A 573,234-nucleotide genomic window follows, 5' to 3' on the forward strand; every position below is an offset into this window, starting at 1 on the left:
TGAATTTCAGTTGTGATTAGGGAGGGTCACAGTGCTTTTCAGGTGTACATTATCTGCAGTTGCAGTGGCTTCTGTGCAAGCGGGCTTTATGTCACCTTTTTCAGGGTGGGTACTGTGATGCATTTTCTGTAATTAAAAATTAATAACACCAGCAGAGAGATAATAGACTAGAAAAAAACAACCTGGAATACTCTTTCAAGGCTAGTGGTATTCCTGTAAGATGGTATTTTTTCTTGTGACAAACTGGATGAAATTTGAAAACTGATTCATTTATCTCCCCTTAGGTAAATACACCAGCTGTACAGCACAGTCAAAATTTAGGGTTTAGTACTTAAGATTTTTGATGGTTCACATTTGTTATGTACTGTAAAACACCATTTTGGTGTTTTGAATACATCTGTGTCTAAAGGTTTATCTTAGTGTAAGAAACCACCCTGAAGACATAGAAGAAATATTTATAACAAGGTTTAGAGTGACTACATATCTTCTTTTATTTATTGAATATTAAATATCAGCACTTTGCAGGGTATTTAATTTAAAGCAAAGGGAGAGGGATGAACATGAGAGTAGCAGCTGAGGTTAAAGAACAGAAGTGGTAAGTAGAGGGTAAGGTGAAAAATGGATGTGATGATGTATCAGGTGAAGAATTAGGATAGCTGTAGCAGTAGTCTACTTGTAGCTGTGATTTCCTTTGTATGGAGTCTGGACTGCAAAGCCAAGAGGTGGTATTTCTGTTACTGTTGTTCTGTCCCACTAAGTTGCATCCTCAGTTATTTTTGTCTTGTATGCTTCCTTGTACTCAGTTTTAGTTTTGAAGGTAATATAGCTCAGTAGTGTATTAACAGATCACCACTTTGTTGTTTTTTTTTTTAATATTGTAATGATAATGAAGGCAGGTGGGGGAAAAAATAAGATATTTTTAAATGATGTTTAAGTTTTAGAAAAACGTTACAAACTCCTATAGATGTCCCACTCTGAGAACGTGCAATGAGCTTTGAAGCATAGTCCTCCAGCAGTGCAGGAATGACCAAGTGATTATTAATCCTAGGTGGATGTCTTCATTTTATTTTTGTAAAATAAAGTGCTGTCCTCATAGCCTGTAGGCAATAAAAAGCTCTTAATTGAGCCTTTGTCTCTTGAGGGTCTTAATACCTTTACTGGAGGAGATGATAGAGATGGGCTATAGTGGAGATTGTTGAGGGAGGGATTGTTGGGAGGATGATGAGCGGAAGCAGTGATGAGGAAGATGTCAGTAGAGTTGATTCCTGTGCATTTCATGCTCTGCAGATTGTCTCTAATTGTGTTAGGCCAGGCATGGAGCAGTGTCTTTTGGGAGTCTGGGTTTCTGAGCTGTGTGGAAAAGGCATTTTAGAGGTAAAACTAATTGACTTAGCATATTTTAAGAACAAAATCTGAATTTAAAAGAAAGTGCTCTCTTACTGAAACAGTTCATGTAAGTTCTTTTTTAGACTTCACAATATGCACATTTTTTTGGTCATTAACTGGCTACATATCAGCAGTCTCAGAATACTGTAAATATTTGTGACTTGATTATTTGTAGTATGTAAGAATTTTGTTGTGAACATTTTGATTCCTGTTAAGCAGTGTAAATATGCAGACTCTTTAAATAGTGATTTCAGTAGTGTCTGACCAAAGACAAGTTTACTTTCGCACCAAACAACTATATTGTTAGAATTGTACTTATTTCTTATAATGCAGTTAATGCAATATGCTTACAGTAGTGGAGTTACATTTTTAATCCTAATTTTGTTTTTGTAATTTTGCAAAAGTAGAGCAACTTCAAGTGACTAAGTCTGATAGGTTTTATTCCCTAAACTCACACAGCAACTGAAATAGGCCTAAATACAGTATTTGAAGTATTATCTTTCCTCTATCTCAGCTTTTTGCAGTAGGAATTTTATAATGGCTTTTAAAATTTGATTTCCTGTTCTGTTTCTATGCAGTTTCTTTTCATGTCCTATCCCTGAAATTTGTCTGCAGCCACCAGTTAGCAGAAATCAGGATAACTTTTGTATTATAATTGCTCACTTAAGTGACTGAAGGATTCCATTTGTACTATGCAGAGCTTAATGTAATGACTGCAGCGCTTCCATCTCTGCAGTCCCATGCAAGAAAGCAGCAGGGGAAAGAAATGCAAGAACTGCACTAGTTTCCAGTGTCTGTGCTGTGTTCCAGACTCATAAAATTGGTATTCTAGGTACATTTAAATTTATCATTGTGTGTAGTCTGTGTAATTATAGCAGACTTAATAAAAAACCTGAGCCTTCTTTCTGTGAATGCTACTCCATTACACGAGCCTGACTCACTTTTGTTCAGTGAATGTGCTTTGCAATGGCTTTTAAATACCTGTTCTATTACAACAGAACTGTGGGGGCTTCATTCTTCTAAATCTTGACTGAAGAAACAGTTTTAAGTTTTGAAAGTTACAAACTGACTCATGTCTAGAAGGAATTTTGAAGCTTGTACTTCGTGATGGAAATACTGAAAGAAGTTTGCACACTCTTCTCTAAGGCAAACCCTTTAAATTTCATCTTTCTCTGTATTTTCAGGTAACTGAGCTGAATGAGCCTCTCTCAAACGAGGACAGAAACCTGCTGTCTGTAGCCTACAAGAATGTAGTTGGAGCTAGAAGATCTTCCTGGCGGGTCATCAGCAGCATAGAGCAGAAGACTATGGCAGATGGGAATGAGAAGAAGCTGGAGAAGGTTAAAGCCTATAGGGAGAAGATAGAAAAGGAGCTCGAGACAGTCTGCAATGATGTTTTGGCTCTCCTAGATAAGTACTTGATCAAGAACTGCAATGACTTCCAGTATGAGAGCAAGGTCTTTTATCTGAAAATGAAAGGGGATTACTACCGCTACTTGGCAGAGGTTGCTGCTGGAGAGAAGAAGAACAGTGTTGTGGAAGCCTCAGAAGCTGCCTATAAAGAGGCTTTCGAGATCAGCAAAGAGCACATGCAGCCCACTCACCCCATTAGGCTTGGGCTGGCACTCAATTTCTCAGTGTTCTACTACGAAATCCAGAATGCTCCTGAGCAAGCCTGCCTTTTAGCCAAACAAGCCTTTGATGATGCCATAGCAGAGCTGGACACACTAAATGAGGATTCCTACAAGGACTCCACTCTCATCATGCAGTTACTTCGAGATAACCTCACTCTGTGGACGAGTGACCAGCAAGATGAAGAAGCAGGAGAGGGCAACAATTAAAAAGCTTTCCTCCAGTCCCTCTTTCGTCCACTTCACCATCCCCATCATCACCAATATTTCCTTGCCACAGTCACACTAAATATCTAGTGCTAAGCATATCTGTATTGTACAGCTGTTCAGATCTGCTGTCCACTTTATCAAGAAGCAGTTTCAGATGAGTCTTCATGGGCATTGATGGATTGATTGGTTTATTTGCCCTATTTATCTTAGTTGCACTTGAGCAGTGCAGAAAGATGAGTAGCAAATGAGGCATTATTAGTTTGCCTGTTGATTGGAATATATGGGAAAGGATAAGGGAAAGTAATTGAAGATAATTGGATTCGGGTTAAAATTTTTTCCATTTGAAATGAGCTGACAGTTCTGTTAAGCAGTACATTTTGTGCATGCAAAGTAAATTAGCCACCCCAAATTTTTTTCAATGAAAACAGTTAAGCTGATGTTAAATGGCAGCCCTGTTCATCAGTTTACAATAAACTGTTTAAAATGTGAAGTTTAAGTAGCAATTTATTTTTTTGCCTCTAACTTATGTGCAAAGTTTCTTTTAATGCAGTTCATCTACCTAAGAGTTTTGATACTTGTAAACTTTTGCAGTTGTTTTGAAGAATCATGGATTTATTTTTTGTAAACTCTTTGGCTGTTTAGTTGTCTGTGTATTCTGACAACACTATGTCAATATTAGCCCATGTTAAGATGGATGACTGAGACTTCTAAATTAAATGTTTTGGAATTAAATGAATAAAATAAAATGCTGCTTCGGGGATGTTGTCTCTATGTAAGCTGTCCTGTCTTTTTTTCAGAACAGAGATTGAGTTACCTAACCACATCACTGATGGCTTAAAATATATTTAATCAAAAGTTTAATGAGAAATTGCCTCACATGCTGAAACAAAACAAAAACTAGCAGTATGCTGAAAAAAAGCAAACAAAACCTCACAAAAAAACCACAGCCATCTAGAAGGTGACACCTCTCACCTCTGTGAAAGTGGAGTTTCCAAAGGTAGTATAATCAGTTATTTGCTTGGTAGAGCAGTTGTAATGCAATTTGCTGAGGAGCTAACAAGTTGTAAATAACATTACTTGTTATAGCAATATAGAGACTTTTCTTTGCTTCTCTCCACTTTAACTTCTAAACTTTTTTTCTGAAGTGCTAACCAATAAATTACACATAAAATCCAGTAACTTTATTTCATATTTACCTGCTTTCAGCAGAAGCAGTATTAGTTCTTTAATAATGCCTCTCTGTTTTAGCTAATTTAAGTTTCTGCTGTTTTTCTCTCCCAACAGTTAGTATATATATATTGGTTGGTCCCATACATACTGCTGTAATGGTAATTACAGAATCAGGAAAAGTTAGCTGTTATGTGTCGCTGTATCCAGACTGCTTCTGCCACCTGAGATAGCTCAAAGTTCATGTAAGTTATCATTTATCTAAATATTTTTCTTGATTAGTACAATAAGTACTACTGCTCTGAGTACCCACAACTGCTTGTCATACTTTTAAAAAGCAGTTATTTTAAAATATCTGGAGGATTAGCATTTTTAATGGTAGATTTCACGTATATTTATATATTCTATCATGTTTTAGGTAATTCTAGCTTTATTACATGAGTAAAGTTGGTGACAATTGAAAGACTAATGCAACATCTGAAAAGTACGAAAATACAGGTCCTTGATGTTGTGCTATTGTAGAATCCAGAATCCACTGCTGTCTGCCAGGGCCTATTTTGGAAGTCACTTACTTGCTCCTCTTTCATCAAACAATATAAGTCCCTGTTTTTAAGTTCTCCTTTTTGCAAGTAAACCTTGTGGGAGTCTTGTGGCCAGCAGTATCTGTTTGAGATTTACCCATCTCCTAGGTTCCTATAGCTTCCTTTATTTCCTTCTCCTCAGATGTGGTTACCTGCCCCTGTGGAACCAAGGTAAAACTTAGCAATAAGACTGGCTTTTTGTGTTGAAACTCTGGCTATTTAATACTGTTGGCAATCACTAGGCTTCTTCCTGTTTATAGATTAACCACTATCTTACTGTTAATTCTAGAGATATTTAGGAACAGGTATTTATCTTAGGTGACCTCCATGTCATGTCTTCTGTCAGTCTCTAAAATAAATAAAATCAGGCTACACAATACTGCTTGAAGACACCAGATGTATTCACCAAAAATGCTCACAACAAGTTCACAACATTATTTGAAGCAAGAGTAATTAGAATGGAAAGACTTATTAGCAAGGCATATGAGATATTCTTGAAGTTTTAGCAACCTTTATTGAAACTTAACTTACTGTTAACATTAAAGCATTGTTTTATGTTTTACTATATGAGCCTGAAAGCTAACTGATAGACCTTAATTTAATAGTGTGGTCTTTATAGGGAGAGATAGTATCAGTCTATGTCCTCAATATATCCAATTTTCATATAAATTCTATTAATCTCTAAGAGTATACGCACCCCCTCTTTTGAACCCCACATTAAAACAAAATGTGCAAATTCTGTGGGAAACTAAACTTGGGCTGTGTGTAATAAGGGGCTTGTGCAATATAAGTGATGGGACTGAAGAGCACTGAATTTCAGGCAAGCAGGAACAAGAGGACTGATGAGATGGATGAGATGGAGTCTCCACAGATAGCACACATCAAAGACTCGCAGTCACTCTGGTAAGTAACCTTTTTTTCTAGGGACTACTTTATATAGTAATATATAACTAGTTTTGAAAATATTTTTTTTCATGTTTCCTTTCCTTTGTATATAACCTCTGCTTATCGTTTTCCATCCTTAATACTCATACCTGTGACCTAAATCTCTGAAGTTGGATGGACTGACTTTTAGAGCCAAATATATTTCCAAGGGAGCATGAGGATACTTCCTGACCTATTCCCATGGCTGCTTTCAGCAGCTGCAATAGGCTGCTATGTAGTTATCTAGGAAAAAAAATAATTGTAATACACTTCAGGTTGAGGGAAATGGGAAATCTGAGTGGATTTTAAGACATACCTGAGAATGACTTAAGACTAATAAAGTCAGAAGAGTGAAAACTGATGTCAATATATTTATCGAACATTCTCTGTCAGAATGGGGTCAACCTGCAGTCCTTCAACAAACCAGTTTGAGTTTAAGGACAGAAACTATTTAAATGCTTTGGATTATTTTTTAGTTCTATCTGCACCATATTTTTGAGTTAATTTAATGTGACTACTGGGGAAAAAATCACGAAAACCAGTGCAACAACATGAACAACCATGTTGGATGTGTTTTAGGTTTGCTGAAAGAGCTCATTGAAATCAGTGGCACTTTTTGAAATGTGAAGGTAATTATAAGCTTCATTGAGAGAGGATATTAGGTCTTGTTCTGCACAAACCTCAAGTACTCCGATTTCCACATAGATGCAGATAATTTAGTTTCTCAGTCTTAATGATCTCTGAGATAAATGTATTCCAAACACTGAGGTCAGGCTAGGCAGACTTTTAATTGGATTTTTAATTAGTATCAACAATTGAGTTATCTGTTAGAAATAAAGTAAGCCAGGTTTCTGACTAGATTTACCTGCATACCCCCAAGTGATGTGTTTGTTGTTCCACTCTAGTATAATAAAGGTCATGAATAAGGCAATTTATTAAATATTTGCCCTTTGTAGCTGTTGAATGGGATTGCCAATCATTAGTGTGACAATCGCTGCAGCAGGTTGCTGGGTGCTTGGGCAGAAAGCAGTATACTTCAGCTTTTCTAATACCTGAAGTAAAGTTCTGTTAATCTGCATGTATTTTGTTTAATTAGGTGCTTAAATATTTCTTAGCAATGTCAAAGCTGCATACTGAAATCAGTACAATAAACATACAGCACAGTCATTCTAACACATACTGAGAGTTGGAGGAAACAACCTGGTACCTTGTGTCTTTCTGCCACGATCAAGGCAATCAAGAGAGAGAACATTTCCTATCAGTGCTTTGCTGGGATTAAGGTACAGTTAGGGTGGGCACATTTTTAAACTATAGATATATTCTATAAGGCATTCTGGCCCCAAGAGTTTATAGCCTGGGGAAATGAAGATGGACTGTTTATACTCAAATATATACTTTAGTTGTGTGTTCTGCTTCTTTTCCACAATTAATCCCCACTTTGGTTAGATGCCTTCCGATTTTTATTCTTATATCATAGCTAACTTTGAATGTTGTGAAGAATTTATGGGACAGTAGCTATGTGGATCAGGTGAGAAGAAGAGAGATGTGAAATGAAAGGAACTGAAGATTGTTTGAGCAAAACAGGTTGCATTTTTAGGAAAAAAATACTGATTTTTCACGGTTCTTGTAGAGTTGGGGTTCAAGAGTACGTGAATAATGAAGCAATACCTTCCTCTTTAAAAATTCAGCATGAGTGTAGATAGCAGTGCTTTTTGGCTATTGTTAGCAAGATGCTTTTTTTATCACTAGAATTTGGATTTCCAGTGTTGTAAACTGCAGGCAGTGAAGACTGTACAGCTTTGTGAGTGAGCTGTGCAACTTTCTCTGTGTTGCAGTTACAGGTGGTTTTTCCATTTTTTCATTAGTCATAAGGTTAATTATATCTGTTTTAATTTCTCTGTGCCAATTGTGATCTAATTTGTGATTCTATTATTCTAATAATACATAACTATAAATACATATATATATACTTATTATTTATTATATATTTTAATATATAATTCAAGTAGACATGTTTCTTTTTCTGAATCTTCAGTGTTACATGCTGTCTTATATTTTAGTCTAAATGGTTTTAACTAATTATTACAAATAATTTTTGGTCTGTCCTAACTCCAAACATGACAGCCAGATGAATTATTTTCGTTTGGTTAGGTATTTGTTTTTAGATCCCAGAGGGCATTAGAGCAATATCAGTATTGCAACAGTGAAGGCATTTTTATTAAGGTGATCATTAAGAAATCACTTATGTCCAATTATGTACTTAAATTAGTATGAGCTATATTCACATAATTTGATAATATGATCGATTCCACTTTAGGATTTAATCTGTTAGTAGTTGAACTCTTCCATCTCTGAGGAATTATCTGGTTTCATAGTATGTCTAAGGGAAGACACAGATGAAAACACACTGTCCACATGACTTCCAGTGACATTGTGGTGGAAACCCAGTTATATTTGCAGTAATTATATATGAGGTGTATGGGATTTGGAGAACTGCATCCTTGTTTGAACATGGGAGGAATGACCTTTATTCAGGGTTTTCTCAAGCAGGGGCTACTGACAGGGGATCACAGTAAAGCATTGATTTATTTCCCAAGCACGTAATGCACACATTGCAAGGAAGCAGGAATTGTAGGGGGTTGGCAAGAAAACCATTTTGCTAACAGGCTTTCTGACTGTTTGGGTCCTCAGCCTCACAAAAGAACATGTGACTCTTGCAGAGGGCAAAGACTAGTAGATGTGTGTAGAAGCACTGTAATTGAGTAACTGGTTCCCCTGCTGAGGAAAATGGAGAGTGTTCTCTCTGCAATGAGAATCTTGTGTTGGTCCCCTGTTTACTTTGTTTTAAATCACAGAAATGAAACAAATCCCAAGGTTTTGTTTGTTTGTTTGTTTTTAAATTGAAGTACAATCCTTTTTACTCCAATGACGTACCTGCCCAGGAGAGTCCAAGAGTTAGGCATGGTGAAGCTTTAAAGTTTCACTGAGAAAAATCTGAGTTTCTGGTGGGTGTTGTAGAGGTGTGTGTGCTGTGCCCTGACAATCCTGCACAGCTGGGGAGCATCTGTAACATCTTCCTGACTCCATGGCAGCTGAAGCTGTACTGGAGCCTCCATCTCTGTTCTTTTCTCTCCATCCTAATCCCAGAGCAGGGAGCAGGAGGCCTGAGCCAATCTTTGGCCGGAAACAACATTGCTGTCTCCAAGTGTGTGGAGCAGGGTGTTTCTGTTGAGATTCCAACATGTCCTTAACAGGCAGGAACATCTCTTGTTCACTTGTGCAGCCTCAAGCTTTTTAATGACTGCTATTTGCCTTTTCTGAAACAAGTCCTGTTAAACCTCTCTGAGGTGTGAAATGGTATTGAGGGATTGGGAAGCTGAGACATTTGCTGTCTTCTGTGTCATCAGAGTCCAACTTTGTTATTGGATGAGGATGCTTTGGTGCTATCACTGATTCATTCTGGTTTTCATAGATACCTCCTTGCTTTGACACTGGCCCTGTCCTTCTCTTTTTCTGTGTCAATAGTTCTATTTTTGTACACTACAAAGTATGCAGCATTGCAATGAACATCGTTAATTACAGATGTTGAAAATTGTTTAATAATAAAAATAAATGGTACTCTAACTTTGGAAATACCTCCTGTTGCAAGTTGTTATGAGCCACTGGGATGGAAGGCAATCTAAAAAAGCTCACATCTAAAAGTTCTAGTAATTTATTACAAGGCTGATTTGGATCATGGGGGAAAATGTTTCACTTTATCAACAAATTCTAAGATTTCTCAGTAGAATTTTAATATTGCTACCTGTTACAGAAAAGAAGGGGCAAATTCCATAAATTGCTCATCTAAATTCTTTCCCCCCCTTTTTTTACTTGGCCATTAGACATTATTCTCTATTTCCCCCTTTCTCTCTTTTACATTAACTCTCAGCATTTAATTTTGTTTGACTTAATGTTGGCACGCATCGTTGTTGATTAAAGGGTTTTATTAGATATCAAAGCAAAGGGCATTATCAATTCACTTTGTATTTTGCCACTGTTTTGTAAAAATTAATGCTTTAAACAAAATGAGACTGCTGCCTGGAACATAGCTTCATTAATGCAGGTGTTTCAGTTGCACAGCTCAGCCTGAAAAAGAAAAAACCACAAACCAACACATCACCTATTTCCCCCTTGTTTTCTTCTCTAGCAGTCTTTTCCCTTCATTTTGTGCTGACTGCCAGGATTTGCATCCTTCCCCACTCTCCCTGAATAAATTAATTTTGGTAACTACACGAAGATGTAACTGGTGGATAGGACCTCTTGATGGTGTGAGAATGCCCAGCTTTTTTGTGTGTGTGTGTGAGATGTGCACTGTTATCTGTTCTGTGAGTATCTTTTGAGTTAGGGAGGGAGAGCGAGAACTGAAGAGCAGCTTTGGAGAACTGGTGCTGTCCTTGCTTTATGTCTCTCTCTCCGTTGTTTGTTTTTGTGCTCTTCAACAGCGTGAGATATTTTTTCTCCCTTTCCTCTCCTCCTCCCCTTTTCCTGTTTCTCTCCCTCTGCCACCACATCCTTCCTAGTGTTGCTTATCACAGAGATTTTTCTTCTCTCTCAGTTCTCACTGTGCTACATGTGATTAAGCACCTGGAACGTCTCCAGCCTTATGATTACAGAGTTTTGCAATAAAACTCCTTTGAGATGTACTGCAGAAAGGCTGCCTCCTGAGATGCACTGCTCTGAAGGGGTCAGACTGCATCTACCCTCATGCCTGATTTTGAAAGTGCTTGGCAGATTAAATGCATGGTTGCTATCTGGATAGCAACCTGTGTGAGGTCTCATAGTACAAAAATGTTTCATTGTTACAAACTGTACAAAATCCTTAATCTAGAAAACTACTGCCTGCCTTTCTTGCTTGAATGTACAGCCACCTCAGCTGATGGACACTCTGCTCCCACTGACTTTTGGGATCCTGCTTTTTGTGGATTAGCCTGAAACAGAAGTTGCATCTCTTGCTATGTTCAAATTAGACATGTTTCTAAACTTCATATAATTTGAAATTTGGGTCTGAATAGGTCAACTGAGGTTTATTTTAGCTTCAACTGTAAAAATTAGTCACCTTTTTGGTAGAAGTTGTCACAGCTACAACATTACATTGCTTAATTGCTATGTTACAATCACAGTTGCTACATCTGATGCTACATTAACTTCTTCTGAAATGAACAGTGGAGGGCAATTATTGTGCTAATTGAACTAAATGAAGGTTTTGCTTAAGAGAGAATATGTGATGATGCATTGCTGGTTAGAAGAATACTGTGACAGACAGACTTGGAAGCTTCCTCCAGAGCATTGTCCTAAGCTTTTAGCCTGTGAGCTGTCCTCAAAAGGCTCCACTCTTTGTTACTTTCACACAGGGCTGTGTAGACTGATAAAACATTATGTACCAGTAATGCCAGAGTTCCACTGCCAGCAGGCTTTATCCAAAGAGTTTTATAGCCATTTAACATAGAGCTGGTTGTAGCATTGTCCACTGGCTAAGACTATACAGAATTAAAAGACATTCAAATTCAGAAAGGATATTTATCTTCAGCAAATTAAAACATTTTAAAGAATAATAGGTTTGGAGGAAGATCTATGAAATTAAAAAGGAAGGGATGCTCTTTACTTCCATCTGTGTGAGGGTCTAAAGGATCTTTCAATCAACACATTTTAATTCATGAATTTGCCAGGTTCTTGTTGTCTTGTCTTCAAGTACAAATAACAGAAAGAAGAGGGCAAAGGAATCTTCTGAAGCCCTATACAGGCATGACAGTAACATCTGGTTATTAGTGTTGCTGTGGCAGAGCCCCTGAGGTCAGTCAGAGAATGGAAATATATTAGGAAATGTACCTTGTATTTACAAAAGTACCTGCTATATTCTATATAGCCTGTTTCACTTTGTGCTGGTGTCTCACTGGAGATTTCTGACAGTTTCTTATAGATTGTCAAAAGACCCTGAGTCCTCTTCTGTCCTCCCTGACCTATCTTCTCTCTTAAAATACTTTCTTCCTGGCCTCATGGAGCATCACCATGGTGACCACATGATGTCATTGAACTGGGAACAGTTGCCTGGGAAACTGTATGATGTCATTGCACTGGAGACTGTTGCCATGGTTACTGAGTTGTCTGAAGTAACTTGGAAAAAAAGGCTTGTCATCTGACAGTCCTGTGCCAGGAACTGTTCCCATTAGTGGGAATAGAGAAGAGGCTTTTATTTATATTTTTCTGTTCCAGGGAGGGCTGCGTTTCATTCCAAGACCCGGTTTCTTTTTCTGATACAATGTGCTCCACTTGGGCTGCTTTCCATTGGTCTGTGTGATCTTGCTCACCTGTTTCTGCTGTTAAATGCTATAATGAGCATCAAGCCACAATAAAATGGGGAAAAGCTACATTGTCCTGTGCTCCTGTGGAAGATGGGCTCCCACCTTCTATTACTGTGTGACTTTTCCTGTTTGGTTCCTTTTGTTTCTGTCATGAGAAGCCCAGCCCAGTTATTACCCCAGCAGATGTCAGAGATACACTAATGGTGAATGTCACTAACCTGGATTTGTTTCATCTCTGTGCCAAAGTGACTGTAAAAGCAAATTCTGTTTCACATCTGTAACTAGGTAGGGCTGCAGGAAACAACTGTTGCAAGAGATCAGATGGGAATGAGACAGAACAGCTAGTGGAGGTGGAAAGCAACAGCCAGTCAGTGTTGAGGGCTTTCTGACAGTCAGGTGAGAGACATAATCACTGGCCTGTGTTTCAGACTTTGGTGTAAAGTCTTACATTCTAATGCAATGACTATTTAGTTATTCAGTGTGCAATGGAAATGTGTGCAAATCAGGCTGCTTTGTCCATTTTGAGCCAAGGGATTTGCATCAGTGTGAAATATGTGTCAGTAATCATGCAGCTTTCCTGGTTTCTAATGGACTGGAACAATCTTACAGTTACTAGTATGGGATACTGTTGAATCTGTAATTGAAAGGATTCTTGATCCTGCTGTTGATGACCATTTGTGTTACTTTTCCTGTTAACTGAAAACAGTTAACTTCCAGAAACTTGGTTTGTTTTATTTCAGTGCTATACCTGGCAACCTGAGTTTATTGTATTTAAGTACATTTTAAACATTTACATTTGGGTCACATTTATTGGTAAAACATGAGAAAGAAAGCAAGAAGCTGGACTGTGTTTGTTTAGCTGTCAGGGAGATGTGGGAAAGGGTTGGTAGAGCTTTTTTATTATTATTTTTATATTTTTTTATTTAAATTTTACCTGGAATCCACTGTCAGATATAGAGTCATACAATAGTTAGGGTTGGAAGGGACCTTAAAGATCACCAGGTTCCAACCTCTGCTATGAGCAGAGACACCTCACACTAGACCAGGCTGCACAAAGCTTCATCCAACCTGTCCTTGAACACCTTTGGGTAGGGGGCATCAGCAGCCTTCCTGGGCAACCTATTCCAGTGCCTTACTGCCCTCATGGGAAAGAATTTCTTCCTCATGTCTAACCTAAATCTCCCCTCTTTCAGTTTAAAACCATTATCCCTCATCCTAACACTGCCCTCTCTGGGGAAGAGCCCCTCCCTGGCTTTCCTGTACCTTCAGGTACTGGAAGGCCACTATAAGGTCTCCCCAGAGCCTTCTCTTCTCCAGGCTGAATAGCCCCAGCTCCCTCAGCCTGTCTGCATAGCAGAGGTGCTCCAGCCCTTTGATCATCTTTGTGGCCCTTCTCTGGACCCTCTCCGACAGCTCCATATCTTTCTTGTGCTGAGGGCCCCAGAACTGTACGGAGTATTACAGCTGGGGTCTCACCAGAGCAGAGTAGAGGGGCAGAATCCCCTCCCTGGCCGTGCTGGTCACACTTCTTTTGATTTGTATTTCAGCTGCTTGCCTCTGATCTTGCATCAACATCCAGTTTTTGTAATTATTTCAATAATAACTGTATGCTACAATATAGCAATACTGCAGATCTCATACTGATAAAGAATTATTTATTTGTTTTCCACCAGCGTCAACGACCTGGGGTATCTACATGGTACAATCCTGTGTGTAGTTGGGAAGGCAGCATGCAGTGCTGCAGGATAGACAATCCTTTGAGCTATGTGAGCTCAGCTTCTGCTGACTAATGCTTCCATCTGCTGGAGGACTTTGTTCTCGCAGTATTCACTCTGTACTGTGCTCTGAGATCCAAAGTCTTGTATTTAAAACCCCAAAGACTTATTAATTATGAATTATTTTCATATAAATACTCTGTGATAATAAGTAGCTAACACGTGCTCTATAGGTTTACGTTTGCAAGATGTGTCATTGTCTGCCTATCTTGACTCAATACCTTATGTTTTACTCTAAAATATATTATCTGAGAGAGCTGTGGTATAAATTCAAGTACAGAATCTGCAGACATCTTCCTAGTGGGCGATTTTGTGACTTGTGCCACAAAGTAGTGTTTCCAGTGAGAGGAATCAGAGACGGTAGGACCGCCCCTTTACACTCATGGCCGAACGGGACGGGGGCAGATCCGCACTGAGACACTCCGTGTGTTGGCCCCGGGGCTGGGAGCGTTCCCCCGGTGTTGCCCCACTGCGGCGGTGCAGCAGGGACTGCCCGTGCTCCCGCAGCCTCGCTGGCGGGGGCGCTGAGCGCTTCTCTCATCAGCGCTGGTGTACCTTGTTGTGGAGTGAAAGGCTCTTCTACTAAGGGCTGAGAATCATGAAGATTGAAAAAGACCTCTAAGATCATCAAGTCCAACCATCAACCCAATGCTGAACAAGAAGTTATTTCTCTTTTTCTTTTTACCATCACTCTGAGCACTTTGAAGTGTCTGATTAGGGGATTTTGGAATGAACTTGTTTATAGAGCTATGTACCTGTATTCCAGCTAATGGTACTTTCCAGTCTGCCCTTTTCTCTTTAATGAGTGATTCTTGCCTGCAGATCCATTGATTTGTTGAAAGGACATCACAAAATGGTTGCTCTATCCTTTTGTTACTTCTTATTCTTGTTAGGGTTCGTAGGAGAAGTGTACAAATAAAAAAAACCACACAGCAAAAAACAACAACCCACCCCAAAGCATAAAATTTGCAGAGTAAATAGGTTTTGTTCTGTGTTAGTGTTATTTATGACAGTGTTGTTAAAAGTAATACTATCAGAACACCTTTGGGCTTGATACAGTCCCAATACAAATAAATATAATATGCTTATATATAAATAGTAAGTTTATATATGTGAATTATAAAGTATGAAATCTATCAACATATACAAAGGACTCTGTGTACTAGCTCAAGGAATTGTAGGGGAATTTATACAAACTACATAAATGTTTGTGTACAGTATGATCCTATATGAAGATAATACACTTAGCTCTATTTAAAAATAAATGTATTTATTACATATATTTATCTATATTTGCATAAAAAGACAATACTTAGCATAGTGCTGTTGTAAAAAGGACATGTCAGAGCACCTTGCCCCTGCCTACCTGCAATCTATGCAATTCTGTGCCCTTTGGGATCATGATTACACTGAGATAAGTATCTGCAGCTGTTCACGTGGAAGCTTGACAAGCTCCCCGTGTCAGCCTTCAATAACTGATTCTGTAGAATCCATCAGCTTTTGAATTTTATGTTACTGTTAAGCTGCTTGAAATACCCATGCTGTTGTTTGGGTGCTTAACTTAATTATACAGTAACCACTCTAAGTGCTCTTTGGCTTAAGGCAGGGAGTTGGGAGGATATTAAAAAACCAAAGCACAGGAATGGGTTTTAAGGGGTTAGCATTTTTTAAATTATGAGAATGACAGGAAGCATAGACTTTAGATTTGCATTGGTTGTTCTTTTACTGCTAAGGAAAAATAGTTCAAGATATCTTCCATTGATTATACTATATGTTTTATAGGAAATTGATCCTCTGTGTGGGTGTTTCTATGCTTTTTTTGAAAATAAAGAACTCAATGCTTCTAGGCAGCATGTATTCTGCCCTGAGTGCTGAGAATGTGGGAAAATGAATCTGTGAATGGTAGGAACGCTACAGCCTATTCCAATATTCATAATTTGTGTGGAAAAATAACTACTGTTTGCCTTAGCAGCTGTCAGAAGCTAACTTTGAGTAGGATTAGCTGAGCTGAATGTGCAGTTTAAGAAATTATATGGAGCCAGAGGCAAAATCATAGGCATTTTCATTTTCTCTGCATTGTTACTTCATTTGTAGGAGCAACAATATCCGAAGCTGCTGTTGGTAGGCATTTTGTAGAAAGGATTTTCTTAGAGTTACAAAAAATGAAAAAGCTGTCAGGACATAATACTATATATGTAAATTAGGTGGAAGAAGCACTTTTCTCTGGCCATGCAGGAGCACATTCCACTGCTGGTGTGTGTGTTTTCATCCTAAGTGTTTTGTCTGTCAGTATCTTTAAAGCTTACACACCATCTAGAGCCTGAGCAGACTTAACAGGCAGAAAATGTTTAAGGGTAGTTTTCCCCTAAAAAATAGATTGCTTCCATGTTAATCATGGTATGATGCTCCCTAAATTTGGAGAGAGTATGGGTTATTTTAAAGGAAGAAAAGTGTCTGTGTGTGTACAGGAGGAGGGAAGGGTGGGTATTGATGTGAGCAGTTAAGTCATATGGAAATCAATTTACTTTTCAGTTCCTGGAGAATGAGCTTTGCAGCTGGTTATTCACAGCTGCCTTGTACCTTCTACCTTTGTGTCATTGAACAGACCAGAGAGCAAATCAGTATTTGAGCTGTATAGAAAATGCCTTCCCTATACGTTTGTGGTGCTCTTTTGTACAATGTTGATGTTGGTTTTCAGTATCAGTCTGTTACACCTTGTGAAGTAATAAGCAGAGGCAATTTCCTTGGAACATTCTTCACATTCAGTTATGCTCAGCTCGGTGCAACTGAGGAGTCCTGATTACAGTGATCTAGCTTCACGTGATGTGACTGAACAAAGGAGAGACATGAAACAGGGTTCTCTGTGTACATGAGCTTGCCTGACATAACAGTTTTGCTGTGTTCTCCCCTGTGCCACCTCTGGTAGTTCAGTGCACACTTTATTTATGAACTTCCATTTTGTTCAATATGATTTGAAGAGGTATCTCATACTAATTGTTCTATTGTATATTTTGGGTCTACTTACACCTTCTTATTTCCTTCCTATATACTAGATCTTGTTTCCATGTGTTTAATAGTCCTTTAATTATGTTTCTTAGTTCAGACAGAACAATTGAGAAGTATGTTTGAAATTGTTTCTTTCTGAAGTCTCCAATTCCTTTAGATAAATAACCCAAAGAGATGAACACCAATTGTAACAATGGGAAAAGCTGAGTTTCTCTTTCTGGTGCATAAATAAATCAAAGACCAAGAGGTATGGAGGAGGAAGAAAGGATGTGTGGTGTCCTCTCTGAGGAACATTCCAAGGCTGTCAGTGAGATGTGTTCAGCATCATCCAGAGAACCTCTTTTACTCTCTGCAGTTTTATAGCACCAAAACCAACTTCCAAATCAGGAAAGGAAATTTCTTTTTGTGTTACAGAGTCTCTCCATGTTGTGTGAGTAAATGTCTCTAGAACTTCATCAGTGTTTCCATCCTCTGAGATCCTGAACATTTTATCTGCTTGCTTTCCATAGAAGCTCTGGAGATAACACCTATGGAACAAGCCTTATTCTTATGTCTCCATGCAGCAGATAATCAGCACCCTTCTATCTCTCTCTCCTGTCCCTGACTCACAAGCAGAGTCAAGGTCTGTATAAGCTGACTTAAATCATAGTTAGCTTCACCTTAGTTAATAAGGTCTTGAAGCTGTCAATGAAGATGCAGAATGCAGAAGCTACCTTTGACTGCAGAGCTCTTTTTCCTCTTATTTTTATTGCTGGTGCCAATGGATGTGTGCCTCCTTTAACTTGAGCACTGTGTGGATTACTTGTCCATAAATGTTTTAAGGTGCTTAGGGTTCACATGCTTGTACTCTTTATTAGTTACATCAGATACTAAGTGAATGACAGTCTAAGAGTATAAACAAGTTAATTACCCAGCACTTTGTATTGGAGGTTCAGTGTTCCACCCCCTTTTACCTGTTGCTGTTTTTGTAGTGTTATGAAGACTGGAGTCACCCAAGATTTATACATTGTTAATTACATTATTGTTTCCAGGGACATGGCCAAAAAAAAAAAAAGGTGACCTTTTCAACATGATCTCCTACCTTCAGCCCCAGCTGAAGACCAGTGCTAGCACAAGGTTTGTTCACTGTTCTTTTCTTCATCTTTACAATTACAAGTTTTGTTTTTTGGGGAGATGGATGGTTCTTCTATGCTTCTTTCTTTCTGAGTGTATTCCTGGTCCCACAGTGAGATGTTCATGTATCCTCTTGATAAAAAACAAAACCAAACAAAAGCCACCTTCATTTTATGTGGTGAACAAATAGTGATTATGTGAAAACCAAGATGCTGTGTGAACATCTGCAGGTGGGGTGAGCTGTTTATAGAATTAGGCTTTTCTGGGATGTGTAGAAAATCAGAAGACACTGGATTGTGTGTGATAATAAACTTGAGTTCTTTGCCTTTCACTTTAATTGGATTTAAGATGAAAGTACTCTAAAGATATGAAGTAATTGCTAGATTAGTGAAGTGATTGGTTTATCAGTATTTTGTAAACAATACATGCAGTGAGTGTTTCTAGTCAGTGCCTGCTAAAGAGATAGGCATCCACATCCTTTTGTGACCCTTCATCTCCCATCACGAAAGCTATCCTGGTTCAAGGCTCACTGGGGTTGGACAGTCCTTTAACCGGAGTATTCTGCTTTCTGCCAGGATGGGTATCCTGCAAAGTAGGTTTGAAACTAATAATGTAGTGGAAGGAGAAACCAGTAGGTGCTTTTATATTGGAGTACAGAACTCAGTATCTAAGCTTTTTAGAACTAAGAGGTGACTACCTTTTAGACTATTTAATACACAAGAAGGGCATGGAAAATTTTAGTAGGAAATCTGTAACACATGATTATTTATTTTTATGAAGAGGAAACCTGGAAGTATGTGCAGTTACAGCCTCAAAATAACATGGGATAATTCAAAATTTTACCAATAACTCTGATTTTCTGACAAATCCCTAATTAATTTTTTTCTTATCAGACTTATACATAGAGCTTTTATGTGTATTGTCCAACAGAATGGTGCTAGAGACACTTAAGAATGGCACTTGAATGATCTCTTCTGACTTCAGTCACAGGAGTTGTACCTCTGCATGCTAATCAGAAGTCAATATTTTAATCAGTATGGTTTATGTAGTTTAAAATATGTTTTCTGTGGATGTAGGGTACCCTCTTGTGATCTTTAGATGATTTCACAAAGCATTGAAGTTCTGAAACAGACTGCAGCCTGTTTTCTAAAACAACTATTTCTGTAGAAAAATATGAAGCAAAAGAAGCAGTTTGTCATTTCTCCAAGATTTATTCAGGATAAACAAAAATGCAGCCTTTCTGGCCAAACTTAATTCCTGGAATATAATTCTGAAATTACACTGTTGTGAATTAATGAGGTTAGTCTTTGCTTGAATAAGGACTGTTCTCTGACTTACATGCAGTATGAACCTAAATACTAAAAGTAGGAAATACTAAAACCTAGATACTAAAAGGTGAAAACTGCAGTTTGAGCCATTTTATAAAGACTGGGGAAGGCTCTTGCTTTTCTGCCAGATCTCCAGTGTGGTCCTCACTTTCTGAAAGGGCAGATCCAGTTTTCTGAATTCATAATGTTTTAGAAACCTTATCAGCTGGGATCTCTGGCACGGTCCTGTACACAGCTCATATGCAAACCTTATTAAAAAGGACATGTGTTTGTTGCCAAGGAAGCATAAGCCATTAAGCCCTAGAAACATAATTCATATGAAAAAAATATTAGCTATTAACATCTACATTCTCCATTAGTGCCATGAAAACTGCATGAAATAGCCTTGCAGTCTCCTAGCTAATGGAAATGACATAACTGCAGAATGAAAAGGTGAAACAAGGGATTACAATTCACTGAGCTTTAAGTAGGGCCAGAGTAATGAGAATGCAGAGCTGGGTATGTTTTATTTTCTTGTGTTGATAATCCACAGAGCACCTGTTTATCCTGCTCATGTTACTATATATTATGAATCACTAAAGGCTAGCCTTTGCCAATCAAAGAAAGATCAGGTCTACATTTTCCAAAAGGTGTACTTAGAATATGAAAAACAAAACAAAACAAAACAAAACAGTGGGAAAAGGGAATAATGAAGCATTTTATATTTGCTCTTAAAATCTAGAAGCTGATTTCTTCCTCTTCGTCCTTCTCTTTCTAGTAATTACATTGGTTTAATTACTTTTTTCATGCTAATACTGCAAAGCATTTGGAAACTTCTTGTCAAGGATCCACTGCCACTACACAGGCACTCTGTGCCAGACTTCCACCCTGCTTGTATTCTAGGAAGTATTTCTAGGAAAAAATGAGAAGGGAAGTGAATCTGGCTCAACTTTTGACTGTTCTGAACAGGTGCCACTCCTAAATCCTAGCCAGGGCTACAGACCATCAGGATCCCAGGGCTGCCCTATGTTATTGTTGATACTTTGTAGTCACCCTTGCTCAGCTTTGGGATCAATAAGTCAAAGGGAAGTCAAAAGTCACTACGGTCATTTATTCTCAGCTGTTCCACTGATTTTGAACTATGCTTTCTGTATTTGAGAGGTGAATTAACACTGCTGTCTGGGGAAAAAAAAAAAAAAAAAAAAAAGTTGTAATCTCCCTACTCTGAGGTAAGGATAAGGAAAGACTGGAATATGTAGCCTTGGGCTCCAAGTCATCCACCAACAGTTTAGTGTAATAAATCAGTGGTAAGACAGTTGGTGAAGTCCATTGTCAGCTTTGCTCAAACTTTATTCAGGCACCATACCTGCAGCTCCAGAGAGCTCTATATAAGAACTGAACAAATAGTGATTAGGAGCTTCCAGACTTTGCCCCCACAGGCCTAATGTAGTTTCAGTCAGCTCACGTGCAGTTTCTGTTCAGATAAATCACAATGAAGCAGTAGCACTGAAGTATACCCTGCTTTCTCCAGGGTTTTGTGGAACTTTGCCTAATAGCATCCTCAAGGATTTGGCATTAAGTGAATACTAATAAGTTAGTATATGAGAACATTGACTGTGGTGTAATTGTGAAAATGTGTGCCAAAACTCTAGTTTGTGAGCCTATGCCAGTATACCTGAATGCAGAGGTGAGCTTGCCAAACAGCCCTGTGCAGCATGGTGGCCTTTGAAGAATACGAAATGTGTCAGAGATTTCCAGATAATATAATTTGAATAATTTGAAAGAGTTTAAAATGAACCTCCAGAGACCAAAAAGGGCAAAGTTAGATCATGTTGCTCAGGTCCTTGTCCAAGAGAGTTTTGACATCTCCAAGAACAGATTGCTTAGTCTTTCTGGGCAATCTGTTTCAGGGCTTAACCACTTACACTGGCTTTCACCCTCCCATCATTTCTCCTGCTGCAATCTGTCACCCCTGCTTCTTGTCCTGGCACTGTGTACCTCTGAGAAGAGTGTCTGTCTTCCCTCTAACTGCCCTGTAGATATTTGATGGCAACAGACCCTTTGATGGTCTCCCAAACCTCTTCTTGAGGCTAAACAAAGCCAGGTCCCTCAGCTTCTCCTCAATTGTCATATGGTCCAGGCACTTAACTATTTCAGTGACCCTTCACTGTACTCTCTTCAGTTTATCCGTATCACTTCCATGCTGAAAGGCCTAGAACTGGGTGCAGTGTTTGAGGTGTTGCCTCACTTCCCTCAGCCTGCTGCTAGCTGTGCTCTTGCTAATGCCACCCTGTGCACACTTGGCCCTCACCATTGGAGAGAAGAGCTGTCTCAAGTTGAGTTTGCTTCCTTCAGGTATCCTCTAGCCTGTTTGTTGGATTTACTCTGTCTCAGGTGCAGAACTTGCATTTGTCTGTGTTGCATTTCACAAGGTTTTGTTGGCCTCTTCCTGTAGCTTGTTGAAGTCTCTCTGAATGGCAGCCCTGACCTCCAGCATGTGAATCAGTCTCTTGCATTTGATGTAATCTGTGCACTTGGTGAGGGTACATTTTGTCCTACTGTCAAGGTCCAGGTCATTAATGAAGTTATTAAATGGTATTGAAGCTGATATAACTTGTAACCAGCTTTCAGTTAGACTTTGAACCATTGACCTTTAAGCCTGATGGCTTTTTAGGCTCACTCATCCAGTCCATACCTCACCAGTTTGGCTATAACGATGCTGTGGGAAACCATGCCAAAATCCTGCTACTCCATGCCTGCAGAACCAGTTATTTTTTTGTTGAAGACAGTCAGTTTTATGTGGAAGAGTGTGGTGAAATTTATTCTTTGAGATTAGCTTTTTCAGGTTCTATGTCAGGGAAAACACTGGGCTACTATGAGGACACTTGTGCTTCATGAGTACCTGGATACTGTGCCATTTTTGATCTATCATTCAAACACAATTTGCCAGGCTGTAGCAAAAAGCAGCCTGGAACTGCCTAGCAGCTGCCCTACAAGCTGCTTTCTTCCTTTGAAAGCCAGCAACAGAGCTTCATGCAGGCTCCCTTTGCTGGGAGTGCAAGTTCCTGCTCATCACAGGATACATCCAGTGGAAAAAAAGGCACAAGGAGAGGTGTAACAGATGGAAAAGACAGCACTAATAGAACTTTTAGCAGATGCTGACAAGACATGCAAATCAAGCCTGAAGGGCTTCAATTTGTAAATCTAAACAGTGTCTTGGTCTGATGGGAGCATCCAGACTACAGGATTGTTCTGCAAGTGTACAAAAACTGTCAATGAAAGCAGGACTTTGGAATGGGAGAGACAACATTTATGTTATTGGGTAGGGAGTCCAATAATTATTTGGCAAAGCAGCTACCAACCTGGATCAGGCACTGAGCAGTGAGAAGGCAATCCTTGGAACATGGGACTGCCATTATTCTGTTTTCAGGCAGTTTGGGACTTAAAAATCACAGTTTAAGAGGTGACACCAGCCACATGGAAATTTCTTGGCCCCCTGTTAGGAATGCACAAGTATTATTAGCAGGCTTTCTTTGTGTAGATGTAGGAATTTAGCTTTACTGTTGTCACCTCTGACAATGACAGTTGTTCCCTCCTGTCCCCAAAATGTTCAACAATTATGTCTTGATGGATTTTATTTAACAGCTCATAAGGGTCATCTCCAATCTAACATGGTCTGAGGCACCCTATGCTCACATTCACTGAAGCATCTGATTGTGATGAAAAGAGTCTTATATGATAAAATTAGTTTCCTTTCTATTATAGCCAGTTGTTCTGGACTCTTAAGGAATCATTAACAAGTAGTACAATAATAGCTACCCTTAATCAGTTTGGTGTCCTGTGATAGTACAAGAGCCATTAGTGTTCTCCACCCTTTGTGATCTCTGAGAAGAAAGGTATGTTTTAAGTACTGTTTCAGTCAGGGAAGGTAATTTCTAGTGAATGAACATGTAAAAATAGCTTTTTTTGTGTTTCCTAACTTGGAGACTCAGCTTTCTTACAGAAACTTCTATTACTGATATGCAGGAAATCCCTTAGAATTGTTCTAAGTAGCAATATAGTGTAAAAATGAATGTTTTTTAGATGTGGAAGGAATTCCAACAAGTTACAAACCTACAGTTTTCCTGCAAATGTATATGTTTATTGACACACATACTATTTCTCCTGACAACCAAAGGGCCTAATTTGTATAGGCTTAGAAATAAATAAATAAATAAATATTTAAATAAATGAGGGGTTTGCTTACTCTCTAAAGTATTCAGATCAAATTTTATCTGTGAGCACAATTGGAAGCTCAAACTCAAATTGTCCCTCCGGGCCACACCCAGAGTGTCCTGGAATGTGTATCTCTCATTCTATCAGTGATCTTTGCATGATGTTCCCAAAACACTTATTTTGCATGAGCTTAAAGGAGGATCACCTGCATTTGAGGAGTTAGAAAATATTTTTGCTATTCTGGGACTAATCTCTGAGAGCAGATTGTGAGTTTGTATTCTCCTGCTATGTAGTCCCCCTGGATGTGATCTCTTTGGATGGCAATGGAAGCTGCATTCTTACCTGGGGTGACTTCAATACTCAACCCGATCTACATAAGTAACTCTTACAGTCCTCACCATGGTTTCCAGTAAGCAACATCCTGATTAAATAAAACTTCTTAACTGACACTGAGAAATACATTCCAAATTTTACACACCCTTCTTAAACATAGTGTGCTACACTTTGCAACTGCATCTGCATCACGAAACTTCCACACCTGAAGTATTGTGTAAGTAAATGGTAATTTAAATGGTAATTAAAGCTAATCGCCTTCTATTGCTGTAAACACATATGGAGAACCTGCTAACAATGCTTAGCTTCCTTGCCCAGTGACCACCCAGTTCACGATTACAATTTGTAGTATGTCCTAGGCTATCACAAGCTTTCTTCAATGGTCTTTATTTCTGGTAGAGAACCACATACGGATTTCATACACTGTGTTAGTGTGGCAAGGTTGTGGGGAAAAAGCATAGAAATTATTACTGCAAGTAAAAGTAATTAAGTATAGCTGCTGTGTAAGCTGGATTTAGCTATGACCTGTTCTGTGTATCCATTACAGAACCTGCTGGGCCCTGAGGTTTCTGGCAGTGAAATGAGCTGTCAAAAGCTATCAAATCTGTAGGAGTTTTTTTCTTTTGTAGAATCACAGAATACCAGGTTGGAAGGGACTTCAAGGATCATCTGGTCCAACCTTTCTAGGCACTACTCTAGTTTATATGAGATGGCTCAGGACCCTGTCAAGCTGAGACTTCAAACTGTCCAATGTGGGGGAATCTACCTCTTCCCTTGGGAGACTATTCCAATGTTTGACTGTCCTCATGGTGAAAAAATTACCTTTTGAGTCCAATCGGAATCTCCCCAGGAGCAACTTGTGCCCATCACCCCTTGTCTTTTCCATGTGGCTCCTTGTAAATAGGGAGTCTCCATCTTCTTGGTAGCCCCTCTTTCAGTACTGGAACAAGGTAATAAGGTCTGCCCTGAGCCTTCTTTTCTCCAGGCTGAACAAACCCAGTTTTCTCAGCCTCTCCTCATATGGCAGGTCCTCCAGTCGTCTGATCCTCCTTCTGGCCCTTCTCTGGACCCCCTCCAGCCTGTTCCATCCTAGACAATACTGCAGGTGTTGTCTGACAAGTGCTCAGTAGAGTGGGATGATGATTTCTTGATCTCTGCTGGTGATGCCCTTGTTGATGCAGTGCAACATCCTGTTGGCTTTCTTTGCTGCTGCAGCAAACTGCACTCATGTTGAGCCTGTTATCCACCAATACCCTCCCTAGAGGATCCCAGTCTGAACTGTGCTCCTGGGTTCTTTCAGCAGAATTACTTGAGAAATAGGTGAGGATGATGTATCTTGCTGCTATAAGTCTTCTTTATTAGGCTCTTATTGATTTCTAACTCCTAAATCCTGGTGGTATCCCTCTCTGACTTTAAAGTAGAAAACTGAGGATTTTGGATCCGCCTAGAACCAATGTGACAACTCTTGTGGGGTTTTTTGGGAGGGAAGTGAGGGGAAAGGGAGAATAAATTCCAGAGTTTTGCTCCCCTCCTTACAATATTTGCGTAATTATCCTGTACATGTGTAAGTTAGTGTTTCCATTTAACACTATTGAACTGAATAATTTGTTATATGATACTAAAAGTGTAGATTTCAGCTACAGATTGTGCAGTGGGCTGGATGGATGAATGAATAATATTCCTCTAAAGACTGTTTTTTATAGAATTGTTAATTTTTTATCCAATCTTGGAGCAAGAGCCTGACACCATTGCCAAGAAAGAAGGAAAGATACAATGCTGATTTTTAAAATTACATTATGCTAATCCTGGGATGGCAATTTCAGGAATGCACAGAACAGCTCCCAGAGATTTTCTCAATTAAGAACATTTCTTCTGGTGGGGAACACCCATAACTGAGTATCACTTTCATCCTCTCTATTCTCACATTCTGTAGCTTTGGGGAATACCTGCTCATCCAGTTAGTCAGGCTTTCTGGTGTTTTGAATTGTCAGATAGCAGGGAAGATATGCTTTTGAAGCCAGTGTATTCCTAAATATTTTCCTTCTTTTGTCTGAGTCATTAGTAGGTGGTAATCAGCCTCTGTGTTCCCTTTAACAAAGAAGGCGGCAAGTGTTGATAACATTGGGAATGCCGATGTCTTCTTGACCGTTGCCCCTGCTCTAAGCACTCTTTCAAATTAAAAGTGCTCTCAGGCACTTAAAACTAGAGTTTTAAACGTGATATCTACTGCATCACCAGCCTGTCTACCTGAGGGACTTGGCAGTGTCAAAATCAGGAGAGTTGATTTGTTTTAGCAAGAGCTATAGACATTTTGGAGCGTGTCCTTACTGTAAAGAGACGAGTATGTCTAATTAACAGTTTGTCAGTCTCTCTAGTTCAGCTCCTTACATCAGCATCTGAGGAAACACTTTTCACAGCACCTGTAATCACCAAGTGGGGGTTCTTTTATGTGCTGTGTCACTTGAACACTCATCTAAAAATGTGAGTGACCAGTTTATTGTCTCAGTCAATCCTGGAAATCCACACCCATCAGGATGTCATCTTTTCATCATTTACTGGCATACTGATAAATATGGAAAAATTCTCAAATAAATGCACACATTGCCTGTACTGGTAAACAGGTATACCACAAACTGAAGTAACATAGCTCTAGTGTACAAAACCATTAATCTGTGAAGTCCACCAACTAAAATTCCTTCTGGAAATATTCAGCTTTGTCCAAAATAACAATTAAAATCTATCCAAATACTGCATCGTGCTGAATATGGGGGAAAATTAAATTGTGAATATGTGTTATTAAAATAATTATATAAATCTTCACACCTATTTTGGCACTGCAAATAGAATTACAAAATTTATGTATGTTGATGGTTCAGCTAGTCACAAAGTTTTGCTGTGGGTGACACATTGTACAATATCAGGAGGCTTCATGAAGTATTTTAAACAGAATGTATGTAGCTATTTGAATTTGGTGGTTCACCAGGCTTATAAAACTCATGACCATGAAATGTATCTTTAATCAGATATATACAGCCATTACAATTAGGATTGGAATAAAAAGATTATGCTAGCAAAAACATATACTGTGAAGCAATCATCTACATCAAAGCTTTGAATAGGAATGTGTGATAACTTTGTTATAGCTACAGAGCTATTTAACTTCTCCTGTGCTTAGACATGAGAGTCATTCTGGATTATTGCTTAACATTTTAAGCTCTTATTTTCACAGAACTTAGAAATTGAGGGATAGGTCTTTTAAAAAGAAGGACATGATTCCCTTGAAATTGTTCTGTTGCTTCACTCTAGCTGCTAATGCAATATTTCTTCCATTCATGCTGTCAATGGAGTTCTGTTAGAGGTATAAGAATCCCAAGATCTTATACAGAGTTATGATGATTCCTGTTACAGAGCTTCATGAAGTTTCTAAGTCCTGTCCTATGATTACTAAAGTAAGAAAATAGTAATTAGTTTATATCACATGTTCTTTTAGTTCAAGATACATAGCTCATGACTAGACTACTTCTCGTTTCTGCTAGGAAAATGTATAGACTGTTTTAGCTACCAGGCTAGGCTAGCATTTATCCTGGAAATAAATACAGGCTACTGCCTTAATGTCAAAACTAGTAGTTTTGTGATAAGGTAAATAGTTAGCTTTAAGTTGGTCAAAAAGACAGAAACTATAGAACAAGTATTTTATTGATATTTTTGTTTTCAGATAATATTAGTATATTTTTTACTAACTTAATGTAAATTATTTCAATTTATCTCTTTTTTTTCAAGTGTAATCCTTGTCTGTTCTTTTTTGTTGGTGGTTGGGGTTTTTGTTTGTTAGCTTTTCCTTCCCCCTAGTAGGGAAGTTTTTCCAGGCAATTCTTTTCACTTCTATCCTGACCAGGGATTCCCATGTCTTACTGTTCTATGTGTCTGATAATTTATTGCTCCAGTACCAAAAAACTGCCAAATACAAATACTGTCTCAGCCCAGATTCCTTGAAGAATGTTTCCCTGGGTTCTCTCCAACAATGTTTACTGTTCTTACTGGTTTTCCAGAAGCTTCATATGGTATTTTGTACAGTATTATTCAGATGTTTTCCTCATTTAATTTTCCAAACAAGCACTGTGCTGCAAACAAGAGGCTTAATGAAGAGCCCCTGGGACCCCGTTGAGCAAATTTGACATATATATTAGGCTATTACATTAGTGGATTATGATCTTTTCTCTCCTCCACTTACATTAATCACATTAACCTGTCAAATACAATAAATAATAATAATGATATATTTATTGCTCCTTATTGCTGTAGGGCAATCAAAACATATCCCCAAAGACTGAGGCTATCTTTAGTTCAAGTGTAATTACATTTATTTTGAGCAAAACAGAGTATGAGCAACAAGGGTTCTCTCTAGGTCATCTGAAAAGTGGAGACTTTTTTCAGTGGAAAGGACATCAGCAGCTCATCTCCTGTTCATTTCTCTCCCATATTTTATGCAGCGCAGGCATCATTTTTCCTAAAGCTTCTCTGAAACATGAGTGGCAAAAATATTTGTTTGAGATAATTCCTTCAATTACTTAATTTAAGCTATAGTAGAATTGTAATATTGATCTCAAAAAATATTTTTCTGTAAATACTTGTTTAGGGGAAAGGTAGAAAGCTTCTAAGGAGGATTAGCAAACCATCAAAATGTGATGGATTAGATAATGAGGATAATAAAGATGTTTTATGTTACATAGTCTATGAGGTAATAATCATACTTCTGTTTTAATGAGAATGCTACTCAGTGAAGAAGTTGCTTGTGGAAACAATCTGCCCCACAATCAGGTGGCTAAATCTGGTGACAGTCTGCATTAGTTTGGGGGAGTTTTTTTTCATCTGCTATTAACATTATTAGTCCCAATGGAAATTTCAACTCCATCTCTTGCCATGAATCCTCCCCTAATAATCTCATGTGTTATAAGAATGAATAAAGCATGAATAAAACAAAAATAAATTCAAGTTACCTTATTTGCTGTCTTAGCCTATCTTGTAGGAAGAGTACAGTCCTTGGACTGTTGTTTTTATAACATTAGCAATGCTTAGATACTGCAGGGCTGGGTGTACTTAGTGATCACACAGAGATAATTTTATCAGTTGCTGAAGAACTGGGTATATTTCCCTGCTTCAATTCTATTGGTCTATCTACATATAAACCTGCATATAAACTCCTCTGATAGTTCTCCTCCCTAGAGATACTAATTAGAAAATCAGTTTAGAAAGAGTTCATGTTATTTTGTTATCTTTTTTGTCTGTGGATAAATACATGTTTTTCTTCATGTTTCTTGATCTGATCCCCTAAGTGAATAAGAATAGAGTGACCTTGCTTTCTTTCTGATAACCTTTTAGGCAGGCACCTGCTTTCCTACTGATTTTTTCTCCCATCTACATATCTACTGGAGTCTGGATCTTTTTTCCTTTTAGTAATTCCTTTTCTGTGGATTCCACTTTTCTAGTTTCCAACATTTTTGTCATCCTTCTGTGGATAATTCTTCTTGTTAGACCCCAGTTTTTCTCACTTAAGCAAGATTTCACAAAGAAAGAAAAGACTTGTGGCATCAAACAAAAGGTACTAAATAATCCTCCTGTCTCCAACTCTAACTGCCATCCTCTGTTGTTAGGACCATCTTAGGAAAACTTTGCTGAAAGCCTTTGAATTTATGCTTTGTCCATTTGCAAATATGATCTTTTCTCTTACTAAGTGCATACTGCTTGGCTAGGAAACCAGCAAAGCAGGGCAGAGTACTAATATAGTACATAGCTTTCTGCAAGTAAAATAATTGCTATTTTTTGTCTGGCTTCATCCTTTACTAATTGTTCAAAGGATCCTGTGTATAAATTAGCGTTTCTGAAGAACAACCCCAAAATAAATTTGGAGGAATGTCAGAGAAGAGATTACAGGGAGATACTGTGTGGGAGGTACTTTGCATACTGCATTTTTCTTTTTGTTTGTAGTTTATTTATAATTTATGGCTATTTATCATTTGACATCTTCAGGAGGAAGACACGCGAGTTTTTAAGAGACTAGGTTACATGGCAGCAAGGGCTATAATTCTCAGATTTACTAAGCTACAGCCCCATTTTCTAATGACAACAGAGCAATTGCAGCTTTTATGTAGATCATCATGTACCTGCCCTGTGCTCCATAAGGCAGTGGTGCCTCTGTCAGTCAGTTATGTAATTTGGTATGCAAATCCATGACATCATCCTGTTTGATCTCCATCAGTTGCCCAGTGTGTGATTTTGAACAAGTTACTACACCGTTCATTAGCTGTTTGTGCTCCTCTGTTGCCTGTTTTGTATATTCAGGTATGAACAGACATATTCATGATCAGCTAATTCTATCAGACTTGATCCAGAGGGGAACAATCTCTATAGACATGCATCACAGTCACTATGTTATGCTACTTAAACTAATTGTTTTTCTTACTCCCATTCAAATGTCTCTTACTTCTATGAATTGGCCTAGCTCACAGGAAATAGCAGAGAAATTTCCTTAATATATTGAATTATTTGTTGTTTACTCTGGTATCAAAGCCCTGTTCTTGCTTGAACAGGCACTTCAGGGGGATGAGAGCACCCACTGAAGCATTGGCTGAGTGTGAGAAAAAGAAGCTATCATTGTGCCCTGATGTGAAGTTCGTTCTTCACACGAGGAGGTTTAGTCCTGTTTATCTTCAAGAATTTTACTACAAAGGTAAGTTCAGCCTTTTTCAAATCTGGAAACTTGACTGACCTTCCAGGGACCATTTATGTGCATTCAATTCATTAAGTGATTCATTTAGTACACCAACAATCTGCTAAGTATAATGCTTCTAAGTTTCTCTTTGGACTGCAGATATGGGGATGTGGAGATGAGATATTAAGAGCCTCAACAAAGCTGCCTCCCCTTTTTGAGTCTTGTAGGGAATGTTTGGTTTGGGTTTGTGGTCTTCAGATAGAAAAGAGAATTAAGTTTGTTTCCACTGTGTATAAATATAGGAATTGCATTATTATTTTTAGACACTCTCCCTTGCTATTTCAAACCTTGGGGTCTTGTAGATGTGCCCACTCTAGGAGCTGTGAACAGGAGGCTGTAGTGTTTCTTAAACTCTGAGCACTTTTTTGCAGAGGTCTGGATGAGAGCACAAGACACATTACAGTAGATAAATTTCTGTCAAATGTTTGCTTTGCTTTACTTGTGTCGAGTGTTGCAGGAGTGGAATTCATGAAAACCAACCTTTTGTTAGTTACAAGGACCCATAGGAATCTGTGTCGATCTTTGTAAAGGAAGTGCCATCTACAGCCTATCTTAGGCAAACTGTTTCCTGATAATTAAGGTTAGTAAGTAAGTCTTTTATTTTCCTCTGAAATACACGGCAGAGAAGGTTGCAGCTAATGGGAATTTTGGATGCTCAGCAGCTTCCAGGGTTAATTTTTTCTCTGCAGGATTTAAAGCTAACATTTCACAGTTCTGCAGGACAAACTACAGAATATGTTTTGGTAGAGATGCCCAAACTATCAGAGAGCAGGACTGTTTATAAGGGTATAGATGCTCAGGTAACAGTGAGATTTTTCTTTTATTCTTATTAATAATCACACTACATTGTAGCTTCTTAGACTTTGATGCCTTTTATGGGCCACAATTACTGAAGGGTAGTTTGCTTAAGAAAAAAATTGTTGCCAACAGAGTGCCAGACCTCAATTTCAGCTCCTGAGGAAATAACCACTGCAAGATCGGTGCTTTCTGTGTCCTGTACTGCTTGTTCTGCTCAGTGTAACTTCAGGGTAATATTTTACTCCCAAAAGGCAGCCTAGTTGGCTGTAAAAGAATAATGATTTCCCAGTATCAGGCAGAGAATAAGACTTTCAGATATCCTCAGAGCCCACAAATGTGCCTGGCACCTGTTTCTCTTGTTCTAAACATCCTGGGTTTTTCTGACCTCTTCTGGCTCAGAGGATCACAGGCATCATTTGGGGAAACTTCCTTATGAAGAGCTGTGAAGATCTGTCTGTAATCAGTGTGTGTCACATCTTTGTGACGAGTGATTTTGCTTAGCTTTATTCTGAAGTCAGAGGAACAAATGCAGGGAGAGCAGACCCAAGCTCTGATGAACTTTGAACTTATTTGAATATGAATATGAAGCTGATTAGCTACAATAGAGAGAACCACCGTGGTCTAAACCTTCTGAAATTCAGCACCGTAAGCTCCTGCATTGTCGTGTGGTTCACATGCATCTTTACCTGTGTCCATGTGAGTGATGTCAGCAGCTTCAAATCTCCTTCCCAGAAATATAGGGGTGTTTCTCCATTGGGTAATGCTGCTGAATTGAGAGATGACACAGAGGATGTCCCAGCTCTGGACCCCTGGGTTTTCCCCAGGTGTCAAGTAATTCCTCTTCACCTATTAATTGCTTACCATCATCATCTGAAAGAACTACATCTTCCGTGACTAGATTTACAGGTACAACCACTTAAAAAAAACCAACACAAACGTATTCACACACAGTGAGGTAAATATGCAGGTTTATTGCAGCCAAGCCACTCCTTTCCATGCTCATTCCTTCTCAGACATCTGCTCGTGGACATTAAAACCCTGAGCACCTTTGGCAGAGGGACTGACCTCTGAAATCTGCAGCACCTGTAGCAGAGAAACAATACTTGGGAAGAAATTGTTGTCTGAGGAAAAGCAGCATCTTCAACTTGTGTCCCATGGGAGGCAAGTGAATCTGAAGTTATATATTATATAAGACATAGGGGATGACAGTGGTTTATCATTAACCTGAACTCTGCAAGAAGTATATAAGGAGAGAAAGAAGAAGAAGAAAGCCAGAGAAGCTGCCAGGATGCAATCTGACGTCAGGATCAACAATGCTGCGGACATCTCTGTTATTGTCATCTATTTTTTGGTAGTCCTGGCAGTGGGACTATGGGTAGGTTGGGATTTTATTTATTTTACCTAATGAACAAGTTGTTTATATAGTCTTGGGAGTAAATTAGAATGTATTATTGTATAAAGATTTTGTTGTTTAATTTAGATAGTTAATAAGTGCATGGTGAGGAAAATGTGGATATTTACTGGAGAGGGGCTGGTGATCCAGGGAGGTATCTGTTTAGGTGGATGAATGCAACTAGTAAGGAAGGAGGAGTGATGAGGTCTGTGTGAGAGGTCTGATCAGCAATGGTCAGGGCAATCAGGTCCCTGCTGGAAAGCAGGCTGGAGATGGAGATGGGGTTTAGCACCTTTGTGAGGAGTGGTGTGGTGTGAGGTGATGCCATAGGGAACAGGGAGGAGGGAAGTGCGGGCGATGTGTGGGGATGGTATAACAGAAAAACTGCAGCTTGACTGTGACAGACCAGGGACTGCAGAGCACTCTCAGCAAAGGAGTGAGATGGGGCAACATCGTGACTTTCTTTGCTAGCAGGACCTTGACTTCAGGGTGCAGTGTCACTGAAACTGGGGAAGGAACAGTTCCAGGGGTGGCAAGTGATGGCAATGACTTTCTGTGGGTGATCTAAGCCCAACGGTGCCCCCTGCCCTCACCCTGGCAGTGCTGAGTGTGCTGAGGACTGCAGGGGAGAACTCTGAAGTGTGCCTAATCTGAAAACAAAGTCCAGTGCTTTCACAGCTGATGGAGAAAGGCAGATCCTATCCTTTGGTGTAATGTCCGTGCTGAAGCCTTTGAAGATAATAGGCCAATACTGTCAGCTACAAAGCTGTAAACCGTGGAATGTCACTAAATTTCAGTCTCCTTGGGGCAAGCACTCCTGATCACCTGAACACCTGACCGTTAACAGGTGGAGAGGAGACACTGTCCCTCAGTAATCCTCTGCTTGCCAGGAGCATCCCAGGGGTCCATTTGCCAGCACAGAGAAGTCAGCTGCCAAACAAACCTCCCTTTCTAGCAGCCTGGCAATGTTTTGAAGAGCACAAAAGATTTAGGGTGTACACAGAATGGACACAACCTTTTCTTCTTTGTCATGGTAGCAGATGCCTAAACTGTAGCAAAACATCTTAAGCCCCCAGTGTACCTGAACACCTCACTGCCTTGCAGCAGGGAGCTGGATCTTTGCCACAGAAGTCTGGCTGTTCCTGTAGTTGAACTTTGTATTAAAAATCTGTGACAAAAAAAGGGCTGATCTGTGGCTTGTCAGGCAATTGTTTGCTGATTAATCCTCAGAACAATTTTTTTTTTCTAGCAACAATGTGCTTTTTGTTGGACAAATACTTATTCAGTTGCTGTGTGTAGTTAAATGTAAATCTATTGTATTTATTTCCTTTCTTCTGCATCAGAAGATCTGGCTAATTTTCCTAAGTTCTCTTCTTTATTTCCCTGTTCAAAGTCCATCAGAGGAGACAATGGGAATTCAATATTTGGATCAGTGCCATTAACAAAAATTGGTCTAAGCTTCCCCCTAAAGCCCATCCCTTGACAAATACAAAATGAATGTGTGAGCAGGAAAGATTTGTTGGCTTCCTCTTTTGAGCTTCCAAGAGAAGTGGGTACAATGCCAGTATCAGAACAAGAAAACAGATTTTTGTAAATATCAGCTGGGGCTGGATAGTATTGAGTAAAAAAGCTTCATGCTTTCTGTTAATGAACTTGCAACTTAGTCTTTTTTTGATGCCTGATATCAAAGGCATTGCACCCCTGATGCATGAGCTTTTTGAGTTACCATTTTTCATTAAATTTCATTTTTAAAAATGTTTTGCACTGTAATGAAAAGTGAAGCATTGAAGCTTGAATTGTTAATGTGGACCTGGATAAAAGAATCACTGTTCAGTTGTATTATTTTCTTCATCCTAAGCTTTTTCCTTTTAGCCACTCTGTTTATTTCTTCCACTTTACCCTCCCCATTTACTTTTATCCCTTTGTTCTAGCAGTTTGTTTTTAGTCTGTGTACATCATGTCTATTACACTTAAAATGTGATTCGATCTTTCTTACTTTCTCTTTCTCTTTTTTTCTCCAGGCTATGTACTCAACCAACCGAGGGACAGTAGGTGGATTCTTCCTGGCTGGACGAAGCATGGTCTGGTGGCCGGTGAGTGCCACATCTTGTGTGTGTACATAAAACACATGTATGTGTATGTGCATCCACTTCCATATGACTGTGTCTAGCCCTTAAATATTAAGTAACTCTACAGCACTGTTGAGACTGTGGTGGCTGTGTTGTGTTGATGCAGTCAAACTTTTTCTTTAGCCATGGTGACACAAGGCAAACTGCACAAGAGTCACCTGATGAGTAGGAAAGTGTTGGGGGAATTGTCTGTGTTGAGCTCTGAGCTGTCTTGATTACTTGACTGACTTCTTTTGTCAGTGTAGACAAATTTGGTGCTTTGCCTTTCAGCCTACCTTAAAACTTTTAAATATTTTTAATGTTTTACTTTCACTGCACTCAGAGGAACTGGCTCATTTTGAGGTTATCACAGAAGAATTATTTTACTGAAGATTTTTCTTGTACTGCTCTTTTGTTTCCACTTTTGGCAACAAGTTCTAGTGTGTACAAGGAGAAAATCCTGGAAATATTCTGATAATTTATTGCTAAAATATAGTTTAAATTTATATAAAGTTATCTATGACTTGTATTGTTGTCTGTGGATCTGCTTCCTCTTCCAAGGTGGTGAAAAGGAATCACAGACACAAAACATGTTCATAGCCATCCATCAGGCCTCTCACAAAAATTATATTAGAAAAAATTGTCTACTTCTTCCAGACCACACAGTCTGTTCAGTGTGACTTCTTGGAGAGGCAGAAAACAGGCAAACTTCCATTTTCTGCATTACTTGTGTTGTACATGCTTCTATGTGCTTGAATGGAGATCCTTGACATTCCTGATCTTGCATTCAGTCTCCAAAAATGTCATTGCACTTCATTAAGAGTTTTGATTCAATATTCCACCTGGATTCGGTTACAGGATCAGGACAAGTAAGAGTAAATATTTGTCGTCTAAAAATTTAGTAATTTTCTTAAAGTAGGCTGCAGAAATACCTACACATCTTTCAGTCTCCTTGTGCTTCAAGGAACTGCTCTTTCTGCCTTTAGAAGGGTCTGGGACTGCCTGTTTAATAACAGAGAAATATTAAAGGCCAATGACAGTAAAAAGTGTCCACATTTGGCATAGCAGATATACAAAAATCCAGGTTCCATTGGAAGACTGAGGAAAGAGAGATTCAAAGATATATCCCATTATTCTAGGGGGAGAGAAAAAATGCAATCAGATTTCTTTGCTTAACTGTCACTTTAATCTGTGGGCTGGTTTTAACCTCGTGCAATTCTGTGCCTGTCAAGAGTGAATGTGAATACCCTTTTGTGCAGATGTAAATGAAGGCGGAAGAAGCAAGGCAGGAAAGACTCACGATAAAATCTTGTGTCTTGCTACAGTGGCACTGAGAACTCCTAACGATTCCCCTAAAACCTAGGGGAGATTATCTAACCCTGAGTTCTCTGCCAGCACAAACCCAACAAATTCAGCAAATTCCCTTCCTCCAGTGGGAAGACAAAAAGGATGACCCCACATTGCAGTGGTCGCTGCTAGGATCATCTCTCTCTCCTACCCAAACTCTGAGAGCTCAGCACGGGTGAAGTCAGTGCAGTCTAAGACCACCTCTTCAATCCTTCCCTTTGGAATGCCAACAGAGTTGTTCTGCACCATAAAAATAAACCCTTCTTGCTATTCTTTGTGGTATCACTCAAAATAAACAAACAGCAAGCACTCAAACCACAAACTAAATACCATGTCAGCAGCACCACCTTGGAAAGTTTGCCTTGGATACAAAGAGATTCCAAAACACCTATTCCTGCAGTTTAGCAGGTAGATAGGATGTCCATCACCCAGCATAGTCTGGGCTGGAATGACTAAGAAACCAATGAAAGTATAGAAAGTTCAGCCAAAGATGAGATCTCAGTTCTGCTACAGCTAATGCTCAGTTATGCTGGGCCAAATCTGTCCAGCTTTGGCTCTGGTTGCTGGCTACAGGAGAATCCATGAAGGTTGCTTAGTATTTTGCAGAGCCACGCCCATTGTTAGTCTTTTCTGGCTGTTCTGCTGAGGTAATAGTCACTTCTGTCAGTTCGCTGGAATCACTGCCCTGTTCAGTGGATAAGCCAACTCAGTAGTTAATTAGAGGTCAAGTTATACAATTACATTCTCACTGATTGCCAGAAATTGAAATCCATTGTGAGTTAATCACAATGGTATGAAATGCTGTGCCCTTTCCACAGACTTTTTACAAAAACTGAGAGAAGAATCTTCAAGAAACTGGTTTGGGTCTCTTGGGCTTTGAGGGAAATGTCTTCTGGAAAGACACATATGGCTCTTTTAATACTCATAACCAGCTCTGCTTTTCCTCAAAAGACACAGAGAAGCTCAAGGAAAGTGACAGCTTTGTAACAGTGGGCCTTGCAAACAGAACTTCTTTTTTTAAATGTAGGAATTAGGTTCAGCCAAATGTACTCTACCTTTGCAAGAAATGAAGTAGCTGTTCCTCGAGAACAGTCAGCTTTGGTAGCAGCCACTCTCACAGGATTGACAGGGTTGCATGCACAATTACAAACAAAACCCCAAACCCCAACAACTTGAGTTTTGAAGCTTTACTCTTGAATTTTATTCTTCAGGTTCTGTGGTTTTGCAGACAGAGCTGTCTGCAGAAAATGATGGGTTACCTTCATCCAGTTCCTAAGGCATAAATAGGACAAAGAGTATCTGCTGGGCATCTGAAGTCCAGCTCTGATTAGAAATATGTACTGAATAATAAGTAGGAAGCATGCAGAGTCATGGACATACTACACCTTAAACAGAAATGTCACTCAGCTCGTTTGTTGTCATTTATGTGTTGAACTTTATGATAGAGGTAAGAATTGAGGAGAAAAAATGCAACAGGTTTTTGCTTCAGTTCTCCATGACTTACTTTCATGTCTGTCAGAACTGATTGGTATTTCCTTTTTTTACAGAAAGTGAAATAAGAAATCAACTTATTTTGTCAAGTTCCATTCAAAAAATACTGTGAAATCAATAGTTTTCACAACAAAAAGAATAATAAGATAATTGAAGCAAAACTCTGGTAGAAAAGGAAAAGTCCAGTGAAACAGATTTCTACAAGAACCTGTCAGAATTTTCCAGCCAGCCAGGAGGTGTTGTTCCTATCTCAGAGGGCAAAGGTGGAAAGGTATCAGATCAGCCTGCCTGGACTGTGCCATCAGGCTTGCTGGAGGACAGAGACATGGTATTGATGTGAACTGGATAATCATCTCTCTTGCTTAGTGAGCTGGGAAGTGTATAAATGGGGTTTAATTTGGCAATAATCTAATATATAGCATTTACAGAGTAACTGGGAAAGCAAAATAAAAGCCTACATTTCTGTCTTTGGATCTCAGAGCCTTAAAAGGGTGGCAGTAATGTTTCATTGCAAGCAGTCTACTGATTTTTCCAAGGTGACTAAGGGTGATCCCAAAAAACTCAGGTAGAAAACATGATGTCTTTCCATCAGGGTGAAATCACACGTTGCAGGGAAGAGTTGTGAGTTCAAAAGCATGGAGAGTGACAAGGAGTAGTTCTCAAACAAGGAAATGAGAAATTTGTCCAGGGAAGAGGGGTTTGAGCTTCTGCAGGTGACCCATGGGAGGAGTGATTCCTCAGGGCAGGGATCAGGACCACACACTGATGTGTGGAAGCCTCTACTGTTCTCTTTAAAGGGGCAAGGTGTGCTTGGGATTGGGGAAAAGAGTTTGATACTGAGCTAACACTTTGAAACAGGAAAGTGGACATCGGGGGCATAAGATATATATGAACACATCCTGAGAGGGAGAAAAGACATAAGCTGTGAAGTCTGCGCTGTACTGCTGCAGTGGTCACTGATTTGGAAAGTACATTGTATGTGATTTGGGAACAGCGAGTGCCAGGATGTCAGTGCATCCTCAAGTTAATGAAAAAAGCAAGGTGAAACAGTTAATGAGTAACATGGAAAAAACATAGTGATCATCATCTGTCTGCAGTGTGGTGGTACTTTTCCTGAACAGAGTTAAAACCTGACCTCTTAAAAGATTTTAATAGAGTTAATGTTCCACGTTGGCCTCAGATCAGCTAAGTTTTTTGTCCTCCTTTTCCCTCTTAACAGCTTTTGTTCCTTTCAGGGAGCCTTCTTCTTTTCCTCCTAGGTCTGTTTTTAAAATCAATCCACTAAGTCCACATTCACTGAGAACAGTTTAAACTTCTTTAAAATTATTCCTTTCTGTCACCCCCCAGCTTCAACTCAGTGTTCTTTAGGTCATGCACAGATGTACTGCAGCATCTACCAATGGCAAATCAAGCAATTCCAATAATCAGCCTTTTCAGTACAAAAATACTGCAGCAGTAAGTCCTTCAGCAAGACAGCTTGGGCCCAGAGCCCATCTGCCTTCTTCTCTCACCCTTGAAGTACTGCCATGGCAGATTGGAAATTTCCCTTTCCCCTCTGGCAGCAGCAGCTAACAGGGTGCAGTGTAGCTGGTAAACACTCTTCTTGCTTTAGCCACCCTGCAGTTTGAAGGGTGATGCATTTTCCCAGCTCTGAAGCCATGCTCTCCCCTTCCATGTATACATGACAATAGAAAACATATTTTAAATTGTATCCATTATTAGTATGTGTTGACCTTACAGTTCTGCTGCACTGAGTGTTCCTTAATTTAGAGAAGAAAATTTAGAAAGTGAAGGTGATCTCTGCGTTCACATTGTTTTGTCCTTGTGCTGGCCCTAAACATGTTGATAATTTTGCCTTTTTTTTTTTTTGTTTGGGTTTTTTGTTGTTGTTGTTGGTTTTGTACTTTTCTTACAATACATTTGTACTCTGGTTAAAGTTGGGTACACAGCATTGTCAGTGAAAGTTACAGTATGTCCTGGTGTTTCAGACACGGAGCCAAATCTTACTACAGCTGTCAGTTCTTAAGGTTCTTCATTAGTTGCTTTTGTTACTTGGATCTGCTTGCAGCACATTTTAAGCTTTTGGAACAGGAGAGGGAACACATTAAATAAAATCAGAGATTAATGTGGTTAATCTTTTTTAGTGATTGCATTTCTAGTAATCTAGATTGGAGTTTAATTATTCATCTCCAGGGAAAGCACTGGACAACAGTGCTAATGCCTGGTATAAATGGTATTTTTTTCTTCACAATCATTACTGGGAAAGCACTGTTGCTGTCACAGAGAGGTCAGAAGAAAAAGTTTTCTCTATTACCAGTGATCTCTCTGGCCTGTTTGCTAATACTTGTTGCAACACTTATCATTCCTGTCGAAATATCTGTCATATGACAAACTGGTTACATTTCTGTAAGGCACAACTAACTTCTAGAAATGTGTAAGAAAGAAGAAAAATCCAGAACTGAGTGAACTTAGACATAAATTCCTTGTCACAGCAAAAGGACAGTTTCTCTGCAAAAAGACCAGAAAAATTCAAGAGATCAAACTGAGGAAAGAAGGAAAAAGTAAGGTTGGAAAAGTCAGACTGGAATCCTCTTATGAATTTTATTTGTATGTTGCATATATAAAAAATGGGTGAGGAAAATCTATTGGAATTGGAGATCAGAATTGTGAGATGAAGAGCATGGTTGCTATTCTTGGCTATGGCATAGCTCTACAGAATAAATCTGATCATCAAAGGTGGATTTCTATGATGAAATCCCTTTTTATCCTCCTTATCTCAGGCAATTTGTCCCTGTGCTCTCAGAAAGATTGACTAAATTTTTACTGCTACTCAAAGAACACACTGCAGTGACTGCAGACCTGGAAATTTGTAAGTATTCCCTTTATATACATCCTAGGACCTTAAAAATCTCCCAGTGAGTTGCAGACAAGGAATATTTCTCCCTTTTGTAAGGTGACTCCAAACATGTTCCAACCACCTGTACTTGGGAACTACATAAGGAGAATGTGCTGGATGCAGGGCCTGTGTCATACATCTAAAAAACCATGTTTAAGCACCTTGGGATCCTTCAACATGACAGCATTAGAAGCTGGTCAGCAGAGGTTCTTTTGTCTACTTTCCATGTGCTTCTCTTGCATTTTAAACCCTGTTTCCTTTCCTTGTCTTTGTAGCTTTCAGAGGACATAAAGCAACAATAGAAGTGAATAAAAAAAATGTTCTCTCACCTCCTTTCATCTCGGAACTACTCCAGCTCATGTCTTCTGCCTACAACAGCCAATCTAACCTCTTTTTCATGCTCAACTTCTAACCATGCATCCTTCAAAGTTTGACCCTGTAAATTATCATTAGGCATTTCCGCTGCCTTTCGTGGTTTCAGTTTGTGGATATGAAGCTCATACCTTTTCTTTTTTATTATCTGAGCTATTTGTTGAAGAACTAAATCTTTTGGCACAATCTGTCTATTGTGAATGGGTCCTGCCTCTCTGTAATCCAACATAAACCTTTCATTTTAAAAAATCTTTCCCTGTTCATTAATTCCTATGTTTTCCCCACTGCTCTATTTGTATTATCAGTGCAACATTTTGGGGTCTTAGAGATCCAGTACTTCTTAAATGTGTCTCCTTGATTAGCTATTTTTTGTACCTTCCAGAAGCACTTTCTCAGCACATATTTCTGCCGTGCAGCTTTCAGAATTTAATTAAGTAATTGAATATCTTTTGACTAAAGGTGAACCAAGTACAAAGTCTGTATAACTCTCCTGAATGATACATTTTGTTCCATAGACTGTGGAATATGAAATGGGGAGTGCCAGTGTGACAAGAGGGTATGCACTTCTCATTTCCTCCTTGAGCAAGACCAATTACAGTCTTCTACCCTAATTGGCTGGATATCACCCAAATGTCAGTCAAGTTTTGCAAATATTTAAAACTCAATATTGAGGTAATAAACTGTTTGAGTCAGCTGGAGGAAGATCTTTTATGCAACATCCTCTTCTTTTGCATTGTTGTAGATACTATGCGTGGAATCTCAGGTTTGAGAAGGAGCAATAAAAGGGAGTCGTAAAAGCTGTCAAGGCAGCTGGTTGTCAATCATTCTCATCACCACCATCTGATGATAGACAGGCCTGAGTGCAAAGTGCCAAGTGAACACGGTTTTTTCAAGTTAACATGAACAGTACACAAGAGACAAATATTGTTCTTTCTGTTTACAGATTGGAGCTTCTCTTTTTGCCAGTAACATTGGCAGCGGACATTTTGTGGGGATAGCAGGAACAGCAGCAGCTGCAGGAATTGCCATCGGAGGATATGAATGGAATGTAAGTGGCATGCATTTAAATGAACATATTTGTGACATCAGAATTATCTGCAGAGCTTAATCAAAATAACATTGCTTAGCAATTTAGGACTATCAAACTTTGTGCTTGGCAACACTTGTTCTCTCTACAGACCCGTAAGTGCCAATGTAATCTGCTATTTAGCTTGTCTTCCTTGGTCCTTGTCCAAGCCATTAGGAGAAGATGACCTTTTTCTGTTGAATGAGGCTTTTTAGAGAGTGTTTGAACCAAATAAATTGGTGGAGTCTCTTCTCTATACATATCTTTGAATTACTTTAAAAGTATATATAAAGAACATTTTCAGACTGCAGGATGTTGGGAAGAATGTATCAGTTTTGTAATCCATAGTATTTTTCACAGCATTTTGCTGTGGAGGAATTGTTGAAGGGGCTTTGATTTCTTCACAGGCTAGAATAAATTTTGGACATCCTTCATAATCACCTGCATTCAAAAAATCTTTTCCTCTTAACTTTTTCCTTCCCTGTGTGTGTATTTTGCTTATGGTTGCAGTATAGGGTAGAGAATGTCCAAGCTGACTTTAAATGAACTTCTTGAGGAACCAGTAGAGTTAACTGCAAGTGCATGGAGATTCACAGGAGCAAATTCAGTTCATTTCCTTGTATTCTCAGGCTCTGTCAGTGTGGATAATAATGCCTTTGTTCTGCTTAATTCACCTTCATGGTAGGGATTATACCATGACACAAAAGACTTAATGAATGTACATAGGTCAGTACTTCCCTAGCATTTAGTTCTACACAGTGAAAGAAGGAGGCCACCCCGAGGGGTTTGGCTTTTTTCCTTAGCAAGTAGATCGTTGCTGCAAATAACCAAGTACTTATATGATGTAAATATTTAAAGAGAAGGATAAAGGCTAAAATGAACACTATGAGATGTGCACAGTTAATCTGTCATCTTTCTCTTTTGGGTTACACTAGTCCTGCAACAAACCTGATTCCCCCTTCTCTTTGTACCAAAAGTAGTAAAACCAAAACAGAACAAGCACTGCTTAAAATTTATTGGTATTCAAATCTCTAGGAGCCATATCCTTATTCAAACATACCTACTTCTAACCCTTTATCTCCTGGAACATTCTCTATGGACTGTTATCAATGCACAGGGCACAACAACTGCTGCTTAGGAAGCAGCAATGACGCATGTGTGTATTTGAGCACATGGCACAGGTCAGTACTTCTGACACAGTGAGGCTGATGTACAGGTTAATAGATGTGTATGGTGGAAATATTGCTCTTGACTCTATAATCTGATTCTCCTGTTGAAAGACATACTAAGTTTGTCTCTTATTGTGCTTGTGTATCACTCTTTCACAGAAATTGTTTCTAATGTGTCTCAGTATGACAGCAGAAGCTGACCTAGTATTTCTTGTCCATCTTGTGGTTTTGATCTAAAGGTAGAACTTCAAAGACCCTCGAAGCCCTGTGGACAGAATAAATGTAGAGTTCAGCTTTAAGAGCAGGATTTTGTTCTATATTTGTAGATTTAAACATACACAGCTCTGTATCAGACAGCACTTGCTTGCCATTTAATTCCGAAAACTGTGACAGTGCAACATGGTAACTCCTGTAATTCACAAAATAGACACAGTAACACAAAATATATTATGAAATGATAATGTGGAAATACAAAATATTTTGCAAAATGCAGGTGATACATCCTGTACAGTATGTGGGATTGATGTAAAACATATGCCCATCTCACAGACCCATTGCAGAGGCATTTAATAATCAAAATAATGATCAAAAGAAGTGCTGCTCTCCCCAGGACCTAGATTTGTGGATGTCCCAATATACCATTGCAGCATATCTGGTTGTGAGTGGGAAAGTATCCTGCATTAGTGGCTCTGGGATCAAGATGCTAGCAAATAGGTCTCAGGTAGCAGACTTCACCCTCCTTAATATTTCCCAGAAATAGTAATCTTATGGGCTCATTGCATTTTAAGCATCATTAAACCAACCTCCTTGGGCCTGTTCTGAAGAGGGCTAGGACGGTCTGGTGGTGCTATGATACTAGAGGGCAATTCTGTGAGCAGAAATCAGCTCTTTTTCTAGAAAATGTATTATTAACATGTGTTCTTCTCTGGAACATCTGGCAGGAAATCCAGGCTGCTCAATATCTGACAGATTTTTTGGCTAAGGTTTTATTCCCAAATTTTCAATGGTAAATCAAAGCACAGAGCAGTTCCTCCTCACCCCCACCCCTTCAATTACTGGGTCTGTGTGGTTTCAATGGTCTCTAGCTGCTGCTGGGGCTGACAGGTATATGGTCTTTGGGAGTGCTGTCTAGAGAAGAGCCTAATTCAGTGATCTTGTCTTGGCTGCAGGCTCTGATATTTGTGGTTATTCTAGGATGGCTGTTTGTACCCATCTACATCAAAGCTGGGGTAAGTCAAAGCAACTTGTTACACTTTTCTTTGATGCTCATGTTTGCAGGTTGGGTCTTGAATATTTCAAATCTATTATGAACAGTATGAAATCTGAGCAGGCCAGAACTGCACTATAGAATGTCTGTATGTCTGGGAAGTGATCTGAGACCTGAGCTGAGATGTACCTGGTACTCTCTCCTTGTTCTCCTTTGATTCCTGAAGCTGCTCTTCCCTGCAACTGCATTTGCAGCTCCCCTCCTTTTCCCCTCCACTCTCAGTATCTGAATAGCAAAAAAGCTTCCTCTGATTTGCTTTGTATCTGTTCCCCATTATCTGAAACTTTATCTATCCCCCCTGCAGGTGGTGACAATGCCAGAGTATCTGAGAAAGCGTTTTGGTGGGAAAAGGATTCAGGTCTACCTGTCAGTCCTTTCTCTGATCCTGTATATTTTCACAAAGATCTCAGTAAGTGTAACTTCCACAGCATTTCTTCCATCCTACATTCATCTAAAGAAAAGAAACATCCAGTTACAATATTGCTCACATGACTAGTCTGATTTGCAGCTCTTGGTTGAATTAAGTATGGTAAAAATCTGATTTTGTGTTTTCTTTGTTCTGTTTAGTGAGATTGTCTGTCCAGATCTGCTCTGCAATCTGATTTTTTTTTTCCTTCCTGGCAGTGTCTCTTGATGCTTGTTGTGCTTTCTCTTTCTTTAGTAGGTTTTTAAGGTTTACTTCTACTTATGGTCTCCTCTAGAACATGTTAGGGTGGAGGGAAACTTGTATTAGTCTGTTATCTTAAGGATCTGTGAAACACATGGAGGAAAAGGTCACAGTCTATTAGTTTATACCCTTTTATCTGCTTCAGTTCTCAGAGAAATAACAGCTGCTGCTTGTTTAACCATATAGCTTTAGAAACTTTTTAGTATTGCTCTGGGCACACAACATCCCACTCCAACACCCTGGTTCTTCTGCTGAGGGGAATGAACAGTTAGTTCTTGGTTCCAGAAGAAAAAGTGTGTTCTTGGGTTTTCAGGGAGCAGGAATTTTTGTCTTCAAACTTCATAGTTATCTGTTGTAGCATCCTCTGGTTAACATGCTATCACTAACACAGATGAGGAAAAACAGCAAGAGGGCTATGGAGAAAAAGAAAATAATATGAGTCAGAAAATAAGAGAGTGGGGAAATCCAAAGTAGAGAAATGATAACAGCTGAGGTGAAAGGAAGAGGAGAAATTCTTTTCATGGGCAAGTGGTCGGTATAAAGTTTAAGGTGCTGTGAAGTTAATGTTTATTACTAAGTGGCTGTATTGCTGTGAAGTAGTGAAGGGAGCTGGTATTTTCTGTATATCTTTAAACTACTGAGCCTCTGAAGAAGTCCACAGTTCAGGCATACCTCAATCTGTTGTTTTGCAGAAGTTGCCATGGCAGATTACTCTTTGCCCTCTGAATGGGAGCTGAGTGATAATAGTGCAATTTAAGCTAAAAGATTGGCCTTTTGCTCTCATTCTCACATCTTCACGATAACTGATCCTTAGAAGGGTTATAAATTAAACAGGTTGGTACTGTGGAGCTGGCCTCAGAGCTGGATTTCCATATATTTCAAAAACATCAGTTATTTTGCTGTTGTTGTGCTTAACTACCATAATCACAGAATCCCAGATATGACACAGAGTTCTGGCAGCTCTAGCAGCTGAGAATCTCTTCCAGCCAGATGACTCACAGTCCTATTCTGCAACACATGTTTATAATGAGCCTATCAAGGTGTTACATAGGTGCTGAATTGACTATCTTTTATTTCTAACCTCTATCATACCCAAGGGATCTGGTCATTGGATTTTACCCCTTTTCAGTTGGAGTGTCTTGCTTCCGGGCAAGGCAGGTTCTCCATTTAAGCTTCCAGTATGGCTATGAGGCTGAAGCTCCCACTCCTGCACTTTTGGTCCTGTCCTATTAGGGAGCAAAAAAACAGACAAGAAATCCACCCAGCACCAGATTACCTGGGCCCCACTCTACCAGTGGCACATTCCAGCTTCCTGTCCACCCAATTACCCAGATGTGTGTGGGGAATTGCCATGAAGCTGTGTCTCTGTGCCTTGGAGAGGAAAAATCTGGTGCACAGGCTCCTCCAACCATTCCTCTTGTTCCTCTCATCTACCCAGAACAACTCTGACAGTGTCTGTCCCATGTACAAATGTGGCTCAGATTTCTGTAGCAGGCAAACACATCTTCTGCACTGGTGTCTTATCTGACTGTATTTGGCAGGGCAGGATTTGCTCAGATCTGATTTACTTTCTATATCTTATTCAGATATAGGCAGAACAGTGAAAATCCTTGGAGGTTTCAGGCACTGTTGGAGGATTTCAGAGTAGGTTTTTCTATACCCTACTGTGCAACGCTATGCCCAAATTGTCTCCAGATGAACCAGCTCCAGAAGCAAAAAGGGAAGGGCTATTGCATTCTGGACCAAAGCTTGCTACTTAGTGTTGTATAGAGATACACATGCTATATGAAGCTAGGTCAGGCCCAGGGGTATGGTGTTTATCCAAACATACCCAGGTGCTGACAGTCCATACCAGAGCTAGTCTGTACTTCCTTGACTGCTGCCTTTACAAACACTCACTTGTAATCTTTGGGGTTTATTGAGATTTAATACAGAGGGATGGGTTTCTGCCCTGCCATAAGCAGGCAGACACACCTATCAGTTTGTCTGGCAGTGATACTGCTGCTTATCCTTGTAGAAGAGTGATATCTTGTTATTTAATGTCCTGCTTCCTTGATACGTTAAGATATTATAAAATATTACTAAAATATAATTATTATGGTGCTTTCCAATGAACAATATGAGATATCAGGTTGTGGAAATCCTGGCATGCCCTTTGTGGCACAGTACCCATCAGCATGATGAATAAGTTCCCTTTGCACACCTCTGTACAAGGTCATTACCATTTCTCTATTTTCCTGCACAGTTTTCTCTGTGTTTTTTTATTTCTCACCTTGTTTTTGTGGATAATCAACCACTTGCCAGACAAGGCTGTGCTACAAGGTGTTGATCTTTGGGATCAAGACACATGATCTTTGAGCCCAAAGAATTCCTGTTGCACAGGTGCCTCCCATGTACATGCTTCCTAAGCATGCAGTGCTTGGTCAGTAATGCCCATAGCAGCTTTCAGGGGCTTGCTAGCCACTAGTGTTGCTGATATTGGTCATTGTGCCAAAGAAAATGGCCTAGTAAAAATAATATATTGATGGAGAGTAATTGTGACAAGACAAAAGGGAATTAAGACCTGAATGCTGTTGAAGAAATCAGAAATTGTAAACCAAAATTTCTAAATGCGTGACAGCATTTTCTTTACATTCATTGTGCATTATTTCAGTAGTAAATGTATGTTCCTGTGCGATCTCTGGCTGGCTTTGGAGAGATACCTTGTAATGTTTTGTAATGTAAAGGACAGATTTACTCTATTCAGAGATAAGGATTAAATAGTGTCCATAAAAAAGTATTAATGATGAAACAAGGAAATCTTGGGAGGAAATAATCTAATTGGAAGGGAGGGGCAGAGAAGCTGGAAGATAACTCAGCAATTCAAAGAAGCTGATATATTGCTTAGGATGCTAAATAATTAGCTATATATTTATTTGTGGGGGTCATTGCAGGACAATTAATGTTTAATGCATTGTAGGCTAAAAAGAAAGATCTGAGGCATAAGCTGATCAGTGGTGTGAAAAGACAGGAAAAAATACTCCCACAGAGAGACAGGCCAAAGGATATGATCTAACAGCCATGAGTGTTAAGAGCTGAAAGTCCTGGTTCCCAGTTCAAACTAAAACTGATAAGAAATCAGATAATCTCAAGCTGATCCTGAGGCAGAGTTTAGGGAGTGGAACCTCTGTTGTGATTCATACTCTGCTTCACAGTTGTTTTCTGCAGGTCAGGGCAGTAGGGTTGGAAGACCTCTTGCTGCAGAGGTCCATACCTCTCCTCCGTCTCCAGAGTGAACCAAGGGTGAGCTCATACCCTGCAGTCTCGGTTTCAGTGTCACTGGAATGAAGAGGATTTCTTCATCTGGCACCTCCCAACTAGCCAGGCTGCATAACTGCTTATTAGTGTATCTGCCCTGCCTCATCTCCCTGTGCAGAGTCCTCTTGTAGGTGCTGTGGGGGACAGAAAGTGGGCACGCTGGTGGGATTGGAGTTGAGCCCATGAACTGGATGCTTAGGAGCAAGGGTAGGTACAGATGCAGACCTCCAACAAAAGCATAAATTACAGTAATGCATTACAAGTGCACTGGGGTGGATAAATAACATCAATGAAAATTATGTCTAAATCAGGAACTGATTTAATGTGATTAAAGTCCCAGAGTGTTACTCTGAAACCTGGACAATTCCTTGCTTTTATGCAAGAGTGAAAGGTCTCTTCTGTTAGCCAACTGATTTCTGACAGGAACTTAAAAATAGAAACAATATATGATGTTTGCCTTTAAACACCATTTGTCTGGAACCAGCCAGAATAGCTATACCACATCTATGCAAGCAGTAAAGAAAAAGTAAGAGACTTACAGAATAGGATGAAATTAAGAGAACCATGCTGTGTCTTGGAGCAGTCACAGAGTCCATCCCTGCACATATCATCAGGTACAACCTGAGCTGTAAGTAGTTTGTTATTAAACTATCTCTCAGTAAGCACAGAGTAGTGAGGGGATTGTATCTAGCTAAAATGATCCATTGAAAAAGACCTGGAAATTCTTTGGGAAGTGTTACATCTCATGCACTGAAAGCAGCACAACACTGAGAGGAAACTACTAAAATGGCCTCTGTTTTCTTTGTTTTCTTTCTGATGTTGTTTGTTGTGGTTTTGTGTGTGTGTGCAGTACTGAAAAGGGCAGAATTGTATATTTCAGTACCCTCATCACGAACATATAATATGATATCGTCATGAGTTTAAACATTGCTTAATCTATTATTTTTCCTTTTATAGGCAGACATATTCTCTGGAGCTGTATTTATACAGCTGGCCATAGGGCTGAATCTTTATTTGGCCATAATTATCCTGCTTCTTATTACAGCCCTTTATACCATCACAGGTGAGTTTTCAGAGCAGTCTGATAAATCAAAGATGTTAGGGAAGCCAGAAGAAGAGATGAGGGGAGGGTGATAAGAGGGGAGACACCTGAAAGGGGTGTTATTTACAGTGATCTTTGTTTGAATGAGAGAGGTGATGAGAAAAGTTAAAAAAAAAGGATTTCTGCTGAGGCATTTGCACAGAGGCTAACCTGTTTGTCTTGACTTTTCTTTGCCATTAGGTGGCCTGGCAGCTGTGATTTACACAGACACTTTACAAACATTGATCATGGTAGTGGGGTCCTTTATTCTCATGGGGTTTGGTAAGTAAATCAGGTGAATGAAAATGAAATTTTCAACCATAAATCCCACAGTGGCTATAGAAATGGATCCTGCAATGTGGAACTCTGTTATCTTAACCAGCAGATTTCAGTTCATATACCTACTTATTAGGGAAGAAAATAGGTGTCTTGCCAAGCCCTTTAGTCACAGAGACCACTCCATCTCCAAAGCACAGGTGAATGAGTGAGGTAATACCATCCCATGACAGAACAGGACTTGTGATGGCTAACGAGGTAAAAGCAGAGTTGTTTGCAGGTGATGATACTCTTTAGAATTTCAGAGAATATCTTGTTTTAAGAAGATTATAATTTCATAGATAATCAGATGCTAATGCACAAAAATTTCTGATTCAAAGTGAAGAGCACTTGGTTACATTGCATGTTTTTTCCTTGTTTCTAGCTGCTTGCTTGTGTTAAAACAACCCAAACTTAGTAACATTTTAAGTAAGCCTTGTAGTTGATCTGTGGATGTCATTATTTTGCCAGCTGGATAAAATATATTAACTGAATGTTTATGAAAAGGACAGTGTGGGTGTCCAGAAGACCATATACATTTAAAACCAGAAATGATGTTGTTAAACAGAATTAATAGGAAGAGATCATAAGAAAGAAGTAGCGATAAGATTCTGTGAATTTGCAGTGTCCTTTCCCTATCCTTCTAGTTACTCAGTGCTTGGTTTTCCTCCAGCTAGGTCTTTCACTGAAATGTAATTATTCCACCTTTGTCACAACAGCTGTAGCTTCAGACTGACCTGACCTAGTAAAACCCTGCTTACGTTCTCCCTAGGTTAGCCGTGTGTAGAAATAATGTATCTTCATCCCACTTCTTGGCAAGGCATGTTAGAAATGTTGAGATAGTGGAGCCTAAACCAACATCTGCAAGCTATATAAAATATATATTAAAAAAAGAAAAAGGACACTTTGGTCTTTGTGTGAATACTTACAAAACAGTGTGTAGTGTTTTCTGAAATACTGATGTGTACTGGTTAAGGGCTTTTTACATCCTTTTTAAGGAGGTTTTCCTCCTCACATTCTCTAGCTCTAATAGAGATTTCAATATTAAATACTTCATAGCTACTTTTACTTCCTTTTTTTCAGCATTTTCTGAAGTAGGAGGGTATGATGCTTTCATGCAGAAGTACATGGAAGCAATTCCATCCATTACCTCCTATGGGAATACAACGATCAGTGCGGAATGCTACACCCCCCGGAAGGATTCCTTCCACATCTTCCGAGATGCTGTCACTGGGGACTTGCCCTGGCCAGGCCTCGTCTTTGGTCTGAGCATCCTTGCTTTGTGGTACTGGTGCACTGACCAGGTAATGTGGAAGCCCTGGAAGCCATATGCCTAGGAAAAGCAGAACACAAAGCTCTGCAGTCTGGGCTGATCTAGGGGTACTCTTCCCTCACTGTCATTCGAAGCTGGGTCACAGAGATGGCAGCTGTTTCAAGGCTGGTCAGTGACTTTTCTGTTTCTGGTTCCTAAACCCCTCCCACATGAAGATGGAAAGAGCGTTTAATTCTTCTTATGCACTGTGCCCAGCAGACACTGTGTATAATCCCTTTCTCACTGTGTGTCACCATGTGTAAAGCACAGGGAGGTTGTAACGTGAACATTTGAATTGGGTTTGTGTGACAAGGTTTTGGTAGTGGGGGAGGCTACTTCTGTGAGAAGCTGCTAGAAGCTTCCCCTATGTCAGATTGTGCCAACCAGCTGCTTTGCTGGGCACCTGGACATCTACAACATTCACATAGGAAACCATTTATCAAATGGTCCTTGTTAGACTGAGTCTAGATGCGGTTGCCCATTCAGTAATACCAGTTTGTTTCCCATTTGTGTGGCTTTCATCTTCGCATGCACGGTCTTGGGAGGATGTTCTTTACATGTCAGGTCTTTCAGTCTGGAGACTTTTCCTCAGTCCTCCTTCCTTCTCCCTAAAATCTACCATCCTGAGAGATCACACTGACATGAGTAGAGAAAAATGTATTTCTGCAACTGTGACATGAGAATGTGTCCAGTCTCTAGCAAGTGACCTACCTGCATTCTGATTTGTGAGAAAGATAATCTTCACAATTTATAAACAAAAGAACAAAACCCCAGTGTAGCTGTATCTATTGCTCTGATAAATTTTAATTTTTATTTTATTTTACTTTTTGGCTTTTTAATCTATCTGCTTTTAAGAATATCTTGTAAGAAAGAGTGAGCCTTACCTCTTAAACACACACTGGATAAATTATATTTTTCCTTTACTTATTTCAAATATAACCTTTGATTTTCAGGTAGCTTTTATTTTTCCCAGTGATGGGAATGGTAAATAGGCTCTTTCACTATCACAGAAGTTAAGAAGTACCTTGTATCTGGGACTCAGCATGGTGTGCTCATGGAAATGCTGTTCTTGGTTGTCATGCACATTTACCATGTCTCATTGACAGGTTATTGTCCAAAGATGTCTCTCTGGCAAGAACATGTCCCACGTCAAGGCTGGTTGTATCATGTGTGGATACCTGAAACTCTTGCCCATGTTTATTATAGTGATGCCTGGAATGATCAGCAGAATTTTATACACAGGTATGCATATCTATAGAGAAATGCAAATTTCTTCTTGCTGCCTGTCTTTCACTGCCAATCTCAATTTCCTATTCTCTGTCCCTTCCAAAATACCTGTTAGATTGTCATCTTTTCATCCAAATTGTCCAGGCATATATATGTGCAAAAATAACTACACTGTAAGAAGCTACAGGTCTTCCTCTTTTCCCTGATCCCAGTTTTCTGCTAATTATTGCTGTCTGGTTTAGGGGAGAGAAATTCTACAGTCTCTCTCCCCACTTCTCTGTTTGTTACTGCCCTACTGTGGCTAAATGAGTGACAGTTGCTGTCCAGGACTGATACTGTCCTGGCAATCAGAAGAGGATCATCAGTCACAAATGGCAATATATTGGGCCATGGACAATCTGAGTGCAGCGTGGGGAAATGCCAACCTCCCTTCTCTCTAACCATCATTAACAGGAGACAGAGCAGAGATGTTCAGGTTGGAGGGAGGAGTCTTTTTGTTCCTCTGCTTTTTTCTGCTTTCTCTCCTGTTCAGTCCTGGTCTGACAAATTTATGCTGATTTTTTTGTTTTTGACCTGCAGAACTTTTTTGTAATCTTTTAGAAAAAAAGAAAGGATAGAGGCTTAGAATCACCCTCCTCCCTGCCAGCAGGCCTAGGATGTTATCAAGCCTGTCAGTCCAGAGATAAATCTTAGAAACTCTACTGATTTGGGAACAATCTGTTGTTTATACGGCCCTGTCTAACCCTGTCTTGTTATCCTCTCCCCAGATGTGGTGGCTTGTGTTGTGCCTGACCTCTGTGAGCAGTACTGCGGCACCGCAGTTGGATGTACCAACATTGCTTATCCCAAAATGGTAGTGGAGCTCATGCCAAATGGTAAGACACTATCTGTATATAAGGCTGCCTGCCAGCCTGTAAAACCAGGTGATAGATGGAGCCCAAGTCCTGGATTTAGTTAAAAAATTCTTGCTAGAACTATGTACTATTAATCAAAGGGGTAGCGTGCATTAGTTGTAGCTGCAGGATTGCTGTGTGGTGACAATGTCAGCTCTCAGCTGGCAGATACTGGGTGATGAAAATGTAACTGAGCTCCTGTTCTGTGAAGGTAAAAATGAACCTGCTTTGCTAGTGATTTATAGAATCTCTGCCAGGATTTCTGAGTTGGAGGCATACACCTGCAGTCCTTCTGCTAAACCCACTGAGGTGGAGGAGAAAATTCTATATATACATTGTCCCATAGGACACCTGTTAAATGGGAGAATAAGGCACCACTCTGGAGAGTATTACATATACATAGAAGATTAATTTCTGCAGAAAACCACAGAGCTTGTTCATAAGGCTAGCAAGACAGATTATGATATTATACAGACCATTGTATCTTAAGTAGTTCCCCATCATAATTATGAGTGTTGTACCCATCATTATTCAAATACTACAGTACTTTCTCATACTGTGTTGACTAGAGAATACCATCTGGAAAAGTGGCTTACTCTGATTTTTGAACAGTAAAAGAAACTTTTTTTTTGCCAAACAACTGGTTAACAAATACACTACAAGCAAGGAAGCACTTGCCTGCAAACAAGATAAATTGGTTTTATAACTGGGAGAAGTCTGCTTAGTACTTTTTTATTCCTGTTTCAGCATTTAGTCTGACAGCATTCATGAAAGAAGTACCTATGTTCTAAAGGCTCAGGAGTTATTGCTGTTATTGCTATAAATAGTTTTCCCAAAGCTTAGCAGACATCACTCTGGTTGCACTGCAAGAGGAGGAGGTCAGGCGGGCACCAGCACAGGAATATGCCAGCCACACTCATAGCTGGCTGACTGGAAAGGGGCAGAGAAGCTCTATGGGTGGTGCCACGTACCGAGACTCCTCTGAGAATGCTCATCCCCCTTCCCATCTCTTTGTATTTCAGGTCTGCGGGGTCTGATGTTGTCAGTCATGCTGGCCTCCCTCATGAGTTCCCTGACTTCCATTTTTAACAGTGCTAGTACGTTGTTCACCATGGACATTTACACCAAAATTCGGTCACGACCATCTGAGAAAGAGCTGATGTTCGCCGGCAGGTCAGTGCAGCTGCACAGGCACCGGGAGCAGGAGCTGCCAGGGTGACAACGGCTGTCACTGCCTGCGGGCAGTGCAGCAGTGGCCTCCTGTGGTCAGACGGGCTGTCCCACTAGGCTTCTTCCTTTTGGAACCAAAAAAAAAAGGACTTTGTTTCCAAAGTGATTGACAGTGGTGCATGAAGCAGCCAAACTAAGTCTCAGCACTTCCTACTGCTATTCATCATTTCATACTTGAAAATATCTTCAGAGGCTTTAATGCTGCACCACACTACAGCATCAATGAACTAGTTCTAGTTGATCTCCTATTGATTTGTCTCTTGACATCACAAACAAAGGAAAAAAGTGATTTTCTATGTTTCGATTGCATGATTAGCTGTCTGCTGAGGGATATTTGACAGACACAATATCCAGCTTGGCTTTATTTTGTTTATTCAATGGTAATTGGCCATTATAATTGATTTTGCTGGTTGAACTGCAAAATGGACATTTAAATTATTAATTGTTTTTTTTTTTTTCTTTCTGATAGATGCTTCTAAGCAGTGTCTAATTGAATATCTGGCTATGTTTACAGGGCATTTATGGTACTTTTAATTGGCATCAGCATTGCCTGGGTTCCTGTGTTGCAGTCAGCTCAAAGTGGGCAGCTCTTTGATTATATCCAGTCAGTTAGTAGCTTCTTGGGACCTCCCATTGCTGCTGTCTTCCTGCTTGGTATCTTCTGCAAGCGGGTCAATGAGCAGGTAAGTAGAGATTAGGAAGCAGGTATGCTGCATGCTCCTTTAGGCACTGGGAGCTTTTTGGTTTTGATGTCTTTTATTAGCAGTTCTTTCCTGTCTGTTTTAATCCTACTGCAGCTCAGGGATCCTGTGTTTCCATATCACAGGGCCTGAGGTTTCAGAGATGACTGAAAAAGTTCTTTAATAATCTGCTAGATAAACAGTCATCTAGGAATTCGTAGAGAGCTCTGAAACTTAGGATATCTATCACTTTGCTAAGAAGTGTGTTGAAGGGATCATTTATGGAGACATATTTGAAAGTAATCTTTCAGGATATTGGTCACCAAACTGCTTTACCAAACATATTACCTCTCACCTTCCTCTTGACCACTGTATATTTGCTCAACACTCTTTTAAGCAAAACATGCTGTTGTTTCATGCATTGTTTCCCATTTAGGACCTAGTGTAGGAATCTCTGATTTTGATTTGTAGAGCAGTGAACTGAGAAATATTGTAATTAAGCTTTTGTAAGTAACTCAGAAGGCATGAGTTCTGTCATGTGCTTCGATGGGACCATAAGCCAGTCATGGTAACGGGGGCCTCAGACATTCTGAAAACTCAATACTCAGGAATTCAGTTTCTTTTCTGTAATACTAGGAATAACAATACTTGCGTATTGCTCAGGTTTGCTCCAAGGAGGATGAGTTCAATGAGAAAGACTAGAGAGAGAACTTTTTTGAATATGGCTTGAACTTCTTTTGTCATTACTTTCTCTTGAGACCATTTCAGTGGCCCCTTTGGTTCTATTAATACACTGAGCTGTAAATGTGGTCACTGAAAGTATCTGGGTTAAAACCCATGTGCCAAAGCCAATGTAAGATAACTACCTCCATGTTTCTTCCAGCCTTTTTTCAGGGCTTGTTTCCATGCCTGAAGGTACTGATTTTGATATCTTGTCACTTTGTCTGCAGGGTGCCTTCTGGGGCCTGATATTTGGGCTGCTAGCTGGACTCAGCAGAATGATTGCAGAGTTTGCCTATGGAACTGGCAGCTGTGTGAGCCCTTCCAACTGCCCCTTCATCATCTGTGGGATCCACTACCTTTACTTTGCAATGATTCTTTTTGGTGCTTCCACCATCGTCATCCTGGCAGTCTCCTTTATGACTAAGCCCATTCCTGATGTACATGTGAGTATCACTGCAGTCCTGCTCCTCAAGTCATTAACTAAATGAAACCACTGGTTTTATACACTGGTACTTGGTATATCACCTCCTGACATTTCAGCTGCCCACATCATATGGTCCTTGTAAGAAAGCAAAGGAAATAGTCTTGATTTATCTGTTACAAACCTTCATTGACACCAAATGATCATAGATATTGACTTAACAGACATGCCACGGTCATATGGCTTGTTCATCTGCTGGCCAGGCTGACTTGTCTCTGTGCAGAAAGGCTGTAAATTTCTAAACTCATGTTGTTCCATGGCAGCTTTACCGCTTGTGCTGGTCTCTGCGGAACAGCCAAGAAGAACGTATTGATCTTGACGCAGATGAGGAGAAGGACAAAGCTGATGAAAAAGATGAGGAATCAGGTAACTGATGGATTTCTATAGATTCTGTCAATGTATTTGAGTATCCCTGTTTCATTGCTGAAGAAACATTCATGTGCTCAGTATTCAGAGGTACATTCCCTCCATCCCAACAAGAAAAGCTCAAACCCCACATATTTAAATTGCTGCCTTTGACCAGGCTGTCAGGCTCAGTGTCAAACAGAAGTGGATTTGAAGGGACGAAATCTTGTTCTCTAGGTAGCTAAGTGGCAGCTCTAGGACTAACACAATGGAGGTGCTTTAGGTCAGAGGTGGTGTGCATTGGCAGAACTGTGTGTGACTAGCATTTGGAATGAAACAACAAGAATTCACTTGTGCATAGTGGGTGGTAGCCTGGATTAAAGGAGCAGGGATGTGGCACAAGGCACCAGGAAAGCGAATTGCCAGACATCCATCTGGGAAAACCACCTGCTCTCTTTGCTGGGTTCCTGGTTCTGCTGCCAAGTTCCTTTTCATAAATGTCTTCAAATTCATGTATTTGTCTTTTAATTAAAAGTGTAGAAAGTATTGAAAAAATTGAGCTTAAGCTTTGCAGCATGGTTTGCTTCTGCTATACCAGACCAAATCTCTAGGCTGCAAAAGGCACAAGTGTCTTCTGCAAAAGGCTCTCTAGAAACATGTAGAAATTCACTCTTTTTCCAGATAAGCTGTGAAAAGACAATATTAACTTGATTCTTCTACTGCCTTGTATTAAAATGTTTTCATATAACTATGACCATAAATGGGAACTGCTGTATTAAACATAGGAATGTCCTCAGTCACAGAGAGCTCCTAGTCCATGCAGTGGCCCAACTTACCTCTCATGACCAGTGTGTTATTCCTTCCAGTTAACGAGGAAAGTGGAGAAGAGCCGGGATGCTTTAGGAAAGCCTACAATTGGTTCTGTGGCCTAGATCAACAAAAAGCACCCAAACTGAGCAAGGAGGAGGAGGAAGCACTGAAGAAGGAACTGACTGACACAAGTGAAGTGCCACTGTGGAGAAATGTTGTGAATATCAATGGCATCATCCTCTTGACTGTGGCTGTATTTTGCCATGCCTTCTTTGCATAAACCTCTTATTACAGTTCTGAAATTGTACTGTATTGTCAAGCAAAAATGACGACTTGTGGATTTTCAGAGTTAGATACACTTAGTATTTTCATTGTCTGTGTTTGTAAAAAATCAGGGTAATTTTTTCACTGATTTTGTGATCTTAATTTCAACAATCAGAAGATGAAGGCCACCGGGATTTCAAGAGAGAATTTCTGCTCAGATACTGAATCATTACAGGGCTAAAAGAGGTTCAGAATTGCCATCCAATATTCTATCTACTTGTGATACATTTCATATTTATGTGCAGAACAAGGCTGCATAAGATATATTTCATGTCAGGGTTTGTGAACTACCTTTCAGGGTTGATTTTCAACCCATCTTCTTTTGATCATTCACATTTCTTTTTTCTTTGGGTATGATAATTTGATGCCAACACCTCAGAAAAACTGAGAGCCTTTATTATGCATTCAAATTTAAAATTGTTTCCTCCAAGCACAGGATACCTTAAGTAGAGGATTTATGTATATATTGCTGTATTTGACACTGTATGTAACTTGCCATTATAACTTTTTTCCCCTTTTTCTCACTTTTCACTGTGTTGTGTTTCTCAATAATCAGTGGAACACCAACCATCTGAATTGATCACATTTTGAAATTAGGGAAAATGTGTCTTGCTGAGCTTACTGAGAATTCTTTTTACGATAGGTTCTCTCTTTAAGGTCTTCAAAAGGTCCTCCTCTTTACATTTTAATATGTATCTATACTTGAATGTGAAGGGTTTTTTTATACAAAATAGATATATTCTATATACACATGCAATACATTATATATGCACTATATTTTATATATATTTAAAATATATATGGATGTGTGTGTATATATTTGTTTTTTACCAATCAGTTCCCATCTTGGTATGTCAGTTAATCTCCACCCACAATTATTAGGACGTCTTTATTGTGGGGTTGTTGTTAATGTAGTGCCTCTTTCTATGGACTGTGCTACAAAACAATCCTTGCACAAGATATAAAGTCCAAAGCATCAGAATGCCAAGTTGGCATTTTTCTTTCAAGTACATTTGAGAGCTCTGTGCTGCTTTTCTGCAAAGCTCTAAATCTTTCTTCTGAAGATTTCATTGAGAAATATAATTCATGCTGTCTGACAGTATGAGTTAACAGTTCATGAAGAATAGTCACAGCTGTGGGATATCAGCTAAACCAGTCTGATTGTCTCCACTTGATAAGTTTGATACCAGCTGATGATGCAGGAAAAGATAGAATTAACACTTCAGAGCAAAAAGCAACAGATCTTCTTATCATCTAGTTCAGCTTCTTGGGAATTGAGCGTACAAAGAAGACATCAGTGGCTGTGGTCGACCTGCCCCACGATTCCTGGTTCCTGGTGCACACGTCCGCTGGGACATGGCGTGGATATCAGTGTGGTTCTGCAGCAGGATGTGCCGGACTGGCAGGGAGTGCATCCAGATGGGCCCTGTACGTGCCACCACACTGCTGCTGGGTCCTGCAGCCTTCACCACTTCATAATCTTCTGACTATCTTTTCTTCATTTGGATCTAAACCAAATGTATTCCAGCAAAACTGCTGCTCTTCAGTATCATCCCTGCAGTATACTGAAAGGTTTTCCATAGGCCAGATCAAACAAGTACTATATAAATATCACTGCAAACCTTTTTCTTACAGTTAATACAGTGATAGAGTATTTTAAAGACCATGGAATTAATTATATTTAATGGACTATGAAGACTTGTATGTATTAAAGTATTTGCATATTTTGAAGTATTTGGTGTCCACAAAATGATGGGATTTTTATGTAATATGATGTAACACAGTGGAAACTTTGGTGTCTACATTTTGGATCTGGGTAAGAATAATGGATGACAAACAAAGAAGACTGCAATGGGGATTGCCCAGATCCCTCTTTGTCATGCTTTGTTACAAAAGGAACAATATGGTGAAACACTACAGCCATTTGGATAAAGACAAACACAATTCAGTTCCTGGCAGGCTAAGCAGCCTTTAGATCACCTCCTGGTTCATCAGGCCCCATCACTTCATTTTCCTCCCCAGGAATAAAGAATTTGGAAAAACTCTCAGTTTCCCAGGGATGCTCACTGTCTGTGCTCAGCAACCTGCTTTTGTTCCTGAAAAACTGGATGTTGTAGAGGGCAGAGTTCAAATGTTTACACAAATTTTGGCTGCTGCTTAGACTACTCCTCTAATTTTGTAGAATTTCATAGAAAAATTGCCTGGTACTGTGGACAGCGGATAAAACTTTTTATGTTCAGATTAATAGTTAAATGCCACCTCAGGTTGGTAGCTACTGCATTCAAAGGCAGCTTCATGATTTTAAGGAAGAAAGTGGCTTTTATTCAGTTCTCATGGGAACTCAGTCCATGTTACAGCTGTTGTGCAGACAACACTCAAAAAGTAGCTTACACTGTCCAAGAATTTTCATGCTTTATCATTGGGAACAGTGAGCACATCTTGTTCTCCATGTTTGACTGTAAATTTGAAATACTTCTGGGTAGTGGAGAGACTCCAGATCCACCTCTGGCTAATAGCACTATACACATGCATGGCATGTACAGCATAATACAACTCTACTTCAGGTGATCCTGAGACTTCCCAGCTTACCCTGTCAGGTAAAATAAGAGGACTACAGCTTATTTTAGTGGACTTTAGTTAGATATACATAATTGTTTTAAAGGAACTGCACAAAATAAAATAAAAAATGGACCTAGTAGCACTATAAGCCAATTGCAAAACTGACATATAAGAACACACACTAAACAAACCAGATCTTACATTTGAGAATTACTAAGTAATTTTCAGGCCAAATCCTGAGAAGAGGTAACCACTCTTTTGTGTTTTCCTATTTTTGTATCACTCATAACATGCATCTGAGCATCTCACAATTGTTAATTATTACTGATCATGAGAACACTCTCTTCTTAGAATTTGGTTTTAATTGTATTTTGTTATAGAAAAAGCCCATGCACTGAAATGCCAGCATGGGGGAAGGAAGGTACAGTCTGTGCCTTAATTTGGAATACATCTGCAGTGACCATGGCTTGGTTTTAACAAAAACGTCTGTTCATGATGAATTAGGACACAGCACAAGGCTGAGTTTTCCAAGCACAAGTGACCATCGTGATCAGAGCACCTTCAGCAGCTGCCGTTGCTAATGGGCTCAGCTCCTGGGCCAACTCATTTGCTTGACTGGTAAAACGAGCAGTGTTTACATGAAGTGAAAGCTGACACAAAAACGAGAAGCAAAGAGCAGTGGTAAATAGATGTATCGCCAGCAGCGACTGGTGTTTGGGAGCAAAGCTGTAGAGCCTTGTCTGCGGGCAGTTGAAGTCCTTGAAGCGTTGAGCTGGGACAGAGGGGTCCCTACATGGAGGGGGGCTGCTGACAGCCTGCGGGGTGCCTGTTCTGAGGAGGGCAGCAGGTTTTACAGCAGGTCTGCAGGCCGCGGGGCCCGGGCGGCAGGGGCCGGGGCCGCCGCCGAGGCGGAGGAAAGGGCGGGAAGGCGGCGGCGCGAGCGCAGCCCGCGGCGGCAGAGGCCGAGGCGGCCCTGAGGGAGCGGCGGGACCCCCGGAAAACCGCCCCAGGCGTCGGTCGGCAGCTCATGGCGTTATTTCATGGAGCGCCTGTTGCAGGCCTGTGCTGGAGAGCTTAAAGGATGGAGCGAAACTGCTCTGGCTCCAGCGCCTGCTCGTTGTTCTGAGGAAAGACTATAACCGGCGCCTTTTTGTCCCTCCTGAGAACGCTCCGTCTTGTCATCTACCACGGGAAGCCGTGGAAAAGTATTCCCCGGAGCTCTTGTGCCCTGCCCTGGCAGTGGTGAGGCTGGAGCAGCGGTGCCTGCTCCACCAGCAGCTCCCTGCTCTTCTGAGGGTACCTGGAGGAACCCCAGGCTGAGGTAAGTGTGTCTTGTCCTTACTCTGCGCATCATTTTTTACTTACAGTATTGGAGACTATAACTTTAAAAACTTAGCTTATATGAAAAGTGTCTTAAATTATTACAATGTTTTTCATTAATTCAAATTGCACATTTTTGTCGAGTTAAAAATAGGACCTGGACTTGAATTTTTCATTATCTTAGTTTTGTGTGTAGCCGCAGGAAAGACATTCTGTCCTTCTGGTTTAATGTAGTTAGTCAAATCTGACTTTCCCAGACTCTATTTTGTTCTTAGAAAAATCTCTTGCTTCTATGCATTTCTTATTCGATGTGTATTTCTTTTTTAAAATGGAAAATGTCATGGTGGGAAGCAAAAATCATCTTACTTCGAGTATTCCTGCTTTGGAACATGAAGAGAAAGAATTAAAAGCTGCCATTTTCCAGAGCAGGACAGAATGGTTTCTAACTCCTGGATTTCTGAAAGCAAATGGAGACGGGGAAATGAGTCTGTAGTTGCAAGAACTAAGAGCCGTAAGATTTTTAACCTTCTGAAAACTGTTAGAAAAAAAATAGTACAAACCTTTGTGCATTCAAAAAGAGCTCTGCCTAGTTGGGATACAAGGCATGAAATAGAAGGTCTGGCTTCCCATGAATACAACTGTCCTATATTCTACTGGTATCACTGAGAACTGTTAGGCAGCTGATTTGAAAACTTGGTCTGTGTAGAATGTAATTGAATTAATTCTGCTGTTGACCCAGGACCATATTAATTATATCTGGGCCTTAATAATTGTTGGCTTCAAGCTAAAAAGACAAATAATTTTTCATTGATGTTAAAAATCTGCCTGGGTGCTGATGTCATGGTAGCATAGAGCACTGTGGGTCACAGTGTGCTAAAAGTGAAGACTTGCTGTATAAACAGCATTTCTTTTGAAACAATGAGTTTAATTATAATGTATGAGAGTGCCAGACCCTGGCATGCTAATGTAAGTATTTATAATGTGTATGAAGCAATTCAAAAGGATCTATTTTTTTTGTGACCATGTCTGTGGCAGCTTTATTATGGAGTGCATCTAACTGAAAACAAAGTCAGTTCAAGGGGAAGCATTCATCAGCTGTGTTTCTTTGATCCACCTAGTGCTAATTAATTGCCCAGCCTCACAAATTAGGGACTGTTGTGTCTCCTTCCAAAGCTATAGACAGCCATGGCACTCCCCATACACACTGTATTTCAGTACTTTCCCGGGCCCTTAGCTGCATGTTGAATGAATGTTCAACACCCAGAGAACTGCAAAGCCAGCAGGCATGTCTCTAGGGCTAAATCTCTGACTGGGGTCAGAAAACATGTCCTAATTTCTGAAAGAAAAGCACATAGAAAACTATTGGTACTGCAGGTTGCCTGTTTAACATCGTGTAACAGCTGTGTCATCACCTGGGTGGTGAAGTTAATAGGGAACATGACCCAGACTGTTCCTGCCCTTGGACTTGCTGGGACAGGTGACCTTTTTGTTTTATCAGAATGTCAGTACAAGAATTTTAGGATGCATTTTTCATGTTGTGCACTGTCTTAAGGGCAACACTGTACTCAGCAGTTAAGTAATAACTGACGGAAGTCAAAATACTGCTAGGGCCAAAGGAAAAAGAAAATCCTTAATCATAAGGGTGTGGGGGTACTTTTGTTTGAAAATTCTTTATTATTTGCTATATTGTAGAAATGAAGTTAATTTAACAATGAATAAGAGCACTGAGAATTCCAGACCTGAAAGTCCAGGTGTATGTCTTCTACTCAATTCTTTTTACCCTGTGATTTCTGTTCATGCTGCTGCGTTGTTACTCGTCTTCTCTTCCAAGTATGTTTTGGGTCAGCTTGGATGCTTCCTTTTTTTCCCCATTGGCTTCTTGATTTATGAAAACTTTTTGAAGGACTTATTGTTGATTGCATTGATTTCCCAACTACTATTTCACAGCTGTAAACTCTCACCTCCCATCTTATAGTCACTGCTTCACCAGAGAGATTCAGAAACACACTGTCATATATCCCAGAAATTATTTGACATCTTAGTAACTGTTAACATTGGTGGATGGTCTTGAAATCTACATGCTGGTTTTGTGCCTTGCTTCTAAATATATGGGTGGCCTATAGTATGAGCTCTATAAAATTATATTTCTCCCTTTTTTTGTTGTATCTTCTAGTGAAACAAGGTATGTTATTTCCTGCCAAGTAACATAAAAACGAAGCATGTCTACAAACCACACTGGGACATTAGGAGTTTTACCTGTTTGACTAATTTCAATTAGATTTGAGATCTCTTTATGGAGAATGTGCCAGGACACTTCAGTTGTCAAACAGGTTCAGTACAGTCAGGATTACAAAAGAGATAGGTGGTAACTCTGCTGTATCAGGTGGATCTGTGCATTGTTCCCTGTCTCCCGTGCTGTGATGGGCTTTGCTATGCCTGTGCTGTACACTCTCCTGCACTGGCCTCCTACAGTGTAACCCACTATGAGACACCAAATGCTTGGACACCAAGATAACACAGCTCTAGAAACATCACAGAACAATGTTCTGCAATACATGGGATTATGTCTGCATTAGCTTGTGTTCCCTGCAGCATCCTTTGCTTCACGTGGGCTGTTTAACTCTGCCACCATTGCCACACGTTGTGCTGTGCTCCTGCATATGTTCAGCATCTGCAGTCCCTCCAATAAATTGCAGAAAACTGCACCACACCTCAGTATTTTACTTTAAATTATAATATCTGTAATATCTTTTTTCAGTATATAAAGCTTTATAAGCTAAAAAAAAAAAAAAAAAGTAATCATGGTTGTCCTGTATGTAAACTTTGAAATTTGGTTTTTATATGAGCAGTACATGGCCATTGCAGCCCAATGGAGTTACTGTTGTGATTAAAATACCATAAGTTATGTTGTTAGATGTATCAGTGCTCAGACAAAAACTGACAAGGAAGGAGTACCACTAGCATCCAGATTTCAGAGTTCAGTTAAGCCTTTGTTCCATTTTTTTATTGTGCATGTATATGAGGCAAGAACATTGGTATCATATTTGGAAGCAGTTTATATTGTCTGTAAAGCACTGATCAGGCAGATGCTCAGAATGCAGTACTTAGGTCCAAGTCAGCTAAATTTCCTCTTGTCAGAGCAGTTCAGTCTGGATAGTCTTATTTCTACATCTGAACAAGGTAATTATTTTGCTAACTCTTTGAAGTGTGACCTGAATTATTGGGGAAGGCTGTGACAGAAGTTTGGAGCTGAGCTAAAATGATCATTGTTACTGTACTTTCCTGCAGCAGTTTTGTAAGTGTAGATGAGCCTTTCCATTCTCTCTTGTTGCCTAGTCCTGGACTGAACATTTAGCATGTTATTAAGCTGCCTGGCTCCCTTTTATTGAATGGGATGCACTCTGGCATCAATATGTATTACATATGAGTGCCTTATGTATGCAGAGTGTGTTCAAAAGGCAGAGTTCTGCCAAGATCCTGCCCAGAGGGAATGAATTCAACTGACTCAATACTTTTAAATCACATCTTTAGAGGAGAGGAAATTCACCCTTTGGTTAGGTTATGGAAGAGAAATCTATTAACTTTAATCACTCCTACAGAGTAAGTTTAAGCTTTGTATAAGGGAAATGCAGTTTGCAGTATGACAGTGGGCTTCTGCAATGGAAAAGCAGCCTTGACAAATAATCCCTTTATAGAGATGATGCAGCCTCTTTGTAGCTACAGCTTGGTGACTTCTAGATATAAAAATACCATGTGAGAGTAAAGCCTGAGTGAAAACAAATGAGATCTCTTGTGAAGCTGAGTCACCTGTGCCATGACACCTTTCTTGGTTGCTGAGAAAGGCCAGGATTTGCCATGCCAGCTTGCTTTATTTTTTGTCCAGGCCTTTTGTTGAAACCTCTTAAATTACATACTTGCAACTGCAGACAGAGGAACTGGAAGCATCTCTGTAGTGACCTGTCTTGACTACACCATGGGTAAAATCCTACTGAAACAGCCCAGGGCAGTAGGGTCCATCTCCACTATATTTACTGCTGACAACTCTTGCCAGCAGCTCCATTTTTCAGAACCATGCTGAGAAGTATTTGGTTATATTTTAGGCTGGGAAAGCCCCGTAATTCTCTCTGAGACACCCTTCTGTGCCAATGCCATTGCTTTTTCTGTGATGATGCTCTAAATGGTTCTAGCCCCATGTTCAACAAATGTTTGCAGCAAGACTCATGTGAATTCCTGACATCAGCATAGACAAGACTGCTGGAGAGGTTAATGGTGAACCTTTCTTATATAATTAGTTATTGATTAATGTTTGATAGGCTGAGGTCTCAAAAAAACAACAACAAAAAAAAGAGAGAACATTATCAAGAGAACAAAAAGGATTGTTTTCTTGTATGACAGGAAAATCTCAATAACTCCGGAAATAACTCTTAGTGGAGAACTCTATACTTCCTAAATTTTCTTTTTCTCCATTATTCTGCTTGTGACCTGCAATATAGCTGTGAAAGTGTTTACAAATGACTTTTTCAGGAGGAACTGATCCAGAGTAACCAAGGAAGACAGTTTTGGTTTTGAAGGTCTCATATAATCATGCAACTTACACAGCCTGACAACAGCAGAGGGCAATAGATCTCTATGAAACATCACATCTTCAGAAAGGTTTCCATTTGATGACTCTGATGGCAGTTTCTGCAGCTCTTCTCACTGCCATGCAGGGATCGTTCAGGCACGGCTGAAATATGTCTGTGTGATCCAGGAGTGTCTTGCGGCCCCCCGGTAGCTCAGCCAGCATGGTGAGGGTTTTGATGGCACTCAGACGGGCTTTGCTGGTTTCCTCAGTAACCAGCTTCAGTAGAGGTGGAATGGCTTCAGCATGTAAGGCTGAGAATCTCCCTGGAGAGAAGTAAACTGGCTTTAAAACGTGTTATTGCATCTAGTCAACATGCTTTTGAATTGCTGCTTTCTACTCCCTGCCCAGCTACAGCTCTGCCCACCCCCAGAGGGTGCAGTGCAAAGAGGTAGGACATGCTTTTCTTTTGAAGACCAAGGCTAGCTGCCACCTGTTTATTTTTTAGAAGAAAGATCTTTCTTGTTTCACATTATCTGCCTTGCACATCATTATTTAATTTGCAACAAATTATCTAAGATATATGAGGCACTGAATGATAGGATAAAATGATATTTGTGGGGGTTAGAATCATCCTCCATTCTTTTATTTTTAAAGACACTTCAAGCACTGACATCCACTCCTGTGGTGTCTTTGGAAGCCAGGGGGACTGTTGCAGAAGATGACTGGAACACAACTGCTATTATTAAGAGTCTTTTATGTCTAATTACTCATTCATCACACTGAAAATTTAGCAGTTAATGTTTTCAGTCTCATGTAAGTTACCTGGGAGAACTACAGACCTTATTAATATTCATTCTTCTCCCAGCTGTGAGAAAGAAACTGCCTCTAACCACAAAAAGAGCTTCCAGAAAGTAGTGCTCCTCTGTGGAGGACTGGTGACTCAGAGTAGCTTAAGGTATGTGGATTTTTGTGTGGTCTGGACTTGAACAGAAAATATTCCCTTCTGGAGCAGCGTTTGGGAGGGAAATGACGCAGATGGGGGACAGAAAGAACTTCTTGACCTACTTGAAATGAATAAATGTCCCCCCTAGACACTGTGGGGGACAAACAGCAGTTGCTTGAGACAGATCTGAAGAAGTGTCCTGATCTTGCAGGTTTTTGAAGGAGTTTTAACACTATCCGAAACTGAGGGCCTGGGGGTGGCGGAGCAAAGGTTTTGTTACTAAGTTGCTTTAGAATTGGATTTCCAGCAAGTATCCCAACAGAACTGCCTCTCACCCTGAGGTTTAATAGTAGCAAACATCAGTGCTCCCGTTGCACTAGCTTGGACTTCAGGATCTGTATCTGTCAGCAGGCTCACCAGCACGGGAGTAACTTCTTCACATATGTCGGTTTTTCCGTCCGGGTGAGTGCTGTGCAGAAAAGATGGTTCAGTTGCTTTCCTGACTTGTGTCTGCTGCCTGTGCAGCTGCCCACAGCTCCTCCCCATGCCTGACCCCCACAGCCCTCCTTCATTCTGTGACAACAGAGCTGACACAGCCCTCTTCTCCCTTCTCTTTGGAGTCACAATGTTCTGACTGTTAGACAGATGGCAAGCACCACTATCCAGCCACAAATAAAAGAAAGGGGGTATCTGTTTGTGCCTGGTGTCTATTAAATCTACTTGCTGATACAATACTGATGATATCATGTTAACCTATCTGTGTGGGCTTGGCTATTTTTAGGCTACTTTTAGGTGCTGTTTGGACTTCTTTTTACTTTCTGTGATACACTGGAAATTGATGGGCAGCAGCATGTAACGGGATGTAGGCTTAAGTGTGCTGGTGATCCTAATGGCAATTTAGTTAGAAACCTGGCTGTTGAGCCTTATACAGATTAAAAAACTTGCTAAATAAGGCATCTGCAATTAATTCTTCTCCCAGGTCAGTTTTCTCTCTCTCTTTCCAGCCTTTCTAATGTGGGGAATATTTAACCTGGCCCAGCCACTGCAGGAACCTAGAATGTACCTGCTGTGCACACTCTAGCTGCATTTCTGCTTTTCTTCTGACTCATGTTATCTATACTCTCTGGCTTTGTTGTAGGACATTAGAAGTGTTTTGTGCCAGTTGCTATGTGAACTACATGATCTGCAGACCTTTTTAAACTAGACATCTGTTGAGCAATTTTATTACATTTTGTGATTGCAGGACAAAGGACTTAAGTTGTTCCTTTCATCCAGTGTTTGATACACAAATTTAATATAAAGATTGCTTTGCCTGATCTATCACTGATGTATGTAGCAGCCTGTGTCAGAAAACTATTTCTGTCCTCAATTACTCTGAAAGTTTCCCAGGACCTTTAATTTTTTGAGAGAGGGCAGTTGTCCAAAAAAATAAAGGAGCTTCTCTCTACCTCCATAGTGGTCAGAATCTTGTTTCCACATGATTTCTCAGCCAAGATTTTTTTCTCAGCACTGCTGTATCAGGAAAAAAAATCCTGATTACACTGCCAATATTGAGGACAAATGGAAGGAGGAGGAATGACATTTCCTGACTGGCATCTGCTTTCTCAGGTGATTTATAGCAGCTGTGATTTTAAGAAGTCTTCTACCTATGTGTGCATTCAGGCTGATACAGCTTTGCATGTCAAATGGGACAGCTTCAATGTGAAATGGGACACAACTATAAAGTAATGACATTGATTCTCTCACAAAATTTTCTTGGGCTTAGGTATTATAGACAGATTTCTTTTCCTTTACCCAATTGCTAACAGGACCCAAGCTGCTTTGCTTTTGATGACTGCTGACGGGTGTGTGAGCTTTTCCTTCAGGATAGTAATGGCATCAGCTGCTATAGCTTCAGAAGCATCCACATGTAGACAGTTGGAGAGTGTATCTAGGATGAGCTCCTGGATTCCATCTGGCTCAGTCTTCAATTTGACTACTAGGAAGGGGATCAAACCAGCATGCAGTATGTCAACAGCCCCTACAGGAGGAGACAGAGAAGGAAATGGGTGAGGTGTGAGCTGCATGATTTCTACCTGCACTCTGAACTTCTTAATAGGATAAAAATACATCTGGTAACTCATTTCCTTAGATGTGGGGTTGAGAGATGGAAACGACTACAACAGTGGTCTGTTTGTAAATGCCATCTTAGCATTGCTACCTCAGGAAGCTTCCCCAACAGCCCTATAAACACATCAGCCCAGATAATAACCAAAATGGCAATTGATCTGATGTTCCTGGTTTCCCCCACTATAATATTTCTCCAAAAGTTATTCCTCCTAAGAAAGTATTGGAAATATATGTATATATGTCACCTTATTTCCATCCTTTCTGACTGCTCCCACACGAACAGATGTTAAGAGAGGCTGAGATGTGAGCCTTTGGAAGTAATACTTTGATTTTCCACTATGGTTTCTATGGGGGAAGTCAAGGTTTTGGAGACTGTCAGCTTCCTCATACTTTTCTTTATACTAATTCTGTCATGGGGAAAATTTTTAATTTGGAGCTTTCCAGCAGTCAATGCTCTTGCACTATCTCCTAAAGGAAACAGCATCAAATGTAGAAAGATTGTCATCTGCCCTGCAAGTGATGGCTTTGCTAAGATCAAGTGTCTCATTTGTACCATTTTTTACTCAACACACAGCCAGCAGGGAAGCAGAAATGCCATGGGAAAGAGGAATGCAGAACGTACTGTCCACGAGTAACTATGTGAAAACAAAATTCTCCAGCTGTCTTGTTGCTAAGACTGGTTCTTTGGTTGCTAAGAGAAATGTGGCTTCTTTCAAAATGATTCATGTATGGATAAGGAAGTTTTGTGGCTAAGAGTCATCAAGGTATTTTCAATTGAATCTCCACAGTCAGGGATAAATGGACAAGTGGGAAAGAGATTTTGATGGCCCTTAGTAGTGCAGAGCAGAAATCCCTCAACTTGATAATCAGGTGAAAAACATGATTCCAATCAAGAGGTTACTCTGTATGTATTTCTGAGGTTTTGCTGACATTTAATCACTTCTTATGTTAGTAACTTATTAGGATTCACTTTACTAATGCAAATAAATGCCTAGGGATGGTATGATTATGGCTTTTACTGCCCTGTCAGTTGCTGTGAGAATTCAAATAAATAATAAGGAAGAACAGATTCAGACTAATTACTCTTGAAGGTAACAATGTTTCAAAAACAAGGATTTCTCCCTGTGTCAGAAAGGCAAAGGAGGAAAGGAAAGTGAAAAAAAATTATCTTTGAAGCTCTGGCTCTGTGTACCACTAGATGGAGGGGGGGTGGTGGGTGGTGTGGTATTTGCATAGTAAAAAGCCCTCCAGCCTCCCTCCACAAGGATTAGGGTTGTAGGTTTGAGGTAGGTTAGACAACACCAAGGGTATGGCTGGGAAAGCTTATGGAATCCCAGTAGTAGGGCACTAGCAAACTGCTCCCATGGTAGTAGTTTAAAGCAGTCTCAGATGATCATAAATCATACCTAGAACTGGAGTACTTCATCCTAAAGTAATTTCATTTTTTCTAGATAAGATAACACTGTGTAAATGTAAATAACAGTAGCAAAGAAGTGAACTTTGAAATCCATGCTCCTCTAGAGCATTCAGTCTTCACTTCTTTGTGTGTCTTTCACTTATCTCCTAATGTATTCAACCAATAGATTCAACTGGACAGGAATGTGTGTCTTGGCCCTTCCTGGTAATGTTTATTGACTTTCTTCGACTCTGGACATCCCTCATTTGTTGCATTTGCACTTCATGTTTTCTTTTGGTGCTACTCTTTATAGTTGCACTGCAGCTCCTAAATGCAAAATATACAACACAGCCACTTTGTCTTTCTGTTTCAATAAGCTGGCAAGATAATGTACAGAGTGTTGTCTGAGACAACTTTTATTTTGTGGAGCCATTAAGAGGTATTTATTCTGTGGTCAGAAATCCCCATGTAGATAGTGGGTGCTTATTTTGTATGGGCCGTTTTAATTTTTTGAAATATGTTTTATTTTACCAGGCTGGGCCTGTGTACAAAGAACTTTCTTATCTACCATTTTTGTCAAGCTGTTCTTATCTGAAATACTGTCATGCTACTAAGGGGAACTTCCCAGATACAAACATGGAAACAAAAATGAATTGTTTGATCTTGTCAAAAGTCTCAATGTGGTGAAGAGAGAGAGTGTAGAGGAAGGCCATTAACAACAACAAAAAGAGATTACCTAATATTGAGACTTATATTTCCAGGTGGAAATTTGTCATGGTTTTCCTAAGAGAACCAAAGGGTGAAATATCTAGGGAGGTAAAAGGGAAAAGAGAAGAGCCAAAATCAGTGGACAGTTGTTTGAGAGTTACTTGTAAATTAGAGCAGTCTCATATCCTTGCATCTTACTTTGCAATCAATAGGAGGGGAAGGTAAGCTGGTGTTTCTGGTAGTCTTACTTTGGAAAATGTGGTGGCATCCTTAGGATCTTGACTTTTCATTAAAATACTACCCTATCAAAGGTGATTTATCTATTGCAGAGAGTGTTTAGGTATCCTGGGCATAGTGAATTAGTAGGGGAAAATGTTTTCAAAATGCAAATAGCAGCATTTGCAGCTGCATGGTTAACATTATTATCGATCTATTTTTCTAAGAACTTGTAATCTTCCCTTAGGCTGCTTTTTATCTAAGCACTCATCTATTCTTTCTTATAACCCTCTGGCCATTCTCACCCTCCCTTTCCTGACTCTTTTTAAAACCAGGCCCAAAGAGGAGCTGCCATTTTATTATGTTCTTTTAGTTCTAGCTGCAGGGCATGGGAACAAGTTAAATTTTGTGGAAGACAAAGGAGTCATTTTTAGTACGTAACAATGGTATTTTGTTTTGGTTTTCAATTACATAAATCAATTAAATCACATTACAAATCCTTTTCATTACAAATGTTGGTTTTCAACTCAAAGCCATTTAAATATTTGCTTTAGTATGAAGCATGTGCCTCATGCATGGCCACAAAGTGACATACAGTGTAGTATAGCTCAGTAAAATAACATGTGAACACAGATTGTCTATAATATGAATGTTTTGCTAACACCTCAGATGTCCACAAAAGTATCTGAAATGCTCAGTAACAGCATTTCTGCTTAGGAAGGGGCCCACAAGGAGAAGAGAAGCAGAGCCAGACACACTGGGAAGGAGGAATTCTGCCTGGCACCATGGTGTGCTCTCAACACATCGAGCGCACAGCAGCTGTGGCATCCCAGGATGAGCGGTCAGGAACTGTGAGTTCCAAATGATCCTGAGAACAGTTCTGGTCCTCGCAGCTCTCTTGCCAGCACTGCAATAGTTTAGCACCATTTTAGAGGTAAGAAAGTGTTTACTACACTGGTGAATGCCAGCACATATCATATACATTTAAAAATGCAATGCTTGTGTGAGGTTTCCTTTCCGAGTGACGAGAGAGGACTGCAGCAGGGCCCTCCCCAGCACACCTTCCTTACTAACTCCTTGCTACCACTGTTTAAATTGAAAAAAAGAATGATTCTTTAGACTCCCTGAGAAGATTTCTGAGTCACCAGTCACAAGAGCAAAGTTTGAGAGCCCTGCAGTAGTTAATTTAATGTTAAGATTCAGCATTTTGAGTCAGTGCTCCCAGCGTTCAGGCTGTGTCAGGGAGTAGATTAAATATAATATTACTATAAAACTGGACTTAAATTTCTTTCTGGTAAGTTTGGAGCAGGAGGTAGAGCACGTTAAATGAAACAGAGCCTGCCTATACTGGCCTGTACCCTGTCTGCTTTATGAATTCCTCTAACTGAATAGGAAAATTCTGTTGACATATTTGAAAGTCAGATTATTTTATTCTTCTTTGCAACAATAATCCTCTGTCTTTTGATAATTTAATAGGAATAAACAATAGTGTCCCAAAGGATGGATATCTTTAAAGATAAAGAATATCTCTTATATTAAAGGACTTGGAGGTGAAAAGTCCCTGTTTAAATTACCTGAAGAGCTACTAGTAATTGGTCAACTGAGGAAATCACTGCAGATATTTGTATTGGATTAAAAATATTAAACAATTCCATTCCGAACCCTTTCCAATCTGTGCACTGGATAAATGCATTTATCTTACGACAGCCCTAGGGATTTATCAGGTATAAAATCACAGCCTGAATAGCAGTGTCTGTCAGATCCTCACTAAAAATATAATAGCTGTAAACTTTATAGAAGCATTGTGGGATCTGCTTCTGAAGCCACTGAGAAGTTTTCCAGTATTAAGTATTTCAGGATGTTATCTGAATGAGAGACCTAGGAGAAAATAACATTATAAAAATATTTAAAAGTCAGCAGTAAACTGGAGAAGCATAGGATGTGGCTGCCTCTGGGGATCCTTTTAAAAATCCAAAAGGTTTCAAGCATTAACAAGGGACAGGAAAGACTGGAGTGATAAACAAGAGGTTCTTAATCCTCAGTAAAGAATGAGACTCCTGCATATCTTCTTGTTGTTAGAATCTTTGCTTTGGCATGTATGAAATCATAATAGGAAAACACAGCTGAAGATATTTAACATAGAAACTACAACTAGTGTATCTGCATTAGCTTCTTTATGATCATCTAGAAATCCAAGAAACAGAGTAACTTAGGTAGTAAGTCTGCCTGTGACCTTCTCCTTGAAAGCAATGGACTTAACCATCGAAATACTTTATGCCCTATGGAAAGAGAAGTAATAGCTAAAGAACTGAAAAATTGTGGTCTACAAAATGTCTTTTATCACAGCATCTCTGGAAACTCTGGGGAGGAATTACAGTAGAATTGTGTTTCACAGGGAGGCAGTTTCCAACCTGAAAAATTAATCCTGGATTCTGATTTTGTGAAAGAAATATCTACAGGGTAAGGTGAATAATTGACCAAGACAACTACTCTGCTCCTGACTGATGTCAGTCTCAGATTCTTTAGTGTAAAATCATCAAACCTCTCTGGTGGAGATAATGAAATATGCTCTCTGTTGTAGTAGTGCATAATCCATGAATGCTGGATAACTGGTCATTCATACAGCATCAGAAGGGAGTCTCCAAAAGGAAAGCGAATTCTCCTTCTTTTCATAGAACTGTATTCATACATTATCATACACAAGACAGCAAACAATCAAAATGAAGGTGAAATAGAATAAAGTATTACTGACTTAAAATATTTTTTCTTAGTTTTAATTGTTGATAGTCTTCTTGCACATTGAAGTACAAGCATTGACATTTTTTGCAGTGTTTTTATTTTGCCTTTGAGAACTCTAGCTGCTTGCACCTTCCATAGAATTAATCTTTAAGTTTCCAAAATTTATAACTTACTTAATCTATAGATATACTCATGATCATCCTATATACCAGAGGGTACTAATGCATGTGCATAAGTATAACATGCATTCAACTGATCTTGCATGCATATTGGTCACACAAATGAGGAAATTTCTTGGCTTTTATTTCTCTGAAAAAGTACCTTTCCTTTATTCGGAAAGAGTTTTTAAAAAAAATCATAAAAATTAAATACTGGAAATAACCCAGAAAGTTTTTTGTTTGTGTTGCTCTTTTGGATGAAGAAGGAAATGTCATCCTGAAATGTATTTATTTCCTTCATAGGGAAGGCTTTGCCAAAATGCATGAAAGAAGGAAAGCAAGCTGACACATGTGCTGCTTGTGCCAAAGTCCTCAGATCAATTACTATAGAGAAAATTTAAGCCACACTTGAAGCTACAAGATAAAACCAAAAGGGATGAGGGCAGCCCTTAGCCGTAAGAGACCCTGCTGACATTCTGCTTCCATGAGTACCTGTTGTGAAATACAGCATGCACAGAAAACACTGAGTTTGTTGTATGTAGCACAGGGTATGTTCAGCAGAGAACTCGGACTGGCACATTCACAAACACTAACTTCAATATTGCATTTTATACTTTATACCAAGCATGTACATCAAGAGTGTAGGAAGTGTTAACAAATACTACAGCAAGTTTCAGTTGCAGAGAAATTCATACTGTAAGGTGAACACATTACCAGTTTGACAACTGTTCATATGGTTGTTTCTTTACACTGTAGTAAACTTTAGAGATTCCTATGGAAAAAGAAGGTCTGCTATGTCAGAGGCTTGTTGTAAAGATGCATGAGAGACAGCTCATTTCCTTCACAGATTATTGTCTAGGTGGACAGGGCAAAAGGAGTGGATGGGAAGGAAAGAGGCAAAAAGTTGTTCAAAGCATTCATTTTGTCAGGTTTTTCTTAGGATAAATGTCTAATTTTGATAGCAAAAATATTCTCTAAACTTCTATAGCATAACTGAATCACAGTCAATCAGAAACAGTTATATGAAGAAGGAACTTTTTAAGTAGGTTTGATTATACTACTGTCAAACAATAAATAAAAATGAGAGGCTTAAAGGAACAAAATACCTAGAATTCATTATATGTTAGGTACTGAGGAATTTAATCTTGAAAATTAACATAAACTTGCTTTTGCTATATGAATCATTGCAGAGACTGAAAACTGAACAGACTGAAAGTCTGTAAATAATGGCAGGGGACAAAAGGAGGAGGTTACAGGAAACATTAGTTCATTCTCACTATATAAGCACTCCTCTTTTATATTATTTTCATTGTTAGAAGGGTGGGAGATTTATTTTTTTGCTACTTTAAAGAATGACCTGATAGAAGAAATAGGAGAAACAGTAGTGTTGACAAATCCCCAGCTTATATTTGCTGATCTAGAATGCTGGCAAAGCTGCAGTAAGTCGGGTTTATCCTACAGTTCACATTGATTACACTGGTGCCAGGATGAGCACAGTTGAATGATAAAACCTCTAAGAAAAGAAGAGCACAGGACTGTAAGAGGGTGGGATGCTTTTCTGCTTCAGATGGTCTGGCTTGGCAACTTCACTGGAAATGAGAGTAAAAGAAACACATCTTGATTAGAGCCAGGGGCCCAGATGGCTGCACGACATGAGTGGAGCTGTACGGACAGGCAGGCTCAGATTCCACTTGCCACTCAGACCTGCTGCTGTGCAAATTCCATGTTTTCCATGGGAAGCCATGTCCTTAAGGAAAACTATTTATACTACTCAATGAAAATTGCATTCTGTTCTGAGTGAGGTTCTACAATAGTGCTTTCCAGTACTTTTTAGTCTATATTTTCAGCTGTGAAAGATTCTTAAATCTTAATTGAATACCAGACTGCCAAGGTGTGGGCTGCTTTGAGGGTGCTTTCTTTTCTGAAGTGCCTCACCAGTAAGTGTTGCTCTTGGGTTGAGTGCCTTCTTCCTCCAGTGAGCTGTAAGTCACAGGCTTTGGCTGAGAGGAGTCTATCACAAACAGGCACATGTCTGAACAATACAGTGTTCTCTGGTTAGGGATGCATTCCAATTTGAGGCTAAGTGAAGGAATGAAGGTGTTCTTGCTAAGAGACTTTTCTATCATAACATTCTATCATAAGTTAGTGCACTGGGTCCCAAGCCACGGCAGTGAAATGAAGCTGGACTAAAATATTAGGTCTAACTTCTGTAAACATGCCAGATTAAGCACTTCAACAGTGCTACTAATATGCTTATCTTTAAGAACATTATATAGACCGTATTCAAAACACAGTTAAGCAGAAAACAGTATCATATTTACAACAATTACAGCAGATACCAGAAACTCTTTCATCAGCTGACAGAAATCAGTGCCATTTTAATATGCTTTAAAAATAACATTGTTATAAGGCTGAGAATGACATTAATTGAAAGATTTGATCAAGTGTTTATCAGTTTAGTAAGTTCATTTGTTAGCTGAAGTTAGCATAATGTACTTTGTCCATTTAATTGATTCCATCACTTGGTTAGCAAGAAAGTGATTCAGATGGCTTCATGCAGGTTTCACATGTCATGTTGAAATGTATCTGTATCTCATGTACCTGAGGTATTGCTTGGAAGTGTCAGATATGACTTAAGACCTACAGGACACCTGAACACTTCTAGGCTACAGCTGGAGGCCAGATGGGATACCTTTGAAAGCTGAAAATGGTGCTGAAGACTCATATCTGGAGGCTGAATTGCTTCCTAAGTAATTTGTTATTTGAATCCATCTTGTGCAGGTCATTGACAGAGCAAAGAATTTAATAAAGGGGAGTGGTAAATAACAAAAAACAGCAGTCACATTTATGCAGTTTTCTATTAGTTTATCACTAATGTAGTCATAGACCAGTCTTTTGCACAATTTTCCACTCCTCTGTCTAAAAATGCTTCACAAAAGAAGTAGTGATCAGTTATAACTGGCTAAAGCTGCAACTCTGTATGTCTACTTTGTCCTTCATAAAGGACCACCAGTTGGTAGATCTATGTATGGAATAGCTTTTTTGTTTATGTAGATACAAAATTAGGTCCAGGCCTGATGGCAATGTTGCAGATTTTTAGGGAACTGCTCTGGCATCTACAGTCCCCATAGTAAAGCTACCTGGATGTTCCCAGCTCGTCTTCCATAGCTTCCCAGAATTACCTTTGTTTCCTCACACAAAATTTTTAGTAATTTTTTTTGTACTACCAATTTCTTATTCCTGTTAATCAGACACAAGATAATAAAAGGGACAAATACTACTGCCTGTTGAAATTAGAGCTGTATCTCATGGTTCCTACAGGAAGTACAGTTATCATGTGTGAAGGATACAAAGAAATGTGACATCAAATTATAACATTTTTTTCTTAAGTACCTATTAAAAACAGGTACTTAGAAATTTTGAGGCCCCAATTTGAGATTTCTTCATCTGGCAAGAATGTCAGTGACAAAACCAAAACTATTTGAAATCAATACATTTCTACTTTTGTTTGTTTGTTATTGCAACAATTATACAAACCCTAAATGTCTACCTGTATCCTCCAGTGGGAGAGACTTACTTTCAACTCACTGCTTCAATGAATATTTCATCATTCTTACAAAGTGGAAAACAAAGGAAGTAATCAAATGGGAAGACTGCAGGAGGGAAGAGGGTATCCCAAGAGTAACCAGTAGCCTGTTGCTCACACCAGTTTACTAGGAGATCTGAAGCAGGTACTTTTTGTTTCAAAAGCTTTGCTTTCAAAAAATTCCTGGCCATGCTTAATTGCATCTCCTTGGGTGTAATTTCCAAATAATCTACATATTTTGATCCCAAGTTATTTGGTCAGTTGTTCACACTTCATGGATCTTTTGTTCACACTTTACTAAGTGATCCTCCCTTTCTCTTTGGGATAAAAATTGGGGGGGTGTAGTATTTTCCCTATTCTTTTGCCCTAAATAGTGAAGAATGAGGAAATAAAACCTTAATTCTGTGGGGTTTTTGCAAACATAATCATGCAACCTTGAAGGATGGGTCCTTTACAAAGAACTACATCTTGTGTTAACGGTATCTCTGTAGCTCTGTTCCCATGAAGGCTCTGAAGGAGCTGACGTCCATCACAAAGCCTAGGACAGGCTACATGAAGTTAGCTGCACAGGAAAGCCAGCTTATCTTCCAAGGCTCCAGGCCAGCCTCCAAGCAGCTGTCCACCAGCTGCTGGAGTTAATGCTTGTTTTTCTCAATTTGGCTTCAGTGGTAAATGCTAATTCAGCAGCTGAGCCAATGATTGGGAGTTGCAGATTCAGTAGGTGCATAATAAAACCATAAGGAATGTACGTAAGGTACTTAACATTTTTAGTTTGGTTGTTTGTTTTTTTTCTTTTTAAATTTTTTGTTTGCTGGAAAACTAGAGGAGTATTTATCTTTAGTTCTCAAGTGTCTCCCGTGATTTGACCTCGTAGGAAGAGTAAACAGTTGATACTAAGTGAAACCCTCAGTTACTTGAAGGATGTGAGAAGACAAAAGGCTGAAATCCTGGTAGAAAGTGAATTTTCACGCTAAATGATAAAGCCAAATGAGGTCAGGCTGATCCCACCTGCTGAAAGGTGCATTCATGATTTTTTTTTTTCCCCACCATCTCACAGACACTGGTACAAAGCAACAACATGCCAGATAGCTATAAATATCAGATCCCAGTCATCTGTACTTGATGCTATTTTAAACTCTTCCACGTGAGAAAAATGGTTAAAAATAAAAATACAGCCTTTTTATTCTTCTCTAAATGTTCAGTTCAGTTCTTCATGCTCAAAGAGAATCACAGACCCGTCTATAAATATCTAACCCAGATCTACAATTGCTTGTTAAAAAGAGGGTGTTTGGTAGAAAATTGAATGAAATACAAAATGTCTTTTATTATATTTTTATTACAGACCAGATGCGGCCTCTCAATTTACCCTCTATCATTTGGAGATGTACATTCACCAAGAACATTGCATGTGTGCATATAAATATTTGGATGTTGTCATGGTATAATAAAGGGTAATTGATTAGTAAAATCCCTATGGGAATTTCCACTTAAGAGCACATTTCTGCTTTTAGCACTATTGTCTTCAAGCTAAACATGTATGAATGCAGTTATTTTGATTGATCCCAAACAGAAAGCAACAGTAAACAGGCAAGGATTTGGCTTTTGGTCAATGAATAGCTCTGGCAAGTTGAGTGAAACTTGTGCAGTTGAGGGTTCCAGCCAGCTGTATTTTTCAGATGAGCTGGGTTTTAACTCTGCCATTAATCAACATCAAGCTCCCATACGGTGGTGTTGAAATAATACCACCTGAACTTATTGGAGAAAGCCCTGTTCCATTACTCGTGTACTGTGTGCTCATCATGCCTTCACTGACAAAACCTGCAGGGCCTCCTGCAAAACTGCCAGAAAGCAAGCATTTTGTTGTATCAACTGAAAAATACCTAAAAGTGATGAAATCTGTAGAAAGCATGTGAAGGATGATCTTCCTACACAGGATGATGATAGCTGATGCTGTTATTTCTGCCAAAGTTGGTTAATGTGTGGAAGATGCTTTTTCTCACATATGAAGTACTATGCTGAAGATCCACGTAATGTCACAGTTTCTATAGTAACTACTTGTTCTTTATGGAATATCAGATTAAACCTGTACACCTTGTTATTGTTCTTTTATCCTATTATCTAGACTACTCAGTTACCACAGATACAATTTTTTTGTTCTGTTCCCTTGCCAACATAACTGTATCAGGGATTTATGCAATTGCAAGTAAAGAGTACATTGGAAAAGCCAAACACTATTAGAATTTTAAATGCATGGAAAGACACATGTGCATATACCTTTGAAAGCTAAAATTTCAAAAATAGCTGCAGAGATTATCTTTTTTTATTAAAGCAGGGCAGTTTTATGATTTGAATGTTATCAGTTTTCTGGGAGAACAGTGCAATTTATGTACGTGGCATTTCTTTTTAAATGCTAGGAGTTTACCAGGAAAACTTTGCCAGTCTAGATGTTTCCTTCACATGGTGCATACTGATTCATGGCTCTTATTTCTGCGCAAGAAAAAGAATGTTGCTACATTATGTTTTACATGAAAATATTTTATTATTATAATTCTTGGAGACTACAGCTCTGCTGATAGTATCAGTACTGGAAGGGGGATTATTTACAGGAATCAGCTGCTTTCTGCACTGTATTATGTCAGCCCTTATTGTGGGAAAAAATGCCTGCATTCTGTTTGTGTCTGAAGGTCTCTGTTGCCATCTCCAGCAGAAATGTATCAGGAACAAATTACGTTTATAAAATTAGCAGTGTAGGAGAAATGGTGGCTATTTGATCAGGGCTGCTGATTCGACCATGCAACTAGTATTCTAGTATGGCCAAAATGAAAAAGGCACTAGGGGGGGAAAAAAAAAAAAAAAGTTAAATATAAAAAGGGTAAATCTATTCATGAGATAAAATTATACTCATCGTAACTTAAAAAAAGCTGTACTAAATTACACGTACAGAAATGCAACAGACAGGAAAAAAGGGAAAAGCAGAAGAAAACACATGCGTGGTACTGAGATCGAGTGACTGATGGAAAAGGTGGCTGTGAAGAGTAGATAAATCCCATGTAACTGTATGAACTGTTCTTTCTCCCTTTACCCTCGATTGCGTCATTCTAACATGTATGTGACCAGTTCCCTCTACTTCGCCGGCTCCCTAAAATATGCCTCGCGAAATGAATAATAAAAATCAGGATCCTGGCAGAGCCGCGGCCCCACTGCAGAAAACACGGGCCCGCCACGTCCTCCCGCGCAGCGGAATGGAGGCGGTTGCGCGGGCAGGGCGCAGGGCTGCGCGCCTTATGTAATGCGGGAGCGCAGAGGAGCGGAGCGCGGCGGCGGGAACCGCAACCCCCCCGCCAAGCCCCCCGGAGCCGCCGCTCCCCGCATTCCCCCCGCAACCCCCTCCCCCGCCAGCCCCTGGCCCCGCAGCCCCGAGCGGGAGCGGGCGGGGCTCGGGGGCCGCAGCCCGCCCCCCCCGGCGGAGCCGCCCCGGGGCCGCCCCGCCCGCGGTACCCCCGGTTGGCGTGGAAACGGGCCGGCAGCGGCGGCTCCTCCTCCGGAGCCAGCCCCGGCCGGAGCGCCCTGCACCTCCCTGTCTCCCGCGGGGGGCCGCTGGACAAGTGTTGCCTTGATCGCCTTGAAAAACATCCCGGTTTTTAACTAATGGTGATTCCTAGGGAGAAGATGAGGCAGGGCAGGTTTTTTCTCCTGCTTGAGCTGCGGGGCTAGTGTCTGCAGTCGCGGTGTGTCTACAAATCATTGATGCTGATGTGAGAAAGGGCCAAAGCAGAGAGCAGAAGCGCCAGTGGATAGGAGCGGTTGTACTGATGGATTGAGGAGGAGGCTGCCTGCCTGGTGCTGAAGAGGTGAGTGAAATACCCTGCGTTTCTTTCTCTCTGAAATCTGTTTAGCCACGAATGTTTCCCTCTCTGTGTGTTTCCAAAATAGAAAAGGACTTCTAAAGCAAGAAGAAAAAGATGTCATTTTGAAACAATAAGCTATGCTTTTGCTGGATGAAAGGACAGATGAGTGTCACAATGAGGTAGAAATATTTTGTTGTGTGTAGAGAAAAAATAGTAAGGGGAGGCAGGCTGCAGAGAGTGAAAATGACCTTCTCAGAGGGATACTGGCCTTCTATCAGCTGCTGCTTCAGCTTGATCCCTTTTTCACAAAATTAAGTCATCTCCCTTTCCTCGCTGGGATTGTAACCCATAAATATCCAATACCTGAGCATTACAGAGATCTGTTGCGTTCTCCTAATGATTCAGAATGATAATCTGTTAGATTCTGCCTGTTGGGAGAAGAACCTCCACGCTATGTAGCACGTCCTCCCAGGGAAAGGCAGGCTGGCTAACGTTTCACCAGAAAGGCTCCTAGCTGCCAGATTTTTCTCTTAAATCCTCCTTGTAACAGTCACATCTGCTCACTCTAAGGGTGCGGGGCTCTGCGGAGCTTGGATGCTCTACCTCGTGTGTGCTCATGCATGTGAAGGAACAGGGAGGTTTTGTAAGGTGGGTCTGCACCTGTGGACAGCTCCCATCTGCAGCTGTGAACCACAAGTTTTTTGGTATCTTTGCATTTGCACGTTGAGTGAGTGATTCCCAAAAAAAGCCCCAGCCCTTCAATGTTAGCTGAGAGAGCCACAGACAAATGCACGTCAGTGTAATTTCTGCTCACGTTACCAATCTGGTCTGGTTTTGGTTGTTTCACTGGGGAAGCTGTTTAACGGGTGTTCTTGCGGTATTTCTTTTGTAGGCTACTGACCTATCTTGACAACATTTTCCTGTGCAAAATTTGACAAAAATTCACTAGTTTTCCATTCAGCATTTCTTTATATCCATTTACCGATACTCTTATATGCAGAATCTGGTTTTTATTTTGGCTCCATGTTTCGTGCCATCGTGGGTCACACCCTTCGAGTGGCCGTCAAAATTTTGTCTATAAAGGTTTCAACAGCTGTTCTGGTAGAAAAACACAGCACTGTGAACCTCTACTTGTGGATCATGAAGAAGTAGAAATGAGTGTGTATTTTTTTTACTCCCTTGGGGGAAATTGTTCCTGGCTTTATGGATATAGACATTTGAAGTCTGAGCTGGTGGCTTAGGTACTGTTATAAGCAGCAATAGTGGCTTTTCTTCAACAGGGCATGTACTTGTTGGCTGAAGAGCTACAGCTCTGCAGAGCACAGAGCTTTTTGCCATGAACTTGGCTGTCTCCATCAAACTGGTTGGTTGGAAGCTATCATGCAGAAAGCACAGATCCCTGCCCTTGGGCAGAGGACGTTATTACAGGATAGGCCTATGTATAGAAGAATGAAGTTCTAGTCTTCAAGAAGCCAGTGATGGGTGCAATCAAACCAGAACATCTTAGTTACATGGCATATTTAGGAGAAAATCTCACTATGTATCTTGCCCATTACCAAAGCACTGACTTGCATTTTCATGGAAGAATTCCACTTCTGTGTGTGTATGTGTGCTTATAAGGAAAAAAGAAGCAGATTAATTCTGTGTAAGGCCATGGAGATTTCATTCTGACAATGGACCATAGAGAGTTGAATAAACTCAGTGTCCTACAAAAAGAATACTGCACCTCCAGCTGAGGATTATGTGCTTGTCACTTCATTGACCACTGGTGAAAGAAGCTGAATGACTCTTCTGGAGGTATTACCTGGAATTCAGTAAGCCTTCAGTGCAGCTCAGTAGTTCAGCTACAGGCCTTGGCTTTGAACTGAACTGTGATCATCTCAAATTAACCAGCCAGGCAGTTCTGAAGGAGTGAAATGGAAGTGTTCTGTTGTCTCAGTTCAGATTGATGGGACTGGTATGTCACATTGATGGAATAAGGTATGTTACATTTTAAGAAACCTAGACAGAACCAGAAAACAGAAATTTATCCATTCCTCTTAAGGAATCTACCTGCTAAGCGTTAGGGAAGGGGATAAGTAGAGGGATAAGGATAACAGAAAGTTCAGTAGACAATAAAAGCATAAATCCTTAAATGGTGAAGTCAGCTCTTCCTTTCCAGCTTAAGCAGATAAGGATTGTGACAGCAGAGAGTCTTGGTTGATAAGGCCAGGTTGGACGAGGTTTTGTGCAACCTGGTCTAGTGCTAAGGTTCCCTGCTTGTGGCAGGGGGGCTGGAACTTGATGATCTTTAAGGTCCCTTCCAACCTTCATGATTCTATGATTCTATACACAGTGGTGAGGCAATACACGGGGATGATGTCTTTTTCTCTCTCTCCTCTCATCAAAGAAAAATGCTCTCAATTCCTTGGGATAAATCACCATAATTGTACTTATTTCAGAAGAGATTCTCCAGATTTATATAACTGGAAATGAGAGTTGAATCTGACTGGTTTTGTGTAAAGTTTTGCTCCTGCTTTCACAGGAGTCATTGGAAGTTTTGTCACTGATTTCAGATGGAGAGAGCCCGGGCTCAATACCAGCATGCACAGTTCCACTTATCAGGTTTTCCCATGCCCTCTAGGAACAACAATGTAGAATGGTTTTATAGTTGACTCCAGTGGGGTCACAGACTCAATGACAAATTCAGTAACTCTCTACTTGCATCACAAACTCTAATTTGTAAATGATCAGTGATTTTAATCATACTGGTTTTGCTGGGAAAATGGTGGTGTTATTCCCACACAAGCTGTTAAGGTTGTCATTACCCACCTTCAGCAGTAACAGCTTACTACACAAGCAATTAACTATTTTATTTGATCTAACAGAACTTTTAAACCAAAGCCCTTAAAAATAAAAATATTGTCACAGTTAGTTACAATTGTGATATTTATACATGGTGAGAAAAATTGTCCTATTTAGATTAAAATGAAGGCTAAGTTTTGTTCCTTTTAATTCTCAAAGTATCCAGAATAAATCCACATCCATTGATAGTTACAACAGATTCCCTTCAGTCTACTTGAGAGGAGAATTTGACTTATAGTTTGTATATTATATTCAAAGTTCACGTTTTTATTAAATTTTCCAGAATCCAAGACTGTTGATTAAGGAAGTCCAAATTTCAGCTGCTATATTGAGGAAAGAATAATCACAAAAGGGAAAAACTAGACTGATGCAAACAAAACACATTAATTCTCTTCTTAAAGTCCTCTGGCAATGTAAGGTATGTGGAATACACAACATGATAGAGAAGGGCTACATTCAGCTTTTTATTTATTCTGTTATTAAATTTGGAGGTGATACATGATTCCATGTGGTTATTTATTTATTTCTGTAGCTCAGAGCATCACCTATGGTTCAGCAGAACCTCAGCTCTCCCCAGGATCCCATTTTATTATTCAGTGTTGGATGTCCAATGTGCCATTAGCGAACACAGTTTTACCCAACAAATCCTATTTTCCTCTGCCCTTGTTTTTTCTTTAAGCCCCTTATACCAGAGGGCTGTTTCTCCTTTGGATTGCTAAGTCATCACATCAAAAAGACAAGTGTGGTAACATTTCCAGACAGTTCTGTGTTACAGAAATAGCCCATGAAATTACCACTGATCATGCTGGCCAGTGGAAAAAGGTAAAGAGGCAAATTTGAAAAACTGAATTCAAATTCTAGATATTAATTGTGCCAACATAAGTGATTGATAATGACCAGAAAGTGAATAATAATTTCTTAGGAACCACAGCTTGTTAATTTGGTATTTTTACAGTAGGTTTATGAAATTATAATTCCTTGGAGTTGACAGTTATAAGGAATTACTCTCATCACTTTTAGATACCTATATCATGGACATGTACAAATGGAGTAGCTGCTAAGTCTTCCCTTACAGCTGATGGGGAGAAAAACAGCTTGGTACAGTGCAATTAATCAAACAAGTTTTATATCAACTACTTAGCCTGAGGTGAACTGGCCTCTGGAAACAACTGTTTCTCTCTGTTGACTACAAAGGAAGCACTGAGTGATGAGCTCAGAGCCACCTACATGCATAACCTAAATCTGGACAGATGAATCCCACTCCTATTGTCTATTTTGTAATGTTTAACCAATCTTAACTAGTTAATTATGAAGGTGTTTTCATGGTTCACCATAAATATTTGTAAGTAATAATAAAGTTGCTACTACCTACCTACCAACCCTGTTTTCTTTGACAGTAACTAGGTTAGCAGGCTGGTTTCTTCCTCTAACTGTATCTTAACAATTGTATTGTGGAGGAAAGACTTCACTGAAACAGTACAAGTAATCAAAATATTTTATCCAGTTTTTCCTAGTAGTCCAGGCAGTATTCTAGCATACATTCCCAGCATGTTTCTATGCTTATTTTGTGTCCCTGCTTTCTATATTTTCAAATCTTATTGAGACACTTTAGAATAACTACCTTTATCTTCACAAAAGTCATCAATGCAAATACAATTAGACAGCATATCAAGTGTTGATGCACAAATACTGTTGACACAGCTGTGTCTGGGAAAGAAAAAACACAATTCAACTGAATTGTAATAAATTCCGATGAAATTGTCATGGTATATGAAAAAAAACACAGCTGGATGCTCAGCTCTGGAGGGGCTTGCTGTTTAGATGGAGTATGTTCCTGGTTATTATACTTCTTTCATTGAAAGAGAAACATAGGTATGATTTAAAAGGATACTTATGTATCATCTAAGGGAACATACTTCTGAAAATACTGCAATTTGAGTTATTAGGTTGGTTGTTGTGGGGGTTTTTTTATTATTTTGTTTTGAATAAAAAATATTTACCAGCCCAAGTCATGCAACCCAAATATTTGGTATGTACTAACAAAATATTATGTCAACTGAATATACAATATCCATTTATACCTATATGTGAATTAGACTGTTTTTTTCAGTTTGGATGTTTTATGAGGAAAGTAAGTCCAGGATATTAGCAGTTGACTTTCTCTAGTGTTTATGCTATGGGAGAGGACTCAAACTAATACACATAAATTTTTTTAATGTATAATTTAAAGCACTGAAATGCATCAGTAAATTAATGTGTATAATGCTAACCAAATCCATTCTGAACTAAAATATCCAGAATAAATACTGTTGCACTGGAGCATCCCTCTGTACTGCCACCAAGCTGATAGTGTCTCACAAAATATCTGTGTTGCAACTGGGTCTTGGAAGTAAAATTCCTCTCTCAAGACACCTTTCTGTGCCTGGCCTTTTAAATTTGGCAGAGGCAGGGTGCTATAGCAGAAGCCATTTTGTAACTGGCAGATATTTATATATTCTTACCATTGCTAAGAACCTATTGAGCTTTCATTTTGTAATGCTCAGTAATGGTATAATCTCACCTTCATAACTAATTTCAGAGACATGTTTTTAACCTTTTTTTCAATCCATTTATGTCCACGAGCAGATAAACTTACCTAAATTTGTAATTCAGTGACATTTATGTTGGTATTTAAAATTCTAAGGCTAGCTTGCTTCAAATTTGAACAATTGTTCTATTATCATATTGTTTCTGTTCCCTGACTAGACGTGCATAAGTCTTCTGATTGTTTCCTGCTGCCAATGTTCCCAAAAGCAAACCTGAACTTTGCCTCATGACTGTGACTACACAGGTGTGTCAAGTTTGCTTTTTGCAACAGTGTTCACAAAAAGAAATAGAATTCTGAAAAATTTCTATAATTTTTTTCAGTTATAGGAAAAAATTCTTGGCTACTGATTTCCACAATGTATTAACTCAAGGAATTAGCAGTTGCTGTTTTTAAATGTGGCAAGATTTTAGGCTGATGTGCACATCAGTGCATCTTATGTTAGTACAATATTCTTTGATTTCACAGGTCAAGTAAATATATGGCATTCTAAACAAATGAAAATATCAGGTATCAACACAAGGTAGGAATCTGTGACACTGCAAATCACAATTCTCCATTTTCCTAAAGAGGACTGATAGTACATTGCAGTCCTGAATGCTGCAATTCTATGTAATAGAAAACACTGATAAAGTAATAACCCACCACATAGACAAATAACTGAATTATTTGCTCTGTTTCTGTTCTCTGGCAGTGCAGGTGGGTTATAAACTAAAATGAAATGTTTACAGAGGATGTTACCCTGGTCTGTGGCTATAGAAGCCTCTCTCCTTGTGTTGTTGGCCTGGCAACTCTATCTACCCTTTTCCCTACTTCTGCAGCCAAGGAAACCAAGAACAGCCACTGATGCTGTGGCCTCTTGGGATCATACCTGGAAACTGTTCTAATTCATACTGAGATTTAAGCAGCTCCAAGCTGGCTCTCCAATGAAGACTGGGTCATGAAAATAATTTCTCCCTATTCAGATCTTAAACTTCCGATCTCCTATTCAGATGAAGGAGTGTCTGAGTTTTTCTGTATTTCTGAGTAATTCATGTTGCTTTTTTAGTTGTGTCTTCTGATACAAGAAAGCAGTGAACCTCAAGTAGAAAATACAGCAATATCCTAATTTGGAAATTATTTAGGCATGATTGTTGTGGTAGTTCAGTTCTGTTCGGTAGTTCAGTTTTGGTCCCTGCTCTACAATAAGAATGGGGACGGACTGGAGAGGGTCCACAGAAGGGCCACAAGGAGGATCAGAGGACCGGAGGACCTGTCATATGAGGAGAGGCTGAAAAAACCCAGTTTTCAGAAAAGAAAAGAAGAGAAAAGAAAGGTCAGGGCAGACCTTATTTTATTACCTTGTTCCAGTACTGAAAGGGTGGCTACCAAGAAGATGGAGACTCCCTATTTACAAGGAGCCACATGGAAAAGACAAGGGGTGATGGGCACAAGTTGCTCCTGGAGAGATTCCGATTGGACACAAAAGGTAAATTTTTCACCATGAGGACAGTCAAACTTTGGAATAGTTTCCCAAGGGAAGTTTTAGATTCCCCCATATGGGACAGTTTTAAGTCTCAGCTTGACAGGGTGCTTTGGTTAGTCAAAGCTTATCTATATGATTATAACTTTGGATCGTGGATACTTTATGTTTTCATGATTTATCGGTCAAGAATTTTTCATAGAGCTCATTGAAAGCTGACATAAAGGAATCAATTCAAGAAAAGAATCAAGTGCTTATAAACATTTTTTTTAAAGAGGGCCAGATGGAATGCTCTCGATCTAGGCAACACTTCTTACTCACCTCTGAGATACAATTTGCAAATGGAGTTTTTCTCAGACATGTTATTATCTGCCTTTACCTATGTTATAAAGATTTTATATTTGATGGAGTTACATTAAGAGCATATATCTCATTTTTTACTTGGTGCATGCATCTGTTTGGTCAGAACCATCAATTATAAATTCCATATTTTTAAAGATGCAATTTAAAGTTACATATTTTTTCAGAGTTATCTAGTTATAAAATCCACATGAAATACTCTTTTTCATTACAAATAATGTATCCAACTTGAATTGGATTGGTCAGAGGCAAGAGGAGATCAAGAGAACACAAACAGTAAAAGGTCAAATTTAAAAGAGTTCAGAAAATAATGCAGGTGTGTGAAATTTCTAGGATTTGGCTCTTGCTTTTAACTTTTGTTAAAAAAAAGCCTTTAGAAATTTCACCTTTATGGATGAGCTCCCTCCTGCAACCAACACAAAAGTTAGGAAGGGACAGTTAAAATTAATTTTTTTAAGGGCACTCATCTGCACTACTTAATGGCAGACATAAGATTCCTAAACACAGACTAAAATTGTACCCCATTCTTAAGAACTGGAAAAAAAAAAAGGTTTCAGGAAAGTCAGGGAGACAGTCAGTGTCACTGACAATCTACTGTCTATTTCTGCTATTTCTGTGCCATTCCTGTGTCTCTAACAGAGCAAATCTACTTAGAACTTTTACTGGCTGTTTCCCTAATGCATGGAATTTTCAGTGGGCAAAGACATGAAACAAACTGTTTGTATTATTCCTCCTGAAGTACTTGGTGCAAAAAACCTCAGGGGTCAGTACTGGGACCGGTGTTGTTCAACATCTTCATCAACGACCTGGATGAGGGTATAGAATGTACCCTCAGCAAGTTTGCTGATGACACTAACCTGGGAGGAGTGGCTGACACACCAGAAGGCTGTGCTGCCATTCAGAGAGACTTAGACAGGCTGGAGAGTTGGGCGGGGAGAAACATGATGAAATTCAACAAGGGCAAGTGTAGAGTTTTGCATTTGGGGAAGAACAACACGATGTCCCAGTATAGGTTGGGGGCTGACCTGCTGGAGAGTAGTGTAGGTGAAAGAGACCTGGGGGTCCTGGTAGACAGGAGGATGACCATGAGCCAGCAATGTGCCCTTGTGGCCAAGAAGGCCAATGGCATCCTGGGGTGCATTAGAAAGGGTGTGGTTAGTCGGTCAAGAGAGGTTCTCCTCCCCCTCTATTCTGCATTGGTGAGGCCGCATCTGGAGTATTGTGTCCAGTTCTGGGCCCCTCAGTTCAAGAAGGACAGGCAACTGCTGGAAAGAGTCCAGCGCAGAGCTACTAAGATGATTAAGGGAGTGGAACATCTCCCTTATGAGGAAAGGTTGAGGGAGCTGGGTCTCTTTAGCTTGGAGAAGAGGAGGCTGAGGGGTGACCTCATCTATGTTTACAAATATGTAAGGGGTGAGTGTCAGGGAGATGGAGTTAGGCTCTTCTCAGTGATGACCAGTGATAGGACAAGGGGTAATGGGTGTAAATTGGAGCATAGGAGGTTCAAGGTGAATATCCGAAAAAATTTTTTTACTGTAAGAGTGACAGAGCCCTGGAACAGGCTGCCCAGGGAGGTTGTGGAGTCTCCTTCACTGGAGACATTCAAAACCCACCTGGACGCCTTCCTATGTGATGTACTCTAGGTGACCCTGCTCTGGCAGGGGGGGTTGGACTAGATGATCTTTCGAGGTCCCTTCCAACCCCTAGGATTCTATGATTCTATGATTCTATGATTCTATGATTTTGGGAGAAGACTGCTAGAAGTGATTGCATCATAATGGGATCACTTCCACTGGAATAAAGGGAAACAGAATTCTAATTTCTTCAAGGTGTGCTGGGCTGAAGGCTGTTCAGCTGTGAGCTCTTGAACTATTTTCTTCATTTTGGTAGATGTGGGAAGTCACCTTATCAGGCATTTTCCTAGAGTTAAGAGGTAAGAAATTTCATGTGCCTTGCTTTGTGAAATGTTTGTAGCTATTGGGTTGATTGTAGGTAACGAGTTATTCTCTACTACTAAGATGCATCCTGTGGGGATTTTTTCAGACTTGGAACAAAGATGTAAAAGCTGTTTAAAAGTCACAGATGGGATTAGGAGGCAGCACCCTTGTCATCTTAGTTCCAATACTGACTCCAGTACCTCAATTTAAAAGTCTTGAGGTAGGCTGTAAACGAACCAAAACATAACAAAACTTAGGTTTTTAAGCACAATTATCCTGGAAGGCTTTAGGTAGTTATCAGGCAAGAAATGGTCTGCTGATTTAACCAGTGATACCTGGGAACAGATCACTGAAAATGCAGACCCCCACCTCAACCCTGCTAGCTGAGTAACCTGAGTGATCTCAGAGGTGTCCTTGTATTCTGTTAGTGAAGTTTTCAAGATAAATTATGGTTCTGCTGTGCATTGTGGATGTTGGGCCCCAGTTGGTAAATGTGCTTTGTGAGTTTAGGTTGTTTTGGAAGCTGGAACCCATACAGCTGCAATTGGTTTTGCACTGTTTTGACCTAATATGCCTTGCTGACAAATTCGTGTATGATCTTTCCACTGAGGTATGGATACATTCCAAGTAACCTCCAGCTTATAGCTTGTATTTCTCATTGCAGATCTGTGCTCGTTTCTCAGAATTATTTTTACAGCAGTATCAACGGCAGATTTTTAGTGAGCAAAAAAGAAATAAAATGCTAAGTCATCAGCTTTTTTTCCTGCCTATCTCATGTGTACGAAATGCAGAATGCTAACGAGAATATTTAGGAATCCATGGCTTTTTATCAGTGGTAAAATTCAGCTTTACATGCCTTCTTAATAGTAGGATACTGCGTTACCAAAGTAATTTTTTCTGGTAATACTAAAAATGAGAAATGAATAACTAAGGATCCATTGTTGAATAATGAATAAACTAAAGGCTCGATTAGTGCCTTTCAGCTTTAAGATAATTTTAGTGCCACAGCTATTTGAGTCAAGAAGAGATGTCACTGAGAGTAAAAAAAACAAAAGAGCAACCATTTGAATTGCTGATGTTAAACCTGTACTGTGTGGTTATAGTCATACATTTGTCTGGTTTGTGAAACCCTCAGTTAAGCTACTAGGACAATCTCATGCAGAAAGACCTGCAAAATTTGTTTTTATTACTATTAATAGCAGGAGATCATACATGTCATATCATAAATCAGCCATTGGTTCTCAATACTTGATTCAAGAACCTACTTCAAACAAAATTAATGAAACAATAAGGATCACAAAATGGTAAAGAAGAGGAGACAATTCTAGTTGAGGTGTGGTACAAAAGGGAAACTTTTCTGACCTCAACATAGGAGAACTTGTACAGTAGGAGAGACAGATTATTTACAGAGAAAATTAAAGGTCTAAAGAGCTAGTAAAAATGCAGAACTAGTCACAAGTTTTAGTAAGAATTAGTCACAAGTTTTAGTAAAAATGCAGAAGTTGTGGTTGCATAGCTAGGGGGTCTGCAGGAAATAAAAACATTTGTAATGTGGAAAAATCTGAATATGTCCTTATATACAACACAGACATGAATAGGAGTTGTAATTACCCTCCTCCCCCTCTCTCCACATGCACACATAAACACACAAGTACTAGCAGTGTTACTAGAACACCAAAAGAATAAACAGTATGTTTTAAAAAATTTGGAACTGCAACTGCTAATACTACTAGTAGTAGTTCAGTTACCAGTGCACAGCTGGAAAATAATAAAAGATCAAGAAAATATGTGATTGGATTTTGGTTTATCTCTCATAACAAAAATAAATCCATCTATCATTTTTATGTTTCAGATTTTGGGAAAAAAACTATTTACAAACTTGTTTGAGGCTGAAAAATAACATCTTTGCCCAGCCAAATCTACATCACAGCACTCTTAAATTATTGTATATAGTCAGATTAAAAATCCATGAAAGGTTCCTCAAAAGATGGACTTGCATTTACCAGCTCATTTTGTTAAGTCTGCATTTTTAAAACAATGAGTATTAATGAATATAAAATACCTACTGTTGTTTTTTGTTTTGCTAGAAATAAAAATCTATTATTGGAATGATAACAGCAGCAATCCACCACACTGACAAAATCTGTATAGCCCTGTGAGTAAGTGAAGCCATCCTGACTAGATTTGTCATAGTGTGACTCCAAATCTGTGTGTTCGAATTTGGCTTCAGTTCTTAGAAGGTTGAATAGACCTAGGAACAAACATATATGGTGAATACCAACAGAAGCCAGGCTTGGAACATGTGCATATAGAGAAGAAAATAACCTTAAAATACAATTATATTTATGCATTGGTACCTACTAGAAATGCAGTAATGATGAGATCATACAAAAATGGGGAGCTGAAAGTTAGACTAATCAATTTCATAGCTATTCTTACAGAAGTTTTCAGCTGTAGATACTCATACACAAGGAGAGTTTCAATCATGCACTAAATACTAAGTTTACATCAGTAAAACTGTCTGTGTTGCTGGCAGTTAGTTGTCCTCCTTGTAATGTTTTAAAATACATTATGTTTATTTGCCTCCTGTTCAAAACAGGACACTGGCTCAGTTCAAAACCCACTGAAGCCAAGTGAAAGACTTCCTTAAGTGGATCACAACCATAGCACTTTACAGGATTTGTGTTGTTTTTTTTTTTAATCTTATTTTTCCCTTAAACAATGACAGTGGTATTTATTCTGCTTAAGAAGAGCTATGACTATTCTCACCCCAAAGTGTCACTTAGCACAGCCTGCCATTTCACCACAACTACTTAAGCAGTTCCCCCACCTCATATATCAATTGCATTTAGTGCCAGGTAGAAATATTCTTGATCTCAGTAGAAAAAACAACACTGAGTAACAGGAAAAAAACTAACATTATCTAAGAAACTTAACCTCTCCAGAAGATGAGCAGTGAAAAAGACATTAGTATTGCCAGAGGTGCCTGCGTTGCTGCCGGAACTGTGAGCTCTGGATAAATTAGGCCTTCAGTCTCCTTAGATAATTAAGACTGACCCTTTTCTCACTTCATCTGCAACCAACTTGCTTATTAAAAGACATTTTTAAAGTTTGATGAAAGGAATTTAACCACTTCAGTGCTAGCCAATGAGGGATATGTGTTTAACACCACAAGCTAACAGAGCTTCTCATCAATCCCTAGTTAGGAGCCTGCACCAAGTGACCAGGGTTCCTATGGCTGCTGGTGGTGGGTGGTGTAAGTGCAGGAACTGCAGCTGGGCTGCAAGGAGGGTGTCATCACCACTCCAGAGAGAGGGAATTGAAAAGCAGAGACTGAAGAGAAATCCTAGGAGCTGCCAAACCTTGAAAAGGATGTTGAGTTCTTTATGTTAGTGGCAATTTGTGGTTTGGGGTTTTTTTGTTTTTTTTTTTTTCTTTGTTTAAAGGGGAGATGTTGGTGGAAGAAAAATTGTAGATAAAGAAGTTGATACATTAGGATATCAAGGCCTTTTTGCTTTACTGTGAGTAAAAAACCCCTTACATTATACAGGTCTGTACAGGACTTCAATAGAGAGGTTATTTTTGGTAAAGGTGGTGATTTGTGGCAATAGTCTGTCATTTCCTGTGTGTTGAAGGCTTCTCAAGCATGTAGTGAACATACAGAACTTGGTACATTTTTATCTTTCAAATGACTGAATGACTTTTGAATGTGGTGTGTGCCATGACATGATACAGCAAATAATTACAGATTTAGTGAGAGCAACTGCAAACATTTAGCTTAAGCTGGCTTACTGAAAACATCATAAAGCTATGTAGCACAAGACTGGAATTCTAGAGAATAATTACAGAATGTAATATTAAAGCTTTCTGGCATGTCATGAAAATTGTAGAACTTCTTAAGCTTGTGTTTTGGTTTTTGTTGTTGTTTTTGTTGTTGTTTTTGTTTTAATTTCAATTAGTTATTAAAAATGTTATTTGTTAGACCAATGAACAACTTCTATACTGAGAGCCCATTGAATAAAAATACAGGTGTTAGCAGATCATCAATGTCTCTGATCTTAAGGACAAAACCAAAACCTTGTAAAGTGCAGAAAAGTGATGGGGAATTATTTGTAGATCACTGAGGATGCTCTTACTCTTTGCTTTGTAAAGCCCAAATGATGTGACAAGTTCTTGTTCCAGAGGAAACTCGTGCTTGAAAAAAATATGTGGAGCTCAGCAAGGCGTATGTAATCTGTGCAGTGGAGAAAGGGGATCTTCTGGCAGTTGAAAATTTGGAACTGAATTGAAGGCAGAATAGTGCTCAGGGTCCTTTATCATCTAAGACTAATTTGTAGGACTGCTTCATAAGTAAAATGAGCTAAAGCATGTTTTTCTTATGCCTGCTTGGCTGTTGATTAGTCTGATAAGTTGCTGACTCATGGACTTTCTTAATTCATTTTTCTGGCTGCACACTTCTTTTGTTCCCTATTGTGCTGTGACCAGATGTAGCAGAAAGGATGAAGGATGCTCTTCCCCAGTCTCACCTCACCCCCATGTCCCACCTGACTGGTATGAAACACTGTGCTTTGTGGCAGCACAGTGAATCATGGTGGGGACGAGCACTGGTCCTCTGTGATTGTGGAAAGAGTTTGGCCGCTAGCAGCTTAAACACAGGGGAAAGCAGATCATGGAGCACTCTTTTCTTAAGAATTCTTCAGTATTTTCTAGGTTGGGGAGTTACTGAGTACATAGGGAAAATGAGAAGGTAGAATGGCAGTTCTTCATAAGTGAAGTTTGCTTAAACTCTGTTACAAGTACCAAACAGTGCATCTGCTGTGTGCAATGTGGTGCTGAATGCAGGTATCTTCGTGAGCTGCAACTGGGCTAATATATCTAGATGGCAAAAATGTTATAAAAAAGCATTAGCTTAGATTTTTAAGCTGGGAGCTAATTAGCCATTGTACAATGCTGCACTTAATTACCTCTGGTTGTTGAGTTATGTTTTATGAAGTAGAATTATGTATGTTTTTTGGATTGAGCCCAAAGTAATTTCATATCAAAACCAGATCACGGACAACTTCCTCCATACTCAGCTTTTAAAAAAGATCCTTTGAATTAGACAAAGAGAGTAACTATGACAATGGCTTAGCTGTCTGATGTACCTGCTAAAGCTCTTACATGCAGCAGGACTGTAAGACTGTCAAAGCTTCTGAATTTCCAAAGACAAGTGGAATGAGACTAGGTGTCGGCTGCAGCTGTAATCTGGGCTTGGTAGCATCCAAGTCCCCTCCCATGAGTCACACTGTAGAGAACACTGTGGATTCTGTTCAGCCTCTTGGGATTTGTTGTGTTTTTTTTTTTTCCCTTGGACTGTGGTCTAATACTTCTCCCACTCCTCATCTCATCCCTCTGTGGATCAAATTGTGTTTAATTTCAGTTATTAAGAAGGAACCTGTGGAATACACAATTCAGAGGCAGGTATCTTCTGATGTAGTTCATATGGTTAATTTTATATGTAGGCCAAGGCTGGAAATTGCTCTCTACCCTACTTACCAAGTTCACCCTGCATAATAGCCCTGCCTCTTATGCTGATATTCCCACTCCTTCCTTTATTTCTCTTGTGTTAGGAACAGCATTTTAATCTACATTTATGTCTTGTGATGCTAACAACTTCAGCAGGTTTGTCAGGTTTTCCTAAATTATACCATCATGAGAATTATTGCCTTTATTCTTTCAGCGTCCTGCTTTCCTCTCCTACTCTCTTCCATTTTGACCAGCTCTTTGATGCTTTTCCTGCATCATGTCACTCTTTTATGTTTTCTTTAAGCTGCTCTCTCTGAACAACCTCACACTCTTAACTACTATCTCCTCACACAGATCTTCTGTATTCCTTTTTTGACTTTATCTCATGTTGTTAACTTGCTCATTCAACCTGTATTTGTTTTTCTGTTTTTCCATTCACCAAGATTCTTTTGACTTGTTCTCTGTGAAATATTACTCATTCTCTGTTGCTTAGTTCCCAGCATTAACTATCACATTGCTAGTCCTAGCTCTTGCTCAGCCTTTCTGTGAAGTCAGTGTTCATCACTTCTACTGAAACTGTTTCAGCCCTGAGTCACTCTCAACAATGGCTTTTCTCTAGCAAAACCATTCTGGTGAAAGATGACTTTTCCACCATTTATTCTCTCTTTTTTTTTTTTTCTTCTTGTGTAATTAAATTCCAGTATGTGCAGACCCACCTTTACAACTTCTGAGTTGATCGTTTCCCAGTAGCCTTTTTTCTTCCCTATATAGATTTGTTCTGATTTCCGCCAATGTGATACAGTAAGATGTGCCCACCCGCTTTTTTCAGTTCATCGTTCCTTCCTCTATTGCTATTCCTTCCCACTTCTTTTCTTGGATACAGAAGTTTCTTGGTTCCTGTGGTTATATACCCTTTCAGTTTACACTAGAAATCTTACCTAGCTTCTGTGACTTCACTCTCTCATTCTTTGTCTTAATTTTTGCCTCTCTGGTTCTTTCCCTTGAAACACACAGACCAAACTACGGTGATTTGTTTATAGAGTCTCAAAGATACTTTCTTATCCATCATCACAGATAAAACTCATCTATTGTTTCCATGGTTTCCATTTACTGGAGCATTTTCTCCTTGCCTCTTGTTTGGCCTTGACCTTCAGTCTTTGAATCTTCACTGGCTGATTTTCCCTATTGCATTAAACAAACTTACTGTCTCAGGACACTATTATCTGCACCCAGGCTCTCAGGTTCTACCTGTCACTGGAACAGTCTAAAACAAGAACATTTTTGCTCTCTTATGTGACCTTTTATGCATAGGAAGAGGTATTTCCTTTCACAAGGCTATGTTGTTACCCTGTTTCAAATCCCTCTTTAATTTTCTCTTGCTATTATAATTACCAAAGTTTCCTTATGATTTCTTAAAGTATTGTGTGTAATAAGGTTGAATGAATGGAAGGAAATTTGCCACTATATTCATGACAAGTCCTAATGTTTGCTAGCTTTTTTTAATGTAAAAGTCACCTCCTTAAGTCTGTAAGACCCATGAAACAGCAGTTCTGTGGTATATGAGTGTTAGCTCATATACCCACATAAAATCTATGGTAACACTGATGGGAAAAGCTAAGCAGCAACTCTAATGAAGACATAGCTACCCTGCTGTCATCACCTGAGGTGTTTACAACACACTGAGTGGGTACTGCACTTTGTTTGTTGCTTTCTTACAATTTTTTTAATGAGTCTGATGTTTGTATGTCCCTAAAGCAGATGCTATGTGTGATGTTTCTCCTTGCCCTTGTCTGGCAGCCAGGCTTTTCTGCACACCCACTGCTGGATCCACTGTAACAGTAAACAAACTTGGGTGAAATTATTCCAGCTTTGCATTTATACTACATGCATGTTTGGGACTCTTGCTGGCTACCTTCCTGGACTCAAGAATCTGAACCAGTTTCTCCATTCCTTATTAGCCTGAGTTGCTCTCGGTCTCAAAAAAAAGTGATGCCTGCTTAGTAGAACACTTCTCCAGTAAATTATCTTGGGTATTTCCTGATATATCTTACTCCCTCATGTATTTTTCTCTTTTGTTAATAGTGTAAGAAGTGATTGAAAGTTAAAACCTGCAAAAATAAGTTTTTTTAAAGTACTGGAATCCTCTGTGGATGTGTATAATCATTAGAAACTGATGACATTAGGTTAACTTACACTTTTGAGTCTCAGATGTGCACTGTGCTGCTTCTTCCTGAATTTGCTTGTATTTGCTTACACCTGGATAACTGCTCCAACAGGCAGGTCTGCTACCTCTAAACTTCCAGGTAAGTAAAGAGGAAGAAGTGATCAGAGCCAGTAAGCAGAGAAAGCATAGCTTGGGTAAGGGTTTGTTTACTTCCTCCAGTAGTAGAGGTTCTGTAATACTGAATATAATATCAGTCCTGCATTAATCAGGATTGCTCCAGCTATAACTGAAACTGCTGTGGAAAGTTTGCTGCAACCTTTGAACTTCACTTTACTTCCTCAAACTAGGTACTACTGGGGATACATATATATGTATCATCTGGCTACTAGGATGGAAATACTGTAAAGAGCTGAATACAATGAGGCTCCTAAAGCTCTGTGTGTGTGTGTGTGTGTGGTGAAGCTAAATTTTTAAACTACTGGTACCGTTTGCATTTAAGGAAGAGCATTACTTGTGCCTACAATGCCAGTTAAAACTCCTGCTGCTGGCAGAGTGCTGTATGTACAGCCTCTATACTGACTGTGACAGTAACAGCCATTGTGTCTATTCCCAGCCTAGGAGCCAGCTCCTTTCAATATAATCTTGCGGGGAACATCTTTCAAGGCTTATTCTGTAACTCTGCATTCCATGATGACATGCCAGTAGCTAATTCAACAAGAGGCAATACTCTGATCTTTCTTTCCTTAAGGAAATTTTTACAATTGAATTGTGTTGTTGGACTGTCATTCACACACACACACACACACACCCCCCCACACACACCCCCACCCCCATTCCTTGTGAACATGCTGAGGAAAGGGATAAGTGGTTATGGTTACAAACACAGAGGAAGACAGAAGTGGTGGACAGGGGCAAAGAGCAAGACTAGATAAGAAACCAAGAATAATGACCAGTTTTACTGGCTGTAAAAGTATAGACAGAAGAATGTGCTCATAATAAACAGCCTGCTCAGTGCAGAATGTAACTCAAGTATCCTTCTCACTCCAGACATGAACTTTTTAGCATTATGTCTTTGAGAATGAACATAGATCACTGTTAGCTCAGGATATGGGGCAGGTTAATGTGTTCTTGTGGGAAGAATTTCCCGTATCATCAGATTTAACAAATACCTTTTCTGAACTTTTTGAGCATCTTCAGTTGTTGGGAGAAGGCAGATGTGTGAGTTTAGATGCACATGGGCAGTGTCATATGGTCATTCAAAGAATGAGATTTTTTTAACAAAGTTTAGAGAGAAATGTGCACAGTGAAAGAAAGCAGTAGGCCTTTCCATTATAGCAGCTAGGAAGACTTATCTCATTAGAAATGTACAGCCATGAAACACTTGGGTTTCTTATATGAAATCTGATCCAAAAAACTAGAAAAATTCTAGACTATCTTATTTTCTGAGTGTGTTCCAAAAAAAAAAAAAAAAAGTAAAAGTGGTAAGAGAAGGTTCATCTTCATTTAGCCAGGACAGTGAAATCTAGTAACATAATAGTTTGTAAAGTTGCTTTTTTTTTTCCTGAACTTTAAAAAGTAGCAACTGTGAACATGGAAGATGCTTTTTGGGGTATATAGGAAACTTGTTTAAATAAATCAAACTTTCTTAGTGTAGTGAATTATTTGGAAATAGTGTCTACTACTCTGCTTTACAAAGCAATTAAAAAAATCACCTCATTGTTTTTCTACTTGAAATAGTAATATCCAAGTATTGTTGCAGTGTGTGCAGTAGGAATAACTAGAAGCCAAAAAAAGAAAATTCAATAGTCTAATTTTCCCAGTGTTTATACTCTCCTGGTCTTCCCTACAATAAGGAGAAGCTACTGCATCCTTTTCTGTGTTAAACAGATTAATGAATGGCAAGCAGAATAGCTGATGTGTAAAACACTGAGGGATATGAATGATGCATCTGAATGTGTTGTGGAAATATGTAACAGGAAATAACCTACAGAATATACAAGCTGTCTGAAAAGAGTAGTTTTTTATGAAAGTGTCATTCTACCAAACTGTTTGTCATAAGCTATTTTTAAAGCCAATGACATAAAGTTTAAAAAATAACTGCTTATCTTATATAGGCATAAAATCTCCAGATTTATCTTAAGTACTGATACATTTTGAAAGGAATATGTAGGCTCTTGCTTCTTGTCTCCAGCAAGACTCTCTTTCAGGATGAAACTTGAATGAAAAGAGGAGAGGGAGCTCCATCTGTGCTTCTTGCAGATTTTTTCATCTTTAATCACAGAGATGCATAGAAAATGTCACAAGGAATTTGACCAGTGGTCTTATCAATGACATGAAAATGAAGCCTTCGATGATGAGGACTTAAAGGAAAAGAAGTTTTAAATGTTCTGAACATTTCAGAATAAGTGTGAATAATGGAGCCAACTCTAATTATTATATAATTAAAATAAGAATTTGGCCTGATATCTAATACAGGAATTTAATTCTCTCTGTGGGGTGGAAAGTTACTCATTAAGAAACAGCTTCCTCAACTTGTTTTTTTCATCTTCTGTGACCACTGGAAAAAGCCAGTTATTTGAAGAAAGTGTAACTCCTCATTTTGGAGGGTTTTCCTTTCACATCTTTGATGCATTAGAGTAAGTGAAGTTGTGCTAATTACCATTTTATTAATGTGTATGCTATTATTTTAACTTACTGCTGATGAATCTGTTTTAAATGTGCTAATATCCTTCTGATGTGCAAAGGGAACTAAGATAAATAAAGCTAATATTAAGACTCTTGTAGAATTTTAGACCAGGTAGTAGCAATACACAATGCATTTGGGTCAAAGGATTGAGACATCTTTAAATGTAAGGTGCCCCAAAATGCTTAAATTACAAGCCTGTTCATACAGTGTGGTCCATATGGGTAAAGATGACATATAATCACTTCAAACTGTCATGTAGAGGTGACCTGATGTACAGACTGGATAACTAGTTTAGAACAACTGAGAATAAAACAGTCACGGTTAGTTCTTGGAATTTATTACTTAGAAGTCCTGTTCTAGTTAATTAATTTCAGACGTGTGGATTTGGGATGGATTTACAGGCAGGTATTAGAGCATGGAGATTAGAAGAATGTAGTGAGAAGGCAGGTTTAAATAGGAGCAAGAAGAGGAGGGGAAGCTGAAATACTGTACAGCAGATCTTCAGAACTGAGTACAAGCTTTTGTTCTAAAGATGTGTATGTTATTAGTGTTGTAGGAATCTAAGGAAACACATGAATGAGTGGGATAAGGAAGCACATTTTAAGCAGTACACTTCATATACCCTTTTTTTAAGTATTCACTTTTTTGTGGTTGGAATTCCAGTTGTGGAATTTTGCAGTTGTTGGCAACAATCATCTATTCATCTTGTTCTAACTAAAATAAAATGCTTTTCTCAATACACCAGTATCAATCCTGACCTGTCCTGACTCATCCTGGTAGTAATGAATTGTATCCAGGTCTACATTGGTTCAACTATGTATCTCCCTTAAGTAGTGTTAGAGTTAGGAAGGATTTAAAGATAAATATAGAATCAGTAAAAGTATTTAAGAGTAAGTGATTGTAAGCTCAACTGTCCCAGGCTAGGATCCCAGGAAACTTCAGGAAATAATATGTAAAACTGTCAGCCATTGAATCTGTCCAGTCTCTATACCTTTTTCACTGATTTTAAGGGATTAACAATGATTGCCATAACTGTTTGTCCTTCCACATGTAGACATTTCACATTCCCAGATACCTTCACATTTATATATCAGAAACTGCTGAAAAGGGACCCAGCATACTGCAAGAACAGGCCTAATGTCAAGATGCTGTTACAGAACTTCCAACACAAACTATCCTGATTCTATGCTATGATTCTTGCTGAAATTCCTGGCTGTTAATGACTTTTGGCAAGACAAGATACCGGAGATGAAATTCTCAACAGTAAAACCAGTATCATACAAAACATATAATTAAATGTATATGCATTAATAAATAGACATTACATATTAAAATAGAAGTAATGTAAATATAAGATTATAATTTTCAATCAGAGCAGTGTGGCCAAGCAGGAATCAGACTCACCCCATTCTGCTGTGTTGTCTATGTAAGTGAGTCTTATACTGTGATGTGGGGAAAGGAATATATTAATAAATCCTGAGCTTCATTTGAAATATTTAATTATAGATTACTACTTTGAAGTGCTGAAATATCTTTTGTTCACTAAAATTTCTGCTGTGATGCTTAAGAAGAAAAGAAAGAAAGCAAAGTACCTAAGGTTACAAGTAGTCGTAGTTCAGTTTCTTTTCTGCAAAAGGTAGAGAGGTTCAACATCTGGCTTGGGTCATTCTGTCCCTCTCCTGGTATTGTGCAATTATCCTCTTCAGTATGTATTTTAATGCTTTGTCACATCTACATTGAAATGCTAGTAAGTTCATGCAGGAAAAACTTCCAAAGACTTCTAGGGCAACTTTGAAAATGAAATTTGTCTTTGGCTCTGAAGTTTTTCTTAAGCCTACCCCTGTGGGTATCTGTAGTTTAGTTTGTAACAATGCTCACTGAAGACCCTCTAGACACAAGTAAACAGGCAGCAAGAGGTGCCAGAGTGGGCTGGGGCCAACGTGCCATGAGGAAGCCATAACATCTGTGATCTGCTGCCCACTGTGCTCATAGCTTAGTGGGAGCAGCAAGCCCGTCCTAGAAGAGAGGCAAGCTACCACCAATCAGCTGTTAGTAATGTGTTTTCCCTCTGTGAGAGGTAACTGCTTCCTGCTGTTGCCTTCTGCAGAGTTCCAGCAAGCAGACTTAACCCCTAATCTGGGAAAGAACAATTGCTGTAACAGTCACTGAAAAGCTTTCAGCCCTTGCTTGGGATGGCATTTCCTGTACTTTTTGTACTAAACATTCACCTTGTAGCCACTGTTCACTTCTACTGCACCTCAGGGTTTCCTTTCTTAAAAATGGAAGAGATGATGTTTAATGATATTTAGCTTAGCTCTGGAAAGAAGCTTAGGAAGTTTGTTGTAGTAGTGCATCACTTCATTGGTTAAGCAGGATGCAGGTACTCTGTTTAACAGCGCTGTTCTCCAAGGGGAAAGATCTGTTTCTGTATTCTGCAAAGATCAGTAATTCTCCCTTTAAAAAAAAGCACAAAGCAAAGTTAATTGCCTCCTTTTGCTTCCTAATTTAGTTATTTAAATGTTCAGTGCAAACAGAAAAGATGAAAGAAAACTCAGGAGGACATCTGTCTGAGTACAAGCTACTGTTTTAAACAGACTGGGAAAAGTAGCTGTGAGCCTGTTTCGTTTTTAACTTCAGAAATACCAGCCAGAACAGGACTGTGCAGGAGAAGCACTGCCATAAGCTCTTGCTGAGGGAGAAATTGGGGCACAGCTCAGCACTGTTTGTTTTCATGTAGGTTTAGATAATAAAACACAGAAGGCTGAAAGGGAGGTTTGATTTACTGTTGTTCAGAAATCACATTTTCTTAGGTTTGCAAGCTTCAGCTGTCCCTAGGTTTTTGCTAGGGTTTTAGATTTTTGCTTTTCTTTATATATTTTTCCATCTGTATTTTCTTTTTGGGGTAATAAAAGGTTTAGAGTCTAGAAAAGGAAGATAGAGTGGTTTGCAGCAAGGAAGCAGAGTCTCATTTCATTCATTTCTTTTCTCATTGTTTGGCAGGTGGAAGGCACAGATTTACAGAGCTAAACTGGATCAGCTGAAGAAGTGGGGGAAGAGAAACAAAACAACTACAGCACCACTGAAAAGAGCTTCAGCTTTATCTAGCAGCATCACCACAGCAACCAGAAAACACAATTGAAAGACAAGGGCTAGAGCATAGAAGGTGAAAGTGCAGCTCCTTACCTTTGGACAGAAGGCAGCAAAATAATTATGCAGAACAGAAAAGACTATTTGCTGGATCTATCCAAACTGTGGCAAAGGGAAGTGTCCCTTCATTAACAGGGATGTGCCAATGTTCATGTACTGGAAAGGGGAGTGCCATGAGATCTACTGAAGAGACTATTGCTGTGGTTGCATATCTACACGTGTTTGCACCCGTGCTGGGACTGAATTAGGTGGTACAGGCATCTCGGACCACCAGGGACTGGAGAGTGACTTTTTTTTTTTTTTCCATTGAAGGTGTACCTGGCACGAGAACTGCAAGACACCAGAGATCTTTTTCAGAGTCACAAACAGAGTGCAACAATCTCCAGCCTTTCCCTTCTATAACTGCCTGCTGTACCATGGGATGTCGGCAAAGCTCTGAGGAGAAAGAGGCAGCGCGGCGGTCCCGGAGGATTGACCGCCACCTGCGCTCTGAAAGCCAGCGACAACGAAGAGAGATTAAGCTCCTTCTCCTGGGCACCAGCAATTCTGGGAAGAGTACTATTGTAAAGCAGATGAAAATAATTCATAGTGGTGGCTTTAACTTGGAGGCTTGCAAGGAATACAAACCTCTGATTATCTATAATGCAATTGACTCACTCACACGTATCATTCGGGCTCTAGCCACCCTTAAGATAGAATTCCACAACCCTGACAGAGCGTACGATGCTGTGCAGCTTTTTGCCCTGACAGGCCCAGCTGAGAGCAAAGGTGAGATCACCCCTGAGCTGCTGGGAGTCATGAAGCGGCTCTGGGTAGACCCTGGTGTGCAGGAGTGTTTTTGCCGCTCCAATGAGTACCACCTAGAGGATAATGCTGCGTACTACTTAAATGACCTAGAAAGGATTGCAGCACTGGACTACATCCCTACAGTGGAAGATATTCTGCGTTCTCGGGACATGACCACAGGGATTGTAGAAAATAAGTTCACCTTCAAAGAGCTGACTTTCAAAATGGTGGATGTGGGTGGACAGAGATCTGAACGCAAAAAATGGATCCACTGTTTCGAGGGGGTTACAGCAATAATTTTCTGTGTGGAGCTGAGTGGATATGACTTGAAGCTGTATGAAGATAATCAAACAGTTAAGTGCACTTTCTCCTTACTCTCCTTCCTTCTCTTCCTTTCCCCCACCCCAGTGTTTAGCCTTTTTTTCACCCCCTACCCTCCTAAGGCAGTAATCCCTGAGTCCCTAGTCACAAATGTGATTCTGTTCCCTCACCTACAATCCATAGTAAAGCTATGATTACTTTATTTGAGTGGTTTTCTGCACTGACAGATATATTTATTTAATGATAATTTTGGGCAATAGAGGTGCTCTTCACATGACAGCACATTTTTTGTGCCTTTTTGCTAAATGTTTACCTGTTTAAGTGTTACTCCAAACACCTCTTAAAAAGGTAGACAGTTGTGACATCCTGGTGTACCATGATGGTTAATTTGGACACCATGTTTTTCAAGTCTGGGAAATTTTTAAGCTGAAATAGCAATAACTTAGCAGTTTTCTCCCTATTTTTTCCAGGATTTTCAGTAGGAATTTGGGATGAAATTAATTTAAAATAACAAAAAATCAAGTACGTTTTTAAATTTGTATGGGATTCTTAAAATTTTCTTTGACTGTTTGTGATTACATGGCTGCTTTGTCTTGTCCAAAGAATAACCACTCCTGCTTAATTCCCTTTACTGCTATTAACTTCTGGTTTTCACAGCCTGTGAATACAGTAACTACAGAAAAACAGATGAACACTTGCATGTGTGCAACTATGTGCTTGCTATCACATTTAACTTGCCTGAGTTAACCTTTATGAGGATTAATCTGAACTGTTTTTTTGGACAGCCTTGTAAAACTCTATGCTGAAAAGATGGGACTTTGTGGGTAGGAGCATATAACGATTTTATCATCTGGTGGTTCCTAAACATACTTTATGTCTGAAAACAGCTGCCTTTCAGGAGGAGCTAAAATATAAACTGTAAAATCAGAAAGTTAACCTTAAAGTGCCTCTGCTTCTCTTGCACTCCCTTACACAGCTTCAGTTGTTTTATATTTAAAAAGCTTGTTCCCCAGTATTGGCTCCTGGAGTAATCCAGAACACCATAACCCTTGTTATTTCACAGCAGGTGCAATACATAAGGGTCTGAGGCTATTCTACAAGTATGGAGTTATCTCTGAAATTATTTTTGTAAAGATACAGTATTTTCAATAATCCTTGTTGGCACTGTGTGGGAAACTGTTCTTTTCTTCTTGATTTGGCCCCTTTTTGTTGGTATAGCATCCACTGGACTTCCAGCATCTTCTCTGTACTATGCTACTGATTCACCAGTCACTCTCCTACACTTGGACTTATGTATGCTTCACTATCTGGAGAGTCTTATCTTGGCATCAGTGCAACAGATTCCTATGTCCAAGTTTTGTTTAGTAACCTCTACTTGACATGAGAGAAGTATTGCCCCTAATTATTTCTCTTTGTTTTCAGAGACATTAGGAAAAGGATATTTTATTTCTATCTAGACCCTGACTAGTTTGTTGGCTTCTTGCAATTCTTTAGACTTTTCCTGCCTTGCTCCTCAGATTTAAAACCCAGAAAGAACTAGCCTAAAGGGAAAAAAAAAAAAAATCAATCAATATACTCTGAAAAATCCTTGTGAACATCGATTTTGATTCCTTTATCTAAAATCAGATGAAGTAAACATTTGTCATCTCTCAGCTTCCACCTGCATGCAACCACTGTCATAGTATTTGTCTATCTATAAAATTAAATTCTGCAGATATTTTTATGAACTGTCGAGAAATTAGAATACAGATGAAGATGTGAGACTAGTCTTCCTGACACTCCCACTTACGTGGCAAAAAGGAGAGGGACACTAATAGCATTTCAGGGGGAACCAGACTGCATAATCACAAAGAACAGGTTACCTCTGGTCCATCATTTCCTTGGCTGTCATGCTTTATCCAAACATACATCCATAATTTTACTGTGTAGAACATGGCATGTTCCAGGTGTGCTGAGACCATGACAGAGCTTTAAGCAGCTCTGCTAGCTGAACTGTGAGAAGCACCTACATTGGTAGATCACTTGAACTGCAACTCTAAGACTGCCACTCATTAAAAAAGCCCTATAAATAATAGTGTTGCTGAGTCTAAAATGCTTCCTGTTGTAGTATCTATGGTGAAGAGAACTATTAAATAAAATTAGTCCGCTGCCAAACACAACTTGCTGCTTGACAGAGCATGTAATAATCTGGCTGATTTATAAACTGTGAAAGTTGAGCAAATTATCTATCTGAATATGGTAACTTCTGTGCTTTGTGTTGACAGAAATGGATAACTGCTAGGCATAAGCTTTGTCTTTATTGTAAAGATGTGTTAAAATGATCAACAAAGATAGTAAAAACTGAGGGGAAAATGAGGTAGTTGTGCCTACTTGTAGGTCCTGAATATAGCTAATCTGTGAAGTCTGTTCAGGGAGAGAGTATTGTAGAGACACCAGAGTGCAGAACGGAGAACGAAAATAATGCCCAAACTATCAGTTGCCTGGACAGTATTTCCGTATTTTGTTTCTTAAAATTACATACAAAGTTAAACTTTATACTGCTTTGAAACATGTGAGAGAAGGGGAAGACAGAATTTTTCATGGGCTTTTGTCTTTCTCCTGCTGCTCTTTATTCTGGCTAACATCACTTGCAGAGACAAAATCCACCTGAGTTAAGAGTTTGTAGATCTGGCATAACCAATATTGTGACTTGTCTGCTTACTAAAGAGTCAGACAGTGAAAACTGTAGTTCTCTTTTTTCCTCCACCTTGTGTGTTTTCTTCTCTAACAATACCTTCCCTGCTTCTCTGGGGTTATCTGCAAATAGGATCTGTGTCTGATTTCATTTCCAAAGTGTCTTCCACATTTTTTTTCTGCTTAACATGTAATAAATATAGCTTTATCTTTCCATGCACGTAGTTAGTATGACTCAACTAGGTAACAGCTGCCTCTTCTTTTGAGAGAGTTGCAAAATGGTTTGTACAATACCCTTGGAATGCTATTGATTTATTATAAGATTATTATTCCTGACCAGCACTCTGAAAAGGCTACCTTAGGTTTTTATATCTCTACGTTGATTTCTTCTCTATTATGTCAATTAAATTACTTGTCATAGTTTTCATGGTCCTTAGCAGCTGACTGACCTGTATCATATTTTATTTCATATTTAGATGACATCTCTGGCCTTTGATTATGTTAAATGATCAAGTACTCCTTTTCTTTTTGCCTTCTTACATGTTGCATCATGCACTTAAAAGGAGTTGCCCATTCATATCCAAGTGTCTCATCTTTATTTACATTTCTTCTTAACTTAGTGTGTGGTAGAGAATGTTAGTGATTTCTCTTCTCTCATGTTACTACTCCTGCCTCTCATACCTGCTGTTTCTTTGCAAGTCTCCCCATCTGTCTACCTGTATGCACTCAGTTTTGTGTTTCATACCTACTCTATATACATGGATAGTTTTCAATTTTCTTCCACAGTGTAGGGCTGGAACAGGGTTCTAGACCATGGGAAAGATTCTTCAATAGAACAGTAATAAAATAAATAATGAGTTAAACTTGAATTTATGATTGAGAATTTCTGAGGCCCTTGCAACACAATAGTGCCAACAGATTTATATGGTGCAGGAGAGACCAAGCAAAGGTTGTACACATCTGCTTTTTTCTAAAAATTACATTAGTTAAAAATTTTTATAAATATAAATGTTCAAGTAAAACTATTTGTGGAAAACTTAAGGTTTAGATAATTTTCTTCTTCTTGCAGCCATTGCAAGCAAATGGAAAAATTGTCTTTTAGGCTTTTTTGAGGCTATTCTTGCAGCATAGCATCTTGTTAAAAGGAAGATGCAGAGGAAAAAGACAAAATACTGCAGCAAACAGTTCAGACTGCAGAGAGCCTCATGCAAAACAAATCATTGGGGTCATAATGGAACCTGTCAATTATCTAATAGTAATTTACCTGGAAAGGCCTCTTTCATATCCTAATTATATGAATTTTGAACAGAATTCCTCTTTCTGCCAGGAAATTTTTTATCAACTAAACAAAATCTGAAACTTACTTTTTTGCTTATATAGCATTTTGGGTTAGATGGATCTTAATATTGGATAGATGTGGGGTTTTTTGTTTCTTATGAATAGTAATGGATGAGACAGTTTATGCATGTGCCACGGATCTTTAATAGGTTTGTTTGTTTGTTTGTTTAATTGGATGCTACTAAGACTGAATATTTAAGCCTCTGTCTTAGGACAGATGTTTGAGTAGTAGAATGCACTTTTTTAATCTATTAATAGGCTTAGTCAAATTTTAAACCTGTCAACCAATGACAGTGTCCCTTGATTATACTTCAAAATTAGCAGATGATTAATAACTCCTCTACTCCAATTAATCCAGTACTCTAACTCCTGTCACTTATTTTTTTAGATATTTAATCTTGATACTGCCCTTTCTTTCCATTATTAAAGTGACTGAAACAACTGGCTTTCAAAATACACAGTGCAGTCATTCTCTGTGTACACATTATTTACTGACTGATCATATTTTACTTTACAAATAGGAACCAACCCCCAACCATTTAATGTCGGTATAAATAAATTATTGATAATGGTTTAACATAATTTAGCATAAAATCCATATAACAGAAGTAGCATCTTTAGAAGCAAGAATCCTTCAGTCCTTTAGTTCTAGGGAGAAAGGCAATGACTAAACTAATTTCACAGAAGAAGATGATGGTATGTCATACATATGCTACACTTAGCTCAGGACAACCTGGTCCTGTGCATTTTTTTATTTCTTTTTTTTAGAACCCATCGAGTTTAACAACCTTATGTTCTCTTCTGCTGTTTCCCTGGCAACATGGCACGGTAGAGTGTCATATCAGTTGACAATGAGCTGTGCTTCAGCTGTGTCCTGCCAAAGCCAGCAGTGTTTCTAGCAATTTGAGCCTTCTCACTGTAACTGTGACATAGCAATGAGAGTTTCTTTCCATTAATATTTGCCAAGATCAGTTGGAGTTCCACTGCTGTAAATGTTTATGTGGTAGCACCCTGATAATAGGGATATCACTGGACTTGTCAGAGTAGACTAATTTTTACAATGCCTTTAGTATTAGGTGTAATCCAATAGTATGAATTCTTCTGGCAGGGACACAGAAAGGGATGGTTCCATTAGCAGCTTGCATTGTGCCTTTGCTGTTCTTCATAGATGGAATGAAAGCAGTAATTAGAAACAAACAAAATCCCAACAACCCATACATAAGAAAAGGAAAACAATCAAAATGAATTGGAAATGTGAAAGGTTAATAAAGGAGATTAAAGATATGTTAAAAAAAAATCAAAGCCTGACAAAACTAAAGGCAGTGTGGCTGTGCCTACAATGTCCTGGGGCAGTGTTTTGCAGAGCATCTGGCTGTCATTGCTGTCCAGACATCCAGACTGAGACTTACAGCATTTAAAAAGATTTCAAAAGGTTAATTTATTTTGTTTAGCTAAAAAGATTGCTAAATACCTGCTTAGTATGGAAGTACCTGAGAGAGCAAAAAATGGTCATATTTGAAGAAATACATAATCTAATAGAGAAAGGCAAAATAAGAACAAATGGCTAGAAGCTGGGTCAGATAACTTGAAGTAGCTTCTTGTTTTAAAATTAATTTTTTTTAGGAAGGAGGCTGAACCAGTTGAACCAGCTTTTCTGGAAGATGGAGCTTAACAGCTCAAACAGCTGTTGTCAGCTACAAAAAACTACAAGAAGGGTCAGAACAGGGAAAACCCAAGAGATCGAAATACAATAGTTATGATAAATGTTAGACCAAAAGATCCAATTATAATTGTACTCTGTTTAATACATATTTATACAGAGATGCAATAAAATTATAGCCTTGTTCTTTTATAAATTAAAAACCACACTGCTAAATCCTTCCATTTAAAGACCTCCCATCCTGATAAAGTGATGGTGTGGGGGGTTTTCTCTTTTTTTTTTTTTTTTAATTATTTTCTTTAAAGCAGCCTAGGGTATGGAAAGCAGAATGACATATATTTGGTGAAATGAAGATTGAAAGCATACATTAAATTATATAAACCTGCTGAGATTTTCTATAAACTCATTTTTTAGGAATAAAGGGAGGTCTCATTCTCTCCTCCTGTTCGTTCAACTTTTCCATCAAGTACTGCTACCAGTGCTCTTTGGGCCCTTTGCTGAACAGATGTAACTACAAACCTGTTATAAAATGATCCAGTAATTCAGTGTGCTTGACTCTGCTGCAATCCTGAGTATACAACTCCCAGAGGAGTCCAGTGAATTCCAGATCAGTGTAAAGCAAACAGTAGGGTCCCATGTCCAGAAGCAGAGGAAAATCAAAAGGTAGATAAGTCAGACTTCCCCGTTTTCATGATTAATTGCTAGAGCAGCTGAACTCATCCTGCATAACTAAACCTTACTATTAGATTTGTTATCTGTGTGTTTGGGAAAGAAAAGTAGTGCAGTCACACTATTGTAGTTACAGGAAGACCTCACAAAGCTGTCTATCTGCATATGACTGGATGCCGAGTTTTATGAGCTACTCAAGGCATTGTTACCAGGTGCTAAGTATTCATGTTACCTCCTGCTTTTTATTTTCTTCCATAAAAGTCAGAGCATTGGGGCAATAGGATATCAATAATTTATTCTCTAAATGCAGTAACTTTATATAGTAGAATCATAGGAGTTTTGGGACAGAAATTATGTTCTCAGTCAATTCTTGCTATATTTTTTTAAGGGTGAAATAGATAAGGGATACATGGTAGGATGTGACTAAATTTAATTCTTTCTCCTATTCTTTCTTTCTCCTGCATTTCAGCGTTTATTAGCAGCTACTTTTTGATGCTTTTTTAATGTTATAATGTTTATAACAGTAAATTATTCACTGTTTTAGAAGATGTGAGAAAAACAGTTCAAAGATGGAACGGAAAGCTTGTGCTTTATAGAAATATAAGAGAAATTGTCAGAAATACTGAACTTCATGAACACTGAAAGGAGATGTTAGAACAATCAGATAAAATTTATCTTAGAAACAAATCAGAAAAAGTATTAGCAAAGAATGGTGTAACAAACATGCCTGCATAAGAGGCTATTAGATGATGAAAAGAATTACATTTATATCATTATATATATATGCCTTAATATTTAAATTCTTTGTTTTACTGGGGAATAATAAGTACAGGGAAATTCTGTAGAATTCCAACAGATTGTGTTGTAGATGCTGATTTCATTTTAATAACAGGATTTTACAAATAACAAAGTGAATGAGAATATTACTACCAGATTTTAATATGAGCAAATCCAGGCTCCAGATTTTCATTCTTTGAACCTTGCTTTCCTGATTAATATTTCTGTACTTCTGTGCTTTTTGCATTCATTATTTGCTGTGAGGAAATTACTGATTTTTATTAGTACTAATTTTCCTTATTAATCCTGCACATTTTGAATTGTTTCCTTCCTTGGTAAATAGATCCTGGATCATATCTTGTTGGAGTTTCTGCTTTCTGATTCCTAAAGTTGACTTTGCTATTTTGGAACCACTTTTATGTGCATTTTGTTGTACTGCTGAATGTACAGGTACAGTAACATCAGAGCATGCAGACTTGTAGGTTAAAGCTGAAGCAGAGAGTAAGACAAATTGGAAGAGAAATCAGACTATCACATAATTCCAAAGGAAACACTGGAGCCATCCACTATATTTAAAAAGAAAACAGAAAACCTAAAAGCAAGATTGCTCCACTTTGAAAGTAGAGAAAACTGCTTCACAGAAATGTGAATAGTTTCCTGGTATGCAACAAACTTCTACAACCTGTTTCTGTACAGTCCATCAGGCAAAGCTCACATAAATCTCTTATGTGATATTACACTCTCTGTTACAGAAACCATATCAGATACCACGAATATTTTCTAAACATCATCTTCTAAGAAGGCATGGCTGACATGAACCACTTCATTTTTTATTTAAAGAAACAGGGGGAAGAGAGGGGTTGTGATGGTAGTGGTGATTTCATTGTATGCAAACATAAATATGCAAAAAAAACCCAAACCAAACAACACAAAAGCCTGAAAAAGTTCAGTTTTTACATTTTAAGATTTTGTTTTAAATGTTTAAATCAAACTGGGATTTCTAAATGTATGGCTAATTTCAATTGCTGTTTTTTGGTACTTTTTGCTCTTCTTTTGACAGACACTGTTTCAGAGTAACTGAGCTCCTTTCAAATTATTTATTGCTTTTAAAGTGCACTTAAAAAGCACTAGCCTGTACAGAAATTTAGAACAGGCTTAATATAGTATATCAGCATATCACTGATGCCTTGGCTCACTAGTCTTGGCTCACCAAAATGATTATGTATTGAACTTGTACGTAAATTGCTAATGTTTTTCCACTGTTTATTATTGCCTGGTAGCTGAACTTTTTTGCCCACACATAAAACCTTTAAAGAATCTTGTTTTATTCTTCACTTCTATCTCATTTTAAAAAAGTTATTTATTATCTTAAAATTAGGTCACACAAATAAGTTTTAAATTTTGCACCAAAGGCAGAAAGCTTCCTAGACAGTCTTAAGTTTAACATTCATGCAGTTCTATTTTTGCTGTCCCATGTTTTTGGGTTTTTTTACTGCAAACTGACAGCTTCTAGCTTTACTGGAAGGTGACTGTGTGTGTTAGTCAGAGATTTAGTTGAAAACTATTCTGAATATAGATTTTACAAATTATATCATTTCAGTCTGCTGCAAGTTCATCTATTGTTAAGATTTTACAGAACTTATAATCCTTTCTCCGCTGAGGGCTTTCACAAGATGCCTTTTCAGTTTACCTCACAAAAAAGATTCTAGAGCAGGCTCATTAAGAAAAGATTGGTGATTTTGGAACAGCATGACAAATGCTTTTTTAAATGTTGCTGTTGCCCTGTTACGGAGAGGAGTCTTCTCTGAACAACAGAGAAATGATATGATTATCTAAAAGTGCAAGCTGGGAACTGAAGGGTTTTCCAAGATAAAAAATCCTGGACATAAAATAAAGAGGTAAAGTGGTATCTGTGTCATCTTCCCCACACAGGTATGAGTAGGACATGTGGCATCTCTGGTGACACAGAAGATAAAGTCTGCCTTTGTAAACAGCTGTGTAATATGACTGACACCCACAAATGCTTGTAACTACATGAGTTGTTTTGTGTCCTGCTGTTCTGTCTCTTCATTCCTCAGAGCTACACATATAAACCAAACTTCCTCTAAATCTTTAATGTTCCTATTGATGTGATCCTCTTGATTCAGTGTTGGTATTTATGTCATACATTTCCATTACAGAGCCCACTTCCTACAGCTGAGGCCTGAATGTCAACATTATAATACAGAATTGTATAGGAAAGGACATGTATTATTTTTAAAATTTTAGTTATTAAACTTCACAGAAAGATGCTGTCAAAACAGCTTATCTGTACTGACAGTACAACAACAATTCTTAAACTTCCCTGTATTATAATGTTCCTTCTGTTAGAAAACCCTCGTCTCAGCTGCTCTTTCTTCATCTTGCGTCAATGGCTTAATCTTCTTTGTTCTGTCTTGCTCTTCTCAGTTCCAGATGTGTTTGGCTTGTAAAAAAACCCAAAACTTTTTGAAAGAGAGATTTACTTAAACACTTTTGTATCATAAAAATATCTCGGGGTATTTGTTGCATGCAGAACAGAGAGAATAGGTTTAACAGACTGGTATATTTCCCTTTTTTTTAATGTCCTTTATGATGTGCAAGTTTTTGTGAGAAAAATGTCATGCAGCCAAGTCAATACAACGTTCTTAACTTTGCTAGAAGAGACAGTGCTGTGATTCTATATATACATAGTTTAAAAATATATTTGTTCTTGGAAAATGAAAAACACACAAAGTCTCAACACAGTAAATATTCTAATAGTGAGATTTAAAATGTTACATATATTTACTGTTTGTTTTTAATAGACTTTTAAAAATTGTCTTTATATGACATACTGCACTGCATTCTCCTCAAGTGTCAAAGTACTCTAGTGGAGTGTATGCATGCAATGGTCTTTTAAGGACTGGAGCTTATATTTTTAATTAGAAAAACCAAACTTCTAGAATATAAATGCTTGTTTATACTTTTAGAATAATTCAATAATGCTTAGGATTCAAATCTCTCTAAGGAATAAAAGAAAATAGTTACTCTGAATAAGAGTAATGAACAAAAATATAGATAAGTCAGTATATTTCTTGCTTCCAATTAGATTTTATATGACTAAAAATGTTAAGGTTTTATGGCTATTTTAGAACGTTAAGTGAACTGAGTGTTCAAGTGGTCTTTTTGAAGGGGTGAAATTTTAATTGCATTTTGTATCAGATGCTGCACTTGTAATAAGTGGAAGGAATTGGATGCTTTCTATAGGTGTGACTACAATTTAATTAAATAATTTGGAGTTGTGAAATACTTTTCAAGTTACAAAATATAATTCTATGCATAGTTTTAGGTTTGTATTTTTTATCTTGTCCTAATTTTATTTCTTTTGCCTATGCACTGAGCTAGACAGTTATTCCTTAACCAATAACAGAATTATCAGAAGGAGTGTGGATGCAGGAAGAGGAGACAAAATCAGGCTGATTTTACTAGGACTCATTAGAGAGACTCGAGAGATGTTGGAGAGAGAAGCATGTCCCTGTCACCTAATGTACAACCACTGCCAGCTCATCTCTGGGAATCACCTTTTAGTTTTTAAACTGATACTTTCTATTGGTGCAAGCAAGGGTAGGAATACAGGCTGTTTCTTCCCCAGATATTGTTTTCAGAAGCTTGAAGAAATCCTGCTAGTTGTGCAGGTGGAAGAGAGGAGAGATGAGGCATTATTTTCCTCAGCTCCTTGCTGTGTATGTCATACAGTTGTCACCGTGCTCTACCAACATAGCAGAGACCTGATTTTAATCCTATGCTCATTGTACCGTGGATCGATTTGTTTCATGCATTGCTTTAAAGTAGCTTGATGTTACCATAGGCTTGGAAACCAGTCTAGTTTAGAATTTCAAACCTTCTTTCTTTTTTATTCCAAAATAAGCTTTTTTTTTCCCTCCAAAATGAGCTATTTCTTCGCTGGATCAGTTCTACTGATCGCATTTACAGTGTGACCTCACAAACAGATGTGATGGCTTAAGGGAGGGACATTCCACTGCACTGTAGGAGTAGGTAATTCCTTTTCCAGCTTCTCTGGCAAGGTCAGCTTATCAGGGAGCTATAGCCTAGTACTGTGACATTCTCATTTGTCATTGGTCAACAGCTAGCTTTGGATGAAACATACATCCTCAGAATTTTTCCAGTACTCTTGCAATACAAGATTAATTATTATCATATTAGGAAAACAAGGATACTCAGTCAAAGTGTCCTTGATAGGGAGCAGCACTGACTTGTAGCTAGAAGACAAGTGCATTGAGAAGCTGAATGTCATGGATCTGTATTCCACATGTCATGGTGATAGATTTAATCCCTGAAGATATAAAATTAGGTACATTATCACAGAGTAAAAGTTTAAAAAAATGAGGAAAATGCAGCATATATCTAACAAAATGTAATTAAATAGCAAATTTAAATACTAAATGAGACGTGGAAGTACAGTAGGCATGTTTGTTTCCAGGGATGTTTAGCTGTAGATTGCATTAATATATCTTCATGCATCTTCATCTTCTTCTAAGACAGAAAATGGTGTAGTAAGTTTTAATACTAAAATAAAATGTAGTATACAAAGGAAAATAGCTATTTGGTCATAGTCAAGTTGAAAAATTAAATTTTAAAAACTTATCAGAAGCTTAAATTATATTTTTGCCTTCATCCTGTTATCTTGTTTAAACAGCTCTTGCCATTTTAATCTGCAGTCAAGACCGGAGCTGTTACTACCCTGAGTACAGTGTCCAAACTACCTGGTCACAAAATAAACTGGATACTTCAGCAACTACTATGTACCAGCCCCTCTCCTCAGTATTAATGAAAAAGATAGGGCATCTATTAAAAAATCCCAAACAACAAAAACCCCAAAAAATAAACACCATAACAGTAACAGACTAGAACATGGATGTTCCTATAATTTTGTCTTGGTACTTCTGCTAAACTGGCTAATCCATGGGATTCAGTGTCCAAAGTGAGTCCTTCCCACTCAGACATTAAATTCCACAAAATATCCAGTGATCCAGCCTGAGACAAGATGTAAGCTGCACAGTGATCTGTGATAGCTGTACAGAAGTCCTTAATAAATTCTCATTAAGATGACAGTTAAATAGAAGTTAGATGGAGTTGCCCTAAGTAAAAAGGACTGATGCAGTTTTTCTAAATTTTACACTGCTATTCTGCTCAAGAAGAAATTTAAAACAAAAAGGCCACAGTGAGTCAAAGACATGTCATCTTGTTCTGAGAATACAAAAGCCATTCTGTACTCAAATAATTAGATTTCTTCTTCAAAGCATGAATATTTAAAATATAATAAAAGGAATTTATAAAAATGCTGCTGGGAATAAGTGGAGAGAGCACTCAAGGAAAGAAATATTTTGAGAAGGACCCTTACTTCTCATTTTATAAACCAACCAACCAAAAAATAACATGCTACAGAAATCTCAATCTTCAGAGCCTGGCTAGTGGCACTGGAGTTTAGTTCTGATTAAACAAAGATTGCAAAACTGCTATCCTAAAGTACGTTGCAAGTCTAACTGCAAATTGGTGCTCAGTCTGTGAGGTCCACAGTGCTGGTGAAATGACTGGTCTTCCCTAAGATACAAGATGAAAATTCAGGAGCTTTTTCTTTTTTTTTTTTTTTTTTTTAATGAAACATGCAGGGATGTTCTTGTCCTGCTGCCATCTCTAGAGACAGATTGATGATAAGCTTTCCCGTAACTATTCCTCTGGAATCAAGGATCACAAAGAGTGTCAGTGCTTTTCTAGGAGCTTTTAAAGCTCAGTAGCATAAAATAGACACATATTACAAACCTTTACAGTGGAGTCTATCATGATACCTAGATAAATTGTGGCATGTGCTCAAGGCACTTCCTTTACTTTCTGAACAAGAACAATTTTTATATAACATACGTGGTAAGAGGTAGTGACAGAAATTGTAGTTTCTGAGTATTGCTAGTTTAAACTGGTTGATGCTATAGTATAGATAAAATACTGGTGCACTGTGACCAGGTTTAGGTTTGCAGGAGATATAATCTACAGGAGACTAGATGGGAAGCTAGTACCGTTCACTGTTTCCTCGTGATTAGCAGAAAGTCTAGCATGCAAATTAAAAAATATTTGAAAATAAACCTAGCTCAGAAACAGGACACAAAACTTGGTCATTTGTACACTGGATCAGGTGACTGTCATGTTGATTCCTAATAGCAAATATCTAATAAAGACAGAGTAACCAAGAATGTCTTTGAAAAGACACTTTCAAATATTTTTTTTGGGTGGAAAAAGAGATGTGATCCTTTGTATGCTCTGCCATGTTCTGCTTGCATTATTCTAAAGTGGGCTCATTTTAATAGGTTTATCCCCCCTTTTTTAATCCACATGTATCTGCATAAATTTCAATTTCCATTGATAAATTTCCATTTCAATACATAACAAAAAAAAAGAGAAGTATGCATGTATGTATATCTGTATATGTATGTATGGATATACATCTCTATATATAAACCTACTAGGTATAGAAGCAGTTTGAATTTCAAAATACAGTCCTCAACATTGGGAATTCCGAAGTAGTTGTGCTGACATGATTAACGTTGCATGGATTTAAGTGCTAAACTTTACTGTTAATATTGTATTAATCAAAGATTTGGTGATATAGGTTATTGCACTTGTAAAAAAAATAGTTCTAGTCAGTGCCACAGAGTTATATTTGCAATACCTGCTCATTTCAACAGTTATTTACCCCAAGGCTTAAGGATGAAAATTGTAGTATATTTTCTCCTGCTTCTAAAAGAACAGATAATGTCTTGGAATGTTTCTCAAGATTCCATTAGGTGCTGGAGAGGCAGGACTGCCAAGAAGTAATGACAGTCTACACTCTATTTAAGAGCTCTTGCCAATAAGCATGCTGAAACCTCTAGTCCAGCAGTATGTGCTCAGGCTTCTGCCACAGATCTCCTCTGGCCTTGTGGCAGTGCTGGAAGTGACCCAAGAAAGACTTAAGGCAGAAGTTTCAGGTTACCTGTGTAATGCCACTGCAAGGGCATGTAGGATGAATGGCAGACTCCCAATTGAAGAATGGTGACTGCAGGATTCAGAGATAGCAAAGACATTCTCCTAGCATGGCTCACAATTTACCTTTGGTCCTGATGTGTAAATGTGGGCTTGAGTCTATGATGAGTAGTTAACACATTTAGATTTCAGAGAGGAATCAGTCATATGCAGTATATAGCTCACTGCCCTTCTAGCACATACAGTACAACTAATGGGACAAAGAGATGTATATTTTTTATCTAAGTCTGCTTCTGCCAATTTTTAAATAAATGTAATTAATTTTAATTTTCCATTTTAAATTGGAAAATCAAAAATGCTGTTAATGTGATTTTAATGGGTCTGCTCAAACACCAAGTTTATAACATTATTTCTCTCTGAAGAAGATAGATTTTTACGTTGGGATTAAAGATTTTAATATATTGGCTGTTGACAGCAACCTGAGAATTTCTGTTTCCAGAAACATACCATTTTTTATTAGAGAAGACATTTTGGTTAAAGTATGTGATCATTAGTACAATGTGTGCCTCTGTAGCAAATTTAAATGCTCTTCTGTTCCCCTGAGAAATATTTCGGTTTCTAATGGTAAAATCTTAGCAGCATTTTGTTTTGCATTGTTCTGGGAAGCCTTGCATTCCAGATAGAAGTTCTTGCTTTCTCTGTTGATCAGGTTTATAGTACCTATTCCTGTGAATAATACTTTTTGGGCCTGTTCCCTCTCCAGAATTACATTTGTTTATGCACATGATCACTTACATACAAGAAGCTTAGTTTTTGACTGCCAGCTTAGCAATACAGCATCTGCCATATAAACCATCTCCTTCTCTCTTTTTATGAATATTTTAATGCCAAGAATATAAGCACACTTCTCTGCTATTTCCATGGAAACCTGAAGATGAACTTAAAATGAATGCAGTGGAAAGCACAAGTTGGAGAAGGCATCTTGAGTTCTCACTCTCTGCTTAGGCTAAGTTCAGGACTCACTGGACCAAAATCATTCTGTTGTAATTGGGTATGAAATTAATTACAGTATTTATTATGGTTTCTCTGACCTAATGTATAACCACCTAGTTGAAAATAAAAATATAACCTACTCACTTTTAATGGATTGAATAGAAAACCATTCTATAGTTCTTTAATAAATCAAAGAAAAGGACAAATGATAAGTGCAAAGAAATAAAGTCCCTTCAAGATTGCAAAGTTAGGAACTTCGTTAGTTTTTCCTTTCTTTCCTTGGGTATAGCTCACTCTTAGAAAGCCTTGTTCTTGATTAATTCCAGGATCCATTAAGAGCTAACCAAGCAAACTGCAGTTATTTTACAGATAAAACACTAAAAGTTGTTTTGTTGGAAAAGGCATCAGGCAGGCTGCTAGGACTACTGCATTGTTATTGGCATTAAGTAAGACTTCGAAAGTATTTAAAAATATGTGACTTATAATTCTGTAATAACAGAAAAGATTAGATGCTCAAACAGGTTCCTTTTTTCTCCACTATTCCTCTATTCTGTTTGTTATGCATCCTGTCATTATTCTACCAGCACTTCCTATGATCTGACCATAATTCCTCTTGTGATCCCACAAGTAACAATCCAAGCAACAGGATAATTTTTTAAAAATAAGCTAACAGTACTGCTTGTATTGTCTCCTGAGAGCAGGAGAGACTCATGAGGCACCTCCTTGTGAACAGGCCCTCAATGTGTGTAACTCAATTAGTCTTGGGGCATCTTGATTCAGTTACCAACTTCAGTTGGAATAATTGATGGCAAAGAACAGTAAGTAATGGGTATACTCAGACATCTATGGAATCCCATAGTCTAAGGGGAAAAATATTCAGGCTACATAAAAATTACATATATAACAAATTATATAATTTGGGAATGGATGTACAAAAGGAATAGCCTTATCTTCTAGCACTGCAAATTGTAGGATTAGTATAAAGAACCACAATAAATTTTGTAGGAGAGGAGGAATTTTAGAATAGTACTGTGGGATCAATTTAGAAGTAGCTACAGCCAAGATCCTTTATCAGATGCTGATAAACATACACACACTTACACACACCAAAATGACTAAGGAGTCTTATTGTACCAGTTGAGAGAGGAGAAGAGTGGGTAGAGAAGATACCATTTGCAGAAGGGCAGAGTTAGTATAATGTATGCTGAGGTTTTTTTAAGAAAAGTTATCTATTTGTGAGGGGAAAAATATTTTCACCCATTATTAAAAAGAAAAATATTAATTAAAAAATTTTAACAAGATCTCCTTAATATTTGGCAGGGCCCTTGTCTCGGGTATGTGGTGGGGTTTTTCTCTCATACCTTTGCAAGTTTGAATTAATTTGCTAAGTGCAAATTCCTGTTCTAATATGAATGGCATAGACCATCATTAGGGAGATCTGATCAGCTTCTAATTGTACAAGAATGTACAGATCTGAGGAGGAAACAGAACTGGAAGAGTTTGGTGGTAAGTATACATAGTGAAGCAGTGTGGATGGAGGATAAGTTGGGGTGGGGTTTAAGCAATCTGGTGAAATAAAATAATCAAGAGTTAGTAAATGGGAGAATATTGTTGGTGTAATCTTGGTTTTGCATGTCTTGTTTCTGAGTATTTTGATCCAGGCTTTATGGTGATGATGGTTTTTTCCATGTTTTTTCTGCCTCGTTTAATTAATAGAATGTTTTTCCTATGATTAATGAGGGTTTCTATGATAAATAAGACTGACAACTTATAGGAACACTGCCATCCTCTGTTGCAGAGGGAGGAAAATGTGAAATGGATGGAACATAGCATTATTGGAAAACAGAGAAAGTTCATATGGTTAAAGCAGCTGAATGCTACTCTGAATAACTGTACTAGATCCTGGTATAGGTCCGTGTTCCTTTTTGATTCCAAATCAGTTGTTAAGTGAAAACTTTCATAGGTTATCCCACAGTCTTCCTTACTTTTCTCAAAGGAACCTAATTTGAGATCCTGTGATTTGATTTGTAGTAGGTGTGATTACACAGAGCTACACCAGATAGATAGCAATGACAGCTTGAAAAACCTATTTGTTAAATAAATAAATAAGCTTAAAAAATAGTTTCTAGAAAATTGGTTGGGTGTCTAGAATTACTGGGTTCCTTCTAACTATAGTTTTTCATTGCATACATTGTATTATTGCCTATTTATATTTTGCTTTTAACAGTACCTCTTGATCTGACAACATGCTGTGGAAACAAATGTAGCCAATGAAATATTCAGACACAGTAATTATAAGCTTGAGAAGAAATGGGTAATTCTGCCTTTTGAGCAGCTCATGAATAGTAAGTTTATAGTAAAGCACAAATCTATAATTGAGTTGTGACAATAATGAAAAATATTAAGTAGTGCAGGACATTAACTGTCTTGTAAGATGAATGAGATGGGGTTCAATGAAGAAAACACTGTTCACATGACATGAGATTTAGATGAGTAACACTATATATATAGAGGCAACTATGATTCCAGCATTTGACGTGTGAGCATTTCAGTTTCCAGTTTTGATGTTCTTCCAGTTTAGATCATTTTTGTGCTACACTGCAGAGTAAGTTCCTGTAAATAGCTTCTTACTGAAATTGTAACTATTTTTAGAGATACCTTAGGAAGTATCACTGATACATGCTGCATATTCAGTCTTGATGAACCAAAATAATTTTTACTTCTTTGTCTGCAGCCCAACAGATATAACTTGCATTATAAATATGGGAGAAGCATTTTTCAGAGCACATAACCATGGAAATTATCTCTCGAAACTGATTTGATCTAAATTTCAGTAATGCTGCTTAAACCCAGAAGAATTTACTGAAATTGAAAAAAATATTCTTTTTTTTTCCATGTTCATTTTGCACTCCTCAGTGCTCCTCTCAATTCATGGAAGAGAGGCCAAGATCAGGTCCAGATTTAGACCCACCATTTGATGTTGCTTTGCATTTTTTTTATTTAGCTTTCTTCTCTGTTCCTTGAACACTGACCTGTGTTCCATAGCCTTTATATTTCTTCTAGTTGAGACAACCTCAAGACCAGCATGATGGCAAGAATTATGTTAGAATTATAGGCAAGACTGCTAAAAGATCTGAAATAACCACTTGCTTCTGAAGTATGCTACCTTAATCTTTGCAACAGAGATGGGATAAAAAGGGAAAATAGCCATTGTTCCCACAAGAGCTCTAGCTGCACCAAACTCTGTAAGAGCCCTACCTAAAAGACACAATAAAATGAAAAGCTGATGCTCCTGCAAGAATTTCAGCTACTTAAGCTGTGAGGGCAAAAAGCATCCTTCTCCAGATGTCATGCAATCTGAGAAATAGTTTCTGGTTTTGTGGGTACTCTTCCCACCCACCCCACCCAGTGATTTCTCAGTATAAAGTGGCATTTACCTTTTTATTGTTTAATAGGCTGTTTTTATTTTTCAGATACTAGTGAAGAGTTTTAATAGCTATGGGGCTACTCTAAGGTGCAAAAAAATTTGAAAGAACAGGAAAAAAAAGAAAATGGTTATTCCACAACTCCATTCTTTGGCCATTTCCTTTTCACCCTGCTTCACCAACAGGACAGTGACAGTCTGTAGTGACAGACTCTCCATCAAAAAGGACAGCCCATATGCTTGAATTTGGCCTCTTTGGGATGAAGTTTGAGATCCACTCAGAACAGCATGCATAAAATTGACTTCTCATTTATAGATTCAACTCTAAATACATTTTTACAATTAATGGAATTACAGAAACGTAAGCTGGATGTGAAGGTCACTTATCCTATTGTCCCAGTTGAGGCTGGACTATTGCCAACAGTAAATGAGGCCAGCTATGGCTTTATCTATTTGAGTGAGGAAAACCTCTATGGATGGAGATACTGCAAAATTTCAAGGCAAATTGTTCCAGTGATGTGCTAGTCTTCTAGTGACGTTTTTTCCCCTGGCACCCAATCTGAACCTCCTAAACTGCAGTTAGTGTTCACTGCTGCTTACTCTTTCATCTGATACTGCTGGGAAGAGTTTAGTGTCATCATCTCTGTAATGATGCTTCAAGTAATTGCAGGCTGTTATTAGCTCACCCTGTAGCCTCCTCTTTCCCAGCCCAAACAAGCCCAGTTCTCTCCTTGTAGATCAATGCAGCATTAAGTTACTTATTGCCTAGACACAGAAGGCTAATATTAAACTTAAAGGTTTCAAATGAGGACAGATGAAGTCCTGGACCACTTTATGTGTAAAACTATGCAATATTTCAGCTATGTTGAATATGTACTTGAAATGCTCCTTTTGCCCTTGAGCTAAGCAAGTAATCTAAGGTCTGAAAGAAAACAAAAGCAAAAAAACTTGAAAACAATGAGTAAGCATCTAAGTAAATTGAAATATGCTACCAGGAATAAAAAAGATGGTTTCTATTACCATATATATAACACAATCTAAGGATAATACATCCAGATGTTTACAATTGAAGTGTGGATGCTCATGCTACTTTGGATGTATTTTCAAAAACTGTGAGATTTGAAATGAATATGATTTAACCCAAACCCATTTTATACTAGAATTGCTTGGAATGCAGTGTAGTTATATAAAAAAATCCACTCCCTAAGGCAAGCATAGGTATGATATGCTGCTAATTTGCTTCTTAGAACTAAGTTAAGAACTATCTTAATTTGTAATCAGGAAATTTTAATTTTCTGGCACTGTAAAAAATACCAAAGATTTAGTCCTATATTCCTGTTAGGGCATGTCTGCCCTCTTAAAATTGCAAAATAATTTTTCTCCCCAAAATAATACCCAGAGAAGCACAGTGCAAGCTCTCATAACTCTTATTTCAGGAGGCTTATGCAGCACAAAACCTTGACCTTTGAGGGGGTAAAAGAGCGTTAACCACTGTTTGCTGAGCAACTGAACCATAGCAAGCTTTCCTTTAAGGAGAAAAAACACGCTTTAGTGATTAACTTTGGTGATTAAATGAAGGCCTGTGAAGAGATATATTCCATGATATTCTTTATCTTGTGGACTCTTATGGCAGTGCTGCCATGGCTGGACACTGTGTATGTAACGTGTAAGCTTCAGTATGTTGGTCTGTTGTGATTTTGTTTCTTTTGGCCTGCTTCAGCTGCAGAAGCATCACTATTGCAAATACATCATTATTACTTCTTCCCAGAAATGTTGATTTGAGTTGCTCTTCTGTCAGGCACAGGACCAATACTGACTGCCCTACACTTCCAATCTCCTGAATATACCTTTTCCTAGAACATTCCTCTGGACTTGTAATTCTCTTAAAGGAAATTATAAATACAGCATCTATCACATGCATATTTTTGGACTTCCAAATATTACTCTCCTGGACTTCAGCCTGCTTAGAAGATATGCATAGTTAGTCACAAGCAATAACTCAATCTACATGTATTTCTCCAATTTTATTCTGCCACATACTGTGTTGTGGAACAGCCTTTAATACCTTGGCCAGACATTCTGGAGTAGCCTTTATCTGGATCTTCTAGCATTTCTAGTAAATGATGAAGTGTCCCACTCTTTCTGATCCTTGAACTCAGTAACTTTGTCCTCTGATCTTCTGAGAGTTTTCTCTGTATCCTTTCTTTAGTTTCCTTATAATTTATAAGTCCTACCAGAAGCACCTGTTGTCCAGTTCCTTCACTTGAAAATCCCCTGGCTCAAAATCTAATCCTCCTGTCATGAAAATTAATGAAACTTCTTTCTCAGCTCAGGTACCCTCCTTAGTATAATCATAGCTTGGTGTCAGACTGTGTTTCCTAGGATTAATAAATCTGTATTGTTCCTGATCCAGGAATATAAAACAGTTTTGATACTACTGAAGAGTGGTTTACTGCAGTCTGTCATTGGCACCCAGATGTAACTACTGCATAGCAGTGCTTAACTTACCATGTACTCCTACAGACATGACCTGCTGTTCCAGCGCACACCTAAAAAGTTGCAGAGATCAATTTTCAAAGACAAATGTTCAGGACTCTGTTAAAGTAATACAATTAAATCTGCTTTGTCTAGTCTACTCCATAGTAAGCCTTAGTGACACTACAGTTATTTTCCAGTCACAGAGATCATACGTGATAAAATATTCATAATGTTTTCACTTTCATCCTATACAATAGCCAAGACTAGAGGTCCCCATGTTATTCTCATTCATACTGCCAGATTCAGTTATCTGCAGAACAGACATTACTAACAGTCTGCAGGACATCATCAAGGGAGACAGTATGCTGCAGTACCACTTTGTCAGGTTTATTTTCCCTTTCTTCTCTGAAAAAGAGGTATAAGATATTGACTACTGCCTCCTCTACCTGTTTTATATTTTCACATACAAACTGTAACTATAGACAATTACAGGACATTATCTTTAAAATAACGAGGAATGAATTTGGTAGTTTACAGATCTTGCTTGCTAGTATAATTTTTCCTCCTGAATTGAGGGTGAATCTGTTTAAAAAAAAACACCTGGGCACAAGCTTGTTTCACACAGTACAATTTTTTTGCCCTCTCTATGCACATATCTTCCTATCCAAAATTGCACAAGACTTCTTCAGTACTCCATAACATCCATGTTTCCCCACCTTCTATATGCTCATTTCGTAGTAGAGATTCAAAGTTCTTCTAATATAAAACTTTCTTTTATCATCCCTTTCAATTTTGCTTTATTATGGTGGCACTAAGTATATATACATAACATGCTAGTTAGTTTTCCACCTTTCTGCACTTCACATCCCTCATAGATGCAGGACACTGCAAGGAATTTTGGTAGGAAGAACAGAAATAGGACATGCATGTATATATCCATATGATAGGTGTCATACTGACATAGCTGCTTTGAGTTATCCTGACTGCCTTCCTGTTTTGTCTGCCACGTAACTGGTCAGGAATTCCTGCAGTGGCTTCATGCTGATTATTCCTTTGGTGATGGGACAGTGAAGTTTGTCTGCTTGTAAAATTAGTTAAGCTGCTAAGTGACATTAGAACACTTGTTAATGAATTCACAATGGGACTTACCATTCCATGTCACCATTTCTAATTTTTACATTTTAGAATTCCAAACATTTTTCAGGAAAACTTTGGGATCCTAGGATTGGAAAGAAAGGACTTGGAAAGGCAAAACAATTCTGTCTATTCAACCCTCTACTGGTTACTCTGTCCCTTCTGGAAGATGCCAGAAACGGGTATATACAGGACAATACAGGCAGAATGTTTTATCCCAATTTAGTCTTCAGTGAGGTTCTTAATTTCTTTATTTGAGAGATATATAGAGTGAATAGGATTAACTCTATTTACTTCTCTCAAACAGAGAGTTTCTTCTTTTTTGATTTTTACATGAAAGCAATTATTTTTTGTAACTCATGAAATTATCACCTTCTTTCCCCATTTAAACCCACAGTCACGTGATCCTGTGCATTCCTGTAGTTTTCTTTCCTTGAACAAAAGATGAATCATACAATAGTCTTTTTAAAATAAAAAAATCAAGTCTCTCTCATCCAGCACTCAAACAGGTCTGCCTAACTGCTAGACAGGAAGGATCTTTCAACTTATACTCAATCTAGGGTTTTTTACAAGAAAAAAAGTCTCTCTGTATATTTTTCCAGGCTTTTTGCATAATCTGTATTTTTTTCTGTAAAATTCTTCCACTTTCCTCTTGCCTTTCATGATACATTCATTCAAATACAGTTTGAATCCTGAATTGCTTTGACTATGACTGTCTTGGGCAATAGTATTTCCTTTGATTTATTTTGTAGACTGCCATTATTTCAGAATGGATTAAAATTTTTTTGTACAGTAACCTTAAGGAAAAAACAATGCTTAGATCCAAGAGATTCAATTAATTTTTTACGTCACCACCCTTTCCTCAAATACTTTAGCTTTTCATGCTTTCCTCATAAGGTCTTAAATCATGGATTTCTAAACAACACACTTGAAATGGAAAGAAAAGATTCATGCTATTTTGTGAAACAGCCCATAGCAACCAGCATATGCTCCATGCCAGCCACAATCACAAGGAAAAGCTTCAACAGGAAAATAGCAACAGCTTCCACTGGTTCTTCCAAGATTTACTGACATTTAAAGATTTTCTCACTTTTCTGGAAAGCAAACATTATTATTCCTTCACCAATTCATCATTGTTTATGATTGAAACAAGATGAATATTATTTAGTTTTGTTAGTTTTCACAATCCCACAAATCCCCAGTTTTGAAATAATAGAAAGTAAGATAAATAATTATTATAATGATTTAAAGATAAAGTTCTTAGGTATTTACTACAAATGATAGTTAATTACCTTATTTGTGACAGTTTCTCTTTTAATACTTTTTCATTTTTAAGTTCAAAGCTCTCCCAACTGCTACCAGAAAGTTTTAATGTGAAGTCTGTGAGCAGTTACTACTTTCCAGTTTGGCTCCATTTGCCAAGTGATTTTTCTGATTATTTGCTATCTTGATAACAGTCTTCCCTTTTGAAAACTTTTAGTTGTTCTGGAACTCTTTGCTGCTTAAGCACATCTCTACTGTTCCAGAGAATGACCAGGGATGATTGTATAGTTGTAAATTACTGGAAGAACAGATCAGCCATCTGGTTCCTTAGCATGTTCTTTCCCTTAAGCAACCAATTCCTTGTTCTCATGCTCAGAGAAGAATTTGCAATTAGCCCCCAACAAGGCCATCTGGAGAAGGCAATGGCATTATCTCCCTAATACCCCAGTTTGTGTATAATTATGAAATCACAGCAGCACATTTTTCTAACCACCTGACTAGCTACCCACCTCAGGATTCCTGAACTGGAAAAGACACTGCAGAGTAAAATAATGCCTTTTCTTACCTTTATTTTTCCTCCATATTAACAGAAAATTTTTGTCACTCCTTGAGGAGTTGTAAAATAATTTGTTTTATTCTAAGCCATAACCCTCTCAAGTTCACTTCCTCTGTAGTATGTACAGAAGTTTTACAATATTGAAGACCACCAGAAAGAAGCCTGTTGTGTTAGGAGTATAGTAGGAGTATATGAGCTGGTACATCATGTATCTTTAGGCTCAGTTTCAGTGTCAGTTTTTACGTCTTTCAAATACCCACCAATATTATAATAATTATATTAAATTGAAGACAGAATTTCTTTGGTGTCAGGTACAACAGTTTACTAATTCTTTCTATCATGTAAGAGATCACCAAGTTTACATTAATTTAAAGCTATCAGTCCTCTTGTATGTGTTCATTACATTTCACAATTTATGGAAAGGTTCTTATTTCTCTGATTTTTGCCCTTGGACTACAGCCTCCAGCTGAGGATTTGGTAGTAGAGGGACAGTATTATATTTCACTACAAAATATAGTAATAAAATGCAATATCCTCTTGGCATGAATGTTCTGGGAGTTGGCCAAAAACCTGTATTGGCTCTAAAACACTTTTTTTCCTGACAATTAGTAATAAAAGCATTTCAACTGGGCTAAAAATGTCTTCCATGGTTTTACTGTTGGGTACAAATTCAGGGAAAAAGAGCGTGATTACTTGGAAACAGACCTATGGTGGTTTTAGGGGATTCTCTGTTGTTATATTTAAAAAATACATAAATTCTATATAAGTTGATTAATTATATCTTCTGGAAGCACTGGGAAAACAGGTATCAGTAATCTCTAGGAGTTTTAGCAGACATTTTCAGTAATATTTTTCACTTATTTAAATAAAAAACTATCAAATAAGCTGCTCCTACTTTCAGATGGCAAGGCATGCTACTATATAAAAAAATTACAGTCTGGAAGATGCTCTTCCTCTGATGACTCCTCTGAAGTAATTAAGTTCGTATTATGAAAACATCCAAGATACAATTGTGATGGAAGGTGAGACCAAAGCCAACAGACTGGGGATGATTTGGAACTGAATCCTGATATATCATTAATGTTGCCTATCCTTCAAAATACCCCTCCCTTCCATCATGCCCTATGCTGATAATTAATGCATAATCTTAATTATATTTGCTCTATGGACTAAGATGAAGAATTTACATTAAATTTTACACAATCTCATGATCTGAGAATAATGAAATTAAGAGATACTCTAAACAGAACATGATTTATTTTCTTAATTTAGCAGGACAGTATTGGAAATTCACTTTATCTGAAGGGGAAAAAATAGCTTAAATTTTTTTCGAGTTAGACAAACTTTTTCGAGTCTGACTATATTTAGTCAGATTGTGACAACACTGATGTGCCAATGAAACCTAACAGAAATAAAGATCTAAGTGGTAACGTGCTAGAAACATTGAACTTGGCAAAAATACCTGATTAGGATATTTTCTGTATATACTTTTTACAATACTCGAGTGATATTTATTGTAATAATCTCGAATATTTTCTATTCAAAACATTACATTTGTTTACCCTTGTTTCTAGGTGTAAACCGATCTATAGACTCAGCCGTCCAAGATCTCTGGTACCATGGACAGCTCCGGCTGCCTCAGGACTAAGTGCTGCTCGCTAGAAGCTCAAGGCGGCCCTTGTTCCCTAACGGAACTTTCTGCTTTAGGTTTATGGCAGCATTGGATTGTTGTTTCCAAATATATAACTGGTCATCCTAAACTGTTCAGAAAAGCATTCTGTCTACTCAGGGCAGGGGACAGAAAGATGTTAAACGTGTCTGGCTAAATTGAGCTTTCACGTATAAGTACCCAAGTTGTCCCACCACAGCAGAATGTGGCTCTTGTGTATTCTTTCCAGCTTGCCAATGTACAGTGGCGTGAAGCAAGGCAAGGAAAAAATTGAGTATGTATGGTGTGCTAAACTATACATCTAATGGTGCAATGTGACAATTGTGCTATAGTAGTTCCATCTTTTTAGAAAACGAACAGCAGAATGTTTCTGTAGTGTGAAATACTTAGCAATTACCTTTTATGTAAAGAATTTGTTTATAGTGCTAACCTAAGTTTGAACACAGCCATGTTTTTCCAAGTGACACCTATTGTTTCTAAATCTTCAATTTCTCAATATTTGCCATATATTTTTAAAAATAAAGGAAGGGGAAGTCTGAGGTGAAATGTACTGTATCAAAAGAAGTGAATTAAGGTCACTGAAATGTCATGGTCAGGTAAGGTGGACAGTCACAAACTAAAACCAAAGCTGTTCCTAAAAGCAGATTTTGTTCATTTGTTCTTTCCACAGTTACTCTTCAACACTATTGCTGACACTGTTGTTTCCTTCCCTACAGAGTCGAATGGCAGAAAGTTTGCGTCTCTTTGATTCCATCTGCAACAACAATTGGTTTATCAACACTTCCCTCATCCTTTTTTTGAATAAGAAAGATCTGCTGGCAGAAAAAATCCGACGCATCCCCTTAACAATCTGCTTTCCTGAGTACAAAGGCCAAAACACTTACGAGGAGTCAGCAGTCTACATCCAACGCCAGTTTGAGGACTTAAATCGCAACAAGGAGACCAAGGAAATCTACTCACACTTCACCTGCGCCACTGATACCAGTAACATCCAGTTTGTCTTTGATGCAGTGACAGATGTCATAATTCAGAACAATCTCAAATATATTGGCCTCTGCTAAAAATCCTTGGTCTTAATCTGCTTCCTTAAGTGATTAAAAAGGGGCTGACAACTTCCACTTCTAGTGGGAAAAAATGGGGCAATGCTTAGTAGCCCAAGGAGAGAAAAGGGGAAATCTGATGTATGTACACAGTTCCTCTTATGCCCTCTTAACCTGCTACATCATTTTTCACAAGTATAAGTACTGGAGAGTGAAAGCCTCCTCTCCAAAAAAACACACACACAACACCCCCCCCAGTGAAAAAACAACCCAACAACTCAAAAACCCCAAACAGAAACAAAAAAGAGATTGAGGCCAAACTCTGTGGAGATGTTTTCACCACAGTCACTGCACTTTTATTCCATTTGTTTCATTCCATTTCCTACAGTGGGAGTGTTATCATGTTCTATGTAAGAAATAATTCTTCATCCAGTTGTCCTAAAATTTTGCTGACATGAAGATACAAAGCTGGTGAGTGACAGATAAATTCATTTTTAGGGTGTGGAGCAGAACAGTTGTGTTGGGGAGAAAATCTAGTTAAAACAATAAGCTACAGAACAGGAGAATTTAAGCAAAATACTACTTAAAGTTGTAGAGAATGGGCATGCACCCACAATATCGGTACACACGGCCAAACAGTATATACACATAGATCATGTATGCACATGCACATGACTCACAGCATATCCTATGTACACACTTCTGCTTTACTGTTTATCATGGACACCTTGCCTGTTAAAGGAATTGTTGGTGCACAACTGTTCTGTGATTTCCAAACTGACTAGCAGCTCCTTCTGCTCTTTAAGGCTTCAAATATGCAGTTAAACTACATTAAATGAATCAATTAATAGGCCAAATTAAGATCAGTGTTTCTTCTACTGATAAGGAGTTTTATACATCAAAACAGTCTTCTTTTACTTTTTTTTTTGCCAAATCTTGTGGTGTTTCACAAAAACAAACTATATTTAAGAAGTAGGTTAGTGTTCCTTTTTTAAAACAAATTTAAAAAATAAATCACAAGGCAATTTTTTAAATTATTGTTGTAGTGTCTGGATTGCTGAATGTGGAAGTTGCCAACGGACAAATCTGTTCCACTGCTCCAAATACATTCTGGGAACCTGTAATATTGTAACAGATTTCCCAAGAAGAAGGAGCCATGGAGATTGTGTAGTATATAGCCTCCAAAGTCTTTTTTTGTTGTTTTTTAAATTATTTTTAAAATGTGATGTATTATTAGAAGGTTACAGATGAGCGATATGAACAATAACTAAATGTCTTGATATTTCAATTTAATAATTTAAATTATTTACAGTTTAGTGAAGTTAAGGAAACTGAAGAGATTAATTTCTCAGCTCCAGGTTTCATCTCATAAAGAAACACTACTGGATGAAGTAACATTCCAGCAAAAGTTTGAATGCATAAGAAGCTCAGTGGGACTATACTGGAAAATCTCAAATGGAACATACAGACCTAAGTCTTTGGTCAGTTGATTCTTTCCCCTGCCATAGAAAAGACTTCTTAAAGACTTCAGTGTAAAGTTGGTGTGTAAATATATGTTTGATAATTGTAAAGCACATGCGTACACAGAGACACAGACACATATGCACACTGGAAAATAACATACTACTTTTGTTCCCCCTATGTACTATGATTAGTGCAAGAAATCTCAGCCAAGGGCTCTAAGAAATTTAAAACAAAATGGTTAATAACATCAACATTAAAATTGTTCACTAAAAAAAAATAAATCATTCAAATTATACTGAATGTGTCTATAGTGTGTTCTTTAATTAGTTTTACGATAGTTACTTAATTTGTGATCTTTTCTCTCCTCTATGACAGCCTGCTGAGTTTTATTTGCTCTAGATCTTTTTTCTCAGTTTCAATCTTAAGCAAATACATTTGAGCAACTTCGTAAGATTTGAGGGATGTGTTCTTATTTAGTATCCTTACAAATTTTGAATGCATGTTATTGTTCTATTTTTTGGGAGATGTTTAGTATCAATTTTAGGAAAAAATATGGATTGAAATCTACAGGAAATATCAGCTAAGAAAGCTCCACGGTATCTGCAAGATACTTAGGAAACCTATCTGCATATTGTTGTACACAAGCAGGTACTTTTGCTTGGATGTCTATGCTTAGAAATACATGGCTAGGGAAAGCACATATATAAATATTGGAATAGTGCTTGAAGTTCATCTTCTAAAGCTGTATTTAAAGATGGAAAAAAACCCTAAAAAAATGTTCACATTTTTTTTCTACTGTTGAGCTTTTAGCAAGTTTTCAAAATCAATACAAAATTCTGTCTGGCTTATGCTGGTGACAAATCAGACTTTAAGAAAATTCTAAATACTTTGTTCAGTGATCATGTAATACCAATATTCTCTGAGGCTCAAGTAATGAGTTAAGATTTTCAAAACTTTTCAGTCCAGACATAATTGGTAATAGAGAAAAATCTGTCTAATTTTGAATGAGGTATTTTATCCCTGTACTGGAGATGCAGGGCCCCTTTAAACACGCCCTATCAACTCTTACACCTGACGGACAGAGGCTAAAGGGCCAATGAGGCTGGGCTTTGAAGGTATAAAAGGTTCATCATGCCACACAGGGAGCATTTAGGTCTTACTTCTAATGAGAAGATACTGCTCTGCATGCTTGTGATATTTGCAGTCAAGCTGCTTCACCTGGTAAGTTTACTAAAACCTATGTATGATAATTGCTGGTACAGTTCATAGAGCTGATGCAGGCCACTCTAACCTTCATTGAATGTTAGGGTACTATCAATTTAGTTGAGAAATTGTACAGTATTTCTAGTCTAAATTGCTTTATGTAGTGTAATATTCTATTATTAGCCAGTTGAATTGTGAAAAAAGGTATAAAATTAGTCAGGGCCTCCTTTTCCAATTAATGGACTGTTAGCTGGTAATACCTTCTTCACATCTAGCTTCCATGGTACTGTGGCTATTGGAGACTAGTGAAAGAAGTAACAATAAAACACCAGCATTAATTAGTGCATAGTTTCAAGATAAGAAAGCTGGATAGGAAAACTAAGTGTAGTCAATTATGAGGAGGGTAAGAAACATTTTTTTATTAAAAAAATCTTTATTCAACTAAGAAGGTCCTATGCAACCTACAACAGAAGTGCAGAACCTAGGATTGAAAGCAAAATTTGAAAGAAATTGAAGCACACGTGCTCCTACTTAGCTTAAGAAAAGCATAGGCATGGGGAGGAATAAAACAGTAGATAGTTAAGTTTAAGTAATCAATTCACATAATCATGTTCTCTGAATAGCAATTCCTTGCTATTAACGCTCTAATAATTTAATTTGTATCAAGTTTTTAATCTTAGTATTCTGAATAACTCATGGTTATTCTGTTTTCTATCTGAAGAATTCAAGATTTTAAAACAAATTCTGTTTTACACAGAAGTGAAGCAACTAATTTCTGATTATATAAGTAACCTGAGTTGTTAGTTAAAACTAAAAGATCTGGGCCAAAGACAGGTGCTGAAATTAAGTCACCTGGCTCTTAGTCATCCACCTGGATAAATCATGCAATTAAATTTGCATCTATTTTCTCAGTTCTCAGGTTTATCAGTAATGCAGCACACCTGAAGGAACTGCATTAATACAGCTGGGTTTTCACCTGGGCAACAGTGACATTCACAGAAGAGATGTTCCATCTGCTGCAATAAAAATGCCATCTGTCTGTTTCTTATTTGCACTTCTTACAGCAAAACAAGTTTCAAAGGGATAAAGGTATCCTTAAACAGCCCTTATTCACAGATCCTTTTAGTTATAATTTCCAAAGGTGGAATAGTGGAAATACTGAGGGTCAGTTAAGTAGGAGAAAGATTAACTCTTAGATTCTTCCCACATAGAGGCTATGGCAAGCTTAAAAATTCATTGCCCCATCCAATCCACCTCAATCTTTCTCTGAAAGGATTAAGTGCCCATAAAAGACAGGATAGATAATGGCTAAAAATTATTAAACTTTTCCAGTATTAACAATGTTCTATTTTTTTTCCTAGTACTGTTTTTGCTTTTGTTATTGCCCAGGTCATTTATCGTTGCATAACACCCTTTCACTAACATTGTGTCTCAACTGTTTTCACAAAGAGTGTAAGTTTTTACAGCTGTGAATCTCAAGTTCATATCTAAAACTGTATGGACAGGGGCAGTTTCCCTGTTTAAACTGAAACCTTTCCAGCCAACCTAAGCTGTGCATCATGCACACATCAGAACTCAATCAGAAAAAGGACAAATGGTAAGCCCCTGAATTGGCCTACTGGAGATCTAGCCACACCTGAAGGTCAGAGTTAATCATTAAGTTCAAGACAGCAGTGACTGAACGTCAAAGCTTATTACTGAATTATACAGTTCCAAAAGGGCTAAGGGGAAGGCTTTAGCCAATATGGATGAGTGGTTAATGATTAACAGTGATCTGCAAAAATTTGCCAACTTTTATTTACTTCCGTTTCCTTCTCTCACATTTCTGTCATGATCCACGTATTGACAGGATGGCATCTTGCTGTCTAAACAGGTAAAGGACAATTTTTTTAAAGGCAGTCACGTCAAAATTTACTTCAGCCAAGTCCCTCTTGTTTGATTTGAAAAGCTGTAAAACAGCTAGTGGAAATAAATTAACAGATCTGTTTTCTATAGTGATGTTCACAAAGTTTATTAATATTATTCATATTGATTAAGTTATTTAGAACTTTAAAAAGGTTGCATGCACATGAAAAGAAATCTTTATATTGTTAGAATTCATGTAAACTCATTCAGCAAGGCTTTATGCACTGATTTGATAATTTTTTAAGCATCAGTAATGTAACAATTCCTCAGATAAGATACTTTCCCATGAATTTAAATAGTATGGCTTTTTAATGGCTAATATCTACTGAAATTTTAAAATTATAATTTTCATCAACTGGAAGAGTAAAGTTTAAGATGAATGTTCAGATTAGAAAACTATTGAAATTATAATATTAGAATCTGGAAATGTAGCAAATCAGCATAAATTCCCTTGGAATATAAAATACTTTAAAAATTATAAATTTATGTAATATAAAGAAAGCATGTAAAATGCACAACAACCTATTCTAGCAAATCAAAGACAAATTCTCAGCTTGGATTCCTCTATTTAGACAGAAGCATTTAAAAGCTGGATGCCTGACTGATGTAACCAACTCAGCTTCTGTTTATCTCAGGGGAGATAAAGGGACATAACCACAGCAGAACTCATCCTAAACTAAGCGCCTTTTGCTCTACAGTTACTGTTTTTTCTCTTGCTATATAGGGACTGTAGGATGACCAGCTCAACGTGACATCTGAAGTTAGGTGGAATTTATCACATTTCTAACTTTGTATCTTACCAAGTCCATTTCACAATTTTACCTAAGGGCAACCAATATTTGAGTAAAATACCAGAAAAAGCAAACTGCTTCATTATTCATTATTCCCCAGGTTTGTATTTGTTTGGTTTGTTTTTTTAATTTACCACCTGAAAGCAATGTCAAAGCATACATTTAAGAAAGTGTATAAGCCTGAGGTCCAATACACATTAACAGGTAATCTGTAGAACACACAGCACAATGGATGGTGCTTCCAATTGCTCATCTGTCTCATCCTACACTAGTACTTGTAAGGAGTGGGGAAGGCATACAACAAATTTCACAAGATTTGTACCTTCTAACACCAAAAAAACTTGCTCCAAACCCTATGTGCTGTGAAATCAGTGCACCATGATGAACAGCTGATCAGCATTTTGAACAGAAGAGGACAAAGTGAATTTTTTATGCAAGATTCTGAAATACAAATTTAAGTGCAGTCCACGCAACCTTGTATTTGAGCAGGTAGCCTTAACTTGCATAAGACCTAAGAAAATTAACAGATCTAGCAGAATAAGCCCCCCATCCCAATGTATAGATTCAGAGATGTGTTAACACAGGACATTTCACTTGTTATCTATCTAAAGCATTTTCTGTATTTTGGCTTAGTATCCTCACTATCATTACACAAGTTGCAAATATTTAGAAGTGCAAAAACAGCTCTAGAAAACATAACTGCCTCCACCAATTAAAAATATTACATTCATACTTTTGAAAGTTTTAACATAGAACCCCAATAATTAATTCTCATACGAAAACTAACTAAAAAAAATTTAAAATTATTCAAGTTAGAAAAGATACTGGTTTTAAATATTTATTTTCAAGAAGAATGGGAGAAAACAAATCTGTAAGATGATATATATGGAATCAGTAAATTTACCAGTCTGCTTTGCCTATTTGAATACTTAACTACTGAAGAAAATCCTTACCTTCAGGTAATTTTGCCATCAATTCAAAAACCTGATGTAAGTTCTTCCGACAGATATCTACTGGATCATCCAAGAGCTTGGCAAGGGCAGAAATTACTCCATTTTGTATCAACCCTTGCCTACAAACAACATCAGAGGACAGATTTAACTAAGCATAATAAAACTTACCTATTTGCGAGATGCTTAATCTTAACTAAATACTCTTATTTACATTGCATCAAATCTTGTGAATAAGAATTCTAACTGGTTCTTACTTCTCACTGAAACATCTTTATGGCTTCCCACACCATTCAGTAAACTCTGGAATTACACCTACCTGCCAACATTATGACTAGCCATTATAGAGAGGACTTCTGTTGTTTTTTGTCGGACAGTGCTGTCATGATGTAGTAGTAAAGTCTTCAAGTTATCCAAGAATCCTGTAAGACACAATAGTTCATGTTAACATTTCTTATCTATCTTCAGCATTAATTTAAAATAGCAACACTATTTTTTTTTGTATCGCTATTTGAAGTGTAAACAATCCGAATTTTCATCTTGTCCTGACAGTTTTTTATTGTTATAGCTCAAGTAGGGAAGCAACTTTCAACTACAAAAATGCCACAGAAAAGCTTCTGACTTCTGTATCAAGTTAAATCCTAATCTTGCAAATATTTTTTAAGTGACATAACTATAAAAATAAGTCAGTGAAGCTATTGATGTTTTCAGAAATGCAAGTTTGCAGTATTGGCACCTCTCACGAGGGAAGAAGTATGAAGGGAGTAAATGGAGAAAAAAGCAGTGGCAAACAGGAGGACTTAGTGTTACGTAATTAGCTATGTAGATACACAACAGACTGCCAACAATTATGAAAATAAGCTTGGTTGTGGGTTTTTCTGTTAGTTTGTTTTTGTTTTTCTTTTTTTTTCCAAAATACAAGTTTAGGATTCTTCCAAGTGCTGGAATAAAAGCTTTTGAAAATAGTGGTGCTCAGACAAAATCCTGATGAGTATGACAAATTTCCTTATATTGTCTTATATCTTAATTTCTCATGAAGTTCCTGGGTTTGTTTGGTTTTTTATACACTCATTCTACAGTAACTAAATCCTTCTGAGAAGCAGTTTTGCATAATAGTCTCTGATATGATTCTAAGATTCTATCTTCTATAATCCTATATTTTGTCTCTTTTCATGTATCCAGATGGCTGTTATCCACTGCTGAAGATGAATCAATGGCAAAAGACGGATTCCTGGATCTTGCAAACAAACTTGTAAACCTTATTTAATTATTATATTATTACTTAAAAGGTTCACCAAAGTTTTTTTGCTTGAGAGATTAGAACTTTGAACACCTCAAGCACAAAAAATCCAGGAAGTTTAACACTGTCACATGTCATACGTGGTAGCAAAGGGCTTTTGTATTTTTTTTTTCCTTCCCTAGGAAAACAAAGTTTTTCTTTTCACCTTTTAAAATAAAATACATTTAGCAGTTTTACATTATTAGCAATTCATGAATTCACAGCCTTGATTTTTTTTTTTCTGAAAGGTTCATGTATAATAGGATTAGAAAAGATGCCAAGCAAATTTAAATTTAAGTAAGTGGCAAGAGAGTGAGGGAGGTGTGTGTTTCTAACTTCAGACTAATTAGGCTTTTAAAATTTTATTAGCCTATGACAGAAATCAGCTAGAATTCAGAAAAAAACCAAAGACAATAAAAGATTTTGCACTATTTTTGTATTTAGGGATTGATAAAAAGTATAGTGAGCCGTGGCGTGACAGTCTCCACCTTTTTAAGGTAAAACAAGCAGAGAGTAAACCCAAAAAGTCTCTGTGGCCTGTTGTGTCATCATACTGCAAGGAAAAAAGCAGCACACATAGGTCAAGTGTTGTTTCTTTCCCCCCACTGTGTCAAAGCTTATGACAACTGCTCACTTACCTATTTCTATTGCCTGGTAGACATTTTCTGGATCGTGGACCAAATCGCAGAGTGCCATCAATGCCCGCTGCTGGGTCAGCAGGTCAGGAGATGAAAGCTCCTCATTTAGTTTAGGAAGGGCCCTCCTCCCAAATGCAATAGGAGCTTTGGTGGGATCTATATCAGGTGGGAGGTTGGCCGAGATACGAGCGTGTGCCATCCTGGATTTTCCTGGGAAGGATTCTCCCCTATCCCTAAAAATACTCCCAAGTGACTGTACCTGCTGACTGAACAGATAATGTACCAAAATGACAACTACTGACTTTAAACAGTGCTCTGTGTCCCAAAAGAGTTATTTTAGCACACATGCATTGTTAGGAAGACATGCAAGAAGAGGTTGGAAAGGTTCATGGTCATCAGCATTAACGTTGATGTCCAACTGCTGAATTGTCTTCTTTAATTCTCTAACGAGCACTGTAAAAAACCCAAAATGCAAGCAAACAGAAACTAAAAAAAAATCCCACCAAAACAAAAAGAACCCATCAAACTTAAAGTCGCAAGGTAAGAGAGGGAATGTTTTTCAAAGGGTTAAAATTAATTAGTTCAATGTTCCGAACCAGAGAACGGGCTAAAATCACTACCAAAGCAAACAAAACGCCGTGGTTTGGTTTTGGTTTGTTTTTTTTTCAAAAAAGCATGCTTTTTTGTTTAAACATGCCCTCAGAATTCGTTAACGTTCGAAAGAACCGGTGACCGCTGCCCTCCCGCTTCCCTCAGCGAGGAAACGGCGCAGCCGTCTGACCGGAGCAACCGCCGAGACGGAAAACTGCCCCCAACAACAACAAAACAGCTGCAAAGTTAAAATAACCGCTAAAAAAAAACCAAAACAACCTGCACTTCTCTCTTCGAAACGGCAAAACTAGCTTAAATAATCAAAGGCGCCCTGTCCCACCACCGCTTCGCCGCCTCAGCCCTTTCCCGCTTCCCCTCTCCCCTCAGCTACGCCACCGCCCTTCCCGCCCGCCGGCTCCGGATGCCACGGCAACCTGCTCCCTGCGTACGCCCTGCTCCGTGAATAAAGGCTACGCAGCGAGGGACGCTGGACCTGGCCCTGCGCCAATAGCGTAAGCAACGCGTTTGTCGGTGGGTGTTGTGAGGGAGTAGCGCCAACGGCGTAGTTGGAGAATGGGCAGGCGGGGCCGCTGCTGGCGGAGCGGGGCCGGGTGGAGCGGCGGGAGGCGAAGCTGAGGCGCGGCCCGGCCTGAGGGGGATGGCGGGGGTGCTGCGGTGGGCTTGCAGTCTGGGCGCCGTTCTACCGCCTGTTCCTGCTCCCTCCCTCTTTTTCAATTCATTTCTGGTCAAGTTAATTCAACAAAATAGGAAAAAAAATCGGATCGAACAAAATGGTGGTCGAGTTGATGGCGGAGGTCTAGCAGGCAAGTGCTGTGAGGTACAAGGCTTGTAAAGGGAGCTCCTTAGCGTTGGGATAGATTGTGTTTTGTTTTTTTTTCCCTAGTATTCTCCAGAATGTCGCTATAAACAGCTAGAATGTGTAGGAGGGCTTTCCAATATCATTAGGGAATTTCACATTACTGTAATTCACGACTTGGCCATCTTTTTCCTCATGATTCTGCTAGAAAGTACAGTGTGTTTCAGAGGATGGTACACAGGAGGAATGTATCATTGTAATGCTGCTAGTGTAATTTAAAGGTGCTCTGTCTTGTGAGACGTGATCTGGCATCAGGAAAAAACCTCTGAACAGCTTGTGTTATAAAAGGCTGGTTTTCTGTGCAAATAGTGAAGTCATTGAGATGTTTTTCATTATTTTTGAGTAACAGTTATAATAATCAAAGTTCCTAAACTGCATTTTGCAAAGACAAAGTCATTCAGATCAGCCGGATTAAAATAAAATAGGAACGGATTCTGTTTGTTGATCTTCAACACCCATAAAAGAAAAATTACTACTTTAAAAAGTCTTTTCTGGAAAGGATTCATTTTTCTGCAATGTTTTAGAGCAGATTATTTAAAGCAGAGGTTATTTTCCTGAATTAGATTGGACTTCCATTAACTATATATATATATATATATTCTGAATGCCTTCCTCAAATCCTTTGTCTATCCACAAAATCTGCTGGTAATACTATTTCAGCAACATTGATGTAAGGAGAGTTGAGGTGCCAGGAGACACTGTATTTCCAGTCCACACTGGTGACTGAATGCCCATCAGCTCTCTAAGAAGAGAAAACCTGGATCTCGATACTAATAATTCTCAGTATTTTTAGCAGCTTTGTATTTCTTAAATAATTAATCTTTTTCCTCCAGTGGTGTGGCTAATTTGGTACATTAGTATGTGTATAAGATTTAGATTAAGTACACTACATCTAAGTGCTGGTGGCCTTTCAATTTTAAAAAGTTTCTGTTTGGTTGCCTTGGTCCCTCCTGGACTTTGGATTCACTGTGATTGTTGAATTGTTTTCTTTTGTAGCTTAGTTTGTGAAAGAGCTCTAAAAGACAAGCCTATGTACACGTGACACTTTTACATGCTTAGGATGTGTTGAAGCACAACTAGGAGAACACAGAGCAAGTTAGTGTTTGAAACCCTTACTAGCCATCAGGGTTTTCCTTTTTGTTGTCATAGTTATTATTTTTAGACTTTAACCTTACCATGAAAGCATTCAAACTTGCCAGAAAGGCAGGAGCTCACCACAGAAAGGGTCTAGAACTCTATACAGTCACAAATAGCATAGTAAATAGAATTATGCATATGATAATCAGTAAATACAGTAATGTCACCTTCTTTGGTGAATAACCCATCAGTTGCAAATCTGGATTCTTCAGGAGGCAGTGGGTGTTTCCTTACAGTTGAGATTACATGAGTGCCTGAAGTGATTTAAAAGCAGTTCCTCACACAAGAGAATAAAACATTAATTCTGAGTAGTTGATTAGCAATTTTATTGAGTGTTACTCTTAGCATGGAGTTGTAAAACGTGACTGTAGGGGTTTTTTGGTATATACTTGTTTGTGGTTCCTTGTCCACATGTTTTGCACATTTTTAATCTGCTGCAGGAATGGGACGGGATATTAAGAGGTCCAAACCCATTTCAGCATTATCAAAATAGGACTGCTAGGATGTGAGAGCTTTCTTCTGTCCTGAAATTTTGAAATTTAAATACTAGTAAAATAAATAGCAAAATTTTTTAGCATTATACATTACACTCTAGCATAATAAATGCTGTCTAAACTAATGAGTTGATTAACAATACTTAGACAATACAAAAGAGCTATGCAATTTCTTATTCCTTATTTTTAGTGTTTCTTATGTTAGAAAGCAAGATGACTAAGACTAGAAGACATTTGTATAGTTCAGAATGCCTCATTGGTGGCACGCACATCCTGACTGTAAAGCTGAAATGAATTCAGGGTGAAATTCTTAAAAAAATCCCTCAGGAGTTTCTTTATAATTGCTACTATGCTTAATATTAGCACTGTAGCAGTTCCCTGCTCTGTTAGTTCCTTGTCTGCTGGATTCATCTTGCTCTTTGTATCCAAGTAACTGTGAAGAAAATTAAACAATGTTCTTATACAGGATTAGGGAACCATTGTTTTTATTAAGGAACAGTGTCTGACCGAAAGATTCTGAAGGCCACTAAGGCCAGTTTGTTCATTTAAAACTAGGGCCCTGGGTATAGATAAATTACTCCAATTCCGCCTTCCCAAGCTGTAAGAGAAGGGGAGGAAGGGAACTGTTGCAAACCTGTTGCTATGGCCACGCAGCTGCAGGCTGAGCTGTTTGTGTGGCTGGGATCCTGCTGCATCAGCTGCTGCACGGTGAGTCCTTTCTTACACTTTGCTGCATGATGAATGTTCTTATTAGAAGCATTCTTTTGAATGCCAGTAAGAAGTTGGTACCCTATTAAAAGGGTCCCCTCCCCCAGCAACCCACGAGGTTTCATTGCATAACCAAATTGATATGCCTCAAGTGGGGTATCTAAATGCACTTGTGATTTTCATGTGAACATTTTTTTTTTCCCCCAAGTCAGACTATCTACTGATTTAATTCTTTCTGAGCTGATCTTGGATGAAAGTTTGATGTTGTGCCAAGAAATGTGGCAGCTTCATCTTTCCTTCTTTCTTCTTCTGGCCAGCTGAAGCCTGGTATCCCCTAATATTTATTAATGTGCTTAATGCAGAGGCATTTCAAACAATGATGAGCAAGATGTTTAAATTAAACGCTGCAAAAGCCTTTGAAGGCTAAATTGCAAGCACTTAGGTTGAGTTAAGTGAGCAATTCTCTGTCCTCCCACGGAATTAGAGTTAGTGCACTGCAGTTTCAGAAAGCCACTGTTTGCTATTACAGCTATACACACTGAAGTGGTCCTTCTTACATAGCAAACAGGTTGGTTTTTTTTTAATGCAAATAAAATCAAATAACTGCTAATTGTACTGAAATGAAAAAAAAGTGTATAAGTCTGTAAGAACTGTTGTTGTTTGTTTTGGTTTTTTTAATCTCATGTTTTCCCCTTATTGAGGCAATTCCTGAATACTATGTTTGTTGTTTGTCTTTGTGAATATCCTGCCTGGTAGAATTTAATTGACTCAGAGGATGAATGCCAACCTAATGCATGTGGTTCCCCCAGTAAGCAGGAACAGAATAATCTCCCAGTTTCCCAAGGTAAGCATTCTTTGTCCCTCTGGTCACAGTATGTAGCACCTGCTACATTGAAATGTCTTTCCTTTGTCCAAATAGTATTTTAATTTAATGTACAGTTATTGTCTCCTGTTAAAAATAGAAATTGTTTAAGGACTTTTTTTCAAAGATGAATGTGACCTCATGTTCACATTCAATGCTGGTATCTTTAATAACAACAACAACAATAATAATAATTTCTTCTTTTAACCTTTACAGAAGGTGACTCTTGCCAAAAAGATTTTATCTTATAATATCTATCTTGTTATTTCAGCCAAAAATTAATAATTATATGCTTAAAGAGTTCCTACACCAAGGGGAAATAAGAACCATAGCTGATATTAAATATACAAAAAGTCTAATTAAATCTATATGGAGGTTTTTTGTTGAAGAATTTGAGGCAATTTAAATTTTCTATTTGTATAGGAACCTTAGTCATACAGTAGATCAAATGTAGAAGGCACTATAGAAACACACACAGAATAGGTCACTCACATCCCCAAAGAATTTTGTACTTGAAGTATAATAGAAGAATTAAGGACTGGGAAGGACAGGGAATTATAATGCTGTTTTTTCAGTTGTTCAACAGATCCTTTTTAAGGGAGCTAACATTTTTTTCCCTGTTTGATCTCAGCCACACATTTTGCTTTGAATTTTATGAAAACTACCACAGTTTTTTCTCTTAAGCAAAGACAAAGTAAAATAATTTTCTTCATTTTAAATTAATGCCTGATTAGAAACTAATAATAAAACCAGTGCTTCCCACATCTGAGAGATCTAAAAGACTTCATAGAAATAATGACTTCCTGGTATTGTGCTCCTGTCTGCATTTGCCTTGTGTGTCTTAGTACTGGGATAATTTAAGGTACTTGCTATTGTACTGAATGATGAGCAAATGTATCTGACTGGAAGTTTAGCTAATGCTCAGATGCTGACACTCAGAAAGGTGGTCAAATGATGGTGCTGCCCAAAGGAACTTTTAAAAAGATAACTGTGGGGAAGATTTAATACCTTCTAACCCAAGTTGGCTCTTTTCATATGCCAGGATATCTCTGACAAACTCTTTCAATTCATCTTATCTATTATTTCCTTGCTGATTTGACTACTTCCAAGGTAGACATCACACAGTTTATCCCAGTATTCCTTCTCTCCTGTTTTCAGTGGTACACACCTGAGGCCTGTCTGCAGTTCAAAGAGCACTTCCATGCACGGGTCAGGACTGCTTGTCAGCAGAGCACTGGAATAGTTGGGTAAGTTTATAATAAACTATGTATACAATGAATAAAGTATTTTAAGCTCTTCATAGCCTGCTTCCTTCACAGGCTTTGCTTCCCTCATTTCTCAAATTCCTCACTCCAGTATGTTTCAGGTCAGCTAAGCCCATGCATGTGGCAGTTCTCTCACCTGTTTGACAGTAAATTAATAAAGTGCCTCTTCTTCCCATAAGTGTCAAAGATACTTTATTTGCTGGCATGAGTAGTGCTGAAAAAATAGTGCAGTCATTTAGCAATGTAGTTGCTTACCAACTTTGAACTAAACTCCTAGTTCAAGGAAGTAACTGACTGTGGTAAATTTTGCACATGCAGGTCAGTTATGGCAACTGAATTCTAGAGCAGTTATAATGAGTAGGGCAGATCTAGCCTTGCTGTATTTCCTGTTGATGTTCCAAAGGAACAGTTAATAAAGGCTTTGGGCAGGATATGAACATAGAGCAGTTTTAAGTTGCTTGAAACATGCAAGAGTCTAGCTTTAGTCTTTTTTAGAAGTATACATGCTGAGGAATTTTCTCAAATGTTTCCTTAAAACTGGTGCAAAATTCTGGTAAATATATAGCAATGAAAAATCCAAATAAAGTGTTTTATACCATAGTAATCATCTTTGTTGTTTGGGGTTTTTTTTTCCCCTTCACATAATCTCTCTTCCAGAACTGTTACTTACACAGATTTAATTCCTGAAGTAAAGCAGGAAAGCTAAACTGTTAGAAATCATCACTATTCAGTTAAAATAAATATCTGTATGCTTTAGTGAGAAATCCTTCTGTGCTGCAGTGTGAAAAATCTTTCATAAAGTGGAGCTTCTGTGAATACTGACAATTAGCTCACTAATCTTTAAAGTCTGGAGTTGTTGATTACCATGAGACTTGACATGATACCCATCTTTAAATGCAACTTTTTATTCATTTCACTAGGGAGTTTTGCTAAAAAACACAAAAAAAGGAAGCCAAAATAGTCTCCCTGAGAGACACGAGTGAGTTTGCTGCTTTTTAGAAGCACAGTCACTGTCTTAGTTTCATGTACATTTGTGGCAAGTGTCCAGACAATTTTGCTAGCAAGGCATTCTCTAGTGAATTGAGCCATTTTTTCCTCTCTGTAACTGAGATCTATTTTTTATTTTAATTTTGAAGTAAACCAGCTCTCCAGTTAGTTTATTCTGGTAACAGAGTATGGTTAAAAATATTTACATTTTGGCTTTGTGAATAAAATTAAACTTTTTTCCTGTCACTGTTCTCTAGATATTATTATTACTATTAGTTCATTTTTGGTGGGGCAGGGGTAAGATTAACAGAGAACTGAGTGTTTTGTACAGTAACTGTAAAGCTTGACAGGAGTAACCATTATCTTCCTTTTCCATTATTCTAAGTAATATTTCTTTGTCATTTGAAAAGGTAGTCTGTGAAATTCAGTAGCTAATGGCTGTACTGAAGACTCTTTTGATATTCCATCCATGTGTTAAATGTCTAATCCAGAGAGTTTTTTTTCTCCAGTAGGAATTAGTGAAACACACACCTCTAAATCATTAGTTACTTTTTTGCTTTTTTCTTGAAGTCATTCATTTTATTCAGTATTTTATCAGTAACAGTTAATATGGCAGAGATATATGGCAAAGACATGTCAGCATCTTAGGGGCCTGTGGTCCCCAGTTAGCATTGACTTGCACACAAAATGCCTTATTTTTTCAGAAATATTAGTCATGCAGCTTACTGGTCAGAATAGTCAGCATCACATGGAAGCCTGATATGACCAGAAATAGTATTTGATAAAAGATTAATTCCTTTGTTTAAAAGGCCATTACTTGATACAAGGAATCAACACTAAACCTCTTAAGCCATTTTTGTAGCATGTACATGTGAGATGTCAATCCAAGTTTTAAGTCAACAAATGCATTTACATTCACTTACCCACCTGTATCTCTAAAAGATACACTACATTTCAATTTTAAGAGTGCAGGCTGAGTCACCTGGAGCCCATCTGCTGTACTCTGTGGGAGGACCCAGAGCAAAGAGGATTTTTTGTATGCAGCCAGCTTCAGATTAATATTGTTTCAGATAGTCAGAAAGTGTATTAGTTCTAACCATGTAGTTGTTTTTTTTTCCCCAGAGACAAACTCTGCAGTAGGTTATTTTATTATCAGCAATTTCTTGTTTATGCACTTAGAACTTGATTTGTACTGTTAAACTCAATGAGAAACTCAAGATTAGAGTATCTGCATCCTTTTCATTAAAATTATAGTCTAATGTGCAAACTACCAAATGTATATATATACTTATAGTCAAAGCCATTTTAATAGACCAGAATTTATGTCCCACTGGATTATATTTAAGAACAAAATGTGCAGAGTAAGAAATGGACTATTTCTGCTTAGAGGGCTGGGTTGTTTTTTTTTGTTTGTTTTTGTATTTTTTTGTAGCCTTCTGTTTCTTTCTTTGGATTTAGGAAGCACAGCAGCATTTCTGTAAGCTGGAGTCACAGGTTCATGTGCTTATCGCTCACAATGTAAGGATCTAAATCAGAATTTTTAGAGAGAATGCTGAAAATGTGACTAAAAACATGTAATGTTTTCAAATATTTATAACAGGCTGAGAATATCCAAAGTGGTTGTGGTAGGAGACCTGAGTGTTGGGAAAACCAGCCTTATCAACAGGTACAGTGTATCTCAGCAGAGATCAGTTTGATTCTCCTCAAAAAACTGTTATAATGTTTCCATTCCTGTTCTTAAAGGGCAGTATTTAATGCTTCTTATTTGCAAGTCATGTTCTGGCACTTAAGTCAGTATTTGTTATATTCTGGACTGTTTTTATCCAGTCAAATATTATTAGGTGTTTCCTTAAGAAATCCAGGCTAAAGGCTAAGCATTCAGAAGCTAAACAAAATATTAACATTTTTCCCGTGCCTGAGTCTTGGTTTCATGTTTTCTCCTTATTTGTAAGGTTGTTCACTGAAACATTTTTAAGTCATCGTTGTGTGGGTACCTGTACTAAATTCTACAGCTATGAGTCTGTAGATGAAGCTCGAGTTTTTCTGTAGCTTATAAAATAAGACAGATAAAGGCAGAACGCCTTAAAATACAGTTATTTTGTTATTTACTGGATATTAAATACAGCACTTATGCCTTTTGTATCGATAAGTCCAGTGAACAGATCACTGAATTTCTGTAGCTTATGATCGCCATGACAGCTTTCTGTCTGTGTTTGAGTTTTATTTTTTCCTCCATGTTCTTAAGTAGATATTATAAGCTTTTAATCTCATTGTTTAATCATTGGAGTCATTATTTAAGACCCAAAAATATATTTCCTTGTAACTAAGATACTGTATCTCCCTTGACAGTCCAAAGATATTTTATTCTGATTAATATCTCATTCTGAGAACTTACTAGATTTATATGCTCTCTAGTTTGTTAGCCAGTATCTCCATTTTTTAAATAAGTTTATTGGAGTTTTTATATATGCTTCAGCAATATATAGCCACTCCACAGTTAATTAATTATTTTCTTCCAGATTTACCATAGTTAGGGTTAGTTTTGCAGTTATTTATAGCTCAATGTTGCTAGTATTTAATCTGTTTGTGGGTTTTTTTGTTGGGTGTTTTTTTTTTTAAATTGCAGGTTTTGTAAAGATCATTTTGACCGAGACTACAAGGCAACCATTGGAGTGGACTTTGAAATTGAACGCTTTGAAATAATTGGGATACCATACAATCTCCAGATGTAAGTTGAAACAGTGTGGTGAAGTGTTGCACAGAGCATAATCTCAGCTGAATTTGCTGCAGGCTGTAGTGGAACAAAGATTTTAAAAAAGCAAACCCAATAAAATTACACAAAGAATAATGTGATCTGAAAAACGGGTTCTGAACCTGAACTTGCAGTTTTAGTAAAAATTTTACTCTAAATTTCTCATCTCTAAAAAATGTTATCATTTTGTCAATGAAAACTCATCTTGGGTGCCTCGTGCTGTTTCCCTGGTGCTGTGACTTTTTTACTCTAGTTTCTTGAAAGAGAAGTAGAATTTTTTGGCACAGACTTTGTCCAGTTCTGCTATTACACCCACCATTCTGTAATTTGAATTTAGTAGGCACAATGAAATAAATTATTTTCCCCAAACTGTAGAGAGACTTGAATGTTTTTATTAGAATGTAAACCTAAAATGTTTGATTTTCAGCTTTGTTTATCAGACCACTGGGAATCCTGGCTTTCTCTCACCTGCTTTGGTTCTGCTGAGGACGTCCTTTGGTATTTCCAGTGGCTAGCAATATTGTATTGGATCATTATTGGATTATCTGTGATCGTTGATGTAAATAGATGACGAGTGGGATTTATTGAAAAACACTTAGAAATAGATTTCCCACTGCTCTCAGTGCTGTTGTGTTTTTGAAAATTCTGCCAGGCACTATCCTTTTGGAACCTGAGTTTCTCTAAAAACGTAGACTGATGCATTTGTGTTTTGCCAGCTGAAACTGTTCGGTTCATGAGCTACTAAATGTCAGGTTGCATTATCTGCAGAATCTTCAGTGGCTGGGTAGAACATTTCCATATGATAAGCATCAGTGCTCCCTCTTGCTGAGAGGTTTCCATACAAGATAAATTTAGAAGTATTCGTGACTGGTAGTACTAGGCAATAACAACACCCCAAACTTCTGTAGTGCTGCCAGTAGCTAAGAGGACTGCATATCATGTTCATTAATAAGAAACACTTTCTTGATTTTTCTTTAATGGTGCCATTAGTACCTGGTGGACTGAGCTGTAGGTCTCTAATTTGTAGTGTAGGGTCAGATATCATAACTAGCAGTTGCAAAATTCTGTTAAGCTAATATATGATTTAGCTAATATTAGCAGAGAAAATTTACAAAATTAGAGTGCCCTAGAAATACATGCAAATTACATAAATGAGGAAAAAATACTTTAAGAAGAGGATATTACCATGCAGAATACAAATATTTGAATTGTCTCCAAAATGACCAGCTTTAAAAAAAAAACACAACAAAAACAGAAAAAGATAAAAACAGAGTTCAAGTGTGTTTATTCAATAACAGAGCTTTACCTTATTTCTATCAGTTGTTAATGAATAACATGTTCCAGATGGTAACACTTCTCTGGTATCACATTCTTCTCCAACTTGTACCAGTCTGCTGCTTCATTAGCATGTTTACTCAAGTTACAGTGGATTTCATTAACCTGAAATTTCCTTTTTCTCCCTTTGCACAGATGGGACACAGCAGGTCAGGAAAAGTTCAAGTGCATTGCATCTGCTTACTACCGAGGAGCAGAGGGTGAGAACAATATTAATTTGATCCTGGCTGTGACAGGAGGTTGCACTTTATAGGGAAACATACATGCATATGTGCTTCTTGCAAAGGTACCTGTAGACACAGTATGGTGGAATGGATTGTCCATTATTGGAGAGAAGGGACTAAAAAGCTTATGAATTGATATGTTGTTGCACCTGCAAGCTCTGAATGTTATGATGATATGATAAAAATTGGTACTTTTATTTGGGGGTGGGGAAGCATTTCAGTTTGGGTAAGATTATTGCTGAAGTTAGAAGTGGATGCTTCTGGTATTCCCTTTGGTAAGATACAATTTATGCAGGAATTGAAGTGGTCTCAAAATAAAAGGAGTAATAGCACTATCAAACTGCAGACTACAGGTAAAGACTAAATAGTGTTGAAGACTTCACTCTTACTGGGGCCTGGAGAAGGCAGAGGAATGGGCAAATTGATAGTCTTCCATCTCCTCTGTGTGAAATCTGCTCTTGCACTTATGTATGAGCATTTTATCTGTTTAACAAGATGAGTTGGAGAGAATTCTGCTCCACTTTCTAACTTAATTACTTTTTTTCTAATCTTGTCTTTCATTGCAGTTATAATAACAGTGTTTGATCTGGCTGATATCCAGACTTTGGATCACACCAAGTAAGTTTCTGTATTTTGGCTTAGCCTTTAATGGTTTTACAGCAGGTTTGATTGCCTTGGGTAGCCTGTAGTTTCTGAGAACTTGCTGGATTTTGAGTGTATTTCCTATTGAGCTAAGAAATTAAAAAGGACAGTCACTTGTTTGAATTCCATAGGGTGGGATTTTTCTGAAGAAAACGCAGAGCATAAATTTGAACTATTTACCCTTGACTTCCTTTGTAGTCAGTGGAGAGAAAAAGGCAGGCACTGCAGGAAGAGCTTGATCCTTACAAAGTTAGATGATAAAGTGCACCCCAAAAGCATCCTATTGTTTTCCATTTTCTATAAACAGAATAACAAGTTGGCATCTGATAGAAATGGTGAAATTGATGAGATGCATCTCATGCCTAATGTCTCAAGAGTCTCTTATTTTCTAAGTGCACTGCCAGCCTGAAATTATTCTCTTTTTCTAGTTTTTGTAGTGATTCTGTTGAGAGGTAGGCTGTCAAAAAGCCAGAATTACAAGCACTATATGTAGATAAAGCTAAACTCACTGGTTCAGATACTTGTAATGGTTCGGTTGCAACAGGATGATAATTTGTTATGAGTAAACTTGTTCTGCTTTTAGTGCAGGCTGCAAAACCCAACGTGGATCTATGATCCACATTATCACCAGCTCAGAGCATATGTATTTATAACATATTTTTCTCACTGTAATGCAAGTATACGTTTCTTTACAATCTGTACTCTGTCTTATCTCAATGTGTATGAGACTGTTTCCTTAGACTACTGCTGTGGTAGCTCATTTACATAGAACTTTGTAAAATAATATATATATTAGTGTCTCTGCTTGGCTGGAAATAATTGAAGCCTGTGAACCTGATTTCCCACACACACACGCTCCCTTCCCTCCTTGGCTTGTGTTGGATGACTCAAGAGGAACTTGATTGCCAGAGTAACAGAAATATAACAGTGAGTTAGACAAGAATCATGCAGCCTTCATAGGGAGATGTTTTATAATGTTGAATAGATTAATTCACTCTTCTTTATTCCTGCTGGTATCTAATCTCCTATGTTATTAGTATTTTTAACTCTGCTTCTTGTTTTCTTATTCCTTATCTCAATCAAAGTTTTGCCCCCTCCCTTATACTGACAAATTTTCTCTCTGAGTGCTAAAATTATTGTTAAATTTGCACTCTACAGTGGGCATATTTAAACTTTTTATTAGTAGAAGACATATATTGAAAGGAATTGCAATAGCTCCTGGTCTTTTTCTGTCTGGAATAAAAGGCATTTCATACTCTCATATAACTTCCTCTTCTCACTTTTCTTGTGACCCTATTGTCTGAAACTTTCTCCTATATTGCTCAGTCTCTCGGACTGATTCTCTCATTCCTCTCTCATATTTCAGACAGTGGTTAGAAGATGCACTGAGAGAGAATGAGCCAGATTCCAGCTTCATCTTTCTGGTTGGAACAAAAAAAGATTTGGTGGTAAGTAAATTGAATGCAGATAAAGAAATCAGATTTTCCCTTCTTCATTAAGTGATTTCCCTTACAAGTTGTAGACACAATGTTGTTGAGATTAAAATCTAGAGGGGAAAAACCTTAAGAGAAAAAAAGGTCATCATAGGTATATAGAACAGCACATTTTGAACCAATTTAAGACAGTTTCTGAAAAAATGCTTACTTAGTGAAATATCCCTATTTCCACTCCTTGCATGACATTTTCTTAACACATGCGAACAACTGAGAAGACAGAAAAGTTGAGTGCACAAAAGAACAGAGTAGATAATTATCTTGAAGGTTGGTGTTTGGGTTTTTTTTTATGGAATATCATGTTCATTATTCAGGAACAGGGAAGATTTCTTACTTAATTGAATATGACTTCATTTTCAGAAGAACAGGCTATAATGCACCCACCCTATGCCCTTCTGAGTCTAGTTTTTGTCTTTCTTCAGCTATCATTATGTAATTCCCAAAACAAATGTGCTTCTTCTACTGTTAAGTCAATTTTTTTTAAATTTCCCTTCCCAGCTGCTGCAGTATCACTTACGCAGTTTGTTTCTTCTCCTTCACTGAAAATAAGTCCCAGAAATCTGCATGTCTGTCAGTTTTTCTGGTACTTTGTCTTGGTTATGCTGCACGTTCTGAGTTGCAGTAAAAGCAAAATGTGTCAGACCTCTGAGGATGCAAAGTCTTCACTCAGCTAGAAATACTTTCTCTAATGGTAGCACTTTCCACTGAATGGGAGACAAGAGCAAAGCAAAGCATTGTGGGTTCTAGGTATTACTTCAGTATGAAGCCAGTATCTTCTCAGCTGGATTTACTCTACTTCTCTTCTTGATGTCACATTGTTGTCCCAAAATGGGGCTAGTTTACCTGGTTGCAAACCAATAACACACAGTCGAGATATTGGCAATTTACTAGCAGAAAGGGGTGCTAGGGGGTATTCCCACAAAATTAGCGTACACAACATTGGAACAGTCATACATTTATAAATTGTGAACTAACATATTTAGCATGTTCATTGTTCACTAGATTTTTACTGGTGCTTACAATGCCTTTTCTTAAAGCTGATGGGTGCAGAGTATCCTCATCTTCATTTACAGATACATTGTCTTTTAATTTTACTGCGCAAGCTCGGTGGGTGAGGGTCTGTGAGTAACGAGATGGCAAGAATTTAAAGACTAGTAACTGGGCTGTTGTGTTTATAGCTCCCTACCACACTATAACCTGTTTTTTTGTTTCAGTGCTGTGGGAGCTGAATGGTCCATTTTAAAAGCAGTGCTAGAGTACTTGAATCTTCTTGCAATCATGTCTTGATTGCAAAAATTTAAAGGCAAGGCCAGAAAGGCCACTATGGAAACTGAAAGCATCACAGTATGGGTGCTGGCAGTTATTACCAGCCCAGATGCTAAAGTTATTCTGTTATTTTCTCAGTCAGATGCTGTGTGTGAAAGGACAGAGCTAGAGGCCATCCACTTTGCCAACGAGATGCAGGCAGAATACTGGTCGGTTTCAGCCAAAACAGGTAAGTTACTGCAAATGATGGAAAAATAGCATAACCACAAAAGCTTATGTTGAGCTGGGAGGAAGTTAAAGTTCCTTATCCCCACATTCCCATGCAGGTTTTGTTGTGTGGGATGTTTTGGTTTTGTTCTTTCATTTTGTTGCTATTGTAATCTTTGGGTTTATTAATGGTTGATTTTATTAGAGCATTTGTATGTGTACTTGCGCTGTCACGTTTACAGAAAGGAGTACTTAAGCTGCTATGCAATGTCTTAGCATGTTATATATTCTTTCTGAATTGATCAGAAAGGAGGGCAGATTCTGTCCCAGTATTGAACAGTGATCTGTTCAGAGATGTGCTTATTATGCTGGATTGTGTGTTGTATGCAGTTGTAAAAACACATAGTTTATGTCCTGTTTCTTAGGGGAAAATGTCAAGGAGTTCTTTTCCCGAGTTGCTGCCTTGGCTTTTGAACAGTCCATGATAAAGGAATTGGAGAAAACTGCTGAGCACATGGTTGAAATTGGGGCAGGAAACCTCTTCAGTATGTTAAGTTCTTTTTTGTGTGTATATTATTTTCCTTGTTTACAATCTGACAGCCTGGGGAGGTTTTCCAAGCTTTAAAGCTTGCAAGCAAATTTGTGTCATTGTCGATGTGAGTTCTAGCATATAGGAGTGACTGGGACTGCATTCAGCTCTTGTTACCCTTAGTATTGGATGGTATAATTTCTTGTGAATTGATTTTATAACTTTTTTTTGTTTTCACAGAACTGGAAAAGAACATCCCAGAAGGCAACACTCATGATAGCCTGAATTGTTGCTAACTGTCAAGTGTTTGTGCAAGTGTCATGCTTCTCTGTAGTCCAGCATAGAGCACCTGCAACAAGGAAAGCTCTCAAATCAGAAATAAAACGTTTTATTTTTGGAAAGGAGGGAGGAAAAACTTATCCAGGCTTCATTTCTGAGAATTCCCCTGCTGCTGCAGACTCACTTGTGCAGGATGGTACAATTGTTACGTAAACCTTTCTCTGTGTAGTAGAAACATTACATCCTTGTCTTAATGCAAAAAGACATTGCTGGTGCCATGTGCTCACCTGTCTGCCAGAAACACTTACAGTCAAAAGTTATGTATTTTTAGTGTGGTGTTCTGTGATAATTCTCTAGAAATCTTAAATAGTGAAGTTGCATTCTCATGGGAGCAGAAAAAAAAATGGCAGTTCAGAGTAAAGGGTGCTATCCATATGTTTTTGCCATTTGAGATTCTATTATAAAATAAATCTGACTTGCTTTTATGCATTCCAAATATTTTAAAACTGTTCCAAGAGAAATATTTTAAAATAATGGGTATGGAAGTACACAAATGCAGACTGCATAGTTTTCATTGTGGCTTCTCCATCCAGGAAACATCTGTATTATTTTTCATTCTCCACTTGAGAATCAGAGCCCAATATTTAAGAATTTCCAAGCCTAGGAGAAATCCAGGCAGGAACTTTGTTAGTTTATCCCAGCTATCTTAATATTTTGAAAATGTTACCAGATAAGAATGCTATTCTTTTCCATTCTCTTGAACAAGAAAGAATAGTCTAATAGGTTTATGACAGAGATAAATTAGATTTCATATATTTCATCTTCTAAAAAGGCTGCAGAAGCATTCTCTGCATTTATCTTCGTGAGTATTGTCTACACCACAGTTCTTTGTTGCTAAAAGTAATGACATTTTCATTGAATTCTAACTTATTTTTTCTTCGTTTATAGTAATAGAACACAATTCTGGAACCATTTGCAGTCTCAGTCATGAACTTGTTTGTCCCTGCCTGTTGTAGGAACCCTGAGCTGGTAAGGTTAGATTCAATACTGCTGCTAAACTCTTAGTCACTTTGTCTGCTTTTACTGGACAAGATAATTTGCTCACTAGATGCCAGGGGCAATTTTCTCCACTGCTTAATAAAAGCAGTAGTAGTAGAGAAATAGTTTTGCCATTTTGTGAAAAGACCTGCAAGAGTGTGTGGGTTTAGGAGGATGGGAAAAGATGGAGTTCTCTGAAGCAGAAATGTGCTTGTTAAGCCCTAAGGTACTTGCCATATGAAGATGTCATTGATGTCATTCCTGAATACTTGCAGTAGAACCTGCTCTCTGGACATGTTGCTGTGACTTGGTGTCCTGGATGGATCAAAAAAACATTGTCCCACTTTTGCTTTTTCAGATACCCTTTGACATAACCTTGTGCAATTGGTTCTTTAAAAATCACAAAGAGATTAGCTCTGGGTACCACTGAATTTCCCTGAATTAAAGGAGCTTTACAATGCTCTTCTGGTCTTTGGGCAACAATATATGATGGCAAAAGATATTTCTGTTTTAAAAGTAATTCCTGCTGACAAATGACATTGCCAGAAATTACTATAGCAAATATTTGGTCAGTATTTGTGAAATGGTATTACTATGATTGATTATGGTAATTAGGTTTAAACTGCAAATGTACAAAAGAAGTGAAACAGAAATACACTCGCTTTACTTCCCTCTGATTTTTCCAGTATCTCACTGAATTTCAATATTCAGTTCTGAGTATCTAACTAGTGATATATTTCTAAATATAAATGAGATGCTGTAACTCTTTTGCTTGTACTAAACCATACATATTTATGGCCCTTCAAAATTAGTATAAGCACTCAAATGAAAGAATAAAAAATAAATAAAAATGGAACAAGAGAAAGACTGCTTCTCTAGAAATCTCTCAGCAGCTTATAGTGCCATAATTCTAAGGTTCAAATCCAGCATTATGTGCTATGCTGGCATAAAAAAAAACGTGGAATATCTCTAATGCATTAAGTTTCAAACTGCAACTACTTTAAATGGAGAGAAAGCAGAAAACCTATGGACTGTTACAAGTTACAGTTTCTTAAGATATTCATGCAGTCATTCCAGAAACAACAGTGTCTGGAAAACTAATTATATTGGGACCTTTCAGATTAGAGCTGCTGAGAAAATAAAGACATTTGTTAATCATTCTATGAATCAGACTGAAAATATTTTAGATTCTCTGTCGTTCCCTCCCTCCTCCCAATTTATTTGATAAGAAATGGGAGAAAGTGGAGGAAAGATGATTTCAACATCCTTTTTATTACTTTTATTCTCTCATGACGTAAGTTAGAGCAGCTTTGTAGAGTATGATGAGATGAGATCTAGGAACTCTGTGTCTTTTTTTATGGGACAATCTTCACTTTGGCAATTGTGGCAATTTGCTTGGCAAGGATGCAAGTGTAGCATTTGGTGGAGAAAATGAATATGTGTGGGTATGTAAGGAGTTATTTATCTAAATGTGTAATATTTTGACCTTATGATGTTCTGTGTATTTTTTCATCTTCCAAATCTGTTTCACAAGGATGATGAAGATACAATCCCCTTGTACCACATGCTGCACTGAGTGGGCAGCATAGCTCTGGGCTTCATGTAGAGTTTGAATGCGAGCAGAAATGAAGGTTCACTCTACTGCAGCAAATCACGTCGTCTAGGCTAGGTGCTAGGTTTCAGTGCAGACATTGTATTGTTTAAAGCTGCAAAATGATGCAGTAGCAAATCTAAAAAAAGATCCAGATTCCTGGGATGTGGTTTTTCCCCCCCAAAAAATGTATCTTGTAAGTGTTTCTTTCATTGCTGAGCTCAATTATTGTACAAAATCACAGAGGTGCAATTTCTTCAGCTCTGTGATCATGTTGTTTGGAAAACCAACTGGGATTTTTTTTTTCTAGTGATTCAGTGCATTGCTTGATGTCAAACTGAGTGTATCTTCTGGAGCTCCATAAACTTCACATACAAATGTCATAATATACTCTGTCAGCAACTATCGCTTGGCAGTGGTCTGACTCCATCTATTTTATGATGGGTGCTTTGAGACTGGGTTCTTTGGGGGCTGTGTGGTTGGTTGGTATTACTGTTCCTGTTCTTACAGGTCAGGTGATTCCTGGAGGGGATTCCAGGAATGAACCATCCTGAAGGAGGGTTCCATTTTTCTGGGTTCACAGAATGATGGGATTTCTTGAGACTTCCCAGCCTTCTCAAACTCTTATCACCGAGTGCTGCTTTGTGCCACAAAAATATGGTTTCTTAATTTCAGTCACAGATTAATCAGAAGTCATGTTTTATTTCTTTTTAAAATGTTTCTCCTTACGTGCTACCGGGTTGTTTTTTCTCTTTCCAAAACCTCTGGTTCTCTCTTGTGAGATCATGCTGAAGAAACCGGTCAGGACTGACAGCTGAAGGGCTTTTTACTTGCTCCTTTCTCCCACAAGATGGGGCTCTACGGTTGCTTGTAGTACTAGCTCTGTTTCGGCTGAGAAGCGTTTTGCAACCTCTTGTAGGCCAGCAGAGGGTATGTGCTGGACAGTACATCTGTAGTTTAGCCTTCTCATCACAATCTCAACTCACAGATGTGTCTGACAAAGTAGTCCTCATAAAATTTTGTATCCTAGTGAAATAATACTCTCTTGAATGTATAAAGTATCAGCTTAAAATTCAGTGATCTCTTAAATTCCAGTGGAGTTTTTGATATTGTAGTGAGTTTAACAGTAGTATTCACTAAAAGTTTAGTGGACATACAGAGATCCCTGCTCGGACTCATCCAATTTCCTGCTCCCTTCAGAAAGGGCATAAATGTCAGAGGGGTGAACTCAAACAGAAACAAATTCTGGACATGAAAAAATCACAACTACGATGCTTCAGTAGAAGTAATGGATGAGCTCAGAACATATCCCTAGGATGTGTTATACCTGCATTATCTAAGGATGCCAGCACAGCCTGAAAGTTCATATTACCAGAAACACATTGTATGTCAGAATGATGTTGTTCAAACTGGCACTAAGGTGAACAAATAGCAAATATCAATAGTGAGAAGCCAATGTGTTTGATTTCTGTGAAAGATTAAAATTTCTTGGAAGATTTATAGAGGTATTTACTAAACATACAGGTTTTATTATGACTTAGACTATGATCTGTTTTCCATATAGGTCAGCCAATGCCTGTTATGTGCTAAAAGCTGAGGAAACAAGTGCAGGAAAGAGGTTAAAGCCAGAAAACAAAAACCAGGAGGGATGAACTATGCAAAACTGCATACATGATTAGCCTTTTGTGATATGTCTGAGAATCCCCAAAAATACTTTGGCATATAAACAAGCATGAAGGGAAAAACTGTTTAACGGATAACGAAACGTTACATATCTCAAAGGTGAGAGCTATTCCTGTGGACTTGTACTTTTCATTCCCACAGGATTTTATTAGTTCTTGTTGGGGCTACATCCACCCTCTTCTCTAGTAATATGTAACAGAAATGGTATACCTCACTGCAGACATGAAATAAGCAGGTTTATGTGGGATATGAGTGGTACATGTCTCTTTCATATCATCCCAACTCCAGATATATTGTTACCACTTTTTCAGAGGTTGAATTAGTCCATATAAAGGATACAGGGCTTAAGCAAGAGCATGTACAGTGATTTCAGAAGCAGTAATACTCAGCAGCCAGACTTTTGTTTAAATCCTGTACTGCCCTTCACTCAGAGCTAAGGCATAGGAATCTGAGTTGTTGTGGCTAGGATAATATACAGAACAGAAGTGAGACTAGTGCCTGAACAAAGCAGTCTTTATTGTTAATATCATAGCGGTTCTGGAGTATCTGTTGCCCATTTCAGAAATGCAGCTTGTAATTTATTGGGAAGGAAGGACTGAGTGAATGACAAGCCTGCTACTGAACAGCATTTACATTAGTGGGGGGAAACTTGACCTTTGAAGGTGAGCTGCATCAGTGCCTGGGGGGACAGTGCTGCCGTGAACACAAGAGAGTACAGAGACTTGCTGATGTTTATACATAATGTATGAGGGCGTGGATATATGGACAAGAACGGATACCTCCCTGTGCACACAAGGATGTGTGATACGTTCTTGCCTAGGCTTTTAGGTACAGTCATGTCTACGGTGATGTACAGGCCTGCGGCTGCAAGTGAGAGCAGCCGTGAATGTACGCGGGTTTGCACATCTCCGCCTTTGTCTCACGGGCAGCCGCTTGCGAGTCCCCGAGGGGCAGGGCCAGCCCCCTCCAGTCCCACGGGCGCGGTCCCCCTGCGCCGGCCGGGGCTGCCCCTTTAAGAGGCCCCAGCACCGTGTCAATCGCCGCGCCTGGCTCCTTCCCTCTCCTCCCCTTCCGCAGCGCTGCGATTCGGGGCGCCGCCGCCAGAGCCGGGCCGCGCCATGGGCAGCCGCGGGCAGCCGCTGCCGCCCCGCCAGCCGCCGCCGCCGCGCCCAGGGGGCTCCCGCGGGGCCGCGGGGCGCTCGGGCACCGAGGGGTAGCGGCGGAGGTCGCCGCGGGACGCGCCGCCGCCGCCTCGCTGCTGTGCGCGGAGGGTCCGGAGAGCGTGTGCGCCCAGAGGACAGCACAATAGCCGGGAGGAGGAGACAGGGAAAGGGGCAGGGGGAAAGGAGGAGAGAGAAAGAGAAAGCACAACACGGGGGCTGGCGAGGGGAGGACGGAGCCGAGGATTCCTGAACGTGGCTGCACTGAGGACCGTGCCCAGGACGGCAGCAGCAGGAGGTGGGTGGGGGGCGATATTTACCTTCCCTCCCCCGCGCCGAGCCTGTTCCTTTGTCCATCCACTTTGAAGTGCTCTGGGATTGCCGGCTTGGTAGCATTGTTGTTCGCTAGCAGAAGAGCAGTCACGCTGGGGAGAGAGTAACGAGTGTACGGGGGGCTGGGGCCGGCAAAAGCTGAAGGAGACGGGGAGAAGAGACTGCTCCGAGGATTAACGTTTGCCTCCCAGTTTACCAGTATGGACTGTGAAAGAGAAGCATTGAGTTGACCCTGCCGGAGCTGTTTCTGCCTTCTACATGTGAGATCTGGTTGGTTTATTCTCTCCACCTATCTCTCTTCAGCCTCCTTCCCTTATTCTCCACTTACTCCTGTATGCAAAATGGTGGACCCTGTGGGGTTTGTGGAGGCTTGGAAAGCACAGTTTGCAGACTCTGAGCCTCCTAAAATGGAGCTGAAATCTGTAGGAGACATTGAACAAGAGCTGGAGATGTGCAAAGCATCTATTCGGAGACTGGAGATGGAGGTCAACAAGGAGAGGTTCCGCATGATATACCTGCAGACTCTTCTGGCTAAGGAGAAAAAAAGCTATGATAGACAGAGATGGGGTTTTAAACGTGTTTCTCAGTTGCCTGAAGGGGGTGCAGAGCAGCAGATCCAAGACCTGCATCATCACCAGTCTGCTGACCAAGACGAATATGAAAAAAGCAAGTCACACCACGGAGAGGAAAAGTTGAAGCCCAGGATACCCTCTCTGCGGAAGCTGTCGACCCAGAGTGATGGGTCAGACCTGTCGCCTTTGGATAGCCCCCATCACGGAGAGGGAGAGCAGGACAGGTGTAAGTACTATGGTGAAGAGAAACTCAAGAGAGTTGTAGAAGATATGGACAATCGTTGTGATACAGATAGCTCTCCTTCAAAACACAGAGTGGCTTCCACTCGTAGGCTAGTGGGATCTGGTGAGAAAGAGGGATCATTTGAACCTGTTTCTAAGGAGAGAGGGAACAGCACCAGTGTGGCAGCCCTAAGGTCCAATTTTGAGAGGATTAAAAAGGTTAATTCACATTCTTCAGGAGATAACAAGGATGTTGTTGAGAAGCCCTTTTACGTGAACATGGAGTATCATCATGAGAAGGGTCTAGTAAAGGTCAACGATAAAGATGTTTCCGATAAAATAAGCTCCCTTGGTAGCCAAGCGATGCAAATGGAACGCAAAAAGTCTTTACACTCTCTCCCTTCTAACATAGTACCCAGCTTCAGTGAATTCCAGAGGCCTGCTTACAGGGGAAGGTCCTCGGAGAGCAGCTTTGGCTATGATGGAGAATATGAGGATGCTGAACTGAACCCCAGGTTTCTCAAAGATAACCTCATTAATGCCAATGGCAGCAACCGCTCACCTTGGCAACCCATGGACTTTCAACCCTATCAAAGTATCTATGTTGGTGGAATGATGGGAGAAGAAGGGAAAGGACCTATTCTGCGAAATCAGGGCTCAACTGACCAGGAAAAACATCTCACTTGGCCCAGGAGATCTTATTCCCCTAGGAGTTTTGAAGATATTGGAGGAGGATATACTCCTGATTGTAGCTCTAATGAGAACCTTACCTCCAGTGAGGAAGACTTCTCGTCAGGGCAGTCCAGCCACGTCTCCCCCAGCCCCACCACTTACCGCATGTATCGGGATAAAAGCCGTTCTCCCTCCCAGAACTCTCAGCAGTCCTTTGACAGTAGCAGTCCACCAACCCCCCAGTCTCAAAAACGGCACAGGCAACAGCAGGTCATTGTGTCTGAGGCTACTATTGTGGGAGTACGAAAAACAGGACAGATCTGGCCAAGTGATGGAGATTTGCCTTCTGGGAGATGTCACCAGGACAGCTGCTTCCATGGGGATACAGGTGTGTACCAGCTTTTTGTTTCGTCTTTTCAATATATGGAACAGGAGATAGCATCACGGAAATTAATGAGAGAGGTGTTCTAGGTGACCCTGGGTGAATTGCTCTAGGGGGCCAACTGTTTAATGTGAGAAGTCTGTGGTTATTTTATAGTTGTCCTGGTTCAGGAAGGTCCTGCAGAAGTGTACGTCAGACTGCATTTTAGGAATACAGATTAGATTCCCAGAAGGGTTGATTCAGGCTTCTCTTGAGAGGTTAAATGGAGACACATGTTAATCAGTTCGTAAAGTTTCAATATGAATACTGAGGTGTAAAGGAGCCAGAACTCTTCAGTATTCCCTGCCAGATTGTTCCCTTCCTTGTATTCTTGCATTGAGGAGTATTTAAACTCTACCTGAGAGATGGTAGTGTGCCAACATGCTACAAACCAGAGGTTTTGCTGGAGCTTTACCAATGATGTTGCTTGCTCCCACAATCTTGTTTTTTCTGTCTGTATTAACTGGAGTGCTAGTTTCTCGTTCTGTCTCATGTCAGCCTTCAATTAGAGCTGATTTGAGGTGGTGGTTGTGCAGCCCTGTTCTTGAAGCTTTCTGCTCTCGCTAAGTGAAGGAAGAGTTTGGTATATCAGAGAGCCCTGAGGGAGAGCTGTTAATTTAATTTCAACATAGAAAAAATATTTGTTGGGAGGGGCGCAGAGTGAATAATTTTTTTGAGCCTGTTCTTATGTAAGCCATAGAGGCATCCAGGTGTGTCTGTGGAATAGCAGCGGATTTATAGTTGGTGAAAGAGATGGTGAACTATGTTGATTCAGATAGATTTATTGAACATATGTGGACATCTGAATCTATTTAGGAAGGCAAGGCGCATAGTGTAAATAATATCTTGTTCTAACACCAGTAGTCTCCTGTGCAATAAATGACAATCAAATTCTGGAATGAAAAAAAACAAAAACAAAAATTATTCTTTTGATAGACTTGTATCATTCTAAATCTGAGTTATCTTGTGGGTTTTCTTTGTCTCTTTGAATCTGTCATTTTAATACAGTGTTAATATGTTGTTTGTCAGTGTGACTGAATTTCTGAAGTAGTAGGCGAATTGAGAAATTTTGTTACTTTCTCAGTGGTGAGTTTGGTGTCTTAGTTCTCAGAAAAGTAACTTTGCTGGAAGATGATGCCTGGTTTTACTTTTCCCACTGATTGTTTTTTGCCAGCAATACTTTTGAGAGCAACAATGGAGGGAGAATTCTTTCCTGCACTCCCCCCTGTCATCCTTACATCCCATTGTATTATTGGAAGGCTGTACAGTTGCAATGGATGTTCACTGTACAAAAAACCTCAGCACCCTGTCCTCACGGTGACTTCTTCCTTATCAGATTGTATATACATACTGGTTTTCTATCTGGAACTACTGCATTCTTGTTTGGTTTTATGCATATGATGGTATCTTATGGGGTAGTACTTGTAATGCAGGGGAGACGCTGGATCCTGTGCTGGTTTAAACTGAGCTGCAGCCATCTGTCTCTGCTCTTGTTTACTGATGCTCTTTAGATGACTGGGAAGCCTCCTGGCAGTTGCAATTTTGCAGGAGGAAACAAAGGGGCAAAAATAACAAAGGTTGATAAAGGTTGAGGATAAATTCAGCTTTCAGAAAGGCAAGAGATTATTTTTATTTTAAATAATTTATCTGGGATGCAATGATAAAACAAAAATGGGCTTCTTAAAATCTGAAAGGTTAAAATTGTGCTGGAAAGCTTTGTGTCTTGTTCCTAAGGATGACCACACAATTGCAGGCAAGGACAGAATGTAACTGATCCACCTTCTGCTCCCCTCAGCATAGGGGGTAACGTGGCAAGCTTAGCAGGAACCTTCACCAGATGGCTAATCATGACTGTCTTGCACATTAGCTGGTGGCAACTTTTTACTTAACCAAAAAGGCTTATGCCTTCAGGTGGACTGTGTTTCTGATTAATTCCTACTGAGCATAATTTTTTAATGAAATTTTATTTCTTTCCTGATTAGGAAGAATTTTGATCTGAAACCAGCTGGCAGAGCCTCTTTTTCATAAAACAAACAAAAAACATGAGGGATTGCTGTGCGGTCTGGCTGGCTACATTTCCCGCCATCACGCTCTGATGAGGACCATTCTCCATCACTGTGTGATATGAAAGCAGTTCACAGATCCAGACAGCTTTTCCTGCACCTGTGGTTCAGTCATTGGTTCTGCCAAGCTTCCCTGAAGCTCTGCTTGAAAAGAGAGTGTGAGCTGGAATTGCAGCAGATTCTGGCCAGCCTTAATATTAGTTAGCATAAAGTGGAGTTTGTTCAGTAGTATTTGGCTTCTTTGTGCATTCAGATTTTTGTATGCTTGCTGGCTTTGCCTTTCATGACTCTGACCATGATAATGTGGTGTGGACATGTGCAATGTGAACTTTGTCTGGATCTGCCATCCCAGTGCATCTTGAGCTTGGACAGCAGACACGAGCTGTTTTCTCCAAATTCTTTCTTGAGTTCACAGTCAAGTGATAATTTCCTACTTTTGTATGACAAAAAAGGACTAGAATGAGGTCACCTAACTCTCAAGTGAATGGCATCCAAGCCAAAATTTGAATATGGGTACCTGGAGATGAGTTATCAAAATCCTTAAATCAGACCAAGGTAGTAGGATTTCAGTTTTTTCCGAGGAGTAGAATGAGAGCTTCAGGGTTGAGTTTTGGTAATAACTGTACTTTCTATTAAATGTACTCAATGGAGCCCAGGCAAAGAAATTTATGTTAGGATTAATTATGTATCACTAATTTCCTGTAGTGGAAATAGAAAAAAAAATAATCTTAACTCTGCATTAAGGTTGAATTTTTTTACCATGACTGTGGAGGAAGAACAAATTTTTTTTTTAAGTTCTGACTACTGTTAAATATTAGTTGCAGAGAAAGACACAACAGAAGCCAGCTTACGTGCATTTCTGAGTATAATCAAGGGGAGAGTTGCATAGTGCTGTTATGCAGTGATGAGGCCTCGCAATGGCCTCAGTTGGGTCAGTTTCTTGACTGGTAACAGTTCATTAATTGATAAGTATGTTGCTTGGCATTATAGCTTGCTTGGAGTTGTTGCTTGGCCATATAGCTTGCTTCACAAAATCAATGCATGCTGTCTTTTAGCTCTCTGTGTGAAGCTGTTTATCTGTGACTTGGGTAAAAAATGAGTTTTAAGTTTTCTCTGACACTTTGGTTAATTGATTTTGCTGTTACTTTTTAAACATGTTTTAATCCTTCGCTGTGATGATCAGTGGATTTCCTAGGAGCACTTAGGACAAGATGCTGTTTAAATGCTGACCATCCCACCCCCCTCCCCCCCGCCTTGCTTTCCAGTGATTTAGTGGCTTTTGAGATTAGCAAGCTGCTTGTGCTACCACTCCCCTCTTAGTCTAGGGGGTTGAAGACCTCCTTCTGTTTCTCTGCCAGGTTTCTCTTTCCCTCCAGCTGAGTTCAGTGGAATCTGTGGAGCTTCTGCTTTATGTTCCCAGTGACTGTAATCGACTCTGCAGTCCTGTTTGTTTGTTCACACTTCCAGAAGCAGTTGCTAACCTTTACCTCAGTCCTGTGCCGATAGGTTTTATTTTTGCTTTTCTAAGGTTCATTCTAGACCGTGGAGTTTCTCCCACCCCAACCTCCAGGTTCTTCTGCAATCAAAAAGCACCTGTCTTTGAAATTAGAGTGTAAACCAACTGAGATAGTAGTTGTCTAATACTGGAAAGCCCTGGAGAATGCTGATGGCACTGTGTGAAGCTCATTTTTTGTGGTCCATGACAGAGATACCGAAGTGGGACTGTTTTTCCTATGGAGTGAGTGAACAGAGAGCTATGAATTCTGCAAGTAATGGATTTGGTAGAAAGCTGCTTGTCATCCCTGCATAACTGCCAACAGTTTGAAAGTGGTCTGTCTGGCAATGGAGATGCCCACTTTGTGCAGCTGCCACTGCTGTACGAGGGCCTGCCAGGCAGACCTGTGTCTGGGCGGGTGAAATAAAAAAACAGTGCACACTTCAAGTTTGGGAGTGTTGTAGGAAGTCAAGGCTAGGATGAAGCTGCAACAACAGAGCCTTACGGATATCCATACAGCAGCCATACTGTCATGACTACAGACTAGAATGCTGTTCTGTACACCAAAACGATTGGACCTAGGTGATTTCAGCATGGGGACTTCACAGAGCCAGGGGCTAGAGCCCAAAAGCATTGCAGTGAATGCCTCACACAAGGTGATAATGCCTTTCATTTGAACAGGAAATGTGTAGGCAATAGGACCCACAATATTAAGTCTGTGGCTCAAAGATCTGCTCCTGTGGTGCTTGCTGACTGTTCACAGTACTGAAAAAGGACTGGTTTATGGCCGAAGCAGTTGAACTGGTAGATGTGTATGAACTGTGATTCCATTCTGCTTCACTGTTGTCAGCCTCTGTCCAGATGGTTTTAGAGGAAAAGTACAGAGAGGTTGCTGTTATGTACAAAATTTTGGTCCTACCCTGAGAAGTGGCAGGGAGCTTTGGGAGCATCCATGGGTTTACGGCCTGCATCAGTGCAATACCTCCTGTAAGATGGAAGCTTCTTCCTAGATGGCTGAGGGAAAAAGAAGAGAAAGAAGGAGTAGGAAAACCTGATGTTTTGGTACTTTTTTTTGCACTCGCTTCCTTTTCTGGAGGAGAAGCTTTTCATCTCTTTTTCCCTTGCAGAACCGGAGATGAACAAGAGAGCAAAGAGCCTAGGATAGTGATGAGCATGGTAGAATTAATGAGGGTTTGGAACTAGTGAAGGAACTTGGCTGGTGCAGTGAAGCTAATTGCTGTGTGGAGGAATAGGCAAACCTGGAGAGAAGATGGGTCTGTCTTGAGATTGATATGAGCACTGACCATGGCTTATGTATTGATGTACTTGTGCATGTGGGTGATGGACTTTAAGGCAGTGAAATACGTTGTGGAATGAGGTGTGTTTGTCTCTGTTTTTTCATCTCTAGCAAAGCAATTGCACAAGTGTGTGGTTTTAAACTTGATGATTTTCACTGTTCAGTATAATCATATATTATAATTATATAGTTCATTGTTCATATACAGGACACTATGTACAGAATTCCAGAGATGCAAAACTGGAACATTTTATATTTGATTCTTGCAGTTATGCTCTCTGAAGCTAACACTGAGAGAAAGAAAGCTAGAAGTTTACTAAATTCGGGGATTAATTGCTCTACCACCTTTTCTAAGTGTTTCCATTAATCTAATATCTCTGGTTTGGATATTTGGACAAAATACTAAGTAGTGTATTTAGTTGCTCCTTCATTGACAGCTTGCTTTTCACTGCCATCAGTAAAAGACTTAGGGGGTAGGAATAAGGTTTACTTAGAAAAATTGTTAAAGTTTCAAATGTGGCTTAGGAAATGCTTATTTGCATACTGGGCAACACAAAATAGCTAATGATACTGACTCTTAAAAGCAGAGTTGGGGGAGGGCTATCTGAAAATGGGCCAGCAAAGGAGACAGAAGCCTGTGAAGGCTTGGGCCCCAGTTTGGTCCTGGAAACAGGTCTCTATCTTCCAGTTCTAGCATGTTTAGTAGTTTACTCTCAAATGCTCCCCCTCTCTCCCCAGCCTCTTAAGGATAAACAGCTGTTATGCAGAGGTGAGGGGGACCTGTATTTCAGCTTCAAGGAATTTTGGAGGTCAGTCTCCATAAAGGTTAATGAGGTGAGATTTGGCAAGCTGTTTGAGGAGAATTGCTCCATTTCAATTACCACAGGGAAGCATATTGCTGTTCATGAAAATCAGACTGTTGATTGGAGGCACAGCTTATCTGGAACTTGCTTTTCCCCAGAGAATCCAAGACTAGCAGGTTTTTTTTTTAACTGTCTCCACTTTGATTTGTTCTGCCTAGTCAGATAAGCATGGAAAGAATAATAAGGATCTGATCCTGTTCTTTCCCTGGTGAAGTATCATTGACTTTAGTAATTTACTGGCACATGCAGGAAAGGAAATGATTTTCTGATACAGGTTGAATGGCAACTTTGCTGTGTAGATAGAGAGGGAGACTGCCAGTGACAACAGAAATGCTGGCATGGATTTGTTTGGGTGAACTGTGTGTGAACGAAGTACTTCCAAAACAACAACTTGAGTGTCTTACCTTGTAAAGGAGGTTTTGACCAGTCTTTTGATAATGAAGTGGATTGCTTTCCTGATTGTATCTTTAAATCACATGTAATGTGAAAGTAACCATAATCTAGGTAAATCCTTGAATGGTCTGTCTAACGCTGAGGCAGTTTTACAGATTTCTAATTTCTCTAGTCTTGTTTTGAGCTGTACCATACATGTTTTAAATAGTAAAACTGTCCTGGCTAGGACCAGTGCAGTGTTTTTCTGTCACAAAATCTGGTTGTGGGGTGCAAATGTTGCCTTTAATAAAATAACAAAGGCATGTCTCCTTTTGTCTTCTTCCCAGCTGCCAAAATGGTGTATCTCAGACCCTTTCTTAACCAGGTTACCGCTGATGTACTAATCAGATTATTGCAAATGTAATTGAAATCTCTGTTTCAGAGAAAGCTCTGCCCAAGTGTGGCAGCTGGAGCCAAGTTAGTTGCTCATGGCTACATGAATACACCAGGAGTATGTGTGTGAGAATCCACAATGATTGCCCTCTGGGATGAGTGAATGAGTAACGTTCAGTCTGCTGGTTTATACTGCTGAGTTGTGCCTGTTGGTATTGCAAGCCCTTTGCCTAGGTTATCTTCTGTTACTTTGTTATTTGCAGTCATTTCACCAATCCTTGTTTGTTTTGGGTTTTTTTGGTGCTGTGTTGTTTGTTTTGATTTGGTTTGGGGTTTTATTTGCATTTTCTGGAGGGAGAGATTCTTCTCGAGGGAAACAACTCCACCAGAACCTCCCTTCTTTTAAAAATAGTATATATAAAAAAATTAATCCACTTTTGGAGCTTCTTCACAGATCAGGTTTTGCTCTGAAGTATTCAAAATTACTTGCAGACTGGTCTGTGACAACAGGATAGTAACAACTGTAGCATGCTGCTGTGGATCATAGAGTATTATCTGAAATCTGAGAAACCAGCTTTTGCAGTAGTTACTTAATAGTGAGCAACTTGTGTGTTTGAACTCTGCAGCTCCTCTGTATTTGTGACCTGTCCTTGATGTGTGGAGAGGGGCCCTGTGCAGGTTTGGCTTATTATTTCTGTTTACTTATTCTTAAGGACTTCAGAATACTGAACACTGAAATGCAGCCACTTTTCTGATGGGATATATTCCAGCTTTTATGTTATCAGAAATTATATACTTGTTGCCTGCAGAGCTAGGTAAGGTGTGCTTATTTTGAACCCACAGTATGGATGAGGCTGGGGCAGGCTCTAGTTGTTAGGGTAGTAAAAATAAACCCAACAAAAAAATTCACACAAAAAGCCACAAGCCAAAACAAAAACCCCTTCAGTTACCTACAGTCATATCTGTGTGTTCATGTAAAATGGGCCAGCAGCTTCCTAGCATAATCTGCTCTGAAGAAAAATACCTCATTCCCTGGAGTGTTAGGCTTCAAATGTGTCTGAGCTGCTGCTAAAAAGTAAATGTGATTGGTCTGTTGTCACTAGGGAGGTGTAAGCTACAGAGAACTGTATCCGCTGCAGTCTGCAATTACGTGGCGTGCTATGATTTTGCCCAGGAAGATAGTAATGGCCTGTCAGCCTGGCTGGGCTTCCCAAAAGAGATTAGATTATGGTGCTTAGTAGGAGGCAAGGCACAGAAAAGTGTGTTTCTGTGGCTGTTAGCATCCAGCTGCCTCAGAGCAATCTTAATTTTTGTTTCTTGCTAACCTGTGTTCCTGGCATTGTTTTTATAATGGTCAGCGCTGACATTACGAACTGAAGCTTCAGAAAACGATATGCTGAGAAAGTGTCATCACTCTAAGAAAACATAGTAATACTACAATCTGGCAATGTTCTATCATTGTCTTTGAGGAAATTGTGGTGTATGGATGAATATATTTGTCTTTGCTAATTGTACTAATTGCTTACTTGAATTTGTGGGTTAACCAAGCCAAGAACATCCTGTTGTAAACTTTTATTGTCTGTCTAAGCCTAATTATGGTGGATACCAAGCCCAGTGCCTAGCTGTGATTAAAGGTGCATTGAATAGGTGATATGCAGTCTGCACCACATCAGTGAAGAGTAGCATATCTCACAGTCTTGTCCTTGTTTTACTTTTCTTGTTTTTCTTCAATAAAAATCTGATGAGTAAAATCTGAGTTACAAAGAGGAAAACAAAGTCTAGCAAGCTGTGGTCATGATGAAAATACTTTCTTCAGCTTTGGGACATAGGCTACTTTGCTAGTCTTAACACTGATCATCCATTGCTCCTGATACGGAGTAGATGGATATTAGGAAGAGAATGTCTTAGTCAAGTCCAGAGTATTGTCTCAAAGGTGCTTTTGGCTTCCTAATTTGCTGGAACAAGAACCTCTCAGCTCACGTGAGCATGCTGCTCAAAGGCCTTCAAGAGCTGCTTCTAATTATGACAGAAAACTACTGCTCCTGACACCAGCAATACTTTGGGGCTAACAAATCACCTGAATAATAGTTTGGGTGAACCTTTTTTTCAGCCTTTTCTCCACTAGCTTCTTTCCTAAGGAACCTACCCACAGAAGCAAAGTGTACTGCGAGTTATCTAACTAGTTTGGGTGCTCCGTGCTCTGCTGTTGCTCTCTTGCCTAGAAGATCTGTGAAGGCAGATGCTGCTAATACAGCTGCATGATGAGCATGTATCTGATCTCATGGAAGGGCTGAAGGGTCTGGTGTGGGAGAAAGGGGGCTATGTGTTTAGTCCTCAAGTGTGTTTAGAAGAGCCAGCGTGTGCTCACCTCAACAGGAATCCTGGGAACCACTTGCTATCTTACACTTATGGAACAGTTCCTTTTTTTCCAGCAGAAGGACAGAGCTGACTGATGGTCCTCATGCTCTTTTATGATGATAGAGATCAAGAAAATTCTGTTTTTCCTTTGGTTTATCAGGTGGAGTATTAAGCTACAGGCCTGACTGCCTTTTTGAATTGATCTGTACTGAATGACAGTAATGAGAGGCTGATTGCAATTTTGAGATTGTTTACATGGTCTGATGCTCTTGTCATTCACATGAGGGCTGGGTTCTCCTTCATGTGAGTGCAGGAGCTCTCATATCTTATGAATTTAGATCAGGGCATGTTGAAGAAAATTACTTTCCACTTTCCTGTGTTCCTAAGTGATGTTTGAACTAGCCCAGAGAATGCAGACCTGTCACTGCAGCCATTTAGTCTTTGGAGAGGAATCTCGATTTGATTTACTGGATTTTTTTGAAGGTCCTGCTAAGCACAGCTGAGCAGTTACACAACCCATAAGGTTTCCTTTTGCAGCTGTTGAGAAATGACACTGCTTTGTGTAGAAATATATACATAGGATTTATACATTATTTTAACCCTTTCTGTATGCAAATTGTAATAATATATACTAATATTATTAGTAAACTGATGGGCAAAGTAAACTAAAGATATGGACCTATGGTAGTACTGGTTACCATGAAATAGTATCAGAAGCTTCAGGTTGATGCTTTTTCCTTTCTGGTTCAGTATTAGGAAGAGTAGATGATCTTGCTTCTTGTCCAGTAGTAGTACTGATCTATCTTGCTGGGAGCAGGACTGGGCAGCACACTGGAACAGAGCTGTAGCCGTCTGTAAGTCATGGGAGGAGTCAGCATTAAAGTGGGGGGAATGTATCCCAGGCAGGTGTTGGAGACAGAAGGTCCTGTTGCAGTCTCTATCTCAGAGTGAGTGGTGTATCTCAGCCAACCTCACCTCAGCAGAGCTTTAGTACATGGTTGATAATGTTTCTCTTACTACCCCCCACTATTAGCTTGACACCTCTGTGACAATGTCTGCAATTTGACCATTACCTTTACAATCCTGTTTGTGTTCAATGTGTCTCATCACTGAAAAATTCTGTGTTTTACTGAAAAGTTCCACCAGGGAGGTGAACAGGGGAGGTAAAGCTGACCCCAGTGGAGGAGAAAACCTAGCACTGCCCAAGATAAATGAAGAACTGGCAGAAGAAGCAGGTGCTTCTACCTGTGCTGTGGAGGGCAGGCAGGTACTGGTGCATCAAACTCGGCTGTCTGTGAGCCATACTGGGCAGGCAGTTCAAAAAACTAATTCTGTTTCAAAGTTTCAGTCAGCTTTTGGAGAACTGTTATCTGTCCATATGTATCTGCCATGCCTCCTGGATGGGTTCTATGGAAACGCAAATGCAGTTTGGAAAGCGTTTTTACTTTATTTAATAATTCATTTGGTGTCTCTTATCCTCTGCTGTCTTCAGAGGAAAAAAGGCAAAAGAAAGTGATAAAATGGTGTTTACATCAAAATATCAGATCTGCTTTTTTAAGTTTGCCAGTTTTCTGAGGTAGGACCAAAATTAATTTTGGTCAGGTAGGGTTTTTTTGAGTATGCATCAGGAGAAAAATACATCTATTATGTTTTAGTGTATCTGAGACAGCACAAGATGCCTGCCTTTCAATTGGGTGATTGTCTGCAGCAAACTGAAGTTCTGTTACACATTGGTGTGATCTTAGCTGTTTGATTGTGACTGACCTGTCATGTTTGTGCTCAGCAAACATGCCCTAGCCCTGACCTTGACTACCCCAAATTTATTTAGGTTTGAGCACTGACCTATACATAATTTGTTGTGGTCTCACCATCTGGTGAAGCTAAAATACATACTAGTGTGATCTAAGCTCTGCTTTGTTTTGTGCTCGGTATGTGAATGTCATAACATTTATACTGCACATAAAGGGTTACACATCTTTCCACAGTTCATGCCTGTCTGTCATTGCAGTGCTTGTATGAAATCTCAGTATCTCCTCTTAAAGCAACGAAGGAGACTTGATTATCTGTTATGTAAATATGTTCTGAATCTCTGTGTGTACAACATAAATATGAAGAGGAAGAATTTTTTTACTGAAATCTTTCATTCTGTAGGTATTTCAAACTGGTTTAAATGTATGTGCAAGTAGGCATTGATGCAAAGATGTAAGTACCCTTATAAAGTTCCACCTGAACTTTGTATCAGGCTTTTTCTTGTAATTAGATCAACAGCTGGTTAAGGAAATATTCTGATGCTGAAGCTGTTTTTCCCATTAATGGGGACTTTCCATGTGGGGCTGATGCACATTGCAAATAGGCTTGTTTTAATAGTATTTGATGGTTGTTTTGTGGTTGTTTTTCTCTCTGTAAGGAAATCAGTTCATTTGCAAGTGTTTTTTTCAAACACGTACAGAATGAGAAGTGAACTTTAAAAGAAAAACAGCCTTGGGTTTCTAACGAGCTTTTATATAGTCATTTGCATTAATAAATTTCCAAGTGTTTCAGTGAGGAAATATGCAGCTTAGTCTTTTGAGATACTGAAGCTCAGGCTTCTAGCTGAATTTCAATGAGCCCTAGTGTCCTGGAAACGAATGTGGTGCATTTCTCCTGGACCACACTTCTTAAAGCTGGAAAATGGATTAACTTCCTCTGTGTATATATATGTATTTAGAAATTAGATTATTTCAATTTATAACCTTTAAAGGAAAATATTGTAAAAAAAAAAACAAAACCCCAGCACAACAAAAAAGCCCCTTGATACTGTTGCTGGAGGCTTGCCCTTTCACTGATTTCTAAAATTCATATACTTCCTTCCACTACACTTTCTTCTTAATTCTGTCTTCCTATTAACTCATTCAGTTTCCCCTCAAAATAATTAAGTTCAAAATCTACCTACATATGGCTGTCATCAGTTCTGTTTCTGTGTTGATCTCTCAGGTTTTTTTGATTTGTAGGATTTTTTTGTTGTTGTTTAAGATTTGAAGCAATGGCTGCTGTGTCTCACAACATGTGTTTGTAGATGTCTTCCAGTATTTTCATATTATGTCCCTTGAGGCTAAGTCTTGATTTAAATTGTCTTTGGTGATAATGTTTCCTGCTGTGGCATGCTGCCCTGTCGGTTGTGCCAGCAACTGTTCATTTGTAGGTTCATGCTGAGAACTGGATCAGGGAATTTATCTGTGGGGATTTTTTCCAAGGCAAAATCAAAAATCAGAAAACTCCCCAAACCAAAACATAAAACCCGTTTAACCATGATCCCTCCATGCTCCCCACAAATGTTTATGTTGGAGGAGCAACTGATTGGTTGGTTTTGGAGAGAAGAGAGTATAATGCCATGAAAGACAATGAATGCTTAAACCCTCAGTCTGCTGGGACTCTGAGGTTGTTAATTCAAGTAACAATGGGAACATTATTGCTGAGAAATCATGTTTAACTTTAGTAATTTCACTTCTGATTAGCCAGCTGCTTTGGGATTTCAGTATTTTGGGGTATCCTTTGAGGAAGTACCTCTTTTCTAATCAGATGCTTTTTTTCTGCTGTTGTGGGGTGGGGAGTGGGGAAGAAGAAGCAAGCCTAAGTTTGAAATATTGTGTTTTGTAGAATAAATCTAAGTAGGATGGTAGGAGTGGAAACGTGGGAAAAGATACAGTCAGTATTGTTTGTGAGACAGACCAGAGGACACCCTAGTCCCTGTGACTGACTCCCATTTCACAGTTGCCTGTGTAAGTACTTAATGTTTTTAATTATTACATCAGCAACTACATTGAGTGTTTATGGTCAGGAGAAAATGAAAAAGAAGATACAATTATTCCTATTGACTAAGACTGAAAAAAGTCTCTAGCTTCTGCTGGAAGATTGTTTAGTTGGTAAATCCTGTGGAAGGACTGAATGGATGCCAGGTCAGCACAGCTTTTGGAGGTGAGTGGATCACCCTAAGCAACTTGCATTTGGTTTCTAAGGGAATTTGTGCAAATGTTCATGGGCTAAGTTTTCATATTATTTGTATAATATAATTACTGTAATGAGACATCTGCAATATTACATCTTACAACTATGTAGTATGTGAATATTTTCCCTTGATGAGTGTTTCTGGGGAAGGGGTGTTTTGGTGGTTATAGCTAGGCCTAGGATATTTACTTGACTCCTAGATAAAACTTCTGTTTTACCTGAGTGGTGGCTCTGCACAGATTTGTGAGATTTGCTGACTTAACCCTGCTGAATTTCAGCCTGCAGAGCAGCCAGGTGCTAGATTTCTGGCTTCCAGTGTCTTTTGCTCTTTCTCTTCCTGTGCAGTCCACAAACATGGAAAAAAAATGTCCCACCCTGCTGACTCATTGTGCCCAGAGCACTCCCTATATTCCTGAAACAGGATTAATATCTGAGGCAGTTGAACAGCTCAGCAGAGATGGGTCTGGTTCTCTTCTGTCGAACCTCTTTAAAATAGGTAGTTTCTTCTCTTAGGCCCATAAATCTTGTCTAAGTGTTGTACCAGGCCTCAGCCCTGAGGTGATTTGCTTATCTTGTATTCATTTAAAGAGCTTTTGCAGCAAACACAACTGTTGTAGAAATCAACTAGTATGTAGAATAATCCGTTTAACAGGTTTATTCTGCTACTCTTGAGTATTTAAGTGGATTTAACTGCATCGTTTAGTATGTCCTTGAAGATGGTTCCAAATGAAACCTGCTGCTGTCAAATTCTGTCATATCTCTGTTTGCATACCAAGTGGGCCTGGGAGATGTCAGGCACTGCCATAGGCAGTGGGGAGGGGTTGCTATTTATAGGGGTAAACAAGGAGTAGCAAACCACTTAGACTGCAATCATGCTGTCTACAACTTGGCCTCAGATAATACTCAGAAAGTCTAGTTGCTCTGCAAGGACTAGGAAGAAGTTATTTCCCTATTACAAGGGCAAACTCATGTTCTTTTGCTTGTTCTTCTCTTCCCCACCTTACACAGCATGCTGTTGTCTAGTGGTTCAACCCAGAGGCAGCTGTGCTACTGTATGTATCCCTTTAGCTTGTTTTGCTTTGGGATCAAAGGACTGTATGAAGGCAAATGTAAATTATTAATTCTTGTTCTTAAAAAATAAACGAAGAGACACATTTTTTTCTCTGTGATTGAAGTAAACAGCAGTCTGCTTCTTCCCGTCATCGTCCTGTGCAGCCCTGTTGTAATGTCTCAAGTGTTGAGTTCTTGCAAACAAGTGCATCCTGCAAAGGGCTGTATTTGGCAGTGAAATAGTCAGCAAAATGCCTGGAAAAGAACATTACAACCTTGAGCACAGTCCTTTGGAATGTAGCAGGTTCCTGATAAGGCAGAAATTGGGTGGCTGAATGTTTTTCAGAGAAGCCGGCCTGCAGAAAGAAATAGGTTTTAAGATATTGGGAGTCCTGTCTTTAAAAATAAATCTTGGTGTTTGTTTAAAGTATCCTGAAATATACTTTAAATTATATTGAAGTCTGTGTGAAATTTGTGAGCAGGATCAGTTATTTACTTTTAAAAGAATAACTTGTCATTCAAACATTACAAAGTACTGTTTTGGAGGTTGCTTAAAAAAAATGCATATAAGGATCCTATATCTGTTTAGAGAGTGGGGAGGAGAAAACTCAGACTAAGGTTTTTCTGCACAAAAGAGGAAGGATACACACTATTAAAACTGGATTTTTCTTTCCAAATCTTCTTTTGCACTATTGTAATGATACGGACTTATTTGCTCTTCAAAATTGGCAGTTGTTTCAGAAACATAGATAAGTTCAATTATCAATACCCTGGTCATCCAGGGAAACTGAGGCTGTGATAATTCCAAATAAAGTGTCCAAGATCATCTACAGATACTAGGTCTGAGATCTCGGCCCTGAGCTTTTGTTCCTAGTTCTTAACCTCTATATAGACCTAATTGGAGAAGTGAGGTGGTAACACCAATGCTAAGTAAGCTTTATCCTGCCTCATCTCTGTCTGTGGTGACTAGAAAAGTATGGTTGAGCCTTTGGTGTTTTCACGAGTTCTGCTAGAGCCCTGCAGTGGATAGGGCCTAAAGGGAAAAGCTAGTTAAATCCACATAACCATTTTGTCTTTCCATTATTACTGCCTTTTTGTTGGCTTATTCCACAGTTACTTCAATGATAAAGAACCATACTGGTAACCACAACTTTTTATGTAACCAACCAAACAGCTCTTTTTTTTTATTACTAATGCATGTAAATGGACTGAAGCTATAAAGCAGTTTGTGTCTCATTACCAGACTCCTTACTAGGAAGCTCTTCTGTCTTTTGTCTTTCTCTCAAAATGTTTCTACAGCACCTAACACAGTAGAATCCAGAGTTGACTTTTGTTCACTTACTGCAGTGCAAGCAACACTTCTTTTGCCCCTAACTGTTGGCAATTGAATGAAACTTTGCAATACAGACATTATGTGCCAGGAGACTGTATCAGGGAAGTCCAGTCTATTTTCCCCATGGCTTTGCTTTAAAAATCAACCCATCCTCTATCTGGCAACAGTAAAGAAGATGGGAATGAGAAAAAAAATCCAGTTTTCCTGTGCTACAGGGTTGACTTCTAGACTAACTGGCTTTTCTTATTTACATTTCTACAAAGGCAGGTCTGTATGTTGGATTTTTTTGGGGAGGTGGGTTGATGTTTAGTTTGGTCTTTGGGGGGAATTTTTTGGTATGTTGTTTGCATTTTAACAGCTTGGAAAGGTGTGTTTACAGTACAGGTCAGTTGTGTTTCAGATTGATTTACTAACCAGTAAGTTCCTGCCAGAACAGTACTCCCCCTAAATTTTAAAGGCTCCTAGGTAGGTCTTATTAAGATTCTCTTGCAAGATCAGTGAGAGAAGCTAGTGTACTTACTCAGCAAAGGAATGCAACTGCATTGTGACTGTGGTGTACTAGAAACTTTCAGTATCTTCCTTGCAGCAGTTTTGCCTGGGTCTTTACTGTCTGGTGGTCTGTTTATACTCTTTTTGTTGTGTTTTTTGTTTCTTGGTTTTTTTGTGTGTGTGTGGTTTTGTTTGTTTGTTGTTTTTTTTTCCCCAAAAAAACTCCTTTACTTTGAACTCTGCTTGTTCTACTTCTGAAGGAGAACTTTAAAATCTTAAGTTGCTAGTTCTCTGAATCAGCAGCTCCCTAAACCAGTCTTTGTGGTGAGTCTGTTTACATGAACATTAAGAAATAAGATGGTACTGTTCAAGGGAAAAAGGAGTACCCAGCCCTCAGGGAATGTATGATCTGTATGGAACAGCACCTACCCAGCTCTCTTGTGACTAACCCTGCAGTGTTAAACCTTCCTGTGAATGCACCACTTGTTACATCACAGGCTTTTAGTCATCAGAGTGTGCTCTTATGCACAGGCATCAGTGTGATAGACTTCCACAGTGGCACAGTTTGTTAGAGAGAACTGAATTCCTATTTTGAGCTCGTGTGAGTAGGGTTTCTGGCCTTCCTAATGCAGTGAAAGGGAGAACTTGATTTCTGCATTGGGAAATTGCTTTTATCTTCAGGGTTGTTCTCCATTTTACCCAGCTGCGCAATCTGAGCTGTCAGATACTGAGCCACAGCATAAAATGCTATGATTTTCGTTGCTTTTTTCTTAACCACCAAGATGTTAATTTTTGCGGTCCCATAAAATTGAGGTTACTTCTGCTCTGAGCCTGGGAGCAGAAGTGTATCTTCCTCAGAAGTGGCTACAGACACCTCTGATGCTGACGTCTCTCTTTATTGACATTTTTTGGTTGTGACGTTTTTCTCCCGTCCCAGTGCCCTTTTCCATTCCAGTATTTCCTGGTCTCCTGTCTGTACGTGCCATCCATAGTTAAATTTTGCATGTGATTTCCTCTTTGATGTTGATCTCTCTATCCTGAGCCTAATTAAACCCTAATTGCTTTCTGAAACCTGGATAAGAATCTTTTCTATGACTTGTTGCTGCACGAGCCCACGCTCGTGCGTTAGAATAGCTTAGCTGTGTAATTGAGCCATACCCTCAGCTGTCTTCAAAAACCAAATACCTTTTATTTCTGAGTCTTTGTCTCCACTTTATCCTTTTTGGGTTTTCTTTTCCCTCCATCCTGTAGCCATCATCTGCTGCTGCTACAATGCATTGTCACCTTTGAGGCAGCCCTGCTGTGGGACAGAGAGGGAGGAGGGTGGGAAGGTTGCACCTGTAGCAGCAATTGGGGCATCAGGGCAATAAGAATCTGTGAACTGTTGGAGGGGACTAAAGGACTTGGTTGGGATGCTTCCAGGTCCCCTTCTGCTAAAATGGTTATGGTTGGTCCTTCATAGATAGTACATGTGTTTGAGAGAGACTGACAGGAAGTGGGCTACAGTGAAGTAGAATGTATAAAGGGAGAGTAAACCACTTGAGATACCTGGAAAGGTGTTAAATCAATAAAACTACCCTTTATCTACTCAAAGCCAGTTGTTGTGTTACCCTTAGCCTTTGGTATACCATGTGTTTATTGTCCCCAGGGGTCACTTTACTTCTACAGGTTGCAGAAGAGCTGCAGCTGTACTGAGTAGCAGTATATTTGCAGCAACTATGCTGCATCAGAGTTACTGGGTAAGTAAGTACACCCTTCATCAAGGTTTGTAAAACTGCTGCAAGGGAACGTATAAACAAAGGCATAAGGAGAAGGCAGTAGTTCTGTGAATTGCATCCTTCCAAACTATTGCCAGAAGTTCCCACCCCCTTTTATTTTTATTTTTTTCTGACTACCTTTTCCTAAAGATTGGGCACCCATACTGAATTGGTGCAGATACAATGTCTGTAAATCCAGAAAGAGTATCCAAGTTAAATTGCTCTGCTTTCATTTCTAAAAACTGCTGTGGCACCATTTCTAGCTACAAGTTACAGGCAGGGGTTTTCCAAAACAGGTTGTTCATGATGCAAAATGGACCAGCCAGAGTGAGAGTAAGTAGCTGTCACAAACCAGGGTGAATAGATAGATTGCCTGTGTGATACATCCTGAAATGTCTGACCTGTCCGAGCTGTCAGAATCTGGGTATATGCTGGAGGATAAACCATATTTATGTAACATCTTAGAAGGAGTGTGAGAGCAAGGTGAGGTTTGGGGGTAAGTGGGGGAGGGAGAGGTGTCATTTAATCCCTTGCCTGCTGAATTGTAAAGGTTTGCTTTGTCTTGGCCTGCTCCCCTCTGCTTCCCTCCTAGTTTAATAGCTGTGATGAATGACAAATGGAAGCAGAGCAGTGAAAACAGGAAACATAATCCCTTAAAAATAACTGGTGGGAAAGGGAGGGAAGAAACTGTAGATAAAGGACCCCCTGCTTCCATGGGGCAGCCCCACAGAGACACTAATGGCTTGTCAAGGAGAAGGAGCTGCAGTTCTCTGAGGTTACCAAAGGGTTGTCTTGAACTCCTGATAGGGAGAGGAAGGCCTAGAAATAGGGAAGCTGTGGTCTGCCTAGTGTTGTTTTCATTGTTTGGTTTGGTTTTGTTCCTTTTTATAAAAGAAGGGAAATTCTTGAGTTTGAATGAAAATGAAGAGCCAGAAAGGGGAATCTATAGACCTCTCTTATGCCATCTGGGAGTAGTAGCAGGTGCTTAGATAAGTAGCTGTTGGAACAGTGAAGCCTACTTACCTAGAACTGGTAAGCAAGATTCTTCTAAACCATGCTCCAACCCAGCTTTCCTCAGTTCCTGTCTATCACTGATCATCTCACTGCAGACTTACTCATCTTCTGACTGCACAGAGTCCTGTTGTTCTCTAATACAAGAAAGCCTGAATTGAATGGGAGCCCTTTAGTATGGTTTGGTACAGAGGAAGAAAGTGGGACTGTTGAGGGGGAATGTGCTTTGCCTCTTCCTAATTCTATCATCTTCTCATGGAAGATGAAGGTGAGGATTTCCTTTGTAAATTGGTTTGAACTTCAGTGCAAAGGGAGACCAAGTCCATGCCAGAACTGCCTGTGGGTGTGTCTGTACTCCGCCCCATGGCAGCTCTCCTCATCAGGAGCAACCAACAGCACTACAGAGCTCTGGCTGGATTTGCTTGTTCCAGTTAACTTTGGTTTGGATGTCTTCCCTGAAACATGCTGGGCATGGTGCTTTTTTTTTTTTTTTTTTTTTTTTTTGAATGTGTGGATAAGGGAGCTCCAGAAGCTGTATAATATCTTCTTTGTGATAGCTAGAGGGAGAAAAAAAAGTCTATGGATCAGTACTTTGAGCCTTTTGTTCTGGTGTGGAGCCTGTGTTAATGGAAGAAGTGGGCTCATACCTGTGTGCATGAACTGATGGGTGAAGTTTGGTGGTCTGTAGTTGTGTGGAATGTGGCAGTGACTTGGATGCTGCAGAGTCTGGACTCCAGTGTTAGAAGAAGGGTAGGTGAAAAATTGAATTACTTGCCTGTTTATGTTCTGTTTCCTTATGACTTCTCTTAGTGGATTATGAATCTATAGTAGTGTTTAACTGTAATTAAGTCACTGTTAGAGAAATTTATCTGTGTATATTTTTAGGGAGTTTCAGCCTATTTCAGCTACTGCTTGTATGTTTGTAAATGTTAAGTTTGAGAAACACTATTTTGTTGGCTCTTGCTCTCTGACCTCTTTGAAGCTCTTCTACTCTTGACTTCCCCAGAGTGCTGCTGCTTATGTATTTGCCCCATCTAACCCCTGTTAATCCATGAATTTAGTTCTCAAACTTCTGCTGCCTAACCTGCCTCTTAAGTTTTTGAGGGTACATGCAGAAAACAGCTGGTAGACCAGCTGACAGCATTAAAAAACAGAAGGTGCTGTCAAAGTTGAGCTGGTGTTAGTTAACTGAGTTGTGCTGCAGGGTATAACTCTATACTTAGCTTGAAAATCACAGGATGGGACAGTGCCTGAGAGGAGTGTGGTATGCATACATCTCAGTTTTGCTGCCTGCTTGAGTTTTAGAGGGTTGGTGATTGTTTAGCTAGAGGAACACAGAGTACCAGAGGAAGGTGGAAAAAAATGTCAAAAAGAGAGCTGTGGAGAATGGTCTGTCTTCTCCCCCCACATGCAGTGTGTTACCTCTAAATGTGGTAAATGTTATCCAGGCTTGCTATATTGATTCTCTTATTGTCCCTTCTGTGGTTACTATGCTAGTTTTGCTTACAATTTTCTCTTATGTTTTAAGGACTGAACTTGGAAGACTTGGCTCTATGGAAAACTGTAGCTTTTCCTGCTGCTTAGATTCACTTGCTGCAGTCACCACCCTCCTGCCTTTCTGCATTTAGTTCCAGCTGGGTTCTGCTGAGAGCTTTCACCTGTTCAGCTGCTTCTCCCCTTCTCAGGCTTTTTAACTTGCCACTTGTTCTGATCCACCTGTTGCCTGTGGTGGGAGCCTGTTGCAAGCCCCAGTATGGAATCTGTGTGTTGGCTGCCTGGCTGTGGGGCAGGACTGAGGTCCTCTGGCAGCATGCCAGTGCTCGCATAGGGCTTGATGGCACTTTTGGTTTGTTCCAGTTGTTTGTCACCTGGACCTTGTCAAAGGCTGATAGAAGCTGTGGGTTACTGTGGCTGACTAAGGCGCTTTGCCAGACAGGCTTGTCTCATGTTCTCATCACAGAAAGGCTGCAGGCAGGCAAGGTTGTACTGTGCTTCACTTTTTCTTTTTAAAATTCTCCAGCCTTAGGTGGACTTGGAATTTCCCTGGCATTAAAATTAGTCCTTGGAATAAATAACCACAAGCTGAAAGGAAGGCGAGGACGTCAATACATGGGCATCTGTGTGCTTGTTCCGTTGCCTCCCCCGTTTTCTTGAGTCCTATTTTCCTTGCTTGCTGATGCTCTCCCCTGGGTGTGTTAGGAGAAAACACCCTCCTCCCAGCCCCCACACCTCTCCCCTGCAGCTGCCAAATGAGAGAGGCACAAAAGATGTCTGTCTGCTTGCTTCATGGGCACAGCTGAGGGCTCAGCAGGGCTTTAGAAACTTACTCTCTGCTACAGGTGCTGGGAAGAGGAGAGAGTTGGGAGGCAGGGAGAAGAGGATGAGCACTCTGCTGCTGTTTTCCTGGGGACTGGGAGGAATTTCTGAATTTTTATCTGCTGCAGTGAGGAGCAACAGGAGGGGTTCCTCCTGCCACATACACATTATGAATATTGTGGATATTCAGCCGTTTTCTCCCTAATGTAGAAAGTTTTGATTTTCTCCGCTAGCTACACAGGTCTGCTTTTGAAAGATCTGTAGACTGATTTTAGAGTACAAATGCCTTTTTCAAGGGTGTTGTGCCTGTCTGGAACAAGGGTTGTTTCTTTGATGAAGGGAGAATTTCAGGGTTTGGTTTGCTTTTTCGAAGTTCTGTGCATTGTCTCAGGGGTACTCCATCACTCATAAATACTAATAATCTTCAAAGGCAGTAGTGAAGGTAGTTCTGAGCCTTTCATAAGCAAACTATCCTATAAATAAATATATTTTTTATTGTAAATTCTGAACAACAACTCAGAGAATTCTTGTACACAAGTAAGGATGTTTCTTCCTAGACAGAAAATGTCTTGGAGGCTGCAAGTTCAGCTCTGATTAACAGCCACTTGGATCAGTCTGGAATCTATTGCAAATTAAAGTGTACAGGCAGACTTTGTTCTTCCATGTTTGTTTAGATAGGGAAGGCTAGAGGCTGGTGAGAAGTAGAGAGTAAGACAGAACACTGTATTTAATTGTCATAGGGATGCAAAGAAGTTCTTTGTGTAAAGGCTGTGGTTAAGGAGCAATAATCTTTGATAATAAAAAGACTTTCTGTCTATAGTCCATGTGTAAGGTACTGCAGTGTGGCATCTCCAGTTACGAAGGAGTGAGCTAAGGATGGGGTCAAGTGAGACAGCATTTGCTGCTTGTGTTTTTTAGAAGAAAACTGTCACTTTATTACATGAATGTAGTTTGAATTTATAAAGCATGAGAAAATTAGTGGTTGGACAGACATTCATTGAAAGCTCAGAAGATGAAACAAAATTGAAATTTTCTTTTATTGTTTGCTTTTGCTGAGAAGCTTAAAGCACCATCTGCCAAGAAATTGCTAATCAACAGGACCCGAATAACAGCTGGTTGTCCTCTGGTGCAGGGTTAATTCTGTAACTTTTGCACATCTGAAGTCAGTGCTGCTCAATTTGACACTTAGTTACTACCACAGTTTCTGGTTTTAATTTAGTTTTGTTTCTATGTGGCAAAACACAATGTGGTTCTTGCATTGGCTTGTTTCTTCAGTTTAGTGGTAACCACACCCAGAGTTCAAGTCCCAGCACACTTCACATTCTTAGTTCTTTTAACTGCTGAAATACTGGCCAGAAGGTGCCAATAAATTTGTTTTTGGGAGTATGGTTTTCCTGCATGGGTTTGAAGTATCTGGGAATGTACTGTAACCTCAAAATTCAAAATGAATCATGTACACCTATGAAATCCTGGAAAAGAAGGTTCTTCAAAGCTCTGTCTGGCGTATTTGAAGCATTGACTGGGTGACACTCAGTAATTTGGGAAAGTCAGCTCCAAAATCCTGTTTGTGTCTCATATGTTGGTTTGTACATGTAAACATAACAGAAATAAATATCTTTGCTCAAAAAGAGTTGGTCTGAACAGATGACAGCATTTATTTAAGTCTGATGCCAGAATATTTTAAAGCTAAAATGTTACAACTGAATCAGTTTGTTCCCTTATGATGATTGTTAATTAGGGATACCCTTTTTGTGGGGAACTGCCTTATTTTTTTAGCTGCAAAGCTGGATTTATAAGTGAAAATTAATGAAATAGCTTGATGGAAAATCTGCATCTTTTGGTTTACTTTTCTTTACCAGTCCAAACTTGCAGCTTAATAAAGGTCAGACTTTGTAATGAAGCTGAAAACTGGTATGAAACAAAGTTGATTATTAAATGAACTGACTTTGGGAAGACCTCAGTAACAGGATTTGTTTCTGAGCAAGAGGCTGGACTCCTTGTGCTGGTACAGCAGAGTTGTGTTTCCACAGTGCTATCCAGCTTTACTAGCAAGCTGTGACCTCTCCTACCAGGAGCCTTCCAGCTTTTTCATGTCCACTTCTCTCTGGGAGTGCAGTTCTGCTGTGGTCAGAACTAAGGCTGTAGAAATACCTACATAATTTCTTAATTCCAAATGTCAGAGAAGCAGAATATAGAGTATTTAAAGTTGCCACTTTTTCCCTATAGTGACTTTGTAATCTGTGAATATGCATGGACCTATCAGGCAGGTTCTTCATTTGAGCTGGCATCTGTCCTTTTAGGTCTGTGCTGCCTCTGGGGTAATTGTTTTCAGAACCATCTCTTTGTCATCCTGACACTCCATAGATGTCTACTTAAACAGGCTCATGGCTTGTCCTTTGTCCCTTCAGCTTGATGCCCCTGCAGTCACTGTAAGGTGATGTAGAGGGAGAGGTTTTTATCACTGCAGTAACCCTCAAGCAGCTGGTTCTTCTGGTGGTGAAAAACTACTTCATACTTCCCAGAAGGCTAATGTCACCAGAATTTGTTGAATAACTGCAGCTGTAATAAGCTATAATTGCAAACAAATGCAGTTACAGGTTGGTGGATGACGCTGTTTTTGTGCATGCATAATGTCCTTATCTGTGTTCTTTTGGGTAGCTGTTGCTGTCAGCTCTTTCTCTCTCTACTGTAGCAATGTTGAGAGGCTCCATCTCTAGGAAATCTGGTTTAGTAAGACAGGGACAGAGTAACCAAGACAGAGACACTTCTTTACATATGCTATGAAAGATACAATTCTGATGTTAGTTTGCTATGCATATGTTATCAGTCATTTTAAATGTCTTTCAGAGTGTGGGGTGGGTTGTTTTTTTTTTATCACAGTGTGCAGAATATTTAGTGGTTCAGCAGGAAGGCCTTTTCTTCTCACTTCTGTGCAGCGCATAGAGTGTGAGTTCCTTCAAAACTCTTGCTTCAGGAAAAGATACACAACCCGATTTATTTACATGCTGCTGTTTTGGCATCTGCTATTGTCCTTATGCATATAATGTAAATCTGTTTGTTTAGCCATCATAAGAGCTCTGACCCTGTAAATCTTTGGGACTGCATAATTTCTTCCTAGTTGCTAAACGTGTGAGACTTGTGTGGAGTGGGTTGGTCACCTGGAGCATCACATCTTTTTCTGCCACAACTACCCATGCAAATGTCGTCACAAAGGTGAAAGTTACCCTTACTGTGGGCAGATTCTGTACAAAGGCTAATATATACCATCTCTTCCAGAATCAGTGGAAGGAGGCAGGGGCTCCTGCAGAGCTTCACGTGGGCCCTCATTTCCCTAAATATTTAATTGCATGGTGTATGTTACCCGTTGGTGTGCGTGTAGTGTGGTCTTCCTTATCTGTGTTTGCTGCACAGAGTGTACTGCTTGTGTAGCCTCTGAGCGTACTGTGTAACTTGTCAAATCTAAACCAGTTTTCAATGACTTGCCCCAGGGTTACAGCTTTTCCTCGCTAAAGGGCACTTTCCTACTTATTTTAATTATCAGCGTTCATTCTACTTTAAATAAAATACTGTATCTTTTATTCTTTTCTAAATTGACAGTCTTGTAGCACACTGTTGTGGGGACATTGATTAAACAAAATATTTAGATTTGCTTATTTAAGTGCTTTATTTTACAGAAACATTATAAAGAATTAAAACATGTCAAATGATCTGCAGATCCTGGCTGTGCCTGCTTGTACATCTTGCTTTGTGTATTTTAGTTTCTGGAAGAGTGGTTTTGTTGTGTTTGAACTTGGATTATTTTTCAAAATGCTTTCTTGTCTCTTAAGGAGCGCATGCTCCAAAGCACTGGAGTGTTGGACTTTTCAGTGTTTCTTCGATGTGTTGAGATATAGTCCACTGGCTTCAGTAAAAAGAACTTTCTCAAATTAATTACAATAATCTATTTTTAGTTACAGTCTTTTTTGTGTTTGTTTGTCCTGGCCCACAAATGCTTTGAGCTTTTCAATTAGGAAAAAAAACAAGTTTCTGAAGGAGCAAGCAGACCTGTAAACTTTTAATTCCACAGTAAATCTTTCAGTGCATTATGTGTAGGGATCACCTCAGGAGTTCAGATTAGAAATGTCTCTGAAATGGACACTGTCTGGTGAGGATCAGTGCTGATGAGCATCCACATAGGATTTGATTTAGCAGGACAAACCAGCTTGGAAGTGATAGCATTGAGAAAATCTGCAGGAAGTGCTAAGCAGCATTTTGATGAACAGAGCACATTCTTCCAGTGCAGAAACATTGTCTCAGCTGTTTGACTAAAAGTTTCCAAATGTTTGATAGTACAGACTTGTTTTCTCACATTTCATTTCTGAGTCTTCATTTTATCTGAAGTCTAGAGATGGAACTCCAGTTATATCATGGCAATTGCCATGCTAATAGCTGTCTTTAGGAATGTGGCAACAACTAAAAAGCACTGGAGAATGCAGTGTATGAGCATAAATGAGAAACAGTTGCTGAGATGGGTTTAGGAATTCAGTTAATCTGCTGCTGCTTCTCCCCTCCCTCCCAGGGACAAACTTTTCCCTAGCAAGATCTGCAGGGTCACATGTTACAAGATATAAAACAAATGCAAATTTTTAGAAGTTCTTCTGTTCCATTATAGCTTTAGGTGGTAAGAGATCAAGACTTTCCATTGCCATGGTGTTTGCAGTATCATTTCTCTGCCTGTGAGCAACAGCATACACAGTTAAGGTGCACCAAATAACTTTCCACACACCCTTCTTAAATCATACCATTGTATTTTGGGACAAATAAGAGGCAGGACTTTGGAATTTCCTGGCATTTGTTGAAACACTAGAACTACAGTATTATTTTTAAATCCTCTTTCTCTTATTTTTTGCACAGTCCCTCTTTGACACTTGTAAGTGCTGCTACCTATGCTTCTCTTCAAAGGATGAGATGGAAAAGCTTCCTCTTCTGTTAGACTGTGGTCTTCAAATTCCTTTTTATTGAAGGAATTGATGTGGGTAAAGGCTGGCTTAAAAAGCTTTGCCAGTATGTCTTGCTCTCCAAAGAATGGTTATGCACATGAGCTATTTGCCCTCAGTTTTGCTAGGGAGGAGAACTGATTTTCTTTCCTGTGGAATTACAAGATTTGGTTACTTCCTGAGCCTAAAATAATGTGCCTGGTTGCTTAAATGTTGTTAGCAAGCTGAGATTTGCTGAAGAAGCAATTGCTTCTTCCACTCCTTAACCTGTCAAGTTTTCAGTTTATCCTTTGCTTGTGCTCTGCCAGTAGAGACCAGGTGCAAAATGATAAAGCCCCTGTGCTTATCTCTGGTCAGCACTCACTGAGAGGGAGGGCTTATCTTGCCTCCCCATGTGTCCTGGAGGAAGCTAGGCTGAAGCAGTGAATCCCAGCTCTTAACAACAGGAAAACGCAGAATTTGACTTAAAGGGGATGATTGATTGGAGAAAACAAACAAAAAAAATGCACCAAATAATTGGGATTGGTATCAAGTGGCTGAAGCTATACTTGTGGTCTTCTGAGGCATGGCAGTGACCCAGGTGCTTTCCCACTGCAAATAGAGCTTCTGGAGTAGTGGAAACTACTCAGGCTGAACCAGCAGTTTGGTCATATGTGATGAAGGTCAAAGAACATACAGATTTATTTTTATTTATTGAAATGGCCTTCTGTAGGAGTATGTGTAACAGGTTGCAGCTCAATGTAGACAATGAGACTTCAGATTGTCTTTATACAGCCTATTGTGTGTGAGCAGAGGGAAGGTGGTGGGATATATACAGGAGCTGGCTTAATCTTTGTCTCTGTTAGGGTTCCTCATGTTGCAATACCTTGGAAGTGGATGTGATGATGTATTCCAGAGCAGTGGCTTGAAGAGTTTCCTAGACACTTTTTCAGTGATTGCTGTGAATCACTGTTTTTGTTTTTTTTTTTTTTAATACATATGCAAGAAACAGAGAAGTACAAGTTCATTGTGCCATTTCTCGTTAATAATGAACTGCCCAAATGATAGGGGAGTAGTAATAGGTTTTGTCAGTTTCCAGAGCAGTATGAATGCATACAGAAAGCTGTAATGTTACAAGCAATAGAATTCAAATTACTGGAATACTCCAGCAGCTCTGCAAGTGTGGAAGGTGCTTTCTGCCTTGGATTTCCTGCATGCCAAGACTTCCTTTCTCCAGCTGTCATTCTCAGAGAAGCCATCTTCTCTTTGCCGTCCTATCTCTTTGGATTAAATTCTCTGTTTGTCACCAGCTCTTCTACTTTCCTTTTTCCCTCAGTTTAAAATTCTGTTTCTAGCCTTGCAGACAGAAGTGTGCCTAAGTGTAGCTTTATTCCTTCTAATTTGCAGCTCTAGCTCACTCAGTGCAAAGCTATTTCCCTGCAAGTTAGTTTTATCCTTTGTGGTGGAATTTTGATACAATTCTTATGTTACCAGGATCATCCATTAACTACTGCCAGGAGAGGCATTAACTCAAGTGTACATATAATCTATTACACAGCTGACATTAAATGTGTTCCCCATGTAAGGAGGAAAAAGTTTTCAATTCCTCTAATGCAGTAAAAATCTCTGTAGATAGGAATTCCTTGCCCTTTGGCTGGGATACTGAAGGAGCGTTCAGAAATTATTGGGATTGTTTGCTTGCACAGAAAAAAAGTTGTTTGATGGGTTTCCATTTAAAGCAACTGTTTTTTTATAGCTTCTATTTCAAACCTGTTCTTCAATCTTTTCTTCCATTTCTTCAGTACTTGCAGGATGTCTGTGCCTCATTTCTTGCAAGTAATGACATCCCAAGAAATACCATTTCTTTTTCCATGTGCAAACTCTTTTTGTTACTGATTGAGAGCTTTGCCCTGTAGGATCACTCTCATGGCTCTGATATTTAAAGAATGGAAGAGTTTTTGGCACTGGATGCCATTGTGTGTGATACTTCTCATATTCAGCATGAGAACAGAGGGAAAGGCTAGCACTGGGAGCAGGGAAATAGGTTTAACTAGACCTGTTGTGTTGTAAGTAATTAAATATATAAAATAAGTAGCTAGTGTAGTGGATTATGCTAGTTTTCAGTTACACATGCTGAAGCTAAATGGTGACCTGTTACCATTTAAAGAAAATAGGCAGAAAGGGCTTGTCCAAGGTGGTTCCCTGCTTCCCTTATATCAATTGCTGGGAGATTTAAAACTCCTGACATAAAGGCTTCTAGTCATGGCTTCTATTTTCTCCTCCTCGCTTCCCTTAGACATATATTTTATACACAGCATTTGGTCCTATTAGTTGAGCTGGTTTTGGTAGGTTTAAAATAAGAACATGGTATTTTGAGGCTAGGCACTAAACCACAAAAGGAGCTGAGCTGATTGCATGGTGCCTAAAGCTTCCTGGCATATGGAGTAGCCCTGACCTCCCATTGTTTGCAGGCCTCCAGATGTGGAGAGTTGTGTACACGACCCATGCAGTTGCATTCTTTGGATCTTAGTAATGTATGGAGAGCATTCAGTAAGGAAAGTGGATTATTAACATAATTAAAAAGGGGTGAGAGTCTTTACTGGATGTCTCCTCTTCAGAGTTTCTTACCAAGCTACATAGGGCAACCTGCTGTGTTGCAGGTTGCTTGAGGCAGTGAAATAGGAATACTAACATACAAAAACTGTTCCAGTCTTGACTTTTTGGCAGACATTGTGAGCTAAGCAAGAGAAGTCTGAGGTTCTTGAAGGATACCAGGCAAAAAGCAGCTTTATATTCTGGTCAGAGAGAAGCAATGGGGAGAGGCAAGCCTGTCCTATCCAGAGGGCAAATTAGAGAAAATACTGTTATGGGAAGAGGACATCTTAATTCTGGACTATTTATACACCTGAAAGGTGAGTCTGATCTTGAATAAGAAATATCCAGAAGGAAGCTCATTTTGCAATGTGGTCATTTTAAGTTTTTGCTGAGAGATGGGTTTTAAACACCTGTCTTTTGCACACACAGGCCTTCCCGGCGCCTGCTAGCACACATCTTTCCACATTCCCCAGTATACAGCATGACCTGAGTGCCTGCACTCCCATCTGCCAGTAGGATCTGCTGGCTGTTCCCATGCACCTGGTAAGAAATGGCATTGGTCAATAATGACTAGTTCATGGGATGTGGAAACGTGTGATGGTCTCTGGTAAGTGCTGGTTCCACTTGTGCCATTTGTCTGCCCTGGAGTGGGAGAGGGGAGCCTAAGCTCCTGTGTTTAAGGGGTGCTCTGGGGTTAAGCACCATTTGGTGCACTGCTAGTAGCTGCAGAGTTAATGCTGTCATCTGAGAAGACCCTCTGTTGCAGTAGCTGCTCTTCCCTATTCTCAGAGGGGGTTCATATATAGTGAGTGTGTGCTGGGTTGTTATGCCTCTGTTACCTAGTGTCTGTGTCACCCCCCAACACCTTCCTGCTGGGAGAAGTGCCAGCCTTATATAAAGAGACCCCTCTGGGAGTGGCTGATAGCCAGTAATCCCCTTAGAAAAGTCTGTGCACTGTGAGACTGCTGTGCTGCAGATCCTGCTGTTAGTGAATTTTGCATTTCACCCTTGGCTTTTTGCCATATCCCATGGGGAATTTGGTTTCCAAGAAGCAGTTACAGAAAAGGAATAGTGGCTGCCCTTCACTAGGGACTTATCTGTCAGCGCTCATCCTTCCCTGTGGAAAGGAGGCAGCTGTTGAAAGGGGTTCACATGTTAGGCCCAAATCCTCAGAACTAAGACACAACAGCAGTGGGAATACTTTGTGATACTCTATTAAAATAGTCTCTTGTATAAGCAGTTCAGGTCCTGAGACTCTCTTTGTCTCTCCTCCTGTGACTCTTTGTGTCTCTTTGAGGCAGAACAGCTGGTGTGCATGACTTCAGGTGAACTACAGGTTCAGTTTAAGATTAAATCTCCTGGCTTTGCAAGAGGGACCTGCTAGTTGTAAGGTCCTGTACTGACTAGTAGAGAATAGGAGTAGTGGCTAAGGTTGGGCATCCAAGTGCTTGTGTGATGCCAACATTTGACATTGGTTAGCTGTGCTTTTTTCCCCTCCCATCTTATTCCCTTCCCATTTGTCAGTATCAGATGCTAGTCACAGGCAGAGGAGAAGCTGCACTTAATCTTGCAATATAGTTGGGCAGAGTGTGTATCCTCATGCTCCTGTTGAAGAGGACCCTATTAATCAAAGGCAAGAGATCCCATCTGCTTGACATAAAACTGAGGATTGAATACTTTAATCTCTGAGAGGTAGTTGGTGGTCACAAGGGTACACTGGCCTCACCTAGGAAGTTTTCACCTTGCTCACTGACTTCAGCCTTCAACTTCATGAAAGCTTTGTGTTAAGATTCATTAATACACATGGATCGTAAATGTTTCTTTATTGTTGATTCAGGAGTAATACACAAAAGAAATGAGTTTTACTTGGTTCGTTTCTCTTCTCTCATTTCCATCTCTTAAAAACAAACCCATAGACAGAGGCTATTCTGTAATTTTTCATCTCTACCAGGCTGCTGTTAAAAGACAGCTTGCCCTTTATAAAATGATCAGTTGGTACTGAGCTTCAGCCCGTTTTTATTTTAGGATAGAAGCAGCATATTTCACTTCCTGTAGCTCCTTCTGTGTCTAGCCACTTATTGTCCACAAGCCCTGTGTTGCTGATGTGAAACTAACAACTTAAATGGCTATGATTATTAAGAGAAAGAAAGTGCCTGGGGATATTTGTCATCTCTTCTGGGTGAACTGTATTTCTTCAGTTACTACTTGATGTCATTCTCTGTGGCGTATTTAACACCTGCTATTTTTTATAGTCTAATTTTTTTTTTATTAAAAGCTTTTTGGCCAAAGATTTAGGCTAAAATTTGCTCACATAGCTTGGGTCTAAGTCTTATTTTCATTAATTACTTTGACTTAAGAGGTATCGGTGTGGTCCCAAAAATTCAGCCCCATGTCCTGTATTCCTCTTTTAACTGACCTTCCTAAGACACCTTCCTTCTTTTCTATTTTTAATTTTATTCTCTTTAGGACAAGAAATAAGTATTTGGCTCAGAAAAGGAGCTTCTTGAAGGTGCTGGTGGTTGTTTTGTAATACTGATGTTCTGAACAGGATTTCCTTTGCCACATGCAGCTTTTGTATTAAAATGTGTCCACAGTGCTCGGTGCATGTTATGAACTATATAAAATCTGTACTGTGGCATGCACCAGTCTGAGGAAGTAAAACAAATCCCTGGTTAAGGTGGGGTTTTTTTGGTCTTCTATTCTGGCCAAATCCTACTCTTGGGGCAGAAACCAAGTTTCCACTTTATGCAAGTGGATACCACACTTGGCACATCAGATAGCTAGTCCCGAGCAGTATTTCTGTATTTCTGCTGTAGTAATATTGATAGGAGTCTTGTCCCACTAATTTTTCACTTATGCCAAACCTATCAAAAGTGTGTGGCTGTCAGACAGTGTAGCTGTTGTTTAAAAATGCTGGTGAAAATTAAAGGGAATCATTAATCCAGGAAACATAGTGGCATGCAGAGGTTTTTGTAGAAAACAGTTACTGTGCTGTTGAACAGTATCTGCTCTGTGCAGCTTGCAGTCTAAAAAGTCAGAACTTCTATTTCAGGGTTGTGTCAAATTGCTTGAAGCTTTTTAGGGCTGGACTAAACATCAACACAACACGTCTTCCAAGTTTCTGTAAAAGTCCTAGTAAAGCAGTATCTAAATATAGTGCTGATGTACAAGTGTTCCTTTATTTTGTCCCTGTTGTGTTTTACTTGCTTCTGGTTGTACGTTTATTCAATTTAAAGAGAGTCAGGTTTTTCTCTGCAGTTTTTGCTCAAGAGTATTTGACTGCCTATAAACATGATACAAAAGACAAGAGATTAAAATAAATAAATTTAATATAAAAGGAATGAAGATATGAGGCAGCTAAGCTCTAGAGTAGCCAGCAGGCCACAGCTGTGCTGCATGGAGGAGCGCAGCCATCCTTCTGGGTGTGTGCAGTGTTACTGGCACAAAAATTAGCTGTATGTACAATTTAGTTCAGAGTAAGGACCTGTGCCTGGCTAGTATTTTTCCCGTTCAAAATGGTCTGGTCAAGTCACAAACTATGGCCTGGATCCTCTCCCTCTGAGGAGTGGAGTATAGCTGAGAGGATTTCTTCTGTTGTCAAGTGATGGATCCACTTCCAGTACGTGGTTTATGTCATTTAGTATTTTTCTTTGCCTCTGAACATACCTCTGCACTATATATGGAGTTTAGGTTGACACCATTCCTAAGTCAGTTGTTTGAGGGTAGGTGGGGTGAAACCAACTTCCATTGCAATTCAAATCAATGTGAATTTGTATTTCCCCACCTCTGTTAACTTTAATTGAATGAGGTCAAAGAATCATTTAGGTCTGCATTCTTTTTAAGGTGTCTGGTCAAGATGCTGAGACTGTATGTGCACTTGTAATGCGTTTGAGCACAAAGCTCTGTTATCTCTGGCCCCACACAAAGGGCTTTTGGAAGGTCTGTGCCTGTGCCTTGAAGAGTTTGGATTTCGTCTCAAAATTTTGAGATTTTTCTCTCTGTAGTTGTAGGTGGCCCTCCTTAGAGCTTCTCCTAGTAGTTCTTGGATATGTAGAGTCTTTATCCTGTCAAAATAGAGATTCCAATGTCAGTTCACACAGAGCATTTGAATACCCAGGGTTTCCACAGCCACAATTCAGGTGCCAGTCACAGGTATGCAAGCCTTCTGATTGCTTTGGCTGAGCACAAGATGCTTTTAAGCCCCTTGTGTGAGTGCTGCAGTGAGCAAAGAGATGTCCCTGACACAGTGTGAGCTGGTTCCCATCACCACCTGCCTGCTGGGAGCAGCCTGGGACTGTTCAACAGCAGTTGATGTGATGGTGCAGTTGGTGGTTGATAGCTCATGCAAGACAGCCACTGTTCCAGTTACTCTCACTTACTTTCTTTTTTAGAGCTTTGTTCTCTAGCAAAATGTTTCTTGTAAAAGGAGGGAGGAGATCCCAGGCTATTATCTGCTAAGTAGGTTGTAATTCTGGTAAATAATTGATTTATTTTTTCAGGCTTGAAATCAGAAGCAGGCCTTAAGTACCAGTGTCAGAGCACTGTGATAATCACTCCTTCTGGTATTTCAGTGCTTCATCTTGGGGAATGGTTGTCTGGCTCATTTGGGAGGGGGGTGCCACTGGAAATGAAGGGAGAAAGTAGCTCTAAAACCACACGGAGAAAGCGTTTCTTTCGATGTTACGTTGCTTTTACAGTTTTCTTGCTGTGAACTAGCTCATCTGGGCTAAACTAATTGTCTAAGTCTGCTTCTGGCTTGTGTTATGCTCTGGAGTAGCTGCTCAGACTCTTTTTTTACCAGTTTTTATTAAGCAATGGAATTTGGAAATGGATGTGTTAACAGCAGCAAGCATCATCATTGGCTGGTCTATATGTGAGTGTCCATGCTGTACTGGTTAATCTTTTAAAATCTTCCCCTGCTGTGCAGACTGCTCAGTAGGTGTCTGGTGTGAATTCCTTTGGTTCAACCTGTATTTTGACACAGCCAAATCCTGCTGGGCAACTGATCAGTCTTCTAATGTGTGTGTGGGGGTGTGTTTAGGTACACACACTTGGTATATGTATTTTGTGCTTCTTGACACTGTGTCCAGTGTGTTTCCCAAACAAGCTTCCTTCACCATTAAGGAAAGAGGTCTTGTGCTGGAAAGCAGTGTGTAGGTACACCGCTCCCCAAAAGTCTTATTTATTTTGTGACTTGACAATCCTTATAATCAGCTGCAGTACAGCAATAGTGCCAAGGCTTCTCTATGACTTGCAGCAGAGAGAGCTGTTGCCACAGGTAAGTCCTCCTGCTTTGCCCTCTGCTCCTGCACCGGATCTGAATTACAGCTTCTGAAGTGGCCTTGAAGAAGGGTGTATGTGGTAGTCACAGCTGTCTGTGCAGCCAGCCAGGCTCTGTTCCTGCCTGCTTCTGTGTGCCTGTGCATATCCACAGCTCTTCTCAAAGTATTAGGGAACTACAAGAGCTCAGTTGGTGCAAAGGGATTCCATGAAACTGGCTTCAAAATCACTTTTTTGGCTTAATCATGGTGTGGGGTGGCAGGCTTTGATGAAATAGTGGTGTAACACAGCTGTGTTACCAAAATAAGCTCCCTCTTATCTCATATTTTAATAAAATCTGAGCAGTAATGAATCAGTCAGTGATGCTGAAGTGTAAAACAGCATTGTTGGTGTCTGATTGAGTACACCACGAGCTGAGACTGAGGTCTTTCCTGTCCTCTGCTCTTCAGCTTCTAAGAGAACTCTGACTGGCACCACTATATTGCTTGTTCAATAATAATAATAACAACAACAACAATAATAATTGTTGTTGTTAATTCACAATTAGAGGAGCTTCTAAAAGCAAGATTCTGCAAAACAAGTGTGCACTTTGGGAAGAAATGTAGTATGGTCTGTCAGGTGAGAAATTAATAGCCCAGAATAAACCTTGATATGTGACCTGAACTGCCTTTATCTTATCTAGTAGTTTCAAGGGAAAGAGATGGGGAGTAGGTGGTGTTTATTAATGCTGTGTTCCACCTTCAGCATCTTTAATTGAAAACAAAGTTTCTGTAACTACCTTGCCATGGTTATGAATGACACAAAACTGTTGTTTTTTCTTCTCCAGCCAGATGACAGGAAGAGTCTGAGCTTGGGCAGCAGATGTGTTCAGAAAAGGTTGGTAGTGGTGTAGGCAGAACCATCTGCCTAGCAAAGCATTTAGCTTTGGTTGCTTGTTCTAGGCCAGGATGGTAAATCAACAGCTTATTTTTTACATCGTAACAAGATGTCAATGACTTACAGTGTAAACAGGAAGATGGTGGCTAGATGTATTGGCTTCTGATTGCCCTAGCTGCACCAGTGAGAAAACAAAACAGTATGAAGAAAAAAAAAAAAGGCCAGAGCAACTCATCTTGAAAGAGTTTGAAGATCTAGAAACAGGACAGTGTTCTCATCAGGCACATTTACTGGTTTTTTTAATAGACTTCAATACCCCCTGCTGCCTAGGGCTGGTCCTCCCTTCCCTTCTCACAAAACTGTCAGTTCAGCTGAACTCTTGTTTTAACAGGCGCTTTCCTGTCTGCATGGCAGGACTTTTGCTCTGCTCTAGTTAAATACAGGAAATGGAATATATACATTGTGGGCCTTTTGTTAACGGGTCATGCTGTGGCCATTGGTTCATTTTGTTTCTATTCATTTTCTAATCTCTTCTACTTCTCTGGAGATTCCTGTTGCCAAATGTTGTTTGAAGCAGCTGCAAAACTCTGAGACAATTGTGAAGAACAAATAGTAAACAGCATGCTGATCATGGTTGGAATTTTCATCTGTTCACCTGACAAATGTTAGAGGAACATTAGGTATGAGAGAAGCAGCCCCCACACTGCAGTTAGTACATGCAGTTTTCTCTTAGTCTTTGTTAGCAGATTTCTTTTTAGAAATGAAACCAAGGCAGTAGCTAGAGCACAGCAGTAGTGCTGACCCGAACAGTCACATTTGCTCCATCCCACCTCTGTGCTCAGTTATGCTGATGCATTGTGTGGAGATGATCAGTGAAACAGAATAGGGAACTGCTCTGGGTTATAAAATAACACTCTTGCCAGTTATTTTTAGCTTAGCCAGCTCCTGCTGTGGTTTGCTGTGCTCCCTGCAAATGTGTCAGTTATGGGACAGTGAGACAAGGACAGGAACCTACAAAGAGCTTGGAGACTGGTTGAATTGTAAAACTTCAGCTACCCTACTGCAGCCCCTGCTTTTGTTGGGAAATAGTCTGACTTCTAGGTTCTTCGTCTTACAGCTGTGTGTAGTTTGTTGGTGTTTACTTGTTTCATTTTGGTTTGGTTTTTTTGATCTTATTTTTCATGGAAACCTTTTTTCCATTTCAATCAGTTTGCACCTCTGATCTAGTCACTGCTAAAGTTCCTGGAGTGGAGCCTTTGGTGCAAAGTCACATGTACTTGTGAGTGTATCTGCTTGTCCATGCATTTTTATACTGGGAAAAAAAGTATTTAATTCTGAACAACGAGGCCTAGAATTTACTTTCTGCCTACTAGACTTTTAAGTGAATGAGAACAGTTAAACTTGGTGCTTACTCTTGAATAAGGAGTGGAAAAGAAAACTGGAAAGGTCTTCCCGTTTTCTCTGGGATTTGCTTTGCCAAGAACATTCAGTGGCCAGACTGCCAACATGAACTGAACATGGAAACCTTTCCAGCCTGCCTGGGAAAGCATAGGAGAGCAATCTAAAGACCCTGGATGGAAACAGATTCACATTCCAAGGCAGAGGAGTCAGAGAGGCGTTAATCCATGTTATGGGGTGTTACATTGTGCCATATGACTTAGTGGTGAACATGTAGGAGAAACAAGTATTAAAAGAAAAAAGCAACAGGAGAGTCACACTTTTGAGCCTTGGCCTGCCCTGTGAGTTAAGTATTCTCACACTCTTCCTTGAATGGATGGTACCTATGTAATTCAGCCTGACCAGCGTTTCTCTGCCTTTACCTTTTGGCAAGGTAGCCAGTCATGCAGGGACCATACCTCATTCCTAGATGTGTGTTTACTCACTGATGCTTAGGGCTGTCAGTGATGTCATTTAAACCTTTTTAGTGTCTTGGAGGGCACATAGCAGCCAGCAGGACATAGGCATTGTCAGCTGTCACAGAGAACTGTTCAAGTCTTGCCTTCTGCAGTAACTGTGGGTAACTTTATAATGTTAGTTACATACAGCATGCTTCTAGTATATCCTAAAATGTACAAGTTGCTGTGGAGACACCCTGTATTTTAAAGGCCCTATCTTTTAAACCTGTAACCTGTTTTTCTCCTAATCACAACTGTTACCAGTTTGACTCCTCAGTCCAGTTTGTGGTGTGCAATGATTGTGCTTCTCTCCCAGTATTTCAGTTTGATTGGAACTGATCCAAGTGTCAGATGTCTTAGAGAGATGGGAATTTACACCTCTGCTGCTCTTCCCTTGCTGACCTCTATGGCATGCACTGTGTCAAAGCCTGGCTGAAACTACTCTGTGGATGACAGTTTGGTCTACACTTCTTCACATGTAGCACCCCGTGGCTGATGAGCCAGAGTTGTCTGAAGCAAAGATGGGCAGCGGGGAAGTTAAGTTGCACTGGGTGGCAGAAAGGAAATCTTTGGGATTTGCATGCTGCAGTGTCATCTTCTCTGGTACAACATGGACTCTCCTGGAGGATCATGTTAGCTTCCTGAATTTTTCTGTCATGATAGCAACTCTCTCAGTAGCCTTAGTGAGCAGTTCTTTCTGTCCTGTGTGGGGATACATTGGGCTTCCCTGAGGGGAACAATGGTCTCGGTAGTCCCAGCTTTCACTTCCTGGCTAGATTATGGAACCTCACTCTGCGTGGGTATTAGATCTGTGTGAATGTGAAATCTGTCCCTGGGGAAAATGCCAGTCAGAGCAAAATGCAACAGCATGTCTTAGTAGCAGGCTGCTGCAAACAAATTAGACCTGTGCTCCAGTTTCTGCATTAGTTCTTCATAGTATATATGAGCAGATTAAAGAACTCTAAACCTATTTTTTTTTTAATGTTCAGTGATCTGGGTTTGACACACCTAAAACGTTAAAAGTGGACTGCAGTTAATGAATCTCCTAAATTCTTAAGAGTGCTGCCTGCTACAAGGATAAAGCTCGTCTATGGTAAACTCAAAAGTTTCTTGGAGACTGGTTAATGTTTATGGCCTGAGATCCATTGGGGGAAGGAGGGTGGAAAGAACCACCAGCTGTCCTACTACTTCAGTATGTTAGGTACATTGCTTTCTCCTTCTTCCATCTCAAAAATCAGATGCAGTTCTCAATCTCTACATCCATTCATACATATGCATGCACATAAACACACCCTTCCCCTTAAAAGAAAGTGAATCATGGGGTAAATTTTGCATGTGACACATACTTGTTTTTGTAGCTTCTCAAAATGCTGCAGAGAGATGACCTGTTGTAATGGGAGAGGGGAGAATGCAAACCTGAAATGGATATGTTGATTTCAGGAAAATCTGCTGAAGTTTTGGATTCATAGAACTCCTTTTTGTTGCTGTGTAACCTGTAGTTGTCATTCCAGTGTCCAGCTATGTATTTAGAGACCTTCGTTCCTGGGGTACTGTTCCCCTTTCATCCTATTCCCTAGAGAGTGTGTTTCTTTGCAAGTTGTCTCCCTGCAGCACACTTTCAAGGCCATTTTATGTCTGCCTGCAGAACAGAAACTGCAGTTTGGCTGCATTGCACGAAGCTGCTTGTTTAGCTCTGCCATGGTTTTGTGTGATGATGGGGGTTTTCTGAGTGTGGGCTGTATTTATGTATTTCACTGCAGTTCTACTTCTGCATCCCATGATCCCAAACAGTTTGTTCAGCAGTGGGAAGCAAGGTGGGCCTCTGTGGCCATTTTTTTTTTATGGCAAATGATGAGGTGCCTTCTAGGAGTCTATCAGGTAACACTGCTAGTTAGTTCTCTTCATGTGCTTAATGGAGAAATACAGTTTGAGGCCATAGACAGGCTTGGAGATGACTTTTGGTACTTTTTACCTTCTCGTTTTCTTGCCAATCTAATACTAAAGAACAGATTTGCAAACTAAGGGGATTGTTTGCTGCTAAAAGAGTTTGGTTTGTATTTGAGTGGGGGCTTCAGGTTTCACAAACATCTTGACATGTAGATGTATTGTCTTTACATAGAGAAGAGGTACAGAATATGAAGGAGAGCGTTTGTTTTGAATGTTCAGCATCCTGACAGAGTTAAATGCATCTTCTCATCAATCTGAGAAGAATAAATCCATAGAGATTTGACATCTGAAATATATATGCTGTTTTGTTTTTTTTTCTCTTTGATACTTGATCTTTGTTCTGGGACAGGCTTCTGGTGTAGGTAGCATATTAATTGTGAATCTCAGTTTTGTGCAAAAGAGTGTGAAGTATTGGGTGCACTATTTTCTGGTTTTGAAGATGTGTATTTCCACAGCACCTTCTGAATCATCAAGATGTTTAGTTTTCCATAGTTTTAACTTCTCTGTTTTTTAGGAAGTACTGCTGTGTTCCCTAGGCAACTGCATTTGCAGCCCATCCACCCCGATGTGCTTCTGCGTGTGCTTAGCACTGGGCTCAAATTCTTGATCTTTCTCCAGGTAGTCTGGCCAGCACTAGGAAATAAAATGATTGTTTATCACCAAGTAAATAGTAGTAGGTAAAAGCTGAAGCTAAGGGCAGTAAGGCATATTAGTAACTTAAAGGTCAAAAACAAAGAGGAAAAAAAAAAGAAAAGTGTTGCATTCTGGTAACTTATCCACAAACCAGCCATGTGTAAATCCCAGGAATTTACTAAGTTTCAAGCTTCACTGTAAAGGAAACTCAAGCACTGATTTGCTGATATGATGTCTTAAGTTGCAGTACAAGATTTTAAATATACCATCCCTGAACTACCATGCATGTATCCATTCAGTTTGGATTTCTGTGCCATCAGCTAGATCAGAGAGTTGATCCAGCTTAGAAGGGAAGCATTCAAGATATTTTTCTTTGAGCTGGTTCAGTTCTTTTATCAGGGGTTGCAGAACTAAGGGGATGAGAGGTGAAAGGGCCACACAGTGGTTTATGGTTTGGTGGGGGAAACCTTTAAATCCTATTGCTGCCAAGACAATCCATTGTCAAGCTGTGGCCTCTCAAATTCTGTAACATGGAAACACACAGTCAGAGGATACAAACTGGATTAGCTCTCTTCTGCTCTGCAGCTGTGGGAATGTTTGGAGAGTGAGTATAGACATTCCAAACTTGCACTAGCCTTGGTACCATTTACAGTGAAGCCACAGTGATGTGGGGCTTTGGCATGAGGTGCAACTCTCCCCCTCCAGGATTCCTGAGTATTTACTTAGGCAGGCAGGTCTGAGCTGCTGTGGCTTCACTGCTCTTTTAGCAGGATTAGCTGGAGCACAGCTAGATTGGAAGCTTCTCTGCATGCTGCTGTTAAACCTCTTGAGCAGCTATGGATGTTGTGATGCTGTGAAAGTATGACACATGCATTTGAACCATTGTGTGGTCCTGGATAGATGCAACTAGTCTTTCTTTTCACTTATAAGTTAATTTCATTTTCCCATCCTGCTTTCAGGATGACTTGATTTCATATTCCCAAAGAATGAATGTAGCAGCAGGAAGGGTGTAGGCAACAGGACAAGGGAACAGTATTGCTGTGCTGTCTCTGAGTGCCAGTGAATTTGTGAGTAACTGTATATTTTTTAGTTTTCCTTACTTCCCATCCAGGTGAAATTTGAGGCAGTGAGAGGAGCAATTTAGAGGAGGAGAGGAGCAGGAAAATAAAGAAAAGGAATCTTAATTTAAGGGGTAAAAAAGAGGGGTTGGGGAGCACAATGAGGAAAAAGGAGGTGAGGAAATGGAATAGTAGCTAAGAGGAGCTGAAGAGATTCCTAAAAGCTGGATCAAAGCAAGGCCAGTGTGGCCATTGGTGTTAGAACCAAAGGTGGAAGTAAATGTGTGAAGTTTTTAGCAGAATGTGTGACCTCATTATGAGCGTTTTTAGCCCTGGGGAGTTCATTGCACTGGAAGGTTGTACTGGTGCAGGAGAGGGGTTGTGTAAGACAATGTCAGAGGGCCAGTGGTAGAAATAGCTACTCTTAGGTGCTGAGAGGGCTTGTTTCTGTAAGTTACAGTGGCGCTCTTCTCTAAGGGGTGGGATCTCTTTCAGATTATCCAAAGAGGAGAGGCATGGGGGCCTGCTGGTGAGGTGAAAGAAGCATAACACATGTGCAGTAGTGTCCTCAGTATCTCTCTGGTGTGCTCTCAGTGCATGTTTCAGCACATTGTCATGTGCCTGCCCTTTTTCCTTAGTTGTCCCTTGTCAGCAATTGACTGTTGGTGTGTTACATCTTTCTCTGGCTTTGGCTCAGTTACTGATGACTGGCCCTAAAAGAAGAAGAGCCCTCTTAATGCTCACCCTACCTTAGATGCTGGGTAAGAAACCAAGTGCTCTTGCTTGGGCCCAACTGCTGTCTCCACTTGCCATTTACTATAGCAGCCCTTAGAACAGTTGGAAGTGTCTGAGCAGTTGAGCTCCTGGCTCTAATCTCTTTGCTCTAGTCTTTTTTTGCTCTCAGGTAGAGAGCCTCAACAGCCTCTGGAGCATTGTGCTGGGTTTAGGAGATCTGAATAACCTAGTTTCCATAGCAACAGTGGTCTCCTTAATCACAGAGATATAAGTCTACCTCTGTTATTAGTGTTGACTTGTGTGGGTCATCCAATTACAGTAATACTTTGCTTCTGTTGGAAAAAAATGGTAGAATAAAAGCAAAAAGGTCCTTCTACCTTGGAGATAATGAAAATCTCCATAGGTAGATTTTAGTGCTATATGCAGCAGTAATAGAAAGAAGAGGATTATAACCACTTCTAAGCTTTTTAATATGTGAAGGATCCCTGGAGGATACAGAAATAAAGTTTTAAATGCTGTGTGGAGCTTTCTGTGTACAAAAGTGATGCAAAGGTAGACTGAGTTGTGCTGCAAAGCTAGGAATAAATCTCTTCTGAGCCCAAGTCTTCCACCTGCCTTTCAGTTTCAGAGTTTTCCTGTGCAGTAGGAGACAGAACATGTTATGGAAGGTAGAAGTGTGAAGCCTGATTTTGAGCAGGAGAAAGTGAGGAAAGTGAAAATACTGTGATTCACTGTGAGCCTTTCTGCTTGTCTGCATTCACACCCCCATTAACAGAAGTGAAGCAAACTATGAATTTTAAAAGTGAGTGAAAGAAATATTCCTTCCTTAATTTCTATGCAGCAATGTGGTCTTGTTACTATTGCATGTGTGCAGCAGAAACTAGTTTGGATAAGAGTACTTTAAGGAGACTTCTGAAGGAAAAAGAACTGTTGCTTGATCAAAAGCATGAAGTCTACATAAGCACTTAGTACTCGTGTTCCTCCTTGGTTAATGCCAGTGTGAAATTGTCAGTAATGTCTTGCAGACTTCTTGGGTTAGAAAGTTGCACAAGGGACAGCTGAAAGGAAAATGGATATCTGCTGTCCTTCACTGAAGTTGTTTAGTGTTAGGGTTTCTTGTTTGGGTTTTTGGTTTGGTTTGGTTTCATGTGGGATAAATAGTGCAGATATGCAAAGGGGCACCCATCCTCCTTACCACTTAAAATTCTAGTTTCTGAAGTCAAAACAGTCCTTTAACCTTCCAGCCAAACAGAAGACCATTCATTTTGTGTGTGAGGAAGGTATCTTAACTTACTCTTTTTAGAGTTTCCTGACCTGTTTGGGTAGTGCAAGGTAGGGGCCATGCTGTCTTCTCTTTCATATTCTTTTAGCTGAAGAGCTTTTCAAAATTCCAGCATGACATTTGTCTGTCTTGTAGGTGTTGTAGACATTATCCAGCTTTGGAGTATCTAAAGATCTCTTTTATTTTTTGACTGAGCATTCTTACTTCAGCAACTCCCTTTCAAGCCTCTGTTTGCCAAACTAACTTAATAGGGCATCTTCTAAATGACCGGGGAGCTCTGGAAAGCTCTAGCATGTAGACAATGGTCCCTTCTAGAGAATATGTGCCACCTTTCTTCCTCTCTGCCCCAAACCTCAGCCTCAATCCTGTGCTCTTGCACAATCTAATGTGTCTTGAGGAGCTCTGAGACCTAGAGCACAAGGTAATACCACACACGGGTGGGTGACATAAAACTCATTGAGCTTATTAAAATAATATTGCCATGGTCCTTCAGCAGCCTAAAGGCCTCATATACAGCTGTTACTTAACTGGGTGGTATTTGGTACAAGCTGAGGCAGAGGCTCATTTCTACAATGAATTTATTGTTGGATTTTCAGTATATTGTTTGTGTAAATTCCCTAGACCAGCTCTCCCCCCTGAATAAGCCACAGGGATCAAGTTTTATTCTGTTGCACACAAAGTTCACATCCTTAACTGGAATGAGTCATGCTTTAGCTGAGTTTACTGTGAAGGAGGAAAGTGGGCTTTAAAATGTTACTCCTCCACCCTGCCTTAGTGATGTATAACAGGATTATTAGAATGCTTGGCAGCTTCTGCTTATTATTTTCAGAGAACCTGGATATTTGTGAAAACAAGTAAAAAATTGTTTTATTTGTGTTCAAATGTGAATTTAATGTATAATTTCAAACTTAGAAGACAAAGCTTGTGGTTTTGTTTGGTTTTTTGTTTGTTTGTTTGTGGGTTTTTTTGGTTGGTTTTTTTTTTGTTTTTTTTGTGGCTTTGTCTTCCATAAGGTTCACCTGCAACTGTTAAGGTGGACCTAGCTTATCTCCCTGGGGTTAGTTTTCAGTTTTGGGAGAAGAGTGGTATTTTTTGACTTGTAAGTGAAAAAGGAGGAGGAACCTCCACCCTTTCGTGTTTGGTGGTCCATGCATACAGACACACAGAACAGTTGTGATCATTGACAGGTGAAAGCCCTTCACAGGTCCATGTAACTTGTGTGTAAAGTTGTCTCCAGCTTCTCTCAGGCAAGGCTTATATGATGTGGTGCCAGTGTCCTGAAAGCAAATTTTGGTCCTCTGTGTATTTCTTTGTGCAGAGAGGTAAAAGACCTTTGAACGTGTGGTAGAGGGAGTTGCTTAGTGTGTGTGTCCTTAATATAGGTGTCCTTAATATAGATTTTTTCAGAAACAGTATCTGTATGCAGCTGCTCAAGATAGCAGAACCAGTTTTACTACTCATCTTGCCCATAGAAATCTCATGCAATAATGATTAATTACACTCTTCATATCACCATCCTTTTTAATTTGTTTTTCGGGTTGTTTGTTTTGGGGTACAGGTGTAGAATGGAGCAGGCTGGTGATTTGTTAATTTGTTTAAGGAGTTATTTTCAAAACTGAGGAGAAGGGGCAGCCAACAGAAGAGGGCCTCTTTGGATTTTATTTTTGGCAGTAGGCCGGTTCACTTGACATGTAAGACCTTTCTTTCCTAGTCCTCTTGTTCCTAAGAGGTCTGGAAAGAGTTATGTTTCTCCCCAGAGCTATGTATTATCTACATGTACTTAATGGGCAGGGGCATCATCTGTTCTTGTTCTACAGAAAAAACAGGGCCTGTTACCCAAACCCACTACATTCCTAAACCCAGGCTGCATAACTTTTATGGAGCCTGTGAAAGGATTCATTCTGATGCTTTTGAAGGAAAACTTGAAGGAAGGAGCTGTAAGTAAATGGACACCAATGTTAGATATTAGACAGAACTTTACCTTTTAAGACTTAGAATGAGTGAATGAATGTTTGCTGACAACAGGAGTTTAATTGAATTTGACACCTCCAATTGATCTGTATTTAAGTATCACTGACTCGGGGTTTACTGATAAGTAGTCATAATAGCTGGGCAGCAGCCAGTGCCTTGGTTGACCAGCCTGTCTCCTGTCCAGCATGACTCTGACCAGACATTTTTCTCTGATGTTTTCCAGATGCTTCATTCAGTGGCACACCACCCAGCTATGCCTATGATGCAGACCGTGCTGAAGAACAGAGGAGGCATCATGATATGATGCCCTATATTGATGACTCGCCATCGTCTTCACCCCATCTCAGTTCCAAGAGTCGGGGCAGCCGGGACACCCTGTCTTCTGGGTCTCTGGAGTCTACAAAATCAGTGAGTCCTTTCCTGCCTTTCTGGAGTCAGCAAAGCTTTGCAGGTTTTCAAGAGGTGAACTGCTTTAGCAGGGAGCACAGGCAGGGACTACCAGCACTGTAGGACAGATGACCTGACATGCTGCAGCAGTGCCTGATTGATATTGTATACTTAAAGCTAAATTGAGGCTTCTAGCCCATGCTAAGCCTAATCTTCAGGGATGAGTGTTGTGTCTATGATTTTTAAGCCTTGGTTTTTCACACTTTGTGAATTCTAGTGGAGAGAACTGGTGATTAATTGCTGTTGAAAGTGTCTCTAAATACCAGGTATTTTGGAAAGGAGGCTCTGGAACAAAGCATCCTTCATTATGATGTTCACACATCTGTGCATGTGGGTTGTCATTGCCTTTCATGAGGAAAATAAGAGTTATTTTCAGGTGGGTTAAAGGTTTTGTTAAAGCATTTAAAATATAAGATCTGTTTCCTTCACCCCATGAAAACAATCAGAGGAATTAAATCTGCCAGCTCTGACTTGTGGTGACTTTGGGTGGGAGATGACCACTTCTTATAAAGAATTTGACTATTCACTAAATAACTATGTATATGATTATATTGTGATGCATAAAAAGTTCAGAAGGGACCACGTAGCCTGACCTGTGGTTTGATGTGGATCTTCAGGCTACCTTGCTTTATTTTTGCTTCATGTTCAGTAGCATGGGTATAGCTTGGAACTTAAGTAAAATTTCTATTTTAGATTATCTTTAGGACCAGAATCTAGAAATTACCAGTTAACTGTACGTAACAACACATGTACTATACACAAAGTATTAAACTTGTGAAGTCATTAAGAAGTTAAAAAATTATTGTGGTTATCCAGTCTTACCTTTTAGCTATAGCTTTCTCTTGAATCTTTAGGATGTCTTTTAGTTGCTCAGTCATATCGTTGTTTTTTTTTTTTGTGGGAATCCTGCATTGTTCAGTGTGGGCACTGAATGATACTCACTGGATTCCTTATTTTATCTCTAAAGCTCCATGTACACCTTACAGGAGACTCTGCAAACTCTGAGTACAAAAGCAGTCATTTCCTTTTGGCATGACCATTAACTCCAAATACAGCTGGAATGCTACATAGGTCTTAATTATCCTTGTAATGTTCCTGTGAGATAAGAGGATGGTATGTTCACTAACCACAGGTAATCAAGGCAGACAGGTTATAGGAAAAGCATCTTCTAATTTTGGGTGCTTAAAGTGAGACGCATAATGTTCTGCAAAACACAGTTCTGACTTTATAATGCAGTTTCCTTCATGTTTAAAGTAAAATTCCTTCAACTTCACTTGCAACCAAGAGTTAATGACACTCCAGTCAGGTACCCAGAAAATGGAAACATTGCAAACAATGTGGGTTTTTTTTAATGTGATTCTAAGTAATTTGTTTAGCATCACATAGACATAGCAACATTCTGGTATGATGTTTGTTCATCTGCCATGTCCATGAGACCAGTTTTCCTCTTGAAGGTTGAGTTGCTGCCTTCTGGGTATCAAGGGCATTTTTCTTTGGCTTACTTTGTGGACTTTCTCTGGGCTTTGTATTATTCTGCCAAGTGTTTGATTAAGTCCTTCCATCTCCTAACAGCAGCTCCAGCCTTTTTTTGGATCAAGGTTCCACTCAGCTACTGTAGAGAAAGTGCAGAGTGGCAAAAGCAGTGTCTCTCTCAATGAAGACAATGAAGGGATACCTCCTGGACTACTTGTGGAGGGGCTTCAAGTTGTTCCCTCAGTGAGTAGGGTGACCAACTTTCAGCACCTCATGTTTGTGTTCAGGAGTGTGGGCTGCAATTGACTTCTAGAAAGTTTGTGGTGTTCTACACCTTGTTGTTTGGGATCTACACCTTTGTGTTTGAGATCCCACCTACCACCTGCATATGAGAAGGCTAAAATACGCAAGCTAGTCTGTCTCTGAACTGTACCACTTCAGCCACCTCTTCTGTGTATAGTCTAAATACTCTACCTGCTATGTGTCCTTTGCACAAACATCAGTTGCTTTACACAGAGAGTGACAAAAGGTGCACCAGCATAGTTTTGTCTGGGACCCAGAGAGGACATGATCAACATCAGCACTTGTAGGGTTGATTTCAGCATCCTCTGACTTGTAATTTTTGTGGTAAGGAGACCTTAGCAAATGTTTGCATTAAGTAAGCTAGGTCATACCCCCTCTTGGCTCTTCCAGAATCTATTGCTGAGCTGCTGACACATGTTCTGGCATAAAGCCAGTACTTTTGCCAGACTTTGGCTGTTGCTCTGAAGAAAGCCTACAGGGAAAGAAGAAAAAAGGAGAAATGCTTAATTTGTTTGTTTACTTAATTTGAGAAGTGATTTAATTTTCCTGAACTTTGCTTTGTGTAACAGTTGAACGGTTGTGATTGAACTTTCAAGAAATTCTGGAAACTCGTCTTGGAAAATGTCAGCCCAAATGACAGCTGCTGGTGGCTTCAGAAGGTGTCAGTGGTTGTAATAGGTAGTGATAATTCACTCCCAGAGAAGATAATGTGCTTGTTTTCCCCATACAGTTAGGATAAAAAGTGGAGAAGATACCTGGATAGTTAGAGAAGGACAGAGGGAGAGATTGCTACAGTATTCTTGGGGCCCAGGGAAGCGTTGGGACAGCTGGAGAAGTTAGTGACTGACACCCTTCACTAGAGAAGTGTTATTGCCGAGAGTTTTGGTGTGGGTAGCTTGCAGCTTGGAGGCTAAAGATACTGAGAGAGGATGGGAAGCTTCATTATAATGCAATTGCTGCTTCTCAAGTGGAGAAAGGATTACAGGGATGGGGAGAGTAGAAATAAGAAGGGCCTTTCAAGATCTGCTTGCCAGTAAAGCCAGGCTCAAAAAACATGTCTGGAGCTGAAGGTGTGTGGCTCTGTGGAGGTGTGCACAGGGCAGCCAGTGGAGAGGTAAGGCTAATTCCACTGGGGCAGTGAGAGGGGTCACTTCTCCAACTTTTGTATGTATCACACCCAGGGAGGGAGGAGTGCTAAAGCTGAGCAGCTCCTATCTTCTGTTCTGTTCGGAGGGGGAGTTGGATGATACTTCAGAGATTTCTTGGTAGGATTTATCATCTTCTCTTTTCTGCTGTGCAGTCCATGATTGGCACAGCATTGGCAGCCATTGCCAGTCCTCAGACCACATCTTTTTGTTCTCAGTGTCTGCCAGCCATGTGGAAAGCAGGGCTGTGGAAAAGCAGGTGAGGCTTTTCTCCTGGCTTGGTCCCAAGGGGGTCCAGACAAGCTGACCTCTGAAGCTGCATCAATAGATGGTATTACTGCTCTGCTTGATACTACTTTTGCTAGCTTATTTTTCCCTCTCCAGCATTTCCAAATCCTTCTCCTTTCTTCCTCTCAGTATTTGGCTTTGTTTGTTTTTGTTTTACTGTTGCTTTCCCCTCACCACCCACAACAGATGCAACTTTTCCTCTTTCTTCTCCAACTCTTTACTCCTTAAGGGCTCTGCCTGGATGCACGGCCCTTCCTGAGAAGAGCTGGCACACCAGTACTGATGTTATAAATAATGCTGGCTCCTCTCCCTGCTCCTTCCCTTCCCTGCATGGAGCAGGATTGGCTTCATTACAGAATTTGCCCTGTTTAATATCACCAAGACAATGAGACACCTCCAGGCTGTTTAGCAGAAGCCTTCAAAGATATTTACACTTAAAAAATTGAAATTAATAGTTTTTCTCTTTCATAGGTTGCAGCTTCTCTATGAGATTCTGAGCTGTCCTTACAGGAAACCTCCCTTTGAGCTCATTGATTGCGCAGCGTATGAGCACACTGTACCAAGGAAGGTCTCAGAGTTAAAGTGCCTTTTATACACCCACTTTGAATCACTGAGTTTCTTCACAGAGCTAGTAGCAGCCACTTTACAAAATCTTATATGTTGTGGTTTCTGAATTCTTAATCTGTGTTTTTCTAGCATTTGCAAGAAAACAATTATTGCTGTTAATTTAAACAACAACCAGAAAGCCATGAGTTATTTAAACAGAATCAGGAAGAGCTGAATCTGTCTAATCCTTGGAGCTGGTGAATCTCAGGCTTGCAGTAATTGAATACAACATGCAATGCCAACCTGGTTAGTGAACTCGAGTATTTGGGCTGACAAGCTGTAAACACATTCAAAACAGCCATGGCTCAGGGCCAGTGTATGCACACTCTCTAATATCTGCAGTACCTCTAACTACTCTGACTGGCCTTGGGTCAGGTCTCAAGATTGCACTTATGACTGTGACTCAATCTTTTGGTTGTTCTGCTTTTGGAATAGCAAGAAGCACCACCTAATTGAGAAGGAAACACCAGAACCTTATAGGTGTGAGACACCTGTGAAACTTTCTTTATATTTCTTTTTTCCACCTTCCTTTTTGTTGTTGTTGTTGTTTGTTTGGTTTGTTTGGTTGGTTGTAATTTAAATGTAGTTCATGAGGAGAGGGAGCAAAGTGCTGATTTTTTGATTGCTTATTCAGAACTGGCTGGATGTTGGATCCTCACCGCTCCCATGGCAGACGGACAGGAATGCTTTGGCTGCTGCCCCGTGATAGTCTTGTAAAATAGATTTATTCTGGAATTAGTGGGTAAAGAGATAGCCAAAAGATGGAAGGGCAATGGAGAAAGGCTAGAAACAGATGCTGGCATCAAAGAGTTAGGAACAGTCAGAACATGAAATACTAGTCAGACTTGTACAAGTGAAAAACGGGCTAACCAAGCTGGGTAGGAAGCATGGGATGGACTGCTGACCACCTGGCACTCCCTGCTGAGAGGTTAGGGTTTGCCAATATAGGCTGCTCCCACATCCTGCTGGGAACATCCCATCTGCACTTTGGTTAATAGGTGTATTTTCTCGTAGCTAATGTGGTCTGGTAGATGTGGTACCAGCTCCTCCCCTTGCCACAAGCAGCTCAAAGTTTTCTGACTGCTTCCTTATTGCCAGGGTTGGGGAAAGGAGTCCTCAGCCTTGGCAGGTCTCCCTGAACCAGTGGGGAGATTGATACCTATGCTTAGGATGTTCCCTCTCTTACATTCCCTTCTACCTGTAGTGCATGAACAGAGCTGACAGTGAGGCTGTTGTCATGGCATTGCTCTTTGTTTCCCTTTTTTTGTCAGATAAGGGCAAAGCAGAAAATGCCCTTGGCACTGAGTGCATCCTGGTTTGGCATGCTGTAAGGGGAGAGTGGAAGGACAGTCTTGCAGTCTCTCTGCTTCCTAATTGCTCTGTCTTGTTTTGGGTAAGCAGGTGAGCCTGTTCCCAATTCTCTAAGTGAGGAATGTTGTAATACAATGACTTGCTCCTCTTCTTCCTGATGCTGGCACCAACTCCCAGCAATTTGCTCAGTCCTTGGGTACGTTTCATAACAAGTGCAATTTAAAAAGCACCCCGAGGCTGAAGAAGCACAGGGGCTGTTTTCCAGATGTTCATCTAGCAGCAAGAGATGCTGCTCAATGTGGCCCCAGATGACATTGTCAGAAAAGGCCTCCCTCAGCAGGGAACTCATGTCAGGGCACTGGCTCTCAGGAGGAAATACAGAGAGGCAGCACAATGCAGGCAGCAGCTCCATGGTTGCATTATAGATCCCTGACACAGCAGGAGATAATCTTTTCACATGTGAGGAATCTGTATGTAAATTTCAGGTGCTGCATGGAAACCTTGTAATATACTATGTGATTATTGGATAAACTCCCTTGAGGGCTTCTTAAGCAACTGCTGTGCTGTAGCTTAGAGCAGGCAGGCCCTGCCCTGGCTGGCTGCATCAGAGGCTGGAGCTTTGGAAGCATCACGCTTGGAGAATACTCCTATTATAAAGCATTAGGACAATACCACCGACTTTGCAAAGTGACCTTGTGGTAATGGCCAGGAAGGAAGGGCTCTAGTGTGTCCTGGGAGATGTTTGTCTCTCTGAAAGCACATCTCTTTTAAAGAGAGGAAATTAACATTCAGGCAGAAAATGCTGTTTCTGTCAGCTGACGATGCCCAGCAAGAACTGGCTTGTAAATTGAAGCTTTTATTTGTGAAGAGGAAAACTGTTCTCAGTACTATAAGGAAGACTGTTATGCCACTGTCATGATGGGGAAGTTTGAATCATTTAAATAACTTGTCATTGTGTGCTGCTCTTCACAGATGTTACAAACATACCCAGCTGGTTTTTAAATCCTCACCTCCTCCAAGAGAACCTGCTAAAGATAATTATAGTGCTGTGTCAATATTGGTTAGTTACCTCATCCTCAGCAGCGGGGACTTTGGAGCACTGTTAGTTTTTCTCAATGCTTCTTTGTGAAGCTGCATTTTTCTTTTGTAAGTTTGTAAGAAATCTTTGGAAAGCAAGAAGTATTGTGTTTTTCTTGCACCAGTGCTGCTGGGAGCTTCACTCAGACAGCTACATCCCTGCCTCTTTTGGTGAAGGCAATCTTTGTTAAATATCTTGGGGCTGTCTGTCATGATTATGTGTATGTACCATGCCTTACAGAATGGTCCAGAAGGTGCACATCCAGGCACTACTGGTACAGAAAGCATAAGGAATGATCATAACATTGTTGCACATTTCTGATTGAGCTCTAACAGGAAGCCACACGGGTGCTCTGTAGATGCACAAAATCTGTTGCAGTGTTCTTTTTATCATGTAGTTTGGCATGGGTGTTTTTCTGAAATCTTCTGCACACGATTGCTGAATTACAAATTCTTAGCTTCTTTGAGGTGCCCTTTCAAGATTTTAAAAGGCATTGTGTTACTGAACCTCACTGAAGGGTGGGATGCAAAGACGAGTTCTTTCCATATAGTACCTGACGTGTGTGTAAATTTTACTCCTTTCCTTAGAACAGCTTCTGTCTGCCACTTTTATTTAAGAGGTGACGGTGGTATTTGACACCTCACAAAATCTTTATAAAGCAGTTGCTGCAAGGTATTTTGGCCTAGAAAATATCTTGTGAAATTTAATGGATGTGTTAAAAAATCAGGACGGTTATTGAAGAGACTGAAACCAGAAATATCTGGAAGTGTGAGGATCAGCCTCTGTGTTGTGCATAGGCTCGAAGCCACACTCAGAATGTGATAGTTACTGTAAGCTTACCTATAGGCAAGACACCTTCTCTCCATAATGAACCTCATGAACCTTCAGAGCATAGGACCCTAAACTAAGCGGAGCTTTTTTTTTGTCAGCTGTAGAAGGGCTTTATGGTCAGCTAATAGAGTGGAGCATACTGCTGTGTTTTCTGATCCTCCTCCTGCTGAAATCAATAGCTGAATATTCCTCTGGATATTAACAGGAGTAGGATGGAGCCCCAAACAACCAACCTAGAGTCCTTTAAAATTATCTACCCTTTCAGATCCAACTACTGACTCAATTTTCAGAGACATTTAACAACATTAAAAGGTTGCAAGACTTTTACAAAGCCGTTTCTGTGAATAATAGAAATAAAAAGAACTGGAAATTAGATTATGTAAAAGAGGGGTGTTTCTCATGATTTGTAATCTTCACTGTTCAGCCACATATTTTTCAGAGTTTATGGAAATACTTAATTTCATTTTATCAAGTTTAACATTTTTCAGGTAACAGTTTTGAGAGGAAGGATAATTGAAACTCAACTGGAGAGATTACTTAACACTTGATGTTAGTTTTCTCTTGATGTCTATTCATTTGCCCGTGAATGCTATTGTTGGTTTTTTTTGTTTGTGTGTTTTTCCTGTTGTTTTGGTTAAGGACTTCTGCATGGAATCCCAGTAAGAAAATCAGCATGTGTGCTCCAAGCAGGGCTGATTATTCCATCCTCTAACTAAAAATAGACAGTGTGCAAGCCAGCACTGAAAAAGAGTTTAGTGTAGAGAGTGTGAGAGAGCAGCCATCTTAACAGCCATGTCAGGCTGAAACTGCCCATATTCATGCACATTGTGTAGATGCAGGGGAAGTGATCCTGTCTGGTAGAGAAACATGGCTTTGGAGTAAGATCACAGAGAACTCTCATAGAAAGGAGGGACTGAATTGTAAGATGTTTTTGAGGAGGATAAATGCTGAGTTTCTAAGTTCTGTGTTTTGTGAAGAAGTCGGGGCACCCAACTGAGGCACCAAAGTTGGATGACTAAAGCCAACACTTGTCGATAATCTAAGTTACATCAGTTGCTGGTAAATACAATTTTTTTTTAGTATTTTATGTTTGTGTGTTTCTAGAAACACAACACTGAGCACAGGTGGTTTTTTTTATTTGTTTGTTTTAATCTAAAAGTAAAGAAAAAAACTGAAGTATACTGTGATCAGCTGAATTATACCTTTTACTCTCCATCCTCATTCTTGTTTTTTTCTTTCTTCACCCTCTTTTTTTCTTTTTTTTTTTTTCATTTCATTGTTTTAATTTTTCTCTTTAACAACTTCTTTGTAGAGTGAGCCAGACCTAGAGAAAGGCCTGGAGATGAGAAAATGGGTCCTATCAGGAATCCTAGCCAGTGAGGAGACCTACCTGAGCCACTTGGAGGCTCTACTGCTGGTAAGTGCTGGTGGCAGATATAATTTCAAGTACATGGGTGTTGAATTTTCACTGCTGCATCCATCCAAAGCTTCCCAGAACTTCACATACTATAGGCTGAAGGGTGCAAAGGTACCTGTTACTCCTTCAGTAGAGAGGCTTAGAGAAAGGACGGGATATGGTACAAGCAGGGAGTTATTAATGTGGTAGTATTCAGTACCCTGTGCTAATTATTAGACACATTGCTGTGTAGTTGGACAAAGATGAAGGAAATGGAGTGCAAAGGGATTTAAATCGCACCATTAATATCCTGGGAAAGTTCACCTACTGGGCTGGCTGATCCCTATGAGAGAACTTATTAATGTCTAGCTTTCAGGAATGGTGTGAGTTTATTAATAGGATGAAAAGCAGCTCTCTGGAGGGATGTGTTGTCATGTGGCAAAGGTGAAAGTACTTGGTTTGCATGATAACAATTTCCTTCATTGCTGATTTCAGCCTATGAAGCCTTTAAAAGCAGCTGCCACCACCTCTCAGCCTGTGCTGACTAGTCAGCAGATTGAGACAATATTCTTCAAAGTGCCTGAGCTCTATGAGATCCACAAAGAGTTCTATGATGGACTCTTTCCCCGAGTGCAGCAGTGGAGTCACCAGCAACGTGTGGGGGACCTCTTCCAAAAGCTGGTGAGTCAGTTCCCATCACCAAAGTTTCTGTTACCTCTCTTTGATCCTGCAGGTGCTGGTACGACCACCTTTGGTGACTGCACAGACTGAAGGGATGAAAGTCCATAGCTGGCTTAGATGAGAGACTTCTAGTTTTGCCACTGCAGTGAAAGGCTTACAGCAAAAGGGCCTGTTTCAATGCCTTTAATTAGACTCCAGCAAGCTATGCTACTAATGCAAATATAATTTCACAGAAATTCTGAATCTCCGGGGAGTCTGCTGTGTCAAACCATTTGCTTTAGAGGAAAATGGGAGAATAGCAGTGTTAGAAAGGGTACTTTTTAACACTGACAGCCAAGTGTTTCTCAGAATGGCTGAACTCCCTCACATACTTCCTTCTCTCTGTGGTGCTTTGCTCTGTCTTGTGCTGATTTTCTCTGATTTATGGTCATCACCTTTGGCTTTGCTTTTCTACCACCATCCTGGCCTTGATATTCCCCTGCTGCTTTGCAGTCAACTTGCTGCTAAGAATCTTTCAAGCAACCTCAACAAAATTCTGAGTGCACAACAGGACAAAGATGCATACAGCATATTCCTGAGGCTGAAATAAAATTGCTGAGTTTGAGCCAGATGACAAATGGTTTGCATTCTAGGAGATTCCTTTGGCCCCTTTAGCCTCTCCTCCCCTAGCATGTGCAGAGAGCAAAGGATTAAAGGAGCTGTTTTTTCCTTTTTAGAAAAGAAAAAAATTTCTGCATTCTTGAGGTGCCTCTGATTCTCAGGGTAGGAGTGACATTCCTAGGAGGGGTTTATTGGATGAGGAGTGTGCTTTACCAGGATCACTTAATTGTTAGCAGCTGTGTAGCCCAGCACCAGCCCTATGCCCTGTGTAGCAGGGGGAGATGGGCCTGGAAGATGGTGTTTTCCATGTATGCCAGCAGCTCAGAATCAAAATATGGGAATTGGCTTTTCACTGCCAGCATGTTTTAGTCAGGAGGGGTCAAGTTGGTGCCTTGGTGAGTAGTTCATGGTATGCAATTTGAGCAACTGGTTTAGGAGGACATAACTACCTGATGCTGGTAGCTGAAGGAAAAGTACAGAAGGCTGCTGAAAGTGGAAGCCTAACAAACTGCCTTGGAAGTGTAGTGCAGCAATGAAGATAGCACTAATTGAAGAAGACCTGAATATGTTCTTTACTAGTGCTGGCTGTCAAGCAAGGTTGACTCACCATATAGCTACTCAGGCCTTTCTTTGAGACTGTTGCTTGCTGATGGTGATCACAGGTACAGGGGTTAAGCCCCTTCTGCCTCTCTTCTTTTATGTTCCCCTGATTTTTCTGCATTTGTAGCAGAACCATTGAATTTGTTGCATCAGTATTGGAAGCAAAGGAGCAAATTTCCCTAGTTCAGGAAGCTTTGAGCTAGCTTAGCAGTTTGAGTTTCTGGTGGTTGGGTACATTTGCAAACACTTTGCTGGATGAGATAAAGCTAATAATTCTTGGCAGGCAGTGGGAAGCAGCTCGATGAGAGACACGACAGGAACATCAGGCCTTGTTAGACATCTATACAGGATGTATATGAAATCTTTTGGAGCAGACTGTTTACTTTTGGTCACATTATGCAATCTGATGATAAACACCGGAATCCTTCTTATTACCCTGGTGTCCCTGGGAACATTAGTTTTCCTTAATATCATGCAAAACAATGCACCATGGATTGAAGGTATAGATAGTATATGCAAGGAGGTTTAGAGTGTCATGTGGTCTGGCACAAAGTACGAGCCATTTGCAACATCAGTGACTGTTATTCCACCTTTTTCCTGTTGAAATTAGGGAAAATAAAAAAGACACTAGGCATGTGAGAATGAAATATGCTTCCCATTTTTGAGGAATATTTTGTACATATTTTTTATAACTGGAAAGGAAACACTTTAGAACTGTTTTTAGATCGGAAGAAATATTTAGCAAATATCACAGCCAAATATCAAAGCCAATTATTTCTACTAAAGCTTGTTTAATTTTCAGTGTGTTCTTTTTAATTGAAAAAGATAAAACTTAAACCAGTATGAAAACCGTGTGTGAGCATTATCACTTTGATTGGAAGCTTAATTTTTAATGGAAAAGGGGTTTTCATGATGGCTTAGAAAGACTGTTCAGGAATACCAGGAAATTAAAGAGCCACAGAGGAATGGAAGAACTTTAAAGCTCTGCCATGTTAGTTGGCATCATCCAAACCTAAATGCCGTAAGCCCTGCAAATGATCAGTTATTCTGACAGCATCTTTTTCACAGAATTGTGCCTCAGTGGCAAATACAGATTTTGTTCTCTCCATACTGCTGGGGCCTTGTCATCCCTGGCATAAGCGAGTGCAGTTTCCTTCAGCTTCAGTCATAACCATCAAACCCATGTTATTTTGTATGAGGGTTGAGATTGGTTCTTCAGTAAAACGTGCCCTGGTGTCGCGAGCCGGTACCGAGGGGCTGCCGGCTGTCAGGATACTTTTGCGACATTTTGTTTAGACTTATGTGGGGAAGAAAAGAACAGTTTCCCACACCTGGGAAATAGCTGTTTCTTACCCTCTGTTAGCTACAAGTATTTGTACAGGGAATGTTCTCCTGAGAGTAGCTTTTTCTCTTCCATCATCTCTTGCACAAAGCTCCATAGAGAATGGGGAACACAGTGATTATGAGAGAGCAGGAGAGGAAAAGAGCACTGTCTGTGGGAATGTTAACTGCTCTGCCTGTTGCACATCTTGTGCAGAAGTGACAGGGAAGTGGCAGGAATGCTAAGGTAAGTGCTAGCTCTTCTGGTTAACAAACTTCTTAACGGAGCCTTTTACAGCACTCCACCTGTTGGCTCTCTGCTGACTATGCACTTGCAAGCATGCTTAAGCTGCTTAGGTATTCACAGCACAGCCTGTGCAGCTCTGCAACACAAAACCAGCTCTGCAATCCTGACAAACCTGGAAGCTGCCCAGGGATTTCCTGAGTTGGATCTTACATTCTCTGCCATGGATATGGCTGCAATTCCTAAGTCAGCAAATGGGATCAGTGCTAAGACTTGGTGATAGTTATCACTGCTTATTACTGCACTCTGAGGCCTGCTCCATCTTCTTTTGGACCAATTGCATATTCCTTCTGCTGGAAAAACTGCCATTTTCTGTCACCTAGTCCTGTAGTTACTGCCTTCCAAAACTCGATTGTGTGCTAGATCTCTCTTCTGTATTTTCAGCACTCTGCTGCCCTTATAATGATATTCACAAATGCAGATATGGGTTAATATCTGGGTTTGATTTAGTGTGTCCATCATGCAAAAGCCAGTAAGTAGCTTTACTGGGGTCATATTTGAGCTGTTGGGCTGAATCATTCCTGTCTGATTCACATTTTGTGGCAAATAGCCAGCAGCTCCAGTTACATCAATGAGCTAAAATATTAATAGATACTAATCTGACAGTTCAGAAGGGAAACATAGATGGCAGTAATAAGGTTGTGTCATTCTTGCAGGCTTCCACATCCTTCACAAGTGAACTTTGTTCAGCATAGACGGAAGGGGGTGCATGGGAGCTCCTGTGCTGGTTAAGCAAAGCTGACAAGTCAGAGATGTTTTTCTGGGCCTGCAATTCTTTGGCATGAAGGAACATAACCTGGTCATTAGATACTGAGGCCATCCCAAACTGTCTTTTTTCTCAGCATTTATTTTGTTTTGTTTTGCTTCCTGCAGGCCAGCCAGCTGGGAGTGTACCGGGCCTTTGTGGATAACTATGAAGTTGCTATGGAGACAGCAGAGAAATGCTGCCAAGCCAATGCTCAGTTTGCTGAAATATCTGAGGTAATGTCATGGTATTCAGACACACGAGCCGTCTGGATCTGACTAATACCCTGCCATGTCACTCCTGTCTATCCTCCAAGTATCTTTGCAGCACTGACTTCTGAAGGAGTTGTAAGCTCCCATAGGACTCACTGCTTCAGCTCATGTCCTTACAGTGATTTATACTCTGGGCATAGCCTTCACGTGCAGTCCCCATCCAGGGAATCCTGTAAAAACTGGCGTTACTTTGAACTTCTCAGCTCTGTGCCACCTTCATGCATTTCTAGAAGGGAAAGCTTTATTTGAGTTTCTCAAATATTTCTCTTGCTGGTGATGATTCTGACCATGGTGTATAAAGCCATCCTTAATGGCTTGCATTGTGGCTGCCAGTGAAATTGCAGGCTCCACTGGCATGGAGAGGAGGAGAGGGTGGGTCTGTTTAAAGTGAATCAAGCATAAAGTGTAACATTTTTCATTGGACTGCTCAGATTTCCTCTCTTAAGAGCAGTATATGGAATACTTTTTCAGACTTCCCAAGATACCAGCTTTATCTACAGTTCATGGTCTTACGGACTTTTTGTCTTATGATGATTTACCTTGAACAGTTCAGTTGCCAAGAAAATATGAACTTCATATACCCATCCTTAAAAACAAGCAGATAAATAATCGGAACTGAGTAATACCGGGGGCGTTTATTGCTCTGAAAAAACTCCTGAGTACATGCATTATTGCATTTCCCTTTAGAATTTGTATGATAGAGGTAAAATAAAGCATGTTCCCTCTGTGAAATGAGGGAAGCCAGGCTGGCCTTTTGGGTCCTGCTGTACTACTCATCAGAGTGTCTTCTATTCTCTTCTTTCCTGAGGATTTCCATCAGGTTCTCCTCCTTTGCCTGACCACTCCTGTGCTCTAGTGGTGTCAGCTCATTAGTAAACTGGCTTTCTCTGTGTTTAATTTTCTTTCAGTGCTAAAATGCATTCCTTGGGCTTTCCCATTTATTAATAGTGATATGTGTAGATAGTATTATGATAGTCCCTAGAAGACAGGATAGAGATTAAGGCCCCAGGGTCCTGCTCTCTGTGTAAATGTGATCCCTCAGTGTTGCTGTTTTCTGAAAGATAATTCTGAAATCATGCTAGTACCTACTGTATTGGGAGTGATGGCCATGATACTTTTGCATTTGTGTCCTGGTGGGGATTCCAGAGCTCAGCACACTAATGTGTGTAGCTTCATGGTTCGTGTGCAAAAAGAAGAGTAACAGGCATTGTTCCTTTCTGCCATGAAAGAGAGCTGACTTGTCCAAGGTCACTCATCTCTGAGTACAGGTATAAGGAAGTATAACCTGAGGGTACTGAATACCAATCCTGTACTTTATTTATTAGTTCTGTACATATGCAGTGGCACCTTATGGATGCATCTTTCTCCTGCAGGTGATTTAAAAGCTCCACTATCCCTGTTGCGATGTGTGGTTCCCTGCTTTGGTGCATGCACTCCTAAGAAAATTACTTAATATTTGACATGTGTGGTGCCTGTGACAGGGAAATGGTGGGTTCACCAAGAAGGAAAGCGCATTTTTCCGTCCCTGATTTGAACTGTGACAGGGCTGTCCTCCATTCACTCTTAGGCCCTCCCTTGGAGGAACAGATAGTCTCTTACATGCCCATGTGTTATTTCAAGGTGACTGACTGTCTGCTATGTGGCTTTTCTTTTTCTTTTAGAATCTAAAGGCTAGAAGCACAAAGGAATCTAAAGACCAGACAACGAAAAATTCTTTGGAAAGTGAGTGATCCGTGCAGAGGAGACTGTGGTTTTTCAGGACTGTGGGGGCTGTTGCCAAACATCCGTTCTCCCTTTTTCTTTTTAAATGCTGGAAGGTTATGGAGTCTCTACTGGTTCTACCAGGGAAATCAATTCCCTTTTGCTAAGTAGCAGAGCTTGTGCATAGTAAGCTGCATGCATGCATGGGGAAACCCCTGGCCGGCTTAAAACCTCATCAGTCCCTTTGGACAAAACCAGGCCAACCAAAGGACTCCTGTGATTTTAAGAGAACATCTGCTATGCAGTGATAGCACAAATGCAATCCTAGCAGTTATTGTTGTATGGGTTTTGCCCCATGGTAGTATCTAGAAAGCCTGGTCAAGATCAGGTTCCATGGTCCTTGTCTCTATGCACGTAAGTAAAGACAATCCATGTTACAAGAAGTTTCCATAGTCACTAATATAAAAGCCAATCCCCTTCCTCTTTTTGCCTGTTACCAAGATTTGGAAGCACTCAAGTTTTCATGCTGAACTCCAGAGGGAGGGATGCACTGCCAACCTTTCAGGGACCTCCTTGGCATCTTTAAGAGTGTGAGGCCTGATTCTGACATGTGGGACCAGTCAGGTTGCCAGGGAATTGTCGGAAGGGTGCCGTGCTGTGTGCTGTTGTTCTGTACTACCTTGTATGCTGCTCATCTATTGTCTGGCAGGGCATGCACACAGGTGGGCATCTGCTTGCTGTGGAGCACGTTTTTTTTTCCTCTGTGGGCTCATGCATGTTTTATTGGCTGTGCAGCACATTAACCTTAGGGAAGGGAATTTTCCAGTAGCTCATTGGTTAATAAACCTGTGCCTGTACATTCAGTTGAATTGAACAGGTTGCTCTGTTGAGGCTGTATTGAGGTACCTCTTCCTTATATTCGTGCTGCTTTTCTTTCACAGCTTTATTATACAAGCCAGTGGATCGAGTGACTCGCAGCACACTTGTTCTACATGTAAGTATCTGTAGGGTAGATGTCAAACTTTAGACCCTGTTCCCATTTTCTTCACCTGTCATATTTCACATGGGGCTACAGGACTGCAGAACTACACTTGTCATGCTACATAGCATGTAGCCTCTTCCTTTTACACTAAGGGGAGGGAATCTGTTGGTAGGACCTTCTACCTCTTCAGTTGTGTTACCAACAAGTGCAGAGTTTTCCTCTGGAGATAAAGTCTTACACTAATCTGTAAGAAGAGGCTGGAGCATCTTGTCCTACAGCTCTTCTTAGGGGCCCTCAGACCTCTCTTTTCCACTGCTGCTTATGGCTCTGTTCTTTGTGTTCCTGGTGTCAGGATTTGCTCAAGCACACTCCAGTGAGCCACCCTGATCATCCACTCCTGCAGGATGCTCTGCGGATCTCGCAGAACTTCCTCTCCAGCATCAATGAGGAGATCACTCCTCGTCGACAGTCCATGACTGTAAAGAAGGGGGAGGTGAGTCTTCCTGCTCTCCTTGTTTTCTCAGTTTCTAAATACTGGTGGTGCCTTTTCTGTAGAGCAGACTAGGAAGTTAACACTATTAATTCGTTTGTTGCTAAGATACAGCTTATGCAGTGTCCTTGTACTCTAAAGGAGGTGGTGCAGCTTCTCTCTGTTTTCTGTTCAGAAAACAGTTTGGAAACCCAAAGGAGAAGTATGATTAGAGTTTTGTCCTTAGCATTGTTATAATCGTTTGTCATATTTAATTACTAAGATGCATATTGCTGTGCACTAAATGGATTTGTATTTTACTTGCAAAGTGAAACTGAATAGGAAACCTGGGAGGAGAAAAAGGTGAGAAAACAGCAGAAGTCATGAAAGATTAGGAAAAGCTCTTTTCCAGAATCTTCATTCTCTCCATGAAACTCATTTTTTTTGCATCCTTATTTCTAAAGAGGAATGTTGAACATGGGGCTAGGAGGCAAAATAAATGGGAAAGCTAAGGGAGGTGATGGACTTGTAAGGCTCTAATATAACTCTTGTCAGCTCTGCTAAGAGCAGGACTCCACCCAGGAAGTTCTAAGGTGTGCAGTTCCTTTACCTGCATGCAGTGTTGTGCAAGGAGGGCATAGAGCTACACAATGGTGAAGTCTCTGCATGCCTCAATGGGCTTGATTCATCTACCTCATAATTTCATTAGAGAGCAATTCAGTCCTTCCTGATAAGGAAGGGCCAGGACTGACAGAAGTATTAAGAGGGAGAGATACAGAAGATTGCACAAAAGAGAAGTGCAGCTCAGATATTGTGGCAGTGTGCCAGATACACTGGCTGATCAAAAGTGACCCAAATTACCCTGTACAAAAACCCTCTCTTACAAAGCCCAGGAGATTGTTAAGATACCATGAACCTTCATGATATATTCCCAAATCCTGTCAGCTAAACATACTTGCTTTTAACTGTTAAACTGATATTCAGCTGACAAAGATTTGCTGGAAGCTGCAGTACTGGGAATTTGGTACACTTTGTCCTGCAGGTCGTGCTCATTGTCTTATTTTGCCAACTGAGGAAGCCTGCAGCTGAGAAGAGGAGGGGCTGAGCAAGTGGAGGCTGAGTTACAGGCTCAGACATCAGTCACCAGGGCCTCAGTGATAGTAGATGGCCTCATTGAAGTGGATGCTGATTGAGTCGTAGCAGAAATCGCAGGCTAGACTGCCCCCTCACAGGGGAGGGAGCATTTTGTGTTCTCTAGTTGTCTGTCAGCATCTCAATGAGGGATGGAGGCTTTCAAAGTGTCATGCAGAATTCTAATGAGGTGCCAGAGCCCAGGCAGAGGGACAGGCTCAGGAGGAGGATCCTGATGATCTCTTTTTGGAGTGATGTATTTGTCAGATCTTAGAAAACAGGAAGGGGAGGCTTGTGAGTAGGTATGTTCATGCTCTGCATGGTAATCCAGAGACACAAGTCTGCACCCAGTTACTCTGTGTGGGTTAGTGATGGCTGCTCCTTCCTACAAGCTACTCAGCTTGGGGTCATAGCTGGGTTTTGTTTATGCCTGTAAATCTTTGCTTTTCCATTTATCCTTTCCTCCCGCTTGCCTTGCTTCTGCTTCCCCTGGGGTGACAGGACAGTGTGCAGTTTACATCTCCTAATTGACTGCTCTCAATGCATAATGCATTTTTTATTTTAATGAATCACCAGCTTGCTTTGAATTTTTTCATTATTTGTCTTCCTCCCATTGAAATTTCCTTGGTCGAAAGGAAGGAGGGAAAACAGCCCTTTCCCCTCATGCTTAGGTGCTGATCTGTTATCTTTTTTCCCCAGTCCTTGCCTTTTATGTGGAATATTTTTTGCCTTTGAGTGCATTGTGGGAAGGAGTCAAATCTCCTTTACCAGCCTTTTGCTCCAGCTCTTTTTTTCAGGATTGCTTTGAACTGGGGAAGGCAGCTAGTTGTTAATCTCCCTAGTGGCAGGCTGCTTAGGAGAGGAGTGCAGGTCAGGAGAGAGTACAGGCTTATCAGCACTGCATTCCTGCCTTTTGCAAATGGTGATTCCTTGCTCCAGGACCATCGACTCAGTCAGACCTGCCTGCTGCCTTTCTGTGTGATGTCAGGTGTCCCTCCTGCACACCAGCCCCCTGGTTCTGCTTGCCTCAGTAGGCTTTTTTCTAGTTATAGACTTATGCACATAAACAGAAAGTTTTCTGTGATGAATGGACCTGGTTTAATTTGCTGGGCTGAATGTCTTTGGGTCTGTCTCCATTCAGGCTGATCTGCTACATTCTTTTGTTCTTTCCTTCCCATCTTTCTACTTACACACATGGGCTTACTTTTTTACTTTTTTTGATGGATTATCTACAAGTATCCACTTTGTCAACCCTGTAAATAACAAAAAAATGCCTGGAGGGAAAGGGGGCATGAGTAGCACTGTGCATTTTGAGTCAGGCATCTTAATTGCTTGCTGCTGATCCTTCTTCACCACAATCTTCTTGTCTTAGATAGGGAACCTGTTTAAAGTTCTACTGTGGATGGTCCCTTGGGGAAGTAGGAAAATTAATGCTTTGAGGTGAAGGATGTGCCACCATTATGTGCCAGAAGGGAGTAATAACCTTACTAGTCTTATTAGCAGAACAGCTATATGGACTGCATGGATGTTTTTTCAACTAAGCATGGATGCAAATTACTGTAGACCTTGTATCATCTTTCCCTGTCAGAATTAAAGGCTTGTGTTCCAGCTAGTCCAGCCCATTCTTGTAAAGCAGGAATTAATGAACTGCAAAAATTTGCAGGGTTCATTTGGGAGATGAAGGTTCCTATCTTGACTGCTGCTCATCTAATGCTCTTTGCAGGATGTTGTTTCAGAGCAGTTCATACCAACTGAGTGGTGGTGGCTGCCATTCTGCCTTGTCCCTGGCTGTGCAGTCCCACCCTCTATGAAGTGTTCACACCGGTGTTTGTGTCATCACACAGTGGCGTGGAGGAAAGAGGCTGCCTAAAAATGAAGCCTTTCTGAGTTTTGGGTCACTCTGCTGGCTGAGTGGCTTTGTGTCTGATCTCGGCACCATTCCAGACACAAGAGGGCTGACAGGCAGTTCCTTCAAGAATCAAGCCCACTAGATCACACATGGGATCAACTTCTTCTACTGTGCACCTTTTCTCTTGCCTTGAAGAGAAGAGGCTGCTTGGCAAGCTGCTCTACCATGTTTCTAAATGTGGTTTTAAACTCTGTTCATTGTCTTAGGCTCCTTTTTAACTTGGTAAAAACAAAGCATGTTAGGGCAGGGCAAGGACAAAGGACATTTGCAAAGGAGCAGGAGTGCATACTAAAGCCTTTGCTGGGACCTAAGCTTAGACACAAGCAGCCATGCACAGCTTGAGGCCTGGTGCCTACTGCTTCTGGAGGCCTTGGGCAGATGTTGGCGATAGAGCACTCAAAATGTATCTTAGATGCTTCACACTGTCTTACAGCTGGAGTCAGCGAGCTCCTGGTGACAGGAGCTTTGGAAAGAGAAAAGAAAGGCTATTAATGCTCAAAGAGCAGCCAGTTTAGCTCCTTAGGCAGAGCATCCCTTTATTCTGCAATGCTGGTCTTGCAACACACACACACAGAAGGAATCATTTTCTTCCTACGCTCTGCAGAAGCCAAACCACCTCTTCCTCACTGACATGTGCCAATACCCATCTCCTGCTTTTACCCTCCTCCTCCTGCATCACACATGTTCCAGTCCTTCCCAGGGCTCTCACCCACGCGCACTGCAGGCCTCTGCTGTCACCATGTCGGGATGAGCTCTTTCCTCAGCACACAAGTGAGGAGACTGCCTTTTGTACAGCTGTGGTTCTGGATGAGTAGATCTTTCAATTCCCCCTTTTGTAACGTGCCTCAGACAAGCTGGTCTTCTGCCACACTTCCTGGAGTTAAACAGTACGTGTCAGCAGCAGGATTTATCATATGCAAACAGCACAAAAACATTGTAGGATGATTAGATGAGCACACAGGTAGTCATGAGGTTGGTAGCAGAGGAGGGGGAGATGCTCACTGACAGAGGTAAGAGGAGGATGACAGCAATAGACAATCCAAAGAAGTTATTAAATTACTGAAAGATGTACAGGGAGAGCTCTTTTGTCCAGAATGCAGGTGGGTGGGAGAAGAATGAGGTAAAAATATGCAAAGGAAAGCAGGGTCTAGAAAGGAGACTTGGGACTTATACTGCACCAGTACAAAAGCTTTGCGAGAGCCACTGAAGGTAACAGTCAGCCCAGGCCCTGATTGAGAGATTAAAGAAGATCCTAATTCACTCCATTATGATAGATAATAGCAAGTTTTCCCCCAGGCCTCCTGGAACATCTTTCTGTAGCTGAGCTGAGCTTCTGTGCTGGACACATGACAGTCTTGGGCTGTCTGTGAGGTCACTCTGCCACTCTACTGCCACTATGATCCTATGTTGGGTTTTTTTGATGTTTGTTTGGTGTTTCTGTAGTCTGTATGTCAATCTAGGGTATTTTAGAAACATTTACCACCTAACAAACAGAGTGACTTTGAAAACAAGGTAGAGAGATCGTTTCCCACACATAGTCCTCTACAGCAGGATCACCCAGCCAAAAAACCTCATCTTTCAGGAGACCCTGTTTAACAGGAGGCCACCAAAGGAATAACTGTTGCTGGCCTCGGGTAGAAGGAGTTGACCAAAGTGGGCTTTGATTCCCAAACTGCTTGAGAAGGCCTGTGTGAAGGAGCTGGGGTGGCATGAGCATCTGACCAGTGTGAGTCCTGTCTGAAGGGACTGATGCCTCTCCCAGCATGGGGTAGGATGGGCTGACTCAGGAGGTCCGGGAAGGTGCCCTGTGCTCCTTCACTGTAGGGCTTGGCAGGGATTTGGTAAGCCAGTTGGGAAATCCTTCTATTGTTTCCCTCTGACCTGCTGAACCCTCCTGGTGAGATGAATCATTTGCAACAAAGGATATGGCCCTTTGCTGGAAGCTCTCCTCCTCTGCTCCACTGATGCTGAGCAGCCTGGGGCATGCCTGTTGTGCCCACCCCTAACCAAAGTCCTATGTTCTGAGAGAAAATGGTAGTTAGATCTAATACGAAGCTCCACATTCCTGTGAGGACAGATTTCCTGACTTGATCCACAAATGTTTTCTCCTGTCCTCCCCAGTTACTTGGTTACTTTTGTGGCAGTTCACGCCTGCTGCTTGCTGAAGGGAGACCACCCCAGCTAGCTCATGAGGATGAAATGTCTGGGGAGCTCTGTATTCCTCCAAGTAGCTGACTGGAATACACCCCTTTAACCTCTTTACTTGTGTTCCAGTCAAGCTTAGGAAATACAGCCTTGTCTTCTTCCCACCCAGCTCTCTTTCTGGGATATAATGCTGCCAAAGACTTTCTGCTGCCTCGTGGTAGCAGTGTGTCTCATGTCAGTCAGGGTATGTTGTACCCAGGAGTGCTAGCCAAAATAAACTCACTGCAAATGAGTGGTACCTCATTCCCAGATGGGAAGTATGAAGAGTGTTGACTCACACCCCTGTTTTGGCATCATAGGGCTGAGCTTTCTGCTTGGGTTTTGGGGAGATGTGGAACAGAGAGCATGGCTGCTTGAAGGAAGTCTGCTTGGATGGTGACAGCCAAGGAGTGTGCAATGGCAGCTTAGGTGCAACTTCTGAAGGCAGGAGAAGGGGTGGCCTTGTGGGGAGATTGGTAGCCTTGCTGCAGGCAGTACTGATGGGCTCTTCTTTTCTTACTTTGTGGGGGCCTGACACAAAGGTTTCCAGTCACTGGTGCCTCTATATGAGCTTCCCCTTCATTTGAGGATACACGTGGCTGATCTAGATGATGGTACTGGAATACTGCCAAAAGCAGGGGCTGATCTAGGCCTGAGCAGCAGTCCTTCACAGCCCTCCAAGAGCTCTCATGGGCCTGTGCCATCCATTGCCTGTGAAGAAACATGTTGCTGGCCATGTTGTTGGCCTGTCTCTGCCACCAGAGACATCTTCCCAGGATGGGTGCTGAGTCTGTGCTCTGGACTAGCCTGGGGTATTTTTCAGTGCGGAGCTCTCGGCCAGGTGCTGGGCTGGGGCTCTGGCTGATCTCACACACCGACAGGGCCTGGCAGATGGGGACAGGAGGTCAGGGCAAGACTGTGTCATGTCCCTGCCAAGTAGGGAAGGGACAGTGCAACATCCTGCTGGGTAGCAGAGAGAAGTGAGCTGTAAGAACATCTTTACACCTACGAACAATGAGCAGAAGTTGAGCTGGCAACAAGTAGATATTCTCATTGCCCCAGAGGAGCTGAGCCGATTTGCAGCATAGTTAGTATGCATCAAATCTAGAAACCTGAGGTCAGGGCTTTGGCTTGCTCAGAAAATATCTTTCCTGATTCATTATTGCACTCAAAAAAAATTCTTTGTAGCTCTGGGGAGTGTTTTTGTTACTGAAAGCATACGTTCTCCTTTTTACTTATTTTTAAAGCTCAGTGTTTCTAGTTTCTTACCTGGGCTTTGTTTGCCAGGCAGGAGGGGGCGGGAGGCACAAGTGCGCATCAGCAGCAGCATCGTTCATGCAGGCAGGCGTTCTCTACAAAACCACTGAGAAGAAGCCAGGAGGATCACGCCCACCTAAAAATAAACATTAACATATGTACAGGCCTTTCTGAGCCTGAATCGCTGCTGGATACCAGATCTCCACAGACTTCTGCGCTGAGATGGTGCAACAGTCTACTAGGGAGTAGCCTTGCTTCCTGGATGATGGGCAAGGTGCAGCTGCTGCTGCTCACAGCTTTCCTGGGCCTTCATGTAGTGGAAGGGAGCACCAAGATGAGCTGTGGACACTGCTGCATGTGCTTTAACAGCTACCTGTGGTGCTAGTGTAGCTGCAGGTGGGAAAATGCAGACTCTTAGTCCATGTCAGGAAGATTAGGGTGCTGTAGGACAGAGGGTGGAAACAAGAATTATGTCTACAAGGGCATTCCTCTGCCTTGTGTTCCTTGCCATGATGCCTGCTGGGCTCAGGACTGATGTGGTTTGTTTTCATTTTGGAGAGCCAAGATGGGAAGGATAATAGGAGGAAGGAGAGGTAGTGTGGGGGTTTGCACTCCCACACCCTCTGCAGTAAATGTGTTCAGGGCTTGTTAAGTCACGCAGCAAAAAAACCCCATGGGGCATAACCTGAGAAACAGAGGCATCAATTCTGGTTTGGATGTCCTGACCCTGCTCAGGTTAACAGTTTTCCCGTTCTGTACTGCTGCACAGCTGAGCACAGCTGCCTCTGGGAAATGGGCAGGTTTTGTGTTTGCTTCTCCCAGCATGGGGATCACAGAGATGCTGCAGGCCAGAGTGAGCCACACTAACAGGTCCTGGGCATGGCCCTGGAGAAGGCTGGCAGTGAGACAGCAGAGGGAGGAGTTGGTTAGTGCTGGACAGTGTTGGCAGATCTGTCCCCAGCCACGGTGCTGTGTAGGCGTGTGTGGTATGTGTAACATGTTGCTCACGGATGTCAGGGGAGCGTTCTCCAAGCTGGAATAACAAGGAAATAGAAAAAGTACCTTAGCGTACCTGTGTGAAGCTGCCAATGGTTCCTGCTTGTACTGGCTGTGAGGCAAGGCAGCACTGAAAGTGATACATATTGCTGGGAACAATTGCTGCCTGAAGTTTAATACCCCTGACTTCTGTTTGAAAATCAGTGGGAGATAATCTATTCCAGTGGTGTGCTCAGATTCCTATGGATCATGACATCAGAGAAGAAGGGCTGAGCACAGAGTAGGGCTTGAAACTCCTGGCTTGGTCACTGGTTGCAGCACACAGCCATCCATAAGGGAATTAGGCAAGTGATGCTTCTGCCTACCAATGTGTGCCTCTTATTTAGGAGGCTGTAAATCTGTCTGGAACTAGAAACAGGAGTAAAGGATTGTGCAGCTTCTTTTGAAGAATGTTTATATGGTATATAAAAAAGATTTTAATAGGCATGGGGTGGGGGCATATCCAGATGGTCCTATTTAAACATAGGCTGGTAAGGGACTACTGAGAAGTTTGCTAGATGCACATTTTGTTCAGGAATAATCCCTTAACAGCACTTGTAATAAAGATGCGGCAATGGCATTCAGATGTTAATGTTGACAAGCTACTGTCGTGAACGGGAGCTGAGGTGTTGGCTCCTCTTCCTGCTGGGGTAGCTTAAGCTGAATTCAGTGGCTGGATAAGTGGCTCCCGAGAAAAGCGGTGTTTGCTGCTCTCTGCTGGCTTGTGAGGGGATGATGTTCTGACAGTTCTGGCCCGTGGGTGCACAGGAGCTGGACAGTGACTCACGATAAATGACACTGTCTCGGGGACAGGTGATGGAGAGAAGCCTGAAGTCTGATCCAGAACCAGATAAGAAAGGAGCTACATGGCCATTTCTGCCCCTGAGGGAGATGGCAGCAGCAGGGAGCAGAGCTTGCAGCAAGAAGCATTTCATGGTCTTTTTACTTTTTTCCGAATTAGACCAGTCTGCTGAGTTGGCTCTGGCAGGAGTTATGTCTAAGGAATGTGTTGCCCCAGTGCCAAATCTGGAGCTCATAGTGCACTAACTAAAACCTTTTCTCTGTTTTATCACCAGCACCGGCAGCTCCTGAAGGACAGTTTCATGGTGGAGCTGGTTGAGGGAGCCCGCAAACTACGTCATGTCTTTCTTTTTACTGATCTGTTCCTGTGTGCCAAGCTCAAGAAGCAGATTGGAGGGTGAGGTTTTCATTCTGGACTATGCATCTCTGCTTCAGCAGAATCCTGGGTTTAGCCAGCAGTTTTAGTTGAATATGAAAATCCAAGACCTGGGTAGCCACAAACCCCAATATGGAGTTAAACAAGGAATGATCAGCAAGGTAGTACTGTCTATTATATAGACCTTGGCCAAGCCCTGATCCCTTGGGAAAAGTTAATTCCTACCCCCTGCCCTGAGCCTTTCTAGGATAGTAACATATACTGTAGCTGTTGGTATTCTGGACAAATGCCTTTCATTTTTCTACCTCCCTTTTAATAGGTGACATTTAACAGTTTTGCAGAAAAATCAAAAAAGTGGAATAAACAGACTATATGTCAACCCTAAAGTGCAGCTATACAAGCAGTTTTGTTGACATTTGTTGCAAATGAAGGAGGATAAACCTTTACCAACATACCTGCCTCAAACAGGGTTTTTCTTCATTTGATAGATGTTCTGCTCATCTTCTTGCCTTCCTCAAACAACAGATTGTCCCTTCCCCTTTTCATACACATGCTTGTAAGGAATGAACCTTCAAAAGAGTGGACTGTTCCACATAGTGGATGTTCTTGACAGGAGGGGTAGAGAGGGAATAAACAGTATGAAACAATTAAAAAGTGGACTTGGTTATCATGGTGGAAGCACTGGAGAATGGCAGTCAGGAGCTGTAGTTTCTCTCTTCTGGTTGGATTGCACAGAGGTTTATACATCTTGGCATATCTGCCCCGCTTGGCTGTCCAAGCTCAGGCAGGAGAGACCTGGGTTTAGACCACAGGTAGCAGCCAAGTCACAGGTATGGCATGGCTTTTGAACTTTGCCTCTATGGGGCCTTCAAAGAGAGATCATGCAGGACTGAAAGGGTGTGCAAAAGATCTTTGTGGTTTCTTAGGATGAAAAGAAGTAGGTCACAAAACAAGTTGCTTTATGTGCTGACTGGCTATTGGCCCTTCAGGCTTTCTTGCTGCAAAACAGCCCTTTACCAGATGTTTTCCACATGGGAGTCACAGTGAAATTGTGCCCATTTCTGTATCTCATCCACTATAGTGACGAAGGGCTTGTGGGAGTGAGGTGTGGGTGTTGCCAAAAACCAGTAACAGTAAAATATTTGTACATTCTGTCTTTCAGAAAAAGCCAGCAGTATGACTGCAAGTGGTACATCCCGCTCACTGACCTTAGCTTCCAAATGGTGGATGAGTCTGAGGCAGTGCCTAATATCCCACTGGTACCTGATGAAGAACTGGATGCCATGAAGATCAAGATATCCCAGATCAAGAATGACATCCAGCGTGAAAAGGTAAAAGGCCAAGTCCAGACTCAGTGTCTCTGCTGAGGTGAGGTGAGTGATAAACTTTTTAGTGAGTTCTAGAGGATTTCCTTACAGTCTGCTCTGGTCGTCCATGAGCATCCTTTACCGGCAGTGCTATGGCTGCCCAGTGGCATGGAAGTACAGGGTATAGCTGGGACAGTGGCACCTCTGCATCTCATTTGGGGTGCTGGAACTGGGGAACAGAGGCAAATCTGAGTGTAGAGATACTGTGGGTAACATTTTCCTGAGGAGCTGGAGCCCTGGAGATGCTGTACTGACAGCATTTCTCCTGCCTGGGGCCATTTGGCTGCTCACAGAAGGAAGGGACTGTGCATATTAAAATGCCTATTGATGTAAGTGAGGGTGAGCGTTGAAGAGTAACATCTGTCCTCTGTCTCACTTTCTCCCTCACCCTTCAGAGGGCCAATAAGGGCAGCAAGGTCATTGAGAGGTTGAAAAAGAAGCTCTCAGAGCAGGAATCCCTCCTACTGCTGATGTCCCCCAACATGGCTTTCAGGGTACACAATCGCAATGGCAAGGTGAGTGGCTCCTCTGGTTCCCCATAGCATACAAGACAGAGCTCAAGGGGGGGTTGTGTTTGTGCACACTGTTGCACAAGGAGGTCTTCATGCCCTCTGCTGTCTGACTTGAAAGCAGCAGACACCTAACCCTTGCCTACACCAAAGGTTACGATGACATCTCATAAGGCTGTGACTAATTTTTATGCAACACTGGCATTTACAGACTAACATTAGAACTGAATCCCTACCTCAGCACCTACCGTGGCAGAGCACAGGAACAGCTCTCTTCACCTAAGATAAGGTTCTGCAGCAGCTGCCTTTTAGATTCCACTTCAAGTTCAAGGCTCAGAGTACTCAGAGCTGTCTCCTCAGGATTGTGACTGCCCTTGGCACCAAGGATGCTGAAAAGTTGTGACCAATCTCCTTTAGCACTGTGGGATACTCAATGTGCCAGAGGCATCCCCTGCTTTGGCAGTGCTGTCCTGTCGCTGTGGCTTTCCCATGCACATGACAAAGGATTCTCACAAGATCTTGTTACTACTCAGTGAAAAACCACAAGCTGGTCACTGCTTCCTCAGCTTGCATCAGTGTCTAGGCCTGTGCTGGAGGCTTTTGTGTTTCTGCTTTGAGGAACTGGACAGAGCTGCCTTGGGACCTCATGCTGCCAGGGGCGCAGGTGCTGCTTGCAGGGTGGAGATCTGTGAAAGCTCTGGCTGCAGGAGTCTGTGCTGGTACCACTGGCACAGTGCTGAGGAGGCACATTGCCAGAATCCTGCCTGTCAATGGCAAAGCTGTGATGTAGGGCAACTGGCAGGAGTACTGGAAGGACAGTACATCCAACAATTTCTTGTGGAGGAGGGTGGGAGGCAAGCAGGCAGGTCTCCTCTCAGACTAATGTATACTTCATTTTTTCTGTTTTCCTGGGCAGAGTTACACGTTTCTCATATCATCAGACTATGAAAGGGCAGAGTGGAGGGAGAACATCCGGGAGCAGCAGAAGAAATGTAAGTGTCCCTCAGTTAGGCTTTGGTACAAATACTGTGATCTTATTAGAGAGCAGAGTCTAAAAGAAGAGGTGTGGGGCAGGGTTTCTTGCAAAAAGAGAGCTGTGCATTGAAATCCACGGCACAAGATGGATGTTTCCTGTCTCTGCACATCTGAGCCTGTCTGGGGGACTTTTGCTTGCAGCAACATGTAGGGAATGCATCGGGAGAGCACTTAATTGGGAGAATCTCTCCACACACTATCCTAGAGATCAGAGCTCTGTGCAATTCCAGGTAGATGGAACAGCTTCACCCTTCTACCTGACTCCAGTCTAAAGAAACTTACTTTTTTTGGCATACATGTTTCTTGGTTTGCAAGAAAATAAGAGCCCCCCTGAGACTTTTTACTCCAAAGAGTAACTAAACAGGCCCTCAGTAGAGCTGGGCTGCAGCAGCTGAGCACCACAGAACTGCTGCTGAGTATTGCCCAGGGAGCAGCTCTCCTGTGAACTCCCAGAATGAGGGAACATGCATCCAGCCTCTGCTTTAAATTTTAATTCCTGTCTCTTTGAATGTCCTTGCCAGGCTTTAAAAGCTTCTCACTCACATCGGTGGAGCTCCAGATGCTGACAAACTCCTGTGTGAAGCTTCAGACGGTGCACAACATTCCCCTCACTATTAATAAGGAAGGTGAGACCTTTGTTTAATGCTTTCACATGGTACAGCTGCAGTGAAAACCCACCTCTGCCTGCTTGGTGCATTTCTGCTGGAACTACTCTTACTGTTTCTTTTTGCTACAGGCTTCAGCCTGGTGAAGAATTACCAAACAGAGAGTTCCTGTGAAACAAAAGCTGAGACCACACGTACCCACATACCCAACTTGTGTAGTTTAGTTGAATTAGACGATGCAGGAAAAAAAAGAGAGAGAGAAGGAACAAGAACAATCTGTCATCCCATTGTTACTTGCTGCAAAAATAAAAATCCAACCTCCAAATTATATGGCTACATCTAAATTAGTAAAATGTTCCTGGACATGCTTCTCTATATGTTGATTATTAGTCTTTACATGCAGCCATCATGCCAGGGACTGGTGTTCCTGTTGCAGTCGTAGCCTGGGACAGCTTTGATCTATGCTTGGGTATCCTTTGGAAGAACACTAGTTGGCCAAAATTGTGTCAAGAGACTGTCCTAAATGACTATTTCATCTGGTAGTATAGACTTAGCTTCTGTATTTTACTTTTTCTCCTTTAAATTTCTTCTGTGCTGTCTTGCTGACCCTAGAAACGATATTGTAAAAGACATACATTGCCAGAAAGCATTACAGGTGAAATGGACACTGAACTTGGAAAAGTCTCCTCTTCTGCTGAAATGGCTGAATTACATGTTCTGCTAGCCTTTTTAGGGACACTTCACCCTCTGCTGATTAACCTGTGTAATACTGATCTCATCACTCTGTCTTTAACTTTTGGCTCCTCTGTGAACCTAACAAAATTCCTTGGGTCTTTTGTACAGATGATGAATCTCCAGGTCTCTATGGATTCCTGAATGTCATTGTCCACTCTGCCACAGGATTCAAGCAAAGTTCAAGTGAGTTGCAATTCTGTAACACACAGAGGAATTGACAGGGGTTAGATCACAGAGGTGCTGGGCATGGACTTGTTGAGGATTTGCTGCGTCTGGGAAGATGGTGAGGAGGGGAGGTCATCTGGGGAACTGGAAGTGAAATCAGGGCATTGGTGTAAATATAGGGGAATGCAATTTTTTAATGCTATTATTAACTCTCAGAAAGATAAGCATCAAGCATGTATTTTAGGCCTAGTACGTTCGTTGTTTTTTTTAAGTGGTGTTTGCTAATTATCCAACAGTTAGCTACAAGTCAGTCCTTATATTGAATTCTTTCAACTGTTTTGGTTCTTTTCAATGAAAGAATAGGAAGCATTCTCTGATGTTCAGAATTTTGGTGTGGAGAGAGTTGTTAAAATTCAGGCGAGTGATTTGCCAGAAGGATCAGAACAGGTGAAAAAAGAGAGTGAAGGGACACTTGTAGAAATAAACATGCTTCTCAGCCATTTATGAGGATAATCCAGGAAAAACTGCAAAGCTTTCCTAGCTGTGTGGCTGGGGATCCTGTTCTTACATAAGCTGCATGTCCAGGCTCAGGAGGGAAGGAGTGAACTGGATGTACAAGCTTTCTGTTAGCCTTTGTCCTTCTGAGCCACTGACTGCCCAGATGCTGGCTAACATCACTTACAGCATAACTCACAAAGGGTGGCAGCGTGTACAGCTCCTTACTAGCTCCACAGAACACCAGATACCACATAATTAACCACTTTGTGAAGATAATGAGTTTTTTTATGGCTGCCCCACCTCTGAAGGATATTAAACTGATGCTGTTCTTGGTGACAGTGGTTCTGATATGATGATGGGGTCCAGTATCTACCTGGATGAGTTTCATTTCTCTGGTACTGATACAAAGAGATTGAAGACACATCCTGAAAATGGTTAATGCAATTTAGGAGATTTTAGAACTTTTTAATAAGCTTCTGTCCTTGTCTCCCATTCTCAGATTTGTACTGCACATTAGAGGTGGATTCTTTTGGGTATTTTGTGAACAAGGCTAAAACTAGAGTGTACAGAGACACCACAGAGCCCAATTGGAATGAGGTAGGTTGGATTTTTCTTAATGCCAAATAACAATGCACGATGGGCAGAAAACCTACAAATGGAAGAACTTGCTGCATACACAGCACTTGTGCTGCAAGGGCTGCCTCTCAGAAAACACCTTTATGCAGGTTCATTTGGTTGTCAGGGCTTGCAGAACATGTTTTCTTGGACTAGCTATATCTAAGATTTCAGTTCAAACAAGTCTTGTCTAGCATTTCATCATTTAAACAGATGCATGTTTGATTATTTTTTTTAAAACACAAGTGAAAATATGTTGAAGAAGGTGTTTTTGTTTATTTTTTGTGAGGGGGAAGAATTAGCTATTGACATTTTGCCTGTTTACAGGCAACTCCAGCCTACTGGGGAGTAAAATTAAAGAAGGTGGATGAGCTTGTTTCTTTGCTGAAACTCACTGAAACCTGACCAGAGTCAACCATTTTAATCTCCAATTTGACCACCTGATACATACAAAATACAATTTCAGTTTATTTCTAGATCAGCTCCTTTGGGGAGGAGATTTTGTCAGTCTTCAAGTGCTTCCTCCTGAGGAGTTTTAAAGAGACTATGTTCATTATTAAGATACTAGTGTCCTGCTGCGATGTATTCATTGCTCTTTCTTTTCCTGGTGCCCTTCAGGAGTTTGAGATTGAGCTGGAAGGCTCACAAACCCTGCGGATTCTGTGCTATGAAAAGTGCTATAACAAAACCAAGCTCACCAAAGAGGATGGAGAGAGCACAGATCGCATAATGGGGAAAGGACAGATCCAGGTAAGACTGTGCTAAACTTGTTCCTGCTACCCTTACTGCAGAATATAACAGGGCTTCTGAATCCTGGAGTGCACCAGGGAGGTTTTATGCTGCCCCCTGATTGTCTCAGCGTCAGAGATTTTTCTCCAGATAGAGAGGTATACAGTGTGATTCTCAGCAGCTTTTTCCTTCTTGCCTTGTCCACTATGTCTGTTTCAGTGCCCCTATGGCATAGATGCCTTTTCATTAGAATTTGGGTATTGATCTCTGATTTGCCTGTTAACTTCAAAACTTCCAGCATGATATATAGAAACTGCATTGTCAGTGAGCCCTGGGCATGGTTGAGGATGCTCCATCTGTGACAAAAGAGGAAGCAATGAATTTACTATCTCATGAAAGAAATGCTGCCTTCTGTACATGCTGGAAGTTGATGGATGTGATAGCAAGGCCTTGGAGGACAGGCTTATTGTCCTGAAAACTGCCATGTCCAGAGGATAGTGTCCATGACAGCAGGCTGCATCCGAGAGAGATTTCCACTGCTGAGACTCAGCATGGGACATTTGTCTGTGTGGCAGGTTTGTAATACAATAGGGGAGGTGATGAGACAATGGCAAACAAATGCTGCTCTTGGGGAACTGCTGTGTGGTAAGGCACTAAAGCTCCATGCAGGAGAAATCAGGCCATTAGTGGAGGATGACATGGAGAACATATGTTCCCCCTCTTCTTCCAGTTTGTTGCACTATGTATCCACAGCTTTAGGTTAAATGCTTGCTCTGAGGACACATGTTTTTGTTGGACTGGCTGTTGTACAGAGCACAGACCCTCCCAGATACCTTTTTACTTTCACACTGAAAAATACCATCAGTTCTTCATTTTCATCTGATTCTTTATCACTCCATGGATGACAGCTTTCTCCAAAATCTGAGTGACGGTCATACAGGCCAAGGCCATTTGTGGGATTTCAGAAGCAGCTCTGACTGAGGGCAGCCTGCAGGATCATATCTGACCTTCTGTCTAGGAGGGCTCATTATCTAGATGGATTTCACTCAGCCTGTTCTTTCCCTCCCTCCTTGCAGTCCTGAGGCTGCTACACTGTTTGCAGGGAAACACATGGTGGGTGTAGTTGCCACGCGCATGGTGGGTGTTTGAAAGAAAACTTGTGTACAAATCAATAAATATTAGTACAGGGTGCCTCCTATCTGTGTCTCTGAGGCTAACCAGAAATCTGTATGGCCCTTTTCCTAACAGAAGCTTATTTTCCATGCAGCTGAGCAACTACAGATCAAGTTTTCAGCCCTGAAATGCCCTGGAGTTCTGTGTGCTCAGAAATCACTGACCCTCTTAAGTTTTTCCAATATTTTACATAGAATTTTTAAAAAATTAGTTAAAAATGTAAAAGGTTTTATTTTATTTTTTTTCACAAGAGTAGGCATTTTTACACACAGCACCTGTACATTCTGTTAAAACATTTTATACTTAACAAGCAATCTTTGACTCTTGAATATTAATTGTCTTGATTCTTTTAGAAAACCTAAACAGAGGAAAGTAAAAAAAAAAAAGCAACATTCTGTTGTATCACAGAAGGCAAATGCAAAAGTTCTCTTGATCTCAGTAAATCCACCTTGCACTTCTCACAACATCCTTTTAATTCTCAGTGCTTTCTGTCCCATCACACAACTTTTTATAGTATTAAATAACTGCAAGTCATAAAAGAGTCTGGGAGGACTTTGGATTGGTAAGAATTATTACATGTTTTTAATTTTGTTTAATTTTCTTTTTAAAGCAAACATCATTTCTCTAGTATCTTAAGAATGCAACAACAAAATGAAATTACCTGTGGCTGAAGGTTATTATTAATCAAATTACCTGTGGCTGAAGCTGTATTAATGCTGTCAACATATTTTCCAGCCACTGGTTTTATAGTAATTTTCTTTCAGGATTTTCCCAGGTGCTTTTAAATTATTTTTAAATTTATTTTAGAATTGCTAGTGTATCTAGGGCTTTCTGTTTTGTTGTTGTTGCATTGATTGACACTATTCAGCCAAAGCCTTTCTTGTGTCATGGTAAAGTCTGTGAAGTTGAATGAGGATTTTTTTCCAAAATTCCCTTTAGCTAAAAGCTCTGGGAACATGAGTCGTGTCTGCATCCTCCTGCTGATAAAAATAGGGAAATTTATGTACTGGCTAAATGGCAATGTATTGTTAAGCCATATATTATTCTAAATCTGTAACTTCCCACTACTGGGAGTTCTGAGTCACCAAATTCTCTGAGCTGCAGTGGTGAAGACAATGCATCAAGGAGACGAGGACTGTTTTGGCTGTGAAATGTCTATTAAATCTCTCCGTTACATAATAGCAATGGAGGAAGGAAGACTGGAAATTGGTCCGTGTGGTCAGAAGCTTCCAGGAATGGGCAGCAATTTTAATAGCTCCCATTGCTCATATTTTCTTTTCCTGTGGAACACTTTATTTACCTGTTTTTGTAGCCACATGCAAGAGCTTTGTTGCTTGCCAACCTGCAAGTTTTATCCATGAAAAATAAAATGATGAGGTTGTAATATGGGAGCTCCTCCTGTAAATGTAGAAGTAGAATCTTCATCAGACGTTTTGGGGATGGCAGCACTGGATATGTGGTGTTTAACTAGCCAGCACACATGGCTGGGGACTTCTGTTACATCTCAGGCATGAGAAATTCAGGGAGAAGGTACGTTGTGACACTGAAATTATTTGGGGGCTTGGGAGAGGAAGAAATAATCTTACAGGAGGAAACATGAGGCTTAGTTCAGTTGTAAGCATTAGCTCCTCTTATTCTGAACTCTTATTTTTAACTTTTTTTCCTGCTGTTACCTTGCAACCCATCTTAGGATGCCTGGCCCTTTTGCTCTTTGAATTTTGCATTTCAGGTGGCAGGCATATCCATGTGTTTGAAGTGTAGCAGCCTTTTGTTTGGTGGGCACATATGTCAGCAAAACTGGCTTCTGCCTTGGTAACAGGCTACATGAGTAAACTGATCCTTCATCCCATGATCCATCTCCTCCCATTGGTGCCTCCTAGAAATGCTGTTTCCTTTGTTGTGTTTTTTTTCTGCATGATCAGCTCAGGCAAACCATTTCCTTCTCCCTCACAGCAATGCTGGAAAATCAGAGAGGATATGACCTTATATCAGTCATTCTGTGGCAGCAGTGCAACACCATTCCTCTGTTGCCATGCAAAACACACACTCTTATCTGTTTAATTATCTGGGATGTCTCATAGCAGTGCACATGGCTGTTTCAGACATCTAGGTTGGTTTCCATGTAAAACAGATTGCCACATGCTATACCTCCCAAGTGTCAACTCAGAAAACCGTCTACGCTCCTGAGCTGGTTTGAACAGGTTGCTCATGCAGAACAGATCCCAGCAGTGAAAATAGGGTGACCATGAAGAAGGCAATGGGTCATGTCTAAAGGGTGATGGTGGGAAAGATTAACATGTCACTGAGGAGCTTTGAGAAAAATGAGGTTATGGCTGGACTGGGAGTTTCCAGCATCAGTGAGACTCTTGACATGTATGTCACATCAGTTACAATTAAAAATTGATGGAGTGTAAAGTTTCCAGGGAGATTTAATAAAGGGAGGAAGTAATGTGAATAAATAGCCTAAAACACACTAACCTTAAGGTTGCCTCAGTCCTTGCTCGCAGGCATTTGATTTCCATCCATGTTTTTTTGTTTTTTCCTCTTTCTGCATGTTTTCTCTTCTGGGGGAAAAAAAGCAAGCAATCATCAAACTCTCTGATGGTTTCCTGAGCGCAGACACCCTTTTTCTCAGAGCCTGATTTGCACTTGCCTTTGACTAACATCCTCAGTTCTCCTTTTCCACCAGCCCTCAGCACTCTGTTTTGTGCAGACTCAGCCTCTGCTGACTGCTGGACACTGTCTGTCCTCATTCAGTGCTAAGCTGCTGTGAAGGCCAGAGGCTTGCACAGAAATCCCTGTGGTGCTGAGCTGCTCTGTTCTGTTGTGTTTGGTGCAGGATACAGAGGCCTTTTACTCAATTGGTCAGTGAGTTTGAAGCTGCAGCTTGCCACTGCAAATGCCAAAGAACAGGCCACTGAGGGACTGGAGGTGCTGGGGGAGTAGAGACAAACTGGCTGGTTTGTGTTTTCCTGTGCAGCATGTGCTGTTGGTGAGGACTGTCCAAACAAGGCTGAGAGATACAGACCTTGAGGGTTTTAGCAGGTCTGTCGTATTTGCACAGGTCATGGAAACAACACAGTTTTTTACAGTTACAGTGGAGATGGGACAGGTCCTCTTGTCATTCAAAACCAAGTTTGAAGGAAATGCTTAGAGTTGCAGTAAGTGTCACTGTCAAATGAATGCCAGGGCAGCCATTTCACTGTGCCCTCCCTTGCCTGTGCTGGCAAGGGGAGCGCTGTGTGCTCGCTCGCTCGCTCGGAGCAGGCTCCTGTTGGCACACTGTAGGCTGCATTCTTCTACTCAGTGTTCCCTCTTCCAGGTCATTGATCTACAAATCAGGACAGAAGACAGCATGACCCCATTTGTCACAGGCCCTCTCTATGCTGGAGCATCACACTAACGTTGTCTTCAGTCTGCTTTGTAACCTGTCTGTTCTAGCTGTCCTTTCCCTGGGTTGCTCTTGCTGCCCTTAGAAGGCCAGTCATCTGTAGGCTCCAGGACCAAATGTTTCCATCAAGTCTAAATGGCATTCCAAGTTTCCTGTTGACTCTATTATTTCCCACTGGGACTCTACCAGACTGTTAGACCTGATCTTCCTGTCTCACTCAGTGTTGCTGAGAGCTTATTCAAGCTTTGCTCTCGTATTAGATTCCACTATTGCACTTTGTTATTTAAATAGCACCTTGGGGGAGAATAATTTATTTTTTTTTATTGTTGTTATTGCCAGTGATTTATGCAGGGTTGGCTTGGGTCAACCAGACCCACTCCCTGGTGCTTGTTCTCCCTAGCTGTCTCCTTTCAATCACAGGTGTTCTCCAGCAGGAGTCAAACAGCAGGTGGGGAGTGCAGGGTCCTGCAGCAGAGCTCAGAGAAAAAACGAAGCAGGAGGTGGCAGCAGGTACACCCCCAGTCCTGGCTCAGCTCCATTAGCTGCTCAGCAGTGAACAGTCTCTGAGCTCTCAGCTCCAGCATGCTGCTTTTGCGAGTCCTCTACAGCCATGTGATACTCACTCTTGGGACAGATGATAACTTTGGCTCATAGCTATTTACTTCCTTTTATTTTGTACAGTGGTAGGAGTTCCCTGGCCATCACAGAGACATAACCAGTAATACCTGTTAATTGAAATAAATTAGAATTAACCCTGCTAGACTCTTAACTTTTTTGGCAAATATTCAAAACCTTCTTTCTCTTTCAGTCCTAAGCAGTCTCTCCCTGTTATAAATAATACACTTTCACTGGCTCCATTCTAAAAGCATATGGAAAACTGCTTCTGAGCTGGAAGATCGGCTGTGTCTGTGTCTATCAGCAGGGTCGTTTGGGCAGCTTAATGAGATGACCATTCAGGCAGCTGGAGACCAGGCTTTCAGGAATACTGGGCATGGTTGCTCTTCATAGGAAACCAAACACTTCAGAAAAGGTTTCCTCTTGTTTCTGGGAAAGAATGTAGTTGTTGAAAGAAACCAAACATCCAGCACGGAAATTCAGGGAAGAACAGCATAGATTCTGGCCAACTGGTAGGGACCTTGGCCAGCTGCACAGGCGGGGGCGGATCTGTTCCGCCAGAGTTATAAGCAAACCCTCTTGGCAAGCAGTCTGTTATTAGGGTTTTCTGAAGCACTGAAGCTAAGCACTGCTACCCATTGGCCTCCTGGACCTTTGTGCAGTCCCAAAATGTGGGAGCTACTGCTTACTGACTATTCCTTACAAGGGATCTTCAGGAATTTCTGCCAGAGTTGCACCTACAGGAACCGGTCTGGTTCGACAGGCAAGGGCAGCATCCCGCTGTGGGCTCACGTCTGGAGCAGAGTGCGCAGGGATAAGGTTGGCCTGACCTGCTTGTCTGGCGCTTCTTGGGGTCTCAGCAGTGTGAGCAAGCAAGGAGAAACTTTCCTCTGTGCTGGTTGTCCTTTTTGGGGAGTGGGGAAGGGCATGCGGGGACTTGTTTTTATAGCTGTCAGCAGCATTGGGCTGGTCTGTTGATTATCTTAAAGAGGGTGAGCATCATTGCATCTCAGAACTCCCAGGATAGACTGTAGCTGCCATTGTTGGAACAGTCACCTCTGCCTGTGGGACAGCTCTGCTTTTGTGTGGGGTGCTGTGGGAGGGAGAAGTTGTGCTGCAGAAATAGCTCTAATTACTGAGTGTCTTTCTGTTTGCTGATTACAGCACTACTGTGGGTGCTTCTTTCTGCTCTCACTGTGTCTCAGTGCTCAAGGGCCAAATGTTACCAAGCCATCTCAGGAGGCACTGAAGTCTGCTTCCTTTGGTTCTGATTGCTGCCAGAAGTCCCCATGCAGACAGGGCTTTTCTTGCTTTGCCAATCTAGCTTGAGCTGAGTGCTACTTTTCAGGCATTCACATGTGTTTGGACACTCCCAGGCAGTATTGGAATGTCTGGGTGATGTTTGGATGCTTGAGTCAGCTGCTCCCCAGCTCACAACTGTCCACTCAAAAGAGAATGAGCAAAGCTGAAAATAGAAGATCAGGGCTTTGAGTCAGAACTTGTTTCTGTCTAATGAATTATTGCAACAGCAGGGCCAGGTGTTCTTCCCATGCTCCAACAGAAATGAAAAAAAGCAATAGGAAAGTTGAAGGAGGACAACTTCCCATGACTTCTGGGACCATTGTCTCTATTTCTCCTCTTTCAGATCCTGACAGAGGTTTGGTTTGTTTAAAGTTACTTGTCTCTGCATGGAAAGAAATTTCTCTTTCTTGATCTGACTGTTGAGGTCATTATATCTTTTGAATTCAGTGGAACATTCTTGGAAGCTATTGGCTTCATAGCCAAGAGCTATGAAGTTCTCCAGCCTGGCTTTTTATTTCAGTGCAGTAATTTCACACTCATCCAACCTCACCTCTCTGTAGAAAACTGCAGAGGGGGACAGTTTCCTCTATTTCAAATCAGAGTTATTTCAGAAATCTCTCCTCCCCTTTTCTGACTCCTGACTCTGTCGGACAGGACAAATTTGTCTGCCTGTTAATGTGTCTGTTGTGCTTCTGCAACAAATGCAGCCTCTGATGGGTTTGTCTTTCAAAGTTTGATTTTTCTTGCTGAGGTTGCCTTTGTTGTTGAGCAGACACTGCACGTGTTGCTGGATTTTCCATGTGTGTGAGTCTTCACTGGCCCCACTTAAGGAACTGCACAATATCTGAGTATCCCATTACCTGAAACCAGGGAAACCTTGGAATGTGCGTTTTTCCTATGGAAAAGAAATGTTGAAAAGTGGAAGTGTTCTACTCGCTTACAGAAGCCTTTCAGGATAGCTGATTTCTCTGAGGTCTGTTTCTAGCTCATGGGCAACTTGTTGTCTTTCAGCTGGACCCACAGGCATTGCAGGACAAAGATTGGCAACGCACAGTCATCTCAATGAATGGAGTAAGTACGGAAAACAGAAGCTAGCGCTGCTTCTTTACCATGTTTTGCGCTTTATTTGTTTGCTCTTTGTTGCAGCATGAGGAAAATAAAATAAAATGTTTGAAAAGTAACAGCAGTTCTTCTTCTTTCAGGTTGAAGTGAAGTTGTCAGTGAAGTTCTCCAGTCGGGAGTTCAGCCTGAAGAGAATGCCATCCCGGAAACAAACCGGGGTGTTTGGGGTCAAGATTGCTATTGTCACCAAGTGAGCTGATGGGTCAAGTTTCTCCCTATTCTTTTCCAGAAAGCCAACTGGCCAGAGGGTTGTGCTTAATATTGCCCCACTGAGGGATGTGTCAGCCCATTCTGCTTTGCTTGGGTAGTGGTGTAGATGGCTGTGGCTGCAGAAAGGAGATGCTGTACATTCTCTGAGCTTTGTTTTTTTTTCAGAGATAAAAGCAGCCTGCAGCCAGGCTTTGAAGCCTTGGCTGTTTACTGACAGCAGATCACTCTGATGAGTTCCGGAAATGCCCCTTGCCCCTCACTCTGTAGTTAGCTGACTTGGTCACATATTTCCAGAGACACTGAATAGTGATGTTTCCTTTCTGTTATCGGAAACGTTCCAGTTCTGTGGATCCTGTTGTATTATTTTAACCCCTGATCTTTTTTCATGAATCGTTTGCCAGAAGAAACCTGTTTGTTCTGTTGTATAGTTTGGGAAGTGTGGTATTTCCTCCCTGTGGAATTGCATTGATTGGAGAGCCACAGTGTTGCTATGTACCCACGGTCTGTTTGGGAATCCTCTGATTTACCTGCAAAGTCACAGACTTGAGGGACACTAGGACCTGGCCAGAAGCCCAAGTGCTCAAGGCAGCTGCAGAACAGCCAAAGTCAGGCTGGGACACTAGGAAATCTCCTTCCAGTCTTAAAAGGAGTTTTTCAGCTCAGTCTTGCTTGCTGGCTCAGACTTTCTCCCACCCCATTTTCCAGAAGAGGTTTGCACAGTACAATGATGGGGTAATTTCGGCCAGTTTGGCTGGGGTAAGGAGCACTGAGGGCATGTCCTGAACTCTTCTGTCTGGCTTTCTTAAGGAGGGAGAGATCGAAGGTGCCGTACATAGTGCGCCAGTGCGTGGAGGAGATCGAGCGTCGTGGGATGGAGGAGGTGGGCATCTACCGTGTCTCTGGGGTTGCAACAGATATCCAGGCTTTGAAAGCTGCCTTTGATGTCAGTAAGTAATTGTGTCTTATGTTTCCCTTTGCACTGTGAGAACCCTGTCAGGTGGCTGGGCTATTTTTAATCTTATGTTCCCCAAGAAGCGTGAAGAAGTAGAGATTCTTGCACAAGAATAATTTTAACCCTGGCTGCACGTTTTATTAATATTCAGCAGCTACAGACACAACCCAAGATATACAATGGGGTGGGTCCTTTTACCAAATAAAGCATTTGTTGTTATTCCCAGCAGACATGAAATGGTTGGTTTCCCTGCCTTGCCAAATCTTTGTAAGTGGCAGACACCTTCCTCAGGGGAAGTGGCAGCAATCAGAAGCCATAATTTCCTCACTGTTGTGAGGTCTCCAAATTAATAAGAGTCCTTGAAATTGAGAACACTTTGTGACAGGAAGCCAAGAAAGAAACATTTCTGAGGTTGACTAGGAAGGGTGTTTACAGAACTGAAGTTTGGCAGTTAGGGCTCCTGAGTTCTCTTCTTAACTTTATGTCTAGATTGATGGGTGCAGATTGTAAAACTAGATTGTTTTGACCAACCTTTGTAAAGCTTTCTTTGATCTTGAGCAGAAAACAGTTCCTTCCTGGTTCTGAATTTAAAAGACTGGCATGTATGTCCCAAAAGGCATCTAAGATCAGGCAGATGAAATGCCTCCAAATTGCTGAGGTACAAAAAGTGAAATTCTGCTCTGCTTCCAGCTTCCAGGTAATAGTCCAAGGACTGTTCAAGCCACACATAAGCTCTGTTGATGCAGGCAGTGATGAGGCCTGGGCCAGCTGCCCAAATTCACCCTCCCTGCACTTTTTCTTCACTTTTTTGGTGAAATTGCTTCCTTCTATTTTCTTTTCAATTCCCCTTAGCTATCAGACACATTAATTTATGAATTCTTCACTATTTGAAGTAAGGGTGTTTCACATTTTGGAAAACAACTTTTTTCATTTATATTAAATGCTTTTTCAAGACAGTTCATTAAACCAGCACTGGCTCTGCTGGTTGGTCTGTTTGTTTTAGGAAAGGGGGTGGTTTTGTTGTTTTTAATAGTAGCAAAACTGAAATGTGAGCTCTGAGTTGCCTGTGTACTTTAGCTACACTCAGTGGGAAGTTCAGAGAGCCTCAGAGTCTCTTATTCTAAGCTGTTAAGAGGCAGGGAATTGGAAAAACAACTGTTGTCACTAACGCAAGTTGAAATGTGTACAAATACAGTCAAGCAGGGCTTGTTCCAGATCAGACTGAGGTTGCTGGCACAGCAGAACTAACCCTGGGTGGTGTGAGGTCCCCTGTGCTTGATTTAAAGCTCTGAACTGCGGTCACTTGTGTAGCACTTTTCAGTTGTCAGAAGGTAGCTCGTTTAATCTGGAGAAATGTAAACAGGAAAACTCGCAGCTATTTGAGCAAAGACAAAGGATAAACAAAGAGAGCCTAAGCCAGAAAAAGAAGAAATGCAAGGCCAGCAGCTTCTTTACCCTGCTTCCCCCCTTCCCTCTTTCAGATAACAAAGACGTGTCAGTGATGATGAGCGAGATGGACGTCAATGCCATTGCAGGCACCTTGAAGCTGTACTTCAGGGAGCTGCCCGAGCCCCTCTTCACGGATGAGCTGTACCCCAACTTTGCTGAGGGCATTGGTAGGTAGCAGCAGCAATCACCCTCCATAATGGAGCCTTTGTTAGACACACTGTTCTGTAGGAAGCTGCTCCTACAGCAATACAAACCCCATGTTTGTAATGTTGGACAGAAGGCTGGAATAAGCTGTTAGGGAGGTGAAATGGAGGAAGGAGCACTGGAATGACATAATCTTCCTGTGAGCTTGAGTATGGGCATTTGCCATGACTTTAAGTAAAAATGTCCAGGTTTCTGAGGGATAGGTTAAGGATAGTGAAAGCCTGTTTGGTGATGCTGGGCTTGCTGTTTGCCCCGTTCAGCCTTCCAGGGCAGCCCTCTTTGAGGTGGGATGTACCTTGTCTTGGCTTGATATGGGGGAAAAACATTGTAATGGTTGAAAATTTGAAAGCACTTGAACTGCTTGAGAGAAAAAGATTCTCTGCGTATCTATGAGATAAAGGAAAGAGATCCTGTGGGGGGTTGACCTTCTGATGCAATTACATCATTACATCATCCATATTTGGAATACAGAGCATCCAGATTTGTTGGTTTGCAACTGATGCACTCAGCCAAATTCTCATTCACTGCCTGTGATGGTGTTTTGTTATTTTCTGTCTTGCAGCACTTTCAGATCCTGTTGCAAAGGAGAGCTGCATGTTGAATCTATTGTTATCGCTTCCAGAACCCAACCTTGTGACATTCCTTTTCCTTTTGGACCATCTGAAAAGGTAATGTATGGATCCTTTAGACACATGTTGTGTCTAAAGCATCATTGTTGAGAAAAGAGGAGCCTTTTCCTTAAATTTGCACTGAATCACACAAATGAAGAAGCATTTACATGTCTGCAGTCTAACATGATACACTTTTAAAAATTCCAGCTTTGCACTTCAGCTTACTGGAGTTGTCAGTTCCTTGCTTAGACTAGTCTTCCTCATCTTGTCTGTATCTTTTTAATATAGTTGTAACAGTGAAAAAGCATTTCCATGTATTTGATATTAAAGCAATAAGCTTGCTTAATTTACATAGGCATTTTGAACACAACAGAGACTGTCACTAGAGAGATGAAAGATAATCTTACAACTAAGGTCCTAGACTAAAATCCAGGAAATTTGGGGTTTATTTGTGTTTCTGCTATAGACTTTTCTGCCTGTGGGTAAATTTTTTAACCTTTGTGCCTCAGTTTCTCATCTATGAAACTGGGATGAAAAACATTCCCTTATTCCTGTTCCACTTCTGCCTGTCCAGGCAGGAAGCAGCCATTCCTTTCCCAAATTTAAGCTGTGTCTGTAGAGGGCCTGGAGACTCTGGCTGTGTCAGATCAAGGTGTTGCTTGTAGAGGAAGTTAATTAAGGTACATTTGGAGAGAGTGGTTGATTCAATGTATCTAAAACTTTTTACAAAAGGAATAACAGTAGTTTCTCACTTATGGACACTTCCAAACTCAGGTATTTATAAAGACCTGCCTTGTTCATTGTTGCTTCTCCCAGGGTTGCTGAGAGGGAAAGCATTAACAAGATGTCCCTGCATAATCTTGCAACTGTCTTTGGACCAACACTGCTCAGGCCTTCAGAGAAGGACAGTAAAATCCCTGCCAACCCGACCCAGCCTATCACAATGACTGACAGCTGGTCACTAGAAGTCATGTCCCAGGTAAAATCCTAAAAGTGCTATTGAATCTTGTGAAGACAATATGTGGGAAACTGCAGTGCTCTAGCAAGGCCTGCTTCAGCCATCCTTCTGTGTGTTCATGACAGGTTTCAAACAGCTTTCACACTTACATGGGCATTTTAGACCGTTTTTAGAACTGTATTTCATCAGACATCTGTAGAGCTCTTCATGAAAAAATGTCCATGTGCACACAGTCCTGTGTGTTTCAGGTCTGTGCACAGTAAGGTGTTTGTGAGGCTGTCTCACACTGTCCTAGTGCTGCCCTGGGTCAAAATGACCGTTGGTGTTTTTCCACCATGCTCCTCTCAACACTTAAACCACCCTCACCCATGCACAACAAATTTCTTTGCTAAATTCAGGGTTTTTTTGGCCACTGCTGCCTGTTGAAGGTGGCACAGGGAATTTGAACACAGACCCATAGCTCACTGAGTTGGCTGCTCAGGCTGTTTTGTACTTTCTTGATCGAGCCACAGCAAATGATAGATCAGATTTTTTCAGTGCAGTGGAACACCAACACCAGTGTTATACTCTGGAAGTTGAAGCCCTGCAAATTTTAATATTCCTTATACATAAATAGAAGGAATAACTATATATAATTATTACACTGCATTAAAACAAATACGTAACTGCAAGATGTTCCTTGTGGAAAGAGCTGTAGACATGTCTGCCAGATCTTAAACAGCCAGGAGGAGAATGAGTTACCAGAGCCTTATTATGTCTTTTTTGTTTCTCTTTCCAGGTTCAAGTTCTTCTGTACTTCCTACAGCTAGACACTATCCCTACCCCAGACAGCAAGAGACAAAGCATTCTCTTTTCCACAGAGGTGTAGGTGTCTGCCATACCAACAGGACTCACAGAACTGCTCTTGGCACAAACCTGCCACGCCTGAGAAAAAGAAGACTGGTGTTTCTTCAGACATTACTGGCCTGTTCCTGTCCTGGGGAACTGTGGCTCTCAGTGCTTCTGCTGTTGGTTAACCAGAGACAAACTGAAGGGAAAGGAGAAAAATCCCTGCATTTGGTTGGTAGGACCAGGACTGAACTGGGATGGAGCTGTGCAGAATCTCCACTAGAAGGAGCAATAGACACTCAAACAAATGCACAGCAGATTGTGGCTATTATTCTTGTTGGGAATGTGACAGAAGGTATTCCTCATTTTATGGATTTAATTTATCATAAAGAAACTTCAAGATTTCTACTGGACCACTTGATAGGATACCCCTTTTTGGGTGAGGGGGAGTTAAAGGATATATCACAACTGTGTCTTTAATAACTGCTGTTTTTAAAGTACTGTTCTAGGCCACGATAATAGCATTGCTTTGCCAGAGGAGAGAAGGGACGGGTCTGGGATCACAGATTCCCTCCTCAGAAATTCCAGGCTTGATTTGAACAGGGTTCTAATGAAATGAAGCAGTTTTGCGTATGACTAGAACTGTTGGTTTGTTTTGGGGGTTGTATCTGGTTTCTTTAGTTTGTGTTTTGTTTTGGCTCTTTTTTTGTCTCACCCACCCCCTTCCCTTGCAGATGTTTAGGCAAACTAGGGAAGGAGTTGGTGCCCTGCTTTTGCCTACATTGCACTTGGGATGGGTTATTTTGGGCTAAGGGAGCCAGACCCAGAGATGCTACATGATAAATAAATAACAGTGAATTAAAGAGAGGCAGGGAGGATTAGTCAGTGATTTTGCTTGTGATTCTGTTGGCTGTTTGCATATAAAAAGCAGGGGCAATAGTATCCAGGCAGAATTGCTAAATTCCTTAGACCCCACCAAACTTAATTAAAATTAACTGGGAAGACTGTTAATTCCCAACACTCCAAAGAAAATATGTTATCACTGCAAAAATGATTGAAGCATTTGGCTGTCTGCTTACTCCAAACTTTTATCAGAACATTGTTTTTTGGTTGTTTTTTTTTTGATACTTGAATTTTTGGAGGCTTTGTACATTGCTTCTACAAGAGTCTTTCTCTGATAGCTACAAATACTTTGATAAAATGTGTCAGGATGTACTTTATGGACAATCTAGTAAGTAGCATGCATCATGTGAAATTCCAACCCTGTTTTAAGTCAGAGCAGTGAAGAAATGTTCCATGGGACTACATGCAGCAGGACAAAAGGTCAAGCCAAATACCAACTTTGTGCTTCCCTGCCCAAAGCAGCTCAAACCCCGGGGGTTATGCAGGCGTGAAGGGCAGCAGTGTTTGTCCAAGAAACTGAAGCACCATCTAACTGCTGGTATCCAGAGCAAAGTATTCTGGCTATAGAGCAGTTGTGCCAAACATCCTGGGGGGCATGGGAGTGATTCCATTGCCATGAACTCCTCCAGCCCCCCTTGACTTCCTACCCAGTTATGCAGCATCCATTTACTGGCATCCATCCATCATCATCCTGGCAAGAAGAAAAATACAGCTTGGAGACAAGGGAAGGAATGGGCATGGGAAGAGGAGAGAGGGACAGATCTTGACAGATTGGTAGAAGTTAGGCTGTCAGCATCATTTGAGGGGAAATAGGATAAAGAAAGCAACCCCTGTTACGCTGAATTTCACATTTTCTGGTGGGTGATCTGCAACCTCTCAATTAAAAATAAAATTAAAAGAGTCTTTCAAACAAATGGAAAGAAAAAATTAAAGGCAAATGATGTTGTAGTCACTGTAATTGACTGCTGCATAATATTAGAAATTATTGTACTGTGAAGTTGCAAATTCAAAAAGGAACCAATATAAATTTCAATTTTGTGAGTATATCAATATTTTGCATGCTTTGTAAGGATTCTTATAGGAATTTAATATTGCTTAGTATCCCTCCCTCCTTAGGTCTGGGAGCAAACTTCTTTGTAATGTAATGTACAACTAGAAATTCCTTCTCTCTTATGTGTATTTCCACTACATTCCAACTTCTGAACCCGTGAAACTGAAAAAGTGTTTATAGTAGGAGGTGCTTTTTGGGGGGAGGGAGCGAATGAAGACAAGGAAACTTGAAGGCTTAAGATTTTGATTTATTTTTTGATTTATTTTTTTGCCTCTGTGAAGGTAAGAAATAGTCACAATCCTGAAAAACAATTACTTAAGAAAAGTCATGCAGACCAGTAAACCACCCTCCATGGGTTTGGTTTTATGTATTTGTTCTTGTTTCCCCAGGGCAGTTCTCTAGCTGTTGCTGCAAGCTGCACACCCCCATTCCAAGGGGGCTTGGATGTTCCCAAGGCAGTGGCACTGCTGAGGATTTCATTTAAAAGGAAAAAAAAACACAACCCAACTGAACTAGAGCAGGTGGTTGGGCAATAGCGTTTTCCTTTTGGTGTTTGGAATCTGTGGCTGCTCTTTGCAGTGTTGAAACTGGAAAGCAATATTATAATGACTGTGCCAATTTACTTTTGCCCAACTTTTTATTTTTATTTATATAGGAAGTTAATATTAAATTACTGATCTATAGTATGTAACCGTGAGAAAATTGCTTTTGCTTTGGTTACTATTACAGGTTGTTGCTTTTACTCTCTCATTACAATGCTCAGTTCTAATGTAACAGTATCTAACATGCAGGCATGTGGATCAGGGAAAAATAGTTAATTTAACTTAACCCGTTAATTATTTCTGTTAAGTATGAATATGTTTTCCCCAAAGCTGGTAATTTTGGGCTGGAAAAGTTAGTGCATCTTATTGCTGATGATGAAATTATGGACTGATTTGAAATACGAGAATTGATTTCTTGAATTTCCTTTAATTCTGCAATTAAGTTTTTTTCAAATAGTCTTATGTTTTCAGAAATTAAGTATTTCCAAACGGTTTTTATGTTCTTTTCCCAGGGATGTTGGTTGGGTTTTTTAGTATTTGTTTTTTACTTTGTTATTTTTGTAATAAGCCTTATCATACTTAAAAAGATAATTGCAAAACTTGGCTTTAGAGAAGGCCTTCTGATTTCTACTCTTATATATCCCCTTGTGAGTTGTGTCAGAAAACCTGAATCATCCATTTTCTGTATCCAAAAGGTACCATATAAACAATATAAGAGCAAACTAGCAAAAAAACCCAAAAAGTTACCCTTTATGTGTGCACTGGGAGTTAATTCTCTTTCAGTTTCTAGTGTATTGGAGAGACCTTTCAAAAAATGTAGCTTTCAGTAACAGGAATCTGAAATGTTAAAACTGTCAACTAAAGAATTTCAGGTGATGGAGTCAGTCTGCGTGTCTCCAGTTTAAGGAGAGGAATAAGCATCAGTTTCCTGGCATTTAGAAACTATTTTCAAATTCTCGTGGATTTTTTTTTTTCCATTAAATAGGTTTTTATGTAATTTTTTGAAAGCTAAGTAAAGCAAACTATGGGAAAAGTTTTCCAAGATGGACAAGAAATAACAGTTACTAGATGAGTTTCAGCTTTGTGTTTGTACGTGCTTTGTGTGGGAGGGGAGCGTCCGAAACCAAATGGAAACACATCCCTGAAAACGCTGCTGGTGTTCTTTATTCTTGCACAATTTGAAGAAGTTGAGGTAGTAGCTAAGCTATTCCAGGCTGTATTTTAATGCTGCTATTGTTCAGTGTATCAGCGAAGGGCAGAAGGGCAGCGGGGTGCTGACTGCATGTGCTGATGCCCATGGCTTGTCTCCGTCCTGGCCTTCAGTTGCTCACACAAGGCAATCCGCGTGCACCCGATGGAGCGAAACTGCAACTTTTTTGTTGGCCACAAGGTGGTGGAACCCACAGAGTGTGTTTATGGGAGATGCAGTATTTTTACAGTTTATTCATTTTATTTGTTTAAAAAATCTGTTTTACGGGTTTTTTATGTTAGTTTTCTATGAGTTTATTTAAACAAATGTTCTGTTCTTTAAAGCATCCACGGATCTCCAAGTCTGTTTGTCATCCTTGTAACACTGGAAGGCATCACAATGTGTTCATTTATCTTGACATGCCATTCTTACGTGTATAAAATATAAACTGACCAAATGGCTTTTAAAAATGTTTAAAGTCTGATGGCAAAACCCCCACCCTCTCTGATGCCTCACTGCTTAAGTATTTTGTTTCAGTGCTTGGTCATCTACTGGGATAACATTCTCAGATGTGGCATTCTTACTAGGGAAATTTTAGTAAGAAATGAAAAATGTTTTAAGAAAAACCCCTACTCTTTCTTTTTTTACTTTAATTCAAGAAGGTGGAGACTTGTAATTACAGAAGACCAATACAGTCATGCTAGATTGAAGAGATTTACTTCTGTTCCTTGAAGAAGAAAAATCTGGAAGGGCAATTCCTAAGTACATCCAATCAAATTAATCAAGTTCTTGGTGTAGTTACTAAGCCACTTGTTCATTCCCTCTTAAATTTGTAGCCCAGGTATGTTTTTCTTTGTAAACTTTGCTAGCATTGTCATAGTACTGCTAACAGAAAAGTCAGTCTGATACCAGTCACTTCTTTCACCATAGGATACCTGCAGCTGAGATACTGGAGCCCGAGTTCAGCATTAGCAGTTCTCCATTCTGAACTGGAATGAAACAAATGTTCCTGTATTTGATGACATTCTTCCTGAATAGAAGTAAATCCACAGATTGCATTACAACCAAGAAAAGCTTTAAAGGAAGCAGTTAGAGTTAACTCCTTAACGAAGTTATAGGGAAGAAAAGTAACACAAATGGAAATGAGAAGCAAAATCAGGGATCACTCCAGTCACATGGTCTGGGACTAGAAAGAAGTCCTCATTTCCCATTACAGAAGAAGGTTTATGCCCCAGATAACTGTGAGCAGGGACTGTCTGGCCAGTAAATAAACATGAATACAGGAACACCAGGAATTCAGCTACTGTAGCCTCCTGGTTCTGATGTGCTGGAACCCCTCTTTCCTGCTACAGAAAATTCACTTTAATGCTAAAAAAGGAAAGATTATCACTTGTTCTCTACCTTTTTTCCCCCTCAGTGGCAATAGATAGGAGCAACACAGTCCATAAAGAGCTGCAGGGGAAATGCCACCTCCCAGAAAGACAAAGTGAACAGAAGCAGTAAGTGAGACCCTGGTGAGATCTAAAAGTCTGTTTCTGGACTGCAAGGATAAAATGCCACAACTTGCTAAAATGAGGAAATGGTTGAAACAGTAGGACTGAAGCAAAGCTGAGTGTGCATGTGACCTTGATTCTCCATTATCACTAGATTTAGGCCTTCCAGGTCAAGCAAATACATAAATGCTATTGAGAAGAATTTGAAAATTGCTAAATGACCTAGTTTGCCTCCACTGTTGATTCTCTTTTTTGTTACCATCTTAGACAGCAGAATTGCTGGAGACCATTGTATAAACACACGGGTGAACCACATGAATGTTCCTGCAGTAAGAAAGACCCCTCCTTTTCCAACAGAAACCACATCATTCTGTACTGTACAAACTATCACGGCATGAGGTTAAATTTGTAGCAGAGCAATTCCTGGAGATAACTACAATATTTCCAGTCTTCTGGTGCAGGTACAGCTAAAGCTCTGAGCTCCTGTAGGCCCATTTTGTGAGTTAAGATCCTATTTATGCCTTTTCAAGCATATTTGGGAATGATTCCAGATTCCACAAGCCTAGCAGAAGTGTTTGCTCTACTGATTTGTCTTAATTGCAGTCATGTTCAAATCCTCTCATCAAAAGTGGTTCATCAGAATAGAGGAAACTTTTCCCATTTTCCACTAGAGCTTTTGTTTGTGTAACTGTTGCAGCCTTTTTCCCAGTGGGAAGATGTCCCAAGAACCCAGGACATTCCACAGATGGACCACTTCTCTAATCTGCAGCACGATTTGTATGACAAGGCCATGTTACATCCCTGTGGATGTGTGGAAGGGCAGGCTTGTGTACAAAACAGCTTCCTGCCTGGGAGAGCACAGCAGCTTGCTGCAGATGACCACAACAGGCAGAGCCCACTGGTGGTGAGATGGCCTTGGTCCTTAGGTGCTCACATCTGCCCTGGGGCAGTGTGAGTGAGGCCCAAAGGTGGTTCTGGGAAGAGACCCAGCTGGTTCCTTCTCACTGTGCCCAACTGAATGATCAAAATGCTGATCTACACAGAGTAGCTCAAATTTCCTCCATTTAAGTCCCATTTGGGGAGAAATCTGAACTACACTAACTCTGAGGTGCTACACAGTCAGCTGAAAACTAATCCATATCTAACAGTTATTTCAGATACAGTAGGTGGTAATGTAGAAGCTGCCATAGCAAAAGTACATTTCTTCACAGCAGCCTCTTCTAATCCCTTCTTTACTGCTTCTCACAGCCTGAGAGAAAGAAATCTTGTTTGAGGCTTCACAGTTACGTATGAAAACTTGCAGAAGCCACTCACTGATGGTGCTGCATGTGGTTGAAATCCTGATCAAACTGACCAACACAGGGACATGTTTCAAGAGCTGGGACACCAGTACTAACCAAGGCAGCAAAAAGAGGGTGAGAAATTGTTATTGGGTGACTGAGAAGCACCACAATGAAACTGAATTTAAATATGATCTCACAACAGGACACTGTGAAATGTTGTCCTTTGTCTGTCTGTCCAGCAGAAAAAAAAACAACCCAACAAAACTAAGCCTTCTCTTGCCTAAGTTGTGTAGTTTGTTCTTATCTCTAGTATTACAAGTGTTTATAATCCATGAAGAATTCCAAGGAAAGGACTTAAGACTATTTATTTAAATATAAATACAATTTAATTACATAATTAGTGCTAAATTATCAGGTGTAGAAGACAACTTATTATTTGGATAATTTTGGTTTCATCAGAGTTAATATTGTTGGCATTGTTTTAACAGTACCATGTTAGGGAGTTGGTTTCTGATTTTATACAGCTGTTGCTAGTGCTTCAGTATTTCATAGTGCTCTGGTTTTGGAAAATAAAACCTAATCCTAATACTTTAATACTGAAAAGTGTTGAACCTGTACTGCTGAACATCTCTCAGTTTAGGCCCAAAAAGAGGGAAAAAGAAAAGGGAAAAAAGGGGAGAAATACTGTAATTCTGGATTTTATTTTTTTTTTTAATTTTCTGAGAAAAGTGGTATGAAAAAGGGATCAAAAAATTGTATTTGGGGGGGAAAAAAAAAGGCATTTGTAGCCTTTCTTTGTACACAATGTTAAATAAAATCTCCTGTATCTATGTTTGTCAGGTTCTTCTGGTCTTACTTAACTAAAAACTGAGCCTTCATTAAACTGAATGTGTGAATTGCATTCAATTGAGTTTGTTAGAGGTACAGAGTTTAACACTGGTCTGTCAAAATAAAAGTTACTTCGTATTTATACATGAATCTCTTGAGTGACTGCCAGGCTGGTCCTTCTCAGCCACTTCTACCTGCTTTCCCCAACTTGAAGACCCTGGGTGAGCACCACTGCCCCTGCCTTGAGGTGAATTGCAGAGCACCAGCTTGTGCACATCAGCCAGCATGGTGCACTGCTGCCCTGCAACGAGGTAGAATAAACAAAATTTAAGGCTGGAGCAGAATGAGAAAGAACATAGGAGTGCATAATAACCATGGATGTTCCGTGCAAATTGCTACACCTGAGCAGGTGTCTTTTCATTTTCCAGGCAGCTTCCTGAGGCTTGGAGCAGACAGTCCTGAGGCAACTGCTCCCCAGAAGGCCTGCAGGATACAGCTATCAGTCTGAGTCAGGATCAGCTGTATCTGCCCAACTCCAGAGAGACATTGTCTGCTCTTTGTTAGAAGCCTCCAATTATGAAGATTCTGTCATCCTCTTGGGCAATCTAATCCTGTACATAACCACAATGAGAAAGTTCTCCTAGTAGACAGCTGAACCACTCCTGCACACATCACAGGATGTAATGCTGGAATTATTAGGCAGGTTTTTTCAGTGACTTTTTACGTTCCTGATCCAGCACTGCCAGCTAACAGCTTGTTCTTTAATTCACTGCACTGAACAATCCATGTTGTGTCCTGCTAGAAAACAGAAAGCAAAGCCCCTTTATGGGCTACCACGAGCAATAATACATTGTACAAAACAAATGCAGACATTTTTCACATCCTTAATACAGAAGTAATGCTGATGATTGTCATTGAAATGCCTTTTTTTTTTTTTTTTTTTTTACTGATGAATAAGTTAGAAATCAATAGAAAGGTAGAAACACAGAACATTTCATTGAACACATCATGGATCAGAAAACCTAGTGGAAAGACACTGGTGTAAAGGAGCCTTTCAGTGTCAAAAAAGTACATGGTGTCTGTGCAGCAGCCTTCCAGGAGAATCCCTGCCAGCTAGGAACAAGCAGACTGACAGAGAAATGGATGGGGAGAGACATCTAAATAAAATTACTGACTCTGTAAGACACATAAATAGTAATTTTTTTTCCCACAACGTAAATCAAACTATGTTGTAACACCTGGAAGCATACATCCTCTCAGGTTGAAAAAGAACTCTGATGAAATCTAGATGTCATTTACCATATTAAACTTCACCCAAGATAACGAGGGGACTGTAAATCATACTTGCCCTCACCAATCTGAAGCCTCATGAGTTCTAGGAAAGAATTTACTTCATGGGAGAGGCTGCAATGCAATCTTATACAGAAGCACTTCTTTTGATAAAACAGCTGAATTGCTGTTGAGAGAGAGCCTTGAACCCATGGTCTGAGATAAAAAGAAACCCTGATGGGGAAACTTTCACAGGGATATGTCAGATCAGCACATTTTCTTAGTTCATAGCACTTTCCAGCCAATGCCTGTAAATACAGGCTCTGCTATACCACCCACTACAGCACCAACACTGTAATTTGGTTTTATTAACTGCAGTTGCTCGTTATTCATGACAACAGTCATACATCCTGCTTAACAACGATGAGCTACAAAACTCTGTGCAGTCTTTCAAAAGGAGCTCGAAATCCGAAAGCTTGTAGTCACAGCTCCGGCAACCCAAGAAGACAACGCTATTTCCTACAACGTTCAAGCCGTCTATCACTTATTTCTCTCTCAAACGAAAAGCTGCAATCGATCCAGTACTACGCTGCAAGGTGCAGGAGGCCCACAGCCCCTGCGCTCCCGCCCCGGCTGGTCGCTGTACCTGCCCGGTGCCTGCAGCGCTCAGGGGGTGCTGCCCGCTCCTGCCAGCTCTGCTGAAGCTGCTCCAGGTCTGGCTCTGGGCCGGGGCGAGGCCTCCAGCTTTGCCGCACCCGCGCGGGATCCCCTCCTCAGGCTTCCTCTGAGGCTTAACCATCCACTTCTTTATTGCAGGAAAACAAACAAATAAATAAATGCGGTGGGTTGTTGTGTTGTTTTGTTTTTTTTTTTGTTTACCAGAGCGAAACAGGCGCCTTGGGCCGGAGCCGCCGCCATCGCCCCGCAGGCCCGACACAGCCGGGGGGGACAGCGCGGGCTCCTCAGCGCCGGGCCAGGGCGGGCAGAGCCGGCGGGTTGCCGGGCGCCAGCCCCGCAGGCAGCGCCGGGACAGCGCCGGGACAGCCCCGGGACAGCCCAGCCCCGCCGTCCCGCGCCCGGGGCCGGGGCCGCCCCCCCCCTCCCGGTGCGGCGCGAGGCGCCCGGCCCAGCCCCGCCCCCGCGGGAGGGGGGCGCGAGGCGGAGCGGCTGCACCACGGCGCATGCGCAGCCGCTGGCCGCACCACCCCCTCCCCGCTCCCTCCGCCCCCTCCGCCGGGGTTGGCGCGGGCGGGGCTGGCGCATGCGCAGTGCGGTGGCACCGCCCGCCCGGGGCGGGGCGCAGGCGGAGCGGGCGGAGGGGTCCCTGCCAGCCCCGCGCGCCCCTCCGCGCCCCCTCCCCCTCCCGCCGGCGGCGCTCCCGGCCCGGCGCGTCCCCGGGTCCCCCGAGCCTCGGGCCGCGCCGCGAAGAAGCGGGAAGGAGGCGGCTGCCCGGTAAGCGCCAAGTGCCGGCGAGACCGGTCCAGTCCCCGACCCCCGCCCGCCCGCCGCTGGGGTCGCCCGCGGCTGCGCAGGCCCCGGCAGGGCCTGTGTCCCAGGCCCCCGCCGCCCGCCTCGCTCCCGCCGGCTCTAGCCCCTCACAGCCTCGGGGAGCCCCCTTGTCGCGTTGCCCGCCCCCGGGCTCGGTTTTATACTCGCCGCCGCCCCCTGCGGCCCCCGGTGCCCCGCGGGGCCGCTGGCCGCGCTGTCACCCCCGCCGCGCCGCTCGCTGCCTCAGGCGGCCGGTGACAGCCGCCCCGCGCGCGCCTCCGCTGCCCCTCTTCCCGCGCCCTTCAGGGCCGCCCGCTCGCCCGGCGGCGGCATCTTCCCCCCTTCCCTGGCGGGCTGCGCCGTCCCTGTCACCCATTTTGTTTGTGACTGCCCCTTCGCGGCGCTGCCCCGGGCGGGCCGGCTCGGCCGTGAGGCGGTGAGGTAACGGAGGGCTTCGCCGTTCCCGGCTGGCGGGGCGAGCTCGGGTTTGCCTGGGTTTTCATCCCACGGTGAAGTAATTTGTTGGACGCTGCTGGCTCGTTTGAGCGGAGAGAGCCGGTGGCGGTGCGTGTGGGGAGCCTTCTGAGGAGAAAGGTGGAGAGCCGGGCCCCTTCGCAGCTGGGCTCTGGTGCGCTGGGGAGAACCTTTGTCTGGAGTCTGGTCTCGCGCTTGTCTGGAGTGCTGTTTTTCTGCGTTTTTATAGCTGAACTATCCTACAAGTTCCAGTTTTGTGCCTGCTGTCCGCCTTTCTGTGCCTCACAGTGTTCATTCTTGTCTTACATGACCTGGTAGTGCCAGGGATGGAGGAGAGTAGGCTCCTATAGCTGAGCCAGAATCGGAGAGGGTGGCCAGCCTGTTCTAACAGACATCTACTCTCTGTCCTCGGAGAGAAGAACAATGCAGTGCTGGTGATCAGCAAACTGCCTGCTTCTGTCCACAGCAGCACCTCACTGTCTCTGATTGCATGAAGTGTCTGTGCTAGGATCTGGAAAATATGTAACTCTGTTGTAGCAGAAAATTTGTCTTGTAAATGGTTCCACTGAGTGAAAGGTGTTCTGAAGAGCCTTGGGTTCTATCGAAGGACATAGTCTGTGCAAGCTCTACTCACCCCAAAAGTAAACATAAACCTTTTGTTCCTGCTTCCTGCTTAATTCATAGTATGGACTTTGGCTGCTGACATGTAGGCAAACTAAAGCCAGTGGCTGCATTTGCTACTCTGTGGATCACATATAGATCAGAGGTATGATTTCTCCTCACCCCTCCAGTCTAGTTGATTGTTGTTAGGTGATTGCTAATAAAAATGAAAAGAGCAAGGCATTGTAAACAGTCTGAGGTTAAAATTGGGAAGCTGAGATGAGAGGAGTCTATTGTTTCTTGTAACGCTGCCACTTAATTTTCAGTTAATGGAAAAATCAGATTCTAGCCTGCTAGACTAGGTGAAATAAGATAAAATAAAGCTTGATTTTTCAGATATTTCTGTGTCTGAAGACCCCTGTCTATTTTTCTTTATTGAATACTGTATGTAATTGTAGGGAACAAAATATCGCAGATTTTTTTAACTTAGTTTTTGTCCTGTACAGTGCCATCTAGACAAACATTTCAGTCTACATTTCCCAGTTCTTTTATCTGTTCAAGTTGGAGCTATTGTTGACATGAGTTTTGCTGTTATCATTGATAAAGAAGTGTTCTCTTTAATAGTGGAAAGGACTGTTTTATTGAAATTCCATGATGGTGGAATGTCACAGCGGGCAAACCTCTGAGCAGGGATTTCCAGATTTCATGGTCTATACTTTTTATTGTTTTTCAGCTGCCCAACTCTGTCCTTTTTCCCTTTCTTTCCATGTTCCAAGGCAGTGTGATCTCTGTGGCCTTCCAGGCACACCACCCAAGGCATCTTCTGTATCAGGCTTGAGCAGAGGCTTGAGTGAAGGTTTCCTATGATGAAGTGTGTCCATAGCAGCACATCCAAGAAACCTTGGGTATTGGCTGATTGTCTGGCATGAGATCATTCACAGTGGTAAATTGACAGCATGGTCACTTGTATGGCTTAGCTGGCCACCTGGCATTTTCCTAAGCAATGCCTGGGCGTCATTCAAAGGTGACAAATGCCAGGACTTCTCCACACAGACATGGGATATGGCCACCCTTTCTGGGTAGGGGAGAGGGGAAAGAGATTTTGGCTGTCTAGTGACAAATGAAGCAGTGCAGATTTGCATCCAACCTGGAGAACAATCTCAGGCCTGTGTTAGTTACTAGTGTAAGGTGTAGTAGCCATTGAGTTTTAGAAGTTTCTGTCAAAGTGCATATTGGAATTGTTATTTTTATGCTGCAGAGATTTGATTGCAGAGTAGAAGAGGTGATGGACAGTTACGTGTGACTAAATAGATACTTAACCTGGTGAAAGGAAATAAGTTTGTACCATTTTTGCTTAACTGTTAGTATGAAAGAGGAAAATAAATCCTCAGAATGTGGAGGCATGCAATGGAAACTCCTTAAGAGATCTCTTTCACTAATGTACTTCAGAAGTTCTTTTTTTTTTTCTTGCCTTGATCTCACAACTTTGGAGCCTGTTTTCCCAACTGGGATCCAGTTCTAGAAGTGTATAATGCTGTTAATGTGATGGAATCTCTATTGCTCAGTAGGAAAAACAGCGTAAGAAATGTTATACTTGTACTTCCTGGCTTCAAAAATCACCCCATTTGTACTTATTTTTAGTCTTTATACTGAAAAAGGGAGAAAAAACAAGTGTTAGAAGCTGAGTTATATACTTAATCACAGCCTTAATCGTCACTAAGTGACTAGTCACAAGGAATGTATTACTTGTTTCTTTTGAGCTTATTCCAACTGAACTGATCAGAGAAGCCACCGTTTGGAGCACTTAACAGTTTAATGCAGCCTGCAGGTAATCATAGGATACTGTCTTTTAACATATAAATAATTCATCATTAGAGTTTTCACACACACATGCATGATTTTCTTTGGGAAAGAAGACTTTACCATAAAGGCACCATGACTCCTGATCATCTTTGTATGTAAATGTTTCAGGATACCTTAATTTTGCAAATAAGTGACAGTGTTGCAAGTGCAGCTTCCCAAATTGCAGAAAAGAATAATACAAGAATAAATTGTGAAGTTAGTTAAAAGGAGACTTTTTAGAGGGGATCCATCTACAATGTTTCCATTCCAAAAAAACCCAAACCAAATCTAATTCTAACCCTTTGTTACATAGTAAGGGGTTGTAAAGCCGCTTAAGCAAAATTTCAAGAGAGAAAATAATTAATTTTAACTTATTTCAAGGTTTGGTTTGACATTTATGAAAGATAAGTCTTGCATGATCCTCAGTTAATTTTATTTTTCAGGACCGTTTGCCAGAATGAAGCCTGCAAGTAACTGCTATATATGCAGTTTTAGTCAGGAAAATAAACTGGTCATCTAACATCCAGTATTTAAATAGTATTAAAAAAGAATAAAGGTAGTATTGAAGTACTTGGGTGATGCATTTTATGACATCAGCCTGAAAGTACTGGCATTTTTCTGATGCTAAAAACATTTATTTGACTTTGGTCATTTAGCCAGTGTAGAGTACATGTTCTGCACAGGTACATGCAGTGAATAATGATTTCCTCTGGGATGCACGTTTGGGGGGGTGAATGGAAAGCCTGACCAAGAGGCTGGCATTCTTAGCACTCTGAAACTTTCTGTGTTCTTCTTAATACATTTCTGTGTATGTTCTTAATTAAAAGCATGGGTTTGGCAGATGGAGCCTTCTTGAAACTTCTGCTACAGAATTTCCTAGCTATGTGAGGGTTGATGCTGGAGAGGCTCCTTCAGCATATTTCATTGTTCACTACTAAACTGTTGGCAGTCTTAACTGACACAGACAACTTTAATAAAATGATCTATTAGAGACTGACTTTCTCTCTCTTTAACCATAGGATTTTTACATTCTTTTTTCTAACTTTTAAATTAATTGCTGAGTTGTGTCATTTGTTTAGCAAGCTTTTTGAAGACACCTAAGGGTGCTGTCATGCTTTGGCAGTTTGCTGTGACAGATACTGTGATTTACCAGCAAGCTCAGGCACCAGAACCTGCTTGTCTCAAAGCCATAGAGAAAAAAGTGCAGATGTAGTAATAGAGCCCTGATTTAATAGTGAAGTATCCTTGTTTTATAGTAAATAGCATGCTTTACCAGTGTAAATCTGCTGTTCAAGTCAGCATTATGGGTTTTCGAGGATGGCTTATCCCCTTTCAGTGCTGTGGTCAATGGTCTATTCCTCTTCCAGGTGCAGTCAGTGCTGTCAGTAACACACCAAGGATGACAGAGATTGAAGCTGCTGGAGGTCCTCGTGGCTTGTGGCATTCCACAGAGCTGCCAGTCCTTCCTTCTTGTTTCCTAAAAATACAGCAGCTTGGTCCCATTTCTTCAGGTCACCATCTTTTCATGTATTTTGTTTGACTCTCTGGATTTCCTTTTGTTTTTCCCACTTAAAAAGTTACCAGTGTTTTTGGCCCCAAAAGCTTGCCATTAATGGCAGGAATTGTTTTGTTGTTTTTATGTGTCAGTTGTCACAAAGAAACAAGACCTGCTGTTTTTACCATGTGCTCCTTACCTCTGTATCATTCCTCTAAGGTTTAATCTTCTGAATGCTGATACTCTAGGCTTTGTACCTATTTCCTTTTGCATTTTGACTCTGTGTGACTGATTCATAGTAAACAGTATAAATTCTGTTTGTGAAGGCTCCCTCAGGAAAAATACTAAAAACATTTTCAAGATTATAGTTTCAAGTGTGCACATGAGATTTCAGTCTATTTGCATTTTACATTCAGAAGTAAATTGCTATATTAAAACCATACAATTATACAAATGTGCATTGTAAGAATTTCTTGACAGTTTTCTGAAAATGTTTCTGATAGATACCTATAAAAAATAAATAATATCTATCTACAGAAGAAAATTCCATTGTGTATAACTTACGGACATTAGTGGTGTAAGTAAAGGATATTTGAAGAAAAAATAACTGAAGACTTCAGCATAGCCTTTTTTAGTAGAAAGACTACATTTTTTCTGGAGGGAATGGGAAAACTATTCCTAGGCCTTTAGCCAGACATCAAAGGCTCACCACAAAACCTGAAAGTATAGGAGCTTCTCAAAGAAATAACATAAAACTGTTTCAGAATGGAAAGTGCTGAAGTGTTAGGCACTTGGCATTCCAGAGGGATATCAGCACATCAGCGGTCACATCAGTTAGGGATGCTGTACTGCTCCTGGGCCCTTAGTGCTTTTCCCAGGCCCTGTCCCATGAACACTCCTGCATTGCTCCAACATCCAAAATGTCAAAGGAAACAGGGACTCTATAAACTGGTTAGTGATTCACCCTTTTCCAGAAGGCTTGGAGTAAAAATGTGGAAGAGAAAGAGTATTTCATCCTTTTTCCTGGGGGAGGAATAAAAAAAAATAGTGGCTGCAAATGAGAACCTCTCTGTCCTGTCCCAAGGGCTTTTCTCCTGTATGACTCAAATGTGTGTCCTTCGGCTTTCACACGGGGGCAGGTAAATAATCTTCCCTTGGTGACACCAGAGCCTTTAGGAAAGATTTGCATGCGTTTCTATCATTCCCGTCTGCCAAGGCTGAAGGATTTTAAGCTAAGAAATGTGTGCTGATGACAGTTCTTGGAGGTGAAGGAAGATGTGAGTTAGAGCATAGAATTCAATCCCATAGATAGCCCATCTTCAGACCTTTTGCAGTGGTCTGTTTTGTGTTGATTGCTTACAAGTAACACAGTTCATCTGTTGCCTCATCTGCCTTACCCTGTGACTCCACAGGATAGTGTGGTTGTTGGGTGGCAGTGAGAGGGTCATTTGAGTCAGGGCTGTTGCTGAGCGTTTAATAGCCTGAGACTGAATGACAACAAATCTGGGTCTACACTGTCTCTGAGAGGGTGAACCTTCCTTCTTGTTCCCAGTCCTGCTGCTTCCTTTGCATAGTATCTAGCAATTACAAGGTGAGTCACATCAGTCCTGATCTAACTGAAAGACCAGCTCATCAAAAAATGAACTATGATCTCTAGAATTGGAAGAAGGGAGAGGACTGAGGAAGGGGTGGGACTGCCTTTTTTGGTGGCAGGGTACAATTATATTATTTTCATGACTAGCTTAAATAATCCCCAGTAGGATCTTCTCTCCTGCAGCCTTAACAAAGGCTGGCTTGTGGATGGGCCATTCCTGTCCAGGCCATTCCCATCCAGGCCATTCCCTTGGTCCAGCTGAGACCAGGAGAGTCCTTCTGGGGCTGGGAATCACAGAGCTGTAAGGACCTGGAGGCTGGGAAGATCCTCAGGGGATGTATCTCTCTGTGCTACTTTTTGGGGGGGCAATGCCTTCAGGAATGTTGCCAGACCAGGTGAAGTGGACATAGTGAGCACCCAGTCACCTCCCAGTCCCAGAAATCCAGGCACTATGAAGTCCTAGAGTTGAGAATACATTGGTCAATAGCTGGTAAGAACAGACTTGCCATTGTAACCATGCTGGAAACAGGATTTGGGTTTTTTGGGTTTGACATGAACTAAAGAGCTGATGGAGTGTTTTGGATGAATGTGGGACCTGGTCAGAGATGTCTTACAGGTTTAACTTATAACATACATGTGCTGGGAGCTGCTGGGATAGCTCCTGAAATAGCACATTGCACGTCCTTTCTCTGTCCCTCATTTTCTGATGGGAGCTAGGCTCCTGCCTGCCATTATTCTCCCTCTGAACTTCATGGAGCAGGAGCCTTTGTTGCAGTTGTTAATACAAGAGTTCAGCTGACAACATTTTTATTGGACAAAAGCGAAAAGGTCACCACTGGTCACCTACTCTAGCTGGCACTTTTGGGAACAGCTGTGCTAGAGACAGTCCATTGCAATGAAAAGGTATCTACTGAGTTAGCTGGTTTGAAACAAAAGGGAGTTGCTGTATTAGTTGTGCACCTTCTTTTGTGGTATTTTGTCAATTTCCCTGGTCTTAAAATTGTACATTGCTGGTTTGGAAAGTACTTCCTTGGCAGTGCAAGGAAAATTTCCATGTGTGCAGGGGAATCTGTTGTTTAAGGAAGACAGTGTATGCTTAGGGTTATATGGCACTAAATACACCTTTGTAACTGGAGAACTGTAACTGTAACTATTGATTTATATAGTAATGTTTACTTTAGAGAATGCTTGGAATGATCATAGATAACAGTGCATTCAGTTAATGTGGTTAACTGACCAAGTACCAGTTTTTAGACTAGCTGCTTTTATAGTTCAAGCTGACCAGTCCTTTGGGAAATTTATTGCGTGCCCAGAAAACCTAAAGAACCAAAATAAGAGTTGGTTCTATTTTATCTGAATATTAGCCTAAGAGTTTTAAAGTGAAGGTTGGTATTTTTGCTAAATTCATTTAAGCATTTAAAATCTGACATAGATGTGTAAGTATTATTCAGGAAACAGGTACATACTGCATCATCTCTTAGTGCAGGGATTAACATTTGGATACAGATGTGAAAAATGAGTGAAAAATGGCAACGTAGCCAAGACCAGGTTTTAGTGTCCCTCCATGTTTATTGAACTAATATTCTACATATTATAGTCCCTCTTCTGCTTCCTTTATCATGTTCTGCCAGTCGAGATTTATCTCTGCTTGCATTGTGAGGGATGCACAGACTGCTTCAGATAAAAGGATATTTTTCATTATGTGTATTATCAACACCAGTAGTCAAACTCCATGTAATAGTAATGTGGATGGTATTCTCATCTGTAATGAGCAGCCCTAGTTAATGGGCGTGCTACAGGGTACTTATCCGACTTGGGATATTTTTTAATCAGCTCTGTGATGGATAGCAATAAGGTACAGATTTACCTGGTCATTTGTTCTGGTTTCTAAAACTGCAATTTGGCAGTGGTTTGAAATAGCAGTTGTTTAAAGTAGGAGCTTGAAAACAAGACTACTGTATTTCATTTTGTTATGAAAAGACTTTTAGAACACAGTTTGTAAGTTTAGGAGTTCTTCTGTAAATGTTCCTGTCACTTGTCTGGAATGTTAAGCATTGCAACGGTTGCACATTGCTCAGAGCAGTTACAGCTCTGAAGTCTTCTCCAAAGAAGGAGGAGAGAAATTTAGGTGTGTAACGGCCAATTCTTGCCCAGAGCTCTGGTCTTTCCTCCCCTCTGTGTAAGACAAGTAGCAATAGCAAATGTCACTTGAAAACAGTGGATGGATAACATAACTTAAGGCAGAATTCCTATTTTTGTAATTCCACAACTTGTAATGGAAAAATGTAAAGGCCTTTTTGAATTTTTAAGATGAAAAGTAGTAGGAAGGTCTTTCCTCCTGAATAACTGCCTGCAGTAGTTGTTCCAAAATTGCAGCACCCATAAATCTTTGACATCTGTATATTTTCCTCACGGCATAAGAACGTAGCAGACAGTGTCCTGACTGGAGCAGGGATCCATCCCATCTGGTGCTCTGGGTCCATCCATGGCTGTGACCAGATGCCTCAGGAAAAAAAACAAAACCGAAGTCTTCACTCCTACCCTGACTCCTTTCCCACCCTGTAATTATTTTTGGCTCGGAGGAGTTTCTGAGCCCTTTGTGCTCAGCTATTTAGCATCCATTAGGGAATTTCTCTACCTTGTGCTTGTCCAGTCTCCCCTTCCACTCATGCTTCGTGCAGCCTCAGCATTCTTTCCATCTGCATTTAAAATATGGCTGATTTTTTTTTTCTTATTTTGATCCTGGCTCTAACTTTGCTTGTTGGTCCTTAGTTTTAGTATAGAAAGAGATGACTGACAGCCAGTCCTGGTCTGCATTCTTGATGCCATTTAATATTTGATAGACTTTTGTCGTATTCGTGTGAGATGTCTCGTGGGAGCTATTATATACCTGTGATCTTAATTTTGACCCTTGCAGAACCTTTTACAGGACTATAAGAAATCTATTTTTTTGAAGTTTAGAGACCAGAACTGCACATAGCAATTAAAGTGTGAGTAGATGGGCAAAAAATTTTGATCTGCTGAGTGCAATACTTGTGTTTTATGGTTTGTTCTCTGTTCCTTTCTTTAATAATTCTTGGAATTGCTTTGGTGGTTTTTTGCCTTATTCTGAACACTGTACTAATAGTTTAATGAAGCTGTGAATCAAAACACTGTAGTCTTGCTGAGCAACATTTATGAGTTGGGAGCACATTTATATATGAAGCTGAGATTTCTTTTCCCCCAGACATTGTGTTTCCTACATTATTTTATATTGTCTGGTTAGTTTTATAAGGGTCTTCTGTGGTTCTCTGCAGTTTCCTGTTATCCTTGGTATCTTAAATAACTGCCTAGCATCAGCAAACTTTCAAGTCGCTAAAACTGATGTCTTTATTTTAAGCAATGAAACAAATGCACTACTTGCTCAGGGCTTCCGGAATCTAGTGGTTAATGGATTATGTTTTTGGAATTATTGAGCAAGAAACATCATTTTAGAGTACTTGTACAGCTTGCAGGCTGAAAGCTTGTGCTGTGAACATTGTAAAAGTACAGAACAATGTCTGTTACTACATAGCGTATTTCATATCCCAGATGTTAAGTTGTTGGTGACTGTCTTGCCTGCAAACTTAGAGAAGTTCTACATCTGTGTTTTGCCAGGGGTTAAAGAGACTGTGTTTCATAATCTTTTCTCCACAGTTCTGCCTTTTGGGGTACTGTGTAAGTGACCTAAAAATGTAATTCCCTAATTATTTGGGCAAAAGTTGTCAGCCTAAATATATCAAATCCAAATAACTTGTGCAAATAGAGTGAAAGTGTACTGACTCCATTGCTCTCGGATGTGAATATTTCTGTTTTCCTCTGCAGTTTGGGTATTTGATTTTTCAGTAATACTCATTATCCTCAGATTTCAGAGATCGGTTGTTTCTGTTTTCCTGGAACTCTTACAAGATATTTCCAAGATTATTTGTAATTTTCTTAACAATTCACAAATTTTAATAGATAAAACTGCTTAATACCTCTTGATACCTTGTATTTTCAACCAAAGACAATAGGCTAATACCTTCTTTGGTGCTGAACCCTCTCTCACCTTACAGGCACAGGAAACTTTTTTGTGCTCTTGTAATTGAGCCTTACTTTTGTGACAGCAATATTACCATAAATAAGCATATTAAATAATGGATGAGATTAAAATAATCACAGTAAGAAGTCATACCCTCCCCTCCCTGCAGTTTTCTGGTTTCTAAAGAGTACATAAGAATAGCCCTGAAAGCATTGCATGTTGGCTGGGTGGATGTATCATATCAGTTTACAGTAAAGGGCAGAGCCATGCTATTGGGCAAAACACTTTTAAATTATTATTTATGGAGTTGTATTTGCAGTTGGTATAAAATGCAGGGCTGGTTTCACATGCCTCCACCAGAGCAAGGAGAGCAGCTCCTGAACAAGATTGTCTTTTGTTTCCTGTACTATGTGTGCTGTAGAAAGAGAGACGTTTGGGAAAGGATACAGGTTAGAGCGAATACTTACATTTTCGTTTAGGAATGCAGACTTTCTATCTGATATTTTGTGCTTGTTTTGGCTTTTTTCCATCCTGATTAATTTTATAATTGATACTGTAGTGCTAGCATTAATCAAGTTTTCCAGTACTGTCATATGTCTGTTGATAGATGAGTGTTTTGTTCAGTAGTGTGATATGAGGGACCTCATAGAGCTACAGTGTTTAATAACACTGCAGCTTTTTAGTGTTTAGCTTCTACTTCACTCTTTTTTTCCTTTCTTTTTTTGACGTGGGAGGAAGTGTGTGAAAAGGGAAGGAAAGTCTTCAGTCATTCCTTCTTTCTCCCCAGGGCAAAATATAAACTACAGTTTTTTATGCAGTATTTGCTTTTTTTAAACAATAGTGAAATAATAAGTCCTCATGTGAATTATTAGTGGTGTCTGTTAATCTTCAGAAAGCTTCATTTGTCTAGTGAGCATTTTATTTCTTGTTTTCAAACTTAGTGTTACACAAAGACAAGTTTATTGTTGATTCCTAATACTGTGTCTTTCTAAGGAATGCAATGTTTTTCTTTAGAAGTATAAAGGTAGTCTTTATCTGTGGTATCTGCCTTTTGAGAAACTGGGGGAAGAAGGGCTTTTTCCACTTGCAGTTCAACAATATTGATGTCGTCTGTTTTCAGTGCTGAAACCCCGTCCTCTTTTTCCTTCCTGGAGAAGGTAAGAGGGCAGGAATTGGCACAGAGCAGCCATAAATTCACTTCAGGAGCCTGAGTGAGCAACTGATTTTAGAACCTATGATGCTAATTAATGTCCTGTTCTTATTTTAGGTTCGACTAATTTGTGTCTTTGTCTCAGTTTTTAAATTATAAATACACAATTTTCTTTCAGTAAGAAAATAACTACTGTAGCTTAGTTTCTCTGGAAGAAAAACAGGAACAGTGGTACCTAACTCTCCCTGTCCTATTAAGTATCTTTGAAGTTTATGGAAAGGTGGTTCTACCTTTGAGTTTCAGTAAATCACAAGTCTTTTTCAATACCAAATTTATGGATATTTTAAAATAGTGCTGTGATGAAACATGAGGATTATACTTTGTTACTTTGTTGAGCTTCTCTCATTTACAGTTGCTGTTCTTGAAGTGAACTGTTTTCAGAAACACTTCAAAACCACACATTTTTTAAAAAAACTGTTATGGATGAGAAACGTTTGACTTTTCACAGTCTTTTGTCACTGATGACCTCTGTGATACATTTCTAAGAGTATAAATTGTTGGTACTGTAGAAGCTAATGTTGGCCTGTATTTCTTTTTTTGATTATGCATCCAGGGGGTTATGTTACTGTGTTACTGTAGTATAAGTGGATCCCAAGTGTGCTGATGATCTTTTACTGTACATTCAAAGATCATATGTGCAGTGAGGATCTGGCATGTTGTAAGTTGTGCCAGCCTTGATGAATGTAGTCTGTAGACTTGTTAAATGAGTATTGCAAATGGCCACTGCTGGATGTCTGCCTGCCAGCTGGAACTGCTGCTTTATCTAGATTGCCAGACAAGGTTGTCAAGCTCTGCCCAAATGTATGGTAGTCATATTGTTGCCAGTACCCTAATCTTCATTATAGCACTGGTTTTCTAGGTCTATGAGATGTCAAAAAGCTATGGTTCTGGTTTACTGGATTTGTTGCAAGAGTATAGCTTTTTTTCTTGGAAGTATTTTTTTAAAGGCAGTTCAGCTTCACAATGAGCTGTGCACTGAAAAGTCTTTTGATTATTTTTCAAATGTGCTGTGGGCAACTTTTTTTTATGTAGTCTGTAGAACATCAAAATGCCATTCAGTAGTAATGATGCCAGTTTTACTAAACAACTCTATCCTCTTTGGTCTTTACAGTTTTAGTTTTCAGTTGAGTAAGATCAAAAGCCCAGTAAGTGTTTGACTCATGAACATGAAAAAGGCAAGAAATAAAAGTGTGGCAACTTGGTCCTACCTGTAAATATTAGCATCTGCTTCTGGAATCTAGTAGGCAGTTGTAACACTTAAAATTATGTGTATATAGCAAACATGTTACCTTCATGGGGCTTTTCTGGTTTGGCTTTTGGCTTTCTTAGGAGTGTCTCATTTCAAATTATCTCTGTTATTTAGTCTTCTGTGAAGGCGTTCTGATTACTAGTAGCCGTATGGCAGGACCAGTGCATTTTTGACATTCTGATGATGAAACTGAAACAGCAAACAAAGTTTTCTGTGTCTGTTCATGCCAGCTTTCAGAGCTAAAGCAAATCTGGAAGCTATAAACAAATATTTTCAGTGTCTTAAAATGAAACTTCCTGTTGCTTCTGTGAACAGCACTTAAGGGTCTGAGGAGGCAAAACTTCAATAGAAGTACTCCTGATCACTGTGTTTTTGTGTCACACATCTCATGCATACAATTATCAGTTTGCTTTTTGTACATTTGAAATGCACTTTTTAAGAGGTTGAAACAACTAAATGTGTTTCATGTTTCTAATCAGCTGCAGGATATTGGTCTCAGATAAACCAAATCACTTGCTTCCACCCAGAATCTGTAAGACCAAAAGTGGAGTGGAAGTTTCCTCTTCTTAATCTTCCATTGTATTTCTTCTGAAGAAAATAGCTGCCACGTATCTCAGTCTTGCAAGAGAGAAGATGATCCTGATGTGTCTAGTCTTTCTGCTAGTTCATGCTTCAAATGATGACATTTGGGTAGTCTGCTCTTTCTTAGGCTGTCTCCTAGAACTAGCAGTTCTTGGGATAGCTGCAGTGCTTGGGTCTGCTGCAGCTGCTCCTGCTATGAGTGAAGTCAGCTTTGTTTTCTGGGGTTTTGTATATTTGCTGGACAGTATGTCTGCTGTCTAAGAAAACCTGAAGGCGAGGTAAAGAACCTGAAGTGTCCTGACTGTGGTCCATGGAACCCAGTAGTTTACTTCTGGTTTCTTCTAAGAGATAATCCTCATAATCATATGACTAGTATTAGATTTTGTACAATCCCATGTGTTTACTGATGTGATTTTTTTTCTTTTAGTAAATGGTTTCAGGGATCAAACTTTTTCAACTTTCTTTAATTTTTGTAGCATACTTTTTTCTCTGCAGCTGCTGTTAACTCTCTCTGCTTTAGTTACCAAGCTGCTGGTAATCTTTTCTCGGATCCAGTGTTGTTGGTAGTCAGGCTGTTGCCTGAATACTCCCACGGTATTTTCCTTCCCACAGTCAGACATAAAGAGCATTGCTGCCCTAATAAGCCTTTCTTTTGCCAGCTAATGAGCGAACTCTGGAACATGGGTCACTTATAAAATATCCTTGGTTCAGTGCCGTTTCTGGAAAGACTGAAAAAAATACTATAATTTGGTGTGGAGCTGTAGGAAGTGCTTAGTTCTCGGTAAAAACACACTCTTAAAAAGCAAAAAACTGGTCAGTCACATGCATTCAGTTTGGGTCTAATTTGTCATCTTTACTACTATTCTGGACTTCTGGTCTTAAATAAAGCATTATAAAAAAAGACATTGTTTTGCATTTGTATTTTGTATTTAAAATTTCTTTCTCTCTGCTTGTAGATTTGTTTGTAAATGCATCATAAACAGACAGCCCAGAATGAAGAAAGCAAGCAGGAGTGTTGGCTCAGTGCCCAAAGTGCCTGGAGTAAATAAAACTCAAACAACTGAAAAAGCCAAACCAGAAAACGGCTCCTCGGTGTCTGCAGTAACAAAACTCTCCAAAACTGGGACATCAGCCTCTCTTTTGAAGGTAATAACCAATAGAATGTTCTGATTATTTGTATTATTTACAATAAAGCTTTTAAAAGAGTAGGCTTTTAAGGTATGTCTTTAATGCAGCTTAGACTAGAGGTTTATTTGATGAGTAACTGAAGGGAATTTAGATAGTTACACAGCACTGGGCAGGGTGATAGGACCTTGTGTGGCAATCATGGTATATTTTTCATACTGCAATATGCGATGTGATGGGAAGCAATATGCTTTGCAGAGCTTGGCTGTTCTGGAGAGGAACAGAGTGGAAATAGCGTTCTGATGAATGTTATTAATAGTGTCATGTGTTATGCTTGAATGGTATGTCAGTGACTAATGGGATTTGATAAGGGTTATTTACTAATTCTGAAAAAAAGAACTAATGAGGTATCTAATGTGAGAAACTTTTTGATATCAGTGATCCATGTCAGGTCAGTGCAGCTGCATTCTTCTAGCTGTTTTGGCCTTTGTTTTGTGTGAAGTTCTGTTTGAGCTGAATTTTCACAAGTCGATTCTTGCTCTTAGAACAAGTTCAAAGGTAGAGGTTTTCTCTTATATTAGCAAAACAGGGCAGTAGATTTAGGAGCATATGATTTTCAACAGTCAAAAGTAAGACATGCCAAGGTGTTCTGGTGTGGAGTTTTCCCCTTGGAGCAAACACATCTGAGTTGGATGGATGGGATGAGCTTGCCTGGTCAGTTTCCCTCTCCTGACAAGGAAGTATGGCTAGATCACCCCCTTTTTCCTGTCTGCAGCCCGGGATGCAGAGCTGTGGCACTGCCACTACCCTGGAGCAAATGAACAGAACAAGAAAACAGGCTGGTGTCTGCAACTGGGACCTGAACTACTGTCTGTCACCTACAGCAAGACAGATAGTCCTTTTAATTAACTGGCAAATAAAGACCTAAAATTAAAGCAGTGGTAAGGGTTGAGGTCTCTCTTTAATAGCTATGCAGGATTACTCAGATCAAAAGGTGTGTTCCCTTTCTCTCTTTTATTTTTGCTTTTCTTTGCAGAAGGATGGTTAATACTTTTGCTGAGGAACTTGCAAGCCAGGTTTCAGCTACATTTTTTCCTGGTCCCTCTGCTTTCCTCTGCCACCCAAATGTATCTTGCAGTTTTCTTAATTTAAATAATCTTTTGATATTTGTTGACACTACTTACTTTGTATTTCTAGAAACCTCTCAAAAGATACACAGGAAAAAAAGTCCTTTGTAGTTTACTTACGAAGTTCCTTATGTCTCTCAGTGAGATAAAGAAGGAGGAGAATCTAACACTGAAGAAATTGGACCCAGTATGCTTTCACAATTTTAATGATATTAGTAACACTTCTGGCTATGTTTGGGTGTAGGATTAGAATTGATGACTGTTGTATGTTTGTGGTATAACGAAATTTTTTCTCTTAATAACTTAGACTTATCTCAGCTTTTTGTTACAGCCAGGCTCACTCATACAGTTGGATGTCTTTTACTTGTTAAGATGCTGTTCTGCAAACTATGTGACTTAATAGTAATGGCCAATCCTAGCTTTGCTGAGTGTTCCATACTTACACAACAAAGTTAGTTGTATTTTTTTTACTTAGTGGTACTGGAAAATCACACTTATTATTACTGGCTGGAAAGAAGTATCGATAAAAGGTTGTATTATTTTAAAAATAAGTTTTGTATAGTACTAGATTTGATCTTGTTGATGAAGCATTTCGCACATTGTTTTTCTCATAGTGATTATAGGTTCTTTTCTTGGACTCAGTTAATCAATGTGTGTATTATGAATTTCATTTAAAACTCCTTGACCTAAAAAAACCCACAGCTCTTGTTCCCAAAGCATGTGTGCATACAGAGAACTTTAAGTTGGATATTGAATGAAAAGTCACTGTTAAGGAGTAAAAATACACACTTGCAGTCCTTAATTCCAGTTTTAATTCATTCAGTAATAACTGAATATTACTTTTCAATTGTAGTATGTTTTTTCCTATCCCCTTCATGATACCACTGGTCAGTGTTGAGCTCTGGGTGGGCTTCTTTCACTATGCATTGTTCCATAGATTTGTCCTTTTTTGTGGAGTTTTCAAAGTGTGTGGACAATGAGCACAGGAAGAAACTGTGCGACCCACCCTTCTGTAGAGCTGAACGCTACTCCAGAGGTTGGTTTGTGCATCTGCTTCAAAGTGCCTTTTTGTCAGTTGCTTCTTTGTAGGTTTTTTGCTTTAAGTTTGCCCAGGACTTTTGTAAATATTCAGCACTCCCACCACCCCACACATGTTATTACAGCAGAAGGTTAACTGCCAGCCACTTCCAGTTTTTAATCTGACAAAAAATACTTTGCAAATAACAATGTTCTTATTTTTAATATACTTTCTTTACTTTTTTAGCTAATGAGCTTGTGATCATGCTAACACACACAACCCTAATAAACAGCAGCTGTATTTCATACAAATGAATTGCAGAATCCAGTGTCCCTGAAAAGCCAGGACACCAATATTTGAATATTAAGAATTAAGACTGTCTTTTCAGTATTCATGTGTCTAGGCTTCAGTATTCTGCTTGCAAAATGCAGTAACTTAATTACAGATTGTTGTGAAGTTTGGTTTTTGAAGCACCCAAATGCAGCAACAGCATCAAAGAAAATCCCAGGTTGGAATAATTAGAGAGAGAGAGATATAGAAAAAGGGATTTGAATGAAGTGCAGTAAATAGGATATACATATTGAGAAACTAAGATGAAATTAATGGTAGAGGTGATCACTGCAGTTTCATTGCACTGAAAGAAAGATGTGAAGGAAAACAGAATATGAGTTGTATAATTATAAGGGTTTAATATAGAAATTCAAAATATGTCTGGATGAGCATTTCTAATTATGATATTTTAATTTTTCATATTTTAATGTAGAGGTTTTAGTGCTAGGCAGGATTGCACTCTTCTCACTATATGGGAGAAACTGTTCTTCCTTAAGCAAAGAACATACAGCATTGGTTTTGCTTCCATTAAAAATATATGCTACAAAAATACTTCAGTTTTTAAAGTCAAGAAAGGTTACCATTGTGGAGCATTAAGAAAAGAGCACTGCTGGTTTGTAATTTTTTCAGAGCTTTGCTAGTTTTCTTTGCCAAGAGTATAGTGTTACAGTTTTGAGAAACTGTTCACTAATTGGCTGCAGAGGAGGCAGTGCCTTCCAGCCTAGACTAGAAATAGCTTATGGGTAAGTTGGAAGAAGAATGGCTGTCTTAAATTCCTTTGTTCAGCAAAGACTGGAGATGACTAATGTCACAAAGTGTGTATTTTACTTAGCTTTTTTTTTTTTTCCCCAAGCTGAATCACATCTTGACCTATTTGGCTTGATCACAGTACATGTACTATACAGGTGTCTAAAGCTAAATCTAATTTCCCCACTCTTTCAACAGGGTGGAAATGCTGACAGCTAACACTGCCTTTCAGCTGTCACCTTTGCCAGCTGATGGGCAAATTCAGTAGCAACGTAGCAAATCACTTTCTGTGCCTTTTTGCAATACTTCTTCTAGGTGATAGTTGCATCACAAGGTTGTTTCCCTCCCCTTCTGCCCCCATACCCACAAAATTAGTTTAAATTAGATACGAAATCTGATTAGGTTACAGGTTGATGGAGGGTTGTCATACAGTAGGGGTTTGTGCTCGGCTCTTGCCAAAAGAAACTGTACAGAATGAAGTGAGACGCAACTTTATTTTAAATTAAGCAAGTGTACCTTCATTCTGATTGTACAGAATTGTAATGTCTGGGATATAGTTTTTAACATGAATATGTATGGGAGCTACAAGTTATAAGCCTGCAGAATTTGAAAGTCATGATGTAAAGCAACTGGTTCAGTCCTAAACACTACCTTTTAGCTGGGGTGCTGTTTGAGACTTCAAATGTGTTATTCAGCTGAATAATACAGTTTCTAAAGGAATGCTGCTAACACAGCTGTTTCCTTTTGATTTTTCTTGCCCTTATAATGGGAAGAATGTTTAGCATATTTTGTTTTTCCCTTTGAAAAATTGCATTTTAAAGAGTTGTAAGTTCTGCCAATTAATACTTTAAAACTTAGTATTTCTAGAGTTTGCTTTATTCTGAAAGATGTAGTCTGTATTTGAGAATCTGGTTCTTGTGACTCCTGTGCTTACTGTCACATTGCCTTGTCATATTCCAGGCAGCTTTTGTGGCTAACAGGAGTTTCCGGAATGATCATACAAGGTCAGATAAAAAGTCCATCAAACAAATGTCCTGTGTCTGAGAGAACCTAGTAAAGAGCATGAAAACAAGGCAAGGATATGGGTGGCTTTTTGTCCCCTGTGAATACTCTCCTTGTCTCTAGTGATTTATAGCTTAGTATTTTGAGCTAGAAAGGGTATTTTGTTGATGTTGGATTATTTTTTGCTGTTGTTTGATTTTTTTTTTTGTGAACTTGTGCACCAAAAAACACTTGATCATACTCTATTGAAGCACATTATCCTAACTTCCTAGTATTCAGTGGTTTAATTATCTAAGAATTGCCATGATTTTGATGCTTAAGCAAACTTTCAGTCAAAATTGAAAAGTGTTACACTGTGCTGTGTTACTGTGCTTTCCTTTTTTTTTTTTTTTTTTTTTGTTCTTCTTGGTTATGAAACATTAATCAGTTTGTCCAGGAGAGAGAAGACTCACTTTGTGGTCAGTCATATGTAAGGAGTTGAAGATCAGTTTCAGTTCACCAACTCTGCTCAGTGAAGTGCATTTTTATGCTTTTCTACATTCTTGCGTAGACACATGACTAGTCAAATATGTACTTTTTAAACTGATGGAATCTTTTAACAGAGGAAATCTTGGCTATGCAGGCTCTTCAGCCAGCTGTCTTAAAGCAGCTCCTTCCCTTTCTTTCAGACTAAGAGTAATGATGACCTTTTAGCGGGGATGGCTGGTGGTGGTGGAGTGACAATGACCAATGGTGTCAAGGCAAAGAAGAGCACTTGTGTATCAACAGGATCTTCAGCTTCAGGGACAGCCACGAGCGGTCTGGAAAATAAACCCAAAACTGTTGCAGGTAAATGGATATATTGATCAATTTTTTATTTCCTATTATGTACTGAGAATCCAGGCAACCTCCTGAAGTGGTCAGTAAGGCCACAGTCAAATCAAACACCTCCTGTGCTCTTTTCCTGGTTTTTAATAATGTAATTGCCTTTTTGGAGGGTGTTCCTTTTAATTTTTTCAGTACTGGTTATGCAACTACTATATAAAACTAGATAAGAGAATTAATCTAGATAATGATAAATTTGTCTAAAATAATTTAGTTTGTCTAAAAAAATCCATGCCACAAGCTCTAAACCTTTAATGTGTGATCACTTGCAGCAGTGAACATTATGAATTGCTTTATAAAAATAAAAAGAACTTTTAAAAACTGTTCAGAAAAGTGAAAATATTTGGTTTGTTATCAGTATGGATGGAAGTATGTCTTGCCTTCCTTTGCAGTGTTTTGGATTCTATAATCTTTGCAAAGCTGTAAAACATCTGGAAATAAAGTAGTAATACTCTGTCCTTGTCTTTATGGAACAAGATGAAAATACAAAAAAGCTTGACTTGCATTTTGGGGAATCATAATTGCAATTCATTCCTTAAAAGCTTGCATTCAAATCTACTGAAAAGAGAGACAAATTGGAACTTGTAGGAAGAGCACTGCTGCAGATTTTGTACAGTTTATCAGAAGCTGTTGAAGACAAAAAAGAAACTTGCAAATGTTAAACTTTAAGGTCTAATTAATTTCCAAAATACATAGAGCATGTGTCATGGTAAAGCATGTATCAATTAAAATACAACTGCAGTGATTCATGATTAAGGTGGTATAAATGCTTACTCTAAATGTATTTTATGAAATGTAATTACCAGTGTGATTCAGAAAAATCAACCGCTGCATTGCTGATACAAAATACTCAGTCTTCTATTACAGATACTGTATTTTACATTAACGTTCCTAACTTTCAAAAAACATATAGGTACAAGTTCCACAACTAAGCGTAGCACTTCGTCTGGAAATAAAGAGTCAAGCTCTTCTAGAGAAAGAATGCGTGATCGTTCTCGTTTGAGCCAGAGCAAAAAGCTGCCTCTGACTGGCCAGGGGACCCATGACACGGGACTGGCAAAGCGCTCCCGCAGCCGCGCCAATCCGGAATCCAACATCCGGATGAGCAAGTCCAAATCAGACAATCAAATCAGTGACAAAGCTGCGTTGGAAGCAAAGGTGAATGATCTTCTGACATTGGCAAAAACTAAAGATGTGGAAATTTTGCATCTGAGGAATGAGCTAAGGGATATGCGTGCTCAGCTGGGACTTAACGAAGATCAACTTGAAGGTGATGAAAAATCTGAAGAAAAAGAGGCCATCATTGTCCATCAGCCAACTGATGTAGAGTCTACATTGCTACAGTTACAGGAACAAAACACTGCCATCCGAGAAGAGCTCAACCAGCTGAAGAACGAGAATAGAATGTTAAAAGACAGACTGAATGCACTAGGATTTTCTTTGGAACAAAGGCTGGACAACTCTGAAAAACTCTTTGGCTACCAGTCTTTGAGTCCAGAGATTACAGCCGGCAACCACAGTGATGGTGGTGGTACTCTCACATCTTCAGTAGAAGGTTCTGCTCCTGGATCAATGGAAGACTTGTTAAGTCAGGATGAAAACACTTTGATGGATAACCAACATAGTAATTCCATGGATAATTTGGACAGTGAGTGCAGTGAAGTTTATCAGCCACTGACATCAAGTGATGATGCCTTAGATGCTCCATCATCTTCGGAGTCTGAAGGTGTACCAAGTATAGAAAGATCTAGGAAAGGAAGCAGTGGCAATGCAAGTGAAGTGTCTGTGGCTTGTCTGACAGAACGGATACATCAGATGGAAGAGAATCAACACAGCACAGCTGAAGAGCTCCAAGCCACACTTCAAGAGCTTGCAGATTTGCAACAAATAACACAAGAGCTAAACAGTGAGAATGAAAGACTCGGAGAGGAAAAAGTAATCCTTATGGAATCTTTGTGCCAGCAAAGTGACAAGCTAGAACACTTCAGCCGTCAGATTGAGTATTTTCGATCCCTTTTAGATGAACACCATATTTCATATGTAATTGATGAAGATATGAAAAGTGGTCGCTACATGGAGTTGGAGCAACGCTATATGGACCTGGCAGAGAATGCTCGGTTTGAGCGAGAGCAGCTGTTGGGTGTTCAGCAACACTTGAGCAACACTTTGAAGATGGCAGAGCAAGACAACAAGGAGGCCCAAGAATTGATAGGGGCATTAAAAGAGCGAAATCACCACATGGAACGGATTATTGAGTCAGAACAGAAAAGCAAAACAGCGATAGCATCTACCTTAGAGGAGTACAAAGCCACAGTAGCCAGCGACCAGATTGAGATGAACAGGCTGAAAGCTCAGTTAGAGCATGAAAAGCAGAAAGTGGCTGAATTGTATTCTATACACAATTCTGGAGATAAATCAGATATACAAGATCTCCTGGAGAGTGTCAGGCTGGATAAAGAAAAAGCAGAGTCGTTGGCCAGTAGCCTGCAAGAAGAGCTGGCACACACTCGTAATGATGCCAATCGATTGCAAGATGCCATTGCCAAGGTAGTGTTTAAAACAAACTGTTATGTTTTAACATCCTGTGTACACCATGACTTACTATTGGTTGTTGTAGTTCTTTCAGAAGTAAAGGACTAATTATGGGGTTAATTGGGTGGCTGTAGTGTTAGGATTGATTACTTTCTCTTAACTTTTGTTATGAAAATGACAGAGGCCTTTATAAAAATTATGTGGGTAAATCCAGCCCCAGGGTAACTGTCATGTTACTTTTTTTAAGTACTGGTATTTAAATACCACAACCTATTTCAAGGGCCAAACTCAAACAGTATTAATAAATTTTACTAATTTTGTGCTTAAATTGCATGCCTTCTGCAAGACATTTAAGAAATTGGTGCCAAACTGGTGGAAGAAGGATGTCACTGAGAAAGTACTGGGAGTCAAAGTTTGAAGTGGTAACCCAGCTGTTGATGACTTGTAGGACCTTTCACAAGTGTTGAGAGAATATTTTGAAGTTTCCGCTTATTCAAGTTCATTCAGTTCACTTAGTATGAACTAATGATAAAGAAGAAGAGTGTCATCCTTCTCCACTCAAGAAATGACTGATTTTGAGGCACACAGATTTTTGCCTAATTAAATTTAATTTACTGAATAATATTTTAATTTTAAAGTGAAAAAAAGAAATATTTATAAGCTTTTAAACAATCAATGTTGAATATGGCAAATACTCATAGTTTTTTTACTAATGATCCATCCAGGAGCAGCTTGTGTATTGACTGGGTTTTTGATCAAAATGTATATTTCTAGTTCTAGAACTGTTATTTTTACTCAAATATAACTAATCTGCTAGTAAATATGTCCAGTAAAAGTGTTTACTGTCATTTAATATAAGGAATAATAAAATTTATTTAATAATTTTCCTCGTTTAAAGGTATATCTTCCTGATGAGAAATGTATGCCCAATTTAATACCTAAACTATAGTTGCAAATCAACATGTTTATCATGATCACTAGCCAGTTAGAATCAACCTTAATTTAGGAGGAAAAAAAAATAAAAAAATTAATAATTAAAGTTGGGTAGTGCTATTACAATAAAAAATACTAAAGGAGATGATTTAAAGCAGTGTATATGAAAATCAGTGCCTGACTGTGTTGACCCACCCTAAGCCATGACCTAATTTCTCTTCTTTTTCTGACACCCTATTTTTGCTGTTGGATTAATGCTGCTGTGCCTCTGGTCTCAGCTAGTTGCTTATGTTGCAGTTCCATGCGGCAGGATAAAAAAGCCTCACTGCTCTTGAAAGGGAGAAGTCTAGAACCTCTTCCTTTCCCTGTTTATTTAATTCAGTTCAATCGCTTGTAAGACTCCTCTGGGAGCTACTTCAGCTCCTGAACATCTCACACACAAATATAAATCCCATTACTTGGTTAAGGAAATGAGTCATCTCTCAGGTCCACCAAGCACTGAAATTGATGCACAGAAGAGGGCATTTTTTGGCAAGAGAAAGAAAAGGTAAAGTTTTCCCCACCACCTCCTCCTTTTTCCATGACAGTTAGATGTTAAATTGGATCAGCTGCTCATGAAATCACAGCCCTGGTACTATGATATTGTTACTTCTCTTGAATGCAGGATACTGCTGTTAGAGTAGCTGGAATGCTCATATAGTCAGCTTGGGAATAAAAGAGTTTAGCTCAGGAAAGCAGTTGCCCTAGAACAATACATTTTTAAAGGCTTACACCTCTTGTCCCATACTTTTCTTATGGCTGCAGAAAGATACTGTAAGTATGGTAGCTACAAAACTAAAAGTGTGCTTTCAAATGCAACCAATTTAGTTATTCTAATGTGCATTCATTTTCAGGTTGAAGATGAATACAGAGTGTTCCAAGAAGAAGCTAAGAAACAAATTGAGGATCTCAATGTGACTCTAGAAAAACTTCGGACAGAACTGGATGAAAAAGAGACTGAGAGAAGTGACATGAAAGAAACTATCTTTGAGTTGGAAGATGAAGTAGAGCAGCATCGTGCTGTAAAGCTTCATGACAATCTCATCATATCTGATTTGGAGAGTAAGTGTTATGGGTTTCTTTTGTGAGAGAAATTACAGTTTAAGAACATCTGAAGTAGAAAGCTCTAACAGTGAAAATGTTTTACTTTCGTATGTCTGAATTCAAGTCAGACTGGGCTTTGCAGAATCCTTATACACTAGAGGAAAAAAAAAATCAAGTTGGCTTTGCTTTTCCAGTCCCAGTAGTAGCCAGTGGGGGAATGATAACCTGTGAATTAAGAATAAATATTGCATTTAATAATGCTGTTTTCAAGTTGTTTTTCAAAGTAGAACAACATGTAATTACAGACTGAGTAATAGTGTACTTGTGCATTTTGGAGCCTGGATGATTGATGTAGTGTTTTTATGTTGTTTGGTTTATTAAGAATGCTTGCTCTTTTGAGTCCCCAGATATTAGGAATTGCCAGGTAGCTTGAGAATGTTTATAATTAATGATTTTTCCCATCTGAAAGAAGGTGGTTTTAGTGGAGAAATGGGTGAATGGAGAAAATCACAAATGTTAGAGCTGACTTGGCAACGTTATGTGTATCTTTCTGGTTAGATTTGCTCAAGTAATGAAACTGATTTGTGAATCTAGAAGTCAATCTGACAAACTTGAAGCAAATTAGAATAAAACTTCATTTGTTGACTCTTGCCACCATACAGGAAATGATTAGGACTTGTAATGAAATTAGTGTTTACTGCATACTTGTCTAGCTCTCCATACCTTAGTTCCCTCTCTGATCTCCAGGACTTGCTCAGACATTCTTACCACAGGCTGGAATTCTGCAATTAGTCTCCATCAAAATAAGAACTTGGGCAACTGTTCCCTGGCAAACTGTATTTGCACAGTGCTGCTTAGAGGATTCAAGTATCTGCTGTTCTTCCCTGCTATACAAAGACTAAACAAGATAGCAAAAGCAACAAAGCATGATGCCTTTTAATCACAAGGGGAATGAATATTCATAGAAGACATTTTAAAGTGGTCTGTTCTCAAGAAAAGTAGTGTCTTAAACAAGCTAAATTGTTTTTTTTAAATAAAATTCAGTGTCTTCAGACATGTGGCTGTCAGCTTGGTTTGCCTAAGCAACCCTTCTTTATTTTGAAAGACAATCACTCTTTCTTTTTACAAAATTGCTTTAGGTTTTTATTCTGCAATTTTTGAAATTTTCTTTTTTGTTTATGTTCCAAAATATATGGGAGCAGAGGCTAAGGCACATGGTCAGTGCTCTGACTTTGTTCCTGAGGTAATTTTGTCTTGAAGGGGTTGCATGCTTTTCTAATTGCATTGTTTTGTCCATGAACTGAAGTTCATTCATACTGAAAACAACACTGTAGTCAAGTAATCATTTAGGTATTTGCCTAGTAATCCCCAATTACAAGACAGCTCTAATTTTTAGATGCTTCTGCTTTGGGGGTGCAAAACAGCTGTCAGATATTTCACTTAACTTGTAAAAGTTCAGGCAGACAAACCTCTGCCTGTGCAGAAGATTTCAACAAAAATTGTAACAGTCTTTGTTACTCATTGCTCTTGATACAGTTTGGAATATTCAGCTATGCTGCCGATAGTCAGATGTGATTAATCCTTTAGGGACGGAGAGCAGTGTTTTAGTTACAGACAGGAGGGAGAGAGGCATCTAGTGGCGGTAAGAAAGGATGGCACCGGAAGGATGGTATAAACTTAAAATATTTTTCGCTGACCACTTTACAATGCTGTTCATAATAGGTTCATAATTAAACCTTGTACAGGAGTTTCTTGGTGGTAGCCTCTAAGTAGTTTGAAGAATGGTGTTTTTTTCAGCCTCAACAACCAAGTGTAATAAAGATCCATAAAGGTTTTTGTTAAGCAACTTGTATTTTAGATTTTAAAATATGATGAAATCTAACCCACCCCTTAAGTAGAGGACTTGTCTAACTGTAAAGCTACTGGGTGAATGAAAGTGATGGCAAAACAACTGATAAATGACAAGTGGTAACTGATGGAAAGCTATCACTTAAAGAATTAACAAAAGTTAGATTTTACAGTTATGAGAAAGATGAGGTGGTGAGTGTTGACTGAATGTATTGGTTAATCAGCACTGAATAGTAACAGAGGGATGTGAAAAGCTCTAGCACTCGTGCTTGGGCAGCCTTCATTGTGGGCTTTCTAATCACCAAAAAGAAGGATAATGAACACACAACAATGTTTTCACAGCAATCTGAATATTGAACTGTGGGATTTTAGCTGTTAATGTTTCTGCCTGAAAAAACTGAGATCTTTTTGATGGGGCCAGTAGGATGTAAATTGCATTGATTAAATACATGCTGTATGTTCCTGATGTCCATCCAGATGCAGCAGGATCTGTAGTCAGCAGCAGCTAAACTCTTTACTCGTGGCATAAGGAGTTTTAAGCATAGTGCTTCTGTTTTGTATCTAAAAAGTCTCAGAAATATTAAAATAACCTGTATGTTTGATGTCCTCGCTAGTGTGCTGAGTGAGATGAAAGCAGCTCTGGTGTCTCTGTAGGGGCTGGAGCAGAGGTGAGGGCCAGGCGAGGCAGGGCAGGCCTTGGCACTAGATGGCGTGTTGCCTCCACTCTTCGTTTCTGACTGCAGGCAGCCAAGCCATCCTATTAGTCGTGCTCGATGACTAAGAGGAGAAAAGAAACCTATTATTCTTCCAAGAAGTTAATAAGAGTTTGTGGGGAAGTTTTTTTTTTGAGAACTTTGTCTTCTAATTTGCAGAAAATTTGTAGGTTATCTTACGAGCTGTCACATGTTTCTTCTGAAGTCTTAAAATACTCACTGCATCTTCACTTAGCATAAGGTACACATGCTAAACATGACAGTTCTCTTGGTCTGTGACTATTTAAGTCAGGCAATTTTTTTGGACAAGTGTAGGTGAGCAAGAAGGTTGATATATATATAATGTTCAGTGAATAAATCATTCTTTTGTGGATCTGACAGTGTTAGTTTTTAATTCTGCAACATTTCATTTTCAAAAGGATCTTGACAGCAGTTGTGAAACTAAATTTTTACATTACTGTATTTAGGCTTTTTCTGCCACAGCTCTTGGCTTTCTTTCTGAGACTTATTGTCTGTCAGTCATGAACTCAAAAGCAAGATTAAGCAAATTACTTGAGCTTTGGTACATTAGTAACCAGTGCCTCTTCCTTATATAATGAAGCTATAATTCTTAAATTAACTGTAATGCTGGCACTGCTCTATGTAGGTGTGGTTATACTAGTATAGCCATTTCTATGCTAAAAAATTGAAATGCTGTTTTAGTGCAAGGCAAACTAATGTAAATAGCACACAAACTGCAAGACTGCAAATTGTGGATTTGCCTGTATTTGGATTACTTGACTTAATGATGCTTATCAGGAATTGTAATGTCATGTTTTGAAATTAATATGTGTATCTGAATTTTGTTTTTTTTCTTCACAATCTATTTAAATTAAACAATTGAATGTTGATACTCATTTTTACTTCATAATGATAAATTATAATTGCTAAATGGAATTAGTAAGAGTTACAGGTACAGAATACAGTGATACCCTTTCTCTGGCAGCCTTACAAAATTTAGATAACTTAGTTTCTTTCTCCCACCTCCAGCCCTAGTTGTAATGTTTTTCTTTACCATTTGTAGTCTGCATTTTCCATAATTTATTTTTCTACCTTTTAAAAAGCAAGGCCTTGTCAGACTGTGATTTAAATCAATATAATTTTGTAACATGTAGACATAATTGAATCCTGCAGTAAAACAGAAGCAGCTTGCTGCTTTGCCATTTTTTATTATCCTATTCATTCGTCAGAACAGACTCATTGTTCTTCACTTACCCTAAACAGTAGTTACTTTTCCTTTTATCTCAATCCTCTTCCTTGTCTATGCTCCTCAAAATAAGGAGATTGGATCATGGTAGAAGAGAAATAACTGTCCTGCTGTACTGAACATGGCAGCACATAGAGGTGGGAGGGGGTTGTGTGTGTTAGAGACGAATCATGGAGGTTGTCCCCATGCAGAAAGGAAGGCTACCACAAGGCAGCTCTACCTATTTTGACTTCTTGAATTTTCAGGCTGTAGTTGGCTGTAATTGACACAATGTGAAGAATGCAGTTCAGGCAGTAAAAGGTGAAACTGCCTAACTTAGTCTTAATTTCTCACTACGTTTCAAATTCAGTTGCAATTTGGTAGTTTTCTGGTTGGTTTTGGTTTTTTTTATTTTTATTTTCTTTAAGTCTCTTTGATTCGTTGGGAGAAAAGACTGTTTCCAACAACTGCTGCAAAGTGCTCTGTATTGTTTATAGTAACTGCAGAATATTCAGACCATTGTGTTTTACTTCAAAGCATAAATATACTAAAACTTAATGGTGCATTTCATATCTCACAAAAGCTCAAAACAATGGCATTACACAAGCTTTAATCTGGATGCATTTATAGTTTCTGGTTCGTGGTTATTTTTAGATGAACTACAGCTTGCCTTTAGTAGTAGAACAAATTTTCTTTTTAAAAAAAGCATTTCATTTGACCTGTCTTTAAAAGAAAAGAGTCATCCACTAGGTTAGTTTCAAAATGCTGTTGGAAGCTCTTTAGGGCACGTCGACTTGCTGTCCCTGTTGAAGGTTATCTCAGTTGCAGTGGGTTTTTTCAGCATATGTTTAAAGGAAAAAAAAGTAGGGAAGGGGAGTGACTTTTATAACTTTGTCCTAAATATGGCATCAGTGCTGACTTTAGCTCAAACAAGTTATATGTACAGAGACAGGCTAAAAATTTGAAAGGCTTTGCTTAAATATCATTGTAGCATGAGATGTGAGCGGCCCTCTCTGCTAGGCTTATCTTCAAAGCTTAAAGATCACAGAATGACAGAATCATTGGACGCATCTTAAAATGTGCAGTCTTGTGAGGAGATAAGGACAGAAATGTCTGTCTAATTTTAGTGTTTCAACCTTTCCAAGCCTGAAAGTTTATCATGTTTTCAGGCCAGCTGAGGTTTGTATCGTTCTTGTAAAGAAATTGGCTGTGGCATTAGCAGCTTCTGTACTTGGAATTGTTGAGGCAAAAATCAATAATTTCTACTGATGAAGAAACTGAAAGGAATGCCATGATTGAAAAATTCAAATGTTCTTAGTGGAGGCTCCTGAATGTACACAAGCTTAAATCTGTTTCTAGTCTTTGTTACATCTGATTTAAACATTTTTTAAAATGCTTACTATTTTCCATTTAGGCTGTTGTCGCCTCATTTTTATTGTTAAGAAAAGCCGTTTGATAAAAGATCAGCAGAACTGAAGGTAAAGGCATATTTGGGAAGGTCACTGGTAGTTATTGGCAGAAAAGTGATTTTGAATAAACCTTGTTTAATGGTTTTCTTAAGATGTGATACCCAAATTAAAGCACTGAAAAGTTTTTCATGTTAGAAAATGAGAACCTCAAAGGTTTACAGTATCAGTGTGCTAGTATGAACATATATACTTTTTGTTTGACTATTCAAACATTTATTATGCAATTCCATCGATTTTTTTTTGGCCAAGGTTTTGTGTATTGAGCATCCTAAATGTATATTAAGCACCTTCAATCTTTTTTGTGGAAAGAGCATTGTTAATATGCAGGAAAAATACTTGTTTCCAGCAAGTCTTGGTATAGTGAACCTGAACAAAAAACTGCATTCAGTCAGTTGCCCTATTGTTTTTACAGTTTGGAAATGGCTCCACATTGCTATAGAAAATATCCTAAAATCCAAGGATCGGTGAAGTGACACACTAACTAGGAATCTATGCAGTGTTCTTCATTAGTTGCTTAGTTATAAGATTGGAGTAAGCAATTACATTGTCCTTGTGTATTGAATAAAGTAACATACGAGCAGTAATTGCAGCAGCCAGTCTGTCAGACGCCACGTGAGGAGTTGGTGATCAAGCTGCATGCCCTTCTGTATGGTATAGCTGCTGGCAGATGTAGGGGACCATCTCCTTCATAACATGATCTCACAGACTGCTTGTCCATTTGCTGTCAATATAGCTTGTTTCAACTTCAAATAGTAGCTTGATAGATAAGAATGTAAGATTCAAGAATGTGAGCATTATGCCAGCTGCTTTGTGGCACAGCAGAAATGGTGAATCCAAAGACTTCATGTAGATGCAGCTTACATTTGAAGAGGGAAAAACCCCAGATAGCCATGTTTTTAGGATCATTTATGTTCAATTTCCTACCTTAGTCTTTTGCTCTTTCTTACTGCTTTGTCATTTTAATACTGTGAAGGGTTGAGAAGAGACTGGGATTTGTATACAAGCTGAGTTTGTTTGTGCCCTCTCCCTGGAGGTGTTCAAGGCCAGGTTGGATGAGGCTTTATGGAACCTGGTCTAGTGTGAAGTGTCCCTGCTTATAGCAGGGAGGTTGGAACCTGATGGTCTTTAAGCTCCTTTCCAACCTTAATCGTTCTGCAGTTCTGTGCTTTTCCCCTCACCAGTCATAGAGAAGAATGTACCTATTGGCACTTTCTCTTGAATAATTTTTGCTCTTGCTATTTTTCTCCAGGTGACTTTTGTTATAAAAATGTATTCTCTGAGTAAGTTTTAAAAAATATTCACAGCTACTCTTTTAAAGTAAATAGATCCTTGACTAAGGTCTTACAATGTGACTTCTTTTCCAGATACAGTAAAAAAACTTCAGGACCAAAAGCATGACATGGAAAGAGAGATAAAGAATCTTCACAGGAGACTCCGGGTAGGTTAAAACCTGTAAACTCAATAAATTGTGAATTTGAAATGTCATAAGAATGTCATAAGACCTGGAAATTGTGAAAAGATAATAGGATAACATGTAATACCATTACAATAATTATTTCTGAGAGACAGGCATCATGTGAAAGTCTAATTATTTCCAGCAAAGCTTCTTCAATTTAACTTATAAGTTAGGTTGTACCTAATATCAGAGATTAGTTCCTTTATCATTCCTGTAAATTGTTTCCCGTAGCAGTATAGGGAAACTATGAATAATAAGGATAACTTCTATTTTTAAGGTCAGGATTCTTGCTGCTGCTTTCAAATTAAAGTTTTCTTTACTTACAGGAGGAGTCAGCAGAATGGCGTCAGTTCCAGGCTGATCTGCAGACTGCAGTGGTTATAGCAAATGATATCAAGTCTGAAGCCCAGGAAGAGATAGGAGACCTGAAGCGCAGATTGCATGAAGCTCAGGAGAAGAATGAGAAGCTCACTAAAGAACTGGAGGAAATCAAGTCACGCAAGTATGCAAAAGACAACAGGGACATTGCCTCTTTTGTAAAGAGGGCACAATTTTGGAAGTCCAGTATCTTAACAATTGAGGGTCTCAAAGTTCATAAATCCTCTCACTGAGAGCACCTGTATTTCAACAAGCTGCTTTATTCAGCCTTTCAGGACTCAAAATAGGTGAATTTATAAGAGAATTTTTTTAATTTGTACTGTATATGTAAACCCTCCAAGAATATGCAGTTTGGTGCTTTTTAAAAAAATTGATTGATATGGAGGATTTTTCCCATTTAACTGGACATGATTTAACTTCCTTCAGTGTAAGAACAAGCAGTGCTGGCTTTCTTTACCATCATTAATGCTTATTAGCAGCCAAGGCTTTTAGTATGGTAGAAAAAAATCGGCTGGATTTTTACCTGAGAAGAAACCTTTGATTCTGCATGTATCTTGCACTGTTTTCTTTCCACTGATAATTGTTTCCGGGAATAATTAGAGATGCTTTGTGTATAGAAACTTTTTTGATAAAAACAATTCAAACTGATGTATTGTGGCTTAAATTAAAGTTACTTAGAAACTGAGTTGTATGTTTTCCAGAAGTATTAAAGTCCTCAAATCCATAGATTAGGACAGCACCATTTGAATGCTGACTATGTTGTCTCCAGGGATTGAATACATGTATAGCTTAAAATTACAGTAATGATGCTTGTGAGGTGTATATATTAAACAATTTGATTAACTGGAGTCAAAGAACAAAGAGGCAACTGAATCAGATTCCTTGGAAGTGGGATAGCTACTATATTGGAGGAAAGGTGGTAGGAAAGTCTGCTGCAGCATCTGAAGCAAAAAGCAGTCAATATTTAATTATTGCAAACTGTAGAAAACAGTTAGCTTTAAAAAATTCTGAATACAATAACCACCTTAATATTCTACACTAAAAATCTGGTTTTTGGAAATGATGCATATGCTGTCTAAAGATGTATGGCAGAAACATGTTCTACCTCCTTGATATTAATTTAAATTGTTTTCTCTTTATGCATGCTGAAAGAAAATTCTCTCAGCTGATTATTTTAATATGAAATTGTGAAATCCTTAAGACTCATTTTTTTTCTATCCCTTTGTATGTTTGTATGTTTGAGAGATAGGAGCAGAAATTGAGCCTTAAATCAAGTATTGATTTAGATAGACTTTTAATCTGGTGCTTAAGCTCACTTGCTGACAAATACTAAGAATTTACAGTGGTAATTTAGGTTGATAATCTATTTCTAAATTACAGTGGAAAGAAAACTAGGTTAATGTAATGACCGTTTTGGACCATAGATTTTAATTTGGCTTCAAATTAGTGTTGATTTTTTCAACACTTTGCATGTTAAAATGTTTTTTAAATGCTTAAATGATCTGCATATTGTTTTCAGGCAGGAAGAGGAACGTGGTCGAGTGTACAATTACATGAATGCTGTAGAGAGAGATCTGGCAGCTCTGAGACAAGGCATGGGCCTGAGTCGCAGATCATCCACCTCCTCAGAGCCAACTCCTACTGTAAAAACACTCATAAAATCCTTTGACAGTGCCTCCCAAGGTAATTATTTGTGACCAGTGCAATAAGGTATGATTGTGCATGTGTTGACATGGTTACACTGAAAATACAAAATAACCTGGATGGATGAGTGGTGGGTGTGAAGAATCTTAGCTGAAGTAAGATCACCAGACTGAGTAACATGAATGATTCTTACTAATACACTTCAGCCGGAATTGCAATTGTTCAGTTACTGCTTGCAAATGAACCTTTGAGGTTACAGTTGTCCTTTTGAAGGTGGAATTGGCTTGCTGATTCCAGTCAGTAGATTCATTATTATCTGTACACAAGCATCCTAATGGCTTAGCTAATTCAAAGGTAAGTTTTTTACTGGACTGTCATGAGGTATAAGCAATGGATGAAACAAACCGACTTAAACTAGATTGCACAACAGATTGTTCACTGTGGTTAAGTGCAAGCATCCTTTTTTTGTCTTAGATTTTTCTTTACTGTCACATTGCCAATGACTCACATGCGAGGTGCTTTGATTCAATGTTCCCATATATTAGAAATACATAAACACATGTTACACACATAATTATAGCTGGAAGCACAGCTGATTTCAGCCTTACTATTAAAATGTGAACTTAATGTGCCAAAATAAGCATTCTGAAATCTAATAGCTAAAACCCAGTGTGTTTCTTTTAATAACCTAATTCTTATAGTCAAGGGGCTAATGAAAGTTAAAAATAAGGTCCAACTAGTATAATCTATTAAAAGACATAAGGACTGTTTTCTAAAATTAAAATGATCTCACTGTTAAGACAGTGGACTTTACTGTAACTCTGTGGTTGTGGAAACAAGTCCTGTTGTCCTTCTCTACAGATGAGCTGTATAAGGACTCAAAGTAATGATCCTGAAAAGAGAAACAGTTGGGTTTTAGCTTTGAGTGTATATGAGACCTTGTATGAATTAAAGTATTTCTCTTACCAGGCCTTTTGGCTTTGAATTTCATTTATAGTAATGTCACTGTAAGTCTCTGAAACAAACACCTTGGCTGGAAGTAGACTTATTACCAGAGAGACTTAGTCCTCTACTTTACGTGGCAAATCTGTTTTTCATGCTTATAACCAAAAAATGTGATAAGGTAAAGAGGCATCTCTGTGTTATTTGGCAATTCTGTAAGTGGTTCTATTTCCACTTCTCTCTTTGTTTATAGGTATTTACAGATTTTTGCATTCCTAGTGTTAGTTTAGAAGGCTTTTTTTAATCTGTTGTTGGATAAAGGTGCTTTCTTGCCAGGGTTTTTTGGTAAAATAATAAATCATCTCTTCCCTTCTTTTTCATCTTTTATTTCAAGCTGCTATCTGCCTTCTTCCTCAACATTTGTGTCTAATCATGCTGTTAAATAATCAGATGACTGGTTCACCGACTCACTCTTTGTCTATTTTCATGTATTTCCAAATATGTTATTTGCTTGTTCTCAATATTTCAGGGACTATATGTAGTTCCTGTGGTCTTTGATTGGAAATTAGAAAGGAGAAGCAGGTGGTATTAGGTCATATTTCTTTTCTTACTGGCAGACCCAGGAGCCTGCTACCATCTCTCTAATTATCTGAAGATCAGAAAACTAATGATGCCATCATTTACATCTGCCAGGATAATAGTGTACTGCACCTTAGCCTTGTCCACCCCCAGTAAACTTAGGTTTTTAACATAACATTCAAGACAAAATGAATGTCATTACAGAGGAGTAAATGTGTAGGCATACTTATGATTTTGCAGTCAATTACTAATTGAAATTCTGAAAGATATGAGCTGGTAAAACTAGCAATGTAAAATACAAGCTGAGAGTTTGCTGTAACAGCCAGTCTCCTGCTGCCCTGCAACAAGGTGCAGTGCTCACGATGGTTTCCTTTCCATGTTTCTCCTAGTTCCAAGCCCTGCTGCTGCTACAATTCCTCGCACTCCCCTGAGCCCAAGTCCCATGAAAACTCCCCCAGCTGCTGCTGTATCCCCTATGCAGGTAGGTGTTCAATTACTGCCCTTAATCCTTTGTAAAGAAGAGCATGTGGAACTACAGGTGGTCATATACAAATACTGATTGACTTTTTGGGGAAACAATGCTAAAATGTTGCCTCAAGTAAGTAATTACTAAAATGTTGAACTTAACAAGAGTATTTCTCTGAGAATTGTAGAACGGTTTAAGTTGGAAGGGACCTTAAAGAACATCTACTTCCAATTCCCTTGTATGGGCAGGGACACCTCCTACTAGAACAGGCTGCTCAGAGCCCCATCCAACCTGCCCTTCAACACTTCCAGGGATGGGGCAGCCACAGCTTCCCTGGGCAACCTGTTCTAGTGTCTTACCACCCTCACACTAAAGAATTTCTTCCTGATGTCTAACCTAAATCTTCCCTCTTCCAGTTTTAATCCAACACCCCTTGTCCCCCATATCCAGCCCCTTCAGGCACTGGAAGGTGCTCTAAGGTGTCCCCAGAGCCTTCTCTTCTCCGGGCTGAACACCCCCAAGTCTCACAGCCTGTCTCCATTGCAGAGGTTCTCCAGCCTTTGGATCATCTAGACTTGGCATAACTTGGAAGTTCTTGTTAAAAATTCCCAACCCTTACTATTCCTGTGCTACGGAGAAGTCTGGGAGGAAAACTTTGTCTGAATTCCTTAGTTTCAGAGTTGTGTTTGCCGGTTGTTAGTCCTGTGCCTGGCACAGAATCAGCAGTAATCCCCTTTGAGCAATGGAGAGGTCTGTGAAGAATCTGTCAGCAAACATTAGTATAAATGTGGGATACTTAGGAATGTTGCTTGGGCTTTTGATACCAGACCTGACCAGAGAGGAATGAAATAACTGTGAATTGATTGTCTTTGTTCGTTTTGTACTGACTGAGAGTTTGTCCAGTTGCTGATTGTACTGGGTATTTTGTCCTGTCCCCTCTGAAGCTTTGTCCATTTGCTCAGCTGCTGCAGGAGTCTGGGTACACTGAGATTGCATCATCAGTACATGAATGCTCAGCTTTGCTAGATCACTGCTGGCTTTATTGTCTCATTAGCTGTGTACCAAAACTTGTTTTTTTTTTACTATAGGTCAGCATAATGTTTTGGTAATAAATCTTCTCTGAAGAATCTATATCCGTATTGGCTTTTAGTGCTTTAGGAATAATACCTGAACAAAGTGACTGTTCTCATGTGCTCAGATTAGTGCAGCATTTATTAATTTAAGAGTGAATTTCATAAAACAAATAGCCTCAAAGCAAAGAGAGATAATTAAATTATTTTTTGAGAGCTTCTGCTGTTTCTTGTGGCTCAGTCACTCTTGACAGCAGTTTTCTAAACGAGTTAAATGTGACAGGCTCTCTGACAGATGCTTTGTTCCCATTATCTGTCTTTATATTTCTCTTTCTTTCTGTGCTCTTGTAGGAAGAGGCACACACTTAATCTCATGTTCTAGAAGGCTAGACCAGAGCATTGGCAAACTGAAGACTTTCTGATGAAGCCTGAGGCTTATTCCACTTTATTTACCTGTAAACTAGCCATGAACTGAAGTTATATCTGCAAACCTGCTCAGGTTTACAGCTCTTGCTTTGTTGTTCTCAAACTGCCAGAATTACTTGAATTTTTCATTCTACTTCTGGTATTGAACCAAGTCATTAACAGCTGGATCCTCATCAGTGGGAAACTGAATTGCCTAAAAACACAGGGGAGGGTGTGTAGATGAAAACAGCTTCTATTGTCTTTTAGAAGATAGGTGGTTTTCTTGAAAGTATTTGTAATTATCCAGAAGGCAACTGGGTTTTGTGACCTCAGTTATGTAAATTGCATTTAAATAATATTTTCTGCTCAAGAGAGGAGGGATTCAGGTTCAAAAACAATTTTCATAATCTTTTCCTTTTCTTTATTTTTGCATTATTGCCTTCACTTCTACTGTTGTATTCTATGCCATTTCTGTATAGTTTTTGTCAGAGGCTTTTGTACTTTTGCAATTGAAAAGCAAGATTTTAATAAGTAGTCACTGTGTGAATGGATCTATCAGCTCCCATCTTACTGAAGTCATCTATGGTTTTAGATCCTGAGTAAAGGTGGAAGGGTTGACCTCTGCATGGGTGTTGCAGCCCTCATTAATATAATCTCAGTTGCCTTTAAGTGCTGTCACAGGGAAAGTATTTACGTGGGCATCTGTTGAGAAACTAGCCCGATTTTGGTATTGTGATAAGATGCATTGGTTGCAAAATCTCAAAGTACAGATGCATCAATATGTGTCCTCTCTGAATTACACATATCACTTTATTTTTGTGTTGGACTGTGTCAGCAATTGCCTCGGTGTTGGGAAGTTTTTGTTGGGTTTGTTTGGTTTTCTTTACAGTAATAGGTGTATGTATAAGGAGAGACATTCTTGGATACACTTTTGCAATTGAGAACAAACAAACAAACCCCTTTCTGGCTTCAGGTCCAAGCCTGCAGTGGCACAAAGCTGTTATTTACCACAGGGCTTAGCAATACTGCAAAGCAATTTAGGAAGAGAGGCATGAAGAGAATGCTCTTCAGAATGTAAAAACAACCCTGCCGGGTTAACCCAAAGTTTAGCTGGTCTGGTATGCTGCTAAGAGTGACCAAAGCAGATGCCTAGGGAGGACAAGGCAGCTTATCTTCTGCTTTCCCTGAGTGCTTTCTTTTTCTATGCCATAGCTGAGGGACTCTGAAGTAGATATGGTTTCAGATGCAGTGGTCACCACTGAGTGTCCTGCTTTGCTTTGAGTGTATAAACTTTCAGGCTCCAAGCAGTTCAGTGTCAAAAGACTTGCATCTTAACTACTGAGTATGTGACAAACTGTGTTTATGTTGAAATTGCCATGTGTAGGTGCCTTGGTATGAAGTACTTGTTGAAGTACATACTGAAGTGTAAAGTGATCAGGAATCTGGTAGTAGTTGAGGAAGTAACTCTATCTCATCATCTTTAACCATATCTCTTACTGTAATTATGTTATACAGAGACTACTACATAAAAATATGGTTGACTCAGTGAATAATTTTCTTTATAAACCCCATTAGAAGTAGTTTTTACAGTTTTTAGCTTTTTCTTCTGCTAGACATCAAGTGTGGGATGGAGAAGAAGATCACGGATTGAAAAGCAGCTTTTGTAATTTCTCTCCCATCAGTAACCTCCATGAATGGCCTCAAAAGCAGCAATTCCTCCAAACTCTTGATCCTTTCATTTAGTTTTGAGGAGTTTGAACACTTGTGTAAAGGACGAATGTTTTAAAATTTATTTCTAGTTGAAGAAAGAAAGATATTTGTAAAGGGATTGATATGGGATCCATCCATGTTTGATTGCACATCAGATGTGTTTTGTTTTGTAAGTGAAATGAGGACTGGCTGATCTGCAGGTTCAACAACAGCTCAGTCAAATAGAAAAGGTAACATTTTGTAAAACGTTTCAGGAAAAATACCTCTCCAAGAGACTTGTGCACTGTTACTACTATAGAGATGTTGCTACACAGAACTAGATAAATATTACTTGGTTCATTTTCCTCTAATTTGCTAGGTATTAGTCACTACATGACTACTGGTAGTTGTAATAGTAAGATGTAATAAGGAACTGGCAAGAGTGAAGGTAAGCCCTGTCTGCAGTGTCAACAGGAGCAAAAAGACAATTCATTTTATAACAAGGAGACAAGACCAGTGCACAGCAAGTTATCAGTTGAGTAATACAACCACTTTCTGACAATATCCATAAAGGATGTTTGTTTTTAAGTGCTATCTGGAAGCTGAGAAAGTGATAAAGGTGGATGGTTCTCCAGCTCTGTGCCTGCTCTCTCCCTACTTCTGTTTCCTGGCTGAAGTTCTGCACTACACTGTCTTGTCATGACAATCCAAAAACTAGACAAAATGACAAAATTAAAGGTTTCTCTTTTATCTAACTCTGTTGTAGTGGTTTCCTTTCTGGGAGGAGGCTCTCACTTCGATAGTGTCCTTGTCCTTTATGTAAAAAAATAAAAAGACATGCCTAAGTGGGTGAAGTGAACTTAAAAGTTAGTACAAGTTTGAAATACCAGCTCTTATGTGGAGCTATTGTAGGCACTTCTATGCATGGTTCACAATTGCAGCCACTTTGATCTACATGTTTAAAGAATAATCTTTGCTGTGTGCATGCAGGATTTCTGATATATAAAGTGATAAAATTCTTCATGCTATATTTTGGAGTTGGATTCTTGGATAGTTGGCAGTTGTTTTGTCTATTTGATTTCTAGCACAAAAGCATAACTCTTGCTTGACTCTTAAGTAATGAGTAAGTAGCCCTGTAATTCTGCCTGTGCTGCAGGATGCTGCAAAATATATACTGTTAACTTTTTAATCACAGCTTTGGATTTGTCTGTCTTGCTTACATGATTTGGCATGAGAAACATCCAACCTTTAGTATCTTACAAAGATAAGGTTCATTTAACTTTCTCATTTAATCTTGGGCCAGATAGAGAGCTGGAAGAGTTTTCAGGATAAAAACATTACTGGACTGATTGTGATTAAATATAGGAATCTAATAGAAAGGACAAGGAGAATAAGAATGTACCATAATTTGCAACAGGCTCTTTGAAGTTATTAATTTAAAAAAGAATAATCATGGGTGGTCTTCTCTGAGTCTTCAGCAATGGAATATCAGTTTCAGTAAGTCTAAGGGTAACTATTGCATTGTAGAGTTCTTTTCTGTGATGCTAAAATGCTTATTTCAGTGCTATCCAGTGATTTATTATTGTGTGCAGGACTTAATGTACCTGTGATCATGTACTTACTCTTCAAGCTTCTAGAAGCCATGCATTTCTAATTATTTTACATAAAAATAGTGATGACAATACTTTTTTCAAGTTTACAGCAGAACAGAAATTAAGGTGACTTTAGAAAGAAAAAATGATTATGTTCATTACATATTTGACAAATACTTAACAAAATGTTTCTCTTCAGTTGTTCACAGAACATCTCAGTTACATAGGCTGTAACAAAAGCTGTTGACATTCTTCAATGGGGTTTTTCTTTTTAAAGGATAGTTTGTGTCACTACACCCAATACACCATTATCCTGATTTTCCTGGAAGAGCCACAAAGCTGTAAAGACATATGTTAATAACACAAATCAAACATTAAAATCTTGGTTGCATATAGGAGGTTGTATTAGTTTAAATAAACACATCAAGTTTAACCAGAACAGGTTTGTACAAATAAATATAAATTAAGGTGAAAATTAAAACAAAAACTACAAGGGAATTCACAACCTTCATTTGCAAGATTGGTTTGAGGAACAGTTTTAAGTTTAAAGGAGTAAATATTCTAATATCAATGCATAGTGTGTATGTACATTCACATTAGTCAAAGCAACAGGTAAAGAGGACACACTCTTTTTCACTACGTATTTTTAAAGGTTCTTGTATTGTTTTTTTTTTTAGTTCTTTTAAATCAGTAATACTGTGATACCTGAGTTTCTAAAAAGATTGTTTCTGCAAGTCCATATTTGTTTTTTATTTTCAGATTGTTTGACACAAGTATTTTTCCATTTCAGAGGCATTCTATAAGTGGACCAATCTCAGCTTCAAAACCCCTTGCTACACTGACAGACAAGAGACCAAGTTATGCTGAAATCCCTGTTCAAGGTAGTGATTCAAGTTCATTTCAAGTTTGTTTTAGCAATGCTATTAATAGTTTTTAAAAAATATTTTATATACTTCAGTATCCAAAGTATTATTACATTATAGACTTATTACCATAACATTTTCATAGAGTATATTTTAAGTTCAAGTTTTTACTACTTGTGTTTCATCACATATGTTAGCGTATCATAAAGAAACTTTTTAAAATTTTTAACAAAACCATGATTGCATCCTGATAACTCAGCATTATTCTGTTGGTTTATAATATGTGCATAAGATCACTTGCAAAATCAGGACAGGATGATTTCAGCATTATGTCTTGAAACTGTCTTCCAGATATTAAAAATACACACTTCTGGGGTTACATTATGTGGCTGGGGATAGTTTTCCCCCTATATGAAATAGGGATGATGGTTGGCATTGCATGTGAATAACAAAATATAAACTTACCAAGTATTGAATCTTCAGAAGCCAAATGAAAAAAAATTAATGGGATTAAATTGAATGTTGATTTATCTCTTTTCCAATATTTCCCTGTCCTGTGAACTTTGTTTTGTCTCTCAAAACACTGCTCACAATGTGCTCTTCCTGTGAGAATGAATGGCTATCATGTGTTGGGTGTAACTCCCTGATTTATGCCTGCTTTAGGGCTTTTTTTTGGTGTAGATGTTTCTCAAGATAATCCCCATATGACTCCAGGCTGAATATTTCCTCTCCATTTGGTATTCCTGAGGTCTGATGCTTTCTGAAGGGTTGGGTGTTGTTTTTTGTTGGCTTTTTTTTTTCTGTAACACTTCATAATAGTCTGTATGTGCCAGATTTCCTTCTTGCTTTTCTTGAATGCATATTGAGGTTATTTGTACAATGCAGCTGGAGTTTTAATTTTAGAAACTGATATTTTTAGGAACATCGAAATGCCTTTCCAAGAAGATAGTTTGGGATTCTTTAATTGTTATAGAGTTCATGGGTAGATATAAGCTTAAACACAAAATGAGTGGTAGGCTTTATATAGTTTTTCTGTTTTCATTATAGTCAGTTAATACAGGAGCAGGACTGCATTCCTGTAGAGAATGTGCCAGACAGAATTCATGTTTACAACTGTATATATTTTGGAAGTATTTTTGTAACAATGTATATTTCTTATGTCACATTTTCAGCTGTTGAGTGGGGTTTCACTTTTTCTATCCTCATCCTTCATTTTTATGGGGTTTTTTGTATTCAGATTACTCCCTTCTAAGTGTTTGTACATAGGATTATTTAAACCTTTTGTTTGCAGTCTAAAGGTTTTATTTGAAGTAAGCTTTCAGTAATAGGAGATAGTTTTGATTTGATGCTGCAGAATATTAATATTATCATAGTGATTGACAGTAGCCAGAACAAAGCTTTCCCTTACAATATGTGAAGCCATCTTTTTGTTTTGGTTTTGTTTTTTTAATATAAAAAAAAAACAAAAATATAATATAAAGTTTTTTTAATATAAAAACAAACCAGAGGAAAAAAATAATTAGGGACAAAACAGTCTGCTTTACCAATCCACATTGTGAATGACATATTGGACATTTTTCGCCATGTGCTAAAAGGGGGTCCCTTGTTCAGGCTTTTGGTTTAACAATTATTTTTTTTTATAAACCAAGGCAAGTGGATTAGTAAGAGGCCTTAGGGAAAAAGGATTAAGAAGGTCATGGTGTATTCATAGTGAACTTTATTGATAATGAGCAAATTTAGGCCTTAGCTTTCATGAAGATAAAATCAGTAGCACTCACTGAAGGAGCCAAACTCAGGCACTGGTAGACAGTATTCATGGCTTGTACCTAAATATCTTAAATATAACTGGAGCCTCTGTTAATTATGTTCTCTCTTTTCCTTTGTCCAGAACATTTGTTGAGAACATCTTCTACCAGCAGGCCAGCATCTTTACCAAGAGTACCTGCTATGGAAAGTGCCAAATCTATTTCTGGTAATATCATGGTTTTTAGATGATAAGTTAAATTGGGAACTCTCGTTTCATCACTGTACTTGGAGATTTACTGTACTTTTTCAAGAGGGAGCTTTGTTCTTCATACCACCAAGCTCTTGTCAAAAAAACTCTTAGTAGAGGTTTGGAACAGCTTATTTTTCAGTGTTCAAGTTTTCTATTGAAGTATTTGGGGAAAGAAACTAAAGTCCAAAGGTTAAATAATATTCCATTTTATTGCATCATGTGGAACTAAGATTTTTTTTCAGTTGCTTGTCTAGTGTCCTTATTGTTGCATATATAGACTTGCATCGATGTGCCAGACAGATGAGTATGAATCCTGTATGGAACAGTGATCTCTTTGTCATCTTTCCTAGTATTACAAATAATTTTGGTGTGCAAAGTATATGTGAGGAAAGAAAATATTCCTGGTTGTGTTTTAATGCTTGCATGTAGATTATTTTTTTTTATGTGAGTAAGGCAGAAAAGCATATTATCATTTTTCAATTAAGCAATTCTGGTTTTGTTTGTGGAAATAATTATTGTCAATGGTTTAAAATGGGAAGATTGTCCTTTTTAGGTAACAAATACATCATTATACATTATCTAATGCATACAAATGTTCTTTGCATATTACCTAGCAAAACTTCTGAAGAAGTTAAAGATGTTATGTTTGCAAATGATAAATCTATGAGCATTTTCCCACTTAGTGTCTCGAAGAAGTAGTGAAGAAATCAAACGGGATATCAGTGCACCTGATGGAGCATCTCCAGCATCTCTTATGGCAATGGGTACCACCTCACCACAGCTGTCACTCTCATCTTCTCCAACAGCATCAGTCACCCCTACAACCCGAAGTCGAATAAGGTGAATGATTTCACCTAAATAAAGGTGAAAACCTTTTTTTGTGGTGCACTGAAATGCGTTGATTTCCCAGGTATCTGTCTGCATCTATCTGGTGTACAAAGTTGGCACTAAGGCTGCAGATGCTACTGCTGCCCATACAGTAACAATCTTCAATAATCTCTGAGAGCTTCAGAAAGTGCTTCTGCAGATGAGTGTGTGTTCTAAAAGTTAGAGCAGAAGTTAGGCTTTTTAGAGCTTATGAGGTTGATACCAAAACTTTATGTTCCGCTAGAAACCCAAGCTATGTCACTAAGTAATAGCCTCATATCAGTTCAGAATACCCTGAAGCCAAATTCAAGAAAGGAGTTTATGGCACAGTGAGCAAATTTTTCAGAGTGGCTTGGACCCAGGAAGACTGCATGATAAACCTTAACTTCTGTACTCACAGCTGAAGACTAGGTCTTAACTCCAGACACTGCCAAGTCTTCTACATAGCCATGAGTGAATGGGCCTGGGCTACTTGTCCCACAGACAAAATCATAGTGCAAGTCTAAGGAACCAATGGTCAGGCAAGCCCCTTTCACTAGTAAGGTAGAAAGAGAAGTCTGTGACAGATTTAAAACTTTTCCTATCTGTAGTGTTACCAGTCAAAGGACTTCAAAGTATTTAAGCCTCATACTATGCAAGTGAAGTGTGTATTTAGCCCTGCTTCATAGATTGGGAAAATGGCAGGCAAAGGTTAAATGACTTTCTCAAGACCATTTAACACAGACCTTCCTGACAAAGCTTTTGTACAGTGGAAATATTAAACTCATTAATGTTCTGAGACATTTGCAATATGTAATAATTACATTATGAAATTGTAAAGTTATTTGCGGCTGTGGGTGTTACTGAAAATTATTTCCCTGACATCAGCTGGGGCATGCCTCAGTGCTGCTCTCCTTTCCCTGTGCAGAAATTAAATTGAATTTGGATCTGTGGGTTCTTTACCAGCAGCAATTAATACTGTGTGTTAGCATCTAAATTTAGATCGAGTACAACCAGAAAAAAAAAAAAAAAAGACTAAAACACATGTATATGAAATTTGAGCTGGTAATGCATGAAATTGCAGTGATGGCAGCCTGCAGACTGTAGGAAACAGTGTGGCATTTAGTGGTAAAATTGTGCAGTTAAAGTTACAATCATTACTGTGCCACCCAACTATTGACTGCAATGCTAAGCACTACAAGAAGACTCGGCAGTGGAAGCTGCAGCTGTGGGTGTGCACAGCCTTTGAAACTGTCCTCAGAATGGCACTGCTGGCCTTTAGTTTATGTGATCAGGTTTCTCTTTTTCCCCCTACCTTTTGCTGAAAGTTGTTGTAAAATAAACCTTACTGTAGTTCACTGAAACAGATACTTGCAGCTTACAATTTCCTATTGTAATTGGAACTTCATTGGCTTTTCGATTTGGAATACAGCTGACCTAAAATACTAACTTTTATATGACAAAACCATTTCTTTATAACTGATGAGAAAAATACACCAGTTTGGAATGTTGAAATAGGTACTGATTTAAGAACTGAAGTACAGAATTTCTTGAAGCAGCTTTCTGGCTGTGTGGTACCAATGAAATTAGATACAGTAACCCATTCAGATAATTTTATTTATTTCATATTTAAAATACACCATTAGCAACTTCCTTACGTTCAGTCTCTGGGATAAGCAGGTTTGAAGGCTTACAATGCTGTCTTTCATGCTGAAAGGTACTTACCAGTTCCTGTTTATTGTTCTGCTCTGCATGTGTTTTCATGGATGTTTCAAATGTTAGCTCTTTTCTGGTAAAGAGATCCTTCTAATGTAAGACTCATGAAAAACTGGCCAACTCAAATATCTTTGTTTGTTTCTTCCCCAGTCTTTCCTTAAAAGAAAAAATTACTCTAAGCTTGACAGACTCCAAGTGAAATTAATTGATAGCTTTTATTGGTTGTTTAACATTCTTATTTGAAAAAAAATGAATATTTTTTGTGCCAGTTTATCAAATGGCAGATCAACCTAGCTAGATCTTCTCCCCCTTTTTTTAAGAACTCCAGATCTCAGGCAAGTGTTCTGTTAGTAATGGCATGCTGCTAGTATGCAAACTTCTTGTTTCAAGGTGACATTTGTAATCAGCCGTGAGATGCAAAAGAGATAGCATCGGTTTATTCTCTTTCTAAATACAAAATAAAGTCACTTGAGTTTGCTTAATGGTTCAAGCTGGAACTTACCACGTTGTGAGTTTGATATTCTGAACTCTTAGAAAAAATATCATTGAGGGTGACAAGCCTAGGAGAAAATGTTGAATTTAAAGGAAAATGGATGATTTGCTAATGGCAAAATTACTCCAGAATAACTCTGAAAGTGTCTGCAGGTATTTCTGTGTATTCTGTTTTTCAGTCTGAAGTGCTGTACCCTAATACTTCCACTGTGACAATAGTTTGTCCTTCTTTTAAGCTTTTACAATATTTCTGCTGCAAAAGATAAGTTACAAGCTCCAAGTTGTGCTTTTGCCTTGTTCCTAGGGAAGAGAGGAAAGATCCCTTGTCTGCCCTGGCAAGAGAATATGGAGGATCCAAGAGAAATGCCTTGCTGAAGTGGTGCCAGAAAAAAACAGAAGGCTATCAGGTAACTGCAGAGCTGTTGAATGCAGCATACTTGTAGCTGCAGCACACCAGAAGCTGCCAATGGCATAAACCAGGTGCTCCACAGTTGACTGCATAGATTGCAATGGCACTGGTATGTACTGTACTCTCTTCTTGGAACACATGCTACAAGTCCTAACCTAGCTAACATTAATAGCTCTTTAGTTACTTTGCTCCATGTTGATAATACTTTTTTTTTTTTTCCTCTTAAGGGAACAGCTGACCTCTTACTGAGGCACTTTAAAGCAGCCTTTTCCAGGCTGCACTTTTGAAACTGTAACTGAAACTTAGCAACTCAAAGTTAAAATTAATGTTTCCCAAATGCAGTTAGTGTAATTTCTCAGATTTCAGAGGTATTTTTTGATAGCTTATTAGTTGTAGGGTTGGGGGTTTTTTTGGATCTTTCAGTGTGCTCTGATTTAGTCTCTATTTACAGACAGCTTGTTTTTTGAAGGTTGCATTGTCTTGCATTTTGTACTTGGCTTTCTGCTGCAGTTCCAGACTTCTTTTTTTCAGTTAGTCCAAGCGTTATCAGAAGCCAAAAGAACTAACAAGATAACTATCCAGAGTTCTCCTGATTACATTATTTTTCCAAAAGAATAGTGGCTTCAGCAAACTAAACCAGGATGTTAATAGTCTGACCATGATGTATTTGTTTGGTTAACTTGTATTGAAAGTGTTTTGAGTTCCCAACACAATCCTCAGTTTAAGAACTTTACTCTTTCCATGACTTGAGACTCACAATGCAGGAGGAAGTTGAGAGCTGCATAACAGGATGATCGCCCATCCATAGGAAAAGTCGTCTTCCAGTACAATGGACAGGCTTGGGATATAAGCCCTCCCCCTCTTCCTGTGGCACATCTAGTACTAAATTGTGCTATTTCTGAGGATAAGCTTCTTTGTGGAAAGTGTCTTTCTCCTTCCCCACATTTTAAAAAAAGGCAGGATGTTGTATTTCTTTATAAATCCTCTAAAACTGAATGCAAAAATATTTTCCTGTTGTCTTGAAATGAAAGATGAATTTGACAGCTTCCTTATCTGTTTAGGAAAAGCAACAGAAACTATTCCAAACTTTTCATTCTGTAGTTGTGTGCACATGCAAGAACATGCTTTGGTTTATGTCGATTGCTGCTTATAATTACTTGAGTTTTATAAACACTAGTAGAAGAATAGATTTGCTGACTTGCTGTACTTGCTTCAACAACTTTAGTATGGTTCTGTGCTACTGAGAACCATAGCATATCGCATCTGTACAATCAATGCATGGCTTCTTTTGAAAAAGGAAGATAATATCAGGAGGTTATATTAAGTTAGTTTTTTGAGATGCATGTCTTTTGCTTTATGCACACTCATTTTTCATTTCTTTGTTGAACAGAATTTGATTATTTTCAGCATCCCTTGAAACTCAATTCTGGTTGAACACCATGTTAGTGGTGTTCTAATGTTTTAAACATATCCAGCATTATATTCATTGTGAGTAGTGCTTATCCAGCTTTCTGGCTTCTCAACAAAATTATCAATACCAGATAAGGATTTTTATTTTTTTTAATTGAAGCTTCACTTGGTTTTAATTTTATTTGAAAGCTCATGGATTCAAAACTGACAGGCTGTAAATAAGCATCGGAATAATGAACCTCTCCCTTCCTCATTCAATCCTACTTAAGGTACTCTAGCTCTCCTCCTCCTTCCTCATCACACAAAATTGCCAGAGTACCTTTTATCCCAAGCATTTCCCATCATTGTAAGGTCTACTTTTCTTCTTTGCCACTGTTTACTTTTCTTTGGCTTAGCATCTGGGCAAGAGCCAGTATGTGCTTTTCAGAGGTACCTGCCTGCTGGCTGACCAGCCATCAGCTGCCCCTTAGCTGCTGTGGGAGCCACACAGAACAGAGCAGTCCTAAATATCCCAGCCTTTTCCTCTGTGGGAATAGCAGTAGGTCCACTTTCTATCTGGTCACCAATTTCTGGCCTCTAACGAATTTCAATCAATGTTAGATATTAATTAGTCACAAATATAGCAGGTTAAAGGAAAAATACTTGTAAATTGAGTCTGTAATGAGTTCTAAAAATTACCTGGAAGAGTTTAAGAAAAATAGGAAAAGGAAGTCTTAGAATACTTTTGTTGATTTTTTTCTATTCATATTATATTGTTTCTAATGCAAATCTAATAAACTACCAAACCTAATAAACTATTTAAGTAAAACTCAGCCCTGCAAGCCCCTATTTTTCAAGTATGTCTTTGCCAACATGTAAAGATATGTTTACTTCTTTATGAGTTGTCAACAACAGTCACTTTTTTGGTTATATCTTGCAGCTGTATTTTTTTATGCATGCATACATATTTCTAGAAAATTATTTTAGCTGTCGGTGTTTCACAGAGAAGGTAGAACTATGCATACTGAGCTAAAGCCTCATTTCTCACAGAGCCATGGTTGCATCTGGCATTGCTTTACCCCTTTCAGGATTATATTTTGCAGTGGATATTGGAGAATAGTTGAATTTCTGGGTTATACATAGAATAATAAATAGTAATCGCACAAACAGCCAGATACAAATCTTAATTTCAAAAATTTTATTTGAAGTCTAGAGAGTGAGCTGCCAGTGGCTTAAAATGCTAAAAGCAAGATATGGAGAAGCTGGTTTACCTTTATTAATGAGCAGCAGCGGAGGGATTAAATGCTGTTCCCTTTGGAGGCCAGCTCTAGTTCTTGAGCTGCTTCTTATTCCATGTGTTGAAAATTCTAAAGATGAAAAAAACCCACAACACACCAAGGTCTGTTCTGTTGCAGAGTGTGAAGATTTCTTTCATTCACATACTTGTGGAGAACACAGTAATACTTAATTCCTTACTACAACTAATATTTTTAGTCTGCTTAAATAAAATGGAAGAAGAATAACTTCTGTCTCATATTCCCTCTAGGAAATTACTTTCAAGCTTCTGATTAAAAGTCTTAAGTATGTCTGGTTTAGAAGACTGAAGTTTTGTGAATGCTAAATAATTCAAAGAGGATAGTATGGTGAAGCCTTAATTTGAGCCCATTATAGTGGATTTTATTTCAAGCCCTTCACACACATTCATGGACAATTACACGAAACTGCACTTCGCACCTCTGACAAATATCTAGTTCCACATAGCAGAATTTTTAAAGGAATCTTAAGACTTTCTCTTTTGTGAATGCATTATAATAAACAACCCTGTTAAAAAAACTATCATGAATTATTTTATTATACAGTTTCTTGATTTATTCAAACAAATTTGGAAGGGAATAAATTAATAGATTTATTGAAATATAGTCATGAAACAATATTTAACTGTGTTCCAAATCTGGTATTTTTTGAAGAGTATCTCAAGAAAAAAAAAAGGTTAAAATAACTAATGAAAATAAGAGAAAAATCTTACTATATTGTTGTTTTTAATATACATGCTGTTGGAATGTTGTTTGCAAGCAGAAGGTCTCCTTGAATATTAGGACTGGGGAATGGCAATCTGCAGAAGGTCACTGCAAAACGAACAGCAGGCAGGTTCTGTATTAACTTTCATCTAGAGCCTGTGCAGTCTTAGCTGGTATTGCACTCACTCTGTTGCTGAGTTTAATTATATTCAGGGCTGAACTGATCTCTAAGCCATGGAAGAGAAGAGTTACTCTCTTAAGATAAGGGGGTTTTTAAAGCATTTAGATAAAGAAGGGGCCAATCACCTTTCATTTTCAGATGTACAGGCACGAAATACTTGAAATTTGATCATGTGTTAGCTTTACTTGGGATCTGACATGATTCGGAATACATCACCAACTGCTGCATTTTCCAGAGAGAAGAGGCTCCTCCAGGCTCCTCTAAAATATGTGCAGTGTCATAAACCTGTCATAAATTCCAGATATCTTCAAAGCATAATGTAATCCCATCCAGCTGTTACAAAGCACTTACCCTAGCTGGAACACAGCTACTTTCATTTTGAGTACACAATAAAAGTCCCAAAAAGGATGTAGGCATGCATGTTTCATGTTAAAAAAGGGACCAATAAACAGGATACACACGTCCTTTCCCATTCTTATCTACAGCAATATTTCAATTTATTTTCCATTTTTTGTCAGCATTCTGAGAGATAATTCACTTTCAGAAGTCTGACACCAAAAAGCAATTGTCACAAGATAGCAGCAAGAATAGACTACTTTTTTTTTTAACTTTTCTCTAAGCTTTTCACTCTTCCTGATTATAGATACACTGGAAGACCTCCTTAATGGAGCCTGGTAGTACCTGTCCTCTAATTCATGCAGTGCTGTTTTTTTCTGAAAAGTCCACCTAATTTTTACCTACTATACAGATCAAAGCTACATGTCTTAGTAAAAATTTTAAACTTATTGTTTACATGGCAGCAATAAACATTAAAATTGTGTAGGGATTGAGCAGTGTGACTGAGCATCAATGTCTCTGTGCCTTATGCTGTGCTGAATGCACCTTGTAATCAAGCTGTGGTTTCATTGGTACTCAAGTAATAAGTGTAGAATAACAAAACTAAAGGTAGAAGATGGTTCAGGTGACTTTTTTTAAAACCTGCTCTTGTATATACACATCTTTATCAACACTAAGCTAGATCATATTCTTCTCAAAGTATTATGTTGATTTTTAAAAAGAGGACAAGCCTGTGTTCAAATAATGATTCCAGGGTATTCATGCTTTCTCTGGTGCTGTCTGGTTGATTTGTCAAAGTAGTCAGGCTGCCAGAACACTTCTCTCCATGGTTTAAGCTGTGATGCTTTAGCCAAAAATTGTTGAATTAAGGAAGGACATGCTTCCTTTTTCTGTTTGGATTGGATTCTGATACAAGAGAAATGTCAACTTGTTAGACTTAATTATGACAAAATTTAGAATAAATTATGAAGCTGTCTGTATCTCTGTAAGTGCTTCAGATGTTAATGTCTGAAGCTATTGTTTGTTTTAAATGACTGCTCCTTTTATGGTTCTTTATTGTCCCAAAACGAATACATAATATGTCTTTGGTATGGAAAGAAACATCAGTCAATATTTAAGGGTTTTGATGGTTTATATTTGCAATTTACTGCCTCTACAGAAGCTGGCGTTGAGGAGGCAGCAGTTGGCACTGCTGTTAAGCCTCTTAATGTTCTTTTCTACTGCCAGAAGTACTGCTAGCCTCAGCTTTAACCCATTACTTGGGAATCAGTGAATCTTGCGTCAGTGGAGCATAAATAGCAGTTATTTTGTAGTTTACCTTTCTAATTTTTGAATGGTTACTCTTTTCTTTCGTGTGTATATGTCTTTAAAAACTTTTAAATAGTAGTTTTCTGCCATGCAAGGAAGCCTGCCAAGGTCTGTACTCTTAAACCTCAAATCTTGTTTTAATGGTTTCATATATTATAGTACAGAATCATATTAATGCTTTTGCTTTCTCAACCCACTTATTTCATTAACTAATAAAACAGAGACATAGACACATGTTTTTATTTTCTCTATGTCCTAACTCATTTGTGAGCCAAACTGAGTTAGGATGTGGGAACCTCTCCTTGTGTGGAGCAAGGGGTGGAAAAATAGCTGCTATGCAGTATGCTCCTCTGCTCCAGTTGTAATAGACGTAGTTCAGGGAGATTGAAGACAGCTGTGGATATGTCCACTGAAGAGAGAGTTTAAAGAACTTTGTTATTTTATAGGTTAGCAAGCGTGGTTTCCTTAGTTGTGGTTTTCTGGTGTTTGCAGGTTTTTTAGCTGTGGAGTTTTCTTGATGAGCAGGGGAGAAAGAAAGCTGGATCACTGGGTTGTAATAGTATCTGTTTCTTGCTTTTTAAAACAAGGTATTTTCACTGATTATAGAAGGCCCTCAGCTCATTTGGGATTATTGCAGAAAGCAATAGGAGACAAATTCAAGATTAGCATAACACTGATGAAAATCACTTTAAAATTTTGATTTCTAGAGAAGTCATAGGTTGGGAGAGACCTTAGACTGATGTTACGCAGAGCCCTGCTAAGCAGGCTAGAGTGTTTCTATTGAGGGAGCTTCCTCCACTTACCTAGACTTAATTAATCATCCAATGCCTAATTTTTTCATGGTGAAGACTTCTATCCAGACAGAATTTCACTGGGAAGAGATTATGCCAGTTGTGTATTGTCCTGTCACCATGTGTCCTCGTGAAGAGTACCTCCATCTTCTCTGTAACTGCCTTTTAGGCCTCTGATGACATCTCTCCTGAATCTTTTGGCTGAATAAACTAAATTCCTTCAGCCTTTATTCATCTGTTCAGATCTCTAACCATCTTGGTAACTCTCTGCTAGACCTTTTTTTATTCTTCAATAACTATTTTAAATTGGGGAGACCAAAGCTCTCTACAGTATTGCAGGTGAAGTCTGACAAAGGCCCAGGGGAATGTAAGAATCCCATCCCTTGTTCTGCTGGCTGTACTGACAGTGATGCAGCTCAGGACACAGTTTGCCCTCTTTACTGCCAGAATGCACTTCTGATTCATGTTCAAATCCCATTCACTTACTTTTAACCACTGTTGTATTTTAGCCTAAACTGATGGATTGTTTTGTTCCTATTACATTTCAACCTTGTTTCAGGAAGAATCTTTTTTTTTCCTCTGTGAGTGCAATGGAATACTCATTTTGCAGTGACTGCTCCTACTCTGCAGTTTACTAGGAGCTTGAGTCAGGCTTAAAATGTTTTTTGCTGGATCTGCCTGGGTGTTCTACCACCTTTTTTTCTCTCTTTGTCATGGCTGTAGAATGAACTATAGAATTTGGTCTGTTTGATTATGTAAAATGTTATGTTCTTATGCTCTGTCTTTAGAAAAGTCTTATAAATTTTTAACTATTTTTTTTTCCTGGTTAGAAAGTGTCTTCCACAGATCGTTTTATGACAACAACCTGTTGCTTAACTCCTTTTGTTAAATTGCCTTTTTAAAAAAAAAAAAAAATCTCTCCCAAGAAGTAGAGGTGACTTCATTTTCATCCTAAATATTAAACATTAAGAGATGGGGACTGGTAAACCTTCTGGTTCACCTATCTCTGCAAAGGCTTATTCCTCATTTGACCATTTATCTGAAAGTATGTCCTTCAATTGCTTTAATATTGTGGTCTGAAATGGTTTGAAGAAAAAGTCCAGATTAGATTCCAGCAGAATTCTCTTAATAGAGCCAATTACTTAATAAAAGCAGTAACAAAGAAGAAATTATGTCAGAGATTTTAGGCTGATGTTCTGTTTACCGTCAATTCTTTGAGAAATAACAGCTTAATGCAAGATTGATTTCATTATACTGACCAAGCTTTTTCAAAAAACCACAAGTAGTTAAAAGCATTTGGGAAATAAAATTGAGCTGTATTTAAATGAGCCAGTTATGTGCTCAAAGCCCTACATAAAAAATTAAATGTTCGGTTTAAATGACAATCTGTCCATTTCTAGATTTGTTTTTTAGTGTCTGACCAATATCATACTTTTGTAGTCTGAGAGGTAATAATAATTCATAATGCTCAGAGAAATTGGAAACAGAAACCAGTTCCTTTTAATTGTTTCCTTCCGTTGTATTTAATTCAGCTTCTCTGGATACATTAAAATTCTTGGATGATGGGTTTGTTTTCTGCTTGTTGTCTTAATATTAAAAGCTGGATCCTACAAGAAGTTTTAGAAAAACAGGGTTTTCCAAGTTCCTTTTAAGAACCAACCAAACTTCTAGGTGAGCTATAAGTGGCCTCTTTTAACAATGTTGATATTAAAAATTAAACATTCTATGGATGCAACTAATATTTAAAGTGAAATTTTTAGTTTATACAAGTACAGTGTTTAACTGAATACAACTTTCTCTTGGTTTAGTTTCATTTACCATTTTCAGCACAACTTTATCCTGTTTGTCTTGCTCACATGTTGGGGGTAAGGGAATATACTTATAAAAATATGAAAAATGTCTTTAGATTCTGAAGGTGAGTTCTCCTTCTGGTTTTTAGATCATGTGAAGAGTCCTGTCTTCAGCCCCAGTCATTCTATAGGTCTATTTTCTGTTTGGCTACCTTGCAATTTCTCTCTTCATATATTCTGAGCACAAGTCTTACTTCTTCATCGACAGGGTCAAACCTCAGGTATAGGTTCAGATGATCTCATACACGACTGCAGCATCCTGGTTTCTAGTTTTGATGAGCTCATCTTGCCTGTTGATGTCCATCCTGACTGTTGCAAGATCACTATTCCAGCTCATTGCTTTAGCAGGATTGCATTGCTTCCTTTTCTTTTCTCTATGCCCTCTGGCTTCCCATATAAGCTATTGCTCTCTCTTGGAAGGCTGTGTGCCTTTCCATCTCTCTTTCAGTACTGAGATCTCATCTGTGCTTCAGTGATGCTGTTGTTTAGGCTCAAACTCCTAAAATTTAAAAGAAATGTTGCTGTGTTTCCTCTGAAATGTGTGGAGCAACCTGGGAGAGAAAAAAGACATTGTTAAGCTCTGTGAGGCAAGGTACTATCAAACTTTAATTGTACAGTGACTGGCTTTAATGGACTCTTGGTCTGTGATAAATAGTGTATATTCTGCAGTAATACCAGTTCAACAGGTACTTGTTGAAACTATACCAAGCATTAAGTCACTAGATTGGAAACTGCTGTGTTAGAAGCTTTGGGAAATTCAGCAATGCTTCAGCATTCCTCCTTACTTTAGTAAGGAATGTCATATCTATCCTTATAGTCCTGAGAGTTAAAAATCTGCTAATGCTCCCCAGTAGCTTTAACTACTAGTACAATTTTTTTAATAACTTGGCTCGATGCATGCATTTATATCTGAGCAGATCTGTGTTTAACCTAACTGTAGCTGTGCCAGTGTACATCTTCCTTCTCCCCATCCCACATCAATTGGGCCATCCTGGGGAAGGAGGGGCAGGGTGAAAACCAGAACTGAATTTTTCTCCCTCATTTGATTGTGTAGCAAAGGAAACATTATTATTCACATTCAGATTTTATAACTACCTTGCCACCAATGAGTATGAGAAGAAAAAGCCCTTCTCCCTACCTTTATTCATTTATTGATGCAGATGTGATCTGAGGCTTTGTCTTGTGCCTTTGTAAACAGACACAAGACAGATTTTATTGGCTTTTTAATTTTTTCCCTTTTTTCCCCTTAAACTCTTGTACTGCATGTTGCATTTGTTTTCCTAATTTAAGTAACATTGAAAAAGTTTTAACAAGCAGTAGTTTAAATCCAATTTCCTGTCGCTCTCGAGGAGAAAGAAGGCAGAGTTGGTGGTTTTTTTTTTTTGCTTTTGCTTTTACATTTTCCCACCCATGTGGCTGGAGGAAACTGTGTGAAGAGCATGTTCCCACAGCCTGGGGGTCTCCAACAATGCTGTTTCCGTTTGCAGCGCGGCTCCGACCAGGCCTCGGCCATTGTGAGCCCCAGCACGTAGGCCGACATCAGCAGGGCCCGAACCTGCCTTTGGGGCACTTTGTATAAAAAAAAATAGTCTAAAGCTGAGCAGGAAACGGAGATTTCCCTCACATTCTTCTAGAAATTGCAAGTTTTGTGTTTTGTTTTTTTTTCCCTCTGTTGGAGGGGATTGTAGTTGTTTTCCGTTTCTAACCCAAATCATAGGTGTGACAAGGAGTAGGCCTGTTGTGTTTCCCAGCCTGCCTGGCACAGCAACACGGACTCCGAGTGGGGTTTTTTGCATTAGGAATGACAGGTTTTAGTGTCTTGTCAAAGACAGGTGCTAGTAAGTTGCTGTCAGGTGAAAATTTGACTTGGGAGATTGTTTTGGAACTCAGTGACTGGAGGTTATAGTTCCTGCTGCATTAAAATTTTAAAAATTATGTAGGGGAGCTTGCTAGCTTCTGCTTAAGCCCAGTTAAGTGAGTTAGATTTTAAAGCATATTTATATTTCTCCATAAAGGTCTAAAAGATAAACTGAGTTGTTGTTACTGGTTGTTTCTTAATTAAAGTTTAAACTGACTGCTCTCCACTTAGCCTCTTTACCATTGTTTGACTGCCAACAGCCAAGTATACAGTAATTTAAAAGGTCACTGAGGCATCTTGTTCATAACTGTTTTGGACAGGCCTGACTCTTTTTACAGTAATACATAGTCTCAGGAGATGCATTTACCAGTGCCACTGAATTTCCTACTGAACTAAAAGATCCAAGAGGGCAAGACTGCATTTTTCTGTTTCAGTTCCAATAAAAAAATAAGGATTCTCTGCCCCTGACAGTGTTAAATCTGTTGGAACATCTTTATTTCCAACTGAAACTTAATTTTTGTTTGTGATCTTGTTCACATAGGTTTCTGTATAGACATGGTTTGTTTAGAAGATAAAATATTTGTCCTCATCTGTTAGAAATTTTGTGTGCATACTAAAGCAGTGGAAAGCGGAAAAGTAAATCTTAATTAACAGCAATACTACCACATGGTCTGTTTCAGGAATTTTAGGCATACATCTCTAACACATTTCCTTTTCTATCTTGGTATGTACAGTTGTACCAAATCCATTCTATTACTCTCCAGCACAGTGGGGGCCTGGAGAGGGCTTAGTATTACCTGGAATTAATATACAAGATAACTTACTTTCTTAACACTCATTTTTTGGTTGTTTGCTGCACTAGAGTGTTTTGTTTTTTTACCACAGAACTTTAGTATTAGGATGTTTACCTTCTCTCCTGATTTCTTCAAAGATATTTGAAAAAACAACCACAAAAAAAAACCCAGCAAACCACAGATATTGGTGGATTGGCAGAACTAATACTTGTTAGATTATAATTTTAATATTGTTTTTATTTTTCCCTTCAAGAATATCGACATCACAAACTTCAGCAGTAGCTGGAATGATGGCTTGGCTTTCTGTGCAGTCCTCCATACTTACCTCCCAGCCCATATTCCCTATCAAGAACTAAACAGCCAGGACAAGGTATGCCATTAAAAATCCTATTCCTGAGACTGCAAGACTATATAATTAATATGGCTTAATAAAAGAGAGTTAATAAATTTGAGTTCCTAAAAAAAAATATTGCTAGGAATAATAATTGACACAGTTCAGCTACCTTACTACTATTCTTCATATGACACTTTAATATTATGAGATCATTGGGTTAAACAGAACTTTGGAACAGATAGGAGAAAAAGAAATAATAGGAGGTCATAAATCTAAGTCTGAGGCATTTAGGCCAAACAGTTGGGAAGTGTTTTCTGTTCAGGTTTTGGAAGCAAGGAATGAAAAATATTAAATAAAATTTGTATCTTTACATGTTTTGTTTGTACCTTGAAATTTCACAAGGATGTTGTTTCATCCTACTTTTTCATGCTGATTAGTGACTGTGATCTCTTCTCAAGTGATATTTATCAAATAAAGATAAACTAGAAGATGTCAAGACTGCAGAGCAGTCTGTATGTGTGTGTGCTGCAGTTAACTCCTACAGTTGTGTTACCTGGAGGTACGTTATTAATGATAATTCCTAAAAAAAATACAAGAATATTTCATTAACATGTGAAAAGATTTTTATTTATACTTTCAAAAAAATAATTAATTTATTCTTTTAGCATATTATAACTTAGTCATTCTTCACTGACAATGGTTTTTCAACATTATCATCTGAATGAGGACTTAATAAATATTTTCCATATATTTTTGGATGATATTAGGACATCTTTATTCCTATGGCTGTTTTTAAATTACTATGGTCAAATTATAGACTAAATTTGAAGCAAAAGTAGCAACATTGCTGTGAAAATTCCTAACACCACTTTGTTATGTTTGAAGTAGTATTTCCTTGGGTACTAACATGTTTCTATGTCTCATGCAGAGAAGAAATTTCACTTTGGCTTTTCAGGCAGCTGAAAGTGTTGGCATCAAATCTACTCTGGTAAGTTTTAAATGCACACTGAATGAATTATTATGTCTCATTTACAAAAATGAGATTATTCTGGTTTTGTACTTTTGGAAGATTTTGATGCTTTATACTTAAAAATAGGAGCAGATGAGCCCAGCCAGAGGTTATTTCCCCTGTATCATATTTGACAGAAAAACAAACAATACTCCTTGCCTCACTGGTTTGTTACTAAACCCACTGTTGTCAACATAGTGGCTGGGATACAGACCTGTGCTCCAGCTGCTGCAGCAAAGGCAATAGCATGGTGGCCTACAGCAGATAAACTCAACTTGTGTAAGGGTGCTATGTGTGATACTCTCTCAGTATCATAAGAAGTCATAATAAAGGCTTTGGATTTGCTTGAGAATAATTTGAGAAGAAGAATTCACTCTTTTCTGTCTCTGATCTACTTTCAAATTATTTGTTATATATCTTAAGTTGATAATTGATCAGCACTGTAAATGGAAGTTATTTTCAATTGTTTATAATGAGCTTTCTTGTGCAAAATTTACCTTAAAATAATTAGTTTTCAATAGCATAGTATTTACTAGAAAAGGAAGATTTCTGAAAGTATGGAACTGGGAGAATCCCAAGCCCTTTTAAGTAATCACAAAAATTCACCTCAATTGCCAGTGTCAGAAATTATACTTATATATATTCTCATAGAGCTGCCCTAGTTAGCAACTAATAATACAACCAAGCCAGACATTTTAAAAAATAACACTTTCCCTGATCCTTATCAGAGCCTTTGTCCCCTGCATTGTATTTGCTGACAATGGCAGTGCCACTGCTGGGCTTTAGCACCTTGACTGTGTCAGTGATTTGAAACATGGAAGTTTCTTACCAAGTGCTGATCGAAGAACTAGTTTGTGGAAAATAACAGCAGTAATTCTTACATAATTCAGCTTTAGTCTAAATGGTTGCTGACTGTGTTTTCCTTGTGTAATGTACTGAATTACAGAAAAAGCATGAATGGAATTACATCTTCTCAGTGCAAATCTTATCCGTCTTAAATATTTAACATCTATTGACATACCTACACACACAATGTGTACGAGGCGAATGTTTGTGGATTTTTTTCCTTGTCCATATTGAATGGGTTGGGAGGAGGGTGAAAAAGGGTGTGAAAACTATTGTATGTACATAGTAGTACTAATGTAAGGGGAAGTTAATGTTCCCTGAATAAGAAAGTGTCTGGCTACTTTCATGTGGATAATTTTTTAAAAAAACAAAACTATCTGTTTTGAATTCTGGAGGTTCCTGGGCACAAACCTTACAAAATAGACCCTTACAGTAAACAATAATTACTAGAAACTACATCATTGTGTTTTCCTTTGGACATGTGCTGAAACGTATAGGTCAGCCTTTGTTTACCCTGCTCATTCACAGACAATCTGGTATATTGTTACTGTGAAATACATGTGAACTGGGATATCAGTTAGACAGAAGCTGATTGCTTTGTCTCTTGGATATATCCAAATTGGAAGTAAAGTAACCTTCCCTCTTCCTTGCTTCTTTACTAAAAATTATGTATAAAGTAATCTAAAGTTCTGTAGTCTGCTGTAAGATGAGATTCAGTTATTTATTGATGCTCACTCTTACCCTGGTATAAATTTTTATCTTTAGCTTCAGTTAATATCTAAGCTTTGATTCTGTGACTCTCAGTACCTGGGTAGGTTGTGTTGACTTGTGAGGCTGTGTAGGATATGTGAACATTAAAGTCTTCAGTGCTGTATTAATTGTACTAAGTGGGGGACAACTCAAGTACACACAGCATTACATGTTTTGATCTGAAGTCAACAAAACCACCATCTCCAGATCTGCTGTTCATAGCCACTTATGTTTTGTAAGTAAAACAAAATATATGGAAGTAAAATTGTGGAAACTTTACAGATTATTGTGGAAACTTCACAGATTTGCCATTCCCAGGAATTGGTAAAAACCCTACCATGTTGCTCTTGAGGTTGTTATTCCTGATTTTGACCAATCTGTTTTCTGTGACAGGACATCAATGAAATGGTGCGAACTGAGCGTCCAGACTGGCAGAATGTCATGCTGTATGTTACAGCAATTTACAAATACTTTGAAACCTGAAACCCTAATAATTCAACAGATCCATGGGTTAGAACCAACATGAGCTACCAGATGGAAATCTTACTGAAATGCTAATCCCCATTTCACTGAAAATTGGCAACATTTGAGTTCTCTCCAACTTTAGTGACACTTATCCTGGATTGCCTCAGATTGCTTCAGCTACTAAGCCTGGAATCAACTGTTTAAAAGCAAGAATTTGTTGCCACAGTGCTTGGAATAACCCAAGTCATTAAGCTATTCAGATTAATTATGTAGCCTAAAGAGCCTGGGCTATCTACATGCTGCCTTTCCAGCCAGACTTCCTGAAGCTTGCTTTCCTCGGAGAGTGAGATGAATGAATCCTCTAGCTTATAGGAAACTGAATGTACAGCTAAAGCTTTGAGAAGGAAAAGGATAACATGGCATCATATTACTGAACTTTCTGTAGCATCCTGATCCACAGTCTGAATATTCTACCCACAGCCTATGGCACCCCAATACAGTAGAGTTCTTAATTTAGTTACTGCCTTTACAGCTATTTTCCCTCCTTTGAAATATGCACAAGATTCTAAGCTTTTATTCCATATGACAAATTGAGTGGGAAAGTGCTCTCGATACCTCGAAGACTTTGGCACAGAAGAACTCTTCATTATAAAGCTTCATTATAAGCCTACCTCTGTCACAGTGATGTGGCTTCCAACTCTTGTCTTACGGATTGTAAAGACTTAACACATCCAGCTCCTGGTTTTCAGGGTATGCTGTTCTTCAAGGAATCTGTCCAAACTCCCTGTGCTTCCATGATAACAGAATTGAGTCAATAATCAACCTCTGTATGGTTTGGTTTTCCCCTCTTCCTCCTTTGCCTGTACAGCACGCACAGCTACCCCAGGCTTTACAGCAATACGAGCATATGTCATGGATTTCTGTGGTAGAATTTTGGAACTGGGATAGCATTTCTTCTGCAGAGAAGATATTTTCAATAAGATGTAATAATGAAGTAGTGTGTCTCAAAATCCAGCTTTGCCATGTTTTCTGTGTATTTTTCATTTATCTTGCACACCCTCATCTGACTGACAGAAGGTGAGACGTTCTCTGACAGAACTTTGGAGGAAGTGATCTAATGTGCATACACCCAGTAGTCTTGAATATTGTGTGGAAATGACTGGCTGTCACAAGGAAGGAATTAAGAAACTTTAATCTACTCAACTTCTGTTTTCCTAAAATGTACCTGAATTCATGTCTAGGGCAAAAGAGTTCAAGTAAGTGCCTTATTGATCACTGAATGGATACATCCTGGCACTTCAGGGCCTTGTGCAGAGTGTTAAAGGCTCAGAACGATTTCATCTATCCCTTTGTCATAAGCTGTTTGTTGTAATCTTGTTTGTCAAATCAAGGGAAGACTTCACTTGATCATTGCTTCTGCCATTTATTTTTCTGAATACTAATCAGCAGTTAAGCTGCAGTTGAACATCTCTCATTAATGTTAAGCAGAAGCCTACTTTAGAACTGAGTTCTGTAACAACTGCTATTTATAAGCACATGCTCTTTCAACACAGTAACCCTGTTATAAAGAAAATTAATCTGTCATTCCTATGGTGCTCTTATGACTGTTAAGGACAGTTTGAATGTCATAGATGTTAACCCAGTGAATGCAACTCTACTTGGCATCTGTGAAACTTCATCATGGTATAAAAGCACAGACTTAACACAAAATCATTGCCAAATAAAAACCCTATCATCTGAAGAACATAGCCCATGTGAAGAGAAGTAAATCAGCATGTTTCTAGCAGCTAGCATTATATAAAAAGATATGCTTACACTGACGTGTGCCTGTGAGAATTAAAAAATTTGCAAAACAACTACTTGGTCCATGCTGAGGGCCTTCAGAGAAGTCTGCAGAGCAGCAGTGTCTCCTCCACTTTTGCAGTTCTTTAGAACCCCAAAAGTAGCTAGATAGTCTTGGATTACTGATTTGAAGTAATCCATTGTGGCATCTGAAGAGCCACAGAATCTAAAGACAATTGTTTCAAGACAGACTTCAGGTGAAGAATCTTCATTAACAGATTTTAATAAAAGTCTGAAATACAATTTACTCTTCTGTATATTTCTTAAAAAAATATTTACTTCATTTATTAAAATAAGTTTCAACAGGAATAGTCTTATTGGAAATAAGCAGTATTGCTGTCCCACACTTACTACTAAATTTCAGGTTTTCCCAATTTATGTTTAAAAAAAATCCTTAATTTCATTCTCTGAACAGACATCCTTAGCTATGATTCTTATTCATTGCCTTACATTTTAAGAAAATATTTTTCTAATGAGAAGGATATAATTTCTTGGTCGAAGTTCTCTCATTACCTGTTTTCTTAAGGTAATTTGAGCTTTCAGCTGATTTTTTTGCTGTTCAGTGGTCAACTTCATTTACTTGGAATGTTTTATTAGTCCTTAACTGAAATAAGACTAATAGTATAATGCTTCATAAAAGAGGAAATCGCATTTTTCAAATACTTTCTGTTAAAAACATGAGCTGCTTGTCTTCAGAGAGAGAAAAAAGTTATTAGTAATGATACAAATGAACTTCTTATGAGTTTTAGAGCTCTGTAAATTTCTTGGTGTGATCTGTGTGATAAACCTCTGCTGAATGAGTATCTGTAAAAGAACATTGGGCTTAATGAAGAATTTGTTTTAATAATGATATATCTGAGCTTTTACATGTAAGATGCTGCACAGCTGAGTGGAAGATGAAGTAATGGAAGGTCTAAAACAAACAGTGCATTCCACAACATTTATTTTTCTGAAGGTTCAAACAGCATTAAATTTTTCAAGAGGAAGAATAGCTGTGGCCCTTCTGGACATGGATGATTCTGTTCTGTTTGGTTCCTACTCATAGTTAATCTTGGAACAGCCTGTTTTTTTGTACTTATGAAGTGCAGGTTTAATTTCCTTTAATCCAGAAAATATTTCTGAATGTACTAAAAAAAAAAAAAAGGACAATTATTTTATCACCAACTCACATTACTGCATTTTAATATGTGCCTTGCAAATGCCTGTGCTGTAGTATATCAGGGTTACTCATTGCCAGCTGTAGGGGGGGAGCTGGCAACAAATTGGAGCTGTTGAACATATTGATGCAGATAAAAATTTATCATCTTCTGGATTCTCTTTACTGAAACACTTCCATAGATTAGAGCGGTCAGTTCAGAGCCAGATGTGTATTCATGTCGGCTAGTTGCTGTCCTGATGCAAGATCATCAGCAGTGAACTGAATGAACACTCATGGGGTTTTCTTTACTAAAAAAGAAGGGATGGAAAGAAAAATTTTTTTTTGGTCATTCAGGAAAATTCTATTGGAGAACTTTTGGTATGGAGCATCTAACAATAACAGAACTGGGGTGACTTCAGAATGGATTACGCTTGATTTGTTTTTTAGTTGCTTTTGTTTGATCCAGCTTGACCTGGTGGTCTTGTAAATTTAAATAGAAACACTGCTTTAGGGGCTCCTTAATTAAATAAATTAAGCTTTGATGCATGGATGTAAACTCATATTAATACCACTGGCAGCCATCATACTCTGGTTTTACGTGCATAAGAAGAAATAACCTTGTCCTTAGCTCTAATGATGCAGTACAGTCATTTAAGATGCTGAGGATCTGCCTTAAAAATGTTGTAGCTGTGACAAAAAAGTCTCATTGGCATTTCATTTCTGTTCGTGATCTCAATGTGAAGTTCTTAGCTATTTTTTGAAGTTTTTATCTACTTTTTGCAGTTCCCTGATTCAACACTTCAGACATTTGGATTCTGTTGCGTCTTTAGCATCACCAAAAAACTACTTCTACTCAATTATTTATGTGGTTTTCACCCAGGGTGCAAATTTGATTATAGCCTAGTATTAAACAAGATGATTTGGGAAGTTGGAGATGCAGAGAACGCCTGGGTGTTTTTCTTAGTTTCTGTGTTGTGCTTGTGACTGGTTTGGGAGGGCTCTCTGGTTTTCAGGTGTTACCACAGAACCACAGAATGTGACAGTATCTGCAAAAGCTGCCCCCTCTGGATGGCTGTCATGAAACTATGCATAGGCTAAAGTTAAGCTTTTAAAACTGTGCTCATGTGATGCATGTGGTGACTTCTTGTTTGGGTCTTGAAACTAATACAGTCACAGCTTAACTGCAGGCTACTTTGAGCAGCAGCTAAGGGGCAGAGTTCTGGGAAGGAATCCAGTTGTACACCTTTACACTATTTTTTTGCCTATTGTGACTAATACTTTTGCTGAGGTGGCCTAAGAAAAAGGTTTTTTAAATAGTAGTGTTCATGTACAGACTGATTTAAGTATATAGTTTGTCATTCCCTTGACTTGGTAAATATTTATTTGTTTTATTTTTGTGTTCTGGCCAAGCTCTATTTCTGCAATTCCTTTCTGTAAGCTACTAGCCTTGGTGTGTGAAAACTCAGTAATATCAACCAGTTTGAGAAGTGATTTGGTGAGAAGTATTATTACAGTGTAGTTGTCATCCAGGAGTTCTGGACATGCCACTGTGCTTTCCCAAGTCCTGTGTGTGTTTAGCAAAACGTGTTAGAGCTGATTAACCCTCCCACAACTTCCTTATCTCCCATATAGCCTACACTGCCCCAGGCTGTCCATCAGCTGTTCTTGCCCCCAGATTATCAACTCCATAAATGAGTTAAGTGTTCATAGATATATCTTAATATATCTAATTATCCCTATTTAGAAAGGTGTCTCTAACAGTGTTTCTGCTTTCAAAGGAGAGTGGCTGGATGGGGTTTAAATTACTGTCTGGCTTGCTGAGCATTCCCAGTCCTTTATTCATTGAAGTTTTTTTCTGTTGTATTCTGTCTGATTTCAGTATCAGTGTTGTAGTACACTTTGTAGTTGTCAAAGCCAAGATGTTAATCCTCTGGAATATGTAGCAAGTGTGCTTTTGATAACTAAGTAACTTAAAAGATTAAAGTTTGTACAGTTTGATTTCTGGTAGGGTGTTGATACAAGTGTCTTTTTTTCCTTACGTATTTTGTGCTTGCCACTTGCAGCCCCCTTGAACTCAGTTTGACAAGGCCACTACCATATACAAATTAATTCTATCATAACAGGATTATTTCCTCACACTAAAACTTCAGAAAAACCTACAAATACCAGATGACTTCCTTCCAGCTGACATTTTTCTTTTACTGGAAATATTCCTTACCCTTAGGCCACTGTCTGCCACAGACTTGCACACAGAATTCCCATCAGTTCCAGCACGATTTGTGGATGTGAAACAGTAGGATAAACTTTTGGCAGAATATTATAGCAGCCTGATGTGATTAAGCTGGTTTCATTTTAATCCCCTATTTTCAGGGGGTTTCAGTTTAGCCAACATCACTTACTTCAAGCTGAAATGTGGCACGTTTGTTCTCCACTGGGAAGTATGCTTCTGTTAATAATATTTTTATGAGATTGTATTTATGGAAACTGAAAGAAAAATGTCATGAAGCTAGTTTTGTTGCACTTTTCTAAGGCTTTTTGTAATTTTGCATAGAGTTCTAGAATCTGAACAAGTTGTTTGGGGAAGTCAAGGCTTAAAACTTACTCTACCCCAGCATAGCAATGTATTACGTGTATTTTCATTCTAGTGATATATGTATTATTTTAATGGCATATAACTAGTGTATTTATATGATAGTTAGGAAGCCCAGTGGACATTTCCTGCTGCAGAGGAGCCATTGGCAGTCCTGGTTCCACAGTTCATCAACTGACCTGTTTTGACAGTAGACTGCATTTGCAATAATGGAATAGTCAATTTTTGTTTCTGAATTCTATTTCAACACATGGGGAGAAAGAAGCTCTTTTTTTTTTTTCCTTTTTTTTGTTCCATTGTTGAAATTTCTCAGGAGGCTTTTACTGTTTTCCAATTATTGCATATGTTTGATTAGGTAATTACTTGGGAATCAGTTCAGTAAAGAGGGCACAAGTACACACAGCATACTCAAGTAATTAATCCTTGTAACTTACAACATTTCAGTTTGATAGAATCTTTTGGGTTTGCTTATTTTGTAAGTTCAATTTTACTATTTTTAAGTAGCACTTTTACACATATCTGAAGGGGTTTTTTTTAAACAGTTGTGGTTTTTTTCTGTATGTTATCTAATGGAAAGGAAGTATAACACTACTAAACAAAGCATAGACTTGTTAGCCTCCAGACTGTAAGTTCATTTTAGGTCAGTAATGATCAAGAGTCGTTCAATGTGTCTGAAATAAATCAGTGATCCCATTTAATATTGGACAACTCTACAGATCAAATTAGAAGGGCATTAATTGGTATCCTCCAACTCTTGAATGAGGGTACTTTCAGTTCAAGTGTGAGGCAGAATTGACAGAGCAGTGTGATGAATTTTGGACTTCATGAAATTAACAGTTTTATTCATGTCTCAGTCTAACTTCACAGCACTGTATTGCATAAGGACTAACCTTCTTTGAGATGACACTGCAGCCAGTACTAGTATCTCCTAAATAGCTAGTTTAAAGCTTATTTTTCATGGCTTTTAGAGATGATGTAAAAAAACAGTGATTCTAAAAAGCTCTTCTCATCCATCCACCTTTTCTGATTTGTATTGGTTTTTATACTCCCTAGAAACACAAATGTTAGACTGACCTAACAGTACACGTATGGGTTTAGTAATTTTGTTCTAGACAACAAGCACTCTTTTCTAGAACCCTTTCAAATGGTTTACACACAAAGACATATATAGACATTTTACATATAGAAGGAGGTTTGATATGTACATCTATATACACACACACACACGTGTATAGCTATAGGTACATATATGCAGATTCTTACTAATACTGAACATGTTTCCAGAAATGTTTGCCTCTTGAATACTTAGGGTGGTGTATTAGCATATAAATTTAAAATGTAAAGAGGAAAAAAACATTTTGTTTGCATAAGATTAGAGCTGAGAAATAATAGGTTTGAGGAAAATTCAAGTATGTACAAATTGTATTTCACCCTCTTTCTGGTTTGAAAGGCACAAGCTGTTAATAATTGGAACTTAAAAGGTCAGCAAGCATATTTTAAGCTAAACCTTTTGGAGGACCAATATGCTTTTAGTTTGCAAGCATCACTAAAGATCTGGGCATTTACTTTCTCCATAATGTATTCTGTATGAGTATTTAGTATGTATGCCTTCAGTTTGCCAATGTTGCCATGTTTTATTCTTAATTATTCATGAAATAAAGATTGCAAATAGCAAAATGTGTGTTTATGTTTTCTTGAGTGAAGCCACTTCAAAAGTGATTCTTTTTATGCTGTTTTTGGCACTGGTTTTTCAGGAATAAATGTTACAGGAAGTAGATCGTGGAGGTTTATATGCTATGGATGAGAAGTGCATGGAAATGACTTGGCTGTACATGATATTTTGGAAGTCAGTCTCTCCTGGGATACCAGCATCCTTTAGGGTATCTTCTCCCAAAGGGTTTTAAATGATAAGATGGTGGATACCCTAGATAAGAGGTATGTATTTAAAGTATCTGCTTAGACTGTATTGCCCTAGTCTTGAGTATTAATAACATAGAAGGGAACTGCAGAAAATATTTTCTATTTAGGCAACTTCTCTAATACGTTGCAGGAATAGAATTATTATAATGTTACTTAATCCAACCCAAGTGAGGCAATGCAGGCATGTGTGCTTGCTCTCTTTCTCTGAAGGAATTGGGCTGAGTAGGATTGGGAATTTAATCTCTACAACAGTTCAGAGTATATAAAGCAGATGCCTAAAAAGAAAATTTCCAGGTGAAAATAAAGACTAGAATACTATAAATCTGATTTGGTCTCTATCATCCTGGGTGGTAACTGTTTTCAAATGCTGTTTTAGAGCTTTAATTTCAAGTGCTCTGGTATAAGATGGATCTGGAGGTTTGGATTGCGCTCCTGTTTATTTCAAACATTGTTCTTAAATGCACTGACTAGTATAGGTATTTTAATTCTACCTATTTATTACTTCATTTTTTTGAGATTGGATACTGTTTTCTGACTGTTCAGCAATCCAGATAGGCTCAGTAATATTATTCTTCAAGAAAATGCCTCACTCCTTCTTGAGGTGAAATGTTCTCCCTGAATTTGAGTAGTTTAAGAAAAATGTTAGTTTTCAGAATAGATTTATATCCTGTTTTTAAGCATGGATAGTCAGTTTTCTTCTTTTAAAAAGGAAAGTTTTAAAACTGTAGTGTAGTAAACTCATGTCAGAAAATAGTTGTTTTTCGTTTCTGTAGCAAGTGCATGACAGCATTGTAGCAGTGAGTTGTATACCTGCAGTTGGCAAGCTGAAGGTGAAGACAGAAGCAACAAGCTGGAGGTCAGGCCTGAGGTATGTTAAAGCAGCAGTGTCTGCACAGTCTGTAGAGCTGCAACTTTTCTTTCCCATAGTCACTGAAATAATATTCCCTAACCAGTCTGGTTTTTTTTCATGGTTTGTCTTCTAAACTGTCATTAGAGAATTTTGTTAAAAATATGAAACTCACTCCATATGCACATTTAAGTTGAATATAATAGAATCAGTTAAATAATTTTGAAGGTCTTACTGTAATGAAAAGGCACAGCTGTATGGAATAGTAAAATAAAAACCTCAGAAGCAACAGCAATGTAGTATTCCACTGTGTTAAATCACAAAAGCTTGTATTGAAGTCATGGTTGTACTGCAGTTAAATTCTGTACAGGAACTAGGTTAACATCACTTAACTTTCAGCTAAAATTCTTATCATAAAGCCTTTCACAATTGCTTTGATCAACGGAAGAGACTTGGATCATATCCAGGCACATAGACAAGGGGGGCTCATGAAGATGTAAGTTCTTCCCACACAAAATTCTTTTAAAACAGAGACACTAACTTACACAAAAAGTTAACTCCCCTCTCCAGATGGGAAGTTATTAATAGCCAGCAGCTACTGTTAAGACTGAAGAGGAAAAAAAAAAAGCCACTGAATTCTGTGCCTCTCACATTGTTCACCCTCTCTTAGCTCCCTTCCTCAGTGCTTTCTCTATGTTTCTTGGGGGCTTTTTTCAGCACTGTTGTTCTTTGGGTCCAGCATTTGTGTTTTCCTCATTGCTTAAACTAGTATGTTTTCTTTTTCATCCTCAATACTAAAGGCTGAGGGAGAGTACAGAATTCTTCTTTGAATTTCTCAAAAGATAGTGATGGTGTTGTGGAAAACTCCAGTACTTCCTGTATGAATTACTGCTTGATGTTGCAATCCAACACCTTGAATGGAGAAGTTAGCTAATTAGTGTCTTTATTCCTGGCAGCTCAAGATTAGAAAACCATTTATGTCTCATTAAATGTTTTTTATTAGTTTCATATCTGTTAGAAAATTTGCTTTGAAAATTCTCCCATGCATCTTTGTTTAGAAAAAAAATTGTCCATGGATTATTTTTTTTTTTTAAAAAGTAGATAAGGGACTGATGCCATCAAACCTAATCTATGTTTTTACTAGTCTTTGTGTCTGCCATTTCCCTCTCTGTCAATAGGGTTTAATTTAACTCTGTAGAACTGAACTTCTGTATTGAAGTGTCCTGTTTGGAAAATTCTATATTGACTTTTCTTAGACGTTCTTTGCCCTTGAACATTTCCAGTTCTTTTGGAGCCTCCGTAATCTCATTATGAAAATACGGTTGAACACACTAGTGCCTTATCACAGTATTTTTACTGCTAGACATTTGCATTGATTATATAGCATGAGGAATATTTGTGCTTCTCTCCAGTGCTGTGCATTGCTCACTCCCTTGTTTATGCTTCCTTTTCTTAAACCATTTTAGGCTCTTTCCTCATGCCAGAAGCCTGAAAGTTAAGCTCTTAAAAATGAAAGAAACTTGAGAAGGAGACATAACAGTCTGGAGACAACTTCACTGAGCTGTTGACAATATCATATTTTTCAAAAATAAATATCCCAAGGAGCACTGAAATGCCAGTGTGTTAACACTGTCTCTGTGTGGGGCCACATGGAGAGTCCATCAGCTGCAGTGGAGGAAAGCCCAGGGTAAAGCCTGTGGTGCACTAAGCCAGTGCAGTTGAAAAAGAAAAGCACAACATTGGAGGGTATTGACCATAGCGGTGTTGAGCATTAGCAGTTCTGCAGTTCAGGAGCTGTTAGGTGGTTAGTCTTTCAGCAAAATCTTTCCCAAAAATGGCTGGTCTAACAATAGAACAGTGGGGCTGTCATCCCAGCAGAGAAGAAATGTAAAGGGAAGGCATGCAGCAGTTTTCCTCTTGGCTGGAGGTACAAGCAGGTGCTAAAACACTAACTTAACTTTGTAAATCTGTGAAGTTCCATCATTTTGCACTGACATTTCCAGCACACACTATTCCCTAACAGGGAGTGGTAGGAAGCAGAGGCAGTGGCTACTTTTTGTCTCCAGTTTGTGTTGTGACAGAGCTTGGTTGCACACAATGTGGATTTTGTAAAGTTAAATAAGGGTTGCCTTCTCATTGCTCCTTAGCATAAAATGAGAATAGTGTAAGTGAAGAGGAATCATCTGACAGCTTCTGCTGGGCCTTCCAACTCCCAACAGTTCACTTACTGTATAAGGGTAACATATATATTATTATTATAGAAAATAAATAGCTGTTGCTCTGCAGCTCCCACATGATGATTCATGCTACCAGTTTTGCTTCTATTAATAGTCTACAAAAGAGTGCTTAAATTTAGATTGAGCTCCATCTCATAGTCTGTCACGCTGAACAGCATTTAGAGAAAAGAAGCCACAGTCTGGGCAGTGACTTACAGAGACAAGTCCAAATCTTGACATGAAATGACTGAAAATCCGTTCATTCCTGACCTAAGTGCAAATAGCAGGATTTAAACAGTGTTGTGGATTTGGGTTTGCATTTCACCCTGAGCACAAATCTTACCTTGACTTTTAACTTGTTATTCTCAAGCCTGGGTGGAAGTTCAACTCCTCTGCTGGAACTGAACAGTTTGTGAGAAGGCTTCAGTCTTTGACACACAGGAATGTCCTTTGTTAAGTTGTTAGCAGTGGGCATTTCCAGCAAAAATTGTGCCTGTCTTAATTTTGTTAAAGGGCATTCTCTTCAGAAAATCTAGCAGCCTTTTTTTTTCTCAGTGTTGATTTTTAAATTGCTAACAATGGCTTAATGTTGAACAACGTCAGAGAAATAATTATGCATATATATAGGCATACTGATTTTTATGTATATATCTATAATGTTAAAGGATTTGCTAGTGTTTTCAAAGGACCTTAAGTAACCCAGCCTCCATCCCTTCTCTTGGACAAGTGCATTTCACTGCTTTGAGCAGATTCAGGCAGTATTTGTGAGAATGGGATTACATACAAGTCAGACACATGATTTTAAATGTCCTGTTCAACAACATTGCATGTGTGTGCAAATGCAATACTCAGTTTGATGCTTCTTTGCAAAGTATGCATCCCTTAAATGTAATTTTGCATATGTCAGATGATTCAGTCTGGTTGGAAAGAAAACAGTCATGATGGAGAAGAGTTCCAAAATGGGTTATTTCTTTTTTAAAGACAGATACTTTTTTCCAAATTTGGTTCTAGACAAACTGATCCTCATTTTCAGTCCTTCACATGGAGGCTTTAATACATAGGTATGATTTTCCTGATGTCTTGCTACTTAGCAGAGTGGCAGGCTGGTTTTGACTATAGTCATTATAGATTAGTCTCATTTGTGTTTGCAGTGGCATCGCTGACGTGCCCAAGCAGACTGTCACTGCTGCTGTATCTGCAGAGAGAAAGGTGAGTTTCATGATGGGTCTCGAGTGTGATTTTTTTTTACTTTGCTCTCATCTTTTTGAAGGCAGAATTTCAAGGTTTATTCTACAGTTTTTCTGGAGTTTACTGCTTTAGCTCAGTTGCTAAGTCTGAGAAGTGCATATAGTCTCTTATCACTGCTTTTCAGCTGCCCAAAATTCATGAGTTTGGCTCATTCAATTAGGAGATAGTGCCCATTATTTTACTGCAACTCTGCTTTTCAGGAATTAAAAAGCCCTTCTTGGCTGTACTCTGGAGAATCAGAAAACTGAATTGCTTTTCTTGCAGTCCTGGACTTCTTTCAGCTCACAGCCTGAGCCAGCAGCCTAAGTACCTTCCCTGCTGGAAGCTGCTGTATTTCCAGGTAGTTTCAGCCTGCCTCTTCATGTTGTACCTTCTCAAAGTTTACCTGTAGTAATGCGGTTTATTTCCTCCATGAGTAACTCAGAAGGGAAAGGATTTACTTTTAAAGTCAATTTACTTTTTAGAGTCAATTTACTGTCATCGGTGCTGCTGGTAAGGGAGGGCATAAGTAGAAGTATCTACAGGTAAGGACAATACACACTGAATATGCAAAAGAAGAAATACGATCTAAAGAACAGTGCAGTTCTGATACTTGACAGGGGCAACAGCATAAAAAGAATAGAAAACCAATTAATTAATTCAAAAGAAAGGGAACAGATCTATTCAGATCTTACTGGAGAGTGAAATCTGTCCTAGCCAACTGCTAAATAGGACATAAACCAGCAGCTGCTCATTATAAACACATTTACTTGTGCCTAAGTGAGAAATGAACATGCAAAAGTAACAGAGGAACTGTCTCAGTTGCTCTGCGAGGTGTGAATACTGATTTTTAACATCTTGAAACACTGCAGAACTGACTGCACAGAGAAAATCAGTAGGTGACAATGGGGACCTGATATATACCAAACTGGAATGGCTGGTGAGAAAAGGGAACTAGTGGTTTGGTGGGTTTGGTAGTGGTACTGGAATTTCTGAGGAATGTTAGAAGCTTGTTGGGGTGCCATTGTCAGCCAGCCCTGTGAAAGCACTCAGACATTTGCTTTGGATCTTCTATGACTTCTTGATTTAAAAGAAAATCTACATAGTCCAGATCAAATAATTTTAAAAGTGATTAGCTGGTAAAATGAAAGAAGAGTTTTAAGTGGAAAAGGAGACATCCAAGGAAGCGTTTCTGAGATCCTTCAAAGATATGTTGATGAGTATCTGTGGCTCAGGAAACTTGTTACATGATGTGTTGAGGATGGGTTGGTTGGAAGAAACTAGCCTCACAGCTTAATGCAGGATGCTGACTGCAACAACTTTGTTGTTAATGTATTCTGGAGCAAAATCATATTTAGAAACTGCATCCCTGCCCAGTATTTTGGTTCTTAGTGTTGATTGATTTCAGTGGGAGAGAGTCATTTGGATGTCTTTGAGGTTATGGGCCAAAGATGGGAGGCAACCTCTGCAGTATAGGAAACACTCCCACGGAGAGGAGCAGCAGCAGCACACAGCAGATCCTGGCAGGCAGCTAGTTGCTACAGCCTGACACTTGCCCCTCTAGATGAAATACAATTGCAAAGCATAGAATTTCATGGAGTGTCAACTGTGAGTGGGAAAACAATACCTCTTGTACAGGGCGAAAGTGAGACCATTGCATGAACAGTGCCCAGTTCTAGTGTCAGCATTTTTCTAAAAGCTCTGGCAAACTTTATGTAGGCAGGTGGCTTTTCTAAATTTATAAATATTGCAGCATGTTTTGATGAGGCTTCTAAATTCCTTCTAGCTTCCCATTTTTGCTGTTTCCCTTGACTGGGCTAGTCAATATATGTGGTCATCACATGTTATCCCTCTATGTTACTGTATGGTAGATAACTCCAGCCTTTTCTGTAACTTCCTGGGGAAAAAAAGACATATTTTTTTTCCTCCTCCCCACAGGATTCCCATTGTGTTTGGAGCAGAGCTGTGTCCTGTGCTCTGCTCTGTCATTCCTAGCTGCACCAGCCTGCTTTCCTGTCTGGAGTAGGAGTGGAGGACAGGATAGCACAGGTGTCAGGTGCTGCTGCCAGTCTGAAATTTGTAATGCTTACATACTCACAGGTTTTGATGTTGGTGCTGGTGCCAATTCTGATGCTTCTTTTCTAGGGTCTTGATACACTGCAAAACCTGAAATTTTTGCTCCTTCAGTCAAGCTCTTGCTGCCAGAGAAGGCTGGATAAGCCACTTCTAAGTGGCATCAGCAAAGCAGCTCTGGGGTTGGGAATCCTGAAATAAAACCTTCTGTTGCATGGCACAAGCATCTAAGCTGTAGCAGTTCCCTGTGCAGAGGGCCCTGGGCTGGCTGTCGTTGAAATTAATCATTTTTTTCATAGGCTGGGGTCTGCCACGGGCGTGGTGGGAAGTGTGGAGTCACGCTGGCGTTTTTCCTCCTTGTCATGTCCAACCCACAGGAACGTGTAGATAAATGAGTTGCTAAGATGTAAAGTTGAAAAATAGAAATGAAAAAAAAAAAACCCTGTGGAGATCTCCACATAGAGCAGCGGGTTCACATTCTTGAGAGGTTCTCTCCCTGCTTCTACATGGCTGTGAGATGAGTCACGGTTGTTCCCTAAGTCCACTCCTGCGGAGGGGCAGGAGATGGCTGGGGACACGGCCCCAGGGGACACAGCCCCAGGGGACACGGCCCCAGGGGACACGGCCCCAGGGGGCAGGGCCACCACACCAGGGCTCCGGGCCTGTGTGTGCACGGGTGGGATTGCAAAGACCTATTCAGTGGGAAACGTGAAACGTCTGTAAAATATTGTGTAGTTACTGAGAACTCTTAAACACTTCCAGTGTAGTAATGCACCGGGTTTCATTTTTGGTGGTAGTAACAACGGTTAAGGAGAGAGAAGGAACTTAAGTTTCTCTCTGCTTCTGCAGCCTTTCAGGGTGTCAGCAGGGCACCGCGCTGTGCTGCGGGGTAAGCCCATCAGCTTCAACTTGCTGGATGGGTTTTCCAGCCTGGGAAGAAAGAGATGCTTAGAACAATGTATGGAGAAAGCCCTCCTTCCCTTTCCTACTTTCAATTGTATGCAGATGAAGCGCAGTAAAAGCCTGTTTCTGCCCCTTGCAGGTCCCTCAAGCTAAGGAGCTGGACTTCGAGTAAGTGGCAATCCCTCCTTCAGCCGCTTTGCGAGATGCTGCTCCGGGCTGCCCTTGGTGCGGAGCCCCCCCGGAGCAGGTAAAGCCGCAGGGCGCCCGGCTGCGGGCACCGTGTCCAGTGCCGCTCGCTCCCCCGGGATCGGGCCCGGGGCTCCCGCCTCGCCTCGCCCCGCCGCCCCCGCCCCGCGCTGCCCGCGCTGCCCTGCAGGGGGCGCTGCTGGCGCCGGCTCCGCGCCGCCGGGTGCTGCGGCCGAGGGCGCCGCGGGGCGGGAGCGGGGCCGGGAGCGGAGCGGGGCAGCGCCCGGCGGGCCGGCACCGGCGTCCGCACCGCCACACGCCTCCTGGGCGCGGCCGGAGCCTTGCGGAGTGGCGCCCCGAGAGCAGGTGGGTGATGCTGAGGTCGCCCTGGCTGGGCTCCGCGGTGAGGGGCGGCGGGTGCGCGGTGTGCGGCTCTCCGGGCGGAGCGGGACTTCCCCGCCGGGGAGGGCTGCGGGTCTTGCCCCGCTGCCTCCTCCCGCTCGGGCGGTGCGGGCGGACCCGGCGCCCCGCTGGTGCATCCCGAGCCGGCCGTCGCGGTCCTGTGAGCAGCTCAACTTCCTTCGCGGTGTTGGCGGCAGCTCCGCGTCCTCTCCTGCCTCTGCCGCGTGTTTTAAAAGTGGCTGCCCGCTGCCCTCTCGGTGCTGACTAACTCCTTGCCTCAAGACGGGGGCGATTTTTCTTTGCCACCACTTCCCCTGCCCTGGCAGGGATGTTTTTCCCACTGTGGAGCCGGTGCTTTTCACACCGTTCTGATTCCCAACTGTCAGTTCCCCGACACACCCCCACAGTCCGAGATGTTTGCTTCACGGATCTTCCTTCAAACATCAAGTGCTGGACTTTGCCCCCCTGCACCCAGCCATCCTTCTAGCCCTTCAGCTGGTATTTGTGCTTCATCATAAAGTAGTGATTCTGCAGGAGCACTCTGCATCCTGTAAAGTACCTCGTCTTGTGTCAACTGACCAAAGCAGTATTCGATGGTGTCCTGGGAGCTCTCTAAGCCCTTGGTACCCAGTGAGGACATTAGTAGAGCTGCCAGTCACAGAGGGTCTTGGTGTCTCTGTGCTGAGGGCAGAGGACAGATAAAGGAAAAGGGAAGAAGCTGCAAGGTGCCATTTGTCTCCAGAGCTGTGTGGAGGATGTGTGAGAAGGCTTTCTGCCCTGGCAGACAGGGCTCTGGGGCCCTGCCGGGGTGTCCTGCCCTCACGGAGGTACAGGAAGCCCATCCTGGAAGAGCACATTGAAGGAGATTTTACTGCATGGTCGTTTGTGTGATCCAAGAGTCGCTCAGAAGCACCACGGTTGCTTTCCTGTGCTTTTTATGTCCTGGTGCAGTATCAGCTTGGGGTAAGTTTTGAGTTCAGAGATATTGCAGGTTTTGCTATAGCTTGAAAGTAGAAAAGGTGGTCAAGCACCATCTTTAAAACTGCTTTGGGCAGAGGACTCATGGAGGAGACAGGAAGGGTTAATTTAAAGAGAACAACATGACTCACATAGTAAATAGCAGTTAATAGAATTGCTGTAACTACTTAAAATTTTTTTCCGAAGCAGATGGTCAACTATTAGATAACTCAATCTTTGGATGTATTTGTTTTCAGGTTTCTTATCAGGCTCGTAAGCCTCAGACCCGTGTAACTCAAGAACTGTAGTAATTGATAATTCTTCTGCATGAGAGAAACTCTTAAGAGAGAGAAAGCATGGCCAGCTCCTGCTGCTAGAGACTCCCCCAGAGCATATTGCACAAGTGAAGTATAAAAAGGTTAGATAAAGTGACCAATGGGGATGGAAGAAATATTTCAATTGAATTAGACATGTGGAAGAAATACCCTCTTTTGAATATCAATTAAAAAGTCAATATAAATGCAATCACATTTTACAAAAATACTGTAAAAATTAAACCCTTTCTAATGTGGCAAATTGATTAAATTCAGAATTAACCAGGAAAGCTATGGGCCTCTGAATTTGTAGAGAAAACACGTGCGTACAAACTGCAAACATGTATGTGTGTATATTAAATAAAAATTACCTACTCCGGGATGCAGGGAGGGGAAGCAGGTCTCTTTTTAATGCTGTTCAGGTGATAAGTTTGTGATTTAGACATGTTCATAACCTGTCTGTCTTTCCATATGTATTTTTATATTTTAAAAATAGAATCAGCATCATCCTATGCCAGACCAAGGGATGTCAGCCCTGTAATGGTGTTTTTAGCCTCTGTCCTTCTGTCAGTGGGTGCAAAGGGCACTAAGGATTTGAGCTGAAAAGCCTCCTGCCAGGTCTCCCATGTTTGCATTTCTGTTTTTGCTGATATTTTAATAGAGTGTTTCCATAAAGGCTGCTGGCACTGTTGCCTTTGGATGTAATCAACTTTTCAAAGCTATTTGTCTTCTTTGTTTAATCTTCAATAACAGATTTTGTGTAGAGCCATGTGGTTAAGCCCTCTTAAGAAGTATTGGGAAAAGCTCAATCCAGCAGGAGGTTTGGAGGGACTGTTTTGATTCTTCACTCTTTCTTTCAGTTGTGTTTCTTTGAAGGGTCTGGGCTGGCTGGCCGAGTACATCCCCTTCAGTCTTGAGCCTGGCAGCTTTTCCATATGGTGTGGAGGGAAAAATTTCACCCTTCACCACTTCCCCTCCTCCTGGGTGACTGATGGCTGTGTGCTTTCTCGTCTATACAGGATGTTTAAGGCTTCACTGATTTTCCACCTTATTTTCACTATGCTTCAGTTCTTTGCTTCGGTTTGACATTTCCAGCCACATTCTCACTCGTGAGGTGGGACAAGGCATAGTGTGGCTGAGCTCTCTCTGAGGTCTGCACAGCTGTGACTGAGGAGGTTTCCATCCAGAGGCTGTATTTGGCATCTCTCTTGGTGTCCTGCAAAGTTTGTCTTGTGTTCAATTTAAACAGATTTCATTTTTTTCTTGTTCATTCTCTCCATCTGATCTGGATGGTGAATAACTATGTCTTTCTTGTGTGCTTTCCATCAGCAGATGGAGATGGACTATTAAAGCTTTCATTTTTATTGGACTCTAAATCCCAACGTATCTTGAGCTGTGTGTCAAGAAATCGGGGAGAATTCTCACAAGGCAATGCAGAGTTACTCCCTTTCCCCAGTGTCTGGTATTTAGGACCAGAAAGCTTGGTTGCCTCATGGATCACCTTTGGTTTTACAACAACGCATCTGAACAGCCTTGGCGAAGCTACTTGAAATTGCACCAGTTGTGGTTATGAAAAGATGAGGTTATGAAAAGAGCTGATGAGCCACTAAGTGCTTTGGAGAGCTCAGAAAAAAGCCAAATGCAACAAGATGGCTTCTGTAAAGATTATATGTTCGGGGTGAACACTGGTGTTAGGCAAAAGTGTTAACAGTGCTGCGGCAGGTCTGCGAGTGCGAAGTGAGTGCAAGTTTTGTGCCTTCCTGTTCAGGATGCCTGGGGCTTGATATGGGTGCTATAAACAGACATCTAGTGCTACGTGAGACATCCTGATGGGGCTGGCAGAGAACAGGACAGGACCTAAGGGAGGGGTGTGTCTTTCTAAAGTGACAGCAGAGGCTCGGGGCACTTTAGACTTCACCGTTCACTTGTATTTAAGCAGCTAACTCAGCCCCAATCAGTTTAGTTTATGACTTGCTCTGGAGAAAGGATGCTTTTCATCATTGTGCCTATTGGTTGATTATTAGAAATTTCCAGGTAGCATATAATACAATGTATCCTATGTAAAGTATATTCAAATGCTGTTGAGGAAGACACACAGGAGCAGGAGTACTGGAGCCTCATTGCCCACAAAGCAGCAGTAAAACTAGTGTCAGGAAGGGCCACATTTAAAGTTTTATGTATGTTTTGGGGCTCTTGCTGATGTTGTTTTGGTTTGTTGTTTTTTTTTTTTTTTTTGAGAAGTTACACATTTCAAGCCCAAATAAAATAAGTAATTTGTTGCAACTACAAATGCAGCAGTGGAAGGCAGGGTTTGAAAAGAAATGACAGCTACGAGACAGATCGTGTTTATCTTAGATGATAAGTCAGGGTTTCCATGCAGTAGGTTTATCACTAACTGATGGGTAACAAGATAAAGTCCAGGTGTTACAGAGGGATGTGGAAAGACCTGAAACAGGAATAAAGAATACTTTACATAGCATTTTTAGGGATCATTTGCAAACAATGCATCTGAGACAATGGAGGAGGTAGCAGGGAGTGGAATTTCTTGCAGGGGGTGGTTGGAGCCAGGGACAGGGGGGAGGGAAAGGCATACAGAGGATGAGGGAATCTTCCTGTCCCTCTCTGATATGAAAAGAGGAAGGGGGGGTTTTCCTGAAGCTTTGGAGACGTGAGGAATGACATGCTGGGCTCCTGTCTGTATGTCGATTAGCATTTGTGATTGCACTCAAATGCAGGGTGGAAGGCACTCAGGCTTTCTCAGGAGGCCTCTAGGACTTGCAGATTGGGGCTGTTTTATCTGCTCACTTAGCTGAGATACAGCATTCTCCGTCTCCCTGTCCCCTGTGTTTATCCCAGGCGACGCTCACAGGGACAGTTGTGGCTCCTTGTTGAGAAGCTCTTGGAGGAGGGCAGGAGGGGGATTGTTCACTGGTGGAGCCATTTGAAGCTCAGCTGAACCTGAGCCAGTGCCAGCTGGGGGTCACGGCTGCATATCTCCTGGGCAGAGTCCCTGTGCCTTTGTGTGAGTAATGCTGCTCAACTGAGGGATCTGCCATTTAGTCTCATTCTGCTCTTATAATGTGTCCCTTTGGGAGGGCTGAGGTTTGCACAACTTTCCCTATTTGAAGTTTCTTTTCTCAATTAGTATTCAGACCTCAGAGTGTCTCCCATTTTTCTTCTAGTTTGGCTTCTCTGGAGTTATTTTGGTTTAGTTTTAGACTATTGAGTTCTCCTCTCACTTGTTGTCTCCTCTTTTTTTTTGCCTTCTTACTAGAGGAGCATGTTTCTGCTCTTTGTCTGTCCTATAATGTAAGGCTGTTACCCACATCCCCCTTTATGTAATAGGCAAGTCCTCTACAACCTGACCTATCATTTTGGTTGCTGAGGATTGTCACATCCTGGTACGAATCTATTGTTGAGGTTAGGGAGTTAAGAGAAGGAGGCTACTCACTATCGTGATCTGTGGTGATAACAACTTTGGTATCAGTATGAGATCCATATACTTGGGCACAGACTCGGATTTTCCATAGGAAACATTTCCCAGGATAAATGACAGCAAAAAAGTATGTGGCTCTTTAATATAATCTTCAGAAGAGAGGCACCTGATTGAAATTTATTTGAATAATTACTGTTTCCACATACGTCTGATCCACAGATCAGTGCCCAGGTTCAATGGGATGATGGAAAATAACATCAGAGTGACTTGGGCTGGCACCAGCAGTATTACAGTTTCTGGAGCATGTGTGGGGAAGCACGCTGACTTTTTAAAAAGTTTCTTGAATGTTCTGCAGCCTGGATTTTTGACCAAAAAAAATTACCTATGCTAATGGCTACCTGGTTAGGGATTCCTTAAAATACCCCAATTCCAAAAAGTGCTTCGCTGCCAGAAATCAAGCCTCTTTAGCTGGACCTGTTAAAGCTGAGGTACCTAACTTTGTGAAACATCTGAAAACATTAAGCTCTTGTTTTATGTCATCCTATGTCTTGCTAAATGCTGATCCAACCTCTGCTTGATCATTATGATTTATTTTGTGTTACAACATGGTTAGGCATCAAGGGTTCTGGCTGGTTCTTTGTAGTTAAGAGATTCTTTTTCTCTGGTACAACTGTTCGGCGTCAGCTCTTGAAGGATATAGAAAGGCAAGAAACTGCATTCGTGGGCTGGAGACTGGAAAGATGATTCATTGACAGTTTTTGTTGTCTTTCCCACTCCATTCCTAAAGAGAAATCTTCCTTTTCTTCCATGTAGCCGCAGTACAGCCTAGCTGTATGATTACAGCAGGCAAGAGATGGACACAGTGCACTTGAGAGAAACATTCCTAAAATTCTGGGGTTGTCTGTTCTGGGCACCTCCCTGGGATCCATCTCTGCTTGACTAACATCTGTTGCATTTGGAGTCAAGTGCTACAGTCCCTAAGGAATACTCCTTTGGAGGTTTTTTTGGTTTATTCTTGTTCTTCAAGGTGTGAGGATCATGGTTGTCATTTGTTTGAGAAACGATTGCAGGTTTCTTTACAGCTGGAGATTTTAATGGTTTCCTATTATGCAAAAATTGTAAAATATTTCATTTTCACAGGAGAAAAGGGACATTTCCCAAGCATAGTAGAGCTGTCTCTGTTGTAGCAGGGTACTTGCTGCTGCTCTCCTTGCCTTCCTGCCTCCTCTAGACAAGCAGAGCAGCTCATGAACAGCTAGTAAGTCCAGGAAAATGTTTTCTAAAGTCATTTATGAATGGTTACAGGTTCTTCAGTGCAATGGTTTGATACAGAAGGGGAGAAACCGATGGCTGGGAATGTCATTTTTGCCAGCATTTGCATGGTCTCTGCACCCCAGAACCTCAGTGTGCCCAGAACCTCAGTGTCCCTAGCCCAAGCCAGCAGAGGAGGAAGTGGGCAGAGGGAGCTGCTGTCACTTGTAAGCGGATGTGCTTTCACCACAGCACAGGGACTTAGGAAATGCTGGAAGGACTTTGTTAGAGTCCTCAGAGCGCCAGCTAAACACTGAGACTTTGGGATCAGTAAGCAGTGACACTGGAGAGTTCTTAATAAATGGGATCATAGTCAAGGGCTTGGAAATAAAAACCAGGTGCTTTGAGCACCTCTCAAAAGGCTTGTATTGGTGTGGCTGTCTGTGACAGGGAAGATGCAGGTCACTCTGCAAGAGTGTCGGAAGTATGGTGCAAGTCATAGCAAAGAGAAGAGGGGGGGACAAAATTAAGGGCATGTGGCCTTGTGACGTCATCAGAGCATCAGTTCCTCCTTATCCACAGAGGGTGGTGGAGTCCTAAAAATGTCTTAAATAGCTTAGAGACTGAGAGAGAAACACTAATGGGATGATGAGGCGTGACAGAGCAAATGAGCATTAGCAAGTCAGGGAAAAAAATGGAACCAGGGAAAGTTGCTGGAAAGAAACCAAGAGGCAGAAAATTTGTTATTGTGGCTTTTGCCTACTTTGGGGATGAGCACACACCACCAGCATTGTTGTTCTGTCTAAATGCTTTTTCACTGGTAGCTGATTGACAGGCTGAAGTGAAATGAGTTAACAGTGGTGCACAGGCTGGGGGTGCAGGGGGCCAGGACACACCCTGGGATGTGGGAGGAAATAGCGTTCTCATGTTGGCCAAAAATCAGCTGGTGTTGCAAGGCACATCCTCAATCTCAGAGACTGAGCCAGCAGTGAACAGCCCAGATAGAGCCAAGGGGAGTCAGGGAGGAGGCCATACTGGGGCAGACGGGAGCTCTGGGGGTGTTCAGACAGGCTCTACTGCCACGCCAGCAGGACAGGCTCTGTGGAGCTCAGGCTCAGTGCTGGTGCTGGGTCACTGCTTGAATTGATAAGAGAAGAGAGCAAGTTGGGAAGGAAGGATGTGATGAGCTGTGTTAGGACAGAGGCTTGACTCCTTTTCATACTGTGGGTGGCTGTGAGTCAAACTACTTGGATGGTGATGAGAGCTTCTTTGTAAGTCCTCTGTAATAAACCTTGCTCAGATGGGTCAGTGTATGGGCCACACATGAACTAATGCAGTGAAATAGCTTTACTTTGGCTCGGAGGCAGGTAGAATTTGCTCATCTCTGTTCAGATTGTACAGTGTCTTCATCAGGATAGGAAAGGACAGCTGAGAAATCACTATAAATTACAGAGAGAGTTATATTCCTTTTACTGTACAAGATAGGATGTTGGTTGACTTGGTACCACAGCTCTCCCTGCACTCGAGTCGAATGAGTTTTTGTTTCACTGGCAGAGGTCAGGCAAACATATTTAAACCTGCAGTAGGACAGTGCTTAGAGGAGAGGGAGCAGGGCTCACAAGGCCTCTGGTTTGGGAAGGCAAATAGGGTTTGGGAACAACTGGATAAAGTCGTAGGAAAACAAACAGATGTACACAATTCTCAACTGCCTGTCTGGAAACTTAATATAGAAATGAGAGGTGAAGTCACATCTGCAGAGAAGTCTACTCCATTACTTTTAAATACATTGGAATTAATGCAATATGATAAATATTTTCAGAGCAAATTCCTCCCTTGTCTATATTCCTCAGTGGGACACCTCTTCTTGATATCCTGTTTCCTCATTTCTCTTACTGTGTTCTTGAAGGAAATGCTCCTCATGTATGAACACAGCTGGCTTGAGTAGGGCTGTGGGGAGGCAGAGTTTGCTCTGACTTCTTCCCTAACACAGGAAAGGAAAACTGGATCCTCAGAGACATTGTGGATTATATTGGCAGAAGTAGCTCGTTTCTGGACATGGGACATGATTTTAATTATACTTTTTTACATGTCTGTCTTACAAAAGTTTGTCCAAATGCTCTATTTTTTATTTTTGGAAATGCCACTGTAGGGAAATCAACATCATCATCCATCCTGGATATAAATGGTTTCCTCAAAAATCCAACATGTTTCTGTGCCTTTTGGCAATGTGTCATGGTGCCTGCTGCCCAGTGAGACTTTACTCTAGTGAGCATAGGGGAACCTTCTCCCTTTTGTTTGTTTGTTTGATCTGGCTTATTTAACTGCTGGTCATTCAGCTTTACTTAGTTTTGCCCTCCCTGGCTTTTTTCTACTGTTAGAATGGGAATAATTACTATGACGGCTTTTTTTCTTGCTTTTAAACATTTATAACATCCACTTAGGAAAAAAAAAACAGTCAAATGTCTTCTGTTCTAGTCTTCTCTTCCGCTACTGCAATAAAAATTAATCCACTTCTAGCCCTTGGAGGGCAGGAGACAAAGCTGAAATATTGGTTTTGCATTAGCCATTCCTCTTAGCCAGCCCATCTGTGTTACAACATTTGCTTGTTGTCCAGAGGGGTTTCATTTTTCAGGTGCCTTTGTTTTGTGATTTTTATGTGGGGTCTAAACAGGAGGAGGAGAGAGATACGGGAAAGGCTTGAAGGATATGATTTCCTTATGCTCTTTGTTGCTGTTGCTGCTGCAGTGGTATTAGTAACCCCCTAGTTGCTAAAGGCTTTGCACCCAGATTCACCATGCTTGTTCTTGCTGTGAGTATAGCCTGGACTGCAGCAGAGATGGAAATGTAAAGCAGAAATGTTGTCTCTTCATTTCTGGACTGACAAAGATTAGGAGCAGTACAGATCTTTGAAGAGCCATCTCTTTTGCCTTTCACAGGTACATGCAGTGAAGGTTTTAAGTCTTGGAGGGCTACTGCTTTCCTGGGAGAGGGGATGAGACCAAGTTTAGCAAAGCTGAAGCCCTCATTTTGCTCAGTATTTCTGCAGAATTTGCAAAGCCAATCCAGAAACCTTGTTGCCTCACTGTAGGATATACAGTGGAGGAAGACTTCAGTCCCCAAACAGAGACAAGCTCTGTGCTTCAGAATATCCTTGGCCCTGCATTTTTTTGCAGTCAGAGCATCAGTGGCTCGGATGATGTTTTGGAGAAAGTCTCAGACTATCTTCTGGAATGGTCAAACTGCCATGTGAAGCCCCTTGATAGAACAAGGACTTCCAGGTATCACTCTGTTCTACACTTGTATGGGTGTCCACACAGGCAGGTCTGCGGGTCCCTGGGCATCTGTAACTCCAGGGAAGGCTGATGGAAACTGCAAGTGCTCCAGGTACCTGAAAACCAAGGTACGCCAGCGTGGTCTGCTGATAATTTTGCCTGCTTTGTTTCACTTATATCCTTTGTTAACAAAGAGCAGTCTAGAGGGAAATAGTCTATTATTAATATTTAATTTCCGCCTATTACGGTAAGCAGATGACCTAAAAAGATCCTTTAGCTTCAGCCAATAATAAAGCAAATCGGGGAATGAGAAAAAGTGTGTCTTAGTTAGATGGGTGATGCCTCCCTCCTCCTCTCTTTCTTGGCCCACCCAGCCACATCCCTTCACCCTTGGCAGGAGGGAGGCTGCTCCCCCACAGCTTTGTGTGCAGCCTGGGCCATGGGGAAGCTGCTCTTCCTGGGGTATTCATAAAATACCCAACTTCAGAAGGTAAACTGTGGAGCAATGCAGGAAAGTGCTGCGACTGCCTTCCCTGTCATTCTCCCCAGAAGGACAGCTGTTTTTGTTATATTTTACAGCCTGAGTTGTTCTGCAAATTTATGTACTGCCTGTGAGCACATTGGCTGGTTTATTGTGACTGGGTACTCAAGAAATGGGGAGAGACAAGATTTCTTAGAGGCTTTGGCTTAAAATATAGCGAGATTCTCTTTGAGCTGAGGAGATTTCAAAGAGAGAATAAAAACTGACAAGCATCTCCCCCTCCAGGCTTTGGAAAGTAGGAAACAAATGATTCAGAAGCAGCAGTTTTCTGCTTATAGCCATTTGTGAATTCCAGGGTTTTCCCTAAGGGAGTTAGGTAATCTGCATGTGGCTGGTACCTGGGAGGGGTCATGTTGTTAAAGGAGATGCTAGATTGTGATCTGTGGAATGAGCCTCGATGAAGACTCCCCTGTGGCCTCATGAGCTGTGTGCTGCCTTGCTTACCCCATCCTGAAGCAGACCAGGAGACACCAATCCCCTCTGGAGCCCAGGGAAGTTGCAGTCTGGCACCTACATGCCCACTGACTGTCTTGGGTGCCCTGAGGGCTGCTGATTCCCTGGAGATTTTGCTAATGCTCAAGAGGAACTGTCAAACTGAAGTGTGACAGACACTGTCATAAATGCCAGCCTGGCACAGGGAGCAGAGAGCACTTCTCCATGCCAGTGGGATAGAGCACAGGCATTCCAAAGCAGGACACCTGGACTCAGCCTGGAGGGGCCAAGCAGGGAATGAGCTGGTGTGAGTTGAGTGATTTGAACCAAGCACTGGTCAAGGGCTCACCTAGAAGCTTTTGGCACTCAGGAGAGAGAAGGGGCAACGACTTACTCCAAAGCCAACTGGAGATGCCAAACAAAAGCTTGCTTAGGCTCCAGTGGTGAATTGCTTCATGGGAACATGCTGTTCAGATGCTTTATTGCATTTTCAAGGAGCAGTTTTTCATTGGGGCTGAAATCTGAGAGAGAACAGAGTGTTCCAAGTCACTAAAAATGACCAGAGCCACAGCTTTACAGGTTTGTGAGTGGCAAGAAAGGTTTATTTAATAATGGGAAAAGGCCGGAACATAGCCCAGGGTATCAAGAAAGCATTAATCCAATTAACAAAATAAAACAAGGGCTTAAGAAGAAATACTAATTGCAGCTGTCCTGCAGGTTGAGTGATACAGGTTATTTTTCTTAAGCTTCAAGAAGCTTGCAATATTGATCCCTCAAGGGCCTGATATGTTAAATATACACTTCCCAGTGAGTAAAGCAGGTTGTTAATTAATTTTGTCTTGTCAGACCTGATTGCTGAACCTTTGGGTCTTGCGTGAAGTAGATGATTCTGTAATAAATTTTGCATTGCCTCTGGATATGTGTCTTCTTCTCTAGGTGGTTTATATTTCATTTTATCCCTGTTGAGTACGTTTCTAGCCATGTGAGCAGAAATAGTGGGACTTTTCTTGTTGTAAAGCAAGTTGCAAATACTGCTACTGTTACTACCGTTAACATGTTGGGCTATAGCAGGGAAGAGATTAATTGAGGTGAGATGGGTGAGTTTGGGTTGAACAGAGGAACCTCCCAGGATGTGGCACCTTCTGTAAGCAGCAGGTGAGGCCTCTGATGTGCTGGAGTTGTGTGGCTAGTAATTGTTTTTTCTAATGTCTGTGGCTACCACTGAAGCAGACAGAAAATGTTGTTTTATCATAGCTGGGACACCTGCTCAGTTCTGTGCATTTCTCTTCTGAGATGTGCTGGCTTTGCAGAACTCTTAAGTGTTTTCCAGCCCATCTGGGAGCAGAAAAGGGTGGAAGGACATGTTGTCCTCTTCTGGACATAACATCTCACAGATTGCTTTGGAATAAATGGCCTGTGCTTGGGTTGACAATTCACACCACTGTTTATGAAGGGGGATGGGAAACAAGGAAAGAAAGAAATTAAAAGATAAAAAATTCAAGGTTAACATCAGACCATGAAACAGAAGGTTAAAGGCTCTGTTGTGTCAGAAAACAGTATGTGCTGTGGCCATTAGACTTCATATTCCAGAGCTGTGCTTTTTCAGGATACAGAGAGAGCTGTGGGTAGTTCCAGCTTTGTCTTTGTGCTGAAGGGGTTAGTGTGTGGGGAATCTCCATACCATGGATTCGTTATTCCCACCATGTCCTGTTGGAAAATGAGTTTGAGATGAGCCATTGAAAGAGCCAGGTTAAACAAAATGCGTCTAGGATTAATATGGATTCATAATCCTACTAAAGGATGCTCTGAAATGGGAAATAATATCCCAGTAATTTCACTGTGATCCTCTTCACTGAGGTGTATGTGGTATGAACATGAGGTGCAAGGGTAACACAGCAGAGCTTTTTAAGAAATCCTCTCAGTATCAGGATTAATGTGACCAGGTCTTAGGCTGGCTTCTTTCAAAAAGCTGTTTCTTCAGTTCTTTTGACTTCATTTCAGAGTAGCTTTTGAGGGTGGTTTTACTTTACATAGCAGTAGTTTTGGCACAGGTTTGTCACAGTCATGTATTAATTTTTTCTGCTCTTGTCCTGACACAGAGCTTTGGTCATGAGCTTGACCTGCATGGCAGTGTGTAAGTCTGTTAGGAAGTGGGGACCTGTTCACACCCCTCCACTGCCAGAGTGTTGCCCTGCCACTGTCTCTGCTGCCCTGATGCTGAGAGACAGGGAGCTTGGCCCCTCTGCAGAGCCTTTGGGCACAGACCTGTGTCCTACCTCTGACCAGCACACACTGTGTTTCTCTTACAGACCTGTTTCGCCCACTGCTTTGGTTGGTTGGTTTTTCCTCCTGCCACCTTTTTCCTATCTTTTTTTTTTCCCCTTTCTTGCTTATACAAATACACCAAGTGTTGTTAATTTTTCATGTTGCCCCTTCTGTTTTCTCTCCCTCCAGATTTTTCTTTATTTCTATCTTATATTAATTCTAATCCCCTTTCCTGGAAGTCAGGCTGGGGGAGGGCAGGTAGTTTTCAGTATCACTGCTTTGAAATAAACCTACTGGGATTTGTAATGGACAATCAGGTGGTAGCAGAGTGATGCAGGAGCATATCACTGACATCTCTGAAATTCAAGTAAAAGCAATATTTAAGAGGTCAGTGGAAAACAAGACTTTTTGCTAAAGAAAGATAGACAATATTGAGATGTCTTGGGGGTTTTGTTCTTTAGAAAAGATTAAAAGGATGATCTTTATCTTCCTCTTAACAGCTAGTTCGGAAACCAATCTCTTCTGTTGATTTGTTCCACCAAACCAAACAAAACACGCAAGATTGCTGAAGGAGGAGGAGAAGCTGGGTTTTTGAAGCACATCCAAACCACCACGAATCATTCACTTTCCTTTCAAATGCAGCATTAGCAATAGAGCTCTAAATCAATGAAAGGTCTAAAATTAAATTTTATTTCTGAGATCAGATGTGAATCACAAGTTAATCATATTTTCTTTTATTATCACTGTCTTTACCCTTTTATTTTATCCTGAGAAATTAGGTTTCTGACTTGAAAACAGAGCAAACTGTGAAGGCATGAAACCCTGCTGGGTTAGACCACACCAGATCACCTGTGGATGAGGTCCCAAAAATCTTTTGTTTTGGAGGTTCATGTTGCATCCAAAACTGAACTGATCTGTCAGTTAGTGGTCTCTCTCTCCCTCAGCCCTCTGATGTTTCAAGTAGGTATTTTCTTAAATTAATGAGAAAATATTACTTGCTAAATAATGTTTAAAACCCACTCTGGAAGTGACAGGGTAGGACAGCAAACATTCATCTCTTGACATGGCATGGATCTCAGGGAGCTGTATTCTCCCTTGCTGTATTTTTCAGTTGGAGCTGTGGTGAAATGCAGCCCTGTCTGAAAGCAGAGGTGACCTGCAAGATTAGTGTGTGAGTACATAGATGATGTGTATCTGTTCATGTGAGATGGCAGCAGCAGGGACCATGTTTCCTTGCAAGCAGCCCCAACTTTAGTCCCAGATTTGTGTGCATGAAACTGCAGGAGTGTAGAGTTGAGAGATGCTGTTGGCGTTGTGCCTGTGTGTGCGTTTCTTGGAGAGGTGTATCTTGGTGGACGTATTTCTCACTGGTTGTAGTTGAAGAATAAAGCTGACCTGAATCTGTGGATGCAACAAACACTATGGACAGTGCAGGTATCATGAATAAATGGTTTGCTTATAGGATAAAGATTTATGTGAACAAAGCCAATGGTGATGCAGGAGGGGAACCTGCAGAGCTCCTCGCAGAGTGTCCGTGCTGAGTGGGACAGTCCTCAAAGATGTCACTGTCTGACATACCTGGAACTATTCTCCCTGCAGCTGATCACGTAGCAGCATCTGTGCACTTGAAGGGAAGACTGGGTGTGGCATCAGAGTGGTGACCACACGTCCCCCTGTGATTGAGGGTTCGTGTCGCCGCAGAGCAGCGGACTGGTGGCAAAGTACGTGAGGGTGGGCAGCACGTGATGGCTCCAATCTTGTGTTTATGAGCAGAGAGAGACAGGTGTATGTAAAAAGGCTCCTCCACCTTTCCCCTGTGCAGCCACAGCACTTGCCAAGGCATAATTAGTGGGGCTCTCGTGTTTCAGGGCAGACTATTGAGCAGCTGCTGAAGTGCCAGCTCAGTTGGTAGCCTCAAAAACAAACTGTCCCTTGTTTCTCATCACCAGTGTGAAACTGCCTTCCCGAACCTTGGGTTTGGCCCTGCAGCTTTCACAGTAGACAAAATGTGAGGTTTTTGCCAGTGATGTATTCTTCTAGGTCTGTTTAATATCCGTTATCAATTTAATGTGCCACTTTAATGAGATTTTGCTTTTTCCATCTCCTCTGTAGAGCTGATTACTTAGTGTGTGTGGTTGGTGTTTGTTTTTGTTTTTTTTAAAGGAACCTACAAGTGAAGAAGTTGACTATTTGCTTCAGCTGAAGAGAATATTTTCCAAGTCCTTGGGGGAGAAAAGGTGAAAAAGAGAAACGGAGGATGTTGCTAGTAGGTATATACACGACAGGAAGCCATGACTAGCAGTGTGACTGTCAACAGGAAACAAAAAGTCACAGCTGCTGTGAAGCTGCCATACAGTACGCCTTCTGTGTCATGTTGCCTGCTGAACTTTGTGGCCTGTGGAGCAGTCTGTGTCTGAACGAGATACTCTCCTGTCCAGTCATCTGCTGGAGTTTGAGTTATTCTGCATCTGGTTAATCCACTTTGCTGGAGTTCGCAAGTCCTGGTTGTTTCTTTCCTTGACACCTGCTACTGTAAAGACCTTGAACAGCTTTGAGGAGAAAAGTGGGCATGTGAGCAACCTTCATTGGCTGGCAGCTGAGGGCTCCTCAGACCCCAGGCAGCTTTGAGGTGTCTTGGCTGTTCAGTGCTCTGCAGATATGAACGCTGAGCTTTTCTTGCACGTTCTCACATTGGCCTGGTCGCTCTCACCATGCTAGTACATGGGAAAGAAGACTTCCTCTCAGACATAACTTACATCGTCCTGGAACTGGTCATTGCGGTGCTGGCAATCCTGGGGAACATCCTGGTCTGCTGGGCAGTCTATTTGAATAGCAACTTGCAGAACGTCACCAACTATTTTGTGGTGTCCCTGGCTGCTGCTGACATTGCCGTGGGAGTGCTGGCAATCCCCTTTGCCATCACCATCAGCACTGGCTTCTGTGCCTTCTTCTATGGCTGCCTTTTCATTGCCTGCTTCGTGCTGGTCTTGACTCAGAGTTCGATCTTCAGCCTCCTTGCCATTGCCATTGACAGGATCATTGCCATCCGCATACCCCTCAGGTGAGCACTGGCTGGGCTGGGGGTTGGAGCTGGGCTGGTGAGGGATGGACATTAGGGAAAACAACACGTTCCCTTCAAGGAAGGGAAAGTTAAATAAGCAGCAGCAGTTTTTCCCCATGCAATTTGGAAAAAAGACTTTTCTAAGTCTTGAAGGCTGCCTTCAGTGCTGGGTTTTCTGGTCACTTCTTTTTCCAGATCTTCTCTGTTCTCATGGTGTGTGTCCATGGCATCACACCAGTGCCGCCCAGGAGCTGCTGTTCTGTATTTAGACAGGATTGTGCAGGAACCTCAATAACCTGTGCCCTGGGCTGGAGCCAAAAGCACCAGAGGGATCTCTGTGGGAAATGAGGGCTAAAGCCCCACATGGTGATCCTGAAGGTCTTTTCCAACTTAAGTGATTCTGTGATATGGTGGAGGACAGAAAGGGGTTGAAGTCAACTTGTTTCCTTCCCTGTGGGGAGACTGGGGGACTCTCCTGCAGCTGTAGCAGCTGGGTTGTGGAGAGTGGGGATTTTCTCTTGTGGATCCATTAAATGGGAAGGGAGAAGAGTCGGCAGGCTGTGAAGCAACAGGGCTTAGGAAGATCTGGAGTAGCTTAGGCACTGCCTCTGGGAGCAAAGCATGTCAAGGTCAAGGCAGAAGCTTGTCCCAAACCAGACCTGGATAAAGTTATTCTGTGATCTCTATTCTGGTGTTTAAAGGAAGGACATTTAAATCTTAGAACTCGAAAGCTGACTGTGACCAGCTGTACATTGTGTGCAACAAGGGGGGCTGACGTGGGACACTGGGAAGTTTTGCCACATGCACAGAGGCTGCTACTCAGTTCGGTTTCCCAGAAGCAGACTGTTGTGCTGGGTATGTCTGACTGTGGGCACGGAGCAGCATTGCACTTCATGGGGTGGGCTTGAGTGCTTTGTGACAAAGGCTCCAAGTCATTCAGAAAGCTCAAAAGATGTAGAGGAAGCCTCAGGGGAGGCTAGTGCAGGCAGAGTGTAGGAGTCTCCTTCCTTCCCGTTTTGTCCTTAGGAGGATGTAGCAATCTCTCAGGAATGGAAAGACTTGCTTCCTATCCTGCTGAACAAGAAATAGAGCTGCAAAACTGGAACAAATTTCTGATTGCTGTGCTCTTAAGCTTGAGTTTTGGGACATCTTCACTCCCGTTGAGCTTAAATAACTTTGTGTTGACCTGTGCAGCTTAGTTTTGCCTCTTGTGAATCCTTTGGCCATCCCACACTTATGTTGATTAACACAAGCCTCCCATTCAAGAACAGAGAGAGCTCTTTTCCCTAGAGCTGTGGAGGTTATCTTTCCATGTCAACCAGTGCAGCACAGTCTTTCCTGCAGCCTTGCCTCAGCAAGCTTGTGCTTTTCTAACATTACCCTTAATTGTTGGTTTCCAAACCTATCATAGTACCACTCACAGCCTCTATTTTTGATGTAGCTGCAAGGAATAACTATTCCATTGTGGAGAAGACTCTTATCGATACCAGTTACCTACATGTTGGACTCTCTCCCCTTTTTCTGCAGTTCTACAGATAGATGGTTTCAGTTTATAAACCAAAATTATGACAAATGGTACAAATAAACTTATCTAGAGTAGCCCTTGGGAGTTTGCCTCTGGAAATATTTTGAGAAAGGCTAATGTCATTAATTCACCTCTCATGAGCTAACTCTGAAGACTTTTGCTGACAGTTTAAGCATGCTTATTGCTGGAGGATGACTTGCCAGGAAAAGGATTTTAAAAATCTGGACTTCTGCCCATTTTTGGGGGGTATCACTATAACTACATTGTCTTGAAAATTTCAATTTCCTGTAATAGCCATGGTAAAGAGTCTTTTGAAAAAATCAGACTTGATCAGTGCTGGGCACTGTAGCAGTTTCATTATTTTGTTTTTTACAAAACAGAGCACACCCTCTTCTGCCCCAGGAACTGTGGACTTGATTGGATGCAGAAACCTGCAGGTAGATCAGTGGGTTGATCCCCCTCACTGTCCTCTACTGGCTTGTCCTTTTTAAGTGGGAGTGAAGAGCCTATCAATTTTGTTTCCCTTTAAGAATTTATGGTTGAATAAGCATTAGATTTATAGCCTCAGACATGCTGAGAAAGTGAAAGCTGATTAGCTGAAGTGGGAAATGTGATATGATTCAGACTGCTCACATCCCCGTTTTTTTTCTTTTTCTAATGTCTGTTTGTCTCACAAATATGTCAAACCACTGGAAGGAAAGTTCTGCCACTTAGAGATGTGACTTTTTCACCCCATCCTTTAATGCCTGGGAAAGCCCCTTCTCACCTCCTTAGGGGACAGGAAAGGTAACACGAGCCATTCCTAATATTCATTAGAGGAATGCTCTTAAAAATATAATATATATCAGACTTCCTTCACTCTAGTGAAGCCAAAAAGGGCAAAACCTAGTTTTTCATTTTCTTCTTCATTGGTTCATTGTCCTGAGGAAGGTAACTGCATGTCTCAGAGGATACGTATGTGGATGTGTACTCCCACACAAACTGTCAGTACTAAGGAAGCAAAAGAGTGGGATACATTTCGGATACTGCTTGGTTTTGGACACCTCAGTACATAATTAGGGTTACCTTTGCAATGATTTTTATGTGGATGAAAGACCCTCCCCCAAAAAGTTGCAGTAAGGAAAGACATCTATAGATAAAATTTTAAAATACATAAAAACAAATTTGGGAACTTGTTATGGGTTCTGCCTTTCAAAGGATTAAAAAGTTGTGTAGAATTTGATAAGTTTTCCAATACTTATTGAATACTTTGCTGAATTCTGCCAGGTTTTATGAAAAGGTAGCCCTCTGCAAGTGGCAATAAAGCACTCCCAAGGAAGTGAGTTGGAGCCATTGTTTGGTCTAGGATAATACCTGAGCTGTGTCTCTTAACGTGGCAGGTACCTGAAAACCTGCACTCGCTGATATAAAACCCCTGGGTGTTCTAAACAAAAGCAGCTGCCAGTCTGAGTCTGAGCCTGAGGTCATGGGCCAAGAACAATTGCCACTTTCCAGGCTCTTTGGTGCCAGTAAACGCTCCACGGGCGCAGTGCCCAGCCTCGTGCTCTTGTGCAGGCATTTGTGGTGCAGATACTCCCATGGGGAAGGACAGGTAGCTCCTGTGCACTGGGAAGAGAGAAGAAATTTCTCTTCCTGCAGCCAAACGGAAAAGTTTTCTCAGGTTACTGCTTGCTCTGTGTGCTGGATTCAGGTATTCACCTGTGGCATAAATACTTAGGTAGGTCACACAGTGCCAGCTACAGTAACTTGCAGACCTTTTCCTCTGATGAAGGTTGCTTTGGAAATAAGTGACTGCTTCAGCTACTGAGATGCTTCTCTGGGGAAGCATTGCTAAGGTGCAGGTCCCTGTCACTTGGGACACTGGGACAGATTTATTCCACCTAGTGGTGATTGAAACTGCAACTGTGAGGTGGCATTGGGATGCTTTTCTGCCAGACGCTTGGGGAGCTGGACATGACAAACTGGCTTCTCAAAGTCAGGGGCAGGATGATTAGGGGAGATGAACACAAACCCTGAGTAAATATAGGACATGGAAGGGACCTTTGTGCTGAGAGCAGTCTTTTTCAGCCATTGCTTTAATTCTCTAGGGTTGCCTTCTGAAATGCTCATATATGAGCATCTGAATCAGTGAATCAGGGATTTATCGTCTCTTTGAGACATATCCAGACTTAATTCTTTCCCTGCTCACCATAAACCTTTTGACTGCATGACAAGCATTTCCTGTGTGTGCCCATGTTTTTGTCAAATGGTTTATGGGCAGATTCAACCAAATATGAAAGAAGAATAATTCACTTTGTACAACCATGGGCCTGGCTTTGAAAGCAATGCCAGTTGTCTAGGGCTTCATGGCCCGATGGAACTTGCAGTTACCAAGGTTTTTTCTGGAAGCTGCTTATGTCAGGAGCAAAAGAATGGTGCCTGCCCAGCATTATTTCTGCTGTGTAGAGCCTTGTGCCCACCTGTGGGATCCCCCCCAACCTAGTCTCCATTGCAAGGACAAGGGAGATTCTTGACTGAGAGTTCTAGGAAAGGGTTGTCTCGGTGGTGTGTGAGAAGGTCTGGGTCTGTTTTTTTGGTCTGCCACAAGATTTCCTGGATGACTGCGATTGTCAGTGTCTAGCATTTCCAGATACATGGAGTAGGGATAGAACATCCTCCTTTTGTCTTGCCCCCTGTGTGCAAGTGAGTAAGGTTGTTGAGGGATGTGTTCAGAGACCAGTGTTTTGTAGTGATTTGTTAAAAAACATTGAGCACAACTGGAATGCAGATCAAAGCCCAGTGCCCTCAATGCTGAGCATAGGCTTTCTGGAGTGATGCAGTAAAGGTGGCTGAATATCCTCCATGCATGGCAGAGCCACCTAGCCAAGATGTGCAGTGCTATCAACCAGAGGTGGTTTTGGAAGACAAGCAGCAGGCTGGATGGATGCTGTGATGATCAGTTAGGCCACCTACATGTCATGGAATGTATGGAAGATTTAACTTCTACCTGAGCACCCTGTGGTTCTTGTACCAGCTGTGTCTTCCACCCAGCTTCAGAGTTTATGAATCACATTGGTGAGGCACTACACTTTCTGCAGGAATCTTTGTCTTTGACACAGAGCTTAGGCCAAGGACCCAGAGGCATCACATCCTCAGCCAAGCTATGTTAGGCAGCACAATTGAATTTTGTACTTACCAGGGCAGCTGTTCTCCTGGAGTTGGTTTGCCAGCCTGATGGCTGGGAGAGCAGCAGAGCAGGTGAAATTATTTTGGGGAGAGCATCTGCAATTTCCTGTGTGTGCAGAAGTGGGTTTTGTTTTCTGGAGAAATCTTGTGCCACTGTTCCCACACCCACCATAAGTGTCCCTGTGCTCTGCACTAATGCTCTTTGCGTCTGGAATGTATGAGTAAAAGTGGTTGTTTGTGTAGCAAGCCCAGTGTTTCCAGGAAGCACGAGAACTGCATGTGCACAGACAATCCAGTGCTGTCTGGACACATCAGACATTCTACAAAGTCACGCGCCAAGTATGCAGAACATGGGCTGCAGGTGTGCCCAGCTCCTTTCTGCAGGCCATGTCTCCTCCATAGGTGCCAGCAGCTCACAGGATGCGTGATGCTTCCTGGAGGCCCTGAGCTTACCATGTAGAGCAGCACAGCACCAGGGATACAGAGAGTAGCTTTGGCCTGGCTGCTGTGAGCCTAGAAGGATGCCCAGACAGGTGCACAAATTCTTCACTGCTGGCCTGGTGACATCTCTAAGTGGACAAAAGGAATGAGTCCACGACAGTCCATCTGGACTGTAACCCTACCTCAGCCAAGTCTCATGTGAGTCCTAGAAATCAAGCTCTCGCAGGTGAATGGGCACTTCTCCGTGGGTACCTGGCCAAGACAGTGCCACACACTGTGTCACAAGATGCTGTGAGCTTTCTCTTAACCCTTGGAGGAACTGAGTAAGGTGTTCTGGAAATGCATCACTGGTGGGTTGATAATTGCCACCAAGAGCACAATGCACTGCAGCTGGAGAGCAGGAGGCTGCTTGGGTTAAGTGTTGTTCCTAAGCCTTGTGAAGTTTGTTGCATGGGAATCCCCAGAGGGTAAGAGGGAGGGAGAATTAGGGGGGTGTTTGCCTGGAGCAGTAATGAATATATTTTTAGTAGAAAGGAAGGGACATCTCTAGTCGTGGGATAACAGCTGCACGATTTCAGAATTCCTCTGACAAGATGTAGCCAATTCCAGGGCTGCAGGATTTGAAGGGTTTGTTTTGTTTTTTGTTTTTCCAAGTTTCAAGCGCCATCAGCCAATCTCCTGCGCCCTGATTGTGCTGTTCAAAGCACAGATGCTGTTTTGCTGTGTTGATGAGGTCTGAATGTGAGCAGTTCCCTGTTACCATCCGTGCGGTGCCCTTAGCATCCCCTAAGCATTGAGCAGGACCCACAACTCGCTGGAGAAGACTTTTTATCTCTCCGAATCAGCTGAATCCCTCCCTCATTTTTGGAAGGAGGACTTCAGTGTATTTTGGGTACTGGGAATTACGTGGTTAGCTCCTTCACCTACTTCCTCTTTTCTGATTTTGAAATACAGCTGAAGAAGAGAGGCTCAAGCCTTCTGGGTCTTGTGTGGAGCCAGGTTTTTCCCAAGGGCCATTAGCAGGGATTTAAAGCACATGCAGGATCTCCATTCCGCCCTGTGCCTGACAAAAGCAGCCTCTCTCCTCCTGTGTCTTGAATTTGTATTGGGATAGGAGCATGAACCTGTGGGAGTCACTATTTCGTCAAGAAATTGAAAGATCTCTATGGCTTCTTGGATTTATTTTTTTTTTTTAAATGTTTGTTTGCTGAGAGAATTCTGGGGACAGAGGCAGAAGGAGCATTGGGTAAACACTGGAAGCCCAGAGCTACCGTTGTCTGATCGGAGACACATAGGGTCAAGTACAGTGTGGGACCCATGCTGGACAATGTGGGAATCTGGCCATCTACTTTCCATGCTAAGCGTTACCAAGGGAAGGAAATTGCATTGAAATGTTAAACTGTTGCCCTGATTTACATTTTCAGAGAGAAGAACTGGTGGAGTCAGCTCAGGACTCGCAGTAACCTGTGAGGCCCTGGGAACAGGCCGATATTTCAAACAAACAAAGGTCCCTGGCTGCACTGTCAGGTTCTGACCATGTTGCTTATTGTCTTTTTCAACAGATCTTGGAGAATATACTGCTAAAAGCACTGGCTCCAGCCAGGTGTATCACTGCTTCCACCACTGAAGTTCCCTTTGGTGTGTGCAGTGCAACCCACAGCACACCTCTGGTCAGAGCACTGTCCTCAGCTTAATTCCTTCTTTTGGAAAAAGACACAGGGTCAGCTTAGCTGAGGAACACTGCTGACTTGTCTCAGTTATTTAAGGAAGTTTGATGGTGCTGGCCTTCCTGAAAGTGCCATTGTGGAGCAGAGTGAGGTGCTGTGCAAGGAAGTGCCAGCCTGGCTTCTGCAATTCAGTCAGCAGAATTTCCCTGGATCACACCTGAATGTGGATGTGGGGCAGATGGCACTGTGCCTCCAAGTTCAAAGTGCTCTTTGGCTTACAGATCTACTGCAAGACAGACCTAGCAATTCCATGCTATGAGGCTGCTCCTTTGCCAGAAAGGAGGAACTACCTCAGCCTTCAGCAAGAGAGCCACAGTGGTCTTCATCACCAAGGCTCAGAGCAGTGTTGTTGATTATCCAGGCTGCGAGATCTATGGTGTGACTAAGTGGGCTGGCAGAGTGAAGGAACACAGACTGAAACTGTATTAATTTACCTGCTTTTCTGTCACCTGTTCACTGCCTAGAGGAAAGAGGAGGGAGGCAGGAGGGATACATGAAGTCTGTGCTGCATGGGTTGTGCGTGGCAGTTCAAAGGCCCGTGTGAAGAAGCAGTTGCCTTCTTGCTGTCTTCTGGGCCAGTGGGGAGTTGCTTGGGTGTCAGAAGCTTGTTTAATGATGCTGATGTAATTCCCATTTCCTCTGCTTTATAGGTACAATGGCTTGGTGACTGGCTCTCGAGCTAAAGGTATCATTGCCATCTGCTGGGTATTGTCTTTCATCATCGGCTTGACACCAATGCTAGGGTGGCACAAGCGCTCCCAGATCGAAGAGCTGGGGTCCAATAAGTCCTCTCCCATCAACTGCAGCAACAGTATGGTGGTGTGTCTCTTTGAGGCTGTGGTCACCATGGAGTACATGGTCTACTACAACTTCTTTGCCTGTGTGCTCTTGCCCCTCCTCCTCATGTTTGGTATCTACTTGAAAATCTTCATGGCAGCCCGGCGACAGCTCAAGCAGATGGAGAACAAGATGGTACATGGGGAACGTTCCCGCTCCACTTTGCAGAAGGAAGTCCATGCAGCCAAGTCTTTAGCCATCATTGTTGGGTTGTTTGCAGTCTGCTGGCTTCCGCTCCATATTATTAACTGCTTTACCCTTTTTTGCCCAAATTGTGCCCACGCTCCCCTCTGGCTGATGTATCTGGCTATCATCCTCTCTCATGCCAACTCAGTTGTAAATCCTCTAATTTATGCCTACCGAATCAGGGAGTTCCGATACACCTTCCGTAAAATCATCAGCCAGCACATCCTGGGCCGGAAGGAGCCGTTCCAGGCGGGAACAGCCAGCTCCCGGACTTCCACGCACGGCGGGGATGCAGAGAACGCCAGCATACGGATCAGTGAGTATGCGCTAGAGGTGTACACCAACGGGGAGATCCACAGGGATCCCGAAAAGCAGGACTTCAATAAATGCAAAGCTGGCTTGGAATGGCACCGGAATGGAAACACTCTGGACATGGAGACAAATGGGCATCTCCCACATTCCTGCAAAAATGGGATTCTCTCAGATGCACGCATGAATAGGGAGCTTCACAGTGAAGAGCTAATTGATGCCCAGGTGTCTTACTCAGATCTAGAAAGAGCAGCCTTTGCAGCAGCTGATGTTTCCTGATGAGACTTCCAGAGTTTACCTGGTAGAATTATTATTTCTCCATTGGTGACCTCTGCCATGGCAGAAAGGGAAGGCTGGGGGGCGGGGGAGAGGTGTTTATTCAGATTGCTGTGGAGAAAGGGGTCCCTACCCAGGACTGTCGGGATGATCCTAAATACTAGACTGGAGAAAAGCCAAGAGACCATTGAAATGGACTAAGGAAGGAGGGACACATCTATCAATGACCTGTCACCAAGAGCAGTGCCAAGGTCAAAGATGGCATTCCAAGTTCAGCACTGGGAGACTCTGCTGATGCAGGGCATATTGCGACATTATGCTGTGTGTCTGTAGTTCTATGTTGGGTTTGCTGACTTTCCCAACAGAAACAAAAGCATGGCTGGAAGCCTTCTCTGAATTGTAAAGAGAAGGGAGGAGCCCTTCAGTACTTTGGCCCGGCAGCAAACCGAAGGGGGACAGCAACATCTATTGGTCAGGAAGGATGCCAGCAGCTTCCCGGAGAGGGAAGGAATTTACCTGATGGGAACTTTGGATACCTTCACCCATGGTGTTTTGTCTTTCAGTTCATGTTTTTAAAGCTTAGACTGCAACAGGTTGCTGAAAAGGTTTTTTCCTTGTCTTGGTTACTTTAAGTTATAAAAGATGGGCAAGAACTCATGCCCATTCCCTGAGCGCTCCAACGTTCCAGATGCACAAGGCAAATATAACCTCATAGCTCTCCACTTTGCCTAATAAATAACGAAAACAGAGTCTGTAATATGGATTTTCCTTAGCAAAAGGGCTGTGAGCAGGACTTGGTGCTGCAGGTAGTAGACAGGCCAGGTTGTGGTCTGTGTCACCAGGGTGGTCATGCCCCAGGTGATGTGAAGAGCTGTCAGGTGTGTGAGCTGTCCACAGGCTGGTGGGCACTGTCTGCTTTTTCCCCTACCTCTCTGCTTGTCCTCTTGGGCTCCTGGAATGCAAATTCCTTCCATGGCCCTAAATGTGTGTAAGGGGAGCTAATTTTCCATGTTTTGGTCATTTTCATCCTCACTCAAAAAGGCTGTGGGGTTTGGTTTTTTTCTTTCTTTCTTTCTCGGGTTAGGAAGGAACAGACACGCACACACACCTAACACCTATTTTTAAAATTCCAATGACCTCTATTTAAACACTTTTTCCCCTGTGATTTCAGTTTTTTCCTGATGTGCTTTACTGTGAAGCCTGTTGTGTCCCTGCAGAGCAGAGGCCGACAGAGCTGGGTCTGTCTGGTTAGAAGATGCTCCTACTCTGAGAAGCTGAAAAGTGTCAGTAGCAGTGGAAATCAGCTTAGAAACTGCACTGGTCTGTCTGTATAAGAGAGCTGGCAAACCTGTGCTGATGTGGTTTGTAGTAGAGTTGTTTCACAGCAGTTTGATAATTTTCTGTATCACTTACGAAGCCTGGTAGCTCAAGGACAGCAGAATGCCACATCAGCTTGAGTTCTACCTAAACATTTTCTGGTCTTTGTTTTCCAGACAAATAATCCATGACCAACACCACCAGCCTTCTGGAGATGCAGGCAGTAATGGTTCTACTGGAAAACTAAAAGTCTGGTAATTATAGGGATCTGAAACTTATTCCCTAGCTGAAAACATCAGAAGTATCAGCCCCCAAACCTGGCTCCTCCTGTTCACTAACATTATAGAAGCCAAATAATCTCATTTTCAGCAAGGACAGGAGAACTGGATTTTGATATTTGAGGAAGAGCAGGTTAGGTTGGTTTGTTCTTATTCCATGTTTATTTAAAATATTTTGAACTATTAAAATTATAATCAGTTTTATTTGAGGAGAGTTTTCTTTTTCCCCAACATGAAGGTGGGGAGTAGTTTACAATGCAGAACGTGTTCAGGTGTGTACCTGCTCCAGGCTAGCACAAAGCTGCTGTGGGACAGGTAAAAAGATGCGGTTGCCACCACAATCCTTAGGCAGTTTTGTGGAACAATAGACTTCTCAGTTTAATCAAATTGATGCTTCCTTGGCATGGCTCTTCCACACAGTCTAACGTCAGAGGAGTGGATTATCACTCCAGTACCATTAACAACCTCTAAGCCATTTCCCTGTGACTGACGTAGTAGGTTGTTCCTCTGTAGGGTGACTTGGGATCTTGTTACTTGATCTTTCTTGGTGGAATATTTCTGTAAGTTAGTTGTGGGATGGCTCCTCTGACCTGTAACAGTGGCAGAGGAACTCAGGAAAATGGGGGCCTGATCTCTTCAGGCCTTGGTTGGGAGCTGAAATGTTTCTAAGAATAACACAGGATTACATCTGGTGTTCATGGCAATAACAATTAGGTCCACAAAGAAGCAGAGCAGGGAAAAAAAGTGTGGGAAAATACCAGCATTGTTCATGTGCTGGGACACATGGAAGTGCAGAAGTGTCTCCCATTGAGCTTTAGTTGACATTATAAAGGGATGTTTTATGCCACATTGCATCAGACTTACAACAGCTGGTGTGGATTGGTTGATTTCTATTGTTTCCTGGGCTTCTTCACACTCAATTATGGCAGCTTCTTGTCTGGTTGCCACAAGAATCAAGTTGATCTATGTTGATGCGACAGACTTAGAATTGTCCCTCTGGAAAACTTCCCTGGCTAACCAGATCACCAGGCAAGTTTAACTAAGTTCCAGATGTCTTGAAATTAGCTTATCTGTTGCTGCTGGAGATGTCCCTAAGTGTGTCCAGTCCCTTTCAAAATTAGTGATCCAGATTTGAAAATAAAAGGGTGTGTGCAGGGGCTGGGGATGTGTGCAGGAAGAAGTGCAGCAGGGGTGAGGAGGCAGTGTGTTTTATCTAGAGTTGGAAGTCTGTAGTCACAAGAAGGAAAGGATGGCAATTGCACCACATGCTGGGTGCCTTCTGGCAAACGTATGTCTGAGACGGACTTTCAGAAGATGTTTCTGAAGCAGTGTTGGGGAAAGTATGAGCCTTTTGAACAGAATTTTGGACTTGTTTCCTAGGAATCAGGATTTCAAGGCTTGATTTTATTTTCTTTTAAAAAAAAAACAACAAACATAAGCTGAAGGGTCCTGTCAATGAAGTGTGCTCTTTCCTTCTCCTGGCAGTGACCTCCACTCTTGAGAAAGGTACCTGTCTTCCAAACTGTATGGGGCAGGCATCATTAGAAAAGTGAAAATAAAGTCATTCTTTCCTAACCTCTCCATTCATATCCCCATTTTCCTTTCAGCTGGAGAATATTTAGCTGATGAAATATAGCTGTTCTGATAAACAGAAATGGTACCAAGACAAAGGGAAGAATGAGGTGACCATGAGCAGAGGCTGGAGACAACCTCCTAAGGAATCCAAGATGCAGTGAGTCCAGAGAGTAAGAGCCAGGGTAAGAAGAGACTAATTTCATTGAACTGGAACTTCTTGCTAAAAATGGCTGAACACCCATGTAGATATGTGGTGCCTCACTTGGCCTGGGGGCATTCCACAGATTTCACCATCCCTTGGAGACTCTTAGGCTCCAGGGTTTATTTGCTTTATAGGGTTTTAAGGAAAGTAAAGTCTGATCACTTGCCAGGAGTAATTTTATCAAGAGTTCTTCTCGGGGCCTTCTCCTCACCAGGGCACTGCTTTTTGTGCGTGCAAATAAACACAGTTACTGCCTTGGCCTGCAGAGGTTTTTTGGATCAGTAATGTTTCAAAGCTCTGTGCAGTCTTGGTCTGTAGCTCTTGGACAGAGAAGCACGTTGGCATGGTGGGACAGCTGGGGGTTACCGTAGACAGAAAGGGTTTGCCCCTGATCCTAGTTTGTCTTTGGAAGCTTATTGTGCAGATGGACTTGGGAGTTATATGGATTAGTCTGAATCTTTGATCATTCTTTGAAGAGAGGCTCCAGAGGATGCTGGTGGGTACAGAAAAGTCTCTGAGGTGTGGGAGCAGACTGCAGGGTTAGGGTTAGATGGGAAATCTTGGTGAGAAAGGAAAATTTGTAGAGTAGGTGTTTAGGAGGATTTCAGGGACATGGGAATGTGCTGGGGGGTGCTAAGGATTGCACAGATGGTGCTGGCCTGAGACCAAGGTGTGACTTGCTGAGGAAGGACCTTGGAAAGGATGTAGAGACTTACAGCTCTCCTGGGGTCACTGCAGAGGGTTGGCCTTGCCTGATGTGCACTGAGGGTTGACTTAATGTGGTCTATATGTGACTGAGGTAGAGATACTTCTTAGAGATTACCTCCTTTTCAGATGCATTGTATCCTTTCATGATCATGTTCAGGTGTCAGAAGCCCTTCTGTTTCATGAACATGAGCCCTACCTAAAACCAGATCGATCCAGCCATGTTCTGTGGGAAGGATGACCATGCTGTAGCAGTGCTGTGATGTATTAAAGCTGTAGACACTCTCTAGTGGTGTTTGCTAAGTTTAGCTGCCTGATAATTGGTTCTCTCCCAGTTTGTATGGGGCATCAAACTGCACTTAGTCACACCAGAGAGTTTTGTCTTCCTAGCCCTGAGTTTTTGGCCTTCTTCACAGTAAAACGCATCAAGAGTAACTCAAATCACACCAGTTCCTCATTTCCTTGAGAGGTGACTAACCCTGACAGAGAATTCCAAAACTGGAGCAACTTTGTGTGGAACCCCCTGTCTTACTTGTGTGCTGGGAGTGTTCACAAAAGGATGTGTTTAAGTCAAGACTGAAACCTGTTGATCAGAGAACAACTTTGCTTCCCCTACTCTGTCTCAGGAGCTGGTGTTCCTGCCCCCTGTCCTGTGGAGCAGTTGTCTCTGCATCCTGCAAGCCAAGACACTATGAACTCCCTGCTGCACACACTGTCACTGTAAAACAATTACTCTTTCAATTTAAATGTTTTATTAATATAGTTGTTGTTTTCCCTCTGTGTCAGTTACCAGTGGGAGGGGAGGGAAAGGGGTGGGAGAATCTGTGCATGCAAATGTATTTAAAGTGCGTTGACCAAAGTCTGTTGTTTGTTTTTCTTTTTTTAACCTGTGAAGTTTTCATATCTGTGAAGTCATCAGACTGCTGGGCAGTGAGGAGCCACTGGTGCTGCTGAGTCTGTCTTGGTTACATTTCTTAATAAGCATTAAAATAATAAAATATATTTGTAAAAGAGAGTGTGAGTGCCTTTGTCCCAGGAAGCTCTGGCTGGCTGCCCCTTCTCTGTGCAAGTGTTTTCTTATGATTTTATTAGCTTTTCCCATAGACTGATCCTTCCAGAGAGCTCTCTCCTTGGAGCTGCCTGTTCTGTTGCGGAAGACATTAGCAAGAGCTGTGGTGACTGGAGCCTGGACTAGAAGGCCCCTCACTTCTCTGACATCCTGGGATCTATCATCTCAGCCATCAGAGGGCATGTTTGCAGCTGTGCACTGAAGGCAAGGCAGAGCACTGTATGTGCCCAAACCACTGCAGGGTCAGTGTGTTAAGTCACAGGACCTCAAGGGTCCATACGTGGACCGTGGAACGACTTTTCCAGCCGTGATTGGAGCATCTCAGTCTACTGGCTCTCCTTCCACATGGCCCTGCCAGTGCACCTCAGACCTTCTTCTAAGACTGTTGCAAATTCCCACCTCTGTCCTGTTCTGGCAATGCCACAGGCTGAGCTTGCCCCAGTCTGATGTCATCCAACTGGGGTTGGGAGGCGGGGGATCTAGATGCTACTGTGGTGTCTCTCAAGCCAAAACTGAGCAATACTGAGAGAATGAAACAGGGGTAAGTTCCAGCTTTTTCCAACTGAGCTACTAAATATGTGTGTGAGGAGGTTAGTGAAAGTCATATGATCCAGGAGCCTTTGGAATTTGGAAGCGATGAAATGGAAGTTCACCAGATAACCATTAGCTACTGGTCATTCCCTCTTTTTGTTCACTTTGCAGCTGGGCTTAAGGCCTTGCTGGAGGCCCCAGTTTGTGGAGAGATGCCAGCAACCTGGTGCTTGGTGGCCAGCTGTGCCTGAGCTGTCCAACCAACTGTGTAATTGAAAAGCTTTTTGATTTTTCCCTCATTTCACAAACACTGTGCATTTTGTTCTGCAGCATCAAAGGCCAGGAGCTGGGAGGAACAATGGGCATCTGCGGGAGCTCAGGGGAACAATGGCTGTACCTGGCCCCAGAGAAGAAAACAAGAACTTAAAAGAACAGAAAGAGCTCCCAGTTTAACAACACAATTGGCCTGATCTGGAAGACTCTGCTCAGAGATCCACACCTTGGATAAGCCACCCAAAGAAACCAGACTTTGCAGGGCTTCTGCTGTAGACTAAGAGCTAATAGTGTAGCTCAAAAGTGTATTTACTGCAGCACTGGAGAGCAGATGACACTTCTGAGTGGCAAAATAGGATGGGGCCATGGATGATGGTGTTTTCCTTTCTAATAGGTGAATAATGTTTTTGGCTAACAAGTTTTTCACAGTACTTAGATTAGAAGGATCTTTCTTGTCACTTCTGCCCCCATACAGGAAGACTCTCCTGCTAAGAATAGTGCATACAAGTGTTTGCTGTGCTCTTGACCATCATGTGTTTCAAGGAGAAGTTCCATAGAGTTAAAAGCTCTGAGCACCTTTTCTGAAGGCCCCATGGACCTCACAATTTGCTTTCACAGGAAAGATTCCCACTGTCTTGCATTTGACTGAAGCAACCAAGTGAAGAGTGAGATTCTATGTGCGTTCATTCATGGGAGAGAGAGCGAGAGAGAGAGAGAGTTGTGCCAGCTCAGAGTGATACTGGGAGGAATCCACCTCTCTGATCCCACCAACAAGCACCTCAAGTTAGATGATGCATCTCAATGCAGGCTGGAGTCTTGCTGAACAGTAAGTGGAGCTGTATTCCTCCCTGACTTCCCAATCTCCTCTGTGGTGCTGTTTTGAGAAGGGGGGCACTTCAGAATATGGGAGAGGTTTCCTCAGAAATGACCCAGTGGATGGGACTGCCAGAGGGTTTTTGGCCGTTAAATACTTAAAACCATGTAGTTTCTCTGCTGTGTGGCTGCAGTAGTCACTGCTGAGATCCTGCAGCGTGATAGGAAAGCACTACCCAGAGCTCAGAAAATCAGAAATCTGTTTTGAGAATTGTAGTGCTTGTAATGTGTCAGAGAAAGTAACCTAAGCCAAGTTTGGGTCTGAGAGTAGCGTGGTGATTTTTCAGCAAGTGAAAGGAGAGGACTTGGAAAAGAGTTTTCAATCTGCAGGTTCAGAATAAACTCTGTAACAATGAGGTTATTTGGAGTGCACATCCATACTGTGTGGTCTGAGCCTGTTGCACTGAACTCCAAACCAGGGACTGTGTTTTTTTGGGAGTGTCCAGCTGCAATCCAGGGAGGTGACTGCAACTTCTACAGAGCCCAGGGAAGTCTTTAAACCTGCTAGCTTGGACACTGACAGCACTGGAGCTGCAATTGCTCAGGCTTTGTTTGTCAGGGATTTACCCAGAGCCCTAGGCAGCCCTGATTTTTGCCTTACCTAAGGCAAGAAGATTAGATAACAGCTCATAATGACAGTGAAGAAAATCCATGTGCATGGGATATTTTGCTGCCTCAGCTGTTGATGAGGTCATGGGGATGTCTTTTGGGCTGGTCTTAGTCCAGGATATTACTTCTAAATGAGAGTTAAGCATATCTCAGTTGGATACTTCATGTTGCTGAAGAACTTAGAGCTGAATCATTTGGGCATTGGGCATCATCTGAACTGTGAAACCTTGTGCCTGTCCTTTGGGGTTCCCTGGGATGTAAGGCTCTTGTGCAGTGTGATGATTGCATCCAGGAAAACAAAAGTCCTAATAAAGATAATTGAGCAGCCTGGATCAGTTCTAAGAAGAATGCAAAACAAGCCTGGGCCATCTCAGGGTAAGCTGCACTCATGGTGCCTCTTGAACCCATGTCCTGTTATTGTTGATGTGGAACGTGAGGGTCTGGGCCAATGAAAATAAGGAAGGCAGCTTGACAGACACAGATTTTATCTTTTGAGATTCGTCATGACCTTTCTAGTGTATAATAAATAAAGTTGACTCAGGAATTGGCAAGTGCCCTATAACATGCAGTCCTGGTGTTGGGACTCGGCAGAATGTTCTGCTTAGCAATGCACTCTGTTAGCTTTGTTTGCCAAGTTCCTATTTTGGAGGTGTGCTGAAGGGCTGAACAGTGGCAGATGCTGAAGCCTTCTGCAGGGCAGGTGCACTGGACCCAGCCTCTCTGACCATGCTGATCCAGGCTGGATGAAGGTCGTTTTGAATCCTTGCTGATTCAGCCTTTTACCACTGGGCCATGAAATGTCTTGCAGACAATGTGCCTTGCAGTGCTGTGAATCCTGGGGCAAGGAGGACTCCCGTCTTTTCATATTCCTGTATAACCTGTCAAGCATTTCAGTTGGCATTGAACAGTATTATTTCCTGTGTTAATGTCTTTTGAGCAGCCCTGCCATTCTTGTTGGATCCTGTGATATTAAACAGCTCCATCATCCAGAAGATTTTGCAGGTGACAGGAATGGTAGCTCAGAGACCTGCCTGCTGCCTGGTGAATCCCTGCCACTCCATCTCTTCCATGAAGCATGATTGTGAGCAATCACCCCCAGGTTTCCCAAGCTGGTCCCAGTGGCAGGGGCTGTGATATACAGGGCTCCTTCACAGACAACTGGGAATCATGTGCTGCTAAATTGAAGCGGTTTTGAGATGGTAACACACCAGATTGTGAACTTACTCTGCAGCGCCGAAAGACACTGGGGAGAAGAGGGCTAATGTTTGTGTTCCCAGTCCCAGAGAGGCCACAGAGGGAGAGCTGCAGTTAATTTGCAAAGATTATGGCTGATTCAAAGGCAGAGTCTCAAGTGGAGAGCACCCAGCACTGGCACCAGGGTGCTGGGCTACATGAGCACTCAGAACCTTAAAGTAATGGACAACTGGCTGCCTGGCTTCTGAGGTGCCTGCCATTTGGGAGCAGTCCAGTATTCCAGGTGCTTCCTGCCTTTCTTTATATTCATGCCAAAAGCACTAACAGAATAGGGTGGAGACAAAAAAATCCCAGACCCTCCTCAAGATCATCCTCTAATTCCAGCAGGATCAAAATGCTAAAGGTTGCACAAGAAAAACAGAAATAGTCTTTTCTCCCACCATCGGTAACTCAATGCCACAATTAAAGCTGAGGGTCAGCTGCTTGTTCTACAGCTGTGTCCTTTCTGAATTCATGAGAAAGAGCATTTTGATTTCCTTCCAGAGGAAATATACAGTAATATCCCTAACTTGCACTGAGGCCTTCCAGTCTGCAGGACTGACCCATGTAACATTCATCTCAACTAAATTAAACCCAAGATCCCCAGCTCCTCATGGACTGAGCCAACACTTGGTAAGCAAGGCTTTTAAACAGTAATCTTTATATCTTGCTTTCTCTGAGCACTTGCTTCCCAGGCAAGTTTCCTCACATCCCAAGGTCTACATTTGCAGATAATCCCTCCTTTCCTGCAAGACTCAGGAAGCACAAGAAGTTTGTCAGAGATGCGAGGGGCTGTCTGTCCCTTTCCATGGTTCAGTACTACCTGGACTTTCGAAAGAACTTTAGTAGCAACGTTTCTGTAGATTTTCACTGTGTCTGGAGGGAGGGTTGTGCTGTCTGAGTCCTAACAGCAGTCTCTGGTTCCCTTGCAGGAGGCTCTTTCCATCAGCATTTGATTTGGAAGCACTGTGTGGGACATCCTCTACACCAGATGAATCCCAGTGCTGTGAAACGTGTCCTTGTTCTGCTTCCCAAAGAGATGCATCTGCTGATGTCAGCTTCCAGGTAGGACAGACAGGAACCTGCTGTCCCTCAGCATCTGTCGCCCTTGGCCTCTGCTGGTAGTCAGGCATCCTAAGGAAACTGGAAGTGATCTAAGGCTGATTTTTTTGCTAATCCTTGGTCAGTGTTGCAGATGGAGAAGTAGTGGCAGTTTTCCAGCAGGTGAGACCCTCCAGGCCAGCTAGCCAGACAAGAAAAATAAACACAGGAAACAGCATCCATGCAATAAGATAACAGGGAAAGGAGAGGCTGGGAGAGCTTTCGGTTGCGTGTGTGTCAGGGGAAGCGCGGAGCTTGGAGCTCTCTAAAAGGAGCAAACAGCTGTCAGGCCTTAACACAAATGGAACTGAGAGGAACTGAGAGGAAAGGAGAAAAGAGGTTTCTGCTTTGGCCAGAGTAGCAGCTGCTCTCCAGGGTACAGGGTCTGTGGAATGAAGATCTTGGGTCTAGATGTGAGGCGAGATAGTGCTTTGCCCAGGGCACAGACCGATTATCTCTGCTCCACCTGGATGCTACTCTTGTCTTTCTGTTTCAAAAACAATTCTAATGGTCTCTATGTTGGTGGAAACTTTGCTCTGTCTCGCCTGTGGAACCCATTCCCTGAACTCCTCTTGGCTTCTGTTTTGTGTTCCATCCCCCCAGATCCTGTGGGCTTATCAGAACCTCCACATTGCTCAGTTTATCCCTGATGGTATGGCTGGGTAGTATTGTGGTGAGGCATCTGCTAGCTCCATCTCTGTGCAAGATGGAGAAGCCACCTGTGGTGCCCAAAATAGCTTCTGCCTGGGCAATCCAATCCAAACCATGTTGATAGTGCTGGGGGATTCCCATGCTTCATAAAGAGGCTTTTGTTAGGAGGATCTAAGCTGAGCTCCAGGCCTTGCCAGCTGTGGAGAGGAGCAGATGGATCTGCAGTATAAAAATAGATTGAAGCAGACTTGTTCTGCCTCTTTTCTTCACCAGCTCAAAGTACAGTCCCAGAGGTGCCTGGTCAGCTGAACCAGAGCAGAGAACTGGGTGCTTTGCAGCTGCCAGCCTGACTGGAGCCCATTAGCTGTTGTCAGAGACAGGAATTTATCTCTCTCCAGTCCCATTCGCCTTACAGCTGCTGTGTGGACAATCTTGTTTGCTCACAGCTGTTGGCAGCATGTTACATCCCATTTCCCTGGGGCAACACAAGCAGGAGAATTGGCATTTCTGTAAGACACCATGTTCCTCAACTCTGCTAGACCTTGCCTTGAGAGGCAGAAGCATTAGTCTGTGACTGTGTCCTCTAGATGAGATCTCTGTACAGCACCTAAGGAAATGTCCTGAGGGCATGCACCAGTGTGTCATGGACACAGGTTCAACTAATTGATTGGTAGATTTTGCAGCATTGAAGACCTCTGTGTATTGCACATGGAAATCTCACCTTTGCCCAGCCCCAGCTACAGGGAGAACATTTTGGAGTGTTGTGATCTTTCTTGTTGCTCCAAGTGACTTGGCTCCTTGTTCCAGTCTTCTAAGTTCATACCAAAGCTCTGAAGTTAAAACACCTTCCAAAGGCATCTGAAGCTCATGTAGATGAAAATGGGATGTTCCCTGTGGATACCTTCTGCCCCAGTTGTTCATCCCAGCACTTTCCATCTAGGCCTAGAATTTTTTCAACTCTAGAATAAGATGGTTTTGGTGCACAAAACCAGTTGTGAGGCTGTGTCAGTGCTTGGGGCAGAGCAGACAGGATGCGGTCGCTCTGCACCGTGCTTGCAGAGCACTGCCAGCCAGTCAGTCCTGGGACATGTTTGCACAAAACCCCCTTCTCAGCTGGCATCCCTGCTCCATCCCCTCCTGCTAACTGAATAAGGATCATGTAGATGTTTCCTGAATGGGCTTTTGTAAGATGCTAATTTTATACACTCAGGGCATCTTCCCATAATGAATGTTCCTGAGGTGAGGTTATGGAAGGTGAATTTGCATGGATGGGTGGGGGGAATAGGGCAGGACTGCTGGCAGGGATCATGGGAGGAAAAGGAGAAAACACTTTTGTTCATGTAACTTCTGAGTATGTTGTGTCTGTTTACACTCCCTGTCTCCCCAGCTTCTGCCTGTACTGTGTTTTGAAGGTCTCTGCCCTCTTTTCCTCCTCCTTCTAACTTTTTGGGGTATTTTTTATCCTTTATCTTGTGCATCTATTCTGTTGCTTTTACATTTTTTGCTTTTTGTTTCCTTGCACTAGCAAAGTTTTCTTCCCCTCTGCCTTATGTTCTCCTGCCTCCTGAAAACTTGCATGTGGCAGAGTGTGAGGGAGAGGCACTGGGACTGGCCATGTCCCTCTGCACTGGCATCCCGGGATATACAAGCTGATTCCAGCTGTTTCTTTGAGGGAGCCATGTAGGAGCAAGAAGTGAAGAGGGGAATATTCTCTGTGATCACAGACCCCTCTTCTCTTATTGGGTGCTGGGAGTCAGGAAATAGCAGCAGCACTGAGCCTTTCCACTTATTTACAGCATTTGCTTCTGCTTGCTGGGGGAGCAGAGAAGGGCTCTCTAAAGGGCTTGGTTTTTTAACAAGCAAGTTGGATTTGCAGAGTAGAGGCAATCGTTGTTCCTCTAACATGGAAAGCACATGGTGGAGAAAAGGTAACTTCTGGAGCCTGAGGACTTGGGCTTTTCCTCACAGGCAGGTTTTCCCACTCTCAAATGAGACAGTGATGGAGACTTAATTGCCTTCACCAGGGTATTCCTCCCCAAGGTGACACCATCTGACTCAGCATCAAGGCTAAGGCTCTTAGGGATGTGCTGTCAGGTGGGAATGGGGCAACCACAAAGGATGTTTAGAAGCAATTAATGAGCAAAAGTGCTTCTAAATTACTCTGACTGTTGGCTCAGGTCCTTATTCCAGTTCTTTGCCTTGTACAGGTCAGTATGGCCTCTCTGTGTTTATAAGGCCTCCTTTTTCTTCTGTACTGTCTTCCCCTTCGCTTGCTTCCTTTCTGTTTGCCCTCCCCAGTTCTCTCTCTATGCCCAACACATTCTGAAATTGTGCTCAGGAAGACACTCCTGTGTTTCTCAGCTGTAACATAATTGATCCTTTGTTATGGTATTTCAGTTAGATGCCCCTGAAGGGTTAACAGCTCTGGTCAGGAGCAACAAGACCTTCTCGCTCCGACTGTTCACTGGCCTGGCAACTCATAAAAGTGCTATTTTTCTTCACCTCAGTTAAACTGCTAACATGTCCCAGCATGCACAAGACACGGAGGTTCAATAAACCCAAAGGGCTCATTGTTAAACAAGGTAAGTCATCCTAAGGGGCCAGACATTAGATGATTTTCAATGCTTCCCTCTGTTGTTTGTCACGGATCAGACAGTGAGGTGATATGGCAGAACAGTCCATAGGATGAATGGAAAACACTGTGTTCCAGCTCTGTAAAGGCCCAAGAATAGCTACCTCGGTGCTTCCTGTGTCTGGGTAGTTCTCAACCATTAAAGAGACTTTTTTAAGTTAAGCTCTCTGCATTTAAGAAGGGAAATGATCTTCTTAAATATTTCCTTTGCTGTTAAGGCTGGCTCTTGCTTTGCTAGCAGCTGTACACATCAAACAAACTAAAAAAAGTGTGCAGTTTCAAAAGTTAGACATAGAAGTAAGACAAAGGAGTAACAGAACAAACAAGCACCAATTTGATCGTGTGTCTTGAGTTCATCCAGATCATATGGAAGCTGTGAATTTTAAGCAGGCAGCTGAGAGACAAAATAGTAGTGATTTCTGCAGTTTTGTTGGAGTGTATGAAAGTGGGACCATACTTATAGGTCAAGTATACACGGGTGAAGGAAGCTGAATCATTGAAAAATCAGAGGCAGGAGGAAACAATGGGATGTGGTCTGAATTGGGAAGGGTTATTGGCCAGGAGATGAATATTTTCTGTAATGGATAAGGAGGTGGAAAGGTGAAGAAAGGCCACAGGCATACAAATTATTTGCAAATTGCACTCTGTCATCTTTCCCCCTGCCCAGTTTCAGCCATTGTTTGGTGCAGGCAGCAATACATGTGCATGCTGCATCCATCCATCTTCATGATAGCTGGGTTAAATTGCACAATCATTATGAAAACCATTTGCAGGCAACTCTTCTTGCTGCTCCCAGCCTCTGTCCAGTAATCTGTGGCTCCAGGGTCTGGGCACTAACATTTTGAAACTGTGATCGCTCGGGGGGTATTTTTATGCTGCTGCTTCCCTCACCTTTTTATTCATCATTCTGCTAAATCACTCTGCTGTAAGCAAGCATTCTTCTAGGACTGGTAATTCAAGATCTTGTGATTCAACATGACTAGAGAATAGTTCTTTGTACCTGTACGAAGCAAGGAATCCTTCCACTAAGATTTTTGCTCCTAGCCTTGGGGAGAACTTTCACAGGGAAAGCTGCAACTTTGTGTACACAAAGCTTCCCAGGTAGCTTGGTGGTGGTTTCTAAAGAGGGCTTGCTGCCAGTGGAAAATTACACTATGCTAGAAGGAAGCTTTGAAGACCTGTAATAGTTAACATGAAATTAAGCACATAATGTGAACAGAGAAGCATGGACCAGCAGATGTGATAGCGTACCGTGTTTTTCTACACTGAATGCAAGGTCCAAGTGGATCTCCCAAGTGTTGCAATTCCTCAGGACCACAGCCTAACTTGGTGTTGTTTTGCAGCACTGAGCAGCCCTTTGGTGTCATTGCTTCTTTCCTCTCAAAGCCTGAACATCTGGATTTATGGTGACAAAAGCAATCCAGCGAGAAAGGAAATGAAAAATGGTACCCCTGTGTATTAGATAAGAGGCTGGCTATGGTCTGAGTCACAGCACATTGAGAGAGACAGTCTGGCATCCCCCAGCTGTCCCACAATCACAGTACCACTGCTGCTCTCCTCTTGGGAACCACTGCTCACTGTGACCGCTTCTCAGCATGAACATCTTTAAAAGCCCCTCTGCCATCATCTGTAAATGGTCATCCACCAGGCATCCCCATGAGAACTATTGATATTAACCTCTACCATTCTGCCTAATACCAGTTTATTCATTAGCTTTGTGTTTCAGGTGCATGTCTGTTAATTCCCACCTACCACTGCCCACCTCTCTGGGGAGAACATGCAACCCTGGTATTACCCTATAGCTGGAAGGGACGCAGCAGTAACAGAGATGAACACTGCTTTCCTGGGAAAGTTACGAATTTTGGTGCCTCCTGAAGGAGGCACAAGGACCCTACTCACACATCTTCACCTCTGCTTGAAGTGCCTGATAATGCTCTGTCAGAGTGAGGAGGGGAAGATGGATGGTAGGTAAGCATCCTACACTCTTCACTCATTTTTCTGATTAACACAGGAGGCAGGGCACAGTCTGGTTTGATGAAGGCTTTTAAAAATTATGTTATTAAGTTCCTGAAATTGTGCTGATGCTGGTGGTTGTCATTATGGCAGGATCAGGAGGAACTGAACTGAGCGTCAGCATGTTTGTGAGTGACGTGCTTGTGACGGCTCCTCATTGTGGAGCAAAAGATGTAAAAGGTGAGTAAGCAGGTAGTAAAACATGGGCATGAAGCCTTTGCAGACTCCCCTTTGCACTGGAGACTCAATCAAGTAGAGTGTGTTTCACGGGAAGATGTGTAGCACTGCCTTTGACAAGTAGTGCCTTTTTTCCTGCTACCACTGATAAAGAAAAAACCCCAACAATTCCTTTGTTGTCACCAAGTGCCATGTCACCAACAGCCTGTGTGATCTGTTGAGATGTGATTTGGTAAGGAAGCTCTGGGGGACAGTGTGCTATCCCAGCTCTTTATCCCCATGTGCCCTAGTTATCCATCACACACCTCTGCCACACTCACTCGTTCCCTGCTCTCCTCTTTCTTACAACTGTGGGTGTACTGTGTCTTGCAGAGGATCTGTCCCGAGAGCGTGTGTTGTGTTTCCCTCCTGCTCACATAACTCTGGGGATGTTTCTTCCCTCACCAGTTATTTTTGAGATCCTGTGAAAATCTAGGCCATGAGGTAGGTGGAAGTCTCCAGGCACGCAAATTAAGGGATCTATGTATTTTTTTCAAAAAACATTTATTTATTGGCTGTAAAAAGGAGAAGGGTTCTTTGCTCAGGGTCTTTCTCATCCAGACTTGCTTCTTGGAGAGAAGCAAGAGCTAGTGTTCCTATTGTTGCCAGTGATTTTGTTAAGTATTCCCCCAGGAGATCCTACATATCTTTGAGGCAGGCTCATTTCTTTGTGTGTTGGCTGCCTCCATCCCCATCCATGGTGCTTGCTTTCTCTCTCCTCTCCCATTGCCTTCTAGCCCTAACAGCTTTAAATGGCATCCTTTGAATAATCTTCACTGACACAAGTTGCCTGAGTTGTAGTTGCTGCAGGAGTTGGGAAGGCTCCTCAAGCAAGGGAATGTTCAGTCCTTGGGGTCATGGAAACCAGCCAGGAATTTCTACTCTCCCATTCCCAGGGGCATGAGGAGCCTGCAGAGGAAAATCAAAGGTGACCATTTCCTCAGTTTAAATGTCATTGACCTGAATTGGAGATGTTTTCCAAGACTTTTTAAGATCAAGAGAACAGTTTTGGAAATATGACTGATATCTCAATGGAGGAAAAGAAGTGATAATTTCAAATTATAGAGTCCTATCATACAGTACAGGAAATTGTCATGTGAAGAAAGAAAGCATCAGGCACTATCTCTTTCAAGCCTCCAGAGCTTTTTTTCAGTCATGTGCCTTATTGACTGAGAGAGCTGATATTAAATGGCCAAGTATTGTTTCTTGCATGTATGAACAGTGTCAAGATAGGCTAAAAAGTTAGCTAGATGCCATAAGATCTCAGAGGATATTGTGTTACTCGGAAGGAGAAAGAAGGTGACAGTGGGACTAAAGCTGTCTCTTTTCTGTAAGACTGATATTTTAACAGCTCTCATGGGAGGAAGGACACGTTCAGCCTAATAGGATAACGGAATAATATGTTGAACATATCGGCTTTGACACAGACCAGCTGGTGGCTGTAGACACAAATAACCTAAGGAAAACAAATGTGAAATGTTTCAGGAAATGGCTATATGCATGCAGTGCTGGGGGTGGGGGCAGGAGGATGCCTTGTGTGTAAAAGAAAGAAGATAAAAGCCCCTCTCTTTGGCTGTAGGAGAAGTGTCTCGTTCATTCCTGGAATGGACTACATTCCATCTTTAATGGTATTTGGGGCTGTAAATTTAGTACTGTCTTCTCCTCTGGACTCACAGAACTCCACATTGGGAGGTTGGACCAAAGGTTCAGTAGTCAAGATGGTAAACAGTAAAATCCCCCAAACCAAACAAAAAGCCCTCCTACAGTTACTGTTGGAAATTTCCTCAGAAATTATTGGTACAGTAACTATTGCTGAGCAGGAAAATTATCTCTACTAATAGGTCCTCCACAATTCTTTCCCTTCCCTCTTTCGGGTGCCTTTGTGTTTCTAACCCATCTTGTCTTTTTATCTCTGTCCAACTAGCTTAAATTCCAGTTTCTGTAGTTTGCTGTCAGCAATAAAATGGTTAACACGGATGTTTTTTTTTCTCTCCTTTTTCCCTTCATGAAACCACTCTCTGGGTTTTGGAGCCCAGTGAGATACCTGGGTAGAAGGTAATTACTCCTCTCAGAGCTTTGACTTCAGGCTCCCTGCAGATTGCAGCAGACACTGTTTCAGTTGCTCCATTGTATTCACGTGTGAATTTTTTTCTTTGAAACTGTGAAAGACAAAAATGTACTTTTGTTCTAAGTTAAAGCTCTGTTCCTGAACTCTGGAGCACATGAGGCAAACCACATCCAGTTGGTGGATGAATGCATAACCATATAGGTAATACAATTCCTTCAGTGCCTCTCTCAGGTCAAGAGTTACATATTGTGTCTTCAGGCAACATGCAAGTCTGTTCTGTGCTTACCACTAGACGGGCCAGATTTCAGTATGTTGTGACAAGCATAATAGAGGGCTCCAGGTTCTCTCTGCTCTGACTAGAAACAAGACACAAAAGACATTATCAGTGATGTAAACTGCTAACAAGCCTTTGAAAGCTGCCTAAGATACCCAAGATCTTGAAGAGGCCAGTCTGTCCTGCCCTTCTCCCCTTGCTTACTGTAGATCCACTCATGTCCTGGTGTGTGCACTTGCTCTCTCTCTTTCAAAAATCTTTATCTGATGCCATCACAAGTCAGTGAGCATTTGTATGTGCCCAAACTGAGGGACTGTGGGATGTGTTACGCTCTTCATAAATGCAGCTTCCTTCTCCCTCGTTTGCCAGCAGCATGTCAGCACCAAGTATCACTTTCTTTTGCAAGAATGGCTTTGGTAAAAGGTACACTCATGAGATCTACTCCATTGACGAGTTATTTCTGGCACAGACAGAGCTGGAAGGAAGTCAGCATTACACACACTCTTTGGCCTGGGAAGGTCTGAGAACCCTTTAAGTACTTGGCTCAGAAATGGCTCTTTTCCTTTTATGTAGGAGATTTTTGCTTTCCTGTTGAGGTAATTAAACTTCTGCTTTGTCTTCCTCATGCCCTTTTGCCAGCATCTAGCCTTTTCATGAAGACACTAGTTCAATAACCATCATTTATAGTGTCAAGCTTAGGTTACCACTGTTTGTTTGCCAAGCGCAGCTGCAACTGTCTGCCCAATTTCACATGTTGCTGTGAGCCAGAGATATTGGCCTTCACTACACCAGTGTGCTTGCTAAAGCCTCACAGTGTCATTCCTTGAGCTGTCCTTAAAAGATGTCATGTTTTGTCACCTTCCCACTTCCCTAGAAAAAGGACTTGTTTACAGTGGACAACTGATTTGGATTGCAGTGGAGTCTGCAGTTCAAGTGAAATACTACTTCAGGTTAGCACCCTGTATGGATGTTCTCATCTTGCAGTAAGAGTATTTTACTTAGAAATAAATTCTCAAGCAGATCAAATTATTTTGAAGCAGAAGTTTCCAGGCTAGGTGTCAATGTAAGTCCTTGCATAGAAAACCCCTGAATGCCTGAAATCTTGGGAGACGAGGTTCTTGAGTGTCTGGGGCTACTCGTGAACCCATTGGAGAAATTCACCGAAAGGGCTGCAGCCCCCTTTCCCACTTCTTAGCACAAAACTGTGCTCCCACATCATCTTGCAGCAGAGGGATCCCAGAGATGCTCCCTTTTTTCTTCCCTTCCCTGCCACCCAAATCACACTGCAGCCCTAGTTACCTCTGGTCTGTGGGAGCCAGGGGTTGAATAGCTATGGGGAGAGACTAATGGGAAGCATTTTAAGGTGTTCTTTCCATGGCCAGTCTGTTCAATCTGCACTGGAGGTCCTTCTTTGACAGTGCCTGAAGGTAGAGATCTAACAAGTTTTCCCTAGTAATCCTACTAGTAGAAAGGAAGGGTCTCATCCTTTGTGAGGGATAGACCTTATTATAATTTCTTGGTTCACAGCTTGAATGTCTTCCCAAAAATGCAAGATGTTGACTGTCAGTGGATTCTTTTGTGCTGCCATGTGTGAAACTACTGTAGTCCTTTATTAACTGCTGTGTGCAGGCTTTGACCTGCCTGAGGAATATTCCATGCCTTTCCTAAAAGCTCCCCATTGGGCATTCAGTTTGGTGGGAAGGCTGAAGAAACAAACTTCTTAAACCTCCTTGTTGAGTTGCATTGAATAAGATCAAACCCAAACCCACAGAAGAGAAGCCAGAGCTGTGTATTGAAACATTTAATACTACTCTGTTACTGGCCAAGCTGTTAGCCAGAGCTGTCTCACCTATAAAATAGTGAGGTTTGGGCCATCTAATAAACTTGCTTAAAACAATTTACAGTTTTTTAATTAAATAATTTATTTTTCCGTTTTTTTTTTTTTTTTTTTTTTTTTTTTCATAAAGACAATATAAGGCTCCTGTATTCAGCATTTGTCTTTCCCTTGGATGGCTCTGAGGTAGCTTTTGGGATTACTTTACACTCAAATCCTTTCTAGAGGGCTAAATGACTGAAAATTGTCCTTTGCAGAATTTCAGATAAATTCTCATGACTTTCCGTATGATATCCCTATCAAATGCTTTTCCGAAGCTGATAGAATTCCCAGAGAGCCTCCACTCAGAGAGGAACTGCTTTAGGATTTTCAAGTTAGCCACATGACAAATTCAAGACCATCTTTCTCAAAACCAGATTATTCAATCCTAAATTAGATGTCTGCTAATTCCATTCTCTAACAATATTCTTGCCAGGAATCTAGCAATACAGAAACATCATGTTCCAGACTCTGCCTCGTGTCTCCAGCTCTTACACTTTGAAATACCTAATTTCTACAAGGATTGAAACACAAGATCTTTCTCCTACTATGAGGGGTGGGACACCATCATCTTCCCAGTTTATACCTAAAATTCATTCATTTTGGTATAGACTTCTGTCTGCTTTGATGGAGGATTAGAACACTATTTATAGTAGGTTCTTAAAGACCGGGCTTCCTGAACCCGTGGAAAACAAATGCGCCAGATTTTACTCTTTTGTTCTTTTAATAAACTGTCCGTGAGATTCTTCCCCTCCCCTCCTTTCCTGCTGGTTTACTTGCATTCTTATATGTTCAGTGTTTTTCTCTTCTGTCTTTGTTCCAGTTTATCAGCAATTTACACACAGTTGTTTCCCAGACTCCACTATTTCAACAGCAAAAATAACGCTGACCTTTTGAGCCCGTGAGCAATCTTAGTGCTGGTAATTTAGCAGAAAGTTACAGTAATGAACAGGAGTACTGCTCTTAAATGTTAGATCATTAAATGTGTTTTATGAGTGTTTATTACTTCTTTAAAGCACTTCCTGTGCACCAGGGAGATAGCCATATTCCAGGGAAGAATGAACTTCGACAAAAGTGGTGAACTTCTGAATCTCTTCGGGTTTAAAGTTACATTTTCAGGTGTGATCAGTCAAAGCAAGCAAGGAGGATGTTTCTAGGTAGAAAGCCAATAGTGAAAACAGAAGGACTCTTCCAAAGGTACATTAACACTTTGAAAACCGTGAGCTGGACTTTTCCTATGGGAGGGTGGGGAAGGTGACTGAAAACTGACATTTCCCTCCCCAGACCTGGGGCTGGTTAGGGACTGCTTTGGTCCCAGACATGCCTGAGAGCAGACAAAACGTATTGTCAACTGTTAACTTCCTCAGTTTTCAGCCACTTCCCCTCACTCAACCTTCAGAGCAGCAGGAAGCCAAGAGCAGATGACATAAAGCCAACTATATGAGGTTTGTAATTTGGCTCTTCTCTTACAGGTGATGGTACCTATGGCTTTTGCAGAGACCGTGGAAAAGCCAGTGACTCTAAATGCAGAGCAGCATTTTCTATCCATCTCAAAATCCTCAACTTCAATTTGGCTTAAGTTTATGTACAGACCCTTTTCCAAAACTGATAAGAATACTTGTAAAGATTTAAGTAGAATTAGGAAAAGGGCTCTTTGTAATCAATGCAAAGACAAAAAAAAAAACCAAAAAAACCAAAAACAAAACCCAAACCCCAAGAAACCCAGTGAAGTAAAATGTTACTAGCAAAGAGGCCATGGTACAAAGGAGTGACTTTAAAACAGAGAACGTTGGGTTTCCTACATCATAGCCCCCTTACACTCATTTGTCTCCATGTATACACCAGAGCAGGACAGTTTACCATCTTGCTTCTTTTAGCTGTGTATTAAGTAGCATGAAGCTAGTAGCTAGTGTCTGATCTTCCTTCTGTATTTTAGACTTGTCTCCTCTCTTACTTGTATTATGCTAATTACCCTTCCCTGCCTATCTCTTACGCTTCAAACATTTTGAATCAGGTTATGTTCCAAGATACTTGCTTTGTATCTCCATATGAAGCAAGGGAGTGTGTACTGGGGCTGAAGCAATGTCAAGACCTGTTTCAGTCATCTGTTTTGTAGCACAATTCAGTACTTTATTTTGTGGCCACTGGAAAAGGACAGTGTAGAAGGTCATTTTAAAGGGTGTTGCCACATCTGGAAGGCAAGCTTAGCCAGAGCATCAATATCATGTGGCTTTGCAGAACATGTCTGGGTCCACATCCACCTAAATCCCTTGATAGGTGTTCATAACAAGCAGGATGACCCTGTGGGTGATCCAAGACGGTTATTACATTAGGCACATGAGTTACTAATTTATTTAGCTGCTCTGGGAAATGTGTGTGACCCAGACTGTGACAGCAGAAGAAAGTGTTTGAAAACATGATTCTCATGACAGTAGCAGGGTTTGCAAGAAGCTGGGTGTTTCAGAGGGGGTTTATATACATACTAACTTAGGAAGGAAAGACACAAATGCTGCCTATAGTCCTACCTACTAGCTCTGATACTTGATGCAGTTCAGCCTTTGCTCCTCTCTTGAGTAACAGTGGAAAGATTTTGTTTGTTTAAATCTTTTCTTGGGTCTTTCCCAATTTTAGCCTGAACTCTAGATATTTGGCTCTAAATTCTCCAGGGTGCTTCTGACTAATGCCAGGGTGCTATTGTGGGGTTTTACAGGAACACTTGGGAACAGTCTTGCAGCACAGAGTCTGTGGACCAGTGTTATCAAAGCCTAGTGTTAGCTTGGAGATGGTATCTGTGCAACACAGGGTTTCAACACAGAAGCACACAAGAACTGCTTTCTGTACAGATTACACTGTGTGGTCCTGAGTTCTTATATCCAACTTTCTGGACCACCCTTACAGAGGGCAATAGAGGTGAAAAGTGTGCACATTTCAGTACTTTTTGTAGAATTTCCCCCTTGTATTAAAGGACTTCCATTCCATAAAATATTTTCCTCTAAACCAGTTATTACAGCCTGGGTTCACACCAAAAGTTTCAGCTGTTTTCCAGAATAATTACTTGGCCCAGGTAATGCAGAACTGGGAATAAGTTTAAATATAGAGTTTTAAAGAAGTCAAAACCAGAGCTGGGATCTGGATTCAAGCATCATACTTAACAGATAATTGTAATGACTGAGGTGGAACATTCAGACTTAAATCCAAGCTCTCTAATATGCTTTGTCTGGGATATGGAAGGCATCTTCCTTTATTAGGTTACTTTCCTGCTCAACATTAACATTTCGTGCTTTGAAGGTTTATTGTGTTGGCTGGAGTTATACCTTTATATACACGTAGTCCCTATGGAATAGCCTGATCTCCTTTCATCATTATTAGTAATTCCAGGCTTGTCATTTCCTATTCACGCAGTCTGGACCTCACAGTTGTTGCAGGATGGTTGATACGGTGCACAGGAAATGTACTGTTTTTTCAGGTCCTCACTGCTGGTGAGTATTCTTTTCAGGGGCTTTGGTTTTATTGCCATGAAGTCCATTTCCTACATGTAGTACAATTTAGTAAATTACAAACAAACAAGGCACCAATAGAGAAGTCAGTGAAAGTTCACACTAAGAATAGAAGCCTGAAGAGAAAAGTTCAGTTATGTGACCTTCTTCAGGAGCTGGATACAAACTAGACCTGCTGTTTTTCCCTTTAATTTGCAGTCCAGGCAGAAAAGAACAGTACCCATAGAAACTCAGGCCCTTCTGTTTATTTCTATGAATCCTCCAGAAATGCTTTATCTGTTGACATCCTGAGTTTGCTGATAGGGAAATAAACTTACTCAGTCTCCTAATTTCCCTCTTGTATTGTCAGCTGATTTTTCATCGATCTTCCGTTCTGCAATGTTTAAAGATCTGCCAGCCATGAATGGAACAAAATGTTACTGGTTAAGTACCTTTAAAATTGGCCATTAAAGCCAATTGGGATCATCATCATCAACAACATGTACGTATCAGTCAAAGTTTATTATTGCCTTTTGGAAATATGTTTGGGGAAAGAGTAAATTCCTAAGAACAGGGTTTTTAGACCCTTGGTCATGAACAGGGAGATGCTGCACTGATGATTAAAGGGCAGATACTTACATAGTGTTTTAGCTATCAAGACTTCTAAAATGTTCCTTCCTTACAAATAATGGCCTTTTCTTCTCCTTTGCATTCACCATTTTTCTTTTATAGCACTCTGTCATCTCTGCTTTTCTCTTATCTTGGAAATTCCCCCAGAAATGAAAGGATTTTGCCCAATTGCTGTCTAAAGGAGTAAGACTGCTCTTTAGGAGTTACTGCAAAGAATTCCTGCCTGTGACAAAGCAGCAGAGCAGCACTCCAGCCCTGCTGCACTTGGCATAGAGCATCACTGCAGCTTCTTGGCTTAAAAAGGGTGGATTAGAGCAAAAGAACCACATATCTCAAAATGGCTTGATGAAACCAGGCTATGCCTGGGTACTTTCTATTTAAAGTTAAATATTAGACACTCTCTCCCTGACATTCTTTTTTTATTTAGCCTAAAAGGCTTAATATTTAACTTAAAATGCCTAACAACTGCAGATGCTAAGTGCTGAATGTTGTCCAGAAGATACATAAAGCAGTGTTTAAAATTGGTAATATATTTAGACACCTGTAGCCATCCCTGGACTTAGTGCCCCATTTGAATGAGTAAACCAGTTACCATGCTGAGAATTTTAGTTGCATTTTGGAGCAGAAGGCACAGCCAACAGCTCGGTGGGAATAACTGGTTTAAACTGGGTGTCCACTTGGTACCTGCAGAAGGAAACATCCTTTATTCAGGTGCACTTCTTTTTGCCTCCGATGATGGGCTTAATTTGTTCAATAATTTGCCTGACATTAACTGTGGGATGAATTTCCAGTTACACTGGGCCTCCAATCCGTGTTAAACACCATTATTTTTCAGCCTTACTGCAACTAAAACGGGGCACACACCTAACTGTGAAAAACCAGCGCCCTTTTATACCGTCTCTTTCCTGTTTCGGAGCCTTTTGTGTCGAGCGGTGTCGTTACAAAGCGCTCCTGAAGATGTCTTGCCTTTAGGGGAAGTCATTTCTGAGGCCGAGGAGTTGGCTCAGGAGCGGGAATGGGGCGGGAATGCCGCGGGAATGTGCCGGGAATGCCCGCATCCCGGCCCCGGGGCTGGGGGGGCAAAGTTCGCGGGGGCGCGCGACGAACGGCCAGCGCGTGCCCGGCTGCCGTGCCCCGCTCCGCCATGGCGGGAGGCCTGGAATCCCTGGAATCGTGCTTGGAGCAGCACATCCCGCCCGAGGACCTCGCCGAGGTGAAGCGGATCCTGTACGGGGGCGAGGCGAGGTGCGGTGCTGGGGCGGGCTCCTTCCCTCCGCCCCGCGCCGGGGGCGTCCCGACCCCTTCTGCCCCTCGGGATCCGCGGGGATCTGCGGCCGGGATCGGTTAGAGGGCGGGTGGGAAGGGAAAAGAAGAAAGGAAAGGGCCTGTGTGTGGTGCTGTGGTGAGGTTAGGCTGTGGTGAGGTGAGCGGGGTAGCTGGAGGTAATCCAGGTTTGGGAAGCGGCACGAGGGGGTGGCTGACTGGAAGGGGGGAGCCGAGGGGGTCGGTTTGAGGGTGAGGGGGCGTCTAGGGAGGTCGTGTCTTCGGAGGGAGTGAGCTGGAAAAGGGGGGAACCTGCCACGGGGAAAAATACGTTGCAGGGAAAATGTGTCTGTTCTGGGAGTGGCAGATGAAAGCTTGTAGGTATGTGCTCCTTGGTTTCTGTAGCGTGGTCGTAGTGTCTGGAAATCACGATATAATTGTGAGGATGCTGGGTTTGCCACTGTGAAGGAGAGCTGTGAGATTTGCACGTGACCTGGCTGCTGTCAGACTGTTGCTTGTCTGATAGTTGCATCTGTGGGCATGGGAGCTTGGGTGTCTCTAGAGGTGTAGACAGTATTTGTGGCTCTCTTGGTCCAATGCATTCAGAGCACAACAGGATGATACCTCATCTTGAAATGTCTTTGTTTCCTTTCCAATCCAGAAAACTTAACTTGCCAGCTGCTGCTCTATCAACAGCTCAGGAAAGACATTTTGAGCTGCAGGGCTATGGATTTGAAGCTGCTCCAGAGCAACTGAGAAGGCCACGTATTGTTCGAGTAGGACTGGTACAGAATAAAATTCCACTTCCCACAGACACACCTGTGGCAGTCCAGGTACACAAACTGGGATCTGGGCCCTTTCATATAACTTCTACTGGATTGACACATAGCACAGTTGTTGATAAAACATCATCATGAAATGTCTGCTGATGGTCTGGCAGTATAGCACCTATCACCACCTTACTACAGCAGACTGTGAGAAATTCAGATGACACATTCAGTTTTATGTCTCAGAAACATCTCACGTGTTCTATTTACCTAGTGAATTGCCCAACCTGGTTGCAGTTTTTCCAGGGCTAAATATTAGGCACTTTTTGTACATGAAAATCCTTTGCCTTTAAAATGAAACAGAATGTCATTTACCCAAAATCAAAATAGGTAGCTACCTGTGGAAACCACAGGTGCAGTTCTTGTTTTAACTGAAAAATGTTCCATTATAGGAAAATCCATTAGACTAAACACAGATTAATAAAACCGTGTCCATTATTCTTCATACAGCAGTAGACTGAATCTAGTAAGGTGACCATCATCTCTTAACATCTTGGACACAAAAGCACTGAGGTGACACACACGCACATATGTATATGTGTATGTATATATATATGTATGTATATAAAAATAGCCTCCTAAAAGTAACTTTAAAAAAAGTGAAATAAAAATATCACATTGATAACATTTATCTATTTTATTTATATGTTTGTACCATGACAGGACACAAGTAATTTCTGAAGTAATTTATTTTGGAAAGATTGCTTGTCACAGATGCAAGTCATTAATTCAGTATAGGGATCAAGTTTGTGGGTTCTTTGTAGCATCTGTAAAAAGGCTACTAGTTGTATTAATGATTTTACCTTATAAATAACTAGTTAACTATTTTTGTAAATCAATGCACAGTTGTTGAGTTCATAGGTCACTGGTGACTTGTCCTGTGTCCGTCCTTTTGGAAATTGAAACATGCAAGTATCAATGCAAAGGGCTACACCTATGCTTATTTTTAAGGAGAATGAATAGTCGAGGAAAAAAAGTACTTTGAAACCATATTTTTTGCCCAATTAATAACACTTTGATGTTTTTTCTTGGTAATAATCTACTTAGCTCTTAGAACAGAGGGATTTAGAAAATAGTTTAGAGTTAGTAACTTCTAGGGAGTGTTAAAGATCCACATGTGTGGGCAAGATTTAGACATAAATAAGGAAATGGACTCTTCTTATCTTGTATTCTAAGGTTCTGAATACTTGATTTTGAATTCATGTTTACTTTCTATAGGTTGTTCACAGCGAGCAGCAAAAGTAAATTTTTTGCTGATTCTGTTAACATTTTTACCTATTTGCTAAAGCCAATCAGTCAGCAGTGCGTTGCCTTACATTTAAGTGTAGTAAACATGAAGTTAGGATTCCATTGGATTGCTTTCTCTATTTTCAGCATCTAAATGCTTTAAAAAAACTCTGTATCTAACTTTCTATTACCAGTCCTCAGGAATGAGAACGTCTGGAGTTACTCCCCCTGAAAGCAGTGGGACTAAGTATAGAACACGATAAATGTAATGTGAACAAAGCTTGTAAAAACAGACTATTAATACACAAGTGTGTTAGAACGTGCAGCTTTTTTATAGCGTGACACTTCTTCCAACCAGGTGGCTGCTCTGCACAGAAGGATTGAGGAGATCGTGGAAGTAGCTGCAATATGTGGGGTCAACATAGTTTGTTTCCAGGAGGCTTGGAGTGAGTATTTGCTGTGATTACTTCTAGATTGTCATAGTTTTAACTATTTTAACACATATCCTGTACTGGAAATATGTCTTGCCAGCAAACAGCACAAATCTTCCAAGATGTAAGTTTATGTGAGTGATTTGCCTTCTAAAGGAAAATCAAGGAGTCTCAGTTAGCAGAACTGTGTGGAAGATGAATGTCAAGTCTGTTATATTGAAGACTGATGTTTGCTGCAGCAGTGGTATTAGTAGATGTGCTCCTTCTTCATGTCATCTTTTGTTATCCTTTCATTATTTCTTTCTTCTAAAGCTTTGTTTTTTTCTAGTTAAAATGGAGTCTTTGAGGCTCAACAGAAATGAAATTCAGAATTAAGGTGCAGATTGTGAGAACAGGTTACTCACAGGAAGTGTACACACCTCACTGAGTGTGTTCTTTCTCTTCTGCTTTGCTCTGTGTGAGCTCAAAACTCCTCACCCTTAAAAATATTCTAAAATAGCTTTTACCTTAAAAGAAGGAATATGGTTGAGTAATTTTTAAGTGTTTAATCTTTTCTCTGTGCTCATGCAAACTGTGTGTATTTCTTGAGTGACATCAACGTTCTTGTAAATTTTGTCTTGCACTGGTGTTTTCCAGCCATGCCCTTTGCTTTTTGTACAAGAGAGAAGCTTCCATGGACTGAATTTGCAGAGTCAGCAGAGGATGGGCCAACAACAAAGTTCTGTCAAGAGGTAAAAAACCCCACGTCCAGGCTCCAGCTCATAACTTCCACTGATAAGCACAGATTTCTTCTTTGTTTGGGACTTGTACCACTGAGAAAAGTGAAATAGTAGTAAGTTTTCACTTAGTTTGAAAAATATTGGGGTACTGAAGAAGAAATGGAGAAAACTGTCCTCAATATTTTTAAAATTACTTTGCATTTATAGACTGCCTTGTGCCATGGAAGGCACATGAAACTGCCCATTTAGGTATTCCTGAATTTTATAAGGGTGGGATGGTTCTTTGTACAAGTATTTTTAATTTCCATTTAGAAGGTGTTTCTTGGCTAGAAGAGTTGAGCATTAAACAATGCTTGTATGAAGGTGCCAGAAGAATAGCTAGCCTTTTCTGAACAAGGAGCACTTTTTCACCAATCTTTTGCATCTCCCTGTGAAATGACACAAAATGTAGGGGGCTTTTTATGGACCCAAGGAGATTTGTTATTGTCTGGCTCTTATTTTCCCAGAGACTGTTGATTGCAAGGGTGGCAGAGTTTAATTTTGGTTTCTGGCAGCTTATTTTTTAATAAGGAATTTCAGTTATTTTCTTTTACAAGTAACTGGAACAACAAAAGGCTGTTTTGATGTCAAATTTGCCCAGATATGCACTGATCTATTAAGCTTTTGTAGACAGCATAATATCTTTAGTCTGATCAAGGGGAAGGGTGTGTCGTTTCTCACTACAGAGTAAATGACACTATGGAAGTTTGGAGAAATGAAGAAATGTGATTTGAACAAAAAGACAATGTGCTAGTGAGTTGGCAGTCAGAACCTGCTATATTTCTCACTCACACCAATGTAATTTAACTTTTATAGTTAACCTGTAATGTTATTTTACATTTATTTATTTTCCCACCCTTTTTTTTTTTTAAATAACTGTTTTCAACTAGCCAGGGTGTCCTTCATTTCAGTAGACCATGAGTTATTGCAGAATGGAAGAATGGGTGGGTTCTGTCCTCTTCTTCCTGTGAATAGATACAGAATCATTGCTCTTAGGATGCTTTTTTTGCTGTTGGTTCCTTGCATTACTAGTTGAAGGATTCAGGTGGAAAACTCTCTGTGATATTTCCATCTTAGATGAAGAAACTGGTGATGTGGGCATGCCAGTGTGGGTTAAGTGTTAGGCTTTTATGAGAGTCAGAGCAATGTACCAGATGAAAACTTTTTCTTAATCCTTTCGTGAGCAGATGCCAGGGGGCTGTGTGGGGAAGAAGAACTGTTTCCCACACCTTCTTTATGAACAAAAAATGAAAATAATGACTGCAGGCTTGTGTGCAATAGAAGCATTGTGTTCATTTGTACAGCTGGCAAAGAAATACAACATGGTGGTGGTATCTCCAGTTCTGGAGCGAGATGAAGTACATGGGGGAACTCTGTGGAATACAGCTGTGGTCATTTCTAATTCTGGAGCTGTCCTTGGCAAAAGTAGGAAAAATCACATTCCGAGGGTTGGAGATTTCAATGAGGTAAGATCCAGTATTGTGATTATCAAACTAGTTTTGCTTTGCAGCTCTAGTTCATGTCGGCCTGTGTTGTATGTCCTGTTGGCAGGAAACGTAATGTATTTCTGAAAAACGTGGCTCATTAAGTGTTAAATTTTTCTTTCTCTGGTGAAGTTATAGGAAGTTAATTTATCAAGAATAGAGTGATTACTCTTAAAGGACAAATAACATTGAGTCTTTGTCATGATGGAAACTACAGAAGTAGTGAGGATCTTTACAATAGAATTCTGTAAGTCTCAGCTTTGTTACATTAGTTGTGCATGGTTGGCTCAGATAGGTTTTGCATCTGTGCATGCTGAACTTACTTTAATTTGGAAGGCAGTTGTTTCCTGGTTCAGGTGAGAGCAGTGTTTATAGTCTTGATCTCTGTTTCTCTGTGAGGTTGTCTTGGAAATGACAGTTCTTTTGCTCGTGTTCCTTTGAGCAGAATCCCGTAACTCATTACGCTTCTGACTGAACAGCTGGTTTACAGCATCTTGTGTTTACTAATCACATTGCTGCCACTGAAACCCCCAGCAGGTTTTAGGCCATCCTCCAGAATCAGTTTCAGAAACTGAACTGGTAGTAAAGGCAATGTCAGAAGAAAACTAGTAGGTCTGAAATGTGTTTATCCATCCATAGAATTATCACAAACAGAAAGATCAGGATTAAAAATTAACCGAAGTCTAAATACGTTGTCTTACCTAACTAAATCTCTCCTTGTCGACTCTAGTGAGTAATTAACAGAGGCATTTCTCTAAGCACTGGGGGCATTATACCTGCAGTTGCTTTTGCTCCCTGTCTGAATGCAGCAGTCATTGAAGTGAGGCTTCAGAATCCAAACGGCTTTTTTATTAATTTTAAAAGCTTTTTTGTGTCTTGAAACTTTGTGTTCAGAGAGTTCTGGAAGTTTTGACCTGGGCTTGCAGACCTGATCAAACTGATCTGTGTTTCTTCAGAGGAGGCTGTTAGGTTTCTATACAGTGGATTTCTGGCACAAGCCTCTCAGACACCAATGTTGTCTTCTATCATTAACAGTTCTTTTCATATTTAATATTATTTGAGTCTGTATTTTAGCTAGAAAACAGTAACTAACAAACCCACAGAAAATATTAGCACTAATAAAACTGAATTTTGGTTGCTTTCCACATTCTTGATTTGTTCCTTGTGTAATCAAATAAAAACTAAATTCCTATTGCTTGTGCTAAAATACGATGTCTTTCAGTTTTCCAGATGGTGTTTTGTGGAGCATCAACAGATTCCAAGAAACTTGTTTCCAGCTATAAAACTGTAATGAAAGGCATCTAAAAAAAAGAAAATATTTTTACTTTTCCACATGAAGTATAAATAGAATTTCATTAAGAGTTTTGCATAATTCCTAAATGCCAGAATTACCACAAAGCAATCTATTTATAGCTTGCAGGTATACTATAATGATTTGACATTTCTTGTTGTATCTACCTCATTATAGAAACAAGCAGTGTTTACCCATAACAGGACTGTCTTTTTAGCTAGTTTTGTTAGCAGAAAATTGAATCCATTCATCTGAGGTGAGCAATTCTGATAGAGGAACTTCAGAAACCACCAAGGCTACAGGAAAGGATTATGCTCATCTCTGTTACTTGAATGTTCATTTCTTCATCAACAAAGTTAACCCTCAAGGAAGGGTTCAATTTGAAATTACTTTTTTGGATTTTCTTGGTAGAGCAGATAGGGAAAGGAGCCTTGCTGGAATCATCTGTGCTGAATTGGTGAGAACTAGATGGAAATGGGGAAGAGATTGGTCTGTAACCTATTCAGCCATGTGTGGGAGGGCATATAAATAAACAAAAATAAATCCTTCTTCAGACATCAATTTGCTGTGGAGATGATGGTGACCTCTGGTGAGGAATAAAGAAATAAGGATTGATTAATTCCCTGAAGCAACAGCATTTTTTGTTTTCTTCTCCTATTGTAATAAAAGAAAACAGAATAGAAGAAAAAAATTGAGATCTATTCAATCAGCAGAACTATTTTGAAAAAGCGTGTGTGTGCTCACCACAGACATGAAAGAAGATAAAATCAGTGCCCAAGGGACTGTGCAAATTCATGAGACCTGATAATAAATAAGAAACCAGAGATGTCACGTTTACTGGGCATTCTGAGCCTCCAGCCCTTCTTGGTTTTGGAAGATAATGATCCCTTGTATCTATTGTGCCATTGTCCTATGCCTAGATGAGGCCCTCTGTTCCCCAGCTGTAACTGTGCTTGCTTTAGGCCTGATGTGGTTCTGCTTCTTTCAAGAGCAATGTAAGTGGTTGTTAGAGTGGACAGATAGTTTCAATAAAAAGGGAAAGGTTTACAGCACAGCTTTCTGACATGGTAAGAGGCATGCCTTACTGGATCAGGCTGGAGGATAGTATACCTTGCTGTTCTGTCTCTGAAATACTTGCAAAAAGGTGTTATTAGGAATAAGTCTGGCCACTCTGCAACTTTTGTACTCCCTCAGTCTCCACAGTCATTGTATTAGGGATGTTGGCTCACATGTTCCTGTCTAATCCCCTCTGAACATGGTAATACCTGCTTTCACACAGAAGCAAGTTTCAGAAGTGCACTGCCTGCTGCCTGGAAAATGTTACTTTGGTTGAAAACAGGTACAAGAATGTCATTTCAGTCAGTGCCTGCTGCTGCTGGGATTTCTGTAGCCATTTTACCATTTCCTTTGTGATTTTGTAAATCTCATTAATAATATTGCCCTCAGCCTTCTGTCTGCAGCTCGAAGAGCCTTTTTAGTTGCTCCTCACAAGGGGAGCTGCCCCATCCCCTGCGTTGTTTCAGTTGCCTTTGCTTATTCCATCTCTAGTATATCCTTAATGAGGTGCAGACACTAGAGTTGCCCAGAGTACTCAAGCCATGGCACACAGAATTCTAATAAACCAGCAAATTGATGTTTTCTGTTAGCTTTTGATACCCTTGCTGTTGATGTCTGAGATTTTCTTGGATTTTTGTCTACCACTGAGAAGGCAACTGTCAGTGACTCCACAAATGCCCTTTTCTTGTATCTGGGAAGAACCGTTTCTGTCCATTTCATTTAGAAAGATCTCTGTGAATGTTTGTCTCTCTTGATAGCTGTTAGCAATGCCCTGTTCCTCTCACTATTGCCTTTTCCAGGAACCACTGCATTTCTAATTGTTTAGAAGTGTTTGATATGGTAAGATGAAAGTTCACAGCATATGGTAAATGGGATCTTTTAAGCCAACAGTTGGCTCCAGTTTCTTTAAGGAGTGTTCTCTAGATTTATCCTGTGATTTTCCTAGTGGTAATTTCAAGCCTTCTGTTTGTTTAGAGCAATAGGTATATAGGAAACTTAAGTAACTAATCTTAGCTATACACTGATATTCCTTACAGCATTCATAAAATCACTGCATGCCTTTACATAACAGGTGAATATAGAGGAATTCCATGTTCTTTAAACAGTGCTCATCATCTCTCCCTTTCATCAGAATCAAAGGATTGTGATGACTGGGGAAAATTTCCTTATGTGGTGAAAGTATTAAGAGAGGTGCCTCAAGTTTGGCAATTTGTGAATCTCTCTTAAGCTTTTGTAGAAGTTTCTAGCATTAACAGAAGTGGTTATGTCAAATTCAGGCAGTGCGTAGATGTATGAGTGAAGGGAAGGAGAAAGGAGCTTGAATTTGATCTCAGCAGCCTCAGAGAGTCACTTTTTGTGACTATTACAGTGCCATGTAGTAAATGAAAGTTGTCCTCACTCATGATCTAATGACACTGGTAATCAGAAATTGGGGTATCAAAGCAATGCTGGAGCTATTTCTTTGGGTTGTTTTTTGTTTTTGTTTGTTTGTTTGTAGTCTACTTACTATATGGAAGGAAATACAGGACACCCAGTGTTTCAGACACAGTTTGGAACAATTGCTGTCAATATCTGCTATGGGCGCCACCACCCTCTGAACTGGTTTATGTTTAGTATGAATGGAGCAGAGATCATCTTTAACCCTTCTGCCACTATTGGAACACTCAGGTAACAACCACACTGATTTATGCTGTGACATACTTTCTGGGTTAACTGAACCTCTGAGCCCCTCACTGGGGCCTCAGGGGCACCTTGCTGAGGTCCTGGAACCCGAGCTGTCAGCTTCTTGTTTTCCGTTCACGAAGGAAAGGATCCTTCTCCATCTGGAGTTTTGGGCTCACAGTCTGCTCATACCAACTTAGTCTCTTCCAGAGCTGTAGTTGTACATCTGCAGGTCTTTTGTCTCTGAGACAGAGTTAATCAGCATCCAGCTGGTGTTCTGAAAACTAATGGGAGTGTATTTAGATGATCTGGTTTATGTTTTTGCTTTATAATAGGCAGTAGTAATTTACATTCAGGCTTAGCTTGCCAGCCTGCATTGTCCACCTAGGAGCCAATAAGTAAGGTATCAAGTTGCAGTGTTCAGAGCCATGCTAAGAAACCCTTTTCTCAGAAACTTTTTGGTTTTTAACTAGTCAATTTTGTGATTATCAGGCATCTAGAACAAGACTGAATCAGTATAAGCCGTTTCCCTTGAGATTAATCTTCAGCAGTTTGATATTAGTTGTACCCTACTGACTTGATTTCCTAAAAGTCCAGCTCTGTGAGCTAAGAAAATAACACTTCTTAGCTAGCCCATAATATCAGCATCAGTCACATTTCATGTAATAACCTTTGAATGTGCCATGCATCGAAAGCATTGTCTGACACAGGCTGTGTATTGCTTGGGGTATTATAGTGTGATGCAAAACAACTGCATTTCTTTGGGGCTTTCTTAAGCTAGAAACCTTGTAGAAATTATTTCGGTGGTTCTTAATACACTCTTCTTGACAAAACCACCCTGCCTTCCTTTCATTTTCACTATATTCTGTTCTTTGCCTACTACTTAAGGCCTTCAAATTCCCAGTCAGTGTGTTTGCAAATTGAGATATGGGTAGTTTATGCTTAATTGTAAATATTAATATTTTAACCCTTTTCAGCATAAGTGGTTAGCTTTTTATAGGGCAGGGGGAAAAGTCTGGCTTTGCAGTATTCTTTGGAACAAAAACATTTCCTTTGTGAGTGGAAAAAAAATATTTTGAGCTAGCTGAACTGTCTTTGAATTTCCAGCTCCAAATGTAAGCTTTAGGAAGCTAAAAGGAGCATATTTCATTGTATGCAAATATAATATCCAGTTTCAAACAAAAAAAGAGTTGACATACTGATCTCATAATATTAAGAACTCTTTGCTAACTAGGTATACAAGATCATAGATGAGTTAGAAATTAGAGAAATATCTTTTTTAGCATTTTTCCTTTCTTCAGGATTCCCCCAATCCTGTCTCTTTACCTGTTTAATGTAAATTGGGAGTTTTCCTGTCACTGTAACAAGGTTGAAGAATCCATAAGAATCCATAGATAGAGAACTCTGAAGACATTGAACATTCATTATGGGGTAGAAATCAAGAACAGATCAGAGGTATAAAATGTTCATACCCACAGCCACTTCAGATGCCTTTAATAGCTTTTGGTATAAAAGATAATTTGGGTTGAGTGGTGTTGGAAAATGTCCTTTGGAAAGAGTTGAATGAACACACAATGCTTTTGGGGCATTTATGTCACTACTAGAATAGTATTTGTGATGTTTGTCCACTTACAGCCCATTAACAGGAGAGCAAACAGAAATTACCCTGTTGTCATACAGCACTTCATTGGTACTCTGGGTGCTTCAGGCTCTCCTAATTATTGACTTTCACTTGATTGTTTTTTAAGCATATAATTTTTATTGCAGGAAGAGGACTCTTGAGACCCATGTAAAAACTGTCTCTGGGGTCGCTTGTTGGCTGTAGCCTTTTTTTCCTGTCTCTCTTCTGTGAAATTGTAATTTACTGGAGCTTTTCAATAAAATCCCTTTTTCTTAGAAGAGCTGGCTGCCAGACCCAAAGCAATTGAGAAAAGTAGCAATAAACAAAGTCTTTTAAATCAGTCCAATGACAGTCTCTCAAGATTCTTGAGTCTGACTGGGAGATTAATGAGTCAGATGCTTGCAGCCATGCCTTGGTACTCAGAATCTGTCATGCTGTCACAGGAGTGTACAAATTGTTCACCTTTGTTTTGAAGCTCTGAGTACTTCCAGACCTCCTGTTAACTAGTTCTGATTCCAGTGTATCAGACTATTTAATAAAAAGAAGACAATTTCAGCTTTAAATATCCTCCTTTGTAAAAAAGATAGAGGCTTGTTAAAAGAGAAGGAATTCTTAATTCCTCATTTCTCAGCTCTTATTTTTATGTAAATTTAGTGACTGATTTAAGAGATAATTATTGGGATGCTTTTGTTAAATGTGCATTCTTTTTTGTCAGCCCACCATGGGAAGATGAGTTATTGGAAAGTACTGTGAAAACTGTGATTGAAATAAAATTGTGGTTGAAATAACAGAAGTAGGAAGTTTTGGGGGAAACTAATTTTTCTTTTCCTTTCATTTTTTCATTATGTAATTTTCCTGTAATTTTTTTCTTTCATTCACTGGTGAAAAAGCCTCTCCTGGACCATTTTGGGAAAAAATCCAGCTTCTATGAATCTCTTGCAGCTTTGCTGCAAAATGATGTTTTGTGTATTGAAAAGTAATGGAAGGTCAAAGCACACATGTGAATCCAGTGTGTCCTGTAGAGAGTAAAACATTTTACACTTTAATGACTTTGAAAATCTTGGGCAGTGTTAATATTTTTTTTTTCCATGACAAAGCCAAGTTTACCAGCTTATCAGGTGTAATTGTTTATATCTATATCTGAGCAGAAAATAATTATAGTGCTTGGCTGTAACTGTGGGGAGACTTTGATTGTAAGAGCTAGATCAGTCTTAGCAGCTAACTTTGGCTGCCTTGACAGGAAATGTAGAGTGTGAGACAGTCATAATCTGAATTTCTCTCTGAAGTAGATGAGTAGTGAATACCTGCCTCCTCTTTGGTGTATTGCAGCGAGTCCCTGTGGCCCATTGAAGCAAGAAATGCTGCCATAGCTAATCACTGCTTTACATGTCCCATCAACAGGGTGGGAACGGTAGGTATCTTCACTTTGTTACTTAATTTCATCATTTGGGTATTGAAACATGAGTTTCCTCTACTATGTAACTACTGTACTAGTGGTTATAAAATGATTTGAAGATGGAGAGTGATAAAGAGGTTGAGAGCTGCCTTGTTACTGGCAGTCTACTTTTTGGTTGCAGCTGCTTCCTGTTCTTGAATTGCTCTCTTTGTAACAGGCACTGGCCCTTTGGCTAATTCTCCTAGTTTCTGTGGTGCAATCAGTATTCTTATAGCCAAAATGACTGACAAATAAATATATCCTATAGTCAGTGGTACACAGCTGGCTGCTCTTGTACAGATGCTACCTTTTCTGTAATGTAAGTTAATATTGCACACAATAGATCATTCTTGCTTTCAGTTTAGTCCAAATACCCTACCTGTGTGTTTTATAAGGTTCCCTGCAAAAATCCCTACTTGTTCCTGCTGTTAATGTCTTCTTTTGTGATCTGCAGAGATGTGGTTGGTTAAATGTCTCTTTTGCCTCTTTAGACGCACGGAACTGATACGAGGCGTTCCCCAAAGTGTATGAACAACAGGCAGTGATACAAAAAGATCTTGTTTTTTTGTCTATCCAACACAGAAACTAGGCCCCTCTGATGACTCCCTTTAGACAGTGCTGATAGTATGCCAGAAAAAAATCTTAATAGATTTATATAAACTTCCAAACTAAATATGGTAGACTGGCAAGGATTTATTGAATGAAATGGAATTATACTGCCACCTACGGATTCTTTTTTATTTCACAGGAGTACTACAAAAATGCCTTTACTTCTGGAGATGGTGGAGAAGGTATGTTCAGAAATCGTATTCAGTGATTGCTAATAACTGTTAACTAGAAAGTCTGAAGAAACAGTAGCTCTCCTGCAAGTGTCAGTTCCATGACAGCTATGGTAGCTAGTGACTGCTTTATTAAAGGCTGCTGCTCTGTAAGCTGTGGAGAAGCAGCACTTCCTATTAGAGTTGGTGGCACCACGGTGTGTGGTCACCAGAAGTTCATACCTGAGGTGTCTTTATACTTTTAGATATCTTAGAGTTTTTAAGGCAATGCAATATTGTAGGACTGGAAGACAGTCCATGAAGTAGCCTGTGTTGGCAGTGCATGCATGTAATTTTATTTGTAGTTTTAAGATTATTAATAGTAATTATAAATAGTAGTTTTACTATTAATACTATTATACTAAATACTATTAATAATAATTATTAGTAGTAAATATTAATAGTAGGCTCTGAATCCCTGGCCAAGCCAGTTTGACCTGCCACAGATTTGCTGGAAATTGAAGGAGACAATACTCAAAGAAGAGCATGAGATTTACTTGTATGTTGGAAATTTATCATTTGTCCTGTGACAACTGTGACTGCTTCTGGCTTCATCTGGAATAGGTCTGAGCCTTTTTTTAGCTAGTTTTGGAGCTAAGTATTTGTAGCAGCTGCATGAAAAGGTCACTGATATCCATTGCTTAGTAGCACAACAGATGTGGCTGATTTTTGGCACAACTTAGAGTTGTGCAATATGAAATAAAATGGTTTTCCATGCCTTAGATCTCAGTGTTTTTACCTCTAACCTTGTCTTAAAAATTGAATGGGTGCCCCTCTGTCAGCTGTCTTGGAAATACATGATTTGATAATTATAATTCATTTAAATTCCAAATAAAAAATGAAAGCAAAGCCTTTAGTTCAGAGACTTAATAATGGGAAAGCATAATCATGCATTATTTAAAAGGCAGTGTGGTGACGTTTTTTCCTGTTAATTCCATCTATGTGAAAGCTGTGCCATGGAGGAAAGTAACTGCCAGTCAAAACTGCTGTAGTGCTGTGACTCTTCAGGGTGAAACCTTGCTTAAATCATAGTGAGTGACCTACCACAAGAAATAGAGCCAGGATTTATGGGACAGTGAATATTAAGTTGTATACTTATTTGCAGATGGCATTACATGCTTTTTAAACATTTCTTTAAGCGCACCATGACTTGGGCCATTTTTATGGCTCAAGTTACGTAGCTGCACCAGATGGCAGTAGGACCCCAGGCCTCTCTCGCACTCAGGATGGACTTCTGGTGGTAGAGATGGATCTAAATCTTTGCAGACAAGTCAGTGACAAATGGAATTTTAAGGTAAGTCTGCTTAAAAAGAAACAAACTTGGGTATGATATTAGAACAAACAAGTTTTTGTAACAGTCATAGAATCTTACAATAGTTATTTTGAACGGTCCAAAGCTTAAATTGTTGAACTAATTGAACAGGATGTTGTGGAGGCCAGAAGCATAAATGGATTCAGAAAAGGAACAGATAAATTCAGGGAAACTAGGCCAATAACTTTTTAATTAAAAACTTAGCCTTTGGCTGTAAAGTTGGTTACCAGGAGCTCCAGGGACCACTAGGGAAAGTGGAAAGTGTGTGCATTTTCCTTCTGCAAGGAACATAAGCATTTGCCACTAAGCAATTTTTAATTCTTATTTATTTATTAATTTATTTCTTTTGAATTTTTTTTTTTTTGCATTCTGAGATAAAGCTAATTTGGATCACTTGTCCTGAGAGTGTAATTCGATTTCATTTGTCTGGCAGCAGTGAATTAAGAAATTGCCACCTCAGCACTGCAGTTTGCTAACCCTTCAGTTGTGCCACTACAAGCTATGTGGGGTGTTACATTGTATACTGGTTTGATGGAGTGACCAGATTTCTTTTTTCTAACAAACCATGCTCTAGTTTCTTCTTTGAATCTGATCAAGTTCATGTCAGTCTCCACAAATACTCTGTTGGAACAGCAAAAAAGGGAAGCAAAAGGAAAAGACATGGCAACTTCTTAAACAGGCTTTGTTGATGAAGAAAACCTCTTGCTTGCTTCTGTGGAAACAGATCTTTGATTCTAGTCCTCAGTACTGCTGAAGATCAGTATTTTTTCCCCATCCACTCTTAAGATTAGTATGATTTGAATCCTCACAAAGCAGACCAGAACTGGCTAGCAACTTCCACAGTATATATAGGTTATTCACTGATGTTCTAGTATTCAAAATAAGTAATCATTTGCTGGGAGTGTTGATTTTGGCACATAATGTTACTGCAAGCAGACATTTGTTTATAGAGCTGGTTTATTTGGAACCACCTTATGCATTACCATATAGTGCAATATATAATGTGTTTTGATTTCAATTCAGTGTTGAAATGCAAATTCTCTGTGGATTTGAAATGCTGAATCAACTTTTCAATGAAAACATAGTTATTTCTTGGCTAGAGCTGAACTTCGTTAGTAATGCTGCCAATCCATATATAGGGATTGGCAAAAAGTAATTTTGGTTAATTTTCTGGACAGAACTGCATTTTTTATTTTACAGATGTATGTAGTAGGTATATAATCTATATAGTGGGTTGTTGACATAGTGGAATTTAATTGTGCTGAGAGATTCCCAGTTTTTTTAATTCAGGCAGGCATATAGCTTTGCTTTGCCACTGAAATCTGAGGCCCCTATTGCAGGGTAGAGGTTTGGTGTGTTAGGAAGCACATGGAGCATTGCTTGTAACAGCTTAGTAGAGGTATCTGAACAAATACTAAGGCACTGGAGGTCTTGCATACTGAGTGAATTATTTTACTGTTTATGACATTTAAGCAGTATGTTGTCATTAAATAAAATGGTGGATATAAGTATTTTCTACTGAAGTACTTTCATAGCTCACTGAAATAACTGAAACTTTGGGTTTTCTTTTCCAGATGACTGGTAGATATGAAATGTATGCAGAAAAGCTCACTGAAGCAGTCCAGCCTTATTTTATACCCAATGTAATCAAAGAGTAAGAGAGAGCACTTTGGTACAGTCAAATGTTACATGACAAAAGGTACTGTTCGATGATAGCTTTACTGTGGATCACATGTTGTTATTTTAATGTTGTCAGTTTAATGTCCTGTAACCAGCTTTTAAATAATAGTATTCAAAGCTGTGTTAAGTAAAATAAATGAAAACTGGCTTTGTTGGCTTTCTTTTGTCATTTTCAGTACTGAGTCCAAACTTCTGTTCCTTACCTATAATCAGCAGGAACACATTGATTATAAAATGCTGATAACATTTATTTAGTACTGTGTACTGGGTTATATAATTTGATGGACACGATGAGTTCAGAGGCCATAAAAATTTTTACGTAAGCTTTTTCATGCCTTGCATTGTGTCTATTTACTTCTGCTTTCCAGTTTTTACTCTTTACCCAAATGCATTATGTAGGGAGAAAGGCAACATAAATTGTTTTAATCTGTTTTTTTTACATTGTGAACATTTATTGCAGTTCTGTTAGAGCCAAGTAATGTCCCAGACACTCCTTGTTGTTTGAAGATCTGTGGATACTGTAAAGCAAGATCACTTTGGTTCTTCCCCTCTACACTACATATTACTACCATAGTCTTTGTTGGGTTCCCTCAAGGTGCAAACCACTGCTGCATACAGATGCTTTTAGTATCTCCAGAGGCTCAGTGCTGTGTTCTGAGGCAAAACCAGAAACTCTGGCTAAAGCACAGGCAGGGCTAGTGCAGTTGCACATTTTTCATTGTGAACAGAAAGCCACAGAGATGCTATTAGGGATCAGGATGGGTAATGAAGACTACTTCCCTGGAGCTGCACTCCAGCAGGATACCCAGTGGCTAGGGAATACACAAAACAGCTGTTGAATCTACATAATAACAATACATTTGCTATTCTCAGCTACTAGTGTATATGGAAGTTTTGTTTCATATGATTCAGGTGATGCAGCAGGTGTTCAGGAATTGCAGAATTATTACAATTTACAGCCTAGCAACTATGAACTTACAGCTGAAATAACTACTGGCACTCTTAAAATTATTTTTCCAGGTTAGTTTCAGGTGTGCCACTTCCAGAATATATATAACATCCTCTCAAGATTTTTCCCAACATTTTTCATAATAAACTAGTAAATAAATGCACTTGCTACATGTTACAGGGTTATCTGTGACTTTAAACCTTTATTGAGAATGGCTTAATTACAAATAAAAATATATTTATGTATAAAATCCCTGCATGTAAAATACCCCTTCCTTTGCAATTGACATCATGAAGGAAACAAAGTGACAAAACATTTTCAGGATGAGTCTTTTGATAGACAGTCTTGAAACAGGAAACAAAGTTTTAGAAAATGCCGATGTTCTGACTGCTTGTGCAGTGACCTGCTTTTCATCTGAATGTTGTATAAACAGTCTTTTCACTTGGCTATTGCTTCTTTCTTGTGTTTTCATCTCTCACAGCCATCTTCCATTTGGTGGCTGTAAGAGATCCTGTTGCAATGGTGGAGCTCTCCTTTTGTATATATTAGCTTGAACAGCTTTGTTTATCTTTCAGTTTTGTTGAAGTATTTAAACTCTGGGTGCCAAACATTTAACAGTCAATACTGTTACACCTGTCTATGCGTTTCAGGCCACATAGCATGCCCTTAAGTTCATGTTTTATGTATAAGCTCAAGATTTGCATTTGGATAACTGAACGAGTAAGAGGTCAATTACAAGCCTTTTGTAAGAATTGGTTTTATTTAGCTAACCAAGCCTGCTCTAAAATAAATCCTGTAGCAGTTTAATGGTATTGAATGATCTACCTACCTGAAGATGCATGGGTTAAGGAGGTACTCTATCAACCTGTAGTTTACATACCTGTTAATTAGTAACATAGCTAAAACAATCTCTCTAAATCAAACATCACAAAATTGGATGTGGACATAAAAATTCCCAGACCAGTAGCTTTCTGGTGACTTACTCTGGAGGAGTCAGAAGGTTTTGTAGCTTTTTTTCTGGGATTCTGCTGGTGACACTAATGTACTGGTACTACTGCTCACAAATTGCATCCTAATTTTTACTGATTTTGCAAGAGCCAGGATGTGTTCTAACTTCACCAAGCAAAGGCTGAGACCCTGAAAAGTTCCTGTCATGTACTTTCTGTTCAGAGCTTTTTAAAGGCTGCTACATTTTAAATGTCTGTTACTATTTTTAGCCTTTGTACAAAGGAGCACTCTTGATGCTAAGCATACTCACTGAACACTCTCCAGGTACTTTTCAGTAAGTCAACTGATAAAATGTTTTATCTTAAAAAATATTTTTACCATGCTGAAAGAAGATTCCTATTTTTATTTCCACCACTAAATAACAATGTCCTTCTACTGTTACTTCACACAGTTCCAGAACTCAAACAGTTCTTTTCCTAAAACCATGCCAAAGGTGTGGGATCTCTGTCTTAAGTGCAAAGTAAAATTCTGCTAGCTTTACATTAGTATTAACATTGATTTTTCTACCCACTTCAACGTAGGCAGCACTGAAGATCAAGACTTGTAGGCAGTTGTGATGGATGAATCTGAAATAGGTGATTATTTCCTGTACTTTACAGGACTCCTCAGCAAAGTAATTAAATCCAGGTAATACATTAAAAGATTATTAATAATTTCACTTGATAATGTCTGAGTACAGTAACTAACTTAATTCAAATATAGCTGTAGTATAAGAGTTATAAAATCTGAGTTCCTGCCTTTTTATTTGTAGCAAAGAGACATTCATACTCCCACCTTCCTTAATTGATTTCAGCTCTTAGAAGGTCACTGAACTAATACCAGTAGCAAAATTTGGCTCAAATTATGATTCAGCGTTTTAGTTACAATCCATTATATGCTGTCAGGTATTTACAATTAACATACAAAATGTAGACCATTGGTGTGGATGAGCATTTTTCATATTTGCTTACTAAGTTTAAAGTTTATATTTGGAATGGATTCTGCAGAAACTGGCATGTGTCAGTGGCATAATGTTCAGAGGTTTTTTTTTTGTGAAGAGCAGTAAAGACTTGTAAGTACAACTAAAAAGTCTTCACTTAAACTTTTGAGGCAACACCAATACCTATGATTCCAAATTTAATGCAGTGGTGTAAATGCTAATTCTGTGTAAGGTGAATGCATGAAGTATACTTAAGAGTAAATGTGTTTAATTCCTACAATGTAGACAATATGGATGAGCCAGCAAGGCATTTTTGTTATTTAAAAGTGGTTTCAGTTGATATTTTTTTCCTTCCATAATACCCTGCTGAACCTCAAATACCTAGATTTAGGATGAAGATCAACCCTTGATGCTTTGACAGAGAGAGAAACAGGTATTGTCTTTTTTTCCCTGGTTTTGTTTACTGAAACCTATGCATGTATTTCTAAGTGTTAAAGTTCATACATTTGGTGCTTTTTTCTCATGTGTTTAGTTTGAAAATAAGCTCAAAGTGAACAGGCTCTGGGCCTATGTTTTAGAGTTGTTGTCACATGTGCAGTGTTGAAAATGAGGGGTGGGAAGAAAAGTGAGACGTACATTGCAAAATCAAACACATCATCAGGGAAAAACAGGTGAAGACAGCATTGCAGGGTAGTCCTGTCAGTGCCTATAAAGCCTCCTGTATTTAAGATCCCACTGCGGTTCAGGAGCAAGGTCTCTGCAGGGGGAGTCCTGAGACAAGCAGCCAGCTGCCCTGCAGGCTGCACAGCAAGGGCCAGCAGTGCCAGCTCTGGGTGTCAGCTGTCTGTGTAGATGAACAGAATATCTTCATCCGTGCCGTAACTCGTCCTGGCTTCCTCAAAGTTACTGATGCTGGTGCAGCACGTTCCTGTTAAGGAGGAACGCAGTGTTAGTTAAAATTCAGAGGAACTGGCCTGTGAGAGGCTCTTATACTGGGTCTAGCAGCCTCTACAAAGGAAAGTAACTAGTATACAGACTAGACCTATCAGCTTGGTTTTTAGCTTAACTCAGGGAGAGCTTTCCACCTCAAAGGCAACGCTCAGTAATCCTGTAAATAGGTACTAAATTGGCCATCCTTTTATATTCTGCACATAGAACAGCATCTCTCTCTAACTCATCTGAAAGCCAGGCAAGTTTCCTAGAATGCATATCTCAATGCCTCAAGTAACTCACAGCACAGAATGCAGCACTAATTTAATTAATATGGCAAAACCCCTTCTGACAAATTGGTTAGTGATGTTTGAAGTCTGTGCAGAACATGAGGGAAGTCCAGCTGTGACTCTGCACTACAGACACATTAGTGATGTGGTGGCTGAGAATCCACCCAAAAGGAACAGGCTACTCACTGTCAGCGTAGGCAGGGTTGTTGTAGTAAATACTCCCTGAGGCTTTGTTGTAGCCACATAACACAATGAAATGGCCCTGGTAGTCAGGATTCCTGCAGAAGCACTTCTGTCCAATGGGGAGGAAGCAGCAGTATTTGACAGGACTTGAACAAAGATCACACAATAGCAGGACTGCATTCACCAGGACAATGGCTACATGACCTTGGGAGAGGTGGTTTTGGATGTCTTGTACAGTTACTGTGCTGCAGGAAAAAAAATGAGACACTTATTAGTTCAGGGAAGAGACTGGTATGTGATGAAGTGTGTGATGATGGATAGTACTTATGCAGCTGGCATGGTTATTTTTATGTCACAGGTACAACTTTTTGCTGTTAAACCCTGCAAGCTTTGCTACAGACAAAGCCTGTGTCATTCAAGGCCTTTTGATCTCCCTGCTGCTACTGAAGTGCAAAACAATAGCTCTGGATTCTGCAGTAATATAAATGTAATCTCAGAATGTATCAGATGCCCCAGAGAAGAGTGCTGAAAGCAGCTGGCAACTCACTGAGTAACCTGAGAGACTTCTGTTGTGGGGAAATCATAAGTGAAGTGTTCTCTTCTACTCTTAGAAAAGCTTATTTCTGAGGCACCAAATCTTACTGACTGAATGGTTAAAGATTGTATTATCACTAACAAACTTAAGACATGCCCCAATCTGCCTGTGTCACACAGGAATGTTACTCTCAGCTGCAATTTTGGACTACCTGATTCTCTTGAGGTTTTATTTTTATAGCACCTCCTACAGAGAATGAGTATCATAGAATCATAGAATCCTAGGGGTTCGAAGAGACCTCAAAAGATCATCTAGTCCAACCCCCCTGCCAGAGCAGGGTCACCTAGAGTACATCCAAACCAAACCAACCTGTACTCTCATCTACTCAAAAGCTGTCCTTCACTGAGGCAGGTGGGTTATTCTGTATCCTTTAGAAACTCATGCCTTGGATACATTCCAGATGTCAAGGCTGTGTTCACTACCTGACTTGAACTCACGTGCTTTTTAGTTTTTTCAGGTGTCAGTTTTCTTTGATACCCGAACCTCAGTACTGCACAGGCAGACATGTCCTCTGTCCTTACCTTGCTCAGGGCTATGATCTTGGGGTTGCTAAAGCCTATCCGTTCTATCCTGTCACAGCTCTAATTAAATGGGATGGTGTCATACAGACTCTCTGAATACTTAACAATTCTGCTAAATGAAGGTTGCACTGCAGCATTCAGATGCTGTTGTGGCTGCCCTGTACCCTCTCTTCTTACTCCTAATCATTTACCCCATTTTAACAACAGAGATCTAAATCCAGCTTCACTGTAACACAGGATGCAGCTCAAGTTAAACACAGATGCTAAGTTACTACCCATGTAGAATATCACTGTTGTTTGTGAAACAATTCTGGCTTTTTTCCCCTTCTCTTGGGTTTGCAGTTCTTTCATAGAGGTTCCTTACTTCATCCTTACCTTGGCAAAAGCTTGCATGCTGAGTTTTTCTTTACATATCTGTCTAGGAACAGAGAGCTGTGTTTGCATAGCTCTGGGAACAAAGGGTTGTGGGGCAATGCAGCACTCTGCTTCATTGAAACAATGGCCAGTTAGAGTGCTGCAGGCACTCCCTACTGGGTAGTCTTAATGGAGAATCTAATTAAAAACATAAACAATAGTCACCTCCTATCAGCATTTTCAGTTCACTTATTCTGTCATTACTATTTTTCCTCAAACTTCCTTATTAACTCTTGATGTGCAATTTTTTTTTTTGGAGGCAAGTATAGCAGAAAGACTCTATAACTCACAAAAATTCACAAAATTCACAAAAAAGGGATAAGGGCCTGATTTCAGTCTCTCTCACCAGTTTAGCTTGGTGTTTCCAAGAAAAGCATGAGGCCCAGAGAATCTCCAAAGAGAAAGAAAAGAAAACTATAAGCTTACCACTTCTCCACCAGCACCTTGCAGGCTTTGGCTTGTGCAAAGAGCTGATTCACTCGATTCTCTTCTGTGTCAAAGTGCTTCCTGTAAAATGACTGTGGAGATAATAGAAGTTATGAACTGGAATTATGTTTCCCTTGGGTAATCCACCACTTACAACCCCTGCTATCAAGGGCCTGCGTAATTTGGAGATCTGGCCGTGGGATAAGAGATCTCTCCCTTAGTTCATGGTAATAAGATAAGAATTCCTGCTCATCCAGTGTCTATTCAGATGCCTACATAAGAGAAGCCTGTCTGGTTTGTACTGGGCAGCAACTTGCATTAGAAAAGCCATGGCCACTATTGTCCCTTAGTGGCCCCCTTGTTGGCAGTCCTGAGCAGGCCAAGCCTTCAGTGGACATGAAGGCTTGAGTTCCCCGCTCAGCTCTTGAGGTGATTCTTCCAGGTCAGGGCTGAAGTGTGGTGGTGGGGAAAGTGTGGAAACAAGCACTGCTGCTGCCCAGGCTGGACCTGTGCTGTAGATAGAGGGCTTAATTCTCCAAGGCTATCGAATAGGCTGGAGCCTTTCATGAAGACTACGTTAAAACTTTTTTTTTAATTGATACTATGGAATCAAAGATGTAGAATGTATGAGATCACATCTAGCTTTGCCTTTGGAACTCATTTCTGCCAGTTTTGGCAGTGGGCAAACCTTGCTTACAGGAACAGTGGTTAGTTGTCAGTAAGAGCAGAGGTTTTTTAGCATGACACACAGGACTCTTAAAGCTGTCTGCTGTCTCCCATAGGCAAGAACACTAACCTGATTTTTGTAGCCCTTGTCCACTCCAAGTGTCTGGGTGCAAAATTTATGCCTAACACCAAAGTGCCGCATTAAGTAGGCCAGGTCAATAGTCCAGATACTTTTTGTTAACTGGAGTTCCTGGATGGCTTTCTGAAATTCATCATTGTCCAAATGATTCAGATACCTATGGTATTAGGAAAGGGAAGCACAGATCTTAGGAGAAGCAAATCACGTGCTGTATCCCAAGCCCCCACATCATGGGACATAAAAACTCAAACCATGGGCTTGGCTAAGAAATAAACAGAAAAAAAAAAAAACAACCCACAAAGGAGCCACAAATCAAAGGGAAGGGAGTAGGGAATATTTAACTGGATTTGTTGCTGACTTTTAAAAATTGGAAATATATGGGTATCTTGACTGTTTTATAGTGCTAGAAGTGTACAGGTGCTGTACAATAGACAAGCTGTACTGAGCAAGTGTAGAACTCTGTCCTGAAGGGCTTACAGGCTACATGTACAAGCATGTTAGAGCAAACACAGAACCAAGTGTTAAAGACTAAAACTTGCTTCAAGCAACAGATGGATTTCAAAAGGAGGAACTGTGAAGGAAGTCAGAAATATTTGAAGGAAGCTTGACTTAGGAACTGATGGCACAAAAGGCAATAAAGGGGAGATAAGTCAGGAGGAAACTTGGGACAGGTTGCAAAGGGGTGGGGAGAGGCAGTTACAGAGAATTCTGGAAGTCAGAAAACAAAATGGAAGTAAATAGGAGGTGGGAAAGGACTAGACTTGAGGATGCAGTGCAAACAAGGTCAAATCAGCAGGGTGAGAAGATTAATCTTGGAAGATGAGTTTTGGGCAGACTAGAGTGGCAAAGAGGTAAAGGGAATAAAGAGGCAGAGGTTACAGTAGTCAAGATGGGAAATTACCAGCACACGGACTAACGTCTTGGCAGAAGGGATGGAGAGAAATGAAAATCTTCTGCTTCATATCTACTAAGTGGACATCTAAATAGGAATTTCTCCTGCACCTAAGCTCATGTTCCTCTGTGGAAGGAAAGAGGAGTTCAGCAGGACAGCTACTAGTTAAAAAAAAACAAAAACCAAACCAAAACCCCAAAGGGCAATACAGTGCATTGTTCTGAAGCTGAAACTACTCCTGGAACAAAAACACTTATCCCACAGACTGGGGGCTCAGCAGGACAGAGCTGGTGTATACTCATACATGGGGATACACCTACACAGAAAGGAATTAGGTGAATTGCTGTGCTAAGTACCAGTTCTGAATTACAGCAACAGGAAAGAGGGATACTTTTTTATTAGTTTATGCATGCCAACCTGCAGAGTTCTTAGAGCTGATCAGATATTTTCTCAAAACAGTCAATTATTCAAAAGGTCTTAAATTCATCTGCACATCTCTCCCTTCTGCTGGAGAGCTGTAATTCTCCAAGGGTACCCGAGAATCTGTGTGATTTCTTAAGACTAAGTTAAACTCACAGCTGCTTCAACACACCTCTTCTCCCTGGACATTGCTTCCCACTACCCCTCTCCCATGGGATGGGATTTCCCACCCGTTCAAACCAGAACAGTCACTTACTGAAGCACCATCCTGGAGCAGGCTAGCCCGCAGTCCCAGTGGTACAGCTGCTGAATGACTGGCACTTTCAGCTGGATGCAGTCAACTGTAGTGAAAACACCTCATTGTGAGTCAAACACCATGGATGTCCAGCCACACAGGAATCTTTTTTTCCATACCTTGGCAGGAAAAGTCAGCTTGTCCTCAGCATGATTGTGGCAGAAAGTTAGGAACACTTTTTTATTTTACTGGATGGGCAGGTGTTTTTTTCTGTTTTAGGGGAATGTCAGCTTGATATTTCTGTAGTTAAGCATTTGGTTTAATCTCATACTGCTTTATTGTTCCATACCCCATCTTCCTTCAGCTGTTTCCTTTTATTCTTTTTGGTGGGCTGACATATCTGCCAGCCCCTAACTCTGAAGCTGTGTCCCCCTCCCTAAAAAACAGTAGGTAAGGCACAGGTATTCACCCTTTTGCTTGTGTCTGAATGTTTGTGCCGCAGAAGGTGTTAAACCAAACTGTGAGAAAACAGACACAACCAGGATCTCTAGGCCTTGATCTCCTACAAATTCCACAGACTTGAGCCTTTTCTACAGATACCTTTTTCCTCAAGGACTGTCATTTACATGAGTAATTTTACGTTAACAAGTCTCACAAATAGCACCAGTTGGCCTTTTGTATTAACTCCCTCAACAGCTCAGCAAAGGCAGAGGGAAAAAAACCAATCCCTACCAGAGAGTCTCAGGATACAGGGAGCACCATCCCTCTGCCTCATTTTTTTATAGGGTTGGCAAGGTGATGGTTTCAGTTTCAGAAACGCCCTTACCACTCAAAGGACATGAAGTATTGCACCTCTTATTGCTACTTCAACATTTATTAAAGTGAATTAGTCACAAAGGGCTTTTCTAAACAATCGCACCTTTGATCTAGAAAAGACCTTTGAAAAGCTAACACCAGGTCACCTACACTTTAAGAAGGCAGTAAATATGCATTTGATGTGATGTAGACTGTCTAGATTTTCTATAATTTTATATAAAACTTTTTAGATAGTGTTAGTAATCTGACATTACTTGTAACAAAGCTAGATTAATCTACATTAAAGTGCTCTTAAGTATGCTAAAAAGAAAACATGAAAGCCGGATTCCTAGATTCTCCTCAAACCAGAATCCCTAAGTATTTTGTCATCATCTTTTATCGGCATCTTATGATTCTGTCCCCTTTCTGTTAATACCCAGGGCCTCGACAATTGTCAAGTTCCAAGATTAACTAGAGAAGTTAATGATTTCTACGTAAAGACTTCAAAGGGTAATAACTTCCATTTTCTTGCTTGTTAAGTTTCCAGTCATCCTGTTTCCCAACACCCCCAGAACTTCTCCCGTGCTGACCGGCCGCTGTCCTGAGCCCGGCAGGAGCCGGCGTGTGCCGTGGCTGTCAGCAGCCCTGGAACCCCCTTTCCGGTCCGCCCGCTTCAGACGGGGCCGGTCGTTCCACATCGCTGCTGCTGCTGCTGCTGCCGGAACCTGCGGCTCCCGGAGGCCTGGCAGGAGCCGCCCGCTCCCCGCGGCTGGCAGGGTCGTGCCCGGTGCTCCCAGCCCCGGCCCGTTCCGCCGCAGGGCCCCCGCCCCGCCCGCCCGGCCCCGAGCGGCGGCCGCCCCCGAAGACGAGCGGCGGGGCCTGTGCCCCGGCGGGGCGCACTGACCTGGCGGCGGCTCCCCAGCCTCCCGCGGGCTCTTCATGGCGGCGGGGCCTGCCGCCCGCTCACTGCCGGCCCCGCCGAGCCGGCCCGCCCGGCGGCGCGGCCCAGGGGCCTCGGCGCGGCCTTGGCTCCTCCCGGGGGCGGGGGCTGCTGGGGGCCGGGCCCCGCGGCGTCGGCCCCGCGCCGTGGCGGCGGTGTGGGCGGTGGCCGGCGTGTGTGGCGGCGGGCAGGGGCATGGCGGACGTGCCGGCAGGCAGCCCTGTCCCGGGAGCGGGGCTCCGCCGGCGGGACGGGGCTGCGGCGGGACGGGGCGGGAGGGGACGGGGCGGGGCCGCTCCCGCCGCCGCGTTCCGGTTCCGGCGCGCGGGGCAGGGCGGGAAGCTGGAGGCGGCCATTAAGGGTGAGCGCGGAGCGGGCTGAGGCGGCTGGCGGGCGGTGAGCGGTGGTGGAGCCCGGGCTGGCCCCAAGCGGAGTTCTCCGGCGTGCTGCGTGTCCCCGGGAGCGGCAGGACCCTCCTTGCTCCGCGGGCGCCGGGGGGGGAGCAGCCGAGGGGCGCCGCCTCCCCTGGGGCCTGTGGGCTTCTGAGGGGGCGAAGCGGCGGTGGGGCGGCCGCTGGCCTGGCGGCCTCGGGGGGCTCTCTTGGGCCTCCGGGGCTGTGCCGGGGCCCTCCTCCCCCGCCCGGGGCAGGGCTGGGGACCTTCGCCGGGGCTGCGGTGTGTGCTGTGGGCAGGGCTTCCCCCGGGAGGGCCTGTTAGCTGATGTGGTCTGCGAGGGTGGTTGTGCGCCCCGTGGGTCCAGCTCAGCTCGTAGGCGGTCGGGCTGGCTGTACCTCTGTGGGATGCACCTGGGGCGGTTTCTGAGGTGCAGCTGGCTGCATCGGTGGTCCGTTATCTGGTAGTTACAAGTGAGTATCTTGAGTCAGAAGAGACCTGGAAAAGACTCACTTTTGCTGTTATTCTCAAGTGTTTTCTTTCTGTGGCCACCTTTCTAAAGAAGTTTTATTAATGTGTTGTGAAAGTATAGGTGTGTTGGGGTAAGAGAGAAAATCAGCACCTTATGCTGGGGAAAATCATAGATTGTATTGGTAAAACCTAATGGCAAAGAAACTTGTAGACTGTTTTCTCTTGTTTCAGGTGTAGAGCCACAGCACTGCAAACATGTCGATTGGAGTGCCAATTAAAGTCCTGCATGAGGCTGAAGGCCACATTGTGACGTGTGAGACCAACACGGGAGAGGTTTACAGAGGCAAACTTATTGAAGCTGAAGACAACATGAATTGTCAGGTACACCTTTTTCAGGAGGGTGGAAGGAAGGCTGTCTGATCTGTGCCTGGAAAGGCTGACAGCGTGATTAAAACACCACTGCTTTTAGTCTTAGGGTAAAGAAAACCATCGTGCTGCATGTACACTGTCTTACCACAGTGCATTGGATTCAGGGTTACTGAGCTCTCCAAAGAGACCAGAGCCTATTCTTTCCAGTTTTACAGCTGGTTTGGGTGTTCCTGTCAGTAATATCTGGGCTCTTAAGATCCTGTTCTGTGAACAGTGTTTCTGTTGGAATTCTTTATTTAAAGTCACTGAGCATAACCATAAGCAAACCTTGATTAAAGGAATTGCAGCTTTCTTTAATTTACATTGCTTTAGGAATCCTAAGAGGGTTTAGTTCAGATTGACTTGAGGCAAGTCATTGTTGAAATCAAAATGCTTCCTTAATAGTTAGGACTGTAATAGCTGTATTGAATCTGATTTACTATGAGAAAAAGCTAACAAAGCTAATAAAACTGACTCACAGACTGTGGAGAAAGCAACAGTTCTGGGCCTGCTTGAGTAGTAGCAGGTTTAGGAGTATGTTTCAATGGTCCTGGTTGCCTTGTGTCACAACTCCAGTTGAGAAAGTAATATGCTTGGAGTGGTTTTGGCTTTGGTACTTGAATCCTGTCTGTATATTCTGCAGGCAAGAGAAATCAGAATACAGAGCTCTGCTGGAGACCTCTGTGGGCACTGACTGATCTTTGTTTCCAGATGTCCAACATAACGGTGACGTACAGAGATGGACGAGTGGCACAGCTTGAACAGGTGTACATCAGAGGCAGCAAGATACGGTTTCTCATTTTACCAGATATGTTGAAGAATGCTCCTATGTTAAAGAGCATGAAGAATAAAAACCAGGGTTCTGGAGCTGGGCGAGGAAAAGCAGCTATTCTCAAAGCTCAAGGTGAGTACAGTTTGTCTTTGGTCCTCCCTCCTGTTTTGCTGCAGAAGAACTAGAAAGCTGTCATTTCTATCACTGAGGAAACGTGAGCTGTGAGAAACTGAAAGATTATTGACTCATGTGATGTGTTTCTGTATATTTCATCTGATGATGGAAGTTAAAACTCAAACTGCCCAGTTCCCTGAATACTATGATAATTTAGTTGTAGTCAGTAGCCTTGTTAAACAGAGGGTTTATGTAAAACTTCATTTTCTGTTTTCCAGTGATTGCAGCTGTTAGCTGTGTGGAATACTTAGGGAAGGATTTAGGTGTCCTTGTTAAGCTTTTGTAGAAATACTAATTCAGGTATTAAGAAGGTGCTTAAAGTGCTGGGAAGCTGTAATTGAGCAATTCTGTAGTTCACTGTCATTTGTACCTTCCTCAGGGGAACAGCCTAGTTACGATAAGGTTGAGTATTAATTACAGGCTGCAGAGTCCTTGGTTAACTTCAGCAAATGCAGTATGGATACATGGGCGAGTAACATCTGCTGAAGCATACTGAGTTCTGTTGCAAAACCTTGGAAGACTCTGAGATGTTAAATCTCTTGGGCTACAAATGTATTTCAGATTAGAAGGAACATGAAGCGTATGAATATTTGCTGCATCTAAGACTTAGTTTTAGTTCTTCTCACAAAACTTTGTCTCATTTCAGCACTTTCTGAGTCTCAAAGGATAGCCTTGTTTGCTTAGAAGCAAGGAAGAGGCTTTGAATGCTGTTTGTTTTGCTTGTCAGTTGTTGAGAGAAGTACAAAGTTATGTCAAATTAATGTCATCCCTGATGTTTTCTTTCTTCAGTGGCTGCAAGAGGAAGAGGCCGTGGTATGGGCCGTGGCAACATCTTCCAGAAGCGGAGATAATCTTGGTCTTGACAACATGTTTTGTTTTATTGGTTTTTTTTTATTAGGGGGTATTAACTTGATTACACATGCATTGGTATCAGTTTTGTGAAATAAATATTTCTGACAAAAACTTGTCTGCTCTTGTATGACAGGACTTCTCTTGGGCAAATACATTGTAGGTCTATTTCAAACTTAAAATTGCTTTGTTTGGAAAATGGTGGATTTTATATCTAGGTTTGACTACTTTGTATTTGTGTGATGCATTGAGTTTTGAAGATCATTTTCTTGCTTGGTCCTGTTGGTGTTCATTCTCTGAAGAGTTAGGAGGTGTTCTTTATGAAGGATTTTTAAACTGTATGTTTTAAAGTCTTACTAGCAGCTGCATTTATGGAATATACAGTCAGAGGCAGCTTCCTGAGAAGCAAGTCACTAAGTTCTTTTGTTTTATAGGGGCCTATGATAGGTAGAGATCCATCTTCAGACCTGTGCATTGAGCTTGTGTTCTTGCGTTTCCTAGTTTACCCTTTGGATACAGGCAGAGTTTTTCGTTAGGAATACGTAACTTAATAGTCTGAGTTTATATTTTCAGCGAAAAAGTCTGTTCTAATTATTTTAGTAGTTCACTTGTTTGGGGTATTTCCCCCCCCCCCCTCCCCCCATATGGGAAGACAGAATATAAAATAGGCATTTTCAAGGATAAATTTGAAGTGTTTTGTACAGTTCAACAGTAGGGCAGGTGTATGGTGGAAGTTGTATTAATGGGTTATCCATTAAATACAACTCAGTGCAAATGCTCATCTTTTGAACAAAGCTTAGGGTCAGCTTTAGCTTTTGGTCTTAACATCTGTGTGACTGTGTATAGATCACTAGCTGATCTGCAGGAAGCCAAATGTAGATATAACTTTATTTTGTAGGAAATACAGTATGGCTGACTTAGTGACTTAAAGGGTTGAAATGTTTACATGTAACATTTCTGTACTTAACCACATACTTGCATACAATCAATTACCAGTCTGTGCATGTACAAGATAGCAAGTCTTACTTTACTGCTCTAGGAAGATTCTCCTTTGTGTGCAGACATGAAAGTTGAACCAATGTATCAATTTGTTGAAGTGTCTGTAAATAAAGCTGTATTTGGTCTTGCATCACTAGAGAAACCTTCCTATGTGTTCATCTGGGTAGTAATGATTCAGTTATGATCCTAAATGTTTGTCTTAGAATCCTCCTTGAAATGTGTTTAAGATGTGCTTGAGCTTAACTATAAGAACATTGTAGTGTCTTGTGCCTAGACTGAGCAACCTGCCTGAAAGAAAACAGTTTCCCCAAAGCCCTACTTCAAAATGTGGCGTTTGAGTCATATTCATGAGCAGTAATGCTTTCCTGAAGACAGAATTTTCAGCTTGAAATGAGCACTTGAGGGCATTAGTAATGATATTAAACATTTCCTTGTGGAAATGTCATCCAATCCACAGTTGCTCAGAAAATGATTGTGACTGGAGTTGTTCATCAGGCCATTTCCCTCGGTGTTAGCTGTGTAAGGTACCCACAAGTAAAACTGGGCTGTATGCAGACTGGAGCCTTTCTCATCACTGGTATTAAAGCTGTTTGTACTGTTTGGAACTTTAATAATTAGTTTGGTTCTAAGCTCTTACTGTGGGAGAGAAGGCATCTCTATTTCACAGAATTTTCTCCCCCTGCTGAAGTAAGGGCTTGAATTTCACAAGACTTTTGAGAAAGACCATCTTAAAGTCAAATGAAGCTCAAGTTCATTTTGAATCTTTATATTAGATGCCTACTGAAGGTGATGTTTCTGATCAAAGAACAAATTAATTTCATCCTGTTGCTATATTGTGAGTTTGTGGTAAGAATTGAACTGTCTATAGTATCCCATGCTAATGCTAGGGATCTCTGGAAATGTAGGTAGGAACAGAGATTCCTGTTGACATCCACTGGCTTTGTTGCTGTATTGTGGTATACAAGATGTCCATTTTCCTAGTAAGTAGTATTATGGCTATTTGAAATAGACATCTTTTATTTGCAGTTTAACTGGTTTTATTGCTTTTAATATATCAGGTTTGTGATTGTGTTGCTAATCAAGTTGGAATTTTTGTACTTTGGGGTTACATCACCATCAACAGGCAGAAGGGGAATGGCATGATGTTATTTTTCTCTGTGTAACTTGAGGCCAGTTATACAGATGCTGCAAGATTTTAATAGGATGCCGCTTCAGCAGCTTGAACTGCCTTTTCTTCCCAAGTCAACACCTCATAGAAACCTGAGATTGATTACTGCTACAATTAATAGTCATAAATTAACAAAGGATGGAGTATGTGCATGTTGTAGGAGATGAGCTGTTCTACTTAAAGGGTGGTATCCTGGCCCTGGCTGATGTACAGTGAACCACAAAATTAGTTACCTTGTTGAGTAACAGGAGAGATGGGAGGTGTGCTCACAGCTTGAGCAAAGAGAAATCACTTTGCCAGAACTCAAGGAAACTAACAGGATTATCACAGCTTTTTTTGCCAAGACTATACAGTACTTGCCAGCCTTCAAACCTCTGCTTCCCTTTCCTGTAAAGACTCCAAAGCTATTAATATGTGGAGAAATAAGTATGCCACAGGTGGGGGATTTGCCTGAAAGTATTTTTTGGAAGAGATTCAATATTTTGGCAAGGCTGCAGATCTGCCCCATTGGCATCATGTCTCAGTTCTGACTGTTAAGCAGCATGTTGCCTTTTATGAAGGTTAGATGACAGCTTTTGATGAGGGCAAGGAGAAATGACACCACATTTTGACCACAGACAGCTACTGGAATGGCAAAGGCTTTGAAACACCATGGGAAACCCTTAAGAGTATAATGGTTAAATGCTATTTAAGCAAATTAAAGCTGCCTGGCCTCAGCAGGTGTGCTGGGGATTGTTTCCACTAATGATAATTGGCTTACCTTTTCTACAGTTGATGTGGCATTGAGCAGCATTGAGGACAGGAGGACAACCATGAACTTCAGAAAGAAACAGTAACCCTCTCCAGTAGGTTTGAGTGGTAGAACAAACTCTCCAGTGTATCTGATTTAAGAATTTTCTACCTTTTCTATGTTTCTCACTCTCTGTGACTGTCTACTGAGCACACAATCACTTTTTTAATTATTATTTTCAACCACTATTGCCTTAGTTGTTAAGGTTTATTTAAAACATGTAACATCTGTAATCTACAACAGCTTTGAAGAAGATACTGGAATTGGCATTTGCACTGGAAGAAAAGCTTTGCACTGAATTCAGGTAGAGCCTGTCTAGGATGAACTGTTTACCCTTTTTGAGCAAGATAAGTGAATTAGTGTTGAAGAGTTTGAAGTTTCACATTGGTAGGAATCTAAGCCCCAGCCAAGACAAACATATCACTGAGCAATTTCTGACTAGACTGATATGTTCGTTTGTTACAGGCTGCTTTGAAGATCGTACATGCAATGTGTATATTACCCTTATTAAGAATATAAATCAGGATGTCCTAACAGACGGTGTCTCATCCACTAGATGGCTCCGTCGGGAAGAGGATGAAATACGAGGAACCAGCTGCTTTCATCCCGTCAGTGTGCAGTTTTACTCTCCAGAGCAGGGACCTTTCCAAAGGTACTTTGCAGGATAGCAGCCTGTGAGTTATTGTGTTATGATCAAGAGAAGCTGGGAAGGGATGCTGTGTAGATAAGTGGCAAGCTATGGTATCTCTTATCTGAGTGTAATTACATTTCACAATGCAAAGAAAAAAAGGTGTGTTGGTTTATACCAACTCTCAAAATTGCAGGAGAGGCAGCAGCCTCTTCCTCTCTGCCTGTGAAAGGCAGAAGTACAGGGATGTGGCCCCTAGATCTCCCTTCTCCTCCAGAAATCCCCTTCTAGAATGACAGAATGGAGTGGAAAATGTTCAATCTGTGTCTCTTTTCCTACTTAAGCTTCACAGAGAGCTTTCACTTAGAGATGTCCTGTTTCCTCTTGCCAGTAAAACCTGAGCAAGGATGGGAGGCTGATGTCCCAGCAGAGTAATTATTGGCAAGGTAGCAAAGGGTGGAAATCTGCTGTCTACAAGAAAGTGTTGATGATTTGGTTGCTTATGTCCCAGCATGGGTCAAAATGGAGGAAGGGTTCTCCCAGGTTTCTTTGATATTTTCATCCTAACAGAGGCAAAAATTTGGATCCAGACTTGCACCATATTGCAGCTAAGCTGCTTTCAGACTAAGACCTGGTCATCCTCTCACATTACACAAAGCTAACTTCATGGGACCCTCCTTTGGGAGGAAATATGGATATACCACATTTAAAGCATGATCCAGAATAGCTTTGAAACAAATGCTGATATGGGCAGTGTGCTGCAGATTGCTTTGCAAGTAAGATCATAAGGTTGTCCATGTCCCTCATCCCCTCAGGGACAGATCACGCCTGCAGACAGAAGAGCTACCGTATGATTACAGCACACTGATGCCTGAAGTAGCCAAAGCAATGCAAGCACTTTCCAAGATCAAGCTGCATTTTAACTGCTTCAGGTGTCCTGTTCTTGCCTGGTCTTGCAAAAATATAATAGGGGAGTGGCATTATTTAACTCAGTGTGGAGCCTGACATTGTGTGCAGTATGACCAGTGGGTTTGGGGTGCTTTTACTGCAGCTAATTCAAACATTTTATGAGAAAAGTATTAAGGTTTTGTGTGTGAACTGGTTGCTCCTAGTAGATGGGCTATTATTCCTGGCACAGGACCAGTCATTGCATAAGCAAGTATTGTGCTCTGCCCAGCAGAGAATATTGGAGTCTATGAAAAGTGGAGATTTTCCAGCATCATTAATTCAGGGGAGAATGTTGAAGCCCTGGCAGAGAAACAGATTGTATCCAGAAGATGTGTAGTTATGCTGGGAGAAATGAAAAGAATGGCAGAAAAACACTATGATTGTTCTTTTGTTTGGTGGACTTGCAGTGAACATTTAATTTGTTCTTCATTTTCCCCTGCCTGGGGACTTAAAACCTGTTGTCTGGTTGCAGGTTTTGCCCTATTTCCAGCTCAATAGAGAGATGCTAATACATCTACTCCTGAGCAAACCACTGCTTGTTGTGAAGCAAAACTCCTCACATTTTGTGCCTAAAGTGTTAGCAGAGAAAAGGGACAGGGCACTCAGCAGGAATACCAACAGCACTGGGCTGGTGTTGCAAAAGGAAGGCAATGGGAATGCTGGGATTTGTAGGGAGAGGGTGTGTTGTCTGGAGCTGTTGCCATAGGATTTTCGTGGCTCCCTGCTGTGAAGAGCCTGACTGCTGCTTTCACGTGCTTTTCTTTACAAAACTGTTACAGGGCATAAAGACATTGTCACCTTGCATTTCACAAAGGGAGATGGAGACTGAGCCACAAAGACGTTCAGATCAGGATTTGAAGATGTATTTGGGACCCACAACTCTGGCTGAAACCAATGAGTTAGACACCTTAGTACTTTTCAAAACCTATCCTTAAGTGACTGGCCTAACAGTGTCCCTGGACCTCAGGAGCTCCAGTCTCCAGAGGCCCAGTGGGTGCTCTAACTGCTGGATCATCCCAAAAGTGACGGTCTCTCAACATTATCTCCTGCATCAGACTCCTCTTGAACAGTAAGCCACTTTGTGGTGGCTTACTGGAGTGGATACTTACTAGGATAATCAGGCTGCTTTGCTGGAAGTTCCTCAGTGGCATCTGGAAAAGTGCAGTTTTATTGTTTCTGTTACAGCTGTTTTGTACTCCCTTTTCTGATTTCTCTGCTCTCCTGCAACAAACATCAATCCTCCTTACCAGGCAATTTCAGTAAGACATGCTGAATCTGTATGATCTTGATTTATTTTCATCTGCCTTGCTAATTCCTTAATTTCATCCTCAAAGGACACTGACTGATGTTCCCTTCTGGAGAATAAGAATGTTACCAGTAAGTTTGTAACAGCTGCAGGTGCAATCCTGCTTTGGGTTCCTGTGCTTCTTGCTTCTGACAAACATGTTTACTCACTGTAGATAAAATTAAAAAAATGTCTTTATGGAAAATTATTTTAAAGAAAAGATACAAGACTGAATCTGGATAAGAGGTTACAGTCTCTGCTTCTGTTCTGGATGTTTACAGGTAAGTTGCTTGACAAGATAGTCACACTTCTTTCCTTGCAAGAATATGGGGAAGATAAATGATCAAATTATCTTGGATACTGTGGTAAGAACATGCTGCCCAGGTGCAACCAAAGATGATTTTTAGAGGACTAGGCTTATTTATAATCCTGCTTTTGGGAGACTTGGTTCTGTTTTCAGGGTAGAAGCCTTTCCACCCCATTTGGCAGAAGAGAACAGACCTTTGCAACACAAGTGTGCATTGGCTTTGTATTCCAATTTTGAATGTGTTGAGTGCAATTTATGTCGATAAATAACAAATAATAGAGTTGATGCCTAAAAGCACAACCTGTCAAAGTTGTTGCATTTGGGCTTTTTGGGGAGAAGGGGTGAGATTTTTTTGGGAGGCTGGGCAGTATTTAGCCCAGGTTAGAGACAATTAAGGCCACAGCTGTTACAAGCCCACAGCCTCTTAAATGCAGCTGATGGCACTCAGCAGGCATACTGTGAAGCTCAGAACGTGATAATGCATTGAGCCATGTGGTGGCACTTTAGTTAATTACTGATATCTGCATAGTCTTCTAAAATCACAAGTAAAGCACAGGGTGAATAGTGTTGGGTTTTCTTTCTCCCTGACACAATATCCAGCTGAGAAACAGAATTGAAGAGTGAAGATTTTTATTCTTCTATAACAAAAATAAGGTGTTGCTGTTTGTTGCTTCACAACAGAATGACCTGCTTTTTGCTTAAGTCTCATGTCTCTGGAACAGCTCCACAACAAGCCTTTTTTTGCAAAGCTCAGGAGTTAGCCAATACCATTCCTCTTTGAATAGCACTATATAAAAGTGCACATCAGAGACATCTTCAGAACCATAAAGGAGTGTGTAATTTTGCCTGCAGTCTTGTTCACCTCTTGCTTTTGAGGACAGATTGGATACAGCCATAGGGAGTACTGTGGTTTGGGAAAAGAAGGTGGGAATGCACATAAAAGACATGTTGCTTCTTCCTTTTATCTGGGTATTTGTTAGGATGTGCTTTGTCTTTTCACTACAACCCTTTTTTTCCCAGCTAATGAGCAAAATTTGACATGGAGAAAGTGGATGAAGCTCTAGGGAACTCATTAGAGGTTTTTCATGTCAGAATTTGGGAGGGTCTGAGTAGCAGCCCTTGCTTTGCAGACTCATTTGAGCCTTGCTATTTTAGTGTGTGTGTTTCAGCTGTCTCTTTTTGGAAAATGATCCCATCCTTAGGCTGAAGAGACAGAACGAACCCCTGGCCTGTTACACTGGGATAATTCCAGCAGCAGCCCTAGCTTTATTTTGACACTGATCCCCAGTTGTACCTTATATTTTGTCTCTCTCTGAACCCCAAGTCCAGCCCTGGCTCCAGTTGTTCGACCTAGTGAGGGTCTCCCTGGACAGGTGCAGGTCACCCAGCCATGCTTTTGCTCCCCTTCCTCAGGTAGAGAAAATAAGATGGAAATGTTTGTGAGTCCAGATAAAGACAGGGAGATCACTTCTTAATTACTGTCACAGACAAAACAGACTTGAGGAGAGTTAATTTATTGCCAGTTAAAACAGGTTTGGATGGGGAGAAACGCTCTTCTCCTCCTCCAGCCTTGGCCTTGGGCTGTTTCTCTCACTTTTCCCCCGCTTCCCGCCCTGAGGTGTTTCGCCCTTTCTCGCAGCGGTGCCGCCCGCCCGGGCCGGGCTCAGCTGTGGCGGGAGGAGGCGCCCTGGGGAACCGGCTGGAACCGGCTGCACCCGCCCGTGCCCGCCAGCGCCTCCTCAGAGGAGCCGCCGGGCCGGGCCAGCTGGGCTTACCTCAGAAAGATGGCCCGGTGGATGCATCCTGCTGTCCCTGCTTGTGGGAGACCCTTGTCCTCTCGGCTCCAGAGCACCTTTCCCAGGATGGCAGAATGTCTTCTCTCCTGTGAGGCAGCTCAGGTTAGTGGGAAAGGGTTGCGTTTTTCTGGATCGGCTCAGTTTTTGCGTATGAGAGACGGCAGGAACTGGAGGTAGGAGCCAGGCCTTCCCTTCCTTCTGCTTTTGAGCGTCCATTTGCGTGTTACCACAAGGGAGTCTGTTACGGTCTTCTGAAAGCAGCCAAAGTCTGGAAGGTCAGTGTGAGTGCTGTTTAGAGGCAACCTAATGAACTTGATACTGCTAAGGGACAGGAACAGCACAGGCGTTAGCAATGCAAAAACTGACAGGCAGTGCTGCTGCCTTTTCTGCCCCTGACCTTCTGGTTCAGAAGGTGACAAATGGCCGATCTCTCCTGTTGTCCTTGTGCTGTTGGAGTGGGGAGGCAGGCCTGTGCAGGCACAGGGCAGTCCTCTGTAAAATACACAAATTCATAATGGAGCTGAGGGATGGGTCAGTCCAGGGCTGAGCCTCAGATGAGGAGACCTTAGAGCTAGGCACTTTATGGGCTGTTGCCTCTGAGTATCTGGTTGCGTGTCTAAGCTGTTCCTTTGGTGTTCTCCATTTCACTCTCTTTCAATTATGGTTTTTTTAAAAACTAAAATCCCAAAAAGCTATTGGTAAAATGAGCAGTTTGGTTCTGACTTACCCAGTTATTCAGTCGCAGCAGAGTTCAGACAAAGGTGCACATGTCAAACTGTTGGCTCTGCAAACCAAAAGATTTCAGGGGATCAAGAACAAAGCTCTGCTCAGAAGTCTGAAATGGAGACCCAAAGGCAGCAGCAGCTGCTGCTGCTAGTCTGAGGGGGTGCCTTTTTCCACTTTTAGGTGCCATGTTTGTGCTGGATGATGTTTTAGGGAAGTTTCAGTGGATTTACACAGATTGAATAAGGCACATGTAGTTGTCTGATAGCTTGCCTCAAAAGTGGACTGAGGGGAATAATCATGCCAGAAGTGGAGGAACTGGCAGATGGGTAAGCAGCAAAGAATCTGTCCTCCATCCTTGTGACACCCTGCATGCAGGCTGAATGAACCTGATGCTGTGTAAAGAAACGTGGTTTTGTGGTTCACTTGCTTTTGAGGCCAGCTTGGATGCAGCAGAGGGAGTGCTGATCTTTGGGAAAAGGGACTAAATGCATGTGGAAGAAAAGGTGATTTCCTCTTCATTCTCTTGGGGAAGGTTTAATGTGCGGTTAGTGTGTTTTGTGGCTATTTGGGTTTTGAATCAGCATCACTGAACTGGAATTCTGTCACGTTAGAGAGGAACAGAAGAGATTGATAAGCAAGCACTCAGTCTCTCAGAGCAGATCAAGACGCAGTCATGGCTTCCCGGAGCACTGGCCTCAGCTAAGAGTTTTTCAGCCTATTTTGTTTTGTGAACTACCTCTTGGCAGCCTTAAACCAGCTATTGCATCTATTTCAAGAGCACTTGTTTAATGCCAGTAAGCTGCAAAACAGATTCTCTTGCCCATTGATAACCATCCCTAACTGCTGGGAGCTGGGATGTCTGGGCTTTCTGCCAGCTGCCCTTGAAGGCTGTTACACCTGCTGTGCTGTCAAGATACTGTAGTGATAAGAGTTCATACTGAGACACAACATTGCTTCTTCTGAGAGGTGAAACAGATGTGATCTGCTGGTGGACAGAGTGATTTCTAAAGGCATATGTTTAATCCTCTCTTGTTTGCTTTCTTAAGATGAATCAATCTATGTTTTGCATCTTTGTCAGCAGCTGTCCACTAAGGAACATGTCAGCTGCCCCAAACAGTGCGAACTCCTTTATTTTCCAAGTGTATGTGATGAGGATTGAGTTGTAAGTTAAAAAAGAGCCTCGGCAGTGCAGAAGAGAAGGGCCTTGACAGGTTTTGAAGTGTGTGAAATAAAAATAGATCAGACAAGCCTGTGCTTCCAGCCACTTTTTGCATCCTTACCTCAACAAACTTAGTATCAGCTATTTAGATAGAGGAACAGGAATGAGGGAGGCTTGTGGTGGCTAAGCATGTTGTTACCTTGAGGATGCTAAGATGGTTACCCTGAGTTTTATGATCAGAGGCTGAGGTAAAAGGAAGGATGGAGGAGTGAAGAGGGCATTGTTTAGTTAGGTAAGGAGGGAACAAGTAATTTCTGTTTTAGTAACTGAAAAGGTCTGGTCTTTTCTGTCTTGCTTCTGCTCAGCGCCCCCAGGAATGTGCATCTTCTGCTGCTGGGCTTAGTGGGCTGGCTCTGCTAGAGCTTTCTGCCTTGACCCTATACAGAGCCCCAGCATTTTCAAGTGACATGCTGCAGGTAGCCATCTCCCTCGGCCCTGGGAGCTTCCCAAGAGGGTGTGCTGTGCCAGGCAGAAAGCTGCCTGCTGTGAGAGGTGCTGGGCAGGAAGCTACTGTCAGCACAGGCTGGGGAAGATGGGAGTTTGCTATGTCATACCCTGGTCCTATGTGATTGTAGATCTGAGAAGAGACCAAGCAACCCCAGGAGGAAGAGGGTTTTCTGGGGGTTATTTTATGAAGCCTGGAAAAAATAAGATGGTAGGGAGGTATAGCACAGCTTTGTACCTGATGACCTCTCCTTCCAGAAGGGTGCTTTTGAAAGATGTGCTTAAGTGTCTTACTTTGAAATCTGCTGTGAGACTGATCTCCTGGTGGGAGGTCAGGGGTGGGGAATGGGGCTGTGATACTACCCTGTGCAGCTGTACCTTCTGCTCTGCTACATGACATTAGGTCCCAGGCTAAAACATTTGCAGCCTGCACAGAGATGGAGGGAGGCTGGGAAACTGCAGATGATAGGGATAGCCTGGTGTTTGAGTCTTGACACTGAGGTGTATGTGCTGTTTGAAGCAGCTGAGGTTACAGCCCTGCATCAGCAAGTACAGTGCTGAGTATTCAGTGTGACAGGGATCCATCTCTCCTGCTGTGTTATCTAGCAGGAGACAGAGGCTCACTACAGAGCAGGCATCCCCTGAATTAGGAGCATAACAAAGCTGCTCCCTCTGGGTATCAGTGAGGAGTCTTATATTAGCAGCTCATCCCTTTCATCCCCTTTCAGAGCCCTGAGCTTTCTCATTCAGTGTAAGGAAAGGCTCATTCGGGTTGTCTCATCCTCTCTGGTTTGTGAACTCAATTTTTATGAAAATAGCCTCCTCTGTATTTGGCCTGCATCTCATCTGTAGGGAGGCACTGGGATGCTTCACAGCTCAAGCTGGATACACATCACGGAGCTCCTGCAGTCCTTCACCTGTCAAGGCAGTCAGCAGCTGGCAGGGAATGGCTGGGCATGCTGTGATGGTTTCTCCACAGCCAGGGTGCAGCCCATTGGGGTTCATCCAAGATACAGTGGCAGTTTCCTAGGCCACGACCTCATATTTTGCATTTGCATTTATTTATTCACAACCAGTTTTCCATGGGGAAGTTTCTATGGCAAAGCAACCAAGTGCATATGGAGGCATAAACATGGATCCCACAGCTGCTCAGCTGAACCAGTCTGTCAAGCCCTGCTTTATCTCCAGCTCCTGGAGCTGCTAATTGGCTGCCAAGCATTGCCAGTGATTAGCACAAAATTCCTTTGCAAGGGGTTGAATATCTCGTCTTCATCCTGCTGATTAGCACAGCTCAGACCAAATCCAGAACTTTCAGAAGGGCTGGAAATGGGCTGTGTGGATCCTCCCTGGGATCCATGGGCCAGGGGCTCTGCAGGGAAGAGCTGCATCAGTGCTGTGCTGCATGATGGGGGTCTTGCCTTATTTTGGGGGGCTGCCACTATTATGGAAAAGCTGTGATGATGCCTTGATGCAGAGCCTTACAGAGATGGAGCTGAGAGCCAAAGACTGAATGCTCAGCACCCCTTCTCCCTCTATCTAGATATGCCACTGACTCACCACACAGATCCAAGTCTTCATTTAAATGCTTCATGCCTGAGTTTTCTTCTTGGCACAATGCTGCTCTGCTTAGACTGTAAGAGTTTAAGCAGATCTTCCTGACATTTGAAATGCTTTTCATTTTTGCTGAAAGGTATTTTGTATGGAAAAAAAGAAGAAAAAAATATCATCTATCTCATAGCAGGGGAGCAAAAGGATACCACAGCAGGAAGAGAAAAATAAGCTGTGAGAAGAGAGGCAGGCAGTGACTTCTGGAAGCAGCATGGCCCTTCCTCCATAATGGGAATGGCCACTTGAGCCTTTTGCAAAATAATCTCATGCTCCCCAAATACAGTGTTTGCCATAGAAATTATTTCACTTCTCCAGATTCACTAGAAGGGCTAAACAGTGGGTTTGGGTGACAACTGTGCACGTAGTCCCTTCCCACCTTGGATTGTGCTGGGGCCTGGCTACACCTGCACTCCCTGTTCCCCATCCTCCTGGCCAGTCATCATATTATGGCTATCTCGGAGCCTTTTCTCTTCTACCTCCACTGGGATGGGGCAACTAGCACCTGGCCTTAGATGTATTTGCTTTATCTTGGTTTATTTTGTGCTCCTTTTGGTCAGCAGGACAGAGACTTTACACCACTTTTGTTTGCAAGCTAACGATGTGAAGGTTCTGAGGTCCTGCTTCTGTGATGAGTGCCAACAGGACTGGGTCCAGCATTTGCAGCATCTGACAGTGTCTCTAAACCCAGAGGACTGGATTTACCTGGGGCTTTTGGCAGTTGCTGAGAGACACTGTTACCTTCCAGTGCCCTTGCATTCTTCATCCAAAGGGGGTAAATCACCTGATAAATATCACCTGTTTGCTTCTTGTGATGTGTAAAATCAGCAAGGAGGATGAAAGGTTTATCTATTTCATGTGAATTTCTGTGCCTTAGTAATGAGAGTTGCTTGTATGTGTGTTGAGATGAAGTTACCATTGTTAATTAAGGAGGGCCAGGATTTATATGAGTTTCTAATATGTCTGATTAACTTTTAACTCTTCGAAAACTTAATCTGCTCTCTGAATTCCTGTGGGGAGAGAGATAATTGAGAGGACTTGGCTAATCAGCTAAAGCCTGATCAGTTTTTGTATGAGCACAGTGCAAGACGAAGGGCAGCAGACTGCTACAAATGAACACCCATGTTTTCACTTTGCTTAGGGGAATGAACCTCTCTCACCAATGTGAATGGTATGTGCTGGTCCTCTCCCACACTGCTCAGGCACTGCATGGGGACTCTTGGTCCCTACCCTTCCAGTGTCTGGGCTGCTGGCTCCACTTGTGAACAACCCAGATACTGAGACTCCATTAGTGCTTCATGCTTATGTCCAAGAGAACTGTTTATTATGTTTACATAGAGCAAGGTGGAAAACACTAGAAATATTGCATCAGTGGTTTGAGTTTTGGACAGCATTGGAAATGGTGATGAAGCTTCTCATGTCCTGTCTATTACGAGGTATGTGATGTGCCATGAGGAGCCAAAGCTTTGTGCTTTAGTGTGGGAAGTGCCCACCTCTGGCACACTCACTGCTTGCTCCTCTAGCGCCACAGTTAAGCGCTTAGCTGTCTGCTTTTCCTCCATTTCACTTGAAACTTGTAATTTTAGTACCAAAGCACAGTTTTTGAAACCAATCCTGCTAAACCACAAGACTGTTCCCTCTCCCACTCCTCCCCCCTCCTCCCATCCCATCCAAACTCATCCCATCCCCCATGCTCCCACCAACACATACCTCCTTCCCCTCCCTCTCACCCCGGTCACACAGCAAATATCCTGATGCTGCAGTTCCAAGCCTTGTATCCGCCCCAGCCTATGCAATCCAATGGTCTCTGACCAGGTCCCTTTGTTCAGATGTTAATACAAAACACACAATAGGAAAAAAACAAAACAAAAGGAGCCAGACACAAGAGGGAGACACACTGCTGGGCTCCAGCTCTGGTCTCTGAGCCCTTCCACTAAGCTCTACAGCAGCTAGGCTCTTGGGGTACCTCCTTCCACACTCAAGGCTGCAGGTCCCAAGGTTTCCAAGGTGCGTGGGAAAAGGAAGAAAACTACAAGCCTGTTTCTGTTTTAGGTGCCCCCCATCCAATTCCCTCAACCCAATGGCTGCTGGAGGATATTCTTGACTCCGACAGGTCTTTTCCCATCTTCCAGTGAGACCCTGCCTGGGGACCAGGTTCACTGTAAGTCACTGGTTCCTCTCTGGAACATGGGCAATGGGTTTGGTAGTGAGGGGAGGGAGTGGAGCATGTTGTGTGGAGATGACAGGCTTTTGTCTCACTGCAAGTGTTGGGGGAGATGTCAGGGAAGGCGAGATAAAAGAGCCAAAGGAAGATGGTAAAGCTGGCCCTCTGCTTGATGTTTTTACTCAAGACTTCTCCTTGGGGAGGCTTCAGTATGCCAGCATCAGCCTGTTGTCCAGTCACCTCTCACAGCCCTGCTGAGAGAAAGCACGTGGTGGGGTGTTCTCTTCTGCTTCGTCCTCTGGCTGGCTGCCCTCGTGCCCGCTGGAGATCTCCGAGTCGCAGTCGAGCGCCTCATAGATGGTAGGCAGCGTGGTCTGCTGGCTGAGGCGCTTGCGCAGGCCCACCAGCAGCGGCTGTGGCATGGAGGAGACATCCACGTTGTTGCCAAGGTCAACCCAGGCCAGGCAAGGAAACTTGTTCATGTCCTTCATGGTGTCAGTCAGCTCCTTCATGGTTGCCCGCGTCAGTCGGTTGCCATTGAGGGACAGGTGTGTGAGCTTGGGTAGTGCCCAGAGGAAGGGCAGCAGCAGGCGTACCATGTCATCATTCAGCTCGGTGAAGCTCAGGTCCACAGAGGTGAGGTGGTCCCCATTGTTCTGCAGGTAGTAGGCCATGCGGTGGATATCCCTCATGGTCAGAGGAATCCCTGACAAATCCATGGAGTCCTGGCACACTTTCTTCTGCAGGCTGGTCTTCAGGCTAATGATGGAAAGGGGTAGAGAGAGAAATCATTAAGGGGACTGCTGTCCTCCATCTGTCTTCCAAGTTTGGACAGGGGGAGAACTCATTAAGAACATGGGCTAGAATGTTAAGCAAAGGGTTAATGGAGCTCATTTGGGAAACAAGCACAAGGTTTGCACTATGCTTCTGGGCAGACTTGGTCTTGGGGCTTTTCTGTATATTCTCAGCACTCCACATAAACTTTGCCAGAACTGGCTAAACATAGGATGCTAAAGTGTCTTCCGTTAGCACATTTCAAAGGGTTTGTCTGTATGTGCATGGAAAGCAAAACTAACCAAGGCAAGAAAACTTTTCAAGTGCAGTAGTTTGGACTATGTGGGGCTGTTTGTGTGCCACCTCTCCAGGTGAGTGGCAAGGTCTTTTGCAAGCAGACTGTGCTGCTGAGGTACTGCAGAGGACAGCAGTGTTAAAAAGCTGAGAAATGGGTATTTTATCAGGGAAACAATCTACAGGCAGACTGCACTCCAGGAGTGGATTTACTGCATGTCCCTTTAAAAGCCTTCCTAAGCAGCCCTTAGTCAGTAAGCAGCACCAGTTGCTGCCTATTTGGGTCTCTGTGGTCAGCAGATCATCTGAGATCTGCTTCAGCTGTGAGAAGGCGGGGAGGGCATAAGGGTGCTAAAAGAAATCGAGAGAGAGAGAGTTTCGGCCATTTCTTCTGCTGTCTGCCTGGCAAGTGGAGTGAGGAGGAGGTAGGTAAGCTGTACAGCAGGCAAAGCTGTGCTATGGGGCTGTTGGGTTTGCAAAGGGAGATGGCTTGTATGATGGACTGTGGGTTTGTGAGAGTACTGTGAGAAGCTGGAGTTGTGGGGGCTGTAGTAGCTGATGGGGATATGTTGCAAGATCAAGTAAAAGTGTGTGTTGGTATAAAGCAGGAAAACCTAGTACCTTAAATGATACTAGTCTTACTGTCCTTTTGGACACATTAGCTTTAAGGATATAGGAGCCCTAGTATGACCTCCTGTAGTCATCTGCTCAGTGGGTCTAGAAGTTCCTTTTTGAGCTTGGGAGGAGCAGGGTGGGTTAAGAATTAACCACCAATACGAAGGTCCCCAATCTTCCTATCTGGCTTTCTGTAGCATCCTGAACACCTGTGGCACAGCCAGTCCCTGAAAGCAGTGTGGGTACATGGGGACATGCAATTTCCTCGGAGGAGGCTGCAGCACCACAGGATCTCCCGTGGCAGGTGAGAATGCCCCTATCAGCCCCAGTGTTGCCAGGCCCTTCTGCAGTTGTGGAGAGGGTGTGATATTGCCTCTGTAGCTTTGCTTTACGTGTGCATTTTGGAAACTCAATAACCCTCCATGAGCATGTGGTAATACAAGTGAATAAATGTACATCAGTGCAAGCAGCAGCCCTCCATGGGTACAGTCAAGACTGGGAAACCTGTAGCTGTGATTCCTTGTAGGAGCGTGAGGTGGAAAGACCTCATGGCCTGCCTGGTTGATTCTGAAGCCCACAGATTCCTGCTCTGGGTTTAGCAGCCCTTTGTTCAGGCTTCTTCTGTGTGTCCTTGTGCTTCTTGTGGGAGTGCACTGTGCACAGCTGAGGCTGCACCTGCGAGTGTGCGTTTGAGCTTACGAGCTCTTATAGTAGAGAGGTAGTAACAGCATGGGCTAACTTACATTCAGACTTAAAGGTTTAAAAGAGCCTCATGTATTACTTACTAAATGTTTAAACTACATCACCTAGACTATTCCTCAGTGGATCACAGAAGGGATAAGGAGAGTAGTGCTTGTCTGTACTGTTGAACAGCAGACACTGATGTACTGATGAATTATAACTGGTCTGAAAGCAGACAAGTGAGTTCTCCAGAGGGCCTTCACTCAAAGATTTGCTCCAATATCAGGGCCCTAGAGACAGGATTGTGAAGAATAATCATATTGCTCGTAGCAGAGATTGTTTTCTCAACTGCTGCAATAGTTGCATTTGTGAACTGTGCATTCTGCAATCTGGGTGGCACTGGGATAGCCTTCTTTTTCCTGGTAATTCAAGGGATACTTGCTATCAACTCAGACTGCCTGAGAGCTGTATTTCTTGAGCTCTCCTGGAAAAACAATGTGTCGTTCTTTGTATTTTTTTTATAGTTTGTCACCAACCACTAGCAGTTGTGTAGCACAATCTACCACACAAGAGAGCTCAACCTTTATAAAATCTGTCAGGGACTGCCCTGACTGGGCTTGAAGCCGCAAGTTTCAGGTCTCCCTTGTGCAGTCTCCTGCACTTCCTTTGCTTGTGCTAGGTATTTTATCTGAACATTTGATTCAATACTTGTACGAGCAAAACCAATGCACATTTGAGGAGTGCACTCATTTTGGTCAGGTTAAGATGGGAGAAATCAATCTTGAGTGTAAAAAGAGGAAACAGTCCCCTGTACAAAGAACAGGCTGATTCAAGAGGTGAAACAGAAGCCTTCCCTGGCCTGTATTGGTTTAGAATAGGACTTTTTGGGAGTGTGGGGAATACAGAATAAAGAGGCATAGAAGCAAGCCTGTAATGACTTCATTTCCTGTTTTGTGCAAATGCAGCTTGTGGTTTCTGGAAATCTTCTTTTTCAGTGCTGTCAACCTATGGCAGATCCTGGGGAGGGCTGAGAAGGGAAAGGGAATAGAAACACAGGGACACCTCCCTGGCCCCAGACCTTATCTTGAGTCTGTGCAGAGCCTCCTGTGACCTTCCTATTGTAAAGTTACAAGAAACAAGCCTTAATGCTTCCAGTTTGGGATGGAACCAAGCTGGAGTGGGGACCACTGGAGGGCATGTCTGAGCCAGCACTGCTCCCTCTGCCGGGCCTCAGCATTCAGGTGCCGTTTGTCCTGCTGTGACTGCAACAGCAACTTTCTTGACAAGGGGCAAGTTTGAATGTCTCTTGGAATCCCCTTTTGAGTGACTTGGCTTTGAGTGCAGACAGCTGATAAGTGAGGGGAAGTGTCAGAAGCACAAAAGCAATGTGCTTGTCTGTCTCTGCCTGCTAAGCCTCCCCTCCTGTTGACTGCCCTGCAGGCACTGCAGTAGTAAGTCATGGATCGTGCTCTGACCAGAACAAGTACCTTCTGCTGCTCTCCCCAGCAACTAGCCAATACCCTGAGGAGGGGCCTTAAGAAGACAAATTATCTTCCCATAATTGATTCTCCAGACTGGACTGCTTCTGACTGAATGTGCTTAAATCCTACTGTCTCCTGTCCTGTGCCAGGGCCCTCCCTCCTTTACTGGCTTGTTTTTCTTTCTTGTGCTTCCTGCTGCTTCCTTTTGCCCTCATTGCTGTACCTGCCAGGGTGACTCTGGGTCTCCTGTCTCAGCACTGTGGGCTTCTCCTGTGTTTAAGTAGTTCTCTTGCCTGTGAAAATGCCTCTTGCAGGGATGTGTCTATAGAAGCCTTGCCTTAGTGGATATAGCCCCTAATGCTGCAGCCAGGCCCTCAGCTCTCTGGTAAGTGCTGAAGCATGAGACCTGACATCCTGTGCATGCTTTGAACCTTGGCAGCTCTCCTCCTTGCCTCCTTGATGTTCTGTACAGCTCCAAGAGGTGCAACTAAACACCATCTTTGGGGCAGGGCACAGAATAGCTGACTACTCCTCTCTTACTTTAAAGGTAAATATATCTGCTTGGTATTTTTTTTGGAGCTCTGCTAAGCTCTCTTTCTCTTGGAGTGGAGAGCACTGGACCCCAAGCTCTCAGACACTTGTGCAGCAGCTGAAAACATGCCAGGGTTATTTCCAGGGAAATGGGTCATCTGTTATCCCCTCATTTCTGCAAGTCAAATCAGCTTAAAGATTGCTTCAGCTGCAGAAGCTTTTTTTCTTTGTGTGAGACAAAACAGCTACTTAGCAACATGGCTCTTGATGCCCATGGGATCTGTGGACAGAGGACTGCAAAGCACTAGAAGCTGGATTAACCGAATGCTACTGCAACTGGTGCTGTGTATGTGGATTTATAATTGTGGGGATTTGCATCTAACAAGGATCTGCATCCTGGATGCAGGGAAGCAGACTGTGTTTGTACCACCTGCAGCAGGCTTAGAGAGGAAAAAAAGCCCCACTGCTGCAGAAGCTGGAGAAGTGGCTGCAGGAGAGAAATAGTGTAAAACTTTGAGCAAGAAGCAAGGGCACTCAGCAGTCTGTCCTCTACTGCCTGCCTGGAGCTAGGTGCAGCATCCAGTAAGGAATGCTTCCACGTCTTTCTTTGAGTCCACTGCGGGCTCAGCACATGTTTTTTATTATCACTGAATGCCTTAAACTTCTTGCTCATCAGCTAATTTTTTTGGTGGCTGCAGGGAAGAGGTGCAGTGGTTTCTCGTTGCTCTGGTGGGACCTGCAACAGCCTCAATGGTGCTTGACCTCGTTAGCTTTGTGGAGTTTGGAGGAGCTTGTTCAGCCCAAGAATGTTCAGGTTCCTGGAGACCCAGGCTCATTTCCTTGTTACCATGCTATGGAGAGAGGCTGAAAGGGAATGTTAAGAGTCACATAGGATTTTGGTAATGAAGGATGCCCACTAGTCTCTGCCTGTCTCTCTGGGGAATTACCAGCTTTCTTCCCATCCACCTCCTTATTTTTTAATTTAATTTGCCTCCAAATGTAAAATGTTTCTGATGGCAGAGACTCCCATCACTGTGCATCCCCTCCTTCATTAACAGGTGCTGCCAGTAGTGGCAAATCAGCTGAGTGTCTCTTGGCTGCTCTTCCTTGCATAGAACTGAGTGACAGCCATGTCTGGATGGCTTCTCTGCTTCAAGCAGTGATTTAGAGGATGGACTTAGGGCTTTTCAATTGCCTGCTTAGCATAATCTGCTTGCTTTGCTTCCCTGTGGCACAGAGTGCTGCTGTGCAGGGCTGGCTTCATGTGCCTCTAGTGAGACATGAAAAAGGGAAGAAGAGATACTTCAAAAGTAGTGACCTATACTAACCTGGCCCCAGGTGTTCTGGGACTGGGCCCTGCACAAACAAGCCACTTTAATTAGAAGTCCCTCAGCTGCATCTCCATCCTTGCACCTGAGTTCTTTTAATCAACTGTGGGGAGAGAAGGGAGTGCAAATGTGGCATTTCTCCTGTCACCCTCCCTCTTCAAGTGGGGTGGGACGTGGTTACCTATAGGTGATGATGCAGCCAAGTGCCTCTCCTCCTGGCTCTGCTGTCCCCTTCACTCTGTCCTTGAAGGTGTGATCAAGAGAGCTGTGAACCCTTACTCTTCCTCTTGCTGCCACTTGATCCATCAAAGACCTGTGGTTGTTTCCCCTCATTATTTAGGTCTATCCTAGCACAGCAGGGAATACTCGCTGTGGGTGTCACGTATCAGCCTATGTCCTTGTGAGTTCTTCAGTTGTGTAAAAGATAAAAAGGTTACAAGGTCTCTGCTGATTCCTTTTAACTACCATCTGCCACCTAGCCTCCATTATTTCACTCATTGTCTATCTCTGTCAAAGTGTCGTGCTTCTCCTGCCTGTCTTGGACATTTTCCTTCTGATCTGTGATTGGACAGTGTCAAGCTGTGGGATGACCCTTTTTACTACCTCCAACAGCCTTTGCATGTGCACCTGCTTCTTGATGCTGCTGGGAACCCTGCACTGTTAGATAAAGGGAGGAGACAGTTTTTGCCTATTTCCACAGTTTATTCACCAGCTCATGTCTGTCCAGCTGGCATCTTCATGAGCAGCAGCTTCTTGAAAATATTGTGTGGGGCAGTTCCTGTGTTCCCATATGACTGTTGCCATGTGGCTTTGGTTAACTGACTGGTACTCTCTAACTTGGCTTCCTTTCTCTAAAGCAGGAATGATGGTGTCTATTTAAGCTGTTGCTTAAGGGTGACATGAAGCTCTAGTTAATATTCACCTCATGCCATGTGAAGGCTAGGATCTAATCTGCCAGACCTGTCATCTGCAACCCTGAGTGATGTTTTCAAGGGAAAAAAGTAAAGACAACCCAAAGATTAGAAGCCCTTTAGAGCTGTTTCTTCACAGTCTTCTAGACACAAGTGCTTTCATGGCATTTAAAAAGTGTATCTAATGCTTCAATGTCTGAGCAACGCACATGAACTTCTGAGAAACAGAGCAATGAGCCCAAAAGGGATACTCTGTTCTCCACCCAGCTTTGGATTAGCCAAGATGCTTCACTTCTCTGATGAGATAAGTAAAACTGGGGTGAGACTTGTGAGAAGGAAAGTGCAGGTGCATGTGGTTTGAGAGTTATTAACTGTGTGCACACAATTGCTTTTGTTCTTCCAGGACCAGTCACTGTGAAAAATCTGAGGTTTTTTTTCTGTGCCACAACACCCTGCTTGTAAAGATCACTCTGTTTACTTTCCTCATCTTTTGTGGTTTCAGGTTTGATCATTTGAACTCAAGAAAGGTAGTAGTTACCCTGTAGTAGCCAGCTCTGGGGTTGATGCAAGTAGATACATAAGGTTCTCTGATAGGGCTTTGCCAAGACAGCTCAGTTATAATCCACAGCCTTTTGACTGCAGTACCAGCAGTGGGGAGCAGGCTTGTGGTTCTGGAGGAACATATCTGTACCTGGAGCTTTCATGTTTGATGCTTTGCTGACTTGGCCTATTTGAATATTAAGTACTTACCTGTTTGGGCTCTATAGCATGAATAGCATAAGACTGTTCTTGCTTAGTGTAAGTATGATTGGCTCTTAATAGAGTTTACAGTTCCTGATGTCCTGGCATTGCTGTGTATAGAAACAGGAGTGCTTGAAGAAAGGTGTCTTATCCTTTCAGCTTTATAAGTTCATGGGTGGCTCACGTTTGTACATGCTGGATGTTTTGGGGCCCACTGAGAGCAGCTGGGGACATAACTAGTCAGTCTGTTTCTGACCCACTGGTTTGCTATTTGGCAGTGGGGAGGAACACCTGATGTGTGATCCAGCTCCAGCATTGAGGGTTCTTTCCCTCTCCCATACCACATCTCCGTAACAGCCCAAACATGATTAAAACCTGGCAGATAGTCTTAAGCTCTCTGTGTGGTTGGACTTGTTAATTATCTCCTGGACCTATCTGACATGCTGTCAGAAAGCAGAAATCACATTTCACAAGAGAACAAGGGGGTTCTGCATCAGCTTTGTAAAAGCCAGAAGCCAAAGCCCAGGAGACTGCAAAAGCAAGAGGAGAATTCAGTTTCTGCATGCACTGATTCTTCCCTGTTGTCTCAAATCCCTTCTAGATTTTAGAAATGCCTTCAAAGTATTGCTGCTACACCCATGCTTTTTATGGGACCCTGATGGCAGGAAGGATACAAGCCAAGGGTTCAGAGATATAGTAAAATATTCCCACTAGCAGACAGAGGGAAGTGGAGAATTCAGATCAGGTAAGAACAGCCTGGCTGCACAAAATTAGGCCCTGCAATCTCCAAGTAAAGCAGCTATTTCTTGCCTTCCTGATACTGGCAACATTCTTTTTCTTGCAGCAGCCTTGGAGGCCAAATCTGCAGGTGCCTTTTGCCGCAAACCAGCTTCTCTCCAGTCTTAAGAGAGGAAGCTCTGCTGTTTAATATTTAATGAAAAATATTTTGTGCCTTATGCAACACCTTGCAGCTGGGCCTGGCTGCCAGGCAGAACTGCCCATTTTAGACCTATATTTCTCTCCATCATACATTGTCTGGTTGCCTTCTCCCTGCTTGTGGGATCTGGGCTCTGTGGCCTCTAGCCACAGACCTCCTCTCTGTGGTGTTAGTGATTAGTTCACAGCAGGCAGTCCTCTGCTCTCCCCAGGCTGTACAGTCAGAGGGGACACCTTCAGTTGGACTGTCCAGCCTGGAGTCCAACTGGAGAAGGAATCCTGCCTGCAGACAGGAATATTGGAGGCAGAGGATTGAGTTAGTAGCATTAGGGAGGGATTTTTTCACTTGGAAAACCAGAATGAGGCTGGGTTTCAGCAAAAGAGAGCTTGGAAAGGGACAGAGACGGCCACCAGCTCTCCCTTTCTCAGCACCTTGTATCTTTACGCCTCTCTATCTTGGGAGGGGATGGGGATGAGGTCAAACATGCTCTATATATCCTGCATCTCCAGCATTTTGCAGGATCCCATAGGGAAAATGTCATTTAACTGAGTGGGTGTGGAAAAAGATCACTCAGCTCTGGTGCCTCGCCTGTTCTGTGCTGTGGTTCCCACCCACATGAGCAGTCCTGCCCTGGTGCTGGGGGCGAGAGCACTGAGACTCACATGGTGCTCAGATTCAGTTGCAAGGTGGGGGCCACAGGTATCAGAGGCAGGTGGCCTGGAAATCATGGTATTAGGGATTTTATTACTTAAGATGCACTGGGATCTGCTTCTGAATCGGAGTGAAAAGTACAATAGAAATATCAGTTCCTGTGGGTAATTTTAAGTTGCAGGCACATGCATCAAAGACTCTGTAAGTCTCAGGAAAGTCCAAGGCCATTTTCACAGTGCTTCCAATTCTATATCTCTTAGCAATCCTGCATTTATTCCTGTGAAGCTAGTGGGTCTGACATGAGCTTCTGTTTTCTTAGCCACTTCTCTGTCTTTTCTTCAGTATTGGTGATCTGTGTCACAGGAACAGGCTTTGCTTGAAGAAAATGACAAGAGAAGGGGTGGATTTTAGAGAAGCAGGGATTGCTCTTTATCTGGTTAGAAAAACCAGCAAGTGTCAAGGAAAGAACAAGTGTGAGTGTCTGAATATGCTGGTAGTAGTGGAAGGCAGCTGCCATCTGGTAGCTGTCTGTGCCTTGAGTTGAGTTCTCTGTCCATAAGGCTTTGCATCATATTGGGTCTCTTGCCTGGTCCTGCAGAGAAGTAGGAGGTAAGTAAGGAAGGTCACCTCTGCCAGCCACCCAAAGTGGTTCCTTCTAAATGGGGTGATCAGCTTGTGGTAGTGCTTTGTAATGAGAGACCTTCTGCCACAGGCAGAGAAGTTTTACTGGGATAAACAAGGACAAAGCAAGATGCAGAGCTGCGGACCAGCTCAGCTTGGCACGTGGGTGTGTACATTTATTTGCAAGCCTGCCAGCTTTGGCCATGCTCCTAGGGCCAGACACCCTGCAAGCCCTGCTGAGAGGGCTGGCTGCAAGTGGGATTCATTTTAGTGCATCTGGGAGAGGCTGAGGAACTGTAAGACTACATCAAAAGGAGTGAATAACAAACCAGATCTGGGAGCGGGGCACTGGCACTGACCCTGTGCCATTTGGCTGAGGTTTTCTAAGATTGAGCAGTGGCTGCCATGCAGGTTTTCAGCCCTGCCTTTCCCTGAGAAGGGCAGTAGTGACAGACTGGGATGGTGCTTGGCTACAGCACGATTTCTCCTGGCAGATCCCTCTCCATGCCCATGCACGCTGTCCCCAACGGGCTGCTTACCACACTTGGGACTTCCTCCGAGGCATGCTGTGCCGGTGCCGTTTTGAGTGGGGGGTTAGGTGGTAAATCAGCTGCCTGCAGATTCTGTCTGAGGATTTCCAGGGGTCATATTCCTGAAAGCAAAGGGACAGCTTAGCCTCTGTGTGCACCACAGCAGAACAGGAAGCAAGGGGGAGGACTGAGGAAGATGGAAAAGGGTCACGGGTAGTAGTGGAAGAAGAGAAAAAGGATGAAAGAGGAATGGTGTGAAGGCTTGAGATGCCTCTGTGCCACATGCCATCTCCTCTTGGGGTGGAGGAGGAGGAATAGCTCTGCACTGCCAGGAAGGACTCCAGTCCAGCCAGCATGTTCCTGCCTAGGGCGGGGCTACAGTTTCACAGCCCAGAAGGAGCAAGTAGAACTCAGAAGAGGGGGTTATTATCTAAAGCTGTGGAAGGGGGTTCTGGTCTAAGCTGGGAAGGCAGCTGTGGCTGACAGTGTGAGATGGGCTCTGTGCAGGGACCCCCTGTGCTCTTTTCTTCAAAAGATCTCTGCTTTATAAAAGCCCAGTGTGGGAACAGCATGGGTGTCTTGGCTCCTGACTGCTGTATCCTCAGCAGCACTGGCCCCAGCTGTGCAGACAAGGTGCCAATTCATTGTGTTCCAGGACTATACTACGTTTCTATCAATTACCTTGTTGCCATGCTTCCCAAATTCTAACTGCATACTGTTTTTGGACTAATCATCTGCTCCCCTCATCTGGAAAGTTCAGCAGCAGCACCCTCACCCCATCCCCCAGCTGCTTCTCACTGGAAGAGATGTGCTTAGTGACATTGGGTTGTGTGCAGGATGATGCCAGGGCACGGAATTCCATACTCATGTTCCCCATACTCCACCCTACTTCCTTGCAATCCATTCTGCTCCTGCCGTTTTGATTTTGGGAGCTTTTCAATGCCAGCAGTTCCTTCAGTCCCCTGCAGTGACTCACGAGGAAAAGATGGCACCAAGGTGGTTGCCACTTTCCTGAGTTTATTTTTGCTCATCCTCCCTATTGCCATGACTTTGAACAGCACCTCTCTTCCTCTGGTGGAACAGAGTAGCAAATGGCAGCTGCTGAAGGCTGGGATGTCTGCCCTCTCTATCCTGTTTTCCATATGCTGACAGACATCAGCATTCCCATTCCTCAGTCTTCCAGCTGTGGTGCAACATGTGCATTTAGGGATTTGATATGTAAACACATAGTAAAGCTGTCGAGGAATATGCTAATTTATTCTTTATTGCAAGTGGTGGAAGTGCTGTGGGCCAATATCTGCACTGTGGCTTCCCTAAGCAGTTAGTGAATCAGCTGAACTCCCCAGGGATGCTCTGCCAGCATGTGGCCAGTCTGCTGTGCCAAATGGAGGGGGATCCCAGCCTCAGTTCTCAACTGACCACCCCCTGATCCCTGTCCCAGCTCCCCTAGGAACCTTCCAGGGACTGGTCCTTGCATTTGGCTTATGTGCCCTGTTGTAGACTTACTACTGTGCTGGCAAGGCTGCAACTGGCACCCTGCTGTCACCTGTAGCAGCAAACCTTTCCAAGTGAGTGCACTTGCACACCAGCCTTTGGCACAGAAGCTGGCACAATGTTTTGTAAGCATTTGTTGGCTCACAGCTGAGAATTATCCTCCTGTTTCTTCCCATGTCCCCACTGATTTAATTTCCCCAGACATACTGGGAATTGCACTCAGCCTACTGGCTTGTAATGCAGTTAACACCCACCAGATGCTCAGCCAGGGTTGGACAGGGGTTTGTGCTGGGAAGGGTGCTGGTGCTGTGTCCCTCCAACCCCTTAATTAAACTCCTGGCTTTGAGGGGCAGCTCAGGTACTCAACATCTTCCTTAGGAAAGGGGAAAATCTATGCAATGCTACAGATGTCAGTGTTGGAGATGGTCTGATAGAACAGCTGGAGATGAGGCCAAGTGAAGTAAGGTTAAGAGGTACTGTAACCTACTCCCTTCCTTTTTAGATGTTTAGAAAACTTTTACAAAAATTACCTGAAAATAATATTTTTTCAAGCCATGTTGCAGCTGAATGATAATTAAACTTTGGCTAAATGGAGTTTGGGTACTGAGACCTGACTGGTTAATTGTTCTTAGCCTCAGGAGATGGCAGAACAGAAATGTCACTAATCTACACCAGGCATTCACTGAAGTCCCCAGGGTGCTGCTGTTTGCTCTGAGCCCTGTGTACTCAATACCCCTCTTTTAATAAATAAATTCTCTTTTGCTCTCCTTATAAGGTAAATATGACACCTGCCAAGCCTGATGAGCAAATAGATGTATTGCAAATCCAAGTGTTTGTGGTGGTAAAGTGTAAAAGAAGTAGATGTTGATGTTGCAGTGGGACTGTCGTGTTTGTCTGCACTCAGCTTTGCATTTCTTTGTCTCTGCTCTCCTCATTCTCCAAAGGCAAGTGCTAGAGCAGTGCAGGGATACTGTGCACCTAATACATTTGCTTCTTGAACCCTTAGTTGCAATATATTCCTTTAGCAGCATTCATTACTCAGATCGGGGAGGTTATAGAAGAAGAGTAATGCCAGGTTAAGGCAGTTAGATTGGGGAAAGGGTCTCTTGTTCTCCTGCAGAGGCACCAGCCTGGGCAGAGGTTCAGAGATCTCAGTTCCCCTCTGCAGCCTGTATACCGGCTGCTTTGAACCCCTGGGGCATACCAGTAAATATGGCACCATCATCTGCTTTGTATTTTTATCTGGCCTGTACCCTGTCACCAAGTTTACTGTTGGTGCAAAAAATAAATCATTTGCTTCTGTGCACATAGCCACTCCCTCCTCCAGCTCCATTCATGTTCTGCAGTAGTTTTAACTGTCTTCTACAAAAATTTGCACGACATTCTATATGCTGTCTCTCCAAGGGCATACACTGGCTGGTCCTGAAGGACTGCAGAGCACCACCCAGCACCAGTCACGCCATTAGCACTCTCTTTGCATCAGTGCTATGTTGCAAAATGTCCATTGAACTAAGTGAAGGGTTCACCTTTTTGGGACACTGCAGATCTCTAGCAAGGCTCATCAGCAAGTCATGGGAGATAGGATCCACCAAGTTGAGAAAAGTCGTGTTTTTGTAGAGAACTTCATTGAGGAATGTTCCTTCCAGTCCCAGGTCCTACAAGAAAAATAGTCAAATAGATGGGCTCTAATGGAACTACAATCAGGAGCTGTCAGCTGGTTGCTCAATACAGGAAGCTATCCAACAAAGGTGAAGCATCTGTGTCTGACCCAGCACTACTGTAATGGGGGATATGGATGGCCAGAAAGCTGAAGGAGATGCGGTTTTAAGTTGAGCTAGTCAGCCTGGGGACTGACCACCTTGTTTCCTCTGACCACAGGAAGGTGAGACTGATAAAATTTCCAGGCAGGCTGGAGCCGCGAGAATTAGCTCTAGAGAAACTTACAGTTTTGTCAAGCTTCCATGTGTGAATCTGCTGAAGGAGCTGAGCAGGAAAGCTGGTTCTAAACCTGCTTCACCAATCTCAGCTTTTCTGCAAGAGTCAGACTCTTAGCAGGTACCTAGATACTGCCATATGCCCAGACAATGGCTGGCTGACTTTCCAGTCAGCCAGTTCTGCCCATCAGTATGAGTTCAGCTGTGCTTTGAGTTTCTCAGCTTTTTCTAACCTTTTGTGTGTAAACTGTACACTTAGAGCTTGCTGAACAGTTGTGGTCCATACAACTTACCTGCAGGGATCAGGATATGGGACACCTTTGGACATGCTGGAAGAAACCTCAGCATCCTTGGGAACAAAAAGCCTCCCCAGGGGGTGAATGGGTGATACTGCAAAGAACTAGGCTGTTTCTTGATAAGAGGAAAGCTAAGATCTTATATATGGCATAACTCTTACAATCAGAAGGTGGGGGGGAAAAAAATAAAATAGGAAGCATCTAGAAAGGAGAGATCACATGCTCACATGAAAATACCCTGAGGGCAGGGAGTAGAAATGTAGAACAGAAAAAGCTCCCTAATAGGGACAGTGCTGTGTTTGATTCAGTTGACAAAGAGGGCTCAGCTTAGGGAGGAAAGAAGTCCTCTTTGCCCATTCTGTATGCTGCTGCCAGGAGAAATGAATAAGCAAATGGGTGCCCCATATGTTCATGCTGCTCCACTGAACGTGTGCTTCAGGCACCATCCAGTGAAAGATGCACTGAGAGCTTAAAAGAAAAAAAAAAAAAAAAGCTGGATGTATGCACATACACCACCAGCAAGGAATGGAGCCATAGCTGGCAGAGGTGTGGGATCTTAACCCTAAGCAGCAATCAAAGCCAGTGCTGTATCCACTCTCTCTTGCTCTGGATATACTTGAATTGAGCAGAGAGTGCAATACCAAAGACCCTGCCTACAGGTCTGGTGGAGAAAGAGAGAATAAATAAAATTCTCTGCAACCCCATCACTGAGTGTACACACATGATACCTACCCATAAGCAACCAAGGAACCCAAGCAGTGGCTCCTGAAGGACAGACAAGCACAGACACAGCTGGATGTGGGCCAGGAGTGTACCAAGGCATGGTGCCAGTGTCTTCCTTAACCATGAGGCTTCAGGGAAATGGAGCCTCCTACACCAACTGTAATAGGCACAGATGAAGAATGCTGCCAAGAGGATGGCATGGCTGGGCATGCAGCAGTGGATGTCACAGCAGTAATTAAACTCCCCCACTGGAGCTGTACCACTAAGATGCATTTGTATTCCCATTATAAATCCTGTCTGCAAGGGTTTTATAAATAATATAGCTGTAAATATTCACTTCCATGTTGATAGCACCCAAATTCGTAGCCCAGGGGCGCTTTCTGGTTTCTTAATTGTTCCTTTCCCTCTCTCTCATTTCTTGGAAAATTTTGTACCACCTGGAAGGTGGCTGCAGACAGCAGAATATTTTAAGTCTTAACAATTCAGTTGGCTTAGTGCTGTTATCTTAAAAATGTCAGTTGGCCATTGTCTCAGCACAGGACAAGCAGATTGTACCACACTTTTTGCTGGTGTAAGTCTGATGTCTTCCCTGTCTTCAACTAAGTGATGCCAGCTTACACGAGCAGAAAAGCTGGTCTGTCTTTTGCAGGAGAATACTTCTAAGACAGGTGAGATGATGTGCAGTGGAGCTGTCAGAGTTCCTGCTCAAAGCAACTGTACATGAGTGTACACCTGTACTTTGCAGTAGTTCTCCATGCAGTTTTCTAGAACACTGGGTCTTGCATCTCTCTTAATGGATATGCTTCTGGCTGGCTTGCTTGCTTTGCTCCATTACACCCTCCCAACATCCTCAGAGCAGTGCACAGCCCTTTGTGGTCTGCACACCACAGGTCAGAAACCCCTGGCAGATACAGCTCTGCCTTCTTTGGGATGTTTGCAGCCTGATCCAAGGCACAGTGTGAGGTATGGTGTTAAATATCCTTGCTTTCCACTAGAATGAACAAGGTATCTCTCTTTTTACAGGTAACAAACAGACCCTCGCCTGGGACACGTTAAGCTGTGACTCCTGAGACAGTGTTACTGCCAAGGTAAGCCAGTCTGTGTAAGGGTGGATGTGAGGGGACCAAGCTAAGGGCTGAACTCAGTTGAGTAAGGGAAACTGAAAATGAGAAAAAAGAATGATTTATAAGTACTCTTTGAAGTCGACATCAGAGATGTGAGGAAGACTGGTTCTGATTACAGGCCTCCAGACTGGCTGCCAGTTGTGTTTAGTTGTTGAAGGGTGTGGTGTGCTTTAGTGGTGTAGCCCTCTCTGAAATCTCTGAGCACACAACGAAGCAGAGGCTTTGGAGTGATGTTGGGTGGGTTCCTGTCTTGGCAGATGAAGGCCGTGCTGTGACTACAGGATGCATGTCCCCCTGCTCTGTTATGAGCAGATGAACAGTGGGTCACTGTTTTGACATGGAGAGGCAGAGATGGGGACAAGAAATAACAAGGGGAGCTGGAAAGGCAGTGGACAACATCCAAGTGTTCAAGATATGGTAATTCTCAGTGCAAATGTGGGGAAGCTGGGTGCTTAGCTGAGCCTGAAAGCAGCTGGCAGGCTGCACTGAAAGGAGGGCTTAGAAGTGGCCCTCCATTCCAGATGGCCCTGTGACTTAGCATTGAAAACATGGCTGTTCACAGTTGGACCTTCTGGAGACCTCCAAGGTCTGTGAGGAATTTCAAGGCTTCAGTATGAAGGAGAGGTGCTGAGCACTATAGGAAATGACATTCCATAGTTCTGGCCTCTGGCATAGCCTACAAAAGTCTGTTCATTTTACATCACCATGTTCATGAAGTGAGTGGTTGCCTCTTTTTCCTCACAAGCTTCTTGTAATAGTGCCTTTCCAAAACTGTCTTTGAAATCGTATTCAACCCTTGTCTGCCATACTGGTGTGCACACAGAGGCTTTCTGCTGAGGGTTTATCAGTCTATGTGTGTGGCAAGAAGAGTGTTTGTGGTGCTGGTAACAATCCTTGTGTGAACGCTAAGGTGGTGGACAGGAAAAATAGTGATTTAATTTCTACTCCTGTAAATTGTTACTAATGAGTCTGGAACTTGCTGATGGCCTGAGTTTACAACACTGCTGGACGTGTTGTAAAACTCAGGACATTCAGAGCAGAGACAGGGTGGTTAATGCAGCTCCCTGCAGCTGGCACTGTGGCTGTACCAGCATCCCAGCAAGCCAGTCCCTGCCCCAATGTGCTCACACCCAAAGGTTACTTGCCACTGTGGTGAGAAACTCAGTATGTTCCCAAGACGCAGTCTTGGGTAGGTCATTATCTAATAAAGAAACATAGGCTAAGAACTGATAGTGCTTTATGGCCAAATCAGCAGGAGGATTTGTCTCCTGTGCAGATTGCAGAGTTGTACTGCTTGCAGAGTTGCCTCCAGTTCGGGGGAGCTGAATTTGCCTGGAAAGTGAGGTTAGCACTGAGCGATGGAGGGGGTGGCTCTGTTCCAGCACAGGGCTCTGTCCTCAACATCAGTTTGGCACCACACTGTCTGCACGCTGGCTTTTCTGTTCCTTGAATGGCGGCAGACAAACAAGCTCCTGCTGATAACATTGACCCCTTTATCTCCCCTCTCAACCTAGACTGGCCCAGAGGTCTTCTCTGAAACCATTTTCGATTCTCCATAAGACAGATCTTGGCCAGCCTGTCTGGGTGGGTGTAATGGGATATGGTGGCAGTGGGATGACAGTGGCTTTTCTCTGGGGGCATCGATCCTGAGCACAGGCAGGGGCTGGCATGGAGGGGTGTAGATGGGGGACAGCTGAGGCTGGACACCCCTTTTCTCGTGTGCAGCACAGCTCCCTCCCAGCCTGCCGGCAGTCGGGCCAGGTGCCCCTCGCCGGGCTGGGGACACGGGGCAGTGGCAGGAGCCAGGGCGGGTGTCCCCTCCCGCCGCCGCTCCTGCGTGCCGCGGCGGGAACCGAGCGAGGCGGCTCCCGCACCGCCGGTGCACGGAGCGGCAAAAGGCAGCACAAAGAGCCCGGCCACCGCCGAAGAGATGGGGCTTATGACTCCCGGCCGCACACCGCCGGCCCCGCCTGCGCCGCGCACAGCCCTTTGTTGCCGGCCCTGCCCGCCGCTCCCATCCCGTCCCGCATTTACCTTCCTAAGCAGCCTGAGGATGTGCACGGCGTGCTCCCGCTTGTGCTCCCGGATGGTGGCCTGGATCTCCCGCAGCCACCCCACCCGCCGCACGTAGGGCGCCGGCGAGGCTTTCCGCAGCACCCCGGGCAGCTTCTGCGGGTGGAGGAGCAGGGATGAGAGGTGGAAGTCGCCCCGGCCGCCCTCCAGCCTGCCGACGCAGGGCTCCTCGGTGCTCTCCTCCTCGAGGCTGCTCTGCCGGCTCAGCCGGGAGCCCATGGCCGCAGTCCGGCCGCGATGCCGCTGCGCCGCGCTCCGGACCGGGTGGGCACCGGGTTGTTGGCCGGGGGAGGTGCTGGGGGAGGCGGGTGGTCCGGGCTGCCCCGCCCGGCCGGCTCCACCCCGGCTTCCCGGCTGGTGGTTCTCAGCGCTCCCGGAGGAGCAGCGCCCCAGGGGTATTTTATTTGCTCGAGTCCCTGCCCCAGCACTCGCCTCCCCAGCAGCTTGGCAGCCGCTGCATCTTCTCTCCGAGGCACCTTTTCCTCCCGGGTTTATTCTGCCGCGAGATGCTTGGTGGAGCAGACAAAGAAGTGGATGCTGCCGGGATTGTTCCTTGCATCCAGGCATTTTGGGGAGGTTTTTTTTTTTTTGCTGGGAAAACTCTTTGAACACTGGAAAAGGTTGTCGAGAATAATAGCAATTCAAAACATGCCATCACGCTGGGGCTGCTTCAGTGGCCTGTGTTTTCTGACAATTTTCTGTTTAACCCAGAGGAGGTGTTTATATGAATGTAGAAAGTGGCAGGAATTTTGCTCACCACCAGTCCTGTGCAGCTGATAGTACAATGCAGACACCTTCCCTTACCTGCTGTGGGTAGAAGTGTTTTCCTTGTGTGTGTTCCTCCCTCCCTTAGTGCACAGCAAGTTAAGCACATGCTTTTCCTCAGACAAAATCACTGCTATCCAACAGGATGGTAAAAAACAAATCCTGGATCCCATCTACAACCACTGAGATGTTGCAGGCAGCTGAGTCATGCTCCCAGTATAACCAGTGGATGAGCCTGACCCACTTTCCTGGAGCTGGAGCCATGGGCTCATTTCTGTTCAGGATGATCACCACGCTGAACCCAGGTGCCCGTGGTGGAACACAAGTCCTGCAGACAGAGCAGGAGCCACCTAGGGTTCCCAGTGGCTTGTGCATCCGTTACACAAGTATCATCCAATGCATCTACAGAAGAGTCTGTTCTTATGATCATTGCAGCCTCTTCCAAATTTTGAAAGGGGACCTCAGTCTGGCTTGGAGAGACGGGCAAAATAGGGCTGGATTCTACAGCAGCTTGGCCGATGCATCAGTTTTGTCACAGTGTTTATGCGGGTCTAACCATCACATTCTGATCACTTTTCTCAGAGTTTTACTCAGTGTTTGATCAGATAAAAGTCCTGACTGTCTCTTTGTTATTCTCCTCCCTGCTCTAGCTAAGCATCTGCAAGAGACAAATTAGCATCGACACATCCTGAGATACTGCTGAGCCTGACTCAAGCTAATCGTATTTCAAGGGAGTAGATGCTGAGTAAGGACTTAAGGATCTGGTCAGAGAGCGTTGAGAGAGGCTAGGTCAAGAGAGTATTATTTGTATGGGGTGCAGCATTATGGGTGCAGGAGTGTCACTGGGAGCAAAGGGAAGGACAAAAGCTGCCTGGCTGGAGTGATGGGTAAAGGTGTCAATGCAGGGTTACACAATGGCCTTTCCCCACTGTCTGGGAGCTGGACAGGCTGTCTTAGATCTGTGCTTCTGCCTGTTCTGATCTGTGAGCGCTACTGAAAAGAGGAGCAGCAATAGTAGGGTTTGTAACCAAAGAACCAGTTTAATAGCAGAATGGCCTTTAATGGCTGAATTGTCTCACACCTTACCTCAGTGTCAGGAGATGGAAACATAATCTGCAGTTTTCACCTAGGTGGGATTGAGACCATGTGTATTTGTCTAAGGCAAGTGGGATGACCAGGGCAAGCAAGCAGCTCAGAGGGTGGCACTGTTAGCAGGGTGCCTTCTTTGTGTGTGACTTGAAAATATCCCACCACAGATCAAATCCTCTTAACAAACAAGCCCTTGCAGGAGCAGTTCAGCTGTCTGTCGACTGTGTGCTTTAAAACTGGAAGCACTACAACAGCATGAATAACAGGAGCTAATGAGAAACACACCAATGCTCTGCTTGGTTTTACTGAAGAAGAATGGCTTGCTGGCAGCTCTTTGGAAACTAAGAGATGTCCTCAACATCCTCAGCCATCTGTAGTTTGAGAATTTCCTGAGAAGGGAATCTCTGGATCTAATAGGCCTTTACAGGTTTTTCCTAAACTTTTTTTGAGCGTGAACAAATTTGGACATCCACAGCATCTGTGGCAGTGAGTTCAACTGTGTGCTGTTTGGGGAAATATTTACATTGTTCTGAATCTGTAACTGTTTTGCTTTGGTACTTTGTAATTTAAATATGGGACAAGGCAACAGGCAGTCCCTGTTAATTTTCTCTAAGCCACTCTTGAATGATAAACCTCTTCTATGTCCCCTCTCAGGTATCTGTTTCCTAGGCTGAACAGTCTTGGTCTCGTAGAGAAGCCGTGTCAGATCTTAGATCATCCTTAAGTAGCTCCATGCCCCTCCTCTAGTCCTGCTGTATATAGACTCTAGCCAGCTGGCACAACAGCTACAGAGATGCAGGTGCACCCTGGAGCGACCTGATAGTAGAGTGAGGTTTGTGGGTTTAGTGTCTGTCTCCTAGCACTCACTTAATTGCTTTTGAACCTTGGGTTGATGCTTTCCCTGAACACTCCTGGCTTGCTCTGGCCATCTCTCAGCATACTTAGCCCCCCGTGACTCGGTTTGCCTGTAAGTAGACTGAGGAGGGGATAGTTAATTGCTCACCTCTTACGAATTTGCACTGGCAGCTGTGGTCAGAGGTTGCCTCTCAAATGTGTATCATCTCTTCCCCACGGGGCCTGTGGCATACACGGTGCTCAGCTGGGAGGTCAGGCTCCTGTGCTGTGACTGGGAAGGTTGTGGCTTCCTCCCTGACACAGCTGGAGCTTTCCTTAGAGTTCACACTGTGCCATGTGCCTCTGCCCTGCCTGGGGTTCCGCAGTGCCCCAGTTGTCCCTGCAGAGGCCGCTGGATCGCTGGGACCAGAGCTGGCGTCCCAGCCCTTTTCCATGACATACCCCCGGGGCTCCCGGTGTGACTGCAATTCCAATTGCCCCGCTGGGAGGAACCAGGCGCACGCGCACACATGGGCTCTCACTGAGGCTTTTCTGATTTGTATGCTGGTCAAGCTGGATCCGAGTGACAATCCTAATTATGTGTGCCTTGTATATGATGAAGGTTACATTTTGACTGTTATCACTGGGCTGAAACTATAATAGATTAATTTAGCATTTAAGAAAGGAAAGAGGATTAAGGCAGTGGTGAGGCTGTGCTGCCAGGCGCTGCATTGAGTGCCTCAGCTTTCACAGCTTCAGCTTTTGTTTGCTTGCAAACCAGCTTGTCTGGGCTTCCAGGTTGTTATTTCTTGTGGGTCTGAGCTTGTTGGCAGATCCCTTAAAGCCAAGCCCCCTGCAGGGAAGGGAGCTGTAGTCCTGGAGAGATATGTACAAAGAGCTAATCCAGGCTCCACGTTTAATTCTGTTATATCTGAGGACAAATGCACTTGCTGTTTGCTCATGGTCTGTTTCAGGGGAAATGTATGTGGGGAGCTTCATAGTTTGAACACCTGTAAACTCTTGACTGAACAAGGCAGCATAGGTCTGAAGAAGGTCCACCTGTCCATTAACAGTGCATTTTCAGGAAAGAAATCCCCTTAATGGTTGTGCAGAGAACATGGAGGTGGGGAGATAAAAGATGAAGTTGGGCTGTGGTCTGAGGGAGTTCCCACAGCATCAATGCTGGTAGTAGCAGCTGCATACAGGCAGGCACTGCTGAGACGCACTTGATGGAGAGATGGTAGCAATATTCTGTGTAATATTAATTAGGTCTTAAGCCTTTTCTTCTTGCAGCTGAGGCTCTCTTTGCAACCCCTGAGGCCCCTTGGTGGTGTTCTGGACCTGAGGCCTGCATCTGTGCAGTGATGGGGTTTGAAAATCACAGTTTCACTAAGTAGTTGTGGATGCTAGTCTGCTCATTATTTGGCACATATATCAAGTTCTAGCAGGGCCTATAAAAGCAGATTTGTTGGCTTGTATATTGCCTGAACAGATAATCTTAACAACTTGTGATCTTGTGGTTGCAGTTTAATTGGACACCATTGCTGCAAGCACAACAGAAGTCCCCAGTCCGCTCCAGTGATGCATGGCATTAACTTGACTTCTTAGCACAGGATAATTCTGAACTTTCACTGCTTTAATGATTAATTAATTAGGTATCTGATGTATAGGGAAGATTTCTGTTACCTCGATTCTGGGAGCATGCTGCACCCAGTTCATTTAGATTAATTTTATCTTGAGTAAATTAAGCTGAACTGTGAAGCTGGATGCTGTGTGGGTTGGAGACAGTCCTACACTGAACTGCTGCAGTGGCTGTGGTTCCTGGCAGAAAGGCAGAGCAAGCAGCTCTGAAAGCACCTGTCACAGCTCTGGAAGCATTTGGGCTAGCCAGGCTGTGCAGAAGAGCCTTACCCTTCCTATCGTGTCCCACTCAGGAAGTGTATCACGCACCTCCAGATATCTCTTCCAGCCCTGTTAGGGCTTTCAGAGAGAGGTAATGGGAACCATTGACTCTTCTCACATTCTGCCCCCAGCCCACACTTTCCTTCCACTTCTCCTGGCTGCTTGAGCCCATTGTATGCTTTCCAGACACCTATTCTGTTCTCCCCTGGCAGATCCACAAGAAAACCTGCAAAAAGGGAAGGGAGATTCACTGGGAACAGCAAGTGGACTTTCCCAGGAAACAGCATAAGGTCCACTTTGTAACACCTTGTGCTTTTGATCAGCCTGTAAAGGGGGGCAGTAAAAAAAAAAAAAGGCAGAGCAAATGCAGTTAATGGAGCAAATGCCAGGAAATGGCATCTCTGGGGTCCCAGGGGGTTTCTTTGCCACTCAGCCACCTGCCTTTGAGGCACCAAAGTGGCTTCTTGCCTGCTGATGCTTTCACAAGGCTTGATAGAAGGGCTAGGGAAAGGCTCTGGGACCTCTCCAGGCATTAGACCATTTGAGAAACTATTCTCGGACAGAAGAAACAGTGGAGGAAGCCCTGCCATGGGGCTCTCACATTTTCGGCCTTTAAGAGGCAGAAAAATCTGATGTTAGAATTTGTCCCTCTGAGATTCCTTATTTTTTTATGTGCCTCAAAAACATGTCTAAAGAGTTTCTGGAAAACTTGGCTTAGAAGGGACCACCACAGCTTAAGGCTATGGGCTGGAGTTAGTTTCATAAAATAATTAAACCATCTTAAGCCCACACAGGAGAGGCTGAAGACAGCACCTAGTGCTGCTAAGCTTCTTTTGGAGTTTGGACTTGCTGAGTGCACAGATTATATTGGCTCTAAGCATCTTAGCAGCAGTGCTAAACCACTGAGAGCAACCACAGACCTCCTGGGGAGTATGTGGACGAGGTGCTGGAGGCCAGACAACCAAACTGTGAAGGTCTGATCTGAGCAGGCAGTGTGTGAAAATGCTGTTGGCTGGTCTGGATGGTGTCTGCATGGGAAACTCAGTGCTCTCACTGTCTCTGGCTCTGGTAGAGTGGAGTCCAACCATCAGGATGACACAGAAGTTGTCCTTCTCTGAAGCATTTCCTTTCCTGCCCAAGAAGCTTTCGGAGCCAGGTTGTTACATGCCAGCAGCCCAGCATTTAGAGTTAGATAGGTGATTAGAAGCAGATCTCTAAGGCCTTATGTGAAGCCTTATGTTCAAGGGGCTTCTCTGGCTGTTCTGTGCTGCTTAGCCAGCCTCTGCCACTGGACTGGAGCTGCCCCCTGGAGCTAGCATCAGCCTCCCTCTGGCTTCTGCCCTGGTCACTGGTGTCACCCTCTCCAGCCTTTGAAAAGTAAGAGACACTGAGGCAAACTGACCTGCTGCCCTGTTAATGCCATTGATGAATTTGGATTTTACACTGCTGATACCTGATTTATGTTTTGTTTTTCACCTAAGATACCATGAGGGATTCACCCTGTGAGGTAAACTTAGGTGATCCCTATGTCCACTTCAGTCTGCGGGGCAGAGCCATGGCAGACAGACAGACAGAAAAGGGTAGTGCTGCCTGTCTTGATATTTTCCAGGACGCTGCAGCATAGCATGTCCAGTGCTGCTCCCTTCAGCAAACAGGCTTTTCTTAGGAGTCTTGTTTGTGTCATTAATACCTGGCACCACTGAGCTGCTCAGCACAAAGGCTCTTTTGGGCTTTGCCAGATTCAGATTTGGTTTGGATAACACCCACGTGTGCCATTTCTGCCTTGTGCACAAAGCTTGCTGCTCGCCTCAGTGTCATCCTCGCATGCTGTCCCTCGTGCAGTGCAGGGAATGGAGCTTTTCCAGACAGGCTTTCGGAGCCTGTGATCTTCACCAGATACATTAACTGTGTTAACCTTTGAAGTAAAGTGAATTTCCAATGACAGACAGCAGAAGCCAGCGAACAACCTTCCAGCTTCCCCCTTTTTTTTTTTCTTGCCATTAAAAAATGCTTTGGCCTTTCCTGTGCTTACCACAGCAGTTTTGTGTGGCTTAGTCCATGTTTGCCTCATCGCGTCAGTCCACACAGTTCACCTGTAAGGAATTTCGTCCACGCCTTAAGGAAATTGGGGAAGATGAGGTTGGGAAGGCTCCAGGGTACAGGTCCTGCCTCAGCAATTGCAGGCAGCAGTGCTGAAAAGAACAAAATGAGAGGGAAGAGTGAGCTGCTCTGGTGGAGCTTACCTTATAAAATATGCTTGTAAGAGCAGTGACCAAGTCCCTACCTCCTTTGCAGCAGCATCCACCAGGGCAAAGGAAAGGTGCTGTTCCTCAGACCTACACTGAACCTAGAGGGACAGCTGACAAGGTGCCTGGCCCTCATCATCTCTCTTGCTGCTCCCGGTAGTCAGATGGCATTTATTATCCTGCAGGCTGATGCCCAAGGTGCAGCCTCACAGTTGAAACAGTGAGAAGACCAAAAAATGTTATAGAGTGGTTAAGGCTAATGAAAAAAAAAAATCTTGTTAATGTCCCTTTGTGCCTTACCCGTTCTGTCCTAAAGTTTGTTGCTGCTTGGTGCATAGTGCTCTGAAAATCACACAATTTAATGCTATAATATATAAAATGGACAATGTGCCAGCTATATTTTAGATTTTTCTTGAAACAAAGACCTTGTATTAGTTCACTGTAGTAATGAGCAAAATCTCTGTATTTCCTATGGTAGTTCCTGTTTTTAATGTGATGGTAGGTTATTAGCTTTTGATCTCTAAATTTCTTCCACTGGCCACAGTCAGAAATACAATACTGGAATACGTAGATTCCCAATCTGCTTCTGTAAGTTTTCCCGTTCTGTTCTGTTATTCTTGTAGTCCTGTGTGTAGTAGTTGTTCTGTGGTACTGTCCTGTCAAGTGGCAGTTCAGCAGATGGGATTCAGCACTGCTGTTCTTTTCTAAACTGGCATTGCTGTCCTGGAGGATGACAAAGCAAGCAAAAACTTTAATGTTGACTCAGGCCAGAGTGCAGACAGATTTAGTTAAGCCTCAAGAGCATGTCCCTTGCTTGTCCTTAGACATTAGGACGCAATTCTTCACCATGAAGGTGGTGAGATACTGGAACAGGTTTGCCCAGGCAAGTTTTGGATGCCTCATCACTGGAAGTGTTCAAGGGCAGGTTGGATGGGGCTTGGAGCAACCTGGTCTGGTGGGAGGTGTTCCTGCTCATGCAGGGGGCGTTGGACTTAGATGATCTTTAAGGTCCCTTCCAACTCAAACCATTCTATGAAGCAGAACAGTGGATCCCAGGGAGGATTTCACCCCAGTTTTTCATGCAGTTCAAGCCAAATATAGGGCTGCTCCATGAACAAGGTGTTTACATGCCCAAGGTAGTGAACTTACGTGTTGTGAGGAATAGCAGATCATGTCCAGGCGTCAGGAGCATGATTATAGGCTGCTGACCTTGCAGGGCCATCAGCTCCAGTGCAGCACAGACAGCCCTTTGGCTGGGCAGGACAGAATTGGATACTGAGGGGATGTAGCAGAGCAGTGGTAAGGGGTACATGCTGTGGAGGGGATATCCCTGGGACCCCTTGTCCCAAACACCACAGATCACAGGCTGGCTACCTTTGAATTTCCTCCCATCTGTGCCATCTAGTGCCCAGTACAAGAACTGGGACTGACCCAGCCTCTCACCCACAGGGGAACAGCCCGGCTGCTCTGGAGAAGAGGCTCTCCTCTCCCTGGGCCAGGCAGGGATGTGCTGGGAGGACCCCTGAGATGCCGCACCGCCTGCATGGAAAATCCCACTTAGCTCCAGGTAGGATCGCAGCGCGCAGGTGTGTCTGTGGAGCAGATGGAGTGGGGAGAAGGACTCTGTTCAGTGACTCTGTTGGGAGACTGGAGGTCAGATGAGGCTGGTGGTGCCACGCTGCCAGAGACTCCAGGTAGGGAGAGGAAAGCTTAAAGCTCTCTGGAATCCTGCCTTTGCTTTTCAGGCATTGTGTTCCCGTGGCATGCCCTGATGCTGCACACATGTTTTAAGAGACAAAAATCCTGACCTCTGCCTGGAATTCCCCTATTTGAACAGATTTCAGTGCTATTCCAAGGGGAGCTACAGTTAGCTTTACTTAAGTGAGCACCATAGACTGCAAGCCACTTTTTTTTTTTTCAGTCTAAGTATGGATTGTTGGGCATAGCGTGTGATACACCATTTCTTAGGTAAGTTCCTTGTACTAAGTTACTTTTTCAAAAGCTACTATAGCTGTAGCTTTATTTGCCAGCTTTGATTCTTAACTCTGCCTCTGTCCTCTTTATCCTTTTCAAAGGAATACTTTTCCTCTTTACAGACCCAGTTTCATTTATAAGCTCTAAATAAGAGGGGATGAATCAGGAACTAACAAATTCTTGCTACCTTCTTGCTACAATTTTCTCACAAATCTGTAAGATACTTAATGGTGATGAAAAGAGCTGCTAGCTCAAGCCCATTGGTAAACATCTATCCTTCATATTGGTTTGTCACAGCCATGCATTACATATTTCTGTATATTGAATTTCATCTGCTCTTATGTGCCCTGTTTCACAGATGTTTTCAAGTTTTCCACAAGCTCTTTGCAATTTTCCTGGTGTCCTCTGTTAGCTATGTATGTTATATTCTGCCATCTCATTATTAGGCCACAAGTAAATATATTGAACATGCTGCCTTCTAGCATCTGTAGGGCACCCCACTCAGCTTTTCCCATATGAGGTTTTGATCATTCAGTCTTCAGTTGTAACTTGTCTTGCCTTAACGATGATTATCTGATAATCTGCTTCCCAGAACTTACTAGTGACTTCAGGGAGTTAGTAGTAAAATTATTCAAGGAGCAGCTGAACATGTTCTTGGGTTCACATCCAGGAGTCTGTGAGCTCTGCTTCACTTTGCTTGTGAACTGGATTTGCTAGTTTGCTCCCCATCAAGCTCTGAAGGTTTGTCTCTCCAGGATGTATTGCACAGGCATGTCATGCTGTTTCTGAAATGTAATTTTTTCTGCTCATTTGTTGGGGGTTTTTTGGTAGTTAAGTAAGCCTGATTGCTTAGGAAGTGTCAGTAGCCTTTTTCAAATGTGAAAAGATAGAATTCCCCCTTAGCATCTGATAGGTAACAGGCTGTAGTGGTAGTTCAGTGGTTTTGGAGCTGGCATGCTCAGAGCTTTCCTGGTGCTGCTATTGATCTTGGCATGTTACTGCTTTTGAAGGGACTGATCTTTGAAACTGGGGCTCCAGGAAGTCATTTAAGGATGTGTTTGCATCCTGCTGAGCACTGAAACTGTGAGGATTTCAGTGGGAAGGAAACTCATAGTGAAACAGATGCAGTGTTTATCTGCTTCCCTTATCAGTGCTCCTGGAGGTGGTGTACTCCAGAGCATCCCCTCGGCAGTGGGAGGCGAGTGCTGGTGTCAAGCCCCTGCTTGCCTGAAGCTTGATTGGTCCCAGTTGTGCTCTGGTGAGTTCTGTTTCTGTGGGCCTGAGCTCAGGGTGGGAGTTTGACTGTGCTACCAGCACGGCTCTTTGCACACCTGCAGCTGCTTTTCTCTTGAAACCCAGCCATGCAGATGCAGGGTTGGTTCTCCAGTGAGCTCCCAGCTTCTCCCAGGTCTGTAGGTTCCTTTATTAATGTCTCTCAGCTCTTTGGAACTCTGTCTCAAAGGCTTCACACCTTCCCCTATTTAATTTGCTTACAATTCTGTTGGTATGCCACAGTCTACAGCAGCTTTAAAGTGTTTGTGTGGGACTTGTTCCCCTGTGCTGAGAAGGTACTTGGCCTTACATGCATCTCCCCTCGTGGCACAGCAGGGGCTGTGCTTGAGTATCCAGGGGGTCAAGGCCTGGGCAGGGCTGAGCTCATGGCTCTGACCAGCCTGGCTGGTTAGAGCGGTGCAGGGAAAGGTTTGTGCGACACTTGGACTCCCAGCAAACTCAAACGTGCGCTCCAGCTTTAATTACTCTGACACTGCTGCCTGGGTGTAATTAGCAGTTGAGAAACTCTTGAGTGTGATTTTAATAAGCTGAGAGCAATGCAATTTGTCGTTTCTGTAGGAGATGCTTTGCAAACAAAGACTGTAACTAAAAAGCACACACACAGGGCAAATGGTGACTGTGCAGTGGGTGTGTTACTGCTGTATGTGCAGCATGTCTGGCACATAGCCTGGCCTGGCGCAAGTTTCCCCTTTGGGGCAGCCTTCATGATGGGATTCCTGGGGGACCAACATGTAAAAATTGCAGGATTTGGTTCAGTTGTGGGTTTTACAAAAGGCTCTTCCCAGTCTCTGCAGCTCCCCTTTGATATTATGTTCTTCCCTGATAAGGTTGAGTCTCCTGGGTGTCGTCCTCCCCATTACTTTTCATTCCTGTCACCATTGTGTTTCTGTGCTGTCCCTGACCAGCTCAAATTAGCTCAAGGCTGGTAGGATTTCTGTGGCAGAGGCGAGGGAGGCAGGAAGCCCTTTCAAGAGCAGCCAGCATTTCTGGTAGCCTCAGATCTGACCAGACCCTGGACTCTGCCTCTCTCCCCTGCTCCTTCCTCCTCTCTTAAAAAAAAAAAAATAAAAGAGAGAGTCTCCTGTTTCTGCACAGGCCTGCACAGTCCTGCTGGAGTTCAAAGTTGATTTCTGGCCATGGCAGCTCTGATAAGGAAACAGCTCCACTGAATTCCCAAGGTCTGTTTCCCCCAAGCCCCTGTTACACACCAGGGCTGATCTCACCAGCAAATTGTCCCCCATTCCTAGTGCTGCAAGGTAACTGTGCAGGGGCCAAGGGGGGAAAGGGAGGCACAACAGCTGTTGGAAAATGGTTGTTTGGTCTCCCTAGGCATCAGCCAGCCAGAGTCAGGGATGTGTGCCTGTCATCTGAGGGAGGGAGGATGGGAAGCCCCTTTGCCTCCATCTGCAAGGAAAGGTGAGGGACTTCAGCTGGGGAGGCCACTTGCCACAAATATCCATTTATGCCTCCTGCAGTGGCTGCTGTGACTGTTATCATTTAAGGGGTGCCTGTGTTTGTGGTACCCCTTCTCCTGACCTCTGGGAGACACTGTGATATTTGCAAGGGCAGGGACAGAGAAATGCGTGTGATTTCCCATGTCACCATTTCTCCTTGCTTGGGAGAAGTGGTCAGGGGGCCCAGGTTGATGTGAGTGGGTTAAAAGCAGCTTGCTCACATCCCTTTGTGCTGTGCAGGTGTGACTAGCCTGCTGCCTGCTCTCCCAGCTAATTGCAACCCTGGCACATTGGGAAAACAAACAAAGCCTTCCCCAGAGATTGGGTTGAAACCTGGTAAAAAGATCCAAGATTCCCACTGGCAGTGGAAATAGCAGCAGGTGTGGACTCAGCATGTGGGAAAACATCCAGCATCTACCCTGCCCCAACACAGAGGCTGTGGAGCAGACACAGAACAGCTCACTCACGTGGGATGGAGGGGATTGCTGGTGGGACCAAGCTCATGTGCAGGCTTGGTTGCTGGGCATTGCTGTGTGTCCAGCCTCCCAAAGCCGTGGCGAGTGCGTCTTCCCAGGAGCCATGCTGGTACAGCCTCTGCCTCTAGCCCAGCTGGCCCTTTCACAGTTTCAAAGATAGGTAGCAAGTGCTTTGAGGCAGAGGATTGTGATTCTGTATCTCAAAAGCAATGATCATCTCTGGTGCCCATTGCAGCACCAAAATAAGCTAGGTTAAAGGAAGTCTGGGCAGGTGACCAGGTAAACCAGACAGGGACTCTTCTCCCATTTGGGGCTTTGGACTTGAACTTGAGGTGTGTGTTGTTCTTCTGATGGCAGGTTGCCCCTCTCAGGACAGGAGGTGTATCAGTGTTTGAGCACTAATCCCTTCCACAGTCCTATATCATACTCTGCCCGGAGGAGGAGATGCTGTGAGCATCAGACCTGCCAGGTTTCTGCACACAGATGCAGAGACCCTTCAAGACAGGCTCCTGTCTTTGTGGTCTTCTTTTGTACAAACTTTGTGACCACTATAATAGGAAAGCACAAAATCAGCCAGTGGTTTTAGTGTATATCCTTGGGCTGGTGGAGATGAACATGCCTGAGTGCTTGGCTGAAGCCTGGGCTGCAACAGGAGCCCTACCCCATGGTGTGGTAGTGTCCAGTCCACCTATGGGCTCTGGCTCAAGGGTGTTTTCACCAAACCTAAATCTGTACCTTGCATTTCCCTCTTAAGGTCAGAATGGTTGGGTTGCATACGGCCACACAGAGATGAGCTATATTACCCAAGTCTTAACTGAGCTGATTTGGAGTGTGAAGGTATGACCAGAAGAGCACTCAGAGCTGCAGGGAGTGACATCTTGAGAAGGGAAAATCCATTTCTTTCCCAAGACTGTCATTCTGGGGAGAAACAAAGAGTGGGATGTGCTGAGAGCTGTTGGAATAAAACAGGTCTAAAGTCCAGATTCTCACTCACAGCGTAAGCTGTCAGCCCAGTATGTGACCTTTCTGTGTAGGGCTATATGCTTTATCTGTGCTTCTGCTGAACACCCTCCTTTTCTGCCCATGGCAGGGAAAATGGTCCTGGTGTAAATCAGGCAGGCACCAACAGTTTTGGGGATGTGAGCTGACAAGTGGGGACAGCAGATCTGGGAATGGCTGCACTGCTTTTTGCCTCTGATGCTTTGCCCCATCTCTCAAAGAGAGGTTGCAGCCTTGATCCTGCTGTGGGGCAGGAGCTGCTAAGTGGTTTGGTTGAAAACTTGCCATACTAAAGTAACTCAGGATTGATTCTGACTTACCATGATGTGGTGAATTTTGTGCTGAGAGTTTAATTTGTAGCTCTGAGAGCAGTAGAGCTGATCCTGCAGCAAAAACTGCTGAGAAAGAGACAAGAAGTTGTGAGGCTTCCTGAGAAGCATGGCTCTCCTGAGTGAAGCTTGATAGGCTGCACATACAGATCTCCATGGGCCTAAGCCTTGGGTCAGTGTTCCTTCATGTCCAGGAATAACCTCTGAGTCTCACTGATTCTTAGGCAGAATGGAAAAAAAGATTTGTGAAGGTCTTTATAGTGGACCTTGACTCTTCCTGGGAAAAGTCCTCATTCCTCTGGTTTTAAGGCCATCTTGCTTTGGTTGGACTTTAACAGTAATTAGTCATCCAATAGCTTCCTTTAATAATCTGCAAGTTTTCCATTAAGTGGCAAACAGTTTGAATCTCCCCCAGCTCCTCTGCTGCAATCTAATCTGCTGTCATTTTTCACAAGGAGATGGAGCTACCTTCATGTTTTATTCATGTCTTGTTTACAGTGGGGGAGAAACCAAAGTCATGAAAAACAGCAAAAACAACAGCCCAGGGAGCTCCAGGCAGTGTGCAGTTAGATCATTGTCGGCCTCTGCACTTGTCACTTCCCACTGCATCTGGATTTACTGTATATATTGGATACATAACAGGGAAGAGAAGCAATGTCTAGCAACGTGCTGAAAGGAATCTGGGGGGGAATATTCCTTATTCCAACCCAGGTACTGACCTGCTCTGGTGCCCAGGGCTATATTATCTCTGTTGCCCTGTCTCTGAAGTGAGGAGGTGGATCCTTTTCTTGTGTCTGCCTGTAGGGCTCCCTGGCCCTGAGAGTAGTTTAAAAATGCTGTTAAGTAGTAAAAATTTTTGTGGTAATGATAAGACTTGGGCTGTTTGGATGGGTTATGGAGTTTGGGGATCTTCCTGTGTGTGCATCAAGCACTAGAGGCCTGTTATTTAGTAGGCAGCTCTGCAGAGCCTCCCCATGTCTTTCCTCCTCTTACCATAAGTATCAGTGGAGAAATAGGGGAAGGGACCTGTTATGACTCTGTTCCTCCTCTTTGTGCTTACAGTTAGAGCTCACTCTGCCACCCACCTAGTGTGTTTAGGCTGTCTCCAAACTATCCTGTAACAGACTTGTTGCACCTTGGGCAAATGGGGAGCTTTCCATGGGATGAATGGGGTTTGCTGCAGTTGTGGTTGTACTGAAAAATACCTGCCAGGGGTGCAGATTTCTTCTTTGGATAAGGATATTGGAACATTCAATGTTAATTGTTTCTCTTTGGATCCCAGCAGCTCCAAAGCCATGCCTCCTCCAAAGAAACAGAAGAAGGGGAAGTAGTTTACTGATACCATGCTTATGTAATTTGCAAGGGAATGCAAATGTAATATGGAAATCTTTCCTGTGTAAGAGAAAGCTAGGTCATCCTAGATCTGGAATAAATCTCTTACACATCCTTCCTAGCAGTTAGAAGGGGATCTAACTCAGATACGCATCTGCTTCTGAGCCCCTCAGCGCCATCAAAGCAAGCCCATTCCTTAGGCTAAATGAGATCCAGACCATGAATTTGTGTACAGGAACACTCCTTACAGTGTTCTAATAGCACCCTTACTTAGGCTGGCACAGTATGTGAAGAGGGGAGATCTGACTGAAAAATAATCTGGGAAGGGGAAAAAGTAAGGATCATTCTCCAGTTCACTATGCATTGCACAAGCAGCTCTGCTTTCAAGAGTCATTCCCACATCTCCCTTCCCCACCCAAACCTAAGAACAAGCCATAGAGGTTCCTGTCGGTGCGGGATTTCAATACTATGAGCTGGTGGCATTTATTTGGCTGCTGTTGCATGATCCTGCAGACCTTGGTGCCATTGCTGGTAGGTGACAGTAACACTATGAATTCCACTTTGTGGAAGCCTAGGCTGGCTCCTGCCTTTTCCAGTTGCCTCAGCTGAGAAGGCAAACACGCCTTCTGTTAGACTTGACATCTCCTTTATATAGCTATTCCAGAGGTACTTAACCGTTAATTTTTAAGCTTTGAATTAAACCCTGTCCTACTGCATAACATGGCTTTCCGTGGTCAAACAAGCCTTCAGTGAAAGATCAACAAAACTATAATGAAGGAAGTTGAAAATAAATTATTTTCCCTTTGGAAAGCAATGGTACATCCTTGAGAGATTTCCTCTGCACTCACCGGCTACAAGATTTCCTCTGATGGAGAAGGGCAGGATGTGCCTCTCAAGATCTTCCCAGGTCAGTGTCCAGGACACCGCCTTTTATGGGATGCATGTTCCTTCTCCACAGAGCTCCCAGCTCCATGGCTGTGGAGCTGGGCAGTGCTCCAGCATTGGCTAACTTTGAAGGGTGCAGGAATGGGATTTTCTCTAACAGGATGGGTATAGGGGCAGCAGTGCTGTAGTGCAGAGGGTGTCCTTGCTGTCAGGGCTTGTGCCATGGGCAAAACCAGCCACTGGCAGTGTTGTTTGATGTGCAAAGAAAAGGAGAGAAGCAACTTTGCCAATATGAATTCACTCCTGGGACTACCCAACATCAAAGTATTGTCTCCGTTCAAGTCTGGTTTTTCCTTGCTCTCCACCCTCTATGCTGTTCTCTTTACCGTGAGAAAGTACAGCACGGAAAGTGTCTGACCACTGTTCTCAGCTTGCCCTGTGAGCCAGCAATTCTTCAGGGACGGGGAGGGGGAAGGGTGGCATGCCTTTACTGCTCAAAGATACAGCTTCATTACATCACCCTCCCTTTGACCACTCCTGTATATAAAGTCTTGCTGCCACTCCGCTCTGTGTGACTGATCTTGGTTTTGAAATCCGTGCTTGAGGGATAAAGGGCAAGAGAGCCAGGCAGAAGCACCTTCTTTTGGTGTCACTGGCAGGTGAGCTGCACTCAGGAAGAAAAGAGCTTTTAAAGTAGTGAGTAAACATCATTATTTTATCTTATCATCTCTATATTTTGGTTGGATTGGGGTGTGAAATAGAGCAATTGTTTCATTCGCTTTATTACGTACCTTTCCAGCTCTTTAATCATCCTGTATTAAAGTGTGCCTTTGTTCAGCAAGCCTTCAGGCTCAGGTTTGGAGAGGAGGTGTTTCTCTTTTATAGGGATTGCCGGGTCTTAATCTACTGTGTTGACTTCGGATTCTCTCAGTAATGAAGGCCAGGTCACCCAAGTTGATGTTGGTCGTTACTCCTTAATAGGTTGAAAGGGTCTATGGAAATGTTGGTATGTAGGTTTGTAAGACTGTATCACAGTTTGACCCTGCTGTGAGCGACACAGTGTGCTGATAAGAGAAGTGCTGCTTTAGCAATCTGACACTGTCAAAACTATTGGAGAGGTCAGAGCTATACAGACACTGGAAGGCAGATTTCATGGGGTCTTAAAGATGAGAAATTCCTATTTAAGTCAATGTTCTGCTGGCAAGTAGTCCTCTTTAGAGAAAACTAGGTCTAAGGAGTGGACTGAAATCCATAGGTTTTGCATACCTCTGCTTTCTACATAATTTTGTGCTTTTAAGTGGTAACTGGAAAAATGCAGACTCAGTTGGGATGGCATGTCAAGCACTAGCAGGTTTCTTACCTGGCAGCAAGGCAGAAGGCCAGCAGGCAGGTGTAGAGCCAGAAGAGCTGCAGGGACAATGGTATGATTCTGGGGGTGTTTTCCAGAAGCAAAGTGGAGGGGCAGTGCTGTGGGAGGGAAAAGAGCTCCTCAGAGCTGGGAGAGCACTCAGCAGAGTCACATCAGGGGATTGTTGTGTATGGGGAAAATGGTCTGTGAAACAGAAAGACATGTCCTGAAACAAACCAAGAAGTCCACATTTAATTCTTTGTAAAATTTCTGTTGTAAGGAGCTACCAAGGGTGATTCCAGTTATGTGAGAAGGAACAGATTCTGCCCAGGAAAATCAATATTTAGACATATGAAGGACCACAACAGCACCTGGGAGACTGTTTGTTACCAGAACAAAAAGAATGGCCCTTTCTTATGCATACTTGGAAGACAGACACCTGCTCTTGGCTGTTTCTTATACTGTGATTACAAAGCTGAATGTAACAGCTCTGGTTACCACTCTAGTGGAAGAGGTATAACATCCCCAAATGAAAATCCACTCAGTACACATACTGCTCTTCTGGTTGGGCTGAAGCCGTTCTAGCACATGAAAGGTGGCCTCTCTGGGACCAGGGCTTCTCTCTCTAATCCAACACAAGGTCCCAGTCCTGGGCTGCAATTCCTGAGCCAGCTGTTCAAAACAAGTGGAGTCAGACCATGGCTAGTCCAGAAGAGGCAAAATTTTTCAAACCAGCTCCATGACAATTAAGACACCCATCTATCTGTAGATTTAGCAAAAAGCAAGTGAGTATAAGAAGGTAGCTCCAATTTTATTTTTTTCAGTTGGAGACTGAGCTCTTTTCCAAGGTCTTCTGAAGTCTGTGGAAACCTCTCCGGTGAATGCAGTCTTGAGTTAATTTATTATTTTGGAGTCCAGGGTTTTGTTTGTTTGTTTTTTTCCCCACTGTCCAGATGCTCTGCAGTCTATAAAATAAACACCTGCTATGGAAATAACATGTAATAAACCCTTCTGCAGAGCACAAAGAAAGTCCAGACTTCCTCTGTGGTCTGAGAGCTTCAGTGTGCATGAAGGATAGGTCCAATTGTAGTGTGAAGAAACTGAAGAAAGCCTCTAGCCTTGAGAGTGGACAGTATTTGTTTTTCTTCTCTTTGGTTTCCTCCTTTCCTACTGTTTTGTCCTGTCTGCCTCCTTCATTCCTTCTTCTTCTGTTTTTCCCTTCCACCAGTTAAGGTTTTTTTTCTTTCCCCCATGTTATTCTCTCTTATTTCCCTTTCACTTCTTTCAGTAGCCTTTTCCCCTCTTTTATTCCAGGATAGTGAGGTGGAGGGGAAGCTGTGTGGGACTATGTTGCTGAGCTGATTGCTGGCTGCTGTGGGGAAAGGCAGGTCTGTTGGCTGCAAGGATACAGTCCCTTTGTTTGCCTTTGGCTTTGCATAGATTAAAAGGCTTCATAAAGCTGATAAATAAATGGTACAAATTGGTATCGGTTTTGGAAACTGGAACTTGGGGGTGGGGAAATATGAGTAAAGACTGAGTCTGGGTAGCAGAAAGAGAATAAATTGAGGAAAAAGTGATAAAAAGACCTTGAACAGAGGACAATCACCCTTTTCCTGGAAGGAAGGAGTGGAAGATTTGCATTTATTGTCAGATAGAGTCTCAAATGGGGTAAGGTTTAATGAACTGGACCTCAATGCTGTCATTTTGTTCACATTGGCATAGGGAGTGACAGAAGGTAATTTGAACAGGAAATAAGGGTTAACATGCTTTATCACCAAAATCAAGAAGCTACTTTTATGAAACTGTATACCACTAGTAAGCTGTTACTTCTTTCATGCATATATCCTCTGCATCTGGCAGAACAAGGTAACACAAGATGTAGTGTCCTTTCAGGGAAAGCTCCAGAAATACCTATTTTTGCACTGACCCTTCTTAACACCTAAGATATAAAGCCTACATATCAATGTACTTGTCATAATCCTTCTCAGTGTCTTATACCACTGTCTAATAATCATCTCCTTTACATTTATTTCTCTCCTACATTCGGAATAGCATTAGATTTTAAATAATAACTCTATTAGTAACTTCAAAAGAATCAGAATCCATTAGGATTATAATAATGTTATTAATATGCCAGTGGTATGAATCCTTGCTGTCAGAAAAATACAGCCTCAAAAGGCTTTACATCCCAGTGGTCATTGTCAAAGGTAAATTGCTGTTCTCTCTGCACAGCAGCCAGCCCCACCTCAGACCACTAAGGAGCCTCGTTAGCTGTCACACCACAGCCCTGTCTCAGTCACACAACTTCAGCTACCTGTGTGGGCAGAGGAATATAGACAGAACTGGGCCATGTGAGTGGCTAGAAAGAATTAATAAACCTCCCCAGTAACCAGTTATCTCATTTTTCTTACCTTTGCCTCAGGGAGGAGTGTGCCCCTGTGGATGATAATGGGAAACCAGCCTTCAGGAAATGAGAGCATGTGGGTTTAGTGGGTTCCTCCTCGTTGAGCAGATGTGTTATAGTGGAAGCAACTCTCGGTGAAGGGGGGAGGACATGCTTTGGCTGTGGACAGACATCTGCTTGTTTACTATCAGCTCTGAGAGTCAACTGTGGTGTCCCTGCTCTTAGTCAGTTTGACCTATTGCACAATAGGTTCCAGTTCCTGAAGTACCTTTTCTCTTGAGAGTCTTCCCTATTGACTTGTTTTCCATAGCTTTTCCAGCAGTGATCTCTTTTTTTTAGCATCAGTGTTCTGCATGTGGTGTTTAGTCTAACTTAGGATGGTGTGCTACCTGTGCAGCTGGTACTGAACTTCCACTGGTTGCTGTTAGTGTAGAAGCAAGGAGTCAGAAAGAAAACTGTTCTTTAGTGGGAAGAAGCCTCACATGCTTATTAACATCTCTGTTATTGGGCACCCAAATACCATTTGCTACTTATATTTGGGTAGTATTGGATTGCAACATTGCTCTGTTAGAGAGGAAATGAGCTCTTTGGTTCTGCTGTAACAAAGAGTCTGAAGAGTAGATGTGATTGCAGGGTTTCTGTTGTATGGGTTGTTGCTGGTGTTGCTTCCTGAAATTCCTAGGGAAAAAATCAATAGAGGTTGGGGAAGGAGCAAAAAGAAAAACTATGCAGAAGTGCCTTCAAAGTTGCCTGATGCTTTGAAGTATCTGCAAGTTCTGTCACAAGAGCTGTGAAGGTGTTGCTTCATATGCTAGTTGGAAGCACTTCTTCAGAAGAAAGAGCAAATGGAGATTTCACTCTGTTGCTCATGTTTCAATGTAATAGTGCATGCTAGTGTTTGGAGAATGTTAAAGATGACTATGCCATGAATACCACAAACAGAAGGAGGTGACAAGCCTTGCAGGAGACATTTGTTTCTTTTTTGAGTAATGGATTGAGATGTTGAGATTAAGAAGGCAGCATTGCACCTGCATTAAACATGGCATTGCATTTTGAGGTGTGGTTTTGCTGTTTCAAATGTGCAAGGTTGGGTTATAAAAGGACTATTATGTTAATGGCTAGACAGAGATATTTGAAGTTCCCAAAGACTAGGTACAACTGAAATGAGGGAGCAGTGCATAGCACAGGCTGTGCTTAGCAAGCTATTCACCTGTCAGAACAAGAAACACTAATTTCAGGTTTCATAACTTTCTCTGACCCTATCCTCACTCTACTTGTGTGTAAGTCAAAGAGTGACTTGCTGAGAAGCATCCAACCTGTTCCAGCTCTGAGCTGTTAAGAACATGCCACAGGTGAGACTCCATCAACCTTGAAGAAGGACACAGGTATTTGCTTAATTTTGGTGGGTTGCTGTTGGAAAGTTATGTTTTGGAACAGGGATTTCTTACAGCTAGCAGCCTTTTCATGTCACCTTGCATCCTCTGAGACAAACATGGTGATAGGGAGGCACTCTTCTGACCTAGACCTACTTCAGGGACATAGTTTTCTAGTTCTAAAGTTGTCATTAAGCATAAAGCATGGTGCCCTCACACCTATGGGGTTAGTAAATTAAGAAAAGGTTTAATTCATTTCAGTAGACTGCATCTTTAAATTTCCCTATAAAATATTAGTCATCTTAATATTAAAGTTGTGACAGACTAAAAGTGCAGTTCAGTTTGTTTGGGGTACAGAGCAGATACCTTTCCACATATTCTGCTTTTTCAGAGGATAGTTGTTTTGGAACAGCTCTTGTTACAGTTTTTTCTCTGGAGCATCCTGGGTCTCTCACATCAATAAATTAGATACAGTGAGAGCAGTGTGTGTTAACTGACTGAATATGGCCTGGACTCTGAATGTGTCCTTCAGACTGGCCAGATACCAAACAAGCATCAAATCCTTCTGAGCCTGCAGAATATTTTCTGTGCCAGTATCTACTTTCCAGAAAGCTTCCATTTTTGCTCATGATATGTTAGGCAACAGCAATTTAACTGAGAGGACCTGCTCTCTTGATGCAGTGTCTTGGGGGGGGGGGGGGTAGTTGGAATTCCTCTTTGAAAGATGGGTACGTGCTAAATTCTTCCCAAATATCACAAGGATGAAATGCTGACATTTTATAGTACTGATTTTACCAAATGTAAATGTTAAACTGAGCTCCATTTGGTTGCTGTTACAGAGAAGAAAATTTATTTTTAAGCAGAGGAACTATGGCTCATGTTCTCAAAAACTTTTACTCTCAGAGCTGGGCCAGACGTTGTAAATGAGTCATTGTAGTACAGCTGCCATCCTCCTGGAGTAGCTAACTATCCAGTGTATCAAAGGTTGGAGTGGGGCAGAGGGACCGGACAGGTTTGGAATAGAGACATTAACCACTTGGCTGATTCTGGTAGGTCAGAAGGCAGCATCTAGCAGTGCTGACTGGCAGCCAGGCAGACTTTGCTTCATCCTGCCTTTGCAGGACAGCCTTCTGGCTAAAAATCAGGCTTAGGTCCTGTGGGCTTGAGTCCTTGCTTTGCCCAAGTTTCAGGCAAGCTGTGATTTGCCTGTGCTGCATTCTGGATGGACATTCAGCTCTTGTGTTCCAAGATGGGTCTGATGTTTCTAGCAAGCCATGGACAGTAGCAGTGGCATGAGCTTTAGTAGTTGAGTCCTTTTAATCCAAAGACAGTTTGTGCAGCTCATTACCTTGAGTCTGGGTTGCTACTGGGGTTTGTGCTGCACTGTTCAACACCAGGTGAGCTACAGCCTTTGAGCTGCAACTATCCTTCTAGACTCAGTACAAGCAGAAGTGTAGGCTTGTTGCATAAAAGCCTCAGTGAGGTTTAGTGATGGAGGGCAAGATTCTTCATCCCTACCTTCCTTCTCTGTCATCCTTCCTGCCAGAGGGTACTGCTGTGGGAACAGGGGGTGGCAGAACAGGCCTTGCATCTTCTCACCACAGCTGGAGTGTTAATCTGTAGTAAAACTAATTACAGTTTAAGGCAATGTATGGCCCCGATTGCTGAAGAACAGCTATGTGAGCTGCTCAGGTGCCCTTGCATTGCAAGCAGTTACTCACACTTGGCAGTGAGGTCATTCCCACCAAAGGTAATCACAGCTGAATCTCTCAGGGTGTCAGGTTTTAAGCTGCAAGGTACACGCACACTTAAAATCCAGTCTCCTTTTGAACCACAGGGTCACAGGTTGGTTAGGCAAGAGGGGTGTGGAGGGTACATGACCCCGTGCAGATGGGAGCACTTCTACTCAAGATTATCACATATTTGCTCAGTTGCTTAATCAGAACATAAGAGCTAGTACTGAGTTGTGGGAGAACTCCCATTTGCAGCATGTAGTAACTGAATCCAAGAACACAGAATTGTTCTTTTGGTGATACAGAAGCACAGAATTGCTGTGGTTGGAAAAGAGCTTCAAGATCATTGAGTCCAACTGTTAATCTACCTCTGCCAAGCTAAGTGCTAAACTGTGTCCCCAGGCACCACATCTACATGTCTTTTAAGCACCTCCAGGGATGAAGATTCAACCATCTCCCTGGGAAGCCTGTTCTAGTGTCTGATAACCCCTTTGGGGAAGAAATCTACAAACTTTGTGGATGCTAAGTCATGCATTTTAAAAGGTATGTGTTGTTGACTCTTCACCTAGTCAATGATTATGTCCACATTCCTCTGGTAGTATGAATTTAAACATAATGAGTTTCAATGGGTTAATCTCTGTGAGCAGAATAGTACAAATATCAAATAGTACGTAAGGTATGCTTCAGAGAGCTTTTAAGAGAACTGGCTACTGCTACAAGGATGTGTTGTCTCTAGAAAGGGGTTCACTGCTTGAGAAGGATTCTTCAAAGGATCAGGACATAAAGATCTGCTCAAAAGGACATGACAGACTTGCATATACTCTCAGGAGGTAAGGAGTTAGAAATTACCTTCATTAAGCCAGTCTCCTCAGCCTGGAAGTGCTTTGTGGGGTTTTGTATTCAACAGTTTGACTTCTTTTAATATGGGTATGGAGCTGTTGCAAGATGGCTTTAAAGCAGAAGCTTGTTGCGTTAAAGTTTGGGGTTAAAGGTTGAGATCAGTGGATGCTTCCTTCACTACTTCATTCAAGAAAAGGCAGTGCCTGAGCATATCTGGACTTCTTTGTCATCCTCTGATATCCTGCTGTTCTCTCTCCCCTACTTTCTGGTTGGTACATCTCCTCTTTCCCCTCTTTCAGCTCACCTGGCACTTTCCTGGCCACAGCAGGTTCCTCATCTCTACAGCATGCCCCAGCCCTCTGGGCAGAGATGTCAGACCCTGTATCCTCTGCCTGACCCTACCTACCTAGTTGCTGTCAAGTTCAGGCAGCTGGATTTGGCAGAGATCTGGAGGTTAAAGCCAGCCCCAGCAGACAATAGTTGGGGAGCCAGCTCAGGTGGTGGTTGGCAGCTGCTGCTCCGCTCCCAGCAATAAATCATTGCAGGGACTCGACTTCAGAGCTGAGGCTCAAAAAACTCTTGGGTGCAAAAACCCAGCTGTTCCTGCAGTGCACCTACCCAGGGCACAGGGCAAGCATGGAGAGGTGGGTTGGGGAATGGGGATCTGCAGACTCCTGATTCATCTCCTGATTGCTGTACAGCAAATAAATGCCTGTCCGGCTGTCTGCTGTGCCACAGGTAGGAAGGCAGTAAGGACTGTGCCAGGAATGCTTTCCTCTAGGGTCAGGCCTGAAATAGGGATTTTATGGGAGTTGAGCTGGCAGTGAAGGTGGAGAGGATTATCCTCAACTGAGTTAGCTCTCTGTACTGTTGGGAAAGCTGCAGATGTTTAGCTCGTACCTCTGCTTCTTCCTTAGCAAGATCAATCTGACAGGATGCACAGGTGCACTTTTATTAAGAACAGTCACTTTTTCTGACCCCACTTGGGCCGCAGGGGCCCAGCCCAGATGGTGACGTGGTACCACAGTGCAGTGCAGGAGCAGTGCCCAGCGATCTGGTGTCTTCCTGAAGCTGTGTGCTTGTTCATGCTCCCAGTGGTGTGTGTCTCACCCTTGCCCCAGGGGCTGGCTGTGAGCTGGAAGCTGTGCCTGAGGTGCACCAGGCGGGCTGGAGGGCCCTCTCCAAGGTCTGTGCACTCACCAGGCAGCTGGGAACCCCACGTGGGTCTAGGCTATAGGATAGGAATGTCATCTACATTCAGAGAGGAGGCAAAAGGTGAGAGCAGAGGTACCATCTGAGGTTTCTCCTCTCCTGCTGTAAGAATAACTTGCCTGACAAGACAGTGTATCTGCACAGGAGCCTGGCAGCGAGGCAAGCAGTTGTGGAGAACTGCACAGCCCAGCCAGCAGCCTGAGGGTTAACACACCAGCTAGGGGCCTTCAGTCACCCCAGGCTTGCAGGACAGCCCAGCACAGAGCAGCCTTCAGATGAAACAAAGTACCTTCTGCCTAGCTGGGACGAAGATAAAAGATCCCATGGCGTTTCTTGTGAAGCCTGGAGGAGACTGCCAGTGCTGAAGCTGAACTCTCTCTGCCAACAAACAAAACTGTCTTTAAACTCTGAGGCTGTGTGTGAGCTATTGTTGGGGACATAATGGCTTCTCTGTTTCCTTGCAGTCATTGCCCTGCAAACACGCTACTGGTCTCTTATAAAAATAGTTTGAGTGTAAATCAAGTTCTGGAACCTGGAAAGAGGTTTCATCCATTTACCTTTTACCGCCCTCAGTTGACATTTATTTACAGAGCAGCACATACAGTAGATTTACACCCTGGATTGAGATCCAGGAAATGGATCTCTTGGAAATGGTCATCGTTACTGCTCAGACTGAGACTCAAAGATACAGGGCTTGGATAGCAAATACACATGTCCTAATTTAAATAACAGGAGTGAGGGTGAGGCTTAGAGGGCAGTGCTTGCTTATCTCCTCCCTCTGAGAAGAGTTTTGGTCTGGCTGGCCTGGCCTGTTTCCTCTAGTTAGCTCAGTGCTGGCACACTCACTGCTCCTTTACCCTGTGTGAGGAGCTGCTGCTGCTGCAAGGCACCCAGTGCTGCTCTGACTGCTGGAGTTTGCTCTGCTTTGGACATCTGAACATCTGTAGAGGGTGAGGTTGGTGGAGCCACTCTACACCCGCATTGCCATGGACTGGCTTGTCTCTGATGATGATACTTTGGTAAGGTAAAGGGCATCTTGGCTGTTGTGCAGGGACAGTAGTCACAGAGAAAACCCAACGCTGTGCTACACAGGGGGAAGTTGGTCCCTTAAGGCAATATAGTGAATTTAGATCTTTTTTGCTGAAGCAATCCTGTAATGGAAAAGGAAATGGATCAAAGAGTAGTTGTTGAAGCTGTATTTCATGAGCAAGGTCCCAACAAGGTGGCAGTGACTCTCCATCCCTCAGTGGCTCTCAGCTCATCCTGGTCTATATCTGGAATATGCTTGCTGGAGAGATCCTTGGTGTTCTGTGCTCACTCACAGATGAACCTCGTGCACCCCAAGACCAGCTTTGTGCAGGGCTGGGAAACTTGGAGACAGGAGCACTGGCCATCATGCTCCAGCAGTGGCAGACTCCTTGGCAAGGTGCTCTGGCCAAGGGCCCTGAGCAGGAGGGGATGCTGTGCTCACACTGGGCTGTGCCAAGTAGCTTTGGCCCAGGTTGCTTCCTAATGACTAAGATGTGTTTTGTACTGGTTGCTGACAACCTTCTGGACGGAAACTGCTTCACAGACATGGTATTTAAAAGTGTATTATATGAAGTTAATTTTTTTAATACTTTTCCTGTGAAGATGGTGTGAGTCATGACTAACACCAATTAAGCTCTGCTCCTTGGATTTCCGTTCTCACCTATGAATTGGTTGCTTTTTTGGTGTATGAGGTTACCTGCCTGCTTGCTATAAGACAGCTTTTTACCCAAGTGATAGTTGCTTGTTTGGTGCCTTTTCATTGCTGGTACAGTAACACTTCAGGGCTTCCAGGAGTCCTTGGGCTGCTCACTGAAGGAGATCACTCTGCAAATGGGATGGTGGTGTGGGGAAAGGGGAGGCTGGTAAAAGCTTTAGAGTTGTTAGAGTGGTTGGTCTGCACAGAGGTGGCAGAGGCACAGAGAAATGGTACTGGGAATGCCTGTAGCAAAGGTCTTGATAGGACTCCAAGTGAGGAAGTTTTGGGGAGACCCTCTCTGTGAGAGATTCAGGGGAGGAGGAAGCTTTTTACTGCCCACAGCTCAGAACTCATGGAAACCAGCTAAAAAGCAAGGGCTGGAATGATGGGAAGAAGTCATATATACAACCTTGCTGTGTGGCTATGGAGTAAGGAGGAAGAGATAACACAATTGGCTGCTCACCTGGCAAAGCCAGTCTGACTCCAGGCTGTGGGCAGGATCCAACCCCTTGACTCCATCCCATTATAAAGGAGGCAAAGGGCCTGCCAGCATGTGTTTGAGGGGTGTGTGGTAAAGAGTCTCTGGTATTACTGGTTTTATTTGGGAACTAGATCAGATCCAAGCTGACAAGCCCCTGTCCTCCCAAGCAGAGCAGTAACTTGCTGAGCATCTAAAATCCTCAGAGCATAAAGTCACAAAGAGCAGCTGGTTGTGCTGTTGCCACTGGAAGGTAACAGTAGCAGGACATCTTGAACATCCTCTCCCCTCTTTATATTCTGCTTCAGTTCAAAAGAGGACATCACCCTGATGTCCTGCCAAGGCCAGAAGTGGGCTCACAGCTCCCCTGGCCACTCCTTCCTCAACCCACCCTTCCATGTGCAGAGCTGTCGGCTGCTGGGGGGGTAGAGGGGAGACAGTGGATATGAAAGAAGGTAGATGAAAAGAGTGCTCTTGTGCCTGATCATCTGCTCCTCAGGTCCTGTGTGCCCCAGAGGCAGCAAGGCTGATGATCCTGTCTCTCCCCACAGGAAGATGAAGAAGCGCTACGTGGTGGCCGCAGTCCTGGCTGCAGCCCTGCTGGGGCTCGTCTTGCTCCTGGGACTGCTCCTTGGTCTGCGCCCTGACTCAGGGGACACACACGTTTACAAGAGGGCAGCTGTGGCTACAGATGCAGGGCAGTGCTCAATAATTGGAAGGTACCTCCTAACTGTGCTCTGATAGCTCTTGTGCAAGACAGAACCGTTGTCTCCCCCGTGTCCAGGTGCAAGCCTGGCACTGGCCCAGCACAGATAATCTCTAATTTCCCTGTAGAAAGGAGACCTTAGTAAAACTTGAGTTTTTACCATGCCTGACCAGTGTCACTGCAGTTGCTCAAAGACAGTGTGTCAAGCAAAAATTCCCTAGAGACTTGAACAATGGGAGCGAGAGGTGCATTTCATGCTTCTTTTAAAAAGAACATTTGTCAAACATCCTCCAGTCCTGGATGCAAGTGCTGCAGATTTCTGGCTCCTCAGAGAATTGTCATTTCTCATGTGTAATGAATGTGTCTGGGATGCCTGTCCCCAAATGTACTTTGACACATCTCAGTGTTTTCAAGCTAGTTTGGATGCATCTCTAAAGAGGGTTGATCTGATCTGCACCTCCACCATTAGCATATATTCTCCAAGGTGACTGGAGCTCAAAACTTCCTATTTCTGAGGAACCCATAGACTGGGTGTGAACAAATGTGCATTAGAGAATGTGTCATAGCTGCTCTGATGAGATGACTCCACTGTTCAGGTAGCTGAGATGCTGTAACATGTCACCATATGATGCCTTCTCTTCTGCTGCACAGGGACATCCTTCAGCAAGGTGGATCAGCAGTGGATGCTGCAATTGCAGCTCTGCTTTGTGTAGGACTCATGAATGCTCACAGCATGGGCATTGGAGGGGGCCTCTTCTTTACCATCTACAGCAGCACAGGTAAGGGCCATATACATCTGGAACAGTTTGAGAACTGTTTATCAGAAGATTTATTCTACCTGAGTGAAGGTAAAAGACTGACCCTCGCAGCCTTTGGGGGAACATGCTGTCCTCAAAATAATTGCTAAGAAACTGGCTCACATTGATCAGACTTCTTCAGCAGACACCTTGTCCATGTGTTGAGTCCAGAGCTAAACATTATCTTCCTTTCTCTGTCATTAAAGGAAAAGCGGAAATCATTAATGCAAGAGAGGTGGCTCCAAAAAGAGCATCAGAGGACATGTTTGGGAACAACACACAGCTCTCTCTGAAAGGTATGGCAAAGACTGTTTTTAACTGTGGAAGTTAAAAATAATATCCTTCAAACTGTTTGGTCACCTCAGCACTTTCTGCCTTTCACACCGTGAAATTGCAGGTGAATTCAAAGCCCGGAGCATGACCTGTTCCATATCAGCCATCTTTCCACCTCATTGAATACGTCTTTGTGGATCAACTTAGTTCTTGTCAGTTCAAGTGTCCTCCCTAAATACCCTTTGTGGTGGTTTCAACTGCTGGTTCAGGGTCTCCAGAGAAGGAGAAGTAATTTCCTTTCAGGGAAGTATTTTCCAATTTAAACAAATAGAAAGAAATACTAACTAGTTCTCTCCATGGTCATTCCTGTAACCACAGAGGAACAGCACCTTGGAAGGGGTGTGAGAAGTGTGTGGAACTTCTGGGAGATGCCAGTAAAAACAGTATTGAAGCAAACATGTGCAACATAGTGATCAATCTATTGCAATTGCAGTTATGATGTGGCAACAAAGTTTTTTGCTTAAGTATGTGCACGGTCTGTGTCCTCTTACTGTAGTGTGCTGTTCTCTGAAGGACTGGAAACTGCAGGCAGCTGTGATAGCTTCTGTGTTCTGAGCAGCTTTTCTCTGGTACAGAGTCTACTCAGTGGAAATGACTAAAAAACTTGAGTTGCCAGCAAGAAGATAGAGGTGTTTCAACAGTGCAGAACATGGAGGCATAAATGTCAGGCAGAATAATTATGTTAGCATTGTAAGCATAAGCTGAGCTGGTCATAGTATATGTAACCCCTGCCTAAAACCAGTGCTGACAGAGAAGCCTGCTCTGCTATCTACTGATCTCCTCCTTTTCTTGCTCTGGAAGACTAATACATTCCTTATCTGCTCCAGGAGGACGGTCTATCGCTGTTCCAGGAGAAATCCGTGGGTATGAACTTGCTCACAAACGTCATGGCAAACTGGCATGGAAAGACCTGTTTCTGCCCAGCATCAAGTTGGCGAGAGAAGGATTTCCTGTTGGGAAAGGCCTTGCAGCAGCCATCAAATCAAGAGAGGAGGCAATTGAAAGCAATCCCTCACTGTGGTAGGTAGAGCTCTTGCTCTTCTGTGCAGAGAAATTTGGCGTAACTGCTTCCTAGCTAGCTGTGTTTGTGCAATGTAGCATCTGTGAGGAGTGTCCCTCCAGTGACTGTACTCACTGTACCTGCTGATGTTACTCCAGTGACCTGAAGGTGCTAAATCATGTGGCCAGTTTTAGGAACATTCAGTCCTGACCTTTAAAGGGAGATACATTCTACTCGTATAGTCCATGTGTCTGAGTAAAGGTGGAATTAGAGTACATGCTGGGATAAATGTCAGATGACAATGTATTTTCTAAATCCCCACTTTTCCTTGTGCTATAAGTGCACTAAACTAATCTTACCTGCACTGGGGACAATTTCAGAGTCTCCTAGAACATCTCGTCTTCTGTCAGGCAGTGGAAATTTGGGTCTTCTCTTACCCTGCAGTCAGCCTTCCTCAAGCAGTCCCTCTGACCATCCACTTCTGGCAATGACTGTGAACATGAAGGGTGTTAAATGCTCCTTTGCTTCCTCTTACAGTCAAACCTTTGGTGTCTAAGTCCAGCACTGCTGGAGATCATGCTTAATCCTCTTTTTTCCTTAAAATCTCTGCCAACTGCAGGTTGGTTTGCAACCCAGTTGCTATGTGCAGCCTGGGCCTATCTCCTGTACTTCCATCTGGCAGGTTCACAGCAGCACATCCATGATGAGGGAGCTAGAGAGGAAAATGTCTGCCTCACAGTGCTCTGACAAACGGGTCAAAACACATTCTCCTGGACTCGCTGGAAGCTTTGAGCCTCATAGCTTTGTAGTCAGTGCTCTGAACAGAACTGCATGAGTTCAAGGACTATGGCCCCTCCTGGGCATCTTGAGACAGTTGTTGGCCCCTTGGGCAGGTAGGGAGGGTGGCCTGCCTTGGTGAAAAAGGTCAACACTCACTCCTGCAGACTTCACTGAGAAAATTCTGAGCAATGTGGAATCCCGGGTCAGAAACCACTCTTCACTTTTATGTCCCAGTGCAAGATACCAGGAACCCTAGGTCATGACTCAGGCGGTTTCTCTTCTCTCCAAGAAGCCTGTAGCATGAACACTCAAATACTGTGTCAGCAGGTACAGGTACACGTAGTTTTGAACTTGTCTCTCAGATCTGATCTTCTCAATCTCGTTTCTCTGCTAGTGAAGTGTTCTGCAGAGGTGGGAAAATCCTGCAGGAGGGCGATATCATCAGGATGCCTAAACTAGCCAACACATACGAGACTATAGCCAGTGAAGGAGCAGATGCCTTTTACACAGGAAGCCTGGCAAAGCAGATCATCGATGACATCCACAGTGTAGGTGAGAAACAGGACATCTGTCCCAAACAGCATGAGTGGCCTGACTGCTGTGGCTGAGCATCAAGGGAGGAGCTGGTGACCTGCAGCAGTCTTGGACGTGGGTCAAGCCTGCTGCCCAAAATGCTGCCTCTGAGATCTGTGGCAACAGGACACCCAAGAGAAGGGGATGCGTCTGAAACTCAGTCAGAAATGGAGAGTATACACTGTGCATTTCTGTACTGCACAGTCGAGCAAGGCTATGCTTTTCTGGATGTAGCTTAGTAGATACCTGCTGTTTACAGAGCCTGAATCCAACAAGTTTCTACATGAAGCCTCACATAGATTGTCCTGTAAACTGAGCTTGTTTAATCTCTTGATGCCACTAGATGGTGATAGTATTCTATCCTTACTAGCTAGCATTGGCTAGGTTCAGTCAACCTCATGTAAGTCATGGACTGGCTTTGTGATGGTTAATTACTGTCTTCCCCCTTCTGATATAAAGGCAATGGAACACATAAATTGTTCTGCTTGTGGGGTAGCACAAAGCATCTGTACCCAACAGCTGCATCCTGCTCCTGTAAAAAAAACTCTTAATGACTTTTAGTTTGACGTTACTGGTGTCCTTTGTAAAAAAAGATGGATCACCAGATATTTGGCTGCCATAAATCAGCCCAACTTCAGGCTTAGGCTGTCTGAACCTCAGCTGGATCTGTCAAGGAATAAATTCATCTCCTGCACACCAATCTTTGCTTTCTTTACCTTTCAACTTTTTGGATTTGTTTATGTTCCCTCATGTCCTTGCTGTGATGTGTGGTGATGCAGTATTATCTCCTCTTCCCATCAGAGATCACATAAACCCACATCCATAGTTTCCTTCTCTTTTCCAGGTGGCATTGTCACATTGGATGACTTGCGGGACTACACTGCAACAGTGATTGAAGATCCAATGCAGATCACACTTGGAGAGTTTACCCTCTACACACCTAGTGCCCCCCTAAGCGGGCCAGTGCTAGCCCTCATCTTCAATATACTGAAAGGTGAGCATGCCACTGAGCAGTGCCTGACAGGCAGCAGGAGCTGGGAGAGCTCCAAAGATACCACCTTCTTCTGTTTAGAGAGCTGGGCATCCCTTGATAGCCCTCCAGCAGGTGAGAAGTCTGAGACTCCAGGAGGAATCAGAGATGCAGAAGCATTTCATCTTCTGCTGTAAACTCAGAGATGTCACCTTCCTTCTTGAAGAAAGAGGAAAAATATGCTCCTTATTGGGGCACTTCCCTGGTATCTGCATGGGTGGAAACTAACTTGTACTTGAGGTTTCTTTGGAAAACACCTCTGCAAGTACAAATCCTTCTGATGACTTCCACAGTGCTCAAACTGTCCAGAGCTCCTGTGTTCTCCATGCGAAGGTTGGGACAGTCAAGTGACTGCATCTCTGCAGAGACTGGGTGTCAAGATAATACCATTTGACACAGGTTTTTGGCAGTGCACTTTCCTTTGTGTTCACATTCATTTGTCTTCTCTTGCCAGGATATAATTTCACTGCTGACAGCATCAAAACTGTGGAGGAGAAAGGTCTGACTTACCACCGCATTGTGGAGGCCTTTCGCTTTGCCTACGCCAAAAGAACCTTACTGGGAGATCCAAAATTTGTTGACATCACAGAGGTACTTGGCAAAAGCCTTTTTTTTTCCTGCAACACCAAGGTTGACCAGAACATGTCTTGGTTTTTGGGTGACTAAACTTTGTCAGAGATCCTCTGTGCCACCTCCTGTTGTCAGGCACTGAAATATCTCTGAAGCAGAATGTCAAGTCCAGCATGACTCATGGCTGAGCAGTGAGTGATATAAATGGAGGAAACCTTCCTGCTGTAAGGAAAAGCAAAATCCTCAAATCACCAGTAGCATTTGAGTATATTTATGGCTAACCATCCCTACTTTCATAGTCTTTGAAGACTTATTCATTAGATGACATTCTCAGCATCCATATAGCTCTCCAGTCCTGCCTGTAGTAAATGGACCAACAGGTGGGAAGGGGTGAGGCAGGAGCCCTGCTTTTCCTAGCTTCACACTCAGTGCTTTTACTTCTGTGACTCTTCAAGAGCAGCAGGATCTGAGCCTAGCCCAGCCTGATGGACACACATTTGCAACTTACAGAACAATGATCAGAGCTTGGCTTGGTCTAGTCCTCTCAAGCTGATCCCTCTCCTCTTCTCCCTGAAGCAAGTGTAGCACTGCTTGCCTACACCTCACAGCAGTGTTGAGGACAGCTTTCCAGAGATCTACAATAATGGATGCTGATTAACTTCCTACACAAAGGGGTGCATTGTAACAGCTGCTTCTGTGACTGCTTAAAATGCTCTTTGATACAATGCCCATCTCTCAAGAAGGAGGAAGGCCCCCGCTGGAAAACTATAGCCTCACTGCTGGGATTTGCCACTCTTCTGTGGCCTGAAGTACTGGATATCAGCCTCATAACTACATGTCTCTTAAACTTAATCTGCTGATTAACTGCATTGGATTTCTCTGACAGGCATTAAGAAACATGACGTCCGAGTTCTTTGCCGATAGTCTCCGGAGGAAAATCACAGACAACACCTCCCATCCAGTTGACTACTATGAGCCAGTTTATTACACTGGAGATAATGCCGGTACATCCCACCTCTCCATTGTGGCTGATGATGGCAGTGCTGTGTCCGCCACCAGCACCATCAACCAATAGTATGAGCTCAGACATTACTTGTATGATGTAGGTCTTTGCCATCTTCCTAGTGGTGATTCTGTGGTTGGTATAAAACATCCCTGAACTGTCACCTCTCTGCGGGGTGGTGGTGGGTAGCACTGTTGATGGTACTTCTGCTGAGCTTGCAGGTCAGTTCTTAACGCTCTGTGGTTGGGTCAGAGGTCAAGATATGTGCACTCATGTTGGATTGACAAATCCATCAAACGTTCACTTCATCTGTATCTTCTCATAAGCAATAGTATTACTGCCAGCTCTGATTTTCCAGGCATCTGGAAGGAATTTGAGCTAATGCAGCTGGCCTGGAACTGCAGTGTTTGGCTTTGGGCACTGTCAGGAAGAGCTGTGTTCTACATGTATGGCCTTAGGCTGAGGGGTGAAGCTTCTTTTTGCCCGTAGAAAGTGTCTCCAGCTTGACATATCTAAGCAAAACCCCTGTCATTCCCAAATGTGGCAGCCTTTGAGCTGTGCTGCCTCTGAATAGAGTGCAGTACTGCCCTGCTGGAAGGGGAAGTAGCCATTCTTAGCTGCTGTACTCTTTTTTCCCCTTGGGGTCATTGCAGGGGAGCTGTACAGCAGGACTCTGGGCTGCCTTTCTTCCATGTGTACCTGTGTATTCACAGTATAAACTGCTTCCTTCCCCCAAGGGGTGACAGAATGTCCTTTATGACAGGAGGGAGCAGGGAGTTACTCCAGTCAAATCCCAGGTTTCAGATTGCAGTAATTCATCTCAGTCTCTTCTTCTGGATTTGCTCTGGTTTTGATGTGTCTACACTGACTTTTTTTTGTCTAGCTTTGGCTCTGATGTACGATCCAACGTGAGTGGCATCATTTTTAATGACGAGATGGATGACTTCAGCTCACCCTACATAATCAATGGATTTGGGATCCCTCCTTCTCCAGCAAATTTCATAGCACCAGGTAGCTGTAAAACTACCTTCCTGACTCAGCCTTTTGCGTCTATCTTGCATGTGAAAGCTGTGGTGTTTGCAAGGTAGGCTGCAGCACGTCTGTGATCTGCCCCAGATCTGGGGCTTTCTGTAGAGGACAGGGATGAAAGTGAGTCACCTGGCATCCCTGTCAGAAACACACAATCAGCCCCCCCTGGTGCATCCTGAAGGAGGAGAGGCTGTCTAAAGAAACACTCTTGTGTGCACATGCTTCCTTCCAACAACCAGAAATCCTTTCCCAGGCTGCTCAGTACATACCAAGTGAAAGGACATGGCGTTACAAAAGATTCTTTGAACTGTTTTAAGAGGGAGGCAGCAGCAGCAACTGCCTGCAGTGTGTTTGATGGCACTGTCCAGCCTTCTCCTGTGCTGCCTCAGGAGCTGTAGGATAGCTATGGATAGACTCAGTTCAAGTACCTGCTCCACCCCTTCTTCCTGCAGACCTGTGTCACTGCTGCTAAAGCAGGCTGTGATTCTGCTTTGGAGAGGAACAGGGAAGGGAAAGAACAGGAAGGGAAGTCCTGTGGTGTTTGGGAGGTAGCTGCATCACGAACAGCCCCAGCTAGGACAGGACTGTGGAGAAGGGCACCTTCAGGCTCTGTGAGAAGGACAAGGGTTAATTGTTGCATTGTAGGAGCAGGAAAGAGATGGCTGCAGGGTATAGGGGCTGAATGAGACACATGAGCTGAGTCAGAAAGGTGGACACTGAGGCACTGGGTTTAGACAAGGAGCAGGAGCTGGCAGTTTGTGAGCTACGTGTGGAAAGCTGAGCTTCTGTTGGATCTGTGTCCCCAACAGGTAAACAGCCAGTGTCTTCTATGTGCCCTTCCATCTTGGTGGATAAAATGAAAAAGGTCAGGATGGTGGTTGGTGCTTCTGGAGGAACGAAAATAACCACAGCAACAGCACTGGTATGTGATGATACGGGCAAGTGAGGGACAAGACTGAGGCAAAAAAAGGTGGGGGAGAGGCAGTGTTTGGGGTGAGGGGCTCAAGTCTCCACTTGTGATGTGCCTGTGACTGTGGCTCCCTGCTGTGGGCCAGGGGCCTGAAAGGACAGTTCCTGCCTGGCCTTATGAGGGCCAGACCTCCAATGCTGACTCCTGCCAGAGCTACAAAGGGCCTCTGAAATTACTCCCTTCAGTGACTCCAGGTCTTCTCCTTTGGCAAGTTGTTCTTACCACTTGGAGATAATTGGTGACTTCAGTGAAGCTTTGACCTCTGCTCTCTGGATTCCGTGAAGTAGTCTCTATCTGACTTAGAGCCATACTGGTTTATAGTCATTCCAACATAGTAAACTTTGGATAAAAGTCACACAGAGAAGCTAAGTAAGAACTTAGGCCAGGCTTGGTGTCAGGCCATCTGCCAGGCAGGCTCTCTGGGAGCAGCTGTGGCAGCCACTCAAAGGCCCAGCTAGATCAGAACTGCTTGCTTAAGAAAACTGTCTCCTGTGCCAGCAGACACAGCAGTACAGAGCACCAGGCTGGATCTTGCTTTCTGGCTGAGGCAGAGGAGAAGTCTCCATAAAAACTGCTACAAGCAGCTTTCTAAGCTCTTGATCTTGAGGCTATTTTCACTTGCACAATTTCAGCAGGTAGAGACGAGCCAGATTTAAGGAAATGGGTTGCACAGCAGCTGGAAGGTTAGTGTTTGCTGAGGTGACTGCTGTGTGTCTAACTAAGCTGTACTAGCTTGATCTCAGCAGCATAAACCCAACTGCAATAGCTTGAGGATCTGATCCTTTTGCTGTGTTAATTTTGGTAAGTCAGGGTCTCTCTGTGTGGGAACCCTAATATACAAGCTGACTTGCTGCAATGTGCCTGTGCTTTGCTTAGCCAAGAGAGGGGCCTCTGAAAGCAGCAGGAACCAGAAACTCTGCTTTCTGGTGAACATCCTTCAGACATCTCTGCCTCTGTTGCTGCAAGGGTCAGGTCTCCCTGAAGACAAGTAACTAACATTTAGCCTTTTTGCTTCTCACAGGCAATCATCAATTCCATCTGGTTTGGTTATGATGTGAAGAAAGCAGTGGAGGAGCCCAGAATTCATGATCAGCTGTTTCCCAATATCACGGAGCTGGAGCAGCAAATAGAGGAGGTTTGTCTAGCTAGAGTCTGGGGTATGTGTGAATTTCTTGTATGGTGTTGGGTTCCTCGTGTTGGGAAGGCACACACTTGTGGAAGATCATGAGGGTTTGCCAAATGTTCCTAGGTGAGCAGTATTAAAACTGGTACAGGTGAAGTATTTTGTCACAATGAAGTGTGCCTTTAGTCTCAGTCACATGGGTTAGTGACCTACATCTGAGTCAGGTGGGTATTTTCTTGAAATGTAGTTTGGCTCAAAGGACTTGGAAAGTAGCAAACCTCATCAGGCTCCAAACTGTCCAGCAGGGACTCTCAGGGAACTCTTGAGCTGTCGTGCAACCTCCTGATGAATCCTGAAGAGCTGGTGCAGAGCTAGCAAGGGAGGATGAGAGCAAGGGACCTGAGAACAAACATGAAACTATGTTCGTGGTAAAGGTCTCTGTTCAGCACTGTCAGTTTGAGAGCTGATGGCAGGATCTGCCTCACTCTGCATACCCCTCACCTGAGCTGGCAGCTTCATTCACCCTGAGGAATTACACATCCCAGAGGCCTGAGACAGATGTCTTTGTACATAACTCATCCCACGTCTCTGCATTAGGGAGAGTGTTCCTACATCAGACAGTTTTCTTCATCAAACTATCCAGAAGATCCTCCTTTGATAAGCTTCTTATTAAGGTAACAGTAGAGATATCTGCCTGCACCAGGGGGATGCCCTGTGCTCTACAAGTGTTTCCGCCATTCCCAAACAGGATCCATCAGTTCTTGCTGCTGGTATATGAATATCTGAGGCAGAATGCTCTGTGACCAGGAGTAGTGTTGGTAGCCAATGCTGAGCACCGCAAATGCTTCTCAATTCCACTTCTCCAAAAGCAGGGCATCCCAGAAAGCGAAGGGAAGAGGAGCAGCCTGTAGTTTCTTACAAGACCTGCCTGATACAGGCGCAGAACGCTTGGGTGGTTGCAGACGACAGCACGTGTGCAGTTGCTCTCTCCTCTTGTCCTGACTGGCTTCTGCATTCCAGGGTATAGAAGAGCAACTGAAGAAGAGGAAACACGACACCACGCGGGTGAGCACTGGAGCGGTTGTTCAGGCCATCCTCAGGACAGAGGAAGGATGGGCTGCAGCCTCCGACTCCCGGAAAGGTGGCTTCCCTGCAGGCTACTGACCTGGCTCGGCTCCTTTTTTCAGTGGTCTAGTGACACTGAAGTGTGTTTGGGGGGAAGATCCTTTAGGTCTGCAACTCAGGGACTTCTCACAGGAAAGAGAACAAGTTTACCTGTGGTTCTAGTGACAGAGCTGGGACAATTCTCTACAGCCATGACCGCAGTGCCTCATGCCACAGCAGTCTGCTTAGACAGGCATGTCTACCAGGACATGCAGTACTTACTTGAAGAGTCTGTTTTGCCTTGAAGAGTTTGTTCCCTGCCTCCTCTCCATCCCATGAAGATAGATCGAGTACCCAGTTTCTGAAGAAGGTCCAGCTCATCCAGGCCGCAGGAATTGTTTCCCTTGCACATTGTCAGCTACTGGGAATGTCCCTGTCACCTCTAGAGAAGAGATTTGTTTCCTGTTGAGTAGATGGGAGTTAAGGGACTCTGGGGACTGGGTTTTCTAAGTTACAACCTGATAGATCCGTGCCATAGCAGGAAGCCCAGCTCTAGGCTGGGACAATCCTTCACAAACTCACCAGTCTTTTAACAAAAGATGTTTCTGCTTTTCACTTCAGTTGATTATTGGAGATCAGTGGGTAAATGGGGAAGTGGCTTCAAACTTTTTTATATGTCTGTTGAGGTCTAAAGGGAAGATGCTACTTGTAAAACTCTGAGCACAATTAAAATAAATACATACGGAGTCAGGTATTTTTCTTGCCTGCACACTTCCTACTGCCAAAAGGGATGGTGAGAGTCTGTGGGAGAGAAGCCCTCCAGAGATTTTTCTTTTTTGTTCACTCCTTTGATGAAGCTATGAGTAAAAAAAAAACTTAAATATCCAAAAGCTTGTTTATTTCCAGTTTGCTTTTTACCACATCATACTGCAGGCCTGAAACACCACAGTCTGAGGAAATGAAATTTCTAAAGAAGGACACACTTCAGCTACTCCTGTTTGAAGGTAAGTTACCATTAATCAGACAGTTGATGACCTCTCAGAAATCTGTATCTGCTATGGAATAGCTAAGAGTGTCTGTACCTGTGCATGAAGGGGTTTTGGTGGACCTACCAGCATGGACTAATATAACACATCAGATAAATTTAGCCTAAGATCAAAACTGAATGTTCCAGGATGTTGTCAGGTTCCAGGGATGTTTATGAAATCCTTGAAACAAAAGCAGCAGTAACTGAACTTACCCGTTTCACTTATTGAAACTTCCCATCACTGTGTAAGAACCTCACCAAGCAGAGAGCCTTGACAAGAAAATGGAAGATTGACATTTTAGGCATCAGACACCCTCTCTCTGCCAGTAGTTTCTGGAATTGAGCAGAGGCTAATTTCAAGGAATAATGTGATAGCTGGATTGTGCTTAAATCAGAGTGTCACAACTTTGCTTATATCACTCCCACTAAATGAGTGGCTTTTACCAGGAGTTGCCTGAGATGTGCTGTGTGCTGCTTTTTCTGAGCTGCTCCTGGTGATGTTGTTAGGTGCAACTAAGGCAGTGATTGTAATTAGTCTAGAGTTGTTGTATTCCTTTAAGACTGAGATTGGTTTCGGGCCAAATCTGTATCCTTTTATCACTGAACTGAGACTGACTTTTGTATTTCTTGTAATTTCATGGTAGATGCCTCTGAGTGTCAGGCTGCTATTTAAACCCAGTTTTAGGACATTTTAGGAAGCTTTGATAAAGTTTATGTATGGAACAGCATCAGGTGTTCAAAGTCCCTGGCCCTTGGGACTTAGGGCTAGCTGGCTGAGCTTTTTCTTGGCCAAGTGTGATCTGAGAAACAGACAAAATTATTGCACAGCAAAATAAGATCTTGAAACCTTACAGTCACTGTAGTTGGTCTGGAGTGCATCAGAAAATCTTCTGCTTTGAAACTGGAAGGTAACTGATTTCTGGGAAATGGCTGTTAAGACAAACATGCTTTCTGAAACCAGCTTGAGTTACTGCTGCTGGGCTCTTCTAGCAGCTCGTGGCACCGCACGAACGCTTCACTTATGTTGCTTAATTTCTTCTGGCTGGTCAGAAAATGCCCCTATTATTTATAACCTATGTTACAAAACTTCCTGTATGGAAAGCTCAGATTTTGCCATGGCTAGAAACACTTCTGTTGAAAACTGTTCTTATAAATGCATTTGGTTTCTTGACTCGCTGCAGAAATGGATTTTTTGTCTTTGTTTGTTTTAGCAGCATCACTACAAAGGATGGATTTGTTAAAAGTAAACTGACGTGAGGCTTGTACTTACATGCTATATTTTAAAAAATCTTGTAATATTTCTGCATGTTGTAATATCTGTATCTCATCTGGCCGTATCTGTGCAGAGGGCATGTGCTTCTGCCACCTGCTTTGATACCACATTCTGCTGCTCACGTTGCAGTGACGCTGATCAACAGGCAGATGCCAGTCAGTGGTTCACACTGTTAAACCTCCTGGTTACACCCTGCAGGCCAGTCAGCTTGTCTGAATGTTTCAGGTACAAGAAAAAACTTCCTGCTCAGATCCCATCCCCTGGAATGCACCCACCTCCCTCCTCTGCTGCTGAGCAGAGATGTAATGTCTTAGTGTAACCTGCTGGACACAGTGCAGGGTGTGGAGAACAGGAGCTGCACTATTAAAAGGTAAACTGGCCATGAACTGGGGGGTTCACGTCTTGCCCCAATTCTTCAGTTTAATATTACCACAATTTTCTTTTGGCAACTGTCCAGCCTCTGGAAGGGCTACAGGGAATTGCCAAAGTCAAACTGTGAGACAAGTGGTACATGAGTCTCCTGCAAAGTCCTTCAGTTTCTTCAGCAGTGTATTGAGTCTCCAGAATGAACTATTCCTGCTGGGAACACTTGAGTCAAAGTCCTCTCTCAAACCACTGCTTGTGTGTTTAGAAGAGAAATTCCGAGACATGTTTAAAAACACTTTATTAAAAATATAATTTAAAGAATTCATTAGAAAATAGAGCATCCTCTGTACAGTGGTGCTTTAAAAGTCCATGTGAATTGCCTAAGTACAAAAATAATGCTCTCTTGTGGGCATGAGCAAGAATGGGGAAAGACCAAACTGGGAGGCCCTTGACTCAAGCAAATTTCAGCAGCAGTGACGAGGTGGTGGGGCAAGAGCAGAGGTGCTAAGGGAGGTCCAGTCCCTCAGCTTCAGATATTTTGCTAGGGAGGGCTACAAGACTGGAAGTCTCCGCTGCAGTGAGAGATCTGCACGCACATTACTTTCTGTCTTACATGTTAAAGCTGTGATGGGTTTTAAAACTGCTTAGTTGGCTCAGTTTCAATGTTAGTAGCAAAGTAGTTAAATTGCAGTGAGTGCTGGACTACAGATAATATTCCCATGTCTTTGTGGTGGGAAGTAGCTGTGATACTAGTGCACTGGAAAGGTGATAGGCTGGGTTACTGAGGTGTGCTTTACCCTATGTCATGTATGTCAGAAGTGAAGGTAAGTGGAGGCTTAGTTCCTTGGTGGCTTCAGTTTCTGCTAGCAAAACATGATGGGAGTGTGGCTCAGGGCACTGCTGAGGGCTGCCCCAAAGCCTAAAAGGGACACAAGAGCTGCTCTCGAGTCTCCAGCCAGTGACATTCACAGTTGCTTTTTGTAAACTCTAAGCTCAGTTGGACTAGCTAGCAATAACTGGATCTTGCCAAAGCCAGCATGCAATCAAGTTAGTCCTTCTGGTCCTGAAATCTGAGCTGCAGATAGTGTCTGGTGCCCTTAAGTGCTTCCCTTGTGACATCTGCAACTGGGATGTTATTTCTGACATGAGAACTAGCGGAGCCAGGAACTGGTAGCTGAGGTAAGAGAGTTAATGAAAGTAGAAAACTTCAGCAAATTATAGAGATGGAATGATTGCCAATAAACCTCAGTGTAATCCCTTCCAAATTAACATAAATATTGCCACCCCAAAGTTTTTAGGCTTATTCCCTGTTTCTGTTCACATTCAGCAGTACTGCAGTGCTGTCTGACTGGGTGCTGGGCCACTTCTGTGGCACGAGTAAGAAGCCCTGGTGGGAAAAAAACAGTAGTCCTTACTGAGCATGGGGATGTAAGAGAAATTCCACTTGGAGGCAAAGTAGCAGGGGACAGTGTATGGAGCTGGCTCATACATACATAACTTGTATTTCATCTGCATGATGAAATGCTTGTGGTTATGATCTGGTAACTTAGGAATACATTATCATTAAGCTCTGATACAGCTGTGGTTGCATTATAGTACTTAGTGTACAATTTCTGATGGAAAGCACATGCCTGGCTCTAGTCATCTTCACTCAGGCCATCATTAAAATGCAGCTGAAGGCTGAGATATCAGCAGATCAATGGCTTTACTGGACAGAATTCATGGGTGGGAACAGAGGCTTAAAGCCTATCTGGCCTTCTTTGCAAGGGTGTGTGTGGATGGACTCGTTTTGGTTTTTTAATAGCATGTGCTCCAGTATTTGTTATGGTGTTTACAGAGAGATTTATTTGTGTACTAGGAATACTATGGGCTGTGTGTAAGGTAAGAACAAAAGTGAAGGGAGAGGGCTCTGCTACTGCCTTGCTTTGGTTTGGCTTCCCTTCCAGGAACACGCACGCACACGCGCGCACACACACAATACTGTCTGTGCCCATAGGGAAGTACAGGGGATCACAGGAACTTGCCTCTGGGTATGTAAGAAGAGCTTTGGAGTTTGGGAGTTTTTGTGGTGTTTTTTTCTTAAATGTTGGCTGTTTTGAGCAAGGGCAAGGTGATGGAGTAACTGCAGAAGACTTTTTGCATCTAGGTGACTGAGTTCAGGTCTCTAGTCAGAGAGAAGTTTTCTCTCACTGCAGTGGTTCTTAACTAGTCCTGCTTCCTCGTGATCTTAAGGGAACACCAGAGACCAGCTGTGGTAAATAGGGAGTTGGAGCATGTCCTTAGGCTATGGGAGAAGAACATTCTGCTAGTGTCTGATAGTCTGTATCACTTCTGAACAGTCCTGGGGTTTGCCCAGCCAGGCTGAGTTCATGGCTAAAACTGAAATCTTCTCATCATGTATCCTTTGCACTTTGGAGGAAGTTTTGAAGCTCCCAAAACCAACAGCTCTTCCCCTCCAATCCTCACCTGCCTGCCCAAATGATTTCTCTTTTGCAGGCATTGAGGAAGGAGAACTGGCAGAGGTTGAGACACCTCTTATCACAGGGAGAGGTGACTCCAGGGAGTTAAGCTGAAGCCTGTCCATCGCAAAAGCAGGGAATTCACAGCACCTCATGGGAGGCTTATTCTAAAAGTTACTGGTGTGTAAGGGTTGAAGGAAGGTTTGGCTTTGTTACTCTGAGCTCGTGGGGTCCTCTGCATCCCCAAGGCAGAGTAGCAGTGCAGCAGACTTGTGCTGTGGTGCACTGATTTCATCTGCCACCTCAGGGAACAGTGGGGACTCTTTGGCTGGGGAAACTAAGAGGAAGAGTGTGGAGTTTTACTCTCTTCCCTTTCCAAAGAGTGGATGCTTAAGATTTTAAGCCCCTGGCCCTACAGATACTTCTTGTGATCCTTGTAACCAAAACAGTTACTCATTTCACATTGCTGAGCCCCTGTGCATTAATAAGCTTATTGTGGCAACAGCCTGAAATAAACCAATTCTGCTCTTAACTGAGACTCTCCAGCAGGAATGGAAGATACAGGTCATTTTGGTGTTCCCTGTGGGGTTTGGACCAATTTTCCTTTCCCACTTTGTATTATCTTATTTGGAATAGTTGATGTGCTGAAGAAGTAAGATTTTCCATATATCACATAAGTAATGGGGGGTGTAACTTTAAACAAGGCTGGCTGACCTGTCCTTGAATTGTCTGAGGATGACTTGCAGTCTGCTGGAATTAGGTGTACTTTAGCAGGCACCCTGATGGGCACAGGCAACATTGGCACGTCCAAGCCACAGCATATTCTGAATCTCGTTACCTCCTGTGGGTTTGTGTGTTGTAATGGCATTGCAAGCTAATACCCAGCTGATTTCCCCATCTTCCTTTTATCAGAGTAAGCAGAGATGCATTTTCCTTCCTTGGAAATTCCCTGCACAACATTCATTGCAAATGTAGCTTCCTTTTCTTTATGTCCTCTTCTCAGCAGGCCACTCCTAATCTCCTGTGGGGGGAAAGAGAAAGGGAAATGGAGTGAATGGGGCAGGGGCCTGAGGTCTTGGTGTTACCAGGTGTGAAAATGAAGGACATGTGTATGGGGTTAGGTTGAGAACATGAGATTTAAGCAAGAAGGAGGTTAGCTAGAAGCAAAATACAGATTGTCCAGGAGAGTTACAAAAACAATCTCCTTCTCACCAGCGTGAGAAGACAAGAAGATCCAAGCAAGGCCACTCACCTCACTGAAGCGTGTCTCAAACAGAATCTTGTCACCTTCAGCATGCATGATGGGAGCTGAAATGGCATGTTCCAAGTCATAGCCAAACCACAGCTTGTTTATAATGGCCTGCAATGAAACAAACCCATCCCTGACTGGCTGGAGAGACTGAATTAGAACGTGGAGTCCCCTGCACTGGTGAGAAGGCAGACCAGCTCCCCTGTAAATCCTGCCTGCAGGGTGGGGCAAACCTGGACTGGAAGAGAGGCTGCAGAGAGTCAAACGAGAAGTCCTGCTAGCCTAGCCTCCTGTCTTCATGGTCACCAATGGCAGATGCCCAGGGCAAGTGTATGAACAGGTGAACACACAATTTTACTTACCTGAATGCTTTCCCTGAGCCAAAATGGTGTCCCTGAATTCAGTAGCTACTGATGGATCTTGTGTCTTTCTACTGGTGGTTGTCCTTTCTGTTTTCAGATCAGGTTCTAGCATGGACTCCTTCCCACACTTCTCTCCAGTTGAAGAAATGTGAAGGAAAAAAAAGAAGTCTCCTTTTTCCTCTTGTGGTCTTATCTGTTTTAATTTCTCGATTACTGGACAAGATGTTTGTTACACTTCAGGTGTTGGCAAGCTCTTTTTCACTAAGATTTGTTACTCTGTGTGTGTGGGTGGTGGTGGCTTTCTGGTTTTCTTCCCATCATATAACTTACCAATTTATTTTTGGGGCCCCAAGGTTTTGGGTAATACCTCTCTTCCAATAACTTCCTGAACTTGCTATTTGATTAAACCAGACAGAAGCAGCAGGCACTTGCCACACAATTGCTAGAGGCAAGGTGAGGATAGACTGAGTCTGCATGGGCCCTCTTCACTGCTGCCTTCCACACACCAGCACAAGCCAAGTCCTTCTGCTCAGGGCAGTGTCTTCTCCCCTTGCTCAGTGGGAGGTATTGCTGTGTGGTACCTGTTCACTCACCATGGTAGTAGCACTGGTAATCCAGGCCCCACCTGCTCCTCCGATCACCAGCATGTCTCCTGTCTTGGAGATGAGGATGGAAGGTGCCATTGCTGAGGGAGGCTTCTCTCCTAGAGCAGAGGCAGAGTATTATTCCTCCCATGTGGCTGTTAAGGGGGCTGGAGAGACACAGGAGTTCATCTACCTCACCCTTCTTGTATTCCTGTGGCAAACGAAGGTGCTGCTCATTCCTCAAGAAGAGAAAAAAAGAGCTAGTCTTCCAGAAAACCAAATTCCTTGTGCTGAGACCCCATCTTACAGGAAACCTGGACTTTTATGGCACAGGCTAAATAGGAAGCATCTCTTGGTGCAGAACAGGGCATCCTACAAGCATTCAGGACTTGCTGCAACTCATTCAGCCCAGTGGAGCAACCATTAGCATCAATCCTGCCATCACAGTGCTGATGTCCTCTCTCAGCAGACCATCAGGGATGGCTTATTTCACAGAGCTAATGTCATCAGCACGTCTGTGTTACAGACCTCAGTGTAAGTTTATGGCATTTCCCAACTCTGCATGCAACTACATAGTTTTTTAGATAAATCTAAAAAGTGAGCAAGCTTGTCTTAGCAGCAGCTTCTTCAGTTCTTCCCTCCCCATCAATCAGTCATTAGCTTCTTCAAGATTTCCCTGGTGAGAAATCAAAGCTCCCACGTTTCCATGGAAGGGCTTATGTGAGCAGACACAGACATATGATAGGGCTTTATCCCCTGTTAATCTGAACCAAACTTCCTCTTATCCAGACCTACGAAAGGAAAGAGTACCTGCAGTTTACAGATAGTCCCTGCCCACTTGTACACAGCCTGCACATCCATCTCCTGGCCCTGTGTCTTATTTTGAGGGTGAGAATGCTCACCTGCTTTGATGCTTCTGTTTGCTATGCAGAAATCAGCGAGTTCATTATTTAAAATGATCCCAGTTTGGTTGGAATACACAAAGGAGCCAAACCTGCAGGGGAGGGAGGGAAGAAGCAGCCTTTTAGTGACCACCCTATGATGGGTGACATTAACTGAACGTGGCACCGTGCGGGTTACCCCTGTCTCCTCCCAGCCTGCAACTGCCCCAGCCAGGGTGTCCAAAAGGTTTTTGTGCTAATGTGCTGGAGCCAGGGACAAGCTCCCTGTTAGTAATGGACGTGGGGATTTGCCCAGCTCACAGAAATTCAGCAGAGCTCAGCAAGTTGCTGCATCTTCGTGACCTGCGACATTCCTTTGGACTGATGCTAAAGGCCTTCGCTGTCACATGAAAAAGGCATTCACAAGTTAAGAGTCTGCCTAAATCTGTGAGGCCCAAAGGTTTTACATTTCTGGTAAAGAGTCTCTGCACGTTCCCTGTGAAGCCGATACGTGGCCTGTGTGACTCAGTTACCAAGCCCTTGGCTACTCACGGGTAGTTGATGGTGCTGGTGGCGGACACAGCACTGCCATCTGCAGCGAGCACAGAGATGTGGCTTGTGCCCTTACTTTTGTATCTGCTGTTGTAGATGGACTCAAACAAGTTGTAGTGGTTGAGTGGATGGTCACCCTTGTCATCTATTCGGCTTCTGGCAAGCTTGGTGATCTTGTCAGACAGCATGGTCCCCACAGTCACCTGCAGTCACAGCAAGGACACTGAGCTTGTGTCACCAAAGCACATGTATGTCTTTGGGCACAAGGAAGCCTGGGGGAGTCAGAGCTCAGGACTTGCACAGGCAGCATTTGGCCCCAGCCTGAAACCCCAAGCTGCTCTCAGCACAGAGAATGAAACCAGCTCAGTATTGAGACACCTCAGCATTGGCATGAGCATGTGCATATCCTTACCAGGCAAGTGAGCACCACCTTTGCAGCTGAGCAGAAACTGCAGCCAGAGTAACTGGCCTAAGCCTGCTGCTGCCCTGGCCAGCTGAGCAGCACTGCTTTTGGCCAGCAGCAGTTCTAAGCCTGGCTGCAAAGAAGGAGGGTGTCAGAGCACCACTTGGTACAGTAGTGTTGCGCTGGCAGGCAGGACAGTCTGGGCAATAGGCAGCCTGTTTGAGGGCTTAGCACAAAGGCTAAAATGAGCTGGTGACAATGCAGGTGTTGGTTTGTTGTTGGATTTTTTTAAAGTAGGAAATGGACTTCCCTGCTTCCTCCCTGTCCAGCAGCAGGATAGGAGAAGCTGCCAGTGCTGTGGGTGTCTCTGGCTGTTCTTTTGCACTGTGCCATCTTACCTGAGCTTCAGAGAAGGCTGGGTCACTCATCAGTGGTTTTAGCATATTGCCAAACTTCAGGGCCTCTGCGATGTGGTGGTAGGTTTCCACCCTCTCCCTGGGGGTCGCCAGTGATGCTTCGTGGAGTTTATAATCTACAGAGCAGGATGAAATAATTTTGTTAATAGACCCAAGGCAGTGTTTTTTTCAAGAACTGTAAAAAGTTGAAAGGAACCCGCTTATCCCACCCCAATTCTTATCAAGTTTCCCCTGTGCTTTAGTAGGATGTGAGCACAGAAATTACAAGTACTAATTTCTACTGTGACTTAAATTTCTTTTAAAGCTTTGGGAAGGTCCTGTATCCTTTGGCCTTTGCAGCAGCTGTGGTGACACAGCTGCACTGCATTCATAAGCCAGTTCCCCCTGCTGTACAGCATGGCTACACTACTGCTTTGAAGCCCATTCTGGCTCACCAAGTCCATTTCTTGTCACTACTTCGCTGCTGCTGTAGAGCAACACACTTTGCAAGCCTCTTGCTGCCCCTTTTCCCTTAGGAATTTACCTTCTAGTATCTTGAGGATGAACATGAGCACAGCACCTCCCATGGGCGGTCCAGGAGAAAACACCGTGGTGTGATTGTTCAGGGTAATGTTCAGAGCTGAGGACACATCTGCTTTGTATTCTTTAAGGTCCTCTAGTGAGATACTGGACCCTTGAACAGAAAACCAGACAGGTGGCACATTAGCACATTAACTTCTGCTAGGTGCTATGGGCTTGGTAAAGCTTGTGAAGAGCCATCCCTTTATACTCGACATTTCTTTCACCATAGCCAGCAATGTCTCCATGTGTCAAAACATCAGGACATGACGAAGCCTGAGGGAGTCAGAGGGGCCAGTGCATGAGCAGTGTGGGTGAACACCAGAGCAGGAGGTGACTCTCAGCCCTGCTTCTGGGCCCAGTTATAAGAACTGGGGAAAGGTGGCCCCTTTCCATGCCAGGTACCACCCCAAGTGGCAAGCAAATGGCATATAGTGGCTTTCCCCTGGTACTGACTCACAGTTAGTCAAGTGCTGGGAAGGGCCTGTCTATTAATACTATAGCTGTTACCTACCAGCCTTCCTGATGTCCTCCACCAGGGCCTTTCCTATCTGTCCCTCATAAAACGCTGCAGCTCCACTTTCCGCTATAGCTGTCAGTGTCCGCTGCAGCACTGGCCACCTGAAGGTCTCTCCACGCTTCAAAAACCTTCCACCATCACATATCAGTGGGCTGTTAAAGAAGAACATCCATCAGTTTACAGCATGTGGTTATTCTGTCCCCAGGGCCCATCTCCTTTTCCTTCCCAAAGCTGCTCTGGTTTGTGCACACCATGTGCTGCTCAAGCCAGTGCTACGCTGCCGCCTGTATGGAGAAGAGTTCTCAGCTGACTGGTGCTCACAATACCAGCCACTCCTTCCCCAAAGTTTCCTCTACAGGCCTAATGCTTTGACCCTGGCCCAGCTCAGCAGAGCTTCTCCAACCAAGTGTCTGCTGCAGGGCCCTGCTGGCCAGAGATGATTTCCACACAGAGAGGCAGGTCATGTACAGCCAGCTCCCCTTCGTGAGCAGATGTGCTTAGCAGACAGTTTTGCTGTGCCAAGCCTCTCTAAATTGCAAAAAAACCCAAAAAAACCCCCAACTTGCTGACAGGAAAAAACCCCACTTCTATTATTCCCTCCCTCTCCATAGCAAGTATTTACTGAGCAGAAACCACAGCAGCAGCCTGTGCTCCATGGCAGAAGAAGGGTGTGAAGCTGAGGGAACAGTGGTCCTCACATCAGAGTTTAATTCATGGCTCTTACCACAGGCGTTTTCCTAGATCAGAGAAGTAAGGGTGATGGATCATTTTGTCCAAAACTGGGGAAATGACAAGTGGCTTGGAAAGAAGTTTGATGGTTGGTTCAAAGAGGGCTTTCCATGGTAAGCGGCCGTGTCGCTTATGGGCTTCTTCGTAGCCACGGAGTTCTCCTGGCACAGCAATCCAGTGGGGACCTGCAGTGCAGAAGGGCAGGGTCACACCCGGCATCACTGGCCAGTGGGGTCACCTCTCTAAAACCACTCCAGTGAAGTGTGGATTTGAACAGGCAGGACTAAGGCTTCTAGAAGCAGGACTGGGTTGAGTTTTTTTCTTTCCTTTTCCTGCTCATATATTCCTTTTCCTGCCTCACAGAAGGAGTGCAGTGAAGCTGGAGCCAGGCTCAGAGGTGAATGGTGACAGCATAAGAGGCAGCAGGCAGATGTTGAACCAAGGGAGGTGGCAGCTGGACAGAAGAGAAGCAGCAGCCATCTCGAGCCTGGTCAAACATGAGAACAAGTGATGCTGTGAAACTCCATCCCTAGAGAAGTTAAAAAAATGTGATGGGACAGGGGCCCAAGCAGCCTGAGCTAGCTCTGACATCACTCTGCTTTGACCAGGACCTGGAACAGACACCTCCAGCTTCTCCAACTGTAGTTCCTGGTTCCTTTTCAGGCTCTTCTTCCAAGGATAAGAACACCTCTTCCAAGAACTAGGACATGCTCCAGAAGACAGTGAGCTAGGGAAGGAGAATGAATGCAGCAAGAAATGTGGAGAGATCCAAGATGTGCTGTTAGAGTTCCTGTTGCCAAAGCAGTAACACAGACATGGAGCCTCCTGGGATGGGAGCAAGGTGGTAGCTGATCTAAGCTGGAGCTCAACAACTCAACTCCTGATGCTGCCAGGTTGCTTCCCCTGATGTAGGGACATAAGCAAGTACATTAAATTGGTTTATTTCATTTCCAGGAAGTCTGAGCACCTCTTGACTTTACACTTCTGTGTAAGAACTGTTGGGAAATGAGTGCCTTGGGAAATCTGGTCTTGAAACACACACTTCCTCTGAAGAGAAATTAGGTTGTGATCTCTTCTCATGCTGTGCTCCCCACCCCCTCACTGGTCAGGTTGCCAGTGTTATTATGAATCAGGAATTTATACGTGTAGTATTTTTTTTCTGCTTTTGTAAAAAATGAGTCAGGGAATAGCATGAGCAATTAAACAGAACTTCAGATAAAGTCAGCAAGGTTCCCCCACCCCGACTGCAGACTGTGTCCTTACCAACGAGGTAAGGAGCAGCACAGCTAGACAGCAGATCATGAGGAAATACTCGTGGAGCTGTCTCACGGGCATTGATCACTTCCACTGTTCCTAGAAAAAAGAAGGGGAAGTACATGTCATTGTCTTCCTGAGGCAGGTGAAGCTCACACTTCAGCAACTGTGAGCACAGCACAGGCTGCTCGCCTGGAGCCAGTGGCACCATGCTGAGCTGCCCTGAAACCCTTTGCCATATGTGTCAAACAGGCTGGCAGGGCCAGGCTGCACACACTCTTCTTGCTCCCAGGCTTTTCTTTAAGAGCCAACTGAGCAGTGTCTACCTTGAGGCAACAAAGGGATGAGGCCAGGGCCTGTCTCCAGCCAGTTAAGGTGTTGTCCTCCCCTCCCCAGGGCTCTGGGATATGGGCTGGGACATGCTGCTTCACATCAGATTTGCAAGTTCCTACATTTCCTCTACAGGTGGGACATACCAGAGGCAGAGCATGAGCCCCATGCTCCTTGGTGGGCCAAGTGATGGTGACGCATCAGGACTGTAAGCAGGGTGGTGGTACTGAAAGACCCTCTATATATTAAGAAGCTTGAAAGGAGAACAAAAAACAAACCAACACCAAACCCACTTGTATACACCGATATTTCAGGTCTAGTCTATTATTTTGCCTACTCCTCTGCCCTGTAGTTATTTTTTCCTGTTGCAGCAGCCTACAGTGCTGCCTAGTGTACCTAGCTGTGCTTGGCCACGTGTGGCTCCCTGCAGCAGGATAATGCAGGTAGCAGAAAAGACTTACTAGTAGGAAACAAAGTTACATGGCTGTGCCAAAAGGGAAAAAATAAAAATACAGCTCTTTTGCAAAATAGCGCTATTGCCTAAGATACAGCAGACCAGCATTTCCAGACTCGTGACTCTGTAAGACTACTTGGCAGGGTTTTTAAAATTACAGTATTGTTATTGTGTTCATTGTTGATTTTACTATTTAGATCTGTAAGCTCTGGGGGCTTTTGGGAGCCAAGGCAGGTAAATTTAAAAAAACACATTAAAGATAAAAAAGCAAGAACAGAACGCTAGGGGTTAAGCCAAACACAGCAGGGCTTCCCAGCAGGCACTGAGAATTGCTAGGCTTAGCTTTCTGAAGGGAAAATGCATCTCCTGCAACAGGAAGTCTCACCAAAGCTCCTTCTCCCCTGCCTCTTGTTCTTGCTGTGAGTAGCTGCACACCCTGTGACAACAGAGGCTTTGGGTTCAGAGCAGAAGTGTAATTTGTGACAAAAGGATGCAACATTATAGTAAATTAATTGCTGAGAGAAATTCTGACTTCTCCATGGCTGTCTGCAGGGAGGCCAGATACCATGGAGAGGCCAGGGCTGCCCATACCTGTGCTGGCATTATAGATGGTGAATGTGACCCCACCACCCAGTCCTGAGCTCTGAGGGTTCATCACTGAGGTGCAGATCAAGCCAGCGATGGCAGCATCCACAGCTGTGCCACCACTTTTCAGGATGTCCCTGTGGTGGAAACGGAGGAGAAAAAAAGACAATGTTAAAAGCAGGGATGACAGGAGGGAGACATGTCTCCCTGAGGCACACAGCCGCAGCTTGACAAGGGCAACCAGCAGTTGGAGAAAGCTACTGGCAGCAGGGTGTGGTGTGAGAGCACAGGCCCCTTGCTTTATGGGATGGAGAAAGAAAAATGAGTGCGTAAGAAGAGAGTCTCTGCAGGAGGAAAGAGAGGCAGGGGCCAGACCTGTGCAAAGCTGATCAGCCTCTGGGCAAAGAGTGATGGGACAGAGAGCACTGCGGCCACTCACAAATGCTGTGGATAGCAAGGAGCTCCCAGACGTGGAGGAAGATGCTCTTGGTGCAGAAGAGCACTTTCCACATACTGGAAACCAAACAATTGATTTCTAGCTCCCCACCTACCATCCCAATATAAAGGTCGACAGGACAGGGGTGCTGGAGCAGGAATGATGGGGCCAGGTGAAGCAAATGCCAGATAGGTCAATTAGCACAAAAACTCAGGCCTTAACTCATTGCTCCCACAACGTGCCTTCCTGGGCTTAAGTGGTATTAGTGTGAAAATCACACACACACCCCCCTGTATTCCAAAGGCAAAAAGCCCCTCAGAAAAAAAACCCACAACCAAGCAGGAAAAACCCCTCAACTGTTCCTACCTAGGCAGAGCCACACCAAAGAACACACAGGCATTAAGGGAGTCTCATGCTGTTGCCAGCAGTGACTTTCTGCTAGAGAAACGTGTCTCAACAAATGCTTCCTTCAAGAAGAGCTGTAAAAGAAATCTTCTTGTGTTTGGAAATGTGGTGGGGTGGGGTTTCCTTGCACAGCCTGCCAGTAGCCAGGACTGTATTTGCTAGGACAGTTTGACTGTTTGGATTGGGGATATTGCTTAGATAAGGCAAAGCCAGAAGGGAAAGTGGATAGTTCATTAATTGGAGTGCAGCTGCTCCCAGAGGCTGTGACAGGAACACAGCACATCTAGGGACTGTTTATTTTACATCCATTGATATGGCTGGGACCTGCTGGGGCTGGGAACAGGATGCTGCCAGCAGGCACCCAGCATGTGGCTTTCCTTTGTTTCTCTTAAGTGTCTTTGGAACCACTGCCTGTAAGGAAATGGCATGTACACAAGTGGGGAGAAGAGAAATGGTAGGAAACCACTGGGGTTTCTGTTTGGGGTCTGCATGGCTTTTTGTGCTCCCTGGCTGTAGCTCTGAAAACCAAGTCTGAGGCTACGGCTGGCCCGTCCATCTCCTGCAGCAGGAATAAGGCTCTTACCACACGAATGTCCCTGGTTTTCTGAAATTGGAGCTTTTCAATGATAACAATCAAAGGGAAGGACACAAGAGCATTATAAGAAACTGAGTTATCCTTGCAGAAGGCCCAGGAAGCATATTAGAAAGTTGGGGAAGGAGGGGAGCAGAACAACTACATTGGCATGGGACAGTGCTCCTCAGAGCCCCTGGGTTATGGGCAGTGCATGTAATAAGCCTGGTGCAAGGGAAAACCATGGTCCTGAGATGATTTGCAGTGAAAAACAACTTTAAAAAGAAAATTTGAGATTGTATGGTAGTAATTTCAATTAGTGCATTAAGAGCTTAACATGGAAAAATAAGAAGCTTCTCTGTCATTTTGCCCAAGCTGGAAAAGCGCCAGATCCCAACTCCACAGCCACACTCCCAGCTGTGGAGGTGGTTGCACATCTCACACTGTCTCTTCTCCTGGGACCCTCTCTGAAGTGACTCTTGGTGCGTCGTCCTCTGCTCCCCATGCCAGAGCCTGGCCACTTCCTTGGAAGTGATGCCTGAGGAATTTAGGACCATTATGTCTTTCTCATTTAGCTAGACTGGCAGAGAACACCCTGTCCCACTAGGCTGCTTCCTGTGCATAGATCACTGCTACCACCAGCTTAATTACAACGCAAAACCCTGGAGAGACACATGGCCCCTCAGTCAGTGTGTGGTGCCTTACCTAGTCTCTCCAGAGACATCTTAGTGCTACAGCTGAGAAGATCTGGTAACAACATGTTTTGTCCTACATCCTTCCTGCCACATAGTTGCAGCTTTAGGTTCTGGCCAGTAATGGGATTTTCTTAAAGCCAGGGAGAGAAGAGGATGTGAACAACCAAGTCCCCCTCCAGCAGCAGCAAAATGGAGATTCACCCTCCCAGGAAGGGTAAGTGATGGCACCACATTCCTCACAGCAAAGATGGACTGCAGACCAAGTCTGCTGTTGTGCTCTGGGCTGGAAGGAGCTGTGAAGCCATTTTAAAGACACTGGAAATGCTAATTTCCAGAATTACATTGTATTGATCAATTTTGTTTTTTCTGCTAAAGAAAGCTGGGGGCTGGGGGGAGACCAGTCACTGTGTACGAGCTGCCGCGTAAGGTTCATGAAGAGCAAAAGCAACAGCTGTTTCTGAAAAAAAAAAAAGGGCCAGTTGCCAAATTTAAAACTTTGAAAATACAAAAAGAAGGGAAGCCAAATCCTTTGGGATATAAACATTTCTTCAGAAATGCTGCTGGGCCATCACTCAGAAGGATTTTTGCAGCAGATTCTCTGCCCAGAACTGAGCTTCCCAGGACCTCAAACATTTTCTGACTGTTAAATTCTCACCCTCCCCACCACCCAGTCCCCCAGGCGCGTGATGGTTTCAGGAAGGCAGTTCTCAGGCTTATGCTACACTGCAGGAGTGGGATCAGAGATATCTGCTGGGCCAGGTCAGGTCAGCTTGCCTCACTGCAGCAAATCCCATCCCTGGGAATGAGCACTTTTCCTAAACCTCTCTGTGGCCTTAAACTGGCTTTTGCTTCTGCTATTTGGGAAACAAACGCAGAACAGTGGATGGCAGAGCTCAAAGAGCTCGTTGGTAGGGAATATAAAGCTTTTTGTGGTTGATGGAAAAAGCCTCTTCCATTGCTGGGGGGCAACAAGTGGCTCAGAGCTGGAGGTGAAGGTGGGTTTGGGTGCTGCTCGCTGCCAGGGCAATCACCTGTCTCCTCATGGCTTCCCAACATGAGGAGAACTTACAAAGGACAACTTTGGTACCAAATCCCCAACTTTGGGTTAAAAACTGCCCTGACTCTCCTTTTAGCCTTCCATCTGTCTTCATCAAAGCGTTTCCCTTCATTCAGGAACAAGTTTTATTCTGGCACAGGACCCCTGTCAGGGCCAGGCAGCTGCACACTATTGCTTTCGGTCCCTGATCTCCAGCAGTAAAACCATTCACAGCAAAAGACCTGACCTTGTTCACTACTGAGAATTGGGCACTGGTGACTGCCAGCAAGTCCAGCACACAGTACCTCCCAGCCGGGATGATGAGACACTGGAGGCTTGCTGAAAATTGCTCACTTTCTGCAGGGAGCCAAAGAGTTGCATAAAGATTCCAGAAAGTCCCTTACACAGACACAGAATATACAAACACCATCTCCAGAGCTGGAAAACCCAAGCCTGATGATGACAGCTGAACACAACTGAAGAAAAAGAGCAGTAATCAGGGGCTTTGAGTCTGTCACCCATCTGCTGCTTGTAGTAATGAATTACAGAGCTACATGGTTCCTTCACTGACCCTCCCTTAATGGCTCAACTGTCACTGAGGGAAACACAAGGGCCCCGAGGTGTTTTCCACAGCCCACCAACCCACTTGTAAGAAGACAAGATTGTTCTTTGATCAAGAAGTTCAAGTCAGTTATTCTTTTAAGTTCAATTAAAAGTTCTATTAGGAGCACACAAAGGCTCTGTGTTAAACAGCAGCATCTTAAACCAGCACAGATCATGTAATGCCCCAGGAATGTCATTCCTGCTAATGGCAACTCACAGAGCATGTGGTTTGTGGTTCTTTTGTAAAGGAAACGAGATTTTTTAATTAAAGAATAAAATTTATAAGTAGGTCAGGGATTAGGTGCTGCTTTTAGTGTCTGAGAATTTGGCACCAGATGAGTGCAATTGGTTTTGTGCCCACCCTTCTTACACCCCAGGGTCTCTGAGCATCCCTGCATGACTTCCCGGGAACTCAGCAGGGGTTCCCAGGATAAAAGGGGTGGCTGTGAGGGGCAGCCTATGGTCCCAGCAGAGAGGGGGGTCTGCAGGGACAAACAGGCACTGTTGATCCCTTCTGTGGTGGCTTTAGGGCCTCACTGCAGTGCCTCCAGCAGTGGGGCTGGCTGACAGGTTCAGTTCCAACATGTGGTTTGCATTTGGCTGCAGCTTTGCCATACCAAATCTGATTTTCTTCCCATGGTGCTGTGGAGGTCCCTCTTTTCCTTTTTGCATATTTCCACCAAAAGGATTCAGCAATTAAAAAAAACCCAAAACAACAACAAAACCAGACTGAGGAAATTTTTTGTTTTACCTTGTGTTAAACTTCCCTAGAAAATGTGTTAGGAGGCACTGGTGCAAGTACAAAGCCAGAGATGTGACCTGCCTCCAGCTCAAACAATTCACCCTAATGTAACCAGCCTTTTTGCTTTGGGGGGAAAAAGACAAACTGAAAACTGTTAATTCATAACTGGGATATTTTTTTATAATATAAAATAATTTATAATAAATTATATATTATTTTTAACTTTTATGTATACAAAAATGCAGATGAGCGTGGTCACCAGTGACTTAACCAGTTCTGGTGGATTAATTCTCTGATTTCTAACCACTGAGAGCAGAAATGAGTGTGTTTCAACCCTGAGCTGCACAGGCTAAGCACAACTTTGTCAAAAAAACCTGCATCTGGTAGCAGCCATGGCTCCAGGGCACAGAAAATCCAAGGAAATTCTAACCCTTACTACTCAGTGCTCCCCATGCTGGATCACAAGCAAGGACAGTCTGTCATACTGGAGGGACACCACAGACCTTGGCAGCAAGTCTGCTGGGGGTGCAGCAACAGCAACAGTTGAAGCTATGGAAGTAGGTGAAGCTTCTTGTGAAGAGAAGGGAAAGAAAGAGATGACAGCCCAGTAGCAGTAGCTAAAGCTTCTCAGTTGTCAACCTGAGCACAGATTTCTGTGGCTCCAACTTCCAGCGTTCCAGCTGATTCTACACTACCAGGTAAAAACAGCTGCAAAACAACACTGGCTTTCCCAGCAGATTATTTGGGTATTCCAGTAATGTGGTTTCCTCTACTTCCATTCATACTGATACAAAACATACTTCTACCCTCTGAAGAACTAACCTGTGGCTTAGATTAAAAAGAAACACCACCAAATCAAACATCTCCTCCCTTGATATACCTGCAGCCACAGGACATTTTCTCCAACTCCTCACAGCTGCTGTGTCAGGGTGTTGGTGCAAAAAACACAGGAGGGACACAGCAAGCCTGTCTCACTTCTCCAGCCACCAGCTAGAGCCCACAGCTCCAGCATCCATTGCTGGAGCACTCAGCATCTCAGGTAGCTTGTGAAGTCCTTCTACTTTTATATATACCAGTGTTTAAGAAATGAATTAACAGTAAAATAATAACAGACAGTCAAAATGTTTGAGACAGAGGTTGTTATAAACTAAAGTGTTACAGCCTGGGTAGCTAGAGGCAAGTACGTCCTTGTACTTACACTGTCTTGGCTGACCTGGAATTAAATCTGCTCTTTGCTTTACAACACAGACTGTTTTTCTTGATAGCAGACACACCTGCTGCAGCACGGAAACACCCACCCTGAAAGCTAGGATGCCATTCCCCCTCACCCTGCCCCTGCTGGAGCCCGGCTGCAGCTCTGCTACCTCCTCTCACTTCTTCCTACATTTATTTCTAAGCCGCTTATCACCTTGAAGTAAGCAGTTCATGTCCCGCTTCTCCACTAGTAACAAAACCTAGCATTTGTACACTATAAATATTTTTACCTTCCTAAAGGCCAAGGACTTGCAGAGCTGCAGGGGTTTGTGACATTGGCTAAAGGAAATAAGCATCAACCGCAGAGGCAGGGCTGCCCTGGGAGCCACTGCTGCTAGCAGAGGGACGGGGCCGAAAGGCAGCTCCCTCGGCAGTACCTGCCGGTCAGTGCGAGTTCACGACACTTGCGACACGTAACCCGAGCCCCCCCGCGCTCCCAGCACCTACCGGCCGATGGCGGAGCAGGTCTCGGTGTCGGCAGCCACGGCGCCGTGCAGGTAGTACTGGGGAGCACAGGTGGGTCGGGTCAAGATGACCACGAGTGCAACAACCACCGCCAACACCCCCAGGGTCAGCAGCACCAGGCAGCAGATCTTCCCCCTGGACATCTCTGCTCCTGGGGGCTGGCAGGCTTTGACTCCTTCTGCCAAGGCGCCTGTTATGCTCCGGAGGGAAGCAGAGGATCCCGGCAAGTTTTGGGAGGGAGGTCTCACTTAAGAGGGCTCTGCCCCCTGCGACTGAGAATCAGCCTTTTTACGGTTAGAAGCTGCTCACAAGGAAGCGGTGAACTCCTTTCCTGCTCTCCTGTGTTTGAGAGACTTTGCACTCCTATGAAGCAAACTTTTTCTGGCATAGCTACCATATGTCTTTTGTTTTGGTTTTTTTAAGTCTGATGAAAACATTTAACACATTCACGGCCGGAGCCCTTCGAAGTGAAATCCCTAGACTGCCTGTTGGCTTCACGGAGTCTCACTGTCCTCACATTCTTGCCAAATCGAGCAAATTACCAAACAAAGGCAGCCTGCACGGTGAGCCACCGGGAAAAGTACATCCTGCACAGCAAACTTGGGGGATTTTCTTTGTATAAGACTATTCAAATAACTAAAAGCTAAATACAAAGCTGGAACTTTCTTAGTTACTTTATCTTATAGTTTGCTATAATCTTATTTACTTTCTTCATCATTAAATCTTGCCAGTGCCCACACGATACATCTTCTGTAAGTGAGCACAGGAGGATTTCTGGAGCGAAGCAGCACGCCTCGGCACGTCTGCAACCCGAGCACCCAGAGCTCAGGGTGCTGGGCTCCAGCCTGTACCAGTCAGCACCCACAGCAACCCAGGGAAGTGAAGGGCTGCTAATTAAAACCAGCCCTGGCAGCAGGAGTTGCTACAGGGCACAGCTGGCCCCAGCAGCTCTTCAGGAGCCTCTTCATTACACACTTCTCCTCACACTTAAAGACGTATCTCCATGCCTGCCTGCTGGCTTTCTAAAATATGTTCCCTGTGAGCCTTTTCCTGCTAGATTTGGGAGAAGGGGAACTCACCTGCACAGATTTACACCTGTATTTCAGCACAGGCTGTGACCCTGTACCAACTAAACCTTATCTCATGGCTAAGTAACACTGTGTCATGTATCACATCTCCAGAAATTCATTAGACAGACTAAGCTGTCTTTTTTGTAGTTGGATCTTCCCGTAATGTTATCATGGGGACTGAGAATAGTCCAAGAATAATATGGGTTTTTTTTCCAAGATAAAATCATAGTGCCTGGGGAGAAATTTCTTGGTGTCAACAGCTCTGTCTGACTTGGAGGATATACTTGGCATGTGTAAAGAAGCCTCCACAGCTCTACTGTGGCTCTTCCTACATTCCCCCTATTGCAAAACATTGCTGATCTCGTTAAACTTCTCAATCCCTACATGAGTTTCATGTTTTGCTTTTGACAGATTCTAACACTTGAAGAATCATCATTCTGGTTGTTTCTTGGGGAAGGTTTTCCCTTTAAATTCATAGCAGGGTTGGAAGCCCTTACCACTCAGTACCAATAGACTCAAGGCCCAGGTGGACTTTGGCCATTTGCTTTCAGCAAAAGCCATGGAGAATTCAAATGCAGTATCCAGCTTTCCATCACATTTGGTTTGCAACTCATGGCATCAAACATCTGTAACTGAAAAATTACCTTTGTGTTGCCAAGGAGGAGACCTGGAAGAGGCAACAAAGGTAAATGAGAGTGTCATCTCCCAGATCACATCTGGGAAGGCCAAGACATGGTTATGATGTATTCCAACAAACAGCTCCTTCCCACAGACAAACCCATTTGCCTTTTACATACATAAATGAGGACTGAGCCTCCTTGTCTCTTTCAATGTGTAACCTTTGCAGTTTTGTTGCTGCAACACTCAACTTTAACCATATTATCCTACAAAGTTTACACTGACCCTCCCAAGTGAGAGGCTGCTCAGCTATTCATTGCTGGGGCTGGGGACTGTGACCTCCATTTGTCTGCTTGTTTGTTTCTCAAAATTCTCACATTTCCCATCATTGTCTGAGAGCACAGTTTGCCTTGGCATAAATCTTCATAGACAGCGCTTCACTGCAAGGACTCTCTGCTGCCAGCATGCAAAGCTTTGTATGCTGCACGAAAAGGAACCCAGGCACTTAAAGCCTTTTATAGGCCAAGATATACCCAAGGAGATTTCAATTAAAAATGTAATTATTAACAGAATCACCATTTAATAACTAATAAACTGGTACAGTATTTTGTAAATGGTCCTTTATGTTGTTGGGGTCCTGTTACATCTTTGTCCAAAGCTTCAATCAAGAGGCCAAATTAGAAAATTATTTAACATCTGAAGTATAGGCATTGATAATGTTGTCATGAACAACACAGCTACCTTATGTAGAGTAAGAAATTATCAAGGATAGAAATAATTGGATTTTAAGAGCAGGGCATACACACCAAGTGAAGGAGTTAGGAAAAAGTTCCCCTTGCAGATGGGTTACTGCAGAGATGTTGAAGGGACTTGGCTACTGGGCTGAACTGGTGGGGAGATTAGTTAGGCTTCTTTAGGTATGTTGGGGAGAAAAGGACATCCAAGGAGAATGTAGGCCCTCTCCTGAAGGAAATGGGTGAGGGAGCAACACAGAATATTGAGATGGCTGAGGTCCTCAATGATTTCTTTGCTTCAGTCTTCACTGGCAAGTGCTCCAACCTCAACACAAAGGCCACAGAAGATGAAAGCAGGGACTGGGAGAATGAATTACCCCCCACGTAATTTTCTCAGTGCCTCCTTCTTTTCAGTGCTGCTTTCCATTGATTGAGGGGAAGAAAAGATCATTGGATAGAAAACCAGACACTTCCACTCAACGAAGCAGAGCTAAGATATTGACCTTCAATTTATCACTCATCTTTTAAAAATATATACTCAAAGAACTCTAAACACACATCAAACTCATGAGGCATTCTCATGCTAGTGTCCTAAACATCTTCCTTTGGCTTTGTCTCTACACTGTCCAAATGACATTGCAACATTCTCAAGAGGATGCTTCTTTCTGCTGGTGTTTGCTTGTAGAGCTCTGTCTACAGCCACCAAGCTCTTATTGTAACAAATAAGCGCATTTTAGATTTCCCAACTCTAAATTAAGTTTAAACCATTGGATAATAGTCTAGGAAAATTTCCAAGAGCATGCAACCAAAAGCCAAACTGGATGAATTTCATACACCATTTGTCTCCTCCTCCAGGCATGTTTGTTTATAACCCAGGAATATCAGTTGTCTCTAGACAATTCTCAAATTACAAAATATAGGCAACCTGCTGGGAGTCGTTGCATCTGGAGAGGCGCTTGACTATGATACTCATTTTAAGGGGCAAATAAGGAAGAGATTCCCCCAGGGTCCTTCAAGGTGAGGAGGAGACAGTGTTCAGCAGTGAAAGAAAGTTCAGATTGGTTGCTTCATCCATCCTTGGTGAAGAGTGACATCCCTGAAGCCCCTCTGACCCGAGTGCTCAGAAATGGATGAGGGACACGTTCTCCTGGAAGGAAACACTTTGGCTTCAGCTTGTGGCCAACCCAGCTGCTGGGGAACCCAGGGAGAGCACACCCACCCAAGCCCCCTTGTGCACAGCTGAGCTGCATGTGCCTGCAGTGGCTCTGCTCTGCATGGTGGGAGGCTGTAGATGTGGGTGGTGTTCTCTGTTCCCTCCCACCACAGCAGGCCCCTGCGTGGGGGACAGCAGTGCTGGTTGGCCTGAGAGATGATTTCTAGGTAATTCCGGGCAGCCAATGCCAACAGCTTTGTTAAGCCAAGGGGCAGATAATGTGTGAGCCATCTTGACTAGAGATGCAGTGTGCCCAGGAGCACTAGCACCCAAAACCCAGAGCAGGACCTGCCTAGGGACCCTCAGATGTGGGACAACACCCCCCCATGGGGAGGCTGGGGGTCCTGGACCCTTCCTGGCAGCAAAGCTGCCCCATCAGGTGCTGAAAACAAGGATGGGGCAGCAGGACAGGGAAGGGCAGGATGGAGGCAGCTGCTCCCTCGCCCCCCTGGCTGAGCCCTGCCTTCCAAGGGGGCTGAGTCCCTCCCATTGCCATCTCCCCTCTGGGCAATGTCCCAGGTGCCTGCCACTGGCTTCCCAAGGCACACTCTTCTTCACAATGGAATAATGTACTTTCCAACATCCATGAACACAGCACAGAGCTTCTAAAGCACATCATTTCCAAAAATGCATGTTTCCCTTTTGGTTCCTGGTCCTGAAAATGTTTCATTTTCCTTTTGAATATTGATTAGAGCTGAGTAACACTGGGGGATGGTGGGGTGGCATGACATGAGAATGGTCTTTTTTCCCACAATAAATAAATAAACAAAGGACAAAAAGCAGGTAAGATCAAATTGTCTTAATAAAAGGATTCAGCAACTGCTACAAACACTAGCCCTGCCTCCCACTCCAGCAGCAATGGTTTATGTCAAAGCTTATGGAGCTTTGATGTTTCCTATCCTAGGAATGCTTTATCTAGAAACATGCTTTATTATTTCAGGTGAGTTGTTTCAAAATAGAGGGAAAATTATTTCTTTATAAGCTTTGTAAGTCATTCATTGGGAGCACAGAAAGAGGATCTCAGAGCACGTCTCCAGAGCTTCATGCTAGCAGACAATATGGCAATGAAACAGAAAGGAAAAGGGACTTGATCCTTCAGCCTCACACATCATCCTCTTTGGAAATCAAGCCAGAACCCAGCTCAACGTGCCACAGCCAAAGGGCACCCTGGCTTCCTTTCTAGCCCTCTTCCCCTTCTGTCTGCACCAGCAGCTGTTGCTATACTTCCACTTTTAGCACTTAATTCAGGCAAAGTGTTTCAGATGCTGTACACCAGTAGTGGCCAACCCGTCTGACACTTGGGGCCCTAGGATGAATCATGAAGGGTTGAGATCCACAGCCCTCCCATCAGATGACTGCAGGTGCTTCCATCACATCCCATCTGTCCTCCTTTGTGCTGCCTTCCCAAGATCCACACCATGTAGACACAACCTTCCCAGCTGGCAGTCCCTGGTGCAGCATCTTGAGTGCTGCAAAGCAATACCACCATCATAAAGCACACAGTCCCCAAACCACGTGAAATCCGTAACTGGTTACAGACATCTCCTGGGTTGCCCAAAAGTGTGGGCAATGCCTTATTATTAAAATTTCATCTCTCTTCTTCATCAGCTGGTGCCTGGGGCCACTCTCTCCCTGATAACTCCCTCCTGGCATGGCAGAGCCTGGCCATGCTTCTGCCACAGGGACATTCCTTTTCTGGCAGCAGCTCTGCCCTGTATCTGTCACTTCCTGGAATGAGGAAGGTTCAAAGGCAGCCATCACCAAGGTGTATCCCAAGTCCAAAAGAAACACTGCTTCTGGACTCAGGCCTCAGTGGGCCCTTTGCTCCTGCCAAAAGGCAAGCAACACTTTTTTTTCCTTCCTGTGCCTGTTCCCATTCTCCACAGCCTGGGGTGACTAAGAGGAGACAAGCCTCAATTTCTGGATGTCCATCTCCCTTTTCATGTCAAGTGCTAAAAAGGTGCCACTTATCAGTCTTGGAGCCAAGTTATATTTCCCCTCTTCTGCCTCCTCCTCAAGGTCTGGCACTTGCTGCAGAGTCAAAAGCAGATCTGTGCTGGGTTCCAGAAGCTGCCAAGCCCAGACTTCCCACAGACTGTACATGTTTTGTACTTCCTTGCCAGACACTGAAATTCAGTCAATTTGAACAGGGTTGGACTCACACGAACACACACAAACACACACATCACACACACATTAGTGGCCAAGATTGCCCAACATAGTGTTTTGGAGGCCTGTTTATTTAAGGCCAAATAAACAGCCATTTTGATAAACTAAGTAAAAGCAAAAGTCCTTGTACATCTCTGTTCTCCAGACATTGCTTAGAAAGAGGAAAAAATGTTTGGTTTGGGTTTTTTAAACCACAATGTTAAAATGTAAAGACATCTAGTGTGGCCCTGTCCTGGTTTCACAGTCATATACACTGTTTCATCTAAAGAATATTTGCCTCATTTGCTTCCATCATTTTCCACCCATTCCATACAACAAGCTTAAATGTTGACCATATTTACATCAGAACACCAACCAGACAGGTGGGTCAAACTGAGAGCCTCAGAGCTCAGGACCCTGCCTCTGACAGCAGCCAGCAGTAGATGCGCAGGGAAGATTAAAGAAATAAATGTATAGTGGTTTTTCCCCTAAATGCTCTTCCAGCCTCCAAATACCTGCAAGTCAGAAAATTTCCAAGCCACAAGTGTGGTCTTTGCATCTGGTAACCCTTGATAATTTGGTTTCATTAATTTATCTAATTTAATCCAGCTTCTGACTTACTGGATGATGAAGGTTTTCAGAGCAAAAGACTGAATACATACAAACTTACTGTTTATTTGAAAATTAAAGAAACCGCCTGATTTTTATCTGCTTTTTAATGCTGTTACAATTCCAAAAGCCACAGCACCACAACAAAGCAGGTTTACACAACAAGGAACTATCTCTAACAATTGACTATTGCCTTAGTTTCTGCAAAATTGTATTTCAAATGTCTCCATTTGCAAGCTTCAAAGGCAACCATGTGATTCCTCCAGGTCCTATTAGAAGACCAGCTTCTGGACCTGAAGATGACCAAAGACTGGGTGTGACCCACTTGAAAGACCCAACAACTATCAAGCCCTGCTTGAACAAGAGCTTTTGGTCTGTTGTGGGCTCTAGAACACCTATACTAGAACATTAACTGGTCACCCAGAGGTCAGCTGGTCCAGAGCAGCCATGTCTAGGTTAGTCCTAAATTGGTTAGTCCTAAAACTGGATGGCTGCAGCAGTTTGCCATTTTAGAGTAGTTTATTGACTTCCTCAACTGCAAACCCACACCCAGGAGCTGTTTGAGGAAGCTGCTGGCTGGAACAAGCCAACGTCACAATTAGGAACATGCTGGTGAGTTTGCCAGCACCAACAGTCACATCCCAGTCCTTGTGAACACCCCTGGTTATGCCTGAGTGCACAAGGAAGCAATCCACACCTCCACTGTGCTGCACCCATCCCTTCAGGCTCTTCACCCAAGGGCCCCTGGACTGCTGTCATTCCAGCTGTGCTGAGTCTCCACTTTAGAAAAAAAAAAAAAATAAAAAAATAGTAGCTGTATTTGACCTGAAGAAACACTGTCCCTTCCCCACCTGAGAGGACTCTGTGCTGTCAGGCCTGCCACCTACTTCCAAGGCAATAAGAGCCCTAGGAAAGAGCCACTCTCCAAGCAGGCGGCTCTCAGACTCTGACCAAAACCCACTGCTGATCATCTCCCCTACAACACCCTCCTGTCTGCAGTATCTTGATCCCTGAAGTCCCAGAGAGGAGCTCATGCAAGGACCCAGAATAAAGGGTTTGAGAATGTTATTCTAAATGAACAATTGGAGAGAAAGAAACACGCTGAGACTGCAAGAGCTGCCAGTCCTGTGAAGGACCCTTCAGGCAATTGAGCCAACTTTTAGGGGCTTTTCTGAAAAACAAGGTGAAGTCCAGTCACAGCCCAGCAGGAGTCCTGGAATGTGAACTACAAAGGGATTTATAACAAGAAAGAAAAAGGGATATTTGAGTAACTGCTGACTCTTATCCAAACACACAGGCTTTATCCCTCAACCATAATAATCCTGCACCTACAGCCAATGTTTAAGTTGTGCCCCTGGATGTGCTGGCTGGTTAAATGGGATCTCCTGGCAAATGCAAATATGCCATGACAGAAGAGTTCAACATGAACACAGAGCCTTCTCAAATCACAACTTACAATTTCTAAACTTCATTTCCTGAGACCCACTAGAAACCCAAAAGCAAATTTCTATCCCAGTTATGTTTATGTTGACACTTGAAGTCAACTGAAATTGAAGGTGTTAACTGCTGAACTGATCATCTCAACAGAAGCAATGACAACACTTCTGTCTCACTGAAAACAAAAGATTGGAAATAATTTCCAACAGAGAACATGACAGAGCATAACATTTAGGTCAAGCTACTGTTAAGAGCTACTATCCATAACTGCCAGCTTCCACATGAAATTAAAGATAAAACTTGCTTCTGAGTCCAAGCAGTTCCATTGGTGGTTCTTCAGTGATTCAGCAAAGTGAGGATTAATGGTGACTACTTGCTGCAGAGGACAGGTGTCTACATTTGTAAAACTACTGTCACAGTACTATCCTCAATAAGCCCAAAAGTTGGAACTAACCCTCAGTCTCCTCCTTGCTTCAAGCTGGTGCCTCTTCATTTGTGACAGCACAGCATGAATTCTCAGACTACAAATGCTGTTCTTTTAAGAGAACAGATGTTTTGTTTTTCTCAGGGTTCTAATTTGGCATCTCTGATCAGCCATAAATTGCCAGTAATAGTAAAATTATGTAAAATAAATGTATTTAAAAGATAACTAGTGATCTTGTGATCTTCTTCAGGGCTGACTTTGCTCTAGCCAGAAGGCAGACATAGGGAGAGGGGTTCTTGTCAAGGGCTTGCTTTTCAAGACACTGTCAAGAGCTCCCTAACAAAGGGAAATGCATATGACCACAGCTTCACATATGAAGAACTGAACTCCAGCAGCTCTGCACTCACTATCAATAGACAGCAACATTCATGCAATCTGATGTCAAACAAAGAATCATCTCTTCTCTGTTCTTCTGTGTTTAGTTGCTTTATTTTCCTAGAACAGGAATGTCAAATTCAAATACGCTGGGAACAGCAGAGAACAATATAAAATGGTTACCAATAGGCAAGGAAACAAAACTGCAGCTTGACAATGCTGGTGAAGCAAAGTGAATGCCTCGAGGTGAAACTATCAGGGACAGGAAGTGAAGAAGCATGAGCTGGAGTGTCTCTGCATGCTGGATATATGAGCCATGAATACTAAAGGCTGAAAAGCAGAACACATTTCTGGGAAATAGCAGAGTTTAAAAAAACAAAAAGATACAGCATTGAAAGCAAAGTTCATTGGTGAAACTGGGAGCTCTGCCCTCTGCCTGGACCTCTGTGCTATTCTAAATGTGATTCGATAGCAAGGTCCTGTGCAAGGATGCAATGAACTTACTCTCTGTTTACATGTGGGAGGAGCTCTGGCCCAAGACAAATGAGTGGGTGTCAAGGTTTTATTGTGTTAACCCTGGTTGTGCTGGGGGGAAGTAGTCATGGCAAATTCTTTTCCTCTCTAGCAGTGACAGTCCTAATCCTTTTAGTGTGAATGGATCCCCCAGGGCACTGAGGGCTATCACACTGGCACAGAGTAGCTCTGGTTCTGGGTACACTTCCAGAGCACGGTGGGGCCCGGCCTGAGCTCCACCCATACCTAGCCCAGGAAACACAATGCGGGAGGAGCCAGCGGGGTATGAAGTTCTGGCTGAGAAGGACCCCACTGTCCCAGCCTAAGAGACACTTCGGCCTGTGCCTCACCTACCCTTAGGCTGGCACTCATCCATGGGGTACTCCAGTCCCACAGGCAAAGGAGACCACTAGGTAGAAGCCCTTGCTTTACTCTGGTATCCTCTCTGAACTCTCTTGCTACATGGCTTGAATTTTTCATGCTCAGACCCTAATCTTGACTCTAAAACTAGATGGGCTCTAAGCCAGGTTCTCAGCAACATCCCCAGGTCACACAGTGTTGAAGGAACCCTATGAACAGCTTCCAACTATACTGGCAAACCCTTTTGAGAGCCCCTTTCATACAGCACATCTAGGATTTCTCTTTCCTAGATCCCTAATCATAATTCTGTGTCTGTGCCAGGTCTTACACAATGGGATACACCACAAAGCTTGGTAAAGTTTAGGTGGGGATAGACCCAATGGCAGAGCTACTGTTGTTCTATAATAATGAGTTGAGTACTCTGCCCTGTCAGGGGGCCCCTGTTCTGAGAAACACCTAAACAAGATCCAGCAGTGCCTCAGTGCACTTAGAAACTAATATTCAATGTAGTTAATAGACTGGGAGATGAGGACACCTACAGGTAGAGGGCTCAGGGATCTTCCCTAGGCTGTTTCTTAAGCGTTATTTCAATAGGACTGTTGACATAACAGCATCCTGTCCCTGTGCTGCACAGAACAGCTGGTAGGTCTGGAGTAGATTCTCATTCTGCTAGAGATCCAGCCATAACTCTTCTGGCATTGATGGTGCTGATTTTTTAACCCCTGCAGCTGAACAGCACTCAGAAACCAGTGGTGTGCTCTGGTTATGCCTTTCTTTTTACAAAGAATTGCACAAAGCAAGTTATCCTGGACACTACATCCTTCAAACCAGAGCCAACAATTTCATTTATTTCAGTCCTAATGTTCTTATAGACAATTCTAGCACCAGAACATATATGAGTACCTGGACTGAATCAGGCCATCAGATTTCAATATCTCTCTGCTTCCCTCTTAAATCTTGCCTGTTTCTCTCCCCTCTCTCTCTCTCTCAAGCACAGCAGCACGCAGGAAAGCCTCTCCCACCCAAGCCCAAGAAATGGTGTCCTCTGCTCTTCACATCTACATGAAGCTACAGCAGTGTCTGGTGCTCAGGTATCTGCCTCAGGTGAAGGCAGCAGAATGCAACAACCCAGTAGTAGAATCCCAGTTTGCCTCGGCATACACAGGACAAGTCACGTAAACCTTGCAATCCTTAGCAGAGCAGAAGCTGAGAAAGACAGAAGTGACTTGTCCACCAACAGGTATGAGCTGTTAACTTATGGCTATAGAGCAAGTCAGTGGCAGAATTAAAAATAAAACTGAGGACGAAACCTTCTTCCTCACTCCACCTGTAAGACAATACACAGCTCTCTTTCCACAGTCAAAAAGCTAACACAACTAAGGGTGTGAAGATTAAAATGCACCAAAAAGGCACTGTATTCCCCTCTGTGGAGGTCTTAGAAAGACATAGCACAGTTTCATAGCCAGACGGAAAAAAATTCAACTACACTCTTAAAGTCAGGCAAGACCTACATAAGTCTTGTTTTCTGTATCTGTGAACTTTTTACTCTTCCTTCCATGATTACTTCCAAACTAAAGTAAAATAAAGCAAAGGTATCATCCATCAAGTATATCCTTTTCCCTAAGAAAACAAGCAAGTTCATAAATACCACTGATTCCTGGGTCATTTACTGACTGACTTTACTTTTGATACCTCAAACCATACTATATGGCTTGCTGCTTCATCACCTGCAGAAAAATTTATGTAAATAAGATTTAGAGGTTGATGGGAATTGTCTGTTTAGAAAAACAGAAGTCTAGAAGAGCTCTTTGGAGGTATTTATGATATACAGTCAACAGAGTGCCAGAGCAATCTTCCAGAGAGTTCAGTGTTTCTCCTCACAACACTCCTGTGAATTAGGAAAGCCTTAATTACAGAACAGGGAAACTGAGGCTCTGAAAAGCTACCTAACTATTGGAAATCCAGCAAAGCATTTAAACACATGCTTACTGCCTCCTTGCATCATTTAGACACATGCTTAAAACCTCTGTGAATCCCTTGTTTCATGGAAAGCTGACATGCCCTTGGAGCTGTTCAGAAGGTGCACTGTGTAACACAGTCAGAGGAAGCAGATTTTCCTCAGCTGCTTTTCCATGCAAACTAGAGAACACGAACATTGGCAGGATGAAACTGAGCTGTTTTGTCTGCAAGTCCTCTCATGGCTTTGGGGAACAGTGTTTCAATAACTTCAAGCTCACATCACCTTAGATACCTAAGGTTGCCACCATCTTTTTCTCCTCTATTATGGCTTGTTCAGCAACTGTAAAACTTCTGAATATGAAGGACACAAGAACAGGATATGAAGACTACAAATCACATTCACTTCCCAAATAAAAATTTCTTTCCCCTCAGGCAAATGTTTTACTTATTCTCCAAACCTTCATGAATTTAAAGACACTTTTAGTGAAATTCATTATTCAATATTTCATATTCAGATAAAAAATTATAACGTTTTAGTATTTTGAAGAACAGAACAATTTTTATAATATCCCTGTAAGCCCTTAGATACCATCCTGCATGTTATATGATCCCACTGACCTCCCCACACTTAGTACATGGAGAGACTTACTGAAGAGCTGCAAGATTTATATTAAATCTGCTCTCACTGTACAAAATAAACTTCAACCTGGGAAATCTGGCAATTGAGAACTTCACGTGCATAACATGAATTGCTGGTTGGTAACTTATCTGCTCCAGCTAGCCCCGTGTCTTGCTTTTAGACATGGCAAGCAAGAGCCTGGTGCCCCTGGCAGACAGTTTGCCCTAAGCTGGCTCTAACACCACAGGGAGCAAAGCAACAGAAGAACAAGCCTTGTCCTGCTCAGTCCCAAATTTTTCTTCTGCATCCCAATTTGCAGTCATGTTCAGTACTTCTGGATATACACCAAGAAATTCGGTTCAGGATAAGAACAGCCTGTTCCAAGACTGTTTCTCTCAACATTTCAAATGCTCTTGGCTGTGCATCCAAAGCAGAAACTCTTAATTCCATTCTAACTGGTCTCATATGACTGAAATTTTGTCATTACTTTGCTTACAGACTTAGGCACTTGAAACAAGAAAAAAATTATAAAAATAAAAGAAACAAATAACAGATAACGGGAAACCTGACATATTTTAAATGGTGTCAAATGACCACTGTTAGAAAAGAAGCTTCAAAACATACTTTATCTTGTACTGCAAGGAAACAAATCTATGTTCTAATTTCAGAGGACAAGAACATGTCAGCTTCTGAAAAGAAATTAAAGATCCTATCAACCCAAACTATCTTTAAAAGTGTATTTGACTGAATACAAATGTCCAGGCCATTTCTGTAAACATCTTCACACAAATCTGGGGTCTCCCACACAGACAGTTAGGTCAAAAAAAGAAAAGAGAGGGGAGGGTAAACCTCCATAAAGCTTTGAAGAAGTTCTGAAATGCAGTGCTGAATTTTCTAAAGGAGCAGCTGAGGGGAGACAAAACAAAATCCACAGCATCCATCTCACAAACTCATGTGAGTCCAAGCTCAAAGATAATGTTCAAGCTTACATGAAGCAATTATCTGTAGCAGATGTTAATTTCTAGGTCAAACACATATGGCTCCAAATATTTTACTGGAAGTCTTGCAGTAACTAAGTCTCTATTATTTTAGTGGAAAGACGTCTTGGGATGCAGAAAATCTGCTCACAATCTGCTCTGTGCATCCTTTCAACTGACCAGCAGTCATGAAAACTTCCATTATTTTATTCTAACTATTCTATAGTTTCTCTCAGAGATGTTACACATAAAATAAATAAATAAATAAATAAATAAAAATAGAATCCACACCTTCTTAAAAACACTTCATGAACACCTGCCTGACTTGGAGCACTCAGATCTGGTTGTACCAAATCAGAGTCAAAATAAAGTATCTCTTCTTCAGATTATCAGGGACATCAGTCTCAAATCACTGTGGTGTAGACCAGTGTAAGCAAACCAATTCCAGGAGCCATTTCAAGGCTCCCCTTCCTAAGGCTCTTCAACAGCAGATGCTTTTACTTAAGGAAACTTCTGTCAGAGAATACTTAGCTTCTTTGATCTTATCTTAAAAGGTCCATAGGCAAACAGTTTTGAAGACAATAATCTCCCAGGATTGAGGTCAACCTAGGCTCTTCCATTGGTTTCTGCAGGCTCAGAGCCACATCAAGGATTTGCAGAAGCTTCTTACATCAGTTTAAATAAATAATTCCTTTCTACCTCAGGGGATCTTCTTTATTTGCTCTTCTGTATATTCTTTTCTGAGGTCCTGAAACTGATCCTCTTTCACGAGCTCTGTGCAGTTTCCTATTCATAAATACTTCATCTTGCCTTTCAGGCTGAAGCACCCAATATCCAAGGCTTCTGACTGTCACCTCCTGGTCACTCACCCCAACAAATCACATTGATTTCTGTCATCTTGAATGCCAGGAGCTAAAAGGTGCCTTTACAAAGAGCAAATGCTTCACATGGCTAAATGACTGCAGAATCAGAAAGGATAAAGATGAAAACCAGTTGGCAGACAGCCATCAGTGGGAGAGACATTCTGCTTCTCAAATAGTGCTTTCAAGAGGAAAGAGGAGATTATTAAAGGTACCATTAAATAGATTCACTGCTCTTTAAGAACAGTAGTATCTGGTTTTAACTGGAAGGATAAAAATAACATGAAATACTGTACCAATCACAAAACCAACCAGCTACAGCTTACTCCATCCATATTATGGCTCTGAACTGCCTCCCTTCCTAAGGCTATTCTTTATTACATTTAATTTTATTAAGCAGGTTAGAGCTGCATTTACTTGTTTAGTGGTTTTTGGACTACTGGAGTTATAAAAAAACCTCGATACTAAACTAATCCAAGCACATCTTGCCTCAAATTCATGTACTCACCTACAACAAATCCTGTAGATAGAGAAGCTGCCTTTCAGGCACACAGAAAGAATAACTGCATTTGTAGGTGCCAGTACAGCCTAGCAAGGAACATCACATTCTCCTCTGCTGAGTGACAGATGCTTCTCCAGCACAATGCTGAATATCATGCAGTTATGGAAGACACCTGAAAACGTCTGGAAACACAAAGGGACTTTTGTTCTACGGGAGAACAATGATTACTTGGGATATAACAAATTCGCCCTGGAAGGCCCAGACTCTATAGCTAGAAATGCTGTATTAGAGATGCAGAATTTAGAGGCTGAGTTGGGGCTCTGTAACAATGTTCACCATCAGAGGAGCATTCCCTAGGGAGCCCACTCTTCCCTCAATGTTCTGTAGTGCAGTTTGCACATCCAGTTGTACGATTGAGGCAGAGCCAAAGGCAGTCCCCCTTTTCACAGTGCCCACAGCTCACCCTGAGCAGAGAACTGCAGCTCAAATAAGAAAAGGTGACTTTGTGGTCAATGCCACTTTGCAGAAACCCAGTGAACTGAAAAACAGGAATATCAATTTGGCCAAGTATAAATAGCAAGCAGAGCTCTAACTGCACGCTTCAAGTATTAGTCAATGCTGAGCAGTTCATGCATATCTTACTGCATTAAAATCTTGCTTTAGAATTCTAGGGAATATCTAGAAATGAAATGAAAGCACAATTAGCAGCTTGAAGTGCCATTTCCTTCAAAATCAACAGGAAAAACTTCTGGCAAATGGAACAGTGTTTTTTCCCCCAGATTAAGCATGCTAAACTGAAAACCAGAATATGGATCACCAGCAGCTAGAACGGAAAATGGCACATTAAATATTGCTTGACTTCTCTAAACCAAATCCCAGACCTCAACCCCTACATTAATAAAGCAAAACTCAGAAAGTAGTTTCAGAAATAATGTTAATTGAATTCAAACTTCCTCTTGATCCAAGAGTTGCTTTAGCTCCCTGAACAATGCATTATGTTTATACACTCTGCTACCAGTACTCATACTTTATCCCAAGTGTTGAAATGTTGCCTCAAGCTCCTGGATTAACGTGATTATGCAAGATGCTCAGTTTTAAATAAAAATAAATTTCTAGCACTTCATATGGTGAAGAACATCTTTAACTTTGGACTGCTAAAGCTGTAAAACTCAAAAGTACACCTAAAGAGGCACAAAATACACCACTTATTAACTCAGACTATTCTGAATATACTCTCAAGACTGCAGGAAGCAAGCTGGAGTTGGAACTACTGATACCCATGCTGTCCTGCAACATCTGAAGCAACTTCTGTTTGCAGAAGCTAGGCAAAAATGTAACCACTTTGAATAAATTATGATAATTAATGCATATACCTCAATAGAAATTAAAATCCTGTATCTTTTTTTCTCTCCCTCTTGCAAGACTTCAAAGAACACTCTTCCCTGCAGAACTGTCCCATTACTTTCCATCAGCCACCAGAGACACATTTCACAAGGTACCCATCCCAGGGCACCACTGTCCTCTGCTTCTGGGTCTTTTCAAACCAAGAGTTGCTACAATTTTTACTTTATATTAAAAGACAAAGAATATTACCTCTGATCTAACAACAGACCTGCAACATAAGAGAGAAGCTAGAACAGCATTTCTGTGAAGCCTTCCATTTCTGCCTGAGTGTCCTGGCATCAGCTGTGCACAAGTGCAATAGTCTCTTGTTTCTTAAGGATTAATTTTTATAATGTGAAGAAGAATCCATAGAAAGTCCTCTCCTTTGAGAACCTATAGTTTTCTGTTACAGCCTACAACTAGATATGTAATTATTTACTCTGAGAAGTTTAACATTTATTTTTTTTGTCCTGGCTAAACAAATTAAATGTACATTAGACTGCTCAAAGAGCTGTTCACTGAAAGTAGGCAGACGTGGGGACCCATTGCCCTGCAATGGCTAAACATATCCTGAGACCTGCTGATCTTCCTTCAGAAGGGAAGACATTACAGGCAATGAGTGAGTTGAGGTTTTCTCAGACTACAAAGGAAGTCTCATCTTTATCCCTGTGAACCTTTAACTTACAGCCTTGGCAGGTCTGTGCATGTTAGCAGCAGTATAATGTTGGTGTCTGCATGAGCATTGCTTCAGTTGGACCAAAAACATTATCACAGTTCTGAAAATTCCCCTTTTCTCCTCACCTATATGACTCCAGGCTCTGTTCCAGCTGAATTCTTGTTAAATGGCAGTCTAGTTCTGCTCCCATGACAACTGACCAGACTACATTCTCTAATTATTTCATTCATCCCTTACATATCAACACCCAAACAGTTCTCCAGCCAAAAGAACACATTTCACAAAGTTCTTCACAGTTATGACACTCCAGCGTGTCCCTACAGGTAAAGATTAAATTAATCCTGCACCAGCAACAAGGTCTCTCTCATTTTTCAGAAACCCATGCCATCTCCTAAATTAGATCTTTCCCTACAAACACTGCTCCATTTGAAAGTGAGCAAGCCACTTACAAAACCATTGATGTAACACTCCATCTGTGCCCAAACTTTCCACTGGGGTCTGTAAAATGCATTGGAGGCCCCATATGACTTAATGTGCAGGTTTTCAGTACTGCTTTCAGAAGAGAAGGCTGTGTGAACTCCAGAGACAATGCTGCGAGCACCAGGCCACATGAATCTGGTTTCTTACATATGCCAAATGTTTAACCTGAACATCAGTTAACAGTGCAAGCTGCCACTGGAAGATTCAGAGGATCTTCTTTCCTAGTGGATTTTCTGGTACCAAGTGCTGTACTAGCTCAATTAGCACAAAATTAGCACAAATTGCTTGGGCTCTACTGAGTCATCTTTATGGCAATTGTATGAACTTAATTACCTCCTTAGAGTTTCGTTGAAACTACAATGCTGTGGTGATTACCCCAAGGTCACAAAATGCTGCTTTCTCTTTGAATCTACTAGATGTAGTTTGCCTGAAGCTGGTCCCTGAAGCTGTGCACCCCTTTGCCCAGCTGATACCTCCATCAGAATGAGTGATAAAAACACAGAGCAAGCACCAAGGCAGATTGCTGCATGGAATCTAGACTTGCAGAAAACAGCTCAGCCTCCAACTACTTCAGGAATACTGCTCTCAGGAAAAATACACCAACAAAACAAAAAGCCCCTTGTGTTGCCATGGCTTAAAGACAGTTGTAATTTGGGAGGAAGGGGAAAAGGAAGCCTAGGAAAGTGGTGTGTATCAGCAGGCGATTTGTCTGGGCCTGTCTCTCCATCTGCCAAATGGGAAAAATACATAAACCTTCCTGATATTTACATTTGAAAATGCTCAGTGTAAGTGACAGCAGACACATACCACTCATTTCAGTGCAGAACAGACCTATCAGTATAAACAGACTGTCACTCCACAGTTCTCCACAGTTTCCCTAGCTATTAAAAGGATTTGATAAGTGTCTCCCATGCAGCTATTTTATTAACTTGCAGAAGCACAACTGAGCCATCCCTACCAAGGACCTTCACTGCTTTGTTTCCAGTTATTCACCCAACCGTTTCATTCTTGTTTTCTTTCTCCAGTTCTATCACCCACTGAAAATACATCAGGTCTAATGCTTCCTAAGCTTCTGGCAACCATACCCGTACCTTTTATAGCTAAATAAACACATTACAGCAGCTTTGCCATCAAGCTCCAGCTGGTTTCTGGAGCTAAAGTAGCTCTTTATCCCCACCTGGAGGAGAGACCGACTTCAAAAGAAGCGGCGACTCAGAGCCAGACAGTCTCCACCTGCAAATGCATTTCACAAGGTGGCCAGTACCCCACTAGGACACAGCTGCTTCAAATATGTGAATCACAGCAAATACAGCTCAGGCAGTTCTATTTAATCAAACTTTTGTACTCGTCTAAGAAGTCCTCTCTCACCTGTTACCAGCTCGGTACATTCAAAATATTGGCCATTTATTTAAAAAATCCCCAAACAAAACACACAAAATAAAAAAGGTAAGGAATAAGCAAATTAATTCCAAATGGGGTTGTCTGAAAAGCTGTTTATTTGTTTTTTCAGCAGTCAGGAACTGGATTGCTCCAGCGCCACTGGAGCTGCTGCCTTCCCTCCTCTTACTCCCCACTGAGATTAAAAGCAGCTTTCAGATCCAGTTTAGGAAAATCAGATTGGAGTGGAAGCACATGTCACACCAAGAAATAATGTACCATTTTTAGTCCTCATCCTGTAAGCATTTGTTTAAATAGCCAATCATTTTAAACTGGTAAATAATCCTATTAAACTGGATTAATGAAGTCCCCTTGCATGATGTTACAAAAGGAATTTCTCTCTTGTTCTAACACCATTTTCCCCCTCTTTGTTTCAATGTTCCCGAGGAGTGGAATATGAGGCCACTTTGTCTTGTCTGACCCCCTACATAACGTAAACCAGACCATGTCACTCAACAATCCTTGCATCTTCTCGCATGAAACCCCGATGGTCAAGAAAATTTTACCCACAGTGATCTTTTCTGAGAGAATCTGTACATCTTGTCACAAACAAAACCAAACCTGTGTCGGCAGGTTTATTTTCTGTAATCATGCTTCCTGGTGTTAATTATATACCTCTTTGCTATCTTATAAAGTTAATTATTTTCTAAACCTCTGATCGGAATTCTCCCTCTGAATACCAGCATAACATGAGCATTCCTCTGGTTTTATGGAATTTCCCCCAAGTCCCCAATATTATAAAACCAAAGCCGCAGATAGTTTTTTCTGCCCAGCTGTTTTTTTCTTGCAGACAAATTACTGGGGCTTTGCAATGAAATGTATCATCTTGCTTCTTTCTAAATGTGAATTAAAAACATGTATCAAATACACTTCTGCATTATGAGCCGTTTTACTTTGTCTCTCTACCAGGGGATATTACCAACACACGGGGTTATTTCACTCTCCCTGTACACTGAGAAGTGAATATCCTTCCTTACCTCTAGAACCATGTTCCTTTCCTGGGGACTTCAGCTTCTCTTATCAATTGTCTTAACCTGGAATGCATAATTACTGTTTCCTACAGCTCCACGGATGTACGCAGCTCTCATTTCTAAGTGTTTCACGTCACAGCTGTCTCATGTCTCTCTGACGTGGCTTTCTGGCCATTTAATACACTCCCATTCAAAAATCCTCCTTTTCCTCCACAGTGTGAGGAAGTTGTTCTACCACACCGCTTTTAAATTCCCTCGCAGTCGGGACGAAAGCCGCCCCTCCCGACAGACGGGAGGCGTCTTTGCGCTTGCCACTCCTCACCACACGCTCTCTCCACACACCGCTGTCTGCACAGGCCGCCGAGCAGCAAGCGGCGCCGGGCCGGGCTGCCCGCCCCTCTTTCTCCTGCCTCACCCTTCATTTCTAAGGCAGCCGCAGCCCCCGCAGCCCCTCACGGCACCGCGGTCCCGGGGCGGGCGGACAGCCCCGCAGCGCGGCCCGGCCCCCGCTCCTCCCATCATGGCGGCCGCGCCCACCGGAGGTGGCGACACCGCGCGCGCCCGGTGACGCGCCAGGGCCGCGCCGCGCGCGGGGCAGCGGGAAGGGCCGGTCCCGCAGCGCGGCCGGGCGGGCATGGCCGGCCCGCACCTCCCGCCGCCCAGCTTCCTGCTGGTGGGTGCGCAGCGCCCGGGGCGGGGGGGGGGGGAGGGCGTCACCGAGCCGGGCGGGCGGGTCCCGCTCACCGCCGGGTTGGTTCGGTGTCTTGGCGGGCAGGGCGGGTAACGGCGGGGCCTGGGGGCAGAAGCGGGGCGCCCCGGGAGCGGCGGGGCTGAGGGCGGTTAGGCCGTGGTGGTGAGTGCTCGTCCTGGCTGCCGTGACCTGATCTGCCCCCGGTCCCGACAGGCCACGCTGAAGGCAGATTGCGTGAACAAGCCCTTCGTGCAGAGGTGCCACGACCTGGAGACCGTGATCGAGGAGTTCCCCGCCAAGGTGAGCAGGAACCGCCTGCCCGGAAACTCCTGCTGCTTTCACCGGACGGCTCTTCTTGTTGCTCTTTCTCCTCCCAGGAGTTTGGAGGACCCCGGGAGCAACACTGGAGAATCCTATATTTCCCGAGTTAAAAGCTTTTCTAGTCACTAAAAGCTTGTTTCAGTTTCCTGCACTTCATTTGTGCCCTTCAGCCTCGATTTACACCCACAGCTAGTTTTTGAAAGGTGATAAATAACTGCATGTGATGCTGATCAGTATCCTTGCAACTGTAGTGGGATCAGAAACCAGGGTAGTTTTCCTGTAATTGCCATGTATGATCCATTCTTGGGAATGGAAGCTCTGCCCAGACAGTGGTGATCTGGGAGCAACCATGAGCAGCACAGACAGTGTCTGTGCATCCTCGTGCCTGTTCACCTGAGGAGCTGCACACATCAACTCTGTCTTTTTCCTGCAGGAACTACATGGCATCTTCCCATGGCTGGTGGAGAGCATCTTTGGCAGCCTGGATGGCATCATTGTAGGCTGGAATCTTCGCTGTTTGCAAGGAAGAACAAATCCTACTGAATACTCTGTGGCTTTGGATTTCCTGGATCCCCGGTAAACACATTCATTTCAGCACAGATTAAAAAAAATGCACAGAGAATAAATAACCATTGTTTGACCTTCTTCCACTGTGCAAACATAAATGCATAAAGTGAGACAGGAGAGGGCACTGACCATGGATTTTCTTTCCAATGCTCGTTTGCAGTGGCCCAATGATGAAGCTGGTTTACAAACTCCAAGCAGAGGAGTACAGATATGATTTCCCAGTCTCCTATCTTCCAGTGAGTAACTGAACATTTTGTTGTTGCTGCAGCTGATGGAATTTGTGCACAGTTTATACATAGGGTTCAATACCATAGAATCACAGAGTGCCAGGTTGGAAGGGACCTCAAGGATCATCTGGTCAACCCTTTCTAGGTAGGAATGCAGTTTAGGTGAGATGGTCCATGTCAACATGAGTCTTAAAAGCATCCAGAGTTGGGGAATGCACCATTTCCTTGGGGAGACTATTCCAATGTCTGACAGTTCCAGATATAGGCCATGGTATAGCCTCAGTACTCCAGGTTTAGAGCACACTAAATTTTTTAAATGAGGAGAAGAATTCCCATTCCACTCCAACTGGAAAAGTCTTTGTGAGGATCTTTTTTTTTTTTTCTTCTTACACCAAATACTCATTTTCAGTGAGAAAGTCAGCAGTTACCTAAAGAGTATGCATTTACACAGGAACTACTGCAATGCAGTAAAATCCCACTGAGTTTCCTGTAGAGACCATCCCAGAATACTGGAATGCAGCAGAATTTCACTGAGAACACACCCTGCAGGAGTGCTGCACAGCCTGACTAATATTCCATTACTCTGTCTTTCAGGGCCCTGTGAAGGCTTCAATACAAGAGCAAGTCCTACCAGAATGCTCTTTATACCACAACAAGGTCCAGTTCCCTTCATCTGGTGGTTTAGGTTTGAATTTGGCTCTTAGTATCCTTTGAACATTTGGATATTTAATTCCTTTTAAATATCTAAAACAGAGATTATCAGCATTTCTCTGTTATGTGCCTAAGGTAAATTACAGTCAGGCTAAAGACTTTGGGCTGATTAGACATGTTTAGGTTCCAATGAAAAATAGATCTATTCTCTTATAAATACTTGTGGGGGAATATCTGGCCTTATTCGAGTCAACAACAAAACTCCTAGTGATTTCAGTCCACCCTGTATTTCACAACTTTTGTTTTCTTAACTACTTGTACTGATGCAATGTGACAGCAAAAGGGCAAGGTAACTTTGCAGCCACTGCACCTGTTGGAAGCTGCAGGTCTGGCTGCAGTTTGAGAGTCAAATGTGCTAAGAACATGAACACAAACACACCTTGCCACACAGAAAACCTCTGTTACCAGTGATTGGGTCAGCTGGAAAGCAAGAAGGCAAAGCTGAGTTTCCTATTAAGCTCTAGCAAGTTAATTTAGCACTAACAAAATAAAAACTTAATGTTTAATCAGCATCCCCAGGTATCTAACAGCTGTACCTGTTTTTTGTTACCTGTCCCTTGACCCTGTTCTTCCAGATCCATTTGAATATTACATGTTTTACTTTGCAATTAGTTTGATTACACAGAAGGTAAGTACCTTTTGCATTTTTTTCCCTTTAAAAAATAGTAGCCTTTCTCCACAAGGCTTTAAGGGCCTGCTGGGATGTTGTCCAGCTAAACAGCCAGCAGTTTTACCTGTACTTTTAGAATTTGTTATTGCTGTGGTTGTAAGACTGGATAATAAACAAAATACCCACCTTAGCTATACTGGTGAGTAGGCAGTGGATTCCAAATGGGTTTCCCACCCCTCTATCCAGTCACACTGTTCATGCAGTCCCAACCACAGCTTTGTACTGTGGTGTCTGGTTATTTGGCTCCTCTTCCTGCTGTTGCTTGTGCTACATAACACTGCACTCCTCTCATACTTGGTTACATTCCCTACTACTGATTGGTTACTTCACTTTTGCAAAGTGTCTTTGTTGTCAGTTCTCTCTTTATAACTACTGGGCTTCTGCTTAATTACACTAATTGGCTCAATCTGTGTAGCAGATCCTCCCTAGCAGTGCCTTAAAGTACCAGTGTATAACTCAAGGTATATCCTGTGTGTCTGTTTCAGAACTCACCTGTCACCCATCATGTCAGCCCTTCCAACAGTGCTTACTTCATCTTGGTGGACACATACCTGAAGTGTTTCCTACCCACAGAAGGAAGTGTCCTTCCTCCACCTTCTTCAAATCCTGGGGGAGCCATCCCTTCCCCAACTCCTAGGTAATGAGTGCAGTGCCAAACTGTGGCAACAGTGCTTACAAAATATGGCTTGTTGGAACAAAATCCCTTAACAAGTAGAAAACACTCTTCATGACCTGCACGTACTTACTGTATAATTACATAAATAGGTTTCTGTTCTCTTAATTTTACCATAAAGGTCTAAATCAAAAGTCAGAAAGGCAGCTATTATTGGAGCAGAAAAGCCACATACAAGCAGCAAAAGTTCACCAGTTCAGAAACTCCAGTTGTGTTTTGTGCCCTGAAACTGGAGTAGCACAGACCTGACTGTACCTGGCAGTAGTTTTACTACCTTCAGGATAACCACTGTTACAAGGAAGCTTGCATTGTTCATTAATATGGCTATAAAGCCAGACAACCAGGCAGTTGGCTAGTCTGTTGCAGTTCTGCGGGTGCCATCCTTAATTGTTTAATGCTCTTATTACCTGTTTTGCAGTCCTTTGGAATTGCTGTGTCAGGACCATGTCTCTGGCTTTTCTGCAGACTGGTAGTGCTCCTAGGTTCCTTAGTTCATAACTTCCTGATAAAAAAAGCCAAGACACATATTAGCAATCAAATCAAATAAATAGTGGCTGCATTTCAGGTGACTTTTTGCATGGCAATAGAAAAAGCTGTTCAGCCAAAATTGGAAGGAAGAGAATGGAAGATTTCTGACCACTTACTGAAGTTCTGTATGTCTAAGTGATAATGGCATAAAAACAAACTCAGAGTTGAAGTGAAAATTCTCCTGTACAAGCACCCAGCCTTTTGTTCTTTGTAGTGGCTAAGTGTGTGAAAGTCCACATTTTCAAAATTGGTTTTGCTAATTTAATTTATAAAACGTCACCAGTATTAGCAATTTGATACAAACATAAGAATAAATAGCCATTATATTTTATAGAACTGCAATTAAAATAAATTCCAAATACCCATTTCCCATCAACCATGCAGTCTTACTTCTTAAAGACTGTTTCCCAGTTTGTAAACTGGTGATGAGAAGCAGTGATGTATTTCCCTGCTCTGGTCTTTCCAGGTCCCCAGCAGTGCCTTTCACATCCTATGGGATGCACCACACCAGCCTGCTGAAGCGGCACATCGCCCATCAGCCCTCGGTCAATGCTGACCCAGCTTCCCAGGAGATCTGGAGATCAGAAACACTGCTTCAGGTAGGATGGATTTTAGGAAGAAAACACCCCATGACATTGCTTGCTCCTAACTGAGGAATCTCTTCTTTTTAAGCCGGAGACACTTGGGCCCTTTTGCTTCAGCTTGTTTTTTAAATGGAGCAGGGCAGCTGTTGTTTTCTGTCAGTGAAACAAAGAACTCCTGTGAAACTGTTGGGTTGTAATTTAGAAAGGCACTTTTAATCTTTTTTTAGACTGCATACCCAACAACTGATCTCACGCATTTGAGTGAGTTTTTCCTGAAAGGTTTCTAAACATCTTTTTTTTTTTTAAATCTTAACATCAGTTCTGTGCTCTAAGCAAAGGTTGAGCACAGATAAGCTGGCTCTGTTCACCATCAAGGGAAGGGAGTATCTGAACTTCAGGGTTGTTCTGAAACAAGTTCCTACCATGTTGCTGAACTGAATTATTGATGTTCAGCAGGTGCTAACAGTGCCAACTCAGTCATTTGCTTGGGTATAATGATAACCTGAAAGATCTCTGAGTGGGTGCCTATTTACAACTTTGTTTTCAAAATATATACTATGGCCTTCCCTTATACCTAGTTTGTGACTGACAAGTCCTGGATTATTTCTCTTTCCCTAGCTGAGAAAATATTTGTTTTGCAGATCTTTGTTGAAATGTGGCTTCATCATTATTCACTGGAAATGTATCAGAAAATGCAGTCACCTCATGTCAAGGTAATAGTTTGTACTTCATTTGTGAGCGTCATGTGATGGTTGACCTCTTACTGTGGGGTAAATCTCCTGTTGTGTGGAGAAATTTTTTTGTATGCTGATCCAAAGGAAAGAAATAATTGAGAAGAACAGCTACATGAGTGTGTCAAACTGCCAATCCACTTAGGAAGAATGTTGTTAAATAAGTGTCACCCAGATTTGCCCTCATTGCAGAAGTTGTGTTGGTTTTGTTTTGTCTTTTGTAAAAGACAAGTTTGTGGGATGGTCACAACAATCTGAAAACCAATATCCAAACTACTAATGTCTGGGAAGATGCTACTATAAAACCATAGTACTAAAAATAGCTAAATTTATTTTCATCAGTGATAGCAACTGTTACTGAAATACCAATCAGTAATTTTTAAGATCCATAACCAGTTTTTAGCATAAATCCAAATTAAAATAGGAAATATTACTAAACTGTCCTTCAACATGAAGTGAAAAAGCCATGTTTGTTTCATATTCCAAAATGGGCTTCTCACCATAGTGGTGTCAGAAGCAGGTGTTCTGTAGCTGCAGAGTTCAGAGTATCTTACAAGCTCTTGCTCAGACAACACACTGTTTTAAGCAGTTTGTGGTGGCCTGTTCAGTAACAAACTACTGCATGTGACAACTAAGTGTTGGGGAGGCAAAGATCAAAGCCATTATAAATGTACAGGGAATTTGAAGGAGAAAATACTGATCCTCTGAATTCCCTCTGGGTCACAGTGGGACTTTCATAGGAGGGGAGAGAAATATAGAAGCTACTCAGGATTGATTCCTGTGTGAAAGCAATATGAGAGTTGATTGATTGAGAAATTCTGATCCTTCACAGGCTATAAAATAACAAACATTTCTATTTTGTTAGGGAAAAATATTGGAGAGCTGAAGTGTGATGGGTATTTTTAAAGCTGAGATCAAAATACAAAATCACTAATGTTGCAAAGTCTCCACTTGGGACTCCCAGCAGCATGGCTGTGCACCTGTGATGGAAAAGCTTTGCTTGAAGTACCTTTGGTCTGTCTGTCTGTCCAGTCTCTGTGCATCAAGTGCTGTGCTTAGGCCAGAAATAATGATTGCTCTAAACTTCTCTCCTCTGTTCACCCTCAGTATTTCAGATGCTCTCTTCTAACCCTAGGGAGCAGCAGTTAGAGACAACAATTATCTGTTATGGTGAAAGAGGGCTTAGGTGGAGCTTAAAGATCTCTGAAATTGGCACTTCAGGATCCTTCACAAGATGTGTTGAGCCACAGCGTGAGGCCATAACTTCCTGTTGGCATTTTAGTTTCATCTTTGATCGAAAGCAATCATGCGCATGTAAAAAAGGAAGCCTTTAGTCTTTGGAAGGGAGAACATCTGAATAGGTGACTGGAACTCCCCATTACATCCATAAATAGATGTAATGACTGAGGAATGGTTCCACATCAGCTGGGGACAGCACTGTTCATAAGCTAAGCTTTGTAGGCTTGTCTCAGGGCGGGCTGAAGGAGAATGGTCTGCTTCATAGTTCCTCAAATGAGGAAGCAGAACATGCAGAAATACAAGTTTTGTTTTAACAGAAGGGGCTAAAGGGCTTGACTGGAAAGCCAAGATCACACTAAACTTTATTCTTAAAATGATTAATGCAGGTTCACTTCATTCCATTTAGCCTTCTGTGCATTTGGAAGGAGGGGTAATTAATGACCATTCCTCCCCAGATCTAGACTTGTTTGACCACCAGTGACCTGAAATGGCTATATACCTGTATTGGAAGGTGGGATGAGGTTCCACAGAACTTGCTCTTTCTTCGTCCAGCAGCCAGATGTTTGCTTTGATGGGCCAAGCTAGATCCCAGATATGTAACTTTCCTGTGAAGTGCCTCAAGAAATGACAGATCTTCCTTAACCTTGTTAATGTCATCACAGACTTCTCTGTATGAGTAGAAGGCAGTGGAATAGGAATAAATTATGAAAGTAAATAATTTATTTTGAGAAAATGTATTTCTTTTCTACTTTACTGCTTTGAATTCTTTCTGGGTCTGGCGTGAACCTGAGGTTGACACTATTTGCTATGCTGAATTTCTCTGTTTTCCCCATTAATGCAACTATTTTCCCTTTCTTTTACATTGTCTGTTTGCTTTTTCTTTCTTGGATGATCCAGAGCCAAAGTGTGCAGCATCTCTTTTCCTATTCCCTTCTTCTGTAACTACAGTGAACCCTTAAAAAGAAGATGTTTGATAAAACTCTATGTAATGCTTCCTGACCTTCCAATGCCAGGTGCCACAGACCCCAGCACTGCATGTGGAACACCCATTAGACTACAGGCTCCTGCTGGCTCCTCTGGCAGGGAGTGGATTATGAAGCAGACACTGTGTTTGAGCTGTTGGGAGCTTGCAGGAACAATCCACTGCTCTAAGAGTGCAAAACCAAAAGATACCAAACGGGCAGTAGAGGAGATTGGGTCAGGGCTGTTCAAAGGCAGCAGAGGTGTGACCTGGAGAGTTAGTTTAGACACCTGATAGTAATCATTGGGACCTGTGTATTGGACATTTTTTGTTTTATGTTCTTCATTAATTTCATACATGTGTGTCACTGTTGCTACAGTATCCTCTTCACCATCACATGGTCAAATAATATTCTTTACCTTATTCATCCAAGAAGGGATCTGGCTGAGGCTTGCAGGTGTCAGTGTTAAGATGCCTTTTTCATCAGCATCTAACACTGAATGTTTGGTGTGTCTTTTGTCTTTTTGTACACCTGATGTTTCCCTAGTAGTAAAAGCAATTTCCTCTTTTGAGGAAATTCACAAGACCTGCAGCCTTCCTAAATGGCATTTAAACAGGAAGAGAAGACAGAGGATGTCTCTGATCTGGACACTTATGGGACAGGATCACAGTTTTTGTAAAAAGCCAAACTTTTTTTTCTTCCTGTGCCTCGGGAAGAAGAAAGTATCAATTTGAGTTTCTTCCCATTATACAAACCCAGCTTCTCTGGCAGCTCAGGAAGAAATAAAAGAAGTTTTCAAAACAGTATTTTAAAACTTTGCTGGACATGGAATGCTTTTACTCCATTATTTAATAAAACTCTGCAACGGTGTGTAAATCCTTGTCACTGCAGTCCAGTTAACTTCCGAAACAGGGAGTTTATTTGGCAAAAGCTCCATATCCCCTACCCATACTTACTTTGAGGGTAGCAAAGAGAACAGCCACAGCCACTTACAGCTGTATTTTTTAATACCTGCCCCCAGTTGCATTTCCAAGTTGATAAAGAGTATCAAATACTGTACCAAATAAAGAGGATACTGTGGCTGCAGTTGTTACTGTGATATGTTGTCCCTGACTGTATTTGTGATGTTCATTTTTTCCCCCCACCCTTCTTCCTTGGGCTCATTCTCACTTTTTTTTTTCTCTTGCTCTCTTCTCTCCTTTTTTCCCTCCCCCCCCTTCCTTTTTGTTTCTGTTGTCTCAGCTGGAGGTTCTCCACTACCGACTCAGTATCTCCAGTAAACACCACGGTAGTCCTGCCCAATCCAGCTACCAGGCCCTCCACGCATACCAAGTATTACCATCTTTTCATTTTGTTTCCTTTAAAAAAAATCTTGTTCCATCATGTAATCTGCAAAGTGTATTGGTGCTAGCTGTACAGCAGCTTTTTTTTCTGCTGAGGTGGGATTTTACAACCCGATTGAGAAACACTGCATTGAGTTTTTTCAGATTTTCAGTGAAAACTGACACTGAGGTGTTAGCAAAAGTCATGAAGAAAATAGTTTAAAAATCTAGCATATTATGAGGACTAATTGGGAACTCCATTTTTAGAGATGCATTCTTGTAATGCATTGTAGAAAGAGGCTTATCAGCTACACTGACAATTTTTGTGACCAAAACTGGCTTCAGCAACAGCAGGTTTCTGCCCCTGGCACACTAGGCATTGAAGCAAACCTTGCATCGAAGAGAAGATCAGAATTTTCATGGTTGCCACCTAAAATTAAGGTAGGTAACATCTAGGATTTTTTAGCCAGTGAAATATTTGCTAATACTAAGTCTGTAGCTGCAGTCTGGGCACAACGGGCTCAAGCTGGAACATGGAAAGTTCCATTTGAATATGAGGAAAAACTTCTTTACAGTGAGGGGGACTGGCTGCCCAGGGGGGCTGTGGTGTCCCCTTCTCTGGAGATATTCAAGACCCCCCTGGATGCAGTCCTGGGGAATGTGCTCCAGGGGATCCTGCTTTAGCAGGGAATTGGACTAGATGATCTCTAGAGGTCCCTTCCAACTCTGACCATTCTGTGATTCCGTGAACCTGAATGTCCAGTTTTTCAAAAGCACACCAGTGGTACATTTGCAGATTGTTCAGGAAATGTGCATGCAAAAACATTCCTGTTGGAACAGATTGCTGATTCCTCTTTCCCTACTTCAGCCCTTTATTCATTGGGTCTTCATTCTGGGAAAGGGGAGGGCTGAGCACTCTATAAAGCATTTATTATACGACAAAGCTTTTTAGCACTACATAGAATTTCCCTGCTGTTTAATCCTGTAGTTTTTTATAAAGTGCTATGATATCTCAAGGTACTGCTTAGAAAGGAAAACAGTAACTACTTGTCTTTAAACCTTTGTTACTGTTATGTTTATCTAACTATTGTGTTAAGAATGGCATACGACCATCCTGTCACCTAAGGTTTGACAACAAAAACACTTGCGAGGAAAAATACTTTTTAAACCTGTCCTGTTTGTAATGGTGCTGATCCAGGCTAAGAGGAAATACAAGAGTTGCTAAGTGGAAAAACTACTAGCATCACCTGAAATGATGTATTGAAATAGTGGTGCTGGTGGTTTTGTAAGGTACCTTCAAGGGGAGCCTAGAATTTTTTTGAAATTACACCCTTTCAAGTGGAATACTCCACTTCTCTAATTCCTTTTGGAGATCCTAATCTAAGCTTCTAGGACCAAGTAACTTCTCAGAGTTCTATCTTCTTACATAAACTCTCCTCAGAAATTATTCTCACCAGGAGCTGCCAAGAACACAAGACCAGCCTTCATTAGAACTGGTGACAAGGTTATCCTCTCTCTTGGAAGAGTCTCAGATCTGGCTGTACTACATGACTGTATCTATCATTAAGCCTCAAATCTTTTCCTGGACTGAACTTTACAGGGTATTAAAAATCCTATAAGATTGTAAAAACACATCTGCTTTGCCTCAGGCATTGCAGAGAAAGGAGGCATGAGGGCCCACAGAGACACACACATAAACACACACCCCTCCCCAACCCCCAGCACTGGCAATAGTGTTGATGGATTTAAGAAATGGAAACTTTTTGTATAAATATGCCTGCCAGTCCCCTAGTTGTATTCAGCATCTTACCTCAGCATGGCTGCATTTGGCATCCTGGAAACATCCTGCAGCTATTGTCTAATACACTCTTCCAGCATCTTCTTCTATACTTGCAGCTGTAGCTTTTGTTTCAGGTACATTGTTCTCAACTTTTGAGAAATGTGAGAGCTGTGAAACTTACAATACAAATGGTATCTTAAAATCTGCCTTCCATAGTGGATTAACATTAGGTCACTACTAATAAAGCAGATTACAGTAGCAAAAGGGTCAGTGCTTTGTCCCCAGGTTCTGCAGCAGACCAACTCTGGTGCTGGCCACCCAGGAGAACTAGCTCTTTTTTACCTCATTCATCTCCCTGCTCTATCATACACTCACTCATTTATTCATAACATCACAGTGGTTCACCATCACTCCTTTTGCTATTCCCCCCCAGGCTTCTTCTATCCATAATGATGCTAGAAGCAACAGGATCACACAGGACTTGAAGCAGTTCTTACTATTCCCATAACTCTCTCTAGGATTATTCTTTCTTAGAAGGCAGATGAGTACCAGCATAGGAAGGAGAGCTCAGTAAAGCCAGCCAAGAGCATAAACAAAGGATCTGCTGTGCTGTCCACAGCAATGAACTTATAACCATAATGAAAGGCTGCATATTCTTTTTTCAGAAAGGGGTAAGTTGGAATCTACAAGTTATTTTGTTCCTTAATGCTAGCCTGAAATTCAGTGCATTAGAGTCCTGTAGATAATTTTTCTTACAATCACATTATAAAAAACACACTACTGTTTCGTAGTGAACTGATGGCAGAAGATGGATGCAGCTTGTCCTGGGGAGCAAGTCTGTCTAAAATCAGGTGGCACCAAACTACAGTGAAGAACCTAGAAGGAGAGCATTTTTTGTATTTGTTTCTGATCTGAGCATATAATTTTCCTGAATTATCTCCTGGACATTTAATATATGATACTCATTACTTCCCTGTCTTTTGCTTTGAATCTAGGAATCATTTAAGCCCACTGAAGAGCACGTGCTGGTGGTTAGACTGCTTGTGAAACATCTGCATGCTTTCAGCAACAGCCTGAAACCAGAGCCCCTCTCCCCTTCAGCCCACTCCCACACAGCCAGCCCACTAGAGGAGTTTAAAAGGTAGGCATATGAGCAACCCATCTGAAATAAATAGAGCTTCTCCCTGAAAAGCTCTGCTTTCACTGAGAGGTTGAATTAGGTTGTTTTGATGGCTAAATACAGAAGCACATTATTAGAAGCACATGAGAGCTGATGGATGATGTTTCTCAGACCCACTAGATTGGGGGGCAGCTTCAGGAGGGAGGATGTCTTGCTATTACACTAATCTATACCTTGGCACAAGTCAGGGAAAAGAAAATGCTACCAGAGGATTCTGGCCAAGAATTTTATATGTACGTATTTGAGTTGAAACTCAATGGCCAGAAGTAACTTCAGTTACAGTTCTTTCTGTATTTCCAGTTAGGTTGTTGGTTGTTTTTTTTTGTTTTTAAAGTTTGCTGCTGGTTTATACACGTGACTGTCTTTGAATTTGTTTGCAGGGTTGTAATTCCTCGTTTTGTCCAGGAGAAACTTTATATCTTTCTGCAACACTGTTTTGGCCACTGGCCTCTGGATGCGTCTTTCAGAGCAGTATGTACCTCTTTCTAAGTCTGTAGTCAACAGAACTAGTAATCTGTTATTGCTGTTTAGCAGCTATTTCTTGGTCTTTAAATTCCTTTTATTCTACAGTAAAATTCTTTATTTAACATTTAATGTTAGATGTAAGAAGGAAGTTGGATAGATCTTGGTAAGAATTACTACAGGTTGCTGGATGATTTTCCTGACACTGAGAATTGCTGTTTGAGAAGAAGTAGGTGTTACTCTTGAAACAGATATAAGTCCTCATTTCTTAATATTCTACCTAATATGATAGGTCATAAACAAAACTACTATGATATTAATTTACAGTCAATTATATCTGTGTTTGAGGTACTCATGTAAGGCAGAATGTCAGAAGAAATGTTTACAGAGGCCACAGGAAACCTGTTCTTGGCTTCAGTGCAAGCAGGACTCCACTGTGTTTCCTAAGGGTGGGGGGGGTATGTCTATGCAGAAGATGAACTGAAATGATATTAATGTAGCATCTGGTTTACTTAATTCAATAGGGACTCAGTGAATACTATCAGAGCTGTTAAATGCACCTTAAATGTAGCCACCAAGTTTTCTTTTTTTGTAGTAGCTGTTTGAGTGCCATCTTAGTTGGGTACAACAGAAAATCCAGATTGATCCTAATGACCATGCACTTAGTTTCTTCAGTTCTTTTTTAAAGATACTCGATTACTAGAGAGAGCTTTATTCCTAAGAACTTTTGGGTGTCATTAAGGTAGCATTCATGAGGTTTAAAAGCAACAAACAAAAACCCCTTTCTGAATTCCTTTCAAAAAAAGTACAGATACTCATGTGGTTTTTTATGTGTGATTGTGCTTAGGTTCTTGAGATGTGGTTAAGTTACTTGCAGCCCTGGAGATATGCTCCAGAGAAGCCACCACAAAGCGCAGAGCCCACGCCTCGCAGCGTGTCGGAGAAATGGTAAGGGGGAAACAACCCTGAGTACTCTGAGCCAAGCCCCAGAGTTTATGCAGATCCTGAGTAAACCAGCAGAATTTCAGGAAGCATCCACCAACCCTGAACTGGCTTCCCACAAAAGATCAGAGATTTTGTTTTGAAAGGAGTACTCTTTTGTCTCATGCAAATAAAGCATCTTTCCAGAGACAGTATAAAACATTCCCTTAATGACTCATTTGGCAGAAGATGAAATAACAATTATTTAAATAGCTGTACTTACAAATCCTGTACTCACTTTGACAGGGCTGCCTTCATTCAAGAAAACCTACTCATGTACACTAAGCTGTTTGTAGGATTTCTGAACAGAGCTCTTCGAACAGACTTGGTCAGTCCAAAAAATGCTCTCATGGTGTTCCGAGTAGCCAAGGTCTTTGCTCAGCCCAATCTAGCTGAAATGATCCTGAAAGGTAAATGGATATTTTGACATCTTATGCTGTCCTGTCTCAATCTTTCATCACAATGGCTACATCTTAACTCAGAAGCTCTGAGGTGAATAGATTTACTCTCCCCTTTTGTATGCTATTAACTATTCACAGTCTTCACTAATGTTTGTCGTACTGGTTTAATATGCCTGTAGCTTTAAAGAATAAATAACACAGTATTGGGTACTTACAATACAGTCAAGTTTTTCTTACACTTGTCTTACTTATTTACCTCAGGATTAAAACTTCTTGTATATCTGAAGGTATCTATACTTAGCAAAATACCTAGTCAACTACTTATGTATGCACTTTAGGATAATTAGGGTACGGTAAATTTGGGAGAAGCAAGATTTGGCAAGTATTAGTGCCTTAAGTATCATGATTTTCCACTGCCTTTGTTGAAAAAAGTTACAAGCTTAAAAATTGACTGTATGGTCTGCATTTCAGTGCACTCTTAGCATTTTCTGCTGTAGGTAAAGATGATTAAATGAAAAAAATGTAATTAAGGCCTTTTTTTCCCTAGAACTACCTGCCTACCTGAAACAAGTTGCCCAGCAGACTTAAGATACTTTGTAGTATGAGTATTATGAAACCTCTTCACTACTTTTCTCACATTCTAGGAGAACAGTTATTTCTGGAACCCGAACTTGTTATTCCCCATCGTCAACACCGACTTATTATGAGCCCCACACTTGGTGGGAGCTTCCTCTCATCATGGCCTCCAACGATTACAGATGCTTCATTTAAGGTGAAGAGTCATGTCTACAGCCTGGAAGGACAAGACTTCCAGTATAAACAGATGTTTGGCACAGAAGTCAGAAATTTGGTAAGCAAGAAGGGTGTTGTCACTTGCCTCTTCACTTTGACAGGTGTTTTCTCAATGCTGAGCATCCATATTATGAGGAGTGGAAAATCTTAGATCCTGCACTACTGTGTAGTTAAGTTTACTGATGGTTACTTCTGGAATCTGAGGGGTCTCAGTCCAGCAAAACTGTAAAAATCTACTTGGTCTTTGCTAAGTAAGTTACTATAACAGCTTGCTGCCTTGGAGTAGAATATTGCAAGTATTTCCTCTCAGGTGTGCTTCCTGGGAACTTGTGAGTCATTGTATTGATCAGTACCTTTAAAAAAAAGTAGCTATAAAACCTAAGAAGCATTAAGTTCCTTAAATGCTTCAACAGCAAAGAGCTACCTTTGTCCTACTGGAAATGCAACTAACAGTCTTAGCACAAGTCCATATAAGCTAAGGGTCCATATGAGTTTGCTGGGTCTACTCTTACTCCAGGTACCAAGGCACAGTTTTATCCATGTATTGATGCTTATTGGTCCTTTATGTTCATCCCACACCATTTTTTTGTTTGTTTTAGGTGTTAAAACTGGCTCAGTTAATTTGTCAAGCACAGCAAACAGCAAAATCCATATCGGACCATTCAGCAGAGACAGTGGCTAGCCAGTCCTTCTTTTCATGGTTTAGATTTACACCATCTGAGATGAATGGTTCCTACACAGGCAATGACCTTGATGAAATTGGGCAAGACAGCATCAAAAAAACAGACGAGTATTTAGAGAAGGCACTGGAGTACTTGTGTGAAATCTTCAAGGTACATAGCATCTTTCTAAGAACTCTCCCTACATGGTAGTGTGAACAGGAGTCAGGATTCTTCAGATATACTTCTGTGTCTTGTACTTTGTGGCATCACAAAACCATCCAGAGACCCTGCCAGCAAATTTTTTCAGGCTTTTAGGCTTAACTTTACCTGACCACTTCAAAACCACTTTCAGTATAGGCAAAGCTACAAGCTCTTAATTTCTAAATATTATGCTCACTTTGTTTTCAGTGACTGATCTTTTGGAATATAGTTTTTTACCAAAGCTGTCCATTTGTGCCTGTTCTCATATTTACAAACAGGCAAGACATGGCTTAAATTTTAAAAACAGCCCAGTATCTCCTAATTTTAAAGAGCTATAAAATTACAACCTGTAACTGCAGGTATAGATGAATGGATGAAGTAGAATAGGCTGTTTCTTTGGTTAAACTTAAAATAACAGATTAATTTGTCAGCCATGCTCCCTTGTATAGGACTGACCTAGAAGACAACTATTTAACAGCTCCTGAGGAGTATGGGGCGTAAAGCAGAACACCTCTCTTGGATTTGAGGAGCAGAAATCTGGAGACTTTGCTCTCCTTTTAATGTCCAACCAAGGTGCTGTTAAGCAGTTCTTGGTATCTGTGCTGGCCTTCAAAGGCTTCCACTGCTAAAGAGTTTGTGAAGGGAGAAAAATTAAATAGAAGAAGGGAGTAAATCCAACACCTGCTTTAAAACTGTGTTATTCTTGAGCAGCTGAATGAAGCCCAGCTGACCCAGATGATGATGAAGTGTGGGACAGCTCCAGATGAGAACGGAAAAAAACAGCTTCCAGACTGCATTGAAAGTGAGGATGGCCTCATCCTTACACCCCTTGGCAGGTATCAGGTGAGAGAAGATTTCTTCTTGAAAACACCAATTGTCTTTCTGTATCAACAGAAATGCAATTTATCTGGGGCTAAGACAGATGCCCATATAAAGGTGTTTCAGGTGGGAGCTACAGGATAAGGGGTTTGCTTTCCTGTTTCTAGATGATAAATGGCTTACGTAGGTTTGAGGTGCAGTACCAAGGGGACACGGAGCTGCAGCCCATCCGGAGCTACGAGAACGCCACCCTGGTCCGCCTCCTGTTCCGTTTGTCCTCAGCTCTCAACGAGAGGGTGAGTGCAGCTCTGCCCCCTTCTCTGTCTCCCATTGCCAGTTCCTATTCTTCACTGCACCTGCACACACCTGACACTTGGTTTGTTCTTGCTCCATTGCCTTTATTGAGGGTATTTCCTAATAGGATCAGGCCTGCTTCTCTCTCTATAGTTCTGCTTTTCCTAAATAAATCATTAATAAATTACATTCTAAATGTATTCCTTATGTTTGATGAGCAAAGTGAATTTAATTCAGAATGAATGTTTCCAAAGCAGGAAAAACAAATTATTTTCTTCCTATAGGTATGACAGATAAAAGGCAAGTCTGCACTAAAACAGGTCTAGCATTGACATACTACTGATGTTTTTTTCCCTATACTTCCTATAATCCTCATCCTATAAATGAAGAAAATTGTAAAATAAGTTACACTTTATGAATACGAATTCTTAAACTTTTCTTACCTCAGTTTGCTGATCAGATGGATGTGCTTTGCTCGAGGGAAGACTTTGTTGGCAGACTTTGTCGCTATCATCTTACCAACCCACACCTCATTCAGAAGATCAGGTATAGTCCCGTGGTGAAGGACAGGACAAGCCAGAACTGGGGACCAAGAATCAGTCTGAGGTTTCTAGCTAGCTACAGGACTCTCATTTCTTTGCTGATGATCTACTTCATTGCATCCTGGTTTAACGTTGGGCCAGTGGGCTGCACGTTCATTATCCTGATTGGGTATTTTCTTTATGCCATAATAATGACTTTTTTCTCTGAAGGATGGAAACCACATGAACATTAATTTCCTTCTCTCAGCTTACACTTGTAAAAATAAATGTTTTAAGGATGAGCCTGGGATTGAATGACTAAAGTGTCTGAATTATTGTATCAGATCTTCCTAAAGTATTTTTTTAATATTAAAAGTTAATTGAGTTTTATAAACAATTACATGGTCATGTGGAGTGGAGATAATAAATGTAAAATTTATTTTAATAAAAGCATTCCTATGGAATCTTCTGTGGGGGGAAAGAATGAGCCATCAGTATTTATAATGATTAAATGAACTGTGCCATATGCAGAAATAGTTTTGAAAACTAACATCTCATTACATCTTGTTTGAAGAAAAACTGAAAGGTACTGCAGTGGCAGCTGTGAAAACTGCACTAGGAAAGTTCCTGTAATCCTGAGGGACGTTCATGTTTTGCAGCTCTTTCCAGATATGTTTTAAGCAAATTGTTACAAAATAAAATCTATAAACGCCTCAGCGGTAGACCCTGGCAGTATCTTTAAGAACCCCATTTCTAGCCTCATTTCTTGAGTTATGACTTAATTACTTATTTCAAATCGTATTGGTGCTGCTGGTTCTTTTGCCCTAGGGAAAAAGTCAGCCATGTAACAGTACCAGTTTAAAAAACTACAGCTTCTGTTTTTAGATACCATTACTAGTCTCTTGACCAGGTCCTCCACTGTAAGGACTGTAAGACAGACAGTGTTGCATGGGATGAAGAGCCATTTATGATCTAAGAGTTTTCACTTACCACAGAACAAAGTAACCATCATCCAGTGGACACAACAGACCTGGTATCTAAGGATCAACTTGGGAAGAGCAGCACGATGTTAGCATCCAACACAGGAATAATAATAAATTTATTACAATAGAAACAAGCAGATAATGCATTAGTTCATGTACAAAATACTGATGGCATTCTGCTGCCTCAAGTCAGTGCTTACTAAGTACCCACATTTAAAAACATCCTAAAACTGATGACACCACACAGATTTACGAAGGTCATAGCAAGTCTTGACACTACTGTAAGAGAGCCCAGCTGCTCTTTAAGGTTTGCTGCACAAAACAGGGAGATGGAGCAGGATGTAATGGGAAGATATGAAATCTCAAATTTTTCTCCTCCAGGAATTTAAGAGTAACTTATAAGCATGGGGAAAGTAAAACAATCACACTATGGATGAAATTAGTTACTCATGGCAGTTCTTTTCATTAGTGCCCAACAATAAGGCAGCTGATGACTGACTTGAGTGCCCAACTTTGACCAAGGCACAAAATATTAGTTGTCAGTTCTACTCCTGAGCTATGTTGGTTTTTTTCCTTTGTAAACAAACTGATGTAGCATAGAAGCATTTTCACTGAACTGTATAAACTCCCAGAGGAAGCCAAATGCCCTAGAGAGACCCAGTAAAAGAAGCAATGGAGCTGCAAGCCTGCTGGATTGATAAGTGTTACTTGGGCTTACACTGTTGGCTTTTTCCCCCCTCACCTTTATATACACATTTACTGAGTTTATAACAGAAGTCACTGTGCACATGAATATCTCTTCTTTCTCATCACCTCACCCTTTTAGAGCAAGAAACATGGTCCACGCTAACCAAAACCCATTTATACAAAGTAGTGTTTTAAAATAAGCTATAAAATACTTTTTTCCCCCGTCTATTTTGTTCTCCACCCCCAAGTGTAATTATCCAGATTTATGTTATGTATTTGAGGGACACCTTAAAAAGCTGTAATTTATCCCATATCTGGGCAAAGCTAACAGGCAAATAGATTCCTGCAACCACTGAGAAGTTTGCAAGCACATTTCAGCTGCAGCTAATTTATTTCTGGGGCAGCATCAGGTCACAAAACATACAGTGTGAAAGGAATACTGGCACTGAGCAAACTTTGAACCAAATTAGGACATTCTCTCCCTACTCCCTCTTATACCAGACTCCCTGATGGAAGTCCACAAATAATTTCTTCTCTAAGAAGACAATAAAAACTCATCCTAATACAAGAACCATATATACACATTTTGTATATTTGAAGTCCACAGAGGCAGAAGATAAAAAGCATGAAAAGCTAAGTCTAACATCAGGTTCTCTACTGAACCTGACACCTAGAAACAAAACAACATAAGGCTTTTTTCTTCTGAAGTACCCTCCCCAGAATGCCTGTGATTTTCCAGTGGCATGTGGAAGAGGCCAGCTGTCCAGACCTTCTTTCTTGCTTCCATAACTTAGGAAGTGGGATGTTATGCAGCAGAGAGGCAGGCCTGACGAATACTCTGTGCCCAGGTGTTCAAGAGTGCAGTGACTGAATGCTTGTCTGGCAGTTGCAATAGTTTTGAAGTCATGTACCGATACACTGACTGCAAGAAGGGATTGGCTGCTGGAAAAAAGATAACAGATAAATCGAGTTATAATAAAAATATCCTTAAAAAAAAATTGTAGCCATGCAATATTAGCTGTTCACATTCCCCCACTAGTACCACATAACACATGCCCACCAAATGCCATGCTACCATCCTCATACCATACTGTCTGGGGTTTTTTATCCACAGAGGGCTCTGGTCTGGATAGTCTGCTGGAACGCTGAGCTGTAGTGGTGGGACATTTGGAAGGTTCTTGTCATCTAGAATGCAAACACACTTCCCATCAGAACAATGTATTCCTTGCTAGATGGAGGGTTTTTTTTGTGCACAATTCAGCTTGTTTTCTAGCTTCTGAACACCAAGCAGGAACCAGGCTGTACCTCTCCATTTTTACTGGAAGGCATTCTCACTGCTCACTTTAACAACAAACTTGACTTCTTGGAAGAAAAGCCTGGTAAAAATAGCTCCATCTCTTAAACATTTCTGCAGCTTGCCAATCTCACCATTCCATCAGTTGACCTTCACTAACTTAGACACCTTTTTGAAAATTAAGTGCCTTATATACTAATATTCAGGACAAGAACATACTTCTCAAATGAAAGGGAAGAAGAAAGAATCTATTTTTCCCACTGGAATTCAAAAGCAAAACAAGTTTCACATATCAGTATAGGTCCAATCAGCAATTAAGACTGTTACTATCAACAAGTACTTTTCTAGGTACTAAATGAGGCTACCAATTGCAACTTCAGTGCAGTAAAAGGATCAGTCAGTGTGAAGGAAAACTCCAGCTGCACCCTGAAGCAGACTGTGTAGAAGGTTGTGATGGAGCAGTGCTGTGAATTTGCTAAGTACAGACTTCATGCAGAAGTCACAGGTTGGCAAGAGTCAAGACTATTAGCAAAAAACTCTTCAAATTTCTACAATCAAGCTCAGCACTTCTTTCCCAATTGAGCCTTTAGTTTCTTCTTGCTTACCCAGCTTGCATATGAGATGCACTGTGCCATTATTACTGCAGTGGGAAGGGTCCAGGTTCACCAGGAATTTAGGATTTAATCTTGCAACTTCCCCTTGTAAGACATTTGGAATGGTCTGTCTTTCATCCTCCTCATATTTCCGCTTTCGAGGGGAAACAACTGGGGCCCTGTGCAAAATACAGCCCACAAAAGGACCAGGTGAAAATGTTGTGCCCACACCACACTTGTTAAAACATTTTACTGGTACAGAAAGGAAAGACAGAATTCATACCCACCCCATCTCTTCTTTTAGTATTTTCTACAAGTAAATATTTATTTTCCTTCAATAATGAACATTAAGACAAGCCAGCAGGCCAATGACACATACGTGATGGGTGGTCCATGAATTGCCGTCATAGCTGGCATGAATGTCCGGTAAAGGGAATGGTTGAAGACTGGTGAACGGATGTTGGCCAGAACAGCATCCAGAAGTGGCTGACACAAGTACTGCTGTTTGGTGGGGGGCACTGGAGGAGGTGGTGGAGTAGGCTGGAACACAAGAGAAGGCCTTTTTCTTTTAATCATCACCAAAAAAAAGAAACCTCTACTATTGATTCTGTGAAATTTCATACCAGTAAACTTCCAATGCATAAAATGCATAAGATTCTCAAAACTGCATACAGGAACATTAAGGAGAAAAAAAAACAAACTAAAAAAAAACCACATCTGCAGCTTCCATTTAGGGGAGTCTGTCCTGAAATCAGCTGCATAAGTTCAAAGAAAGAATTACTTGTCTTTGCACAAAGCACAAGAATTTGGAAGTTCAGTTAAAAGATGCATACAGGTGACTTACATTAAGTAAATGCCCATTTTTTTCCTTTTTAAAAATTTTGTCCAACCTTCCTTGAAGTCTTAACAGCAAGAGCAACAAGAAATGCAAACCTTGCCAAATCTTAGGACCTTTTGAAATTAATTGCTTATCTCTTGTTAAAGCAAAGCATTACATACCACAGCCATATCGTTCTTCAGCTTCTCCAGAGCAATCTCGCATTTCTGCAGGGTCTTCAGAGGGCACCTGGAGAAAAGGTGAGATTCCATCACCACAAAATGGTCACCTTGGCTAAAGTGTTTCAGCTGTCTAAGCCCCACAGACAGTTTCAATGCCAACATGGCTGGTTGGTAAACAAGTTTCTGGAAGGGTTGTGAGACACAATGCCCAGGCAAAAGGAAAAACAGTTACCGTTTTGAAGGGTCAGTCAGGATATCTAAGAGACTCTTCATTTTACTCAGGTCCTTCTTCCTGTCTGAAATAATAAGAGACACAAACACTGACCACAAGAGTAGCTTCCAGACTTGCAGACAAATACAATATGCTGTTAAAAGTGAAAATATGAGTCAATGCTGAAGGAAGTAGTGAGGATCAAAGATCTTTGTATATCCACTGCGTAAGCTCCGTACATCTCAAAGGGATCAGGAGTAAAGGAAAACTGATTGGAATTTAAGGACGAGGATTTTACCCACACTTTACAGTAAAATCCTTACAGTCACAGGCAAGAAAGAACAACTAGCTTTCATTGTAATTTTTAAACCTTGGAAGAAAAGAAACTCACAAAAGGCAAGGTAGTGCTTCTTTCATCAGAAGAGGCACCTGGCAGAGGGAAATGTGTGACTAATATTGGCAACCTCACCTTCATTTTTATCTATTTTATTGATCATCCTCCGGAGTGGCTCAATGTATTTTGATAGCTGTTTGAGTTTCTCCAGGTACTGTTGCTCCTCTGACTGGCTAGAACTGGCTGGACTCATGACAGAGTTTGGGTTTCCTGGCAAGAAGCAAACACAGCAGGTCACAGGGATGACAAAAGGTGCTGAACAGAGAATGCAGAACAGCATTCTCATTTCAGAATCTAGACTTGAAACGTGGCACTCTCAACATGTAGTTCACATCTAATATCTGTATCCATAACTGATGCCCTCCACAGCTTAAGTGCTTGTCCAACCCTCTAGACTTTGTGTAGGAATAAATAACATGTTCTGTGGACAGAATAGCAACTCCCATTTAATACCATATTTTTTTTCTGAAAAGGTCCAAAATTTCATATACCCATTTTCTAGGTCCTCATTTTGCCTTCACTCTGGTGCATTAAATACTAAATCAACACACTGAATTTGCTGCAGTTTTCCTTAAGTTGGTGCTTTCCAGACTGCAGAGCACACAACATTAGTATGAGATGGAGCTAGTATGCTACCTCCATTCACAGTATCAGAAACTGCTTATTACACCTGGGAGAGAAAAGAGCACAAGTGTCAGAGTACACCTAGGAAGGTATTTTTGGAGCATAGCAGCCTGTCACCTGTCATTAAGTGGTTACATTCTTTACAATCACATGCTGTTTCTGTTTCTTCCTGCATGGAACTAAGGAATCATCATGACTCTAAAAACCTGCTCCATTAAGTATCATTCTTTTTTCAAAAGATTGGGGAAGTTAGAAAAAACATTGCATAGTTCAGTGATAAGAAAAGACGTTTCAATGTATTTTTATTTGAGATACCCGTGTTGCTGTGTTTTGTGGGGCATGGGACATTTTCACTGCTAGCAATGCTGGGTACTTTGTAGCTGGCTAAAGTTTACATGGTGCTAAACAGTAACAGGTTTCCTAGGAACTGTTACCAAAACATACCCCAATTCATGGTCTGCCCTGCAGTTCTCAGATCATTTACCTGGAGTGTTTAAAGGACCCGGGGATGGGACACTAAAGTTCTGAGGTGTTCGTGCTGCTGCCGGGCTCTGCGATGGCTGCGGAGATGGACTGGGGAGAAAGCTGCTGGGTGATGGAGCTGGGCCAGAGCTGAAAAACAAGCATAAAGTCAAATCTGCCAGAATCTGACAAGGAAGTATGATCAGCCTATGAGCAGATATGCTTTTGGTAAGCACCACTACAGCATTCAGTAGACTTGGTGAGGATTTCACACTCAGCTTCTTTATCTAAAAGGCAGCATCTCAGAGTGTATTTGGCACAACCCCGCCTGTGCTCTCACTGAAGTTCACATCATAATTCATTCACTTCACTGGAAACACAGTAAGAGACACTGAATTCTTCTGGCACAAAGGTCCTCAAAAGTTGCAGTCTAGCTCACCTGACATTGGAATTTGGCTGAGAAGTTGGCTGGCCTGGCTGAGGAGACGGCTGTGGCTGTGGTGGGGGGGGCATTGACTGGGGTGTTTGGGCTTGTTGGACAGGAGATGGGGATGACATCATGGTAATATTGTTCTGGCTGACCTGAAATGTGGAAAAAGATAAGATCAATAGCAACAAAAGGAGTGCAGGATGGGATCCTATCTAAAAGGCTTTACCTGTGGAGAGAAGTGTATCCTCAGGCCTACAAGAAATTAAAGTGTTAGTTTCCTGTTCTCCCTTTGACAGTCCCACTTGTGTCACTTCTGAGGCTCTCGGGGCAGTGCTTCATACCAACTTTACTAGAAGCAACCATTAAAACAGCATAAAATTCAAATAACTGTACAATGATCATTTTTCATTTCCCAAACCATCATGTTGCAATTCAAATGTCAGAAGTGCCATCTGAAAAACCTGTACTTCATTAGAAATAAAGAAGAGCATGAAGAAAAGACAGCTCTAACTTGAGAATTAACAGCCATTAAAAATTCTCCCTTATTCTGAAATTTTAATCAGTCTTCAAGGGTCTGTCAGACTTGACTGCAGCTTCCCAATGTTCTCTTTAGGAGGAAGGAAGAAAAAAAATTTAGCAAGCCAAAACACCAACATGTTTAAATATTCAAGTCTGAAAATCTGGGAGGAGATAGAAATGCTGGAAACTGAGTGGACAGATGGGAAAAAACAAAGTAGCTTTCTGACCTTTGGAGAATGATGAGGTGTGCCTGAAGGACAAAAGGATGAGCAAGATTATTTCTAGAACAACACCAAACAAACTCTGGGTAATAACTAAGCTTATTCTACATGCTGTAAAGTGCCAGAGCCAGATCATGTTTAATTTAGAGCAACTTCTCACCTTTTTTGTCATTTACATTTTCCCCCTGGATCAATTAAAAACAAACTCCATATCATGGCCAGGAGCGTGGAATAGTAATGCAGATATTAAGTGATCATGTTTAAGGCACATGCACAATTCTTATGACCTGAGGCTTTAACTAAGTACATACAAAGATAAACTGAATTACTCCACTGAGGCCACATACTGTGACTCAGAAACCCATGCACCCATTCCAGAAGTCTCTGATTAGCACTTTTATGAATTAGCAGCTCTGTTTCCCTCAGTCAGAGCTGTTTTTAAGCAAAGGTCTTGGCAAATCCACAAGTCCCATATACTTCATGGGCACTGCAAATTGGTGGTGTCCTTCACTTGCTCATTCCATCTAAATCATCCAGCTGTGTCCAGAGGATGTGCTATTTAGCACATGATAAAGTCAGTGCTGCATGGTCTGCTTTAGCCATGTACACAATGAGTATGTTAGGAAATGCTTTCCTTTGAATACCACATTATATCTATGCAAGAGGTCACACTGCATAAAAAAAATAATAATTAAAAAAATGGGCCCAAACAACCCCCAGCTAAATGCAATGTAAAACTACTAAACTTGTAAATACTAGTTTATCATCTGTTAATGCATATTTTAAAATGAAAAGCTGCCTGACATACTAGGATTTACTTTTTTAATCTCCAATAGCTCCATTACCTTCATAGTCTCTCCCACAAAGATATTTACAAGTGAGGTTGAAATTATGTTTTAAATCTGCCATTATATCTCCCTTTTCCCCACAGTCAAAACACACTGAGACAGTGCTTACTGCTTCCAGAGGAGGTGGACTCTTTAACAGCATGTGTCTGCTCAACAGCTGGAAAAGCATTTCTGAGATTGAAAAGCATAGGCTGCCTCCCACAGAAACCAAGGAAACTCACAGCTTTGGAAGGAGGCCAGGATGAACACCACAAAAAGCACTCCCTGATTTTTCTTACTATTCTATTTAGCATTCTATTAAACAGCAAGTGATTTAGAACTTACCTATAGAGATGCTGCACCTGTTTTTCAAGACAAACTAAGACCACTTTAAAATGGCTCATCACTTCCTGAAAATCAGGCCCCTTCCAAATATCTCAAGTTGGTTACATAAAATTACTCCTGAAAACTTAAATCCTTGTATTTTGGGAAGGAAGGAGAAAGGTTTCACTTGGGTTTTCTGCCAGATTTAAACCTCTCTATCGACTTCATCACCAACGTCCCTTCATATTAATTTACAAATGTTGCAGAAAAACTAAGAACATGTAGCACCTACTGTGCACAGGAGCACAGAGGGAACTGTTCTGATACCTGTTTTTGCATTACCCCATCTCATTTAAGTGCACACACAGGCAAACAGCTTTCTTTCTCCCAACAGGTTTGCTACCTGCAAACTTCATTTCAAAATACCAAAGGCTAGTCTCTTAACATTAAGCAAAACTGCGACACTTTCAAGAACATGCACTCAGAAGTATGAAATTCTGAATTTACTGCCTTAGTTTTATTTGAAAGCACTTATTTGCTACTCAGTAATTTCAGATGTCTTTCTACAGAAAAGATCTAAAGATGTTTTCAGCTTTCTACATTGTGGGATATGAATCAAGATTGTAACAATTATTCAGCTTCAACTGAACACTCCTTCCAACTGACTCCCAGTAAAAAGAACACTTAAAACCCCAAACAAACAAAAAACCCACAAACAAACAAAAAACACACAGAAAAAAACCCCCAAAACAAAACCAAAACCCAACAAAATGAAACCCCACCCAAATAAACCCAAAAGACAAAAAAGCCCTCCCTCTGGAGTTTTAACTCCACTAAACTCATTTAGCCTCCCCATTTAACTCCAGAGTTAAGCCATGGTTACTGACCACCTGTGTTCCCTTCATCCTTAACATAGATAAGTAAATGCAGGATGAGGCTTTCTGCACCTGCAAGCATATTCATGGACACTTGACACAACCCACTGAATGTGAACTTTGTGACTCTACAGTGACCTGATGATGACAGCAAGACCTAATTTTCTGAAAGATACTTAGGTTTGCAAGAAAGAAGTTTGCGCTTAATATCTACTAGATCAAAGCTATTCTTGGTGTTCAGAGCACACCGTGCTGGACAATAAACTGAGCTGTGAGGCCTTCCTCCAGCTTGTTGAGTCTCAGGCAAGGAACAGCAGTCAGGAGGCAAGGCTAGTGAGAGAGCTTTTCAGAAGGTTCTGGTAGCAAGAGTGTACAAGAAGCAAAAGCTACTGGCAAGGAAAAGGAGACTGCAACAAGGAAGTGATGGGTTATAATGAGGAACAGCAGAAACACTTTTAGTCTAAAGGAAAACTCCAGAAAGCACTTACACTATGTTCTTACAGTTTGTTTTAAGCCAGTAAGCACAGCCTTACCTACTCTGTTGTAAATGGCGTTTGAAGTTCACCATTATGCTGCTCTGTGACAAAATGAAAACTCTCCAGAGCTTCAAGGAGGTTCAGATACAAGTTCCCATGTTCCTAGTCATGCCAAATGCCTGGCTTTGTGTTAATATTAACTCAGTTTTACTTTTTTTCCTATATTTTCAGTTTGCTGAAGATTTGTGCCAACAATAAATTGGAAGTTCATGCTATTGCAGACTGCAATAAATGGCAGGCAGACTGAAGGTTTTGATACTAGGAATACAGGAGAATTATTAGTATTAGCACATCAGTTATGTAATTGCTAAAGCAAAAGCTAAGTATTAGATTACTTTAATCTTTCAAAATTTCCATATTAGCACGTTTTTTGAGCCAATCCAAATATAGCCTGTGCAACTTCTCTTACCTGTTCAAAAATTGCCTCTAACGTTGATTGTAGTTCATGTTTGGTAACTATTCAGGCACAAACAAACTTCAGCTAAGAAAAAAAAAGTCATCTCTACTTCTCTGACAATTCAAAAGACATGGGGATTGTGGAATTCAATGCCTTATCAGTAAATACATTATTTCGATTGAAAAGACAACAACAACAAAAACTCAACAAACAAACAAAAGACAAAATCCTGCAGACTCAACGAAGCCTTGTGATGAAAAAGGGCAGTCTGACATTTGTGTCATATGGGATGAAAATAAATAACCACATAGTATTGATATCACATCTGGTACTTTTGTTGAAAGAGATTCTTCAGTGCAATATGAAGATTCTTTTCTGAAGAGAGAAGACATTCTGAGCCACCTATCACCAGGTTTAAAAGACTTTTGATACTGTAGTCACAGAGATGACAGATTCTTAAATGAGTAATTTCCTACAGCCCTTTACTCCTATTGTGAACAGCTGCAAGGGCTCTGATGACAAGGAAGTTAAAATATATCCAGCAGACAATAGTATTTAAGCATTTTACAAAATTAATAGGCATAAATTACAACATTTCTAATTTCTAATCTACTTAGAACTTGAACAAAGTGTTTTGGCAGACAGCACTAGAGAGTCATACTGAACCAGACCTGTCAAGTACATGGCATGTCAAACTGGCTTTAAAAATATGCTTCCAACCACCACTAAACCATGACTCACTCACCCATCCTACTGCCTGCTTAGGAACCACTTTTACTGCAAGCATTGTTCATGAAGAAATTTATTTTCTTCTTCTGCCTTGTCTAGTTGTTCAGCCTTCTACATATTTTTCACATCCCTTGGCATGTTACTAAGAGCAATTCTTGGTGATCAATTCAATTGTGTCAGAAATCAAAGCTCCTCAATAACCACAGACATGACAGAACTAAATGATCAGCCTATGGTACTGAACGCTTAAACTAGAAGTCTTTGGTTATGACTCAAATATTCAATATAAACCAATCTAATACTTAACTAAATATATATCAGAAGGCCTCAGCACCAAGCCAAATATTGTGAATACTTCACATGGGAGACGATTGTCTCAGTCTACATAGGCTGCTACAGCAAATAAAGCTCCAAGTAAATTATCCTTTGACTCAACAGCTATGTCTGGGTTTTATTTCAGTTAACATATAAACAATAAATTGGATTGAAATGACCATCCATCTTAAACCAGAAACACCACCAGAAGTGTTTGCCTAGGTCTGCAGAATCTTTCTGGTCACTTTATCTACCTTAGCAAATTCCTGAGAAGAAAAGGCTGTGCCCACTAACATGTCACAGCAGCACTAGGAAGCAGTTTCAGACATTCCAGAGCCCCAGGACAAGCTTGAAAAGGAAACAAAAATGCAAAGAGTGAATAAACTTTTGTCAATCCTATGAACAAAATGCAGCAGCATCAAGAACAAACTGCTCTTGGTATTAAATTTGAAAATTATTATCTAGAAGAATGAGACACAAGGTTCATGAGTAACAGGTAGAAAAATGCAGTTGAACACTATTCCACCACCATAATATGATGTGTATTTAAACCAACACCATTCACATGGGGCTCAGCAAACTTCTGCAGAGCAGAGCCTGTTTTTGTGACTTACTGGTGAGAAGTCAGTTCTATTTCACTCTAGTTCTCCCCATTCCTGCTGCCTCAAAACGACACATTTTGTTTGAAAAGCATGACTATGAGGTCTTTAGCAGATCTGGACCTGCAGCAGGCAGATGCAGCACTCTGACCTCACACACCACCCAGGAGCAGCTGAAGTGCTGCCAGCCTACACAGGCTCTTCCATGATGCAGTATCAATGGAATCCTTCTGGGAGTTCCCTCTACACAACCATGAAAGAAGAGAACAGCTCCATTTTTCTTGTTTCCCAATACCAAGAAGCTACTCAAACTGAAAGAAGTCAAGCTTACTACTAATGAAAGAAGCCCCTGGAGAGAGCAGGAACACATGATGAGTAAGGTCCCAGATACAACTCACTGCAGTGCTGACTTGCAACTCTGTCATAAATGCACACCCGTGGGAGTATGGACAAAGATGTAATAGAAACCACAAAGTTCTAATTTGAGACCTGAATCAATTATGAACATGTAAACATTTTAAATGTTGAAATAAAGATCTATGCCCCATTAAAAAATGCTTTATTTGACACTCCAAGCTCTCAGAAAACCTACTGTTTAAAATGAAAAAGGATCCATTAAAAAAAACAACAAACCCTAAACAGCCCAATACTCTGAGTAACACCAGGAAATCAGTTGTTGAATGAAAAGAGTGAACTTCCCCTTGCTTGAAAAGCAAGTGTGACACAATCCCACATCGAATGCTTTGCACAATTCCTGACACAAGGTGCTTCGACTCAGTAAATACCTGTGGCATTTGCTGTCCGCCCAAAGGAATGGAGCTTGGCGGCGTAGCAGACACAGCCGTGGTAGGCGGGAACCGTGGTCTGATTTGCATCCCACCTCGGGCCATAGGTGCGGTGATCATCTTTGAGGACAGAGGGACAACAGACAAAAGTAATCGCAAAACAAGAAATGCAGTGCACTGCCGGGATGAGAAGCACATGCAGCCTCCAGGAATTAGGGGGAGGGGGAGCATGAAGGGAAGGTTAGTGAGCTTTTTTCCTAAAGGTTAAGCTAACATGCTAGCTGATAAAACAAACTCCCTTTTATACCCTTTTTAGCCATTTTTAGAAAGCTTCTACATGAATTCTAGGTATCTTCAGAGCTGATATGCAGGTTCAGATTCACAGCTCCAAAGTTGTTTATGCTACCATTTGCGTGAAGGGCTTTTCCTACATTTTGCCTGACATCTTGAATTTCTAGAATTCTTGGAAATAAGTACTCTAAGGTTGTAAAAAATGCTCCATATAAGAAGCTATAAAATGCCATAGGTTTCTGACGTGCTCTCCACCACTGTGGACTCAAAGTATTTAACAGTATTTTCATATACCACTCTTCATTATAAAACCATCTGGCAGACAGTTCAACAGCAACTGTCAGTAAGAATGTTCCAGTGAGCAAAATTTCAGACCAACCTAACCTATGACAGTGCAACAATGTCAAAAACCACAAAAAGGACTTCTGGGTTTGAAAAAGCTATTTCCTTCCTCTTATAACCCACAGAGCAAGCCAAATATATCCTCATAATTTCTCTCATTTTGACAAATACTCATTCCTCTACTACTAAGCTGTGCTCCAATATTCTGAGTCCACAGTCTGCCTCAAGTTTATTCACACTCTATTTGACTCTCCAGGTGTACAGCACACCCTAAAGTGCAATCATTTAGGACAAATGATGTGGGTTATCATTAGCATTTGTATTTTTAAATTGCCTTTGGACTATGCTATTTTGCAGTGTCTAGAGGTACCTTTCAGAACCAAAAGCCTGCATGAGCCACAGATTTAATCAGATACACCTGTACAGACCTCTGTTACTTAAAATGTCATATGACACCATATGCACTGAGAATTTACAGCAAGTGCTGCATATTTTTGAGGACACTTAGGCAGATTCACTTATCAGTAAGAGTTTCTGTTTGGTACTTCAAAGATCTACAGTAAAATTCTCTGGGCTACTTTTTTGTCCAGCATAGATACTACCAAGGAACCTACACAGGCCCTAACTAACCTAGTTGTTAATGAAGTCTCCTTCAAGTAAATGGTTTGGGGCATTCCTGCTTAGCATTCTATGTAAATGGACTGAAGCAGCCAGCAACATGTCTCTACAGAGTCAGAGAATGCATGTGCTTACACTGTTAAAAATAAATAAAAATAAATACAACATAGCAAGACTGAAAAAGGAAAGCCATAACTGAATAAGAAAGTAAGTGTCAAATTCAGCACAGCTGTTAGTTCACAACATCAGAGCAATGCAGTCCCTTTCCATCCAGGCAAGGAGGGATGGTCAGAGACAGGATTTCCAAGGGGAAACAAAGGAGAGCGCTTCAGACATCACACACACATGCACATGTACACACACACATGCACATGTACACACACACATGCACATGTACACACACAGCATGCAACAGCCACCACAAGCAAACACAACAACCCAGCACTGGCACAAAGCACTGGTGAATGCTACAAAGTGCAGTGAAGAGCTACAGTATCAACATGAGAGCTGGTGAAGCAACACAACCCTAACAAAACAAAACAAAAAAAAACAAAACAAAGGGGGAAATTGCTAGAGGGGAAAAAAAAAACAACAACATATCCTTCCAGGAACAATCACCCCATCTTAGACCCTTGTGAATGCACATGGATCTTTGGAGCGTGTGAAATCCCAGGGATACTATGGTGACCCACATGTCCCATCTTGGTGCTGCTTCTCATGCCACACCACCAGAGTGTGAAGACTTACACTACTTCCTCCAAGGTCAAGGAAATTAGAAGCACAGTTTAAGTGACTGGCAAACCACTGAACACCAGCATGACAAACTGATCCAAAGGCTTTCAGCTGTTTGTTGTGTTGTGGTTGGTCAAATATATAAATACAGATGCACACCATTTTAGTTTTGATTTTTTGTATTTTTTTGTTTTGGTAAATGTGTGCTTTGGAAAGGAAGTGTTTATATGAAATGGCACCAGTTCCATTCTCTTAACACAAGTAATGTCTCTTTTCCATTCTCCAGGTGATTTACATTTATGAAACCTGTCACCCTTTGACAAACGAATCAGGGAAGGGGGTTTCAAAGATTCCATCTGTTTTATGCAAAGCAATATATCCATGAAGGACTTATCCTTGTCAGTCTAAAAACAGATGAAAACCAGAAGCATTCAAATACTTGTGAAAACGATTTAAACTGAAGGCAAGTCCTCTTCCACAAATGAAGCTGATTTATCTCAATTTACAGAATCAAGAATTTTACCCCATAAAAACAAGACCAAGCAGAGGAAGAGAGTCTCCCTCCACTGTAAGACACAAAACCCATTATTTGATAAAAGTGAAGTGGAATATAATTATTAGAATCTTGAACCTGTAATTTTGTTTCATTTATCAGTCCAAATTCCCAGATTGAAAGCCCCTAGAGACTGAGTTAAAATGTAACAATGAAATATTAGCGTAGGGCTTGTTTATAACAAAAGTTTCCTTGAAACAAATTAAGAAATCAAGACAGATTTATTAAAAAATACTGGTGCTAGTGAAAAATGTATTAAATACAAAGCAAAGCCTACTCTTAAAAGAAATGTCTTATAAATTAAATTAAACCCATATACACTCTCAACACTGAAGCTGCACTGTAATATTGTACACAGCCACAATCTTAAAACTAAATATTATATAAAGAAAATGTTATACATATACAAGAAAACTGTTTAATTACTGGAGTTCACAGCATTGAGTGAATTTTAGTACACTGATATTGCAATAGCATGAACATAAATGGGGTAAAGCTTGTATGTGGAATTTTCTATACTCCATCCATGAAAGATACTGAGCAATCTGAGTTTACCACACACGTCCGAATAAAGCTGCAATACAAACCCCACTGTCAATCATCTTATCACCTGACATTTTTCAAATGCTCTCTGCTTTTAAGCCACTGGCATATGAATCCACTAAACAGGGCAAAAATTAAGTTGACTACACAAGCATAATCCATCTGCTTAAGAGTTGAAAAGAGCATCATTACATTAGTAAAAAGAAAAAAGTCAGTCTCCTTCCAGTCAGCCTATGACCCTGCAGCTCCCACCTGGAAATTATTTAAGAAACATAGATATGATTTAATTCACATCTGAACTGTTGAAAGAGAATTCTGCATTGCTTGCTGCCAGTACTATACCAACCATACTTACCACTGCTCAGCTTTTACATCCTGTGTTACATTGACACAAGCAAAAGGACCAATACAGAAACAGAACTTAGCCACCAACAGGGATGTGGGACACATAAGAGTTACTGCGGTACAAGACACTATTCCTGATACAAGTCTGGGAGATATATGTTGAAGACCCAATTGTTATCATAACCCATGTAAAATAACTTCCAAATTTCTTACTGAATCTGTACTTGTGTGCTGAAAGGAAAATGGTGAATCCAAACATGGATTGTCTGGGTATTTGAAAAGAACTCTGCCATTAATTCTAGTCAACCTCATTTCATGTCTGACTCAGCCTCTTAATCTACAAAGGGCTGATAATTGTACTTACCCATGGCTGTAAAATGCCTCAATATGAAACACTACATAGGTAAGCCACAACAGACTACTTCATATTCTTGTGGAAAATGGGATGAGAGGTTCAGCTCAAGACATTCCCAATTTTTTTTTCCCCCACGTCTCCTTCATACCAGACACACACCAGGAAACAATCACGGGGGCTATAAGTGTATTGCAGGATAAGAAAACTGTGTTAGACAATAAGCTTTCACCCAGCACTTTTTTTTTTTTAATGTAACTGCACTTGTGACACATGCCATTTTTTCTTCACAATTCACACCCAGAACAAGAGCAATCTATATCTACTGCCCATTTCACTCAGGAAAAGAATGAAAGATGAAAGGAATGAAAGGGGAGTGCAGAGAGATTTCATTGTCTATACTATATTTATGGTTGATACACAGAGATGGAAGGTAATCACATGGGTGAACATGGCAGGCAACGATTCACTGTACAGAAACCAATTTACACAACAAACCTAAGAAAGTTTAAGGGAAGAAGTGATACACTCCAGGTACCAACAGTCAGACTTCTAGCATGACCACAATAGGCCATCTTATTGATGTGCATTCCTGTGTCAATACAGGCAACAATCTTACAATCTCACCTACTCAGGACAAAGAGCATGCACAGAGAGGTTGTCAACGAAATCCTGCCTCTGACTCCAGCATAAAAGCCCAAATCCCCCTTATTAAAGGGATGATCAGTGTCAGATCCCTCATCAGGAAGCCACCAGAAACCCATCTCCATGCTCACCTCTAGCATGCACTTGCTACAGGCCTATAACTAGTGATACCAGCTGGTGGGACCTTACCTGCCCAGAAGCTCCCATCTGAGCAGCTTGAGCCTGAGCTGCTTGCACTGCTGCTGCTGCCTGCTGCTGCTGGACCAGCTGAGCTCTTACCTTGAGTGTGAAAAGAAAGAACAAGGCAAACATACATATCTGATGAGGGTATAACACTTCTGTTTCAACCTTATTGACTATACTCATAAAAAAAGGGTGTGGAGACAAGATCAGCCTCATATACACACTCTTCCTAGTTTTTGAGCTTGCTTTATGAAAACAAGTTCTCCTGTTTCTAACACTTAGAACACTCTTCCCATAGACTGTGCATCCAGTATTCAATTTCTTCTTGCAACTTCTTCCCTGTACTATCAGGTCAGTTAAGCACATATGTTGGTTTCCCTCAAGCATGCTGTATTAAGCACCTACCAATGGCCTGCATTTCACTCTAGATACATTCATTGTCACTGTTGGTGTGACACACAGGACATCTAACTAGGCTGGAGCACAAACTGGATATATAAATTTATCCATGTGGGATCAGTAACTCCAAGTGTGGCTGACACTCCACTTCCTCCCCAGCAAGGGCTAAGGAAAAGCAGGTCTTGGGATTATACCTGAGATTTTAATCAACAGTACATACGGAGCCCAGAAAAAAAAATCACTGTAATGCAACAGTTCAAAAAGCTGCATCATTTAGAGCATGACACAGCAAGAGGTTCAACAGAATAAAACTATTTTCTTGTCCACATCCTCTTCAAGGAGGGAACTATCTTAAACTTTGACCAAAACCTCTGAACATGGCAGCAGAAGCAAAGCCAGCATGCTAGAGAGCCAACAATGGCCCCTGTCACATGCACTAGACAAAAGCACTTCCTCATCTTCTATAACAGCAAACATCACAGAGGTGATTTCTCTTTAACCAGTTTACTATTTTTTTTTTCTGCTTGTCGCTTCAAGAGTAAGACAATAAATTATTTTTAAATACTAGCTGCATAAATGGTTTTCACAGATTTCCAGATGTCTTAGACACAAAACTGTTGACTACTGGCAGGCCCAGACATAAACCCTTAAACTCTCCACACTCCTAACAAACTCGCTTAGTAAGAGCTCTGTAGTTATGTCTTTTCCTCCTTTGTTATTAGCAAAAGTCAAAGAACTTTTTTATTTCTCTAGAGGACCACAATGACCCAACAACCAGCTGGTCACTAGCCCTTACCTGCATTGCTTTTAATTGCTGTGGTGTAAGAGTAACAGGCATAACCTGACTAGGAATTTGTCCTGAGATTGCCTGTGGCTGAGATACCATGGGCTGGGGTTGAGGCTGGGATTGTGGTGGAAGCTGAGACTGTTGTGCCTGAGCAACCTGTTGTTGTTGCTGCTGCTGCTGTTGCTGCTGCTGTTGCTGCTGCATCTGTTGCATTTGCTGTTGCATTACTTGTTGAGGTCCCTGCTGTTGTATCTGTTGCTGTGGTATTTGTTGCTGTTGTTGCTGCTGCTGTTGCTGCTGCTGTTGTGCCTGCATAGCCTGTGCTGCCTGCAGCTGCTGCATTTGGGCAATTCGCTGAAGTTGCTGCTGCTGCTGTTGCTGCTGCATCTGAAAAGCAGGAGAAGCCAGGATACTAAAGCAATGCAATAGCAGCCTTTTTTTTATAGCATAAACCAAGAGCTAACAGAATCCTAATACATCAGCCTGAGGATTTAAGTCCAAAGGGAAATCCCAGACTTTTTATCCACTAGCTCCTCATATATCTCAACACTGCATGTCCACATAGTTCACATCCCATGGTTTCAATATTACAAGCTTGTCTCACTACTGAAAAAGTTCTCAAAAGCAAAAGATTAAATCCATCCTGTTCCAATGGGCTCAGAGGAGCTTCTTCCAACGTAACCAACCTGCATTAGCACCACTGTGTACTAGAAAGTGCACAAGAGCATGACAACTGAAGTTTCTTCTTCTGCTTTTGTGCCGAAGGATGATGCATATACATGATGTGCTTGGCACACATTGTTTAAAGTGGCAATGTGTACCTCACACAGTGACAAAAGAGACTCTATTTCTGGTGTAATACAAGTGCTTTTAGGCCTTTCCCACATCCCTGTTCTTGTCAGAATGAAAGACTATCCTGGTTTTGTAAAGAGACAAAGGTTTTAATTCTCTATTTCTATGACAAGGACTGTTAAGCTTTTCTTCTGGGACATAAAACACCCTTGCAAATTAACTTCCAAATCTATACTGAAGTCCTACCCCAAAATAGAAAGATCTTAATAACAGGTGGAGCTGATACTCAGTACTTCCACACAGCCAAGCCTCACTTGACAACTAACTCAACACAGATCACTTCAACTACCATTGCATTTGTTTGTCATCACCTGCTGTTGGTTTTGCTGCTGCTGCATCTGCAGTTTCAGCATGTGCTGTTGCTGCTGCTGGACGGCTTGCAGCTGCTGTTGTTGTTGCTGCTGCTGTTGTTGGGCTGCTGCAGCAGCTGCTGCTGCCTGTTGCTGCTGGACCTGAAACTGTTGTTGCATGGCTGACTGCTGGGCCTGGAACTGCTGCTGCTGCAAAGCCACCTGCTGCTGCTGGAATTGCTGCTGCTGCTGCTGCTGCTGCTGCGCTATCTGCTGAAGCTGAAGTTGGGCTGAAAAGAAGGTAGACTGTACTTAAAACGTGAGACCCAAACAATGTGAGAGGCAATTACCCAGTATACCTCATAATAATTGAAGATAACCCTGAAGTACATTAATGTACTTCATTAGCAGCATATATTTTTGCTTCCTCAAATGGTTGAGGCACATTAGCAGCGGAATTAATGCTGCTTCCTACTTCCAACCTCTAATCCTCACTGCCTATATTGAGTCAGCAACCCAGGTAAAGCATATAAAAATGTCTTGAAGTTGACATCTTGTAGGACAAAAGAAACATTTGTTCACACAACAGCTAGACTGTGCCTCACTATACTAAGGAAGACATTTAGCCCATTAAGTAGCAGTATTTGAAATAAATTCTTCCTGCAGTTCACTTGGCAGGTTTAGCCAGAAGTGTGAAATCTCTTCAGCAACCCTTCCTTGTGGAAAAGAGTATGTACTGAAGGCTGACCACAATTTCAGTGGTTGAAGCAAACTGAACACTTACTCTGCTGAGTAGCTGTAGAGACGCCAGGTATACCATGTGGGGCCATTCCTGAGTTTCCAGGAGGCTGCTGCTGCCCTGGGAGACTCATCTGTTGTCCCATTGGGCCAAGGCCACTCATCCCACCCATCGGTGCTCCTTGAGCTCGGGAAGCCATGCCCATTCCAGGTGCCCCTGCTGGGGGACCCCCAGTGAGATTCTGCAGGGCATTCATTGGATCTACAAAGAAAACAGTTACCAATATGCAACCAACCACGCAATTGCCTCCAAAAAATCCTCAGTTCTCCATCATCCACTCTGACAGCTTCAGATGATGACTAGATCCAATACGATGAGCCTCTAACATTTACTGCTCTGCCTGTAAGACCACAAGAAACTTCTGGAATGTCTTTGCCTCTCTAATAATATGGAGATTATTTAAAGTGCTACAAATAGATTCTAAATGCACTAGAGAAAAGAACTTATAAGCAACCTCTGGATTTATATCCAAGTCGAAACAAGCTGCCAACAAAACTCCATGAGGATATCCAGCCTGCAAACTGAAAAACCAAGAGTAGTCTCACTGTGATCCAATTAGCCTCTTCCTCCTGAGGTCAACACAGAGAAGCACTGCTTAAACAAGAGGAAGTGCTTTCCTATACAGTTCCCCCATAACATCATGTTTATTATGCAGTGGATACATTTCATGGCTTTCATGATAATTGTAATCATCTGAATCCTGGGCGCACAGGAAAGTGAAGTCAAAGAGGGAATGGCAATTCAAGCGGGCAAAACACAGCATAGGGTGCAGAAGCAATACTAATCAGGTACAGAAGACAACAACCCTCTTTTTTAAGAATATTTATAATTTCCAACTGCCTAGGCTGGGTGTTAGTCAATCACATACACTGCATATTTAGCCCACATGGGGATAAAAATAGAGGATCCTGCTATGTTCCTAACATTTCCTGCTGCAAGTAGCACAGGGCTGAAGACATGGATCAGATCTAACCTCAGGTAAATTGCAGTGTGTGTGCCCCACAAACACATCACCTGCCTCTGAGCAGCACACTGAGGAACCACAAGCTAGCAACAGGGAGAAACTTGGACTACTCAGCAGGACATTTTCTATCACTCTTGTTCTCTCAAGAATCTTCGTGTTGTGAGCTAACAAAGGTACCAACAGGGAAACAAATGTCTCCTCTGTTACATCCAAAACACTGTCCAAGCCTGTCACCCTCATCACCAGACAGCTCCAAGACTATCATGATCCCTTTCTTTTCCTCCAGCATTATTTAATATTCCAGCTAGGGAATCCAAGGCCTTCTTATTCTTAGTACACCACAGTCCTGATTGCTAAGCTATTCTGTCTAGACATAGGGGAGGGGAGGAAGGAAAAAAGAGGAGCTCTTACCACTGACTGAGGCTTGAGATTTCTTATTGTCTGCAAGGGAAGAACAATTAATTTCTTTTGTTAATTTGGTCACACATAAATTCAGATATAGTCTCTACCAAAAAATATATTCACCTAATATATTTAAAAAAAAAAAAATAATTACTGTCTACTGTAGTTCTAACAAAATACATCAATGTACACCAATTTGGTAACCAGAATGCTACATAAACAATGGAAAGAAAGCAAAACTACAGGAAAAAACTAGGAAGATGGAAAAAGTAGTAAGTTTAAATAATTTCTCAAAGACTTCAATTATAGAGGGATATGTAAAAGAAACAGCATTCAGAAACTAAGTATGTCTATTCCAGGAAAAAATATAAAGTAACTTGTGAAGAGTCACATGGAGAACCACACATACAGATCCTAAAATATACTTCTTGGGGAGGATGGGATGAGCAATCCCATTACTAAGAAAAAAAATAACAAAACAAACCCAAGCAATTACTTACGAATATCTCGAAAATGGATAATAAGTCTGGCCACAAGAGAAAGATATTCCTCCTAAACATGAAAAAGAAGTGGTTTAACACAGGAAATAAAAGCATTGCACCCGTGATTTTCTGGTTCTTCAGTATTCTTCCTCAACAAGACAGCTTACACTTCACTATGGCTATGAGCTTTTCAGAGCAGTTCACTTTCAAGGAACAGCCTGTTCATGAACCATGTGAGAATACTTTTACTAATAGGTCACTGTGGTTGATGGTACAAGAAGGCCAAGAAATTGCAAAATTCACTGGAAAGAACCTCCATGACAGTCATACTAACAGTCACACCCATTTTCCCCTTTTTATCCACTCACTGACTTCAGCCCTTGAACCAAGTCATGCTCATACTACAAGAACTTTTTCAAGCTAAGTGAGTATTACAAACACAAGTAAGTTAACAATTTTAAAGACAAACACATGATAGAAGTGAAAAGACAAACACTTTTGGTAGCATTTTGCTATGAAACTACAAACTCACCAGTGAGGATGCCATCAGCAGGCATAAATTTGTGACACCAGCACTACAAAATTTTCACCAAGACAAGTTCTACCTCAAACGTGACTTGTCTGGAGACAGCAACAGTGTCCAATTTCTCATAACACAGCTCCAGGGAAGTTTACATTTTGGCAAAGTGTAGAATTGTACATAATAACCAGACTTTCACAGACACCACTGCACTTCCCTTGGTCTTACTCTTGACACAGCCTTTTCATTTGCTATCTTAGTCTCTCCTGACCACCAAACTGGTCAGACAGAATGGTGCTACATTGCAGATAAAGGAAATTCCATGCAATTCACTACACACAAGGCTTTGGACAAGAATTAAGTGCAGTCCCTACATGCACTATATGCTGCAGCATCAGCAAAGCTCTCTTGGACTGAAGTCCAGTTGATGCACATACTGGATGCAAAACACCTCACTTCCTCTCGGGGGAAAGAAGCACAGAGAAATAAAAAATGTTGCATAACTATGTATCCTAAGCAGTTAACTAAGTGCACTGGGTTTGCTGTTTCTGCAGGTTGTTCCAAACATCTTTTGACACACCAGAACTTCTGGAAACAAACAGAGATAGATGCTTTACCCTTGTTTTGGCCTTCATAAACACATGACTCTCCATGTCTTTGCTGGATTTATTGTGGGCAACACCAGCCTTCCTCATCGCATCATCACTGAAAAAAAAGAGGAAAAAACAAGGCTGGGTATTAATTGAGGGCATCAGAAAATCCTTTCTGTCATTAGGAAGGTCTGTAAACCAGCTTTTTTTACAAGTCTCTTATTTATAGATTTAAAAAAAAGCAAAAACCCACCCACTACATATATTATTTAAAATTGTCACCTTTTAAAATTTCTTCAAATAATGGAGAAAAAAGCCAATTGATTTCTGAAAGGGAGCACAAATATTCTTTGCAGAAATTCAACAACAACTGTTAAGCAACTCATTATTTTACCATGTGATGTATATTTTGACAAAATACCAGGACCTGTTCATTTGAGGAAAGCTGAATGACAGGATTAATGCAATCCAAGCAAACAATGGGCTTCAGCCTGCCTAGCATTAGGCATTTCCAAAAGAATCCTCTAAACATAAGGTGGGAGAATAAAAAAATAAAAGATTGCCTAAAGGCACAGAGGTTTGACCAATGAGTGAGAATAACAAGTGGGAGCATTGATCAGGGGCAGAGAGAAGAGCAGAGGGGCAGTGATGGGCAAGGCAGGGAGGGGACAAGCAACATGAAAGCAGCAGGTGAAGCAATGAGATGAAAAGAAGATCCTGTTGATGGAAGGTTGAGGGGAAGAAAAATATCAGGGATGGTAATTAAAAGCTTTAAATTCCTTTAGTGTTCTTTTCCATTTACCAGCCAGAATCATTGGGACTTGCTGTCCTTCCACCATCACACCTCTAGTAAATTAGGACCTAGATCTGCCCTCTGGATGAGATATTGAACATGCAAGATTAAAAGGAAAAAAAACCAAACACACACAAAACCACACATTGCAAAGGACATGGGTGGAAAAAAAGGGGCATTCTCAGTACACCGAAAAGTAGCAAACAATTGCACTGTGAAACATGCAACAAGATAAAAATACCCTAAAACACAGCATTTGGTCAGGGAACAGCCCTGCTGAAATCTCATTCTTGGAAACATGTCACTTCACTGCAAAGCCAGTTCTGTGTCAAAGCAGCCTAGCAGCTACAGTCTAAATTCTACAAACTAGTTACCAGGAAATACTTTCTCCTTCTGATTAACGTCTCAGCAACTTATTTCTCAGTAACTGCTGCTGCATGAGCAACTGCCCTCCACTTAAAATGTCAGGGTAGTGATCCCTCAAAGTTCCAGCCTGTCTGAGGGGGGACTATTGTTTTCCCCCAAACTTTTATCACCTCCCATGCAGCAGGAATGGTGCTTCCATGAGCAGTAAGCTGGTCCAGTGAGCCTTAAAGTGCAGGAGCTTAGGCTGCCACAACTCACACATGCAAACTAGTAGCCTAGTAGTGTACAGCTAACCTGCAATGCAGCAGACAGCAGAACACAGCTACCTGCTGTAAGGCTCTCTCATAGTAACTTGTTTGTGTGGTCTGGCAAACACTAAGAAAAAATGCTGTTTGTACATGAAGGTTACTTAAACTCAAGTGGAATCCAAACATAATGCAGAACAGCTATTCTTCCATGCACCAACAAGCCTTAAAGTGAGCTGCTCATAAAGGAGCTCTGCTGCAGAGGGAGAAGTTATATCCAACTATTTACTGATAACTCCCTTTTTTAATGTTTTCCCTTTCAGAAAGGCTGCCTCTAAATCCACACTGCTCTCTGAATTCTCCTTAACTTCTCAGTTCCACAGTACAGTGATAAAGCCCCTCATTTTGAGAGCAGCAAGAACTGAGTAGGCAGAAAGACAAGAAAAAGATCATGCAGAGGCAAGCAGAGGAAGTCACATGTAGGTAGTACTAAGTGGCTGTGACTCAGATGGTGATCAATGTGGTATCAGGAACTTGGGGAAAAAATCCACAGCAAAGAACTTACCTACTTTTATTTTTATCTAAAATTTCCTTTTGATGTTATAGAACATGAACTATATTGTATAATAACTACATCTATATTACCAACAATGCCACTTCAAGTGCTCCGTGTCATTTCTGTTAGCATTCCAATAAAGGTTTAGACTAGGAGGGAGAAAAAAACCACACAACTTGTTCTTTTTCACATATTCATCTGCAATCAACATAAAAATATTTACATTAAAAGACTGGGAAAGTTATTAAATAAATGTAAAGCCACTGATTTAGCAGATAATTAAGGATACCAAATAATGTATCATATTATTGCAGAACACCAAACTCATCAAAGCCCTGAAAACTGGATGGCACCAGGCAATCCAACCTCAACCTGCCTCAGAAGCATCTACTAAACATGATAAGATGAGCCTTCAACCTCTGCCTTTCTCAATTCAAGCAGAATGCTCATAGGAGCAGTTTCACATGATAAAGCACTCAACACAGATGCTAGCTTCAGGAATTCCCCCTCCATTCCCCAAAAAAACTGTTTCCAGCCAAACAAGGTACAATCTCTCACTAAGGTCACCTGGTCTAGTTGAAAAATCTTGCAAAACACATTCTCCTTCAACCTTATACCAGCTCCCCTAGACAGCTCACACCATGACTGCATGAATCAGTTGTTCCAAGGAAACAAAAGGGCAATAAGTTCCAGTGCCAACACCACATCAAGCCAAGTAACATCACCAAATAATGCTGCTTTGTGAAACAGACTATTTGATCATGACAATACTTGGTTCAACAAAACTTTCTTGCTTTTTCTCCTTTGGGGAGAAAAAAATAAAAGAAGAAAAAGAAAGGGTGCTGATAAACTGTTGCCTAATCCCTCAATTTCTAGACCCCAGGAAGGGACAAATATCTGCTTTCTTGGCCTTTTTTGCTTGAATTCTCATTAGACAACCTAGGCTGGAATACAAAATTCAATTGGCTTAATGAACTGTTTTTGTGAAGTGTTTCATAGGGAGCAGCAATGCAGATTATTTTCTTTTTTTCTTCCTCCCTCAAAAACTTTAGCTGACCCACTAGCCTCCTGCCTCCCTGTTCCACAGTCCCCACCTTTCATCTGCTCCCCATATTCTCACCCTTATGTCTGTTCACACATGTTCTTTCTTGTCTCACTGCACCATTAGCTAAATCTTAAGTGAGAACACACATATCAAAACTTCAAGGGAAAACACAGTCACAAAATTAATGGGCCATCACACAACTCAAGCTACATCCCTTTTCTAAGCTCAACACTATTCCTTTCTAACACAGCCCAGAAGCACCTTTGGGCAGGAACTGTACACAGCTGCCTACTGAGTTTACCACACACAGCCCAGCTTGGGTTTGTCCTTCAGGCAACATCAACATTTAAAAATAATTAAAGGAAAGACCTCTAGAAAGGAGGCACCCAAGGCACCACTATGTGCCAGCTCCCTGCCAGGGCCAGAATCGAGGGCTGCCCAGCAAGCACAAGTATATTTTCACACTCCCGCATCATCACTGTCTCCTGGAACAACCTGGAGGAAGTCAGAGCTGATCCCTGGCCTCAGGCATCTGAGCTCAGGCATTCCTGGATCTCTAACAGTACAGAAGTCCTGCTTGGGCCTTAGTTACACGAGAACCCAACACTGAAGGGGCTTCTCAGGTTATCAAACACTGTACCCTTTCAAATGATGACAGCCAAACCACACACACTGACCACTGACACACTCACTGGGATACCTGTTCCACACAGCATCCCTGAAACAAATAATATCAATCTTTCAAAACCATACAAAACAGAATTGTTGTAAAGGAATCTCAAGTGCCAAACAGCAACAAATTAAGACTCCTGTACCCAGGAGCTTTAATGAGGCACTCAAAATGAGTTATAAGAATGGCCCCACACATTGCAGTTAACTTTTCAGACCAAGTGTTAATATTCATCTTGGCAAATATCACTTGTAATTGGCAGGATGATCTGGAAGATATGCACACGTGTAAGACCGTGTATTATCCGAACTGTTAGGAACAACCTTCCCACAAATTAAGAAAACTGTCAGATGATTCACCAGGTATTTAATTACCTCCCTCTTCCAACTACAGAAGCTTAACTAATGGCAACACTAGAAGCTTATGGAAAGAAATAGGCACTTGTTATATGCACAGCTCAAGACTTTTTAGCCAATGTATGGCTTCTTTTTCTCACTCCAAAAACTATTATAAACTCTACTTCTGGCTAGCTTCACTATTTTCTAAGTACCAACATGAACCCCTAAAGTAAAGTTGTTTTCAGATATCTAGCACGTATTAATCACTTTAATATATATATATATATCCACTGCAATCATTGTACAGTTATCCCAATAACAAGTTTGTTTGCTTTATTAATAAGACAGTGAGCACAAGCTGTAAACTGTAAACCTGGATGGAGTCCAAGGAACAAACACCACGTACAGACACAGTCTAAGAAAAAGACAGTGTCAATATGTCCCTAACAAAAAGCACACCCATCATATACAGACATCTGCACAAATGTGTAAAAGGCAATACACAATCTTTTATTTCTACTTTTTCACAACATGAACTAAACGTTTAACATCACTGTAATCTCTTCATATGGCTCTAATCCTAAAGATTTTATTGGTCAGTAGCAACAATCATTTAGCTCCTGCTGTATGTTTCCATTGAAACATTTACCAGCATTGTTCACTGCTCAGAGAAAAAGCAGCGTCAGTTTGCAGGGCAAACACAAACCCAAGCATTTACTGCTGACTCATGTAAAACTCCTCAAAGTTACACAGCTTTGAGGGCACTTTTGTTTGCTTGTTTTCATGAAGAAGAGGAGAAGCAGCAAGGGAAAAAGCAAGGGATTAAATCTAACAAGATCAGTGACTTCACAGAAAGTTCAGTAAGTAAAATATCAGTACTGAGCACCAGGAAAGTCTGCATGGCTTTGACACATTATCCTGTTTCTTTAGTGAATGCCATAAAAGTTTAATTCTGAAACAGCACCTAAAGTGAAGCTCACTACCAGGCAGCAAAGCCACAGGCAACTGAACAGCACACTGTTTACTTTTCATAAAAAGCAGCCTGATTTTTTAAACATCGATTCTCATAAGCAACAAGGCACTTTTCTTTTAACAGCCTATTTTAAGCATCAGACAGATACCAATTACAATGATGCTTGCTTTAGAAGAGAGAAAGCAAATCCCTGCCCAAAATGACCAAACATTAAGTCACCAATGCTTTTATTTTGGTTTTGCCCCAAAAAAAGTCAGATGCACGATAGCAACAGTGATTGTCATCGGACAGAATATGTCGAACTTGGCCACACGATGAACACTCTAAAATCGAAGCCCTAAAGCAGCTGTCAAAGGGACAGGAAGCCAGTATTCAAGAGGAAAGTGAAAGGGAAGGAGGTTCTGAGAAATGAAGTCCCAGAACAGGCCCGGCCGCCCTCCGCACAGGCCCTGCGCAAATCCTGGCAACGAGGCCCCCCCCCGGGGGAAGGACGGAAGGGCCTGGGGGAGAGAAAACACCGGGGACCACGGGCCGACCCGGGCAGCAAAGGGAGGGCCGGGAAGGACTCGCAGAGGAGCGGAGAGGGGTGGGACACAGCCACCGGGGCGCGGGGGGGCGCGGGGGCGGCGGGAGCTGCTGAAACCCCGCCCGGCAGCAACCGAGACCCGCCTGCGGCCTACTGAGCGGCGAGGCGGCGGCCCGCACTCACATCTGGCTGACGAGCTTCTGCCGGAAGTTGGTGCTGCGCCAGTCGGTCTCCGGCCCGGTCACGTCCATCCCTGTTGCTGCCGCCGCCCGGTCGCTACAGCCCGGTCGCTACAGCCCGGTCCCTACGGCCCCGCCGCTCCCGCCCCGCCGCGGAAGTGTCGCGCAGCCACTTCCGGCGCGCTGAAGGCTTGAGGGACATGCAGTCCTAGGCGCGAGCTTCCGGCGGGGCGCGGGGCTCGCGGGAGATGTAGTCCCGCCCGGCACCGGCACCGGGCCCGGGCCCTGCAGCCGCCCGCAGCCCCGCACCCCACCGCGGCCGCGACGGGCCCGGCGCACCACCGGGCACAGCCGCGCCCAGGGACACGGCAGCGCCGCCCGGGCTGGCGGGGGCCCCGGGAACGCGGGGCGCTCTGGTCCCCGCCGCCCGCCCCGGTTCCGGCGGCCGCCGCCCCTCCCTCGCCGGGCGGGCCCATCACGCGCCGCCGCCGCGGTTTCCGGTTCGCACATGAAGGCGGAAGCCGCTGGCCGAGGCCGCCGCCGCTCTCGGTAGGTGGCCGGGGGGGCGGCGGCGGAGGGGGTGGAGAGGGGACGAGGCCTCCGGCTGGGCCGCCCGGTGCCCCGGGGGGCGGCGCTCCCCGGCAGCCGCGTCACCCGGTTCTCCCGGCGGAGTCCCCAGCCCCCGGGGGGCGAGGCGGTTCCCGCTTCCCCCGCAGGGATGCCCGGGGGCGGGAGCCGCCAGGTGCGAGGGCCGGAGCAGGTCTGGGGGGCACCGGAGCGGGGTCCGCCGAGACAGCCCCTTGCCAAGGCTCTGCCGCGACGTGAAGCCACCGAGGCCACCCAGCCAGGCCACGGCTGAGCGGCAAGGCCCCGCTGCCGGCACGGATTCCCCGAGGATGCCCTGGCGAGGTGGAGGCCGAGCCCCACATCCCTGCACGGGAGGGGGGATGAGCCTGGCCGGGAGGAACCTTGGGTCTCGGGACCTGCAAAGGCATTTTGAGCAGGGGAAGGGAAAGCAAAACCAGAAACATGCCCAACCTGGCTTTCACTTCTTCCTCACAGGGCTGGTCTAGAGTCAGACTGTCTCTTTTAATAATATGCAACGCCAAGCAGTGTTCTCCTGCAGAAAAACTGCTCATTCTGTGTTCCTGGTGGGGAAATGTATAAATGACAGGGCAGGAGGGAACCCCACAGATCCCTGCAGGAACAAAATGAATGTATATTAAATATCTAGGTTTTACCAAGGGAAAGTCATGTTTGACCAACCTTATAGCCTTCTATGACGAAGGAACTAGGTGGATAGATGATGGCAGGGCAGGAGATGTGGTTTGTCTTGATTTCAGTAAAGCATTTGACACTGTCTCCCACAGCATCCTCATAGATAAATTGAGGAGGTGTGGTCTTGATGATCAGGTAGTGAGGTGGATGATGAACTGATTGAAAGGAAGAAGTCACAGAGTTACAGTCAATGGGACAAAACCTAGTTGAAAGTTGGTGACCAGTGGAGTCCCTCAGGGGATGGTACTGGGACTGGTACTATTCAATATTTTCATCAAGGACCTGGATGAGGGAACAGAGTGTGCCCTCAGCAAGTTTGCTGATGACACTAAACTGGGAGGAGTGGCTGACACACCAGAAGGCTGTGCTGCCATTCAGCAAGACCTAGACAGGCTGGAGAGTTGGGCAGGGCAAAACTTGATGAAATTCAACAAGGGCAAGTGTAGAGTCTTGCTTCTGGGGAAGAACAACCCCATGTACCAGCACAGGTTGGGGGCTGACCTGCTGGAGAGCAGTGTAGGAAAAAGGGATCTGGGGGTCCTGGTGAACAGGAGGATGACCATGACCAGCAATGTGCCCTTGTAGCCAAGAAGGCCAATGGCATCCTGGGGTGCATTAGAAAGGGTGTGGTTAGTTGGTCAAGAGAGGTTCTCCTCCCCCTCTATTCTGCTTTGGTGAGGCCACATCTGGAATATTGTGTCCAGTTCTGGGCCTCTCAGTTCAAGAAGGACAGGGAACTGCTTGAAAGAGTCCAGGGCAGAGCCACAAAGATGATGAAGGCAGTGGAACATCTCCCTTATGAAGAAAGGCTGAGAGAGCTGGGTCTCTTCAGCTTGGAGGAGACTGAGGGGTGACCTCATCAATGTTTACAAATATGTTAAGGTCGAGTGCCAGGAGAACAGAGCCAGGCTTTTTTCAGTGATGTCCAGTGATAGGACAAGGGGCAA

At 41.6% G+C, this 573,234-nt stretch overlaps 17 protein-coding genes across 36 annotated transcripts in view; 12 read left to right on the forward strand and 5 right to left on the reverse strand.

Annotated features, from left to right (window-relative positions):
- YWHAH (tyrosine 3-monooxygenase/tryptophan 5-monooxygenase activation protein eta) overlaps positions 1 to 3,998 on the forward strand; it is an 8,583-nt gene extending 4,585 nt beyond the window's left edge. Inside the window, exon 2 of the mRNA XM_051633894.1 lies at positions 2,571 to 3,998. Coding sequence (XP_051489854.1) covers positions 2,571 to 3,227 — 657 coding nt within the window. The 3' untranslated portion in view covers positions 3,228 to 3,998. The remainder of the gene's footprint in view (positions 1 to 2,570) is intronic.
- A 28,843-nt stretch (positions 3,999 to 32,841) lies between these two features.
- On the forward strand, positions 32,842 to 58,764 carry SLC5A1 (solute carrier family 5 member 1). The gene is made up of 15 exons (XM_051633889.1): positions 32,842 to 32,928; positions 34,968 to 35,039; positions 42,104 to 42,208; positions 44,565 to 44,624; positions 44,967 to 45,071; positions 49,584 to 49,689; positions 49,909 to 49,989; positions 51,106 to 51,326; positions 52,441 to 52,576; positions 53,329 to 53,436; positions 54,477 to 54,627; positions 55,199 to 55,367; positions 56,315 to 56,530; positions 56,832 to 56,934; positions 57,780 to 58,764. Exons 1-15 carry the CDS (start codon positions 32,842 to 32,844, stop codon positions 58,001 to 58,003), a joined length of 1,944 nt encoding a protein of 647 aa, XP_051489849.1. The 3' UTR covers positions 58,004 to 58,764.
- A 5,573-nt stretch (positions 58,765 to 64,337) lies between these two features.
- On the reverse strand, positions 64,338 to 141,865 carry RSPH14 (radial spoke head 14 homolog). Its single transcript, XM_051634219.1, has 6 exons — positions 140,929 to 141,865; positions 139,331 to 139,433; positions 139,015 to 139,133; positions 69,228 to 69,453; positions 67,769 to 67,902; positions 64,338 to 66,813 (listed from the first exon to the last, which is right to left on the reverse strand). Exons 1-6 carry the CDS (start codon positions 141,125 to 141,127, stop codon positions 66,572 to 66,574), a joined length of 1,023 nt encoding a protein of 340 aa, XP_051490179.1. The 5' UTR covers positions 141,128 to 141,865; the 3' UTR covers positions 64,338 to 66,571.
- On the forward strand, positions 81,885 to 134,457 carry GNAZ (G protein subunit alpha z). Of its 2 annotated transcripts, none has more exons than XM_051634217.1 (3): positions 81,885 to 82,196; positions 104,736 to 106,021; positions 132,375 to 134,457. In XM_051634217.1, exons 2-3 carry the CDS (start codon positions 105,299 to 105,301, stop codon positions 132,717 to 132,719), a joined length of 1,068 nt encoding a protein of 355 aa, XP_051490177.1. In that variant the 5' UTR covers positions 81,885 to 82,196; positions 104,736 to 105,298; the 3' UTR covers positions 132,720 to 134,457. The 2 variants fall into 2 exon arrangements, with proteins under 2 accessions (XP_051490177.1, XP_051490178.1); XM_051634218.1 differs by having other exon boundaries at positions 105,195 to 106,021.
- A 110-nt stretch (positions 141,866 to 141,975) lies between the features above and the next one.
- On the forward strand, positions 141,976 to 156,628 carry RAB36 (RAB36, member RAS oncogene family). Of its 5 annotated transcripts, none has more exons than XM_051633708.1 (11): positions 141,976 to 142,031; positions 145,492 to 145,579; positions 146,756 to 146,844; positions 149,450 to 149,515; positions 150,476 to 150,577; positions 152,072 to 152,136; positions 152,727 to 152,778; positions 154,169 to 154,250; positions 155,700 to 155,790; positions 156,194 to 156,313; positions 156,538 to 156,628. In XM_051633708.1, exons 2-11 carry the CDS (start codon positions 145,511 to 145,513, stop codon positions 156,591 to 156,593), a joined length of 792 nt encoding a protein of 263 aa, XP_051489668.1. In that variant the 5' UTR covers positions 141,976 to 142,031; positions 145,492 to 145,510; the 3' UTR covers positions 156,594 to 156,628. The 5 variants fall into 5 exon arrangements, with proteins under 5 accessions (XP_051489668.1, XP_051489667.1, XP_051489670.1 ...); XM_051633707.1 differs by lacking the exon at positions 141,976 to 142,031 and adding an exon at positions 144,511 to 144,735; XM_051633709.1 differs by lacking the exon at positions 141,976 to 142,031 and adding an exon at positions 144,968 to 145,303.
- Positions 156,629 to 157,531: 903 nt separating this feature from the next.
- BCR (BCR activator of RhoGEF and GTPase) lies at positions 157,532 to 260,025 on the forward strand. 3 transcript variants are annotated; one of them, XM_051633706.1, is made up of 23 exons: positions 157,532 to 157,605; positions 208,500 to 208,684; positions 217,071 to 217,175; positions 217,650 to 217,835; positions 221,533 to 221,640; positions 223,338 to 223,398; positions 224,319 to 224,371; positions 224,712 to 224,852; positions 233,421 to 233,542; positions 234,684 to 234,852; positions 235,284 to 235,403; positions 236,314 to 236,389; positions 236,954 to 237,058; positions 237,881 to 237,955; positions 238,935 to 239,032; positions 239,669 to 239,800; positions 247,272 to 247,331; positions 247,463 to 247,572; positions 248,400 to 248,539; positions 250,026 to 250,160; positions 250,760 to 250,865; positions 251,625 to 251,787; positions 252,545 to 260,025. In XM_051633706.1, exons 2-23 carry the CDS (start codon positions 208,577 to 208,579, stop codon positions 252,632 to 252,634), a joined length of 2,463 nt encoding a protein of 820 aa, XP_051489666.1. In that variant the 5' UTR covers positions 157,532 to 157,605; positions 208,500 to 208,576; the 3' UTR covers positions 252,635 to 260,025. The 3 variants fall into 3 exon arrangements, with proteins under 3 accessions (XP_051489666.1, XP_051489664.1, XP_051489665.1); XM_051633704.1 differs by lacking the exon at positions 157,532 to 157,605 and adding an exon at positions 162,145 to 164,235; XM_051633705.1 differs by lacking the exons at positions 157,532 to 157,605; positions 217,071 to 217,175; positions 217,650 to 217,835 and adding an exon at positions 162,145 to 164,235.
- A 2,421-nt stretch (positions 260,026 to 262,446) lies between these two features.
- On the forward strand, positions 262,447 to 329,460 carry SPECC1L (sperm antigen with calponin homology and coiled-coil domains 1 like). Of its 3 annotated transcripts, none has more exons than XM_051633860.1 (16): positions 262,447 to 262,604; positions 276,682 to 276,871; positions 281,743 to 281,902; positions 282,852 to 284,485; positions 286,297 to 286,504; positions 293,106 to 293,179; positions 293,524 to 293,699; positions 295,095 to 295,258; positions 297,130 to 297,221; positions 302,753 to 302,843; positions 304,714 to 304,797; positions 305,505 to 305,661; positions 308,180 to 308,282; positions 319,063 to 319,179; positions 320,072 to 320,131; positions 322,142 to 329,460. In XM_051633860.1, the coding sequence occupies exons 2-16, from the start codon at positions 276,719 to 276,721 to the stop codon at positions 322,229 to 322,231; spliced, it is 3,363 nt and encodes a 1,120-aa protein (XP_051489820.1). In that variant the 5' UTR covers positions 262,447 to 262,604; positions 276,682 to 276,718; the 3' UTR covers positions 322,232 to 329,460. The 3 variants fall into 3 exon arrangements, with proteins under 3 accessions (XP_051489820.1, XP_051489819.1, XP_051489821.1); XM_051633859.1 differs by lacking the exon at positions 262,447 to 262,604 and adding an exon at positions 273,060 to 273,133; XM_051633861.1 differs by lacking the exons at positions 262,447 to 262,604; positions 282,852 to 284,485 and having other exon boundaries at positions 276,773 to 276,871.
- An 8,005-nt stretch (positions 329,461 to 337,465) lies between these two features.
- Positions 337,466 to 366,424, forward strand: ADORA2A (adenosine A2a receptor). 3 transcript variants are annotated; one of them, XM_051634260.1, is made up of 3 exons: positions 337,466 to 337,521; positions 352,189 to 353,086; positions 360,595 to 366,424. In XM_051634260.1, exons 2-3 carry the CDS (start codon positions 352,737 to 352,739, stop codon positions 361,553 to 361,555), a joined length of 1,311 nt encoding a protein of 436 aa, XP_051490220.1. In that variant the 5' UTR covers positions 337,466 to 337,521; positions 352,189 to 352,736; the 3' UTR covers positions 361,556 to 366,424. The 3 variants fall into 3 exon arrangements, with proteins under 3 accessions (XP_051490220.1, XP_051490221.1, XP_051490222.1); XM_051634261.1 differs by lacking the exon at positions 337,466 to 337,521 and adding an exon at positions 338,297 to 338,520; XM_051634262.1 differs by lacking the exon at positions 337,466 to 337,521 and adding an exon at positions 338,854 to 338,932.
- Positions 366,425 to 386,234: 19,810 nt separating this feature from the next.
- UPB1 (beta-ureidopropionase 1) lies at positions 386,235 to 402,173 on the forward strand. Its single transcript, XM_051633675.1, has 10 exons — positions 386,235 to 386,396; positions 387,076 to 387,247; positions 388,827 to 388,914; positions 389,536 to 389,630; positions 390,962 to 391,123; positions 394,987 to 395,156; positions 398,101 to 398,182; positions 398,955 to 398,997; positions 400,164 to 400,318; positions 401,911 to 402,173. The coding sequence occupies exons 1-10, from the start codon at positions 386,296 to 386,298 to the stop codon at positions 401,992 to 401,994; spliced, it is 1,152 nt and encodes a 383-aa protein (XP_051489635.1). The 5' UTR covers positions 386,235 to 386,295; the 3' UTR covers positions 401,995 to 402,173.
- A 966-nt stretch (positions 402,174 to 403,139) lies between these two features.
- GUCD1 (guanylyl cyclase domain containing 1) lies at positions 403,140 to 412,611 on the reverse strand. Its single transcript, XM_051633676.1, has 6 exons — positions 412,303 to 412,611; positions 410,625 to 410,709; positions 409,048 to 409,213; positions 408,252 to 408,343; positions 406,299 to 406,540; positions 403,140 to 405,820 (listed from the first exon to the last, which is right to left on the reverse strand). The coding sequence occupies exons 1-6, from the start codon at positions 412,337 to 412,339 to the stop codon at positions 405,729 to 405,731; spliced, it is 714 nt and encodes a 237-aa protein (XP_051489636.1). The 5' UTR covers positions 412,340 to 412,611; the 3' UTR covers positions 403,140 to 405,728.
- Positions 412,612 to 412,632: 21 nt separating this feature from the next.
- Positions 412,633 to 415,518, forward strand: SNRPD3 (small nuclear ribonucleoprotein D3 polypeptide). Of its 2 annotated transcripts, none has more exons than XM_051633678.1 (4): positions 412,633 to 412,699; positions 413,433 to 413,582; positions 414,321 to 414,513; positions 415,345 to 415,518. In XM_051633678.1, the coding sequence occupies exons 2-4, from the start codon at positions 413,457 to 413,459 to the stop codon at positions 415,404 to 415,406; spliced, it is 381 nt and encodes a 126-aa protein (XP_051489638.1). In that variant the 5' UTR covers positions 412,633 to 412,699; positions 413,433 to 413,456; the 3' UTR covers positions 415,407 to 415,518. The 2 variants fall into 2 exon arrangements, with proteins under 2 accessions (XP_051489638.1, XP_051489637.1); XM_051633677.1 differs by having other exon boundaries at positions 412,669 to 412,734.
- A 13,093-nt stretch (positions 415,519 to 428,611) lies between these two features.
- LRRC75B (leucine rich repeat containing 75B) lies at positions 428,612 to 447,473 on the reverse strand. The gene is made up of 4 exons (XM_051633806.1): positions 447,184 to 447,473; positions 442,599 to 442,727; positions 439,588 to 439,700; positions 428,612 to 430,242 (listed from the first exon to the last, which is right to left on the reverse strand). Exons 1-4 carry the CDS (start codon positions 447,439 to 447,441, stop codon positions 429,720 to 429,722), a joined length of 1,023 nt encoding a protein of 340 aa, XP_051489766.1. The 5' UTR covers positions 447,442 to 447,473; the 3' UTR covers positions 428,612 to 429,719.
- An 8,048-nt stretch (positions 447,474 to 455,521) lies between these two features.
- Positions 455,522 to 485,682, forward strand: GGT1 (gamma-glutamyltransferase 1). Its single transcript, XM_051633807.1, has 13 exons — positions 455,522 to 455,625; positions 474,466 to 474,633; positions 475,272 to 475,399; positions 475,624 to 475,713; positions 476,578 to 476,770; positions 477,925 to 478,082; positions 478,948 to 479,097; positions 479,588 to 479,724; positions 480,590 to 480,777; positions 481,590 to 481,717; positions 482,545 to 482,657; positions 483,727 to 483,840; positions 484,849 to 485,682. Exons 2-13 carry the CDS (start codon positions 474,470 to 474,472, stop codon positions 484,990 to 484,992), a joined length of 1,707 nt encoding a protein of 568 aa, XP_051489767.1. The 5' UTR covers positions 455,522 to 455,625; positions 474,466 to 474,469; the 3' UTR covers positions 484,993 to 485,682.
- A 2,197-nt stretch (positions 485,683 to 487,879) lies between these two features.
- GGT5 (gamma-glutamyltransferase 5) lies at positions 487,880 to 524,888 on the reverse strand. 3 transcript variants are annotated; one of them, XM_051633804.1, is made up of 12 exons: positions 524,513 to 524,888; positions 498,941 to 499,071; positions 497,575 to 497,664; positions 496,307 to 496,496; positions 495,577 to 495,734; positions 495,028 to 495,177; positions 494,487 to 494,620; positions 493,686 to 493,888; positions 493,155 to 493,246; positions 492,262 to 492,371; positions 491,310 to 491,417; positions 487,880 to 491,078 (listed from the first exon to the last, which is right to left on the reverse strand). In XM_051633804.1, exons 2-12 carry the CDS (start codon positions 499,002 to 499,004, stop codon positions 490,932 to 490,934), a joined length of 1,446 nt encoding a protein of 481 aa, XP_051489764.1. In that variant the 5' UTR covers positions 499,005 to 499,071; positions 524,513 to 524,888; the 3' UTR covers positions 487,880 to 490,931. The 3 variants fall into 3 exon arrangements, with proteins under 3 accessions (XP_051489764.1, XP_051489763.1, XP_051489765.1); XM_051633803.1 differs by lacking the exon at positions 524,513 to 524,888 and adding an exon at positions 505,124 to 505,606; XM_051633805.1 differs by lacking the exons at positions 487,880 to 491,078; positions 491,310 to 491,417; positions 524,513 to 524,888 and adding an exon at positions 505,124 to 505,609 and having other exon boundaries at positions 492,280 to 492,491.
- Positions 524,889 to 525,087: 199 nt separating this feature from the next.
- SMPD4 (sphingomyelin phosphodiesterase 4) lies at positions 525,088 to 542,289 on the forward strand. 2 transcript variants are annotated; one of them, XM_051634122.1, is made up of 19 exons: positions 525,088 to 525,179; positions 525,411 to 525,497; positions 525,952 to 526,094; positions 526,246 to 526,321; positions 526,907 to 527,015; positions 527,599 to 527,651; positions 528,179 to 528,330; positions 529,361 to 529,493; positions 530,120 to 530,191; positions 533,653 to 533,742; positions 536,508 to 536,653; positions 537,073 to 537,163; positions 538,002 to 538,102; positions 538,382 to 538,545; positions 539,181 to 539,386; positions 539,928 to 540,161; positions 540,903 to 541,034; positions 541,178 to 541,306; positions 541,753 to 542,289. In XM_051634122.1, the coding sequence occupies exons 1-19, from the start codon at positions 525,141 to 525,143 to the stop codon at positions 542,077 to 542,079; spliced, it is 2,484 nt and encodes an 827-aa protein (XP_051490082.1). In that variant the 5' UTR covers positions 525,088 to 525,140; the 3' UTR covers positions 542,080 to 542,289. The 2 variants fall into 2 exon arrangements, with proteins under 2 accessions (XP_051490082.1, XP_051490083.1); XM_051634123.1 differs by lacking the exon at positions 533,653 to 533,742 and having other exon boundaries at positions 525,125 to 525,179.
- A 605-nt stretch (positions 542,290 to 542,894) lies between these two features.
- MED15 (mediator complex subunit 15) lies at positions 542,895 to 571,168 on the reverse strand. 4 transcript variants are annotated; one of them, XM_051634125.1, is made up of 18 exons: positions 571,014 to 571,168; positions 565,346 to 565,433; positions 564,227 to 564,278; positions 563,736 to 563,765; positions 562,346 to 562,561; positions 561,583 to 561,851; positions 560,429 to 560,806; positions 559,240 to 559,329; positions 554,630 to 554,749; positions 548,512 to 548,654; positions 548,095 to 548,222; positions 547,062 to 547,196; positions 546,614 to 546,677; positions 546,382 to 546,448; positions 545,762 to 545,922; positions 545,395 to 545,561; positions 544,582 to 544,680; positions 542,895 to 544,434 (listed from the first exon to the last, which is right to left on the reverse strand). In XM_051634125.1, exons 1-18 carry the CDS (start codon positions 571,079 to 571,081, stop codon positions 544,301 to 544,303), a joined length of 2,409 nt encoding a protein of 802 aa, XP_051490085.1. In that variant the 5' UTR covers positions 571,082 to 571,168; the 3' UTR covers positions 542,895 to 544,300. The 4 variants fall into 4 exon arrangements, with proteins under 4 accessions (XP_051490085.1, XP_051490084.1, XP_051490088.1 ...); XM_051634124.1 differs by having other exon boundaries at positions 542,895 to 544,437; XM_051634128.1 differs by having other exon boundaries at positions 542,895 to 544,437; positions 560,429 to 560,623; positions 571,014 to 571,167.
- A 53-nt stretch (positions 571,169 to 571,221) lies between these two features.
- Positions 571,222 to 573,234, forward strand: part of KLHL22 (kelch like family member 22) — a 16,896-nt gene continuing 14,883 nt past the window's right edge. For both annotated transcript variants that reach the window (XM_051634129.1, XM_051634130.1), the window contains exon 1: positions 571,222 to 571,558. The gene's annotated coding sequence lies outside the window, so the exon portion shown is untranslated. The remainder of the gene's footprint in view (positions 571,559 to 573,234) is intronic.

This window comes from Apus apus, chromosome 16, assembly GCF_020740795.1.
Source record: "Apus apus isolate bApuApu2 chromosome 16, bApuApu2.pri.cur, whole genome shotgun sequence".
Classification (NCBI taxonomy): domain Eukaryota; kingdom Metazoa; phylum Chordata; class Aves; order Apodiformes; family Apodidae; genus Apus; species Apus apus.

Excerpts from the sequence above, each read along its gene's own strand:
- MED15 (XM_051634124.1), bottom strand. The coding sequence starts at position 571,081 with ATGGACGTGACCGGGCCGGAGACCGACTGGCGCAGCACCAACTTCCGG. Across the intron at positions 565,434-571,013 it reads CAGAAGCTCGTCAGCCAGAT|TGATGATGCGATGAGGAAGG; the intron begins GTGAGTGCGGGC and ends CTTTTTTTTCAG. Across the intron at positions 548,223-548,511 it reads CAGCCAAATTCCAATGTCAG|CTCTGGCCCAGCTCCATCAC; the intron begins GTGAGCTAGACT and ends CTTGTTTTTCAG.
- GUCD1 (XM_051633676.1), bottom strand. The coding sequence starts at position 412,339 with ATGAAGAGCCCGCGGGAGGCTGGGGAGCCGCCGCCAG. Across the intron at positions 406,541-408,251 it reads AAGGTGCTGGTGGAGAAGTG|CACAGTAACTGTACAAGACA; the intron begins GTAAGCTTATAG and ends TTTTTCCTGCAG. Across the intron at positions 405,821-406,298 it reads CAACCCTGCCTACGCTGACA|GAACGTGCTGCACCAGCATC; the intron begins GTGAGTAGCCTG and ends CCTCCTTAACAG.
- SNRPD3 (XM_051633678.1), top strand. The coding sequence starts at position 413,457 with ATGTCGATTGGAGTGCCAATTAAAGTCCTGCATGAGGCTGAAGGCCAC. Across the intron at positions 413,583-414,320 it reads AAGACAACATGAATTGTCAG|ATGTCCAACATAACGGTGAC; the intron begins GTACACCTTTTT and ends CTTTGTTTCCAG. Across the intron at positions 414,514-415,344 it reads AGCTATTCTCAAAGCTCAAG|TGGCTGCAAGAGGAAGAGGC; the intron begins GTGAGTACAGTT and ends TTCTTTCTTCAG.
- SLC5A1 (XM_051633889.1), top strand. The coding sequence starts at position 32,842 with ATGCAATCTGACGTCAGGATCAACAATGCTGCGGACATCTCTGTTATT. Across the intron at positions 35,040-42,103 it reads GAAGCATGGTCTGGTGGCCG|ATTGGAGCTTCTCTTTTTGC; the intron begins GTGAGTGCCACA and ends TTCTGTTTACAG. Across the intron at positions 54,628-55,198 it reads GAGCTGATGTTCGCCGGCAG|GGCATTTATGGTACTTTTAA; the intron begins GTCAGTGCAGCT and ends CTATGTTTACAG.
- SPECC1L (XM_051633859.1), top strand. The coding sequence starts at position 273,093 with ATGTGTGCTGTAGAAAGAGAGACGTTTGGGAAAGGATACAG. Across the intron at positions 295,259-297,129 it reads CTTTGACAGTGCCTCCCAAG|TTCCAAGCCCTGCTGCTGCT; the intron begins GTAATTATTTGT and ends TGTTTCTCCTAG. Across the intron at positions 305,662-308,179 it reads ACAACCCGAAGTCGAATAAG|GGAAGAGAGGAAAGATCCCT; the intron begins GTGAATGATTTC and ends CCTTGTTCCTAG.
- RAB36 (XM_051633708.1), top strand. The coding sequence starts at position 145,511 with ATGAATGCCAACCTAATGCATGTGGTTCCCCCAGTAAGCAGGAACAGA. Across the intron at positions 149,516-150,475 it reads AAAACCAGCCTTATCAACAG|GTTTTGTAAAGATCATTTTG; the intron begins GTACAGTGTATC and ends TTTAAATTGCAG. Across the intron at positions 156,314-156,537 it reads TGGGGCAGGAAACCTCTTCA|AACTGGAAAAGAACATCCCA; the intron begins GTATGTTAAGTT and ends TTGTTTTCACAG.
- UPB1 (XM_051633675.1), top strand. The coding sequence starts at position 386,296 with ATGGCGGGAGGCCTGGAATCCCTGGAATCGTGCTTGGAGCAGCACATC. Across the intron at positions 386,397-387,075 it reads CTGTACGGGGGCGAGGCGAG|AAAACTTAACTTGCCAGCTG; the intron begins GTGCGGTGCTGG and ends TTTCCAATCCAG. Across the intron at positions 389,631-390,961 it reads CAACAAAGTTCTGTCAAGAG|CTGGCAAAGAAATACAACAT; the intron begins GTAAAAAACCCC and ends TCATTTGTACAG.
- GGT5 (XM_051633803.1), bottom strand. The coding sequence starts at position 505,284 with ATGTCCAGGGGGAAGATCTGCTGCCTGGTGCTGCTGACCCTGGGGGTG. Across the intron at positions 499,072-505,123 it reads ACCTGCTCCGCCATCGGCCG|GGACATCCTGAAAAGTGGTG; the intron begins GTAGGTGCTGGG and ends TTTCCACCACAG. Across the intron at positions 495,735-496,306 it reads GATCTAGGAAAACGCCTGTG|CCCACTGATATGTGATGGTG; the intron begins GTAAGAGCCATG and ends CTTCTTTAACAG.
- ADORA2A (XM_051634260.1), top strand. The coding sequence starts at position 352,737 with ATGCTAGTACATGGGAAAGAAGACTTCCTCTCAGACATAACTTACATC. Across the intron at positions 353,087-360,594 it reads GCCATCCGCATACCCCTCAG|GTACAATGGCTTGGTGACTG; the intron begins GTGAGCACTGGC and ends TCTGCTTTATAG.
- GNAZ (XM_051634217.1), top strand. The coding sequence starts at position 105,299 with ATGGGATGTCGGCAAAGCTCTGAGGAGAAAGAGGCAGCGCGGCGGTCC. Across the intron at positions 106,022-132,374 it reads TGTATGAAGATAATCAAACA|AGTCGAATGGCAGAAAGTTT; the intron begins GTTAAGTGCACT and ends CCTTCCCTACAG.
- LRRC75B (XM_051633806.1), bottom strand. The coding sequence starts at position 447,441 with ATGGGCTCCCGGCTGAGCCGGCAGAGCAGCCTCGAGGAGGAGAGCACC. Across the intron at positions 439,701-442,598 it reads ATCTGCAGTGTCCCAAAAAG|GAATATGACCCCTGGAAATC; the intron begins GTGAACCCTTCA and ends CTTTGCTTTCAG. Across the intron at positions 430,243-439,587 it reads CGGAGGAAGTCCCAAGTGTG|CCTGAAGACCAGCCTGCAGA; the intron begins GTAAGCAGCCCG and ends TTCCATCATTAG.
- SMPD4 (XM_051634122.1), top strand. The coding sequence starts at position 525,141 with ATGGCCGGCCCGCACCTCCCGCCGCCCAGCTTCCTGCTG. Across the intron at positions 530,192-533,652 it reads TGCAGTCACCTCATGTCAAG|CTGGAGGTTCTCCACTACCG; the intron begins GTAATAGTTTGT and ends CTGTTGTCTCAG. Across the intron at positions 536,654-537,072 it reads CCACTAGAGGAGTTTAAAAG|GGTTGTAATTCCTCGTTTTG; the intron begins GTAGGCATATGA and ends ATTTGTTTGCAG.
- BCR (XM_051633704.1), top strand. The coding sequence starts at position 162,723 with ATGGTGGACCCTGTGGGGTTTGTGGAGGCTTGGAAAGCACAGTTTGCA. Across the intron at positions 224,372-224,711 it reads GCAGCACACTTGTTCTACAT|GATTTGCTCAAGCACACTCC; the intron begins GTAAGTATCTGT and ends TCCTGGTGTCAG. Across the intron at positions 237,059-237,880 it reads CCTCACTATTAATAAGGAAG|ATGATGAATCTCCAGGTCTC; the intron begins GTGAGACCTTTG and ends TCTTTTGTACAG.
- GGT1 (XM_051633807.1), top strand. The coding sequence starts at position 474,470 with ATGAAGAAGCGCTACGTGGTGGCCGCAGTCCTGGCTGCAGCCCTGCTG. Across the intron at positions 474,634-475,271 it reads CAGTGCTCAATAATTGGAAG|GGACATCCTTCAGCAAGGTG; the intron begins GTACCTCCTAAC and ends TCTGCTGCACAG. Across the intron at positions 475,714-476,577 it reads CACACAGCTCTCTCTGAAAG|GAGGACGGTCTATCGCTGTT; the intron begins GTATGGCAAAGA and ends TATCTGCTCCAG.
- RSPH14 (XM_051634219.1), bottom strand. The coding sequence starts at position 141,127 with ATGGCACACGCTCGTATCTCGGCCAACCTCCCACCTGATATAGATCCC. Across the intron at positions 69,454-139,014 it reads GATGGCAAAATTACCTGAAG|GGGCTGTTGACATACTGCAT; the intron begins GTAAGGATTTTC and ends CTCCTCCTGTAG. Across the intron at positions 67,903-69,227 it reads TGGGTCCTGTTAGCAATTGG|CACTCACCCGGACGGAAAAA; the intron begins GTAAAGGAAAAG and ends TTTTCTGCACAG.